General features: G+C 38.0%; 9 protein-coding genes and 1 long non-coding RNA gene across 23 annotated transcripts in view; 4 read left to right on the forward strand and 6 right to left on the reverse strand.

Moving 5' to 3' along the window:
- The window catches only part of CCDC110 (coiled-coil domain containing 110), a gene marked incomplete at its 3' end in the record, with an annotated part of 13718 nt that extends 2572 nt beyond the window's left edge, over positions 1-11146 (forward strand). The window contains exons 3-7 of the mRNA XM_081269725.1: positions 6062-6117; positions 6405-6470; positions 7746-7856; positions 8649-10776; positions 11097-11146. Of these exons, the coding sequence (XP_081125851.1) occupies positions 6062-6117; positions 6405-6470; positions 7746-7856; positions 8649-10776; positions 11097-11146 (2411 nt within the window). The remainder of the gene's footprint in view (positions 1-6061; positions 6118-6404; positions 6471-7745; positions 7857-8648; positions 10777-11096) is intronic.
- A 6461-nt stretch (positions 11147-17607) lies between these two features.
- On the reverse strand, positions 17608-30613 carry CFAP96 (cilia and flagella associated protein 96; the record flags this gene model as incomplete). Of its 2 annotated transcripts, XM_081269828.1 has the most annotated exons (7): positions 17608-17656; positions 18523-18692; positions 21150-21329; positions 24926-25001; positions 25093-25230; positions 28272-28491; positions 30514-30613. In XM_081269828.1, the coding sequence occupies 7 exons, from the start codon at positions 30611-30613 to the stop codon at positions 17608-17610; spliced, it is 933 nt and encodes a 310-aa protein (XP_081125954.1). The 2 variants fall into 2 exon arrangements, with proteins under 2 accessions (XP_081125954.1, XP_081125955.1); XM_081269829.1 differs by lacking the exons at positions 24926-25001; positions 28272-28491 and having other exon boundaries at positions 30514-30531.
- A 3241-nt stretch (positions 30614-33854) lies between these two features.
- Positions 33855-55023, forward strand: UFSP2 (UFM1 specific peptidase 2). 3 transcript variants are annotated; one of them, XM_081268958.1, is made up of 12 exons: positions 33855-33984; positions 37752-37830; positions 38893-39076; positions 39160-39226; positions 41523-41680; positions 42090-42282; positions 43318-43464; positions 47879-48043; positions 48269-48393; positions 49585-49613; positions 51607-51731; positions 54810-55023. In XM_081268958.1, exons 1-12 carry the CDS (start codon positions 33982-33984, stop codon positions 54894-54896), a joined length of 1362 nt encoding a protein of 453 aa, XP_081125084.1. In that variant the 5' UTR covers positions 33855-33981; the 3' UTR covers positions 54897-55023. The 3 variants fall into 3 exon arrangements, with proteins under 3 accessions (XP_081125084.1, XP_081125083.1, XP_081125085.1); XM_081268957.1 differs by lacking the exon at positions 49585-49613 and adding an exon at positions 50545-50621; XM_081268959.1 differs by lacking the exon at positions 54810-55023 and adding an exon at positions 50545-50621 and having other exon boundaries at positions 51607-51732.
- An 8-nt stretch (positions 55024-55031) lies between these two features.
- ANKRD37 (ankyrin repeat domain 37) lies at positions 55032-57805 on the reverse strand (the record flags this gene model as incomplete). 2 transcript variants are annotated; one of them, XM_081268962.1, is made up of 5 exons in its annotated part: positions 57526-57804; positions 57153-57305; positions 56310-56401; positions 55504-55707; positions 55032-55251 (listed from the first exon to the last, which is right to left on the reverse strand). In XM_081268962.1, coding segments are annotated over exons 1-5 (477 nt in total). In that variant the 5' UTR covers positions 57553-57804. The 2 variants fall into 2 exon arrangements, with proteins under 2 accessions (XP_081125088.1, XP_081125087.1); XM_081268961.1 differs by lacking the exon at positions 55032-55251 and having other exon boundaries at positions 55500-55707; positions 57526-57805.
- Positions 57806-70522: 12717 nt separating this feature from the next.
- Positions 70523-105177, forward strand: LRP2BP (LRP2 binding protein). Its single transcript, XM_081268960.1, has 9 exons — positions 70523-70558; positions 71825-71951; positions 72721-72833; positions 73687-73800; positions 99687-99829; positions 99908-100013; positions 101081-101304; positions 103096-103270; positions 104854-105177. The coding sequence occupies exons 1-9, from the start codon at positions 70544-70546 to the stop codon at positions 104917-104919; spliced, it is 1083 nt and encodes a 360-aa protein (XP_081125086.1). The 5' UTR covers positions 70523-70543; the 3' UTR covers positions 104920-105177.
- Positions 105178-107383: 2206 nt separating this feature from the next.
- SNX25 (sorting nexin 25) lies at positions 107384-228715 on the reverse strand. 4 transcript variants are annotated; one of them, XM_081268903.1, is made up of 20 exons: positions 228530-228715; positions 192314-192398; positions 182777-182993; positions 177484-177656; positions 176219-176405; positions 158331-158401; positions 146360-146395; positions 144182-144363; positions 140750-140881; positions 138671-138943; positions 135592-135756; positions 126219-126350; positions 123703-123843; positions 120952-121065; positions 119110-119274; positions 117167-117284; positions 113900-113966; positions 110663-110844; positions 109544-109644; positions 107384-108627 (listed from the first exon to the last, which is right to left on the reverse strand). In XM_081268903.1, exons 1-20 carry the CDS (start codon positions 228566-228568, stop codon positions 108547-108549), a joined length of 2661 nt encoding a protein of 886 aa, XP_081125029.1. In that variant the 5' UTR covers positions 228569-228715; the 3' UTR covers positions 107384-108546. The 4 variants fall into 4 exon arrangements, with proteins under 4 accessions (XP_081125029.1, XP_081125028.1, XP_081125026.1 ...); XM_081268900.1 differs by lacking the exon at positions 228530-228715 and adding an exon at positions 219398-219962 and having other exon boundaries at positions 107571-108627; XM_081268902.1 differs by lacking the exons at positions 135592-135756; positions 228530-228715 and adding an exon at positions 219398-219962 and having other exon boundaries at positions 107570-108627.
- A 41-nt stretch (positions 228716-228756) lies between these two features.
- On the forward strand, positions 228757-278838 carry CFAP97 (cilia and flagella associated protein 97). 6 transcript variants are annotated; one of them, XR_014019088.1, is made up of 8 exons: positions 228758-228905; positions 237682-238730; positions 246472-246740; positions 252861-253011; positions 255104-257069; positions 275446-275490; positions 276605-276792; positions 278120-278838. XR_014019088.1 is itself a non-coding variant. In XM_081268905.1 (6 exons), exons 3-6 carry the CDS (start codon positions 237698-237700, stop codon positions 255229-255231), a joined length of 1581 nt encoding a protein of 526 aa, XP_081125031.1. In that variant the 5' UTR covers positions 228800-228905; positions 229911-230026; positions 237682-237697; the 3' UTR covers positions 255232-263345. The 6 variants fall into 6 exon arrangements, 4 of the variants coding, with proteins under 4 accessions (XP_081125032.1, XP_081125033.1, XP_081125030.1 ...); XR_014019089.1 differs by lacking the exons at positions 275446-275490; positions 276605-276792; positions 278120-278838 and having other exon boundaries at positions 255104-256084; positions 256983-263345; XM_081268905.1 differs by lacking the exons at positions 275446-275490; positions 276605-276792; positions 278120-278838 and adding an exon at positions 229911-230026 and having other exon boundaries at positions 228800-228905; positions 255104-263345.
- SLC25A4 (solute carrier family 25 member 4) lies at positions 267364-271936 on the reverse strand. The gene is made up of 4 exons (XM_081268878.1): positions 271709-271936; positions 269905-270391; positions 269248-269388; positions 267364-267823 (listed from the first exon to the last, which is right to left on the reverse strand). Exons 1-4 carry the CDS (start codon positions 271817-271819, stop codon positions 267666-267668), a joined length of 897 nt encoding a protein of 298 aa, XP_081125004.1. The 5' UTR covers positions 271820-271936; the 3' UTR covers positions 267364-267665.
- Positions 278839-285052: 6214 nt separating the features above from the next.
- On the reverse strand, positions 285053-286216 carry LOC308635211. The gene is made up of 2 exons (XR_014019161.1): positions 286083-286216; positions 285053-285763 (listed from the first exon to the last, which is right to left on the reverse strand). It is a non-coding gene; the product is annotated as an uncharacterized lncRNA (long non-coding RNA).
- Positions 286217-378555: 92339 nt separating this feature from the next.
- HELT (helt bHLH transcription factor) lies at positions 378556-380379 on the reverse strand (the record flags this gene model as incomplete). 2 transcript variants are annotated; one of them, XM_081269837.1, is made up of 4 exons in its annotated part: positions 378556-379052; positions 379510-379606; positions 379860-379964; positions 380353-380379. In XM_081269837.1, the coding sequence occupies 4 exons, from the start codon at positions 380377-380379 to the stop codon at positions 378556-378558; spliced, it is 726 nt and encodes a 241-aa protein (XP_081125963.1). The 2 variants fall into 2 exon arrangements, with proteins under 2 accessions (XP_081125963.1, XP_081125962.1); XM_081269836.1 differs by having other exon boundaries at positions 378556-379055.
- Between the last annotated feature and the right edge of the window lie 164790 nt (positions 380380-545169).

The following is a 545169-nucleotide window of genomic DNA, read 5'->3' on the forward strand; positions in this document are numbered from 1 at the left end:
GGCTCTACCAACAAACTTGCCTAGATTATCCCCTCACCTTGTTTGTGGCAAAGCCAGGACTCAAATCCAGGCAACCCAACTCCATAGTTCATCTCTCTCATAGTTGTGCAGAATGTGCCACAACTCATGGGCCTCTTACAACAAGTACTTGAATCATCGTAGCAAACCTAGTATTTGAACCTGAGAGTTACAAATCTTTAAAGCTGAGAGTCATTGCCATGTTTCATTTTTAAAACTCATTTGCTTCCCTTAATTGGTTGGCCAGAGGTATGGCCCTAATACCTCCCACAAACACTCAATATGATATAACTTTCTGCAGCCTTATAATAAATCCCTTAATATTCACATTATATCTCAAGTCACTCCACTGATCTTTTTTTTTTTTTTACTTTTGACACTTAAATATGAGATAGCTAGAGAATTTAAGTTGAATATAATATGAATATTTCTTACATAGTCCATAGACAACAAGCTTCTTGAGGGATGGGACCTATCTTCCTCCTCATCTAAATGCCTCCCAATAGCATATGTTCAGCAGGAACTTAATAGTGACATGTGATTATGTGCTATGATAATGTCTATCTGATTCTTTGATAGTGTCTGTGTTGCTCTTTATTTCTGAATTTTAAATTACCTTTCCTTTGAGAATAAGTAGCAGCCAAAGACTCATAAGAAAAACAAAGGGTATTTTAATAGCTTTAAAAATAGGTGAATCCAACTTTCAGCCTACTCTCTGCCTGTAGTGAATCATCTGGACATTGCTAGAGAAAAACACTCATTTTTGAGTCATAACATAAATCTAAAAGGAGCATTCAGTGCTATTTGGCAAACTTACTTTATTGCCCCCAACAAATTCTTTTTCAAACCTCTCTCTGTCCAAGATAGTCATTGCACTCCTCTTGTTCTCAAATCCCCAATTCCTTTCCACCACCTTGCAACTCATAACACAGTCCTATGCTATGTGAGGAGAGTAGAAGCAATAAGACCAAAACTCCCTCACCCTCCACCTTCACCTTGCTTACCTACCTCCATGGGTACCCGTATGCTCCGCCTTCCCCCTGCTTCAATGAAAGAACTGTAACTACTTAAAGACTGATTCATCAGGATCCCATCTCTTCTGGAATTCTAAAGTACTTAGCTGAATTAAGTTGCTGAATAATGAACCACTAAAACAAGAAACAACACCGCCCCCCCCCAAAAAAAGCTGAATCATGAAATTATAAAAATCCTTCTAGACTTTCAGTGAGAGATTTTAGAGTGAAGAAAGATGACAGATCTTCCTTCCTTGGTGCCAAAAGAAATGAACTAAAAAGTGCTAGAAAACGAGCAAAAATTTCACTAGCAGCACCTGAAGAAGGAAGGGGGCACACTCCCTTAGGTCACAAGATCAGAAAGTGGAGGCCAAAATTAAAAACAGAAGGTCCAGGCAAGCCAAACCATTTCCTGGCTCCTGATTCTGCCTGATTTGTAGAAGCAATAAAGCAAGTCAAAATCCTGAGAATACTCTTGAACATCCCCAACCCATATGTGAATGAAAAAAGAGAAAACACCTGTACCTTTCTATAGGTTAGGACTCATATGTGTAGAGTATAGCAACTTCTAGAAACAGATGAGTATACCTGAGTACAGGAATTTACTGTAAGAAATGCAGAGGTTCTGGGTGGTTCTGCCACTAGCCCATGGAATGGTTCTAGGGGATTTTAAAGAGGCCCATCCTCTTCTGAGTGGATGCACACCCACCCACCCGGGTGCTGGTTAGTTGAGTAGAAAGAGCATGGGATGGATTTGAGCCCCACACAGCCTTTTGGCCAGGAGCCCTTGTCCAATAAACAACCTTCACAATCCTACATGGCAACCCCAGTTCCAGGGCTCTGAATTGAGAGAATGAGCCAAGTCAGCAGAGTATTTCCTCAAGGAAGGTGCATCCTACCACTAAATTTCTAACCAAAGTCTCAGGGAATACCACCAAAAGTATTACCAAAGAGACCACATCCTCCAACAAAGCCTGTCAATACTGTTGATTTTTCCTTCTGCAGACAGCTACACTCAATTTTTACCCTGGCCCTGAATCTATAGCTCAGAGGGATAGACTAATGGGGGCTCATGGAAGGATGTAAAAAAATAAAAATAAAATAAAAATCTAAAATACTATTCAAAAAAAAACCAAATTCTGAACAGAATTTTCAAGGTCAAGTTAAACATGAGCCATATGACAAGAAGCAGCATGGTAACTATGTAATTGTACCGTGGCCAAAAAATGAAGAGATGGAGGATAGAAAATATAGAGAGAAGCAATGTATAAACCCCATTGTGTTTTCTTAAGAATCTTTTCTTTACTATATCACTTCACTGAGTCTATAGGTTTCTTTTGAACCCTTATTTCCTTGGTTTTAGCAAAAGGAATCCTATATTTAGCTTTGAACTTGTAAGTTCTTCTAATAGAAGAGGGCGGGTATTGTTGCAGGAAGGAGATGTAATTTTGAACAGCAACACCATTAAGAATAAAGAGGAAGGCTAAAATTATTTTCAAGAATAATATCCTATCTTTGGTATTTAAATAGTTTTATGAGTATTATGGTTACAGAACAGAATGTAAGCATCATGAAACTTCACTATGAAAATAACAAACAGCAAATATTATGAAAAGTGGGGGTAGATGTGGAAGGAATTATAATGCTAGCTTTCTCATTTTTCTTGGGAGGAAGTAAATCAACACTGATTCACAACAGAAATATATGTTTTAAAAACATGATGATTCTGATCTCTTATTCTTCTTCATGATATATTTTCTCTTTCTTTCTTTCTTTGAAACATTTTTCTTAACTGACACATAGTAACTATTTGTTTATGAGGGTACAGTGTGGCATTTCAATGTATATATATATATATATATATGTGTGTGTGTGTGTGTGTGTGTGTGTGTGTGTGTGTATAAAATTTGTAATGATCACCTCAGGGTGATTGGCATATCCATCTCTTCAGTAGCGTGTGTAATATGACCCCAGAGCCCAATGAAGGATAAGTACCCCAAATTGACAATATTAGTTCTGGGTGGTGGAATTCCAGATAATATCTTCTTTTTGATTTGCATGACCTATTTGAATTCATTAGAAGAAGATATCTGAGTGAATAAAAAACTTCGAGATGCTTTCCTGCCTCCATCCCAGCCTTACATCAGTTTTTTTTTTCTTCTTCTTCTTCTTTTTTTTTTTTTTGCCATTTTATTCCCAGTTAGATGCAAAGCTAAGCAACATCCTGGTAAACACACTGGCCCTCTCTGCCTTTGACTGAGGTGGCATTCTGCAATTGGTCATACACATCTCCAGGCTCCCAACCAGTTTTGCCCTATCAGTGATGAAGGCCAAGTGACAAAGGAGTTTACAACCAGTTTCTACAACACCTAGCAGACTACCAATCCAAAAGAGGCCTCTTAATTAGGCACAGTGGTACATGCCCATAATCCCAGAGGCTCAGGAGGCTTAGGCAGGAGGATCACAGGTTTGAAGCCAGCCTCAGCAACTTAGCAAGATTGTAAGCAACCTAGTGGGACCCTGTCTCAAAATAAAAAGGGCCAGGGATATAAATCAGTGGTTAATGACTCTGGGTACAAATCCATGATACAAAAAAAAGAAGAAGAAGGAGGAGGAGGAGGAGGAGGAGGAGGAGGAGGAGGAGGAGGAGGAGGAGAAAAAGAAGAGGAGGAGGAGGAGGAGGTGGAGGAGGGGGAAGAAGAAGAAGAAGAAGAAGAAGAAGAAGAAGAAGAAGAAGAGGAGGAGGAGGAGGAGGAGGAGGAGGAGGAGGAGGAGGAGGAGGAGGAGGAGGAGGAGGAGGAGGAGGAGGAAGGAGGAGGAGGAGGAGGAGGAGGAGGAGAAGAGGAGGAGGAAGAAGAAGAAGAGGAAGAGGAAGAAGAAGAAGAGAAGAAGAGGAAGAGGAAGAGGAAGAAGAAGAGAGGAAGAGGAAGAGGAAGAGGAAGAGGAAGAGGAAGAGGAAGAGGAAGAGGAAGAAGAAGAAGAAGAAGAAGAAGAAGAAGAAGAAGAAGAAGAAGAAGAAGAACAACTCTTTCAAAGCCCTTATGTAAGGGCAGAACTTGTTGGGCTAGAATTAGCCTAGAAGACCGTTCAATCTTAACTCTAATTTCATTCAGTTCTTTTCACTTCTTTAATTTAAAAAAAGAATTAACGCAAGTTGCCTAACATATGAACAAAGAGGGATATATGTAAGGAAATTTGCACATATCACATAGTCTCTCCCCTGTTGCATATCTATAATCTATCTTCCAGGAAATGTTGGGTATGTGATAACTATTCTCTATCGTCAAGAGAAGCTTGAGCACTTTTGTCTACTCTGTGTTGGTATTGGAAGCACCAAGGAAAAGAGAACTCAAACACTGGATACAACTACATTTGAGTCACAAAGCAAAGACAGGTGCAAGATAATTTTCTGCAAAAGCTACTGAACTCCAATGGCCAGTAGGTCATCGTTGGTACCCAATGTAGGACAACTGGTCTGCACACACCCCTCCTGTGCTGTAGCAGAATGCCCCACTTCAGGGAGATGGTAGTGTATTGGTCAGTTTTCATAAAATGCACACGCTTGAGTCTCACCCATGGCCCATGTGGATAGTGGAATTTGGGTTTCCTCTATGTGTTGTGGGCTGGCTGCAAAATAAAGTTAAGAAAAGAAGGTGGCGAAAAAACCCACATGACACTGAAAGTAATTTTGAAAAGCGAGGGCAGGATGGTTCTTTGACCTTAAGGGTTGGGCTACCACACTGGAAAGAGAGAGTGAGAGCCCACATTTGCTTTATCATATGGGGCAAACTTCAAAGGTTTTTCTATAGAATGTTCTGCCAAATAAGCTAGGCAGTGGGCTGTCCAGCTCCAAATGGGTTACGCCCAACTCCAGAGCTACAAGATGGGTCTCCCTAGCCAAGGGAAGGCAGAGGTCAGTGCATTGAGCAATCCATTAAATGGGAGGAGCCACAAAATAGCTTGAAATACCAAACCTGTGAAGATGTTCAAATAGCTCAGGGGAAACTCCCCACACTTGAGCAGAATGCCTGGGTTCGATTCTCAGCACCACATACCAACAAAGATGTTGTGTCCGCCGAGAACTAAAAAATAAATATTAAAAATTCTCTCTCTCTCTCTACTCTCTCACTCTCTCTAAAAAAAAAAAAAAAAAAAAAAAAAAAAAAAAAAAAAAGAAATACACACTGAGTCTAAAATGGGAAAATGTGTCAGGAGCTGTGGTGTATGCCTGTAATCCCATTGATTCCAAAGGTTAAGGCAGAAGGATCACAAGTTCAAGGTCAGGCTTAAGCACTTTAGGGAGACTCTCAGCAAGGGATCAAAGCTGTCTCAAAATAAAAAAAAAAAAATTAAAAAGAACTGGGTATGTAACTCAGTGGTAAAGCATCCCTGGTTTCAGTTCCCAAGTAAATAAGTAAAATGGGGGGGAAATATTTCCACACAAGGTGATACGTTTAACATAAACTGTGAGCACTCTGTTCGTAAGGAAGTTCTTACGTGGCTGAGAGGGGACCAAAGGACTGTGCACATTGAACTGCCTTTCCCAACAGAAGGAACATGTGGATCTTTCTAGTACTTTGCTTAATAACAAGGCTCATAGTATGTTGTTAATTCAACCTGTTCTGCATTAAAAGGGGGAAAAAGTCACATTACAATTTTATTAAACTGAGAACTAATACAGTATCCTGCCAAGTCTCCCATGACATGAGGATTATTAGTTTGTTTTTTTTTTTCACAAAAGAAATGTAGTTTGTATCTCAGAATCAAGGATATTTGAGCTTTTAAGATTTGTCAAGTTAGGTGCCGCAAAGCAGTGGTTTATTATAAAAGTAAAACCATAATACTCAAGTGGGTATTTTAAGTCAAATGAAAATTACTTCTTAAATTTGTGATTACCATAATGTCAATGTTAAATATTCTTATTATCTCATTGTCTTCCTATCCAAGAAAGTTAGGAATTTGCTATTTTTATTTATTGAGAAATAAAATTTAAAAATTAAACCACATTTTTTTTCAAATTTACTTCTCAGAATATGGCTGCATATCAGAATCTGAAAACCAAATCCAACCACAGTCAGCATTGAAAGTGAGTCTATTTCATTTTATTAGCTCCAAAATCCTATGCAAAGGCTGATCTTGTCTGGAATAAATATTTCCCAAATGCTTGTTGGTTCTTCCACTTTGTCCTCACAAAAATCTTTATGAAAGAGCTCTGGAGAGTCAGCAAAATGACTAAGAATGTGAATCACCTGACTCTTATATGATGCTTTCTGATAATGGTAACATTAGGGGATATAAAAATCAGAACAATCTAAGATTATGTTTAGCAGCCTAAAAATATTCAATTTAATACTTTGTTTAATTTCATTATAGGTCCTTCAGCATCAGTTAGAATCATTTCAGGCTCTGCGAATACAGACTTTGCAGAATGTTAGCATGGTATGGTTCTTTTCATCTCTTTATAGGATATATTGTGACTTAACATTTATCTTCCCATCTCCTAACTACAACTACTAGCCAGTGGATAAAATGATGTAGAATTTAACATATCAGAAGCCATGACATAGTTCAAGCTCAAAATTGTTTTGAGGAAACTACATTCTCTCTTTTATACTTATTATCTGGATATAAGGCAAAAAGAAAAAGCATTAGCTGAGTTCTAAAGTGCTATTTATACACAGTCAACAAATAGGGACCCTCATTGAAAGGTTTAAAAATATAAGTCAAACTGGCTTAGCGGGGGAAACATACTCTATTACCTAAAATAACCAAAAATCCTAGAAATAGCTCACTTCAAGATGGCTTCATGTATATGATCAAGATTCATGAGGTTGGGGTTGTGGCTCAGTGGTAGAGCACTTGCCTACCATGCATGAGGCACTGGGTTTGATTCTCAGAACCACATAAAAAGAATATATTGAATCCATCTACAGCTAAAAATATTTTTTAAAAAATTCATGTTATCAGGAACAAGTCTCACTCCATATCTTGCTTTCCAGGAGTGAATTCTCAGACTTGATATGGTGGCAAAGGGATGCTAGGAGCTCTGAGACTTTATTCTTCCAGATCAGAGTGGAAAAGAGAAGAAAGCCATGCTTGTTCTCTCCCTTAACGGCTTATACACCCAGTGTTCTTGTGCTAAGAGGAATTGCAGGGAAATGGAAGAGAAGACAAAACTCTTCTGCAGAGTGATAGAATAGTTCTGTTCTGTTCTGATGACAGAGATCAAAGATCTCATATTTACTAAATTATGTAAAAAAATCAAACACCTAAAATTATTTTAATATAGTTCATAAAATGTTACTGATTCACTAAGTTATCTTTCTGATTTTGTTATTAGGAAAGATAAAAATCAGAACAATCCAATTTAATTTAATTTTCTTAAAGCCTCCTTTAATGATACATATTTACAATAAAGTAAGCACACTTAATTTTATATTCTCTGTGATGGAAAGAATTTTTATGTATAGAAAATGAAAAAATATGGGCTGGGGCTGGGGCTCAGTGGTAGAGCGCTCACCTAGTATGCACGAGGCACTGGGTTCCATCCTCAGCACCACATAAATATAAAATAAAGACATTGTATCCACCTAAAACTTAAAAATAAATATTTTTTAAATGTAAAAATATCTTTCAATTGTAATATCTATTATTCCTATACATTTATAAGTTTATGAATCTGAAATTCTAACATTCTCAATTTATCTTTTACAGGTACAGTCTGAAATCAGTGAGATACTGAACAAAAGTATTATTGAAGTAGAAACCCCACAATTTGGCTCAGAAAAAAATCTAGCATTCAGTACACACACTGAAAAGAATTCGGTAAGTTATTTATACAGATCATTCCTACATTCAGGTGCTTCAAAATGTTACTACTACTAGTTTACCTTCAGCTTTACATTCTCCCCCTCTTCACAGGAAGAACTGACTGTCAGAGATGAAAATAAGGAAGTTTCTATCCTGAAGACCTTAAAAGACGTACGTTTACTTCTCTACTTCTGCAGTTTTCCTATTCCTTTTGGAGTCTGTGAGGGATGTTTGAGTTAGTCCAGATACTGAAAGATTTCCAAGTAAATTAAAATACAAGGCAGTTTGTATAGCCTCTCCATGCACTTAGGATTGACCCAGTCTGAACTCCCTAGAGCAACAGCTAATCAGGGTGACCCTCACTGTGTCCATACTGATTTGAAATCACATTTTTTCAGGATAGTCATAACTCTAAAATGACCTAAAACTAGGAATGCAAGCAGAAGTGGAAATATTTGCTTTCCTGAAACTCTCACTTGACCTATCTATGACCTCCTCCACCTATTTTTGATGTTCTGTTGATGGATGTTAAATTTCTATTTCTGAAATTGAGGGGTTAGTCCATGTATCTCATCCCCTCAGGAAATACGTGCAAATTCTAAACAAATTGAGGAGATCAGAATCACAGGTTAAATGTTGTTAAATTTTGTGGAAAATAAACCATACCTGTTAGGCTTTTTTGCTGTATAAAAGTAGATACCATATTTATTTTGGTTATATGAATAAATCATCCACAAATTATTATCTTAATTTCTTGATCATATGGCAAATGACAGTACATTCATAGTGTGCTTTTAATGTCAACAGCCTATAGAGAAGCCAGAAGAAATCTTTTCTATGGAAAAAATTCATCATTTTGAGGATTCCATGATTCATCCTTCAATGGATGAAAAATTCAGTAGCAATAATGTTAACAGTCTCTCTCAAAGTATAAATATTCCATCCCAGATGCAGTTCAAGGACATATTAACTCTTGAGAACTTGAGAACTCCAACAGATAATTCAGCTTCAAACATAATAATTATGAACCCTTCAGAAAATTCTGACATATTGAAGAATTATAATAATCAGTACAGTTTTCTACCTAAAATATCTCAAAATGTGATATCTCAAGCAGATACAGGTATTCTGGATAAATCCAAAATGGACATGCCTTTTCTGAAGCATGGGTTTTGTGAAAATTTGGATGATATTTGCTACTCGATTAAGCAAATGAAGGAAGAGCTTCAAAAGTCACATGATAGGGAACTGGCACTTACAAGTGAACTTCAAACCTTAAAAACCAACCCAAATATTCAAAGAAATGGGAACTATGACCTGTTCCCCATTCACAAGGAAAAAATTGACTTCACTAAGGAGGAAAGCATAGAAAGTAACTTAAATGAAGATATAAAATCAAAGAGAATTTCAGAATTAGAGGCATTAGTAAGCAAGTTACTCCCACTCAGGGAAACAATGTCAAAATTCCATGTGAATTTTTGTAGGAAATGTAAAAAATTATCGAAGAGTGAAATACACAGGGGAAAAAATAATGAGAAAAACAATAAAGACATTCCTATCAACGGCAAGCATATTACAGATTTAAAATTCCATTCCCGAGTTCCAAGACATACACTGTCATTCCTTGACCAAACAAAACATGAAATAAAAGACAAAGAAGGGAAACCATTTATAGTAAAACACGGATCAGTAATAGCTGAAAATGAGAAAACATCTAAAGTCAATTCTGTCACTGAGCAGTGTGTTGCAAAAATTCAGTACTTACAGAATTACCTAAAAGAATCTATGCAGATACAGAAAAAAGTATCAGAACTGGAAAACGAAAATCTAACCCTGAAGACCAAAATAAAGCCTCTAGTCTTTACCACACAATCTCTGATACAGAAAATTGAAAGCCACGAAAAGCAACTAAAGAATTTGGTTGAAGAAAAAAACAATATTCAGTCCAAGTTAATTAAAGCAGAAGACGACAGCAAAGAATGTCTTAAAGAATTGAAGAAAATAATTAGCAAATATAATGTTCTCCAAGGCCAAAACAAAATGCTTGAGGAAAAAAATAGTCAGCTTGCTTTGGAGAAGCAACAAATGTTGGATGCATTCGATCAGCTAAAAAGTAAGGAACACAAAATTCAGAACGATATGGCCCTTGTCAGTAGTGAAAATAACAGAATGAATATAGAAATGGAAGCAATGAAAACAAATATTCTCTTGATACATGATGAAAAAGACATTCTGGAGAAAAAAACATACCAGCTCCTCCAAGACAAAAGTTCACTTGAAAATGAGCTAAAAGAAAACCAGCTGGAGATCCTACAGCTAAAAGAGAAGGAAAGACTGGCAAAAAATGAGCAAGAGTCACTTCTTCAAATCTTAGAAACGATTAAAAATGAAAAACTGAACCTTGAAACAATATTACAAGACGCTACTACTGCTAGACAAATGATGGAAAGAAAAATTGAGACTCTTCAAACTTACCAAAATGCTTCAGAAGAGAGTTTTCTGAAAGAAATTAAAAATGCAAAATCAGAAGCAAATATTTATAAAAACAGCTTGTCAGAAATCAGCAAGGAATGCGAAATGTTATCAAAAATGGTAGTGGAAATTAAGACAGATAATCAAATTCTGAAAGAAGAACTAAAGAAACATAGTCAAGAAAATATGAATTTTGAAAACAGCCTCAGTCGACTTACAGAAGACAAAATGCTCTTAGAAAACTATGTAAGAAGTATAGAAAATGAAAGGAACACCTTGGAATTTGAGATGCGGAATCTTCAGCGAGAATATTTGAGTTTAAGTGATAAAATTTCTAGTCAGCATCATGACCTAACAAAAATGACTCACATTTCAAGAAGAGAGAAATTCCATTTTGACGACTATAATACTTATGAAGACACTTCTAATCCTAGGAGTAGGCCTTTAGCTCATGATTTGAAAGGTATGTATGTTGTGGTAGATTAGTAGAGACGTGTCAAGAGTCTTATAGCCTATTGGGCACTAACCAGAATACAGAAATAAGAAGGAAACTTTAAGATGAATACCATTTAGTTTTGTAGCATTCATAACCAATTTACTATATAATGGAATTATTGGGGGATTCTGTGTTTTAAATGAAATTCATATTTTATTTATATTACTCATATACATTGAATATGCAAAAAGAATCTTTGGGCAGGGAGCAAGAGTTTTAAAATTATTATTCTGAAGTATATTAAGCATTCCCATTTTAAAAAAATAAATACTCTTTTTTTTTTCCAGGAATTCCAAGTAAACTGTATCAAATGTTTCCATCCAAAATATGTAAATAAATTTCCAAAACTCAATGTTTCAAATACTTTTGTCCAAGTACTTTTTCCCACAGCATAATCTTAAATTCATTTTAACATAGGATTATAATTACCTTTTAATTGATTAAACTAGTTTTTAAAATCAGAATTTGTCAAGAACTGTGAATAAACTGAGATTTTACCCAATTAGTAAGCAAATGTTAGCCTGCCACAATTTTATGGAATCTAGTAAAAGACATGAAACTCCTGGATCAGAGATAAAGAAAGGTTTGTTACAATGATAGCAGTAGATAGAGTATTGACATTTTTGCATCATTTCTCCAAGGCTTAATTCCTGAAGAGAACTACAAAGTGGGCTGCATTATAGAAGAGAAACCCTGAGTTTATGGAAGTCAAACATTTAATAGTGTGCAGTAAGCTCTTTGCTCTAAATGGAAACACTATTTTATTGAGAATAAGATTCCTAACTTGTCTCCAAAGGAAACACAAGCTGTATCTTCCAAAGCTATGAGCAAAATTGTCCTTTGCTCCAGAGGACAGCACTCATTATTCTTGTCTATAAGCTACACAATTCCTTGTTGAATTTTGTCAAATGTTTTTTATGCATGGTTTTCCCCCTTTAATTTATTAAAGGGTAAATTAAATTAATTTTGAAGTATTACATCAACCTTGCATTCCTGGATAAAGCGCCACTGGGTCACTTTATATTATTCTTTTAATGTATACTCCTGGATTTGTTTTGATAATGTTAATCATTTTGTTAAGAATTTCTACTTCTGTATAGGATATTGGTTTGTTACATTATTTTTTGCAAGAATTAGTGTGGAATTGATATTATTGATATGCAATATTATTTCTTCCTTATTACATAATAGAATTCACCAGAGGGTCTGAATTTTTCTAAATGCAAAGGTTCCAAATTGCAAAATGAATTTTACTAATTGACATACAACTATTCAGGTTTTCTATTTCTCTTTATATTTTGAAAAATTGGACATTCTGAAGAATTTGTACATTTAAGTTCTTAAGTGTAGTGGCATGAAGTTGTTAGTAATAGTCCATATGTTTTTAATGTCCAGAGGACCTGTGACAATATACTCTTAATTTCTGACACAGATAATTTGGGGTTCTCCTTTTTTCAAATTTCTTTTTCCTTTATCAGTCTTGCTAGAGCTATATCAATGTCATTGCTCTTTTGTGGATACCAGCTTCTTGTTTCATTAACTTTTTTCTCTGTTGATTTTTTTATCCCATTGATTTCTGTTCCTCGTTTATCCATTTCCTTCTGATTATTTTGGTATTAATTTGTTCTTTCTTTAGTTTCTTAAGGTGGAAGATTAGGTATGTGGTTTGAAACCCTCGTCTTTATCTACTCTGTACGTTTAAAGCTATAACTTTCAAGCACCACTTTAGCTGCACCACACTAATGTTTTTTCATTTAGTTCAAAATATTTCCTCTTTTATTAGTTATTGTTTTTGATCTAGCTGAATATTTAGAAGCAACTTGCTTAATTCCAAATATTTGGAGATTTTCAGATATTTTACTGTTACTGATGCAGAAATTATGTATGATCACAGAGCATACTACACATAATTTGGTTGTTTTGATTCGGGAAGACTTATTTTATTGCCCAGAATATGGTCTATCCTGGTTAATGATTAATGTAAACTTGAAAAGAATGTATATTCTGCTTTTATTGAATGGAGTGTTCAGTAAATGTAACTCAGTAGAGGTGGTTCCAGTGTTGAAAAAATCTGCATCTTTACTGATCTTCTGTCTACTTGTTCAATTACTGATAGAGAAATAGGAAAATGGTTTTTCTCATTCTATCAATTTTTGTTTCATGTGTTTTAAAGTCCTTGATGTGTGCATGCACATTTAGCACTATTCTATCTTATTGGTGAACTGTTCCCTTTATTATGAAATAACCCTCTTTATCCCTGGTGATACTCCTTGTTCCAAAATCTTTGACTGATACTACTCTAGTCCCTCTAGTTGTTGTTAGTGTTTATATAGCATTATATGTTTTTCTATCCTTTTTATTTTGTAATGCTGAATTGGAAGGAAAAACTTTTAATAATTAAACAGTATATACCATCAAAAATTGACTACTAAACACTGAAAGTTAAATGTAAACTCAAATAACTGAGAAAAGAACTAATGATGAGCAGTATACCCTTTTAAACACAGATCTAAGATTAAAGAATAATAAGAATTATAATTACAAAGTAGTGTATCATTTAAAAAACATTGGCAAAATAGAACAAAGCAAATATAAGTGAACAGTTAGGTACACCCTTTTACTTTTATTTAACCTGTCTTTTTGTCTGTTGTGTTTACTGCTACATCTCAGTGCCCAGAAACATGCCTGGAACTTTTGTTAATAATAAATGAAAAAGTTGCCACTGTGCTAGAGAGTATCCGATAAAGCTTGGATATTCACTTGGTAGGAATGTTATGAAGACTTTTAAGCATCAAGAAGTTTAAATGAGACAACATTTTAGGTCTTTTCCTAACTGATGTGTAATGACCCCACATTTCTTTGTGAAGTTTTTTATGGTTTTCTGGCTATTTCCCATAGGTTTCTAACCAGTGTCCTTAATAAGATATGGGACAGCACAAACTGGCAAAAGACCTTTTCAGTCAACTTGTGCTCTATACTTGATCTCCTAGAAGTAAATAATCTCCACCTTACTCTATTCTCTAATTCTGATAAAGCCTGCCCAGTGAATATCATACATTTAAGAATTATTCTTTCTATGGAAAACTGGTAAACTAGGGTACAAAATGGAATCATAAATTGATGGAAAGCAGGCAGAATGCCTGGTTTTGTTTTTGTTGGTTGTGCTATGTTGGACAATATACTTGACATCTGTTTGCCTCCATTTTTAATTTGTTAAATGAAGATTAAATAATAAATATAAACAATATGTAATCATATGGGGTGGTGTCGTGACACAAGGCTAAACCAGTCAGGATCATTCCAGGTGAACTGAGCTGGCACACAGAGACAGAGAAATACCTTTTCCTTTGGGTTCTGGGATGGCTCCTCTGACCCAGTTCCCACAAAGGAAGCAAGGTAGGCAAGAAAAAGAAAGAGCACAAAGGGAACCCGGTTTTATTGGGGAGACACCATTCAAATGAGGCAAGGGGTAGGATTACAAAGGAACAGGTGAGTGCAACTCAACCCACCAGATGACACCTACTCCTGAAGCCATGCCTCATTGTCTCAGTGGAGATAAAGCCCAAGTTATTGCAGGACTTAAAGGACTTAAGGGCATGTATTTCCAGAGCAGCTCCCAACAGGATAGTACTTGACACATAATAAACATTTTATAAGCATTTTTGTATTTTAAATGAATTAATATTTTTTAAATCAGTTATAACTAATAAAAATTCAAATTAGCAAATACAACTTATTTACAACAAACTACTTGATGGATGGATTCTCCCTGTGACCTACCTGCAAGGCCAGTGAACAGTGCTCTGAAACATGAGCCATGAGCAGATTGAAAATATAGAGAGAATAAAAAATAGAAATAAAGAAAAAAAAGGCAAAGACACGAAAAATAGATGTAGTGGGCCAGTTGGTGAGAGTGTCCTAAAGGGATCTAAGCAACAAGAGCAGGGGCTCCGTGTGTTAATTTTATAGGTCTTAAACATCAAAGGGATTCACTGTGAAAAGGCTTCTTGAGGTGAACAGGAAGATGTTGTGAGCAGAACAGTTTAATTGGGAGTTTATCAGTTTGCACTCATCTACTTCTGGGCTGCCAGGATTAGAATTCAAGGCTTTTGAACTAGTAAATTCCATGACAAACACAGAATTCTATCAACAGGAGTTATTTACAAATGGGTGTTTGCCTCCTTGCCAAAGGATTCCCAAGAGAGGAATCTCACTGTCCAGGGTTACATAGTTAAAAGCAATGATTCAGTCCCAGCTCCCGAAAATGGATAATAATGATTAGTCTTTTAAAAAATGTGTGTGTGTGTTGTATAGCCAGGGAAATATTTTTAATTTGGTCTTTGTGATAATCTTCTAGGTAGATTATGAGCAAAGAGTCTCCGGAGGTTAAATAATTTGCTTCAATATACATAGCTAGTAATAGGTTGGACCTGGTTTATTATTCTTAATGTATGCTGCATACATTTTAATATAAAAAGAACAAAAAAGTCTCTAAAGACTCATAAATAAGTCTCTAGAATCTCCAAAGAAACAGGATAAGATTTCCAGAAATGGGTTATGTCACTGCTTAACTTTTTCTCTAGTTCCCTTAGAAGTGTCTTGACACTCTCATTTCTTTTGAATTAAGTTTTTCTTCCATGATCAAATTAACATCCACAATCTTTGTTTAGATTCTGAGCCTTGAACAAATACAATTAGATGATCTGTAGCAGAAATTAATGGCTGTCTAAGCAAGATTTTTCTTCCCTTTTTCACTGTTGGTGGACACAGAATATTCAAGTCACATAGGCTTCTTTTGGGAAAGCAGATACCTTGATGTCGAAGTCTTCAAGAGATAGGATGCCAGTGACTCTTACCTGCTCATGCCTGAGTTCTTGAACAATAAAGCTGCTTCACGGGAAACTATTTCATGCTGTATCTTTTTATTTCCAAAGCTTAAAAAAAAAAAAAAAAACAACAAACGATTTTGTAAGAAAACAATCAGCCAGGTGCACTCCTGGCACATGCCTATAATCCCAGTGATTCTGAAGGCTGAGGAAGGATTGCAAGTTCAGGACCAGCCTGAGCAACTTTGTAAGGCCCTAAGAAATTTAGTGAGACCCTGTCTCAAAAATGAAATATTTACAAAAACGGGTGGGGGATGTGGCTCAGGGATTAAGCCCTAAAACAAAACAATGGGCAGCCTTGTTTGCACCCCTTTAATCGAATGCATGCTCCTCTCCTGACTCCCAAAAATCTTAAATTTGTTTACATGTTTTATGATTCCTGTTACTGGTTTCTGCATCCACTTTTCTGAAAATCAATACAGTGATGTAAACCCTAGATGAAGTCTGCCACTGTCATACTATTAATCATACTTTTCAGTAAGGTTATGAGTGTTCCCATCTATGAATATATTATGTAAACCATGCATTGCTTTAAAAAGACACACTTTTAATAAAAATTAATTGCAGTTAACAAAGGATAGAGTTAAAATGGGCAATTACATAGATATTCATAAAGTCTACATATATATGCTACAATCTCAAAAGAATATATAAAACTCAGTAGTATTTATCAATATAGAACTATAAATTTGATTCAGTTATGTGCTGAAAAATTAATAAAGCCATTTTCTATTTGGAAGACATAGGTCACCTTTGAATCAAATTATACCCATGATTATATTTTTAAGACATCCATTACCCACTAATTAATTATAAAGCATGAATTTTTAAAAAAAAATTAAAAATGGCAAAAATTCTTTATACTATCTTTACCCTTTCAAAAACCTTAACATAGTTCTCTCCGATGGAAAACAACGGGACACAAAGAAAAAGAGTCCTAAAACTTCTCCAGTCTGATTTTCAGCTCTGAAGAGCCTAGACTGGTAGGGGAACAAATACTCAAAAAGCATCATTGGTCAAAAATAACTTCCCTAATACATTTTAAGTTTCCTTTTCAAAATACAAACTTCACTACCTCTTGCCCCATTGAATTGAAGACTATTAGAGACCACACTATAAATAACAGTAATATATTTAATCATATTTAAAGCACATTTTTAAAAGAGAGAGGGCAGATTAAGGAGAAGAAAGAACTTGGGAACTAAAGCATCGGAGTGATCTGGATGCTCTAAGAGAGGCAGCTTTAGAGGAATACCAAAAACAAATCCATCTTACAAATTATAAGAATGAATCCATGCATTCCCCCTCTCCCCCTCAACTTATCTTGGAGCTGCCATTGGCTAAGTAATCTGATGTTCTACCTAAGTTACAAATAAAAGATATGACACCATGAGTTGAAACATATGTCTCACTATAATGTATACATATATAAATTGTGCAATATAAATGGATCTAAATGTTTCTTTGTTTAGAGTGTTAATGGTAGGCTATGACAGTTGGATAACTATCAGTACAGTTTTTCAACACTCTGAGAAGAAGAAGCAAGTTAAGAATTTGTGTTGTACAGTCTACTCCTCCAGCCTTCTCTGTTCCTGACCTCAACTGTGAAATTTTAAGATTCCAAGTAATAGACTACATTTAAAGATTTCATAACATTTTTCAGCATTATACTCTGCTTAGGAACACAAATCTAAAACATAAGTCAGAAATCACATGTTAAATTATTAGCAAAAACTATTTATTAAGTAGTAGTACAAAATCAGGAAGAATATTGGAGTTGGAGGTTAAATTTCTTTTCAAGGCTCGAGCTATCTGTTCAACACACTTTTCATTTTGCATTTTTTCAAATAATTAGCTCTTAATGACAAGTTACTGGTAGTAAGGATTTAGAAAGTTACGTGTCTTGCAGTTGCTAATAGGATTGTAATGAAGCAGTCTTGTAGTTCTTCATATTGAGTGCCCTAAAATTGAAAAATAAAGGCACATTTAATTTTATAGATGCAGAAAATATATCCACATTTTCCATAAAATTTTTACATTAAAAATTTACACTAATATGTTTGATGACATATTAATGATCCAGAAACAAAATTTGTCTCACAAACTTAGAAAACTTATCTTTTATTAAAGTCAGATAAATTTAGACAACATAATTTAACAGGAGAAACAATTATGTAACAAATTTTAACTCTTATTGTCCAAAGGTTTATTCATTTTAAAATTAGGAGAAAAGAAGCTAAAACTAGATGTGGGATATTTGTAATAATGTAAAATCAGATTTCAATAAAGTCAAAGCTACTAAACAGACAAATATAAGTATTATAAGTACATAAGTATTATATATGCATTTTTAATCAACCAGAATATTTCCTGTTTGCAGAGAAGGTTATTTCAAAGCTAGGGGCAGAACTCTTATTCCTCACAATTAGCAGGGCATGGTGGCACATGCCAGTAATCCCAGCCACTCAGAAAGCTGAGGCAGGAGGATCACATATTCAAGGGTAGCCTCAGCAGTTTAGTAAGGCTCTAAGAAACTTAAGGAGACCCTGTCTCAAAAAAGAAAAAGAAAAACAATTCCTCACAAATACTGAGAAATTCCCTTTAAGAAATAGCCAATGATAGTGTATTCTGTTAAAGTATAAATACCAAGTAGTTTTAAATAACTAGAGACAAAGTGCTTTTTACAAGGGAAGACAGGTATATTGAAGGTGCTTAGATTTCTAAAGTCACTCAAATTTTAATTTTTAAAAGTGTACACATAAATATTTTGAAGTCTAAAATTTGAAAATATTTTTTGACTCTTAGGCTAAATATAAGATATTCCTACCTTTTGACATTCAAACTCATTATACTTTCAATTGGTCTGCTTTTTGGTCCACTTGGGGGATGAAAAACCTTATCATCTTTTTTGGAAACCTCCTTTCCTGGTTTAAGCATATAAGGGTCAGTAGAATGTGATGGGTAAGGTTCAAATGTTCCTGCTTTCATTCCACCAGGCTACAAATAAAAATGAGCCCATTTAATGTGATTTTATAAAATACTTTTTAAAAATTAGGAAGTGAATAAGTTAATAGATACTTTGTAATCTATGAAGTTAGTTTTACATTTAAAGAAGTTATCTTTTTGTTTAATTCAAATACCAGTAAAAGGTCTCGCTACCACCAATTCTATAAGGCTAAAACATTATATTCCAAAATTTCTCCATAAAAACAAAAAAATTATAGTAAGGTACTATTCTCAGATGTTACTAAGCATTAATGCTAGTGAGAGTTTCATCAAGCTATTGCCTCGTTAGGGTGAGTCTATTACTGAGGAAATGAGACCCAGCATATATTTTGATAGAGAAGGGAATAGGAAGTCTGGAATTAACATGTGTGTGCTAATCAGCAGGCAGACAGTAGACAGCTCCCTCAAAAAATGAACAACACATAGAAATAGAAGGTGAGAGGAAAATGTGATCCACTTTATACTTTTCTTGTATTCTAGAGTAAGACAAAGTGTTATTCTACCTATACAACAGACAAATATTTGCTTTCACTTTTTAAATGGATTTGACAGGATTACATAGTCATTAAGAAAATTCTAGTTATAATAATCCATTTAATTAAGCCAAAATACACATGAAAATTTAATTGATTTGAAAGACATGCTTATAGTTTTGCAAGTTTTCCAGACTGAGATTACATAGATTATTTTGAATAATAATAAGAAAACTTAAGGAAAATAAAATAAATTAACTTGAAAATAAATTTTAAAAAATTTAAATGAATAAATTATAAATAGGAAAATATATATGGTAATTAAACCTACCAAATGGTTCTTTAAAGAATGAACTAAACATATGAAGCAATATTAGAAATAAGAATTTAAAAATAGGGTAAATCCATGCCTATGAGGAATATAAAAATATATAAAATAATATTTTGTAAACTTCTGTATTAATTTGAAACTTGATTTGAAATTTGAAATTTTGACTTAAATAGTTTTTTAAAGATCTTTTCATATAGTAATGTAAATTTTTCATATAGTAATATAGTAAATTTTTAAATTTGAAAACTTGATTTAAATAATTTTTTAAGAAAGTATAAATGATCAGAATTGACCAAGAAGAGATAGAAACCCTATAGAAAACAGATACAATGTAAGAACTGAGAAAGGTGACAAAGAGCAACCTCTGTACTTCCCCTGTGAATTCTTTCAAGTCTCTGAGGAATGGAAATTGATGGTAATATTTAAACTGTTACAGAACATGACGTAAAGGAAGGAAATCTCCCCAAGTATTTTAAGATGCTAGCATCTACTTATACCAAAATAAACAAGGCACTCGGCACACACACAGTGCAGACTGAGCACTTGCCTAGCATGGACCAGGCTCTGGGTTCGATACAGAGCACCACATATATACACACACACACATACACACACACACAAATGTTGGCATTTCATAAAATAAAGGCAAATTAAATATAGTACTATGTTTAAAGGTTAATATGTCACCAAATCAGATTCATTACAGAAATATATTTATAATATATATATTATTCACCTTATAACTAGTAAAAAAGAGAAAAAAATGACGTAATATTACACCATTTGATAAAATTCAACATACATCTGATAAAATTGAATCTGATAAGGCTAGCAGAAAAAAAAATAAGGCACATTATTCTAATACCAATGGTAAAAAAACAAATCCATTCTGAAAATGACATAAAACTTCACCAGAAAGGATTGATAAATTTATTCAATTTCTAAATGGCACAAAATAACATAACCAAAGTCAAAAGATCTAATAGAGTAGAAAAATTACTTTCACCACAAATGAAAAAAGGATATATCCTTACTGTATGAAAAGATCTTGAGTCAATATGGAAAGCACAAACACCCTTACAGAAAGTTCACAGGCAAATGAACAGGCAACATCATGTACAACCCCAAAAATGGGAAGGATTTATGTCAAAACACATTCTATTGTCATGTATAACTAAAAAACAATTTAAAAAAAAAAAGAAAATGAACAGGCAATTCACAGAAGGAAAAAGGACAAAAGAAAACTAAGGTTTATAATTTGTCAGAGCATTTTAAAATTTTTACTCTCACTGATTATAAATATCTATAGTAGGGAGGTAGTTCATTTTAATCACCATTTTAAAAACTAAAAAGATGACTTGGAAATTTTATGGTTTTGAAAAAACCCAGGTCTAAGGTGTTGAGAGCTACTTGGAAAACTCACTGTAAGTCCAAATATATTTGAAATGATTAGTAACTACTTTATTACAAGATCTTCATTACATACCTTAGCCATGTTTTTATATAATTTTGGAAAATTAGGCTTTCATGATTCTTGGCATCCATAGAAAGAAAAGCTTATTGTATTGATGAGTAATAAAACAATTTACAGCAACAGGCTATTTATAATGCTTTTTTTTTTTCATTCTGAAACTTTTAACTTACCTTTTTACCAGGAGAAGAGGGCTTAAAAGGACTTAAAAGTGATTCTTTCTTCTCTTCTTTTTTAATTGGAGGTAAAGGTTTTTCAGTAAAATAAGGATTAGTGTCAAAATAGTCCCTTGGGTAAAGATTTAACTTGAAAGGTGCCCCCTTCAGTAACCGATGGTGCTCTTCATTTTCTTTCTGTAAATTAAAGAATTTGAAATTACATAGCATATACCATGCAAGTTGGAAATAATGTGAAGACAAATCTCCTCTTAAATTTTAACATAAATATGTAGATTCTTTAATGTATACTGCTGGGTGTACGCTGAGGTAGGAGGATCACAAGTTCAAGGTCAGCCTCATCAACTTAACCAGGCCTTAAGCAACTTAATGAGACCCTGTTCTCAAAATACAGAAGTTAAAGGATCAGGGCTATAGCTCAGTGGTTAGGCACCCCTGTGTTCATTCCCAATACCAAATAAAAATTTTAATAAAATAAATAAATAAAGCAGCTGGCACATTGTAGGCCCTCAATAAATGTCAGCTTTTATTTCTAAGACTAAAGAATATAATATTTTTATGTTACAATATCTTTAGCTACCTAGTATTCAAACAAATCAGAGGATTTATTTTTCCCCTTATGCTGCAATCTTTTCTATGGGACAATACCAAGTTATAAATATGGCTAGCTTTTAATAAAGTGTCAAACAAATCGTGCTGTGATATAAAAATTTTAAAAGACAACTATGAAGTGAATATTTTTTTTCACTTTTTACAAATATGAAATCTGATATTTCATCAGTCAACTATCTAAACTGAAAACATTTGAATAAGATCTAAAATTGTCATATGAGAGAAGACTAATTGTCACTACCAGGAACCTCATTATATTTCTTTAAGAATTTTTTCACTCCTCCTCTTGTGTGTCCTCTTCCTTTCTCCAGTCTACCAGTTTTCGATAATCTGCCCTGCCCTCTTCCATATCTCAACAGTAGTACTGACAATTTAACTATTCCATATATTCTTTGGAGTAGTGTTTCTGAAAGTTTAGCTTTCATGGGAATCACTTGGTAATATATTTAAGTTAGAAATTACCAAGCTCTTCCTTCAAAGATTTCTGTTACATAAGTCTGTTGTATGACCCCACTAATCTGCAATTTTAACAGGTAACCTAAGTGATTCTGAGCATGATGTTATAAGGCAATGTTTTAATGAACACCTTTTTACTTATTAGAGTATGACCACTTTTTATGAGACTATTGTATTTGTTTTACCATCTTCTGACCTAGAATAGTCAGTTGAGTACTGTGCTAAGCATATACGAGAAAAAGATCACCTGGAAGAATTAGAGATAAGAGTGTGTGGTTCTCACAAAGTACTGTTTCCCACTAGTTATTAAAAAAAAAAAAAACTTTACAATTCACAGAGCACTGGGATAGAGTACATCAAAAGACCTTGCCTCAACAGTGGATAATAATTACCCCTAGATTGAGCACTGCTCCAGTCCCCATCTAACAAATCTTAAAAGCAAGACTTGAAAATATCAAACTGTTTTTAAGTAATATATCTGCATCCCAGAGCAAAACTCGAGAAAATTTATAATACAAAAATATACAATATTCAACAAGGTAAAATTCCCCATGCTTGACATCCACTCAAAAAGTGCTAGTAATGCAAAGTGGAAAAAAATGACCCATCCTGAGAAGAAAAACCAATTGCTCAAAATAAATTCAGAACTGACAGAGATATTAGAATTATCAGGGAAGGGCATTAAAATAGTAATTAATTATAACTATATTCCATATGCCTCCCAAATTAAATTGAGAGAGGTAAGATATTAAAAACATTCAAATCAAACTTCTAAAATAAAAAAAAAATTAAAGAATTAAAAAACCCTTCTACAACACAAAACCACAATTCTGATATTTAAAAATACACTGGATAGCATTAACAGCAGACTGGAAATTTAGAATATATTAATTATCTTGAAGATATAAGCAATAGAAACTAACAAAGTGAACTATAGAGAAGAAATCAAAGAACATTTTTAAAAAGTGAATAGGGCATTGGTAATCTGTGGACAGTTTCAAGAGACCTAAAACACATGTAATTGGAATCTCTGAGAGGAAAAAGAAAAGGGATTAGAAAAAAAAAAGCTGAAGAAAGATTGGCTGAAAATATTTTAAATCTGATTTTTAAAGTAACTATCCAAAAATTTAATAAGCCCCAAGCAAAAGAAGTGTGAAAGAAAACCCCAAAGCACATGATAATCAAATTGCTTATGTGAGTGATTTTTTTTAAGTAGCCACAGAAAAGACATAGTATATACAAATGAACATACATGAGCATAACAGCAGATTTCTCATCATAAATAATTCAAGCAAAAACGCAATGGAGTAATCTCTTAAAATACTAAAAGAAAAAACAAATACATTCTTCCAATTACCTTCAGAAATTACTTTAGGAAATCCAGGTACACAAAATATCTGACATATGTAATAAATTCTGAAAATGAAAAGCTTAGGATGAAAGACAACTTACTGAGCCTCTGATAAAAGTACATTGTAAGTATTAGGTAGTATGTATGCATTATTATTTCTACAGATGAAAAGTAGTTTACATACAATTTTATATAAACTGCATAATCCATCACACAAACAGAGCTGCTTATTTTCAAATGACAAAATGTTCTATCCAACTTAATTAAAAACTTTCCCTGGATTTGGACATGCCCCTTTGCAAAACTGGCCACTATTCTAATTCTTAGTCACCAATTAAAATCAGCACAGCAAAATTATTGAAGACTGCATGCTGGAAAAAAAAAACTAACAAAGAGATGGCCATATCTGTTTTAAGTACAAACTAACTTGACTTTTCACTACCAGCTTTCTTTAAATTACCCTGATACTTTTAAATTATGCCAGGCAAGGTGGTGCATGTCTATGATTCTTAGTGGTTTGAGTAGTGGAGACAAGCAAGTTTAAGGTCAGTCTCAGCAACTTGGCAAGGCCCTAAACAACTTAGTGAGACCCTGTCTAAAGATTCTTAAAACTTTTTAAAGAGTTGGGAATGTAACTCAATGGCAAATTGCCCATGGGTTAATCCCTAGTACCAAAAAAAAAAAAAAAAATGATGATCTTGTTCTAAAATTTATAAGAGTTAAGATTTAAGCATATGTAAATGCTCCCCACATAACTAAATATTTTGTTATATGTAAAATATTGTGTAAAGTAAATGTAAAAGATATTATGCCAGGATGTTTTAGTTTTTACTTCTGCCATTTAATTCAGTATGCAGTTTTCTCAGATCCTTTCACTCTCTCCTATAGCTATTCATCCATTCTCTACTCTCCCCTTTCTCCCATCACCCCATCACTCCTCCTTCCTATACACTCACCCCAAAAGAATTACCATTACTTTCTCACACACAAGACATTAGTGTGGGATGGGAATATGGCTAAGAGATAGGATATGACTCTTCCCTTAAAGCAGAACATAATCGTCGATCAGGCCAAGTCAACATGTCTCCCAGCTAGCTGAGACAGAAATGTAAGACAGGCATGATCCACTACAGCAGGAAATAAAATTCATCCTGGCAAGAGCTGGGAGGATCTATCTACAGGAAGATGTGGAAATCTCATATCAAAAAGGTAAGATTATTATAATCGATAAACATGTCTGCTATTGTCCCAATTATACAAATAGAACAGAACAAAACTTAATTAGATAACAAGTAAATTCCCAAAGTCAACCAAATAAAAGAAGGGTTGAAAAATTAAAAATAGGTTATTTTACCTTAAAATTTTGTCTTGCTGCATCATATAAATCAGAAGAGTGTGAAAACTGTTTACCTATTGTAATATTTGCATAGCTAAGGAAGGGAAATAAGTAATGGTGACTTCAGGGTTCAGAAAGTTTATTAAATTTTAAAACATGATATGAAAACATTAAAAATATCTTACCCATATCCGGTTCCTTTCTTTCCTGGGTTTGTGTATAAATTCTTTCCTGGTGGCATATATTGTTCCCTGGGTTTGGCCTGTGCACTGAAGGATGGGACTGGACCACCTATTGTTCCATAGTAGCTTCCCAGTCCACATCTTAAATACAGTTATTTTTTAAAAGGAAGAGGTTAAAATGGCTAACTTAATGTTACATGTATTTTTGTATAATTTTTTAAAATATTGAAAAAGGAGGAAAATACGTGCTTGAGTAACTCCAGTAAGAAAAAAAATCAAGTTTTTTAGTATTTAACTTGATTTTCCTCATTTTCAAGGTTATAAATTCCAAGATATGATTTAACATTTTTATATTTATTTCAAATGTTCCATAAATACAATTTCACAATCTTTAGTTAGAATAATCCCCATCCATTCAGAAATTACACAAATCTCTAGGCACCTTAACGCAAGTTAGCTAACAAATGGTGAATGTCTTTTGATCATCCACTCCTTTAAAAATACACTTTCAAAACTACATATTTGAAACTATGTTTCACTGCTGATGATAAAGTGAATCTTATGGAATTTTGGTGTTAATTTCTTTTTTCTTTTTGGTTTACACTTATTACTGTAGGAAAAAAATTAACCAATCTTTTCTTCAATTTTAATGTTAGATTTTTTCTAGGCACACAATAGCTAATCCAACTATTTATTGCTCAGCCCTTTATTATTTTCACAAATGTTTTCTTTAAATTTTGCACAATCAAAAGGATAACTACTGCTAATGAGTTATCATTGAAGTAAACAAATTGTAATCATCAGAAAATGGAACATTGTTATAAGAAGATGACACTATGCATTCATGTTTAAATTTCAAAAATCAGAAAAACATAAACATTGATTATTCATGATCTCCAGCCTACAAATAAAGGTTCCAATTAAGAGAGATTACTTATTTTCATTAATCCTTCCTTATGAACATATGTCATACATTCTAAAATACAATAAGGAAGTAGAGCAGTGATATTGCAGAGAAAAGGACAATTAATGAAAAGCATAATTTAACTAGAATGTGATGTAATGCCAACAATGTAAGTCACTACATTCAGAATTTATTAAATGCCTATAATCTGGAGGAGAGTGGATAGAGGAAGGCTGGATTTGATTCATACATGATGTAGACATGTGTTGCAATATCATGCTGAACCAAATTAATATGTATAATTAACACATGCTAATTCAAAAATAAAATATTTTTAAAGTCCAGCAGAGAGATTGATAAAATAATCATGAAGATAAAAATATGCCTATGGTTCCATAATTTGGTTTTGAATAAATGCCTATATGAGGGCTTCTTATGCTACCAATTTCTCTTTCTAGAAATACTTTTTGTCAGACTGGGGTTGTGGCTTAGTGGCAGAGCATTTGCCTTGAACATGTGAGGCACTGGGTTCAATCCTCAGCACCACATAAAAATAAAGATATAAAAAAAAGAAATACTTTTTGTATGTCACTAAATTAGAGATTTTTTCACATATTTATAAGCTTTAAAATAAAGAGAAGCTAGTCTATTATCATATAATTGTTATTTCTTGGCTGGCAAATCAATATAAGCATGTTATGAACTAATGTATCAAGGTAGCAAAATTCTCAATTATTACCACCTGGGTTCATGTCGATCACAAGTGGGAAAAAAAAGACTGAAAATCAGGAAAAACTTATTTAAAAAATAATATATATATTACACGAAAAAAGGAATGAAATAGCTACAAAGAAAAATAACACTTTTTAAAATTTATATCTAAGGAGAAATGAATAAGTCTACGAAACAGTGGTAATTTTAAATAGTAATAATATTCAAGTCTAAGTGTGAAAAGGAGAAAAGGTTAAAAAAGAAGAAACTTAATGACTACAGCAAAGAAGAAATCCCCCACTCTTAATAAAGACAATAATTTTGGCTGAGAAGACAAGATTATCTGTTAGAATTAGAAGGATGACTAAGTTATAGAAGTAGAGCTTCACTGTTCTCAAGAAAAATCAGCAAATTAAAAAACCAATAAAAGGGAGAACAGTAGAATAGAAGAAGAAGATGGGGAGGGAGGAGAGGGAAAGGGGAGGTACTGGGGAATGAAACGGATCAAATTATACTGTGCACGTATGAATATAACAAATTCCACTCTTATGTATAATTATAATGCATCAGTAAAAGGAAAAAAGAAAATACAGCAATGAAGCACAAAGTTAAGTTTTATCAATTCATACCTACCATCTATTTTGAATTGAGACATAGTATAACATACATGGTCTTACTTAGTAAGGTAATGTGATCTCATAGTAAGAAAAAAATATGCTTTCACATTGATAAGTGTTCAAAATTAAAATTTTATTAATCTCCATGAGTGTATCTTCATAGCAATTTAAAAATAATATATCTTTTTTTTAAAGAGAGAAAGAGAGAGAAAGAGAATCTTTTTTTTTTTTTTTTTTTTTGTAGATGGACACAACACAATGCCTTTATTTTTATGTGGTGCTGAGAATCGAACCCGGGTCCCGCCCGTGCTAGGTGAACGCTCTACCACTGAGCCACAATCCTGGCCCCATAAATAATATATCTTTGATAAATTATTTTTTTTCAAAAGAGCATTTCTCCCATGCACATTTTTTATTTATACTTTTTAAAAGTTTTTTAACAACAGAAAAAAATAGTCAAAAAAAAAAATAGAACAACTCAGGGCAATTCTTACCCCACCTGACTTTTGCAAGGTTTTTGAACAAATTATTTTCATTATTTAATGGCTTTTATTGTCTAAATACATAGAGAACAGTGACATAATAAAAAATTACTATGATAATGAGATTATATTTTAAATTATCTAAATCATCCAATATAGTTGTTTCCACCTAAAATAAACCATCCAAAAAATCCTACTTAAAAAATTAATCTTCCTGGACTGGGGTTATGGCTCAGGGGTAGAGTGCTCGCCTAGCATGCAAGAGGCACTGGATTAGATCCTCAGCACCACCTAAATTTAAAATAAAGATATTGTGTCCAACTAAAGCTTAAGAATAAATATTTCTTAAAAATTAATTTTCCATAAGTAAGTCCTATAGAAAAATAAACATTTTCTTTAGATGAAAGAGATAAAGATGCAAGAGATATATTTAAAATTCCCCCCTCCCCCACCTCCCAAAACACTTACGGTTTTTTATCTCCACTACTTGGGAGAAAGGCTTTGGCAAGATTTTTTTTGGCTTCTTCCATCATATGCCGTCTTCTCACTTGATTTAGATTTACATAGCCTTCACCTTCAAAAATCCTTGCAAATTGGGGATCAAAATAACCTGCCTGGAGATTTGACATTTCTTTGGTTCCCCCAGGTAGAATCTGTCTATTTTTGCTTGCAGCCTCATTAAAGGGTCCTTTAAAAATAAATTAGCCATACTATAAATTTGAGCTGACTAGTAATTAAGAACATGGAGAAAACAGAAAAGCTTCCAAATGTGATTTGTGCCAATTCTGGGTTTGAGCTCTAAAATAAATGTTGTTTAAAATTTTAACTGAAAGCTCTGTGTTAATGACTATATTGACATTAAGACCTGAGAGGATTCCATTAAAATGTTGAACATGATCCTTGTGATACACTGTGAATTCTGGAACTGGAAGAGACTTAATAGTTATTTTACCCAATGTTCCTCTGGCTACATACTAGGAAACTGTTTGTGTGCTTGTATGTAATGTCAATAAGAGCATGTGTGGAGGTTGAAGAGAAGGCTGGTATATGCTCAAGACAATGAGAGCTAATGTCCTCTAAAAAATATGAACAAAAATGTTCACAGTAGTTTCATTCTTAATAATTAAAAACAAGAAACAACTCAAATGTCTACCTATTGAACAGATTTTTGTGGCATTTCACATCAATGTTTATAGCAGCACAATTCATAATAGCTAGACTATGGAACCAACCTAGGAGCCCTTCAACAGATGAACAAAGTATTACTCAGTCATGAAAAAAATGAATTTACATCATTTGCTGGTAAATGAATGGAACTGGAGACTATAATGCAAGTGAAATAAGCCAGACACAGAAAGTCAAAGGTCAAATGTTGTCTCTGATATGAAGAAGCTATTCTAAAATAAGGGTAAAAGGAGGAAGGGGGGAGGGGAAGAGAGAGAAAGAGAAAAAAGAAATGGTAGGAATTTCATCAAAATAAAAGATCAGGGGAGATGAAGAAGGGGAATGAGGAGTAGGGAGAGAATAAGGGAAAAACAGTGGAATGAATATGACCTAACTTTTTAATGTAAATATATGAAAACTACAGTGAATATGTATATATTCACTATGTATATCCACAAAACATTAATATTTTTAAAAACATAAATAGATGAGTAGAGTAGAAGAAAGGGAACAGGGGGAGAGGGATGGAGGAGGGGAGGGTAAGGATAAGTACTGGGGACTGAATTGAAGCAATTTATAGTCCACCCATTTACAATTATGTCAAAATGAATCTTGACATTATGTATAACTATTATGAGTCAATTAAAAAATTGTAGCATTTCTACAATTGAAATACTAGCACAAATTTTTTGAAGGCTGCATTTGCAAATATTTAGATCTTTAATAATTTGGTCATAAGAGGGCTTAATTTAGGAAGTCTTTCCAAAATATAAAGAACTTGTTGAAGTGCATACAACCCTTATTTCAAGTTGAAATATAAATATAAATAAAATTCATATTTTATTGAAATATAAATTTTCATCACTGATTTTTTAATTTAAATTTTGAAAAGGTAACATTTTCAAATAGTTTCAAATTTGATAGTATAAACAGCCCCACAATAAATTTTCTTCCTGTACTTGTCCATGAAGTTCCTCTCCAGTGGAACAGGCAGTGATATTAATTTTGTCTTCCAGAGAATGTCCAGACATGTTTGAGTGAATAGTTTCATTTTAATATTTAACATAATAAATACACTGTTCCCAATCTTGTTTTTTTATTTAACAATCATTGTTGAAATGGTACATATCTGTGTATTCTTTTTTGTCACACAGAAGTCACTGGACATCCAAATGTTTAAATGAGATATTAAAAGTGTATATTTATTTTAAGTCTTTCTATTATGATTTTCCTAAAAATCCCCTCAGCTATTCATACAGCATTTCACTTTCCAGGAAAGTGATAATGGATAGCACACTTAGAAAGAAGTAAAATCACCTATGACGACAATAAATGAGGACAAGGTAGCCCAATAAAATGAGCTTCCCATTCTTATAAATTAAGTTCTCTCATAACTATTGCAATGTCACAAGTTAGTCAACTTTAGAGCTCAACACTTTAAAATACAGATCATTAAAATATCATTTTTAAGTTAAATTAAATGTTTAATTTAAAAATTTAGGTAATGATCACTAATTTGCCCATAAAGAGTACCCAATACACTTACGATTAAATGGTGACACATATTTATCACCAACAGTAATATATTCCATTTCACTGAAGAGGCCAATCCTCTCCATATCCGTTTTTCCTCCTTCTATAGGCATGGTTGCTTCTTATGGTGGTAACGTCAAAAGTTTCTTTCTTGTTGCTTCGTTTATAACAAAAAAACTTACTTTTACATTGAGAAAAGGGGGAGAGTAGCCAAAAAGCAATTATTAAATTTCAATCCACATTTTTTTCAGTGTAAGAGTTTTAATATTCACTATAAAACAACAGTCTCAAACTAAGTAGAGAGAAATCAACTCTGTAGAATACTAGAACACTGAGATTTAAAATTGTCTCTTGACTCTTCATGTAAAGTGCCCATAATTCCAAAGGAATGTGTGTGATATCATCTGCCATTTCTCTGTTGGAAGTGATAAAATTATTACCATAAAGTGTACTATCAATATGTATAAACAATCTCCTTCATTTGAGAAGTTCAATGTAGATTCAAAATCATAATTATATAAGGTAAACATTTTGTAGTTTAAATGAGATCAGGCACATTCAGAGTGGTATGATCCCAGACTACACATTTGATAGTTTACATAAAATGTTCCCCATATTGAAAATTATAATAGTTTTTCAGAATGCACACTGCATGTAGGTCTTGCCCTGCTGACCTTGGGTTTTTTTCAAGTTCAAATTAGTATAAGAAATGTGCTACTCATAAAATTAGTTCCTAAAGAGAATGAGGGAGAGGACAATTGTTGAAGGCAAGATGAAAATACAAACAAAACAAAAAAAAAAAAATCCACAGTGAATTCTGAAGATTTGTTAAAAGACAGACTGCAACTTTTTAAAATAATCACTTCAAACAAAGGAGAAATATCACATTAAACATGGAAGTATTAACTCAAAAGAAAAACTAAAGAGCTAAAGAATACTTGCTTCCATTCATCTGTTATGGCTTGGATATGAAGTGTCCCCCCAAAGCTCCTGTGTTAATGAAGGAATGTTCAGAGGTTAAATGATTGGATTGTGGTGGCTGTAACCTAATCAGTTCATCCTAGTTGGAATGTACTGGGTGGTAAATGTAGAGTGGGGCCATGGCTGGAGGAGATGGGTCACTGGGTGTGTACCATAAAAGGGTTCACTTTCCTTGTGGCTTCTTTCCCCCTTTATGCTTCCTGACCCCACTATATAATTGAGCAGCTTCCCCACAAGTCCCAAATAATATTGTTCTCTAATAAACATTTCCTCCTCTAAGTTGTTTTTGTCAGGTATTGTCACAGCGAAGCAAAGCTGATTAAAACATTACTCTAATGTTTTTGAGCTATTTATTTATTCATTTTTCTTGGTGCTAGGGATCAAACCCAGGGCCTTTCACATGTTAAGCAAGCACTCTACCACTGAGCTACATTCCCAATTTTTCTATGGGAAGTCTTTTTCCAGGGGTGGTATTGGGGAGAGAACTTAGGGCTTTTGTGAATGCCAGGCAAGTGTCTCCCATGAGCTACATTCCCAGTCCCTACATCTTTATGTATTTAAGCAACTATTAGGAAGTAGACACTGGGCATACATTAGTAGGGGGGGGGGACAAACAAACTTTGGTTTATGCTTCTTGGTTTATAATCCAAGGTAAGAATCTTTTATCTTTAATTTAGAGCAAGCTGTTTCAATGACTCAGCAAGCTTCCCTATTTGGAACTGTGCTTATCTGTGTATGAATCATTGCTTAATGTGTAACATCAAAGGGCTAAGTGAAGATTCAGCCTAAAAATACAGCTTGAGAAAATACAACACACTTTCCCCATCCCACCTCTTCTTCTGATCAGGTATGCCTGGAGACTACACATCAGTCATTAGGGGTGTACTGTATGGTTTACAGTTTATTTCAAGCTCCACCCCAACTGCCCAACTAACTAGTATACTGTGCTGCTACAAGGGTTCAAATCCTTAATGCGGCCCACCAGGTCCATTATCAGCCAGCCTAAATTAGTCACCACCGGAACCTACTCCCTGGATACTTGGCTGCACTTGTCCAATTTTCAGGTTGGGCTTTCTCGCCCACAGTCGCCAGTGCATGTTTCATTTTGGTATGTCAACCCCTTTCTTTCTGTCACCCCAATAAAACACTGATCTTCCTATTGCTTAGTTTGTTCATCATTTCTCTAATACCCCTCATCATAGCTGCATGTACGTCTCCTTCCACGCCTTCATCATGTTATCTAATAGGTCAATATTTTATATTTTTGGTGTAGGAATTCTTTGTTTTCCCCATTTTGTTTCAACTAAAATGCTGACTCCACAAAGGCAGGAACTGTGATATGAGTTTGGTTCATCTTCACCATTTTTTTTGAGAGGGGAGTCCTCCTTTGTTGCCAGGGCTGGATTCAAAACTCTTAGGCTCAAGGAATCCTCCTGCGTCAGCCTTCCAGTAGCTGGGATTGCAGGTGCACGCTACCTCCAATGGCTAACTTGGTTCATTATTGTGCTATTATTCCCAGGACACAGGATCTGGCACCCAGTCAAGTGAGCCACAGAGCAAGGGAAGGAGAAAAGTTCTTGCCCTTAACTTTCTCACTAAACTCTTCTTGAGCTACAGTTACAAAATCATTCATTCATTCATTTAACAAATACTTGGCAAATCCCTCCTCCGGGTAAGGCTCCCTGGTAATAGCGAGGAAAACTGAAACCTACCTACCTACCTACCGCCCCCCCACCCCCGCCCCCGGGAGCTGACAATCTGCTAAGGAAGAAAATAAGTATAAGGTAAGTGGAATGTGGCGGGTTCTCTTCAAAAGGCATGGACAAAGTGCATAGGGGGATGAAGAATGAGCAGAAAACTTCTGGCTGAGGCGATGATGAAATTATTTCCCATTAGGAATAAGAAGGCTTGGAGTAGACAGGTATCTAGGGGACAACACCTGGTGTCTGCGAGGAACAAGTCGCCTCTCCCAAGGGCACCTAATCCGACAACCAAGATCAGATCGTCCCAGCTCGGTTCCGGACTTACTGCGCTGCAGGAGCAACTAGGCTCCGCGTCGCCCTCCCGCGCGCTAGAGATTCCCGCCCGGCACGCAGGCTGCGAAAAGACTCCGCACGTTCGGTGCACTGCTGGGGCTTATTGTGCTGCGTTGCCCGGGGTACGGGAGAAACTATTCCAAGTAGGCTAAGGGAGGACACGAGGAGAGTTCCAATCCGCATTGAAAAACACACGGGACGACTTGTGAGGGTCTATAGGATACAAAGGACTCAATCAATCCAATATATCGAAAAAAGTCTTTCGTTTCCCATCCTTCTATCCATCGGCGAGGAGTTGTAAAGTGGTACGTTCTGTGACGTATTGCTGCCGGGCATGCTGGGAATTGTAGTCCCCCGCCCAAGCCCTACCCTTTGGCCGGCGGTGACGCCACTTCCCGGCCGGCCCCAGATCCTGTAGGCAGAAGTAGACGTCCGTGTCACCCCCACGTCGTGACGTCGTGGAAATGGTAAGCGCTTCTGTCCGTCACGGACCCCTGCGTTTCCCCTCGGACCTGGGCAGCCGGCGCAAGTACGGGTCCGAGCCCCTGAAGGGAGGCGGGCTCCCCGGCCCACGAAGGTCGCTGCAAACTACGTAGTCTGGAGTCTGCAGCCTTGGCCTCTCCCAGCTGCAGCCACTAACTTGCACCCTCGGCTCAGCTGCGTTGGAATACTCGCTCCCTGCCTCTCCTCCTTGTGATTGATTTTTTTTTTTTTTTTTTTTTTAGAATGAGCATTATTCGTCGTATTTGAAGGCTATTAAGAAAGAAGGATTTTGAGCTAGGAAAGAGGAATAGCTGTTCAAATAAATACTCTGTTCCCTTAGCTTCGGTGTTGCACTCTCCTGGTTTCCCTCCTGTCTCATAGCTCAGCCAGGTCCTCCAATCCCTATCCTAGATTAACAGGAACACTTAACATCCTATGCTTTCTCCCAATTTTGTATCTCCCGCTTAGTCCTTTCTTCTGAGCTCCAGATTCATAAATCTGCTAACTGTGCCTCCACTTGGATTGCTCATATGTATTTCAAACCCTGCAGGTTCAAAATTGACTCATCATTTTCACCTCCCTCACTCCACATCTCCTCCTACTCCAGGAATTCCCATCTCTGCACATGACACCACAATCCACCTGCCAGCCAAAAACTTGGAAATCACCCTTAACACCTTCCTTTTCTCAAATGAATGTCCAATCCGTAATCAAGTCCTATAGATTCTACTTCTAATTGCCTGTCCATTGTCACTCTCTCCACTCTTGCCATCCTTGTCCTTGCCACTGTTAGTTCTAACCATCTAGGGTAGTCTCCTAAGTGGTCTTTTAAGCAGGCCTTCATGAGTCCGTGCCCTTGTTGCAATGGGCTCCTCTACCTCCAACCCCACTCTGTTCCTCTGGAAGTGTTAATACTCCTGCTACTCCTACCTACTCAACTGTCACATCTTAGCTTAAATATTATTTCTTCAGAGAGGATCTTGATTCAGAAGTCCAGGGAGACTCCCGTGTTTTCACATATGGAATGTTCGTGACAACCTTTCTTTTCCCAGTTTTACAGAAGAGAAATAGACTTGAGCAATTAAACTGGGCAAAATCATGCAGTAAGTAGCAGAATTAAAATCTGCTCTTGCCTATCTTTTTAGCTTTTACCTTCTTTTAAAAAATATTTTTTATTCAAATGTCCATATACTGTTTGTATGGTAATATTGATCTTTATATAACCAACTTCTTACTGAGAGCTACTTCAGTGGTTTCTTTCCCCCTCCCTTTCTTTTTCTTCTTATTTTTTTTTTAACTATGCTAAACAGCAGTAAGATAAATGGTCACCAGTGAGGCTGAATATGTCCTGAACTTTCTTGATTATTTCCTTAGAATAAATTCCCAGAAGCAGAATTGGGACAAAGGGTGGGATCTTTCAACAGTTTAAAATTTTTAGAATAAATAAAAGCAGTTACTCTTAAAGAAAAACAACAAGATATTTGTGAAGTGAGAAAAAGTTGTAATGGTACCTACTTTATGTTCTGAGGATCAATGTCCATAGTCGAGGTCAATATCTATTTAATTCCAAATACGGTTCTCACTGTTCAGTATGATTTTTCAGCCTGATTAAGACATATTTTGAGAATATGACAAAATCTTTGAAACCTCTCCTCAAATACAAGCTCTCCCTCTTCCCATTCCCTACCTTTGCTGGTGTCTTTTGGTCACTCTCTCACACACAGTGATAAAGTTTGTTTGTCATATATCATCATTGACTACCTGGAACTTGGCATATGGACCCAAGTTAAGAACCGTTGATCATTTCCATTTTGCAAGTTCTTCTCCCTCTGCATGTTCCACATTGCAAGTGTTATCCTATGCCATTTAAATTCTATTTTAAGTGGTTTTTATAGTTGTACGATATTCATAATTATTTAACCAATCTTTTGTTGATGGTAAGTAGGTTAAAATACCCTAATTTTTCTGAGTTTTGCAGATTTTCTTAGAGTAAATTTCTATCTGCACAACCACTAGCCCAAAGATGGGACTATAAAAGGCTTAGATTCTTTTTTTAAGTGTATTTTTTTTAGTTGTAGATAGACACAATATCTTTATTTTGTTTATTAATTTTTATGTGATGCTGAGGATTGAACTCAGTGCCTCACACATGGTAGGTGAATGCTCTACCACTGAGCCACAACCCCAGCTCAAAAAGCTTTGGTTCTTATTGCCACTTTCTAAGAAGAGTTTCCAGTTTATACTGACACCATCCCAATGATTTGTTAGTTTCCTCTCATTGTCTTGTCCACCAGGTGTCATCAGATTACCTTCAGTTTTCTTTTTCTATTCTTAAACTGGTTCTTTACCATTTATGTTTTCATGTCATTGTTAAATCCCTCAAGACTATAACTTAGAAATATCATCTTAAAACTGTAGTTCTCAACCTTTTTTGCACATTAGAATCACGGGCATGGGGGCAGAGGAAGCTTTTAAATATCCTTTTGCCTAGGTCTAACTTAGACCAATTGATCATAATTTCTGGGGGTGCAACCCAAGTATCAAAATTTTAAGTTCCCCAGGTGATTTAAGTATGGAAGGTTGAAAACCCTTGATTTAAAATTTAGGGATGTTAAGGTTTGGATATTAGGTATTGAATGTGTTCCTAGTCCCTTCATGATCAATGGTCACTCGGCTACCTTGTCTGGGGAGGGTGGGGATAGAGACGTGAAATCAACACACAGACTCCGGGAGCTGGTGAACGAACTGGCTGGAGACCAGTCTCAGGTCGTTGTCCAGTAGCTCAGTTTATTTTTGGAATGCACATAACGGTTATAGGGTTTGAGTGGGGCGTGCCTGTCAATCATACATAAGCAAGACAATATCCATAAGCCAATCATCTTCTGCCTAATGTAACCGCACTGTGAGGAAACTCTAAATATTGCTGTCGTGGCAGAAAGCAATCTGGAAGGGTCTTTAACCCTTACTGAGTCAGGGATTCCATGCCCTGAAGCCCCTGACTCTCAGTTTCTTAGCGGGGCAGTTTGGCAATGCTAACCACAAGTGCTGAGGATGTGGTTTCACTCCATCCTGCAGGCGCTCCTGTCAGGCCTGAAGGAAGGTGGTATTTCAGGCACTTCCGAGCTGCTAGTAGCTGCTAGCTGAGACTGAAACTTATTCCAACAAGGTATCCCCCAAAAAGCTCATGTTAGGCAAGATAGGAATGTTCAAAGGTGAAATGAGTAGATTAATGAGAGTTGTAACTTAATGGGTGGATTAACCCATTTGGTAGTTTAATAATTTGGATATATTCCTGGGTGGTATCTATAGACAGGTGGGACATGGCTGGAGGAAGTAGATTATGTTTTGTCATTAACATCTTAAGTGCCTATGTGCTGTCTCTCCTTTCTGGCTGCCATGAGCTGAGCAGCTTTCCTCTGCAAAACCCTTTTCCCATGATATTTTGCCTCATCTCGGGCCAAGAGCAATGGAGTCTACTGACCAACCAGAAACTGAACATCTGAAACCCTGACCCCAAAATAAACTTTTCCTCCTCTAAGTTGTTTTTGTCAGGTATTTCGGTCACAGCTATGAAAAGCTGATTAAACACAAGGCATCGCATTTTATTTTTCTCCATAAAACAAGGAACTAATTCAAGAAATAATCCAAAGATTCAAGCTTAATTAATGCCTTACTCTAAAGTCTAATAGATTCTAATTTATTTGAGGATGGGTATGTTTTGCTTCATAAGGGAATTTTTGTTTTATTCTAGGTAATTTCAGAAACTATGGATATACTCTTCAGAATAAGAGGAGGCCTTGATCTGGCTTTCCAGCTACCAACTGCTAATGGTAGGTGTTGAGAAAACTTCTACCTTTTTATCATAAAATTAATGATAAAATATACTGAGATTCCATTTGGCAAATGAAAACAAGTGAAAGACAGGTTAAATGAACTAAGGTTATATATTTAGTAAGTGAATTAAATAGTATTTAAACTTAAACATGGTTATAGCACCTTTACCAGTCCATGGGTAACTCTGTGGCAATTAAAAAAAAAAAAAGTCCCCTCCTTCCCTTGCAGAAAATTATTACAATAAACATAAATATTGCCAATGAGCATAGTGTACGTAATACATCCAGAGCCTAATGTAAATAATAAATCTAATACATTTGTACATTTTAGACTTGCAACTGTACATAACCCCACATCTCCAGACCCTACTTTTTAAAATACTATTATAATAGTATAAGAAAGTCCACAGGAGAAAAATCAATGGGGTTTGTATAAAACAAGTTCTAGGATGTTGTCCTGCTTCTGACTTGGACTACTGCCATAAACAAAGATAAAGAATACCAGAGGAGGAATGTGATGAATTGTGTTTGAGAATTTCAAGATGCCTATGGGACATTAAGTGCAGATTCCCAACAGACATTTGTCTGAAACTTAGGGGAAAGTGGTCAGAATTGGAGCTAAGGAATGTGATGTCCATAAAAGATGATAGCTAATACCTTGATAATAAATGAAATCACTCATTAAAAGTATGATCAATTATATTACAGCCACACAGAGGTTCAGAAAGATAAGAAATGAAAAGTGTAGGAGGAATGAAGACTTAACTGCTAATAGGGATGGGATTTCTTTGTAGGGTCATGAAAATTTTCTAGAATTGGTGATGATTGTAAAACCTTGGGAATATATTAAAAGCCACCTATTTTAAAAGAATAAATTTTATGGTTTGTAAGTTTTATCTTAATTTTAAACAAATAGAAAGGCAAAAATATTTGTTATAATTAATGGAAATGGGTATCTGAGAGTCAGTTTCACTATGTTTTACTTTCCTGTGTATTTGAAAGAATTCAGATTGAAAAATCTAATATTTTTCTTACCTTTTACATATTCTTTTAATTTAGAAATTTTTATCAAAAAGGCGTTAAAACGTGTATTGAGTGACCTGTCGAAAAAGCTTTCTTCAAATGCACTTGTATTCAGAATTTGCCATAGTTCAGTGTATGTATGGCCTAATAGTGACATAAACACCATTCCAGGAGAACTGACTGATAGCTCTGCTTGTAAGAACATAATGCGCTTTATTAAGTAAGTACATTTAAAGATTTCTAGAAATGTTTTCAAAACATCACTTCATATTTTTAAATGTATCTGTGTATCAAAAATTTTAGATCTGAGCAGGAAGAAGATACAAAACGAAAATTCATGAGAAAGAAAGACAAAAAATTATCAGACATGGTAAGCAAATCACTTGTCTTCTTTATTAATAAAAATATTAAATCTTCAAATTTGGAGCTAAGATCTTATAGATAGTTTAATCTAACCTTATTTTTATAGGTCAGAACATTGAGTTTCAAAAAGATTCTGTGTCTGTTTCATATATCTAAACTTTATCTCACTATAATACATATCTTGGAAATTTTTTTTAATGCTTTCTTTGTTTTCACAAAAATAAGATAGACTTGAATACTTTTACAAGTCATTTAAAAGTAAATAGAAGTACATAAAAATACTCAATCTTACAAATGACAAAGGGACATATGACATGTAAAATAATGAATGCTAAAGGATTTCTTGTTCTTCACACTGTTTTTTGTTCTACTGATTTTCGCACCAGTATTACTGATTACCTGCCATATTCCACAAATTTTTCCAGAGATGAAAAATGGAAACACTTCTTCCAGGGTACAAAGTTAGAGTGACTATAGTGTTTTTTTAATCTGATTGGTGGACAATGGGTGCCTATGAGATTAGTGAGACCTTATTAAACCACCAGTTATGAGAATAGAGAAGAAAAAGTGGATACAAAAGATATTTAGAGTATGCAATGAATTGTATTTGGAAATTGATTGGATATGGCACAGCCAGTTTCTTACTTGAGAAAAAATGGAAAGTGATGAAGATATGAGGTCATTGTGAGTATGTTTGACAGAAGTAAGACACAGACGAGCTATTAAATTTACAAATGTGATATGCACAAAAAATTGTGAGGTGGAGATTGATTTGAAAATTATCAATAGTTAGAACGTGACATTTTGAGTAGTACATGTCAGTTATTTCAAAGTATATTCCCTGATTTGAGTTTGTATTTATGCTTTCTGGTCATTAGATTCCTGTATTATGGTCAGGAATATCACTGAAGAGATATTATGTCCTTTCCAGTATAGTGTACTAAAGAGGCAGATGCTATCAATTTGTTCTAATTCTTAGTGATGTTAACTTTCATCACTTACTTAAGATGGTATCTACTAGTTTTCTCTGCGGTAAAGGTACTATATATTCCATTATGATTAATATCCCACGAGAGAGTACTTCTAATCCAGCTCTTAATTGCCATTGTTAAATTTCACCAGAATCCAATATGATGCTTACAACCTGGTGATTTTTCTATGGTTTCCTTCTACATATATTAGATAGCATTGTACTATAAGGAAGAGTCCGCCTGCCCCCAATCCCTCTTTATTTTTTTCTCATTTGCATGGAAGCTTAGATTCTTATTTTATGAAATGGACTATAATCTGGTACTATCACTAGTTATTTTAACACTTATATTTTCTAAGATTTGACCAATAGAAGCACCTTCAAACCTCCTCTGTTGTCTTTTTGCAATTATATTTTTGAGCACTCCCTTCTGTCTTCCGTAAGATAGTCCAGGTGCAACATATTCTTTCCCTGTTCCAGCTCAGGAATCAGTCATTCTTCATGGAGTATGCATATATATATAGATACACACGGGCATATCTATCAGTGTAAGTAATATTGATTCCTTCAATACCACTTCAATTCCACCAAGTTATCAACAACTCCCAATGAGAAGCTTGACTGCCAGTATCCTCAGTATTTTGCAAAATTTGTTCAGACACAGAAAATAGTTTTAGACTGCAAAAATCAAACCTAGTAAATACAGCTGAACATTTGATTATAGGTCTGTATGTATTTAAACCAGGGGTATATAGTCAAAGTTCCTTTTGTGTGAAGTTATCTTATGGTGTTTGTTTGAATTTTTTTAATATATATATATATATATTTTTTTATTTATTTATTTATTTTTAAAGAGAGAGTGTGAGAGAGAGAGGGAGAGAGAGAGATAGAATATTTTTTAATATTTTATTTTTTAGCTTTTGGTGGACACAACATCTTTGTTTGTATGTGGTGCTGAGGATCGAACCCGGGCGGCACGCATGCCAGGCGAGCGTGCTACCGCTTGAGCCACATCTCCAGCCCTTGTTTGAATTTTTTAACAATTAAAATCCATACGAAAGTTGAGAGACTAGTATAATGAACCACGGTGAACCTATACCTAGCATTAACATTGTGTCAACACATGACCAGTCCGATTTCATCTTTACTTCCTATCCACTCTCCCTCTTTGCCCAGATTATTTTAAAGCAAAAAGAAATTTCTTAAGATTTGTACTTTTAAACAATTCACTGCAACTTTATGTATTGTCCTTAAAAAAAAAAGGTCCTTTTACTTATCCTTCATATTTTGGGCGTAATGTTCAACAAGTTGACATTGCTGTTTATCTATATAGCATCAAATAGTAAACATAGATCTTATGCTGGAAATGTCAACCTCTCTGGCCGCTGTAACCCCCATCATTGAAAGGGAAAGCGGAGGACATCACTATGTGAATATGACCTTGCCAGTCGATGCAGTTCTGTCTGTTTCTCCAGAAGAAACATGGGGAAAGTAAGTATTTTTATACTATTACTGCCACATTTAAATGAAGACCCTTCCTGCAAAGTAATCAGAGCCCATTTTTAGATATTAGAATGGCATGTTTGAGAGGTTGTTGTTTTTACTATGATTTACTCCTTGTTTATTATCAACCAAAGAGTCACCTAGTAATTATTTATTTGGAGAAAGTAGGGTAGCATGCCAAAAACTAGAGGGTTTCCCTTTATCCACACAGAGTGAAAATACAATTTCTTTTACTTGACATGATTTAGACTTCTTTTAACAAACCTGATCCAGACTTGTTTTAACTAACCTGATCCAATCAAGTTTTTACTATGTTAGAGATATATTAGCTCTACACTTTGATTCAGTAGCCATTAAGACTTTTGTTAATACACTTGTGTATTTCCTCCCCCCGCAGAGTTCGTAAACTTCTAGTGGATACAATTCATAATCAACTAACTGATATGGAAAAATGCATTTTGAGATATATGAAAGAAACATCTATCGTGGTACCTGAACCATTGCACTTTTTATTACCAGGAGAAAAAGGTCTCGTAACAGTTTCATATCCATCAGGAATTCCAGATGGCCAGCTGCAGGCCTATAGAAAGGTAAAATCAATTCATTTATTCTTGAAAAAGACAATGACCAGTGTTCATGTTATATTTATTTATGTATTTCCAGTAAAAGGAAATTATTTTGTAATTTACCTTAAAAGTATGGAAATAAATTATTATTTTTATATTATTTAATTTCTGTTTTCATGGAACTTTTTTGGTATTACTAATGAAAAAATATTGTGCTGGTTATATTTTAATTTCAAATGCTCCATTTGGTTCATACATTCTATGGAATTTTTTTAATTTTTCTATAATGAAATGCGGAAATGAAAAGATGTAGCATGTTTAGATTAGCTGATGATTGTTAACAAATTGCTTTTCCCTTCTGTTACTTCCAGATTTGTGGGGAAAAAATAAATAAAACAAGATTACAGTTAAGGAAGGAACGTTAGAATTTATGCAAATGCTGATTATCATCTATGATAATACTTTACCTTAGGTAGGGTTATTAGGTTTTATTAGATGAATTTGGATAAAAACATAACTAGCATTTAAAGAAATTAGATTTATTGGTAAAAATGACTATTTTTTTAAGTGTATCTTTTTGATATGTGGCCTTGCCTATAACCCATCAAATTGTATTATGGGGCCATTTTCCTAAAATCTATCCCTAAGAAGTAGTGTAATATTCTAACCCTGTATACCTCTCTGTAAATGCAAGGTGAATTGATTTGCAGAGGTAACATCTATCCAAGGTGGTCTTTTCAAATACTAGAGTACATAGGAGTGATGTCAGAGTTTTAAAAGTAACTATTACATGTTTTTTAATACAGTTGAGAAAATATCACATTTTAAACATGTACATATATTTTTATTTTCATGCCATTTTGGTTGGTTTAATACCACCAACTTCTACTCTATAATTTAATCAGTACCCTTTATGTTTGTAAAGTGCTCTTAACATGATTTTTCAAAATACTTTGATCTAGTTTTATCTTTGTCAAATATAATGTTTTTATATCTTTATTTATTGACAAAGAATTTTGATCATTAACTTTTTTCTTTGTTGATTCTGATTTCATTTAGGAGTTACATGATCTCTTCAGTTTGCCATGTGACAGACCTTATTTCAAAAGGTCTAATGCTTATCACTTTCCAGATGAGCCATACAAAGATGGTTACATTAGAAATCCACATACTTATCTTAATCCACCTAACATAGAAGCCCATATGGTGAGTTTTAACTAATTGCATATAAGAGTCATTTGATCATTTGTTTCATTTATTTTTTGTTGGTACCCAAGAGAAGTTTTAAGGATTGATTCATAATATATGTCATCCCTAAAAAATTAATTTATCACCTATTTCTTTGAACAGTCTTTAAGATAGCAGTAATTAACATAATAGTGACCTGAGAGTGGAGAGTATATACCACATTTCTCTTATTCAAATTTCATTCCTTGATTTCTTTGAAGGTTTGTTCCATTTTTTTCATTCTGAAACTGCAAAATCATTCTAATTAAGGGCATATCTGCACAAACCACACTGAAGGATACATTTGGCAACTTTTTGGTCTTAATTTCTACACGTCATCTACCTGGTTATAAGGGATAGATTCTCACATAAAGGATAGATTCTCCCTTAAATAAAAGGGATGGAGAAAGGAGTTAAAAATACATGTAGGCTAATAAGAAATAGGAATAGGAGCACAGCTGGCCCTCTTAAAACAAAGGAACCCTGAGACTGGTAGCTGTCCGGGTGTCTGTCAAGTCCTACATGGACTCCTTGATGGCTATTCTGTTGCTTTCTATGTGTCTGTTTTTGATCCTGAGTGGCCTGTTCTATCTTTTCTCAGTTTCATACCTTCTGTATCCTCATTGTTTCAGTTTGTGTAGGACTTTTTCCTATCCTTCTTCTTAACTGCTCAGTGTGTGCTTCATTTCAACTTCATTACCTGCTCCTTACTGGTTCACTCTGTACTTCTCAATTCAGATTCCCAAAAGAAGGAAAATTTAATTGGCTGTCTTTTCATAACAATTATTCAGCACCTTCTGAGTGTCCAAGGGCTTTTGTAAGAAAATCTGAAGAACTAAAATTGAATATATGATACAATAGGGGCCTACTTTTAGTCTTATCCATCTGAATGCACTTAGCTCCATCAGAACTGTGGACACACCAGCTTCTCCTAGAAAGAACTCTGAGCACTCACTGTTACATGTACATACAAGAGTCTTTAGAGAGCATTTCAGGGTTATTAAATGACTCACTTATTTTGAAAAGATGGGAAGAAATCTTGAGACCTATTCCTTGTTAAGAATCTTGCTATGATAGTAATAAAAACAGCATGGTACTGGTACCAGAACAGGCGGGTGGACCAATGGTACAGAATAGAGGACACAGAGACTAATCCACAAAGCTACAACTATCTTATATTTGATAAAGGAGCTAAAAACATGCAATGGAGAAAGGATAGCATCTTCAACAAATGGTGTTGGGAAAACTGGAAATCCATATGCAACAAAATGAAACTGAATCCCCTACTCTCGCCATGCACAAAAGTCAACTCAAAGTGGATAAAGGAGCTAGATATCAAATCAGAGACTCTCCGTCTGATAGAAGAAAAAGTTGGCTCCGATCTACAGATTTTGGGGACGGGCTCAAAATTCCTTAACAGGACACCCATAGCACAAGAGTTAATAACAAGAATCAACAAATGGGACTTTCTTAAACTGAAAAGTTTTTTCTCAGCAAGAGAAACAATAAGAGAGGTAAATAGGGAGCCTACATCATGGGAACAAATTTTTACTCCTCACACTTCAGATAGAGCCCTAATATCCAGAGTATACAAAGAACTCAAAAAATTAGACAGTAAGAAAACAAACAACCCAATCAACAAATGGGCCAAGGACATGAACAAACACTTCACAGAGGAGGACATACAATCAGTCAACAAGTACATGAAAAAATGCTCACCATCTCTAGCAGTCAAGGAAATGCAAATCAAAACCATCCTAAGATACCACCTCACCCCAGTAAGATTGGCAGCCATGACGAAGTCAAACAACAACGAGTGCTGGCGAGGATGTGGGGAAAAGGGTACTCTTGTACACTGGTGGGACTGCAAACGGGTGCGGCCAATTTGGAAAGCAGTATGGAGATTCCTGGGAAAGCTGGGAATGGAACCACCATTTGACCCAGCTATTGCCCTTCTCGGACTATTTCCTGAAAACCTTAAAAGAGCACACTACAGGGATACTGCCACATCGATGTTCATAGCAGCACAATTCACAATTGCTAGACTGTGGAATCAACCCAGATGCCCTTCAATAGATGAATGGATTAAAAAAAATGTGGCATTTATACACCATGGAGTATTACGCAGCACTAAAAAATGACAAAATCACGGAATTTGCAGGGAAATGGATGGCACTAGAGCAGATTATGCTTAGTGAAGCTAGCCAATCCCTAAAAAACAAATACCAAATGTCTTCTTTGATATAATGAGAGCAACTAAGAACAGAACAGGGAGGAAGAGCAGGAAGAAAAGTTTAACATTAAACAGAGACATGAGATGGGAGGGAAAGGGAGAGAAAAGGGAAATTGCATGGAAATGGAGGGAGACCCTCATTGTTATACAAAATTATATATAAGAGGTTATGAGGGGAATGGGATAACAAACATGGAGGGAAATGAATTACAGTAGATGGGGTAGAGAGAGAAGAGGGGAGGGGAGGGGGGATAGTAGAGGATAGGAAAGGTAGCAGAATACAACAGTCACTAATATGGCAGTATGTAAAAATGTGATGTGTAACCGATGTGATTCTGCAATCTGTATTTGGAGTAAAAATGGGAGTTCATAACCCACTTGATTCTAATGTATGAAATATGATATGTCAAGAGCTTTGTAATGTTGTGAACAACCAATAAAAAAAAAAAGAATCTTGCTCTGTCACAGACATAGAATCATAGAATAGGAAGTATAAAACAGAGTTTTATACTTTTTGTTGAGACAAAAAGTATAAAACTCTTGATGGTTTTTCTAGTAGATGGTTACATAAATGTTTTCTCTCTCAGACAATATTCAGAACTCCTCCAGGGTAGATATTATATCATATATTCTCTTTTAATTCTTTAAATTAGAGAACTTTGACACTAAAAATACTAAGTGAATACTGATATATTTGTGACAATGAAATTCCTTATCTGTATTACAAAGGAGCCAGAAGCATTGATAATAATTTTTAAATATTTATTTTGTAATATTTTATATGTACATATAATACATATGTAAAATGTATAGCATAGCAAGGAAATGAGTGCCGAGGAGCCCCTACTTATTTAAGCACTAGAACATTATCAGTCTGACAGAGCACTCCTTCCTTTTTCACTCCCTGCCTCCACAACCGTTCCAAGAAGGATTCTTACACAGTTGACCCTCCATATCCATGGTTGTGCATCTGTGGACTCAGTCAACACCCTGATCAAAATTATTTTGGGGAAAAAATTATGTCAGTACTGAACAGACTTTTATTTCACAAGCAATTCAATTGTTTTAGAAAATAATATTGGTTTATAAAAAAGGATGTGCATTCTTAGCATTATATTACAACTAAGAATTTTATAATATCAACCTTTATTTTAGAGTTATTAAATAACACCCTGGGCTGTTTATAAAATGCAGAAGCATTTTATGAATCCTTCACTTATTTGTTTATACATTCCTTTAGTCCTTCATTTATTCATTTAGGCAGATCATCATTTATTCAACAACATTTGTATCAATTGAGTGCCCAGTCTGTTATAGAAGCAATGTTAAGTTAAACATCAAATAGTGATATGCTTCGGAATAAAGTAGGCTAAAGATGATGTCCAGGGCAGAAGACAGGTGGTGAGAGTGAGCATGCCATCTTTAGGTTGGATGGTCAGGGAAGGTCTCTGACAACTTAATGGAAACCTGAGTGGAAAAAGGGTGAAGCTATAAAATTATTTGGGTAAATAGTTTTTCTATCCAAAAGAACCTTAAGGCTCTGAGGTCAGATTATCCCTGGTGTATTTGAACCCAAACCAGATGAAGAAATAGGGAAAAGCAAAGGAGATGAAGTTGGAAAGGAGACCACTGTTGGGTCCACTGTTGAGGAACTTTGGTTTTTAATAAAATCAAGAAAGAGGGTATAATGTTAAGCCATAGTTCTGTGAAGGCATATTTATTTATTTATTTTTCTAATTTGTTATATATACCAGCAGAGTGCATTACAATTCACATATTACACATATACAGCACAATTTTTCATGTCTCTGGTTATATACAAAGTATATTCACACCATTCATGTCTTTATACATGTACTTAGGGTAATGATGTCCATCTCATTCCACCGTCTTTTCTACCCCCATACCCCTTCCTTTCCCCTCCCACCTCTTTGTCCTATCTAGAGTTCATCTAATCCTCCCATGCTCCCCCTCCCAACCCCACTATGAATCAGTCTCCTTATATCAGAGAAAACATTTGGCATTTGGTTTTTGGGGATTGACTATTTTTACAAGGTTCTAAAGCAATAGTCAGAACAGTAAACATGCCTCAGGCATATGTATAAAATATGTACTTCTATCTTAAGTTAATATTGTGTTATATTTCTTCTTTTTATATAGATTTATGTGGTCCAGGGCATATATGGTTATCACCATTATATGCAGGATCGGATAGATGACAATGGCTGGGGCTGTGCCTACCGATCGCTGCAGACTATCTGCTCTTGGTTCAGACATCAGGGATACACAGAGAGAGCCATTCCAACACACAGGGAAATTCAGCAGGTACTAAACACCCCATTTTAAATTATAAGCAAGTATATGTTTTATTAGCCATTAATAATTTAATATAATACCATTAATAATTTTTATTGCCCTGTGGTGTAGACATATTGTTATTTTGAAGGAAAAAAAATATTCTCATACTGGTAATCAGAGAAAATACCCTAAATGTAATTTTTAATAGTTGTCATGTATATGGATTTTTTTTATATTTTTAAACACATAAAGGCTCTAGTTGATGCCGGTGACAAACCAGCAACATTTGTCGGATCACGGCAATGGATTGGATCTATTGAGGTACAGCTGGTACTAAACCAATTGATTGGTATAACTTCAAAAATATTGTTTGTCAGGTAAGAACACTTTAAGAAATTAGGTAAATCATTTCGAAGTGACAGTTTGTCATTTTTTTAAAAATAATTTTAAAAATTATATATTTTCCCCTATTTATTTTCACTCCTTTCTCTTTCTCCTTACTTTATAAGTTTCATTTTTTAACCCTAAATTTTTTTATTTGCTCTTAGAAGACTTTTGAGTTTACAAATAAACTGTGGTATATAGCTTCATTGTCTAGGCCTAATTTTAGCCTATACAAAGAAAACTTACAAGTATTTTAACCTTTGTATTTACAAAGTCTAGTTTGGGGTATTTTTGGGTTTTTTTTTTTGGTAACAGGGATTAAACTCAGGGGCGCTTAAACACTGGGCCATTTCCCCAGCCCTTTTCTATTTTTTATTTTGAAACAACATTCTGATAAGTTACCTAGGGCCTAAGTTGCTTAGGCTGGCTTTGAACTTGTAATCTTCCTGCCTTAGCCTCCCAAGCTGTTGGGATTATAGGCATGAACCACCACATCCAGCAAAAGTCTGGTTTTTGAGTGCGTAATTCTTCAAAAAGTCTTGAAAGGACAAAATCAAATCTTGATCTGTGACTGACATTTTTGTTTGCCTCTTGCTCTTTTTCTAAGATATTAATAAACCAATAATGTGTCCAAATAATATACTTATCTTACAATTCTAGAGAATTCTATTATTAAAATGAGAAAATATAAATTAAGTTATATCACTTTCTCTAACCATAACTAGTTAACTCTATATTGTATGACCTCAGGTGTTTAAATGTATTTTTTAATTGATAACTATAGTTATAGTATCCTCATTATCAAGTGCTTTAATATGTCTGATTTCACAATTGGAATTTGGAATAGTTATGGAAATCACTGCTAAATAATGACAGATTAAGAAGCAAATAATTTTTTCAAGTGAGTTTTGGTACATTAAAACATTATTTATACATTCCCTATTAAGCCAAAAATTAAGGTTTAAATCATCTGGCACCTCCAAAAAAAGTAAAAACAAAAACAAAAAAAACATACTAATAGTGCGTGATTTATAATGGGCCAACTTATGATTTATTACTTTACAATGGCACAAATGCAATAACTCATTCAGTAGAAACCTTACTTTGAAATTTTTTAAAAAAATATTTTTTAGTTGTAGATGGACACAAATACCTTTATTTATTTATCTTTATGTGGTGCTGAGGATTGAACCCAGTGACTCACCCATGCTAGGTGAGTGCTCTACCACAAACCCAACTCCCTTACTTTGAAAATTTGATCTTTTCCTGCGTAGTGATAGGCAGTTTAATACTCTGGTGGTGGTGGGCTAATTCCCCGTTAGCCATTTGTTTACAAGGAGAAACGTTATGTACTATGTTGCTAAACTGTGATGTTTGGTATATGAGGTATCTTAAATGCATTTCCAACTTATAGTGTTTTCAATTTAAATAATGGGTTTTGGGGATGGAATCCTATTGTGAGTCAAGGAACATATATGTACCTCCCTTTACCTCTCCATCTTTCTTTCCTTTTCTCAAAAGTAGATATTGCATAATAATTATGTTGTACTTAACAACATTTTGCAATTTTCATACCAACTTCACAGACATACATTTCAGTCCTAGAATCTCCTCTGTCACGTCTATAGGTAGGTATTAAGGAAGAGAAAATACAGACTCAGAAATGCCATAGCTGGGGATGTAGCTCAGAGGTAGAATACTTGGCTAGCATGCTTGGCCCTGGGTTTGATTCCCTGCACCACCAAAAATACATAAATAAAAAACTCTCCTTTTTTCTAATAATTAAATTTCTGCATAAGAGTGCCCTGGACATCAAGATGAACAGTTTGAATCTCATATTAAAAATCTAGAACCTTCTTTATGCAGTTCCAGAAGAAGAAAATCAGGCCTTTCTTCTTTCCTAGCATAGTTAGTAGCCTTAAATATTTAGAGTTTCTGTTGCTTTAAATTGCTTTCTAGTCACCTTTGGCGGTAGGTGGGGAGGGATGCTTTCTAAGTCTGTTCTCTACCACTTGATTTTTACTTTTTTGTTTCAATAACAAACCAAAAGGAAAACAAAAGGTAGAAAACATTGGCTCACCAAACTCATTATTTGGCCTTAGTGTTCAAAGTAGTTCATCTAATGGAAAATGGTTTCTTTCTAGCCAAGGCTCAGAAATGGCTTCACGAGGACGGGAACTGGCTAATCATTTCCAGAGTGAAGGCACTCCAGTAATGATTGGTGAGGTATCTTGAACATCTCGGGCTATTTTGATAGAGTGGAAAATGTGTGAAATGACTTAGTAATACTTAAATGTTGCATAAAATAAGTCATTTTAAACATTTTAAAATTAAATTCTATACCATAATATTGGCTCTCTGGATATTTTAAAAATTTACAAGGTTCTTGACAGGTTGTAAAAAAGATTATAATAACAAAAAGAAAAGCTAAGAAAAGAAACCAATAACTATATTTAAACATTTGGAAAACTAAGAGAAGTATTAAAAAGGATAAAGCTGCAGTGGCACACACCTATAATCCGAGCAGCTTGGGAGACTAAAGCAGGAGGATCAAAAGTTCAAGGCCAGCCTTAGCAACTCAGTGAGGCCTTGAGCAACTTAGCAAGATCCTGTCTCTAAATAAATAAATAAAAAGGACTGGGAATGTAGTAAGGTACCCCTGCATTCAAGCCCCAATAGCCAAAAAAAAGAGATGGTCACTTGACTAGACATCAAAAGTCATGGCTCAGTCACTTGGCTATCTGTGTGACACTGTGCAAATGACTTAACCTCTCTGGGCTTTATTTGTAGAATAAGAATATTGGGTTGGTTGATCAAAAGATTCATGAGTCTCTGAAGAGGCAGAAAGAGTAGGTAAGCAATATCATTGGAAATATCAGAGCAAATACAGCAGAGGCTCTACGGCAGTGATTATTCTGTTGGGAGGAGTTTGGAGCCTCTGGCTCTTATCCAATTTAGATAATTTAAAGGATATGGCAGCAGAATACAAGCTTTATGTGATTATGAATACAGGTTGCATCTTTCATGTGTCAAGGATAAAATTTTACCTTTTCAGAGTATATTTGATATCATGATCTTTTACAATTAGGGTAATGAATTTTAATGCTATTTAGGTCAATAAGTAGGCAAAATAATCTGTCTCTTTATTTTAAAATATAATGGCAGTTGAGATGGTTTATGCCTCTGGTATGTCATGTCTTCTCTAGGAGGAGGAGTCTTAGCCCACACAATACTAGGAGTTGCATGGAATGAGACGACAGGGCAGATAAAATTTCTGATTCTAGATCCACATTATACAGGCGCTGAAGATCTGCAAGTTATTCTGGAAAAGGTAAGTATCCATTTAACATAAATTTAGCAACAAAGCCAAGAACTCAGAAATGAAGGATAGCAAACTAGATATCAACAGAAAGATGACAAGCTGAGGGCAGTGAGGAGGCATTCTAAGGCTATCATGAGTAACTGTCTCTCTATACAGGGAGACTAGAAGGACAAAGTCAGTTGGAAAAGATAAAATTTAGGTTAAATTTGTAAAACCTTTCTCAGTTTTTATATTTAATAATGGAACACAAAGTTCATAAATATATCACTTTAGAGATTTTATAGCTTTATACAAATAAATACATCCAGGTTTACTGATGACTTAAAATATAAGGGTAGAACATATAAACTTTTATAATTTTAAAATTAACTAGAAATAGCCAAGCAAAATGCTGGAGATTATGGAGGACTGACTGCTTTTGATTTATTTACATATAACCTGATCTTATTCTATAGAGATTTTGAAGTTGAGACCAACTCAAGAATATTTGTTGATGTTTTACAATATCAGTTAAAAGAAGAATTAATTTAAATTGATTTATAGGGAATTCTCACATATGAAAATTGAGTACTAAATCTTCAGGAGACAAGTATTTTAAGCCATAATTAAGCCAAATTTTAAATAACAATTATGTTCTATACCAAATATGTTAAAATTACAAAGAACGCATACAACCTTTTAAATCATCAACTAATGAATGTATCCTACTATTTTATTACTCATTCATTACTCTTCATTTTTGTCATGTTTTCCTTAGGTCAGTATCATTAGTATCAAAGAAAGGTTTCTCTGAACTTTGTAGTTGGAGTTTAATTAGGTCACTTTTTGCAAAGAATGGGATGGTTTTAACATTGAAATTCATTGGTGAGGTATTTTCAGAAATTAAAAAAAAAAAAATGTAATTACACCTTTCTAAAGCCCTAAGGATAAAAAGTCAGCAATCCTGAAAGAAAGGCACGGGCTGCTCGAAGAACTTACAGGAGTTAAATGTGCTCAGAGCAAGCTGCAGAAGTGTGGCTGGAGAGACAGGCAGGAGCTAAAGCCAGGCAAGAACCCCAGGAAAAGCCTTATTTTCATCAGGGGAGTGACATAGATATTACTTCTTTACCACAGGCTTGAGGTGCTTTGCACTAGATAGAATTATCTATGCAAGATTTTCTGAAGTAATTAGAGGAAGTCAGGTTGTCCCCGATTGCTTTTTCTATAAATTGCAGTCTCCTCCTTTTGGGCTATTTTGATAAAGTGGAAAATGTGTGAAATTAATTAGTAATATTTAAATGTTGCATAAAATAAGACATTTTAAAATATGTTTTCAAAAAATATGTTAACATTATTTTAGGAGTTATATTTCTGTAGAACGCTGCAATAGCAGGAACCCCCTTGACACACAGTGCTTACAAGAAACTATGAAGCCAAAGCCAAGTGCAGCCATCAGTAGAATTTTGACTGTCACTTGATGCAACAGTCTAAGAGGCAATTCTGCCTCTTCTGTTCCTCTTTACCCTCTTGTGGAGCTTTCCTGTTTACATTCCTGGGCCAGTCATCTCCAAGAAGCATCGTCCTCCATATACTTACCTTTTGGCACATTCTCCACCCATTTCTCATTTAAAAAAAAAAAAAAAAATGGATCTGGTTGCCAGGAGAAAACCTACATGTCTGAAAGTATCAGAAAAGGTTAAAACAAAAATGGTATAAGCCTTTTTATATATGTCTGTTAAGAAAACAGATTTTAGGGCATTGAATTAAAGTTTGGTGAAAAACACACGCCAATAAAATAGATTATTAATGTTTAGAAACATCTAATACATGGTAATCCAAACTTAATGGTGGTTGCCTAGGGAGAGGATTTTTTTTCACTTTGATCATGTTTGAATTTTTACAATGTATGTTTTTGCAATCAAAACAAAAAACACAGCCTAGCATGGTGGTGCACACCTGTAATCCCAGCGGCTCAGGAGGCTGAGGCAGGAGGATCATGAGTTCAGAGCCAACCTCAGCAACTTAGCGAGGCCTAAGAACCTCAGCAAGACCCTGTCTCTAAATAAAATATAAAAAAGGGCTGGGGATATGCTCAGTGGTTATGTGCCCGTGGTTCAATCCCTGACCCCCTTCCTAAAAAAAATAAAATAAAATAAAAAGATCTTTTCCAGTAAGACCTCCCCTCTCTACACACACACACACACACACACACACACACACACACACACACACAAAAAGGAGCTAAGACACTATCTTTTATAGCCACTCTAAATTTTAGCCAGAATATCCTGACTTAGTTAAAAGAATAAGATGACTGTTTTTCTTTCCATGGTATCTGAAGAGTCCTCATCTAGCCTCTTCCCAATTATTTCTCAAAGCATTTCATTCTGAAACAACATAAACCAGTCATCAGCTTTTTCTTCTTTATTAATCAGTGGTCCTAGAAGAAATTTTATAAACTTTCATATAATCATATGATTTTGTTTGAAAGTAATTTTGTCTGCATGAGAAAAGGATTAATACTGACATGAAGAATGGCAAGTAGAAATGATTATAGCCTGAGGAAAAAGAAAGAACACAGAGTACAGCTCATGGGGCAAGATCAGTTTCTCACTACCATGTTTCATCCTATCTAGGATACAACCAAATAAGCTATACTTGTTATTGACTGCCAGAGATATAAAACTGTGCATCTTAGGACCCATGAAGTGTGTGGTATCTGGACTAACAATTACTATTAGGAAGTTTTTCTTTTTTGATAATTTCTGTGACTAAATAATCTAGAATTAAAAGTTTAAAATCTGGGTTGGGGTTGTGGCTCAGCAGTAGAGTGCTCACCTAGCATGTGCGAGGCCCTGGGTTCCATCCTCAACACCACATAAAAATAAATAAACAAAATAAAGGTATTGTCTCTAACCAAAAAATAAATATTAAAAAAAAAGTTTAAAATCTGTGTTGAAAGGACCCAAATAAGTTACTTTTCTACAGTTAGAAAACTCTTGAATTATATAGGTATTAGAGTCCTATTCCAGAGCTTTGTGCTGCAATTTCTAGTGAGTGGTCTTAAAACTTAGTAAAATGTTTTCCTTTCCCTTTTCCCAAATCCAGGGCTGGTGTGGATGGAAAGGTCCAGACTTTTGGAACAAGGAAGCTTACTATAACTTATGTCTTCCTCAGCGACCAAATACTATTTAAATTATCTTGGACTCAAAGACTATAGTAAAATGGTATTATAAACTTGTTAATAAAAAATTTTAATTTCAAAGTAAATCCTGAGTGTAGTTTGATATTGAACTGTAACCTTTTGCAAACATAATAACTATTGCACAGTTTATTCTTTAGACATTCCTTTAATAACATAAAAAGACAACATGCACAACCAAAATATTACAGGCATGTAAATACATGTATTCTTAAATATTCTCTTCACTTGGAAGAAAGTTTTCCTCCTTCTCAGGAGTTTAGACACATACAGTATGCCAAAAGCCATCACTTGTGTATCTGCATGGATGAATCCCTTCTTCATGCGGCTTCATAACCAACATGACATCTGTTTTCAAAAAATATGTTAACATTAAAAACATTTTTTAAAAAATGTTTTCTCCCCAAATTTCCACTATGCAGAATAAATGTTAGTCTCTAGAATCTAGTAGTAGTAGTAGTAAACTATAATCAGTATTAAAATATTAATGAAGAGATAATCCTAGAAATAAGAATATCAATATTTAAGTGAAACAATAAATTCTATGCTAGAAAAGAGAATCTTGAGTGAGAAAGAAAGAATCAGCTATAAGTGACTTACCAGCACCTCCTTTTCCCATTTGTATTTTCTGTACTTCCAAAACTTCGTTTCTGTCTGAACACTGGAACACAGTGATCCCCGTCAGATTGTTCATTTGATTTTATTGTCTGCATACATTTAATTGTTGTAAGAAACTTAGCACATTCCGGAAATCCACATGACCAAGCAAGATCTTCAGCTGTTTGCCCATTCTTATTACATAAACTGAAATTACACAAAAATTGAATTAAATAAAAATTGATAATTGTTTGGTCTTTTTATTTATATCTCTTTAACAAAGGAATTTGGGATTTATACCAATGTCGGTGGCAATAATCAAAGCAGTATTAAACTGGGGGTGTGTAGCTCAGTGGAGGTCCTGTGTTCGATCCCTAGCAGGCACCCGCACACACATGCACTTGTAAAGGACGCTGAGGGAAATTTTGCTTTTGCTCACTGTTGTATCCTTAGTGGATCCAAAATTCAGCCCAGAGTGGGCACTCCATTGTATTTATATTTCATTGTTGAATGAACGCAAGAGTAGTTGGTGTTTAATACAGTGTATGAGTACCCAACTGTAGTCAATGAGAAAAAGTGGAATACTGCTATAAAGAACAGAATTGCACCTGTCATTGCTTAGATTCTATTTTTTTTTCACTTACTCCAATTGATAGTATTAGATATCACTAATAGCTTAGATAAAGATTTAAATAACACTAAATTACCAATTAGGCAAGCATTATTTTCAAAATCATGTTCTTAAGCTTGAGGAGTCTGATATTTTAATCGAAGAAAACAAAATTTGAAGCCACTGATTTTATACTTACTCAATTTGGGCATCACTGGCTACAAGTAGGCTAAGGCATTCCAGGCTTCCAACTTTTGCTGCCTTGTGGAGTGGAGCTTCTCCCAAAACATCCTTTAGGATAAGAGGGCACATTTTAGTCCCCAAAACACTTACTATAAAAGCTGGTAAGTGAAGTCTAATATTAGCTATTTGAAGAAGCCAGTTAGAACTTCATTACCTGGACTAAATTTTTAAATTTAAAAACTTTTCCCTTAGCATGCTATTTAATACAAAGTTTTCATTAATCAAAAATGTATATAACCACATCCACACACTAAAATTTAAGTGAATACAAACAAAATAAGTTCTACAGAAGTCAAAAAATTTTAAGGTCTGTAGAAAACTGTAATGGTTGTGAGCTTGCCTCCTGAGTATTATTTCAGTTGCTATATTGAGGCTTTTGAAATGTAACAATTCTGTTGAAATAAACCACAAACCTATGTTGTCCAATGTTATAGCTAATAGATACTAATGGCTATGAAATGTAGCTATATTGAATTGAGATTTGCTGTAAGAGTAAAATACATACCAGATAGGGAAATATATGAAAAAGAAAATGTAAGTTAATAATTGTTTCATATTGATTATACAGTGAAATTATACCTCAGATAAATCATGTTAAATGACTAAAATTAACCTCGTTTCATTCTACTTTAACATAGATACTAGAAAGTTTTATATATGTATCTCGCATATTTCTGCTACAGTCATGCTACAGACCTGTCTGTAACAACTGAAACAACTGAATGTTCTGGCAGCTAGGAAATGTTTGTGGATTTGCGGTGGAGGAGAGGGCTGTACACAGCAACAGTTACCTAGTTACCTGTTGGTTGAGATCAGCACCTGTTTGCAGCTGCCAGAGAAGAAAGTAAACAAGGCCGCCACCTGCGGCCAAGTGGACAGGCGACTGCTCCCAAGGATCCGGGGGTGCATTGACAGAAGCCCCCGACTCCAGCAAATACTTCAGGCTATCCACCTGTGGGAAGAGAACAGATTCAATACCCGTCTCTCTCCTTGTTCAGTCCTGAGACCTCTCAGGGGTTGGAAATCTTTCCCACTGCAAAAACCCTTCCAACTCTAGCAAGGCTTGATTTGGCAGCGCTCAGCAGTCCGCTCCTGTCAAACTCGCTAGCGCTCCAGAGAAGGGAGACATCTAGTAACTTTAGTGTGCAGGGACAAAAGAGTCCAAGTCTCACCTGCAGATCGCAATCAAGCAACAACATCTCCCGTCTAAAGCAGTGGACAAGAGTCTCGGAAGCGTAGAGAGGTGAGACACTCTCTGCAGACTAGCAGGTGAGTGCACAGGGCAGCCCAAGTGCGCGAGAATTTAAAGACTGCCGGGGCTAGCGGGCGGGTCCTTTGCTCCCGCGCCCCAGCAGCCTAACCCTCAGCTGCGGGAACTTTACCAGGCCTGCTGCTGCCGCTGCACGTACACAAACATTAACACGTGCGACCCGGAACCCTACAAAACCAGCTGATGGGGGAGAAGGGGCAGGAAATGCGAGTCTGTTCGCCGATTGGCCGGCCCCGGCGGTTCTGGACCCGCCCACTTAGGGGCGGAGCCTTTGTCCTCCCCCAAAGAGTCCCAATACGCATGCGCTGTGAAGGAAGTGGGTGGGAAAGATTTCAACCCGGGATGGGGTTCAGCGGCCGCCATGAGACTCGCATGGGCTGACACGTAGTCCGCCACCGTGCCAAACTCTTTAATCCCTCTGGAAGAGCGGCAGTCGTGGGTGAAGGTTTTGGTGGCTGCGTGCACGCACGTAACCAGGAAAGAGGGAACTATAAGTAGCATCCGCCTACACCGCCTCTGGAAGCCGTTCTGCGTGGTGCTGGCGCCGCGCCCGCCCCCGCCCCAGCTCGGCAGGAAAGAGTTCCTTCTGCCCCGGGTTGGCTCAGCCTCGTCCCGGCGCTCCCGGGACATTCAGGAAGGAAAGCCAAGAGTAGGGCCGTTGGAGGGCAGCCTAAAGTGAACCCGAGGGATAGCTTTTACCACAGGAACTGCCCCTTTCCAAAATTAAATTATCAGGCGAGGCCCGTTGGGCTTAACGTGAGACCATGCCCACAGTGGGACTTCTGTGAAGCAAGCCACCCGCCACCCGTTGTAACGTGTCCTCTGGTGGACAGCTGAAACCGCTACCAACTGCTTGCCTGTTAAACCAGCGACCAAGCCAATAAATATAAGGAGTTTCCTGAGACAGGGTAGCACAGAGGAGGAAACCTGATGGCCCTCACCCTGATGATCTAGACAGGTCTAAGGGGACCTGGGCCATTGGACGGCCAAGACATAGAGGGTCTCTTCTTGGTGGGCAAGGCTAAACCTATAAACCTGGGGGTTGAAATAGCTGCCCTGGAGCTCTTTATACTATTTAACTGGAGTCATTCCTCTTTGTAAAACTTCAGAAACGGAGGGACTTCAAATTGTAGCCACTGACATCCGTGTCTCTCTCTCTTGACTCTCTTGCCATTAAGTCAGAAAGATTTCAGACACGTGGCTCAGGGTAACGGACTTAAATTTATTGAAGGGATAGGAAAAGGAACACCCTAAAGAGAGAGAGAGTGGGTCCTCTCAGAGAAGAGAGGGACAATGTTCTTCTCCTGTACTCCAGTTTATGGGGGAACCCAGAGGAGTTTTCAGAGTCCCACCCAGGTCCATCTATTGACTTTTGACTGACAGACAGATGAAATCAGCCTTTTAAGTCTCCAGTGCCCTGCTGACTAGGTTACTTTGGCACAAGCTAATCAGTTCTAATTGATTATAATTCTGACAGATTTTACAGTTAGGAGGAATTATCTTTATCTCTCTGAGTTTCAGGATCTGGTCTGTGAAAGGGGACCAGACAAGGGTCTGTGAAAAGGGATCACGAAAGTCTCCCCCCTTCAGGGTAACTGGGATTCTCTTACCATTACTTGGGGCCTGCATTTCTCTTGCAGGTAGCAGGTAGTTTGCCAAGAAATGTGACATACCTTTTCCACTTAATCCAGGCAGCGCTGAAGGAAAATTGCTTCTTGGAAAATAAAGCATTTGGGGATTAGCACAGTGGCCCATTTTATAGAAATATTCCCTAACCTCATGTTCCTGCCGTTTGCATCTGTCTACCCCCATCAGCCATATATTTCCTCCCTCTAAAATCTTCAGGGATTCGCTTCTCTGTAGGAAGACTGAAAAATAGGTGTGTTTATTAGGCTTTTAGAGGATAAGCTCACTGTCTTGTAAAGATGAGTAGTTTTTCAGTTCTAATTTTCATTAAAATATTTTTGTAATGAGAGCCATAAAATAATTTGGAATAAATTTGTTATTAAATATGTGCAGTAACCCACAGAGTAGTTTTAAACAAAATTTTAATTCATATAGATCTTTGAACATAAATTGGTATATTGATTTTCAAACACATACTTAGAATGGTACTAAATATATTTTTGATACTTAATTATTCACCATACCTTTTAAGTAGCACTGCACTGATATTGTCAGAGATAAGGCAAACAGGTAACCATATTGCCAATTTCCTTTTTATTCTGTTTGTCAATTAGATAAGCTCCATTTCTAAAAGAACATGTAATTAATCTTCAGGTTTGCAAATATGTTCACGTTTAGAAAGCTATCATAAGAGAAATCCTAAAGAGTTCTAAACATGTATCATGCAATTAATGCATATAATGGGATATTATTTATGATGAAAGTACCTCCATATCCTTTTTTAAAAAAAATAAGATTATGATTAGAGTGCATTAAATAATTATTTTAAAATTCCTTTTATATGTGTCAGTTTTTCAAGGAAAGGGAATTTTGTACTTGTTGCATCTCTTTTCCTTTTATCACTGAATACTTGTCTATTCCACAGGGTGGGGGAAACATTGGAAAGGTTTTAAGAGGTTCAGTAAACTTGTCTAAAGTCTTGTTGATAAATTATTAAGGGATGGAGCTGTAATTTGTGCTCAGGCAGTTTGACTCTAGAGCCCTCATTCTTATCATTCCTATACAACTTAGAGAATTGATCATCTTTGGTAAATTGTTACTAAGTTTGGCTTTAAAGCAGAAGAAATGTCAAGAAAATTATTATTATAATTGATAGAAAAACATTTTCATTTCATAATGGCTGGGCTGTTAATGTAACTTTGACCCTGGAATTTAATCTCCTACCTAATGCCTACTATTCAAAAAATTCCTTTGAAATAAACGAATGAGTATGTGTCCATAGGTGAAAATTATAAAATATAAGTGGAATAATAGATAATCTGATTTCATCTATTTTCTGTTTGCTTTTATTTACCAAAGAACACTGAAAAACATTTCATAAATGCACAGCATTGAAAAGAGGAATAATTGGAAATACCTACTAATTCCCCATTTATCACTATTATGTAACATTTAATTAAATTGTATACATTTAGTAATAAAGCCATTGAAAATTTTAACTCTAATTCAAGTGAAGAGATATATAGTAAAACTAAAGATCTCAATAAGTGGCCTAATTTCACATATAAAAAAATATCCAATCTTTTGAGAAGTACAAACTTCTTGGGAAAGGTGACAGATTGTATAGTTACTCCAAGTAACTATTGCACCTGGATATTGTAGAAAGAAACATACTCATTCAATGACAATTTCTTCAGAGTCTATAATCACAAAAATTCTGCTAGTTTCAATGGTCACTTCTTCAGTGCTTGATAAGAATTTGAAAGACTTGAGGGAGTTTTATTATCTTTTCATTTCTCCTGATCATATAGTCCTTTTGATGAGAGGTACAATTTACAGATAATAAATTTATAACATAGAATGGAAAAGGGTAGAAAGTGTCCTTAAAATTAGACCTGTAGATGGGAGAGCCAGGTTTCTCATTCTTGAAGACAGAAGTTTCAGATAATTAAGTGTAAAAGGTTAAAATGAACCATATGGTACTGAATTTGTTGGAGACATCAGTAAGAACTCATATATAACTGAGGATAGTGTAGAAATAATTTTATGTACATGGATTGGTGCCGCAGTCTTGGCTGGGCACAGAATCACGAGCCACCACACAGCTTTGTAGATTCAAACAGCAATTCTTTATTCCCGAACTCACACCGGCCTCCACACACGTTCTGGGGCAATCCAGTTCTGCTGCCGCCCAATTCACCTACTACACGAGGCTTTCCTCCCAAAATACTCTCTGAATCTCATGAGAACTCAAAAGGAGCTCAGGTAGCAGGAACGCCCTATTTCCAGCAGCAATAATCCTCAACATCGAACTTCCCTAAAACCCAAGGTCTTAAACTGGGAACGCCCTAAACCCAAGGACCGGGATACTTCCTCAAACTGCAGGATACAGCCGAATCCTGGATCCACCATGGTCATTGAGCAGGGTCACCTACTCAAACACACATGCAAGGTCACAGCAAATTTAACATGGGGTACGCTGGCAAGGAAATTTCGATGCGTCATTCCTACTTGTTAATGGCCCTCAGCAGATTGGGAGACATAACATTTTCTCGCTCTGCCTGCCTTATAGAGCCTAGAAGCAGTGACCACAATAGCAGTGAACATATCAAGCACTCAAGCTATTCTCCAATAAAGGAAACCAGGGCTCCTTGGAGAAACTGCTGATCCTAAAGTTGGACAGGGAAAATACAAGATGAGTCTAGAGCTTCTTGTAGTGCCAGAAAGTAAAGAAATGCTCAGTAAACAAAAGAATAAGAGGCATATGTCAAGGGGATATTGGAGCCAACCTGAAAGAGCTCAAAAAAAGGCCAAAACTGGGAAAACTTGAGCAGCAAACTAGTTTTGGAAAACTCCATAATATAGATATCCATGAGTTCACAGTGACATAAATAATTGAATAAATGGAGAGAAAAGACAGCACTTCTTGGAAGAATTCAAAATAGTTCACATAGATCCATCCTCCACACCTTCCTCCTTGAATGTGGATATACATAACTTGTTTCTGAAGAGTAGAGAATGGGAAGGGGAAAAAATAAGTGGAGAAACCTGTCAAGTACTACATTGGCATGTAATTGTTAACATTATTATCAGTAAATTGTGTTGATACTGTGAACCCCTGATATGATGTGATGAGAAGACCCCTCTGTGATAGTCTTTCCCCATGCCCGTAACCTAAGTCTAACCAGTAAATCACCACATAAACCTACACTGGGAGAGATTCTACAGAATACTCCTCAAAATTGTCAAGATCATGACAAACAGGAAGGTTTGAGAAACTATCACAAAACAGGATGGAAGTGAGACATGATGACAGTTTGCAATGTGGTAACCTAGATGGGATCCTGAAACCGAAGATCATGGTAAATTTACCAATGACGAGCTGGGCACAGTGGCGCATGCCTGTAATCCCAGCAGCTGGGGAGGTTGAGGCAGGAGGATTGCAAATTCAAAGCCAGCCTCAGCAACAAGATGCTAAGCAACTCAGACAGACCCTGTCTCTAAATAAAATACAAAATAGGGCTGGGGATGTGGCTCAGTGATCAAGTGCCCCTGAGTTCAATCCTCAGTACCAAAAAAAAAAAAAAAAAAGGACCAGTGATGTTTTCTGAGTTGTGATAAGTGCCATAAAAATATGACATTAGCACTGGTGATGGTAGTAATCCTAGTAGTTGGGGAGGCTTAGACAGGAGGATTATAAGTTCAAAGCCAGCCTCAGCAATTTAACGAGGCTCTACAATCAAATTGTGCCCGTGCTTTATGCAAGAAAGGTGACTCTAAACTTCACAGTTGACCACTACTTTAAAAACTGCTTTGGGCCCTACATGAAAAGATTAGAATATAACTATATTTTGTGAGTTTTAAGTTATTGTGTGTATGTACACTCATATATAAATCTCCACTTTGACTTGTGTTTAATACCAACTACCAGTCCCAATAATAGTACATAAGAGGATTCCAACAGCATGTATGTGCAAACTATTTCTTTCATTTAAAGAACAAAGACTTTAGATCAACACATATAATATCTTTGAAAAAGTATGCACATATAGTTTATAATATGTAATTTATCTTTGAAACATTTTGTTACAATAACTCAAAATTTGTCAAATTTTTTAACATCCTCTTCAAGATGAACAGAGGGGTAGGGCAGAGGGGTGAGAGGGGAAGGGAGGGGACAGGGGGTTAGCAATGATGGCGGAATGTGATGGACATCATTATCCAAAGTACATGTATGAAGACTTGAATTGGGTGTGAACATACTATTATATACAAACAGAGATATGAAAAATTGTGCTGTATATGTGTAATAAGAATTATAATGCATTCCACTGTCATGTATTTAAAAAATAAAATCAATTAATAAAATAAATAAAAGCTGGAAAAAAATTAGATAAAATGTTAATTTTACTAACCAAATAAGAAGTAAAACAAGTGAATAAGAATGCAATGCATGATGTTAAAGTTCTATTCAAAATATATATCTAAGATTATACATTTCCAGACACTTTCAATAATTTGCATTTTTAAAATAAAACAACTGAATTTCAAAGTTTTAAGTTTTCCAGTCATTTAATAAGTCATTTAAAATTATCAAATTATTTTATGCAAGTTCAATTGATAATATAAATTCTAATAAATTTAATCTTTTTAAAAACAAAGTTGCTAAAACACTTGAAAACTCCTTGTATAAATGCTGTTAAGCACAGAAATTACCTAAATTAATAATCATATTTAGGCTCTCATGAAATCTGATCTTTCACCCAATGGAATTGGGACATAGAACGTATTTTTAAAAAGTTATCTTCAAATCCCAGTGACTCAGATGACTGAGGCAGGAGGATTATGAGTTCAAAGGCAACCTCAGCAAAAACAAGGTTCTAAGCAACTCAGTGAGACCCTGTCTCTAAATAAAATAGAACTGGAGATGTGGTTCAGTGGCCGAGTGCCCCTGAGTTTAATCTCCAATACCCCCCAAAAAAATTATCTTCAAATTATTTAAATTTTAAAGACTATTTTTAAGTTATTATCAAAGTAATTACATCATAGTCTGAGAGGCAGCATTACATATTGGCAGTGACTATGTATTTTAAAGATGCAGAATTAGATTCAAATCTTAGTTCCATCATTGCCTAGCAATGAAGCTTAGATAAGAAACTTTCCTTTTAAAGAAAGGATTTTAAAAGCTTCAAAGTCAGAATTAAATAAGGATACAGTGCCTGAAAGATAGAAGGCAGTTAACAAATTAATGTTTTTGTGATGAATTTTTTTTCTCACTGATACTGAGGATTGAACCCGGGGTGCTTACCACCAACCTACACATACCCAAATGTTTTTTAATTACATCATAGTCTGAGTTAATTAAAAAAAATGAACCGTTTTTAAATTTTATTTTGAGAGAGGATCTCAGTAAGTTGCTCAGTCTGGCCTCCCAAGTCACTGAAACTACAAGCTTGCATCACCCTATAATGAGAAATATTTTTTAATATTTATGTGGTTTATTTCTTTTACATTTGTCCATAATCCCTGACCAGTCCTATACATTTATTTCCCTCATTTTTCTTGAGTGTAGTTGGAGGATTAGCATTTTTATAGCAAAAAATGTAAAAAGAAGAAGTTTTTATTTAAATTCTGGTATTGAAATAGAATATTATGGCAAGAAAAAAAAGATTTGACAGCCAAGTTTACTGAGAGACATATTCTAAATTCTTTTATCTCATCAGGAAGCCACTCTGATCACAGAGTTTCTTTCCTTCCATTTGTGATACGTTCCAGCTACACAGTGAGCTCTCATCATCCTGCGCACCACACATGGTTGAGAATTTTGAAATTATTTCAATGAAGAGAAAAAGAGATATTCTTAATTAACAAATGTATGTTGTTTCAATTTCAGTGTGCATGTGTTGGGGTGGGGAATGATGGGGAAGACTAGAGCCATTGTAGATGAAGCTGGATTACCTTTTCTTTGTCCAACTGTGGGTGCTATGAGTAAATTTGTGACCTCATCACATTATTGTTAGAGAAAATTTGAGAAACAGATAAGAGAAATTAGTGGGTTCACAATCTCAAATCTGTGATTCTAAAATACATAAAAGACTGAAACTGAAAGTACTTTTTAAAAAATATTTTATTTTTTTAGTTGTAGTTGAACACAATACCTTTATTTTATTTCTATGTGGCGCTGAGGATTGAACCCAGGGCCTCGCACGTGTTAGGTGAGCGCTCTGCCGCTGAGCCCCAGCCCCAGCCCCAGCCCCTGAAAGTACTTTTTATAACTCTTATGGCAGCACTTATGTGAGACTGTTTATTTTTTCTACTCTGTACGAATAACATTACATTTTTACTGCAAAAATAGTAATGATTATGGTGAAAGGGTGCTATGCTAGATCATACCAATGGTGTGCTACAAATACTGTATACATATATAATATACTGAACATTTATTGTATGATGTCTCCAAAATCCAACATATCTTTTTTAAGCTTTTTTATTGTTATATTTTAATCATACATAATAGTGGAATTTGTTCTTACATATTTGTACATGCACACAATACAATATAATTTGGTCAACTTCATTCCCCAACACTTCCCCTTTCCTTCTTATCCTCCCTCCCCCTGGTCCTCTTCCTCTATTTTACAGGTCTCCCATCTATTTTCATGAGATTCCCTCCACCACCTTTTTTATTTTCTTTTTAGCTTTTTTTCTCTCTAGCTTCCACATATGAGAGAAAACATATGACTCTTGACTTTCCAAGTTTGACTTATTTTGCTTAACAATCTTCTTAATTCTTAATCCACCCATTTTCCTGCTAATGGTATAATTTCTTTTCTTTTCTTTTTTTTTTTTTTTTTTTTTGGTACTGGGGATTGAAGCTGGGTTGGGGAGAGGGTTGCTACTGAACTACGTACTACATATGTCCCCAATCCCACTTTTCATTCTTTATGGTTGAATAAACTCCATTGTGTACATATACCACATTTTCTTTATCCATTTATCTGTTGAATGGCACCTAGGCTGGTTCCATAATTTGGATGTTGTGAGTTGTAATATGATAAACATGAACCACAAACATTTCTGGATTGTAAAATATCTTTCCCCAAGGCTTCAGATATAGTTTTAGATTCCTGTACATAATTCCATAACTCAATATAATTGTTTAGATGTAATTATATTTATGATCTCTAAATTTCTTCTTTAATTTTATATAGTAATAAGCATAATTTAGGCTCATGGTTCTAGAGCATCCACTGTCTCCTCAGCTCATTCTCCCTCATAATACTAATATGATTGCTGAGTTCTTGATCACTAGCAATCATATTAGTAAATTCACAACAACTGCATTGGTACTGACCCCTATTTTTCTAGGAGCCCCTTGTACTGCCAGGGAATGCAGTCTCTAAGGCCCAGGGTTCATGGGGGGATACATCTGTCTCCTATATCCAAGGGATTTGCTGGAACCGGTGTAGAGCCAGCTTATGCAAAAACAGCTTTCCAAAGCACAGACATGGTTGGGACACATCTACCAAGTGGCAGCCCTCCTAGAATGTGGTCCCCAAAGCACGGGATAGGATAAGACCCAGGCTATTCTCTGTCCTCTCATTGCACAACTTTCTGAGCCTCTTGCCGAGTTTCTGTTCTCCACTAAAAGGCTCAGAGGGTTACTCCAGTTGAACTGGGCTAACTGGGCTGCACAAAATAGCCACACAAGAGACACAAATATCTTTTTCATTGGGGTCGCTGTGACGGCTCCTCTGACCTTAAGGGTCCGCAGGAAGAGATAGAGGGAGAGAACATGCCCACCTCTTTTATTGAGGAGAAGCTATTCAAATGAGGCAAGGGGTCAGGTTTCAGGGGGCTGAGTCTATCTTCATGATGTCCACTGTCAGCAGGTTGACTGACACCTGGGTAGGCCACACCCAAGGGCACAGTAAGAGAAGGGGACACACCAGGCACTTCCATGGAAGATTCTATCCTAAACAGGGCAAGGGTTGTATTGCAAAGGAACAGGTGAGCATAGCTTCACCCATGGGGCTGTAGCAAGACACACCCATGCATGAGACACCGACTCTTGAACCCAAGAAGGGTGGGGAAATCTCTGCCACATTTCTGTGACTGAGAGCCTCAGCACCCAACTGGAGACTCAGTCATGTGCAAGGTTAGTATCCCACAGCCTCTGACTGACATCTGGATTATTTATTCATTCTTTTAAAGATGTTTTTAGTTTTCTTCATATATGTAACAGACAATTCTGAGATTATTTCTGCATATTTTATGTTTAGGTTTTCATTATAAATGAATATTCCTTGCCTATTGAAGATACACCTTTTTTATCTTTGAGCATTTTTTTAAAATTTTGCCACTTTTCTGAACTAATAAGTGCTTTAAAGCCTATTCTTTTGGATCCTCAAAGTTATAATCATCTATAAGAAAGATTTTGTTTTTCTCTTTTTGTGTACATATCCTTTTTTTTCTCAGTTAATGCTCTGACTTGAACTTTTAAAATATTACAGCATAATAATGGTGAAACCAGGAATCTCTGTTTCTACCCTGATTTCAAGCAGAATATAACTTTTTCCTCTTAGAACATACCTTTCACTCTTTCTTGCTCTAAAATTAAAACCTGTGTCTTTTGTTAGACAAACTTCCCTGGAAGATAAGACTAAAGACAACAGGGCTTCCCAGTATATGATGCTATTGTCTGTTACTTGTAAGCTGCACGAGGACCTGAGGAACACGAGCAACCTTGTGCGTCTGCTCATGATGGTTTTATAAAAGATTAATCCAGTTTTCTAGTTTGGGGTGGTTCTCATGGTCATTAGGACTATGGGTCCATTTAAATTTCCATTAGCAGATTTTTGTCCCTTTTTCCCTGAACTTTTGCTACACTTTGAGAGAGATGAGCAATTATTACATATAAAAGAATTTGGGAGGAAAATCCTCCAAGCTTGTATTTATAACTACCATGCAACAACTCTTCTGCACAAACAGTCTTCTATAAATCCAGAATCATATTCATTTACCTTGTGTTGAGTGTTATTCTCTCAGGAAAGGACCTAGCTGAGAAAGGTTACCACACATTGGGAACAGGATGGGTGAGGTATATGTCTCCTATGCAATTAGCATTCAGATTTTTAATATATCAGTATTTCGTAGCCTGTCTTATTTGCTTACAAGAATGCAAGGCACATCAGAGAAAAGCAACAAAAATCTACTAGGCTCTCTCCTCAGGTGCTTACCACAACTTCTGTGGTTGTGAAAGATATCTCATCAAGCCAGGCACAGTGGCACATGCCTGTCATCCCAGTGACTTGGAAGGTTGAGGGAAAATGATCACAAGTTTCAGTGGTAGAGTGTCCCAGGTTTAATCTCTAGTACTACAGTGGGGCGGGCGGTGGGGGGAAGCGTCCTGCCTTTCTGCATACTTTTTTTTTTCTCTCTCTCATTTCAGGGAATGATGTAAATTTGCTGCACACAAGAGGAAAATCATGAGACCAAGTATTTTTATATTAAATAAACAAATAGGCCTAGCCAGAAAGGAAACAAAAAAAAAAAGCCTGTTCCAAAATTGTCTTTTGAATTTGGGTAGCAAGTATTTTTATTTTTTTCTAATTTTCCATCATGTATGTATAGATTTTGCTTTCAAAATTACATGAAAACTACCAGACTGTTTTATGGATACTGACAAAGGCACAAGATTCCAGGGTCAGAGATAAGTGATTTCTCACTCCTGGCCAAAGCCATAGTCAGAGTGTCAGCATATTTGAGCCAGTTCCCATGCCCTTCATTCCCACAGAGGTAATTCACAGGTCCCATGATGGATGCCTACACACCAAGTAGACTGCTTCATAAGAGGGGAGCACTGAGCTTGAGGGATTCCCTGCTTTTTAGAAAAGCAAGCCTGCTCTTTCAGGGGATATAACCTTATTCTGCAACATCCCTTTCTGCAAACATAATCCTGAGAATGGTTCATATAAAGAACACACAGTGCCTTGCTTTCATGACACACCCAGTTGCTTAAGTCAGATTTCTGTTTCTGTGATAAAATTCCTGAGAGAAATCAACTTAAAGGAGAAAAGGTTTATTTGGCTCATATGTTTTAGTCCTTGGTCACTTGGCCCCATCCTTGTGGGCCTGTGACAAGGCAATAGATACATCATAGCAGGAAGCATGTGGCAGAACAGCTGTTTATCTCATGGTAGCCAGAAAGCAAAGAGAGAGACTGTGCTTTTATAACAAAGCCCTTCCTTCCCAAAACTATTAAGCTATGAATCCATAAATGGATTAATCCACTCAGTAGGTCAGAGAGAGCCCTCATGATAATCACCTCCCAAAAGACCTTCCTCTGAACACTGGGGAAGAAGCTTTGGGAGTACATTGCAGATCCAAACCATAACACCAAGAAAGAATGTGCAAGGATGCTTGAAACAGATTGCCTCTTTTAATGGGGGGATGAACTTTTAAGTGCTCAGTCTGCAAGATAGAAGGAGCAAAGTGTTCCAACTGAGGGGACTCATGTTTCACTAGGAACAGAGTTTATCAGGGAGAAAGCTACAGAAAGGAAACAGCTCTAAGTTGTTTTCAGTTAACCTTCACAGCAGATGGGGATAGGGTCACTAACTCACAAAGAGGATCTGAGAAGGCCACCATCAGTATTTCCTACACCAGCTCTTCCTGTTACAATCATAGATTTCTTTCAGATTCTATGCTATCACTTAATGTATACAGACAGTTTGTAATATAGAATTTTCTAAATTTACAACATATTTGAAGAGTTGTCAAGCTTCAAATGATGATTTTTTTTAACTGATCCAAAGATTTGGCAGAAATAAACATGTGCTCTCACTTTTTTTCCAGTCTTCTCTTCGTTCTCATTTTCTGATAATAGAAAGTACTAAATTTCAAGTTATTCTTTTACAAGAGTCCTTCCATGTTAAAAAAAAAAAAAAAGTCCCATGTTAAGAGATAAAATAATAAAGAAAAAACACTGGTGCAAGTGCATCCCACCTGTCTCACTTACTAGCCCCTGTGACACTGGGTAATTTAACATCCTCACCATGCCTAATTTTCTTCATGTGTCCAATAGATCTCATAATAGTCCCTGTTTCATAAAATTTTGTAGGAGTGAGTGCCTTCAAAACACTTAGAACAAATAACAATACCTGATATTTAGTAAAAAACCCAATAAATCATTTTTTAATATTCCAGACCCTCTCCAACACTTCTTTTAAGCTACAGCAAAAATAAGACCAAGCAAAAGAAACATGTGCAGCCTTACAACCCCAGAGGACAATATGAGTTCAAAAAATGTAAGGTATTGTTTTCTGATTTGCTACATTTCTTTGCCCTTACTGAATGTGACAAGTTTTTTCTTAACTTTTTTTTTGGGGGGGGGCTATAATAGCATTCTGGGTTAATATCTTCAGTGAAAATAAAAACTTCTACCTCCAGTTTCTGAGTGATACTATATACTATCTGAAACATCCTACTTGAATTGTTGTTCTTCTAAATACCTTATCTAATATTGCTTCACCATTATATTCTTTAATGCAACCACAGATTTTGTGAATCATATAATCAAATAATTTTATATATTTAGAAAGGAATATATAAAATCCCATAGTTCAAACAACTTATATAATAGTCCAAACTACATCAATTCTTAAAAAGATTTGCTCTTCCAAACTTACAAAGGTAGTTCAGTGAAATTTTTTTGCTAATAACATATCCTGCATTTCATTCTTATTTAATGAAGTAAATTATTTTCTAAAAATAGAATCCTGTAATTATATAAATGCATCCTTCCAATCACACTAAGGATCTCTTGAGTAGTTAGTTCTCTTATGCACCAACCAGGAACCTTGAATGAAAGCCTGTTCCTGATTGGTGAAACTAAGCTGTAGCAGTAGAATGTCAAGGAGTAAACAAAAAAGCACAGGAACAATTGAGTTTGCTGTCTCACTACCTTCAGCATAGGCCAACCTGGACTCCTTCATCCCAAATGAGGTGGCCTCTACATTTTATATGAAGGCTCTGATTGACCATTCAACTGTGATATGTCTTATAACATGGCAATCCAATACAGATGGGAAGATAAAACTGAACAACACAGCTAAAATAAAGGGTATTCCCAGGTAAAGTGGAAAAATGATTTCACTTGACATGGATTACTTTGATGAGCTTCAGTTACAAGACTGCAGGAAGTTACCAGCACACAGGAGCTATTTCTATGGACAGTGTCACCAATTTCTATTAAGTGGCAGCAGTTGTGGTGGGTGCCATGACTCATTGCAATGTGTGAACTCATAGCCAGACAGGACTCGAAAACAGATTTCATCATTAATCCCATACTGTGCAAAAGTAGCTAAGGAGAGTAGCTAAGGCTTGTAGCTGTGGAGTGTCCTGTTTCCCAGGAAAGAATGTTCACATCTTGGAGCTGGTGGCTTACTGTCCTGTCGCTAGGCAATGAGGGGAGGATACCTTTTATAATGGGTGCTTACTGGGAATGGAATCTCTGTTTGCACTTTTCCAGAGACAGAATTTTCTGCCATCTTGTTTTTTAATCTTGTTTACAGGATACACATTGTGGAAACGGGATGAAGTTGACCAGTGAAAATTTGCCCAAGAACCCCTTTTATACATCTATATCTCAGTGTGCTGCTAATCACCCACAATTCTTCCAATGGAGAAAGGAAAAGACTGGTACAAATCTGGATATTTAATCTTCCTTTAGAAAATTTTTTTATTGGAATTTCACTACGTACAATAGCATAAACAAGACAAGGAATGTATCTTAGTGATTTCAAGGAAGTGGTTAATTTTACAGCCCTTTCTAGGTTTCCTGCAAGAATCTGTGGAATTAACTACTTAATTTGGTAGCAGATTATCAGTGGAAGAATCACACAATTTGGTCCTAATTCTTATTTTACCCTGAGAACTTAATAATAGGCTTTGAGGAAACAGAAGCCAAATGTCACTTCTATCAAAGAGAACAACAATATGCTTTACTTGAAAGGGGCATTTAAAACTACCCATTTGGTTTCCTTTAGATTTTCAAAAATTTAATTTGGGGTGAACATCTTATTTGATGAGAATAGTTCTAATTACAGCTCAGAGTTAAGAATTTAACTCACCTGCAAGACAGCTTTGCCCAAAGAAAACTCAAGGTGTACATACAAACTACATTTTAGAACTTGGATCCAGTAGTGACCAGGGTTAGTCTGAAAAATCAATGAGTATTTCTTGATTAGACCAGGTAAAGTGTTAGGTACTGTGGTAATGGTGGGTTTTTTTGGTTGTTGTTTTGTTTTTCAAGTGTTACTTTTTCCTTGAGCTAAGAAGGCCAGATTGAGGAATGAGAACTAGGAAAGAAACTAATATTAGTATTAACAGTGCCAGATGAATTGATATAATTTTTGAGAGAGAAAATTCACATTGTTTGATTAATAGAATTTTTACTTTCTAAAATCAGATCATTACAACCATTCAAATTTGGTGGATAAAGCATTGCAGCTCTTGAAGGAAAGAATAAGAAGAGGAGATGCTCTGGCATATTTCCTACGGGGTCAGCTATATTTTGAAGAGGTATCATTTTTAAAAAAATTGTTTTCATTCCCTATAATTCTGTTGTTAGATTCTCCGAGCAAAATTTCATGTAGAGTTCCTTATGTTGTTATGCCAAGAAATTCTGCAAATTATCTGGATTATGGTTGTGGCTTTAAGTATGATACACTACTACCAACTGAAGGAGATCTTTGATCTTTTTTCAGAGAAACCATTTTAATAATGTCATTTATCAGAGTCATTTTGATATAAAAACCCATTTCCGAATTAAAAATTAAAAATTCAGTTTACACATTTTTGCTCGAAATATTTAATATCATTTTTAAGATACATTCATACTAATAACAATTGAAGGCCCTGATTCTTCTCTAGTTCTTAAAAATGGCTTTATAGCATAAAGAGGCATTTTCCTTTTTTTATACTCATCTTATGCTAGAATAGCCTGGGAGGTGAACCTAAGAAAACTATGCAAACTAACCATCCCAACTACAGTAAAATAGACTCAATTCTTTATCAAACCCCAAGTTAGACTTGAAAAGGGAACATCTCCAATCCTTCATGATCCATTTAATATTTGGGCAGTTATTCACCCACATCCCACTTTCTCTCTAATCTTTTAATGGCATCTTCATTTATTCTAGAAACAAATATTTATTGAAGACTCATGCACTTGTCAGTCTGAACTGACAGCTCAGTGGCTAACAGTGTGACCTCTCAGCTTTGGCCCTGGGTTCCAATATGGCTGTATTACTTATTACTGTGTATCCACTTAATACTGTGTATCCTCTGGCACAAATAAACTCACGGTGTGCCTCTGTTTGGGATTACTTTAAGATCATCATAAAAATAATTAAATATTTTCTGGGGGGTTTAGGGTTGGTATGAAGAAGCATTAGACCAGTTTGAAGAAATCAAGGAGAAAGATCACCAAGCAACTTACCAGCTAGGAGTAATGTATTACGATGGGCTGGGGATCGCTGCAAATGCTGTAAGTTATTGTTTTGTTTACAGAGTTTCAGATTTCATTGTCAATGGATCATTTTGAACAATTAAATTATGTTTTAGTTAATAAATCTCCATTTTTCATTTTAATATCTAATTCCATTTAATATCTAATTCCATTAATTTTCGTTTCTTTTACAGTATAAGAGCAACAAAAAAATAAGACATAACTTTGTGCAAAAATATTTTAAAGGTTAATGATATTATTTTTACATTTATGTCAAAAAATTACTTTTGTCTTTCTCCTCCTCAACTGTAACCTCGGGTTATCAGTTCTTCAAAATCCTTCCAGATGCTTATGTAACCAGGTTCAACTATCAAAAAGAATGGACTTCTTTATACTGAAACTTTAACAGTGGACTCTTGAACATGTTAAAATATTTCCTAAAAATATTATAAATATTTTCTTCGAATCTAGTGACCTTAGATAAAAATAGAATTTTATGTACTGTATTGATAGTAAAGACAGCTGTCTATTGCTCTAAATTTTGAGATATCAGGTCAGAAACAGATACTGGGGAAATTTAGATACTTTTGGCTGAGCAATTATATTATTAGTTTGCCGGGGACTTTTTTAGTTATACAAGTTGAGTCACTAAGGGTCAATTAGAATTTCTGACTCAATATATTCCTTTCTATCATTTGCTTTCAATAACATTTCTTTTTAAAATGATTTCCTTTATTTAAAAAAAATTCCAAAACTACATGACCATTTATAAAAATTTTTAAAATAAGCAAAAATAAAATCACTACAGATTCTACTATTAACATGAACACTTATTATTTTATGAAAACAAACTTACCAGAACTTCATTGTGAGATCATATAGCCAGTTTGCCTCTTTGTATATGTTTAATACGCATCTCCCTGTCTCTGATTCCACATCTAATTCATCTAAAAACATATCACTTGAAATGTACACAAATCCTAGTATTTAAGCAAATTTGTGAACTAGAACCATTCATAGTGACTATTATCATCCTTGAAATTGCTCTTGAAGGACACAAATGTGGCTAGAAAATCCATTTCTTTCTTTCTTTTTTCTTTTTTTACTGGGAGCACCTACTGTGCAATCCATGAAGTAGGTACTCACCCTCACTTTTGTGGCCTTTTTTCACTAGATTAGTTGGATTGATATATTATTTAATTACTTGCAATTCCACAAACATTTGGAATGATGTCAGAAACAATACTAGGTGCTGGAGAATCAAAGATGAGTGTAAAAGGCTTTGATAACCTGGTGCAGTTGGGTGTCCTGAACTGAGATAGCTGCTCACTAGGCTCAAAGGTGGTGGTGTCAGGAAGTTTTCATACAACAGTTGACACAAACTGAAACTTCCTGGTAAGAAGAGCATAAAAGGCAGGGTACAATTGCAAAACATATAATGTAGCAACCTGGGAGACTGAAGCAGGAAGATTGCAAGGTTGAAGTCAGCCTGGACACTTAGTGAGAACAGCACAAAATAAAAAATAAAAGGGACTGGGAATGTAGTTAAGTGGTAGAGTAACCCTGGGTTCCATCTCCAGTATTGAAAAAACAAACCAATGTGCTTTTTAAAAAATATCACACAAAGTCTCAAGACATTTCAGAGATGTACTCTATGGCTATGTCACTTTCTTCTTTAGTATTTATCAGTTTTGCTATAATGAAAGATTAGTCAATTAACTTCCAGAATTAATTTGGAAATAGAAAAGTAAAGGAGGACCAAGAAAAAAGTTTGAGGGATGTGGTTATTTCTTCATGAGGTTATCTGGTGCTGTACTGTGTTCATTACCTAAACACAGTTGTCGCGAAACTACCCGTGTCTTTCTAGAATTGAAAATTGTTTTGAGGCATTTGTTTTATAGTTATTTGTGCTTTCTAACTCAGTGATCTTCTATTTACATTTGAATACTATCAAGGCTAACCCATCACATGAGCTATGGGATTATTTAGCATAAAACTTAGAAATAAGTGCTTAGGAAATGATGATAATGGTAGAATTATATTTAAAACCATCTTCTTTGGAAACCTTCAAAATATACATATTCTCTAACCAGAGAGAATTTACAAAAACAAAAATCAATAATTTAAATTTTCCAAAGAAATAATAAATGCTCAAAAGATTTGGGATCAATAAAAAATATTTTGGCACAAAAAAATAGAATAGCAGAAAGAAAGAAAGAAATTTGTCAGTGGTATTTGAATTCTAGTCTCATCAATCCAACTTGAAAGAGTGAGAGAAAAATTACAATATAGCATAAGTTAAATTTGTGAAAACCAATCTTTAAAGTTTTTTTCTTCAAAAAATTAGAGCATTCGCAATTTCATAACTTGACATTTTTAGAAATAACACTGGTATTGTGCTGATGCAGAAGTAGTTCTTCTTTTGCAGATCATACTGAAAGATTTAGGGGAGAATTATCCTGGTATTTACATATCTGGGGATAACGTGAATCAAATCAGCAAATATATAGAGAAAGAGGAAGTAAATATAGCAAAATATTGTTGCTGAATCTATACAGTGGCTATAATGTTTTTGCATTATGCTTTTTACTTTCCTGCATGCTTGAAAATTTTATATATAAAGTAAAAGAGCACTCAAACTCAATTCAACCATGAAAGAAGAATAATTTGCATAAATTTCCCTAATAAAAAAGTACACATTTGCTTTACTTAAAGCAAATAACACAGAAAACATTTTCAAACGGCTAACTGAAGATATTCCAAAGAAGTATGCATGGAAACACTCATTGAAACTTAATGGAAAAAATAGTTAAATATAATGATAACTTTAGCCATAGTCAATATGAAAAACATAAAAATACAAAGCCTATGTGTGCCAAACATCATAGCATCAAACTACACAAAATGTGCTAAAAGTCAACAAAATATTTTAAATTAAAATAATAAATAAATTGATTAAAATTAAATTATTTTGATTTCTTAATGTGATAGGTTATTTTCAGTAAATTATGGATAAATTATGTAAAACTATGTAGGATCCAGACAATAAACTTTCTTTTTTTTTTTTTTTTAGACTTTTATTTTTTTTTTATTGGTTGTTCACAACATTACAAAGCTCTTGACATATCATATTTCATACATTAGAATCAAGTGGGTTATGAACTCCCATTTTTACCCCAAATACAGATTGCAGAATCACATCGGTTACACATCACATTTTTGCATACTGCCATATTAGTGACTGTTGTATTCTGCTACCTTTCCTATCCTCTACTATCCCCCCTCCCCTCCCCTCCCATCTTCTCTCTCTACCCCATCTACTGTAATTCATTTCCCTCCATGTTTGTTATCCCATTCCCCTCATAACCTCTTATATGTAATTTTGTATAACAATGAGGGTCTCCCTCCATTTCCATGCAATTTCCCTTTTCTCTCTCTTTCCCTCCCATCTCATGTCTCTGTTTAAAGTTAATCTTTTCTTCCTGCTCTTCCTCCCTGTTCTGTTTTTAGTTGCTCTCATTATATCAAAGAAGACATTTGGTATTTGTTTTTTAGGGATTGGCTAGCTTCACTAAGCATAATCTGCTCTAGTGCCATCCATTTCCCTGTAAATTCCGCGATTTTGTCATTTTTTAGTGCTGCGTAATACTCCATGGTGTATAAATGCCACATTTTTTTATCCATTCATCTATTGAAGGGCATCTGGGTTGATTCCACAGTCTAGCAATTGTGAATTGTGCTGCTATGAACATCGATGTGGCAGTATCCCTGTAGTGTGCTCTTTTAAGGTCTTCAGGAAATAGTCCGAGAAGGGCAATAGCTGGGTCAAATGGTGGTTCCATTCCCAGCTTTCCCAGGAATCTCCATACTGCTTTCCAAATTGGCCACACCCGTTTGCAGTCCCACCAGCAGTGTACAAGAGTACCCTTTTCCCCACATCCTCGCCAGCACTCGTTGTTGTTTGACTTCATCATGGCTGCCAATCTTACTGGGGTGAGGTGGTATCTTAGGGTGGTTTTTTTTTTTTTCTTTTTTTTTTTATTGGTTGTTCACAACTTTACAAAGCTCTTGACATATCATACTTCATACATTAGATTGAAGTGGGTTATGAACCCCCAATTTTACCCCAAATTCAGATTGCAGAATCATGTCGGTTACACATCCACAATTTTACATAATGCCCTATTAGTAATTGTTGTATTCTGCTACCTTTCCTACCCCCTACTATCCCCCCTCCCCTCCCCTCCCTTCTTCTCTCTCTACCCCATCTACTGTAATTCATTTCTCACTTTGTTTATTTTCCCATTCCCCTCCCAACCTCTTATATGTAATTTTGTATAGCAATGAGGGTCTCCCTTCATTTCCATGCAATTTTCCTCATCTCTCCCTTTCCCTCCCATCTCATGTCACTGATTAATGTTACTCTTTTCTTCCTAAACTTCCTCCCTGCTCTGTTCATATTTGCTCTCATTATATCAAAGAAGACATTTGACATTTGTTTTTTAGGGATTGGCTAGCTTCACTAAGCATAATCTGCTCTAGTGCCGTCCATTTCCCTGCAAATTCTATGATTTTGTCATTCTTTATTGCTGCATAGTACTCCATTGTGTATAGATGCCACATTTTTTTTATCCATTCATCTACTGAGGGGCATCTGGGTTGGTTCCACAGTCTAGCAATTGTGAATTGTGCTGCTATGAACATCGATGTGGCAGTATCCCTGTAGCATGCTCTTTTAAGGTCTTCAGGGAATAGTCCAAGAAGGGCAATAGCAGGGTCAAATGGTGGTTCCATTCCCATCTTTCCCAGGAATCTCCAAACTGCTTTCCAAATTGGCCGCACCAATTTGCAGTCCCACCAGCAATGTACAAGTGTACCCTTTTCTCCACAACCTCTCCAGCACTTGTTGTTGTTTGACTTCATAGTGGCTGCCAATCTTACTGGAGTGAGATGGTATCTTAGGGTGGTTTTGATTTGCATTTCTCTGACTGCTAGAGATGGTGAGCATTTTTTCATGTACTTGTTGATTGATTGTATATCCTCCTCTGAGAAGTGTCTGTTCAGGTCCTTGGCCCATTTGTTGATTGGGTTATTTGTTATCTTATTGTCTAATTTTTTGAGTTCTTTGTATACTCTGGATATTAGGGCTCTATCTGAAGTGTGAGGAGTAAAGATTTGTTCCCAGGATGTAGGCTCCCTATTTACCTCTCTTATTGTTTCTCTTGCTGAGAAAAAACTTTTAAGTTTAATTAAGTCCCATTTGTTGATTCTTGTTGTTAACTCTTGTGCTATGGGTGTCCTATTAAGGAATTTGGAGCCCGACCCCACAATCTGTAGATCGGAGCCAACTTTTTCTTCTATCAGACGCAGAGTCTCTGGTTTGATATCAAGTTCCTTGATCCATTTTGAGTTAACTTTTGTGCATGGCGAGAGAAAGGGATTCAGTTTCATTTTGTTGCATATGGATTTCCAGTTTTCCCAACACCATTTGTTGAAGATGCTATCCTTCCTCCATTGCATGCTTTTAGCCCCTTTATCAAATATAAGATAGTTGTAGTTTTGTGGGTTGGTTTCTGTGTCCTCTATTCTGTACCATTGGTCCACCCGCCTGTTTTGGTACCAGTACCATGCTGTTTTTGTCACTATTGCTTTGTAATATAGTTTGAAATCTGGTATCGCTATACCACCTGATTCACACTTCCTGTTTAGAATTGCTTTTGCTATTCTGGGTCTTTTATTTTTCCATATGAATTTCATGATTGCTTTGTCAATTTCTACAAGATATGCCGTTGGGATTTTGATTGGTATTGCATTAAACCTATAGAGAACTTTTGGTAATATCGCCATTTTGATGATGTTAGTTCTGCCTATCCATGAACAGGGTATGTTTTTCCATCTTCTAAGATCTTCATCAACTTCTCTCTTTAGGGTTCTGTAGTTTTCATTATATAAATCTTTCACCTCTTTTGTTAGGTTAATTCCCAAGTATTTTATTTTTTTTGAGGATATCGTGAATGGAGTGTTTTTCCTCATTTCCGTTTCAGAAGTTTTGTCGCTGATATACAGAAATGCCTTTGATTTATGCGTGTTGATTTTATATCCTGCCACTTTGCTGAATTCATTTATTAGCTCTAGTAGTTTCTTTGTAGACCCTTTTGGGTCTTCTAGGTATAGGATCATGTCATCTGCAAATAGTGATAATTTAAGTTCTTCTTTTCCAATTTTTATGCCTTTAATTTCTTTCGTCTGTCTAATTGCTCTGGCCAGTGTTTCGAGAACTATATTGAATAGAAGTGGAGATAGAGGGCATCCCTGTCTTGTTCCGGATTTTAGAGGGAATGCCTTCAACTTTTGTCCATTCAGAATGATGCTAGCCTGAGGCTTAGCATAGATAGCTTTTACAATGTCAAGGTAAGTTCCTGTTATCCCTAATTTTTCTAATGTTTTGAACATAAAGGGATGCTGTACTTTGTCGAATGCTTTCTCTGCATCTATCGAGATGATCATATGGTTCTTATCTTTAAGTCTATTGATGTGGTGAATAACATTTATTGATTTCCGTATATTGAACCATCCTTGCATCCCAGGGATGAATCCTACTTGATCATGGTGCACAATTTTTTTGATGTGTTTTTGTATTCGATTCGCCAGAATTTTATTGAGGATTTTTGCATCTAGGTTCATTAGAGATATTGGTCTGTAGTTTTCTTTCTTTGAGGTGTCTTTGTCTGGTTTCGGAATCAGGGTGATGTTGGCCTCGTAGAATGAATTTGGAAGAGCTCCCTCTTTTTCTATTTCCTGAAATAACTTGAAAAGTATTGGTTTTAATTCTTCTTTAAAGGTTTTGTAAAACTCCGCTGTATACCCATCCGGTCCTGGGCTTTTCTTGGTTGGTAGTCTTTTGATGGCTTCTTCAATTTCATCCATTGATATTGGTCTGTTCAAATTGTGTGTATCCTCCTGACTCAGTCTGGGTAAATCATATGACTTAAGAAATTTATCGATGTCTTCACTATCTTCTATTTTGTTGGAATATAGGTTTTCAAAATAATTTCTAATTGTCTTCTGTATTTCTGTAGCATCTGTTGTGATATTGCCTTTTTCATCCCGTATGTTAGTAATTTGAGTTCTCTCTCTTCTTCTCTTCGTTAGCATGGCTAAAGGTCTGTCGATCTTATTTATTTTTTCGAAGAACCAACTTTTAGTTTTGTTAATTTTTTCAATAGTTTCTTTTGTTTCAATTTCATTGATTTCCGCTCTGATTTTAATTATTTCTAGCCTTCTGCTACATTTGCTGTTGTTTCGCTCTTCCTTTTCTAGGGCTTTGAGATGAAGTGTGAGCTCATGTATTTATTGGTTTTTTCTTTTTTTGAGGAATGACCACCAGGCGATGAATTTTCCTCTTAAAACTGCTTTCATTGTGTCCCATAGATTCCGATATGTTGTGTCTGTATTTTCATTTATCTCTAAGAATTTTTTGATTTCCTCCTTTATGTCTTCTGTAACCCATTGATCATTCAGTAACATATTGTTCATTTTCCATGTGATGTAGGATTTTTCCTTTCTTCTTTTATCATTGATTTCCAGTTTCATTCCATTATGATCAGATAAAATGCATGGTATTATCTCCACCCCTTTATATTTACTGAGGGTTGCCCTATGGCATAATATATGGTCTATTTTTGAGAAGGATCCATGTGCTGCTGAGAAAAAAGTATATCCATTTGATGATGGTTGATATACTCTATATATGTCAGTTAAGTCTAGGTTATTGATTGTGATATTGAGTTCTATAGTTTCTTTATTCAATTTTTGTTTGGAGGATCTGTCCAATGGTGAAAGAGGTGTGTTGAAGTCACCCATAATTATTGTGTTGTGGTCTATTTGATTCTTGAACTTGAGGAGAATTTGTTTTATGAATGTCGCAGCACCATTGTTTGGTGCATAAATATTGATAATTGTTATGTCTTGTTGGTGAATGGTTCCTTTTAACAGTATATAATGACCTTCTTTATCCCTTTTGATTAACTTAGTCTTGAAGTCGATTTTATTCGATATGAGGATGGCCACTCCTGCTTGTTTACGAGAACTGTGTGAGTGGTATATTTTTTCCCATCCTTTCACCTTCAGCCTGTGTATGTCTTTTCCGATCAGATGTGTCTCCTGGAGGCAGCATATTGTTGGGTTTGTTTTTTTAATCCATGATACCAGCCTATGTCCCTTTATTGGAGAGTTTAGGCCATTAACATTTAGAGTTACTATTGATATATGGTTTGAACTTCCATCCATGTTTGATTGTTTATCCTTTTTTTTTTTTTAAATTTAGTTTGTTTCTCCGTGATTATCTTTCCCCTCGCCCTCTGTCTTTACTGAGGCACTTCCCACTGATGGTTTTGGTTATTGTTTTTCATTTCTTCCTCGTGTAGTGTTTTGCTCAAAATGCTTTGCAATGCAGGTTTTCTGGCTGCAAATTCTTTTAACTTTTGTTTATCATGAAAGATCTTTATTTCGTTGTCATACCTGAAGCTTAATTTTGCTGGATACAGAATTCTTGGTTGGCATCCATTGTCTTTCAGTGTTTGAAATACATTGTTCCATGACCACCTTGCTTTCAGTGTCTGTGATGAAAAGTCCGTTGTTAACCGTATTGGTTTACCCCTAAATGTAATCTGTCTCCTTTCTCTTGTAGCTTTTAATATTTTCTCTTTGTTCTGTATATTGGATATCTTCATAACAATGTGTCTTGGCGTTGGTCTACTGTGATTTTGTGTGCTCGGTGTCCTGTATGCATCTTCAATTTGTATATCTGTTTCCTTTTTTATTTCTGGAAAGTTTTCTGTAATTATTTCATTCAGCAGGTTTCTCATTCCCTTGGTGTGAATCTCTGTACCTTCTTGTATCCCGATGACTCGTAAGTTTGGTTTCTTCATGTTATCCCAAATCTCTTGGATGTTTTTCTCGTGATTTTTTACCAGCCTTTCTGAGTTGGCTAGACTCTTTTCAAGATGGTATATTTTGTCTTCATTATCTGACGTTTTGGTTTCTACTTGTTCCACTCTGTTAGTGATACTCTCAATTGAGTTTTTAATCTGGTTTATCGTTTCCTTCATTTCTAGAATTATTGTTTGATTATTCTTTATAATCTCTATCTCCTGATAAAGATGCTTAACTTCTTCTTTTAGGTGTTTATGTAACTCATTCTCAGTGTGTTCTTTCGCTGCTTGAATTTGCTGTCTTGTATCCTCTTTGATGTTCCATTCCATCTGTCTAAGGTGTTCCTTGAGGTCTTTATATGACCATTTTTCTGATGACTCTAGGTCCTCCTGAATATTTAGGCTATCCTGCATTGTTTGTACTCCTTTTCTTCCTTGTTTCTTGAAGCTGCTCATGTTGCTTCCTGTTCTGATTGACTGCTGAGTTACTGTTTATTCCTATAAATTTATTTGATGCTAGGGAGGAAAGGTATTAGAAGGGAAGGGAAGAAGTCACTAAGGAGAATGAGAGTAGGCAGGTAGAATTCAAGGAAGGGGGATAAGAAAAATGAACAGACAAAAGAAGAAAGAAATAGGAACTAAAAAAGAACAAAAATTTTAAAAAAATATTAATAATAATTAAAAAAAATTAAAATTAAGATTAGAAGAGAAAGAAGAAAAAAAGAGAAAAGAGGAAAAAAAACAAGATAGAAAAATGAAGATGAAAGAAAAACCCCAATCAAGGAAAAAAAAAACCTAATAAATGCCGTCTTAGAGTTTGATTAACTTCTCTTCCACTAGGTGGCGCTGTGCCCACCAGGTCAAGTCTTTCCCGTCAGTACGTGGGAACCAATCAGTGTGCAGCAGCTCCTCCCAGACTGGGCGAGTCTCCAAACCTGAGTGCCTAGGGCCTCCTCTTGTGTCCAATCCCTTCCACTTTTCCTCTAGCCAGGCCCCTTTCACCACAGTACTGGCTACAGGCCAGGTCTGCTGCTCCCGGGAGCCCTGTTTTCATGAACGACTGGGCTCACTCCTCCAGATTGCCATTCCCTCAGACCCTAATTTTGTAGAGCTTGGTGCTGAGAATCCTCAGCGAATTTTACTTGCCCTCCGGTAGCCACACCCCCGTAGCTGGTGCAAGAGACCTCAGCAGTCAGCCCTGGCGGGAGCGGCAGTCCCGCAGCACCTCTGACTCCCTCGTGCTGGCTGTAGCACTCACGGGAGAGCTGGGAGGGGCTCTTAAGTTTTCCCCGATGCGTGGAGAGGGAAAGCCAGGTGTCCACACACCTGTAGCAGCAGGCTTCAATGAAGTTATCTCCTGCGCTGCAGCCCTGCGACTCCAGCCGTCTGCCACAGTGGTGTCCTCCGCAAACGGCGACAGTTCGCCTCCCCCTGCCGGGCGACCAACGCCACGGGCGGGTCCCCACTGTCTCCCAAGCCCTGCCTGGACCCTGCGGCCACTACCCACGAAGGCCCGGCAGGCATCCACCTCCGCAGGATGAGAAGGGCTGACCAGCCGCCTCGGCTGGATGGCTTAATGCTGAGTCGCAGCTGTCAGTCTCAGCTTTTCAGACGTGGCGGTGCGGGGCGGAACACGGAGAGGCTTACTCACTTCTCGCCGCCATCTTCTTCTTCTCGCTATTTCGGGATGATGGCGGGGTGCTGGCTCGCTCTCTCTGGTGTGTCTCTGCCTCGAGCTCCCACACCTCTCTCCTCCACGGCCTCCACAGCCAGCGCTGCCCTGGTCGCTCTCTCCGCCCCCGGCGTTCCTGGCTTCTAGCCATCCGCGCAGCGTCCGGGTCCATGTTTTTCTGGCTCGCACTCCAGCGGTGCCCGGGGCCGGGGAGGTGACGGCCGGCAAGTACCACAGTCCCCGGGCCCCGAGTCCCAGCAGCCACAAACCGACACTTCTAATAGACCTACCAGATCCCGGCAGGACCCCTCTTCATGGAATTTTGCTAGGAGTTCCTCAGTGTGAAGACTGCCGCTGTTCCAAAGGGTCTTTTTGATCTCGTTAATGTGGAGACATTAGAGTCACTGCTTCCTCGTCGGCGGCCATGTTCCCTCCAATAAACTTTCTTACATGACTTTTTAACACTGTGGTTGAGGCACCAAAATTGAACATTTTGTGTTTGAATGCAAAGAAAATCATAGAATCACCCTCCCCCCAACACACACACACACACACACACACACACACAAATTATGTGTGAAAACTCTATTCCTTTAGATTTAAATAAAATGTATCCAATTTTCTCCCATCGATACAGTTTCATAGATTATCAAAATCAAAGAACTTCAATCATAAGTAATTTAGTGTCAGTAATCACCTCTGCTTTTTTCTTCATTGTCTTTTGAATATCTGTCAAATTTGTCCCCAGCCTTTTATTCTCACTTTTTTCAGTTCAGACCCACAATACCCCTTACCTGATTTATAACAAAAGCCCATCCCCTACTTCTGTCCATGTACCAAATTCATCATTCATACTGCCACCAAGGCCATCTTTCTAAAATATCAATCATGTCCCGTCTTCCATGTCAAAAGGTCAAAATAAAGGAGCATAAATTGGGATGTTCCCGTGGGAAGCCAGATATTTGACTGCCAAGAAGAGAGGCCATACAAAGTAACATTTATTTGGTAAGTTCTCCTTGGCTTAGAATCTGGCTTTTAACCTTTCAATTCCAGAAAACTTATCATGTCTTTTCCACAGGTTGATTAACCTTTTGAAATGTGAGTGATGCTAGCTAAACCAAGTTATTGAATTTCTGGCTATTTATCAGCACACCACAATCCCAAAGCAGCCTTGAGTCACCAAAGCAGAGGCAAATTTATCTCATGTTTCTCACACAAAGCAGTTTAGTCATCTCTCTCGTGGCCTTTGCCTCTCTCCTTCAGGTATCTTTGAAAGCTTTTGAGAGGCTTTCTATGATCATATTATCAAAACAGCACTCTTCTTTAGTTTCTATCCCAATAACTGCTGTTCCAGTCCCCCCCAGAAGCCCCAGATTTCCCATGTCTGCTTGACTGCTCCCAGCAGGAGCTTCACCACATAACCTCAGGCCCAGCCATCTATGACTGTATCTGAACTTGGCACCCAGATTCCACATGGAACTTTGAGTTCAGTTGGTCCTACCAAGTGTGACAGCTGGATCACTTGGCTACCACAAAATATACACTGTACTTCTCAGGTCATCTGTTTTCTCACAGCTTCTTGACCATGATGCTTTTTGTTATAACTCCCTCTCCTGCCGCTTTCTCTTCTAAAACCTTACAATTGGCCAATAATGTCTCCCTTTTCTCAGATTGCTTCCTGACCTTTTCAGACAATTGGTTGTCCCACCAGCAGCTCTCTTTCACAGAAGTTTCCCCTTTTAGTCTCCAACATACCATCTTGAAGGGTGGTGCTGCCATTTTACTAATATCCTCCAATTAGCCTTTCAACCATTGTCTCATCTCTCCACCTACACAAAGTACCTACTTTTAAGTTTATACCCATCCATTGCTTTCCTAGTTCTATCAATTTCCTGGTTGTTGCTCACTTCCTTATATTAATCTGAAGGCTTTGACTCTGTTTAGTTTTCTTCCTCATGTCATTCCATCATTTGATCTGACTTCAGTGTCCATGAGAATGGACAATCTAACACCTCAGCCATAGAGTTCCTTGACAGGCCCAATGCATTTCCAGTGTCCCTTGCCTCTTCTCCATTTCAGCCATCCACCTACTGTCCATATCCTCAACCATGTCATCCCCTAAAAAATCTTGTTTTACACCACATAAAAAAAATTTAAACCCCAGTATTCTACCACATGACCATAGTCCTTGGCTCTCCAGGTCTCTTATTTCCTCACTGTTAATGAACAGACTCTGGGTCTTAGTCCAATCCTTCAGTCTCCATTTTCTCCTAGTCTTGTAGTCTTGTAGATTTACCTTCCTATTCAACTCCAACCTCACATGTGATCATGGGAACCAATATTTCATCTTTTCTTATTGCAACTCCCTATATCACATCTTTGAACTGCACATTCATAGTTCCAGAATGCTTTTCCATTCATTCATTCTCACAAATATTTATTAAGTACCCATCATTTACCTAGTACTTTTCTCAGCAAAGATATACATAGAGGAAAGATAATTAGATGAACTATGAAGAATATAAAACAGGTTTATATATGAAAGTAGCTGGAAATGCCATTTTAGATTGGGAAGATCTTTATAGTCTCAGATTGAGAAAGCCACTTTGAAGACATGAAAAATCTGAGCAATAAGGAGTAACCATGTACAGCTAGGTCTAGGAGAACATTCCAGGCAGAAGAAATGACTAATTCTAAGGCCCAAGAAACAGAAAGAACAGAATCACTGAAATGTAGTCAAATTAGAGAGACAGGGTCCAGACCTCATGAGATTTAACAGAATGTGGCCAAAGGCATGATTCATATTCTCAATGCAATGTGAAGTCACTCAAGAGGAGTGGAATAAATGATTTACATTTTAAAAAAATCATTTGTCTTTTATGTAAAGAGTGAGTTGATGCAAGAATGGAAGCAAGAATTTCAGTTAGGAAGCCATGTAGTTCAGATAAGATGATGACTTTTAAAAAAATTATGATAGTGATAGTGGAAATAAAGAAAAGTGGGAAGGTTTAGGATACATGTTTTAGAGGAGTGCCAGTGTCTTGGCTGGGCACAGAATCACGAGCCACCACACAGCTTTGTAGATTCAAACAGCAATTCTTTATTCCCGAACTCACACCGGCCTCCACACACGCTCTGGGGCAATCCCAGTTCTCCTGCCCAATTCACCTACCCCACGAGGCTTTTTTCCAATCTCCTTTGAATCTCACGAGAACTCAACGGGAACAAGCAGCAGGAACACCCTAATCCCGGCAGCAATAATCTTCAACCTTCAACTTCCCTAAAACCCCTATTGTCTTAAACCAGGAACGCCCTAAACCCAAGGACCGGGATACTTCCTCAAACCTGATCAGCTCTAAACCCGGATCCGCCTTGGTCCTTGAGCAAGGTCACCTTACATGCAATGTCAACAGCGAAATCCATTTAACATGGGGTACGCTAGCAAGGAAATTTCGATGCGTCATTTCTACTTGGCAATGGCCCTCAGCAGAGGAGACAGGACTTTTACTAAAAGTGGGATGGCTTTTAATAAAAATGGGATGACTGAGTGAGGAACAGATATGATGTATGATAGAAATACCCAAAAGTTTATATTTGAAAATTGGAGATGTCAAGTAGAGTGTCAGGAGTTCAGTGGTGCAGTCAGAAGTGGAGAAATAAATGGTGGATTAACTGTGGAGCAGTGGTAGTTTTGGTATTAGATTGCATAAGATTGATGAATGTGAACACAGATAGGGAAGGCAGCCAAAGACAGAGATTTGAACCATCCATCATCTAATGGTGAGAGGAAAAGAGCCTACAAAGGAGATGGAGAAGCATTATCCAGGGAAAATGTAGGAAGGTCAGAAGAGCATGGCGATCTGGAAAAGTCAAATGGCGAAAATATTTCTTTTTTTTTTTATTGGTTGTTCAAAACATTACATAGTTCTTGATATATCATATTTCACACTTTGATTCAAGTGGGTTATGAACTCCCATTTTTACCCCGTATACAGATTGCAGAGTCACATCAGTTACACTTCCACTGATTTACTTATTGACATACTCATGTCTGTTGTATTCTGCTGCCTTTCCTATCCTCTACTATCCCCCCTCCCCTCCCCTCCCCTCCCCTCCCCTCCCCTCCCCTCTTCTCTCTCTACCACCTCTACTGTAATTCATTTCTCCCCCTTGTATTATTTTTCCCTTTCCCCTCACTTCCTCTTGTATGTAATTTTGTATAACCCTAAGGGTCTCCTTCCATTTCCAAGCAATTTCCCTTCTCTCTCCCTGTCCCTCCCACCTCTCATCCCTGTTTAATGTTAGTCATCTTCTCATGCTCTTCTTCCCTACTCTGTTCTTAGTTATTCTCCTTATATCAAAGAAGACATTTGGCATTTGTTTTTTAGGGTTTGGCTAGCTTCACTTAGCATAATCTGCTCTAATGCCATCCATTTCCCTCCAAATTCTATAATTTTGTCATTTTTTAATGCAGAGTAATACTCCATTGTGTATAAATGCCACATTTTTTTTTATCCATTCGTCTATTGAAGGGCATCTAGGTTGCTTCCACAGTCTTGCTATTGTGAATTGTGCTGCTATGAACATCGATGTGGCAGTGTCCCTGTAGGATGCTGTTTTTAGGTCTTTAGGGAATAGACCCAGAAGGGGAAGAGCTGGATCAAATGGTGGTTCCATTACCAGCTTTCCAAGAAATCTCCATACTGCTTTCCAAATTGGTTGCACCAATTTGCAGTCCCACCAACAATGTACAAGTGTACCCTTTTCCCCACATCCTCGCCAGCACTTGTTGTTGTTTGACTTCATAATGGCTGCCAATCTTACTGGAGTGAGATGATATCTTAGGGTGGTTTTGATTTGCATTTCTCTGACTGCTAGCGATGGTGAGCATTTTTTCATGTACTTGTTGATTGATTGTATGTCCTCCTCTGAGAAGTGTCTGTTTAGGTCCTTGGCCCATTTGTTGATTGGGTTATTTGTTATCTTATTGTCTAATTTTTTGAGTTCTTTATATACTCTGGATATTAGGGCTCTATCTGAAGTGTGAGGAGTAAAGATTTGTTCCCATGATGTAGGCTCCTATTTACCTCTCTTATTGTTTCTTTTGCTGAGAAAAAACTTTTTAGTTTGAGCAAGTCCCATTTGTTGATTCTAGATATTAATTCTTGTGCTATGGGTGTCCTATTGAGGAATTTGGAGCCCAACCCCACAGTATGTAGGTCGTAGCCAACTTTTTCTTCTATCAGATGCCTTGTCTCTGGTTTGATATCAAGCTCCTTGATCCATTTTGAGTTAACTTTTGTGCATGGCGAGAGAAAGGGATTCAGTTTCATTTTGTTGCATATGGATTTCCAGTTTTCCCAGCACCATTTGTTGAAGATGCTATCCTTCCTCCATTGCATGCTTTTAGCCCCTTTATCAAATATAAGAAAGTTGTAGTTTTGTGGGTTGGTTTCTGTGTCCTCTATTCTGTACCATTGGTCCACCCGCCTGTTTTGGTACCAATACCATGCTGTTTTTGTTACTATTGCTCTGTAGTATAGTTTGAAGTCTGGTATCGCTATACCACCTGATTCACACTTCCTGCTTAGCATTGTTTTTGCTATTCTGGGTCTTTTATTTTTCCATATGAATTTCATGATTGCTTTCTCTATTTCTACAAGAAATGCCATTGGGATTTTGATTGGCATTGCATTAAACCTATAGAGAACTTTTGGTAATATCGCCATTTTGATGATGTTAGTTCTGCCTATCCATGAACAGGGTATATTTTTTCCATCTTCTAAGATCTTCTTCAATTTCTCTCTTTAGGGTTCTGTAGTTTTCATTGTATAAGTCTTTTACCTCTTTTGTTAGGTTGATTCCCAAGTATTTTATTATTTTTTAGGATATTGTGAATGGAGTGGTTGTCCTCATTTCCATTTCAGAGGGTTTGTCGCTGATATACAGGAATGCCTTTGATTTATGCGTGTTGATTTTATATCCTGCCACTTTGCTGAATTCATTTATTAGCTCTAATAGTTTCTTTGTAGACCCTTTTGGGTCTGCTAGGTATAGAATTATGTCATCTGCAAATAGTGATAATTTAAGTTCTTCTTTTCCTATTTTTATGCCTTTAATTTCTTTCGTCTGTCTAATTGCTGTGGCCAGTGTTTCGAGAACTATGTTAAACAGAAGTGGTGAGAGAGGGCATCCCTGTCTTGTTCCAGATTTTAGAGGGAATGCCTTCAATTTTTCTCCATTCAGAATGATGCTAGCCTGGGGCTTAGCATAGATTGCTTTTACAATGTTGAGGTATGTTCCTGTTATCCCTATTTTTTCGAGAGTTTTGAACAAAAAGGGATGCTGTACTTTGTCGAATGCTTTTTCCGCATCTATCGAGATGATCATATGGTTCTTATTTTTAAGTCTATTGATGTGGTGGATAACATTTATTGATTTCCGTATATTGAACCAGCCTTGCATCCCAGGGATGAATCCTACTTGATCATGGTGTACAATTTTTTTGATATGATTTTGTATCCGATTCGCCAGAATTTTATTGAGGATTTTTGCGTCTAGGTTCATTAGAGATATAGGTCTGTAGTTTTCTTTCTTTGAAGTGTCTTTGTCTGGTTTAGGAATCAGGGTGATGTTGGCCTCGTAGAATGAATTTGGAAGTTCTCCCTCTTTTTCTATTTCCTGAAATAGCTTGAAAAGTATTGGTATTAGTTCCTCTTTAAAGGTTTTGTAAAACTCTGCTGTATACCCATCTGGTCCTGGGCTTTTCTTAGTTGGTAATCTTTTGATGGTTTCTTCTATTTCCTCAATTGATATTGGTCTGTTTAGGTTGTCTATATCCTCCTGTCTCAATCTGGGCAGATCATATGACTTAAGAAATTTATCGATGCCTTCACTATCTTCTATTTTATTGGAGTATAAGGATTCAAAATAATTTCTGATTATCTTCTGTATTTCTGAAGTGTCTGTTGTGATATTGCCTTTTTCATCCTGTATGCTAGTAATTTGAGTTCTCTCTCTTCTTCTCTTCGTTAGCATGGCTAAGGGTCTGTCGATCTTATTTATTTTTTCAAAGAACCAACTTTTAGTTTTATCAATTTTTCAATTGTTTCTTTTGTTTCAATTTCATTAATTTCAGCTCTGATTTTAATTATTTCTTGCCTTCTACTTCTTTTGCTGTTATTTTGCTCTTCTTTTTCTAGGATTTTGAGATGAAGTATGAGATTATTTATTTGTTGGTTTTTTCTTTTTTTAAGGAATGAACTCCATGCAATGAATTTTCCTCTTAGAACTGCTTTCAATGTGTCCCATAGATTCCGATATATTGTGTCTGTGTTTTCATTTATCTCTAAGAATTTTTTAATTTCCTCCTTAATGTCTTCTATAACCCATTGATCATTCAGTAACCTATTGTTCATTCTCCAAGTGATGCATGATTTTTCCTTCCTTCTTTTATCGTTGATTTTCAGTTTCATTCCATTATGGTCAGATAAGATGCATGGTATTATCTCTACTCCTTTATATTGTCTAAGAGTTGCCCTGTGACATAATATATGGTCTATTTTTGAGAAGGATCCATGTGCTGCTGAGAAGAAAGTGTAACTGCTTGATGTTGGGTGGTATATTCTATATATGTCAATTAAGTCTAGGTTGTTAATTGTGTTATTGAGTTCTATAGTTTCCTTATTCAACTTTTGTTTGGAAGATCTGTCCAGCGGTGAGAGAGGTGTGTTGAAGTCTCCCATGATTATTGTATGGTGGTCTATTAGACTCTTGAACTTGAGAAGAGTTTGTTTGATGAACATAGCTGCACCATTGTTTGGGGCATATATATTTATGATTGTTATGTCTTGTTGGTGTATGGTTCCCTTGAGCAGTATATAGTGTCCCTCTTTATCCCTTTTGATTAACTTTGGCTTGAAATCTATTTTATTTGATATGAGTATGGGTACTCCTGCTTGTTTCCGAAGTCCATATGAGTGATATGATTTTTCCCAACCTTTCACCTTCAGTCTATGTATGTCTTTTCCTATCAAATGCATCTCCTGTAGGCAGCATATTGTTGGGTCATGTTTTGTGATCCATTCTACTAGCCTGTGTCTCTTTATTGGTGAGTTTAAGCCATTAACATTTAGGGTTATTATTGAGATACGGGTTATCCTTCCAGCCATATTTGTTTATTTATGTTACTGAATATGGTTTGTTTTCCTCTTTGATTATTTTCCCCCCTTTACTGTCCTTCCTCCCACTGTTGGTTTTCATTGTTATTTTCCATTTCCTCTTCCCGTAATGTTTTGCTGAGGATTTTTTGGAGAGATGGTTTTCTAGCTGCAAATTCTTTTAACTTTTGTTTATTGTGGAAGGTTTTAATTTCATCTTCCATCTTGAAGCTTAATTTTGCTGGATACACAATTCTTGGTTGGAACCCATTTTCTTTCAGTGTTTGAAATATGTTATTCCAGGATCTTCTAGCTTTCAAAGTCTGTGTTGAGAGATCAGCTGTTATCCTGATTGGTTTACCCCTAAATGTAATCTGCTTCCTTTCTCTTGTAGCTTTTAAAATTCTCTCCTTATTCTGTATGTTGGGCATCTTCATTATAGTGTGTCTAGGTGTGGATCTCTTACGATTATGCACATTCGGCGTCCTGTAGGCTTCTAGGATTTGGGATTCTGTCTCGTTCTTCAAGTCTGGGAAGTTTTCTCGAATTATTTCATTGAATAGATTTCTCATTCCTTTGGTTTGGAGCTCTGTGCCTTCCTGTATCCCAATGACTCTTTAAGTTTGGTCTTTTAATGTTATCCCATATTTCTTGGATGTTCTGCTCATGGTTTCTTAACAGTCTTGCTGAGCTGTCTATGTTCTTTTCAAGTTGAAATACTTTGTCTTCATTGTCTGATGTTCTATCTTCTAAGTGTTCTACTCTGCTGGTAGTATTCTCAATTGAGTTTTTAAGTTGGTTTATTGCTTCCTGCCTTTCTAGGATTTCTGTTTGTTTGTTTTTTATAACCTCTATCTCCCTGTATAGTTGATCTTTTGCTTCCTGGATTTGTTTATGTATTTCATTGTTGAAGAGATCTTTCATTGTCTGATTTTGCTGTCTAATGTCTTCCTTGAGACTCCAGATCATCTGAAGCATGTATCTCCTGAATTCTTTGTCTGACATTCCATCTGCTGCAGATATTACCTCTTCTAACGTTGAGTTGACCTGCATTGCTTGTGGTCCTTTCTTTCCTTGTCTCTTCATACTGTTCGCGTTTCTTTCTGCTTACGGAGACTGTTGTGTTGTTGAATTTTCCCCCTATATATTTGTATTACTCTTGTATAGTTGCAAAGTCTCCCGCGCAGGCATGGGCAGGGGCTCTGCTCCTCCTCCAATTGGGGCACTGTGCCTACCACATCGGCAGGCCGCTGGGCCTGTTCTGCTGGTTGTTAGCAGGTGCGCCTACCTTGAAGGCGTGTGGGGCGGCTCTGCCACTCCCAGGTTGCTGGGCCTGACCTGCTGGTGGGTTGCAGGTCCGGCTACCTTGCAGGCGCGGGGGGGAGGGCGCACACCTATTTGTATTTAGACAGTTACGTGAAATGGAGGACGTAATGCTTGGGATGAAAGTTGGGGGGAAGGGGAAGGTAGGTGCTCTTGAGAAGAAAGAAGGAGAGGGAGATAGATAGCATAGAGGAGAATGGAAAGAGCAGTAAAACTTGGAAGGGGAGAGAGAGAGGGAAAAGGGAGAGAAAAAATTAAAATGAAATAGGAAATAAAATTAGGTCTTAGAGATCCATTTTCTTCTCTTCCCGTAGGAAAAGCTGTGCCCTCCGGGCTGAGTTTTGCCCTCAATGTGTCAACAGCAATCCCTGTAAGGCGGTTCCTGGGAGTCTCTCAATCCTGTTGGTCCAGAGCTGTTGCACTTCTACGGCCCCTCCTCCCCTTCCTCCTGCCAGCCAGCCAGGTCCTGCTCACCGGAGGCAGTTCCCCAAGGATTTGGTTACACTTTCAGCCCCACCGAGTGCTCTATTTCCCTACCTACTGAGCACTCTTGCTGTCATTCATCTAAGCCCCAGTGCTGTGGAGCTGTGGTCTGGGAGTCAATTGTTTAATTTTTCCGGACCCCTTTGGTGGGCACACCTTCGGAATCTGGCAGCTAAGACCATTGGTTTCGCTGCTGGTGGTAATAGGAGTTGGGGGTCGAGGATCCCCTCTACTTCCCTCAGCCCCTACAGTCACAACCACTCTGCTGGCGGTAGGAGGAGTTGGGGGTCTGGAGTGTCCTCTGTTTCCCTCCGCCCCTACCGTCACACCCTCTCAGTTCGCGGTTGGGGGATTTGGGGGTGGGGAGTCTTCTCTGCTTCCCTCTGCATCTACAGTCATGCCCTCGTCACTGGCAGTAGGGGGAGTTGGGGGTCGAGAGTCCTTTGGCCCTTACGGTCATGCCCACGGAGAGATTTTGAAGTTTCCCGGTTGTTTGTATCTGGTGTGGGTGGGAGTCACACACCTGCTAAAGTAGATTCCGCTGGGAAGGAATCTCTTTGGCCGAACTTTGGTGACTTCCCCTCTCTGCTGTGGCGGGCCCCTGGCTCCTTGCCGGAGTGTCCGAAGGGAGGGGTGGAACTGGCTTGTCTCTGGTCTGACACAATCTCTGGTTTTAGTTCTCAGTTCGATATTTCGTAAAGGGTTGGTTAGATTCCCTTCACGCTGTCTGGGGAGGGGGGGAGCCGTTCGCCAGGTGGGCGAGGCTGTTGGTAGAGCCGGGAGGGCACGGGCTGTCTGCTGGGCCAGGTGGGGACACTTCTCGCTGCGCCGGGCCGCCGGGGGCTGCCTATAGAGCTGGGCAGCTGCGGCCGCGTGGCTAGGATCCGGGACGGCGAGATGGCGGGTGCCGTCTGCGGGTTCGGGCGGGTCGCGCCGCTCGGGGCCGCCGGCCGCTTTCTGAAGCGGCTGGTGGCTGCGGGATTGTACCTCTGCACCCGCCGGGGGGCCGCCTGTAGAGCCAGGCAGCTGCGGCCGCGTGGCTATGAGCCTGGCAGGCGTGGTGGCCGTTCACAGAGCGAGAGCAGGGCCTCCCCGGGACGGTGGGATGGCGGGTGCCGTCTGCGGGTTCGGGCGGGCCGCGCAGCTCTGGGCCGCCGGCCGCTTGCAGAAGCGGCAGGTGGCTGCGGGACTGGACCTCCGTGCCTGCCTGGCCGGCCAATATCCACTTGTCTGGGACAAACTGACACTTCTAATAAACCTACCAATTCCTGGCAGGTCCCCTCTTAACGGAATTTTGCTAGAAGTTCCTCAGTAGGTAGACTGCCGCTGTTCCAATGGGTCTTTCTGATCCCGTTAATGTGGAGACATTGGAATCGCTGCTTCCTCGCCGGCGGCCATGTTGGATCCCCCCGCGAAAATATTTCAAGATGGAGGGAGTGATCATCTGTTTCAGATTCTGCTAAGAGGTGGAGTAGAATGAGCGCTGTCTACTGGGTATGTTTAGATGGATTTCATTGGAAACCTTGACAAAAGCATTTTCAGTGGAGTCATAATGGAACTTAATTGGTTGAGGAGTTATATGGAGATAAGAAAGTAGACATAAGCACAGAATTTTGTTATAAAGTAGAACAAGTAATATGTACAGTAACTAAAGGAGATCATGGACTCAAGAGAAATTCTCCCTACCCGCCCCCATCATAGATAGCACAGTATGTTTGTAAGTTCATACAAAATCTGGAGGAAAAATTGATAAATAAGGTAAGATGATAGGTCTGGTGTTTCATTTGATATCCTCTGTTTTCTTGGTGAAATAAAAGTAAAGCTATATGCTCACCTCAGCTATATGTGTCCTAAAATTGGAACAACACAGAAAAAAATTAACAGAGCCCATGAATAGGGATGACATGTAAATTTGTAAAGCATTTCATGTTCTTTATGAAACTAAAAAGTAGAAAAAAAAATAAAGTGAAATTGTGAGCTGAAAAGGAGGCAGGAGATGGGTGAGGAAGCTTAAATAAAGATAAGGTCACAAATAATGTCTTATCCATTAGGTTAGGTAAGTGGAAGACAGAATTGAAAAGACAAATTGATAGCATTGCTTACCAGTGTTGAGGGCCTCCTCTCAAATTTGTGGTTATAAATTTAAAGAAACTTGTGTCATTATGGTTGTGGGTTTTTCCAACCATATTTAGCTGCTTAAGGACAGCAGAAAAATGGGGCTAGGTGGTCCCATGTCATGAATAAAAAGAGGGGAAAAGTATTGAATTTAGTGATGGATATAAAAATAAATTGGGTAACGTTGGAAGTCAGAACCCAAAGGAGTAGAGAGAGAGACGATGAAAATTGGTAGGTTCAGAGCTGGGGTTGTGGCTCAGTGATAGAGTGCTTGCCTAGCATGTATGAGGCACTGGGTTCAGTTCTCAGCACTACCTATATAAATAAATGAATAAAATAAAGGTCCATCAACATTTTTTAAAAAAAAGTAAAAAAAGAAAATTGGAAGGTTCAATGGGTTGCCTATGGCAACTCCAAATTAGAATGACTTGAATGTAATTATATAAGGAGATCAGAGGAGCAAAAAGATTCTGTGGGTTCCTGTTTACCTAGGATTACATTTTTAGCTTGAGCACACAATTTCCCAAGGTAAAGGGGCAAAGATAAAATTAATTTTTCACCTTCTTTCATTAATTTATCAACTTATTCTTGATATAATTTGATTCACAGCCTGGTTAAACCATGTATGTTTTATGTGAAAGACTTAAAATGTCTGTTTTCTTTTTCGTGGAGCATTATAAGGTCACTCTTATCCTAAAGAGATAATAATGACAGGTAGGCCCCAACATTTGGAGAAGCTACAAGTGAAATTTGAAACTAGGATTGGGGAGAAAATTCTGCCAATTTTTTCACTGAGATAAATTGTATTGAGGACAGTTGTACCCGGGTTTCAGAATCTGAAAAAGTTTTAGGCAGTTTCTCTAGCATAAGGCAGAAATCCTTTGAATAAATTTAGCGCAAGAATCAGGCACATTGATTTATGTAGTTCATGTTATACAGGTTGATTGGGCCATAGTGCTGTTCATCATTTGTCAGTTTTTCTATTTTTCAGAGACACTATTTTCACATCTTGTCTCTAATTGCTACCCAGATTCAACTTTATGTATTAAATGAAATCATAATCAAATTTATTACAAGAATTTTTATGAATCTCAAGTTGATTCTAAATTTCATATGAAAAGGGATATATGCAATATAGTCAGTCTAATTTTAAATAATGAACAAAGGGAGGGGGAGGGGACTTACACTAATAAATAGCCAAATATATCTGTTATACTTAAAATAATGTGAAATTTGTTTAGAAATAGATAAATAGATCAAAAGGTAACAAAATACTGAGTTTAGAAAGGGCCATGTAGATATATGGGTATTTAGTGTATCATAAAGTAATTAATTCAAATCTATAGAAAATAGTGATGGGACAATCTGAATACCATTTGGTATTCTATTTTGATTTATTAATTTTTGAGCTGTATATTTTTGACTTTGTTTTGTTTTTAGTAGTTTCCCTAGACAGTATAATATACATCTCTAACTGATAACCATTTACATAGAATCAATGCCAGATTATTTCAGGTAAAAATGGAGGAACCCTGAAGAGAAATGTTTTTATTTAACACCCTCCAACCTTGGTGTTATTTGCTGTGGTATGTGTGTTACATTAATAATGCTATCAACTAAAAAATATTTCAGTTACAATTCTATTACCTCAAAAATAATTTTTGGGTCAGTCACAAATCTTTTGAAAAACAATCTCACTATCTACATATGTGTGTTTAGTGTGTCTCTGTGTGTGCTCTTTGATATTTGCTACATATTTACCATATTGGATGCTCATTTCTTCTATCAAGATTTGCCATCTGGCATCATTCCCCACTTCTTTGGGGGAAGTGGAAACTTGGACTTCTCTAAAGGGCATTTTTTGTAATACAGGTCTCCAGGTTCAGAATTATCTCCAATATTGATTTTTGAAAAAATTATTGCCTTCAGTTGTGACTAATTATTTTTCTAGTTAACAATATTTTTTCTGCATTTTAAATATGTTACTCTAAAGTCTTGACCTTCTTTATTGCTCCTTGAAGTCAGTCATTGCAAAGTCAGGGACTGCAAATTGGTGCAACCACTTTGCAAAGCATTATGGAGAGTTCTCAAAAAATTAGGAATGGAACTACCATTTGACCCAGTCATCCCACTTCTCAGTATATATCCAAAGGATTTTAAATCATCATTCCACAGTGACGCAGACACATCAATGATATTTATAGCAGCATAAATCACAATACCTAAGCTGTGGAGCCAAACTATGTGCCCTTTAACAGATGAATGGATAAGGAAATTGTGGTATATATATACACACAATAGAATATTACACAGCCGTAAAGACGAACAACTTTATGACATTTGCCAGTAAATTGATGGATCTGGAGACTGTTGTGCTAAGTGAAATAAGCCAATCCCAAAAAACCCAAAATTGGAATATTTTCACTGATATGTGAAAGCTAAACCACAATAAAGGTGGGGAAGGGAAGAAGAGAAGTTCAGTAGATTAGATATAGAGGAATGAAGGGAAGGGAGGGGGCATAAGAATAGGAAAGACAGTGGAATGAATCTGACATAATTTTCCTATTTATCTATATGAAAATACCTAAGTGAATCCCACTATCATGTATACCCACAAGAATAGGGCCCTGATATGAATAAGACTTATGCCACGCTTGTATAATTTTACCAAAATGGATTCTACTTTTATGTATAACTAAAAAAGATCATTAAATAATGCGAAAGAAGTTACTGGCTATTCTGGTACTTTGGTAAATGTGAGTTACTTTTGGTAAGTGCTGTTTCAGGACCAGGGGTACAAAGTGGGAGGGAGGAGAGGAAAATGCAACGCATATTAAGACTAATGCAATTCTGGAAGCTGTAAAAATGAAGATATCAGGGCTGGGGTTGTGGATTAGTGGAAGAGCACTTGCATAGCATGTGTGAAAGGCACTGGGTTTCATTCTCAGCACTGCATATAAACACAATAAAGTCCATTGACAACCAAAAAATATATATTTATATATTTTTAATAGATTTCTTATATCCCAGAGCTCCTGGGAATGCCTGAGATGTATTTTTAAACATTCTTTCCTACCTTATCTCTACCCTTTAAGAATCCAAAGCAATCATACCCCTTAGGCTGAGATCTCTGACGTCAAACATCATGTCCAAGAGCGAACACTGTATGCTATTGGGAGAAAAACTCAGTTTGGGTAAAACTAAAAACTAGGTTTTGTTTGTTCTTTTCCTTTGTGGAAGGAAAAAGGAGTGGAATATATGAAGAAAATTGTTGATTCTCCATGTCCCAAAGCAAGACACTTAAAATTTGCTGCTGCTTACAACCTCGGAAGAGCTTATTATGAAGGAAAAGGTGTTAAACGATCAGATGAGGAAGCTGAAAGGTAATTGTACCTGGAAACAAGATTTTGTTTTACTGAAATGCTGAAACAGGGAGTAACTCACCTTGCTTTCTCTTTTAGACTGTGGCTTTTTGCTGCAGACAATGGAAATCCAAAAGCTAGTGTGAAGGCTCAGTGTATCCTAGGATTGTATTATTCAACAAAAGAACCCAAAGAGTTAGAAAAGGTAACATTCCCTTTCTTCTTCTTTTTTAATGCTAGCATTACATTTAGATTCATATTTGCTTCATTCTTTTTTGAGTGGGGAATAAGTGTGTAGTGTCAAACGTGTCTTGCATTTCCTTTAAAATGTAAAGAAAGTTCATATTTTAGGATCTCAACGCTCATCTCATACCTTTTACTCATCTGTAAATGCTGTCTTCCCTATTTCTACCATAGGAGAGAGTATTTAGAGGTGAGAGTATTTTGTATAAAGTTACATATATAAAGCATAACATTATAAAAGCTATAATGGTCCTGAAACTAATGCCCAGATTCTCTTAAGTGTGAATAAATAATATCACCTTTGATTTGAGGAAATAATTAATGAAACTACGTAAAATATATCAAGAATTAAAAGGTAAATCCATTTAAGTTTTTCACAGAAACATAATCTCTTCATCATCAATGATGGGAACATTTTCCAAGAAATTCTACACGGAGAACTGACTTCTGCTTCTATGAGAGAAATGAATGGCAAATTAGTAAGAGGCAGATAACAACCAAGACTATCCTCAGATAACTGAGCAGCCACTTGTAGGTAGATTTTTAAAGTAATTCAAATTCACCATAATAGAGCATCAAGCAAATGCGCTTGAGACCACATACAGCTTCCATCCTCAGTAGTCTTTGATCTTGGCAGCTGCCTTCTCTACCACCCGCTGTGGCTGTAACTTTTCCTTAGTGTCACAGCTCTTCTCTCCCTTAGGAGACTCATTGCAGGTGTCCTCAAGCCTTTCACTTCTGATTTTACACCATCTTGATCCTTACTCTGGAAAGTTTGAAGCCTGAAACAATGACAGCTGATCCTCCCCTGTTAGCCATTCTTGCCTGTGTCGTCACCAGCACGAGGTGGACAGAACTCTTGCTGGCCTGTGCATTCAGTGCTTGTGTGCCATACATTCAAGGGGCTAGAACTACTTCCTAAAGATGAATGTTCTATCGTATTATTTTGCAATTAGCCTTTTCTTTCTAGAATCCCCTTACAATTTCAAATTGTTAATAATAAAATGATCAACTTGTGCTCCTTCTTAGGCATTTTATTGGCATTCAGAAGCATGTGGCAATGGAAACCTGGAGTCCCAGGGTGCTCTTGGTCTCATGTACCTTTATGGACATGGCATCCACCAGGATACTGAAGCTGCGCTGCACTGCTTAAAAGAAGCAGCAGAACGTGGGAATGTCTATGCTCAAGGGAATCTCGTGCAGTATTACTACAAGATGAAATTTTTTACAAAGTGTATCACATTTTCCAAAAGGTGACTGTCTCAATCCATTTTGTGTTGCTACAATAGAACACCACAGACTAGATACTTTATAATGAATACAAATCTGTTTCTCACAGTTCTGGAGGCTAGGAAACCCAACAGAGATGCCGCAGGTTCAGTTGGTTAAGGAGGGCCTCATCCTGGGGAAGGGATGGGACATATGCTGTTTTCATGTAGTGGAATATGAAAGCTGTGTGAAGCATCCTAAGAGCTTTAATCTCATTCACCAGGGAAGAGCCCCTGTGATCCAGTCACTTCTTAAAGAATGTCACCTTTGCAACACCTGAATTTTGCAGGGGACACATTCAAACAGCAGCAGTAAGATTCTGGATGAAAGTATTTCAGTAAACTGTGTGGTAGAGCCCACCCATCTATAACTCCAGCTACTTGGGAGGCTGAGGCAGGATAGCAAGTTTGAGGCCAGTCTGGCCAATGCAGAAAGACAAAAACCCCACCTCCCAAATCACCAAACAAACAAACAAAAAACCACTACTAGATGTTCTATGCTAGGCTAGATCTGTTCATTAGAACTTCCTACAATGCTAGGAATAGCTACTGAGCACTTAAAATGAATCTAATGTAATCTAGGACTGAACATTTAAATTTGATTTAGTTTTAATTTAAAAAAAAAAAGCTACACAGGGCTAGTGGCTACCATACTGAATAACACAATCCTATGCCCTTATCTTCAGGATTTCAGTGCTGTAGCTTTTTAAAACATTAATTGGTTTATTTGTAATAAGAAAATACTTTTACAGCAGAATTATAAAAATCATGCATTTAAAATAACAGATTGACGCATCAAAAAATGTCTGCTAATTAAGTTTAAATTACTCCTTGTGTTCCTCAGTCATGAAGTTCTGTTACTGCACAATCAAAATACAACTTCATGATTATAAAATGAAACAATAGTTATAAGACTGATGCCCTTATAAAATATATGGGAATTTTTCTCTGAGTCCATAGGCTCCACACACTTTTCTACATACTATACAAAAGCAATGTACAAGGAAAAACAGACCTGCATGTTCTCAAGTGGTCATCAGACTATGCATCTGCTGATGCATTTCAGGATCATGCAGTTCCACAGAGCCCAAGGTCTCCCTTCACCCACAGCCCAAGTGAGAGACAGTGATGAAGAGATGAAAGCAGGAAGGACCTGCTTCTCCCCTCTCCCATCTTAGCTTTCAGGAAGCAGCTACTTAAAGCTTTGAGTGACCTCCAGTGTCCCTGAGCACATGCCCATCCCAATTAAGACTAAATTATTCCTTAAAAATCTGTGGGACTTCCATTATCTTCCCCATTTCTAGTCTCTCTAACGTTGTGAATAGCATGGAGTTGACTAGATATCATGGTCACATGATTTTCCATATTTGCCTCTGGTTTACAAAAGATCACCTTTTTATTTCCCACTTTTAAAAGAAAATAGATATGCTAGCTTTTAAAAGTAGTTTCTGGTCCTATTTTAAGCTTAAAATATTATTATGAGAAAATTACTATCCAGAAATTTTATTTTAATATCATGAGAAAAGTACAAAGTACAATCTTTTTCTAATGGCTATTAAACCTGAAGAGTAAGGTCATAGGGAAACTGTAACCTCTTTAATTAGCTTACATTCCCCCGGTATCAGGTGATAATATCACATGACTATTCGGCAGACTACCTAGTTTGCAAAGAACAGAGAAACATTGACTACAAGGACAATTTCTAGACATGTCATTTTGTAAAAATGTAAACCATAGCTGATGTTTTTTTAACTTCACAATTTAATATCCTATCAGGATTGCTGACTATGATGAGACTCATGACATCTCCATAATAGCCCAGGTCACAGACTGTCTCCCAGAATTCATCAACAGAGGCATGGCCATGGCGTCCTTCTACCACGCACGGTGCCTTCAGCTTGGCCTGGGCATCACAAAAGATGAAGAAACAGCTAGACTATATTATTCTAAAGTAAGCTTGAAGAAAATATAAAGTTGTCTTTGTTAACTTAGAAAATATAAATGCTTTCTGCATTATTCTGATTTCCAAACCAAGTCCATTTTAGGTTTTAGACTATCCTCACTTGGTATTTTCTAAATTAATATAAGCAGAGAAAATTCTGGGTAAAAATATCTTGAAATGTGGTATATACATCCTGAAAAGTCAGCAAACCAAACATTGCAATGTTAGAACTCTTTTCCACATGATGGAGAGGTGATCATCCCATTATTTTTCACTAAGACCACCCTTAAGCTGAGTGTGGTGGTGCACACCTGTAATCCCAACAACTTGGGAGGCTGAGAAAAGAGGAAGAAAAAAAAGAGGAACATGGGTTTGTAGCTCAGTGGTAAAATGCCCTTGTTTCAATCCCTAGTACAAAACAAAACAAAAGACCATATTCAGAATGAAGTGTCCATTTTTGCTATTGTATTTTTGCTATTACCATGGGAGATACTGATGGAATGGAGAAAATTTAGAGACAGTAAACCAGTACAGGGTCTGGTTTAACCATGTCATATGAGGCACTGGAATAGAAATGAAGAATGTTTTATTCAGAGCAAAAGGACATGGTGGGGGGGGGAGTGTGCTGAAGTGATCTCACTGAACTAATAAAGTGTCCTAAAGAAAAGGAACTGTGGGAAGAAGCAACTAGAGACAAGGTTCTTGTATTATGGAAAAAGGTAAGGCAGTACTGTGAGGGCAGGGCAGGAGGACACAGGGAAAGCAAGACCTAAGGTCATGAGACCCTTGCCTGACACAACTGAAACAGGAAACAAAAACAAAAGTTTTCTTTATAAGTCACCTCCTGCCACCAGAAGCTAGTGACCAATTTCCCTGGGTACTGAAAGGAAAATTTCTGAACAGAGTGGGGGTGGGGGAGGGTGGGGGAGAGGGAGGGTGGGGGTGGGGGAGGTGGGGAGTGTTGGACAGGATAACCTTTGATCTCTCTCCCAAATTCCTGACATTCTGCAATAAACACTGATGTGGCTATGTCCCTGTAGTATGCTGTTTTTAAATCCTTTGAGTATAGACTAAGGAGTGGGATAGCTGGGTCAAAAGGTGGTTCCACTCCAAGTTTTCCAAGGAATCTCCATACTGCCTTCCATATTGGCTGCACCATTTTGCAGTCCCACCAGCAAAGTACATATATCAAAAACTTTCCTTGGCCCTGATAAAATTTTCTCTCTTTCAAATGATAAGTGGATATTTTTTTAAAGATATTTATATTTTAGTTGTAGTTGGATACAATATCATTAATTAATTAATTAATTGTTATATGGTGCTGAGGGGATTGAACCCAGGGCCTCTCCTGTGCTAGGTGAGCCACAACCCTGTGCTTGCTGAGCCACAACCCCAGAGTGGATATTTTGAGCATGATCTATTTTGCATGGGTTAGATTTTTAAATTCCTTTATTTCTAGTAAGAAATACAGAATAGAAAATGTTAAGAAATTTCCCTGATACTCATTGTACTTTCTTTACGATTCATTAAAAAAAGAAGACAGACTCAAACAATTAGAATACATTTAATGACTGGCTCCTTTTGATTTTAAGGCTTGTCGTCTGAATCCGGCAATGGCAGATGAACTTCACTCTTTAGTTATTCATCAAAGAATTTAGACCACAGTGCATTTCATCAAAGATCATCAATCCTAACTCCATATAATGTGTATATTTTTGTGGCAGCTATGTATGTTATTTTCTGCATCCCCAGTTATATTATCCTGGGCATTTTACAGATGATATGTTACCTTTGTTCTTGAATTTGTATTCTATAATTTTTGCAACCAGAAACCTAGCCACAGGATCAAATTGCTGGAAGAGTCCTCAGAGTCCACCTCTTAACCTATAGCATAGCCTAGACCATATTAAATTTGAAGCTATTCCTTAAAGCAAATGTCTTTTTCCTTTCTTACATACACAGTGTCTTAAAAATTTAGCAGTTCTAGTTAATAAGTTCCAAAGCATAAATGCTACAAGCTTATTTTAAAACACCATTTGAAAGTTTCTTTAAATTTCTTTGGTGCTTAGTTTTGTGAATTTTGAACAACACATTGTTAATTTGAATTTTTTGTTTCAGTCATGAAAAAATTTTAAATTCATAAAATAAGGGCCAAAGAAATGTAAAGAATTAGATTTTCAAATAACATTTTTGATATATAGCATTTCTACTTCTGAAGTTATTAAAGCTAAAAATATTTTTTAAAATAACTGACTTATTATAAACTTTTAAAAGAGAGGGTCTAAGAAAATTGCTTGGAATTTTGTTCCTCCAAATATTACCTCAAAGATCTTTTTAATGTGCAACACCATTACTACATCCCTGATTAATATTCATAAGATAATTCATTAAGACAAGATGCTTCTTTGTCTTTCAACTCATTTTACATTTTGAAAACAGATACATTCAATGCACAATAAAATGTGAGAAAGATCTCATTAAATCACCTAATTATACAAGAATTATATCTAAATTTTGTTTTAAAACTCCATGAGCAAGTCTTTCTGTCAGTGATATCTATGAAAGCAAATGGTGACAGTAAGAATAGCAAGATTCATATCCATAAGATTGTATAGCGCTGGGGCTGGTGACACACACCTGTAGTCCCAGTGATGCGGGAGGCTGAGGCAAGAGAATCAAAAGTTCGAGGCCAGCCTCAGCAACTTAACAAGGCCCTCAACTTAGCGAGACCCTGTCTGAAAATAAAAAATAAAAAGGGCTGGGGATGTAGCTGGATTTGATCCCATGGGCCAAAATAAAAAAAGTTATATAGCAACTTTTTTGTATAGCAACCTCAAATATATTGTGAAACAAATATGTCAAAATATGTCTTAAAGATACCTTAATTATCCCTTTTTTTGTTAACATAATAAATTAATATGCCTTTATTTTTATAAATCACAACATTCTTTCCATTAGTGGATTTAAACAAGATCTCCTCTTAGTAATGGAAAAATGGAATTAATTACATATGTGACAATCAATCACTAGAACTGTTACACAGCAGAAAATAACCTGCTCTTGTTTTATGCTCTGACTTGCTTGTATTTCTTGAATTCTATTTTGTCTTTAGATAAAGGAAAGAAATTTCAGGAGGAAATTTAGGTCTGTGAGATATCTCGGTCATGTTTTGTATATCAAAAATTATACACTTAAACCATCCTTGAAACTTATTTTCATATCACTACTGAATACTTTGAGATCCCAGTAACACTGTTCAATGTCTCAAGTTCATTACAAGATTTCAAAACATCTCACTTAAATCTTTTCTACAATATAAACTTGGTTTGCAACCTTTAATACCATCCATACAATATTCCTTCAACCATGTGAAGATCCAAATTCCCAACCTATTCTCTTCTCCACACTTAATCTGGTTCCTAAAACTTTTCCTCAAGAATCTTGAAACACGGACTGGTTCTCACTGTGTTGCTCAGGCTGGTCTTAAACTAGGGACATAATAAAGAAGTAAATGCTGAATTCATGGCACATTTAATGAATCTACTATCTTTCTTCATCCCAAAGTAATGACCACTTTTTAAACTGCCATTAAAACATCGACCTCAGAGCTGGAAAAGCACTTGCTTTCCACCCACGGGGCCCTGGATTTGATCTCCAGTACTCAAACAGCCAGCAAAAACGAAGAAACAGGCTTCAGAAAGCCCAAATGTAAGGATATAATGTGTCACATGTGGTACAATGTTATGCCTAAATGTGAACCCAACACAGAATTTAAAAATTCAGTTCACTGTAGTTACCAGAAGGCGGATGACCTGGCACTTACTTACGAACTACTAGTGCCGTAAACAGTGATATGTATATACCTTAACCTGTGAGTAGAGTTAGTCTAACTCAAGTGAGCTGAGGCTTCTAGAATATTACTCTAAAACACAACAAAAGAAACTTCTGTAAGACCCATTATAGCTGATATCATGTGAAAAAATAAGAATTATTAATAAATGTTGAGATATCAAAACTTTTTTGTCATTTGCAGTATAAACTTAACTACAGTTTAAATGATCACAGGACAGACATTTTCAGTTACTGTGTTATATGAGTTCTTTGGGTTTAGCAATCTCATGTTACTTCTCACCCCTGGATGTATTTTAAATGTTCTTTTCAACATCCCTTTGAAGGATAATTCTTATGTTGTAAGTAGCCAACTTTGGGTTTTCCTGAAATGTCAAATATTTTCATTTGAAAAAAAGGATCAAAGAGATTAATTAGAAGAGTCTCAGAGATAAAATCTAGTGTACTAGGTTTCAATCATTTATCTTTCAGAACTTGTTTCTTATTTTATGGATTTAAACTGAACTTGTACCTTTTTGTTTGTTTTCAATAGTTCTAAAGATTAGGGAGAAGACATTTTATTATCACTCCCTAATAGATGATGAAGCCCAAGAAAATTGATTGATTAAATCAAACAAAATATGTACTCTGAATCTCCCCTAAAGCCCTGCTGTAGTTCATAAGATTTGATGATTATCAGGCTCCTAAACTCCTTGAAGGAACTTCACTCCTGTCTCTATCTTAATTGCCTCCAAGGTTCAGCTCACATCTTACCTCCCTAATGCCTCATTTAAAACACTAATTTGGCTCTTTTTATGAATTGTAAGTCATAGGTTTCACATTAATTCTGTGTCTAGAAAAAAAGGCACTCAATAAATATGTAGACTGCCCCACATGTTTCAATCTCTCTGAGATATGCATCTTAAATATAAAGCACTGTGATTCATTTTTTATATTTTATTGCTTCAAATGCTTCAAACTATGGGAAATCTTTGGTAAAAATAAAGACAATAAAATTTTCACAATAACTTTACACAAAGCATTGCACAACAATGTTCTTCAGTACACATGAAATAACATAGGAATGTTCAGAATCCTCAGTGAGGAAATTAACTGTACAATATTCATAGTTCATTTTAAAACAAAATTGTTTTCATAAATATTTAAAATATTTCCTAGCTTCTTATCACATATTAACATTTGTATTTCAATCAGTATTGTTGAACTTTTGAAAGTATTTTTATTACTTAAAAATTAATAAACAGATTTTCTTTTTTCCCTGTTGCCTACCATAGCATCAAGACCCCTCCCCCCAATTCTGCTTGCTTCACATAAAACTAAAGGGAGGTAACGAAAATAAAAATCAATATGTTCTCAGTCAGACCCTCTGTGGAAAAGAGGAAAATGTTTCATGTCTATTATTACAGACATTTCTCTGGTGGTTTATTTGTGCAGTCTCAAACTCGACCAGCTTTAAGTTGATCTAAATGAGTTTTCAGCTCAGGACACAGTTCAATAAGCAGCAACTCCATCAACACCTGTACCGAGAAAGAAGGGGAAAAAGTAGAAAGGTATGTTTTTACTCCAAGGGTTTCCTCAAAATAAACATCTATGTCTTAAGAGAAAAGTCTAAGTTTAATTCTGAGATTATTCTCAGTAAACAAGTGACTCTCAAACAAAAGGAATTAATATTATATAAACTTGATTATTTTATGACTTATTAACCATGTCAAATAAATCAACAATATTTAATGTTGGTAATAGTGACTGGTCAAAATTCGATTTACTGAAGTTAAGAAAACAGAGGAGTTGGGAGGGAGAGCAAGGGAGGAAGATTACCTCAGATAGGGAATAGGGGTGGGAGGGAAAGGGAGGGAGAAGGGGAATAGCATGGATGGTGGAAGGAGATCCTCATCATTATACAAAATACATGTATGAAGATGTGAATTGGGTGTCAACATACTTTATATACAATCGGAGATATGATAAATTGTGGTATAAAGGTGTATTAAGAATTGTAATGCAAAAAAATAATAAGAGATCTCATGTATAATGGCATAAAAATTCTGCGTGAACATACTTTATATACAGAGTTATGAAAAATGGTGTTGTGAATGGATAATTGTTTGTAATGCATTCCACTATTGTCATGTATGTAAGAAATTTTAAAAGTTAAAAAAAAGAAAAAGAAAACAGAGGAGGCAGAAATATTGCATCAAAAGTCAGGAGAGACAGCTAGAATATAAGGCTGAGAATGCTGTATGCACTGGGGGGCACTTTTATTCTTTTTCACCAAATGAAGAGATAGAAACAAAAATGAAGCAGAAAACATGGGTTGAGAGTTAGAAGGAAGAAGAAATAGAATGTAATGGATTAAAATCTACTCCAATATGTGAACAGAAATATAAAATCCAAGAAGTGCTTAGTTTCTCTGGCAGGCTTTAATTTACTCACATATAACAGATGCTTATTGGCTCTTGTTTCTTGCAGTGCCTTGAATATTTTTATTATACCATGGCGGGCATTTTGTTGTCCAACAAGGCTCTGGAGTGTATCTGAAAAATTAAGTATTTTTTTAAAAAAATTTTTGCAGTGCTGGGGATTGAACCCAGGGTTTTGTGTATGCTAGGTAACTACTCTACCATTAAGCTACATGGCCAGCCCTGAAAAACTAAGTTTTGATTCTGTGTTGCTATTGATAATGTGCACAATGAATATATCACATGATACATACATAGTAAACAAAGGCACTGAAGCATTAGGAATGGTCAGTTCTCTCAAATATTTAAAAAAAGTTTATTTAGAATTTTCAATATAAGGCATTTATAAAAAAAACTACAGTTTAAATAATTAAAATCAATATATTTTTAATACTACTAAAATTTTACAGTACACTTTATCCTGACCTCTACTAAAGCACAAAATTTACTATTTGCTTTAAAACATTTCTCTAGTTAAAACTTAAGATTCTCAGTATGAATTAACAAATGACAAAAAATGGCTTTTAAAAGTACAATAATGTTTTAAAAATTGTAAATAATGTTTCCTGAGAGATATAAATAAAAAACATCTTTTGTTGTTTTTAAAATTTTTTTTAGTCATCAATGGATCTTTATGTTTTTACTTATTTATATGTAGTGCTGAGGATCGAACCCAGTCCCTCACACATATGAGGCAAGCACTCCGCCACTGAACTACAGCCATAGCCTCATGAAGAAGATCTTAACAGCAATGAGGGTCTCCCTTCATTTCCATGCAATTTCCCTTTTCTCTCCCTTTCCCTCCCATCTCATGTCTCTGTTTAATGTTAATCTTTTCTTCCTACTCTTCCTCCCTGCTCTGTTCATAGTTGCTCTCATTATATCAAAGAAGACATTTGGTATTTGTTTTTTAGGGATTGGCTAGCTTCACTAAGCATAATCTGCTCTAGTGCCAGTATGAAATATGATATGTCAAGAGCTTTGTAATGTTGTGAACAACCAATAAAAAAAAATAATAAAAAAAAGAAGATCTTAACAGGGCTCACATTCCCTTTTTATCTCTAAACTCTCAGGTTGAGATCCCAGGCCTCACCTGGAATGTTTTCAAGTAGCTTTTGCTGTGCTCTCTGTTTTGTTTCCTGACTTTGTGCTTTGCTTCTGATTGTGGTTGGTGGTGCCAATTTCCCATTTGGCCAAAAAGCATCCCGGAAAACACTGATGTAGTAAACCAACATCTGCTCACTGAAAATCCAGTTCACTGTGTCCCGGATTTGTCTTTTAAGAGAAAGAAGAATGTTTGCATGAAGTTTTTAAAAATTTTACACTCAGTTCTCAAAAGGCATTCATTAATGGATAGGTTAAGATACAGTTTGATCTAAATGTTTGATGAATGAACTGGGAATTCCATCTTTAAATCCTGGCCATGAATGTTATTTTTAATTTGCATGACCACTCATTGTTGATTTCTTATCTTCTTATCTGTATAGATAATAATTGAAAAATTTGTTTTTTGAAGCTTATGACTAACTGTGCATAACACTATGCACTAATTTCTCCATGAAGCATTATAAACTGAAAACATAAGTTCCCTTTTAAGATGGTTAAAAGTGGACTGCAAAACCTCCTTGTGTCCCTGAAGTCCTGGAGGAGAACAAGCTTGTTCACTAGTTCTCTCTAAGGGTTACTAGGGCAGATAACACCAGGCAGGATGCTTCAACCCAGAGGAAGCATCTCACATGCTCAGAGCAAGGGAAAAGATTATCTCTTTCAAAAATATAATACCATCCAGCAAACTGCAAATTTCCATAGGAATAAAAATTGGGCAGATGTTTGACTTGCAGTTATACATAAATGGTTTTTATCTGGTTACACTGGTCTTCCACCCAGCCTTATTTCAGTAGTCAAATTTTAACCGGCTACAGAGGCAAGTAAACAAAGTTCAGAGCGCCCAGAAATAGTAGTGATGTTGGGAGGAGAAAGCTTCTATTGAGATGGGAAAAAGTATCATCTTAGACTATTAGTGCCAGAAAAACCTAACTTCAAATTTGATTCATGAACAATAATAAATCATAAAGCTCTTAAGGAATCTGACTTTCTAACCAGATTTTTAAGTGAATAACATGAGGGTTTCAGAAATGCTATTGAAATACATGTTTCAAGCCTAGTAGTTCTTTCCACATGGTAGTCAATCACTATTGAATGAAGGTCTAGACTCTACTGTGAGTCAAACTGCAATGAATTCTATTTGAAACTGTACATCTATATTGCTTTTTAAACTGTGCAATTTAAATCTAGACCAAGTAAAACAATTTTGTTAATTAATTTAGTGGCACTCCTGCCTTCAGAAAGAATCTGCTGACTTACCTCCTTACCTTCCTAAAACAATCTCTATCATGCCAGCATTGCGTTTTCTGTAGTTTTCTTTTGGGTTAATCACTAGCACTCCATGAAGAAATGAAGTAAAAACTTCAATTTACAACTTAAAATTCAGTGACCCTTACTAAAGGACATCACCTATGCATTTTTGTCAATTTAGGTCTGATTTTTCTATGAGCCAAGACCTGGAAGAAACTTCGTAAGCTTCTAGTATATGAGACCACGATTGGTACATGACAAGAGGCCTAGCCTGCATTGCTGCATAATTTTATTATGTATTATCATCTGCTAAAGGCAAAAATAGCAAAGTGCCAGGTGCTCCATAAGTCTCTCTCTGATAAAAGATCACTGAAATTTTTCTACAAGTCTCTCCTATCTTCTTGAAAATAATTGCCAAATGTATTCACCACTCACAAACTACAGCAGATCATTTTATAATTAAGAGCCAATATCATAAAAAGGAGCAAGGAAAAGTATAGATGATTTGTTGAAACTGACTAGAAAAATAAATTAGAAAAATCTCAAGTACTGAGAAAAATCAGGTCATTCTGGAAATTTCTTTATTTGACGCTTGTCAACACCAGAATTAAGAGGTTTGCTTTAGACTGAAACGGTAAGTAAAAGGGGTCATTTTTCTGATTAAAACAAAAGCCTATGATTCTAGGTCACCTAAACAAGGCCTGAATGCAACTTAAACTACTTTTTAAAAAATCTTAGAAATAAAAGAAGTAAACTTTTGTTTATGACCACAAGGAAAACATATTCTATTTGAAAATTAGTACAAAAGAGCAACAAATTTTCTTTGTTTCCTATAAAAATTTATAACTCTGTATGGTAAAGCTATTATGTTAACCTCACGTAAATATTTAACAATAAATTAACCTTTCATATGGGAAAACCTGACAATTTCATATTAAAATGTATTTTATCATACAAAAAAAGTGACTTTTTATTTCACATGCCTATTCCGCAGGAAGTCATAATGCTTATCTTCTGAAGAGTTTTGAATATGGAATTACTATTTAAAAGATTTTTATAATAGCAGTTCCAAATTTCAGGCCTAGAGGCTCTTGAGACATAGCTGAGTGAGCAGGCACAGGCCAGGAGGCCAAGCTGTGTTTGCTGACCAGTCTGGTAATCTCATATAACTTACATGATTTCTTAGATTCTGTTTCCTCACTGATAAAATGAGGAGTTAGACTAATCTTTGAGACCCCCTTCAGAACTGAACCTACCTAATAATTTCAATTTGACTTCTAGTGACTGCATGATTTTGCAGTTATTAAAAATTCCAATAATTTCCTAGAAACTAATATTATTGATAATGAGTTTTTGGTAACAGACCCAGGGTTTTCATAAATAAGTGGCCAAAATGTGGATCACTTTTTATGAAACTTAGAAAGATGTAAACATATATATAAGTATGTATACATACATATGTATGTGGATAATGTAACTTAGTTTAGAATTTACATATGGCCTAGATAGACCCATATACCCCCACCATGGATAATAGATGTTAACAAGAAGGACTGACATGTTAATGCTATCTTAACTCTAAAAAAGTTAATACACAGTTTTATTTCCCTCTAAGAAAATACTTGCCATATAATGCCCATCCTACTTTCATTATGGCTTAGTGTCTAAACCTTGGTCTAATTCAATTACTATTGTATGACAGTAACTAGTCATCCTGATCAAAAAGGAGCTCTGTAGAACCCAATCCTCTGACCACTTCAGTCAGAATACTGATACTAACTCAAGCTTTTATCATCAAATTCACCATGCTTTCTGCAAGAGAAATTCAGATATTTTCTTCCCTATTCAATTTTAGAATCATATCAGAAACATAAAATAAGAGAAAAATACTTATAGTTAAATCATCAGGTGGGTACTATACTGTACGGTACTTGGACTATTCAGTAGGGCATAGTGTTAATTTTGTAACACTCACTTGTTGATGGTTCTTCCAAAAGTGACCTGAACGAGAGCAATTAATGTTCTTCTCACCCATTTAAACACTAAAATATAAATCAAAGGAAAACTCATCATAAGATATCACAATGAAGACATTTTCATAGCTGTACAAAGCATAAAAATCTTACCACTTAATTCAACTGTAGACCTGATACCTATGCTTTCTGCAGAATTTGGATCTAGCTTACCAAACTTCTGCTCAAGAAAACTCTAAGCTTTCATTTTTCACTAAGCACCTAATGAGAAGAAACCTAAGAGTTTTTGTAGCTCTCGATGGCTTCAGAAGAGCTAGGTTAGCAGGGACAAACAGTACTTTACTTCCTGTGTTTATGAATACTGGCAAAAATGCCTGTTCCTTAGCAGACAGTGTGATTTCTACTGCAGATTTCTGACTGGATAGCTGAACAAAATTTGCTAATACATGGCTCTGAATGAGAAACATCTGTAGTAAAAAGTGACAAATATTGTGAAATATTAATGAAGTGACAGTTTTAACTGCTCGCATTTGAGTAGTAGTTTGTATATTGTGTATTTTATATATTTTACATGTTTGGGGGAAGAATCATGAACTGTAAAGAGTGAGGGTCCTGAATGGGATGGGGATTCTGTAATCTCCTGTGCTGCCTCTGAGAGCAGCTGAGTATATATCTCCTTTTCTGAACCTTCTGAACCTCATTTTTTCCATCTAAAGAAGGAAAGAATTAGTGTTAACTTTTTTACTTGCTCTGAGGTGGTTTTTTTTTTGTATGTGAAGGGCCTAAACTTTTCTTATTAACATAGAGATATATTTTATAGGTGAAGAAAAATGTTATGAGAATATATTACATCCACCAATTGGAATATAAACTACATTTTTCATTTGTAATGTTTACCTCCAGCTACTGTGATGTTTGGCTACTGACACATGAGGAAATGAGAAATTCAGACTTGGCTATAATGGAGCCACAAGTACAGGCCTCCTGTACCCAGCAAGAAAACCTAAAGGACTAAATCACACATGCCTTTGCCCAAGGGCAGCCACACGAGTAAATACAGACCTGCCTCTAGACTAAAACATTCTGAAGTCCTTTCAAATTTTTCTTGAATGGCTCTAAATGTCCAGTTAAAGTAGTATTAATCCTCTAGGAAAAAGTCAAGTATGAGAGTCAGAACCAGGTCTCAGAAATGCCTTAAGCTTCTTCATGGAATTTGCTGGAAGGTTACCAAGCATGTAGACTTGTTCAAGTTAGGGTGGCATTCAGGCTGGGATGAGCATTTCTGTCAGAGATGATAACTTCAGGCTGCCTTTCTAGGGCAGAAAAGAGGTAGCTCTACTCAGAGGGTGTGAGCACAGTGCAGCTCTAGAAGGAATGCCTGCAGAGTGGCTATAGAGAAGGCTGTATTACTGGCTCCTTTTTGTATACTGAACAAGAGCAGGAACCAAAACTGCTTTTGTTAAATATTCTCTCTCATCACTGATATTTTCTTTGTCTACTACTATTTCTTATCCTTCTCCAGTCCCCAACCACCCCCATAACAAAACAGTCCATGTCTCCTTTCAAGGTTTCATTTGTTCAAAGCTACAGAAGCAGCTGCAGCAGCACAAGGATTTTGCTGATGGCAAATATATCACATCTCATTATAAAGGATGTTCTATTTATTCCCCTCTGAAATGTCACTAGCAAAACCAAATGTACTTCTGAGCAGGCATTTGATGGAGAGTGTGCAGGATACAAAGAGCATTTTGAGCCCTACTAATCTCTCTGCACCTATCAAAAAGAACACACCAACAATGGCTTGTATAGTGTGTCCTCATTCTTATACCTCCAATGGGAAACTGGGAGGATTCATGGCTTCATATGCAGATTTCAATGAGGGAGAGTTAGACTTTGGATTGAGCACTATTTTTTTTCTATACTGAATCAAGTTAAACATCAGTGTACATCTCTTTTTCTATAGATACATTATGATAAACATCAATGTAACCTTTAAAGTATCTAAAATATGGAAGGACTATAGACAGTTTATTTGAAGGAATATCATTTGGGCATTAAAAATTCCTATCTCATGGATATTTCTCTTTTTTAAAAATATATTTTTAATTGAAGATGGACACAATACCTTTATTTATTTATTTTTATGTGATGCTGAGGATTGAACCCAGTGCCTCTCATGTGCTGAACAAGCACTCTACCACTGAGCCACAACCCCTGCCCTGGATATTTCTTAAGTAACTACCTTGTCCATCCCCCACCTCTAAAGTTATCTTAGTTCTAATTTTTGTTAATTAAATTATGCTAAAATGAACCTCTTTACATATAAATCTCTGCCTTTAATGTAGAAATAAATTTCATCTATTGCTTAATGTAAATTACATTTTTGGATTCCTGTTAGTATAAATTCACTGAAGGCAGAATCTCTACATTTTTGTTTCTCTATATGCACTCAAAGGGAGAGTGATTAAAATTATATATCTTCTTAGCTTAGACTTAGGAGAAGAAAAAGTCTAATGATCAAAGATAATTCTGGCGCTTAAAATTTTCTTGCCTATTTACTCAATAGTGCATGCATCTGGGCATTTTTACTGATTATCTATTATGGATAAGACATTGTGGATGCTGAGGATTAAAAGACACATGATGTACTCAAATTTATAACAGAGCTTTTTCATTTGCTAAGAATTTTTAAGTGACATGTTTAGGAACAAATGTAGGACCAACTTTGCCTCCAGGGAAAAAATGCTAATCTGAGTATATAGAGCTGTTGTGTCTTCTAAGTATATCTCCTTCAGAATCACTAGGGTGGGATTTCTCAGCCTCAGCATTAGTCATTATGGACAGGCTAACTCTGTTGGGGGTGCTGTCCTGTGCACTGTAGGATATTCAGGAACATCCCTGGCCTCTACACACCAGACACCAGCAGTACTCCCCACCCTAAGTTGTGACAACCAAAAATGTCTCCAGACATCACCAAATGTCTCCACTCCCTACATTGAGAATTACTGCTCTAAAGGAAGAAAGGAGGCCAAAAAATAGGTCCAAAAAATATGTCCCTGGCCACATGCTATACTAGCATCAAAACTGCACCTTTAGCCAAGATTATTTATTATTCTTCTATGCAAAATAGTTTTGTATAATAATTTTTAGTAATATGGCAATAAATACATGAATATAAATACATATCTAACGTACTTCAGAAATAAGGAGACATTAAATTAGTCCCACTTAATCAGTAAATAATACTAAATAATAACAAAGAGGCTTACTTCCTCGAAGTTCAAAAATCTCCCCAATTAACATGAAACATGGTTCAGCCAAGGCATCTTTCTTCCCATCCACATCATCACCATAATCTGACAGGTCACTGTCCTCCTCCGTCTCCTCCTAGGGGTACAGCAAAGCCACGGGAAGCAGGTCACTTATCCAAGAAAATTACAGAGTTGTTGTTGTTCTTCAAATATAAATTCCAAACTATTTGCTCATGTTTTAGCTTCATAAAATCCCTCAACTTTTACACAAAAATCTATCTATTTTTCAATGTGGAGGACAAAAATCTGTCTGACCTCAGGGAAAAGTAAGATTCCAAAGCCTAATTCAAAGTTTAAAATAAGCTAATTAAAAAAACATTCAATGGTATTAATAATCAGTGAATTCACAGGCAATTTAGAGTTTTCTAAAAATAAAACCATTTTGAGTTTTAAAAGTAAAGTTTGACAAATAATTTTACATTCACTGCTTTTTTTAAAATACGTGAATTTTAAAGTAATGCAGTTATTTTTTAAAACTCTGCTTCAAGCTTTTATTCTGTACTTCAGCTATTCTCATTTTCTGATCTGCATGTCAGCAAGTTTCAGTTCAAAATTTCTTATGTCAGGCACCAGGCTAGTGAAAATGAATGCAATGTGGATCCAGACTTTTCTTGGCCAACAGCCCACTGGAGAGACTGACACATACACAGGCAGCTATTTTCACCAGATTGGATGAAGTATTATTACAGACATTCAAACACCAGCCAGTGTGAGGACAGCCGAGGAAGTCATTCTCATGTCTGCATGGAGGAAAAAGCCCAAGTCGTGGAACCAAGTAGGCGACAGGACTTTGGACCACATCAGGAGAGCAGAGGAAAAGACTGAGGAGAATTTCTGGAAGAAGGAGGAGTTCTCTAAAAACAGCTTGGCAGAATTCCAGCAACAACGAATGCTTCAAAGATGTGGGAGGAAGGTGAACAGTAGAGGAAGCTACTGACCCCTTCAGATAGTGCCTTCAGAGTGCTTAAGCCATTCTAAGAGGTTCTGGCATAAAAGGGAGGTAACGGAGGTAAACTAGCCAAGTCTAGACAGATGAAGGAAAGAGGTGGGACAGTAGCTGGGGAGGGAGGCAGGTCCATAGACCTGAACAGAGGTGTGGGTATGTTCTATGGGACACATAGGGATCTCCTGGCTCACAGGTGGTAAAGCCATGTGCACATTTTCATGGCCAGTTCCTCTATGCAAACCCATTAAGCCAATCCTGGTGAAGAGGCATGGCATTTGCCAATGGACTAAGAAGCAGCAAAATTTCAGAGATGGTTTTATGCAATTTGCTACAGAGTCAAACAAGGGGCCTCAGTGACCTACACATGAGTCGAGAGCCTGACATCTAGAATATGAGACTGATCATGTCTAAAGTTTCTTTCTATTCATTCCATTACTCATACATATTGCTGACATATTCATCTTGCTTCAAAATATTCCACAGCTCTCTATTTCCTGGAGATAGTTTAAACTCCTTAGCCTGACATGAACCCTGCCTTCTCTTCCATTAGAGCACCACAGAAACCCTCCAGTCTAGTCCAATGACCTACTGACCATCCCACAAACACATCCTTCCTCTGAACCTTCAGTACTGGTCCAACTACTCCATAATGATGGTCTTCAATCTGCTTCCCCATCCCCAGGGATTGTCTTCTATGGAACTTCTCATCCACAGTTCACTTATTCACCTTGTTTAGTAATCATTTTATTTATGCATCTTAACTTATCCAGGTGATTAATAGGGGAAGACAAGCAGATGACCCAAAATATAACAGAGATAATAACTGAAGATGGACGCATTTATTCTTTCCCTTCCTTAGTAATATGCATTTGCTAAGATTCTGTTATTTCAAACAGCCTTCAAAAAAATATCTACTTAAACATGCTACAAAAGTGGTAACCTTTGGAGCACTCACCTCCTGATGGGAGAAGAAGTCACGGGGAAGTTTTTCCAAAAATGAGGATAATGAAAAAGAGTTTTTTTTCCCCTGCACATCAATGACCTTGAGGTAGTCAGGAGAAGGGCTCAAAAAGGCATAAAGTGCTTCGCTCTGACACAGTCTTTCATCTGAAAGTAGCTTCTGCAGAAGAAAGAGGATTAATTACTCTAGATAAGAAATGATCTGTGCTGCTGGGAGCTACTACAAGTAAGGCAAACACATATTCTGCAGAAGACTTGCATGGATATGTGCAGTAGCAACTCAGACATAGGAAAGGAAATTAAAAGTGAGGGACACTTAGGTTAAAATTGATTGTGTCATGAATTTACTTTCATCATAATTCTGAACTTAACCCTTTCTCTCCACAATGAACTATATATAAGATCAATTCTCAGTGTTCTTAATAGCAAATAATCCTCTCCAGGGTGAATTCCCTAATCACTGCCTGTAGGAAATACTGTGAAGATGATGGAACTCACTCAACTCTGTACCACTTTGAGCAACAAAAAATTTCTACTTTACAAACAACTCATAGATCTCAGGGGCCACTGCCTTTGAAAGATAACATTCACTCATCTGTGTTTGGGTAACTTAAATGTCTGCAAATTATTCATGAATACCATTACACAACCTTTCATGGCTATGTTCAGACTTTGTACGTCTGCTGAAAAAGGAACTTCTGAATTCCATGGTGGCCCTGCCTGCCAGCAACAGTTTCATTTCACTGTGATCCACCACCTTTGAAACAATGCTTGTTTACATAATTACATAACTGTTTTTATTGGACCTTAAGCTGGAAATTATCTAGAGTTCTGAATGTACTTATCTGACCTAGGGGAGATGAGGGCAGAACATAAATTGAGTATGTTTATGTACAAATATGATAAGACAGTAAGATCATCAATGTCATGACAAAAATGTGTCTATCATTCAAAGTATGGAATTTAAGAGTGAATAAGCCAATGAAACTATTACCATTTATGATGGTCACTACCAGAGGAGATGGAACACTGTGGAGCAAAATATGCTTCTGATAACAGTAACTGGGACAGTGATGAGGTTTTTTTAGTCTCAGAGGGATTAGTCCATGAGGCTTACAATCTGTTCAGATGGCAAATGACCTGACACATCCTATAAATCCACCTAGAATAACCACTTCTGAGAGGACTCAATATTATGAAACTGGGGCCAAGGGAAAAACACCCCATCACCAACAAAAAATAAATGAATAATTAAAATTGCAATGAACCACCAGCTAAGAAGTAAAAGACAAAAAAATAAGTGTTAATGAGGATGTGAAGCAATGAGAACCCTTACATGTTACTGGTGAGTCTACACTCACATTGAAAAATTACAATCCTTAGGTATTAACATATATTCTCCAAACAACAGGCAGTAGAAAAAGCCACCCTGTAAAAGCCTCAAATTCTAAACACCCATCAACAACAGAACAGATAGAGTGTAGTGTGTTCACACAAAGAAAAATCTATGCAGTAATGAAAATGATCTACAACTAAAACAACACTTGCATGAATCTCATGAATATAATGTTAAATGAAAAAGACACAAAGGAATGTGCACTGTATATTTTCACTTATATCAAGTTCAAAAGTAATGATAACTATTGCTTAAAGTCAGGACAGTAGTAAGTTTCCCTTGGTGGGGATAAGTAATGCAAAAAAAGCTGGCAGCTCCTGACAGTAAGTTTGGCACAGCTGGTGAGAACAAAAATCAAACTAGTAAGCTTTCAGGACAATGATTACTTAACTCCAAATAACTCATTTTCCTTTTCATATCTAAAACTTTTCACTTGCTTACCTGTAAAAACTTATTTAATTGATTCTTTGACTTTTCCATAAACTTGTGATCTATAGATTTGAAAGGCAGCTTGCTAAGAGAAGGCAACTGGACTTTTTTAATAGAAGGGACACACTGTAGGAGAAAAATTAAATGTTAGTGTTTTAAAATTATATCTTAACCTTTAAAAAGATTTAGACTTATAATTAGAACAAAACAAATATCTTCCTCCTGTACTTGTGCCTCTGAGATTTAAGACCTTGAAAATCTATCCACTGTAACTGGACTTAAAAGTATCTGGACGAATAGTGCATTTGATGGAAAAAGTTAAAGCTCATCCCCAGAGCTAGAAATACCTAGAAGAATCATGAAGCTAGGCTGATGATATGGAGTTGTAATAACATGCACAGTAGCACATTATGCTTGGTATGAAAACCTGGTTCACAAAAATTTTCCTACTAGAGCAGTATTTCTAACATGTTTGTAAACAAAGTGACCCAAGTTTAAAAAAAGGGGGGTGGGGGAAAAAGCAAACTTGGGTTGTAGTTTTATTATGCCCTGCAATGTCAAACTGTAGAAAGTAAATACATTAATCATAATAAGATATATTAATAATTAATAACAATAGATTGCCTGTTATGGATTAAGTCATACATTCTATCAGACACTGTGCTAGATGTGGAATGTTATTTCATCCTTAAAACAGTTTTATGAAATTTTAGGGAAATGAAACAGGCAGTGAGAGCTGGAAGGGAAGATTACAATCACCAGGACCCAAAAAGGTACTTCCTGTCACAGCTGCCAACAGGAAAAATTCTCACAACAGGAAATCTTGCAAGGTAAGAAATGGCAAGATTAAGAGAAGAGCCCAGCCATCAGTCCACAAATGAGGAAAGATGATTAGACAAAAGGATACACACAGCATTTTCAAAATTTGTTTCTTATAATGCTTTAGTGTAATTATTTTTTGTTTCCTAAATATATTTAATTTTATGAGTACATTTTATTTCACAATTGCCCCTAAATGCCTTTCCTCCTTCCATTTTTATCAGCAACTAGCTTGATACTAAACTTTGGTTTCACAAAGGTTTGCCACAGGGCAAACAATGCAATTTTCTGTAGTATCAATTTTACTCAACAATTTTGGGAAGAATTTATTCTTACATTCAGATAAATATTTGCTTTCTATATTGCTGGAGTGGCCATAGTCAATTTGAGAAATTCTGTATTACGTATGGAATTTAGTTTGGGATATCATCCTTTAAAAAGCAGTTGAAGAAGTTCAACATTCAGAAGCTAGTGATTAAGAGAGTTTTAAAAAAAATCACCTTAGGAGACAAGATTAAAGGAAACAGACATATTTCATTTGCAAAAGAGGAGTCTAAGAGGTGACCACAAGAGTTTTTCCAGTTGTAGTTAATTTTGTGCAAGACAAAAATAGACTTGAATTAAAGTAGAAATGACTGAAGAGCTTTTCATTGCTGGGGAAACAGCAATTTCCTCCAGTAGGAAGAGAGTTAGAGAAGATTCAAGGTCTGAGGAAAAGTAGGAGAATAATAAACTAAAAGCAAGATGATCTCAATTCTAATCCGATTTGCTCACTATGAACATGTCTAATGACAGACAAGTCAGTTAATTCTGGAATCAGATATAAAATTATCAAATATAAAAATTGACCTAGATTAGTGGCATGCAAACATTTTTGACTAAAACCCACAGTAGGAAATGCATGCTACATTGCAACCATAATGTAAATACACATATCCAGGGGCTGGGGTTGTGGCTCAGTGGTAGAGAGCTTGCCTAGCATATGTAAGGCACTGGATCCAATTCTCAGCATCACATATAAATAAATAAAATAAAGGCCATTGGCAACTAAAAGATATTTTTTAAAAAATAAACAAACTAGGCATTGCTTTAAAAAAATACATCCGTCCTTGGGCTGGGGTTGTAGCTCATTGGTAGAGCACTTGCCTTGCATGCATGAGGCCCTGGGTTCAATTCTCAGCACCACATAAAAATAAATAAATAAAAATAAAGATATTATATCCATCTACAACTAAAAAATAAAAAATATACACATCCATATGTGTATCTTATGTACACATATAAAACAAAAGTGAAACAGTGGTCATTACTGCAACTATTATTATTAGTAAAACACAATAATGCCTAATATATGCCGCATGTTCTTCTAAATGCTCTGTATACATTTATTCCCTTAGTTCTCACAGTAACCCTGTGAGGTAGGTGAACAGGAACTATTAATATTTCTATTTCACTGATGAGGAGAGTATAAAAAATTGAGTGATGAACCCCGGGCCACATTTTTTAAGTCTCTTGGTGTAAAGCTAGGATTCAGAGTGGAGCAGTCTGGAGGCTCTGGAGGCTGTGCCTCTGTTACTAAATGTGAGGGCAGCCAATATACTTTATTCTTCTGCTATTGCTGTAACTCATAATTGGTTTCACTTCTCATTAAGGGTCACAACTGGCAGCTTCAACACCACTGGCCCTATGTGATCCCTGGTCACTTGTAGCTCTGAGGCTCTATGGCAATTTACAATGAAAATCAGACAACTGTCTGTCTTGAAGGATCAGACTAGATTTGGACCTATGACTAATTTCCAAATGTCAGGCTGAAAATGTCACTGTGCCAGTATCAACAGCAAAGAGAAAGACTAATCAGTTTTCTTATGTGTGAAAACTAGAATGAGCTCTTGAATCTCTTTGTGCTCAGTAATGCTAGAATCTTGCATTCATGAGTTTTCATACCTCACTAAGTTTCCGGTGTAAATTCTGAAACTCACTGAGCCTTCTTGGGACAGTCCAGTTTTTAGTTTCAACTCCTCCAACTTCTTGTAGGCTTACTGTGACAAAGTAACAAGGCATTTGCTCACCATTCTCTTCTGTAACCTTGAAAAAAAAAATCAACAACCTAAAGCAAGGTGAGAGGATGTAGTAGGAAGGTTTTAAAATGTCCTCTGAGCCCTCCCTCCCCCTTGTGTGCCCTGCATAATGCCTGGGTCTGTGAACATGGATTGTATTCTGACAATTAGTTTATGCAATATGGCACAAATCTTCAGACAGAAGCTATCTGGGTGGTTCTAACCTAATCATATATGAGCCCTTTTAAAAGCAGAGAGTTTTTTTCTGGCAAGTAACAGAAAAGGAAGTCAGAAAGTCTGGAAGTCCAAGAAGGAGGCCAGAAAGGAAATAGAGACCTCCGATCTTCAACCACAAGGAACTGAATTCTGCAAATAAACCTGAAAATCTTGGATACTTTTTTTTTTTTTTTTTTTTTTTACCCCCAGAGGCCCCAGATAAGGACGCAGTCTGGCCAATGCCTTGACTTCAGCCCTGTAATACAATGGACAAAGAACTATCCATACTCTACCTACTCCTGACATACAGAAGTGTGAGGTGATAAAGGGTGCTGTTTCAAGCTAAGAAATCTATTATACAGCAAAATAAAACATATACAGTAGGCTTAACCTCTTAAGTGTACTTTACTGACAAAACACATTCATAGCAAGCAAAGAGTTATCAGATAGTGAGAGCCTCTTTCAGGGAAGGCTTGAGGGCCTCCTTGGTTCATATCAGGACTCAATAACCCATGATTGCTGTTTTTGTGAAATTTTACATTGTGAAATCTTACAACTTAATTCTCACACACATGTATACATGCCTGCCATCATAATTCAGAATAGGCCACTATTATTTTTAACCTAAATAGATAAGAAAATACATTGGACATTTGTCTAAATTAGTATCAAAAACTGAATTAGAGAAAAGGAGTCAATAAGAAAGGCAAAAGAAAGAGATGCAAAGTTTACTGAAAAAACCCACTCTGCTCTGTGAGGTAGGGAAACTGTCCCCCCCCCCCATGGATGGGAAAGTAGAGGCAGAGACAGGGTAATGGACTTTCCTAGGACCACACATCTGATGAATGGGTCCCCCAGGATCAGAAGTCAAGAGTCTGGCTCCATGTAAATGCATCTTCCACACATTTGTATGTGGGATTACTTTGTGACTGCTGGCTGTCAGGTGACTCCTCTGTATCCATTTCCCTTATCTTGTCAGTGACAAGGACCACAGCAAACCCCAGTGTATTGGCTGATGACCAGGGCAAAGTACCTTTGGGGATTTCCACTTCATCCCTCCCTCCTTCCCTCCCTGAATATCTGACATACTGGAAATACCACAGATAGCTCTAAGCAATGCTGAGGTGACAAAATTTGTGTTCTTTCCCTTCAACAGGTTTTCTCTACTACCCTTTGACATTATGTACCCTTGAGCCCATCACGTTTCTATATTTCCCCCCAAATAATAACTTCATCTGCAATTATCAACTACTATATTTTTCATATGGTATTCCAAGGCCTTCCCTGACCTCTAAAAAGGAATACTGTCCTATAGCTGCGCTAATGGGAGTGCCAACAAGTGCCAAAGGGCATTTGGTTAAACTCTTTCAGGGAAGCTCTTGGAAAACTGCTTTGTTTTATCATCTATCTAGAAGTGAACTTAAGATTGTGAATTTTAAGCCCTCCCCCAGCAGGAGTGTCAAGTCACTCATATGATAGCAGAGAAGAACAAAGACAGCCATTTGAAACAATGACAAAGCAAAACAATAACAATACCTTCTCAGGATATTGCTATCTGTACATAGTAGACATGATTTTTGTCTCCAGGTTCCCACCTGAGTGACAGGAGGGAGTTGGCATGCCTATAAGAAGCATCTTTCCCCCGAAGTGAAATTAGAGTCTAGTTTATGTAACTACACACTGTTATCCCATATCTCTCAAAGAACAGTCAGGTAATTAAAAGGGAAAACATTCATTATTAAAGAACTTAGAATGTCTGAGGTTTAAGCAATTCAAGTCAGCAAGATGGAACAATCAGATGTTCTTAAATTTTTAAAACTCTAAGTTTCAAAAAGTCCTTTCCATTTTATTTCAATCATCATCGGAAAAATAAATTAACCCTAACCCTGGCCCTAACCTTCAGGGGCATTAAATGCTCTGATAGCAAAGTTGCTTGCAATTCTAGTGAACAAGAGCAACTTTTCATACAAAGCAGGGTAAGATCAGATCTGTATCAAGCAGCCTGTGATAGTTACTAACTCCAGGCAAAACTGAGTGAAAATATTGAGGGAAGGAAGACAGCAGACAAATATGGTTTAAATGAACGAGTAGAGATTTTCTAGCATCAGTTTTAATTCTCAAGAACAAAATTTTGCCTTGTAAAGTCAAACTTTAAAATAAATATCGGGCAAAAGTAGTGAAGCCTACCTCTCCACTGGTGATGGACGCTTTCCACAGGCCAAGGTTCTCACACCACCAGTCTGTTCTCGCCATGTGCAGTTGAAGGTCTGTGCGTTCTTTCTCTATTAGAATTATTTCATCCTTCAACTTGGAAACAATCTGCCATAGGAAAACATCCTGAGAGTTATGAAAGCACTTAAAAAGCTATGCAATTCAGCAAAGTGTCAGGATACAAAATTGACACACAAAAACCAGGTGTGTGTTTTTATATACTAACAATAAACAATTGAAAAAGGAAATTAAGAAAACAATTCCATTTACAATAGCAGCAAAAAGAATAAAATACTGATGAATTAACCAAGGAAGTGAAAGATGAAAACTATAAAACACTGATAAGAAAATTAAAGACAACAAATATTTACAAAGACATCTCAAGTGCATGAATTATAAAACTTAATATTGTTAAGATGTCAATACTATCAAGAGCAATCTACACATTCAATGCAATCCCTATCATTATTTCTATGAATTTTTTTTTGTAGAAATAGAAGCATCCCATACTAAAATTCAGGGAGCCCCAAATAGCCAAAATAATTTTGGAAAAGAACAAAGTTGGAAGATTCACACTTTCTGATTTTAAGACTTACTACAGAACTACAGTAATCAAAACAAAGCAGGACTGACATAAAGACAGACCTATGGACCAATAGAATATAAAAGGGAACCTCAAAGGAAACATTCCCCTATACAGTCAAATGATTTTCAACAAGAGTGCTGAGACTATTCAATTGGGGAAAGATGCAGTTTTTTCAACAAATGGTGCTAGAAAAATGGATATCCATGTGTAAAAGATGAAGTTGGATCCTTATCACATAAAACAAATACCTGAAGATGGATCAAAGACAGTAGCTTAAGTAGTACAGAATTATAAAAACAAAATAAAGTATAGGGGGAAAGTATCATAATACTAGATTTGGCTATAATTTTTTGGCTATGATACTAAAAGCATACTCAACAACAACAATAACAAAAATAGACAACTTGGACTTCCTCAAAATTAAAAACATCTGTGAATCAAAGAACACTATCAACACAGTTAAAAGGCAAACCATAGAATGGGAGAAAATATTTATAAATCATACATCTGATTAAGCTTTAACATCTAGAATAAAAAAGGAAATACCTAAAACTCAAAGACAGCTAAAAACAAACCAAAAAAAAAAAAAAAAACCCAAGTAAATAAATAAATAAAAACAATTACAAAATGGGCAAAGGATTTGTATAGACATTGCTCCAAAGACGATTACGCAAATGGTTAACAGACACATGAAAACATGCTCAACATTACTAATTAGTAGGAAAATGCAAATCAAAAGCACAATGAGGGCTGGGGTCGTGGCTCAGTGGTAGAGCGCTTGTCTAGCATGTGTAAGGCACTGGATTTGATCCTTAGCATTGCATAAAAATAAATAAATAAAATAAAAGGTATTGTTTCCATCCACCAAAAAAAAAAAAAAAATCCATTTCTCACTCATGAGGAGGAACAGAAAGAATAAGATAACAAGTATTTGGAGGACATGGAAAGACTAGAATCCTTGCATACTGTAAAATGGTGCAGATGCTATGGAAAATAGTATGAAGGTTCCTCAAAGAATTAAAAACGGAATTATTAGACCCAGAAATTCCTCTTCTAGGTATACCCCCAAAGAAATGGAAACAGAATCTCTTAAGAGATATTTATATATTCCTGTCCATAACATCATTATTCACAATAGCAAAAAGGTGAAAGTAAGCCACTGTTTATTGGTGGATGAATGGAATAACAAAACAAAATGTTGCATTCACCTGCAATGAACTTAGAAATGAATAAAATTCTGACACATGCTACAGGATAGAAGAACCTTAAAGACATCATGCCATGCCAAGTAAAATAAGCCAGTCATAAAGGATAAATACAGTATGATTCCAGTCTTCTGAGGTACATAGAATAGTTCAATTCATGGAGACAGAAAGTAGAATGGTGGTCCCCAGGGGCTGGGAGAGGAAGAAATGGGAGTTACTCTTTAAGGGATACAGAGTTTAAGTTTCTCACAATGAAAAAAATTCTGCAGATGGATGGCGGTGATGGCTGTAAAACAACATCAATGTCCTTAATGCCACTGAAATGCACACTTAAAAATGGCTTAAGTACAGGAGGTATCTCAGTAAAGGGGGAGGAAAATAACCAAAAAGCAAAACTAGCCAAACTAAAATAAATAAATAAAGAAGCATGACTGGAAGTACAAATCATATCTCAATTGTAACCTTAAATGTTAATGGCCTAAACTCACCAATCAAGAGACATAGGCTAGTAACCTGGATCAAAAAAACAAATCCAACAATATGCTGCCTTCAGGAGACTCATATGATAGGAAAAGACATACACAGGCTGAAGGTAAAAGGTTGGGAAAAATCATACCACTCACATGGCCCTCGGAAGCAAGCAGGAGTGGCCATACTCATATCGAATAAAATCAACTTCAAACCTAAGTTAATCAAGAAGGATAAAGAAAGGTCACTATATACTGTTAAAAGGAACCATCCACCAACAAGACATAACAATCATCAATTTGTATGCACCAAACAATGGAGCTGCAACGTTCATAAAACAAACTCTCCTCAAGTTCAAGAGTCAAATAGACCACAACACAATAATTATGGGTGACTTCAACACACCGCTCTCGCCATTAGACAGATCCTCTAGACAAAAGCTGAATAAAGAAACTATAGAACTCAACAGCACAATCAATACCCTAGACTTAACCGACATATATAGAATATATCAACCATCATCAAGTGGATACACGTTCTTCTCAGCAGCACATGGATCCTACTCAAAGATAGACCATATATTATGCCATAAGGCAACTCTTAGTAAATATAAAGGCGTGGAGATAATACCATGCACCATATCTGATCATAATGGAATGAAATCGGAAATCAATGATAAAAGAAGGAAGGAAAAATCCTACATCACATGGAAAATGAATAATATGTTATTGAATGATCAATGGGTTATAGAAGACATAAAGGAGGAGATGAAAAAATTCTTAGAATCAAATGATAACACAGACACAACATACCGGAATCTATGGGACACAATGAAAGCAGTTTTAAGAGGGAAATTCATTTCTTGGAGTTCTTACCTCAAAAAAAGAAAAAAACGAACAAATAAATGAACTCACGCAACACCTCAAAAACCTAGAAAAGGAAGACCAAAACAACAGCAAATGTAGTAGAAGACAAGAAATAATTAAAATTAGAGCAGAAATCAACGAAATTGAAACAAAAGAAACCATTGAAAAAATTGATAAAACTAAAAGTTGTTTATTTGAAAAAATAAATAAGATGGACAAGCCCTTAGCCATGCTAACGAAAAGAAGGAGAGAGAGAACTCAAATTACTAACATACGGGATGAAAAAGGCAATATCACAACAGACACTACAGAAATACAGAAGATAATTAGAAAGTATTTTGAAACCCTATATTCCAATAAAATAGAAGATAATGAAGATATCGATAAATTTCTTAAGGCATATGATTTGCCCAGATTGAGACAGGAAGACACACACAATTTAAACAGACCAATAACAAAAGAAGAAATAGAAGAAGCCATCAAAAGACTACCAACCAAGAAAAGCCCTGGACCGGATGGGTATACAGCGGAGTTCTACAAAACCTTCAAAGAAGAATTAATACCAATACTTTTCAAGCTATTTCAAGAAACAGAAAAAGAAGGAGCTCTTCCAAATTCATTCTATGAGGCCAATATCACTTTGATCCCAAAACCAGACAAAGATACTTCAAAGAAAGAAAACTACAGACCAATATCTCTAATGAACTTGGATGCAAAAATTCTCAATAAAATTCTGGCGAATCGAATACAAAAACATATCAGAAAACTTGTGCACCATGACCAAGTAGGATTCATTCCTGGGATGCAAGGATGGTTCAATATTTGGAAATCAATAAATGCTATTCACCACATCAATAGACTTAAAGACAAGAACCACATGATCATCTCGATGGATGCAGAAAAAGCATTTGACAAAGTACAGCATCCCTTTATGTTCAAAACACTAGAAAAACTAGGGATAACAGGAACTTACCTCAACATTGTAAAAGCTATATATGCTAAACCTCAGGCTAGCATCATCCTAAACGGAGAAAAACTGAAGGCATTTCCTCTAAAATCTGGAACAAGACAGGGATGCCCTCTATCACCACTTCTATTCAATTTAGTTCTCGAAGTACTAGCCAGAGCAATTAGACAGACAAAAGAAATTAAAGGCATAAAAATAGGAAAAGAAGAAATTAAACTATCGCTATTTACGGATGACATGATAATATACTTAACAGACCCAAAAGAGTCTACAAAGAAGCTGCTAGAGTTAATAAGTGAATTCAGCAAAGTGGCAGGTTATAAAATCAACACGCATAAATCAAAGGCATTCCTGTATATCAGCAACAAACCCTCTGAAATGGAAATAAGGAAAACCACTCCATTCACAATATCCTCAAAGAAAATAAGATACTTGGGAATCAACCTAACAAAAGAGGTGAAAGATTTATACAATGAAAACTACAGAACCCTAAAGAGAGAGATAGAAGAAGATCTCAGAAGATGGAAAAATGTACCCTGTTCATGGATAGGCAGAACTAACATCATCAAAATGGCAATATTACCCGAAGTTCTCTCCAGGTTTAATGCGATGCCAATCAAAATCCCAACGGCATTTCTTGTAGAAATAGACAAAGCAATCATGAAATTCATATGGAAAAACAAAAGACCCAGAATAGCAAAAGCAATTCTAAGCAGGAAGTGTGAATCTGGAGGTATAGTGATACCAGAGGTCAAACTGTACTACAAAGCAATAGTAACAAAAACAGCATGGTACTGGTACCAAAACAGGCAGGTGGACCAATGGTACAGAATAGAAGACACAGAGACTAATCCACAAAGTTACAACTATCTTATATTTGATAAAGGGGCTAAAAGTATGCAATGGAGGAAGGATAGCATCTTCAACAAATAGTGCTGGGAAAATTGGAAATCCATATGCAACAAAATGAAATTGAATCCCTTTCTCTCGCCATCCACAAAAATTAACTCAAAATGGATCAGGGAGCTAGATATCAAATCAGAGACATTGCGTCTGATAGAAGAAAAAGTTGGCTATGATCTACATATTGTGGGGTCGGGCTCCAAATTCCTTAATAGGACACCCATAGCCCAAGAGTTAACAATAAGAATAAACAAATGGGACTTACTTAAACTAAAAAGTTTTTTCTCAGCAAGAGAAACAATAAAAGAGGTAAATAGAGAGCCTACATCCTGGGAACAAATTTTTACCCCCCACACCTCCGATAGAGCCCTAATATCCAGAATGTACAAAGAACTCAAAAAATTAAACAATAAGATAACAAATAACCCAATTAACAAATGGGCCAAGGACCTGAACAGACACTTCTCAGAGGAGGACATACAATCAATCAACAAGTACATGAAAAAATGCTCACCATCTCTAGCAATCAGAGAAATGCAAATCAAAACCACCCTAAGATACCATCTCACTCCAGTAAGATTGGCAGCCATTATGAAGTCAAACAACAATAAGTGTTGGCGGGGATGTGGGGAAAAGGGTACACTTGTACACTGCTGGTGGGGCTGCAAAATGGTGAGGCCAATTTGGAAAGCAGTATGGAGATTCCTGGGAAAGCTGGGAATGGATCCACCATTTGACCCAGCTATCGCACTTCTCGGACTATTCCCTGAGGACCTTAAAAAAGCGCTCTATAGGGATACGGCTGCATCAATGATTATAGCGGCACAATTCACAATAGCTAGACTGTGGAACCAATCTAGATGCCCCTCAATAGATGAATGGATAAAAAAAATGTGGCATCTATACACAATGGAGTATTTGCAGCACTAAGAAATGACAAAATCATAGAATTTGCAGGGAAATGGATGGCATTAGAGCAGATTATGCTAAGTGAAGCTAGCCAAGCCCTAAAAAACAAATGCCAAATGTCTGCTTTGATATAAAGAGAACAACTAAGAACAGAACAGGAAGGAAGAGCATGAGGAAAAGACTACAGTAAACAAAGACGAATGGGGGGAGAGAAACGGAGAGAGAAGGGAAAGCACATGGAAATAGTAGGAGACCTTCAATGATACATAAAATTATAAGAGGTTATGAGGGGCAAGGGGGAGGGAAAAAAGGGAGAGAATTGAACAACAGCAGGGGAGGTAGAGAGGGAAGATGGGAGGGGAGGGGAGGGGAGGGGAGGGGAGGGGAGGGGAGGGGGGATAGTAGGGGATAGGAAAGGTAGCAGAATACAACAGTCACTAATATGGCATTATGTAAAATTGTGAATATGTAACAGATGTGATTCTGCAATCTGTATTTGGGGTGAAAATGGGAGTTCAAAACACAATTTGAGTCAAATGTATGAAAGATGATATATCATGAGCTATGTAATGCTTTAAATAATCAATAAAAAAATGGCTTAAGTAGTAAAGTTTGTCATATATTTTTTACCACAACTTTAAAATATAAATATATTTAAAAAATTTTTATGCTTGCCATCATCTTGGATCTCTTTTATAAGAAAACCTACAGGGTTATGTAACTCTGTAGCTTAAGGACTGCAGCTTTGCCTCCATAGGAACTCTCATGAATATGCAGTGTCTCCCAGGTTTCTTTCCTTCCTTAGAAGGCCTAAAGGAAAGCCCTCCCGACTGTGCCCTTTTATCACCAAAAAGGGCTGTGACTACTTCTTAGACTGCACTTCTGCTGGATGAGGGCAGGTGTCAGGCTTTGCTCCACAGTGACTAGCACAGCATTATGCATTTACTCATCATTTCCATTACTGAGATTCTTCCTCGTTAGTGATACACTCCCAATATTGACCTAGAATTGGAAAGTTTGCTCCAGTCTCACAAAATTTCTCTAGAGAAATAAAACAAAATAAAATCTGGGCATTGGATTTCAGAAAATCAAGCTAAAAGGCCAACTGGACATCCAGTAGCCAGTGACACTGTTAGTGCAGAGATGCGAGAGGAGTGGTCAGCAAACTCCTGACTTTCTTTCTTGAGGGGAAGAAGACTATACCACTATTATATGCATAGGGAAATGGTCTGATTCATAATTAGACAGTTAATCCACAAAAGTCTTTCTAGCACAAGATTTTTGTGGGGTGTGTGTGTTCATTGCTAGGTTACTAAAACCTTTTCAATATCCACCTTAAGCTTTAAAAAGTCAATTATCAGATATTTTATTTTTTACCAATGTGAATGAAGGACATAGAAGGAACACAATGTGTCCTTCTGGGGAAAAGCACCAATTGCCTTACATCATGCAGCCCTCTATGCCCAGCACAAAACTGCTGGAAAGCAAAGTGCTCCCTGAAGCAGCCTGTGGACAATTGGATTTAACAGGAAATGTGGACTATCTTTGCTATGATCATAAGATTAGTGTTCAAATTAACCCATAATAACAGTGAATCACTCCAATCTCTTGAGAATTCCTTCATGTAATTACAGCTCAGAATGTTTACTCCATGGTTATTAGAGATTCATGTAAGAATAGCTAAAGAATAACTTTGAATGAAATGATGAACCAAACAGAAAATAATGAAGATTTTCTAGTTCATCTTTCATACTGCTCCCTTAAAATACATTTTAATTTATAATGAGATGAATCCAGAATAAGAAAGACAACTGTTCTTAAAGAACACACCATATTGCAGATACTGATCATCTACCGTGTCAGCTAATTCTACTTATTATCTCAAAGATGTTTCTATCAGTGGGAAAACTGCAGGGCTTTACAAGTTCCATATGTACCAATTGGGGGGAATGATTCTATTTAAGGGGGGAAATAAACCTCTCTGAAAACAACCCGGGAAAGCTGAATATTTTTTTTCTCAGAAAATCATTAATGATTACTAAAGTGTCTTTCATATTAAACTTTCTTTTGCCTGATAAAATTTATTTTCACTACTTGGGATTAAACCTAGGGAAACTCTATCACTGAGCTATATCCCCAGCCCATTTTATGTTTTATTTTGAAACAAGGTCTTGCTAAATTGCCTAGGCTAGCTTAAAACCTGTGATACTCCTGCCTCAGCCTCCTGAGGAATTATAGGTGTGAGCCACTACACTTGACTCCCATATAATTTTTAAAAAAATCATTACTAACAGAGTTTATACACCTTTGCAGAACTTTCTTCTTGTTTTTTTTTCTTCTTTTTTAAAGGAAAACTCACTGGTTTAACTGGATAATAGACAAATAGATATTTTGATTATATAGATTGTGAATAGGTACAGAACACATTGTTTCCTTACATTTTATTTCAGGAATATTCTCTTATTACAAAAGCATTTGAATCTCCACAAAAGAAGTACTAAGTACTAAGGAAGCGCTAAAGAAGAAAACCCAAAGTGATCCACTTAAATTGTTTTATTCAAAGTTGCTCTGTTGGCCAGTTTGAAACCCTCTCACACACACATTCAGGAACTGCCAGAGGAGACCCATTTGGCTGACCAAAGAACATAAGCCATACCCTGTGAGAAAAAAAACTCCAAAGAGGCATAAAGACAAAGCAAAAGGCTGCAACACAGCTTAGTCTGAGAAATGCCAACTAGCAAAATACTGTTTACATTTTTAAACTTTCAAATTTTCTTGCTTTTAGAAAAGCAACTTATTTGTCTTCACAATTCTGTGAGATTTTCTATTCTTGTGTCAGTAGGAAAAAAATTTTTTCTCCCCAAATTTGTCCTTGAGTATTTAACTTACTTCCAGAAATGACTTCAGCACAAGAGAAAGCTTAAGCCTTTTCCCCCAAAAGGTACTGTTGGCAAAGCAGAATCAACTGTGAGCAACTGGTCACAGCAGATGACTCAGAAAAAACTCCAAATCAGAAAAGACTAAAAACAAATGCTTTTCTAATTCTATCCTAGAAGCAAAACCAAAATAATACAAACAAAAATGGAATTTGCTCATAGTTAAAATTCTTTTTTAAAGAAACTGACACTTCTCAACATAGATTGAAAACTAATACTTATCAAATTAAACAAATAGAAACTCAGAGACAATCTTTTTTTTTAAATATTTTTTTTAGAAAGAAAGAGAGAGAAAGAGCTAGCGAGAGAGAGAGAGAGAGAGAGAGAGAGAGAGAGAGAGAGAGAGAGAGAATCTTAATATTTATTTTTCAGTTTTCGGCAAACACAACATCTTTGTTTGTATGTGGTGCTGAGGATCGAACCTGGGCCTCACTCATACCAGGCAAGCGCGATACCACCTGAGCCACATCCCCAGCCCAGAGACAATCTTGAAAGCAAAAAAGAGTTACCTTCTTGTCAGGTTTTGGTGCACTTTGAATAGAATTTAGAGCTTGCCTTTTATATTCAAGTTTCTCATTTAGTTCTCGGAGTTTGTTGACAGCAAAATTGGTATGTTCATTAATCCCACTGGCACCTTCATCTAAAGGTTCCTCACTAGCCTCATTTTCCAGGCCCTGGAGGAAAAGCCACACACCACCATGTCTTATGATGATAAAAATAAATAAATAAACCTTAGCAATTATTATCTTTTATGCAGATGTTATATCATCACAGGACACCATTCCAAAGTACTAGATTCCAATAAAGGAAAAAATACTTAAACAGAATGCTTAGAAGCAGAGTGTTTTCTTTTTTCAACAACGAGAAAAATTGAAGTAATTGGTATTCAGAATTGTGTTGAAAAGGGAAATATTTAATAACCTGAAGAAGGTGGGAGAGCAGGGTTGCATGGTGTTATTCTCTAAATGGTACATCCAAGGAAATCTGCATAGAACAAGGGAAGGCAACTGAGTTATCATCCCAACTTGATCTGAAAAATCTATACCTAATCTTTGACAGAGATCTTGCTTCTTTCCTAACAATATTATGAGAAACTAACGTAAGTCACTTTAAAATAAAAATTCCAAATTCCACATTTTCGTAAGTACTTTGTTCGGTCCTTCTCTTGAAGACATGTTTTGTAAATTAATAGGCAGATAATTTTACCAGCAAAGTAGCATTTAAAAATGACCTAAGTGTCATAAAGAACTACACAACTTGGAAAAATCTGAATAGATTACCAAACAGCACAGGAATTAGATTTCAGAATAACCAACAGCACACAGAGCACTGAATGGAGCTGCTGAGAATTATCTTCTGGTTTGTTCACTCTTTAACTTTCTTCCAGACTTTCTTCTTCTAATTTTTACATACGTACATTCATTCATTCACTATTTATTTTATTTATTTATTGGTACTAGGGACTGAGCCATGGGTGTTTACCACTTAGCTATATCCACAGCTCTTTTTATTTTATTGTTTTTAATTTTAGAGACAGGGTCTTGCTATGTTGCTAAGGGTCTCACTAAGTTGCTGAGGTTGGCTTTGAACTTGTGATCCTTCTGCCTCAGGATTACAGATAAGCACCATCGCACCAGGCCTAATTTTTATTAACTGTAACAAACATAAAGTTAGATTTTTTTCCAAAGAAAAAATAATAGTACTGGTAGTTCTAGAAAAACAAGATGTTTTCATTTTTATTCTTTCTACTCACTGTTTTAAATATATGCATTATTATGTAATCCTATACCTTGTACTCATTAAAGTGGGTATTCTACCCTTTTCAAAAAATATAAAGTAGTATATTTTAAGGCTATAATAGTCTTCAAAATTATAATTTTTTTAGCTTCATTGTATTCTACTGTACTGACAATTTATGGAGGTGTATTTCTATTGTTGTTCCTGCTATGAGTCAACTCTTCTTTTTTTTTTTCTTTCGTTATCTCACTGCCTCAGATGTACTAAAACAAACTCCGTCGTGCTTAAAAAATTTCCTTCGGTAGGGGATAGGAAAGGTAGCAGAATACAACAATTACGAATAGGGCATTATGTAAAATTGTGGATGTGTAACTGACGTGATTCTGCAATCTGCATTTGGGGTAAAATTGGGGGTTCATTACCCACTTCAATCTAATGTATGAAATATGATATGTCAAGAGCTTTGTAATGTTGTGAACAACCAATAAAAAAAATTTCCTTCATTTTAATCATTTTCAAACATTTCTAGAAGTTACCACTTCCAGGATTATTGAAACAAAGAATACCAATAGTTTTCAAAAGGTCAATAGTACACATTGGCCTTCTTTTAATCCTAGGTGGTAGACCTTTTATGAGTTTGTTTATGGTTACCTCTCACTTCAACTGTCAGTTCAAGTCCTTATTTGACTTATCTTTTTATTAATTTGAATAATATGTTTTACAGCATTTGCTAAAATATTAACCATTTAAATATCTGAAGTAGGAAGATGACAGTTAAAACAACCTGTGATCTATCTTTAAAAAAAAATTGCAATGAGTAGTGAGATGACCAATCAGTTCAGTGATTTTATATGTAAAGAACTAAGTAACAGCCAGGCACGGTGGTGCATGCCTATAATCCCAGCAGCTCAGGAGACTGAGGCAGGATGATTGCGAATTCAAAGGTGGCTTCAGCAACAACAAAGCACTAGGCAACTCAGTGAAATCCTGTCTCTCTAAATGAAATACAAAATAGGGTTGATCTGAGGATGTGGCTCAGTGGCTGAGTGCCCCTGAGTTCAATCCCTGCTACCCCCCTAAAACAAATAAACAAAAAACTAAGTAGCAAAACCTTAAAACAATTCTGAGAAAAGATCATAAAATGTAACAATAGTTCAGAGACCTCAAACTGACTTCAAATACTAGTAAGAGCAAACATTCCTCAGAATTGGAGATACAGAGAACTGGGCAGAGAAAAAAAATCCAGGATAAATTCTAATCTTTTTATGTACTAATCTTAAAGATGTAGTCACCATTAGTAAATGAGAGACATTACTTGAAGCTATCCAAAATGACTGAGTAGACACTATAAGAAAGTTAGACCTAAGGTATGACCTACCAAGATTTCTTTAGAACATTTTAATTTCATCTGATTTTTTAAAACTCCAAAATAGTTACTTTAACTCCTTCCATATCCAGTTTCTTTTCATCCACCCCGCCCCCCAGCCCCTGCCAACCCTTTTCTCACTAATTGGAGGCTAGACGATAGCTCTACTGATTCCTTTAGCTGGCCTAAGCCACAAATGATCTATTCTTATTTTTCAGGAGTCAAACTAGGGTTGTATCTAAGGCAGGCAAAGGTTTCGACTTAGTACTGATAGTGGCAGCAAATTGGCTGGAAGGGCAGGAAAGGGAAGAAAGAATTGTACAAGATCAGAAGCAACGAGTTAATTGAAATTCTTATTCTACTTAAAATCCTATATATTAAAACATGGCGGTGTACATCAAATTTAGCTCCTCTAATATGTGCCCAACGAATAATATTTAAAGCTTATTCCCTGAAAACGAAGTCAAAAATTAAATTTGACTCACCATATCATCTTTGTTGGAAATCAATTTTGAGACATGTTTTTCTTCCTCTTTTATCATCAATTTCTCATACAAATCACTGACGATAAATGAAGGGTAATATCTATCCTTTAAGGTCTCATATACATCTCCCTGGATTTTGTAGAACACCTCAATACCTTTATTTCCTACAAGACATTGCTGGATTTCTTTGTAAAGTGATTTTTCTACAGATATGTCTTTGCTTTCCACAAAGAAATTCTGATAAATTTCACCAACTAATTGTGGAATTTCATTCTGAAAAGACAAGAGTTGAAGAACAAGAAGGGTAAGTAATATTATCTCTGAGAGAAATTACTTTCCACTGAATTGTTTGCATTTTAAGGTTGGAAGGAAGATATTTGGGATGTATCCTTATACTGTTACCACTGCAGAGCTTAGACTTCTGTGTCCATGTTCAGAGTTAAGGGATAAGTGTTAGGCCCTGAAAAAATTACTGGTTTCTTAAAATAAGCACCTTATGTCAAACAGTTAACATCTGTAATTTCTTTTAAAAGCCAGAAATGGAGGAAACACAAGAATTAGAAATTCTCTTTCTGCAGTGGATAGCTTTCCATAAATCTCAATTCCACAGGGATACAAATTATTGACGAAAATTCATCTGACTTTTTATCAAAATGAATACTTGTAAGTCCTCACCCACTAATATAAGTAATTTTTATCCCAGAAATATATCAATATAGTAGTCATACATTTTGAAAAAAAGAAGACAGATATTCTTCAAAATGTTAATGCAGCATAATTACATTGTCATCAACCTTATATTGATCAGCTTAGTCTTACACAGTACACTTGGGTCACCACTGGCCTACTTCAGAAATGCCAACATCTCTTTTGATTGACATAATATTTACACTTCTTCTAGAGATACTTTATTAACTCTAGGAATGGTATGTAAAGTTCTCAACAGTAGTGAAAATAAAATACATATAGTAATGAGCTGCTAGGTGAAAATGTGGCTATTTTGAGGAAACTGTATGCTCTTATTTCTTGAGAATTTTGAAAACATAGTCAGTTGTTTAAGAAAACTTTTTAGATTGTTCTTTACTGTATTATTTTGAGAGGAGCTAAAGGTGTTGATTTAAAAAAGCAATGAAGTTGCCAAATACAATAATGGGTAAAATGAGGTAATTTGTGGTTTGTAACTTAACAATGAGAAATATTCCTAAGACGAAAATTTAAAAACACTGTAAGTCTGTATTTAGTTCCTTAACCAAGGCAGTTTGTGATTTATAATGTATTTTAAATTAGCATTCTGTTCTAGCAAAATTCATAAGCAAATGAGCAATTCAATACACAAGAATGCTCTCTGTGCTTCTATTAATAAACCTCTGGAAATGTTATACACTGATATATTTCATGTATATACATTAAACATATTGCTATGTATGTATGTAGACATATGCATACATATACACTAAAAATATATAGACATTTATTCTTTCTCTTTTTTTTGAGATAGGGTCTTGCTACGTTGCCCAGGCTGGCCTCAATTACTAAAGCTATTCTCCTACCTCAGCCTCCTGAGTAGCCAGGACTATATCCCCTTGCCCAGCTAATTTGTATTATCTATTCAGAACCTGCAAGTACAAAGAACACTGTTTAACCATTGGCTTCTTCATTGACAGAGGCATACATAACCACAAATGTACTTTATGTTTGTTTATTCAATCAAATTTTAAATGAAATTAAAGAAGAGTTGTGAAAAAATACATATTATAAAGTGAAGAATAAAAATGAACAAAAAGGAAAAATGAGTATTATGCTATAATAAATGGCAAGGTTATGAGACTGAGGTGAACAAGACCAAATTTATTAAATAGCAATTTAATCTCTTAGGACACTTATGAATCTCTTTTCCCCATGACTACACATTCCAAAATATAATTTTATTTGTCAAAACAGGCTGAGATATAATGACAATATTATATTTAGTTTAAAATATTCTTTTAATGTATACTTACAGCTGTGTTGAGACAACATGCCTAACATGCAATTTTCATCAGCTAGGAATTAAAAATCCCTTGAGCCTATATATACTACCTTGTTTGCACTCTTTAAATGTTCCACAGACTCCCAAAAACTAATCAGAGCTCTTTTGTCTATCCTTTCCATGTATAATCGAAAGTGCTCTCGGTACAAAGGATTGGTCAAGATCTCTTCAAACTGAAGAATCTATAATAGAAATTTAAGAAAAATATTTTTAAAATCAAATTTTAAATGCCAGTTTGCTTTAACTTCGAACAGATTAACTTCTACATTTAGGGAAGAATGCACTTTTAAGGTCAAAGCCAATGTAAACTGAAATATCTCATCTACCATCTTCCTAAATTTTAAAAGGAATAAAACTTGCTGAATATTCAAAATGCATATATTCAAGAGATACCAATTTTCTATTAATCATTCACTCACTCAACAAAGATTTACTTGACATCTACTTGGTATCAGGTACAGTTCTAGAAACAGATAAAAATCCCTACAGGAAGTATATTCTATGCCAAAAACTCAATAGTTGCCAGTGATAGAAAAAATTGAAGAGAATGTATAAAAAGACCAAAAAGCTAGAGTCTAAAGGTTTAGAATTTTGTTTTCCATCATATTTTTATACAGCTAAGGAATACACAAGTGATTTTATTTTATTTTATTTTATTTTTAAAGAGAGAGTGAGAGAGAGAGAGAGAGAGAGAGAGAGAGAAAGAGAGAATTTTTAATATTTATTTTTTAGTTCTCGGCGGACACAACATCTTTGTTGGTATGTGGTGCTGAGGATCGAACCTGGGCCGCACGCATGCGAGGCGAGCGCGCTACCGCTTGAGCCACATCCCCAGCCCCCACAAGTGATTTTATATACTGACTTTTTGTTTACAATACCACACTCATTAAAAAATCTTTTGTAAGCATCATTTTAATTGGTCCCTAATATTCCATTGTTGGATATACCAAACTCAATTCTACTACTCCTTTGTTTACTATTCTGTATATTCGCAGAAACAGAAAAAGGAATCTACCTGAAGACACAGAAAGAACAACCTTGAATATGGATGGCTCTAATGTGAGAAAACAGATGACCTCCATAACAATGTATAAAACTCAATTAGGTGAAATGATTAATTTAGCCATAACCTTTGCCTGAATTAGTGGTAAAAATTTATATCTAATAAGTGGAACTCAAAAATTTTAAGTAAAAACTCATATATTGAGATTCTTAAAATTAACATCATGGAAGTTGGCAAATTTCTCAACTATTACCAGTAAGATATTTCTAAAGTCAAGCACATATAATCAATGTACATTCAACTCTTCTATCCAACAATGAGCCCTTGCTTAATATGCTTTGTGGGTAGAAAGAGAAAGGCATTTTCTAACAACTTCTGGTACCTAACTAAAGGAGATGGCCATTCATTTTGTACAGACCATTAGTAATCAGTTTCCATATATATTTCAAGGCATTAGTATTTAGTCAGTTTACTAATTTTGTGACATCACAACAGATATCTTTACTTTGTGTAAATCCTACCAGTAGAGCATTCTGAAGCACAAATCCTAACTCTACTATAAAGAGGCTTAAAGTAACTCACATCAACTTTGGCTACAGAAGAGAGAAGATGGGGTTAACAACTCCAGCAACAGATGAAGCCAGGGGACCCTTTTAGACTCAAATACAGAGTCCTAGACTACATTCAGTACTATTCGTTTTGGACTGGACTTGGATGAAATGAATAAACTGATGTGAAAGTTGGCTTTTCTTTAGAAAAGGTTATATATGTATTGTCACTAATTTATAAACCCCAAATATTTTCTACTCTGTCTACTAGATTACTTTCATTTTGTTTTATAATTACTTTGGACTTTTTTATTAATTTACTTATTTTTTGGTACCAGGGATTGAATCCTGGGGCACTCAACCACTGAGCCATATCCCCAGCCCTGTTTTGTGTTTTATTTAGAGACAGGGTCTCATTGAGTTGCTTAGAGCCCTGCTATTGCTGTGGCTGGCTTTGAACTTGCGATCCTCCTGTCTTAGCCTCCCCAGCTGCTGGGATTACAGGCATGTGCCCCCACACCTGGCCTACTTTAGCCTCTTTGAGAACAGGGATTCTATCTTACTCGTTTTGTATCCTAATATTTATCACTATGCCTGAGAGATTGTGGGCCTTCATTAATGTTAATTAAATGAATGGATTAATGAAGAATGAATAGGACATAAATTAAGACTTCATCTATGACAAATGGGGCTAGACATTTATTTAGGAGACCAAAAGCTGAGGGAAAGAAAGAAGAAGGAGAATATTCAGCCTACCAAATTACTCTTACATTCACCAAAATGTGAAGTTTTCACTTTGGATCAAAATCCAAAATCTCAGAAAGTTTCCATTGCCAATAGCAAAATTAACAGATCTCTCATAGGCAGGGTACTCCTCTATAAAACAAGGGTCCCCTGGAGCTGCACTTGTGCCATGTGTGTAAGATACTGCAGAATTCTGGGACAGAAACCTGCCTGAACAGGCTCCAATGGAGACTAGTCCAGGAACAAGTGAAAAAGTACAAAGCACATCACTAGAATAGGGATGCAGGGGAATGTGACAGACAAGCATCTGATAAAAGTCGAAGAAGAGCAAGAAAGATCAAGAAATCAGAACAGATGAAGGTTAGAAGCTTATAGATGCTGGCTTCTTTGTGACTAAACAATAGCTTACAAAAAAGGATCTTGGCATTTGCCTTTCAGTCCTGGTCCCAGATGGTACAGCCAAACTCCTCAGGGTATACTGACGGTTTCCTTCCATCCCAGCATGCTCCAGGTATTGTAAGACAAACTTGGTCCTTTAGAGTTAGGATAAGACACTAAAGTAGGGCTACATCATGTTCCTAGGCTCTGTGATTTAAAGACTTGGTAGCAACACAATCCAGAGTTTTGTAATACAAAAAGTCATTGGCATTATGGTTTAGAGAGAAAGCACTTAAGACTTGTGAATCAATCACATCTGTGTTTTTAATCTAGTTCTGCCTCATTCTATCTATGTGTCCTTAGGCAGGTTACTTAAATATAGCATTTTATTTTTTGAAAATGAAGATATCAAGTACAAATTTCATAGCATGTGGCAAGGAGTAAGCAAAATAATGCTTAAGATGCTTTCTACTTCACAGGTGGTTATTTCAACCAACTGAGTGAACGACTTGATTGGAAACCTACAAATAAAAACATGCTTCTCTGAAACTGGGGGAAAACAAGGGGAAAAGATGCAATGGCACATATGCACACATGCACACCCTTGCCATGCCTACATTCTACTGTTGATAGAAGTCAAGGATACCAAGTAACAGGGTTCTTTTACTCATAAAAACAAATATGTGAGTCTGCAATTACAGAACATATGTCTTAAGTGAAATACTAAAAAGCTAAAAGACTATATATGTGGTTACATCATTGTTTATAATAAAATTATAAGGTCAAAATAAGAAACTAAAAAGTTCTACCTTCTGGCTTTGAGGCCCTTCCCCCTCATCCAAGGCCCCATCCTCTTGCTGGTCATAGGCAGGACCTCCCAGAATTCTGATCCTCTTTTCACACTGCTTCTTTGCCACAGTCAGTTGGTTAATGTATCTTTTCATATTCCTGGCCCTCAGGAGATCAGCTTTCATTGCAGCAGATTCCTTACCTTGAATACAAGTGATGAATAGAACCCAGTCAGAGGACAAGGTATAAAAGAGGGAACACAACAACTCTATATTTTGAAAAATAGCAAAATTAAGCAATAGAATAGAAGTCATGATAAATACATCTATATTCCCAAATAACAGTAGTTTCTGAATATATCACTGACAAATTTACCCAAATGTAAAAATTTTTTATTAAACCTCTGTATGTAAAAGTTCACAAATTAAATGTATATTTAATATCTTGTATGGATGTGTATATATGCATATTCATTTGTAGGTCTGTATTGAATGCTGTATCTGTTAGGCACTGTTTTGGCTTTTGAGATTCAGGACCAATTGTTGGACCACATAGAGTTTATGAAGGAAGAAAACCAAAGATGATACAAGCAATTAAAAGTATAATGTGGGTTATAAAAAGATGAGCAGATACCACTGAACTGTTTAAAAGAGAATTCTAACCCAGGTTTCCTTAAAGAAATCACATTCAAACATGAATATGAATACAGTGTGGCAGTCAAGAAGAACAGCAAGGGTTAAATGAGAACCCTAAAGAGAAAAAAACTTCAAGACCCTGTATAGCAGATGCAAAAGGGAAGGGAGATCCAAAATGAACTGGAAATAGGTACAAGCCAGAAGATGCAAATATTTTGGGGCCAGAGAAAGAACTTTGTTCGTTAGCCCCAAAGTGAAGCTTTTAGTGGATTTTCAGCAGGGATATGCCATGAATGGATTTATATTTTAAAAGATAACAAAGGAAGCAGGAGGAAAAAAAGAGAAAGTTCTAGTTGGGAAACCATTGTAGCAAAACTGCAGAGGGACAAAGTGATGGCCTAAATTAGGTTCATGCCAGTGGCAGCAGAAAGGACTGGAAATTTTGAGAATGACAGATCCAGTGATCCACTGGACAGGTAGAAGATAGGTTCCGGAGGAATGAAAAGAAAAGAGGTAAAGAGGTGTTAGTCACGGCTTCTAGGTTTCTAACATAAGCAGTCACGCTGGTGGTGAAGCCAACTATGGATCTGGGAACAATGGAGAAAAAGCAGGCATGTAGAAAATTATTAATTCAACTTTGGACAATGTGATAGAGACTTCCCAAAGATAGCTACAGTATCTTCGGTCTCACTTTCTTTTTACAATGTCATTTCTGATAATCTCCCTCTAAGAAGGAGAATATGTTTCCTTTCTTGAATTTGAATGGGCTTACGATTATGGCAGAAGCGATACTGTAAATTCCAAGACTAGTTTGTCTAAAGCTACTGATTTGGAGCTGTGAGCCACCATGAACATCATCCACCTGCCCCAAGGCTTCCAAACAGAAGAAAACTGAGCAATCAGATAATGGAGAGATCTACATGGAGAGGAACCAAGGCTTCCTACATCATAGCTCTGGTCAAGACCTTGGCCAAAATCCTGCACTCACTTGGTATCATGTGGAGTACACTACCTGGAAAGCAAATTGTCTTAATCCAGTTGATGCCATGTGAAGCACAGAAGTCATTCTTCCCAGCCTCTGCCCAAGTACAGATGCATGAGCAAGATAAATGACTGCTGTTTAAGAAACTGTATTTTAGGGTGGTGTATTATACAACAAATGATAACTAGAACAGGAAAAAATTGGGTTGAGGGCTTTTGATCTATCTAATAGGTCTAGGGTTCACAATTGTTCAGCTCTTCAATGGTTACTGACATCTTGGGAGTAGGTTAAACAACCCAGGAAGAAACAAAATGATCCCAGGATATAATCTAAATAAACCGTACATTCAGTGGTAAAAGGGAAGACAAGCTGAAAAGCCAGGTTACATGTACATCTGTGTAAAAGAAGGCACTTTATCTGTTTATACACTGCTGTATCTCCAGCACTTATAACAGTGCCAAAAGTGCCAGTAGTTCCCAATAGGAACTCAAATGAAACAGTTGCTGAGTGGATAAATGAAATATGTCAAATTTTACTGAGAGGCCAATAACAATACAGCTAACATTTTGCTGAGTACTTACTATGTATCAGGCATTGTGCTCTTTCTAGAACTGTGGCTGTGAAGAAGAGAAACAGGGTAAAGTATTTATTTAATTTTTTTGTACTAGGGAATGGACCCAGGGGTGATTTACCACTGAGTTACATCCCCGGCTCTTTTTTTTTTATTTTGAGACAGGGTCTCACTAAGTTGCTTAGGGCCTTGAACTTGCAATCCGCCTGCCTCAGCCTCCCAAGTTGCTGGGATTACAGGCATGTGCCACCATCCTGGGCTCAGGGTGAAGAATTCTTAACTCCTATTTTTTAAACTAATCTCATATGGCTCCTCTATCCCCCACCCACTGACAATATATTGTTGCTAAGATCACCAGTGACCTCACGCCAAATCCAGTGGAAAAATTTCAGTATGATTGGAAATCAGAGTTAAGAGTCAAATTCTGACTCTGTTATTTACAAGTTATGTGGCCTTGTGCAAGAATTTTTAAAAACTTAACTTAAAAACAACTATGTCGTTTGCTTCCTTAGGTTAATATTATATAATTTAAATAAAACAGAACAACCCTACAAAATTAAATAACTAATTATACTGAGTGTGAACACAGGGGCACTTTACAACTAATTTACACCCCTGCCCTTTTTATGTTTTATTTTGAGACAGGGTCTTGCTAAACTGCCAAATCTGGTCTCACACTTGCTAGAAGCTAGGATTACAAGTGTGTACCACCATACTCAGCCTCTACAAAATTAATTTTAAATGACTGAACATTGAGTCTTACCTTATGGGGAATGGACCGCCTTTGCAAGTACGACCTGAAGGCTGGGTTGGGGTAAAGGAAAGTATTTTTTGTTTGTTTAAAGTGGGAGACAAGTGAGCTGGTTTTAATGCTAATGAGAAGGAACCAGTTGAAAGTAAAAAGGGGCCATAGATAGGGATGGAATCTAAAAACTAGATTAGCTTTTGAAAAGTGCCACCTTATCCATGATAGTAATGTGGAGGCAGACCAAATCTATGCAAGATACAAGAAATTTGGAGACAGGTGGCTGTAAGCTGAAACAGTTCCTTTTGCAAGGATTTTGTTTTCTCCAAGTGAGTGAGGTTATCTGCATAGAGTGAGGTGGGTGAAAGGGTGAGGGATCCGAGATGAGAAGAAAGCAGGGAAAGTGTGAGACCCACAGTGAAGAGCAGAAGAGCATGCCTACCTCAGAAACTCAGTGAGATTGTTAGTAATGTTTAGGGCCTAAAAAAAAAAAACACTAGATAAATATAAATATCCTCCTTAGATATGGTAACTACCTATGTAGGCAGTCCAGATCAGGCTCTCTGGAGGTCAGTCATAATATATGTACTTGGAGATTTGGAGCTACTAATAATAAAAGACAAAGTTCTGCATTGAATTTCTTGGTTTCCCTCAGAGTACAATCCAAAATGTTTTTACACTGGAGACCTCAAATTCCTGAGGATGATCATGACCTCTCTCATATCCCACTTAGTAGTCACTATTTTCCAATGCACAAAATAGGACCTCCTCAAGTTTAGCAGTCATTAGAAAAACTTAAACTTAAACATCATAAAACATGTTTATCTGTCAGAAGCAGCTTTTCCAGTACTTATCACAAAGGATCATAGACAGACTTCAGGTCAATAGATTATGGCATTCAAGATGATCTTTCAGATATTATGGAATTTTTCCATATGTGTGCAAGGGACGTATTTTCATTGGACTACAGTAATGGTTTCTGAACTTGTCCTATGTTTGGCTATTTCCTATGTTGAGATAAACTCAGCATTTATCTCAACATAGGAAAATTACTATTTCAGAGTCCCCTTTATGTGAGGATAAAGGTAAATATAGTTGGCTCCAAACTAGTCTATTGCAAGCTAAGATGCTTTGTGGATATACCTAAAGAAATGTATGTTTAGAGGATGCATTTTCAGAAAAATATTTACTTTTTAAACCTATAGTTAAACTTTAAATTTTATGCCACATTTAGAGTACCCTGAAATTCAGGGGCAAATGTTGCCTTTCAGAAAACAAACCTAAAACTTAATCTTAATTTGGGGTTAAAACATGCTAATACAAAGAGAGCCGTGTCTAGGAGGAAAATGGCACACATTTATCAACTACCACATTCTTTTTCTCCCTCGAAAGCTTGAAAGCCATTCTAAAGAACAAAAACTAGAAGCAAATTCCAAAGAGAAGGAAGAATGAAAGAGAATAAACCTTCCCTTAAAACCCAGCTGCAAGGCTGAGAAGAATATTCTCGTGTTCGGCTTCAACGTAGCCTGCTCACGTGAATGCTCTCTGTTTGTTAAAGGGTGATACAAAGCCATTGTCTGATCACAAAGCTTGTTGCTAACAAATGCAGTAGCAGCTTGTTGCTTAGACACTTCTGTTTATTTTTGCCTCAGAAAACTAATGCTACGATCAGAGCTAAAGTGACTAACATGGAGCTCATGCAGCCCATGCTTCTGGCGTGCAAAAATCCTTGTAAATCCAGCAACACGGATGAATACGCTCCTTTGTGGCCCTGAAACCATTCATCCAAGAAATATTTATGTCAAGAAAAGTATAGGCAAGCGGGTGTGCGACAACATGCTGTGACCCAGCTCAAGCCAGATTCATGTGGCTGTTTCTGTGCAGTCTAAAGTAGTAACGCTGTGCATTGTTAAAAGTGGGCTAATCACACAACATTTAATCTAGCTTAGAAAAAGAAGGCAAAAATGACAAATAGTGGCCAGTGAAGTACCGGGTGGCAGCTCTTTAAATTGGTGCCAAGATGAAATCAAGTGATATAATATTCTAAAGCAATTAATTAAATAGTTTTACTTTCCCCCCTCCTAGATAGTCTGGATTCTATTGAGAACACAGCAAAAACAAATGGGTTAATGTGCTGAAAAAGACAATTATATTAGACATTAGGTGAACTGTTCTGGCCATGACATTACATCAGACTTATGAACAACATCTTAGAAAAGCTTTTTGCTATAAATCTTCTGCCTATGAAGATTTATGGTTCTTTGTTAAGCAAGTGAAGTGCCTTGAATAAAATACCAAAGGACAACTGTTGAGTACTATTTCTCATGAGGCCACAGAGAGTAAAGTAACTTACAGTACAAACTGATGACTCTAGAAACAACATGATTATAACTGGATGAAAAGGGCACCTCTACATTTTTCAGGTATAAAAAAAGTCAAGAGAAAATTATTCTTCTGTCATAGTATTCCCAAACATATTAATAATAGCATTCTCAGCAGATTGAAGAGTTTAAAAGAGAACTCACGGCAGGGTTTCTCAATCTTGTGGGTATTTGAGGCCCTGTAATTGTTGTGAAGGGCTGTACTGTATAATGAAGAATATTAAGGAGCATCCCTGGCCTCCACCACTAGATGCCAGTAGCATCCCTTCTCCCAGAGATGACCACCAAAAATGACTCCAGACACTGTTAAATGGGAGCCAAACTCGCCCCAACCCCTACCAGGTCCCAGCAAGAAATACTAATAGAGAGCACAACTTCTGTGACCATACAGAGGACAAGGCTACATACGCCTCCCCTACCCCTGACTACTCAACACAGGTCCTCTTTCCTTCTCTGCAGAATCCACACATTTTCTCACAGTCCCCAGGCAATCAAGGAAAGGAACAGGGGCTTCCTCAATAAGAAATGCTGGGCTACATTCCTTAACCCATATGCATTCTAACAGACCAAACAGCCTTTGAATCTTCTTGTACATTTAAATAGAAGTTTTACCAAATCCTCTTGATGGAAGATTTATTAGTCAGTTTTTTTTCACTATGACCAAAATAACCAACAAGAACAACTTAGAGAAGTTCATTTTGGGTTCAGTTTCAGAGATTTAGTTCATGATGGGATGACTCCATTGCTGTAGGGCCAAGGTGAGGCAAAAGAACATCATGGTGGAAGGGTGGGGTGAAGGAATGTAACTCCATTCATGGCAGTCAGGAAGCAGGGAGAGAAAGAAAAGGGAAGGGGCCACAGGGACTATGCACCCTTCTAGGGCATACCTCCAGTGACCCATCTCAAGCCATGCCCCAGCTGTCTATAGTTACCACCCAGTCAGTCTATTCAAACTAGGATGGACAAACTAATTTCATAATCTAATCATTTTATCTTTAATACAGGAGTTCTGGAGAGACACCCCATAACAGGTACTTCTCAAAGGGATTAGTTAAGTTTCAAAATGAGTTAATGGTACTTGATTTCCTAACACAAAGCTGGAAACAATTCTCAATAGTTACTGTAACAAACTTCTTCAAAATTATCTGAAAATCATCTCAAAACTCCCCAGAAACTCAAAAAATATTTACCTTGCTTTTCAATTTGAGGCTAGTATGTGCTTTAAAAAAAAAAGTGTGGGGGGGTACCTTATTACATCAAATACCTGGAATTCCAGTCTAAAGTGTCACTCTACTCTATGGAGAGCATACTTGAGAAATAAGCAGAAATCATCAGGAGTTGATGGTGGAACCACTCACTTGTCAGGGGAAAAGACTACAGAGACCTCACAGACCTGAGTGGCCTAGTCAGAGTACGCCTGCAGCCTGCCTTCTACTTCCTTCCTCTGATGTCTCAAGTGCTGGGACTTCTCACATTTCCTTTGGTTTAAGGCCCTGAAATACTTTTACATTTAACAGGTAATTATATCATATCGATTAAATTCACACATTACATTCAGAACCCCTTTTTCAAATTAGTACTGTGAGGTGAATGGATTTGATAGACACCCTTGAAACACAGATCAGATCTATATCATTTTTAAGTGTTGGGCGTGACTCTCATAACATCTATCCATGGAAATGAGTAGTGCAGTGGAAAGAGTCCAGGACTTTAACTCAGGAGACTTGAGTTAAAGTTCTGAATCAGGTGTGTGACTAACTAGTTCTATGTTCAAAGGAGGTAAATTGTTTAACATATCTGGACTTGATCTTTGTTTTATAAAATGTAGGTGCTAGAAAATGTGAGGATTATAGTTTTCTAGGGGGAGAAAGTAGGAGTGGAGTTGACTATAAAAAAATCATGGACTATAATGAATGTAATGGAAGTACCTGAGCCCTTAGTGTTTTAAGGAAGAGAAGAGAGGGGAGCTAGGTAGTGACTTACAGCAGGCTGAGAAGCTGTTGTACTTGCAGTGTGAGGACTGGGCAGGGAGAAACCACAGCAAGAGTCCCTATCACAATAGCAGGGAAATAGCCCATGGTCTCATCTTAATCCATTCAGGCCTCCATAAAAAAAATACCATAAACAGATATATTGAAAAACAACATAAATTTGTCATTCTTGAAGCTGTAAAATCCAAAATTAATTGTCATTAGAGGTGGTGTCTTCTTGACATGTTTTCACGTGGTGCAAGGGACATGGCAATGCTCTCAGGCTTGTAAGGGTACTAATTCCCCTTCAAAGACTCCATCTTCAAATACCATCTTCAAATACCATCACCTTGGTGATCAGGTTTCAACATTTGAGTATTTAGGAGACATAAATACTCAAATCACAGCAGATCTTGTAAGTTTAGGTCATTTATAAATTAGCAACTGCTTGAATTACTACATTGAAATGCTAAAAAATTCAATAAAATCAAAGCATTAGGGAAGACCCTGAAAATCCCCTAGAACCCACAGGTTAGCTCCCCTCTCTCAGGCAGAGACCCCTTTAAACTCTAGACTGGATAATTAAACCATATAATATGACTTAAAAATAATTCCTAATGGAATTATTACAGAAAATAACAGTGTATGTGTGTTTACACATGTGTATATATGTATTCCATATAGTCTATGGTTTTTTAAGTTCTACTTGATCAATTCTATAACCATTTAGTTATACTTGGGTAAGACAGTATTTTATCAATTTTACCAAATGAATAAAAAGACAAAAACCTTCAAGTCTATATTGAATCTATCACTCTTAAGTATGTACTACAGAGATTTCCGGCATACTCAAATCAACTTCACGTCCTTTGCTTTAGTCAGCTGAATGAGTGTTACTCTTGAATTGCCTTAACTATTCTTGATAACATTGCAGGGTTCAGAACAGCACAGGAGAAAGCTTTAAACAAGGCAGCTGATATGGTGGGCTTATTTGCATTAAACTATAGGTGATACTTTATATGTCTCACTAGTACTAGAATTCCTACACTTGGGTAGCTTATTAGGTAGCTTATTTTAACAGACTATTTTGGAACCGCTCTGACCTTCTGTCTAGTTGTAAATATAAAGCTATAAAGTTGTGCACTAAATGCAAATATAAATACAACAATGGTTCTGTGTCATTTGTACTAATAATTTTCAAAGTGTCGTTCCTGGATAAGCAGCATCAGCCTCACCAGGGAGCCTGGGAGCAGTGCAAACCCCTCAGGCCCACATAGATCAGCACAATCAGAAACTATGGAAAACGGCTGAGGAATTTGCTTTTAAGCAAACCCTCCAAGTGAGTCTGACACATATGGAACCACTGCTCTACAGATAAAAGACTAAACTTCTAAGTTTAGTTTCAGGGCCCTTTACAATAGGCCCCTGTTTACTTATCCTGCCTCTTACCTTATATGAAGTTATTTCCTAACTCACTTTTTCATGGGGTACTATCTACCCGTTTCTATGAGACAAACCCAAATTGGAATGAAAGCCATTCAAACTTTAGGACTCAACCCAGTGTTACTCTTGACCTGTGTTCCAGATAAGGTTGACCACTCTACATTTCTGTGCCATTATGTATCCTGAACAAGCAATTTTCCCTGCATTTATCAAACAACATCATCCTGTTGTATGTGTCTACCAGTCTCCTCATAAGACTATGAGCTCCTTTAAGTCAGAGAGAGGTTTATTCATTGCACTGCTGTACCTAATCCACAAAGGCACTCGGAAAATGTTTTCCAAATAACTGAAAACCCACTTGTAGTGATTAAGTTATCCTTCAGAGTAATTCTCTACTGACATGCGATATCCTAAGAGAACTCAAGAGTGCTCTCTTCTACCTGCAATCAGGGGAGGTAGGGTCGTAATCAGAGGAGAAAGAGATTTTAGACGTTAAATACAAAGGATAAGTAGGAGTTACCCAGGCAGAAAGAGACTGAGAGAAAGGTAGCATTTCAAGAAGAAAGAGAGCATGCAAAAACTATTGAGACAGGAGGAACCAATATGAGCTTAGGAACAAGAATAATTCATGTAGCTGAAGTGTGGGAGTGGGGTGGGGGGGATGGCAGGAAGTGGAAATTAGTATAAGGACACAGGCCAGAGTAAGCAGGACCTTGATTTTTTAAAAAATCACTATGACTTCAGCATGAAAATATATATTAAATGGGGTAAGGGAATAGAACTAGTTAACAATGTCAAATGCTGCCAAAAGTCACGAAGATGAGGATTGAAAAAAAAATTCATTAAAATTAGCTTGACTTCCCAAATTCCATGACCAATAAGCAACTAACCCTAACTCCAGGGGATAAAATTCAGGTGTCAGTCAATAATACACTGGGCCCCAGATTTGAATACGGTCAGAAGCAAGAAAATTTTGTGTGCAAAATATAATTTCTAAGACTCATTATTTAAAATTGCTTAGTATTCATAAGTTTTCTTTTTTAAAGTTTCAGTACTGGGAATTGAACTCTGGGCCTCATGCATGTAAGATCCTTGCTTAGCATCTGGGTGGCCATCTTAAGTGATAGCCGCCATTTCCCCATCCAAGGGCCTTTTCAGAAAAGGCTCACCACTCCCTCATACCAACCTCACCCTTCAGCCTCCTGCATTAGGACCCGCAGGCTCTGATCCCTGAGCTTGGCCCATAAAAGCCACAAAATTCAAGCCTGTCCTGCCTCTCTCTTCTAGGGAAGGATGTGCCTTTATTTGTCAGCTCTGACAAACTTTCAGTGTGTATCTCTGCCTGGTCTCTGTCTTTCATTTATTGCTCGCTCGTCTCCCAAGTTCTTGCTTTTCTTTCAATGCACTCTAGGTTAAGTACTCTACCACTGAGCTACATCTCCAATTCTATATTTATAAGTCTTCTGTAGGAATCTTTCCCCCTTACACATCGTGTAATTTTCTTGCTCACAGAAAAGATGAGAGAGAGTAAAGGTGACTCACTGATCCCTAAATGAGGTACTATTAGGGGACCAAGTAAGTTTGCAGCACCACCCACCCCACCTCAACCCACCCCACCCCACCCCACCCCAGCTTTGCTCTACCTAGGAATATAAATGCTAGTTCATACAGTCATTCTATGCCTAAGATTTTGAGAAACTGCCAACTGTTTTCCATTTCCAATTTCTAATGAGAATGAATAAGGGTTCTAATTTCTCCATACTTCATCAGTATATTATTAACTATTTTAGTCGCCCCTATTAGATATGAAGTGATATCTCATGTTAGTTTTGATTTACATTTCCCTAATGTATAATGATGTTGAGCAAGCTTTCATTTGCTTACTGAACGTTTGAATATCTTTGTAGAAATGTCTATAAATTCTTTCTCCATTTTCAACTTGGGTTATTTGTCTTTTGATTATTGAGTAACAAGAGTTCTTTCCATATTCTTGACATAAGCCTCCAATCAGATACACGATTTGCAAATATTTTTCTCATTCTCTGAATTTCTTTTTACTTTCTTGATACTGTCCCTTGACATACATAAATTTTTAAGTTTTAAAGTCCAATTTACTTTATTTGTTGTTTATGAATTAAGATAAGATCATGTGTTGTTACAGTGGGATCTAATCCAATAGGACAGGTGTCCTTGTAATCATAGGAAACTTAGAAACAAAGGACAGACAATGTGAAGATACTTGAAAAAGATGGCCATCTACAGCAGTCTCCATTTTTGCAAGACAGATGCATTCCAAGAACCCCAGTGGATGCCTGGGACCTCAGATAGCACACAACCTTTAATTTTATATATATAATTATATAATGATATATTATTACATAATAAAATATTCAATAATTGTAATAATTATAATGTTATATATTATATAATTATATAATATATAATTATGATATATGGTTTATAAATATATTTAATGTAATATATGATTTATATATACATACATACGTACTCTGCTTTTCCTATGCATATATAACTTGATAAAGTTTAATTTGTAAACTAGGCAGATATTAACAATGACAATAATAAAATAGACCAACTGTAATGATATACTATAATAAAACTGCCAGTATCAGCATCACTACTCTTGAATTTGGGGACATTATTAAGTTAAATATGGGTTACTGGAACACATACATAGTCAATCTGATAAGATGTCTACTTAGTGACTAATGGGTGGGTAGCATATACAGTGTGGATACAAAGTACATCCTAGGTAGGATGAAACAATGGTTTGAGGTTTCATCGAGCTACTCAGAACAGTGTACAATTTAAAACTTATAAATTGTTTATTTCTGGAAGTTCCCATTTAATATTTTTTGGACCACAGTTAAATGTAACTAACACCATGAAAAAGGGAAAGTACTGTAGAAGTCATGGAGAAAGGTCTGGAACCTATCCTTCACTCCTGGTCCTCAGAAGGAACTAATACCTTAATCTCAGACTTCTAGTCTCCAGAACCATGAGAACATGAATTTCTGTCATTAAAGCCACTCACTATGTAGGGCTTTGTCAGCAGACTGACCAAACTAAAATAACAAAATAAGAAAGGTATTATTCTGACTCAACTCACTAACAAAAGATAATGGAGGCAAGGATAAATCCCTTTCTGTATTCTCTTTAAAATACTGTCAACATGTCTGAAAGTGAAACGTTTCCTCTGCAAGAACAATGAGAATAAGGAGAGTATCAGAACCATCCTCACAGACGTTCCTTTGCTCAAAAGCCTACAAATACTTCCTCATCCAGAGTCAAGGCCAAAGTCCCCACAGTAGCAGTAAGGCCCTTCTTGATTGGGCCTTGGAGCTGGCTTTTCTCCTTCAACTCAGCTCTTTTTTTTTTTTTAATTGGTTGTTCAAAACATTATAAAGTTCTTGACATATCATATTTCATACATTTGATTCAAGTGGGTTACGAACTCCCATTTTTACCCTGTATACAGATTGCAGAATCACATCGGTTACACATCGCATTTTTACATATTGCCATACTAGTGACTGTTGTATTCTGCTAACTCAGCTCTTCAGGCTCCCTCCTTCCCTAGAAGCTTTCAAGCTCCTGGGGCAATGCTCAAGGGTCATCATCTGGGTGAGGACTTCCCTATCACATTATTTGAATGCAAAATCAGATTCCCCTGCAGCAGTTCTAGCATTCCCTACCACCCCACTTCCCCCACCCCACCCCAATCACCTACCTTTTTTCTCCAAGGCACACATCATCACCTGAAATGTGCATTTTATTTATCACCTAATTGCCTCCCAGCCTAGTTTAGAGACTCAATAAGTGCAGAAATTTCCTTTTGTTTACATAACATCACCATCTACTAGGTGCTCATAAATGTTCAGAGTGAACATATTTGCACAGTCCTCCTGACTGAGCTAAGATAAAAAACTAATGCCTCTTCACAGGTAACAGGTAACTTTTTAACAATGGTCCACTTTCTACTTTGAATATAGCCCTTGATCCTCTGCCACTGAGACTTATTTTAAAAAGGGACATGTCTCTTCCTCTCACCGTCCTGTTCCCTAACCTTGGGGAAAACAGGATTACCTTTCTTCCCCAGTTCTCTGTCCGTGAGCACACACATAAACCATAGGAATTAAGTAATTCAGACTTGTGAATGGTACCAGATAGAAGCTCTAAGAAATGACTATCTCCCAAATTAACATGTGAATTATAGCTCCAGACAGAGAATGTAGCCTTTGATTCACCCTTGATGGGCAGAATCACAGCCTGTAGGACAGAAGTCCCTTGTGTTTCTCTTTTGCTGGCAAAGCAATAAAACTTCTTTTTCCTTTTTCTCAAAACTGTCCTGGTTACTGAGGACAAAGACAGCTTTGATAACACCTTCCTATCCTTTTTTACATAACTACTACCTTCAGTCAGTGACTCAAGGAGAAAGAAAATGTCCCCAAACCAATATTCCTTTTGCTTCTCTGTGCTAACTAGAAACCTGGGGAGAAAGCATGTTTTAAAGTCTCTAGTCCAACTCTTTCCTGTTTTTTGTTTGTTTGTTTGTTTTCTCACCCTGACAGGAAGATTTTAGTGAACCAGGAGATCTTTGTGAAAAGTCTACTACAGGGAGAAAGCAGTGTTTGCTTCTCCACAGCAGATCAAGGTTTGCCTTACACCCCAGATTTTAATATGTCCTCCAACTTCCTATAAGTGAAGGGAATATGCTAGCACCAGCAAACTACAAGGGAGCTGGAAGCCATCCGCACATCTTAATATTCCTCATAATCATGCCTGAGTCTAAACCTTACTTCATTTGAAGAGAAACAAACAGGAAAAATAATAGAGTATATATAAAATTGACAAAACAAAAGTGAAAGAAACAGGAAAAAAGTGAAAAGAGGAAAAAAAATAGAGCATACACACACACACACACACACACACACACACACACACATAAAATCAACAACACAAAAGTGAAGAGAAAAAAGCTATTAACAATCCAAATCTAAAGGAAAAGATTAAGTGAATTATGAAACACCACTCACTAGAGTTATTTAAATGACTATCAAGATTATGTTTCAAGACATAAATATTAATGAATAATAAGTTTAAACCACAATATGAGAAAAAATTATATAAATCATGTTTAGTTTAAAAACAGAACAGAAATACCAAATGCTCAATTATTTTAACCTTCTAGAATCTACAACTACAGAGAATAAAGTTCCTACTAGGATACAGAAATACAAACTAAGGTTTTAGTTAGGGTGAAATTATATTTACTTTCTCTAATGATATTATATTATTATTTTTAACAATTTGAAAAATTGATGAAAGAAAAATATTCATATTTGCCACATATCTGACAACAGAAGATGGGACAAATCTAGGACCTTTAAAATGTATAATGGAAAACAAATATATTCTTACCCTTGTGCCTCTTCAGTTGGGGAAAACTGCTAATTGTAGTTGCCTGGATTATTTCCACTACAATTTGATACCTGATTTTAAAAGAGAGAGAAAGTGAATAGATTGATTAGGAAGAAAATACTATCTTCAGAGATACTTTTATTTATACTAAACAAGTAAACACAGAAGCTGTGAGTCCTACCTCTGGGCACTGCGCCGCTTGCTAATCGTGACACAAAAGTCATGTACTGGCACCCCACTCTTCCTCTCCCTAAGTGTTACTACCTGTCCCACAGTGAAGGCAGAAACCTTGAGGCTAGGCTCAACTCCTGCCTCTCCTCAGTACTCCTTGGAAATCAAAGTCTGTCAATTCCAATTTCCTAAATTTGCATTGTCCAACAAGATGCCCATGAGCTACATGTGACTATTTAAACCAAGTAAATAAAATGTTTAATTCCTCAGTCACACTAGCCACATTTCAACTGCTCTATAGTCAAATATAGCTTGTAAGATCCTATTAGATGGTACAAATAGAAAGAACATTTTGATTGGTACAAAGACAGTTCTACTGGATGGTCCTTCCTAAATGCTTCTCCAGGTTGTCCTCCCGTCTCCAGTATATAGGTACTGCCTCAGTTTGCTATCTTGTTATTTCTCATTTAGAAGACCATTCCAGACCAAGAGAGTCAAGAACATCTGCAAGGGGACTCAGATACCTGTATTTTCATGTTAACTGTCTCAGTAATTCTAACGCAGAGTGAGAGTTGAGAACCACTGGACTAGAGCACCAGCTAGATGCACATATGACTTAGAAGGCCTGAGTCAATCTGAGTCATGGCTGTTTTGAGCATATTGATTTGGGCTTTATAAACCTAGTTCTTAAGGGCTGGTCAATGGTTACTAGGGTTTCCCTAACCAAACTTTTCTGCCCTGTTTCTCAGATCTTAATTATGTTGACTGTAATCTGCTTGCAATAAAGCTGTTTAACATTAATTAAGCTGTTTAACATTAATTCTTACTTTGGACACAAACTGTGCAGCATTCTAAGATTTAATGCTACATTTGGCTGGCTTTTAGCCCACACAATAGAGCATATATTCTTTGGCTTTTCAACTAAAACCTAAAGAAGAAATACAAATTCATCAAAAGCATAGCTATTCATAAACTCCTGACAAATTCACATCTTTTTTATTTCTTCACTTGTATAATAAATATTGATGTCTGATTCTCACAACCTCAAAAAGCAAGTTGTTAGGAATAGTGTTGGTCTGTCCCCTGAAGACTGGCAGACACTGCTGGCTGCCTACCCAACATTCATTTTCCCTTTCTTCCTTACTAACTGAATCACAGTTTTAGTCAGGGAAAGCAATGGTTGCAGCTAAACAAGCCAACTTTCTCCCTAAATGAGGGATGACCAAATGACATAGTTCTAGCTGAGGAGACAAAGGCAGAAGTTGCAGGGTGCAGACTCCAGGAAAGCATTCTTAAGGTATAGACTTCCTAGAGAAGCCCTTGCAACATTTTTTCCTTGCCCTTTCCTCATTGTCCTGTGTGAAACAAGGATGCAGTGGAACAAGGCACAGAGCCACCTTCATCCTTTAGCAACGATAAGGAGTGAAGCCACAGGCTGAAAATGAAGTCAGAGGACAGAAGTTTACGTCTCTGATGACTTCACTGAGCTATCAAAGCAACCCCAAACTGCCCATCTCAGGACATGTTGCTGCATAAAGAAAATAAACCCCTGAATTGCTTAGGTCACTGTATATCACCTTATCTTATGATCAATGCCATCCCAGCTGACAGAGAGCTCTTTAAGGACTACATACCCACAAAATATCTTTGGGCTGAGTATATGCCCAGGTGCTATTTTCCAAACTGAAGCCTTGCTAGGACATTACTGAGCACTGAAGTTTTCTAATGTGTCACTATCTGCAAGATGTTTACTCAATTTCCTGAACCAGGCAGTGAGGGAATTGAAAAAAACAGGCCAACAGACACAAAAATAGAAAAAATGGAACTCGGTGGTTCAGCCTGCCTCTGTTGGAGGAAGACTGTCCAAGAGCAAGCTCAGCACGTTGGTTATATAGGCTTAAACATCAAAATGATTTATTGTGAGAAAGCTTCTTCAAGATGAAAAAAACCTAATTTGTGGGTAAAACAGCCCCTTTAGGGCATATCAGCTTCTGCCCATAACTCTTTACCTCCAGGGAGCTGGCATTTCAACTCAAGGCCATGAACTAATAAATTCTGTGGCTTGCACAGAATCTCCCTTGAGCAGGGCATCACCACCAACTGGGAAGTTTTCAATTGGTGGCTTCCAATTGAGAAATTCCCAAGGGAAGTGTCGCCTCTGTCTTTGAGCAATTCAAAGAAATGATTTACTCATGCTCAGGACACTAATGGAACTGAAATTCTTCCCAATTATGGACAAGCACAAAAATGGCTCATGATGTGAATTTTCATGTTAGTTACTACATACATAAGGAAGCACATATAAGAAGCATATACAAATTTGGAACTATCAGAGCCCAACATTCTTGAATAAAGTCCTTAATTTAACCTTAGGACTAAAGTTCTACTACTGGAATACACTGACTTTTCATTCAACTCTAGAACATGTCTTTGAACACCTCCTTGTACACTGCCATCTGGATGTCCTGCAAATAGACTTAATGTCCAATGTCCATTCGCACAACAGTTCCCATCAAAAACAAACAAATAAACCAAAAAACAAAAACAAAAACAAATCCACATCATAAACATTTGTTATGGCAATTTCTATAAAGAAAAACATGGAAATAATCTAGGGGGTCAACATTTGTTAATCTTTTCCTATGTTCTGAACACAGGAATGAACAACAGCAATATGGTCCCTGCTTTCAGGAAGCTCTGGGGATATATCAGATTGAAGATAAATCCCCCAGCCAATAATATTTATAATTATTAAGTTTACATGGAAATAAATGTTGTGACACACTGATTTTAAAAATACAAAGTGGAATGTACATTTATAATAGCAGATATGTTATGTGGGTACATGAACCAGGGCTACAAGGTAAGATGGAGATGAAATTAAAGGCAGTTATGTTAAACTGACAGAATTATAAGTCATTCTTTAACTTTTTCCAAACAATTTCTCTCTCTCCCTTATTCTCTACCTCCCTCTCTAAACCTATTCAAACTACCTTCTTTCTTGCATAGGTTTCCTTACATTTTCATTTCTAACCACCAACCTTCTCAAAATCTTATTATCTTAATTAGATATTTATCCTAATAGGAACCATCAGTCTCAAAGCCCAATTGACCTGTCCTTTGAACATTTTTAAGTAAGTTCTTTTCTTTTTCTTCCCTTGGCCACTACCCTATTTGGGGGTTCCTCCTCATGTGTGGGTCCCTGCAATGGCTAAACAGTTTTAGTTGCTTGCCTGAAGCTATCTTGCTCTCTTTCACGTGAAAACAGCTTGAGCAGCCCCATCAAAACACCTTCCCACTTTCCCACAACCATTTAACCTCCCTTGCTCAATATCTCCAGCAAATTCCTCAAAGGAATAACCTATATTCCAGCTTGTCATTTCATTCACTAATTAGCACTGGCTCTTTTATCCAACCCAATTTCCTTTTCTCCTCAATCTAGGTGTGGACTTCAGGTAGGTCAATTTCTAAACTGTCCTCACAAAGCTACAGTCTCCCTAGGCTCTTGCTCATGCTCTGCCTCAGAAGACAATCTCCCTACTTGTTCATCTAACTACATCTTACATGTATTACTTCTTCAAGTTTTCCCAGCACCAGTAAAGCATACTTAATATATGTCTTCTCTCAAATCCTAAATTACTTCTGCTCTATAACAATACCTATTTGTTTGCTACTTTATAATGCTGTTTTAAAGACAGACTTCCACCATGAATGCTGCGAAAAGAAAATGGTGTTCAGTGATTTTAGGGCCTAATATATCTTCAAAAAATATGACACATTTTTGAGCCTATGAAAACATTGTGGTTTTATCTAAAATAAAGATATGCTACTTTCTCCCCATCTAGATCATGAGCCTCTTGAAGAAAGGTATTGTGTCTTATACTTTATAGCACTTTCTTAGCACCATATGGTAGATGCTCAATAAATACATTTTTTGATGGAAGTGGAAATTAGTATAACCTGAAGGGTGATTTGGCAATAATTATTGAAATTGCAAATGTAAAAATTCATCAATCTAGCAATTTCTCTTCTAAGACTTTAAGCCAGGGATACATCTCAAGATATATGTGAAATGATTTAGTACACAATTATTCACTGCAGCATGGTGATATAACAGGAAAAATATCAGAACTATTAGAAATAACTTAGATACTCAATAAATATTAATAAATTAGAAATAAGAGTTAACATCTCTACCACTTAACAGGTATGCATAATATTCTGGAAAACTTATTCTTTTGATAGTCTTAGTGATTTCATGCATTGGAACAAATGAGTCACTGATGGTACTGAAGCAAACACATACTGTCTAAGTTAATAGTTAGCATTTTTTAATGAATTCATAGAATCATACTGTAATATCAGCTAACATTTATAGAATCTTTCATAGGTACCAGGTACCTATTTAGATCTTTTAATTCACATGAACTCACTTAGTCCTCATAAGAGGACTATAATTGTCTCCACATTGAAGAGGAGGAAATTGGTGTTCAAATGAATTAAGAAATCTATGTGAGGTCGCCTAGAGCCAGAAATACAACTGAGGGCTACCTGACTTAAAGCTCATACTGTTTACCATTTTCCTACAATTCCACAAAATTAAATATATGGTAGTGTCATCTCATCTAAGGATTCTCAAAGTATACAAGCATGGCCAACACCAGATAATGAGCCTTACTGACTTCTCTATCCCTCTTGGATAGAGGTTCTACTCTGATTCTACCAGTGAGACCATAAGCATAGCCCACACACTCTAGCTCTTCTCCAACTCCTGTCATTTGCTCTCCTGTTTATTCTCCCTAGATTTCATATATCACTTTCCCTGCTCATCTGTTGAAATCCTGCTATTCATGGCCAGTCCTCTCTACAGCTTTCCTAGGTTCTTCTGTTTTATAGGATAAATTTGCTCCTACCCAGCTCTTAGCTCTTACCATTCCACTTCCAGAGTCACTGCAGGCATACACTTGGCTATTTACATCCACCTGGCTCTCCTATGCTAGATTATAAATAGCACAATCCCAATAGCAGAGAGTGGAATCCAAAGATACACAACCAACCCAACTTTACATACACCAGACCTGCCTCACAGTGTTTTGCATGTAGTCAGCGTTTGAAGATGAAAGTCTACTAGTTCACTTTTACTTGATGCCAAAAGGCAAAGTAGAAAATGACTTTTTTCATTCTCACTTTTCTGAACAAAAGCATACAACACCCACATCCAAGTGCCGGCTGTCCTTCAGGGCCCAGGCTTTTCAGAATTCTAGGAAGCTGTTGAGAGATACCCAGCACTCATCCGGCTTTCTTCCTCCAGAAGGGGATATGGACTTGCTGGGGCAGAGTTTGGTTAGAAAATGATTGGAAATGTATAGATTGTTATATATGTTTTTCCAAATTATAATGTAAACTCAAATATTAGGGAGAAGTGGCATAGCAAGAGTTGAGCTGTTTCACAACTCTGGCAATATCCCTTTGTCCTAGGGACAAGGGAAAAGCTATACAAAGGTAACTGTTATCTGGTCCTCTGCATAACCACCTCACCTGTCTTTTGTTTTATATACTTGGTTAAATAAATAAAGCCTGAGAACAGGTTTGCATTTATGAATTTTTCCTGCCAAACTGAAACACCTAAAATGGTACAGAGCATTTCAAAGTAATCACCTTAGAAATCTATATATTCATTGCCTTTCTACTGTCTATGTTCAGAACAGTTTTGAAATGCTTAAAAATGCATTTCAAAGTTATTTACACATCAAACCAAACACATATATGTATGCTGTGTGTGTATTCATATGTATACATATATACTCCTCTTTGTTTCATTAGGCACACATAACAGATTTTTTTTTAATTACTACTTTAGAACTATCTGGGCATATACATTTTGGATTTCTTGGAATCAAAGATTGGAAAAAAACTTAGTTTCAGTTATACAATATACTGAATGATTTAAAATACTGTTTTATGTTAAAATTAGGAAGGAAACTTTATAGACGACCATATAAGTGCAAATGTTAAAGAAAAACTAAAAAAATTAAAGATAATGTTTTCAGAGTTGCCACAGACTAGGGATAGTGTTTTTATTAAAGGGACTTCACTTAAAGCATTTGAGCAAAAGCTGTGATAATATCAGCCAGCTAAGCTGACACTGTGTCTCATATCCATGGCATTACTGAAAGGGTCTGCTGGAAAATTCAGAACATGAATCAAGAGTAGTTGAGAATGTGAGCTCTGGCATCAGACAGGCCTGTATTCACATCCTGTTTCTAACACATACTGTGTTCTCCCCAGGCACTTTATGTAAGCTTTCTAAATCTTAAGAGTCCTCATCTGTGAAACAGAGTGATAGAGTTGCCTCATAGAGTTGTCATGCAGATTAAATTAGATAATACCTCTAAAAACCTGGAACAACGCCTGCCCCACAATAAATGTTAACTAATATTATTATTGTTTCTTGCCATTGTTGCTGACTCTTTAAATGGACATTATCTAGGGAAATGGTATGCAAGTGTTTGTAAAATACATATGAATATTTTTCAAGTAGTGGTACTTCTTCCTGATTATAAACATATTTTAGTCCTATCAACCTATGGCTACCAGTATCACTATATTCCAACAAAATCAGGTTTTTGGACCCAGAAATGAGCTAAAGACCATATACCAGAGAAAATGTGGAAAATCCCCCAAAGGAAAAGATGAAGTTCCTTTGGGAACCAGAGAGGAAATAAAATTTAAATGAAGCAGTATTTTGATGGGTTCAAGGCAAGGGTGTGTCAAGAAGTCAATTTTGGGTAGTCCAGGGTCCTATTTCTTTTGGATGTATAAAGTTAAAAAGTCAAGATAGATATGGTATTGTTATGGTTTGGATGTGTGGTGTCCCCCAAAAAGGTCACATGTGAGACAATGCAAGAAGGTTCAGGGAAGAAATGATTGGCTTGTACGAGTCTTAACTCATCAGTGACTTAATCCTCTGACAGGGATTAACTGAGTGGTAACTGAAGGCTGGTGGGGTGTATCTTGGAGAGTGGAGTCTCTCCCTCTCTGCTTTCTGATCATCATGTGAGCAGGTTCACTCTGCACCACTCTTCCACCCTGATGTTCAGCCTCACCTCCATTCCTGAGAAATGGAGCTGGCTTTCTAGGGACTAAGTCCTCTGTAACCATGAGCCCTCAAATAGACTTCCTCCTCTAAAATTGTTCTGGTCAAATCCTTTTAGTCACAGCAGCAAAAAAGCTGATTAAAACAGGTATGTTGCCTCCAGAAACCCCTAATTTGCAGCTCTGCATCTGGGTTATAAATCAAAGTTGTTTCTGTAGGTCAATCTGACTTAGATTCTCTAGGCAAGAGAAGAATATATTATTCTTACTGATCTAATTCCAAAGAGAAAAGTTTCTGATAGTCTAAAGTTTCAGAGAATAAGAAAGCTCAAAGAATGGGCGCATAATGACATTTTACAGTGGTAGCGTGTACTTGGGAGAAACACGTCTCTGTTAACTATGTAGCTAACTTTAGTGCCTGTTAGTCCAGTCTGATAAATGGTTGGGAAAACTCTCTTAGTCTGAGCCAATCTTTACTTCTTCTAAAATAGCATATGTTCACTAAAGAAAATTAGAAAATACACAAAGTACAACATTTAAAGTTAACCACTACTAACATATGGCATATTTTATCTTTTGTATTTTTTAATGCTGTAGATTGAATTCAGGGGTACACTACCACTAGCTATATCCTTAGCCATTTTTATTTATTTGTTTTTTAATTTTAAGAGGGTCTCACTAAATTGACTAGGCTGGTCACAAATTTGTGTAATCCTCCTGCCTCAGTCTCCCAAGTAGCTAGGATTACAGGTGTGGGTCAACATGCCTAGCTTTTAATCCTTTTTTTCTATGCAAACAATATTTCTTGCTTTATGAGACGGGGTTTATGATATATATAGACTCCCAGAGCCTTTTTTATTTATCAATTTATAGGTAATATCTTCCATTATCTTTAAATATTCTAATGCTATTCCAATAACAATACATGATGATACATTGTGTAGAGTCACTGAAATTTTTTTAAAAAATTTAAATCCTTATGATTAGGCATTTTGGTTATTTCAGGCCTTTCTCTATTTTAATAAAAGACTAAGAGGCATTTTTGAAAAAAATATTTCCATACACTCCTTATTACTTCTTTAAGAAAATGATTAATAATAAAAATTGGACCAAGAATATACATTTTTACATTATGAAATTGTGTTACATAATAATTTATACACTTTCCAGTAGGACATGAGGTTGTCTATTTTCCTACACCCTTATCAACATTAGATATCATCAAATTTTTAATATTCACTAATATTATAAACAAAAAATGTATCTTCATTTTACTTCCTATGTCTTTGAGTATTATTAAGGATAATAAAAAGGTTAGGAGCTATCTTTTCATGAGGAATGTTATAGAGAATGTCAGGAGCACAAACAAGAGAAATGCTTTTATTTAGGACTTGGAGGCGCTTTCTGCCAAAGGGGATTTTGAACCTGTTTTCTTTTTAGTGTGCAAAAGGTGGCTGATTCTACAGAAAGAAGAAGAAACATTTCCTGACCTTTTTCCATTCGTGCTACACATAAAAAAGGATGTGTAAACAGAACATGGATATAACCAGCCATCCCAGGCTCTGCCCAGACTCCCAAGGACTGAAGAAACTCATTTCCACATACCTGTGAACTATCTGAGTCACATCAGGCAGGATGTGACTGAAGTGAAGTGTCCTGAATTTATATAAACATGCACACACTATTATAAAATAATCTAAGATATACTAGGTATGAATAGTTTGTATCTGTTTATAATAGTTGTTTTATTTCCTATTTTGAGACAGCATCTCACTAAATTGCCCAGGCTGGTCTTGAATTTGCAATCTTCCTGCCTCCACCTATCAAGTGGCTGACTACAGGCATGTGCCAATGTGCCTGGCAAAAGGGATTTTTAGTTTGACCACAAATAAAGAGAAATTACATGTGTGACGTACAGCCTTTCTTTTCTCCTTCCCCTTAAGAACATGTGTTCCTCCAAGGGCAGCTAGCAGCTAGACTCTGGAACTACCAGGAAGGTAGGAAGGAGGAAGAGGAAGGTTTGCTGAGGTTCAGCAATCTTAGGTGAAAAGGATTAGCTAATCCTGAGACTAGTTTAGAAAGTGGACTGCTTACATATACAAACCGCATTCTCAATTACCTATCAGTAATGAGTGTCATTTTGGTCTATTTGCCTTATTCCTTGGCTCTAACATGGTTCAGACCTCAGAAGGAGAGAAGGGCATTGTTATTTAATAGACTTCCACAAACCCCCAAACTTAATATTGCACTCCAATCAGCTACTGGCAATTGATCAGTGTTCATAATGAAATTAAATCTATTTGTGTTGGATATTTGCAGCAGATGTACTGGCACACACCTGTAATCCCAGTGGCTTAGAAGGCTGAAACAGGAGGATCACAAGTTCAAGGCCAGCCTCAGCAACTTAGCAAGGTTCTAAGCAACTTAGTGAGATCCTGCCTCAAAATAAAAAAATAAAAATGGCTGAATATGTAGCTCAGTGGTAAATAACCCCTGGGTTAAATCCCTAGTACCCATTCCCTAATAAAGAAATCTGTTTGCAATCCTTGATCTAAAGACTGTATAACAAGAACAGTAGTGGGGTAATAATTGGGAATGTGCCAGATCTTGCACTAAATGCTTTATATAAACTGACTCCATGGTCTGAAAGCAGATAGAACTAGTCAAATCATAACTCAAATCATAAACTTCTTTAATATCAAAATTACCCTCTTTTATCAAATTTTATTTTATTGTCAATATTCAATTTCTCTGATAAGTGAAAATACTGAGTGTCCTCCAATATTTTTAACTCCCACCTCTGTACCCTTTACTATTTCTCAGACACCAAGAGAAGCAAATTTTTCTGAAAAAAATCAAAGTACTTCTTTTTTTGGGGTAGGGAGTGGCAATGGGGACTGACCCTACTACGGTGCTCTACCACTGAGCAACATCCCGAGCCCTTTCTATTTTTTCACAGTCTTGCTAAGTTGCTTACGGCCTTGTTAAATTGCTGAGGCTGGCCTTGAACTTGGCAATCCTCCTACTAGCTTCCCAAGTCACTGGGATTACAGGCATCACGATCACACCTAGTTTAAAGTACTTTTATTTCTCAGAAAATTGAAAGATCTTTTAGAACATTTTCCACAAGTGGTCTTGTGTTTTATTGCAATTTTAAAACTAAATTAATATTCACTCTTTTGATAAAAGTTTGCCAGGATTATGTTTTACACTTTAAGATTTTTCATCTCCTTGTCCACCCACACTAATCTCTTTCTTAGCAGTTGTTGTGTGCTTACTGATTTCTGACATGGTGCATTAGTTTGTCTTGAGATGTACTTGATTTCTTCCTTCATGTTCCTTTACAATGTAATCCTACTTTACTATTCATGATTCACAATACATTTTCAGAATCATTGTTCAAAACATCAAATGTTCAAACAATTTAAGTTCTTCATAAAAGCATGCAAATTTAAGAATGTTAATATATTATCTTCAAGTGCCTATGTACCTATGCCAATGTAGAGATTAAAAACCCATTTCCTTAATGTATGCTATGGTTTGGATATAAGGTAACTCCTCAAAAGCTCATGTGTTAGGCAATGAAGGAATTTTCACAGGTGAAATAAATGATTAGATTATGAGAGTTGCCACATCTGTGGATTAACCATTTGATGGATTCATAATTGGAACGCACTAGTGGGTGGTAATGGTAGGAAGTGGGGCATGGTTGAAGGAAGGAGGTCACTGGGGAGACATATCTTTGTGGACTTTATCTTTTCCCTGGCTCTTCATACTCTTTTGTTTCTGTTTCCTTGACTGCCATGAGGTGAGCAGCTTTCTTCCACCACACTCTTCTTCCATGTTGTTCTGCCTTACCTCCAGACCCAGAATAATGAATTCAGCCAGCATGGACTGAGATCCCTGAAATCATGATCCCCAAATAAACTTTTCCTCCTCTTGGTTGTTTTGTTTTGGGTGGGTAGCAGGAGAGACTTAGAATTTAACCCAGAGGAAATCTACCACTGAGCTAAATCCCCATCCTTTTTTATTTTTTTTATTTTGAGACAGGGTCTCACTAAATTGCTTAGGGCCCCTGCTAAGTTGCAAAAGTTGGTCTCAAACTTGAAATCCTCTTATTTCAGCCTCTTGAGTCACTGGGATTGCCTCTTAGTTGTTCTTGTCAGGTATTATGGTCCCAGCAACAAAGAGCTGACTAATACAATGCTTAAAGAAAAAATATTTAGTAAAGTCCCTAAGTAACCCTTTCTATTGCTAATTATAATCTCTTAAATTAATTCATTCATTATGATCTCTTAATTTTCCTCTTGCCTTATTTTAGTGAAATAGAGCATTTACTTGCAATCTGTTTAACCTAAGCAAATGCCCAATCTATGAAGTTATATTTTTCCATGCTTATGTGGAAAACAGAGCTATTTTGTCTCACTAAACTATAAAGCATGTGGTATGGTAGCACAACCAGGTATTGCCTATCCCATTATCCTTTCTTCTCTCTTCCTACTAATTAGAATCGTCCCCTTTTATCTGGGCCTAAGACTGTCTTGAATAAGTTTATCTAGTATATCTCATTCATTATAGCCAATAAAATATAAGCAGAAATGTCATGTGGCGGCTTTGAGAAATTTCCTTGACAGCCAGTGCATGTTTCTTTACCACCTTCTTTCCTTGCCTTTGTCCTGTTCCTTGGCATCAGGATTTGATGAATGCTACTTTGGAGTTACCCCAGACCCTGAGGACTCTGAAAAATACCCTTCAGATGGCAGAGTACGGGCTGGAGGGAGTCTGGGTCCTTAAGTGGGATGGCATCCTGGACTGCCTACTCCACTATTCAGCCTTAAAAAGGAAGGAAATTATGCCACTGATGACAGCAGGGATGAATCTGGAGGACAGTGTGCTACAATAAAATGAGGCAGACAGAAGGACAAATACTACATGATCTCCCTGGTGGGTGGAATTTAGTATGTTTGAAAGAAGCATTTTGAGCTTTATAATTCTACTGTGAAAACACCTTATGCTGGCACAGAAAATCATAACAGCAGAGAGAAAAAATCAGACTTTTGGTGTGGGGGAAATGGGGAGATTCTAGTCAATTGTGTGAGGTAAATAAGTTCTGGAGATCTAATGCACAGCATGGTGACTGTAATTAAAAATACTGTTTGTACATTTAAAATGTGATGAGAGATACAATGGTGATTTTGTGAGTGATAGATGTTAATTAACTTGATTATGGTAATCATTTTATAATGGACATATATACCAAACATCATATTGTATATCTTTAATATATACAAATTTTATTTGTCAAGTGTACCTCAATAAAGCTGGCAAGAGAAATCACTTACTTTGGATAAATCATCCTTATTTGAGGGGCAGTTCTATATCTTTCAGCTGAATCTCATTCCAACTATGAAAAATATTCTAATTTATCCTGGAGTTAAACCAGTAACATTTAATCAAGGGCAACTTTTTGCCATGGAGGACATTTAGCAATGCCTAGAAACATTTCTGGTTGTTATAACTATAGGGATACTATAGGCATCCAGTGAGTAGAGGCCAGGGATGCTGCTAAACATTCTAAAATAAACAGAACAGAATTATCTAGCCCAAAGTGTCAATTTTACAAAGATTGAGAAACCTTAGGTGAAACATAACTCTCGGGAAGGTGAGTGATAAAAAAAAGAAAAACCAAAAAAAGCCTTTGGTTCAGACTGAAGTGTAGAGACTGAAGGGTCCTGTCTAATCAATATTATCCTCAACTCTTACCATATATCTCAAACTACTTTTCAAAGAATTACAATATATATGATATCTAGGCAAGACTTCAGTGGTAATGTGTGGAAGAATATTCCAGTTAATACTTGTTGGGATTACTTTGGGGGCTTTGGTTCTTCTCTAGATCAGTCACATAAAATTCCTAGGGTGACACTTGGGTATCTATTTTGTGTGTGTGTGTGTGTATGGGAACAATTTTCAGTGGAGTATGTCTTACAGATATGCTGAAAAATTACCAATGAGGGCACTGGATGCTTTCCTGGACCACAATCTGCCCACTACTTTACATAAAGTTCTATAAGGGCAGAACCTTTCATTTTCCCTTCTTGTATACTGACTCCACTTTATCTTCAATATAAGGGAATACTTAGCACTTTCTCTAGTATGATTCTAACTGTTGAGCTTCACTAATGGCTGCACCTTCATTCTAAGCTCGGGTTTGCCTTTCCGGACTGTGATATTACCCCATCACCCACACCAGCAGAAGGAAATCTATCCAGCTGCCCATTAATATCCTGTGCCAAGACAGCATTCACATTTTTGGTTCCTGTGTTTTGGCAGTGTTCAACACTGCTCCTACTATAAAACCATGGAAAATTCAAAATATTGAACCAGTCTAGCTACCACATCTTCACTTCAACTTCCTGGATACTAAAAAAGAAAAGGAAGTAGCTAAAAAGGACAGTGGAATATTTAACTGTAATTTTATTAAAGTCTAGGTGATTCTATGATCAGGATAAAAAACAACTCATTTAGTGTATTTGAAGGAAGCATTTCTAGCTGTATAATCCTACTATGAAAGCATCTCATGCTGACACAGAAAATTACTAAACTATCCCAAAACTATAATTATCACCTTCATGGTTCTTTATTTTATTTTGTCTTCAATGCATTCCATCCTAGCAGAGTGGAATGACTATTTCCTTTAGAAAACATGCATCTGTCTCCCAAATATGTGGGAAATAAAAGTGGATGATTTCATTAACTGCTTAATCTAAATAAAACATACTCCCTGCCTGAGGCAGCTTATTCCAAAATTTTATTGACAGCAATTTGAAAATAGTGACCTAAAATGCTAATAAAGTCAGACAGCAGAGTACTCTAAGCCAGAAAAACAATAGGGTATTCAGACTATGACTGAAGAAAGCAATGCTATTAATGCTGGGAGGCTGATAAGTCTCAGTAAGGTAGACTTAAGACAAGAATATAATAAAAAGCAATACTGACTATAAATTTATGTAACATCATCTACATTTTGGAGCAAAAAGATCAATCTCTATAATTACAGTCATTCCTGGTAGCCTTTCTACTTAGCTGTGCCTGAAATAGAGAACAGAGGTTAGCCCTCAGGTCTATTCCTAAGATGCAAGGAATAAGGACAAATGCCCCATGAATAAAAGATATCCCAGTGCCCTATCAAATAGAACTGCCTGGAATTCTACTATATTGCAAAGCCCAAGAAGCTGTATCACAAACATAGGTCCAGAGGAAGACTCTAAGGAGTATTTACAAAACTATCAGAAAGTAACTCTGGAGGTATATATCTATTATTGAGAAAAATGCATTCCATGGTATTTTCTCCCAAGGTTCTTTGCCAAGCTTGTTTCAGGGACTATAAATTCTTCAGAGTACCATAATCCCATATCTGAGATGCATATCACACTTTCAAGGAAAGTTCTCTTTCAACCCCTTATTACTAGAGAAGTTTCTAGAGGAAGTCATGAACACATACCCCAAGACTTACATGAGGAACTGAAAACTTATAAAAGTTTAGAAGTCAGCAATATTGTCATTTAAACTGGACTAAGTCATCATACCTACTTAATTAGACCTGCAAATGTATTTTTCTTCTAATAGAATGACGTTCTTGATTATCTAATCATCAAAATACTTCTAGCTGCTCTCTCCACTGACTTAGTAAACTCTGCTAGAAATGCAAACTCAAAGAGTATGATGGAAGACACAAAAGAGAATAACATACATAGATCAGTAACAATGCATAAGAGGAATATCCCTTCCTGGTATCTGTATTCCATCTCTTCTTGGTGACAGGCACACTGGGGTAGATAGTAGTAGGAACAGGTTAGAATCCACAACATTTTATTTTACTTCCATTTACCAAGAGTCATTGGGAATGCTACTGAAATGCTCCTGAAGATGCTCAGTGGTCACTCAAAAGGCATTCTTTAAAGTGTAAGCAAGACAAATTGTCTGTTAACTGATAAATGGATAAAGAAAATGTGATATATTCATCCAATGACATAGATTATTCAGCCAAAAAAAGGAATGAGTACTGATACATTCTGTAGTATGGATGAACCTTAAAAACATACTGAGTGAAAGAAGCCAGACACCAAAGGCCACACATTGCATGATTCCATTTATATAAAATATCCAGAATAGACAAATTCAAAAAGCAGATTAGAAATTGCCAAGGGCTTTGGGGGGTGGGATAGAAAGTGACTGCTAATGGGCATAGGAATTTCTTTTGAGAGTGATGAAAATATTTTGGAATTATACAGTGATATTAGTTGTGCAATTTTTGAACCCACTACAAACTACTGAAGTATTCACTTTTAAATGGTGAACTTAATTATCTGTGAATTATATCTCAATTTTTGAAACAAGCATTTCTACTGTCCCTTAGTTGTCTCAAGACTGAACAAAGGGCCTGGTTCCTAGAACTCCCTTGATGCTGTTCCACAATGTTGACTTATTTATGAAGTGAAAAGAAAGATTGAAATGCTAACACCATTTTCATTTCATCACATATCAGATGGGAAAGAGAAAATCTAAGATCTGTTGTAATTTTTGGTCACCCAGTTAAGGCATGATTTTCCTATTGTAGCCAAATCAAGTTATTCAATGATCCTGGGGCAGCAGATACCAATTTATCATTTAAAGGGCCAACTCTTACTGAGATACCTCTTTATTGCCAAATGTTGAACTGCAGTGTTCAAATAGTTCTAAGCATATGATTAGTATATTTTGAAGAAGAGGGACTATTAATTCTTATCAAGATTCATTCATCTTCTCACATAGAAATTGTGCTCAAATACAAAATGACAGATGGTGCTGGAGAACCAACAGTTGAACATACAAAAATATCTTCTATACATTTTTGTTAGTATCAATATTTCACCATGTGTACAGGGCATATAAAATATATGTTTGACATATAAAATATAATATTCATTCATAAATTTGGAAGAACAATGAATACTTACTCACTTAATCTGCCACCATTGACTTTAAATTATCTTAAACTTACTTGGTGTTACCAAATGGTCCATGTTTGACTTTACTGTGGATCATTTACCAGGGAAAAAATGCTTAGGAATTCAGTGCACCCACAATTTATGAACATGAGGTATCTGCTTCTAAACAGTGTCTTAGAGTGGTCAGCATATGCTACTTTGGTCAAACCATACACATATTGAATGATTCCAATTTATATGAAATGTCCAAAATAGGCAAATTCATCAAAACAGAAAGTAGATTGCCATGGGCTGTTGGTTGGGGGTGCGGTGCAGAAGAAAGTGACTGCTAGGATGTGGGCATAAATGCAACAGGTGGGTAAATATTGGAGCACAGGTCTGAATGGCATCCTCAGAACCAGAGCTTGGAGTGCATGACCAAGAGCATGTTATTGTGGGCTCTTTTTTAAAAAAAAGGAATCAAAGGAAACCAGGATAAGGAAGACCTTTGGGTAGGTATAATCTACAAGCCCCAGATGACAAATATGTGTCTCACTTTTCAAAATGAAATTTCTGGATTCATATACAAATAATCACAAATCTATAATAAATAATTACCATTTAGCACATTTCATTTAAGACTATTTGTAGAAGGAGAAGGATAAATAAAATATCCAGATATTATAGTCCAAAAGAATTAATCACTTTTAAAGAAAATCATATCACTAAACTCATCGTAACACATTTGTATGATCAAGATTAACATGATACACTCCATAAGAATACAATGCCATCTACAATGAGTCTTTTATGAAATTACTATTTCAACCAGTAAGTTAAATAGCATAAGTCACCTTATGTGAACCCCAGTTCAAAGGCAAATGTGGCCAATCTAAAAATCCTTGAATAATTCAAAGATTCAATTTTAGTCAATATTTTACTTTTACATCAGTGATTTACTGAAAGTACTAATGAAAATTAAAACTGACACTACAGAGTTTTCTTTCCTTTTCCTATGTAACAACATTTGTGAACAAACAGAAAGGTAAGCATAGAAAACAAGCCTAGCAAATCCACAGACTAGAAAATGCTATATAATTATACTGTGTGTGTGTGTGTGTGTGTGTGTGTGTGTGTGTGTGTGTATAATAGAAGAAAAAAAACATGGTCACCCTGAAAATATCTTAGGGATACATGTTCCCCTATAAGAGACTTCTGATATTTTCTAATGTGATTTCTTAAAATAATTAGTCAAGAACCCCTTATCCCCAGAACTGAGTCTCTGCATTTCCCAGAAAAATGAAAACCAACAGTATTCTTTCAACATTGTAATTTAAAAACACATCATTTCCTTCAAATGCTTTTTGGGGGATAGCATCTGAGTGGCTAATAAGGGATTCCTAACAAGTGAAGAACTTTCAATCTATTACAACTTAATTATCGGAAAAACCTAATTCTAATTCCACTGTTAAGAAGAAGCTGGATAAATGTAATTGTCACTAAATGGTAAAATTTATGGACTTTAGTTATTTATTTCTGCTTATCTGACAAATATATACATATATATTATGTATATATAATACATATATACATGTATACCTACTTAGGAAATAACTAGTAGCTATTGTTGTGCTATAATTAAAGACCAAATACCTTAGCTGCTTCAAGAATTCTACATCAGAGTTGCCATTGATGAGCTTGATGAACTCTTCATAAGAGGGAGCATAGGTGTAGGCTCTCTTGTGATGTTCATTCATCTGTTCTCTGTACTCCAACTGGGCAAGCAGCATTTGGTTAATGTAATCTGGATTACTCAATAACTCCACTATTGGCTTCAAGACTATGGAAATGAGAAGAAAACATCATGGTAAAATATATTCTTCTGAAGGAATTGTTTTCATATTACATAGTTGAAACTACATTCGGGAAAACATTTTTCAACAAGTCAAATGGAGGAAATTATAAACAGCTCAAATATATAAAAAGGCACATGCATGCAGGTATGTGTGCATATATATAAGCATGCATGTACATAAATACACACACACACACACACACACACTCAAAGTTGCTTATCCCTCTGGATAAGTTACCATATATATAGATACAATCAAGTGGTCATTTTAATAAGTGAGTGAAATGTAAATGAAAAGAAGTCATCGGAAACACAAATCACTAACAATGATATTAAAATTAAGTACTGTTTCTTTTTCTTATATTTCTTTTATAAGGCTCATTAATTTTTGTTTTGACCAGTTTAGTCTGCCAAAAGATGAAAATCTTCTACTAACTGGTCAAAGCAGACTTCATGGAGGAAGTTGTTAGAAAAAAATCAATAACACTATTACAAATCCATCCCGCTTACTGTAGATTAAAAAGTTCCCCTTTTCTCTGTGGTTGGCTATACCAGTTGATGGGCATACCTGGCTAATCCTGACATAAATGAGATATACAATCAGTGCTTCTCTCCTTATTTGTTTGAGATTCTGAGACAGGGAAAGGTTCTTTTAGGTCATATTGTGGCACAGTACCATTTTTAGTTATCCCAAATTCACACACTATGTGTAGGCAATATCAATTAATCTTATAACGTATACATTATTGGCCCGGAAAACTCAAAGGCTATCCCAAGTGAATGCTTTGCAGTGGAGAGCATAAGGACTGGTTTTCTTGTCAAAATAAACAGCAGAATGGACTGTGCATTTTGCAATATATATAATATAAAAAATTTATGTTTATCACGTAAGGCCAAATGTTTTCTCTGAATGACAATTAAGCTTGAAATTTCTAAAATACTACTTTATTATCCATATGTCCCACAGTAAATGAGGTTTTCACAAGTGTTAAAATGCAATCACAGTATATGGCACATTAATTTACAAACTTATAATAATTGTAAATTAATTTTATAAGTCTACCTTTCGTCGTGAGAATTTCTGCGAGCATTATACGTAAGCTGAGAGACTGGACATCCTTTGATGGGAGTAGACAGAACACCAGAACCCGAGAACATGTTTGTAAAAATCTTACTTCTTCATCTGAGTTCCTTAAGCATGCATGCAACACAAAAGGCCTTGGCTGTTCTTCATGTCTAAAAGAACAATTAAATGAAGAAAGTGAAAAGGAAGCAAAGAAATTCCAGAAACAATTCAGTTATAAACCATTAGATTAAGAAGCTTTTCAAATGAACAACACATTGATTATAACTCTGCCACCTCCTTGACAATACCAATAATCAATAATTTCATTAATCTGAGACTAATCTAGAAAATCTGGGCTGTGATAAATGCAAATGTATAGCCTTCTGGGATTTCAAAATAAATGATAACTACCTGAAATACCATCAAAGTTTATAGGTAACTCCCAAATCATAGCAACAATCCAAACAGGTGTGAGTATTTCTTTAATTACATTATTTTAAAATCTTCTAGATTTCTTCTTAAATGTGATCTTCAGCTTCATTTTTTCAAAATTAAAAAAACAAATGATGACACATAAATAGGGTTACTAGGCAGTCTTCTTGACTGGAAGATCATAAGATAAAAAATCTGCAGGTGTTTCTAAGTGAAGAAAAGATCCATAATTTGATGCTATTAAATATGATGGAAAATTGCTTTCTGTGAGGTTTCCAAATACTTTCTAACCTTGGCTGTGGATTTCCTGGCAGCACTGACCCCATCTCTGGACCATTAATCTGGAGAATTTTCGTAGAAAGAACTTTCTATGCTTTTTTTCATAGTAACTTGACAGCAACTGGAATGCTACTTTTTAAAAATATTTTTAGTTGTTGATCTACCTTTATTTGTTTTATTTAATTTATTTATACGTGGTGCTGAGGATCAAACCCAGAGCCTCATGCATGCTAGGCAACAGCTCTACCACTGAGCCACAACCCCAGCCCTGAAATGCTAATTTTTCTAGTATCTTCTAAATAAGGGACAAAGTGTAAAAGATTCTTATAGTGACTTATAGTGGCCAATACTGAGAGATAAAAAACCCTATACAGTGGGAGAGACTCAAACAAATATGAAAGTGCATGTTGGTGGCTTTATGACCAACGTCTCTTGGGACAGTAACTGTGATTTCATTTTGCACTAGAGACTGGAGACATATTTCTAGAGTTTGTATGCTAAAAAAAGAAAAAAAGAATGATTTTCTCTCTGTCTTTTACAATAATCAAGAGGAATTCTACCCTAATGTGCAAAACCAACAATACAAAAAGAGATTCTAGGAGTGAGCCTTTATGTGTACACTAATGTATGCTGACTTTTTTTTAAAAATGGCAGTTTCAATTATTTTAAACTCTAGTTATGCTGCCAGCTAGACCTAATATTTCAATATAGTAAGACTAAGATGCTACTCCTTTGTCATATCAAACACTTTTTAAAGGTAATTCTTTGCTTTGAAACCTATATTTGAATATTAATTCAAATAGGTTGGCCAAAAGAAAATACACTTTTATAAGAAAAGCTTATTTAAATATAATATCAAAATCCCTCTCAAAGTGTATACCATTCCTTGTCCATATCAACGGAAGGCAGATAATAAAAGGGGATTGGTCCTCAGAAGGCCACAAATTCTACTCCTTCCTAAGGAGTTAGGAAAAATTTTTCTTGAGTCAGCCAAAGACCAGAAGACTGGTCAAGTAAGATTGATCTATGGAAAAATGTTCCTCAAAGATTTCCCTAGACTCTGTCTGCAAGCAGGATGTTCCTGTGATGCTCTCTAGTAAGTGGACATCTAGCATATCATTAGAAGCCAAGAATGGACATGGCTATGTGAGGGTAATGTCTAGAGTAGGAAATGTCTAGCCAGCCTTCAGGTAGGTTGTAACATTGGTTTTTGCAGCTTCCTACCCCTACCAGTGTGAATCAATCATGTGTTTACTGCAGGTCCTGCTACTTATTTCTGCTGGTTCTCATTCTTGAGTAGGCAAAAGCACATTAACCTTTTGTAAGTTTCATATGTACAATATTGCTTAATCCTCCCTTATACATTAAGAAATATTTCATCACCACCATTTTATGGGTGAGAAAACTAAGATCCAAAGGTTAAGAGATTAAAGTCACAGAGGTGACGAATGGTAGAAATTAGTTCTGTTCTTTCAAATTAACTCTTTATACCACAAAGATGGCTAAGGGTAAAGGGGGAAAAAGCATCAATGATAAAGAAGAAAAATATATGAAAAACATTTATATATAAAAACACTTTTCCTCAAACAACATGCCAGTACTTGACCTGCAAAGAGAACACATATTGTAAGGAGAACATGAAATTAAAGATGCTACTGAATTAATGGTATAAAAGCAATCATTTTTAGATTTTCCTGAAATTTGCTGAAACATGACAGATGGGATCAAGGAAAAGGAAGCAGAGGCAAGACTTAAATGTGATCTGGATTGGCCTAAAGCAGCCAATAGAATAACAGCCTGAAATAAACACAGACTGACCAGAAAGCAGCCTTCATACAATTGCCTCACAGTCAAACTGAGGATGTGTTGCTTTATTAATGTAATTTATTATTCTTTTGTCTGATAGTGGACAACTTGATTAGGTGTTCCAGAGGCTACCAAAGTTACGTTGTAGCCAATAGAGATATGCAGACCAGTGAAGATTTCTATTGGAGCTGTTTACCTGGGACAGCTAGATACAGCTATAATCATCAATCCTAGAGTCACTGTCTGCCAATCTCACCGTGTGGTTTGTATAAGATGATAAACAGATAATATTAGTTCTCTAGAACGCAATTATTTATATACAAAACATCAGTGACCTACTGGCACTTTTGCTACTACCCGTAACTCTAAGAATAGTGATAGAGTTTTTTGTTTTGTTCTTTACTCTTTATTTCTTATCATCAATTAGAGCTTCTAGGAATATCCTAGAAAATCTCCCCTTCACGTAAGAGAACTTTTATGAGGCCCAAAGACACAGAGCTTTTAACCTGGAGTTAGTTCTTTGATGCTGTTCCCATAACTATCTTTTTATTATCTTCAAAAACAGTAATTTCAGAAGTTGGTAAATATCTCAATGAAAAATATATTCTCATGTTGAAACTAGATAATCATAAAAACAATAAATGTCTTGAAACACTTGCCCTAAACTCTATTGTTCTTCTAAGTGGCATAAACATTGATTTAAAATACTGTCCTCTATTAGACTACAATTAATTACTTTCAAATGTGCTTCCACTGAATTCAAAGAAGTCTTTTATAACATCTGTCTGGCATAATTATGTAGTGGATACTATATAGAAGGTGCTCCAAAGATTGATGAACACTTCAAAAGGAGAGGTGGAAGCCACTGATATTCTAGGGGAATGATCCAAGAGTCCAATTTCTCTCATTTTCCTTATCAGTGAACACAACCCCCCTATTGAAAGTTATCTTCACTTACAAACACTGGTTTACAAGGGTGGTCCAGAGACTTCTACATGTCTCAAGAATCCTCAGTTCTAGGATATTAAAATTATATTCATAGGAATATAAAAATGCCTTTTTATTTTTCACTCATATTCTCACAAGTGTACTGGAATTTTTCAGAGACTGCATGATGTGCAATGACATCATCATTCTGATAACAAATGGAAAGTGTACGGTATCCTCTTGTACTTTAAAAAGTTCTTGGTTTTAATATCTAATGTGGTAAATATTAATAGATATGTTGAGTGGTGCTGGTAAATGTTTAACAACTGTTTCTCCATGGGAAAAAATTCTGATTTAAAACATCCCACTGTGTAAACAGTTGATTCCAAGGCAACAAAAGGACTTCACTGAACTCAGAGTCAGGAAGAGATGTGCACAATCAGCTCTTGCACGCCAGTAGTGGGCTCCAGCACGCCATTAGATATGACCCACATAAATGAAAGCACTTTGAGGTTCTCAATAGCTTTTAAGATTGTTGAAAAATCCTGAGGCCAAAAAATCTGAGAGCCATTGCTCTACAGTAATGTTTTTCAAACCACAGGTCGTGATCAAGAAGTAACACAATAAAACTGAATTGATCTCAAACAGCATTTTTAAAAAGTGTCAAGAACAAATGACACCAAAGTTATCACTGGTAATAACAGCACCATTTCATAAAAGTATGCCACAATTTAAAATGTATTTCTCACTATGCATTATGATTAAAGTTTGTAAAACATGGGGGCAGCAAGCTGAAAAAGAGTAGGCATGTAATTCCTCTGGAATTTGAACATAAAGACCTGCTGCACAACCCACATTTAGCAACCAGGTCCCACTACAAGGACAACATCACAGGACAGAACAGGAACTGGTTCTGATAAAGTCAAACAACAGAGCTTCTGAGAAGAAAATGTGAATTACCACCTGCCCAATAAGGATGCTGATGCTGACTCATCTCCTTGTATACTTTCAATATTTTATCTCTTCCCTGAAAGTAAGACTAGGCCATATTAACTATAGGTAATTCCATTCCTACTGCAAACAAGTCCACACCCAAGCAAGCACAAGGCTATTTGCTTCACATTTATAAGCAAGTTAGAAGTGCTATAATGCATTATCCTTGCACTTATTCAAGCATAAGATATAAATTGAAGTAAGATATAAATTTAAGATCCTATCAGCAAACCTGAATTTGTTATTTGCACAGAAATGGTCTTGTTGAAGTCTTCTTTCATGGGCAGGTTCTCACCTTCTCATCTAATAGGTACAGATAGATCTTTTCAACGTAATAGCACAAGAGGCTAACAAACCTATATATTAGCTATTTTCATAATGAAACAAATTATCTAATTAGAGACTGCAGCTCCAAATTTAAGTTCCTTTAAAAGTCAGTTTTCAGGATATTATGCTGCAATTCAGCTGTTAACATAGGAGTCACAAAAATAAAATGAACAATATTCACATTTTTCCAAAATTTATAAACTCATTGACACTGATCACATTTTAAAATATTTAAAATTTTCTATGCTTAGATATTTATAATACCATAAGTAAGTTCATCATGATACTGGTTCAATGGAATTTATTTCACTATTTAAGTATTTACAAAATTAAATACATCTATTAGAAAATTATCCCCCAAATCTACTCTATCAGAACACTATAATTATTCCCCCTCAAAACATCTGCTTTTTCAACTCAAGTGCCAGCAAGAGGCAGAATATTCTATAGTATGGCTTGACTTTATTATTCAAGAAAAATCTTTTTGATGTGGAAAATGGGAGTGGGTTCTCATGTTATCAGTTACCTGGTATTAGCAGCTTTCAGGTCACAGAAATGAGTGAGTAAAGTTCTTACAACATCATTGCAGACAACTTTAACCACATCCACGTGACTCAATCTGTGTCGCAGCTGTCTGGCAATTTCCCAAAAGTCTTCCGAAAGCAGATTGTAAAGCTGCCCCTCATCTCTGCTGAGATTTCCATACCAGGAGAGAATGTAATCTCTGTAACTGTAGTCAAACACTACCCAGGAATAAACAAAGCAGTAAGGAAAACTTAGATGAAAGAAGCAAAAGCAATAAAGCATTTCTACTGCAAATTGGCTACCCATTTTTAATACTGTTTAAAAAGTAAAGAGAAAACAGAAGTCAAGAGAAGACAGATATTTTAAAATGAAAGACTCTAACTGGTATGTTGTGTATACTTATCACATATCTAGACTTTCTAACATAATCTAATCTTAAAATATTTGATCTTGGTTCCACACTACTTAAAATTTATATAACAATCAAAGAAAGAAAGAACAAAAAGCATCTTAACACAGTGACAACACATTTTTCCCCCCAGCTTTTGGTATTGCCCCAAACTTCTCTCTCTTCATATAGCTAAAATTGTGGTCTTTCTAATAAAGCCTGGGCCTTCACCACAGGATGAAAAGCACTTCTTCCAAATTTATTCCATTCTACAATGCTTTTCCTCAGTACCTAGTGATAGTGGCTGCTCGCATTATTTGGTCTTCCTATATCCTTAGAATTCTTTTTACTTTTAATAGTTAATATTAAACTATTTTAATGTTAATAATTAATATTATTAATAGTTAATTCCATGTTATAAAGTAATGATTCTTTATATTTAACCTTCCCTGCTCAGTTACAGTATGGTTTGTCTCCTAATACCTCAACAAACGTAGAATGAATCCCATATATGAGTGCCAGATTTCATATTAGGTTCAGCAAGTGTGGCATGTCACCTTCATTGGAAGATATTTAATTTTCTTAAATCTGAATCAATCCTATGCCTCAAAATTAGAGAGCCCTGGTTCTAGAATAGTGTCAGCTAATACAAACATGAGACCCATGTATGTAATTTTAACTTTTCTAGTAACCACATTAGAAAATTTAAAAGGTGGCATTCATTTTAATAAAATTTCATTTCACACAATATATTCAAAATATTATTCCAATAGGTATATTTAAAAATAAATATCAAAAAATGAAATATTTTTCATGCTTAGATTTGTAATCTGGTGTATACTTTACACTTTCAGTAATTTCAAATTGGACTGGCCACACTTTTGGTGTTCAACAGCCACATATAGGTCTGTGTAGTTACTATGCTGGATAGTATATCTATAGTCCATAGGGGAGAAAAAAGTCAATGTGACCTTTGCAAGAAACTATTTTTTTTTCAATATTTTTAGCTGCAGATGGACACAATACCTTTATTTGACAGATTTATTTTTATGTGGTGCTAAGGATCAAACCTAGGGCTTCCAAATGCTAGGCAGGCACTCTACCACTGAGCCCCAGCCCCAACCCCAAGAAACTATGTCTTTTGAAAAATAAAATGCTACCAGTCTCAAGTTATGACACCTCCAAGTGCCCAAAGGGAGAAACTAACATTTGGTTACACAATCTTAAGCCAGGTTCAAGAAAACGAGGATAAATTTTTTTTAAATCACTTATTTCTCAATTTATTTTTCATTTTCAAATACTTCTTGATTTGGCTTAATTTCAGATGAAACTATGTATTATTTAAAGTGATGAATTTATCCTCCTGCTTTTCTTTGCTTGTCTTGTACAGAATTTCATCCCCAGAAATCCTTAGGAACAAAACATAACTTGTGATTTATTTTACACCTGGTATACAAAGGACTAATCTGAAATTCTCAAATAAGTTTTGAGTCTGGTATTTGATAGTCATGTTATTTCTCTTGGCCACTATATTTTTACCAATTGAGAGACTTAAAAATAATAAATTTAGGTCGGTTTTTTAGAGGGACAGAGTGAAAGGGAACATCGTGAGTCATATTTCTTAGAAAACTAAAAGGTAACTAGAACCTTGAGTTCAGGATCAGTATTTACCCAATATGATGCCCATAGGCCCAAGGAAACACTATTCTTGTTTTAATATTCTGGGATTTTTTTTCTTGAAACATCAACCATGAAAGTCAATCCAATGCTTTTCACATTTCCAAATTTCTTAATTCAGTTTTATAATACTTTACAAAAAGTATCTTACATCTCATTTAAAATCATTATAGAGAATCAAAAATTTTGTTCACATGCATGGAGAAAGGTTTAAATTTACAGTGAATCCACAGCTTCAGTTATAGTAGGATAATTGTGCCTTCTGGCTGAGAACAATGACCTGCCAGAGTCAGAAAAAAAGATCTTGCCTTAATCTTTAACTGTTCTTTAAACAAATATTTATAGAAACCTTCCAGTTTGTAAGGTGGTATCAATACCCACATCATGAACCACTGAATATGAAAGAAAAGGCAAAATAAAAGCAAAACAAACAAATGATCTCCTAGCACTCTCAGTCCTTTTATGTTGACTTCCAGATATTACTTTGAATAAATGGCAGTTATGTTTATAAAAAGTTGTCCTATCTCATTACTAATTGGACTATTCCATTAAGAAGAAAGCAGATACAGTTCCTGACCCAAATGTAAGAAATTATGGCAAAAAAACCAGGAATGGGTCATTCCTATAATCTTATTTTTTGGCAACAAATAGACTATGGTTCCTACACAGTAATTGTGTTTCATCCCTTTAGGAAACTTAGGCTCAAAGATGTGAAATAACTTGATGAAGGCAGTGACAAGTTTCCTGTCAGTAAAACATCTTTCTCCTCAGCACTCTGTAGTCCTACACCTAAGTAGAACAAAGTAAATTACATGAGTAAAAGATAAGAAAAATCTTAAATAGCATCCTTGTCCAATGAATATCCATCTTGTTTAAACCATATGTATATGAAAAAATATATGTGTATGTGTGTGTGCGCACGCGCAAAAGGCTCTACTTTATAAAGTTGTTCTAGAAACCTCAAATAGGACAAATGGGTACAAGTCATGAGTAAGCTGCTTTCACAGCTCAAAATAAGGAAGAACTGAATAAAAACACTGAAACTGTTCCAGAAGTGGCCATATTGGACGGTGACCATTCCATCATAAATTCTTAAGCTAGATACCTAGTAGACAAGGATGACATAGAAAAACATGACATCCTAAAATGGTGGGCTGTATTCAATAACCTCCAAAGGCTCTTTCTGTAAGGCCTCTATAGCTTTCTTCAGTCTCAGTGCCAACTAATAAGAGTATAAGCGCTACCTTTCCAACAAACCCTGCTCATTTGTTAATTTGCAACTTTCTCCCTTGCTTTTTTTTTTAACTGTAGGTTTTCATGCCACAGAATTTTTGACTAGTAGTCAATGAATCTGCAGCCCAAAACATCTGGAAAATAGAAACATTTTTCCTTTTCATTATAATTTATTTTCAAATTATGACAGGAAATCAAGAATAATGATGAGACAATATCTTTAAAATAAGATCATATTGAGGGTGCTTAAGGCCTATTGTGAAAGGCATATCACCTCTATAATGTCTCATTACATTTGTTAAGCACATTGCTTATGCTAATTAAGATAATTCTAAAATACTACTCTGGTAACATTTTGGTTAAGAATGGATAAAAATTAATACTGGCCTAAATTTGTTCTTAGTAATAGAGATACATTTTAACCACAGGTGCATCTTCTATTTCTAGCTGATTATCACTCTTCAGTCAAGTATCATGAATAAATATGTAACTCAAAAATAACAGTACAGGGCTGGGGATGTGGCTCAAGCGGTAGCGCGCTCGCCTGGCATGCGTGTGGCCCGGGTTCGATCCTCAGCACCACATACAAACAAAGATGTTGTGTCGGCCGATACCTGAAAAATAAATATTAAAATTCTCTCTCTCTCCTCTCTCTCCCTCTCTCACTCTCTCTTTAAAAAAAAAAGAACAGTACAAAACAAAGCCATGAGTTCAAATACACATATCATATAATGATACAGACTCATTTACACAAGTACACATATGAACAGTGTATTCTACAACATACCCTATAAGTCAATTCAAGGAGACAGAAGTTAATGATAAAATCATTTTATGGACTTTACTAAGAAATAAACATAAATACATGTATAATCACAATGAGAAGTAAAAGAGCACTTCTCACTGCTGGGCAAAGTCTTTATTTTAAAGACTAAGTAATAGCCAACAAAAATTCAGATGCTATTATCACTCTAATACATCTATTTTCTAAGATTACTGGTCAAAGAAATAAGTAGTTAAAAGGGATATCCCTGGAGATTACAGAAAATAAAGTAACATGATTGGAACTTTAGTTAAGTTAGTCTGAAAATATTTAAGGTAACAAAGTAAAACTAGCAATGATGAGACCAAGTTAAAAAGCTACTTAGTCTAGATAATGTGATATCAGGTAATCTCTAACTATAAATTTTCCAAACAAGGAATGACTCAAGTGAAGTAAATAGTATAAAAGAGAAAGCTCTAAGAGAGTCCTTTCTCTCTCTCTCTCTCTCTCTCCCACTATTTCTTTCTTTTTACCCTTATCTTTCCCCAGAGCAATTCAGAGATATGGTCTGCTCTGTCCATGAGGTTTCACCCCATAGAGCAGAAACATTCACAGTCTGGTCTCCTGGAAAAAAGTAATAATCCTCCTTCAACCAGAAATTGGTTTAATGATAATGATAAAGACAACAATAATTCTTCTGCTCAAGTAGATAGTCCTTTAGGGTAGGTTGGTTGTTTTTGTGGTACTGGGGACCGAATCCAGTGATGCTCTACCACCTTTTTAAAATTATTATTATATTTTGAGAAAGGGTCTCACTCAACTGCCCAGGATGGCCTCAAAGTTGTGATCCTTCTGCCTCAGCCTCCCAAGTTGCTGGATTACAGGCCTGGGCCACCATACCTGGCTTCCTTTATGATTTACACAAAGTATTAAAGTATTTTTGCTTTTGTTTTATTTTTAATGCTGGGGATCCAACCCAGAGTCTTGGGCATATCAGGTTTTGCTCTACCACTAAGCTCTACCTCCAGCCCCTAAAAAGTTTTAAAATACAATGTAAAGTCATATTTGGGAAGATCTGGGGCTACTAGTTTATACTAATACTATTGACTGATCTATTTATTCAATAAAAACTGTATATACATTGCATACCACTGGGTTAAAAAAAAAAGTTCATGAACTGCATGAATCAAGCCTTAAAGGGGTGTAAGAAGTCATTATCTTTCAGGTGCAAGCCCTACTTTTCTCTGTGTCACCATTTAATTCTCAGACAGCCTAATATCCTCTAGAATAGCCACAAGGGGAGTCTAGTAAAAAAGATTACTATATCAGGTTTGCCTTATCTAAGACTTATTTCAAAGAAACTAAAAGTTCTGTTATACATGGACAATTACATTCCTATATCTTCTGCTATCATGATCATTTTCAAGTTGTGGCCCTTTGCATAACCTAGATAATTTACTAACAGGCATATTTACCACTAAAATTAAAAAAAAAGAAAACAATTAATGGGCCAGGGATTTAGCACAGTGGCAGAGAGCTTGCCTAGCACATGTAAGGCCATAGGTTTGAACGCTAGTACCACAAAAATGAACAGCAAAGCATTAAGAGTCAATCAAAAAAAAAATAATAAAAACTTAAATTTTAAAAAGTCAATCAAAACTAACAGAAATATATTCACTCTTGAAGTATACATGTAACACTAATTTCAAAGTGAAGACAACCACAAGAAATAATAAAGTAATGATATGCTAAGACTTTTAGGCAGTGTCTTACAAGACAAAAGTCTAGGTCAGCATCCCCAATACTTTGAAAAGGATAAAATCTTAGAAAGAACTATATGTCCAATTCAATAATTTTCAATTTAGCCTGGTGTGTTGGTACACACCTATAATCCCAGTGACTTGGGAGGCTAAGGCAGGAGGATTACAAGTTTAAGACCTATGTCAGAAATGTGATGAGATCCTCAGAAACTGAGACCCTTCTCAAAATTTAAAAAAATAGGGGTGGAGTTGTGGCTCAGTGGTAGAGTGCTTGCCTAGCATGTGTGAAGCACTGGGTTTGATTCTCACATATTCATAAGTAAATTAGGGGGGAAAAAAGGGTCCATCAACAACTAATAAAAATATTTTTAACAATTTTTAAAAACTAAAATAAAAAGGGCTGGGGACGTAGCTCAGTGGTAAAACACCCTGGGATTCAATCACCAGAATGAATATATGTGTATATATATGTGTGTATATATATATTTTTTTTTCAATTTAACATTTGGAAACTATACCAAGAAAATGGCAAGTACTAAATAATTATGGAATTAAATAACCTGGTCCACGTTTTTGAGATGATTCAGAGTAACCTAGAAAATTAGGCAACAGATCTAATAAAATTTAATAGTAAATCAAAAATAATTTTAGAAGTCCTTCTCCCAACCCCATCCTCTGTCTGCTTTCCAGGAAATGTAATATATTCTTTAAAATATTTATTTTTTAGCTGTAGTTGGACACAATACCTTTATTTTATTTATTCATTTTTATGTGGTACTGAGGATTGAACCCATGGCTTCATACATGCTAGGCCAGCGCTCTACCGATGAGCCACAACCCCAGCCCAGGTAATGTAATTCTAAGGAGAAACTTTTAAGGGTATTTGGTATAGAACAGTAACTGTTCTGACTTCTCAAATAGACATTCACACTATATCAGAACCTCTAAATATATAGTTTTTAGATTTTAAACTGGATAACAAAACAATAATAATATGCTCTGATCGTCTTTCCCAAGTATCCCATTTAACTTCCAGCATTTGTAGCATAATTCTTATTGTTCTCATAAAGCCTAACTATATTATTTACTCTGTATTTTTGACTGTTACTTCTTTCTTCTTGTAACTCAATCTTTAGACTCAAGATAAACCCAAACTGAAACTGAGCTACATCAGAAACACTTGAGTAACAAAAAAATCCACGTACACAATGTAAAACATGTCTGTGCAGAAACACATGCACATATGCTTTATATTTTACTCAAGACTCTTTGAACAAATCTGTTTTTAAATTATATATTCTAAAAGCAATAAAGTAAATATAAAAAGATAAAATGGTATAATATTATCATCTAGTTGAAATTAACTTTAGGATGAAATTTTTAAATAAATACTTCATGAGCAATTCAAATCAACTGCATTGAAATAGCCAAAGCCTGAACAAGTGTACAGTTACTTAAGTTTTGAAAACACACAGAGACTCTCAATTTTATCAACACTAAGTCTATTATAGCTAGCTAATAATATCCTGAATTCCAGTTAAACATACTGGTGCCGAGATTTAGAAATGTAAATTAAATACTCCAGATATGCAAATTACAATCACTAATGGAGGAATGGATAAACAAACATGGTACATATATACAATGGAATATTATTCAGCCTTAAAAAGGAAAGAAACATTAAAACACATCATTCCATTAACTTTTTTTAAAAAATTAAGGATAAAGTTCCAGTTTCAGAGTTATTGGAATAGCTTATATCAGACTAACCTTCTTACAGTAAAATACAATTAGGAACTCTGGAAAAAACATCAAAGAATTATTTAAAGGCACTGGAGAGGAATCTACCCTTGAAAGAAGGGAATGGTACTGAATAAGATATGTTTCTGTACAAGTTTTGATAAACCCAGCCTGATTCCCTCTTAAGATCAGGAGCCACAAGTTATAAAACATTCATTTCTGTTTTCTGTAAATTAGTAGGATTTCTATTTGGCCTGGCTGTATTTTGATGTTTTAAACTTACTTGGAATGCCTGCCCTTGCCTTGAACTCACCCATGCCTGGCTTTCCCTGACCAGATAGCAACCCTCTCTGAAACCTTAGTGGCGCCTCATAAATTCTGGCTTTCCCTGGCCAGATAACAACCCTCTCTGAAACCCTAATGGCGCCTCATAAATTCTGATGTTGGGATCTAAATTAACTCCCCAAATACTGAACCATTTAGACCATTAACCTACTACCTCCTGTTATCTGTAAGTTCTCAAGATACCCCTCCACCACCTTTTTTGCAACTTTCTGAGCTATAAAGCTGCGCTACTAGAGAGCTAGAGGACTGTCTTCTATTCCCATGGGTTTTGGGAGGGACAGTCCCAGCCAGTCAGAATTATAAGCTTGCTTTTATTTGATTTAAAATTGGAGTCGGTGGTCTTTTCTTTGAGTCGTGGTTTAACGCTTTCCCCTAAAGGCAACCACATTGTTAGAGGCATAAGGTAGTCTGAACTCAGAATGATTGCATTTTATAATTGTTGTGGTTATAATTATTATTATTATTATTATTATTAAAGATACCAGAATCAGAATTATTATATCTTATCATTTAAGATACAGATAACAGAAAATAGGAGTTTCCAGTGAAGATGAAAATATAGGCAGGAAAAAAATAAAAAAGGATGGAGATACAATAACTAGGTACAAATCCTCAAACCCATTGCTAAGTCTGGCTACCCACGCAGGGCAGTGGAAAGCAAGGGCAGGAGGACTGAAGAGCCTAGCAGATAACTTCAACCACTGTCTCCCACTGAGACTCACAACTGACTGCTAGGACAAAAGTATTGACTTTGGACTAAAGACAAAATCCAAATGGACCCAGCCCCCCCCCCCAAAATGTATGAAATCAACTGTCTCCAAGATGACCAGTCAATAGCTAAACTGAATATTAAAAAAAAACAAAAACCAACACTTTTCAGAGAAAGATAAAAGAATCTAGAGTGTTTAAAAAATAGCATCCACGTTGTTCAGCACAGGATCAAAAATAACAACACAGGAAACCCCCCAAAAGTGACATCCTCTCAATATAAGCTTCACTTATATGTTCTCTTCATTCTTATGTAAGACTAACTACTATCAATTAATTTGGTTAATGGTTTGCCCATGAGTGAGACTGAGTCTATTTATCCCTAACATACCTTCTGTAAGTTATATCTAGAAGAAAAAATGATTTCCTGATCCCTATTTTAGGGAGCAAAGATCTGTGCTTTCTATGGCAGAAGAAGCTCCACTTGACTCTAACCTCCTGTGATCTGGAAATTCATACCCGATAAATACTTAATCCCTTTCATTCAACCAAAATATGAATGTATTTATTTAATAATCAAATATAAACTATGAAGAAAAATTCCTAATGCTATAGGAATGAAGGATAGATTAATTTGCTAGATTATTATTTTCCTTTTAAAACATAATGAGTTGCTTTATGTAGTAATTATCCTTACATATTGAACATACTGAAAAAAATACTATTTTAAACATGTATCTTCAAGCAAGAAAAAAATAACTAAAATAAAAACCAAGCAAAGACTGAAAGGGTAATCATAAAAGAAACAGATGGCCCATACACATATGTAAAAATACACGACATATTTATTAGAGAAATGCAAATTGGAACGAAGACATACCATCAGATTGCCATCAGATTGCCTTACCTTACCTTAATTCTTACCTTCTTTCAGAGCTTTATCCATATTATGAGAAATTACTACTCTTCTAGGCTGAACTGTCTCATTTGAGTTTCCACACACAGAACTCTGAAATATGAGGGGAAAAAAGATGAAGATTATTGAATGAATAAATTACATATAAAAATAAAATCAAAGGTGTGAAATTTCATATAACAATCATTAAGATAAGTTTTGTTAGATTATAATGTTCTTCTGGAAAAGTAAATGCTGTAATTAGTTAAAATATTTTTGGGAAAAAAAAAAGAGTTAAGGGGGCTAGGGATGTGGCTCAAGCGGTAGCGCGCTCGCCTTGCATGCGTGCGGCCCGGGTTCGATCCTCAGCACCACATACCAACAAAGATGTTGTGTCCGCCGAGAACTAAAAAATAAATATTAAAAATTCTCTCTCTCTCTCTCTCTCTCTCTCTCCCCCCTCTCTCTCCTCTCTCACTCTCTCTTTAAAAAAAAAAAAAGAGTTAAGGAAGGATTTTCCTTATCAAATATCATAATAGTATGGTGATAATGTAGAAATAAACAAATCAACAGAATGATAAGAAACTACAAAAAACATATGCATCTATATATGGGAATTAATAACATAAGAAAATTTTGAAATTAATATAGAAAGGGATAAACACTATTCAATAAACAGTATTGGAATCATTTTATATTCATGGGGGGTAAAGGGTTATAGTCTCACCCTTTATATACAAATAACTCAAAACTAAATAAAGAGCTAGATACTTTCTTAAACTAAAAATTAAAATATGGCAAAAGCTGTTTATAATCTTAGAATAAAGAAGAATTTTCTAAAATAAGGCATAAAATCCAAAAATTATGAAGGAAAATGAAGACAAATATGACTATTTAAAACAGAAAATTTCTATTTGACCAAAGATGCTAAAAACAATATATAAATGATGGACTAGGATACAATATCTTCAACATATTGAACAAAGGATATTGTATACATATATCTTCAAGCAAGAAAAAAATAACTAAAATGAAAACCAAGCAAAGACTGAAAGGGTAATCATAAAAGAAGCAAATGGCCTATACACATATGAAAAAATACACCACATTTTTATTAGAGAAATGAAAATTGGAGTAATGACATACCATCAGATTGCCAAAAGTAGGGGAAAGATTCATGTTGATCAGGGTTTTGGGAAATGGTTGCTGCTTTCATATAAAGTTGGGAGGATGTATATTTCTAAAAGCTTTTAAGAGACAACTGAATCACAAATATTAGAATTTTAAGTGAAGTATCTTTTGTTTCAGCAATTCCACTCTTAGGAATCTAGCCAAAAAAATTACTTGCATACATGCAAAAAAGTCCATGTACAAAGAATTCCACTGCTATTGATTATAAGGGAAAAGAACTGGAAATAATCCAAGTATAAATCAATAGTCAAAGAGTAATAGTACTTGGGGTATAGCTTAGTGGGGGAGCACTTGCCCAGCATGTATAGACCTTCGGTTTGATCCCTAACAGAACTGGGGGTAGGGGGAAGTTAAAGTATAGTACATGATTAAAAAGCATGCTTTAGGGAGGTAAAAAATTATATATTTTGTCTATCTTGAGAATATATTTGGAAGCACAAACACCAAACTATTAATAATGTTTTCTTGCTGGGCATGATGTCACACTCCTATAATCCCAGCTACCCAGAAGACTGGGGTAGAAGGATCACAAGTATGATGTCGGCCTGAGCAACTCAGTAAGACCCTATCACCAAAATAAAATAGGGCTGGGAATATAATTCCGTCATAGAGTATCCTAGGTTCAATCATGAACACACATACAAAAAAGTTGTTTTCTCTCAGTGAGGCATAGAATTTAAATTCTCACTCTCTATATGTCAGTAATGCTTAAAAAGAATGAACTATATAACTGCTTAGAATTTAAGTTTTTTTGTTTTAAAAAAACAGGTGAGACTGTACAGAATTAAAATACTACTATCTGGCCAATATAATTAAAGAAAAACTTCTTAATTGATCATATACAAAGTGATTGAAATGTGTAATAAAACTGGGTTTGGGAGGAAAATAATGAAACTAAAATATTATACAGCACTTTTGTGAATGAAAAGTACTACAATGCTTGATCAGCATTGTCATGTTTCTTAAGGGATCTAAATGGCTAATACTATTATCACTCTCATCCCATCAACAAGCATGAGGAATCACTTTGTTCTCAAGTATGTCACACCAGCACAGTTGCAATCAATTCAATGGCCATAGGTCACCCAATAGGGAGTGGATAATTTCTAATCCTTGGCTTAGATTCATGCTGTCCATGGGTCAAGTGCCAAGTGTCATCCCTGTTTATGCTTGTTATTATTAAAAAACAACCAAAAAGCTGTAGTTTTAAGATTTCTAAGTAGAATTTTTTTATCAAAGCTTTACAACATGAAAGAACAGACATTCCTTTATGCTACAAATTAACATACAGCATTGAATGCATTCCCAAGAAATTAATGAAAACTTCATAATCATATATAGACAAAGCCACTCAATGCATAAAAAAATACGTTCAAGCATTTAAAACTATTTTTTAGTCTCTTGGCAGCTTGTTAACGAATTGCATCGTCAGTAGATTTTATTCTAATGTATTTTTTTTAAAATAGAGCCTTTAGGAATAGGATTAGTGCTCTTTTTTTAATACTTTTTGTTTTATTTATTTATTTATTTGTTTTTATGTGGTGCTGAGGATTGAACCCAGGGTCTCCCACGTGCTAGGCAAGTGCTCTACCGCTGAGCCATAAACCCAGCCCTCTAATTTAAGTTTTTATGGAGTTCATGAAGCGGGGGGACACTAAAGAAACGATCAGGCAGATATTTAAGAAATTCATTTATTTATTTATTTATTTATTTATTGGCTGAACTTTGAGGTAATCATAAACTTTCAAGGTTTTGGCAAGTACTCTGGTTAGTTTGCCAAATATACTTATAGTAGTTTTAATGACCAATTGTGATCACATGATAAAACTGAAGTCAAACACTTATTGGAGAAGTACCTGAACTTGGATTCTTAAAATGGAAACCATCTTTAAGGGCTGGAAGAAAAACAGGTGTGAATTAAATGATAGGCAGCAAACATGCTTTAGTTTGGATCTTGAATGTTCTTCAAGGGCCATGTGCTGATCCCCAGCATGTGTTGCTCTTTGGATGGATGGAACCTTTAGGAGTTAGGACCTAGTGGAAGGAAGTTAAGTCTGTGGAGGAATGCCCTTGGTGGGAAAATTGGAACTCAGCCCCTTCCTGTCTCTCTTTGCTTCTCAGACACAAGAAGTGAGCAGTTTCCTCCATCATGCACTTCCCACCACAATGTACTGCATTTCCATAGCCCCAAGACAACAGGGACAAGTGACCATGGACTGAAACCTCTAACAATATGAGCCAAAATAAACCCTTCCTCCTTTTAAGTTGATTTTGCTCAATATTTATTACAGCAACAGAAAGCTAAGACAACATACATATTTGAAGCACATTCTTTGCACGTCTCTCTTTTACAACTCTCTTCAAAACTTTCAATTTGTAAATTCTTTTTCCTCTTTTTTTTTCTCTCTCTCTAGTTTTGGAGCTAATATTTCTTGTGATGTGTCTGTTAACTACATGTAATATAACAAAATACTTTTATCACTACTGACTATATCTGAACAGGGTCTCTTTAAGAAGCTTAGGAAGGAAAGTAGAATGGTGGGTACCAGAGGTTGGAGAAGAGGACTAATTGTTTAATGGGCACAGAGTCTCAATTTTACAAGGCAGAGAGTTATAGAGATAGATAGTGGTGATGATTACATAACATTATGAAGGTATTTAATACCACGGAACTGTATACTTAAAAATAAGATGGTAAATTATGAGTATTTTACCACACTAAATAAATTGGGGAGAGTGGCTTATGAGAATAACATTTTCTATTTTAACACTTTAAACAAAAGCTCTATTATTTTTCAATCTGATTTTCCAATTTGGTTCTGGATTTCCCTTATCCTACCCTCAGGTGTCACTGACCCTTATCAGAAAGAAAAAGTTATCCTTATCCCACCCCACAGTCTGATGGAGAATCTATAAGTAAGGGAAAATAAAAGAATAAATATCATGGGCCAGCCAATTGTGGTAGCACAAACCTATAGTCCCAGCTACTTGGGAGACTGAGGCAGGAGGCTCCCTTGAGCTCATGAGTTAGAGACCAGCCTTGGCAACATAGAAATAACCTCTTCCCCAACTCAAACAAAACAAAAATAAAAAATCAGGGCCAAAACTAAGTGGGCTACTTATTATGCACATAAATTCCTTTTTTAAGGATATAATATTTATGGAGTCAGAATCTCATATTGAAATGAATTTAAGATAAACACTCCACACTCTATTTTCTTTCATGTCACAGGATAGATTTTTATAATCATTGTCCCAAAGCAGAGTTTTTTCCCAAAGGAAGGAAGAAAGGAATGAAGGAAGGAAGGAAGGCAGGAAGGAAACTAAAATGCAAACATTTATTGTTTTAAAAAAAGAAGCTCCACAGGCCAACTTCCCCAAAGACTTGCTCTTAAAGGCAAATATTAATTTCTTCTATCTGCATTAACACAGGCCTCATTCCTGAGATAAAGCCTACCTCTTCCTGACAATCAGCTTCCTAAAGCTCTGGTTTTAAGAAAGATGAAAGAAAAACATGTATTTCTCTTACTGACATGAAGGATAAGTATTAGAAATCTTGAGAATTCTAGTCCAGAAATTACATCTTCATATGTAGTCTGAACACTTTGTTCTTGCCTTAAGATTTTAGTATCCATATCACAAAATTAAGTCATAAACACTTTTGGTGAACCAGATCTCTATTATATAAACAAAGGAACAAACAAACCACATTTTTATTTTATTAAAATAAATGAACCTGTCTTCATTTTAAGATTTAAATCTAGCTTAAACAACTTTCCAAGATCATTTGTAATCACTCAGTGAGTTCTTAGGAAGGAGAAAATTAAACTCTCAACATATAATTGCTAATTATAAAAACGTTTTCTAAAGACAAGGAAAAACCTAAAAGCTTTCCTCTAATACATGAACTTGATTGTTAACATCAAGACCAGACATCATATCAATAAACCCTCTCTTGAATACATATCAGCTTTTCAGTCAACACACTCATATTCTCTTTGTGTCAAGGCTAGAGACACCCTGTCCTGAGGAAACAACACCCAGAGAAACCTGGGTATTCTGACACTATTAGCAAGTAAATAACCAGGACCTATCTGAAATCCAACCATACATAAGCCACATTGTCCTCTGTTTTTAAAATGGCACTCTTTTCTGGGTTGCTTCCAAGCCAATCCAAAATTGTAATTCCTTTCATGCCTTACCTGCACTACTCAAATAAACAAGTGCCTCTCCCCCCTTCATTATGTAGGTTAACTTTTCCAATGCATTTCATTTTTAAAAGAAAATCAGTTGCACAGAGTTCAACAATTATACAGAGTTTAATCAGTGATGGGTATAAATCCGTAAAGTTATTAGAACAGTGGTTTAATTTACAAAAACAGAAACCCAATAATTATCATTAACCACATGGAGCTGTCACATGGCTGAGTCTTTCCAAGCATTCTTGGCATGTGACAATCTACTGTGATCCCATGACTAGCATTCTCACTCCTGATTGTTATTCTCAGAACTGTGGTCCTTTCAAATCAATCATATTCTGCCTTGGCCTCAACACACAATTTATTCAAAACCAAAGAAATGAAGAAGTCATATCTATACTCAGAAGGATAAGAAGAGACTAAGAAACTTGAAAGGCTATCCAAGTAGACTAAGACTGAGAGAAGATGGGGACATGGGCAAGGGAAGTCATTCCCAACATGAGCCATGTTCAACACATGGGCATCTAGTCTATAATTGCTCCCTTATATAAAGCATTTGGCAGAATGCCTAGTATACAGTGGCAAAGAACAGCTAGTATTACTAATAAAACTCAAAATGTTACCAAATTTCAGAAAGGTGAAAGTTGGTTAATTGGCTGGATGGCCAACTGATTGACTCTAATAGGAAAGCAAACAAAGGGCCGAGAAGTTAAGCAACCAAAGTAAGACAACAGAACATTCCACTCCTGGAATATTCTGGTCTTAGAGGATATGCTTTACAGAGAGGAAAGTACACATTTCCTGGAGATGTCCTACTGAGTTTGTGCCTTTCCATTTTCTATTACTGGTCAAGGATTTAAGTATCTAAACAAAGCCTCATTTGACAAAAGTCAGTTTCCTGGAAAGTGTTTTATTGTGTTTAGTCACGAACTGAAAAATACCTTGTTTTCTTATAAATAAAAGAAAATGGTCAAGCACATATACTGAGAGGTTATCATTTAGGTAATTTTACTTTGATACAAAGTGGTGCATTTATGTCTTTTTCTTTCCTCTCCCTCTTTTTTGTTTGAAAATGATACCTTTTATTTTTATTATTTGTAGTCAGATTAATTTTAACTGATGTATAAAAACACAAAACATAAAAATTTTACACATTAATGGGTACCACGTGATGTTTCCATATATGTGTACATTGTGCAATGTTTAGATCAAGTTAAACATATCTAACTCCTCAAACATTTATCATCTCTTTATGGTGAAAACTTTAAAAATCTTTTCTTCAAGTCAGGCACTGTGGAACATGCCTGTGGTCCCAGATGCTCAGAAGAATGAGGTAAGTGGATTGCTTGAGTCCAGGAATTTGAGACCAACCTGGGCAACATGGTGAGACTGTTTCAAAAGAAAAAAAATCCTTTCTTCTAGCTTTTTGAAATGTATAGTATGTAATTGTTGTCTATAGTTATCCTACTGTGTGTTCAACAGCACACCAGATTTCCCCTTCTTAACCAACTCTAATTTCTATTTTAAATATAATAGAAGCTATTTTTTAATTAAAATCTACAAATTTCTCATATTGCTGTTTTTCTACACTTCAAGCATGCTACAATTTCTCTTTAAAATGTAATTTCCAACTATATAAACAGCAGAGATACATTTTATAATATATTATAGGTGTAAAGAATTAAACTGACCCATAATATCATCATCCAGAGAACATAATTGACATTTTGAAGTGTTTCCTTCTAGTCAATGTGTCTAATATTTACTAAGTAACCTTGAAAAAGTTATTCTTCACATCCTCAGTTTTCTTCTTTGTAACAGAGATAACAATAATACCCACCTGGTTAGGGTTAATGTGAGATTAACTTGAGTTAATACAAATAAAGTACATCATCATCTGATGACACAGTAATAATCATAAATTATTATTGGGCCTTTTCCCATTGCATACTTTTTTAAAGAAATTAGTATATGTAGTACAGACACAATTCTTTATCTAGCTTTGTATACTCAATATTATATTATGAACACCTTTTCTGTAATAAAAGACTTGGAACACTTATATACTATTGGTGGAATTACAAATTAGTATAGCCACTGTAGAAATCAATATAAAGGTTCCTCAACAGACTAAAACTGGAACTACCTACCATATGATCCAGCTATGCCACTCCTTGGTATTTGTCCAAAACAAAACTAAAAACAGAATACTTTAGAGACACCTGCATTTCAGTGTATATATACAGCAGTACCATTAACAATAGCCAAATTATGGAACCAGTCTAGGAGTCCATCAGCCACTAAACAGATAAAAGAAAATATGGAATGTATACACAATCATTTTACTCAGCCATAAATAAGAATGCAATTATGTCACTTTCAGGAAAATGGATGGTACTGGAACCATTATGTTAAGCAAAATAAACCAGACTCAGAAATTCTGACAAGTGTCACATGTTTTCTCTCATATGTGAAAGCTAGAAGGGAAAGGAAAGGTTTTCATGAAAACACAAGGGAAGGAAACCATTAGGGTAGAAGAAGCAGATCCAGGGAAAGAAAAGGGGAGGAAGTAAAGATATGGGGCAGTGAAACTGATCAAATTAAGTTATGTGCATTTATGAACATGTTGCAATGAAACTCACTATTCTACATAATTAATATGCACCAATAAAACAAGTATAAGTAGAATCAGGATGCAGTTAGTGAAGAATAACAATAAAAAAAGAGAAATGACCTGGTATATAACAGAACAGAATATTTTGAATGCCATAATTTAACTATTCTCTTATTTACACTTACTTTGTCTCCATGTTTTTTCTATTTTAAATGAAAAGTATTTTCATTTCTATACTATTGGTCTAAGTATAGCCAAATATGTTCTAAAAGATATAAAAGTGTCTATGAAATATATTGTTGGATTCTAATTTCACAGTATTTAACATCAAGAATTTTCTTGTGCTTCAAAAAGAGTCTTTTACCAGCTGAGAAGAAACCAAAGGATCAAATGCGGGAGGGAGCATGAGGACGAGGACTGAGCTTTTCTAGCTTTGAAGTACAAATTATGGATAGGTGAATTTTTTAAAATCCCTTTTCATCCTCTTCATCCAACTGTAAATCATGTACCTTGAAAGTCCAGGTACTCTGTGCAGAATACCTCCAGACAGAGAAACAAGTATTAGGCACAGAGAAGGTGTGAAGAAGCAAGCCAGGGTGTTCTCTACCCTGAGAAATACTGTCACTACTGTGTAAAGCCCACTTGGTCTTCTGAAGTATAAATCACTACAATGATTTTACCTAACATGGACTTAGCAAGAAATGAATGGTGAAATAGATCATCGGTAGCTTCAGTAGCTACTGAATACACCATTTATCAAAGCGTATGTTGTGTTCAGGTTAAAGATCAACCCTACCTGCACATATCAAATATAACAATCAAGGTTATGTTAATATTTTCATAAAGATAGCATCTGTCAAGATAAACCCTGAGACTTGATCCTATGAAGGGATATGAAATAATCTTTTCTTTGAACAAATATGAAATTCAAATATGTTTCCTGCTGTGATATAGTCCCCTTATTACAATGACAAAAGCATATAACATCATATTGTGGCAGGGGTACTCAATTCAAACCAAGAAAGATATACAATGTAGTTGATTCTGTGCCATTAACTTGCTGAATTATAAAGAACGTATCTACTTCTCCAAGATTCACTATAATTGGAAATACTGTCTGTACTATTTAAAGAATTGTTATGTATTCAAGAAGGATATGCATGTAAAATGCTTTAAAAATTATAAAGCAGTATGCATATATATTTTGCTATTATGATCCCAAAGTCATAATCTAAATTTTTTACAATGTTAGTTTCCTTTCCAAAGAATGATTATAGTTTTATTATATGGGTGTAATGACCTGTCATGAATTCAGATTTTATCGTCATAAGCAGATCCCTTTAGTAATATTGCTTGGTAATTAATCTGTTTTCTAAGAGGAAAATGAATATTAAAACAAAGGCAAAATCTCTATTAACTGATCAACAGAGATAGTAATACTTAAGACTCTTGTTCCAGTTATTTGGAAGAGTTATATTTATGGGGGGAAAACATGTTTTATTTCTAAGATCCAAATCGGAAAATCCTTAAAACATACTCCATTTCATTAAGAAAAATTTAAGTATATTTCAAATCAGACATAGATTTGAAAACTGATATCATAATATGCCCTTGAAAATATACAGAGAATAGCATAAAACTGATATAAATTGGCAAGTGTAGAATAGATATCAGGGATGGAGAAAAAGAATTAAAAAAAGGAAACTGGCTTAGGGAAAGGTAATTGAAAACAATGACATTAGCTATTTGGATTCTTGAAAAGGCTGGTGTAATAAAACATCTGCAATCATTTTATCACTGGCTTCTATTGCAATTTTGAGTTCATGTGGGAAATCATAGGTTTCCATGATATGAATCACATTTCCATTAATTCATTCAATGATCTAATATTTACTGAGGACACACTCTGTGTGCCTGGCACTTAGTTGGGTACTGGATGTAATATAGAAATTACATTCTCCATACTCTAGGGGCTTAATCTATTCTTGATGGAAGCTCATAACAGAGTAACTAATGAGCCATACTATTATGATAGGTTATGCTTAGGAATTCTAATACTCTTTCTATCCTGGAATCCTCTCTACATTTCACTCTCCTGCCCATGTCATGGAAGAAAGTCACACAATCGATCTATCCATGAGATAATTTCATACAAATTTTGAGACTGATACATATTTAAATATATTACAAAAATAATTCCCATCTTATAAGCATTCTCACTGATATACCGAACGTAAATATGACAAAACCAGAGTAGTTATCCCTGCTTCAGGGCTTTTACGTAATTCAACAACTACATGAATCACACAGAAGTGCTTTTTTCACTGTTTCATACTCCATTATTGCCCAGAATATGAAAATACCATTTTCTTATTAATTTGTTGACTGGCTTTTAAATAAAAACTGTTGATAAAATATTTAGTACATAGTTAGAAAAATATTACATTGGTAAATTGAATCAGTGGGATCTCTATTTCATAGTTCCCTTGAAGCAAAAAACTGCATTACAGAGTGACCCAGATAACATATATGTTTAAGATATTGAGATGTGTGTGCTGAATTATTGACATAAAATTCAGGTGCATAAAATTAAAGATATAATTCAACTGAATCTACTCAAAGAGTCTGACTTTAAATTGCTTCTAACTGGTGAATAAAGTGTCTCCACCCTAAATCTAAATCCTAAAAATTATTTCATCCATTCCTATCCAAAATAAATGTGTTGAATTCAAAAACTAAAACATCCTCTTCAAAGAAACATGGTATTAAGACTTGCCTTTGTACAGAAGTCATTCTAACTCTGAGCAAAGATAACTGAGAAATGCATACTTACACATGTGGGTATACAAACATGTGCATATTAAATATGACTGAGTTTTCTTCGTCCTTGTTGACATCAGAAGACCCTATCCTTAGTTTGAAAATATTCTCAATCAATTTTCAAGAATAAGTTGGGGAAGTTATTCAAATGCAGATTTCTAGAGCTTTCTCTCTAAGATTCTTAATTTGGAAAGTTTAAGATGTATCTTTGGAATATACACAGTATTTTTAACAAGAATTCCTAAATCATTTCTGCAATCCTTGGACTTCACTTTGAGATACACTACTAAGAGGTACTGATAACAAAAATTACAATCTCTAAAAAAAAGAAGTGTTTTATTACTAGAAAAATCAGAAAGATTAATTTTAATAGAAGAATATAGCAGTAATTCTATATGTACTGGGGATCAGGGTCACAAAAGATATATACATAATTTAGAACTTTGCTTAGTTAATTGAAATGGTCATTATAAATACTTTATTTGTATCCTCATAAAGAAAGGAGGTACTATGAACACTTTCTATACACATTTCTATTCCAAAATGATATAAACAAATCAAATCATAAAAGTAAAATCAGTTAAATAGAAGTAGTTTTAAATACAGTATTTGAATAAAAATTATTTACATTCCTTTACTCAGCAATAAAAGAGAATAAAATCATGGCATTTGCAGGTAAATGGATAGAGTTAGAGAAGATAATGCTAAGTGAAGTTAGCCAATCCCAAAAAACCAAATGCCAAATGTTGTCTCTGATATAAGGAGGCTGATTCACAGTGGGATAGGGAGAGGGAGCATGGGAGGAATAGAGGAACTCCAGATAGGGCAGAGGGGTGGGAGGGGAAGGGATGGGGGCATGGGATGATTAATGATGGTTGAATGTGATGATCATTATTATCCAAAGTACATGTATGAGGATACAAATTGGTGTGAATATACTATATATACAACCAGAGGTATGAAAAATTGTGCTCTATATATGTAATAAGAATTGTAATGCATTCTGCTGTTATATATAAATAAAAAATAAATAAAAGATTTTTTAAAAAGAAAAAATTATTTATATTCCTATAATGGTCTATACTATGTACAAGTAGAAAATAAACCATTTTTGGAAATTTAATGTAGCTAAAACATACTCTTCTAAAGAAGAAAAATATTAACTATTTTTCCCAAGATCTGACTTCTGTTGCATTTAATCAGAGAAACTGTTCCCAAACATAGGTACAAGTAAATGCTCTGAATGACCATGGTATAGCCAGAGGTGGCCTTGGGCAAAATAGTGAAGAAACAACAACCTCTACTCTACCCATCCCTGGCTTCTCTCATTCCCTCTGATTTCACGATGTACAATGCAATTTTCCCTCCCTCATAGCATTTTACCAGGGACTTCTGGATTGCAATTCCTCCAGACAAAAGATAAATAAGCAATATAGATCAGTGGAGCAGATCACAGCCACAGAGTGCCCTAACCCTATCTACTCCAGCAAGCCTTAGCTCCTTTCCACTTCATTTCAGGAACCTATCCTCAGAGATATACAAAAGGGTTTGGCATGGCAGGGGCTTTTAATCCCTTTGGCACTTTTTCTCCAGGTTCTTAGTATCCCCCTGGCCTCAGTTCCTCCTTTAGCTAGATAATATATGAGCAACTCTCATCAAATACTCTTGTTCTTTGACCTGTCATGCCATGAAAAGTGTAGAACCATCCACCATTCACTAGCTCTGTCACCCTTTGTAAGTCACTTAACCTCTTTAAATCCGTTTCCTAATCCATAGAATAGGAATAATAGTAAATATCTCATGAGATAAATGTGAGAAGTAAATGAGAGTGTATTTTACCTGTTATAAAGTAAGGGCTAAAATAATATGTTTGATGTTATCCCATCCAATGATTATCTTTTCCAAACCTTTTACCACTTTTCCTAAAATCACCCTCTATAGAATGCCCTCCACTATTTTTTTCATACATCAGTTGTTAATTTTGCCTCCCATTTACTCAGATATTTGAAGCTACCCAGCTTGAAGTATCTTAATTCCCTGCCAACCTCTCACAAAGTTCTATGTACTCTCATTTACCTCTTTCTCACTAGTCTCAAGTCTAAATCCCCTCCTTTTTTGCCTGGACACTATCAATCAGCATCTCTGGGGTTTTTAGGTCCCGCCTTCTCTACTTTCCAGTCTGTCTCTTAGCCCAGACATCTCTCTCTCAACAATAATAAAATCTCTCTCAACAAACAACAAAATCTATCCCATAACACACACACCACTCCATCCTCTAAATGCTGCCTTCTCTTTCCTCCTCAGCCAAGCTTCTAGAGCACCTGGTCCATACTCTCTGCTTCCTTACCTCCCACTCACTCTTCAATCTAGAGGATGTCATTTCTGTCCCAAGTCTACCCTCACCTCTCCACCCCAATCCCCAAACAAGTTGCCAAATCCAGGGGACACCTCCATCTTTGTTCTGAATCTCTGTGCTCTGACACTGTAGGCCATTTACTCCTAGCCTCTCTTGTGGCTTCTCTGGGCATTTCTCTCCTACTTAAGTCTCCGAAGTTTACTCTGTCACTTCTCAGTGGACTACTCCTCCTTTGCCTGCCCTCTGGCCTACTACTTTTCAACCACTACATGCTCATTGACCCTACAGTTTTAACTAACATGTAAACAGATCTACGTGTTTAACCTTGGTGCCTCTCTAAAATTGCAGATCTGCATATCTAACTGTATGCTGGACTACTACAGGCACCTCAAGACCTACATGGTCAAAATATCCACATCCCTAATTACTACCACACCAAACCTATACAAATGGCACCTGTATCCATTCAGTCAGCTAAGCCAAACCCTATAAACTGGAATTTCCCCTTTTCTTTCCTCAGTAAATGTTTATTGGGCAAAAGCTGGCTGGATGGAAGAGCAATTGAGTTGTAGCACTAACAACAAATAGAATTGAATGTGTAAAAATGAGGCAAAGGCCTCCCTGGGGATATATGCATGCCTACCTGCTTATGCTATACAAAGATAAATCAGGAATAGCAAGTAGTTAGCATAAATGAGTGAGTAGAGGTGTACAAGGCTAACAGAGGAAGTTAGCCCTTCATGAAGACCTCCTGTGTGAGGTCAAGTGTTCACTGTGTTGACTCTGGAGTCTCCTTTCTTCTAAATGGCTGACCTAGGCCAGTTAAAAATTCTGCTTCTCTTGCCAACAATTTGTTAAGAATAGGCACTTGCCCAAACATGGCAAATAAGATGTGAGAGGAACACTGCGGGGGCATTTCTAAGACTGTTTTTACTTGTTCAAAACATTTTTCTTGTTCTTCCAATTGCTATCATCCCTTATAGCTGTGGTGCCTGACTGAAACTGATGCACTCATCTAACCAAGAGCACAAGAGTTAACACAGAGGTGATGGGGGAGCCAAGAAACGTACAGGGAAATAGTACTGCTGGCTCCATGCTCCCCACCTAGAGCCTGCCCAATCCTGAGCCTGTCCTGCTTCTGGACTGGGTGTTACTTCTTAAGATAATAAATTTCCTTATTGTCAAAAAAAATTTTAAAAAGAAAGGAGATACCAAGATCAAAAATGCTTGGAAAACACTAGATTAAGAACATTGAAACAAGTGTCTTTACCATAGAATTTCTCAGAACATTAATAGAATATAATAATGTACATTATAAAACTTCAAGAATTTAGTTTTTTTCAAATTCATGTGACCACCAAATCTTCCTCTAGTCCTCTATCTTTCTTTTTGAGGTGTACCTAAAAGAATCTACACAAATTATTAATGGATCATTGTTTGGGAAGCTGACTTTTTTTTGGAGGGGGGCGATTTTTTACCAGAAGAGATCAAAAGAGCAAAGGACTATTATGATATAGTATTGTGATGATAGAGTACTGTAGGCAGAAAAAAAGTGATTTGGGAATCCAAAGAATCACTGTCATTCGATGAGGTTCTACTCAGAAAGGCAGATATGTTTCACATTATATGTTAATACTAGTGAATTTTAAGAGGGATTCTGTGGTCTTGCATGAATGGCAGTAGGGAAAAAAACTAGCGGACCTTACTTGATTAGTAATGATTACTTACTTGATTAGTAATGATCGTCAGGAGCATAGAAGAGGCAGCTATATCATCATTCAAGTTCATTCTGAGATTGCAGAGTGACACTAATTCCTAAGTAGATCCTAAAACCAGCCCCCAAAGATTCCTGAGTTTTTTTTTTTTTAACCCAAATCAAGCCCAACTAACTTTTTTCCCCCTTGACACTAGGGATTGAACCTAGGGACTATTTACCACTCAGCTATATCCTAGCCCTTTTTTATTTTGAGACAGGGTCTTGCTAAATTGCCCTGTCAGGACTCAAACTCAAGATCCTCCTGCTTTAGCGTCCTGAGTCTCTGGGATCACCAGCATTGTGCCACCACACCTGGCCACACTAACTTTTGACATTTAAAAAGGTAAAGTGGTTAAGTGTGTAGGTTCCAGAGTAGGACAGCCATGGATCTAATAATAAGCTCTGTCACTTGTTAAATAATGTAAAATAATGTTAAGTAATGTAGCATGAACACATTATTTAACCTGAGTTCTTCCACATGTGAAATGAGAAAAACAGTCCCTACCTCACATGGTAAGAGTAAAAATTATATTAATTAATGAATACATGTACCCACAAACTCCAAGTGCTAAATATTTTAAAGTTTAGTTATACTATCTAAGGCATTCACTTCATGACATTCACAATTATGACTCCTGTAATACTTAATATTTGTCAATTATATTCACAACCATGGATCAGGATAAAATAAACTGAGGACAGAAACCAATTACCTGAACTCATCAACAATGCCAACATAGGGGCTGGGATTGTGGCTCAATGGTAGAGCACTTGCCTAGAATGTGTGAGGTACTAGGTTTGATTCTCAGCACCACATATAAATAAATGAATAAAATAAAGGCCCATCAACATCTAAAAAATAAAAACAATGCCAATATATGCTATAAGCAAATGGCAAAGATAATTACAAAGCATTAAGAGGACATGAGAGTCAGGCGTGGCAGTGCATGCCTATAAGCCCAATGGCTTGGGAGCTGAAGCAGGATTGCAAGCTCTAGGCCAGCCAGTCTCAGCAATTTGGTGAGGCCCTCAGAAACTCAGTGAGACCCTGTCTCAAAATAAAAATAAATAAATGAATAAAAGGACTGGGGATGCGGCTTAGTGGTTAAGTGCCCCTGGGTTCAATCCCTGATACAAAAAAAAAAAAAAAAAAAAAAAAAACCCACTACGGTCATGTCAAAAGAACTCAGGAGTCAACTTGTAAGGGTTTCCATTGACCAAAGACAGCATAATAAGCTTCAAAATATATATATATATATAATAATTAGAACTTACTGAAACTTATCATATATATTCAAATCCATGAGTTTGGAATAATATTTTCTTTAACTCACACTAGTTGTCACCTTCAGAAGATGGTAGGAAACCAATTCATTGTCTTGGTAACTGGCAAAGTGAAAAAATCAAACATTTATCCAGTTTTTCTGTATGAACCATGTAACTAAATAGTAAATGACAGAAAATGTGTCTCTATTTTTTTTTTAGTATTCATACTAAAACACTAAAAAATGGACATCAGAATTAAAATATTACCATTTTGTTATACTTTGTAAGTTACTGAATCTAGGTATTAAGTAGTAACAGCTACTAATACTATAAAAACAAAGACATGAAGGAACATTACCACCCAAAGTCCTACCAAAGGAATCAAACATGAGTTTGATCAAGCCTCTTGACCCAGCTGTCAATATGCAGGAAGTGGACAGGAGAAAGGAACATGCTGAACTGTGTCCTTTATAACCTATCAGCAAAATCCATACTATGTAGGACATTTTTTTGTCTTTTTTATTATTATTAGTTGTTCAAAACATTACATAGCTCTTGACATATCATTTTTCATACATTTGATTCAAGTGGGTTATGAACTCCCATTTTTACCCCGTATACAGATTGCAGAATCACATCGGTTACACATCCACGTTTTTACATACTGCCATACTAGTGTCTGTTGTATTTTATAGCACAAATATTCCAAGTTCTTCAGTAGATAAACCATTTATAAAAAGGACAGAGGGGAAACTTTTTCAGTAGGCAAGACAAAACTATAAAGTCTGTGGATGCACATTTGGGTGATAGAACGACAGCATGCAAGGAAGATAGTACTATAGAGCCAAGTCATTCATTCACTAAACATTTAGTTTATGTGATTTTTGGAATCTGCATTTCAAAATTTCTTAATTAAAAGGTTTTTAAAAATTAAAGTATAAAAGCTATCACTTAACACTTACCATATCTAAAGCACTGTATTCCATGTTTTACAAAGATTATCACATTATTCTGAATAACCCACAGAAGTATTTACTACCTATGTTTTTCAGATGAGGGGAATGGGCTTAGAAATCTTAGGCAAATTATCCTCATCCTCTTGAGTACCTTACAGCCATCTGCTTCTTTCCAACTCTCCTATTTGGTCCCAACAAGCATCATGGCCCACCTAGATGATTATAACCTCACTTTTTAATTTATTCTTTTAAAAATGCAATACCAATCACAGAGTATTAGGATGGAGCCAAGGTTCAAATACAGAAAAAAAACCATTCTCTTAATGCCTATAATCTACTGATCCAATCACTTATTCATTCAAGAAACATGAATTGCTCATCTAGTAAATCACCTAAGTATTAAAGATACAGAAGGGTGTTTCTGCCTGCATGGAGTTTAAGGGTTAATGAAAAAGGACAAGAAACCATTCAAATGAGTCTAAAATGTCAATTGTGATAAGTACAATGAAGGAGAGGTACTTGGAGCCACAGAACATATAAAGTTGGAAGACAAAGAAAGCTTCTTAGCCAACATGACAATTGAGACCTGAAAGAAGAGGAAGAGAGTTCAACAGGTAAAGGGGACAGAGAAAGGGGCACTAGATATAGAGACAACCACAGGTGAAGTCCATATAAATGGAGGGAGCTTGACACTGCAAGATTTAAGGACATAGCATGAGGAGTGAAGGTAATTATGACAGATTAAGCTACACGGTTTGGAAGAACATCAGGACACTACTGAGGGGTTTGAATTGAAACCTGAAGAGGGATATGATTAGGCTTGCATTTTTAAGAGAATAAATTAAAAGGTGAAGTTGTAATCATCTAAGTGGGCCATTATGCTAGCTGGGACCAAGTAGGAGAGTTGGAAAGAAGCAGATGACTGCAAGGTAAGAAGACAGGACTTGACAATGCAGTGCATGTGGTTAAGAGGACGAGAGGTTGGGAAGGATACCTAGGCTTCAGGATGTGGGACGTAACTTTCAGAGGTGCCATTCACTGCCACAGAGAAAAGACAAATGGAGACACTGATCTCAAGATGTCTTAGACTTGAATTTCAGATACCTCTGGGACTGCCATATGGAAATGCCAAGTTAAGAGGTTGAGTCTGAGGAATAACCCTCAAAGTCTTCAATGTAGAGATGGCTATTGGAGGGAGCTCAACATGAGACTACTTAACAGAGAGAATCAAAAAATGAGCCTTCGGGCTGGGGATGTGGCTCAAGCGGTAGCGCGCTCGCCTGGCATGCGTGCGGCCCGGGTTCGATCCTCAGCACCACATACCAACAAAGATGTTGTGTCCGCCGAGAACTAAAAAATAAATATTAAAAATTCTCTCTCTCTCTCTCCTCTCTCACTCTCTCTTTAAAAAAAAAATGAGCCTTCAAGAATGACCAAGATTAAAATTTGGAAAACAAACCATGCTTCTCAGCTATCTACAGATCAAAATCTCAGGAAGGTATACTAAAATGGAATTTAAAAAAATTAAAAAGTCTGCATCAGGAAAAACATATAGAAACTTCTGGAATACTGAAGACATTAATTTCATGTCTAACAAGTTGGCAAACCCTGAATTCAGCCCTCATGCTTATATTTCTATGAGTTGATTTGTATAGGAAGAAGAGATGGCTTGTATGCAAAGGCTTAAGGTTGGAGAGTAGAAACCAGAGGGTCCTAGCTTGATCCCAGGGGCTATTCTAGGCCAGATGGAGAAAAGACAAGGCCAGGAAAAAAAAGAATAATATGTTTTCACAAGAGGTGCACACAGGGGCAGAAATTCCTCAGCATCCACAAGGTTAAAAAAACTTAAACATGTCTGAGTGAGAAAAATGACAATACTCCAAGCTTATAGAAAACATATAATATGGTTTTGGCTCAAGATAAACAAAAGGAGAAAGCATTTATGAATGTACAACACTGGGGATAGAGTCAGTGATACTCCAACAGGAAACACACTATTTTAGACACTGCCAGTGGTGGCACAGTACAGAAGCCTCCCTCAAAAACCCTGCAGGCACCAAGAATGGAGGAACCTACGTGAGCTTAAGAATACTGCAAAATATGAGAATCTTATGAGCAAATTTAGTTACTACTCAGCAATTTTAGTTACTACTATTACATAAACTCACTCCTATATTACGTTGAGTGAGAACTACAGACATCCAGATTACTTTAGCAATGGATATTTGTAAACTAATTTCCCAAACAGTGTATTTGTTATGGCTTGCTATTGGGTGTCCTCCCAAAAATCATGTGTGAGACAATGCAAGAAGTGCATTGTTTAGAAGTGAAATGATTGGGTTCTGGGAGCCTTAACACAATTAGGGAATTAATCTCCAAACATGGATTAACTAAGTGGTCACTGGAATCAGGTAGGGTGTGGCTGGAGGAAGTAGGTCATTTGGGGGCATTTAGGGTTTATATTTTGTATCTGGCAAGTGGAGTGTCTCTCTCTCTCTCTCCCCCCCCTTCCTGGTGCCATGTCCCAGTTTCATTCCTTCACCACCCTCTTCAGTCATGATGCCCTGCCTCATCTGGATCCCTGAGGAATGGAGAGCATTGTCTATGGACTTAGACATCTGAAACTGTGAGCCCAAAGTAAACTTTTCTTCCTATAAACAGTTCACTACAAGCTCACTAAAACAGCATTCAGTGCTAAAATAGAATGCTTATTAAATGGATCCTAGTAGCCTAAACAAGTTCATGTGTCTTATCCAAAAAAATAAAATAAAATAAAATAAAAAGCACATTTCACTCCTTTTTTCCTTCTTGACCTCAGAGGCATTTTACTTTGAGTTACTGTATTCATATCTCTTTATACCAACTTGCGGCTATTCATACATGGAATCCCAGGCTAACAGAGGTACCAGGACTAGCCAGTGTCTAGAGTAGCTGGTAAGTTCTGGCTAGCCCCAGGATCACAGCAGACATACCTCAAAACTCTTAACTACTTTTTCCCCAAAGCAGCATGTGAGCTGAGAAGCCCACCCAAACACACCCAAATCCATTGGGTTTCCTGGAAAGCATCACTGTGTTTGAAGAAACTATAGAGGCACACAGCCCAAGACTAAAACAGGGTATGGCTTAAACCTAAACCTTGCCCTCAGATATCCAGAAGAACTCCAGAGAAGGGCTGTAAGCTTCCATGTCTTTCCATTCAACCAATCAATCCTAGCTTGAAGGTAACCTAACAGAAAAGGGTAAAAACTCAAATTCTCTGTTTACTTTTTTTTTTCAAAAGTAAAGCTGTATTTCACAACAAAACACAAACAAAAACAAAAAAAAAATCCAAATTTGGATGTAATCATTTGAATACTAACAGCCTCCCATAGACACTATTCTCTGTAGCCTGAACCCTCAGCAGCAAATCTGCTGAGTCACCTTTTTATTACAACTGTGCACCATTTCTGAGTACAAGGAAGCATACATTTTAGGAAATCTAGGGCACTTCCTACCCCAAAAATGATATATTTGGAAAACGAAACCTAAAATATTTTTAAGTAGGCAACATCAATTACCAGGATGACGTCATAGTATGCTCCCCACAAAAAGCAGTTTAAGAATCAAGACAGTTAAAAATAACACCCCAGGTATGACCAGAATTAAGAAGGCTCAGAGGAGAACATTCAAATCAAGGCTTTAGTCTTCACATTTGTACACCAAGAGTATGACTCTTTGGTTTGGGTCTGAATGTATTGTTTAAAAGGAATATAAGGCCACTTTTTATGTCACCGAAGAGACATCTCTGAAGAAGGATCTGAGGAGTTCCCAGAGAGGGAACTTGACTCAGAACCAGTGGGGTTCTTGGCATAGAGTTACCTGACAGAAAAGAATTTCAGCAAGCACCCAGTCAAAGGCATAGAGGGAGGTTTATCTAGGAAAACAGATCCATATTCAGGGAGCATGGCGGCAATCTCAAGAGAGAAGCACTTTGGGATAAAGCAAGGAATTCACATTCTTTAGGCTATCTCCAGAGGGAGAAACAGCAACTAGTTGGTGTGGGTGTTAATATTTATAGAACTCCTTCTCAGAAGTTCTCCTGGATACCCTTGAATACAGGTGGAGCCAGGATGGAGCTACATTAATTTCTTACCAGTTTTTCCTGAGTTTCCCTGTTCCAAGGGCCTATCAGTCTGGAGTAGTAGGTGCTGTCTGCAATTCAATGGTTCATGGGCACTTCCTTTGAGACTCAGTATCTCTCCCTTTATTCCCAAATTCCTATCTCATTGAGAACACAATCAAGAGACTTTCTGTAATGGTAACCAATGATATTTACCATCAAAAAAATCTCACTCTTAAAATTTATTCCTCTAGTCTCCATTCACACAAGTTAATTAACTCTCATTTTTTACAATAAATAAATACACACACACACACACACACACACACACAACATAGTAGATGGCCACAGTACTTTTATTTTATTTGTTTATTTTTATGTGGTGCCAGTGCCTCACGCATGCTTGGCAAGTGCTCTATCACTGAGCCACAATCCTGACCCCTCATTTAACTCTCACTTTTGATCACTGCAGCCACACAGTATTTCTCCTCTGAAGTCCAGTAGAATCACATTTCCATTTAATATTTCTAAAGCTGAGCTCAGTTGTTCTGTACTCAAAATCTCTCTCTCATTTGAAGACTTCTACAACCTGGCCAAAACTTCCTTTCCAAACCCAGTTTTTGTGACTCATCTCATCTTCTCACTAGCAACTCAAATCTCAAATGGTACATGTACTCTGTCTCTAAAACAGTTTTCCGGATCCTTTTAACAAATTACAAAAATATATATTGCTTCCTTTAGACAGTTTTGCCAAATTCAAATACATATTTGCCTCATTTCCTAGGATATATTTGGTTCATTTGATTGATTATTTTTATGTTCCATGTAGTCTATCTTCCTACTTTGAAGTTATCACTATTCATATATAGCTTTGTCTTAATGTAAGTTGTCTTTAATTCCCCAACTTTAATGAAGAGTTTCTTCCTAACAGAAAACAGTAAACATTAATAACTTCCCTTTGTGTGTAATCACTGTTTATAAATCAAGAGATGATAGGTGCCCCATGACTCAGGAGTCTGAGGCAGGAAAATCACAAGTTCAAGGCCAACCTCAGCAATTTAGGGAGACTGTGTTTCAAAACAACAACAAAAAAACTGGCTGGGAGATGTAGCTTAATGGTATGGCACCTCTTTGTTCAATCAAGTACTGAAAAAAAATTATAGGTATTAAAAACTTCTTTTTGAATATATATTTATATTTGCTTGTATGTGCTGGAAGAATAAACAGCAACTATTAATAGTGGATGCCTATAGAGAAGAGAAATTTTTTCATTATTTTACCTCTCTAAATGCTTTGATTTTATCAATCATGTTATATTATTACCTATAAAAATTAAAAATTATGCATAGTATGAGTCTTAAGTACGATATCCCTTATACCACAAGGAATTAGGAAGAATCCTATGATTTAAGGGATTTTCTAAATACCATATTCCTAAAAAACACATTTTTCTCATTGGTTACCACACTTAAATCCTCTAATTAAAATGCTAACAAACATTCTGAAGACAGTAAATATATTGTGCCATTACCCATTATCAAATTATTGAGGATTAGCTTGCATGTTAGCATAAAAAAAGGAAAGCCACAAAGAGGCTATGTATAGACTCCTAATTCCTGTTTCTCTTCCTTTTCCCCTCAAGTAACTAAATTAAGTTTGTTTTACTCAAAGAACGTTTGTATTAGTAAAAGAACCCATTTAGGAATTCTAGAAGTCTACCCCAGACCAACTAGAGCTGTGTGAATGTTTTTACTGTCTTTGTAAACATCTGCCTTCCTATCTAGGGTTCTCTATCATTCTATCTACTCAGACTAAGAGGGCAGGGACAGGAGTATTCTTGTTCATCTCTGAATCCTCCTCAACCCCACAAACCATACCATGCACTTATAAAAAAAAAAATATTCAAGCTCTTACTGTTCCCTTTAGAAAGACTCTATCCCTCCCTAAGTAGATGGTTGAAATTTCAAATCTAAAAATGTCAGCTGGATACTTAAATTTGTTCACATCAAAATCTACCTACTGAGAGTTTACTATGTGCCTGGCACTGGCACTCAGAAACTACAGGAAAAAAAAATAGTTAACAAGTTCAGAACGTGAGATGTGTAGCAGACATTCAGTAAATGTTTATTAATTACATTTGATGAACTTCTTGAACTTTTCTAACTGGCTGAACTTTGAAGTCTTTCATTAATGTTTTCTTCATATATCCAAGATCTTTAATTTCCTGTATACTACTAATCACTCAACTTTAGTGGACATTCTTGTGTCAGCCCTCCAATCCTCATTAATTAACTGCTTATTTGTTTTGAACTTAAGTATAAGTTAGAAAGTACCTAGATTAAAACTGTTAAGTGTTTGAGGAATTAATATGCTAGATAGCTTGATTTAATTATTTCACAGTATATTCAGAAATAAGATCACCTTTTACCTTAAAAATAAACACAACTATAAACTGTCAATTTGTAATAATTGTTAAAGTATCTACTAAACTGTGTAAAAGAATAAAGACTAAGTGGCAGAAAAGTTGTCTAAGAAGTTATTCTCTCTTACCTTCTTATCATGGAAATGTAAGAAATAGTTCCCTCTTTTCCATTATAAGATGTACTTTGAACTGCCGGTCTCATAATAACAATCAAGTTCCTAAACCATTAATTCATACTTGTCCTATTTCTCTTGTTCTTGCTTTGGTGAGATCAGAAGCCAGAGTCAAGAAACTGTGGCTAGTGAATCTGACCCAAGCAAGTTAACTGACTTGTAGAATACCAAACACAGCCTTGGACGAGGAACATTGTATTATGACAGCCCACTCAGCAAAGTTGAGCTAACACCTGTCACACTAGGAGACGGCTAGCAACACAGAATCACAGCTCCAGTCTGCAGTCCTGTATCAAAGTCTAGTTTTTCTAAAGTTGGGTCCAGATATCAATAGTCAAGACTTCAGTGTCAACATTCCAACTTTACACAAAAGCATTGCGAGTGTCTGAAAATTCCATTGGACATTTGGATGCAATTTGTATCTGGGATAAAAGCTATTTTTATTACTTTAACCAATAGTAGTTCCCATCTAAGTAAATTTAAATTCATGGGAAATGTCTGAAACTAGTTTAACTGGAGGGGAAAAGCATTAGATTAGTGAACACAAACAGGCCATTTTTTTTTCCATTATCATCAGCAATCATTTGAGGAGCCCTGAGCTCCTACTAGGTGCAAAGGATAACAAAAGGTGCCAATTATAGGTCCTGACTTCTTGGAGTTTACAACTGATAACAATATGGTAAAGCTTTCAAACACCTCTAGTCATGAAAATATTTTTGCCCTTTCAGGTTAGATTTCTGGAGTTATCTGCTTTTAACCGTATAAGTGTTTTTCTTCTACTGAAAGAAGCCAAGAAGGAAAAAAAAGGTGGAGAGTATGGGTAGATAAAAGGATGGATCCCAGTGTCTGTATGTCTAGCTCAGACTGGAAAAACTCACCATGTATAAGAATAAAAAAGGATTCTTTTTTTGTGTATGCAGAATCAGATTTCTGTAGTAGTCACTGTTATTCTAAGAAGCTCCATTTGGTTCACTGCTAAACAGTCTCCCCCTCCACATATGTTAAATGACCTGTGTGGTCCAGCTCCTACCCCCACATAACTGACGGATATCTTATACTACACCACATGCTTATGCTTCCCATCCTTCCATTCATAAAGAAGAGAACATTTTTTAAAAACACAAGTTACTGCAAATACAGCAAACTAGAGGCTCAAGTAACTAGTCCCAGAGCCATAAAGAAAACACAATTTCATGGGAATAACATACATTTCAATTCTCAGTAATATATAACTTTGAAAGTAATTCCCTAATTGCTTATTTTCTTAATTAAATCTATTATAGGAATTAAAAGTTCAAAAAGAATGAACAATAATCACTTTCCTTAGATTATAATTCCCTCTGCTATTATCTGAAATCTTGGCATCATATACTGGAGATACTATGCCTGTTGCTCCATTTTCTGTCACCTGCAAAGTACTTTCTTTAAAAATTCTTCTATGAAACCATCTTTCTAGATGATAATCAAAGTTTACCAACATAGAGGTATAAGTGAGCTGTGAAATGTGGGAGAATGCATTTTGTAGGAAATAGTAGTAATCCACAACATGAAGCTTCCAGACCCTCAGCTTTTGACCCTGATCTGACCATTTAAACTTCTTTTCCCCCCAGTACTCCTCGATCTTGATCACTTATCTCTTAATAGTATGTGTGTGTATGTGTGTATACACACCAGGGGTTGAACCCAGAGGCACTCAACCACTGAGCTGGATCCCCAGTCCTTTATTTATTTTGAGACAGGGTCTCACCAAGTTGCTGAGGCTGGCTTTGAACTTGCCATCTTCCTGACTCAGTGAGCTGCTGATTTACAGGTGAGTGCCTGGCTTCTTAATCACACTTTGTTTAATAAGCATTTATCATTACATGAAAATATGTATTTATTGTCTGGTCCTTCACAGGAATATAACTTCCAGAAAGAATAACTTTTCTGTATCAGTTCAACCCCAGCTTCCAGAATACAGTAGAATTTGGTTCATACAAGATGCTCATTAAATATGTACTGAAAGAATTATAACTTCTCACACTACTCAAGAACTGAGTATAGATCTATAAACAAACAGGTAACATCACTATAGAAAAAAAAAGGAAAACATGTGTTCACCAACTCTTGCTACATGAGAAAGGAAAAATGGACAGCTAGGTGAAGATTTTTAAGTAGTACCGAATTTGAGGGACTACTTACTTACATAACCAAGAGTCTCCTACCCTTTACTACACCAAATCATCAGAGAAAGGATGCCTGATACCTTCCTTGTCTTCAAACCTTCAGTCATTACTCCAGCACATCATTCTAACTGACAGACTCTAGGAAGAGTCATTTTGGAGGAGAGTGTCATGCTTTTTTACATATGAGTAAGCAGGTCATGTTATAAGTAAATACAAACCCTGGGGATGATGGTCACTCTAATAAACATTCTTATGAAATTTAGCCACTGCCATTTCACTGACCCCCCAGAGTGCTTGAGCAATTTCAGTTTAATGATAGTATCATTCAGTCAAGCAGTGAACATCAAGCTACAACAGAATAAGGTTACTTTTAAGGGATTATTAAAAAAAAAAAAGATAAGAGGTAGAGAAAATAGTGGGTTTGGAACTCAAGAAAAGCTCACTTAAAATACAGTTCTTTGCTATTTTTCCTAATCACAGCCCCAATGTCCCAGACCTCGCTTCGGATAACTTGTCTTTCTTTGCAAACTACAGTGATTTCTGCCGTCCTGTTCCTAGTTATCAACATGGTGGAAGAGAGGACGGGGTGGTAGGAAGTGTATACAGGTTTTGGTGTGAGGTAGTAGGTGGGTGATCTAACAAAGTTTCCTTACCTGGAAATGACTGTAAAGCTACCTCCCAACAAAACCGGTTCCCAGAACCAAACAGGATAGCCAATGTAGAGTGCAGTGCCTGGGTACAGCGAAAGCTGTACAGGTTCCTAGGGAACACACCAACTCCCCCGCTGCACAGCAACATCGAGGATTCGGCATGACTGTTCAGCGACCGAGGTTGTGACTGAGGATGGTGGATGAGTAACTACAGAGCCTACCTAATGCCCTGCATCCCCTCCAAACCCACGGAGCCTGGAGCCGCCTCGCGTGGGCCCACACACCTCGCCCGTTCCTCTCGGGTTTCCAGCTACAAGGAGGGGCCCAGGGCGGGCCAGGAGGGCACGCCGCGGCCCGCGGGGTCTCGCAGAACCAGAGGCTCGCACCGGAAGCAGGCGAACGGGCCGAGGCCGCGGGCGCGTGAGGCAGCCGAGAGGGGTACTCACCCGCAGCGGGCAGCCGGGGGCAGCGGCCAGCCGGCTCCAGGCGCCGACGAAGTCGGGCGGCGAGGCGCGAGGGCTCCAGCCAACGAGGGAGAAGAGGGTCCCCAGCAGGAAGGCGGCCGCCGCGCAGCTCAGGTACAGGCTGAGTCGGAGCAGGACGGTGCACGGCCCCGCGCCTCCCGCCGCCTCCCAGCAGCCGGGCCCCAAGAAGGAGAGAGCCACGGCGGCGAATGCGGCCACGGCCACCGGCACCCGCCAGCAACCGCCGCCGGGACCCCTGGGCGCCGCCGCCGCCGCCGCCTGGGCGTTCTCCAGCAACTCCGGCTGCTGCCCGCCCGCGCAGCCCGGGGCAGGATGGCCGCCGGTGCCTGCGGCCGGCGCGGGGCTGAAGAGGGTGCTGCTGCTGTCGGTGGCATCGGGGTGCATGCTGCTTCTTGTGCCGCTAAGGACAGGCACATCTCCTGCCCCGCTGTCCCCTGGCGCTGCCCCGGACGGTGGCCTCTGCGCGGCGCCTCCCCGCCTCGCCGCTCCCGCCACCGCTCCGGAGGCTAGGGGAGCCGGTTCTCATGCCCCAGCCGGCGGCCCTCCGAGGGAACGGCTCCAACAGACTCTGCCGAGCCCCTCCCAGCGGCCCCTCAGCGCCGCCAGCCGGCGCCGGGCCCTCAGCTGCCGGGCCGGGCGCGCCCAGGTAGCGGGACCGTGTTGTGACTGAAGCCGGCGATGCCTGACGCTGGGCGGGGGTGGGGGCGGCCACCGAGTGACTGCCAAGAGAGGGCGGAGGGCCACTGCTACAGCAGAGTGACAGCTGGGAGGTGCCGGCCACCCACCCGCGGTGCGGGGGCGGGGTCCGGCAGGCCGCTGCCCCTAGGGGGAGGGTGGCAACCAATCACAGCGAACACAGCTCTTTCCCGCGCTCCCCCTCCCCCTTTTCTTCACTCCCCCAGGATACCGTCTGTTGATGGAAAATTTTGCTGCAGGTGTCGGGAGCATTTTTAACTCAGGTGGGTGATCCCTTAATTCCGCCCTCTGATCATCACCTAAAAGTAACCTCCTAACCTTCCTTACAGCCTTGTTTTCGCCTGCTCTGTAAACGGAAATCATTTCTGTTCCTCACTTTTAACAATTTTCCACTAACAAACTCCTCTTTCCCACCCTGCTGCTACCTTAGGTAAGGAATCAGGCAAATGTGGAGTAAAGGAAATCTAGATTCCTACTTATGGAAAGGCCGAAAGAATCTGCCTGGTGCCAAAGGGTATACACAGCTGCCATAATTAGTTTATCTCCAATAATGTATTTTTTGTTGCCAACTGTTCAGTGCAAATGCTGTTACCCACGCAAACGAGAGTGGTCCAGATTTTTATATTATATATTTGCCTCTTCTATTATGGTCCCATCCCATAGTATACACATGCTTTCTGAGAAGATAGATGCCAATAGGCTACACAAACCCAGGTAATTACTGTAGTGCTAAGACCAATAAAGTAACAGATGTATCTTTACTGGACAATGGAATTAAAGGAATTCTGAAAAGATTATTTAAAAAGTAGGAAAGAGTAGGATGGCAAATAAAGAATGAAAACAGGATGGGAAGGAGAGGCATTTTAGCAAGAGAAGCATGAGACAAAGATAAGGATATGGGAAACATTAAAAGGGCAAGAGCCTAGGAACTCTCTCCATTGCCACTTTAATGAATAATTTAAATATTTTTAAACTTCTGTTGTTTTCCAATAAGTGGATTTACATTCAGCTTTCCTTGGGTAATATAAGAAAAATAAGGATTAAAATGTATTTTCAGATACTGTGACTATGTGTTTTTCTATAAGGAATCATTCCATCTGTGAATAAGTATTATTACTATGTTACTTCAATAAAGGTAAAATTCAACATTAAACATTAGTTAGAAGTAAGCTAAAATATGTAGTGTATATTCTTCTAAAATTAAGTATTATTTAAGAGGTTATTCAAAAGAAAATGCACTGGTGTCCATAGACATGTACAGTTCACCTAGGCATTCATTTCATGTCTTAATAATGATTTCTTTGGAATGGCACATGGATTTCAAATAGGAAATGAAGTAAGTTCTAAAAGTAATCTTCAATGGTTAATTTAAACAAATGGTATGCAAGTGAATTATATATATATATATATATATATATATATATACAAATTCACATTTTTCATTTTTAGAAATCTTTGTTTTTAATACTAATTGGTATTCATGGAGAACTTCATTCTCTCTTATACCCCCTAATACAAAAATAAGAACTAGCCAAATGTGAGTTTGCCATGCCAAAGTGATGACATCAAAAGTAAGTAACTAGACAGGCACAGTGGCCCATGCCTATAATCCCAGTAATTCAGGAGGCTGAGGCAGGAAGATCACTAATTTAAGGTCAGCCTCAGCAATTTAGTGAGGCCCTAAGCACCTTAGTGAGATGCTGTTTTAAAACAAAAAATAAAAAAGGTCTGTGGATGTGGCTCATTGGTTTGAGTATCCCTGGGTTCAATTCCTGGTGCAAAAAAAAAAAAAAAAAACCCAAAAAACAAAACAAAAACCTACCTTTCATAATCTCCTGTCCTTTTTTTAAAAAAAAAAATAAAAGCAATATATCTATTTTGAGTAAGCTCTTTTGCCTCTAAAATAGTTAATATTTATACATCGGGGAGCCTCAAAATGTACCATACAAATCCAAGTTATTTCATTTAAAGACTGATAGCATTCAGTAATTATATCAATATTTTTGCCACAAGCAGGGACCATATGAAGATATTTTGTTTTCCAATTTAAACTCATAGTTCACAATGATAGTTACTAACTGAACACTTACTGTGTACCAGATACCATTCCAAGCATTAGACATACTTCATTTCATGTATAATCTTGATAGAGATTATCTCCCATCTACACATGGGGAAATTAAGGCACAGGAAGTAAATTAATCTTGTTCAACATCACAAAACCAAATAAATAACAAAGCTAGGATTTTGTTATCACTCTGATTTGCTTCAGAATTTGTACATTTAACCACTATTTATAGTACTTCTTAAAAACTAAATTACCATCCTATATTACAGGAAAACAGAAAAAAAACAGGGTTTAAATGCATGAGCCTAAGACCTGTATTACATGTTTAAAAGTGTTTAGTTGAGTTATTTTGTGAAAATAAGCACCACCTTAGCTACCCTTGACAAGAGCCAAGGGATTATAATTCGAATCAGTAAAGGGGAAACTGGCTGACATTTACTGATATCCCAGGTAGTAATTCATAATGAGCTTTCTAATACATCAGTACATTTTTTTCCCAAGAGTAAGGCAGAACTGGAGCAATGTAAACCCACAATCAGGAAATGGCCTCAAGACACATTCTATATTGCTGCTAAGTCAGCACTTATACTTAGCAGATAGTAGATAGACCTCTACCCTGGTACAAGGTTTGAAGAACACTGAGAGGTGAGGCAAGATAAGGGGTGTGTTAGTCAGCTTTTCATTACTGTGACCAAAATACCTGATAAGAACAATTTATTTTGGTTCATTTGTTCAGTCCGTGGTTAGTCAACTCCATTACTCTAGGCCTGAGATGAGTCAAAACATTGTAGTAGAAGAGTGTGGTAGAAGAACACTGCTCACCTCATTGCAGCCAATAAAGCAGAGAGAGGAGCCAGGGACAAGATATATAATCCCCAAGGGGACTCCTCCAGTGACCCAATTCCTCTAGCTGTCCCACCTACCTACAGTTACCCCCTCTTAATCCATTTGAAGAATTAATCCATTTGATGGAATAATCATTTGAATGGACAAATCCACTGATTAGGTCATACTTCTCAATCTAATCATTTCACCTCTAAACATTGCTACATCACTTTCTGTGGGGACACTTCATAATCAGTCCATAATAAGAGAGCATAAGAAAATACCTAGGATCAGAAGGTACTGAGGGAAATGAGGTCCTAAAACCAGGGTTTTTTTGTTGGTTTGGTTTAGTACTAGAGATTGAACCCATGGGTGCTTAATCACTGAGCCACATCCCCAGCCCTTTATATTTTTTATTTTTGAGACAGAGTCTTACTACGTTGCTTAGGGCCTTTTCTAAGTTGCTGAGGCTGGCTTTTGAACTTGAGATCCTCTTCTCAGTTGCTGAGATTAAAGGTGTGCACCACTGTGCTCCACTAAATTAGGTTTTAAATTAGCATCTAGGTGTTCCTTCCCAGGAGTCAGTGTTGAGTTCTAAGGGTTATAATGGATAAGTAGGGTTTCCTTGTTTGTATTCTTTATTGCTGGTGAATTCTGACAAGCCTGTTGAATGCTCCATAAGGCTGCCTTAACTGTCTCTTATCTAAGATGGGAATGGCATGTGCCTTAACGCCTAAGGATAAAATTAATAAGTGAAAATTTGACAATTTTTAAATGCTAGACTGTGTAAGCAGGTAGATAACACCCGATTTTTATCTAAATGTGTGATGCATCTTTACCTTCCCTATTGGTTTGTTTCTCCTTAAGTCCCTTGGCTCACCTTAGAGGTAGTCACAGGATTGGGGAGAAAACCACAATGTTTGTCCTTGGCCACTTTTAGGGAAATAGTGAATAAAGACATTGACGCAAGTTCAGAGACCTATATAGATTCTAGTTTCTTCCACCAATTCACTATAAGACCATAACAAGTCAATGTTTTTCTTATAACCTCAAAAAATTGTGATTTGTGGAAAATATATGAGAGAAGAAATTTATTGTCAGACTTCAAAAAGGGAAAGTGAAAAATCACAAAATGCAATAAAAGTAAATAGTAGACTGCTAAACCTGGAAGGAAACATACTGCAGTATTGCTTATAGGAAACTGAATCTCTAAAAGTAACTCTAAAATATATATTTGTGTGTGTGTGTGTATGCACACACATATAATTTTAGTGAGTTTCCATATTAGTATATGTGAGTTTCCATATTAGTAAAAGTATCCATACTGGTAAACTTTTAGGCAGAAATGTCTTTATATTAATCTCTAAAGAGAAACAAAATCACAAAGAGTACCGAAAATAAAATCAGCTGGTATTCAGATAGAGAATAGGGTAGATCACAAAGAAGGATATTTTTGACTTATGTAGATGTTGATCTAAAATTTGAGGAAATAGAGTGTTAAGTCAACTTTCTGTTTATTTTAGTCTGGTTACTTGGCCCCTTGCTCTTAGGCCTGTGGCAAGGCAGAACATCGTAGTAGGAAGTATGTGGCAGAGAAAAGCTTCCTGACTCATGATGCTCAGTAACCGAAAGAAAGGAAGATATTGGCATTCCAATATCACCTTTAAGGTACCCCCCACACACACAAATGGCCTAACTTCTTTCCACTAGGCTCACCGCCTCTAAGGTTCTACCACCTCCCAATAGTGCCACACTGGTGACAAGCCTTTAACACATGGGCCTTTGGGGATATTCCAGATCCAAACTGTAGTAAATACTGCGTGTCAGTTATCTACAATTGCATAATACATACCCTGTATAAAAGTCATTGTATGATTTTATGGACCCGCAATGTGAGTTAGCGTCAGCTGGGCAATTCTCCTCTTCTTGTCCAGGGTCACTGATAAAGCTGTAACTAGCCAGGTATGGTGACACATACCCATAATCCCAGCAATTCAGGAGGCTGAGGCAGGAGGGTTTCAAGTTCAAGGCCAGCATATGCAACTTGGTGAGACCCTCAGCAATTTAATGAGAACCTTTCAAACTAAGAAAAAAAAGGACTGGTGGTGAGGCATGTAACTCAGTGGCCAAGCACTTACCTAGCATGTGCAAGGTCCTGAGTTCAATCCCCAGTATCATCCAAAAAAAAAAAAAAAAAGGAGTGGGGATGTAGCTCAGTGGTGAAAATATTCCTGGGTTCAATTGCCAGTATCCAAATAAAAAAATAAAGCTGCACCCTGTTGGTACATAGCCTAGAGGCTGCTTGGTCTGTAGAACCTCTGCTGAGGTGACTTGTCTTTGCAGCCTGTGTTCTTATCCCCCAAGATGTTAGTATGGGCTTCTTCACATGACATTCTCAGGGATGAAATATGCAAGTACTTTTAAGCTGTTGTGTTGTTTGCCAATGTCCCCTTGGCCAAAGCAAATCACATGGCCCTTTAAGGAGTAAATAAGGGAACAGGCTACATGTGGGTTTAAATGTAAGGGAGCGTAATTCAGTTTTCTATTACTTTAATGACAACCATCATCAATTGACAAAATACACTTTATTAGTTTCTGGTGGATGACTTGTTTGCTCACCCAAGTCAGTAACATCCAGTGATTTACCACTGTAAATACATAAAAGTTCACATTTCTTGTCCCTGAAGTTGATAATCTTCATAATCTGCTCCCATCTACTTAGGAAACAAGGAAAGGATGAGGATAAGGTCACAGGAGACAGTAAACAACTATTTATGTTTGCCTGTTAGGAGTCTGGTAATAAAGATGCTAACCATATAATTTAGTTTTATTTTACTCCAATGTTTTCAAGTTACAAAACAAAAAAAATGTAAACTCACCTAGATTTTGACATCAATATTAGTGATCAGCAAATTATAAAGAAAATAAATTGTGACTACTTGATATGTCTCCAGAAAGCACTGGGCTAATGTGATGATCTGGATTGTCAACTGGAACAGACCGAAAGATGCCTAAGATTAAGAGAATTCTGGGAGTGTGTATGAGGGTGTTTCCAGAGATGTTTGGCATGAGGGACAGCAAATTGAGGGAAGATCCTCCCTGAATGTAGGCAGCATTGTCCAACAAGCTGCCAGTTCACATGTAGCAATTGTAAGCTTGATTCTTCTTTAGAGGGTGCATTCTTTGCTACTGCCATTGCCCGAGGAAACTAGACTCCAGTTCATCATTCTTTCAAGATGAATTCTGGCCAGCAATTATACAGGTAAGTTCCCAGGCCTTTGGTTTCAGAATGAGGGTGTAGCTTCTTGGACTGAGCTATTACTGCTTTCTCCAGCTCTCTGGTGCGCATAAGGACACTGTTGGACTAGATTCTGATTTGTAAGCCAATCTAATAAATCCCTTTTTATAATCTCTCTCTCTCTCTCTCTCTCTCTCTCTCTCACACACACACACACACACACACACACACACACACACATCCTGCTGATTCTGTTCCTCTAGAGAATGCTAACAGCTAATAAATTTTGAACTGATCTATATTTCACTACACTTGTCATGAGCAGAGAAAAATATAAAGTAGGCAGTGCACAATTAATATTATGGTTTGAATGTTTGTTTCCTCAAAATTCGTATGTTGAGCCCTAGTCACCAATGTGTTGATATTAGGAAGTAGGGTTCTGGGAAGTGATTAGGTCTTGAGGGCACAGCTTGCATAAATGGGATTAGTATCCTTATAAAAGGGGCCTGAAAGGGGCTAGAGTTGTGGTTCAGTGGTAGAGCGCTTGCCTAGTATGTCTGTAGGCCCTAGGTTCCATCCTCAGCACCACATAAAAATAAAGCTATTATGTCCAACTATACTAAAAAATAAATATTAAAAAAAAAGAGGCCTGAAAGAGCTGCCCAGTCCCTTATAACATGTGAAGACCTACAAAGGAGCCATTTCTGAACCAGGAAATAAGCTCTCACCAGACACCTGGTCTGCTCTGGTCTTGAACTTTCTAGTCTCCTGAACTGTAAAAAATGTTAGTTTGTTCACAAGTCACCATGTCTATGGAATTTTGTTATAGTAGCCTGAATGCCTAAGACAACAGAAACAAGACAAAATTTACAAACTCAAAGCCCCAAAAGAGAGTCAAAAATACTTTAAGGTATAAAACTTTAAAATGTGTTTATTTTTTTATTGTGGTAAAATATACAAAACATAAAATTTACCATTTTAACAATTTTAATGTATAATTCAACACTTTTCATGTTGTTGTGCAACTATACCATTATCCATTCTCCAGAATTTTTTAAAAAAATATTTACTTTTTAGGTGTAGATGGACACAATACCTTTATTTTTATGTGGTGCAGAGAATGGAACCTGGGCACTCTACTGCTGAGCCACAGTCCCAGCCCAGAATTTTCTTTTTTTAGTACCAGGGATTAAACTCAGGGGCTTTCAACCACTGAGCCACATACCCAGCCCTGTTTTGTATTTTAGAGACAGGGTCTCACTGAGTTGTTCAGCGCCTGGCTGTTGCTGAAGCTGCCTTTGAACTTGGGATCCTACTGCCTTAGCCTCCCCAGCTGCTGTGATTACAGGTGTGCACCACCAGCCGGGCCCAGAACTTTTTTAACAACCCCAATACATCAAACAACTTCCTATTCCCTTCTCCCCAGAAACCCTAGGGTCCTATTATTCTGCTTTCTGTTTATGAATGTGACTTCCTCATATAAACAGAATTATATTTGTTCTTCTGTGTTTAGCTTTAACATCAAATGTTTAATTCTTGGATTCACGAGGATATGGTTAAATATGTATTTCCTTCCGTTGAACTTTCATGTAAATATTTTTAAAATATCTACTGTTTAGAGTCTTCTTGTTGTTGTTTACTCAAACTTAGAGTAAAACAACACAAATTTATTGGCTTATGGTTCTGGAGGTCAGAAGTTTAAAATCAAGGTATCAGCAGGTATGCATTCCTTCTTCAGGTGGGCATCCATTTTTTCCTTTTTTTCAGTTGGTCTGCATTCTTCAGCTCAAGGTCTCTTCCACAGCTCCTCCTACTGAACTTCCTGCCTCCACTCTTATGAGGGTCCTTGGATTTACTCTGGGCCCATTAGATAGATAATCCAGGTTTGTAGTCCCATTTTGATCCTTAATCACATCAGCAAAATCCCTATTTACTTATGTGTTCTAGGCATGTTCTAGGAGGTGGGCATATTATGGGTGCCATTATTCCACCATACCTATCATGCGCTTTAGAGTTCAACAAGAAATTAAGGCATTTCATATATTTTGCAGAGACGACTTTTCAGATTGTTTTAACTGCACTTCCTTTACCAGGAGGAAGTGGACTTTGAATGTGTTACCAGCCATTGGTGCACAGAACCATTTACTGTTATAAAATACGTCAGAAAAACCGTGGTCCTCCGTTTTTATTCTGGATTTTTTGGTACAGAATTACAAGATAACAAAACAGCTTTTGCTGTTAAATTATCCCCCATAACGTGACCTACCCGCTCTGCGTTAAAAGGTGGGTGGAGGTAGTAACACATCCAGGATCCCCGGGGCAGCAGAGGCCTGGAAGGATTTCTTTTCCCCTCGCGAGACCCGGGCGCACCGCGGACCCTCCGCCGCGTTCTGTGACGCCTCCGCGAGGTGCCACGCGGCACCGCGCGTCGGGCTCCGCTACCTTCCGCAGAGCCGCGGCTCCCTCCGGGTCCCCCTTTCTCCTTCCGCTCCCTCCTGTTCCGGAAGCGCGCGCCGCCGGGGCCGCGAGCAGGGGCCGCGGGAGCGCGCTAGCGCGTGCGTGCATGCGTAAATTCCAGTGAGCGAGTGGGGTCGCGAGCGCCCCGGCGCCGCGTGAGACACTATAATAGCGGCGGCTCCCAGGTGAGCATAGCGCGAGCTCCCCTTTTGTCGCTCCCCCGGGCGCGCCGGCCACCTTCCCTGCGGTTCGGGATCCGTTTCCCGTCTCCAGCGCCCAGGCGGCGGCGAGCACTCGGGTGGGTGCCTGCAAGCCTAGGCGGGAGGTTGGAAGGCGGGCCCGCCGGAGCCCCTAGGCCCTCTGCTCCGCTACCTCGGCTTGGCCAGCCCCCGGAGCGGCGGGTGTAACCACAACAAAGGCTCCCAAGCCTGTGTCGGTGGGACCGCCCGCACTCCTACCCGCCCCGGTGGGAACGGCGGTCCTACCCTCAAGATGCGTTCGAGGTGGCTCGGGTCAGGGTCCTCTCTGAATTGGAATGTGGTTGCGACCGGTACTTGGGCTCTGACCGCTGCTGCCAATCTTCACGTACTTGAATCTGAACCCTAAGGCCTGAGACTGCCTTCGGCCACCCCTTTGACAAGGGGTCGTGACGGGGTGGTGAATGGAGCTTCAAGTACCTGGGAAACGTTTACTTTGGGCTCAGATTTTTGTGTATTGGGTATGTTCTTGGGGCCCTGTTACATAGCTACAAGAATGTAATGTCACATGAACAAAATGACATTTAAATAATACTATATTTGTGTGTGTATGTGTGTGTATGTATTTCCTGATGTGTTGTCAAAGCACCAGTATTTCTGTTGGTAGCTCCGCATGAGCTTTGCAAATTGTGAAGGTCCCAGTGACTCCCAGGCAGCTTTGGCAAAATCCTGTCTTGAGTAACAAAGGGTTATTATTATTTTGTGATAAACGATTACATAATTTTACCCTTTTCCGGATATCTTATAAAGAGAATCTAAACTACTTTATGAAGGCACCATTTGGTGCTGTACTGCAGAACTACATCCCAGCCCTTTTATTTTATTTTATTTTATTTATTTTGAGACAAGGCTGAGTTGCTTAGAGCTTCGCTAGGTTGCTGAGGCATTCGCTGAGTTGCTGAGGCCCCCAACTTGGCGGTCCTTCTGCCTCAGCCTCCTTATTATAGGCATGCACCACCTGCCTGACTGTGGATCCTGTTAACTGTGAAGTAAACATTAGCAAAAGAATCACTTCGTGGATCAGATTGTTGGATAAATTTTCCTATAAAGTAAGTTAAATGATGAGTGTTTAAATTCTTCCTATAACCCTGTTAGATATTATGGATCTGAATGTAAACCAAAAAAAAAATTCCCTCATAAATTGTGACCATTTAGGAAAGCAGATGACTTATAAAACTGTTGGGGACTGTGTTACTGGAAATGCAGATGGGATAGTTCTGATTTATGTATCTGGAGGGAGTGAAGGAAAGTGCAGGAAGCTAGGTTGAAAACTTTTTTCTGCCTGCTATCGTTAGCAAAGAGCAGAAGAATCACAGCTCAATCTTAAGTATCTTAACTCCAAACTCCTTCATGGACAAACATTCTTTAAATGACTCATATTTGTTAGGTCCTCCTTAGACATTGGGAATGTAAAGATGAGCAAGACATCAGAAGCTTCCTATCTGGTAAGGGAATGGATTTTTTTTTTTTTTTTTTTTTTTAATGGAGATGGTCTGTGTTTCAAGGCTGGTGTATAACTCCAGGACTCAAGTCCAATCCTAGCCTCCTATAGTAGCTGGGACTATAAGCATGCCAGCTCTAACCAGTCTGGTAAGGGGACAAAGTAGGAGATTGGGGGTGTCGGGGGGGATCTCTTCCTCTAGTCTCTTAGATTCTGCAGCTGTAGCTCTGGAAGTTAAGTTGACAAGACAGATCAACAGGAGAAAAGCTACCAAATTGTATTTGACATTAATTTTTGTCATGACACAGGACTTTTCTAGAAAAGAAGTGAAGACCTGAAGAAGTGGATAGGTTTAAGAGTATATGTACCATTCTTAACAAAGAACAATACATTGTGGAAACACAATGACACAGAAAAAGGTTTTATAGGTCTCTAGGGACTATAAGGGAGAATGAATGGAAGATAAGGACTCTATCTAGCAGGATCTATTTGTGCAGGTCCCTCTCAGTGCCATCTTTCTTTTTCATGGTCAAATACCTTTCTTGGGAGAGGGGAATTTTATGGCTGTCCTCATTATCTGAAAGTTTCTGATTTTAGTCAGATAAGGGAAGTTCTGGGAGTTGTTTCTACATCTGTTAATTCTCAGTTGTCTTTACCTCAAAATGATCCTTATGCTAAAGGTATGTTTTGGGGTGGTATATTCTGAGACCCTTCACAAGCAAGATAGGAAACTGTTGGCTATGTGACAGAGATATCAAAGGTGTATCTGTAGTCCATTGGCTGTGGAGAGACTTTGGGATTTAGAACTAGTTTGAAGATGGGAAAGATACTGTTCTCCCTACATGTTCATTGTCTTTGCAGCATCCCAGCAAGTGGTCATCCAGTCTTTTTAATGACTCAGGATTCATAATTGAAGAAAGTACTCATTCTGTTTTTGAGCAGTTCTTATACTAAGCTCAGAACAGCTTCGTTGTGTATGTCATCTGTTGATTTAAGTTCTACCTCTGGAACTACAAATCTTTTTTAATATCACAGTCCTGAAATGAAAGTATCAGCTTTCCCTTAATCATTCTTTTTTGGGGGGGCGGGGATACTGAGGTTTGAAACTAGGGGTTCTTTACCACTGAGCTACATTTCCAGCCCTTTTTATTTTGAGGTGTGATCTTGCTAGTTACTGAAGCTAGCCTCAAACTTGCTATCCTCCTACCTCAGCCTCCTGAGTCGCTGGGATTACAGGTATATGCTGCAGTACCATCTCCCTTCGTCATTGTTCTAATCACGATTTAGATTTTAGACTCTTTACCATTTATCATAGAATTAAATGCTTCATTCAAGAAGTTATTTGACCAAGGAAGATATAATGCACCTGATATTAGCTATGGGGTACAGGGGCAGGTAAAAATCTTGTCAGGGTAGGGGTTTAGGAAGAATGTGAACCCCAACATTTACTACATGCCATACACCATTATAAAAACCTTTTAGGCTGTATGCTGCTTTACCTGTATGATTTAAGAACATACTTTTTTTTTGTTGTTTTTTTTTTGGTTGTCAAGTCATAGTTTGCTGCTGGGTGATTTCCAGCTCTTTTTTCAATTGACCCTGAAACTTTTTAAACTGAGGTCCTCTGCACATCTTTCTTCTTCACCTTCCTGCATCATTGTATTTAAGCTATTACAGGTTAGGCATTCCTTTTCCAAAAACCTGAAATTCAAAATGTTTTATTCTTAAGTTAAATTTAAATTACTCTAGTCACTTGTATTTGCCAAGCCTTAATTTCTTCATTCTTAATGTAAGGGTGGTGATTACTAGGGAGCTTTACTAGTAGTTCTCTATTCATTCCTTAATCCAGTCAAACTAATACCTAAAATTAGCCCATGGGCCCTTTGCAGGAAATGGATGAAACTAGAGACCATTATGTTAAGTGCATTATTTCATTTATGTCAAACTCAGAATGGATATTTTGTCTCATGTGAAAACTAGAGAGTAAAAAGGAAAACAAAGATGGTGGGTGGATATCCTTAAAATCAAAAGGAGATCAGTAGAGGAAAAGGAACCAAGGGAAGGAGGGGGGAAATGGTGGGGAATGATATTGACCAAATTATATTGTTATATTTTGTGCATGTAGAAATATGTAACAGTAAATTCCATCAATATATACAACTCTAATATACCAGTTTTTAAAAAGAATGAAAAGTAGCCATGGAGTACAGGGGAAGGTAAAAAATAGTTTCAGGACTGTTGGGGAGCTGTCAGGTAGGGGTTAGGAAGAGTATCAGTCCCAACATTTACTATGAGCCATAAACCATCATAAAAAAACTTTATATAGGTATCCTTTAAAGTTATCAGGGATTGGTAACAAATTCTTCTATTATTTTGTACACCCAAAAGAGGCATTCTAAGAATGTTTTAAGATTAGTGACTTCCAGAATTAGCACTCTTTGCTGGAAATATTTTTGGAATGCATTTTCTTCTCTTTGGAAAGGGGGTTTTGGTCACAGCTCAAATTGGGATGGGGAGAATGACTTTAAATTAAGTTGGAAAGTCTGGGGCTTGTAATGTTGCCCACTCTCACATAATAGAAGCAAACAATGGTCCTAAGAAACAGAACAAAACAGTAGATAATAACATGATGTTGGGGGCTGAGGTTGTGGCTCAGTAGTAGAGCCTCTTGCCTCACATGTGTGAGGCCCTGGGTTCGATCCTCAGCACGTAAAAAGAAATAAAAGATATTTAAAAAATAACATGATCTTTAAAAAATTCCTGCTTTACAATCTTGGCTACGCTCCTTACTAGCTGTGTGACTTTGGACAAATTCTTGCTCTGCTTCAGTTTCTCATTGGTAAATGGGAATAATAAAACCTCTTAAGGAGGTTGCATTGCTTGTATATAGTAAATACTACATATAGCTATTAGTAATAGAATGTCATATAGCACTAATACAAGTGATACATGTTTATGCTTTGTAATTTTATTTCTTTAAAATTTAGAAAGTTTTTCTGAGGAATATGGGTTGGAATGATCTGAACAATATGTTTTTAAAAACAACTAGGAATGGGGGAGTCAATGACTAGGAAAAATTAAGCTTTTGTATCAAGCTTTTTATATTTCCCAGTAGAGTCAAGCAGAAACATTCATTGAGATAGTCACTTGTCTGTTTTGGAAGGTTGGATACCAAGGATTAAACTCAGGCATTCAAGCCCTCAGCCACATCCCCAGCCCTATTTTGTATTTTATTTAGAAACAAGGTCTCACTGAGTTACTTAATGCCCTGCTTTTGTTGAGGCTGGCTTTGAACTTACCATCCTCCTGCTTCAGCCTCCTGAGCCAATGGGATTATAGGCCATTGTGCCCAGTGAGATAGTCACATATCTATTAATAAGTTTATCTAAACATGTACTTACCTAAGTGTAGGCAAACCATTTAGAGAAAGCTTCCCTCTTTTGTTTTGGCTTGTAGTTTATTTATTGTATTATGTACTTACAATTGTATTATGACTTAGTAGGATTGCTCTCTCCTTATGCTTAAGATATCTCTATTCTTTTTGACCTTGGGTAGAGAGAATTAGATTGTTAATAGTCAATCATAATTGTCAGTCGTATTCTTTAGGATTTGTGATAGCCAATAGTGACACAGCCCTACAAGCCTCAATCCTCCCTTCCCCTCATAAGTTTATATTCTTGGATTTTTATTGTATGTCTTTCCAGTTCGTGCTATGTAACATTTTTTATGTCTGTGTCAATGAGAATATAGCATTGTTTGGTAAGCTTTACATACTTTTATTGTTGATCACTTAATTCTGCTTTTTTAATCAACAATATTTTTGTAGGATCTCAATTTACAAATGCTTGTACAACATTTTATGTATCCATTTCCTCTTAGCAGAGACATTGACATTGATTCTAACTCATTGCTATTACAATTGTTATGACAAATATCTTTATACATTTGCTCAAAATTATACAAAAGTGTCAGAACCAAGTTTTAAGCCTCAGTATGTCTCAGTTCATTTCTTTTCAAACACTGAGCAAACTCCCACTCATCATTTATTGCACAAACACTATTTAGTGTAGTGACAGAAATATAAAAATATGCAGTAGGATTGTGATTTTTATTTTAACAGATCAACTCTTGATTTGTTTTTATCTCCTAGTTTTTATTTAAATGTATAAATTGTATTATTAATCCAGTATAAATGACAAGTATTCTGTATGTATTCTGTATTTTTCCATGCTGATAGTTCATAAACTTTTTCAGTAAAGGGCCAGGTAGTAAATGTTTTGATTTTTTGGATTATAGGGCCTGTGTCTCAACTACTCAGCTCTGCAATTATAGTATGAAACCTGTCAGAGACAATACCAAAACACATGAATGGGGCTGTATTCCAGTAAAACTTTATTTACAAAAACAGATGTAACTAATTAAAACAAATAAAAAATTTTAAAAAAATAAAATAAAAAAAGGAAAATCAAAAAAAAAAAAAAAAAAACAGATGGTAAGCCACATTTGGTCCTGGACAATAATTTGCTTACTTCTGATCTTAATTATTATTTTGATGGAATCATAGTTTTTCTCTATACAAGTTTTTCAAGTATCACAAGTGATAGTTATTTTTAATATTACATTCTTTTTTTTTTTTTTTTTTAAAGAGAGAGTGGGGGGGGGGACAGAGAGAGAGAGAGAGAATTTTAATATTTATTTATTTTTTCTTAATTCTCGGCGGACACAACATCTTTGTTGGTATGTGGTGCTGAGGATCGAACCCGGGCCGCACGCATGCCAGATGAGCACGCTACCGCTTGAGCCACATCCCCAGCCCTCTTTTTTTTTTTATCGGTTGTTCAAAACATTACAAAGCTCATGACATATCATCTTCCATACATTTGATTCAAGTGGGTTATGAACTCCCATTTTTACCCCAAATACAAGTTGCAGAATCACATCGGTTACACATCCACATTTTTACATAATACCATATTAATGACTGTTGTATTCTGTTACCTTTTAATATTACATTCTTAAGATAAATTTCCAGAAATGAAGTAACTGATTTCAAAGAGTATATGGATTTTTCATAGATCTGAAAAATAATTGTGACATACCCTAAAAGACAAATTTGAGTTTTTATGGAATAGACTTTGATATCTATGTGGATAAATATAATGTCTAAAACCTCACTAGATATCTTTCTTTTGGGGGCTTGGGAGAAAGCTTCCCTCTGTTGTTTCGGCTTGTAGTTTGTTTATCTATTTTTTTCAGTGGTGGAAATTGAATTCCCAAGCCTGGTGAAGATTAGGCAAGTGCTCTACCATTGAGCTGTACCTTCAGAATCGGCTCTGTCAATTTGAACTTCAAAATGTAATGAAGACATTAATCTGTGGTAGAAAACAGTACATCTTTTATTTTAATGCTCATTAGAAATAAATTTTATTATCTTATGTTTCTTAAATGTTAATATGTACTTAAACATGTTTCTGTTTAAATCTAGTTTGGGGTTAAAATTTTAAAACTCACTTATATTTTGATTATAAATAGCTTTTGTATATTTTCCCTGAACATTATACACCATTTGCAAAATTGCTTACCACCATAATTTTTTATTATGTTTAATTTTCTTTAGTATCCCAAGCACACAACAAGATATACTTACAAATCTAAGTAAATCTTCCTAAGCACTGAGACTTTGTTTATAAAACTTCAAAATCCAGACTTACTAAATTGATTCTGTTAAGCATTTAAAAGTGGATTATAGTTAAATTTTTAAAGTCTAAAGGCTAGGACCCTCAACACTACACCTATACACAAAATAATGATAATTGACAAAGTTTTATAAGTAATGAGAATATCTTGAAGTCTTCAAACACTTAAAGACAAACAAAGTTATTCAGTGGTTAAATACTACCACACACACTTAACCTATTATTATTATTATTAGTGGTGATGGTGTTGGTGGTCCTTACAGTTTAACCCAGCCCTTTTTTATATTTTGAGACAAAATTTCATTAAATTGTTGAGACTGGTCTCAAACTTGTGATCTTCCTGCTTCAATTTCTGGAGTTACTGGGTTTATAGGTGTGCATCACCATACTTTGTCTACATTATTGTTAATAGAAATTTGATTTATTTCTAAATTATGTCTATACTTGTTTTTATAGCCTCTCTTATAAGGTCACTTAATGAAAGACTACAGTTATAGTGATAAGTAAGTAATTGCATTATTGGCTACATGTTGTTACTGAGAATCCTTTTGTGCCTTTTCTTTAACATAATGAATGTTATTCCTTTTGATCATTATGAACTCATGACTTTCCACAAATTTTAAAAATTTTTACATAATATTTTTTGTTTTATAGTTCTAAATTGTCTAGTTTATACAATTTAGAACTTTAATCTGGATCCTTTGTTTCATTGCTACTACTCAAAGGCATATTTGAATATTATGCTTTCTGGCCATGTTAAGATACTGTATAAGATGCTGTGTTTTTGGTTTTTTTGTTTTTTGTTTTTTTTTTTAATCTCCAACAACAAAATCAGCTGCCTTCCAGAGAATCCTGTTTATTTTTTAGTGGAGAGTAATACTAAATATCAAAATGAACTATCAGTAAAAGATAATATGACACTGCTGCTTAGACCACTGTTAATTACAGAGATAAATACTTTTTAAAGGCCATGACTTTATAATGACATTTCCAGTTTCATTTTAATTGTATAAAATAATAAGATATTTTGAATCATTGTAGTACATATATATATAATATAATATATAATATGTATAATATAGTTATATTATACAGTAATTTAAGATTTCTAACAAAAAACAGTGGTCCCTGACCTATGGTGGAGGCAATTATGTTGAACATTTTAATCCATTTCTTCAAATATTTAACTTCATGTGTCTAAATAATGTGCCTTGAATTTTCTCTTAGACAGTCATTGACTGTCTACTATGAAATATCTCTTATATCAAACCTTCTTTAACAGAGACAGATATGTTCTCCCCTTTTCATTTTCTATGTGTGATTATGTCATAGCTTCCAAGTTGCTTGGTCAGCTTTGTATGAGTGCCTTTAATGTTTTTATTCCTCAGTAAGAAGGGACTGAGACCTCAGAAACTGAGACCTTGAATAAACATTTCCTCTTTAAAATTGTTCTTGTTAGGTCCTTTAGTCACTGCAATGAAAAAGCTGACTAAAACAACTGTATAAAATTAAATATATATATATTTGGAAGTTTAGTCTGATGTTTTACACTTTACTTTTTTTTCAGATATATTTTTGCCATCATGGATCGGTTTGAAGATATATCAGAAGGTGAAGTAGACCATTCTTTCTTTGACAGTGACTTTGAAGAAGCAGCAAAGAAATGTGAAAGTAACTTAGTTGTGGACAAGCAAAATTATGATCCTAAAGAGAGAATAGATAAGAGCACAGGAAATATAAACTTAAAATTTGGAATACAAAACAAATGTTATCTTACTGAGAAGGGAAATGAAAGAAAAGCAAAACTTCTTTCAGACGAACATCTTGTAAAGAATGATATTTTGCAAACCAGTTCTTCATTGACCACTTCTTCAGGATCAAAAAAATTGTATGATGCTGCAAAAGGTCATAAAATACACTTGCCCATTCCAAGTAGAATTCCTAAAATTGTAAAAGAAGGTGAAGATGATTACTATACTGATGGAGAAGAAAGCAGTGATGATGGGAAAAAACATCATGTAAAGTCCAGGTCAGCTAAAGCATCTAATAACTTCAAAAAAAGCATGAGCAAAAAGTATTCCAAAGTTAGTTCCTCTTCCTCTTCTTTGTCTTGCTCATCTTCAAGTTCAGGTACAGACTGTTCAGATGCAGAATCAGACATCTGTAAATCTCATTCGCGTCCATCATCAAGGAAACCTATATATGGTGTAACCCTCTTATCACCAAAACAGAAATATAAGTCAAGAATAAAATCAGCAGGAGCACAACCCTATTCAAGTACTAAGCCAAAAATTGATGACTCTCCAGAGGAATCTGAAGATACTGTGACAGATGTAACTCCTTTATCAACTCCAGACATTAGCCCTATTCAGTCTTTTGAATTGGGTGCATCAAATGACCAAAAAATAAAAGTTAAAAGGCAAGAAAATGTGAGTCAAGAGGTATATGAAGATGTTGAGGTTTTAAAAAATGATTCAAAACATTTGAAAACAGCCAGGAAAGGTAAAGAAAAATGTGGACCTAATCTCACCCCAAATTCACCGGATTCTGATTTAGATCATAGATATAAACAGAAAGTCTTACATGACACAATGGATCTGAATCATCTCTTAAAAGGTAATTTTCTTTGCTCTTTAAAATTTGTACATTAATTATTATTAATATTGAATGCTGTGAATTTACACTGATTTTTTGACTAGATATCTTCTGTTGTTTGAAATGATTGATACATGAGTAACTCTACCAAATATACCATCATGAAAATATCTAAAATATTATTTGTGTTATCAGAAAAGAAACATTGCAAAGGTAATGAGCTAAGACTAGAAGCTTCACACTAACTTTATTTTAGTGCCTTACAAACTCAAAATGCCTACCACTTTCTTCCTCCAGCCCTGGTAGTATCTTCATTCTTGGGCTTCTAGGAGATAATCTGAAGCAGTTTTCAGTATTCATCTGCACACATTGACATTGTCCAGAAAAAGAGAAATTATCTCTTCCTTTCACTTTCTTGGAATGGAGGAAACTTTAAAAAAATAATCTCCAGCCCACTTCCATTTAAGTCTCATCAGCTAGAATTAGCTTAATTAGCTTACACTCCTGTTCCTGAACCAGTAATTGGCAAAGGAAGTGCGATTATCCCTGGCCAATCAGACTCGCCCTGGAGTTAGAGGTGGAAGTTGTGGGGAAGCCAGCATCTATTAAGGGAAAAGTAGGAATTTATGTTAATTGGGCAATCAACTTTGTCTACACAAGCTTCCAAACTTTATTTTATTTTATTTTTTTAAGGAAATGCCTAGGTTTACTTTGTTTGCATATTAAGCCTTTACAAGACAGAAGGGATTCCCATAGCTGTTTCTGTGCTCCTGTGTGCTCCGCAAGCTTCTTTGAATGCAAAAAGGGAGATTTAAGCCCTCAGCCTTCTGAACATTCCTTTGGCCCACAAAGAGCATAAACTCTTTTTCTCTTTTTCCAGCTTTTTCCCCCTAGTGTTTTGCTGCTGCCAAACATGGTCTTCATACAAACTCTCTGATAGAGAATCATGGCCATCAGAGGAAATATGAATTTTAATATGCTCAGCCTGTTCTGTAAAAAGGAAGGAAATAATCTGAGGCTTCTATAAGTAGGCCTAAGGACTTCCTTGTTTAAAAAACTCAAATTGTGCCAAACATGTAAATTAAATTCAACTATGAGCCTTGATTCTAAGTGAGGCCAAATTCTATACCCCCAAAAAAAGTTCATTAACACAGACAGATCAAGATTCATTACAAAAAGGGGTCCCATGTTCTCCCAGGGATTACAAATCACACGGTAAGGATGGATAATCTGAGGTTTGCATCATTTTCATGGCCACCCATGAAAAAGCCCACGGGTTATGACCACACACTGGTGATGTAGCAGTTAAATCCAGAGTTCATCCATGGAAGGAGGGATGGAAACTGGTGGCCACTAGAGGGTCCAGCACTGGGGAGACATCCTCCAGCCAAAGAGACAGTTCCTTGGTGCAGGCACTTATGGGTTCTGTTCTTTTTTGTGCAGTTCATGTTGTTGTTCAGAGGGGAGCCTTGTCCTCAAAAGTATTGATGGGAGATTATGTCTCATAATTTTCTCCATCCAAACCTGGTCTAATTACCGACTGGGGAAATGGAAAAATAATGGTTAAAATGCCCTACACATTCCAAACTTTAATAGTATATAGGCCACCCTGGGATGTTATTAAAATGCAGATTTTTGTTCAGTAAAACTAAGGTAAAGCCAAAGCTACATTTCTAACCAGTGCCTAATGGTAATACTAATTCTGCTGATCCAAGGACCATCCTGTGGATATCATGACACTACTGTTTGGTTCTGTTTAGAAATAAATACAGTGGGGCTGGAGGGATGGCTCAGTGGTAGAGTGCTTGCCTGGCATGTGTGAGGCCCTGGGTTTGATCCTCAGCACCACACATAAATAAATAAATAAATAAATAATCCATTGACAACTAAAATATATTAAAAGATAAAATGAAATAAGATAAATACAGCCATCTCTTTTTTTTAAAGATTTTATTTATTTATTTATGTTTTAGTTCTCAGCAGACACAACATCTTTGTTTATATGTGGTGCTGAGGATCGAACCCGGGCCGCACGCATGCCAGGCGAGCGCGCTACCGCTAGAGCCACATCCCCAGCCCCCAGCCATCTCTTAACTATTCTTTTCTAACCCATTTCTGGATATAGTGAACCTATATAATAGTTCTAAATGGAAAAAATAATGATCCCATCCTAAATTTCTGAAGTTTTCCCAATTATAATTAAATCAAAATACCATAGAATCTTTTCAACATAGAGGCTGAGCTGAAATGTAGCAGCAAGTTTCATTCATACTGCTTGCTGCACAGTAAAAATCTCCCTCTTAACAGACTTGTCAGTTAGTGGTGCTCAGGGCTTTTTAAGGCACTGGAACAAAGGTGGCATTTTACCAATTGGTACATTTGTTGTTGGAATTCATAATATGACAATCCACCAAGTATTCTTTATAATACAGCATTTTAAACACTAATTTTGAATATCAGTCCATTGCAAGGTAAGTCTTAAGATTTTCAAAATCATTATTCATGCTCCAATTCACAGTGACACTTTGTAGATCCAAGAATATTTTCATAAATTTTTTTTCTTTTCCCCATATAATTAAACCACAGTCATGGTAGATGGAGGCACGTCCAGGCTCATGACTTTTCTGCACTTATCTCACGCAATACACTTTTTATTACTTTTAAACTTCTACTAATAGGATTTTCTAGGCCTCTTTGGCTCATAATTTTTTTACAGTGTTTTTCACTTTCTTGGAAGATAAATCCACTTAATATGGGGAAGATGAAGTGATAATGTATAACACATTTTTAAAAATTTTTAGCACAACAAACAATCCTATCAAAATAGTTGAGCAGCATAAGCTCTACACTTTCAATTTAAACATTTTTACTGGCTTAAATACAAAGATGCATTAAAACAGTTTATTGATTCCAGTAGTGAATTTTGAGTAAAAAGTTTTACAAGTTTTTATAACAGAAATTGAGCAAGAGTTAAAAAAGTGAGTAATGCCTAGCTAATATTGTTCACATGTATTAGTTTAAAATAAATTTTATTTATTAAATATAAATTCAGATTCCATAATAGTAAGTAAAACAAACATTAATAAAAGGATATAAAAACCAAATATCCCATAAAGACCATGGAATAATGAAACAGTGTTAATTGGGTACTTTTATAGCAAGGTGGAGAAAATTCTGTACATAGAATCAGAAAATCAGGCTTCTTTGGGTTATCAACATGTCTATAAACAAACCAATTACTGTTCTGAACCCCAGATTCTTCATTTGTAGGATAGGGTAGTCTATGTAGGTTTGGTAGGTTTCATTCAAAATTTAGAGTTCTGGGGTTCTGTGAGAAATATTAGGAGGGAAGATCAGTGTAGACTGGCATTGTTAGATATATGACTTCAAAGTAGACCTTGAAATATCAGTAGAAATTCTGAATATTCAGCTTCCTTTTTTTGAAAGGCTGACTTGGGTGATTTTTCCATCCCCATCCTAAACCTGCCTTTGCTATGTAAGTCTCAAAAAATTTGTGTTTGGAATGAGATTTTTTTTTTTTTCAGTACTGGGGATCAACACAGAACTTTATACATGCTAGGCAAGTGCTCAACCACTGAGGTACAGTCCCAGAGCTTTTTTCCTTTTTTAAATTTTGAGACAGGGTCTCCATAAGTTGCCTTGAACTTGGGGTCCTCCTGCCTGACTGCCCAAGTAGCTGGGATTACAGTTGTGCACCACCACCATTGTGCCAGGCTAGAATTAGATCTTTGACCTTGAGCTGCTTAAATCTTTTAATAGGCAGAAAGGGTCTTAAAATTTTAGTAGTAAACAAGCCCTTTTGATACCATTTCTGTTATGCTAACTCTAGTTGTTTAATAAATACCTATTGATTTGGGAGGGGAAAAATCCAACCTAAAAAGATATTTAAAATAGTTTAGGGAGAATGAAAGTAAAGGTTTGAAAAAGAGGTGCTACGTTTATCTCCTTTTAAAATGAGAAAATAGAAGTATCAATCCTATTAGTATACAAAATGGAATTCAAGATATGCAAAATACTAAAAGGGATAAAGGAGGGTGTTTTATGTTAGTAAATACACCAAAAAGTTTGAAAACAATAAAATCAGTGAAGTCTCAACCCCCAAGGAACACTGTTTAATCAATTAGAACATACAAAATAATTAACTGCTTGTGGACTACACTTGTCCCACAGGCATTTTGTCACACAATTTTTTTTTAAGTGATATAAATCATCAGTTACTATTGCTACATCATAAATTCCCTGTCTCTTAAAGGATAGAGACACTTAAAAGTAGAGGCAACCCAATGACTGTGGACTATAATCTGAGTACTTATTTACTCACATATCAGGTGCCTAGGCTTGGGACCACCAGAAAACTGGGACTGCTGGTAACTGAACAAGGTTCCAAGCACAAATGTACCCAGGAAACAAGACAGAAATCTCATTACTTTTTATGACCTAATCTCTGAAGTCACATAGCATCATTTCTTTGATACTCTGTTGGTTGAAATGGCCAGAAACTCTTCTAGATTTAAAGTGGACAGACATAGACCCTTCCTCTTAATGGGAGGAATGTCAAATAACTGAGAAAATCTCTGAGATACTATTTCTAGCCACACATTTATTTATGTTCCTTCCATATGTGAAAATATATTCCTGTCCAAATATACCCCAGAGTTTCTAAATCTTTTACCTACAAGTCCAAGTACTACTGAGATTCCTCAGCTACAGGTCTTCGAATACTTTGAGAATCTTTCTGGGAGAGATGACAGATGAGAAGTGGTTTTATTCTGAATCCTGTAAGTCTTGGCTCTTTTATAATTTGCATGAAAACTGACCAGTTTTTTTTTTAAAGCTTATCTTTGTATATCCTATGGATTCTTATTGTGGATAAATAAACCAGAATGGGGGCTGGGGTTGTGGCTCAGTGGTAGAGCACTTGCATAGCACACGTGAGGCCCTGGGTTCAATCTTCAGCACCACATTGAAATAAAGGTATTGTGTCTAACTACAACTAAAAAATAAAATAAACCAGAATGTACTTTCAGCATTCTGCTTGGAGATCTGCTTAGCAAAATCCATGAGTGCAGAAGAAATTTTTTCCATTTTCCATAACACCATAGCCAACAGTATTGCTAAACAATCTGCCATTGCGTCTCTCAGACTTCAACAATTCATTCCAGGTCTTTACAGCTCTACTTGACACAAAGCTAGTGCCGTGTATTTTAGGTTTTGTCGTAATAGCCCTCAGCTTCCTGGTACCAGATTTTGTATTACTGTTGCTTGTTAACAAGAGCACCACAAAACTTGGTTGTGTAAAGCAGCAGCCTTAGATAACTCAGACTAGGATTACAAAGTGCCTACACATGGCCTCTTTATGTGATTTGGCTTCCTTATACAATGGCAGCATCAAGGCAATCAGACATGTTGGATGGCCCAGGGAGCCAAGCACACATTTTAGCAAACATGTGAGGGAATGGACTGCATCTCCTTTTATCACCCAGACTTGAAAGTTGAAAATCATTTTGGCTGTACCCCTATTGATTAGAGCAGTTACAAGCCTGCCCATATTTAGAAGAAATGATGTGAAGAATGTCAAGAATTTTTCACCTATCTAGTAATTAATAAAGAAGGCAAGTTTAGTAAATTATTATTCCTTAAATCATGGCCTTTGTTAAACATGTGTTAGATTTTTTTAAAATAATCTTTTAAACATCAATTTTAAAAGGAAATTCTCTTTTTTTAATAGAGATCATGAATATTACTACAGGATGAATATTTAAAAAGAACTAATATATGAATAAAAACTTATTTTTAGAATAACATGTCCAATTATAGCATCACATATAAAATTTTAAAAAGCTGTCTGACTCAAATAGCTTAGATGAAAGTAAATCTGATACTCTAGTAAATGATGTCAGGTAACTCCAGAAGTGACTCTGGTGATGATGGTTGAAATGCATGTGAAGAGTTTAGAATTATTTTACTAAGGAAAATTAGAGAAAAATAGTATTTTTAAATATATAAGTTTAAATATACATACTTATGTAAATATATCTGTATCCCTGAAAGTTTAATCATATTAAAACATTTTTTAGATCTTAATTGGAAAAAGAGTGGATCTGTATTTGAGGTTTCAAAGCATGAAAAGCATCCAACATTATACTAAAATATACAGTAAAGCATATAGCTACTTTAGAAAAATATTGTAGTAATACCTGCTGTCAGTATATAAGCACTTCATATAGTTTTCCATCTGGAAGAACTAGAATGCTGTTTTTTAAAAAACTGAATTAGATTAAATAGCTTTAAATTGTTTTCCACTTATTGCCTTCTTTATTTTTAAAAACTTTTTTGGCAATTAGGAAATATAGCTTTAATTTCTTTTAGAATTTAATCTTAATGAGTTCTATATGTAGCTAAATTAATCTAGAAACCTTTTGAATTCTATAAGATAGGTATTTCTTAGAAGCAAGATAATTTAAAATGTAAAGCACATTTATATCTTTCTAAATGTGTTCTCATTCAGGTTTTGCCAATTGCTGTGGTTTTCAACAAATTACCAACCGTTAATTTCCTTATTTTTCTTCTCAGGAAGCCACTGGGATTTTTTTGTTTGTTTTTGGAGGTATTGGGGATCCAACCCAGGGCCTCATTGCATGTACTACCACTGAGCTACATTACCAGCCCTAATCATTGTTTTGAAATTTTCTATACTATTTCATGGTCTTCTCTTTTAAGATTTAAACCTAGGAATGGAGATAGAATTACTGTTTTTGTGACTTTGCCTAAGTGATTTAACTTTTCTGCACCATGCTCATTTTTTAATAGGGAGTTAAAAATACCTTTTACCTTTTAGCACTGAACTTTAATAGTACAATGCCAGTCATGAAAAATAAATAACAAAAATAGTCAAGTAAAAACAAATAATGGTTATTTTTAAAAAATATTATAATAAAAAACAAAGACAAATATTCCTGTCTATTAATCCAATATAGAATATTACCATTTAAATACATAGTAAACTGGAAACATTCAGCAAGCTCCATATTTTTAGCTTTTTACAAGCAGTTAATAATTGTGTCTAGTGACATTTTATGTTATGGAAATTTTAAAAACTTAAGAATGTTGATAAAAGTTTATTTGATAATCATAGAATATATTTTCTTAGTTAAAAGCACTTTTTATATAATTAATCATTTTGGCTTATGTTTGATAATGGATGAGATGTATGTTCTTTACATAAGTATTTATTTTAATGACAATACTAAGATCCATAAATATTTTGTAGTACAGTATTTTCAGGTTACAGTGATAGTTTCAGAATATTCTGAGTTTTTGACATTGTTTCCCTCAGTCTTTGCTCAGGACATTTTTTCAAGTATGTGCTCCAACTAACAAAAGCCACAGCTAAGAAATGGTTATATTTGTGCACCCAACCCAAAGGTTTATGAACTCAGCAACTATTAAACTGCCATAGGGAAACATAAATACATATGAAGAAAGCACTTTCCATAAATGATACATCCTATAAACCATTACCATGTATATGTATTTATGTTGTTTTGTGTGTAACTTTTATGGCCAAAGAACTCAGTGTAAAATTATAAGTTACCTCTAAATTTTTTTTCTATACAGCTGCAGTCTGAGAAGTCATCTACGTGTTTTCATGAATTAATGATTTATATTTTTAAAGGTCGAAGCCTATTACCATCATAGCTACTTTGTTAACTATTTTGCCTTTTTTTGTTCATTTCTGTAGCTTTTCTGCAGTTAGATAAAAAGGTACCTCAAAAACATCACTTTGATCAGCCTTCAGTAGTACCTAGAAAAAACTACTCTTTCACAAGAGAAGAGGTGCGAAAAATTGATCGGGAAAATCAGAGGCTTTTGAAAGAACTGTCAAGGCAGGCTGAGAAGCCCGGAAGCAAAAGTGCAATTCCCAGAAGATCAATTGGTCATCCCCCTAAGTTATATCATAGTGCTCTCAATAGACAGAAGGAACAACAAAGGATTGAAAGAGAAAATTTGGTAAGTAACTGAAATATTTTAAGCAAAGAAAATGCATTTAGACAGATTTATGAGTACAACTAACCAAATTTTCAAATTTAATTACATAAAAGCAGGTGTGGATATATGTGGTATGAAATAAATTATGAGCTATGAATTTGGAAGCTATGGTATATATTTTTTATCCTGAAAGTTTCATTATTTGCCTAGATCACTACAGAAAAACAGGAAATAGTATTCAAAGATCACATATAGTATATTTTCTGTTAAGTATTCAGTCATTAACTATATTGGTCTCACTTTATTATATCCTGGAAAGCTGAAATAAATTTATATATCATTTATTATACAGGATAAATATGCCTGGTATAGGTTAAATTTAATTATATAAACATTGATTATTACAAATTATATAGTTACACTTTGGTATTCTAAAAGAACATAGGTGTGCATGTATATGGATTACTGAAAATACTCATATTTATAACACTATAAGCCTGTCATTTTCTTCATATAATTCAGATCATAGTAATTGCTGATGTTTGCTGAACTCTTACTGAACACTTAAGTATTGTTTTTACTCTTCCACTTAGCTACTTAGCTCTGAAGCCTGTTTTATTTAATATGCAGTTACATGATGCCTATTTATAAATATTAGGTCATTTAATCCTCAACCTTATGATATAGTTAACATTTTTTTTTAAAGTTAACTCTTGTTGTGTGGGGGAAAAAATAAGACAGTGAGTGAGACACAGGGAATTGTTCAACATCAAACAGATAATAATACATGGTACAACCTAGATTCAAATCTTGCTTACCTAAATGGCAAACAAAATTTGCCATTTTAATTATTTTTAAGTGTACAGTTCAGTAGCATTAAGTACAACAATAATGTTTTTCAGCCATCACCATTATTTCTAAACCTTCACTGTTAATCCATATAGAAACACCATATCTATTAAACAGCCCATCCTCTGAAAACCTCTAATCTACTTTCTGTCTCTATAAATTTAGCAATTTTTAATATTTTTTAGCTGTAGTTGGACACAATACCTCTATTTCGTTTATTTATTTTTATGTGGTGCTGGGGATCAAACCCAGGACACCGAATGTGCCTGGCGAGCGCACTACCACTGAGCCACAACTCCAGTCCAATAAATTTAGCAATTTTAAATATTTCATGTAAATAAGTAGAATCATACAATATTTATTCCTTTGTGTTGAGTTTATTTTACTTAGTATAATGTTTTCAATGTCCATCCATGTTGTAGCACGTATCATAACTTTATTCCTTTTTATGGCTGAATAATATTCTGTCATAGGTATATACCATATTTTGATTACCCATTCATCTATCTGTTGATGGACACTTAGATGGTTTCACGGCTATTGTGAATAATGTTATAATTAACATATAAGTATCTATTCTAAGTTCCTTTGGGTATATATCTAAGAGTAGAATTGATGGGTCATATGCAATAATTCTGCTGTCCCCGTCTAGTGTGGGCAACTTGAACCAAAGTCACTCTTATAAATTTGGCGTAACACAATATACCACACAGACATGGAATACCTTTTTATAAACTTCAGAATGGCTTCCCCAGCTCTGGCTTCAGGCTCCCACAAGGGGGAGGGGGGAGCAAGAGAAAGTCAGGAGAGGCTGACAAGAGAGAGGGAGTGCACGTTCCAGAGTTGGCTTTTATTGGGGGATGCCATTTCTTAGAACATTCTATCTGAAAAAAGGCAAGGGGTAGGATTACAAAGAAACAGGTGAGTGTAACTCAACCCCACCAGATAACACCTACTCTTGGAGCCACTCCTCATTTTCCAAGTGGTGGTAAAGCCCAACTTATTGCAGGGTGCAATAATTGTTCTCTTGCTCAGGACTTAGGGGTGTGTATTTCTAGAGCAGCTCCTGACATAATTCTATATTCAGCTTTTTAAGGAACCTGGACTTAACTTGTGAAAAGTTGAAACCATTAATGTCTTGTCTGTTCTGAATATGTACACTATGGAAACTATCAGGAGCTTCTGCTTATAGCTTTTATTATCCTCCAAGTCCATTGTGCATTTCAACTATTTTAATATCAGTGGAAAATTACCAGTATTTTATTCTTACTTATTTTATATACTTACTACTTTATATACGTGAATAATACTTACCTCCATTTTATAGTAAGATCTTGTTATATTCTAGAGCAGTAAAAACATAATGCAAGTCACATGTATAATTTAAAATGTTCTAGTAGTCACATGAAAAAAATTAAAACAGGTTAATTTTTAAAAAATAATGTGCTTTCCCAGGTGCAGTGTGCACACCATAATTCCAATGGCTTAGGAGGCTGAAACAGGAGGATCACAAGTTCAAAGGCAGCCTTAGCAATTTAGTGAGGCCCTAATCAAATTAGTGCAAAACCCTAATTAAAAAAATTTTTTAAAGGGCTGGGGATATGGCTCAGTTGTTAGGCACTCCTGGGTTTAATCCATAAAATAAAATAATGATAATATTTTATTTAACTGAGTACATCCAGTATTATCATTTCAACATGGAATCAATACAGAATATTAATGATGAGGAGGTTTTTGATACAAAGTTTTTAAATTGTGTATTTTTTTAAAGCATATCTCAACTGTATAGTTACATGTAGCTTTGGACACAACAGATCTAGAATCAGAAACTAATAAAGATATGAAAAAAGTAACTTAAAGCTAAATAGGAAAACATACATAATTTATTATTTTATAAATAATAAATTTAAAATAATTTATTATTTTACAAACATTTATTTGGGGGCTGGAGTTGTGGCTCAGTGGTAGATTCCTTGCCTAACATGTGTGAGGCACTGGTTCGATTCTCTGCATCATATAAAAATAAATGAAGGTCTACCAACAACTAATGAAAAATATTTTTAAAAACAAGCATTTATTTTATTGTTATGAGGAAAACTAATCTTGTGATTTGTTTTAACTTTTCATTCTTTAAACCAAAATGGAGCCAATTTGATTTTTGTGCAAAAATTTTCTTGACTATTCTTTTGCATTATTCTTCCTGGTGATTATTTTTTATTTAAAAATTTTATTGTAAATTTTCATTGAAATTGTTAGATTGTTATTTTAATTGGAGACTTTTGATACCTTTCTGTCTGAAATATAGTCTTTCCATTGATCTAAGCCTTCTTGTAACCTTATTTTAGTAAAGTTTTGCAGTTTTCTTTATTACTATATATTTTTATGCCATTGCACATGAATTTTTTTCATTATATTTTATAATTAGTTACTTCTGTTAAGCTACGTGTTTGTGTATTTATTTTATAACTAGTCATCTTCAAAATTCTTATTTTAATAGAGCCATGTTGGCTTTAATAGTTCTTAAGTGTGAGCTGATATACTTTTTGATCTGTTGAAGAAATGATTTGTGTTCAGAACACACATACATATATGTGTGCACACACACACCAGATACTCCTGTCAGATGTTACACATAAGCACATATTCATTAATTTACAGTTTTTATGATTTCTGTTTCTTCATTTGTTACATTTCCACTGGTAGAGACAAATCCAAGTGGCTAACAGGCATGATTATTAAAACATTCATGTTTTAGCACAAAATGAATATAATTGGTGACAATGAAGTAGTCCTGTGTAGAGAAAGTAGAGAAGAGCAAAGATATTGCATAAAATGGATGTTATGATATGGATAGGAGGTCCCCCAAAAGCTCATGTGTGAGACAAGAATGTTCCAAATGAAATAATAGGGTTGAGAGCCTTAACCTAATTAGTGCATGAATCCCCTGATAGGGATTAACTGGGTGCTAACCATAGGCAGGTACCATGTGGCTGAAGGAGGTGCCTTTAGGGTTTATATTTTATATTTTTTCCTGTGGTTAGAGGAGCTGTCTCTGTCTCTGCTTCCTGGTGCCGTATCCTGATTTGCTTTCCTCCACCGTGCTCTTCCGCCATGATGTTCTGCCTCATCTAGGCCCCAGAACAAAGGAGCCAGCAGTCTGTGAACTGAGACCTCTGAAACCATGAGCACCAAATAAACTTTTTCTCCTTTAGAATTGTTTGGGTCATTTGGTCACAGAGGTAAACAAGCTGACTACAACAATGGAGTCATGTGCTTTAGAGTTAAAAATGCATCCTGTTGTTAATCTGCATTTCTGGTGAAGTTCCAGATCCTCAGTATTTATTTCATTAGACAGATATTATATTCCTCTCGTTAGTCATTGCATCCCAACAAAATGAAGACAATATAGAACATGTGCATAAGGTACAGGAGTGTACATGCACACACATACACTTACCCAATTAAGGTAAAAGAAATTTTTATCTAGTTGAGGACATGCTTACTCTATATAAACTTGGTTATAGTAGAACATTATCTGGGTGCAGTGGCACGCACTTGTAATTCCAGTGCCTGGGGAGGCTGAGGCAGGAGGATCGTGAGTTGAGAACCAGACTAAACAACTCAGCAAGACTCTGTCTCTAAATAAAATATTTTTAAAAGGTTGGGGATATGACTGAGTAGTTAAGTGCCCCTCAGTTCAATCCCTGGTAACCTCCCCTGCAAAAAAAGAGCTTTATTTCCAAAATGTCACTAATTTTTTATTTCATAAATTTTGAAATATTCTTGTTAAATCATGTCACTTTATCTTTTGAACATATGAATCCTGTTTTTCTGAAAGAGCACACAAATAATCTTAACAGAAGGAGAGGTGGTTAATAAGGACACTTAGTTTATTATTTCATTTACTTTCTAATAAAAAGTGAGATTATTTCACTCAAATGAAATAATCAGTTTCCTCTTACATGAAAGAAGGGAGAGGTTAGAGAGTAATTGAAGCAGGGTTAGTAACAAAGTAAGATTCTTATAATGAATCAGCATTAGAACCTAGAAGTCAAATGGAGTTGAGTTTTTTGTTTGTTTGCTTAGATGCATAAAATTCATATATATTTATACATACATGTTTATATAATGTTTTCTATATCTTTTATGTAAAATAGTCATTGTCAACTTTAAATTCAGAGAAATACAAATAGACAACTATAATTTTTCTACTTATGAGTTCCTATGTTAAAATATTATTTTTAAAATAAAAGTAATGTTTCTATAAATTTATAAAATTCAAATATCAAAAACATTAAATGAAAAATAAAATCCACCCTCCTCCTTTGTCTCGATTTTTCAAGTATAGGGCACTTGTTCCTTTTTAATGTTCTTATAAGATCTTTGCCATTTTAGAAATAATAAAGCAAGTCTAACACCTGCAGAAATCATTATGGTAGAAGGGAGTTGCAGAGAAAAGCTGATTATTCTATGGTAGTCCAGAAGCAAAGAAAAAGGAAGGGGTCCCAGGGACAAGACATAGTCACCAAAGGCATACCCCCATTGATTTTCCTCCAACTAGGCCCCACCTCTTACATTTCCACCACCTCCCAATAATGCCATCAAAATGCTACTATCAAAATGCTTCCATCAGGGCTGGGGCTGTGGCTCAGTGGTAACGCACTTGCCTGGCATGTGTGAGGCACTGGGTTCGATTCTCACCACCACATATAAATACATAAATAAAATAAATGTCTACCATCAACTTAAAAAAAAATTTTAAAAAAATGAGTCCATCAAGGGATCAATCCACTAATGAGATTAGAATCTTCATGATCAATCATTTCCTCAATGCCCCACTAAATTATTGCTTTGGAGAGGACCAAGGCTTCAAACACATGAGCCTTTGCAGGCTTATATCTACTCTGTGTCCAAATTGTAACAGGCAGTTCTGAGACTTTGTAAACCATAAATTAGAAAATTGAATGCATTTTTCAATCCATTAAATGAATATTTGTTTATTGTCTGCCATGAGCTATGTAAGAAATTACAGAGAATATAAGAAAAATATTTCCCTGTTACATAATTTAACATGTATGCATGACAAAAAACTAGAAAATAATACAAAACAATATAAATGATAACATGACTATTTAATGGGTCCTTACTAGATATCAGGCACTGTTATTTCAAATGTGTTATCTCACTGATGATGAAAACTGACTCTTTGATGTTATTTTGTTGTTAATATCCCTATCGAGTAATTTGACCAAGGATACACATTGAATTTTTAATCAATTGTTTTTAATGGAGGCTTTATTGAAAAGGCTTGAAGCTGTGAAGCCAACAGTTGGTATGAAACGCTCAGAACAGCTGATGGACTATCATCGTAATATGGGTTATCTCAACGCTACACCACCTTCCAGACAAGTGAGATCTGCACTTGGCCAATACAGCCCATTAAGTAAGCATACTTAAAACTTTTTTGTATACTTTCTTCAAAAAAAAATATATAACATAGTCTTTCTTTTTTCTTTTCTTTTCTTTTTTTTTTTTCCTGTGGTGCTGGGGATTGAAACCAGGGCCTTGTACATGCAAGACAAGCATTCTACCAACTGAGCTATATCCCCAGCCCCCCGCAAAATGTTACATATTCTTATGATAGAATTTTAAAATGCTAACTTCTGAAATGTATTCTATTATTTTCACTGGCATCTTTAGGTTTTTTGTTTTTTGTTTTGTTTTGTTTTTTGGTCATGCATATTTCAAATAAGTGTTTTTCCTCAAAAAAAAAAAAAAAATGGAAGCCAGTACTGAAGAAAGTTGGAACCACTTAGTGCCACAATTTCTCCAGTGCTCATGTGATTCTTAAAAACAAATGACTAGTCTTAAGGTGAGGCTGAAGCAGGAGGATTATTTGTGTTCATTTGATTTCAGGTTTTATTTACAGAACATAATGGCAGCACAGGAAAGAAACCAAGAGATTAAAGAAAGAGCTGAAGATATCAGTTTCTTAGAGAATGAAGGAGGGATTTGTAATTTCAATGTTTATTTATTGGGAATTGGGGATTGAACCCAGGGCTGTGTCACCACTGAGCAATATCCCCTGCCCTTTTTTTTACTTTATATTTTGAGACAGGATCTCACTAAGGTCCTGAGACTGGCTTTGAACTTGGGATCCTCCTGTCTCGGTGTGTGGAGCTACTAGAATTCCACGTGGCTCTGCCTGTGAGCCACCAAGCCCAGCAAAATTTCAACTTTTATTAAAAGGAAGAAAGGAGTAGATTACTGTTGGAAAGTTGCTGAAACATTCCCTCTAGCCATTTATAAAGTATTACCAGTATCTTCTAGCCCTTATATATGCCTTTTCCTCCTCACTGAATAAGTAACACAAAAATTAACAATAGAGTCATCAGATATAACACCTCTTAATGTTTGGTATGTGATCTGTTACATATCTAGCTAGTTGTATATCCCAGAGATTATAGGAATGGAGTCACTATTTACTGCCCTGGAGTACAACATCTAAAAATGGCAGGTACTTTCCTTTATCAAAGTTTGTGCTCTTGCTTCCTGTATGATTGTAAACTATATAAACTATATTAATTTTTAATATTTTTATCCAGCATTTATTTCTTCTCTTGAGGATTGTCTGTTCATGTCTTTGTCCCATTTCCCCATTAAGTTTATGTTGTTTTTCCCTTATTTATTTAAAGTAACTATTTTTATGTTGAGGTCATTAAACCTTTGTGACATGCATATTTCCTTTTTTTTTTAAATTTTTTAATATTTGTTTTTTAGTTTTCGGTAGACACAACATCTTTATTTTATTTTTATGTGGTGCTGAGGATCAAACCCAGCGACCCGTGCATGCCAGGCGAGCACGCCACCATTTGAGCCACATCCCCAGCCCCATGCAAATTTCAAATAAGTGTTTTTCCTAAAAAAAAAAAAAAAAAAAAAAAAAAATGGAAGCCAGTACTGAAGAAAGTTGGAACCACTTAGTGCTACAATTCCCAGTGCTCATGTGATTCTTAAAAACAAATGGCTAGTCTTAACAACTGCTGAGGCCGAGGCAGGAAGATTACAAGTTCAAAGCTAGCCTCAGCAACTTAGTGAGTCTCTGAACAACTTCGCAAGACCCTGTTTCTAAATAAAATATTAAAAAGGTCTGGGGATGTGTCTTAGTAGTTAAGCGCCCCTGTGTTCAATCCCCGGTACAAAAAAAAAAAAAAGATTTGTAATTCTATTTACTCACTCCAGTGACTAAGATAATGTCGTGTTCCAGTAACCTGTATTTAGGTTAGTATCATATTTGTCAAATAAATGTATAAATGGTTATGAGAGTTTTTGTTTTTACTTGAATTCCTTGAGCAGTTTTCAAGTTCCACAGAGAATCCTGAAGTGTGCTCTTGGTTGAAAATCACTGCATGAGAGTGTTACACACATGTCAGATAAGGAAGAAAACTAGTCTGAACCTAGGGGAAGAAGCTTATCAAATGATGATTTATGTAGTTTAAATAAATTGAAATTATTTTTTCTTTGTGTATTTTCAGGAGGAGCTTCTAGGACATCCAGTGCTACCAGTGGTCTCAGTTATAAGACTGAGCGATCAGCTTTTGACATTTCCAGCAACCCGTTGCTAAGACCTAAGCCCCCTAATGTCCGCACTGCTTGGTTATAAAAACTTTTTTACTTTAAACATTGTTCGCCCAATTTTTGACATGATTTTGTGTATTACTATAGTTCCTTGTATGAATATCTGTTATACTTTTTCAGCAATTTATGTTATTTTGTATTTTCCAGTGCAAAATTGTTGTCAAAAAGAAAATGTAATGTAAAACCAGTGTTTGCCCTAAGTATGTATTATATGAAATGTATACGAATTTAATAGAGAAATGCTAGGGTTACATGTTCAGTATAAAAAGTGATTCAGTTGTCATGCTGATAAAACAGCAGTGATAGTATTGTTGCATGTTGGACCCAAGATGTTCGATATATAGTTCTCATTTTATTTTCATTTCTTGTACACTTTAAGCCATGAGCTTGCCTCTTATTAACTTATTTTTCAATTTGCTTTAGAACTTATATGGCATAAGACTGTATAAGAGTTACATTTTGTTATGAAATATCCTAAAATTTGTTTTCATAGATGGAACTGATTTAGATTTGACAAGCAGATTGAGACGCTTGTACTGAGGCAGTCCTTACAATTCACCAGAGGTGCCTAGTACTTATGTATTAAGTGCACTGAGTTTTGTCTTCAAAGTTTGATTAGCCATTCCATAAATCCTCTTACACTTAATATTAGAAAGTTCAACTTAGAAGCTCCTCTTTTATGTTTTTATACATTCAGATAAAGTACTACTAATGATTCTGACAAGGGCAGTGGACATTAGAATTACAGTCTGCTGCCTTGTGACTGACTAGTTTTTTTTTTTACAGACCAGGTCATTTGTGTCATGAGCTAAAACAAGTATTTGTTAGATCAGTAAAATAGCACCGCCAGTTTGAAGAGCCAAAAGGCAATTCCCAAGGTATGTCAGAAGAGTGTTTTAAGTGATACTGTTAGCATATTGTGCAATGATTTAGTATTATTAAGGGAGAAGATTTAGAATAAGAATGCTTTAGAAATATCAGCTAATATTTATAGAATATGAAAAAGAAAACTAAAATGTAAATAAGAAGGATAATAAATTGTACATTTGTTGAGGTTACTGATTTAAGTATTACCTAATTTTCTTGTTTGGGTTTGATTTGGCTTATTTGGTTGAATCCCAGAATTATTTTTACCAGTCTTAAATTAAAAAGCCTAGTTACTTTGATAGAATTGTTAGTTGCAGAGAGGGTATAATATAGTTGACATTTGAAATTAGAGTATTTTTCTGTCAATCTATAAGCTCTTATTTCATACAACAAAGTATGATATTTTATAATTAACCACTATTTTTCATTACTGGCCTTTTCAGTATAGCCTTAGAATGTTTAGGGAAGTTTTCATATTAAATAACAAATCTTTTTTTTAATATGAATTTTCTTGAGCCACAGTAAGTTTTGTTTTTTTTTGCTTTTCAGTGCTCAAGCTCTGTAGCATGTATGCTACAATTTTCTTAGTACTTTTAGCAGTAAGGCAAATAATATTTTACTGACCATCAATTCATAATTTCTTGGCCTTAGTTTCTATTCACAGATTTTGTTTAGAATAGGGTATACCTAGTATGGGAACAGTGGGGTTAAAAAATTCATGAGACTACAACCTGGATATGAGGGTTTTTGCTGCTTTCTTTTGTGTGCAATGTTCTTCAACATTATTCCATGCTTCGTTCAGATGAACAATTTTTTACACCTGCTATCTATATAAGCTTTAGCTGTACTAAACCAAGGCATTTTTTTGTTTGTTTGATTTTTAACTTATTGTACTTTTACTATTTGTAGAAAAACTTACCTTTAAGGAGACAGAATACTGAATTTAGAACTCAGAATTTGAACATTTGTCCAAAGATGGTATGTGCATGCGTGTGTGTGTGTGTGTGTGTGTATACAGTCCTTAAAATTCACAGGATTTCATTGATATTTCATATATACACACATACATATATATATATATATATGTATATATATACACATATATATTTACATACACACACACACAAACACACAAACATCCTTTCCTGTTCATAATTGCATTAGGCTGAGTTTACTGATATGGACTCTGCTCCCAATTGTCAGGATACAACACATAGTTTCATAGATAAAGCTGTTCTTTGATTTTAGATATTAAATTAATCACTTTAGTTTTTATTCCTTTGAAACAGGAAGTTTAAGTATTACTAATAACAGGGATTTGACTTAAAAGTTGGGAAGAGCAGCAATCTTAAACACAATTTATAATTTTGTTGTCATGGTTGCATATATATGATGAATTGGAATAGATGGATAGGAATTGGAAATGTGATATTCTCTGATTTACATCCCAGACTTTCAAGTTTTTAGGGCTGAAGGGGTATTTTTAATGAAGGAATCAGAATCATAAGTACATTAGTCTCTTCATTTTTAAGAACATAAAAGATGATCAAGCACTGTTTTTTGTATTTGGTTGACTTGTTCTTGATATACATACTTTGAAGATTTAGACTTAACATCTATAACTAGAAAGTATACTAATCCAAAGTCTAGTTATTAGACCAGATTCTTATTGCAAATTATTTTCAATCTCTGTTAAATATTAAACTAATGTTACCTCCTTTTAAATGAGATTCTATGAAAGATTTTGAACTATTAAAATTATTTGTTAAGGGTAGCTATTATCTCATACTTTTCTACTTCCATTTTACAATCTCCATTAAAACCTTATTTTTTGGCTTCTACTCTAAATAAAGTTTTCTGGTTTGCTTATAAATGTTGTGTTATACAATTATTTCAGTGCATTAACTCATTAACCCAAGTGTCCAAAACATATAATCTGCACAGATAATCTGTGATATTGATTGCATCTCATCCTCAGATTCAAATATTGCAACTATGAAAAGTATTAACACCAATATAAAATTGAAGATGCAAGTTTATTATATTTTAATAATTAAATACTTTGAAAGTTTAATATCTTACATGCCAAGGGCTTAAATGATTGCATATCATTTTAGAAAATATGCTTAAATATTTTAAATACCTAAATATTTACCTAAATATTTCCATAAATACAGATTAGTAAGTAACTTAAAGCCAATATCTTTTTTAAATTTTCTAGTTCATTGTAATGTATTTTAGGCATAAAGAACTATCTTGACAAGTGAAAAAGGCAATAAAAGAATTAAAGTAAACTGAGTTTTAATTCTATCTCTACCTCTGAAGTGTATTTCCTAATTCCTATCTTTAGAATTAGTGTAATAACCTCTATGTGCCTGTCAATACTTGGTGAGAATGAATTTGGGAGGAGGGTATCAGTTATTTATACTTTTGAAAGTATGACATGGAAATTTTTGCTTAAAATGACATTACGGATTAGCATTTCTTTAAGCAACATTATCTAATTCATTCCCCATTTAGAAGATTTTTATGGGTGCTTAATAAGAATAATGCAATTGTAATAAATAATTGAGTAACTTTCTCCAGTACATTAGTCTCAAAGTTAAAGTATACTCAGAGCAAAGTTAAAGGATGTTTTATAGCAGAAAATTTTATTTTTAAATTCTGTGAGTTTTTTAATCCACTTAAGAAAGATTTCTGGAGCTAACATGATAGACTTTTAGAACATTAAAATTATACATAATTGGGTTAATTTTAACCAAATTATATGTACAGTGAACTTGATTTCAATCCCCATTCCCCTCCTTCTTCTACTCCCTTCCTCCCTCCCCCTATTCTCATTCCTCTACTGATCTCCTTTCACTCCTTTATTTATCCTTCATTAGTACTTTCTACATATATAGAGAGGTGAAATTCCCTCTGGTACATTTATATATACATACAATATGATTTTGTTCATTTCATACTTCCTTCCTCCCTCTTGTTCTCTTCTACTCCACTAATCTTTCCTATATATTTTATGATATCTAATTCCCCTCCCACACTCTTTTCCTTATTTTGCTCTAGCTTTCATATAAGAGAGAAAACATAACACCCTTGATTTTTATGAGTCTGGTTTATCTCACTTAGCATGAGGTTTTCCATTTCTATCCATTTACCAACAAATGGTAATATTTCATTCTTCTTTGTGACTGAATCAAACTATTGTGTATGCCACATTTTCTTGACCATTCATCTATTGACAGTCATCTGGGCTGAATCCATAATTTGGCTATTGTGAACTGTGCTGCTATAAATATTAAAGTGACTATGGCTACTAGTATGCTAGTTTTAGTTCTTTTAGATAAACAGGATAGCTGGGTCATATGGTGCTTCCATCCCTAGTTTTATGAGTAATCTCCACACTGCTTTCCAGAATGTGTGTATTAATTTGCAGTCTCACTAACAATGTATCAGTGTGCCTTTTCCCCCACATCCTTGCCAGAACTTATTATTTGTGTTCTTGATGATTGCCATTCTGACTGGAGTGAGATGAAATTTACTGTAGTTTTGATTTGCATTTCCCTGATTACTAGAGATATTGAACATTTTTCCATGTATTTGTTGGCCATTTGTATTTCATCTTTTGAGAAATTTGTTTAGTTCTTTTGCCCATTTGTTGATTGGGCTATTTGGGGGATTTTGTTATTATTACTGCTGTTATTGTGTTTGTTTTGGCATTCAGTTTTTTTTTTTAGTTTTTTATATATTCTGTTTATTAATCCTCTGTCAGAGGAGCAGTTGGCAGAGATTTTTTTTTTCTCATTCTGTAGGCTCTCTCTTCTTGCCCTTATTCCCTTTGCTATGCAGAAACTTTTTAATTTGATGGCATCTATATATTGATACTTAATTTCTTGAGCTTTAGGAATCTTGCTGAGGAAGTTAGTGCCTGCACTTATAATGGAGTATTGACCCTGTTTTCTTCTAGCAGGTTTCTGGCCTAATTCCTATGTCTTTGATCCATTTTGATTTGACTTTTCTGCAGGGTGAGAGATAGGAATCTAATTTCATTATTCTACATGGGGATATACTGTTTTCCCAGTACCATTTGTTTAAAAAGGTTGTCTTTTAGCAACTTTATTAAATATCAGATGACTGTATGTATGTGAGTTTGTCTCTGTCTTCTATTCATGTCTATTTTGATGCCAGTTTTTTGTTGTTTTTGTTGTTACTATAGCTCTGTAATATACTTTGAGATCAGGTATTGTGATGCCTTCTTGCTCAGAATTTCTTTGGCTTTTCTGGTCTCATTCTTTCAAATGATTTGAGGACTGTTCATTTATAGTTCTGTGAAAATGTAATTGATATTTTGATGGGGATTAAAGTGAATCAGTATATTGTTTTGGGTAGTATAGCCATTTTGATAATATCAATCCTGCTCATCCAAGAAGATAAGATCTTCAATTTCTTTCTTCAGTGTTATATAATTTTTATTGTAGAGATCTACCTCCTTAGTTAGATTAATTCCCAGGGATTTGTTTGTTTGTTTGTTTTGATGGTGCTGCTGGGGATTAAACCCAGAGCCTTGTGCATGTGAGGCAAGCACTCCACCAACTGAGCTATATCCCCAGCTCTGTTTGTTTTTGAGGTTATTGTGGAAGGGATGGTTTTCTGATTTTCTCAACTGAATTGCTATTGGAGTAGGAAAATTATTGATTTATGAGTGTTGATCTTGTACCCTGATACTTTGCTGAATTAATTCACCAGCTCTAGAAGTCTTCTGGTGGAATTTTTGGGGTCTTTTAAATATAGGCTCATGTCATCCGCAAACAGGATAATTTGACTTCTTTTCCTATTTGTATCCTTTTAATTTTCTTCTCTTGCTTGATTACTCTGGCTAGAGTTTCAAGAACTATATTGAAAAGAAGTGGTGAGAGTGGACATCCTAGTCTTTTAGAGGAAAAGCTTTCAGTTTTTTCCATGCAGTATGATGTTGGTTTGGGGTTTGTTGTATATAGCCTTTATAATGTTGAGGTAAGTTCCTTCTATCCCTAGTTTCTCCAGCACTTTAACATGAATGTTCTTTATCAAATGCATTTTATCAAAGGCCTTTTTTGCATTTGCTGAGATGATCATATGATTCTTGTTCTTAATTCTATTTAAGTGGTGAATTATATTTATTGATTGTATGTTGAACCAGCCTTCCATTTCTGGAATGAAGCCCACTAGATCATGGTGTATTATCTTTTTCATGTGTTTTTACATGTGGTTTGCTTTTACTTTTTAAAGGATTTTTGCATCTATGTTCATCAGGGCTATTGGTCTGTAGTTTTCTTTCTTAGATGTGTCTTTGTCTGCCTTTGGTATCAGGGTTATACTGGCTTCATAGAATGTATTTGGGAGTGTTTCCTCCCTTTTGATAATTTGAGAAAGAGTGATTTTAATTCTTTTTAAAGATCTGGTAGAATTCAGCTGAGAATCCATCTGGTCCTGGGTTTTTTTTGTTTGTTTGTTTTTTTGTTTGTTTTCTCTGTAGGCTTTTAATTGCTGTTTCAATTTCATTTCTTGATGTTGGTCTGTTTACGTTTTCTGTATTTTCCTTGTTCAATTTGGGTAGGTCATATGTATCTAGAAATTTGTTATTCATTGTCTTCTAGATTTTCTAGCTTATTGGAGTATAAATTTTCAAAGTAGTTTCCAAATAGATCCTCTGAATTTCAGAAGTGTCTGTGGTGATATCCTCTTATTTATCTATAATTTTGTTGATTTAGACCTTCTTTTCCTTTTGATTAGTTTGATTAAGGGTTTATCAATCTTATTTATATTTTCGAAGAACCAACTCTTTTTTGTGTTAATCCTATGTATTTTTCTCAATTTTATTAATTTTGGCTCTGATCTTTATTATTTCCTATCTTCTACTGATTTGGGAGTTAATGTGTTTTTCCTAAGTCCTTAAGGTAGAGCATAAGCTTATTTGTTTGGGATCTATTTTTTTTAATGTAGGCACTCAATGCTATAAATTTTCCACTTAATACTTTCATACTGCCCAAAGATTATGGTATGTTATTTCTTTGCTCTCATTTGTCTCAAAGAATTTCTTGATTTTTTCTCTCATTTATTTTTGATCCCTTTTTTATTTAAAAGAATATTGTTCAATCTCCATGTGTTTTATGTGGTTTCTATTATATTGACTTTTTTTTCTCTATTTGCTAAGACTTACATTGTGACCTAGAATTTGGTCTGTTTGGGAAAGTTTCCATGAGCTGCTGAGAAGGTAAATTCAGCTATTTTTGGGTAAAAGATTCTGTAGGTATCAATTAGATCTATTTGATATGATGTTATTTAGGCTGGATATATCTTCATTGATTTTATGCTTTGTTGACCTATTGGTGGTAAAATTTTGTTAAAATCACCCAGTATTATTGTATTGGGGTCTAACATTACAGATTCTTAATGTTCTGTGACTCTATTTCAAAATCTGGTGTGTTCAGGTTATTGCACTGTTTATTTGAGATGATGCTTTTGAGTTTTACTGGTTTACAAAATAAAATTTAGGAGATAATGTGTCATTAATGTACTATAATTTAACAAGACAGGTGCTTTTTTGAATATATGAATATTTATTCCTATCCACTCTAATAAAATAATAAAATACTTAAATAGTTACCAAAAAATTAAAAATCATGATCCTACATTTTTGAAGAATTAATATGAGGATAATCACAAAAATATGTTTATTTAATAAATTTTGGGATTATAACTGATGAACTTTGGGATTTTTTTTTCTTTATTTCATTATGGGAATCTATTTCATATAGAAAATATCTAGAATTAAGAAAATATATATTGTTAATTATATATACTATAAAATTATAATAGTATAATTATATATTAATATATAATTATATTTTTAAAATTTAAGAATTGTACATATTAATGGAGTACCATGTGATGTCATGTACATGTTGAGTAATAGATTAAACATGTCTATGTACTCAAACATCATTTATGTTGAGAACACTGAATCTTTTTTTTTTATATTTTTGAAATGTATAGTACATTATTGCTACCTATAGTTACTGTTACAATTTTGACCTAGAATGTCACTCAACGTCTCATGTGTACAGAGGTGAGGCTTGTAGGCAATGATTGAATTATAAAGGCTCTGACCATAGCTGAGTCTATAGCCGAGACTCCTGGGAGGTGACACCTTGTTGGCCCATGTTTTTATTTTGTTCTTGCCACTGTACTAGGGATGTAACCCAAGGGGTGCTCTATCACTGAACTTACATTCCAGCCATTTTTATTTTGAGATAAGAGTCTAAGCTGCCCAGGCTGGCCTTGAATTCGCTATTCTGCCTGAGCCTTCAAGCAGCTGGGAGTACAGGTGTGTGCACAGTGCACAGCTTGGTCTCATAATTTTCTGTCTAGTTACTCCTCAGTGTCATGAGCCTCTGAACACAAAACCTTGTTTTATGTGTTAATATACACTCTATTTGTGAGTTTATATTATTGATTTATTAACACTTAACTCACAGCCAGTAGTAGTATATAATTCATACCTGAAGGAAGCTTATTTAGCACATAAATTTTCTCTATAAGGAAATCTCTATAAGCCTTCTTGTGCATAGGAACCCTAGACAGCCCTTTAGCAGTATTGGAGCCATTTTAAGCATCAAAATGACCAGCAAGAGCATAACAATGCAAAAGCTGAAGCACTTAATAAAGGGACTGTGGAAAGGGCTCTTGTTTATGAGAATTGAAACAAAAAGGCAGAGCATTGCCTTGTTCCCCTTTAAGCTGGGAATGTGTGTATCCAGCAACTCAAGATTTTGTAGCTCTGTGTATGTCTGAGAATGTCAAAAAGGTTACAAATTTTAGCAGTAAGGCCAATTTGCAAATGTGGAATCTGTGAACAGTGAGAATCAGCTGGGTGCAGTGGTGCATGCACAGGCTTGTCTGTAAGCACAGTGGCTCAGGAGGCTGAGGCAGGAGCATTTTAAGTTCAAAGCCAGCCTCAGCAATGTAGTGAGGCTTAGTGAGATCCCGTCTCAAAAAAAAAATATTTTAAAAGGGCTGGGGATATGGTTCAGAGGTTAGCCACCCATGGGTTCAATCCCAGTAACAACAACAACAACAAAAAAAATCAACTATAGAATCAAATATACATTATCATGGATTTATAAAATCTGATATTCAAGGAGGAGCAGAAAATAAAGAGAAATTAATGGCATGCAATTTATACAATTTTATGTAAGGACTTGAAATTTGAACTTAAGGTAGCCACAAATTTTTATCCATTACTTGACCCCAACAAGCTTGTCTAGCACCCCTGGTACTCTGAAAGTTCAAGATTGCACTGGGGGGCTAGCCTATTCTCTGTGCTTTGTAGATGGCACTTTTCCTTCTCATCCATTCTTGCATTCAGCCTATACTTATTAAATATCTGTACCTCACGTGCTGTTCTAGGCATGTGGCTATGAAGGAGAGAAGCTGCCCTCATGGAGCTTCCCCTCCTAGTCTTGCACATTGTGGGTGCTTAGTAAATATTGCCTCAACACAAGTTACACTATGTAGTTTACAAAGTAAAACAGAATGGAAGCAGTCTGACACAGTCGAAATTTCAGCACAAATTATTGAGGCAAGTTTTTTATTTTTTTCCAAAATGTCCATTTAGATTCACTCTAATATAATGCTCCATAATTTTTCTTATGCATTTAAAATATAAGGTGGCTAAAAACATACACCTATAGGTGAGGTGTTAGGAGAGAAAATGCACAAATGATGATGAGGAATGAGGAGGGCTGCATGTAGGGAGAGCCATGTGGGGAAAGGGGCTCATGAGAACACCCAGGGGATGGCGTGGGGTACCTAAGAGTCTATCACTGGATTCCAACTTGTCACTTTAACAAAACTCCTTTCATCTTTCTAGACCTCCAAGCATGACAGTTTGTACGGGGATGGTATGGTGATAGGACGGGACAGTAAAGTGAAGTGCTTGCTGCCTGTCCATCAGAGGCCCAGAGTTCTAGGAACTCCTGGTAAATGAAGTTGCTGTAGGGAATGAACTTAGCAAGAGGCCTGAGACAAAGTGCAGCAGAGGTAACCTTAGCAGAAAGGAGGAAGGCCAACATCTGGGTCACATGTAGTGTAGATGATGGGCACTACTTAATACCTGTCAATTCCTCTTCTCCCTGTTACATGCCAAAGGAGGAGTCAAAGATCAGAAAACAATTTGGTCCTCAGTTTGACTGAGAGAAACCACTGGTTTATTCATTGCTGTCAGTTCCCAATCATTTCATAGCTTCCCTTCACCTTAAACCTTAGGTTTAAAAATACTGAAAGGGCCCAGTATGATGGCGCATGCCTGTAATCCCAGTGCCTTGGGAGGCTGAGACAAGGATTGTGAATTAAAGCCAACCTCAGCAAAAAAAAAAAAAAAAAAAAAAAAGCAAGATGCTAAGCAACTCAGTGAGACCTTGTCTCTAAATATAATACAAATTAGGGCTGGGGATGTGTCTCAGTGGCTAAGTGCCCCTGACTTCAATCCCCAGTACCCACCCTCCAAAAAAATATTGAAAGAGCTGGCCCTACTTTTGGATACGCTTCACCAAAGCACTGGCCCCACTAGCTTGCCCTACTATCTCTATCAACAGAATATGAATCATTCATAACATCCTAAGGGGAAAAGTACTGCAACCAAACTGCCTCTAACTGCACAAACTTGTTGCCTGGACTTGAGGACACTGGAGAGAGAGATACCTTCTTTTATTCCTACATTTTAGCTTTTTCCATCCATCTAGTTATCTACTAGATGAGATTAGGCTTATCTTTGGATACGGTAAAACCCAAACCTGAATTACTCTGATTTTAAAAGCAAGGCAAGCCAGGAGCAGTGTGGCACATGCCTGTAACTCCAGAGGTTCAGGAGACTGAAGCAGGAGGATTACAAATTCAAAGACAGCCTCAGCAACTTAGTGAGGCCCTGTCTCTAAATAAAATACAAAAAAAGGGCTGGGAATGTGACTCAGTGGTCAAGTGTCCCTGAGTTCAATCCTTGGTACCAAAAAAACAAACAAACAAAAAATAACCAGGGGAAAAAAAAGAAAAAGCAAGACAGCCTATTTTCTACTGGGAGACAGGGATGAGTAGGTAAAGAGGCTTAAATCCTACCCACCCACCCCCCAAAATCTGCCTAGGACACAGAGACTCATTTCCTTCAGATCAGTCACAAACTAGTATTGTATTAACTGGTCTTTTCTTGGTTCAAAAGTACTTCATTCCCCACTTGAAATTTTATTTTTCTCTTGTTCACAAATGCTAGAATCAAATCCAAACAGACTTTTCCTCTAGGTCTTGATAAACTGTTATAAAAAAAGAACACTATCAGATACTTTCTATTCCCATGTACCTAAATCTAGTTATTGAAGGCCCCTCTCCTCTCCTTCTCCGGGTCCCATTCTATTTCTTCTCAACCAAGATTTATTGTATCAACCATTACATTATTTAACAAGATCATGCTACTCTTTCCCCACTTGAGCTTCTTTCAGGGCAGGTTCCTGACTTTTGTCTCTTCCCCAGAGCCTAACAGGTATTGATAACTGATTTTATGGACTGAATAGTTGTGCAATGCCCAACCCCCACTACATTCATGTGTTGAAAATCCTAAACCCCTAGGTGATGGTTATTAGGAGCTGATGCCTTTGGGAGGTGATTAGATCAAGAGGGTAGAGTCCTCATCAATGGAATTGGGGCCCTTAAACAAGGGAACCCATCAACTCTCTTGCTTTCTTTCCTCCATGAAGATAGCAGAAGTCAAAAATAAGGCCCTCACCAGAACCCAAGCAGACTGATCTTAAGCTTCCGACCTTCAAAATTGTGAGAAATAAGTTTCTATTTATAAGCCATCCAGTGTGTGGTACTTGGTTATATCAGCTCAAATTGTTTTCAATGAGTACTGTCTACTTGTCATTAAATTTGAGTTACCATAATTCTCTAAAGGGATTAAAATGCACTTCCAAACAAAATTCTTAAAACTTCGATACAAAGCTATTTAGCAAAATCTCAGAATTCCTAAAGCCTGCATGAAAGTGCATAAAATAAGGTGGTCCTATGGAAGCCAATTTAAACCTACAGTAACTCTTAAAGCAAAGATAAAGATAATGCATAACATTATCTGTGCTTGTGTAACTCACATAATCAGCATAATATCTGACACAGAGAGCCTTGGCCACTGATAAGTGAGTCATACCAGAACATACACATGTATGGTCTTATTTTTGTTAATAAGAGTTCAATAAATTAGAGAACATGCATTAAGTGGTCTTTATTGATGTTTCACATTCAGTTATTCATTATCAGTTCAGTTAATCATACAAGTATGATAAGTTATTTTCTATTTGCTGTGGAAATTTAAATGTAAAATACATACAAAATACATTTGTGGTTTAATGAACACTCAGTGAAGCATTTTTTTCCTGAGGTATTCCTTTCAGTCTGGTGTTATCCCAGATCTTTTTATTTCCCCAGAAATAGTCTATTAAACCACATAATGGATCTGTGAATTTGTGAATCAAGTTCACTGGCTCACAGTGAACTTGAGTTCTAATTGCATTAGACATATTTTTTGATCTCATCATACAATACCAATACAAAAGCACCACCCATGCCTCTCAATACATTGGACCAGGCACCTTTGAAGAAAGCCTTGCCTCCTTCATCTTTGGCAATCTTCTTCCAGCAGTCAATTGTCCCTGTGTACATAATATCAGCTGTGGAGACAAACAAGGGTAAGGGCTCCATAAGGAAGAGACTTCCTCTGCCAGGATTTCGACATGCAGTATTCCCAGTTTTACAAAACTGAGGTCACCTGAACATGAAGCCCAGCCCTATGGGACATTCTCCTTCCTTATATAACTGCTAGACTGGGTTTCCTATCATTCCTACTCCTCTAACTCTAGGCCACTGAAGATCAGGAAAATTCACACACTATCGAACAAGAAGGTAGCAGGGTGGAGTGGGAGTATTATGCTGTGTAGTTACCTTTTTATGGAGAGAAAACTGGACCTAATAGATTATACTGCCTAAAATTATACAATTAAAATAAAAAGATATAAATATTAGGTTGGACCATATGAAACTACTATTTTTTTTTAAGAAATGACAATTTCATACACTTTAACCTATAGAAGTGAAAACTTTTTCTATCAAAACAGATTGCTGGGCTGGGGATAATATAGCTCAGTTGGTAGAGTGCCTGCCTCACATGCACAAGTTCCTGGGTTCAATCCCCAGCATCACAAAAACAAACAACAAAAAAGATTGCTTTGCCAGGTGTGGTAGCATGCACACTTGTAATCGCAGCAGCTTGGGAGGATGAGGCAGGAGGACCACAAGTTCAAAAGAAAAAGGCTAACCTCAGCATCTTAGCAAGGCCTAAGAAATTCAATGAGACCCTGTCTCTAAATAAAATATAAAAGAAAAAAAGGGGTAGGAATTGGTGTTATGGCTCAGTGGTTAAGTGCTCCTGAATTCAATCCCCCACACCAAAAAAAAAAAAAAAAAAGCAAGATTGTTTCAGACCACCTCTCCTTCAGTTAAAATGTTCTCTCTCCCACTAATACTTGAAAAAATAACTTCCAGGTATGGTGGACCATGCCTGTGATCCCAGCAACAAGAAAGACTAAGGCATTAAGATCACAAGTTTAAGGTCCATCTGGGCAACTTACCAAGACCCTGTTCTCAAAATATACAAAGGGTTGGGGATGTACATCAGTGGTAGAGTACCTCTGGGTTCCACCCCCAGTATCCATTCCTCAACTGCCCACACAAAACTAAATAAGGAAACCATCTCCTTTTCAATCAACTAACCAATTACTTCTTTTTCCTTGTTTCTGCAACAAGCTCTAAGGAAGGAGGGCATAAGGTCTCTTTAATAATGCTAGAGACCTGGTTAAGTTCTCTGAGTATCTCATTTTTATGTTCTTATCATCTCTTTAATAAAAAGAAAAAATTCTTTTCCCTAAAGGAGTAGTTGAGAATGTTAGGGGGAATTAATTATAGTTTTTCTTCCCTAAGTCCTTATCAAATAATTTTACCATTTAATTTATAATAATGAGAATTAAAGGAAGCATCAAAGAGTGTCCTCCACAGGTAAAGAGCAAGGAAGATTCAGGTCAGTAGCGCTCATACTTACCCCCTTTCCGGCCAGACTGCATCATCATCCTACGACGAACAGTGTCAAAGGGGTAGGACACCAGCCCAGCGACTGCTGTCACAGTCTGGGCAATCATCCAGCTCACAATAATGTGCACGTTCTTAGGATCAGGCAACATCCCTATGGGCAGAGTCAAGAAGCCAAATCACCATGAATGGATTCCTCTCTGCAATTCAGCAAAACACCAGTTGTAGGGGAAGACAGGCTATTGCACCCCCAACTCCAGGAGTTCTGGAAGAACCTGCCCTTTGTGAAGATATCTCACATACAAGGGGGAAGCCAACAGAAGTTGGTTGTTGCCCTTTATAGATCCTGGGAAGCTAGAGTTCTTCGTGATGAAGTTAAAAGTTCTGCATGTTGAGGTTAAACTGGGTAACTGATACAACTGTGTCAGAAGGGAGTTAGGCGACTTGGCTAAGTCTCTGAATAACTCAAGCCAGAGTTTACTCCAGTAGAGGATATAGAGAATCCTTTAGCTATTAATTCATCCAAACCATATAATCTCCCCATGCAGAAGCACCAGTTTAACTCAGACACTAGAAAAGAACAGGGTCCATACATATAAAGCCCTCTGTGAGTTATAGGTCCCCAAGTTTCCTTTCCGCACACCCTCCTTCCCTGATACCCTTCTCTCACCCTTGGCGGTATCATAGACTCCGAAGTAGGCAGCTCTGTAGATAATGATGCCCTGGACAGAGACATTGAAGCCTTGATAGAGACCCTTCAGGCCATCAGACTTGAAGATCTTGGTAAGGCAGTTGCCCAGGCCACTGAACTCACGCTGGTCGGCACCCTTGCCAACATCAGCAGCCAACCTGGTTCTAGCAAAGTCCAGCGGGTAGACAAAGCAGAGGGAGGTGGCCCCAGCTGCCCCACCAGAAGCCAGGTTACCAGCAAAATAGCGCCAGAACTGCTTATGCCGATCCACACCCCCCAGGAAGATCTGCTTGTACTTGTCCTTGAACGCGAAGTTGAGGGCTTGGGTGGGGAAGTAACGGATGACGTTGGCCAGGTTACCCCTCCAGAATGAGAGAAAGCCCTGCTCCTTGGGGATTCTCACCACGCAATCAATGATCCCTTTGTACTGTTTCTCAGCACTGATCTGTTGGCTGGCATGCTGGACCTGGGGGGAGGATGGGGGTGGGTGACAGAGGACAGGCAAGATAGAGGGAAGGGAAGGACAGAAGAAAAAGACAATTTTGGACTTTCTTGACAACCCCCTCCTTTTTTTCCCATTCCTTCCCCCCTCAAGAGGCATGCATGAGAGAATTCCAATTTCCTTTTCAAAAAATATCAGGAAATCAAATATGAGGGAAACATTGATGAATATGTTAGTTACTTGGAAAAGAAGCCAAGGGGAAAAAAAATCAATTTTGCTTCACTTATTCAGAACATTTGAGGGAAAAGTTCACTCGCAAACTAAAAAGGTGATTTAATTGTGCAAAGATATTTATTTATTACATTTTCCCTCAGGGTTTATTGGGAAATAGAAATGAATAAAGATCCCTGCCCACAAAGGGCTCCAGACTTAATAGACACAGTGAGCAGAAGGTGACAATTTTTCAATGCCACACTGGTCTCCCTGGAGACAAGGATCTGAGTAGTACTCTCACAGGAAGGAGAATAAACCCACTAGGAAATAGAGGCTGAAAATTTTCAAGCAGATTATACAAGTAATCAATTATTAGGGGGTTTGTTGCTGTGGTAGGTCGGGGTTTTTGTTGTTGCTTATTTTGATTCCCAGATTGGACTATTCCCAACTGAGAAGGCCTTGTCTTTTGGGCAGATGGAGAAAAACAGGTTAGATGGTCCGAAGATTATAAGCCATTCAATAACCAGGTAGGGGAGATAAAAATTCGGGGATAAAGTGCTCTGAATTTATTCTGAAAATCATTCCTTAATCTCTAAAAACCTGTTTTTCTTTGTCTATAAAATGGGGGGGGGATAATTTTTATCTTACAAAGATTGAAGATGAATGAAATAATATGTCGATAGCACAGTGCGTGAGACATTAAGTTCTTGAGTAATCATGATTAATTCGATGTTCTTGTTGTAAAAGGTGGATGCAGATAAAAAGGTTCAAGGGATGTTGAAAATCAAAAGGTAAGGCTGGTCTGAGAGACCTTGAGCGGAGTGTCTCTGCTGCCCCAGGCGCAGAATCTGGCTCACTGCAAACCGACTCCGGGTGGGTTTCCATATATAGACACCCGAACCTTGGGCGCCACCCGACACCAGGAATCTGCTACTGACGCCGGACCTGTCTCTACGCAGAGGGCACCTTCCTCTTCGCGTAGGCCGGGCCCGTGGCCTAGCACTGATTTTCTGCGGTGCTCGCGTCCCCGCGTCCCCACGTCGCAACGGCTCGCGCCGCATCCCGTCACCCTGCCGGGACCGCCCCTGGTTCGCTGCGCCCGCGCCCGCGCCAGCTCGCCGTCCTTACCTGCAGCAGCAGTTTGACCCTCTCGATGGGGGCCACCGCAGTCTTGGAGACGGCAGCGGCGACGCCACCTGCCAAGAAGTCTTTTAGAAAGCTGAGTGCCTGATCACTCATGATGACAGTCGGGCGCACCCAATCTGCAAGGAGTCGCGCTCGCGCTCGCGCTCTCGCCTACGCCCGCGCCAGGCACCGCCACCCCGTCTCCGTCCCTGCGCGATGCGAAGGGGCCGGTCGCTTTGCCCGCAGCCCTCCTTATATCCCCCGCCCGGTCTCTCGCGAGAAGAGGAGGGCCCTGGACCAGCGCGCCCATTGCGCATTGGCTGAGCAGGTGCTTGGACACCCCGCTACTTGTCCCCCTCCTATGCAGAGGGCATTGGGGGCGAAGGCGCTTCCGGGAGGCAGGATTGGGCCGGGGGCTGTACCTTCAGGTTGGGACATTTAAAGGGCAAATTCATGTTATCTGTCCCAGCTAGCAACGGGAACACCGTGTCACTGCAGCATGTGGGCAGCTATATTTATAGCACAAGAGGGCTTAGCCTGGGGCCGACCTGGGTACAGACACGGGACCCGCAGCCTCCAGCAGGGCTTTCTTTCACCTCGGGGCTCCATGGGACGCGCTGCGGGCCAAGAGATTTCAGCTTATTTTCTGCTTTGCAAAGGCTGCCCTCACCAGAGTCAATACCTGGATTTGGGCCTCATCAGAGCTGTGCGCTCTGGCAAATAAATGACAGTCTTCCCAAATAAATACTAAGTCACTTGATGCCGTGATTGCTTCATATAATCTGGCAATCTACTGTGTCTGAGATCTTTTCATTCAGTCGTTCAATCATTCATTCTGTGACCAAATATTTAAGTGCCCTGCATTCAGCCCGGTAGGAAAGACCGGATGCCAGGGCGACTCTGTGAATGCTTGTTTTAGCAAAGTGTGTGTGTGCGCGCGGGGGGGGGGGGGGGGGGGAGGCTGACTGTGTTTGTAAGTCCATAAAGGGTTTATTGTGTACATCAGTTCTCAATGGAATCTCAGCCCATATTCTGAGCAGGATATTCTCAATTAGCTGGCGCCTTCTTGAGGGTTAGAACTGTCAATCTTTTAAGAGAAGGTCGAATCCTTGGCTGTATTGACCTCCTTGTATAAAGTAGCCATAGTTGAAGAGACCTATCTAGTCTCAGAAAATGGTTTACAATTAATTTTTTAAAAGTATGTTGATGAAGGCTTTGGTTTTCCTTACCTTTTTTGTTTGCTTGCTTTTGTTTTTCTTCCTTAATACAGCTCAAATAACCCCTCAGATGTTCAAATACTGCGATTCCTCCTCCTGAAATGATTATAATTAATTTTTATCTCTAAACTCATTACTCAGTTCTTTTCCACATGTTTACTAATGTTATCTTGTACATTTGACAGTTTATTCTTTTTTTTCACAAATATTTGTTACTCTTGCTGATACATGCAGACATGATGTTAGGTGTTTATTGAGCTGCAGCTGTGTGTCACTCTGGGCCTAAAGACTTCAGTAGAGCAGAGGTCAACAGTTGGGTGCCAGGACCATGGAGGGTATGCTTTCATGCAAGGTCAGGGCAAGCGAGGGTTTGGAAATCAAGGTGAGCTTCATGAAGGCGAGGTACTATTGCAAAATTGCCAGAGTTCAGAGCAGACAGAAAGATAGACAAGCAGAAAAGGCCCTTATAAATCCACTTAACAAATACTTATTGAGCATTGATTGTGTACCAGCGATTAAGTTTGGCCCTGTGGATTCAACAAAGTAAAACATGGCCCATCTCCTAGGTCCTAACAGTTCAGCTTTCTTTATCACAGCTTTGTAAGCAGATTTTCATGAATCAACATAATCCACATGTTAGTCATTTTTGGTTATAATAGTGCTCTACATTCCATCCTGTTAATATTGAACATTTGGGGCTGGGGATGTGGCTCAAGCGGTAGCGCACTCACCTGGCATGTGTGCGGCCCAGGTTCGATCCTCAGCATCACATACAAAGATATTGTGTCCACCAAAAACTAAAAAAAAAAAAAAAAAAAAAAAAAAAAAAAAAAAAATTCTCTCTCTCTCTCTCTCTCTCTCTCTCTTTAAAAAAAAATTGAACATTTTACTTTTGGTTGTGCTTTCCAGATGTTTCTTATGTTTTATTGTGAAAAATAATGCTAAAATCACTTTTGCACAAATTTCAACTTCTCCTTCAAGGTTTTTTCTTCTTATATGTTTGAAAAATGGAATGGATAAGCTAAAGATTTTTTAAAGTGTTGTAGGTCCTTCTACATATTAGCAAATTGCCCTTCAAAAATATGGACCCACCATGCCTGTTACAATGGCAAAATCCTTTAATCTCAGCAACTTGGGAGGCTGAGACAGGAGGATCTCAAGTTTGAGACCATCCTTGGCAATTCAGCAGGACCTTCAGCAACTTAGGGAGAACCTGTCTCAAAGCAAAAAATAAAAAGGACTGGGGATGTAGCTCAGTGGCAAAGCTCCCCTCAGGTTCAATCTCCAGTATTAAAAGAAAAGAAAAGAAAAGAAATATGAAGATGGGCTCTGGTTTCTCCAACACTGGCTTACTTTTTTTTAAAAGCATCTTTTTGTTACTTATTCCATTTTATGAATTCTATTCTGCATCTCTTTAATCACTATAAAATTGTACCTATTCTATATGATCCAATTTAATTTGAGAGGAGTTAAATTTTGTGTAAACTTTTAATCTTTATTGACCACTGCTAGAGAGTGAAAGTAGTGCTTATCTATATTAACAATAGTTCTTTATATATTTGAGGCAGTAAATATGTGTTCAGTATTTTTCATTTTGTTGTTCTCCTTTTGACATTTGTTTTATCATATTGGTTTATCAGTGTTATTTATTTATTTATTAGAATTTTTTAATATTTATTTTTTCGTTTTCGGTGGACACAACATCTTTATTTTATTTTTATGTGGTGCTGAGGTTCGAACCTAGTGCCTTGCATATGCCAGCAAGTGCGCTACCGCTTGAGCCACATCTCCAGCCCAATCAGTGTTATTTATTTAAATATGAACAGATCTTTAAGTTTTGATGTAAATATATCTTTCTTAGAGATATATTGGTTTATTTGCCTTCCTAGGTATATTAGTCTATTTTCTTCTGCTTTGGGAAGAAAAATACTTTTCGGTTATTTTTTAAAAGTAAAACTACATTATAGATAGTAAGGAGATATTGATGCAATTTTTTCTCCGTACCAGTCTGAACTAAATCCTAAGTAGACATTCCTTCTATTATTTGTCTTATTTTACTAATTCTAATTTGCCACAAATTAAGTTCTAATAATAGCTTTAATTTATAAAATCTCCATACTATGACACACGTTCTTGATCACAGTTCTTTAAAAAAAAAAAAAGATATGTGAGTCTACAAATACTTTAAAAAATAGAAAGTTTTGTCTGCTAATGTATCTGGATTTATTTTTACTGTGAAGTTGTTCAAGTATTAAACAACCATGACAAGATTTTTAATGATGTTTAAATTAAATATTAACTTAATATATTCATTCATTCAGAAAATATTATCATCTTTATTATGTCTAATTTTATCCATCATGATATCTGATATTTTCTGAGTAGGAGATATTTTATTTATCCTTGGCTGTTCTGCAATTCTCCTATTACATAGGGGAAGCTATAGCTGGAATTATTGACAGAAGGTTTTCCAAAGAATCCCATGCACTGTCCTCTCCCTCTGTAGACTTTCTCAGAAAAAAGACCTCAGATGCCCTCGGGAGCATGAGCTGCCTGTGATCACAAGATGTAAGTATCATTTACACAGGCCGAGGAGAGAATGGTGCTCTGCAGAACACGTGTTCCCGCCAGCCCAGTGCTCAGTGACTTTCTGCCAGCATGAGAATGAACAAGGAGGCTAAAAGATAAGGGGAAAAACTCTGCTTTCCAATGTGACATGGCATCCTGGAGGCCAGAGGACTGGGGCTCCCTCGAAATAAGAACAGTATAGTGAGCTCATTTCTTGGATTTTCAGGGAAAACTTTTACACAATCAGTCTCTTTACCAAATTGGGAATATAGAATGGGAGCTGTTAATGAGTAAAACTCATAAGAAAATAGAAGGATTTGCTGATGATGGTAAGGATGTAATAATACCCATGTGCAGATATGCATCTAAAACTAATAAGAATTAGAACACACTACATGGCAAATTTCAGTATTAAGCAAAGAGTATCAAAATTTTATGCTTTGATTGTATAAGACTACATGGCGGGGCTGGGGTTGTGGCTTAGTGGTAGAGTGCTCGCCTAGCATGCATGAGGCATGGGGTTTGATCCTCAGCACCTCAGCACCACATAAATGTAAGATAAAGATACTAACAACAACAACAACAAAAAGACTACATGGGAATTGCTGAATGTTAATCAAAGGTACTTAGTAGACACCTTCACCTTGACCTACTGCTCTGAAAGGACAGAACAAAACAAGTGAGTATTTCCCCACAATTCTTGCCCAGGTGAGATTAATGAATTAGAACAATACCTCAATGAATACACTCTTTATAATCTCTCTCTCTCTCTCTCTCTCTCTCTCTCTCTCTCTCTCTCTCTCTGTCTCTCTGTCACACACACACACACACACACACACACACACACACACACTCTTCTGAAATCATGAATATTCATGCAAAATGCTCCAACCACTAGCAGTTAGCTAATGCAAAGCAAAAGTAAGAAATCACAACACTTGTCTTTTCTTTTATAACCTAGTTATTTATTCTAGAACTTTTTTACTCTTTCATGGTCAATTAATTCCCTCGAGTATCCATTTCCCTCCTACTCTTTCCCATAAGAATTAAGATGATCTAAACCATTTATTCTCAAGTCATTCATTCATTTTTTTCCTCTTTCCATCTCTCTAAGAGCATCAAGGAGTGCCTGCTTAGACCCCAAACATTCTAGTGGCCTGGAGATACAGAGCTCAAAGAGTGAGGTGCCACCGTGAAGAAGCATACCTGCAAGGAGTAGAGGCACTGCCATTCCAATGGGAAGGGTCTCCCTAGAGGCCCTGCTTGTATTTCCGGATGAATGACCCTTAATGTGCTACCTTGGTTAGAACTTGTATTTTAACATTTTATAAATTTTATGAAATAAAAAGTTTTGTTAGGAGAATTCTGGGTCTTATTAAAGGATATCAAGTGTGGGGGAGGGCTGGGAATTCACTGATTCATAGAAAAGACAGTTAAAGGGACTCTCCCAGAAGGCCCTATGCTTCTTGGAGAAGTCTGGCCCTGTGGTTGCTGGAGGCCCTGGGGCTACTGGAGCATGCTCAGATGTGTAGCTAACTCTCACCAACACAGGCAGATCCTGTACTTCCTCAAGACAGATTCAGAACTTCCCTTCTCCCACCCCCAGTCTTAGCATCCCCTTACTTTATCTGAGACTCCAACATGCATATTTAGTATTTTATGGTATAATTAAATGTATAATGGCTTCCCACTGTAATGATCTACTTTCCTTGTTGACATCTTCTGGTTTCATTGACAATCAACCTCTATGAATGAAGTCATCACTCACTGGGGTCAAATTAATTGATTTTCTAAGTACATTTTGAAAATGTACATTCCCTAGTGTTTAATGTTTCATACCCCCTACCAATGATATTTTTTAAAAATTTTAAGTTGTTGATGGACCTTTATTTTATTTATTTATTTATTTATTTATATATGGTACTGAGAATCAAACCCAGTGCTTTATGCATGCTAGGCAATCGCTCTACCAATGAGCTACAACCCCAACTCCCTATCACTCATTTTTTAAAAACACTTCAAGCCTGTTATTAAAACCAGCATTAAATAATTTTTACTGTCTGTACTATCAAAGAACAATATGTGTAAGGTTTTTTCATATTTTTATATGCTTTCTTTTGCCCCAGGACACTTTCCTCAAACAATCAACTAGACATTCTGTGTCATTGCCACAAATAAAAGAGAACACTCAAAAAGCTAAGAAAAGAGAGACTGTTCTTGGCATTGTAATTTCCAAAGGAAGAGAAAAATTCAAGCATCCATAGTCGATTGAGCAGAATACCAAAGGGAAGCAAAAACTTTCTGCCCTCCCATCCTTTCAAAGATTACATGAAGTTTTCCCAAACCAGGGGAGAAAGGAAGAAGGTGAGAGGGAAAACAAAGAACTAGATGCTAGTCTGGATCCTGAGAAACAAGGGCTCTATATTGTGCCCCAGTCCATGGAAGCCGCAAGATGCTAGGAAAGAAATTGCTGGGTGGTGTTTTAGTACTCAGGGCAGAAGCAGCCCCACAGCTAGTCCAGTGATGATAAAAGAGCAGAAGAACAAAGCCCAGCACATGGAGCTTAGCCTGCTGGTGGAAGGGACCTGACATAACCCATTAAGTTCTTCCTGACCCTGTGTGTTTTCAGGAGCTGCAGAGTGACACCAAAGTCAGCAAGTCAGACCTGGCTGGAAGTGAGGAACGTGTCAGAAGTGACATTTATGGAGCTATGACTGAGGACCAGAGGGAAAAGGACTTGGCAGTTGATGTCAGCATGGGCAGATGGAGAGCCAGACCAAATGCCCCTCCCTTTCCCATCCTTTAGCCCTGCAGAAACCGCTGAATTTAGATGTCATTCGCAGAAAAGAACAAGAGAGAAAAGGAGATGCAAATTGTTCCTATCACTTGGTAGAATGAGCCCTTTAGTAAAAATTAAGTTGTCTTGCGCTGTTGAGTTTGCCAACCCATATTTGTTCTTGCTATCATGTTTGCCTATTTGAAAAAGGCAACTCATACTAAAGACATCAGAATTTTAGAAACTCTACACTGATCCTCATTCCATCAAGCACGTATCTTTAAGGAGGAGATTCAGATTTAAATAAAAGAGCAGAGAGAGAAAAGAGAGAGAGACAATGAGAGAGGGAACTGCCATAAAGGGCAGTTTTCCCTACAAAGCTCTATGAAACTCTAACCTACACATTTTTATTAAATGGCTACATTAAATGAATAGGAGCCATGAGTGGCTATTTTAATGTGTAAACTCATGAAACATTAAACAATAGTTATTCAATAAATGTTCACTGAATGAATAGAGAAATACTATACTTCAACACACACACACACACACACACACACACACACACACACCACCCATGGGAATTGAACCCATGGCCTCTTTACCAATAAGCTATATCTCCAGTCTTATTTTGAGACAGGGTCTCACTAAGTTGCATCCCTAGTAGCTGGGATTACAGACATGTGCCACCGTGCCCAACTCTATTTCAACTTCTAAAGCAATGATCCTCAAATTCTTCTAATGCTGGAACACCCAGGAGTCAGTGAAATTTTTTGTGTGTAGGTGGCTATATGAAATATACAGAATTTTATCATATAAACTAAGAGTAATTATATTAGCAGAAACGTGATTTTCTATTATCTGTATCTGCCATATAAAATCATAGACATTTTAATAGTGGGTTAATTAATTTCTCCTCAGAGGTCTGTCAAATTCTCCTTTATATGTCTCAAGGTTTTGAAAAACATGAAAGATATTAGCTGTTTTTTTGTGTGTAAATTAAATTTTTTCTCATTAAGTTTTCGCCCTTTTTATTTGTAGCAGTGCTTTCCCCTAAATTAATAGAGCAACATCTGCTTCCCTTTAGTATAGGTCTGGTTTCTTTTTTTCTATTCCATTCTATATGCTTTGGGCATGACTTCTGAAGACCATTATATTGTATTTTCCCTTTTAAAAAAAATCCAAGTTGAAGCTTGGCATGGTGGTGCATACCTGTAATCCCAGGGACTTGAGAGACAAAGGCAGGAGGATCGCAAGTTCAAGGTCAGTCTCCACAACGCTGTGAGACTCTCAGCAACTTAGCCAAACCCTATCTCAAAATAAAAAGGGCTGAGGGTATTATCTTGGTGGTAAAGTGCCCCTGTCTTCAACCTCCCAAATCTAAGTTGATACTTCTATTTTTAAAATTTTTAAAATATTTATTTTTTTTAGTTGTAGTTGGACACAATATCTTTGTTTCTTTCATGTGGTGCTGAGGATCAAATTCAGGGCCTCACACATGCTAGGCGAGTGCTCTACTGCTGAGCCACAACCCCAGCCCTCTACTCTTTTAAATATAGAGAATACAGAGTCTGGATCCATTTCCATTTGTCATGACCACTAATATTTTTTAAGCTTTATTTTGAAATAGTTACGGATTCAAGGGATAATGTGAGGAAATGACTGCACATATTTTAAGTTTTTTCCCCCCTACTATCTTATGCTTTCAACTTGTCCTTCTTTTGGATATAATGAAAATTTCCACTACTTACTTACCATGACTAGCCTATGCAAATCACTATATGTGTTTCTGAATTACACATCAAGGAGCTAATAACTCCAAAACTGTTAGTATTTTAGGCAGCTACTAATTTGCTGAGTTCTGAGAGTACCAGGTTCCTCCTCTTGGCCTACGTACGCACTCACTGTCTCTCAGGACTATGACACCATTTTATTCATCGCTATGGAAAACACTTAAGTTAATAATAAACTGTCAAATATTTGTAGCTTGAAAAAGTTCTGCTCAGGAATTGTTAGATTTCATCACATTGTTCATTGTGACCACTAGAGGGAGACCACATACAACTATTCACAAAATAATACTCAAAATTTCTAATCTTAAAACCCTGTCAATAGGCCACAAAACTGTGGAAGCAACCTAGATGCCTTTCAATACATGAATGGATAAAGAAACTGTGGCATCTATACAGAATGTATTATTACTCAGCATTAAAAGAGAATAAAATTATGGCATTTTCAGGTAAATGGATGGAATTGGGGAATATCATGCTAAGTGAAGTACGCCAATCCCCAAAAACCCAAGGCCAAATGTTCTCTCTGATAAGTGGATGCTGATCCATAATGGGGGCATGGGAAAAATGAGGAGGGGAGGGGAGGATGCATGGGGGCAGGAAAGATGGTGGAATGAGATGGACATTATTACCCTAGGTACAAGTATAACTGCACATATGGTGTGATGCTATTTCGTGTACGACCAGAGAAAAGTTGTGCTGCAATTGTGTATAATGACTCAAAATGAATCCTGCTGTCATATATACCTAATTAAAATAAATAAATAAAATTTTTAAAAGGACACAAAACTAAAGGGAAAAATCCCTCCATATACTTAAGACATAAAGGAGTGACCTCAAAATAGTGGACAAAAAAATTTAAGTAAAAGCAAAAAATCGTCAAGTAGGATAAGAATGCAAGACTCAAGCATATGCTACCATAAGCAATGCACTTCCAATGGGGAGATGTAAATAAGTTAAAGGTGAAAAGATAGACAAACACATAATAGGAAGAAAGAATACAAAGGGATAAAGAGAGCTATTTTATTTATTTATTTTTATATGATAGTAGAATGCATTTTCACATTATAAATAGATGGAGTATAATTTCCCATTCTTCTGGTTGTACATGATGTAATTCTACATTATATATGTAATCATAATCACACATAGGACAGCAATGTCCAATTCATTCTATCTTTCCTATCCCCAAATTCCCTCTCTCCCCTTCATTCCCCTTTGTCTAATCCAAAGTACTCTCTACCCCAATCCCTCATAAACCAAATGCCCCATCCATGACTTTGACAAGACCAAACACAGTTCTGAGCTACTCTCTCTGTGCCCACCCTCCTTAAGGGGCCATCTTGGTTCTTCTGGTGGCACTGGTGGGTGGAGGCCATGCAGGACCACTATAGCTAATCCAGCGTCTTGGAAATCCTTTTAACTGGGATATCTCAGCTGGGACAGCCATATCTACACTCGAGTAAGTCCTCTCTGCCCTTTCCCTTCATATCAAACCTCCCACCCAGAAAGACTCAGTTGGACAAACTGCTTCTTCCCTACCCACCCCCTTTTTGTGAGTTACCATCTGCCTATCAGAGAAGTCACTCAGCCTTTGGTTTTTTACGATTGGTTTATTTCACATAGCATGATAGTCTCCAGTTTCATCCACTTATTGGCAAATGCCATAATTTTATTTTTCTATATGGCTGAGTAATATTCCATTGTGTATAAATACCATATTTTCTTTATCAATTCATTTGTTAAAGGGCACCTAGGTTGGTTCCATAGTTTAGCTATTGTGAATTGAGCTGCTATAAACATTGATGTGGCTGCATCATTGTAGTATGCTGATTTAATTCCTTTGGGTATATACCTAGGAGTGGGATAGCTGGGTCAAATGGTGATTCCATTCCAAGTTTTCTGAGGAATCTCCATACTGCTTTCCAGGGTGGTTGCATCAATTTGCAATCTCACCAGCAATGTATGAGTGTACCTTTCCCCCACATCCTCACCAGTATTTATTGTTAATTGTATTCTTGCCTTTCTGACTGAATGGAGATAAAATCTCAGTGTATTTTTAATTTGCATTTCTCTAACTACTAGAGATGTTGAACATTTTTTTTCATATATTTGTTGATCAATTGTATTTCTTCTTATGTTAAGTGCCTGTTTAGTTCCTTTGCCCATTTATTAATTGAGCTTTTTTTTTTTTGGTGTTAAGTTCTTTGAGTTCTTTATATACCCTGGAGGTTAATGCAGGTGGCAAAGATTCAGAAAGAGATTTTATAGAAGGCATCACAATCATAAATAGCTGTGCATAAAATACAAAGCTTCAAGATGAGGGGCTGGGATTGTGGCTCAGTGGTAGATTGCTCACCTAGAATTTGTGAGGCACTGGGTTCGATCCTCAGCACCACATAAAAAAATAAATAAATAAAATAAAGGTATTTAAAAAAAGCTTCAAGATGAATGAAATAAAAAACTTATATAATAGCAAGGAGAAATAGACAAATCCCAGAGATTTAATAGTTTAGCTCTGTATTCCCTTCCTAGAGCTGAGATTATGGGTCTGTGCCACCCCACCCAACTAAACAATTGACTGAACTAAACTATTGAATATCTATATTTAAATCAACAAATAATACAGAACTGAGCTCCTTACTCCATATCATATACAAAAATTAACACAAATGAAGCATAGATCTAAATGTAAAGCCAAATTATAAAATGTTGGGAAGAAAACATGGAAGAAAATCTTTGTGACTTTGTGTTAGGCAAAGACTTCAGAGATATATAACATCAAAAGCATCCTCCATAAGCAGGCACAGTAGCACACACAGTAATCCCAGAGACTCAGGAGGGTAAGGCAGGAGGATTACAAGTTAGAGGCCAGACTTAGCAACTTAGGGAGACCCTGAAAAATAAAAAGGATTTGAGGATGTAGCTCAGTGGTAAAGCACCCCTGGGTTCAATCCCCAGGACCAAAACAAACAAAAAACATCCTTCATAATAGCTTGATAATAGGCCTTTATCAAAATTTAAAACTACTTGTTTAAAAGACACTGTCAAGGAAATAAAAAGTTGAACCACAGATGAGAGAAAATATTGTCAAATTATACATCTGAGAAAGGACTTGTATCCAGAACATGAATTTGTGTGTGTGTGTGTGTGTGTGTGTGTGTAATTCTATAAGAAAACTTTCCAGCTAAAAAAGGGAGGTCCCTTTTTTAACAAAAGATTTGAACATATTGCTAAAATAGGCATACAGATGACAATTAACATATAAAAAGGTCATCTTCATTTGTCATTAGAGAAATGCAAATTAAAATCACAATGAGATGAACTGCACATCTATTAGAATGGTTGAAATATTAAAAACTGACTATCCAAACCAGCACTACAATAATAAATCAAAACCTGTCCATAACAAGGGATAAGAAGAATGTACACCAACTGGATCTCTCATACATTGTGGTAGGAAACATGTTAGAAAACTGGCAGGTTTTTTTTTTTTTTTTAAGTTAAGCATAACTACCATATGATCTAGCCTTCTATTTCTAGGAATTAAGAGAATTGAAAACATGTTCCCACAAAGATTAGTACATACATATGAATTGCAACATTGTTTACAATAGAACAAACTGGAAAAGACCTAATGTCTACTAACAGATGAAAAAAATTGTGATATGTCAATAAAATGAAATACTATTCATTGATAACAAGGAATGATAATGCAATAATCATGTACTAGTATCACATAGTTTTAATTACACTCGTTTCCTGATATTTTATTAGTTTTTAAAATAACCACTCCATATGACTCTCTTTCAGATTTGGCTGGGTATTTCTGTATTTTTGCACTATCTAGTATCTATGTCTATACCTACATATATATTGGCATTATTTTGTCTAAAGTAAAAATAGTTTTAATGGAAATTGTATTTAATTACAGGACTTTTAAGAACACTTTATGCTTTTCAATGTTTCTTTCCAAGAATATTGACTGTATTTGTTACTTTTTTCATAGATATTTGGGAGGATTCAATTTTCTATTATAATCCTCAACGAATTTTTGCACATAGAAAGATTATTCATATTTGTTTAGAATTATTTTAAAAGAAGTCTCATGTTTTTGTTTCTAACAGTTTTTAAAATTGCCTTCAGTTTTCTGGGTCACAATAAATCATTTTACTTCTTTCCAATTATCATGCCTCTTGTTAAATTCCTCTTGTTAAATTGCATTGTCTATCGTCACCAGAAAAATTTTAATAGTGGAGATAACAGATAAGCTGTGTTTTTTTTTCAGTTTTCATTGTAATTTTACATTTCTTCAAGCATGATACTGTTTTTTTAGCCACATAGTGTTTCACCATATTTTTAGAAAACTACCCATTTTAGTCTTAGTACTTTTTTTTTTTTAAATCAGGAGTGTATCTTACACAAAAATGTAAGGAAATAATAAAATTAACAATGAAACATTGATAAATTAAACTTCATTGAACTTTCATAATCAGTTACATCATTTTTCAGTTTACTAGGACATAATAAAATGCCACATACTGGATGGCTTAAACAACTAATTGATTTTCTCATAATTCTGGAGGCTTCAAGACCAGGATCAAGACATTGGCAGTTAGTATTTTCTAAGGCCTCTCTCCTTGGTTTGTGGATGGCCGCCTCCTTCCTGTGTCCTCACATGGTCATCCCTCTGTGTTTCTGTCCTAATCTCTTCTTACAAAAATACCAATTATATTGAATTAGGACCCATCCTAAATACTCTATTTTAATTTAACCCCTTTAATATCTTAATTTCAAAAAGAGTCATCCTGAGATACTGGAGGATAAGACTTCACCTTATGGCTTTCGAGGAGGTCAGGGATCGGAGCAAAAAGGCAAGCCGCAGATCAGAGAAGAAAATCACATATAACCTAATGTAAAAATGGGCAAAGTCTTTTACATAGAAATTTAGACTTTACAAAAGAGTTTATAACTCGTAGATAATAAAGATATCAAACGGTGTTCAACATTTATTATTCACAAGCAAATACAACTTAAGTTGAATCATAAAAATTCTCATTTCTATAAGCCTCAAAATGATTGCTTAAAATTCAAAACTGCACATTTAACTTTGTAGCATACAAAAACACCACAGGGACACGCTGACTGATGACTTAGTAAATAAATACTCAGTCTGTATTTTGAGGAAGTGGAGGTGGGTAGGGTAGCAATGGAAAGCAACCTTTGCATCACTTGACCAGCCTTTGTTATGTACCCAGATGGGAACGAGGAGAAAAACTGGGCTATCTTCAGATTAACTCTTTTCTTGCCTTTTTCTTCCTCTGCCAGGCCCATTTCTGGAATTCAGAAAATCCTGATATCTGCGTTGGAGGTGAGGGGCATAACAGTGTCACTCTCCTACCCAGGCCACCAAGTACTGCAGCCCAAGCGCGCCGAGAAGCCGGCGCCAGGAGGCCAACGTTGGCTCCCCCACTCCACTTGCTCCTTGGCGACTTGCGTGGGAAACTCGGGCCTTGTCTGGTGGCGGACTCCACGGAGAAAGGTGGAAATCGATCTCCTCAACTCATCTCTCCTCTTCACCTTTGTAAGGCTCTTTCTAGGGTTTCCGGGCGAAGTGCTGCGGGGAGAAGTGCTGGGCGCGTGTTCCGTTGCCAATGGCAACCTCCACCTGGGCCGAGCTCAAATCCAGAGCACCCAGCCCCTCGTCCTAGAGAAAAGAAAAGGGAATTCCGGGGATAGCAACCGAAGTTGCGCTCTGTCGGTCAGGCGACGAGGGGTCTAAACCAAGGGTGAGGTGGGGACGAAGGGGAGGCTGGAAGGAAACTGGTTCTGTTTATAGCACTGGGGCATGTCACTCTAAATCTTAGTGCGCCCTTCTCAACCTGAAACCCCAGCCCAGCCCCCGGTGGGTAGGACATCGGGACCTGCCTGGGGTCCTCAGCCCTTGGGTGAGACGCTATTAGCCAGGAAAGCGGAATCCTGGAGTGAGCGCATCCCAACTCGGTTCAGTCCGTGCCATGCCTCACCCGCGATCTCCAGCACCCGCAGTCCAGCTTCGGGAGCGGCTCTGGGTGCGCAGTGCTTCCTCGGGTGGCTGAACCCTCGACCCAGACTCGCCGCCGCCGCGATTCTGGAAGAAACCCCAGCAGGGCCACCGTTGCGCCCTAGGCGGCGCCCAACGGAGCGCACAGGCAGGCAAATGAGTGCTCAGCGTTGGGCTGGGGCCAGGAGCGCTGTCGGGACAGTGGGGCACAGCTTCTGCGCTTAGTAAAAGGGGCCTCTGGAACTTCCTATAAGGTTTGTGAGCCTGTCATCCTGCTGTGCACCGGATCTCACCAAGACTAAATTGAACTACTACTTCTACTTCGTGCTGAGCACCGGTCTAAGTCCTTTCTATTACCCCCTCTTTCTGCAAAACTGTGAAAGGCGAAACTCCCTGTCCCTCTTTGGAAGTAAGTAACTAGCACAGGCTCTTAAGAGGCCCTTATGGAAAAGAAACTTCTAGTTTTTGTTGGTATGTAAGAAAGTTGTTGGTCATTAGGTTTTAGTTTGCCTTGTTTTTCAGTTAATTCTTTTAAAAATTTTTATGTATTTATTTGGTACCAGGGTTTGAACCAAGGGATGCTTAACCACTGAGCCTCATATCAAGTACTTTTTATTTTTTATTTTGAGACAAGTCTTGCTATGTTGCTTAGGGCCTCACTAAATTGCTGAGGCAGGCCTTGATCCTCTGGCCTCAGCCTCTTGAGCTACTGAGATTAAAGGCAATGTCACCTTATCTGGATTCTTTTTACCCATATTTATTGGTGCATTATATTTATGCATAATAGTATAATTTATTGTGACATGCATATATACATTAATTCATACTATATAATTTGATCCATTTCATTTTTAGATATTTATTTTTTAGTTGTAGTTGGACACAATACCTTTATTTCACTTATTTATTTTTATGTGGTGCTGAGGATCGAACCCAGGGTTGCGCACATGCAAGGCGATTGCTCTACCGCTGAGCTACAACCCCAGTCCCCCATTTCATTTTTTTATATCCCTGCTTTCCATTCTCTCTTCCCTCCTACGATTCCCTTCCTCTACTCCACTGGTTTCCCTTCTATTTCCATGAGATCTCCCTGCTCATTTTTCTTTGTTCCCTCTATTTTTCACATATGAGAGAATACAGGATCCTTGACTTCTGAGTCTGGCTTATTTCACTTAACATGCTGCTCTAAAGTTGCACCCATTTTCCTGCAAATGACATAATTTCATTCTTTGTGGCTGAATAAAACTTCATTGTGTATAAATGCCAAAAAAAAAAAAAAAAAAGCCCTGTTGTATTTTCTCCATACCTGGGCAGAACCTTGGGTCACCTCCAGTAGTGGTCTGGTCTCAGTCTCCACAAAAGTACTATCTTTAAAAGCCCCACCATACATACCTCAGTGTGAGTGGGTTAAATTTATCAAATCTTTATTTTCTTAAAAAAAATCACCAGGTATTATTGGACTTGGCACCAAGGAAGAAAAAAAAAAAAAGACTTTCGATTCTAATGCTACCTCGAAGGAATTTACAGCTTAGGTTAATGTGTTTCCTGGACACGCACATTCCAAACCTTTGGTATTCCTGGAAAAGGAGAGGCTCCTTAATACCCACACCTACCCTCAAGGTGGTCCTATTTTATTCTAATGATGAGGAATTGACCTTCTTCTTGCTTGGTGTTACTTTGAAGTATACTTCCCTGCTTGAAGGCCTACAGGATGTCTCCCTACTTCCTACAAAATAAAGTCCTAAACCCTCAATGCTCCTGCCCCACCTTCAAAGCTAGAATTAATCTTTTCCTCTGATATTTTTCTAAGGCGTTTTTAACTTTTGCTCTGCCATCTACCACAATTGAGGTAAGTCACCTACTTGGCTTCCAGACCCAGGTGCGAGACTCTGGAGGACAGTAACCACATCCTAGTCACAGTACTGTCCCCAGTAGATCACCTAAGAATGTTTGCTAACTTACTGAAGTGATGTCATCAATATCAATGGAAACAGTTGATTTTACCTATGTCTCTGCATGACTGGAATAAGGAACTGGGCATTTAGTAATTCCCAGATCTCATCCATGTATAAAGATCATTTGAATGGTTTAAGCCCATGAGAGGGGTCTGTCTATACTGACCACATTACCTGGTTAACAGTTCAGCACACATTGCCCTTGATGTGTTATGATCAAGCAAAATCCAGTCATTGCAGATGGCTTTCTTCTTACCTGCAAGAAGGAGCTAAAAACAATCTATTTCAGTTCCTTCCAAACCAAAGATATCATTCTCAGTGATCCATAGCATCACTGCTTATTAAAATATAGTCAATATTTCATAGCACTTTAATTGTAAAGCTCTCTACTTCACTTTATTTTCCTTCCAGGTTATTCAGATTATTCCTTGGGGCGAGCTATTTGTTTTATACAGATACAAACTGAAGTGCAGATAAAGTGAATTGTTTTGACCAAAGCCACACAGCTAGTAAGCCACAGGGCTTCACCTTTTTCCTTTAATGCCATAAATAAAGGGCTTCTGATTCTTTATTACCCCTCTCCTATATGGAGTAATATATATTTTTCTTTGAAGTATTATCCATTTAACATACACACAAATATTATTGTACATGTTATGCATATGATTTTTCAAGTACAGAAATTGAAGTGTATGACTCAAAAATTAAGAGGTTCTGGTATAATTAAGTTATTTTTTCTGTTGTGTAGTTTAAGAGCTCCCAAAATATTTCATAGTTCCATTTTATCTTATTTTATTTTTTAGATAGGATTTGGCTATATTGCTCAGGCTGGCCTCAAACTTGCCTCAAATGATTCTCTTTCCTTAGCCTCCCAAGCTGCTGGGACAACAGGGGAGCATCCAGCTCATAGTTCCATTTTAAAAGTGATAATATAATTCAGAAGTGATACCTCATCAGAACACTAATTATCATGTGTCACTTTTGGAATTAGCTCCCAGAAAACAACTTTTGATTTGTGTAGCAATTTCATATGTATAGACTGAACCTGTACATGAAACTTCATATGATAATATATTTGACTGACTTTGGCCTACAACAATGCAATTTCTTCTAGTTTAATGTAACAGAAATGTTAGTTATTTTGGTTTATAGTCTTTGACCAGTTTTTGCTTCATCTTTGTTCCATTTTAAGGGTGGAATAGGGATATCACTCTGGTCTTAAAATGACCTTTGTGGAAGGAGCAAGCCCTGTGTAAGGTAAGAAGCCTTTTCCTTCTTGGCCTCTCTCCTTTCCAAGAAATGTGCATGACTGTTAGCTGAATGCTCCTGGCAGCCACACCTGGTTATAGACACAGGGTGTCTGCACAGATGATGTTCAGTATTGATCATATTAATGGAGCTATCTTTCAGATGGAGTTTGTTAATATATTTTATAATCTGAAACCAAAGACAACTTCAGAATTATGAAAATTCTCCCTTTCTCTCTACCCTTGGCCCCCCACACACCATAGTCTCCTGTTGAGAGCCACAGCCAAAGGGGCCCCAGCAAACTTCCAGCTGCCAGCAAACTTCCAGCTGCCGGCTGATGATTGGCTCACAGCAGCCCCAGCAACATCTAGTTGATTGGCTCCTCTGCGGTGATGTTCATTGGGCTGTTTCCCTGCCCTTCAGACTGCCAGCTGATGATTGGCTCACAGCGGCCCCAGCAACATCTAGCTGATTGGCTCCTCCACGGAGCTGCTCATTGGGGGACTTCTTTGGCTCCGCCCACACGACCCAGCCAATCAGCCTCAAGAGCAGGAGGATTGTGGGAGGTGGTGAGGTTTGTGTGGGGGTGACAGGCTTGTGGGAAGCCGGTGGTGGCAGTTGGGCTCTGAGGGTTTTTTCCTGAGGAGCTGTTTTGTTTGGCATTTGTAGTTCTAAAAATAAAGTTAGGAGTGGCTCCTGAATTGTGCCCAGCCAGACTGCGGCAGTCTCCCCTCTTTGCTAATGACTTATCAGTTACCAATGCAGTTTTCTTTCAAGTGATTCTTTGACCAGAACTAATAAAATGCATTTCTCAGATGAATTTTCCTTGTTGTGTTTTTCTCTCTAAGCAACAAAGTAAAAGTTAATAAAACCATTTAATTATTCAGTCCCACAATGGTGTTAATAATGAAGTCAATAGAGTATAACCCCCACCCCCTTTTTTTTTTACCAGGGTTTGAACCCAGGGGAGCTAAACCTCTGAGTCATATCCCCATGCCTTTTAAATTATTTATTTATTTAGACAAGGGCTTGCTAAGTTGCTGAAGCTGGCTTTGAAATTGCTATTCTTCTGCCTCAGCCTCCCTGACTGCTGGGATTACAAGCATGTGCCACCATGGGCCTAAAAATCCTTTCTGTTTCTTCAGATACAGTTTAGTATTTGAATTGTGATCCTGCTTCAAGGCCATTTAGGACCTTGAGCAAGTTATTGTTCTTGGCTGAATTTCTGTTTGCTTATCTATGAAGTCTGAATAACTGTGAAGTGCCTCTGAGGATCTTATTTGTGTTTAATTAATATATGTAAAACACAGGCTCTAGATGAAGGTTGATTCCTTCACTCCTTTTCTCTTCCATGGTCCTACCTATAACGTGCGCAGTGTGTGTGCAGTTAGCCTGCGGGTAAAGCCTCCATAGTCAGCCAAGTGTTTCCATTATGCAAATAATAAAGCAAAGTTATTATCCTTATTTTTCTGACAAAGAAACAGAATTATAAACAGGACAATACTGGAACTGCCCAGTAAATATTCCCACTGACTCCCTGGTTGTCTAATAACTTGGGACTCTGTGTAGTTTGTCACGTAGTTATTTAGGACCTAAACCAATCAGTTTAAATGTGTACCCCACTTAGGAGTGACCAATCACCCCCGCCCAATCTGTTCCCACCAATGTACTAATCATGTCTCAGAGTTGTTGTTCAATTTTCCCGTGCCTCATGATGATTTGTTCTGATGTATGTGAAGCCCCCCGCCCTCCCCAAAAAGTGTACTTAAGCTCTGCTTGACCTCTGCTCTGGGCTCTGGGCCGCTCTCCCTTCCTGAGTGAGCCTTGAGCCTCAGCGCGCTGAATTAGGATCCTCGTCAATAAAAATCCCCTTATGCATGTTGCATGAAGCTGGTCTCTTGTGGTCTCTTCCTCCGACATTTCGCCGGTCCCTTACAGTTCCACTAATGTAAGGTTATGTTAATAGTTCAAAATGCACAGGAAAAGAGTTATTGCATAAAATCCTCTTTTAAAAAGTTAATCATAATAGAGACATTGGAAATAACCTAATAGCTAACACTACAGCAATGTAAACAGTAAACTGGAATTTTCACCAGTGGGAACTGACTAGATGATTTTTAAATACTTTATCAGAAGAATAGGAGGAAACAACATGAATACAAGAAGCCCAAAGAAACTCCTGCTTCCTGAATTCCACCTCTCATTGTAAGCTCTTCAAATGCAGGGACGCTATCTTACCCTCTTCTCACCTCCACCTGTTAGCACAGTGCCCAAGATCAGACTGTTTTCATGTGCAGTTTGCTGAGCTACGTCTTTCCTTCCTGGCTCCCAGTCTGTCTCTACAGGTTGGGAGCCACTCACAAGTTAACAGCCAGGAATTCCCTTATATATATCATAGACACAGGACCAAGAGAGCTGGAATCTTACTCTTCAGGGTCCCTGTCCTCCAGGTATGTGGCATCAGAAATTGTTTCAATTTTAAATGAGACTCTCTCCTCCCTTAACCCTTGTACACAGCTCCAAATAGATAACCAGACTATGACCCACACAGATATCTATTACACTCTTCTTGTCTTTAAAGGGGTTAGTTATACGATGCTGGACAGTGTTGGTGGATGGGTACTATTAGAATATAGATAGTAACTCAGGCAGTATTACAGAAAAAAATTAAATGACACTTGTTAAAATGTTAAGTGAGGCAGACTTTATTCAGGGACACCACAACAGGCACAGGGACCCCTGTGATGGGATTTTGCATAGGGGAGAGAGATTGAGTTGAATTCTAAATGCAGCACAGGCAAGTGGGAATTTATAGCCAAGGAGCACCATGCAGAGATAGATAGAGATTTCCTTAACGGAGACATCATAGGGAAGAAGGAATTCTGGCTAAACTGCCCCAACAGGATTCTTGCTGAAGACAGGAATCCAAGATCAGATATCACATCATTAGGGGGTTGGTGGAGATTGACAGACCCAATTAGATGTGGAAGGTGATCAGATAGCAAGGTGTGCCTGTGTGTGTGGTAGGTGCATGTGGGGGGGTGGGATGGGGGGGTGGGGGTAGTCATGCTAGAACTGCATTTTATAAGGCAGCTCAGATGGGCCCGGGAGAAGGTCTGAAAGCCTGACTAAATCTTGGTCAAGCAAAGTACCTTTGTTAGCAGAAACTCTTGCCCTTGGAGCCCTTGGGGGTGGCCAGCAGCAAGAGCTGTAAGCCTTCCAGATTATGGAGTTTGAGTGGTACAGAATATCCATGGTTAACTGATTCACACATGAAACCCATTAGAAAACACTGTTTTGTGGTTGAATAGAACAAAATTAGCAATTGGTATTCAACCACCAAGCATTTTTCAAAAAGGGTTGGGGGGGCCTCATTGAAACAAACAAAACAATGATCTCTAATTTCTTATTTTGTTTCTGTGAAAAATAATATTATTCTCCTTTTTAAAAGGAGGGATTGAGAAAGGAGAAAGGAACTAATATTTAGGTTGAATACTTACTATACCAGAACTGATGCCAAGTTCTTTAAAATTAAACTAAATGGCTAATCCAACATTTTCTGTAGCTACAGAATATTATTCCATGATAAGAGAAGATCTGGGGCTTATTTTTCCATGAGGCAGCTTTTTGCAAACAATGATCTTGAAGGTGAAGGAAACATTAACAAGTAGGTGATTAAACTAGGAGTTTGATTTCCATATTATCCAACAAAATTCTTACCACAATTTAAATCCCACTTTCTCATATTAGGATTGTGTCTATTGTGCTGGAGAAATTTTCAAGATTCCTTATATTCAAATTCACACTGGAAATATCCAGTCTTGATTCAGAAACAGGGAGCTTTAGTGGAAAATGGAAGTAGTAAAGAACATTAGTAATCAACCAGAAGGGCAACTAGGACCCATGGTGACTGTACCTGGCTCGGAGGAACAGCCTCTGAAATCACACAGCACAGAGGTCCAGGACCTGGCTCTGTAATTTCTAACTGACACCCTCTGAACTAAAATGTCAGACTAAGTCCTGGCTCTTATGCCAGGAAAGAGAGCCAACTTCTCTGGGTGGGAGTTCAGGAGTTGGGGGCTTAGAAATGAGATGAAGATTTGCTATCAAATGATCATTTTTAAAAATTAATTAATAAAAACAAAAACTCCCAAGGCCAAAGTCATTCTCAAGGAGAATTGACTGCAGATTGTGTTTTTCAGACCCCCAAAAGAGCCCAGGCCACAGTTCCCCATCTGTGGCTATTCGAAATAAAGAAATTCCTATAAAAATTTATTTTAACTTAACCCCTCTTGTGTATGTTCCCTTCATTCCAGTTAATGCTATACTGGTCAGCTCTTACCCATCATATTAATAATCCTCAGCTCTTCTCTCTGCCTCTGGCCTGGTCCTTAGGTAGGCTTTGTCACCCAGATGGGATTTCTGAGGAGGTCCCCCAAAAAGGAGGTAGAACTCAACTCAGGCTGTGAGTTGGGTTGCTGCAGAAAGGACTTTAAAGAAAGGCCAAAGAGGGGGAGAGAGAGAGAGAGAGAGAGAGAGAGAGAGAGAGAGAGAGAGAGAGAGAGAGAGGGAGAGAGAGAGAGACTGCTTTCACTGAGAGAAAGAAAGAAGTACACACCCTAGAGACCAGGTAGAGTTGGTGCTGGAGAGTAGGGCACTAGCTGCCTCTTAGCTAGGCATATTTATAAATGTAAAATGGGTGGTGCAGAGACATGATCTGAGAGGGCTTTTATGGCTCTCTTTTGTGTTGGTAACTGGACCTGTTGATCTTTACCAGGAGGGAGATCACTTACTAAAATATTGACCATTACTGGGGTGAGACAGTGAGGGTGGCATTTTCATTTTTCCTTCATTTTTGAGGCATTCTGCCTTGTGAATGTACTTTATTAGTATACTTGTGGATAGGATCAAATAATTGATTTAATAGTGCTGTTTGTAACCTTTAAATCTGGATTTTTTAGTCCAAGTGGACTTTAAATCACGGCTGCTTTTGCTGGGTCCCGCATGCCTAGCGACCCATCCTCCTTTCCTGCCTCAACTTCACTGCAGCCAGAACAATCTTCTAATAATGTTAATCTGATTTCCATTGTTCTCTGCTTTCATTTCTTCTGGGGTGCTCCCTCCCTAAGCTTTGAGCGTAAAAGCAGTTCCTTGTCTGTTTGCTGTTCACTGCTGCTATTCAAGGTCCATTTCTTTTTTGGGGGGGAGGTACCAGGGTTTGAACTCAGGGACACTCAAGCACTGGGCTACATCCCCAGTCCTATTTTGTATTTTATTTAGAGACAGGGTCTCACTGAGTTGCTTATCCCTTGCTTTTGCTGAAGCTGGCTTTGAACCTGGGATCCTTCTGCCTCAGCCTTCTGAGCTGCTGGGATATAGGCATTCACTACTGCACACAGCTTCAAGGTCTAGTTCAACTTGACCCTGCTCCTTCTCTGGAATCATCTCTCATCAAGGCCCAGTATACCTCCTACCCTAGCCCTCTGGATTCACTTTCAATGCCCTGAACACAGCCTGCCATTTCTCCTCTTCATCTGTAGTTGCTTCCTCTGCCTCATATGGCTTCTATCCAACTCCCTACCTCTAGTTCCCTCCCTGCTCCTCATTCTTTGCCCAGTTACTTTGTGTTCACTTTTCAAAATACACTCTAAGCATCGCCTTCTGGAAACTTCCCCTGATGAGCCCACCTCCGCCTACAACCTTCATTCTGCTTTGTCTCATCAGGGTCCTTCTAGCACTTCCTACTCTCTACTCGAATAGCACTAGCCATGTTGCACTTAGCTGTCCCCAGCTAGGCCACACTCCTTGTTAATGGAGACCATGTCTTAATTAACCTGGGATCACCATGGCTTGGCAAGCATTCAGTTCGTCTCAATAAATGTTTATTGAATTTATTAAGTAAACAGAATGCCAGAGAAGGAGGAAAGATTAAAAATAAATAAAGGAAGGGATGAAGATGTAGCAGTCATCCTCCCTGTGTAACAGCTACTGCTTTAAAATTGTCCTGCTAATTCGGTTGTTATATCTCTTAGCTTCCTACAAGCAATCATCTCATGCTGAGAAAGGAGGTTGAACAGAAACTGCCCCCCAAATTCCTGGCCCCTGGAGCCAGAAGATGCTAACAGAAACCAAAAAATCAGATTTGCAATCCCACATAACCTTGTACATATGCTTATCTCTGCTCCCCACAATACTGTCTTTTGCTAGTCCCCTGTTTAATTCTAAAGATTCTATGAGATCCAGGAGGGCAGATTATCTGTTTTCTGAGTTTGGCCAAACTGTAAAAAAATTCATTTTTCTTTTTATATCATGCCAGCAGGTTATCAAATTCAGCCTGTCGGGGCCCCCAGAGCCAAGCGTCTGAACAGTGACCTTGGTAACAAAGGTAATTTTTTTCTAACTCCCTTTGGTAGTTTATATGATGGAAATAAATCTCAATGTCATCAGTAGTTGGCATTGCCAACCTTTCTTCTTTTCTTTTTGTTACATCTCATATTTTTTGGGGGGAAGGGGTAACAGGAATTGAACTCAGGGGCACTTAACCACTGAGCCACATCCCCAGCCCTATTTTGTGTTGCTTAGCTGAGGCTGGCTTTGAACTTGCGATCCTCCTGCCTCAGCCTCCTGAGCCGCAGGGATTACAGGAGCGCACCACCGTGTCCAGCTCATATCTTATCTTTGGTTCTGTAGATTCTATCTCTTATAGAAACATGGTCCTCCTCGTAGTGTTACCTGAATTTCTGAGAAGACATTTCAGTTCCAGGCAGCATCAACAGTTCCTTTTCAGGTATGTCACCTGGCACAGTTTTAGGACTGGTATACATCATCTAGTTCATGCACCTAGAGAGAGAAGGTGGCTATGTTGTTGGGAGGACTATACAGAATGTTTCAGATGGTAGCAAGCATCAGAGGGATTAGGAATGCTTTCCTGCTATTTTTCTTTATTAACCAGTGCTGGAGGTTGAGCCCTGGGCCTCACTCATGCGAAGCAAATACTCCCTCACTGAGCTACACTGACCACAAAATCCAATTCTGATATCCAGGTTTCATACCTGTTTTCATTTTTATTTTTAAACTTAGATCATTAATTTTCTTCTGTAATAACTTGAATAAAATTAGAAAATTTCAAACCTCATTTTTCAAAGCCTAAAGCATCATCTGAGCAAAAAAAAGCGTAAAAGTTTGGGAAGGGATCTGGTTGTTTTTAGTCGGATTATAACTGTGCTCTATTTGTAAATTAAAATTGTCTCTCCATTTTCCTTCCCTATATTCTTTTATTTATTTAATTGATTTTAATTTTTTAAATACATGACAGCAGAATGCATTACAATTCTTATTACACATATAGAGCACAATTTTTCATATCTTTGTATATAAAGTATGTTCACACCAATTCATGTCTTTATACATGTACTTTGTGGTTTTTTTTTCATTACTATTCTTATTACACATATATACCACAATTTTTTATTTATTATTCATTTTTATTTTTTTTTAGTCATACATGACAGCAGAATGTATTTTGACATATAATACATACATGGAATGTACATACATCAATCATAATGTCTATTCTATTCTGCTGCCCTTCCTATCTATACCACAATTTTTCATATCTCTGTTTGTATATAAAGTTAAGTTGACACCCAATTCATGTCTTCATATATTCTTAATTTCTCACAAGCTGAAGTTCCAAGACAAGATCATTATAACCTTGAAGTATCCTATGCAACTGTTTGGGGACCTCTTCCTTCAGGAATTCCTATCTGATTTGAGCATCTCCCACCACCACCCCCGACCTGCCCCATTTTTTTTTATTGGATGTTCACAACATTACAAAGCTCTTGACAAATCATATTTCATACATTAGAATCAAGTGGGTTATGAACTCCCATTTTTACCCCAAATACAGATTGCAGAATCACATCGGTTACACATCACATTTTTACATACTGTCATATTAGTGACTGTTGTATTCTGCTACCTTTCCTATCCTCTACTATCCCCCTCCCCTCCCCTCCCATCTTCTCTCTCTACCCCATCTACTGTAATTCATTTCCCTCCATGTTTGTTATCCCATTCCCCTCATAACCTCTTATATGTAATTTTGTATAACAATGAGGGTCTCCCTCCATTTCCATGTGATTTCCCTTTTTTTCTCCCTTTCCCTCCCGCCTCATGTCTCTGTTTAATGTTAATCTTTTCTTCCTGGTCTTCCTCCCTGTTCTGTTCTTAGTTGCTCTCATTATATCAAAGAAGACATTTGGTATTTGTTTTTTAGGCTAGCTTCACTAAGCATAATCTGCTCTAGTGCCATCCATTTCCCTGCAAATTCCGTGATTTTGTCATTTTTTAGTGCTGCGTAATACTCCATGGTGTATAAATGCCACATTTTTTTTTATCCATTCATCTATTGAAGGGCATCTGGGTTGATTCCACAGTCTAGCAATTGTGAATTGTGCTGCTATGAACATCGATGTGGCAGTATCCCTGTAGTGTGCTCTTTTAAGGTTTTCAGGAAATAGTCCGAGAAGGGCAATAGCTGGGTCAAATGGTGGTTCCATTCCCAGCTTTCCCAGGAATCTCCATACTGCTTTCCAAATTGGCCACACCCGTTTGCAGTCCCACCAGCAGTGTACAAGAGTACCCTTTTCCCCACATCCTCGCCAGCACTCTTTGTTGTTTGACTTCGACTTCGTCATGGCTGCCAATCTTACTGGGGTGAGGTGGTATCTTAGGGTGGTTTTGATTTGCATTCCCTTGACTGCTAGAGATGGTGAGCATTCTTTCATGTACTTGTTGACTGCCCCATTTTTTGTTACTAGGGTTTGAACCTAGAGACACTTAACCACCGAGCCACATCCTCAGCCCTTTTTTGTATTTTATTTATAGTCAAGGTCTCTCTGAGTTGCTTAGGGTCCTGCTAAGTTGCTGAGGCTGGCTTTGAACTCATGAATCTCCAGCCTCAGTCTCCCAAACCACTGGGATTACAGGCGTGTGCCACCATGCCCAGCTTGGTTTGACCCCTTTAGCAGAGGTGGAATGCACTGATGACCATTTCACAGATTCAGACAGATTTCAAAAAGAAAGCCAATAAAATAAAATAAAATAAGTAGATACATTACCTATGCTTTGAACTTAATAAATAAGTTAATACATGCCTTTTAAAGAAGGATTTGCAAACTGACTCAGAATGTCCAAGAGCTTGTATTGGAATTCATAGGGATAAATGTCTCTTATCAATGGCTCTTATCATGGACATGCATGCAGATGTGATTTATTGGTTATTTCCTCTCTGCCTTCACATTGATAACACAAATAATATAATTCTAAGGGCACAAATATGTATATTTTATTAGTTAAAGAAAAAGCCAGTGGAAATCTAGATGTAGATATCTGTAGAAGAGTATATTTTACATTTTAGCCAATCCTTAATTCCTTTTATTGAAAACAGTTTTCTGGATCTTGCACCATGGATAAATTCAGAAGACAAAAAAAAAAAAAAAAAAAAAAAAATACTTAGGCCAGAACTGAAAGAAATTCTTAACAAACTAGGTTTTCATATGAAAGATGTGGAGTTTGGAGAACTTTGGCAATGGTAATTTTCACCTTAATTTCTTAAATATTGATATTATTAGATATGAAAAGCACACATTATACCTTAAATTTGCCAAGCTTTGAGTGTGCAGGGCCGGGAACCATCCATGTAAGGCAATAGCAGGAAGAGTCTGGGGACAGGGAGTCTGCCTTCTTCCCTCACCCCTTGCTTCCTTCTCATTTCTGACCCAGTGCCTCCCATAGGCCTGGCTGGCACCATTGGCCACACAGTAAATGTCTGTTGACTAGAACGAAGTCCCAGTCCTTCCGTGTCATCTTGCCTCAGCTGTGAGCTCTGGCCCTGCTTTGAGTTTTGGTTAACTCTGGTCTAGTTTCAACACAGCCTTCAAGAAGGCCATTTTTCCTAATCGCCACACAGTGTACTAGGCTATTTATAAAATATATCACTTACACCTTGACAACTGCTGAGGTAGATGTTATCTCCTCCATCTTCTAGAAGAAGCAGCAGAGACTTAGAGAGCTATAAGTAGAACAAGAACTTACAGATTGTGGAGTTAGGACATAGGTGAAGCTCACTCGTTGTCAAACTCCAGAGCCTGTGTTGTTAAACCATGGTGTTGAACCATGGTGTTTATGCTATGTCCTAGTTTGCTTCATTTCTGTTCTTTACCTGAAGCTAAAATTGAACCATATATGTTGGATATCAGGAAGGGCAGAAAGAACCAACTAACAAGTCAGAGTTTTATTGGTTATCCTCTCAAGGCAAAGTATGGATGGTTGATGTATTTCTTCATAACTATGTATGTTTAAGGGCATATGTGGTGTGCATACAATGGCAATATTTTTATTTTTCAAGACCAAAATCAGTACACATGACCTGAAGAGTACTTTTAAAGAATTGTTCATTTTTAACATGAAAAGAATAAGCAAATCTATGATATAGGTGTATAGTGTGCACATCTGTGTACATATGCATAATTAAATATATCTCATGCTCTACAACATTGTTAAGTATTTGGTAGAAATTGAGAAAATTGCTGAGGCTGTATCTAGGCTCTACAGAATGCTTGCTTGGTGTGGGAGGGGAAATTAGTGGCCCATATGTCTCACATTTGCTATCACTTATAGTTTAATAAAACTTACAGATTAAATCCCATGTCTCAGTTCTACTAATGCAGATATGAGGAGAACAGAATAGTTGATCTTAAGAGAGATCACAATGGATTGTCAAAAAATGCAACCTTTTCAAGTAAAAGCTGAATAGATGGGGAAAGCTATCCTTGTTTATTCCTTGACATTACAGACATACATATAATAAAAACCCACCCTTTTCTTTTCTTTTCTTTCTTTTTTGGTACTGGGGATGGAACCTGGGGATGCTTTACCATTGAGCCATATCACCAGTCCTTTTTATTTTTTATTTTGAGACAGGGTCTCACTAAATTGTAGGGCCTCACTAAGTGGCTAAGGCTGGCTTTGAACTTTCAATCCTTCTGCCTCAGCCTCCCCAGTCACTGGAATTACAGGCATGCCCACTGCACCCAGCAAGCCATCTTTCTTGATGATTGAGACCCAGAATTCCCAGAGGGAATATCAAAAAGAAAATCTCCTGGGTGAGTCCGGGACAGCCTGATTGAGGTCTCCCTTTGTTCCCCTAGGTCCACTTTTGCTTTGATATCCCATCAGTTCTCACAGCCACCATCACACTGACCACATGGTATTAATACCAAGAGATGTGGGGTCATTGGGGCCATTCAGAGGCTGCCTATTACAGTATTTTCATTTTAATATAAAGTTTTACCAAAAGGAACAACTCAAGTTTTATTTTATTTTGCTCACATTTGATTATCTGTATAATTGACTATATGGTGCATTTACTAATAAGCTAGTTTATCTAGTAAGATGACTTAGTCCATTTTGTACTGCTATAACAGAAGACCTAAGTCTAGAAATGTATAATGAGCAGAAATTTATTGACTCACAATTATGGAGACCAAGAAGTTCATATAAAGATATCAGCATTCTGTTTGGGCTTTCTTGCTGTATCATAACTTGGTAAAAGGGGAGGAGGTCAAGAGCAAGCCAGAGAATGAAGGTAGGGGGTGGCGAACCCATTCTTTCAGTAACAGCATTAGATAATTAATGAGGACTCTGCTAATTAAATTTCAACCTGAGTTTTTTTTTGAGGGGGTGGGGAGGGCATTCAAAAACATAACATAAACTAGTATTTATTAAGAATTTACTATAAGCTAAGTACTAGGATACACATTTCCTAATGTAATCTTCCCAACAATCTAATCAGGTAGGCACTGTCATTAACCTCATTTTACAGATAAGGAAACTGAGGCACAGAGAGGGGATGGAAATGGGAAAGACAGTAGAATAAATTGGATATAACTTTCCTATGTTCATATATGAATACACCACTAGTGTAATTCTACATCATATACAACCACAAGAAGGGGAAATTGTACTCATGTGTGTATAATATGTCAAAATACATTCTGTTGTCATATATAACTAAAAATAATAAATAAAAATAAAATAAAATAAAAATAATTTCTCTGTTTGTTGGGCACAGTGATGCATGCCTGCAATCCCAGTGACTTGGGAGGCTGAGTTCAGGAGGATCACAAGTTTATTGCCTCCCTGCAAAGACCTTGTCTCAAAACCAAAAGAACTGGGGAATGTGGCCCCAAATTAGAGTGTAAATTGGTTCAATTCTCAGTACCACACACACACAAAAAAATCTCTGCTACCTTCCTCTTTCTGAATGTCTTAGCAAGAACAAGCTCTCCCTTTTCTGAACTGTTGTAGCAGTTTGTGTGTAGTTGCTCTTTTGTACACATAGGTACAATAACTATTAATATGGAATTTTAATATTCCAAATATAATGTAAGATCCAGGGAATCAGTCATTATACTTGATAGCACTGTTGTGTCTTCTATATACTTAGTAGTTACTCTAAAACAAAAAGATACTGAATAAATTCTCCATTTAATTTCCCCCCTTTTTCCTGAGATTTTTTTTTCTTTTTTGTACCAGGAATTGAACCCAGGGATGCTTAACCACTGTGCCACATACCAGCTCTTTCTTATGCTTTGAGACAGGACTTGCTGAGGCTCTCTTTGAACTTACCATCCTCCTGCCCCTCCCACCCCCCCACCCCCCACCCCCACCCCCCACCCCACCCCCCCGCCAAACCGCTGGGATTACAGGTGTGCACTACCAAGCCCAGCCTCCTGAGATTCTTGATAAGAAGAAAAAATTAAAAACCCAAACATGATTTATGTGAAAAACTTTGTAAATAGTAATAGACACTACTGGTGTTTTTCTCTTAGAGGTTGAAAAGGAAGATTTTCATTCAGTCCTGAAAAAGTTTGACTTGTATTTGAGAACATCATTTTGATGGAGGAGATACAAACTTATGAAGAGTTTGACTGGCAGTGATGAAGGGATCATGCACAAAATCCTCTCCACTCCCAGGTTATACTGCCCCTCTGGGGGTTGGTATTGCCATTCTTATAATTCATGCAGTCCAGCAAATGCATGTGTTAACTTTCCGGGAGACTCAGCAACTTAGTGCTGTGTCTTCCTGGAAACTCTGCGTTAATGGACAAGTGATCCACAGTTGAGTTATGAAAAGTTGGCCTTTGGGAACAAAAGTGCTTCAGGAAGGGCTAGTATGTTGCTACTAAGGTTATTAGTATTATTATTAAAATCCCTTTCAATAAAATCTGCCTTCACTGGTTGAGGAGGTTAATCACAGTGTGTAGTTGGAGAAGATATAGAAGTACTAATTTGGGATGACCCCGCCTCCCCTGAAATAACGCCTTGATTTTCTCAGGGTCACACTTTATTTTTAGCTTTGGTCTTTTGCAGCACTTGCCCTTTTGCCTAGATAGAGCAATATACTGTGGAGGTCAAACTCATAGCCTTCCTGTCCCGTGCAACATAGGCGGGGTAGGTATTAGGTTGTGCTTTCTTTGGAAGATCTGCCACACAGAGTGGTCATTTATGACAAAATAAAATTCCTTATGCACATGCACACACATGAATGTGTGCACATACACATGTATATACAACCCTTTGGTAATGTTGTTTTGCATGTCTACCTTAAGATCTTTTATTTTCATCTTGTCTGCCATCTGCTGCAAGAAGTTAGTATAATATTAACATTTACAAAAATAATTTTTAATGTGGATAAGCATTCTTATACCAAAATATTCATCCTTCTCATTTTAAAGTAACAAAAACTTGGAAATAACCTTCAAAAATAAAAGATGTAGTTAAATAAATCATAGAATATTCATACAATAAAATATCCTGTAGCAATTAAAAACAATTACCAAGAATTTTTTTTTTAATGAAATGGTCTTACTCTGTTTTCTGCTGCTATAACTGAATACCTGAGACTGGGTAATTTATATAGAGAAGATTTTTTTCTTATAGTTCTGGTGACTTAGAGCCAGGTCTCCAAGGTGAAGGGCTTCTTGTTGATGGGAACTTTCTGTAGATTCAAGATAGCACAGGGCCTCACACAATAAGGGAGTACATGAAAGACAGCCCAGCTGGCTTTTATTAACAAACCCACTCTTGTGATAACTAATTCACTCTTTCCATAACCAGTTGATCCATTCATTAGGGAAGAGTCCCCATGATCCAACCACTTCCCAAAGGTCCCATTTTCCCAATACCATTAAAAATAACATTGAGGGAGAAAAGAGCCTCTTCAACAAATGGTGCTGGGAAAACTGGCAATCCATATGCAACAAAATGAGATTAAACCTCTGTCTCTCACCATGCACAACACTCAACTCAAAGTGTATCAAGGACTTAGGAATAAAACCAGAGACACTGCATCTAATAGAAGAAAAAGTAGGCCCTAGGGCTGGGGTCATGGCTCTTCGGTAGAGCGCTCACCTCTCATGTGTGAGGCCCTGGGTTCGATCCTCAGCACCACTAAAAACAAATAAATAAAAATAAAGGTATTGTGTCCAACTACAACTTAAAAAAATAGACCCTAATCTCCATCATGTGGGATCAGGCCCCAACTTCCTTAATAAGACTCTTGTGGCACAAGAATTAAAATCAAGAATCAATAAATGGGATGGATTCAAACTAAAAAGTTTCTTCTCAGCAAAAGAAACAATCTGCAAAGTGAATAGAGAGCCTACATCTTGGGAGCAAATTTTTAGCCCTCATACATCAGATAGAGCACTAATCTCTAGGGTATATAAAGAACTCAAAAAGCTAAGCACCAAAAAACCAAATAACCCAATCAACAAATGGGCCAAGGACCTGAACAGACACTTCTCAGAAAATGAAATACAATCAATCAACAAATATATGAAAAAATGTTCATCATCTCTGGAGACTAGAGAAATGCAAATCAAAACTACTCTAAGATTCCATCTCACTCCAGTCACAATGGCAGCTATTATGAAGACAAACAACAATAAGTGTTGGCAAGGATGTGGGGGGAAAGATACACTCACACACTGCTGGTGTGACTGCAAATTGGTACAGTCAATATGGAAATAATTATGGAGATTTCTTGGAAAATTGGGAATGCAACCACTATTTGACCCAGCTATCCCTCTCCTCGGTTTATACCCAAAGGACTTAAAACCAGCATACTACAGGGACACAGCCACATCGATGTTCATAGCAGCAGAATTCACAATAGCTAAACTGTGGAACCAACCTAGATTCCCTTCAGTAGATGAATGGATAAAAAAATGTGGCATTTGTGGCATTTATACACAATGGAATATTACTCAGCAAAAAAAAAAAAGACAATTAAATCATGGCATTTGCAGGTAAATGGATGGAGTTGGAGGAGATAATGCTAACTGAAGTTAGCCAATCCCCAAAAAACTAAATGCCTAATGTTTTCTCTGATATAAGGAGGTTGATTCATAGAGAGAGAACATGGGAGGAATAGACAAACTCTAGATAGGGCAGAGCGGTGGGAGGGGAAAGGTAGGGGCATGGTGTTAGATTAGAAATGATGGTGGAATATGATGGTCATCATTATCTAAAGTACATGTATGACGACATGAATTGGTGTGAATATACTTTGTATATAATCAGAGATATGAAAAATTGTGTTCTATATGTGTTATATGAATTGTAATGCATTCCACTGTCATATATTAATTTTAAAAATTAATAAAAAAAGAAATAGATACATAGGAAAAAAGAATTATTCCAGTATCATAAAACTTATTAAAATTATTTTGATAAAGCAAGCCTTAAATGCATATAATAAATTACTGTGAATTTCTTATTTCTATTAATCTGAAGAAGCATTGGTATAGTAATAACTAGTTATTTTATATGAATAATATGATAATGTACTATTAAATTTTAATTGCTACATATTAATTTGCAAAAATCATTTCAGTTGCTAGCCTAATGCCTAATTATTTGTTTTAAAGAATGGCTTTAGGGCTGGGGATGTGGCTCGGGCGGTAGCGCGCTCGCCTGGCATGCGTGCGGCCCGGGTTCGATCCTCAGCACCACATACCAACAAAGATGTTGTGTCCGCCGAGAACTAAAAAATAGTAAATATTAAAAAATTCTCTCTTTCTCTCTCTCTCTCTCTCTCTCTCTCTCTCTCTCTCTTAAAAAAAAAGAATGGCTTTAAAAATAATAAAGATACTTTGCTTCTTTTTTAAGAAAAATAAATAAATTGAGGATTAAGTTTCCAACACATGAATTCTGCAGGACAAGTGTTCCAACCAAAGTAAAAGGGAAAACATTATAAAGAAAAATTGAGTAAGAAGACTTAAGTCCAAAATTCTAAATTCAACATGTCCTTGGCTATGCTTGTGTTCATCTCACTAGACACTCTGCAGTGGCTACCTAAGTGGGCTTTCTTAACCAAGAGCCGCCTCCTTCAATTCATTCTCTAAATTGAAGCCAGAGAGGTCTTCTTAAATTTGAACATAATCTTATCCACTCTGCATTTATTGCTCTCCAGTGACTCCTTATTGCCCTCAGGAAAATGTTCAAGAGCAAGGGCTCCCAGTAGTCACGTTGTAAAATCCCTTCATTCCTTTCTTTTCCATCTGGGGAACTGCACATGCTAGGCAAGCACTCTACCACTGAGCAACATCCTCAGCCTTTTAATTTCTTATTTTGAGACAGGATTCACTAAATTGCCAAGCTGGCCTTGAACTTATGATCTGTTGCCTCAGCCTCCTGAGTAATTGGAATTACAAGTGGGTGTGTGTCCCCTGACACCTTATTTCTTGTGTGGAGAATTAAGGATAGAGAAGAACTGAAGGGTCCAACATCTAGTCAGTAGGAGCTGGGATTTGAAATTCTTGCTTATTGTTGCTTTTTGGTCAAGGAGGGGTTAATAACCTTACTGATTAGATGGGGGCCTGATTTGGAAAGGGAGATTAAAGCATTTCACTTAGCGTGCTTTTGCTACTGTTTCATTCATTCTTTCTTTTTTTTTTTTTCTGATTTTCAGTTTTGGTTTTGACTGGTGAGAAAATTCTGTAGATTTCCAGTCCACAGTGATTTAGAATAGCTTGACAGTACACTCCAGCATGGAAGGATTTTTTTTTTCCTTCCAATAGAAAGAACCAGAAAAGGAATTATGAACCTCAACTGAGATTGGGCCTAGGATATGAAATGTATATACCTTGGTTTAAGATTTTTTAAAAATGACCAAACTCTGCTTTGTGAGGGATATTTGTTTGGTGCTTTGGGTTTTAGTTATGATGGGAATATAGGAGTCCTTTCCATCTAAATCTGAGGCTGTGGTACCTTTGACATCCTTTGTTTCATTTTTACGGTGCTGAGGATCAAACCCAGGGCCTCATGAATGCTAGGCAAGCACTCCACTACTGAGCCACATGCCCAGGCCCCTTTGGCAACCTTTGTAACATAAACACAACATTGTACTTGTTGAAGGTAATAGACTTCTAAATATTTCACTGTGATTCGCTCATAGATTATTCAAATATATTATGAAAGTAATTTCAGAAATTTTGATTGAATGGCAGACTGCTTCACATTCTGTACTAATGACTTTGTAGGTTTATGTTACTCCAACTCTAACTTGATGGATATTATACAAATAGATGATTGGTGGCAATTCTCTGAAATATTAGTGTTATGGTATACATATGAGGTATTCCCCCAAAGGTCATCTGTAAGACAATGTAAGCATTTTCAGAAGTGAAATAATTGCATTATGAGAGTCTTAATCATTACGAGAGTCTTTAATCCACTGATACGGATTAAATAGGCAAGTAGGGTATGGCTGGAAGAGGAAGGTCACTAGGGATGTGACTTTGGGGTTTATATTTTGTCCCTGGGAAGCAGAGTGCTCTCTCTCTCTCTGCTTTCTGATTGTCAGGTCCTGAGCTGTTTTCCTCCTCCATGCCCTTCTGCCATGATGTTCGGCTTCATCTTGGGCTCAGAGCTATGGAGTTAGCTTACTATGGCCCAAATAAACTTTTCCTCCTTTTAATTGTCTTTTAAAGGTTTTTTTGGTCATAGATTAAAAAAATCTGACTAAAATAATTGGGGGGAAAATCATTATATCATTATGACATGTTGTTCTGTAGGGCTGAAATAGGCCAAATAACAGTCTTTAGACAGTAATTTAGTATCCCAAATTATAGAGCAGAATATCCATAATAATGAGGAAAATGTTTGAATTTATATAAACTAATTTTAGGAAATATACTATGTAACCTGTGTTAAATAATGTAACCAGTACTATAGATTTAGTACTTAATAGTGATTAGTCTGGTGGGACTTGATGTTGCTGAATCCCTGCCACCCTCAATAGCCCCTTGATAGTTGCTGTAGTTTCAGAATTACCCGAGTGTTCTTCTTTATTGGCCAGAAATGATTTTGTATGTGTTACTTCTGCTAATGAATAGTCAGGGTTTCTGTGTCTATCAGTGTTGTGGCCTCCAGATCAATGTCACATTGCATCAGGAACATACCAGCTCCTTGTTTTCTGAATTGCTCTCTCCAGAGACAGGAGCTGACATGAATCTTCTTGCCTACAACGTGTAGAAGGAGAAGCCCACTAAGGCCTACTCAGTGAAATTCACCCTAACAGTTAAAGTGGATGAGCAGGAAGCCAGAAATAAATGACTGATGATCTTTTCATAAGTGTCCCCTAAAGAAAAATTAATGATCAAATATTAATGATTGATTTCCACAAAGGAGCAAAGACCCTTGAACAGCATTAACTTTCTATCTCCCAATTTTACTTTTGTAATTATATCATGCTGTGCTGATTTATGTGCCAGAATGCTGGGCAGATGAAAGAATGGTTTGATTTCAGTAACAGCTTTTTAGCCACAAAAAGTTTTAAATAAAACACTGGTATATACACCTCAGTTTTTTTCTTTGGAGCAGATCCAGAATCAGAAAATATTTCAGCCAAATGAGATTTGATTTAGGTCCACTATCATTTGACAAAGGAGGATACTGAGACACAGAGAGGTGAAGTGATTTTCCCCAAATCTCACAATTTGTTAATGGCAGGACCTGGGCCAGAGTTCAAGTTTCTTGAGTCTCAGTTTGTGGCTCTTCATTTCTCAAGATCTCTTTTCCTCAAACATAGATGCTTCTTTCTTGGTATAAACATTTTCTAGGTCCTACATCTCAAAGAACTCTCCTGCTAAGTCTCCTCCTTGTCTGGCCTCTCTACCTTCTACCTTCTGGAAAGCTCTTTGTGAAGAGTTGCCACTCTTCCTCTCAATCACCACTCAGTCCTCTGGCTTGGTGCTTACACTCTTTGAAGTTGCTCTCACTGAGGTCTCCACTGACCTCCGTATTGCCAAATAAAATGTACACTCTTTACTCCTTAATTTATTTGATTTCTCTGGAACATTTAATCCTACTGTCTACCCACTCCTTCCTAAAAATATATTCATTTTGGGCTCCTATGTATCATATTCTTGTGGGTTTTCTATCCTGACTGCTCCTTTATGGATTCCTCGGCAGGTTCTGTTTTCGCTCCACAAATGCCAATATTGTCCAGTGGTTCTTCTCATTTGTGTGTTCTTAGAAATGCTCCCATTTATACACATAGCTTCAGCATCCCCTCTGGGCTAACCATCCTCATATCTATATGCCCTGCTCTGATTCTTTTTCTTCAGCTTCAGATCCACATATCTATGATAATAGGTTAGTTGCTACTATTTATTTGTAGCTTTCATGCCATTTACTTTGTTTTTACTAACCACTTCTCCCATTCCCCTCCCCCAGTGTTAACTACTGTCATTTTCCTAGTTTTTGTTTTTGTGTGTGAAAAACTATGTCAGACAAGTTCATAAATTTAGTTCACAACCTAAATGTGCTGATAAATGTGTTATTTTGTCTGTAGCTTTCTTCCTGTCATCTGCCCCACCCCACCTCTCTGCTATGGCAAAAAGGAAAAAAAGAAAAAAATATGAACTCAGTGTCCAATCTTGCTCAAACCTTACTCAACCAGGCAGTTCAAGCTCTCTCTCCAGGGGTTATTTACCTTTTCTTGGATGGAGAGGTCCAGTCTCTCAGAAAGCCTGTCCATCACCCTGCTCATTTCAACAAGAGAGGAGGAGGAGTGGGAGAGGTGAAGCTGTTTGACTTTTAGCAGGGATCCTCTGGCCCTGCAGTGTCCATCTGCCATCCTGTGGCTGTCCTGGCCTGTGGGTGATGCACTTTAATCCAAATGTTCAGGAATACCCTTCAGACCTCTCTGGTGCTGAAGTTGTGTGTGGAGGGTCAGGGGCCTTTTGGTGTGGGCCAATGTTTCTGTTGGTTCTCCCTGATGCTCCAAACTCATCCCAGTGGCCCTGTCACTCTTGGCTGAAATGCCCATTGAAACCTATGCAAATGTTCTTTCAGATAAGTGAAGGTACCAGTGAGGGCAGAGGGCAGGCCTCTGGGTATAGTTAGCACATGAGACCCAGGAGCAGCTGAGGAAAGCTAAACCTGGGTCCCTCCTCTGCCTGTTGCACAACCAAGTTTATTTTAATGTCTGTGCCCAGGTTGGAATTGGACATCCCCCAAGGTGGCCTTTGCTAGAGTCCTAGACTGAGTGGTGGTAGAGAGGGTCAAGGACTCCCTCTTCCCTCAATGGAACCTGCACTTACCTCCCCCACTACTCCCTCACATGATATGTTTAAAAATAAGTCCAAACAAAACATGGTCTGTCACAGATGGGTATGTTAATTCCTTTACTGTATGACAGGATCTGATGAGCATGGATCCCTCTGGGTATGGATGGCTATATCCTCAAGGAGCAGATAAGGGGTGTGGATGACTTTTCTTAGTAAAACTCTATCTTCATGTGTCAGTATTGACTCCTACCTCAGTCCTTATTTGGCATTTCTTGTACAATGTATACGTTTGAAGGATTCTTAGGGCAAGTGACCACATTCAACTGAAAATGGTTTAAACAATGAAATCATTTAATAAACTCTGAGGGTAAGAGCTTCAGTGTTGGTTTGAGAACTCCACAGTGCCACCAAGGGCCCAGACCTGTCCACCCTTGTGCTCTGTCATCTCAGTACATAGCCTTCTCATCTCCAGGTTCCTCACCTCAAGGAAAGCTACAGCTGCTCTGGACCTCACTTCAGCAGACAGCTTCATTTAACACCAGGAAAAAGGAGCGCATTCCAAGCAGAAAGAATCTCCCATGTGCCTCTTTTTATTAGGGTGAACATCTTTTCAGAAGTCATTCCCACAGATTTCTCTTCATTTCATTTTATCAGTAGCCATGTCACATAACCATAGCTGAAAGAAACACTGGAAGTAAGAGTGCCAAGCATTTCCAAAGCCTCTATTGTAAGTAGTAGGACCTGCCACCATGGAAGGAGGAGGAGGTGAAAAAACAGTTAAGTAAACAATGGCACCTTCCACAAAAAAAAACACCACACTCTTTCCTCCAAGGTAATATTAGCCTTGCTTTGGACTTAAATTGTTACCTATATATGTGCCCATAAGGCAGGTAGATGCCTTAAATGCTCTCGGCTTCTACTCAACAAGGCAGAAGAGCCACGCTTCACTGCATAATGGTCGCCACCACATTAACGTATATTCACAAGTACTCTGTAAATCCTAATTTTGTATAAAAGATGGATTATAATAAATGAATTTACAGAAATACAAGCACAGTTTTTTAAAGGAAAACCTCACATAATGGTTGCATCCCACTTTTTTGCAAAAAACAAAAACTTGGTTAAAAAATCTGACAATTCTGCAGTGAAATACAGAATCTACTACTAATTTAAAAACATTACCCCCTTATATTTATTTATTTATTTATTGGTGGTACTAGGAATTGAAACAAGGGGCACTTTACTACTGAACTACATCCCCAAGTCTTTTTATTTTATTTTGAGATGGGGTCTAGCTAAGTTGCTGAGGCTTAAATTTGCAATCTTCCTGCCTCAGCCTCCTGAGTTGGGTACAGCTATGACTTTTTTGCATTTTGATTTTTCTATTCAACAATGCTAATGTGATTGCATTCTAAATTCTATACATACTATAGTCTATTCTGGACTTTCTGAGGTATCTGGTCTTGTGTGAGTGACACACAAAACTTAAAAAACACACAAAAATAAAACTTCATATTTTACTATCCAATAGAGTTAGGCATCTTTAGTCTTCAAAATCTTTTTTGGGGCAGTAGAGATTTAACTCAGGGGCACTCAACCACTGAATCACATCCTCAGCCCTATTTTGTATTTTATTTAGAGTCAGGGCCTCACTGAATCGGTTTGCACCTTGCTTTTCCTGAGGCTGGCTTTGAACTTGAAATCTTCCTGGGTCCACCTCCCAAGCTGCTGGGATTACAGGAATGCGCCACCACACCTGGCCTTCAAAATCTTTAAAAATATTTTTTCAGGGTTTACTTTGGTAATGTTAGTCTCTATTTAGAGCTGATATAGTCTTTAAAAGCTTGATTATATTCATATTTACATATACACACATATTGACATGTTGACAAAGCTCATCAGCTATCCTGATGGGGTGGGGGGGTATGAGGCGGTGGGGCATCACAGCTTCAACTACTCACAAATAATGTGAGTAGTTGCAGCAGGTTCTAGTTCAAAGATTAAACATGTAGTAATACATGTTACTTCCTGGAAGAATCAGTCTTTCTCCCATTTTCTTTAACTATGTAGCCATTTTAATCTCTTTCAATGGAAACATGGTACGCAGGGAATATTTCTCCATACCAAGTAGATAGTAAGTTGCATCCAACATTTGGCCTCAGTTTTAGAGAACAGTAGTGGTGATGGAGATCAACATGCTGCTTCTTGAGAGAGCAGTGGCCATGCAGCCCTGGCAATTGTTGCTGTTGTGGATTATAGATAATTACGATTTTTTTACAGAGGAACCAGAAATCCAGGTTTTATATAAATTTCCTTTTTCAAAAATATTAATATTAAATACATCTGCCAGCCAGATGCCACCCACTAGCTACTAAGCTCTGAATTAGCCCTATGTATTGCCATTAAAAAATTAATTTTATTTCTGTTAAATTTTAAACTGTCATTTTTCAATTGATCAAATCAAATACTAAGCAAAATAAATAGCTAAAACCTAAAATAACTCAGAAGAAGCTATATATAAAGTTTTACTGGGCAATGTTAATATCGACCTTAGGGGACCAAATTATATTTCTCTAATGACTTCCTCAGCCTGTTTGGGCATAATCTTGTTCATTCATTTTAGTCTGTTAATTTATTTACTGAGTATTTACTACACCCAAAGTGGTGGCAGCTCAGTAAGGAGAAAAGAATAAAAGACATGAGACCTTCCCTGGATAGGCTTACTTTCTTAAAGCTGACCTATAATATCAAGCAGTTAATACCAACATTAGGCTTGCTTTGGACTTAAAGTTACATGCTTATATGCATGTACAAACACACATACAATCATTTTATTAATGTATTTAAATATTTTTTTTAAAAAAAAGTGTTTGCTGTAATGCAAGAAAAATAAAACCCCCAAATTCTTGCAAGAGAGTTCTTGCTTTCATTAAGAGTCCAAATGATGGGAAAATTAATCGAGGTATTTACCTTTAAAATAAGTTTTAAATCAATGGGAAAGAAAAAAAGAGCTGAATTTGGTTTCTCTTTTCATCCTGAGACATTAAATTATGGTTTTAGTGTTGTTGTTTTTTAGAATTTTGTAATAAAAGAAGAATCAGTCCTACCTTTACTTTAACTGGAATTGAAGAAAAATCAGCAAATTTATTTCGATCTGATTTCCTCTTACTCTTAACTATTTTCAAGTAAGCATTTCAAATATTCCATTTTTGTTTTTATGTTTATATTTTGTTTCTATATTGATTACTCTTAAAGGAACTAAAAACCTGCCATCATTTATAGTATTTATTAAATTGGTAATGTTTTTTGGACTGAGACATAATACAGAGAAATATACTTTAATTGGCACTTCTATTAAAGTGATGGAGAGTTCTGGGACAATTTGTAGTTTGGTTCGTATGTTATTAGTAACTCTGAATATTGTGAACCTGCATTTTGAAAAGATATTTTTTCTTCTGCTTATGCCAAGTTGTCTAGAGAACACAAAAGAACACACATAAAATTTGAAATCACTTACTCTAGAAATGGAACCATTTAAAAAGTTCTGTTATTTTATAATTTGAGGAACGGTTGGTTGATTTTCAGGAGGTTAGAACTTCACTTATTGGATTTACTATGACAAGGTTCATTCCCATCTTTTGCTTATTTCTGACAGAAAGAATAACAAATTAAAAGAAGATATAAGTCAACAAGAATTTCAAACAGCCATTGGAAACAGGTGGTAAGAATTTACATATATGCTAATTTTTAATAAAGTTCTACAAATAAGGTAATCTTTGGTGATTTTACATTTCTATAGTGTACACAAATGGGGCACCAAAATTATCTTCTGTCTCTTCACAACAAAATGACAGAGAAAGTTTTTTGTTTCATTTATGATATAAAGCCACATGAACTACCATTTAAAAATACTGGAATTAGTTGATTCTAGGTGAGAGATTTCAGGTTTTATCCTACACAGTAAAAAACAAAAACAAACAAAACAACAACAACAAAAACCACCAATGAGAATTTTCTGAATTTGCAATAATAGTATTAACAATCAACCATTGTTACTTTTCTGTTTCTATATGTCTTGTTTCATCTCTGATTCTAGATACTGTTTTATGAGTCAGTTCATGCATGGTTGGAACAAAGCTTTATTCCTGCCTTGTGCCATGAAAGTCTCTTAGCCACCAGATGGCAGAGTGTCCTAGCTTTAGCCTGAGCATTGCGTTTTTCCCTGATTGCCAAACACAATTTACAGTTACTGTGAGTGGCCTTCAAGCCTTTCACTCATGTAACCCTAAAATCATTTTGAAAATGTATAGTACCCAAATCTTTGAAGTTTATGTATAAAATTATTCAATAAAAATTTATATAACTGAGAGATGTAGTAACTTCTGGTATACTGAAAATATTGAAATGTTAAAATCAAATTGTATATAACTTTTTAAATGAATCTGAAAGGGGTTTGATAACTATCATCATCTATTTTTTAAAATTTCAAACAAGCTCATCCTTTACAGTTGGAAATTTTACTGCTTTTTCTCCTTCAAATCTTATTACCCATTTTATTTCCTTTACAGAACTGTTTATTAACATATTTTATGCTTAAAAAGCTGTGATCATAAAATTATTTTTATCTTCATAATTAACCATCTTGTGTTAAGGTGGTATGAAAAACAAGTCAAGTAAAAAACATTAACAGATTAAACATTAAACCTTAAAAAAAAAAAAAAAGCTTTGGTCACTTTATTATATGTCTCAAACAAGAGTATATGAATAAATGGAATTAAATGGTTTTTATTCTTGTGACCATAAGATGCTAAGTGTCAAATTTTCACTAACATGCAGTTGATCCAACATTGTATACATTATTACTTTTAATAAATGGCTATATCAAAAAGCAAAATTAATTGTAAATGCATCTCTGAATGAGACAAATTGGGAGGCTAGAAGTTTTAATTATTCCTTTTTGGGGGGCCAAGGATTTATCCTCTCCCAGGCAATGAGTCACAGTTAAAATTCTGAATGAGGAAGAAGTTCTTTCTTTTGTAAAGTAGAAGTCCTGTGACAGAAGGGGAAAGAGATCCAACATAAAGAAAGTCTGTTAATTTTAACATAATATGGGCAGATTAATTTTATAAGAAAAATATGCATATGATTTGAAAATCTAGAAATCAGTTTCCTTAGAACTGTGGCATTCAACTGGGGAAGATTTCACTCCACAGGGGATATTTGGCAATGTCTCCAGACATCTTTGGTGTGACAGCTGGGAGCAGGGTGCTGGCATCTGGTAAGCAGAGGACTGGGATACTGCTAAACCACTCTGTTCCTAAACCAACACAGCTGAGAGCCCCAAACCTACCAAGTGTTCAATAAATGTTTGTGGAAATAAAAGGAAAATGAAAAGGAGGGAAGGAATAACACAATCGGCTGTAGACAGAATCATAAAAAGAGTCTTGGACTCGGAATTAAATCTGCTGAGGGCTGAGGATGTAGCTATAGCTGTCATAGAGCACTTACCTAGCATGCACAAGGCCAGAAAGCTGAAGTCTTCAGAGTACTTCTCTCTTTAGCACTCATTCAGTTTTCTTAACCAACAGAAATCCAAAGAATGAAATTCGTAAGTTTTCCTAGTATTATTTAATTTAAAAACTCCTAAAAATATAAAAAGGACAAAATGACCCTTACATATATTACTTAAATAATAGCTATAGTGAATAATAAATTGCAGTTTGTTTTGTCTCATCCCACTTTTCCTAGATAATGTCTGCTAATTAGTTGATGTCTGTTATTCTCTAAGTTTGAACAGTCCTATTTATACCTTTAAAATCTGGAGTATAAAACATTAATATGGCTTCTGACATTTCATATTTAAGAGATTCTTTCTTTCCCAACACTAAAAGTACAGTGTTCTACTGGGGGCAGGTATGTACACACACACACACACACACACACACACACACACATATGTACATACATATGTGCAATAATAGGAATGGAAAGTCATCTTTATGGAGATATCCTGATGTTGAAGTTTAGAGCCAATTCCTTGGAAGTTTAGGCAATTGCAAAGTTAAAATGAACACAGTCCTCCATAAGACCACCTGCACTTCTGATACCAATTACAAATTTGGAGGAGGACAGGCTGGTCTCCAACCATTCCGAGTTCAGTAATTTACTAGGACTTACAGAACTCACTGAGAGCTATTATACTCACAGAGTTCATCACAGGCAAAAGTCTCAGATTAAAATCAGCAGAAGGTAGAAATACACAGGACAGCATCTAAGAAAAATGCTACACAGGGAAAAATATTATATTTGGAACTTCATTTGTCTTCTCCCCATTGAGTCCAGTCATGGTATTTTCTCACTATCTGTGTCTAAGAATATACACAGGTTATTGCCCACCAGGGAAGCTCACCTGAGTCTTGATGCTCTGAGTTTTTATCGGGGATCCATTAGGTAAGTATAACCTATTGTCAGCTTCTCTGGTCAAGATGATACTCTGTGACCCACAGTCCTTACCCTATATAACATTATTGATCTTTCTGATGTGGGTCATCCCTACCCTAAATACTGTCTGGTGTGACCAGCTCTGGGTCTACATTACATTGACAGATGCCAGGATAACCCAAAAACCCAGATAAACAAAGACACTCCTACCTCCTATGACAACCAAGGGCTTAGATGTTAACTCCCAGAAGCTGAGGTCAAAGGCCAGACAGACTTCTTTTGAGTTAAGTTTAAATAAATATTCAATATATTTTAGATGTGAAGTTCCATGAGTTTTGAAAAATGTGTATATCCATGTGAATACCACCACAATCAAGATATAAGTTATTTCCTTTCCATCACCCCAGAAAGTTCTCTCATGCTCTCTTGCAGTAAGCTTTCCTCTGTGCTTGGCTGACTTCCTTTTATATGATTTTATATATACATCTGGATTCATACAATATGTATTATTTGGTGTTTTCTTTCATTCAGCATGTTTCTGAGATTTAGTCATGGTATTAGTAGTTTGTTAGTGCTAGGTAGTGTACCTATATACCATAATTTGTCTAATTCACCTATTAAACACTTAGGATATTCCTATGTGGGGGCTACTTTGGACAAAACTGTTAAAAACATTCATGTATAGGTCTGTATGTAGACATATGTTTTCGTTTGTTGTAGGTAAATATCTAGAAGTAAAATTGTTGGGCTGGGTGGTGAGCATGTATTTAATTTGTAAGAAACTGTCAAACTGTTTCCAAACATTATACATACCAGCAATGTATGCGAATCCAACTTCTCTAAAGCCTCTCTAACACTTGGTATTTTCAACTTTTCTAATTTTAGCCATTTTATTATGATTGTAATTTGCATGTCCTGATGATTTAGGGTGTCAAACATCTTATCATGAGTTTACTGACAGCTGTCCATCTTTTGTGAATCTGATGAATTTTTTTGTCTATTTTTAATTTGGTTGTCTATCTTCTTATTAGTGTATAATAGTTCTTTTATGTATTTTGGATATATCCTTTTTTAGACATATGTTTGTGGTTTGCTTCTTCATTTCTTAATGGTATCTAAAGAGCAGAAGCAGAAGCTTAAATTTTAAAAAGGCTACATTTAAAGATTATTCTGTGAATTTCAATTACTATTATAGCTATTTTGATGCCATCAAAAAATTACAAATATTAACCAATAGGCAACTGATGAATTTCAGAGAAGTTTCTGATTATTAAGGCTTTATTCTAAAATGAAGTAAAGTGGGTTGTTTTTGGGGGGTACCAAGGATTGAACTCAGGAGATCTCAACCACTGAGCCACATCCCCAGCCCTATTTTGTATTTTATTTAGAGACAAAGTCTTACTGACTTGCTTAGCACCTTGCTGTTGCTGAGGCTGGCTTAGAACTCAGGATCCTCCTGCTTCAGCTTCCCAAGCCACTAGGATTACAGGTGTGTGCCATCGTGCCTGGTAAGTATTTCTTATTTTTAAACACGAAAAGCATTAAAACATAATATCCTAGGGCTGGGGTTGTAGCTCAGTGGTAGAGTGCTTGCCTTGCCCGGGTGAGGCGGTAGGTTCGATCCTTAGCACCACATAAAAATAAATAAAGAAATAAAAATAAAGATACTGTGTCCATCTACAATTAAAAAAATATTTTAAAAAGAACATAATATCCTAAAGGGTTTAACATGTTTTCATTTGTTCTGGTACCCCCACAATCCACTATTTGATTCCTAAAGAAAATTGGCATTTGGGAGCAAAGCTGTAATACACTGATTAAATACTGAAGCTGGAAGATTCAAATATAGACAAATGAAGACTTTGCTCAGTCAATCAGACACTGAATTGCTTTAGGGATTTGGTTTTCCTGAACAACTTATCTGTGATTTGGAAAAATCACTCTGATTTTCTAAGTTTGTAACCTACTATCAGACAGGAATTTAGCCTCCCTATAGTTTTCATGCTTACTTAATTGTTGCTACTTAAAATTAAGGTCTCAATAATCACAAAGGTATTCCAGAGAATGTGTCTCATATAAGTTTAAGCAATAGTTTTTAAAATCTGGACTCAAAAAAATGACAAGTCATGTCTTTCTCCCTTCTCTGAATCTTACCCTCTTCACCTCCCCAAGAACTCTGTGAAAAGAAGTTCTTATTAGAGATAAATATAAACATATTTGTGCTTCATAAATAATAACTAATTTATAGGGAGGAATAGGTAAGTATGGCAGGGAAAATGAGTTTCAGATATAAAAAAGGAAGTCAGATATAACATGTTTGAAAAAAAAGATGAGATATAAAATAACTTTTAAAAAATATTATTTTCGAAGTGTTTTATAAATTTCCATTAGCGTATTCCATGAACTAAGCAAACTTTTAGCTGACATTCTTGGTATTTGATAGCTAAGATCATAAAGAGATAAATACAGTAACTTTCTCCATCTCTTCTGAGTCTAAAGCTGAAGCAGTAAGAGAATCTATGTCCCATGACTCGGCTTTACACTTTGTCCATATCCTACTACTCTGTCCCTGGTGCTCTGTCTAGGGGCTGTAGATAGCCATCCCACCCTCTAAGGGGTTAGCTGGGCCAACTGAGAAGGGGCCATGACAAAGAATAGCTTAGGCATCCCTCACGTCAGGCATAGAAAGAGAACAACTAATGGGTAAGAAGAGTCAAGTGATATTGATCGGTGGCTCCCCAGGGTTGAATTCAGAACATGGTCTGCTGTCTCCTGGGTGCCAAGATTTGATGGAAAGGGCAAAGGACAACTTGAACAATGTGGGGTGGGCGGGTGAAATCTCCATTCATTGTTGTTCATGTGGGAATGGAGTGCTCAGAACGAGGGGGATCTTGACAAGGCTCCCTGCCAGCAACAGACTCTTGTTTCTTATCAGAAACCTAATATTTCGTGACTCTTCTCACTGCTGGGATTGGAAAGAGTGAGGAGGGGATATTGGTACCACTCAGGAGAGATCTTGTGTGAAGAGAACCTTTATCCTTAATGGGGAAAAAAAATGGGGGAATGAAAAGAAAAGATTCGAAAGAAAAAGACAAGAATTAAAAGTCAGAAAGGCATTTCAGAAAACAGACAAAATGAAAAAAGGAATAAGCAAGAAAGGGGCACTAGGTCACTAGAAACCCATCTCTTTTTAAAAATTTAGCCAGCAATGTGGGGTGCAAAAAAAGACACAATTCAAGAAGGTAAGCTGTGAGGAGAAACTGAACACAACCCATACACATACATCAGTAATGGGGTGGTGACATGAATTATGGCATAGCCACACATATATTTAGAAGAATAACTATACAATTATTTGCAGAATCCTAAGATTAATTGAAGGCAAAAATGATGGAATAAATTAAAAATATGATTTGATTTTAAAAATAATACTTTACTTTGCATATTGAAAAAAAATCATCTGGAGTTGAAGCATCTGAAGGTAGTTATTCTTGAAGAAGGAAGGGAGAGAGGAAAAGAAACAATTATTATAGAAGGGGACTATGTTTCATATTATGCATTTTTGTGTTAATTCATATTCCACTGTATATTAAGAAAACATCAACAATATAGAAATATTGTGTTGCAAAGAAGAAACATTATAACATTATGAAGTGGAAAAACAAAAATTTTATAATTTGAGGTAAAACTAATTTATATACAAGTTTGTCCAATCTATATTTATGAAATGTTGATGCCAAAGTAAAAGTTTTAATTTCAGTTAAAGAATGTTAGTCTTAAAATGACACAAGTGATAAGCCTTTAAAAGGCAATGATTATGGTTACAAATGTGTGCTATATTATACTTTATTAGCAACAAAACAACAATGACATAACCCATAGCAACATAATTTACCTGCTGATTAATAGATATTTTTCAATGATTATTTTCTTCTGATTAATTTTAATTACATTCATCTCTTCCACTATATTTTTTAAATATCATAAACCCACTCTGATGGCTTTTAATTTAAAGGCAGTGCCTCTTACAAGAGATTCACAGAGCAAAGAGGAAAGGGAGAGCAAGAAAATTTTCCAAATATTACCAGAATATTTAAAATCAGATCTTTAGAAAATAGCAAGATGTAGAAGCTGACTACAATAGTCAGTCTGCACAGATAAGTTCATTGGCCATAACTTTCAAAATAACTAGGTTATATATGAAAAATAAGAGCGATAATAATTTCAACTGGGACTTTGGATATTCTTCCACTTATCATTTAGGAAAACCCCGCCTACATAAAATCAGACCAAGAGTTTCTATCTAGGGCATTGTAAAATCTAGCTACAGGCATAACAAAAGAGTGTAAATCTTTTATTTGTTCAAAATTACCCAGGAGCTATGTTCCAATTAGTTTGCATGTTGCAGTCAGGTCGGATAGGGTTACATTTAATAGGATTTCATCAATAACTCACACAGAGCTGGTGCTCTCTCTTAAATTAATGTGCCCATAAAATGAATTGTCTAGGATAGAAACACTTACACTGGGATTTAAAATATGATTTTGGAAACCTGAAGGCCTGTATTATCCATTTCAGGTGGAAGAAAAGTAAAAGTTCAGAGACATTTCTCCCCATTGTACCGTAAAAAATTACACGCCAGTCAGCGAAGAATTAAAAAGCCAGGATGAGGAAATCAGTCCAGGTGGGAATCATTAACACTCGGGTCAGTATGAAGAGGCCACAGGAAACAGTCCCCTTCTGCACCATCTGGACCAAACTGAGGTACTTGGGAAACAATAGAGGTGACACATCACTGACTGGAGAAGAGGTACTGGCTGCAAACAATATAATGCATCTTATTCTCACAAAAAAGTAGTCACCGCAAGGGAAATTTAAAACAACTAACCCTGCTTCCTGGTCACTTGCTCTTCAAAAGGCCCAAAATTTCCTCTCGGGTTTTCTTAAGGGTTTCCTTCCTCCCTCAGCACATGGGCCAGCAAGCCTCGTCCCTCGGCCTTCCCACAGCCTTCCCGGCATGCCCCTCGGCCTTCCCACAGCCTTCCCGGCATGCCCCTCGGCCTTCCCACAGCCTTCCCGGCATGCCCCTCGGCCTGCCCACAGCCTTCCCGGCATGCCCCTCGGCCTGCCCACAGCCTTCCCGGCATGCCCCTCGGCCTGCCCACAGCCTTCCCGGCATGCCCCTCGGCCTGCCCACAGCCTTCCCGGCATGCCCCTCGGCCTGCCCACAGCCTTCCCGGCATGCCCCTCGGCCTGCCCACAGCCTTCCCGGCATGCCCCTCGGCCTGCCCACAGCCTTCCCGGCATGCCCCTCGGCCTGCCCACAGCCTTCCCGGCATGCCCCTCGGCCTGCCCACAGCCTTCCCGGCATGCCCCTCGGCCTGCCCACAGCCTTCCCGGCATGCCCCTCGGCCTGCCCACAGCCTTCCCGGCATGCCCCTCGGCCTGCCCACAGCCTTCCCGGCATGCCCAGTTGCCACTTCCACTATGGACTTTCCCAGAGGCCTGTGAGTGCTGCAGACTGTGGACAACTCACACTCAGATTCCTGCCCCTGGATCAGGTAAAGGCCTTGCTGTGTGGCTGAAAAAAAATTCTTCAAGGTCAGATTTCCCCGAACTCCCTTAATGCTTAGAAAATCTCCCTAACCTCCTCCCACAGCATCCCATGTGACCTTCACAATCCTGAACAAACAGTGCCCCTCCCCCCCAGGCAAACCCACCTAGATGCAAACTGCCTTTTCAGAAGTCAGCTCGATGTTAGACAATCTAGGGAGAACACCTGCTCAGGATCAAAACATTTCCTCTTCATTCTTTTGCACAAATCTCCAGCTTTGTCCAGTCTGGGCTGTTGCCTATTGTCTAATTGTTTTGTTCTCCAGTAACTCAAATGGATTAAAATTCTGCAGAAATCGAGTTTTACTCCTTGGAGGAACAAGGAATGCAAAGGGAGTGTGAGGAAACTAACCATCCACTATTTCCCTACATAGTGTTCAGGTGTATGCTAACTTTGCCCAATTGTATTGTTAATATTACGAATGTCTGACATGAAGAATTTAGAATTTATAAAGTAGTTTTATGTGTTTATGATATGTTTATTAGCCAACTTGACCCTAGTGAGGTCAATTGAGGGCAACTATCTGGCCTGTTTTATAAATAAAGAAACAATCTGTGAGAGATTTAAGAGATTGTCAAGGTCTCCCACAAAGTAAGTGGCAGAACTGAGAACCGAAGTCCAAGACTTCTCACTTTATAACTCATTCTAAAAAATTCCATTTTAAAAATGTCATTACAAATCATTTTTTCAAAGTCCTTTTCTCGTGTTCATTCTGGTTATACAACTAAAGGACTACTCTATGATGTTACCTATCCCTTTTCGAGCTTAATATGATAAAAACTAAATGAACAAACAATAAGGGAAGACGCCTCATTGGGAGGTTTGGAATGATGCTGACTACTTGTTGTTCATACTGCCACTGTCACATGCAAAATTTTCATATCATAATAATAATATTTCATATCATAATAAAATTTTCATATCATAATAATATATGTTATTATTGTTACAGCTGAGAACTTAAGCTGCTTACCCATGACCTGCTTACCCAGGTTAGTAATTAGCCAAAAATAGAAGCTAGATGGTTATGTTTGTAGTTTCTTTTAGTATCTACATCTGTCTGGCCTCACACCATTTTTATTGCCACCCTACCCAGTGGAACCCTTACCCCCCAGATGTCCAATATATATATATATATATATATATACCCTATGAGAATTCTTTTATCCTAATGTAAGAGCTCCTGGGCTTCTTGTTCCCTCTTTAAAACATCTCACTTTTTCCCTTCTAAAATCTTCCCGTTGTGCCCACTCAGTCCATGAGGAACAGACTCTGCTCCATTCTCAATTTCTCTAAATGTTACTGATGTGGTAAAATTCCAGCTCTTAGCTGAGGACTCTGCTTCCCCTGACACTTTCAAGAGGAAGAACATGGATGGAACTGGAGACTGTCATGCTAAATGAAATAAGCCAGTCCCTAAAAGTCAAAGGTCAAATGTTTTCTCTGATAATGCAGAAGGTAATCCAAAATATGGGGGGAGGTAGATAAAAAAGAGAAGAAAGATCAGTGGAGTAGATGAAGGGGAATGATGGGAGGAGAGGAAGGATGGGATAGGGAAAAACAGTGGAATGAATCTGACCTAACTTTCCTATGTACATACAAGAATTTGACCACAGTGAATATCACCATTGTGTACATCCACAAGACACTAATTTAAAAAAATACAGTAAATAAGTAGCAGAAAAACCAGTTGAGAGAGGGAAGGGAAGAAGAGAGGGAAAGGGGAAGTACTGGGGATTGAATTGGAACAAATTATATTCCATGCTTTTATAATTATATCAGAATGAATTCTAATGTTATGTGTAACTAAAAAGAGCCAATAAAAATTTATTTCACAATAAAAGCAAGAAAGAGTGGCTGGGGGTGCTGGGGATGTGGCTCAAGAGGTAGCACGCTCGCCTGGCATGCGTGCAGCCCGGGTTCGATCCTCAGCACCACATACCAACAAAGATGTTGTGTCTGCCGAGAACTAAAAATAAATATTAAAAATTAAAAAAAAAAAAAAGAAAGAGCGGCTGGGGTTGTGGCTCAGTGGTAGAGCACTTGCCTCGAATGTGTGAGACACTGGGTTCGATTCTCAGCACCACATATAAATAAAACATAAAGGTGCATCAACAACTGAGATAAATAATTTTTTTTTAAAAAAAGCAAGAAGGAGAGAGAAAGCATATCCTCCTCAATCTTTGGCCTCATTTTCATACTATTTTTCTTTAACCTTCTTTAGGACCTTCAGAGATCTCAGTGATCCTATGATGGGCTGGAGTTGTGGCTCAGTAGTACAGTGCATGCCTAGCATGTATGAGGCACTTGGTTAGATTCTCAGCACCACATAAAAATAAATAAAGGTCCAACAACAACTAATAAAATATTTTTTTAAAAAAAGGATTTTATTAGGACAGTTTTAGTTTAATTTATAGTTGTTGGGATTAAAGGGGAATATAATATGTGTAAAATCCTTAGCATGCTGCTAATGACATATTAATTTATCAGTTAATGTTAGTTTTTATTTGTATTTCTACCCTCTAAGTGATGGAGGTCTTTAGGGTACTTAAGGATATAAACTCTTTTGGGTATGATCCAAAACCAAATATAATATCATCCAAAATAACTACATCTCTGAAATCACACCTTCCGACTATTCCTGACTAATGTCTCCTACCTGCTCTATCTAGTCAATTAACATCTTTGCTCTCTCTCAATTTCTCTTAACTACATACTTCTTTTCTCTTTCCTTTCTAAGCTGGACACAGCTTAGATTCTGTTTTCCTCATGATAGCTATTTTCTTGTAAATTTCTAAACTCCTTTGATTTGTTGTCTTCCATTCACACTTACTAGCATATTCCCAACCCTTACTGAACCTGACTGCTTGTCTTCCCCTGCACCAGGCTGTATAGTGCTGCTAGGGAAAATCATATAAATCAGTAGATTTATATCACTATCAATTTTTTTTTATCACCAACTTCTCTGGGGCTCTCAAAATATTCTGTCAATTCCTGCTACTTTTTTTAGGCAACTCCACATTCCCATTTTCCACTGGTTTATTTCAGAACTTTTTCAATTTCTTCAAACCACATGCTTCACATTTACTTTCCTCTCCCACCCCATTCTCAGTTGTAAACATTGCAGCCTACTTTACACAAAAATTTAAAAATAAAAATTAAAAACTCCTAATATCTAAAAGCCTATAAACCCATGCTTTCTTACTTATCTGCTTCAGTGAAACAGGTATTTTTTTATGGTATCATTACAGATGATTTTAATTACCTTCTGTATTTTTCTATATCGCCAAAATTTTTATAATGAAATATTGTTTAAAAATAAAAAGAATGAACAGTAAATAAAAACAGAATCCCAAAATAGATCTGTGGTAACTGTTTCTGCCTTTAGCCATCATGAGAAGAAACACAAAGGGAAACATACAAACAAAAATAATCCATTTTTTCAGTTACTTAGTACCACTATGGTTGAAAGAGATATTCTTTCACCTTTCTGTTATCTTTTTTTTACACACTCTATTGATAATTCCCTCTCATTTTTTTCTTGTCTTAAACTTCTGCCTTAGTACTGCCTCTGTCAGCATTTAATAGTACTGGTTTTTCTCATCTTAAAAATAACAACAGTCTCAACTCTATTTCTCCTTCCTGTTTCCTTCTCTTTCCTTTTCCCTCCTTTTCTAAATTTCTTGGAAGAGAAGTATATTCTCAGTTTCTGTCCCTTCAACTTCCACTGACTCCTCCACCCAGTAAGTTTAATTTTGGACCCTTCACTCTCCTACAATTACTCCTACCAGGGTCATCAATTCCTTATGTCCAACTTCAATACAAATTTGCAACAGCTGAGCTTCTGTCCATGGGCAGAATTTCTTCTTCAGGGAAGCCTTGGCTCTGTTTTTAAAGCCTTTCAACCGAATGAATCAGGCCCACCCCTTACTTAAAATCAATTTATTATGAAATTTAATCACCTTTGTAGGATACTTTCTCGGCCTAGCCAAGTTGATGCACAAAGAAGACCATCACAAATAGTTCCTAAGCTTTTTTTTTTCTTGGTACCAGGGACTTAACTCAGGGGTGCCACATTCTCAGCCCTTTTTTGTGTTTTGAGACAGGGTCTTACTAAGTTGCTTAGGCCCTGGCTAAGTTGCTGAGGCCGGCTTTGGACTTATGATCCTCCTGCCTCAGCCTCCTGAGCCACTAGGATTACAGGCATGTGCCACCCCACCCAGCAGTTCCTACACTTTTGAATAAAGTCCATACTTCATAAAAATAGCTGCTTTTAATGCCTCTATGGGCCGGTGCCTCCATTATTCCACATGAGCTTTGGACCTTAGTGAGATTAAATTCCTTTCATTTCCAGAATGTGCCTATTCTCACCTAGAATGCTCTATCTTTTTTTCTACTTTACCTAGTTGACTCTTAACTCATCTTTTCTTTCCTCACCTTTCATCTGAGTTAGAGCATGTTGTCAAAAGCACCTTTAATATTTTGTATTTCTTCATCATATCTTACTGTAATTTTTTCTTTACTTTCTGCATTCCCTTCTGGACAGCAAGCTATATCTTATCACTGTACCCCAAAGCACAAATATCATGTGTAATGCATGATTGGGGTCCCCATATATTTGTTGAATCAGGATTTTATCATTTTATTAGAAGTCTGGTTTATTTTGTGAATATAAGATGTCTGTACTTAGAAATGTTAAATGCATTCCAGACCTAAGTTTAATTAATTTTACAGTATGGGTCATCCAAACACTTTTTATTAAAGTGGTAATAGAATGGAAGATTTTTTAAATTTCTGTTGTGAATGTCATTTCTTTGTTCTTTAATTGACAAGTAAGAATTATAAATGTTTACATTGTACAACATGTTTTGAAATATGTGTACATTGTAGAACAACTATATCAAGCTAATTAACATATATTATCTCACATATTAACAATTCCTGTGTTTATAAGTACCAGTATCCTTATAGTAAACACAAGTTATTTTTTATTGACTACTTAACTACTTGTCTTTGCTGCACATGTTGGCTACATGAAAATAGGTACATTGTCTGGGATTACAGGCATGTGCCACCACTCCCCACTTCAATCACTTCTATTTTCATTATCTCACTATCTCATGACCACTCAGTATTTGAGAGTTTAGACAACTGAAAAATGAAAGCTTAAGTTATTTTTCCATGATGACATAGCTGTACAATGGAGGATAAACTAGAATCAAGTCTCTAGATTTTTAATCTGGTATTCTTTCCAGGATGCCTATTAAAAATATTTTCTTATTAAATACTAAATTTAAGAGTTTATGTCCAAGTAAAACTCAAGAATTAATGTTCATTTCTCAGGAAAATACCAAATATTTACCCCTTAGTACTATTAATTTCGAATTAATTTTTTTTACCATTAACTTTTTTGTTAGAAAACAATGAAGAGAATAAAAGGAAATAAGATTAAAAGTATTTATGTGGGTACCATATTAAATAATTGATTCTACTCTTTTTTCCCAATTTTATTCAAGTGAAAAAAAAAGGACATCTTACTGCAGAGTCCCTGAGATGCTATTAAAATTTGAGTAGTTGTGAAATACTCATATGGGATAACTTAATTCTTTGCAGCCTGTAAAAAGAGTCATTTTTGTTTTTTGCATTGTTGTTGATAGTGTATATGGTTTATTTTTATAATTACCAAGGAAATAATAATGAAAATGGAAAAAAAGGATCCTTTATGATGTTTTTCTTTCATTGCACAGCCAAAAGAAAATATATTCCCTTCTTTCCCAAAAGTCAGCTGGGTTTTATCAGCTTTGCAAAATGATGAATGAATGCCTTGTTCATTATTATTGCTTAAGTCATTCTTATTTATGCCAGTGATTCAAGCAAGGATTATGTTTTGATTGTTCTTGAGAAATGAAAACACTTTCTTGCTGATGAATAAACACTGGCACTTTTTAAATATTTGTATGCAAAATGTCCTTAAAGCCATTATGAAATGCTTTGCAAGAGCATTAGGAAGCTGTTTTTCGAAAGGCACTTTTCTTCTCTACCTTTTCTTTCATGCTAAGCAGTCCAATTGAAAGCCCTTTCAGAGTTAACTTGTTTAAGCAATACCAGTGTTTTAGTGTAATGAATAACTTTTTTTTTTTTTTAGAAGACAATCACACACAATTCAACATGCCGGTATTTCTATTTCTGCGCTCCACCAATGCAGGGATTCTGTGGTAGAATCTCTTTCTTTGAGAAAGCTGAAGCGATCAAAACCCTGATTAACCTCTGATATTCACGTGGTGCTCTTGATCTTGAGGACTGCAGCAGTAACAAAGCGTTAATGGCAGCCATATGCTTAGGGTATTGTGGGTATGGGTGACCCAAATGTGAACTTGGGGGGTGACTGATGCTAACTGCTATTTGTTTCAGGTTTGGTGTAGAGATTACTGATGAAGAGTTTGAGTTGCTACTTGACAGAATCCTCCTTGATGAAGATGGAAATGTCAGATACCCCCAATTCATGACCATGTTAGATTCCTGGTACTCCTTTCTCACATTTTCTCATTCTTCAGTAATTTTTGTTCTTTTTGTTTTATAGAGAATGTACTCCTAAAAGAATTAGGATTTTTAAAAATTTTCTTCCTTATTTTGTATCTCATATACTAATATTTTGTTATAAGTTACAAAGGAATTCAAAATAACCACGTTAACAAAAAAGTAAAATCTTTTAATGTTGAACTAGAGCAATGCATTTAAAAATTTTTAATGTCTCAACACCTAAAAGTGGACATGGATGGGACAGTGAGACTTAGATGACAAAAGGAGGAGTGTAAACTGTTTGCCAAGTTTGGAAGAAAATTCCTAAAAGTGGTAAAAATCAGGTCCTGGAGATGAACTTTCCCGAATTACTCTAAACTACCTCCTCATCCCCACACTGACCTTTGACTCTTTCATTTACCTCTCCATTTATAAGGCTTCTTTTTATATATCCTTCCACTTGGGTTCTTCTGGGACTGTAGAGCACCTGACTATTGCCAATGGTTGTGTTAAAGGTAGAACAGGAGCGCATTCTACAGTGTTCCCAACTATATGTCTCTATTATGTAAGCCAGGGTTTTACTCTTCAATAATATTTTTTGTGTATTTTACAGAGTAGTTCAAGTCTTAAGTTTTTAAAATTCTGCTTATTATTTTTTTCTCCCTCAAACCCCTTAAGACATTGTGGTCCCAGATGGTTTTGTCTGAGACTTTTTACTAAAATATGGGTTCCTTCTTCATAAAGTTTCTTCTTTTATTAGAGTAATTTTTAAAAAAAGGACCATCTTTACCCTGTATACCTCCTGGATTGTCCCCAAATTTCATGAATATACTCTTTAGTCTTCTGTTAGTTCTTGATAACAGAGTAGACAGAAACTAACCTGGCTTGATTTGAAGGACATAATAACACATACCTCTCCAATTATTTTATATTCCACCTACCATGGATCCTGAATTTTTACCTCAGGAGACCCAATTCTGCATAAGAAGCTGTTAAGATGCTAATATCCCTGAGAAGGCAATATATTAATCTGTCAAATGTAATGGACTTACTTCCTAAAGACTTCATGTAACCTTTAATATTGCTGGTTTGTGAATCTTTAATGAAAGGAGAAATGGATCTTGAGACAAGTAGTTTATTTAAAAGAGGATCTCAGAATATACTGGTAGGGTAGTGGGGAAGTGAGACCAAGAAGGGAAGAAAGCCTGTGTAGGATTAATTAATGAGCAAGTTATTGGAGTGGGCATCTGGGGCTTTCACTTGCCTGGAGCCTCTGGGAAACTGTATAGAACCTACCTTAGGGTTGACTAGCTGAGGACAAGGAAGCTGGAGTAGCTACATCCACTTCCCGCTACCTGGCATTGGTTGAGGGCTACTCTTGGCAGCATAGATACCCTGGCCCTGCACAGAGGCTGTTGAGGCATGCTGCATATCTTGAGGATACCCTCAGGCAGAGTCATGGGTGTCTGCAGGGGCAGCCCTTTATAGGAAAGGGATGTAGAGTTGTGGAAATGCCGGTAGTCCTTTTCTGAAGGTGGATGTTTGCTACTATGGAATATAGTCTAAAGCCATTTCCCCAAATCACTTGGCCTTCTTTCATAAAGCATCTTAGAGACTAGCATTCCACAGAACATATTTTGAGAATGTTACCTTAGGTAGGTAGGTTTATCAGCTAAGTAGTCCTTATCTTAGAAAGACAAGGACAGGTGCCTGAGATAATAAAGTGAAGGAAGGGAGAGAGATGTGCTTTTTATAGAAAATATGGGGCTTAGGGAAAGAGATACAAGCAAGGTGATGTCAGTGGAGTTTTTTGAACACTCAGAAGACAGCAGGGCCTTAGGTTCAAGAGTCAATGCCAAAGACAAGGGGTGTGGTAGAAAAAGAGGGAGACGGGGTTGGGGGGTGTGGTGGGGCCTTTAGTGACCAAAGATAGAGTTGATGTGAGCCTGGCCTGTGCCTTTCTCAATAAGAATTGATGACAGGAGATAGCTCTTTTAGCTGTTTGTAGTCTTGATTCAAGATATGAAATATGAAACAACTGACTCTAAATTCATTCTCAATATGAGCAAATGACTCTATTTATCCAATATTTTTCTTACCTTGTCTCATTATTATTACCATTTTGCCAGTAAGAAAATTGATAAGATGAAGTGGTTTGCCCAGATTTCACAAGCCAGTTGACCCAGGCACATCTGATTTCAAAATCCACTAGGCTTTCCCTTATTCCACACTGAGTCTCTGAATTACATAACAAGAATAATCATAGTCCCATTGAACAAATGTTGATTATGTGCCCCATATCATGCTAAGAGCTTCCTATGCATTATGCAATTTTACAGTTAAGGCCAGTTTTCTTAATTCTGCTTAAGTTCACTAATGCATTACTAACTATCCCCCTCATCTGCCACAAAGGATGATTATATATATCTCTTGGTGATGTGATGTAAAGGCTACTGAGCTGGGTTTTAGGTGACTTGGGTAACAGGAGTTATAGCTTGGATTTTCATTTAATAATTATATGACCTTGGTTAAGTCTTTAATATTCCCTTACGCTAATTTTTTTTGTATATAAAATAAAAAGTTTAAGACAAAAAAATCTCCAAGGTCTTTTCTAAGTCTAAAGTTCTACTTGAAGCAATTTACATTCTTATAAATATTAAAGAAGATTTGAAGAGGTCATTTTATATGCTTAGATTGATGGTGTCATAGAAGCAAATATTTTCCTGGTAAATAAAAAGAACTAGTAAGGCATAAGATTGAAATAACAAATCCATTTCCAGAATCTATTTTATAATCATCAGACTAAAATCAATATAATAAACTTTTATTGAATATTTACTTTGTTTACAGTCATCCAAGCATTCCTGAATAATTGAAACAAATGTTTCTTTTAAAGAAATTTCTTTGCAAATTTGTCACAAATCATACATATATGTATACATATGGGGAGAAAATGTACATGGATATATATATATATATGGGGAGAAAGGACTATAGCTGTAAATAATAGTGAAAAACTATAGAAAACATGTATAGAATGTTTAAAAGTCCTAGGAGTATTAACAATATAAAAACCCATATCATTTTAGATTATTTTGATTTTACTTCTTTGTATGTCCCATCTTTACTGTCCTATTTTTTATGGATACACACAAATAAAAAATAAGTTAAAATTAATGTTTTGATCATAATACAATGTAAAAAAAATTACCAAGTCCATTAAAAACACATGATAGACTTTGTGACATTCTCACACCAGTTTAGTCCCTGAGGAGGTAATGGAAATTGTTTCTCCCTGTTTATGACTTGTCTCATTCATTTATGACTTGTTTTATTCATAACTTGCCTGATGACATTTCCATGCAGGTGTATGCATGGAATTGAGGAACAGCTTAAAGGCCCTTTGGAAGATGGAGCTGCCCAGACTTTATCAAAGTCTCCTGGGATTCCTTGGGAGGTTTTACAATTGCCAGGTTGTCGGTTATCCAGGACCTTGGCTGCTTGTTAAATAGAGTGCTTCCTTTTAGGAAAAGAACCTGTAATAGTTTCTTACAACTGAGGAAATTAAGAACCACAAACTGGGTTGCTTGGAACAATAGAAATGTATTCTCTCACAGCTCTGGAAGCGAGAAGTCCAAAATCAAGGTGCAAGAAGGAAAGTACTTCTTCTAAGTCTCTAGAATTCTTCCTCACTCCTTCCTAGCTTCTGTGGTGACTGGCAATCTTTGTGTGCCTTGTCTTACAGTCACATAGCCCCAGTCTATATGTCTGCTTGATGTATTGCATTTTCCCTTTATGTCTCCGTCTCTGTCCCTTGTATATGGATTAAGAACTCCAAAGCAACCTCATCTTATAACTAATGATGTCTCCAGCTACCCTGTTTCCTAATAAGGTCATATTCTGAGGTACTTGGAAGTAAGGGCTTAAACATATATTTTAGGGGACACAATTCAACACCACAAACCCTGTTATAGACCTAACATACTTACTTTCTTACAAATTTTGCTGGGGGAAGGAGAAAAAGAAGAATTATCTTCTGTATGTTCTCTGATAATAACAATAAAAATAGCTAATATTTAATGCCTACTGTTGTCAGGCATTAGATATTAATGCATTAAATTCTCATAATAACCTATTAAATATTTTAGGTAGGAGAAACCTGGGACATAGAAAGTTACTTGCCTTTTCTTATCCAGTTAGTCGTGATGTATCAGAATGTGAACCCAGATTGACTGGTTCCAGAACTCACATACCTAATACTTCCCTGGCTCTCTGAACAGTAAATATGAACAATCATATCTTTGCTAACCAGAAAGGTTTCCTATGGACACTGAGCACTTGAAAGGTAGCTTGAAATAAAGGGCTCTGACATTTCAAGCAACTCATGTTTTCTGGTCACTTATTGCCATTTTTCAAAGTCCAAATTGAAATGCTATGTAACCAAATAAATACTGGATCTCAAAGTCATAGTATAAAAATACTTAAACATCTCATGGATGATTTTAAACTGATTACATATTAAAACAATTATATCTTAGTTATATTGGGTTACCTAAAATATATTATTAAGACTTATTTTACATTTTTAAAACCTTTTTTTATATATGTGTGTGTGCTTTTAGAAAAATTTAAATTACTTACATAGCTTGCAGTATATTCTTGTTGGACAGCACCAAATTAGACAGCAAGTCTTTTTAATTAGAGCAGGAAGCATAATGGAAGGAATTACATTAGTCTTCATCAACACCAAGAAAATTAGTTCCTAATTAATGTCTTTGTTTAGTTTCTGTATATGTAAATATGGTAGAAAACTATAATTTTCCTCACAAGTTTAATTTAACTAACAAACTGAACAAAGGTAATTATGAGTCACTTGACCCAAGATGTGAAAAAGGCTAGATAACTACCCATTAAAGCAAGAATATTATAAATAATGAGATAATCCATATTAAATATGAATTGTAAGATTTATTTATTCCTTTTAGCAAATAAATATCTATTTTTGAACTATACACACTGAATCCGGAACAAAATATTTCTGTGGTGAGAAAGTTCACTGTCATTTCTGGCTTTATAATTTTGTCTTAACAATGATAATTTAGCATAGGTCTATGAGGTGGCCAGTGAAGGTGTTGCTATCTCCATTTTATAGACATAAGAACATACCAGAGAGGTTCCTAATGCCCAGTTGGTCAGGAGGCATGACTGGCACTCTTGGTCCCAAGGCCAATGCTTTTCTCATTATAATTTCCAGCTAATGGAAATTGTGGGTAATAATTTTTAGGTGTGGTGGTGATCAGGTGTTCTCCTCAGGAATGGAAAATATATATAGGTAGATGAGAGAAGGTTACAGCCTCTATGCTATTATTTGACATGATACATTAACTTGTGTAACCAATTTTAACGTAAGCCAAAATCCTGCACCTTTACTCTGTACTCTGCCAGGACTATGAAATTTCCACAGTGGCACTTTTATATGAAAAAGTTCATGAAATATATCTACTTAACAAGTATAAGAATTTCAGACATTCTAAGCAATTCATATTTTATGGACACTTATTGCTATTATAAGTTCACTTATTGTTATTATCTTTTAAGTTAAAGCAATTCATGGTTATTTTAAATGTCCAAAAAACAAAAGAGTAAGTTTCTGCCCTTATCAACTCCCTCCAAATCCAGCTTTCCAAAACAACCAGTTGATCATTAATATTAACATATAAGTCTGCATTTAGTTTCATGCCTCTCAAATTTATCATAAATTGCCACAGTGCTCAGTATGAACCTTTATACCATTTATAGCTGTGTGTATATATATATATATAATATATAAACTATAATAATGTTATGTGTATATAATTTGATGTTTGTCCTTTGTTGTCATAATTTGAATAAAATGTATAAACCTGATATTCATTAAAGGTAAAAACTCTACTAAAAATGTATGTAATTTCCAAAATAAGTTGTTTTTGTCTTTCCAAAGACTAAAGAAAAGCTGATTTGGAACAATGACCTTCTCTAGAGATGTCTGTTAGAAAAATCAGATTATTTTCCCCACATCACAGTTTTATTATGTGCTGATCATGGCTTATCGGAGTTTTGAAAGATTATCTATGTGGTCTCATGAATATGGGAGATATTCATAAAATAATGTTAGCTGTTGGTTTTGTTTAGGTTTGTTTTAGATGACAGAGAAATGGTACTATTTAAAAATATGAATAAGCAAGGGAAAAGAATTATTAGGTCAGGCTGATTCTTTAGCTTCATTAGTATATTCCCTACAAATAATTTGGAATGTTAATGTAAGCATGTTTGCCCAACACATATATATTACATAAATTATAACTATATTTCTTCTTCATGAAGGTTGTTCTCCTTATGTTAAGGAGAAAATCATCTGTGGGTTAATCAGGGTTGGCCCTTAGGTTTGGCCCCACAGAATAGTGAGCCATAAGATTGTCCTCCCACTGAATAGTGTCTGAGTCACATCAAATGGAAAACCACTTGTCTCTCAGTATCATAACTAAGGAGATGTTGGAAATTTCTTGACAAATTGTCTAATTCTGAACATGTTATCTGAGAGCAAGAGGGCAGTATTTGCAAGTCAAATGATAGAAGAATCTATTGTGAGACAATTAAAACATCTTCACCGAGACCCACTGAACTAACCTTTGTGTGGTCTTGTTCTCAGATGGAAATGGTTCCTACGGACAGTTGACAGCATGAATTTTGAGACAACCCTAAATGTGTGTGGGAACTTACAAAAACAAATCTAAAAAAAGGTTTAGGAGCAGGGTTTTCTTTGCCACTTTTTTACGATGATGGAGTGGGAGTGGGAGCTGGGGCCAGGGGTTGGGGGATAGGCTCCAGAGGGAAAGGTGACGTTAGAGATGCTGGTAAAAGTTAGTCCTGGTCAAGCCTGGGCTGAACAATGACACAGTGTTGTTGTGGGCTGCCTCCACGACTTAGATATTCTTCCCATGTCAGTATAATCACTACTGGGAGGTAGCTCGATTAAGGATTACCATATCATTAATAGTATCCATGACTTTTGTTCAAAGGCTACTTGTGCAATGTTGCCTTGTGGACGAAGCGCCGTAATCCTCTGAGCCGCAGCTGTAGAGAGGGAGGCTCCTCAGAGCCGCCCACACTGACTTCCCTGTCCTCTCGGATCAGTTCTAAAAAACAGACAGAAACAACAGTCAACTCAAAGCCAAAAAAAAGAAACATCCATTCTACATTTCCACATTCATCCCGGAGCTTCAATCCCTGCCAATGTCTCCCATTCATCTCTTCTCTAACATCCAGATCACCACTCGGATGGTGGCCAGATTAAAGGGGAACAATGCAGTTTTAAATGTAAAGTTTGCATCTAATTTTTTTCTTTGCATGAGAAAAAGCACATTAATTCTATCTATGTGTCTGTCTAATGCTTAGCCTGTAGTTTGTCAGGTCTTTCTTATTTTCTTTGGCAACATGAGGCTTGCTTGTGTCTTCCAACTGTCTAGGCTTTCTCAGTTTATTTGGTGAGGACACTTAACTTTGAAATTTATACTTGGGTAGAAAATGGTATACATAGTTAATACACAGTAGGGTTTTGGTTTGTTAATATTGTTGCTGCTAATAAACTTTTACTTCCAATGGGTCTGAACACTGAGAGAAATAGAAAAATTTAGCCGTAACTTGAAAGCTAAGCAAACTCACCTAGATATGGTGGATTTAGAAGAAAATACCCAATGAATCACATTTGGCAAAACTCTAAGTGATAAAAGTCAGGAAAGAATAAGTGTAACTCTTAGGGCATATTTTATTTAATAAAGATCACTCCTTCATAAAAGGCAAAGGAAAGGGAAGAGTATATTTGGCAGAGGAAATTAAAAGTAAAATAAAACCTATAATTCAAGTTCCTGTTCTATGCTATAATAATCAGACTTTTTTCCAATTGTAATGAAGTTCTGTCTTGATTTACTCATAAACTACTATTTAAAAGTTTGTCTTATAAAATAATCTTATCTCATGATTTCTTTTAAAAATTATTGTTTATACAAAGATACAACTCTTATCTAACCAAAGTTGCTTTTCAGAGGAGTCTATTAAAAGATTTAGACAATTACCTTTGGATCAAAATGATTTAAATTCTTTCTGATTGACAAACAAGTATGTTTCCCTAAACAATGTGGAAAATTTTACTTTTTTGTTCCTTGCTTAATGGCAACACCCTCTTTTCCCATCTCTCCCTTTTTCTATGGCATTGACATTCATACTATTCTGTAATTCTAATGTCATTGACATCTCTCCTATTAAAGATATTTATTGAGACAGAAATTATTTAAGCTTTGCTACCTGAAATATTGAAAGTGTGGAAATGTTTACCTCTTGGACAGATGGGAAAATCCAGAAATAATTTAGCACTACTCCAGGCCAAGTATGTGAATTCAACAATATTATTTATATTTGTCAAGAAAGATGTCACATTACAAATCACATACTTTAATTTAGATTTTTATCTCTCTGTCCTGAACTTATGAATTCAAGGGGTATTATTTATGCTAATGCTGTTTAGTCTTGCATGTAATATTTGAAAAATAGGAGCATGATGAGCTTCTGACTATGAAAAACAGTCTAGTTCAGATCTTTGCCATACTCATCTTTGTCAAAGTCTACCCTATTCTAGTTGATATAAGCTAGCAGTTTTCTAAGGCAGAACCACCATTTTCATTATTACTCCAGAGTTTTCCTTTGTTGAATGGCATGAGTATAAATAGAAGTTATCTTAACATAGGTAACAAAGATCTGTTGAAGGTATAGTCACTTCATTGGGTGACCCCAATAAAGGGTCTTTTCTCTTGTGAGTATTACTTCCTAATAGAGAATCATTTCACCTTCTGCTGTGGGAACATAACCCTGACTACCAGTATTCTAGGGGCCAAATAGGATAGAATATTTAGGGTTTAAACCATTGAGGGATAGATTTCCACTTAATATTTGATTTTATTATGATACCTGATACAAGGTCCACTTTTCTTGATGTCCCCAAATCCAGATCCTCATTTTTAAATTTCTCCAATGAGGGCTGGGGCTGGGGTTCAGAGGTAGAGCGCTCACCTAGCATGCATGAAGTACTGGTTTCGAACCTAAGCACCACATAAAATAAAATTAAGATGTTTTGTCCACCTCTAACTAAAGAATTAAAAAAAATTTTCTCCAATGGAAAAAAAAATCTCCTTTTTTGGTGGTGGTGATGATGAGGTTATCACACAGCTATGTCTAACAGGTCTTTGGTCAAGCTTTTTTTTTGTTTTGTTTTAATTAGTTACACAGGACAGTACAATGATCTTGACATATCATATATTTGAATCAGAAGAGGTACAATTTCTCATTTTTCTGTACAGGTTGCAGTATCACATTGGTCATACAGTCACGTATATACATACAGCAATAATAAAGTCTATTTTATTCTGCTGTCCTTCCCTTCCCCCCTTTCCCTCCCTTCCCCTTCCCTCCCCTCCCATCACTTCTCTCTACCCAATCTAATCTGACACACTTCTTTTTTTCCCCCCTCACATCGTCATATATGTATTCTGTATAACGATGAGGGTCTCCTCCCATTTTCCATGCTTTCTTACTCCTTTTTCTTTAGCTTCTCTCTTGCTTAATGCATCCAGATTCTGAGCCTGTCGGGGATTGGTGTTGTGAATTCATTCCTTTCTTGTCTGCACACACCTCTTCTTGTACTGAGATTTCAGCTCTGCTTTTCAGTGACCATTCATTTCTCCAGTTTCTAGTGTCAAGATTATGTTGCTATATCATATGTACAGTGTTGTCTTCACTACTGTTCTCTTTGTTCTTGTGGCTATATCACTTTTATTCCTTAACTGTCATTTTAGGAGAGAATAGAGATAAACTCATGTATTTAATCTTTCATGTTGAAACAAAACTTGTAGAATAGTTTAATAGAGAAGAGTTTTACTGATAATTAGGTTAATTTTTAGTCCTACTTTCTTAGATCAATCATATTTGTTCAATTAAGTTAGACATGAAAGTAATTTTAGAGTATTAGTCACATTCTGTGATTTTTAGCAATCATATTTTTATTTTCAATGTAAGAAATGAAATTCCAGAATTTTTGGTGATAATTCTTTTAGAATAAATTATATCACATAAAAATTGACACCAATTAATGCATTTAACTGGTCAGTAAGTTCAGATTTGTATATTTAGTAGTAATGAAATGGGAAAATCTATTGAGGCCAATTGAAAAGTTTTAAAATATTATTATACATAGAATTTTTATTAAAATTGATTACAATAAAGTTAGGAAAATTCTTTTCAGTTATTTATCAAAGTTTCTGAAGAAATAAATGGGCATATTACCAGTACATCCAGACACATCTGATAGAGTTTTATTAAAGAATAAGTTGTCTAATTTTACAATGGAGTCCTTGATAATTGGGATCTAGTATTCTGGCCTAATTCATTATATTACCTACTATTAAATATATTCCATATAGTTGATAATAAAATGTTATTTTGTTTCTCTGATACTTCATGGCAGTACTTTTTCCAAATATTATTCAGTGTCACCTAATGTCCTTCTGGTCTAAATGTCTGCTTAGCAGTCAAGACATTAATTCTAGCCAGGATTTATGTGTGTTTGTGGTATTTAAAATATACAGAGAGGGGCTAGGGTTATGGCTCAGTGTAGAGTATTTAAAATATACAGAGAGGGGCTAGGGTTATGGCTCAGTGTAGAGTGTTCATCTAGCATGTGTGAGGCACTGGGTTCCCTCCTCAGCACACATACAAAAAATAAATAAACAAAATAAAGGTATTGTGTCCATCTATAACCAAAAAAGAAATTCTTTAAAAAAACCTGAAATATACAGAGAATTGTATTAAATATGATTATCTGATTTGTGTCTTTTTTAATATTTATTTTTTAGTTATAGATGGACACAATGTCTTTATTTTACTTTATGTGGTGCTGAGGATCGAACCCAGTGCCTCACGTATGCTAGACAAGCGCTCTCCCTCTGAGCCACAACCCCAGCCCTGATTTGTGTCTTTTGATGTATGGTTGATTTAATAACCATAACTTAGGTATACCAAAGTGTGTGTGTGTGTGTGTGTGTGTGTGTATGTGTGTGTATGTATATGTATATATATATATATATATATATATATATATATATATATATATAAAATAAAATTCTCCCCTTTTGGTTTATGGTTTGTTGGATTCTGATAAATGTATAATACCACTTTTCCCTTTATCTCTACAGTCAATCCCTCACCCCAGCCCCAGGAAAACATTGATGTAGTCTCTGATTCACAGTTTTTCCCTTTTCAGAATTTGCCTGTATTTAAGTAGTAAATATAGATTGATATGCAAAGTAACAAGAGATAATTAAATTCACAAGGAGCAGCGAGCGTTACTTAATGTGAAATCAGTCTATTTGGGGAGTTGTTGCACCTTTTCCTCCTCTTACCACATAACCTTTCTTGTGCCTTCCAATTAGTTCATGTAGAATTGAATAGATTTCAGAGAGATTTAAGATTCCGGGAACTTAAAATGTATCTTGTAAGAGGACTTTGGGTTCTCAGAATGTCAAAGTAAACAGCCTGTTGGCCCAGGGACTTCTCAGTTGCTGGTTCTAATTTTTAAATCCCTCTATTTGTTTCAATTTTGGCAGGTTGGGCCTAGTGACCAAAATGATCCCATATTAAGAATTAAACTATAGGGATGGAGTTTAAAGAGGCCAAAAGCAGAAGGACTTTGTGAAGACTTATGTCCCACAGGGTTACATTTAGCCAACCACTAGGATAAGCTTGGAATGTGTTTCTCTCAGCCAGGGCAGGTGTCCAAGAGTATCTGTATCAAGCAGGTCTATTAAAAGTATTAGGAATGGGCAACTGTGTTACATGCCAACTCCCTTTTGATTTCAACAGTACTATGTATTTTTTAGTTTTAACACAGCATTTTGAAAACTAAAATGACTAGTAATTTGACATCTTAAAGGAAAGGTCATTTGTTTCAGTATCCAAATCATTTCCACTTACTATACCCAGAAGTATGTTGGTTTATTACTAGGAAATTTCTCTTTCAACAAACCTAAAGACAATGTGTTTGTTCAGTATGTACACATTGTCTTTAACTTTTTATTATTCCCAGTAGCAATTCATACTTTAGTTATGCAATTTTAGTTTTAGTAGCAAGCTAAAATTAAAAAACAGGTCATAATGTCCCTGTTCTTTCTGATGTAGATAAAAGAATCTGTCCAAGGAATGTGAGGTTTCTGAAAACTATTAACTTCAGGAATAAATTTTTATGCAAAACCAAGCAGTTTTCTTAGTCATTAAATATTTAACCCTAAATTGGTAATAAGTCTGTACTAGAGCCCAAACTACCAACCAACACTTTATTCCACCAGTGAATTAAGCCTACTGAGGACATTGGCATGTGTATTATCTATTCCATGTTACCACTACCAAACCACTATAAAAACCAGTATAAAAAATTGTCTCACCAAAAACATTTAGCAAATATTTATCTCCACAAAGCACTAACATAACCACTGTATTATAATGTCCATTAAACAACAGGTAGGTTCTCAACATTTGGTGAATCTACTTCTAAATATATGCAGAGGAAAAAGAACACATGCTAGGTAATATATTCATCTTTTATATGATCAACAAATTCTCTATTTTCCCCACACTTTTAATTGGTACTTTATAGTTATACATAATATTAGGATTTGTTGTTACATATTCATACATGCACCAAGTTCTATATTTTTAAGAAACTGAGAAGAGTTTGAGAATTTTGAGAACATTCTGAATAGATTAGCATTTGAGAAATGCCAACATGAAGACTGGAGAATTATTATAAGGTGTAAGCTAAGTCTGTGAATTTGAAGACCCTCAAATTTGAAGATGGATGTTACCATGATAACTAAGCCTCTGCCAGATAATTTAGGTGGAATATTTTATCTATATGCATGGAGCCTCAAGTCATACCACTCTTTTACAGAAATATATCTGTGAACTCATGATTAATACAATTAGCTCAGTAGATAGTCATGTGCACATCCTCAAAGAAGCTCAGAGATTGTTCTTGTGTCACATGAGCACATTTTATAGAAATAGTTCTCTTTCTACTAGAATGCTTTCCATTATAAGAATTTGAATAAAAAATTTTTAAGCTAAATCACACACACACAAAATCCATGGGCTGAGGATGGAGTTCAGTGATAGAGGCTGAGTATGCATAAGGCCTTGGGTTTTATCTCTAGCACTGTGGGGGAAAGCCTGCTTTAACCATCTGCTACTTCTCTCATCATTCTACCATAATAAAAAATTAAAATACATCTATCCCATGTATTTAACAATATCTTAGGGAATATGACAGACTATAAGATAATGAATATCTTATGAAAAAATTTAAGTATAATTGCTTAGTATAACCTCCCCAATCAACTTCTTATTTTTTGTAGTGCTGGGGATTGAATACAGGGAGTGCTCTATCACTGATCTATATCTCCAGCTATTTTAATTTTTTGAGACAGGGTCTCCTTAAATTGCTGTGGCTGCCCTGGAACTTGCTATCCTCCTAGTTTCAGCCTCCCTAGTCGCTGGGATTGTGGGCATTCACCACTGTGCCCAGCTGCTTCTAGTTAATTTTTAGGGAGATTGAGGAACTCTAGTACCAGTTTTTATTATTTTTTCTACTTTGCAAAAATTTATTAATTGTATATCTTATAACTTTTTTATATTTTGTATTACTAAAAGTTGTGTGATTTAAAATTAGGTTTATTGAGATATAACATCTATACCATATAAATCATCATTTTAAGTATACTATTCAATGATTTTTGTAAGTTTATTGAGTTGTGGAACTATTATCATGACCCAGTTTTAGAATATTTCTTTTTGCTTTCTATAAATTTGTTTTTTCTAGACATTTCCCATGAATGGAATTGTACACACTCTTTCTTGCACTCTGTGTGTATGTATGTGCATGCATTCACCTTCTTTAACTTAGCGTAATATTTTCAAAGCTCGTCCATGGTGTGGCATGTATAGAAATTCATTCCTTTTAACTTCTGAATAGTATTCCATTGTATGGATAAGCCACATTTTGTTTGTCTCTTCACCAGTGGATGAACATTTAGACTTTCTAGGTTTTGCCTATTATGAATAATGGTGCTATGAAAATTTGTTAACAGGTCTTTGTGTGGATACATGGTTTAACTTCTCTATTGGAGCCTTAGGAGTTGAATTTCTGGGTTGAATTATAACTTTATGTTTAATTTTTTAAGAAATCACCAGCAAAGTGACTACTATTTTACATTCTACCTTTCAATGTATGAGGGTTTCATTTTCTCCATTTCTTCACCAGCACTTGTTATTGTCTAGCTTTTTGATTATAATCACCTTACCAAGTGTTTAGTGGTATCTCATTGTGGTTTTAATTTGAATTTCCCCAATGACTGATTATTTTGAGAATCTTTTCATGGGCTTACTAGACATTTATATTCCTTTGTGTAGAAATGTCTCTTCAAATATTTGGCCCAGTAAAAAATTTTGGTTAGTCTCCAAGCATTTTCTGTATATTGGTTATTGTAAGTGCTCTCTATATATTCTGAACTCAAGTCCTTTGTCAAATACATGATTTGCACATATTTATTTTTACCAGTCTGTGATTTGTCCTTTTATTTTTCACTGGTATCTTTTAAAGTGCAAAAATTAAATTTCAATATAGTCCATTTTATCAATTTTCCCCCCAAGGTTATGTTTTCCCTATTTGTAGGGTTTCCAGCAAGGTATCTAACAATGTCAAGCTTCAATTCCTTTGTCTACAAAATTGTTAGAGGTACACTCATACACTGCTGGTAGGACTGCAAACTAGTACAAACATTTTGGAAATCAGTATGGAGACTCCTCAAAAGACTAGGAATGGAACCACTGTATGACCTAGCTACTCCACTCCTTGCTATTTATCCAAAAGAAAATAAAATCAAGATACTATACTGATACAGGCACGCCAATGTTTATAGTGGTGCAATTCACAATAACCAAGTTATGGAACCAGCCCAGATATCCATCAATAGGTGAATTGATTAAGAAAATGTGATATATATATATATATATATACATATATATATACATATATATATATATTTCATATATATATACACACACATATACATACATACATACACACACATGCAATGGAGTTTTACTCAGCCGTAAAGAAGGGTGAAATTAGGGCGTTTGCTGGTAAATGAATAGAACTGGAAAACATCATGCTAAGTAAAATAAGCCAGATTCAGAAAGTCAAAGGTTGAATGTTTTCTCTCCTATGTGGAAGCTAGAGTGAAATTAGGAAAGAAGTAAAAAGAGGGGAGGAGGAATTGCATGAAAATAGAAGGGAGTTCAGTGGAGTATAGGAAAGGGATTGGGGGGGATGGGAAAAGGAAGGAACTGCAGAATGAAATTGACCAAATTATGGTATACACATATATGCATAGACCACAGTGAATTTGACCTTTGTGTACATCTTTAAAGCACCAATTAAAAAAACAATAAGTAAACAGAAGGAAGACCAATGAAGAAGTTGGGGGGAGAGTGGCAATACTGGGAATTGAAATGGAGCAAATTATATTCTGTAATTTTATGAATATGTCAAAATGAACCTCATTATATATTATGTTTAATTATAATGCACTAATAAAAATGTTTTAAAACAACAACCATTCTTGCCTCAAATCTGATTTCTATTTTGAAAAGAGGGAGATAATAAGCAGTGATAACAATGATAAATGAATAGAACTTGCTGTTAAGTTTCCTAAGTTCTTTGTATTTATGACTGGCTTGTGAGTGTGTGGGGCTAAAAACTAAATAATGGTGGTAGTTGTACAATATCATGAATATACTTATGCCACTGAACTGTATACTTAAAAATGATTAAAATGAGAAAAGTTACAACGGTAAATGTTATGTTATACATATTTACTACAATAAGAATACAATAACTTATGGTAAGTACAATTAAAGCACAAAAAGACAAGTACCACATGATCTCACTCATGTGGAATATTAAAAAATAGTTGATGTCACAGAAGTTGAAAATATAATCCTGGTAACCAGAGGATGGGGAGAGTAGTGGGGAGGGAGGGAGGAAGAGAGAGGCTGATCAATGGGTACTAAGTCACAGTTAGATGGGAGTTAGAAGTTTTAGTGTGCTGTTGCACAGTGGGGTGACTGTAGATAATGTATTGTATATTTAAAAAAACTAGAAGATTGAAAATGTTTTCCTCATACATAAGTGATATCTGTTTGAGGATATAGATATGGTTACCCTGATTTAAACATTGGACAATGTATACATGTATCAAAATATTCCATAAATCTGTACAATCTTTATGTTTAATATATCAATTTAAAACATAAATTTAGGGCCAGGCCTGGTAGTACCCACCTGTAATCCCAGCAACTTGGGAGGCTGAGGCAGGAGGATGACAAGTTCAAAGCCAGCTTGAGCAACTTAGCAAAGCCCTAAACAACTTAGTGAGACTGTCTCAAAAGAAAAAATAAAAAGGAGTGAGGACTCAGTGGTTAAGTGATACTGGGTTCAATCCTTCGTATGAGTGGGGAGTTAGAGGGGAGCAAAGAGAGAAGGAAAGAGACTGGATGAAGTGATATACTAGTTCAAGTGGTAATAATAATGAAACATTTGTAATGGGAAGTTGAATAATCAGTCCCAAGAATAAAGTAAAAAATAGGCAGATTCTGCTTCCTTTCTGTTTTCTTATTTTTATCCTACCACTTATTCCTATCAATTATTATAATTTTTTTTTCACTTCTTTACTCCCTTATTTTCAGTGCTGATATGGGAGCATGGAGAGATGTAAAGTGGAAAATAAATGGGATGTCTTTCGCCTGAGAGGGAGAAGGCTTGGGGGACTGTGACTGCTGGGAATATTTACAGGGCTGTCAGGTAGAGGAAAGAGCAAGCTTATTTAGTGTGTTCCAGATGACTGAAGTAGGATTTCATGGGAAGCAGATCTTTTTTGCCTTTGAAAGCGGAATATTATTTTAACAAATAGAACAGTTTATAATGGAGTGGACTCCTTGGAATGGTGGAATGGACAAATAGAGGCTGAGCAGGTTGCCGAAGATATTGCACCATTGGATGGGAATTTGGACCAGATGGTCTGTGCCTTAGCATCCCATCAGGAAGAAAATGAAATTTCAGCTGGGATTTTGAAGAGTTTAATGAAGGAGCTCTTTGCAGAGGTGTGAGATTAGAAGAGTCTACAACGGATGTTGGCACCCAAAGACGACAGTGGGAAAACTACTATCAGGTTTGGAGGAGCAGAGGAGGGTTGCTGTTCAAAGAGCCCAGTGGAGTTGTAGACGAAGGGTCACCAACAGTTGGAAGGGGACCAACTGGCCAGAACTGGTAGTCCTAGAGGGAGCGGCTGTTGCCAGAATCATGGTGCCAAGACAAGGAAGCAGTAGCTGGTAGAACTTCCTTCCAGCCCTCCATCTCCTTCTGTCATCTCTCACTGGCAAAGCCAGATGGAAGTAGAGGGCACTGGAGCTCAAGTGATAGATCTATAGGAAGGGATGACTTCCTAAGGCACTGAGCACTAAGGTTTCTTCCATCTCATTTTTCATCTGTACACTTTGAGGCTGTGGTGCACTTGAATATCACCGCAGCCCCAATTCTACTCCCTCAAACTTGAAAGAAGCAGAAAATGTAAAGATCACATCTAATACTCTGAATCATCCTGTGAAAGTAAGAGCTGCTTAAGTTATCTGACAATGTCCATGAGAGTCAGAGAAATGTCCCTGAAACCTCAGAAGTAGAAAACTTGAAAGTCAGCCAACCTATACTTATTGTGATGTGTTGGACACTGTTGTATGCTACAGACTTATTGGTGAGCAAGGCAAATATTCCTCTCCTCTTACATACAAGAAACAAGAGGCAGACAGTAAATGCATGAGTAAATCATTTAAGGTGCTATTATGTAATACAGTAAATTGGTTAAAATCATGAACAATACCATTTCCTAGTTGTGTGACCTTTATTAAATTATTTGACTTGTGTCTCAGTTCCATATCTATAAATGGGGATGAATTATTGTAGCTTCCCAAGAGGGTTTGTTTGAATTATCAAGCACTACACAGTACTAGGTGATAGAAGAGTTCTATCCCCTACTGTTTCCTTGTCTTGGCCTCATGATTCTGGTGGGAAAACACAGACAAAAGAGAACCATGGGGCTGAGTATGATGGCAGTTATGGGTTTGGGAGCCAGAGGGCTCTAGTGAGCAGACTTGCCAACACCGAAGGTTCTAGAAGAAGGAATTCAACTACCTGAACCCTCATGAGTGCTGTCAAAATCTCCAGGGACAAAGCAGGTGACACTATAGAAAGTACACTCTTATAGCCTGTTGCAATAGGGATTCTTATCATTTTGGATTATTTATAGGCAAAAAGCAGAAGCAAAAATGCTTAAAAGAAGCAAAATCACAGTATCTAAGAATTCAGGCTCTGAACAAAGTAAAAAAAATCAATGAAAAAAAATAACTCAAGCTCTAATCAAACTGGTGTGAGTTCAACTCCTGCCTCTGCTATTTATTATTGCCTCTTCTGGTTTTTACTTAGCTTTGTTGATGACCAGTTTCCTCTTTTGGAAAATGAAAACACTCATACCTACCTCACAGGTCTGAGGTACTCCAAGAGATATTCTGAAATGAGATATTTTATGGTAATTACTTACTTAACACAATGCCTAGAACATTCTAAGGCTCTAGGAGATATTGTTGCTGTTGCTTACTGCTGTTGTTATAAAAAGAGAGAATGAATATGAGCACAGCAAAATACTGATGTATTTTTGCTTTAATTGCTCTGTATGATATCAGGGCTCATAAAAGACAACTTGAATTTTTTGGCAATCTCTGAAGCATCTGATGTAGTGTCATAGAACCAGAGCATCTGCTGGTGTTATGCATGAGCAGTTAACAAAAAGATCTCCTGGTGCACCATAAGAAAGCAAAATATCTTAATGATAAAATTTAGTACTTGAGCTTTGTTTAGTTCTGAATGATTATTTTGACATTTCAAGCTCACAGCATTGGTGAAAAATAATTAGAAATTTGGCACCTAAAAATGTTGTCATTTTCTTTCAGTTAACTCCTTTCTGAGCACAATCTGTTCTCTGAAAGGTCTTACTGTGCTGATTTAAAAAATCAGTCCATTTTGAGGTTATCTGGTAATTTCTGCCCTAATAGTTTTCAATAAATCGAACTTCAGTAATGAAAAAAGATTAAGAAAATGGTGGAGACTCTCCTTCTCCAGAAACTAATTGCTTATTTAGCACAAATTAATGCATGGTTTTCAAAGCTTTGTTTTTGTTTTTAAATGATAAATTCTCTTTTGTACCAGAAATAATAAACTACTATCTTCCTGGATAGTTTATTTTTTAATGAAATATTTTGGATTGGTCTTTACTTTTACTCCTTCCATTCGCTCTGCTATGAAAATAAAATGTATATTAATTTCTAATAATGGGAAGAGGCCCATCTATTCATTATGTTAAAAATGAATAGATTTAATAAGATTTAATCTTATTTTTATTTAAATAGCACAGCACTATCCATAATAAGAATTAAAACCTAACTAGAAATAAAATGCTTTTAAAATTCTTATTCAAAGTAGTTATATGTTATACTGCACAAACAAAATAGAACTTTAACCTATAAAAATTAATTATGAAATTCAGAAGTTGAAAACACACCTAAGGAAGTCACAATTTTATAAAGCTTTGGCTTAACACTGTTAATGATTTCAGACTTAGTCGACTTTATTCTTAGGTAAACCCAAGAAAATATATGAGGAGAGAAATTATTTGAAGTTTTCCTTCTTTAGGCAGTTTGGCATTTAGGGTCAAAATATTTGCAACTCTCAAAATGGTGAGAATGAGCTAATGATGTTCAGCAATATAGAAAAGTCCTATATAAATTTCTCATATTTTAGGGACCATGAACAACTGAATATGTGAAAGAAAATCTTGCAATTATATTTAAAGACATTTATTTTTCTCTTTTCTTTCTCCCTCCTTTTGAAGAGAGTTTACCTCCTTGTAATTGAAGGGAAGTTTCTAGTTCACCTGAAAGGCAGCTATATATTTCGAAATGAAGGATTTCCCACACCAAACCATTTGCTTAGCATCCTAAACAATTTAGCAGAAAGATTCTTCTCCAGGGACCTTTAGCTGTCATATATCTCTTTCTCAAAGAAAGTGAGTCTTGTTCCTTCTTCAAGAACTCACTGACTTGATGTTACTGGTTTCAATACGTGTGACTTCTTGTCTGAATCCCTCATGCTGAGTTCTTGTGTTGTCTTTCCCCAAAGGTCATGTCCTACACAGGGTCCCCACTGTGCTGGGTCAGCAGGAACACAAGATGATCATTTTTGTTTGTCATTATTTGCTTAAACCTAGAGAAAATAATATCATTATTGATTTCGCCCTCAGGTTTTCCCCCTACAGACTATGTTGTCATACATACAGAGTAATTATTTGTTTTTACTCCTCAGGCGTGCATAGGAGGTGAAGATGTATTCTCTGCTTTTCAATTTGGGCAGGACATTATTGAATAGTGAACATGATAAAGAGAATGACTGATTTAATCTTATTTTTTCTGTTAGTCACATTGAGACGATTTCAAGCAAGTACAAGATCAAGGATCCATTAGACCTCTTTTTGGGAGGGAGAGGGGTAACTTTTGTGGGTTTCAATAGAGCTCCAAAAGTGCTGTGGCTGCTTTTAAAAATTAAATTAAATTAACTAAAAAGGCAAAGAAAAAAGAGACTGCATTTTCTGAGGTTTCCCCAGAGGCTTTTATCTGTTTAAACTAACCAGGGATTTTTCACATATTGACATAAGCATTCATTTGCTAATTTGTTGGACATTAAACTGCATGGAGCTTTCCCCATCTTGAATGAAGCTGAACTGCTTGGGTCCTTAGGGCTGCTCAAGCCCTGCATCATTCCCTGCACACATATGGTTTTTCCTTCTCTCTCTCTCCTTAGATAAAAGTCAGTGCTGATCGCCTTAAGGAAAGAATGAGTTAAATGGACCAATATTCTAGGCCTGTATCTAAAACTCCCAGCCTTTTCAGAGGCCCCTTAGCACCTGCAGCAGCAAGGTCATTTGCACATACATAAATAAATAAATTAACAATGAATAAATAATTTAATCCCGGCCACATAATGCCACCTTGCAGATTTGATCCTTTTGCAGCACCCAGTGAATTTGTCCATTTCTAATTCTTTTTGATACAGTCTTCAGATACTTGCTGACTGTCAGGCTCATTTTCGTATTGTTTTCGCTTGATTAGTTCTGTATGACCTAAGGTCGCCCTTAAAATCCACATTTCTAATGAAGACTCCCAAAGGCCTGCTTTTTAGCACTGCCTGCCCTCCACACCCGCCTCACCCCAGGAAAGTATGGAAAGTGCTTGTCATTACTCCCTTCAAAAGTGTGGAAGATTTTTAGTCACCAGCCACCTGAAGCAGCCCGTCATTCACTCAAATGCAAAAATAGCTCATTAAGGGATGCTGAGTTTTCATAACCTCTTTATCCAAAGCTCTTGGGTGTGCCTGTGGCAGGTCACCTGGGTCTTGGAGGACCTGGGCCAACACCCCTTTAAGCCTGCTGGACAGTCCTGTTAATGACTGGCAACAGGCAAGGGCACCTGCCCACTCACAATGAGTGCCTGAGACTGTCCTTCATGGGGAGGAGGGTTGCTTTTTGCTTTTTTAAAAAAGCTGACTGGGCACTTGCTGCCAGCCCCTCATTTTCTGTACATCATGTGTAGGCTGTGGGCAGGGGGCAGGGATTTTGTCTCAATCTCAAGTTGATGATCCTGGGGTCTGTAGTGGAGACTCGTTCTCACTATCACACTACTTGCTCCCTGGGCGATCTCTTCCGTGCCAAAAGGTCAGCTCCTTGAATGGAAAAAAAAGCAGGATCTTGAGTTTGCTGAGTAGGATAGCCTTACTTAATGGAACCAAATTCTTCACTTCTGATTTTATTATAAAATTCACAAAGATTGTTTAAATCAATTGTTCATTATCCTTTAATAGTTTTGTTTAAGTCTTCCTTGATTTTGGAACGTCAGATTTTTTAAAATTTCAAGGTTTTTTTGGTAATTTTTTTTTCTCCTTTTGTCTATTGGACCATCAAGTAAAAACTCACTATATTATGTGACATCTTACAATTGTTACTTTTTCCCAACAGTGAAAATTTGAAAAAGTAGCCTGTACTACCTCATGGAAATCTATTACATGATCCAATTTAAATCCCATTTTGTATGCTGAAATGTGAAGAATAGATTTAATATACTTTGATGTATATCAGCAGTTTTCTAGAAAAATGAATGGACCTAGACTGATAGATATAGCCTTCCAAGAATTTGGTTCCATTATCTGAATTTGTAATAAGTGAATAGTCTTGGCCCCAGATAAAGTCAAAGTACTGTTGTCAACAGAACACCTTAGCTCAGGAAGCTCTTACTGATGTGTGTAATTCAAAATAAGATGAACTCTCTGACCATAGCAATATTTTGTGTGTCAAGGACACTCATGTAGCAAGCACTGAAAGTCATCAGTCTATGCCATCTCTGAGCCATTAAACTTTTTTCAATTTCCATAAGACGGATAATTTGGGGTTAGAAACAGGAAAGAGATGCGTGTAACTTCAAGCACTTGGATTACCAATTTGATCTCTATGTTATTATTTTCTGGCAGTTATGCTGAGCACTCCTTGTATTCCCCATTGGAAACACTGGGGAAATTCAAAATTTATGTTATTATGGGAGGAGAAAGGAGTTTTGAAGTGATTGCACCTTTCTTTTCAGGAGAAGTTGGATCCCTTAGATCTCCCTGAGTTTTGTCAAAAGCAATTTATGCAAAAGCAGAAGCATCTATACTTAGAAAGAGGACAGCAGCAGAGACTCCTGGAAATGGCAAAACTGTTACAAATACAGCATACACTGAGTCTAAACAGCAATTTTAACTTTTCTTTCTTTTGAAACTTTATTTCAAATCTACCGAAAAATATAGAGAAGCATAGCAAACAAGCATTTACCTATGAGCCAGATTTAATGACAACATTTTGCTATGTTTGCTTTCAGCTCTTTTCTTTTTAAGGAATTAAACTTTACAGATACACAGAGCCATTGTTCCCTCCCCTGAGCACATACTCTCTGTCTCTCATAATAACTCCCAACATAATTGTAGTTCTTAAGGAAACTCCATTCTCATTGTCTTCTAATCTACCTACTAGAATGGCAATCCCAATTTATTGTACATTCATACATGTATACACACACACACACACACACACACACACACAGAATAGAGCTAAGAGTGAAAAGTGTGTAAGAAAAGTTTAACAGCTGATTTTTATAAAATTTGGAATTTTCTTCTTGGAGCTTGTGTGTATTTTCTGCATATTTTAATTGATTATATATTTAAGTCATGATGAACAATGATAAGGAAGTAATGATTAAATTGACAAAAAATGTTATTAAATACTAACATCAGGCAGGTGGGATAGCTCATGTCTATAATCTGAGTTACTCAGGAAGCTGAGGCAGGAGGATTGCAAGTTCAAGGTCAACCTGGACAATTTAGGGAGAGCTTATCTCAAAAAATAAAAATAAATGGGTGTACAGCTCAGTTGTAGAACTTTTGCTTAGTTCAGTCTGAAAAAAAATCACTAATATTATTTACAATTTGCAAAAATTAAAGCATTACATTGCATGAAAAAGTATGCTCAGGCTCTTTCTAACTCCCATGACTATGGAAGACCTACCGTGCAAATCAGTTGGGTCCTACTATTAACTTTGTGATAGCTTCCTTAATCTGAAGGCAAAAACCAGTTAGAAAGCAATCTCCTAATTCCTAGTTGATTATTAGCTTTGATATTCCTTAAACATCTTCTATCAGCAAAGGTCTGGAGTGGCTAAACCTGCATCTGATGATAAGGAATAACGCCTAGCACTGATATATCCCCCTTATTCCTGGTGCCTTTATGCAGGGCCTTTGTGTGTGACTGCACAGCAGTCCTGATGATTCCCTTTCATACCTTCAATTTCATTCCATCTTTTCTCTGGTTCTTTGGAAGTGGCCCCATGTGCTCTGGTTTCCTACATTGGAATCTAGATCTGAGACTGGGGCTGTGGGGGAAGCAGGTTGAACTGTTCTCATGATCTGCTTTGGTTTATATCTTCAAACATGGTAAATGGTAAAAGGAGATCCTTTGAGTACAGTGTGGCTCACACTGAGCGGTGCTTTAATGGTTAGGTGGAATCTCCCGCTTGTTAGGAGTGTTTTCTTGCTGTGTAATCATCTTTGTCTATGCCCCTCAGGATCTATTGAAAATGGGTGGTGTAAAGGATCAAGATATGCTTACTTCTTTTACTGTTTCTTTGCCATACCCCAACATCTCAACATTGGTCATAGTCAGTTACACTTAATTTACTTCAAGGATTTTTAACTCAGCAGAAGGAATATTTCACCCACTTCTACTATGGTTTGGATATAAAGTGTCCCCCCAAAAGCTCACATGTTGAAAGCATAATCCCCCATGCTGCAAAGTTCAGAGGTGGACTTTTAGGCAATTATTAGGACTCTATCCTCATTAGTGCATTGATTCATTTGCTGTATTAATCCATTAATAGCTGAATGGACTCCTGGGTGTCAACCATAGGAAGGTGGGAGGTATTCTTGGACTATGGACTATGTCTGTCCTTGGACCCTTTGCTTCTCTCTCACTTTCTTTCTGTTTTCTGGCTGTCATGATCAGAGAAGCTTTCCTCCACTATTCCCTTCCACCATGATATTCTTACTCACCTTGGACCCAGAGCAATGGAATGGGCCAACCATGAACTAAATCTATGAAACATGAGTCCCAAATAAACTTTTCTTTAAGTTGTTCTTTTCATGTATTTAGGATACAGTGATGAAATGCTCACTAACAGAGTACTTGAAGGGCATAATGGGCATAATGAAAGGCAGTGACCTGAACCACACCTCCCCAAAGGGGAAAGTAACTGGGGAAAGACCATGAGTTCCTCCAGAGGCCAACAACTTCATCCAAATTCACAAGTCCATTTCTGAATGTCATTTCTTTAGCAACAAGGGAATAGTAAATATGTCCTTGGATCATGCTAGATTGTGAGTGTTCCCCAAAGTCACACTTATGCAAAGCTTGGTTGCCAACCTGTGACACTACTGAGAAGTGGTGGGGCCAGGTGGGGAGAGGTTAGGTCATTGGGAGTGTGCATAGGAAAGGGATAGTAAGACCTCAGCCCTTTCTACTCTCTTTTGCTTCCTGACCACCAAGAGGTGCATACCTTTCTCTGCCATGTCCTCCCTTTCCAATGTACTGCCTCACAAAACACTCCAAACCAATGGGAACATCCAGCAGAAACCTCCAAAATAGTGAGCCAAAACAAACCTTTTCTCTTTCTCTGATGATTATCTTAGGTATTTATTACAGTAGTGAAAATCTGACTAATGCATACCAGAATCCTGCCTGACTAGTGGGAAGATCACTTCTTCCCTATGCTTGTGGGTTATCCATCAATGAGAGAATGAATAGCTGGGGTAACCATTATTCGTTATTCAGCTGGTGGTGTTGGTGTAGCCTATCATAAAGATTTTCAGCATGTGAGGAGAGCCTGCCATAGGCCATCTTTACTAAATATTCTATCAGTTACTGAGCCATATGGTAGAGAGCTAGTTATTGATCCAGTGAATATGGGACTCCTCAAACTTACAAATTTAAGGGTGTCTGTTCCTTCCAGTGAGTTTACTAGGTAGTTCTTTTTATATTCAACCTTATTTATGATGCTCTTGAGTGAGTTTCTGTCACCTAGAGACATTTCATATTCCATCAGTTCTTTACTGCCACAGCATTTTTTTAAGGACTTAATTCTACCAGTGGGAATCCTTCTAGTTCTAAAATTAGGTAGGAATCTAGATCCCTTAAGCAAGTACATCCTTTATGTTTTGTGTAGTTTGAAAGACATTTAGAGGGTAGGTATTTGTGTTGTCTGAATCCTGGAGTGTTAGATCTTAGAAGAGACATAAAAATCCTGTAATTTCAGCCTTTATTTTACTGAAGAGGAAATCAAGTCCCAGAGAGTTAGCATGATGCTTTTCTTTTCTTTACTCATTTAACACTTATTTGAATAAATACTGCAGAAAGAGAAACACATATTATTTCCTGCTTGATGTATTGATATAGAATTCATCCTACATCTATGCCAACTTATTTTGTTGTTGTTCCCTAATTCCTCAAGATTATATGATTTAGTGTTTCTGGCCAATTTTAATATTTTATGTAACCTAAAAAACTGATATCTAGTTCCAAGATTCCTCTCATTATAATTGAGTTAAATCAATATTTAGAAAATAAACAAAACTTTCCCTATTCTTTTTCCCCCAAGATTTAAGATAATTAAAAATTTTGGTTTGCAACACTATTGGACAATAGAAAAAGAATTTGAAGATTCAAATGAAATAAACTTGATATCTTACCCAGGAAAAGATACATCGCCATTTAAACTGAAGTAAGAAACCTTATTTGTTTAAAGAGTTTTTGTTTTTAATGTCATATTATTGCACTGTCCTTCTTTCCTACAGTTTCATTTTCTTTCTAAATGTACTCTTTACCAAAGAATAAATTATAATCTAGTTTGAGAGAACAAATAGATAACCTTTCAAAGAAAATAAAATGTCATAATTAATAATTATGCACAATTATTGCATCATGGAAGTTACTGAAAACACTTATTATGTAGTAACTTTCTCTTATGAAAAGTTTTTGAAATAGTCAACTCCTAGAAAACCCAATGGCATAAAACTTAACTAATTGTGTACTTCTACAAAGTCATGTATTCATCCTGGTTCCTTTCTAAAATTGGATTTCTCAATGTTCCATTAAAATTGTGACTCACAATATTTTATTCAAAGTTTCAGTATTCATTCAGAAATAACATGAGGAGAGATCTGTACTTCTTGGGAAACTGTGATCCACAAACCAAAAAAAGAACTTCATGAACTTCCTGAACTTCAGGGAGTTTCTAAGACATTTTGGCCACTCACCAAAATCAGCTTACGTAGGAGAGGTGATAGCTATTTCAAGATGTGTTCTAAGATGTTCAGCTGTGATTCTCACATACTTGTGAGGAAAGCCCTAGCAAAGTTCAGATCCTGAGGCCAGCCCAGCCCAGGTGAGCCCTAGAAATGGCCTAGGTCCCCCAATCCCTGTCATGGAGGGCTTCACAACTTAGTGTACTGTTAGAGGGAGATAGTATGACTTGTTAATGCTGAGCATTGATTCTTATTCCCTAGGCTAAAATTCAAAAGATGATCTGGCAAGTAGTACTAATGTCACTTGTTATTTCTCTCAGGTAGGATGTACTCTCCATCTCTCTCACAACACCAGGGAGTGACTTCATATTCTACCCTTAAAACTTGGTTGTAGCTTTTGGATTCCCTCTTCTTTTGTGTTTTGGCACTATAGATTGAACCCAGGGGTGCTTAACCACTGAGCCACATTCCCACCCCTTTTTATATTTTATTTAGACAGGGTCTCACGAGTTGCTTAGGACCTCACCAGGTTGCAGAGGCTGGCTTGAACCCTCAATTCTCCTGCCTCAGCCTCCTAAGCAGCTGGGGTTACAGGTATACGCCACTAGGCCCAGCTCCCCTCACTGTTTTCAAAGAGTAAGGCTGTATTTTTATATCTTTAACTATTCTGTGATTTACAGTCTAAAATTTTTTTACACTAAGTTGTGTCCCAAAGAGAACTTCACTATTTAAAAAACACATTTAGAAAGCCTAAATAACTATAGTTTTTAAGCTAGCTGTCTAGTAACTTAGTTTTGACACTGGAAATATACTCAAGAACTGAGAGTAGTCATGGGTTCTTGAGCATACATGGGTGTTGGGTTGTTGGGGCTTGTAGGTCTGAATTGTTACTCTGTATCAGTCCTTTATTATGAAATTGATTTGGGCTATTTTCACCTCTCATTAGGAGACCCCCCCTCCAAGCCAGGCTCCCTTTTTATTTTGTTTGGGTTTCTCTTTCGTGCTGTTAAGTCTATCCTTAGTGGTTTTCTGGAGGGGGGACGCTGTCAAGCAATAGCTGCCCAAAAAACCTCATGAGCGCCCCCTGCTGTTTTTTAGTTGACAAGTCCCTGCAGTTTTAATTCCAGGAAATATGGGTTTGCTTGATCTAAGAGGCAAACTCATACTTGTTAACTTTCTCCTGAAGATTTACAAAATCATAACGGAAAGAAAGTCTCTTTCTGTATTTTATTTGGGCTATTATTTAACCTAGAGCAAGGGAACTGTCCCCCTCCTTGATCTAAGAAGCAGGTATATAACATTTTTGAAAGACTGCCAGTGAAAAATGAAAAAAAAAAATATATCATGAAGTCACATAAGATTTGAAATGAAATGGCTAAAACATGGAATATGTGTTTTAGTCATTTCAGCCTTGGGCTGTAAATGTTTGGGAAAAGTGTAGGTGTAAAATTATGTCGTTGAGATTGTTTCTGATGTGTGGATGTATAACCAATGTGATTCTGCAGTCTGTATACGGGGTAAAAATGGGAGTTCATAACCCACTTGAATCAAATGTATGAAATATGATATGTCAAGAGCTATGTAATGTTTTGAACAACTAATAAAAAAAAATCTATCTGACCAAGGACTAATATCCAGAATATATGAAGACACCTACAATGCAACCACAAAATAAACAAACAACTCAATTAAAAAATGGGCAATGGACTTGAATAGACATTTCTCTGAAGATCTTCAACTGGCCAACAAGCACACGGACAGATGTTCAACACCAACAGAACATTTGTATTAGTGCAAATAAAAATGCAATAATCAGAACTACAATAAGGTACCACTTCACACATATTAAGATAGTTATTATTTTAGAAAGTACAGAAAATAAATTTTGGTGAAGGTACAGAAAAATTGGAACCCTTGATCATTTGCTGGTGGGACTATAAGCAGTCACTGTGGAAAACTGTATGGGGTTTCTTGCCGAGGTCCAGCCCCGGGGGGTGGGGGGAGTGAGGGTCCAGGGGATCCTGAAGGAGGAGTGGCATTGGTGAAAGAAGAAGAATTGGGACGACAGGTTGCAAGTTTCGAGCAGCCTCCAGAAGAAATCTCTGCTGCCCCTGGAGGAACCTTTATTTTTATACTTTTTTACAGGTGTTTTTTCAGGTAGTTAATGGATAGCTTCAAAGCCAAAACTTTTTTGATTTACATAATTTTCAAGAATTACAATCTTTTCTGACATACATTGATTACCTAAGATATTGAGTACATTGTTCAAAATATTTTTCTGTAACTTTAGCCAATCAAGATTAAGCTTTTAGGTTTTTACCTCAATCACTAGGAAGTACTAGGTGACGTAACTAGACTACATCTCCTGATCTATTATTCACTTCTAACTTTAAAGCATACCTATAATTATTTCATTAACCTTTAACTTTAAAGCATACTTATGATTATTGGTAAGCTTTCTTACTTCTAAACTAAAGTCCTAGTAAAACACACTTAAAGTAGTGAAAGTCTATTATTTAAAAGCCTACTACTCTGAAGTGCCTCTAAAATATATCCATGTTAATTTTACATTATTCTATTTTTAATTACCAAGGTTATTTCCTTTTTTTTCATATGACCTAATCAACTGCTTTCTTAAAGAACTTCCTTGATCCTTGGTCAAAGCACACCAATTCTTTTGTCTTTGAATCTTTAAAGGGCAGGCTTTACACCTCAACCCATTTGTAATTTATATTAACTGTTGTTTTCCATTTTCATTATAAGTTTCTGTGTAAAGCAAAGGAAGGTCTATTGGTTGGGGGAATGTATTTTTATTAGCCTCTTGTCCTCAGAGGGGATACCATAAGCTACATACGGTGGTCCTTGTACTGTTGGCACAGCAATTGTTTTTCTGTAGCTAGGCTGTTGTACAGGTTGTGGCTTTAGGATGGGGTTGGGGGCGGGGCTAGTGTAAATTGTTAACCATGGGATAAATATTTCTTGTTGTTCAGGCTTGAGGAATAACACTATTGTTTGTATCCTGAGAGATATTGAAACATACCTCATAGCATGTCTCAATTGTATCCTTAGTCTCATTCTGGGAATTTTCCTGCAATCTGAGGCAATACATACTTTTATTATTGATTGACGTAGGCCCTGCTATCCATATTATGAGTATCATAAACAAAACACTTAACATTCCTAATGGTTCCAGTTTCCAGATGGTGCTGCCCTGCCGCAGCATCCCCGACACTGTGACCCTGTCAGATAGCGGGTGCAGGAATGCTTCACCAGTTTCTCCAAATTTAAACATAAAAATGCCATGTGACTCAGCAATTTCACTTCCTGGTGTATGTACCCCAGAGAATTGAAAACAGAGACTCAAATAGTTATTTGTGCATCCATGTTCATAACAGCATAAATCACAATAGCCAAAATGTAAAAACAGCTCATGTATCCACCAACAGATGAATGAATAAACAAAATCTGCTATGTTCATTCAATGGAATATTCCTCAGCCTTAAAGGGAGAAATTCTGCCACATAGATTAGCCCTGAAGCTATTATGTTAAGTAAAATAAGCCAGTCACGAAAGGATAAATATAGACTGGTCCCATTTATATGAAGTACCAAATGTGGTCAAATCCATGGAGGTAGAAAGTATAATGGTGGTTACCAGGGACCACAGGGAGGAGGGACTAGGAAGTAAACATTTATAGGTAGAGAGTTCTTCACCTACAAGAAAAAGTTCTGGAGAATAGTGGTTGTCATAGCTGTGAAACACTGTAACATTGCAGAACTGTACACCTAAAAATGGTTAAAATGGTAAATTTTATATTATGTATATTTTACCACAAATTGAAATAATGATGATAAATAATTTGAAATGAAAAAAAAGCAACAGTTTCTGTCATGGGGTATTTAGTAGTTAAGTGAGAGGGAATCTAATTTATGTAATATGGTCCAGGAAGACATGCTGAGCCCTGGCCATGAAAGAATAAAGAGCAGAATGGGGACGAACATTTGAAGTTCCCATGCTGATAAGGACTTGAGAACTTTTGAGGAACTGAGGAAAGACCAAGGTGGTCAACACATAGAGAATAATGCAGACAGCAGTTGATAGGACTAGAGACAAAGGTAAGAGCTGGAACACACAAAGTCCTGCCAACTGCAGCAAGAAACTTGAATTATATACTAATGTAGCAATGAGATGTTAAAACATAATCTCAATTCCACTGCAACACACCATTCAGACTACTGTATGGAAAATAGATTTTTTCCCCCAAGATATAAGAAGGAAAATAGATTCCAAAAGGTCAAGAGTGGTAGCCTGGGAGACTAATTAGGCAAATAGTGACTTGGACTATGGGAGTATCAGAGGACATGCAGAAAGGTGGAAAGAATGATGCTGGACTGTATGTACAGGTGACAGAGACACTCCTGAATGAATGACTCTCCAGTCACATGGTTTATCATTGGCTTGTTAGGTGCAAATGGTCACATGACTCAGTCTGCTCTAAAAAATAAGATCTCTGTCATTTTGCCTTAAGAAATTCAAATTGACCCTGTATTTTTTTAATTATTCAAATTAAAAGAATAATGTTCTATAAATTTAGATCATTTTCTAACCTATCCATTACATGAACAAAAGTTAATTTCTGATATTGCATTGTTTTAAATGCTTCTGGGCCAATAGAAGAAATATCCAGGAGATAAAAGCTGATATGCTATAAAGCTACATATCACAATTGTAAATAAGGTCCTTGGAAGAGTTAAAACCTTAAAGTCAACTTTTTCCCCTTCAATGTGATTCAAAGTATTACTTGGGAAATAAATGGGAAAGAAGTTAGCATATTTGAGGAAGGAGAAGAGAACATCCCTCCATCCATGAAGCTCTGTAGGTGAAGTGTCAGTAAATGGACTGGACTAGAAACTCCCAGCAGGCCAGGGGAGATGACAGACTCTTCTCTCCACCAGAGGAACTGTGAATGGAGTGTACTTCCAGAGCAAAATCAGAGGAACATAGTGGACCTGTCTGTGATTGTCAGCTGAGGATGAGATACAACAGCAGACAGATTAATCCACCAAAGGTGAAGAGAAGATTTATTAATAGTTCATTCCAGTTTTCTTTTTAAAGTGTTCAGTTTTGCCAAAGGGATCAAACCTGAATCTATTCTAATCTCTGGATCCAGATGCAGAAAACCGTGAAGACAGAAGATGTTGAGCTGACTGCAAGTCTACCACCAGCAGAAACCAACCTCAGTGGAATTCTATGGGCCAGAGAGCCCACTTTTTCCCAACAAATGAATGGAAAGGAAATGAAGTGAGAGGGGGCGAATGTACAGATTTTAAAAAGATCTAAAATATATGAAGTGTTTTAAAATAAGAAAGACAAAAGATAAAGTATATTACCTAAGGATACAATTGGTTATTAAGACTATTCTTTAAAGTATTAAGGGAATGACTACCATAAAAATGAAGATGATGGCTACTTAATTGGGTAGAAAAGGGTTGTGATTGGAATGAGGCTGCATGGAAGCAGCAAAGTTCTCTCTCTAAACTTTGTGTTGGTTATTCGAGTGTTAATCTTAAAATAAATCATTGAGCCAATATTTGTCTAATATGGTTTTCTGTACTTTTGTTTTGTTTTACAATAAAAAGATTTTTTAAAAAATGTTTAATTCCTAGGCATTTTAATGTCTTTGTTCTCTTCTCTACCATTCAGTCTTGTCCCTGTAACTCAGCAGTGCAGTTTGGCCATGTTTATGCATGTCTTTATCCTTATACATATATACTTTGCATTACTGAGGTCATTGCTCTTCATTTCAACATCAAGCATAGACTTCATAAAGATCCATTTCAGTGGCTGCTAAAAACCCTCATCTGTGGTTAGATCTATGAGTTGCTCCTACTACTATGGATAATACCTGTCGTTTGTTTTCAAGAGTGGAAATTGGTGTTTAATAAATATGCTGCTGTTTAAATTAAATGATATATTTTAATAAGAAGAATAAGAGGCCATATTTCATGTTATATTTTTGCTCTACTCAGTTTAACAACAAAAAGAGCCTAATCTTAGAGATGAAACTGCTCAAGGAAGTGCTTAATACATGAGTCTTTTATGAACAACTTCTGAGCCCCTATACCATAGCAAACTCTGCTGAGTTGTGGGGCTAACAAGATGAATATATTATATGAATTTAATAGTATTCTTTTAAAAACTCAGAAATTAGTTACTCAGCAGAAGTAGTACAGAATTATGAAGCTTGAACTGATAGTGGGCTTCAACTTTTTCCTAGAACAGATCCATGTAAATTCCCCAAATACTGGTCCCACTCTCTCCAATCCTGCTCTTCTCTAGTTGTTCCTGCACACTGGATATTAGGTGTCCTCCGAAGCTCCAGTGTTAATGCAGAATATTCAGAGGTAAAATGATTGGATTTGAGAAGTGTAACCTAATCAGTCCATCCTAGTTTGAATGGACTAACTGGGTGGTAACTATGTGATGGTGGGGTAGCTTGGGGAGGTGGGTCATTGTGGACATGTATTGGGAGGTTTTGTTTTCCCTGAGGCCCGGCTCCCCTCTCCTCCTCTCCTTCTCCTTCTCCTTCTCCTTCTCCTTCTCCTTCTCCTTCTCCTCCTCCTCCTCCTCCTCCTCCTCCTCCTCCTCCTCCTCTTCCTCCTCCTTCTTCCTCTCTCTCTCTCTCTCTCTCTCTCTCTCTCTCTCTCTCTCTCTCTCTCCCTCTCTCCCCCTCTCTCCCCTCTCCTTTCTGGCTGCCACAAGTGGAACAGTTTATCTCCACCATGCCTTTCTGCCATGATGTTCCACCATAATGTTCTGCCTCATCTTGGGCCCAGAGCAACAGAAACATGAGCCAAATAAACTTTTTCTGCTGTAAGTTGTTCTTGTCAAGTATTTTGGTCACCATAATGAAAAGTGGACTTGTAACTCATTGGTCTTTCTAAAAGGCATATCTGATCAAGTCTTAAAACAACTGGCTGGTCATGTTGGACAATCAGAAATTCTTTAAAGTTCCTCTTCTATTCTTCTTAGTCTTCACAAAGATGTTCTCCCTTCCACTTCTTCCTCCTGGATTCACTTGGTTAATTCCTTTCTTCTGATGTCAGCTGAAATGTCACTTTCTTTACCTCACTTAGACCAGTGGGAGCCTCTGATCTGCCCACTCTCTTTGTAGCACTTATCACACTTTAATATCTAACTACCTAACTTATTCCTCTGTAGACTGCAACTGCTATTAGAGTCTCATGTGCCTTACTTCCTATTTTCTCAGTCCTTGGTATGTATAGGCTCTTAACAGGTATTTGTTGAATGAATGGTAGAAATTATACACCGGTTGTAATTAGGAGCACATAGAAGTGCCTAATGAGATTGATAGATAAGGAAAGGGGCACCAGAAAAAGCTTTCCAAAAAGAGCTGATGGCTATATCTTTAAGCTGGAATTTGCCAGAGAAAGAAAGGTGGTGAGGAAGCTGGGGTGGTAGTAGAATGACTTTCTAGTCAGAGAAAAGAATTTATGCAAAGACAGGGGAGAGTATGGCAAGTTCAGGAAACTACAGGTATTTTGGAAGACAGAATTGTAAGGAAGGGGGATGTGCAAGTTATTTAAACCCTTACTTCTTAGGAAGAGTTAGTTTACTGAAAGGATGTCTGGTATAGTTTGGAATATCCCCCAAAGGTTGGTGTGTAAAGGATGTGGTCCCAGTTTGGTGATATTGAGAGGCAGTGGATCAGGTAGGTGGTGGAGCCTAGTGGATGGTCTTAAGGTCAGCAGGGTGTGCTCTGATATGGTTCTTCATGTGGGACCCCATTTTCTTCCTCTCTTTTCTGCTTCTTGACTATGGGATGCATGTTTGGTTTAATACCTGTCATTTATTTTCAAGTTAGGAAAGTGTAGTAGTTTTGTTTTGCCATATACTTCCACCATGATGTGCCACTGCAGGCCTAAAGCAACAGGATCAATGTTGCAGGAGTGTGTTTTAGTCAGCCTTTTCACTGCTGTGACCAAAAGACCTGATAAGTACAATTTTAAAGAGGAAAAAAGTTTATCTTGAGGCTCACAGTTGCAGAGGTCTCAATCCACAGATGGCTAAATCCATTCTTTAGGGCCCCAGATGAGGCAGAACATCATGGTGGAAGAGTATGTTAGGGGAAAGCAGCTGGGAATACAGCACAGGAAGCACAGAGAGAGGGCTCTGCTCAATAAAGGACAACATAGAGCCTAAAGGCAGGCCTCTGGGGATCCACCTCCTCCAGCCACACCCTACCTGCCTACAATCACCATCCAGTTAATCCCTGACAGGGGATTAATGCCCTGATTAGGTTAAAACACTAATACCCCAGTCATTTCAACTCTAAACTTTCTTTCATTATCTTATACATGAGCTTTTGAGGAATACCTCATACCTAAACCATAACAGACTGAGACCTTCAAAACTGTGATCCAAATAAACCTTTATACATTAATTATCTCAGGTATTTACAATAGTAATGAAAAGCTAACACAATGTGCACAGAGCTGTGATGTAATGTTACACACATACCCATGTGTGAGCAGCCCCGTTGAAGACAGATTCAACATCATATTGCTTCTGATTCTTTGATCTGTTAGGTGGGATGATCTCAGACAAAAATTTTAACAACTTGATCCCTGTCATACTGGATTTATCAGAGAGGCAGATTTCAAGGCAATTTTTTTCCGGCTTGTGCTACACCTGAAATGAATTAAGCGTGAGAAATGCTGGGAAAAGAGGTGATGCTAAAGGAGACAAAAGGTAAGTCCAATCTAGGAAACCTAGATATTTTTGCATTTACTCATAAAATAATGTCTCATTTTTAAGAAAACAAGAATTTTTAAATTACTCAGATTATGTGAAAAGGATATACCAAAAACTGGCGATTTTTTTTCTGGGAGGGGCACTGGATAGTTGGGTATAGATGTGGGAGGAAGACTTTCTTTCACTATATAACTATATATAATGTGTTTGTAACATATTTTTAAAGACTTTGTTTTTCTAAAAGCTTTTATTTAAATTTTCGTGGTTGGATCTTTTAAAATGATTATTAACACGTTAACTGTACAAATTGATGGGATTCAATGTGATATTTCTATACATGCATGTATTGTGTATTGTGTCGACCCTTCCTTCTTCTCTTCTCAATCCCCTCCCCTCAGCATCCTTGCCATTCCCTAAGAGTTTCTCTTAATTTCTCTTTGTTCCCGCTCTCCCATCTCTAACTACCACTATTCCATTCTGTACTTCTACAAGTTTGATTGTTTCCTTAAATGAGTGAAAACAAGAGTTATATTTTTTCCTATATTTTATTTTTTCCTTTATTTTCAAACATGTGGTATTTTGTTTTCAGTGTCTGGCTTGTTTCATTCAACATAATGCTTTCCAATTGTGTCCATGTTGCTGCATCTTTTTATGGCTGAGTAGTATTCCATTGTATAAATATGCCACATTTTCTTTATCTGCTGAAGAATATCTGAGTTGATTCCACATTCTGGCTATTATAAATATTGCTGAAATAATCATGGCGGTGCAAGGATCTTTTTTGCAGAAAGATTCTAACTCCTTTGGGTATATACACAGTGGTGGAATTGCTGGGTCATTTATTAGTTCTATTTTTAGTTTTCTGAGAAATCTCCATACTATTTTCCATAATGGCTGTACTAATTTACATTCCAGCTAGATATAAGAGTTCCATTTTCTCCACATCCTCATCAGCATTTGTTAACTTCTCTTTTTGATAATGACCATTCTAACTGGAGTAAGATGTTATCTCATTGTGGTTTTGATTTGCATTTCTCTGATGAGTAAGGAAATTGAGCATTTTTTCATGTATTTGTTACTCATTCGTACGTCTTCTTTTGAGGGGTATTTGGTTCTTTTTAACTGAATTTTTATTTTTATTTTTTATTTTTTTAGTGTTTATCTTTTCAAGTTCCTTATATATTCTGGATCTCAAACTCTTGTTAAATGTACTATTTGCAAATATTTTTTCACATTCTGTAGGTTTTCTCTGAATTCTGTTGTTTCCTTTGCTGTTTAGAAACTTCTTAGTTTGATGTAATCCAATTTGTCTCTTTTTATATTTGTTGCTTGTGCTTTTGGGGGTCATATCTTTAAAAAAAAAAAGGAAAAAGGAAAAAAAGTCATTGCCTATATCTATATCTTAAAGTGTTTTCCTTTGTTTCCCTGAAGTAATTTGTAGTTTCAGGCTTAAGTTTTAGAGCTTCAACCCATTTCAAGTTGATTTTTTTGAATGGCCAGAGAAAGGAACCCAATTTCATTCTTCTACATATTCCTACTCAATTTTGTCAGCGCCATTTATTGAAAAGACTATCTTTTTTCCACCATATTTCCTTGTAACATTTGTGCCATATAAATGTATTAACTATTTAAAATGTACTTGTTCATAAAGTAGGCCCTAATCTTCATTATGTGGGATTGGGCCCCAACTTCCTTAATAAGACTCCTATAGCACAAGAATTAAAACCAAGAATCAGTAAATGGGATGAACTCAAACTAAAGGCTTCTTCTCAGCAAAAGAAACAATCTGTGATTTATGATTTATGATTTTCCATAATGGCTGTACTAATTTACATTCCAGCTAGGTATAAGAAAACACTTATCACTTATGAATTGTGTAAACAAGCAGGGGTTTCCTTGTGAATGGAGAGCCTACATCTTAAGGAACGAATTTTTACCCTTCACACATCAGATAGAGCATTGATCTCTAGAGTATATAAAGAACTCAAAAAGCTAAGCACCCAAAAAACAAATAACCAAATCAATAAATAGGCCAAACACATGAACAGACACTTCTCAGTTCATATGAAAAAATGTTCATCATCTCTTTGCAATTAGAGATATGCAAATTAAAACTATTCTAAGATATCATCTCATTCCAGTAAGAATGGCAGCTATTATAAAGACAAACAACAATAAATGTTGGCAAGGATGTGGGGGGAAAAGCACACTCATACATTGCTGGTGGGACTGCAAATTGGTGCAGCCAATATGGAAAGCAGTACAGAGATTCCTTGGAAAACTGGGACTGGAACCACCATTTGAACCAGCTACCCCTCTCCTCAGTCTATACCCAAAGGACTTAAAAACAGCATACTACAGGGACACAGCTACATCAATGTTTATAGCAGCACAATTCACAATAGCTAAACTGTGGAACCAACCTAGATGCCCTTCAGTAGATGAATGGATTTTTTAAAATGTGGCATATATACACAATAGAATATTACTCAACAAAAAAAAGAGAATAAAATCATGGCATTTGCAGGCAAATGGATGGCACTGGAGAAAATAATGCTAAGTGAAATTAGCCTATCCCCCCCAAAAAAAACAAATGTCGAATGTTTTCTCTGATACAAGGTGACTAACCCATAATGGGGTAGGGAGGGGGAGCATGGAAAGAATAGACAAACTCTAGATAGGGCCAAAGGGTGGGAGGGGAAGGGAGGGGGCAGGGGGTTAGCAATGATGGTGGAATGTGATAGACATCACTATCTAAAGTACATGTATGAAGACATGAATAGGTGTGAACATACTTTATATACAAACAGAGATATAAAAATTGTGCTCTATATGTGTAATAAGAATTGTAATGTGTTCCGCTGTCATGTATTTAAAAAATAAAGTCAATAAAAATAAAATAAAAGAAAACATACTTGTTCATGAATGAAATATTCTATATATATATATATATATGTCTGTTAAGTCTAAATTATTGATTGATATTATTTAGTTCTATAGTTTCCTTTTTTAGTTTTTGTTTAGAAGATCAGTCTTGTAGTGACAGATGTGTGTTAAAGTCACCCAGAATTATTGTATTGTGGTCTATTTGACTCTTGAAATTGAGAAGGATTTGTTTGATGTACATAGATGCTCCATTGTTTGGGGCATAAATATTTATTATTGTTATGTCCTGCTTATATATACTTCCCTTAAGAAATATGAAATGTCCTCTTTTGTCTCTTCTGATTAACTTTGGTTTGAAGTCTACTTTATCTGAAATGAGAATGGAAACCCCTGTTTGTTTACACAATTCATAAGTGATAAGTTTTTTTCCCATCCTTTCACCAATATTACTTTAAATAAATACAGCTTTAAAGAAGAGTAAAATTATGGCATTTGTCAGTAAATTGTTGGAGTTCAAGAATATCATGCTGAGCGAAATAAGCCAGTTCCACAAAACCAAAGGCCAAATGTTTTCTCTAAATACAGATGCTAATTCACAATAAGGCAGGGGGACTAGGGAAGAATAATGTTACCTTAGATTAAGTAGAGAGAAGTGATGGGAGGGGAGGAGAGGGAGTGTTGGGATAGGAAAGTGCCGCAGTCCGGCTGCAGCAAAATAACCAGGGGGGTGACGAACAACTTGTGTTGATTGATACAGCAGGAGTGGGAGCCATTTATTGTAGGACAGGAGCGGTATTTATACATTCCACACAGCTTATCTTTATTAGCATAAACTAGATACATCAGTCAACCAATAAGAAATCTCCACACTTAATGCCTCGCTGGCCTTACTTCACAAACCACTCCTTCTGGCATTTTGCCAGGCGCCATCCTGACTTGTTTACAGACTCTAACAGGAAAGATAGTAGAATAAAACAGACATTATTACTGTATGTATATATGTGACTACACGACCAATATGATTCTGCAACCTGTATACTCAGAAAATGAGAAATATATCCCATCTATGTATGAGATATTAAAGTGTATAAATGAATTCTACTATCATGTATAACTAATGAAATTAAAAAATTAAAAATTAGTGTACGATTTTTAAGGAAGTATATAAAGATGTTGTTAATAGTATTTATATCTGGCAGAGTATGGTAGTGCACACCTGTAATCCCATTGTCTCAGAAGGCTGAAGCAGGAGGATTCCAAATTCAAGACCAGCCTCAGCAATTTAGTGAACCCTCAGCAACTTAGTGAGACCAGGTCTCAAAATAAAATAAATAAATAAATAAAAAGGACGAGGGATTTAACTCAGTGGTCAAGTAAACTTGGGTTTAATACCCAGTACCCCTGCCAAAGTGCTGATGTTTAGACAGTGGGATTCTATACTTCACTCTTTTTTTTCCTTCTTTGTATTTTCCTATGTTTTCAACTTCCTACTGTAAGCACATATTGCTTAACTAGTCTTTGAAATTATGTTATTAATTAAGACTGAGTTTTAGAGATTGTATGATCATTCCTTGATATCTGTAGAATTTTTTGGTCCCCAGATTCCCCCACCAATGAATACTAAAATCCATGGATGTTCAAGTCCCTTATATAAAATGGTATAGTATTTACATATAATCTAGACACCTTCTCTGTATACTTTAAATTGTCTCTAGATAACTTATAATACCTAATACCTTATAAATTCTATGTGAATATTTATTACATAATAACAAAAAGAAAAAGTCTGTTACATGTTCAGCACAGGTGCAATTTTTTCCTAGTATTTTCAATCCATGTTTGATTGAATCCACAGATTTGGAACCTATGGATACGGAGGAATGACTATACATTGGGACAATCAACTGTTCAATTATGAAGTTTATGGAGGACCATAACTTTGTACAAGGGAATAAGAGGATTCCTTAACTTAGGGCCTGATCATACAGTTCTGAGAAAGTGAAGTGTGAGAATGTTCCTGATTGTGGCAGCTGTTGCATTGAAGAAAGGGCTCTAGACTAGGAAGCAAACATACCCTAATTTGAATCCTAGATCTGCCATAACATTCTTATATAGCTTTGGACAAATTCTTTGAATCACCCACATTAGCAAATTATGGGTAATAAAATCTATTGCAGAGATTATAGTGGAGATAATAACAAGAAGATGAGTGACAAGGGGTAAACAAGCACTGAACACTGTGTCAGGTCAGGGAGGCATCAAGGGACACCTCAAGGGGAGTTAACCCACTCCTAATATCCACTCCTCTGATAAGGCAACCCCCAAAAGGGTGTTTGTTGTATAAATGCAGATTTAAGACAAATCTGCCCTCCTCCAACCAGGTGATTGGTCTCAGCTCTTACTACTTGGAATATCCAGAGCTACCCCTGTACCTGACAATTATCAGGTTCTAAAAATCAAAATCAACAAAAAGAATCTTTCTTCTATTCTTGATGTCATCCCTGTTGCAAAGAAGAAAACACTAAAATTAAAACTGGGTCAAGGGGAAAAAGTGCTGTGAAAAGATAAAATATTTTTTTCAAAATTCACTATTTTAAATGTTACCAAGTTCAAAGGAAACAGTTTTATTCCATTTAAGCAACTTCATGCAGATTTCAGTTTAAAAGCTAACAGTTACAGGGCACAGACCATTGGCCAGCCACAGCTCTATTAACTCATTTAATCCTCCTATCAACCAATGGGATAAGTACAATGGTTCCACTTAACTGATGGAAACTGAAGCATGGAACTATTAAACAATCCGTTCAAGGACATACAAGTAGAAAATGGGGGAGCCTGGACTCCAAACCAAGCAACTGAGTTCCAGAGCCTGTGTTGTTAACTACTATGCCTCTAAGTGACAATAATAGTGTCTTAATGATGTTATTTGATTGGAAGCATTGTTGACTATCCAGAAAAATCATGGAGCATGTATCTCATATAATTTTTCCAGTGTTTTGAACCTAGAATTTCTGGAGCCATTTAAAATATAGCTTTGTATGAATTGAAACAATGTTGCATTTCCCTTCACCTGAGAAACAACAAGATCAAAACAAAACAAAACAAAGAAACATTGAGAAGAGGCAGCAGGTCTGGGTTTGCTGACCCTTTGGCTAAGGCCAAAGGGACTTTCAGCTTTTCTTTGCCTCTCAGATATAGCATTTACAATAGTCAGGCATGAAAAAGAGCTGTGTACACCCAAGGAATGAAGGGTTTGGATGTTGAGTTTGGGGTAGCATCTAGCAACAAGGCCTGAGAGGTATATAGGGACCACAGGGGAAGACCTCACAAAGCATGGACTTTATCCTAATATAAATGCAAGAATTTTTAATTTATGTTTTAGGAAAAAAATCTCCCTGTATGCTCTGTTGAAATGAATTAGAGAAGGCAAAAAATGGAGGTTGGGAGAATTTGGTGGAAAGTTGGGACAGGAATGAAAAGGGGATATATTGATAGCCTGGTCTGTGTCTATAGTAGAGGAGATAGAAATGAATGGGTTCAAGATAGAGGAGGTAAAATCGGCATTAATTGATAACAGTTTGGATATGGAATTTTGGAGAAGAAAGGGAGGCTGGTCAAGGGTTGGGGTAGGTCCAAAGAAGATAGATTAAATGAACCTCTGTTGGGTAGGGTGAAGATAGATCTGGAAATAAGACCTTTCTATTGCATAGGGTACTTTCAAAAGAAACTTTGAGAATAACTGACTCCTACCCTATAATAGTGGGTGAGGCAAGCTGGGAAGAGAGATACAGAGAGAAAAGCAGAAGAGAAGGGTGGGAACATTTATATTTTGATATATGTATTTTTATTAGGGGAGTAAGAGCTTATTCATGCAATAATTTTTTTCTATATCTCTGGGCTGAATAGAAGATTCTATGAAAGGCTTTTGAGAAGCTGGATACATATTGTATCCCAGAATTCGTGTCAGCTCTGCAACTTCCTCCATCATGAAGTTGAAGTGAAGTATTATTACCAAAAGTTAGATGGTAAAGTAGACTATAAATCTTTTGTGGAAGAAATTTGCAAATCACAACAAATGTCTGATGCCAAAGATTCACCATTGGGTACATTATAATTCCATCAGATATTCTCTTTGTCTACATCCTATAGATTATTACTTGTAGGACTGTCTTCCTCACAGAAAGTCATTCACTGCATTTTGTTTCCAAAATGCCAGTCATCCAATGAGCATGACCTTTTGCATGCTCCAATAACCTTTCCTGGAGTCTCTTCCTCTAATATCCTTGGAAATGTTTGCAACTGTTTTCTCACTAATAAATGTTCTTTTCATATCAAAGAGATAGCACAATCCTAGATTCAATAGTTTAAAAATTGTCTTTTATTTTTAATAGTATTCTAAAAAATTATTGTCTGAACTTCTTGCCTCTGAAATTAATGATACAGCAATCAAATGCCTTCCCTCACTAAATATGTTTGGGCCATCATCAGGCTAGGGTTCAAGGCCAGAACAGCTATTTTTTCAGTTCAATTTGAAAATATCCATGTTGCTCTTGCCCTTTCTTTCTTTCTTTCTTTTATTCTCTTTTTTGATAGAGCTGTAATATAATACCCACAAGATTCAATTGTGTTAATGTCTGTCTTTTTACTGTAAATTGGAATGCCAAAGGTTTGGGAAATCAGAACTCTGAGATTTCCACAAATGTATAGATTGTGGCTTATCCTCAGAATCTAAATTTGCAAATGACTTTCCCTCCAGTTTGACTTTTCTCCAGAACAGCTTCTCCAAGTACCTAGAATTGGCTCCCTCGAGCTTACCCAGTTTGCTGGGAATACAGAGATTTCATTATGGCTGTATATTTCAAAAGTATGAAGAAAAGTTGTAATCTCCAGTCCTAAAACTTGCATCATCTCCACTTGCTGTATTATATGTTATATTTAGAAAGAGCAGCAGGGCCAGACCACAAATCTATATTCTGACAAATATCCATTTTATAATGGAAATTATGATTGTGTAAAATAAAATAAAGTCCTGGTACTAGTGAATGGAAATGAAAATGTATTTTTGTGAAAGACCAATATCAATATCAGAGGAAGCTTACTCTAGTGTCATTGCAAACATTGCTAAAGGTCTTCTAGAAATATTGTAGTAAGAAGGTCTCATTATATTTATAAAGTTTTAACTAATATATTTTCACTGACTTCTGATTTTTAATTAAAAGTAATGAATAAGGACAGTTGGGAATAGAGAAAGCAAGAAGTACTCACATTCCCTGGAACCTAGGGTTTCCTTATCCTTTCTCTTTTTAGCTTAGCCCACACTTCCTGTTCTGTTAAGTTTCTTTTACCCACTTTCTGTGGTCTCAATAACGTTCCCACTTTCTCCCATGTCTCCATTCAGCGTAACACCACCTATAGCCCTCCTTGTGCTTTGCTTCTGGTCTGCCCAGATTATACAGGGCAGGTCAAAGAATATAATGAACAGATTTACAGACCTTCCCAAATGATTCAAAACAGTTGGGTCCCTGGTGCTCTCACCCAGCAATTCTCTTCAGTGGGTGACTCTTTCCTCTGGCCCATTTTTTTTTTCATCCATGTGCAGCAATATTCTTCTTCACTAATTGTACTTTATGGAGTAAAGTGCCATGCCTGCTAGAGAGTCAGATGTCAGGAGCCAAGCAATCCAAAAACTAGCAGGACTGGGAACTGAAACCCAAATGAGAAAGGGGGTGAGTCAGGGCTCAGATGCAAAGAGCTGGGGGTCTGCAGCAAGGTTTTTATCTATGGCAAAGTATATCTCATCAGACCTGGCTCTGAAACCTCTAGTGAAGTTGCAGGTGATGAATGGGATAGACAAAAGGAAAAAAAATGGAATGAAAACTTAAGTGCAACCAGTGATAGAAATGCTGATAAGAGTTTAAAGCTGCCATGGAAAGTACTTTTAAGGAGGGCTGGGGATGCAGCTCAGTGGTAGAGCATGTGCCTAGCATGTTCAAGGCCCCAGGTTAAATCCCAAAACTGCAAGGGGGTTAAAAAGAAAGAAAGAAAGTGTATATAAGAAATACTGAATTAGGCAGACAAGATGGCACATGCCTGTAATCCCAGTGTCTAAGGCAGGAGGATCGCAGGTTCAAAGCCAGCCTCAGCAATTTAGTGAGGCCTAAGCAACTTAGGGAGACTGTGTCTCAAAATAAAAATGGCTGGGGATATGGCTCAGTGGTTAAGCACCCCTGGTACAAAAAAGAAAAGAAATGTTGAATTACTTTATCTCCCCTTCGTTAAACAAAATTGCTATTGCCAAGATTGGTATTCTAATAGGCATTAGAATGAGGAGAGAGAATATGGAAACACAGGTATAAGGGCTGTTGTTCAATAACATAAAGCCAAATTTCTATATATAAAAAGTATAAGACATAGGTGGAAGCTAAAAAAAGAGGTTGATCTCATAGAAATAGTAGAATAATGGTTACTAGAGGCTGCGAAAGAGGAAGGGAAGCAGGGACAGAGAGAGATTGTTAACAGGTACAGGGGTACATTTAGATAGGATAAAATAACTTATAATGTTTCTGTAGCAGAGTGGGGTAACTCTGGTTGGTAATTAATTGTATATTTAAAATACAGTGAGGAGAAAGGATTTTGAATGTTTCTAACACAAAGAAATAAGTATCTGAAGTGTTGGATGTGTCAATTACCCTAATCTGATCATTAAACATTGTATACAAGTATTGAAATGTCATATTCTATCCCAGAAGTATATACAATTACCATGTATGAATTTAAAATAAATATTTTAAAAGTATAAATATTTAAGATGGTAGATATATCAATTACCCAGATATGATCATTATGTATTATATGCATGTATCGAAATATCACTCTATACCCTTCAATTATGTATTATTATGTGCTGATTAAAAATATTTTTAAGAATAATGTGTGAGAAATAGCACTCAAATTTATTAGAGGGGTTCTAATTATCCCTCATATCTTGGGCTAGGACTCATAGCCCCAAGACTGCTCACAAGATGAAATTAGAGATCCCTACCCCCATTTACCCTAAAAAAAGAAAATTCCCCTAGGGCTCAAAAAAAAATTCCTAGGGTTGAAGATTTGTTTAATGGTTTGCCAGGCTTCTTTGTTTGTTTGAAGTGGCCCAATGACACTGACTTTTTAGAAGAGATGAGAAACAGACTGATATTATAGATAGCACTTATTGTACGTCTGTTATGTCCCAGAACTGTCCAGAGCAGGTTTAAAGCCAGCCTCAGCAACTTAGTGAGTACCTGAGTAACTTAGTGAGACCTTGTCTCAAAAATAAAAAGGGCTGAGGATAAACTAATTCAACAATCCTTCCTCCCTCCCTCCCTTCCTTCCTTCCTTCCTTCCTTCCTTCCTTCCTTCCTTCCTTCCTTCCTTCCTTCCTTCCTTCCTTTCGTTGTTTTTTGTACCAGGGATTGAACTCAGGTGTGCTTAATGCTGGGCCACATCCCCAGCCCAGAGCTAATGTACTAATTCTCTTAATCCTCACAGCAACTCAATGAGATATACTCTTTTAGTATACCTATGTTCTATCTAGATGCTGAAACAGACATAAAGAGCCTGAGCAACTTATTTAAGGTCACATACCTACTCAAATCTAGGAGGCTTGGTTTCAGAAGCCATTTGGAATATCTAAGGAAGCAGAAGAGAATGTAAAATCTAACCCAGCTCAGTCTTAGATCTTTTTTCACATGAAAAGAACAACTCCATCAAGCTGAGTCCTCAAATCCAGGATTATTTGAGGTTTGCATTTAGCTAGGCCTACAGGAAGTTAACCCTCTTCACCAAACAAGCCAGATAGTGTATTCTGCTGCAGACCGCAAGGTAGGATTCCTAGGCAAAAGTACAGCAATTGCTCCTGATAATTCTCAGAATATGTGTAGTTTAAGGCACAGATTTCTGGGGCAGCACACAATTATTTTCTTATCTTTGATGACACAAGAGGGATTTGGGACAGAAAGAAGAGATTTGGGAGGATCTGACACAGAATTCCAAGAGCCTCAGCACTGTTAGATAGTTCATTCAATCATTCTGCAAATATCTGTTGAGCTCCTGCTACATGCCAGGCATCACCTCCTTTTCTTGGTGTGTGACTCTGTGAAAACATCCATTATCAGGTTCCTAGGAATTCAGTACCTCTGTGGGCTCAGGAACTTTCATAGCAGTTCATCCACCTTTCTTTCCTGGCAACTGGCAGCCTAGACTGGAGGGGCCCCCAATGTACACGGGGCTGTCTTTGTTCAATAACGCTTGGAAGCACAAGTGAGCTCTGTATTACCGCCCTTTTCCACAGGGGTGGCTGGAGGGCCTGGAAGCTACTAGCTCCAGCCCTGCAGAGCCACGGGGACAGACCCAAAGCACCAGCCATGAGCTTTGTTCCTCAAGCCCCTGGAGAAAACCTTTGATTTCATGGGGATGATTATTTTTATTCTTGCCCACTCAAGGATGAAGCCCAAGGAACAAGAGCTTGCCCCTTTCATGGGCATCACAATGGCTTACCTCCAGCCAAACCCACTGGTTTTTGTTTTTTGTTATTTCTGGGTTTGGTTGGGCCTCTCTTGGAAACCATTACTATACAACTTACTTAAAGAAAGAGTGGAGGGATTGGGCATAAGAGACTCAGACAGAGGGGGAAGGCTGGTGGGGGTCTGAAACAGAGAGGCTGAAAGTAGCGTTTTGAGAAAATGCAGAAAGAACACATTAAAGTCACAATGTGATTTGAATCAATTCCATTTTGTAGTGACATTTTTAATCTTTTGCAAAGTCAAACTATTCCAAGTTTGACTTTTGGCCAAGACTAGAGAATTGTGTCTTGGGACTCCGAAGGAAGGTTTCTGAAAAACACAAAACACACACACACACACACACACACACACACACACACACGAAAGAGAGAAAGGGGAGGGAGACTTTTATCCTAAAGTCATTGTAAATCCAAAGCAGGGTTTTATCCTCCACAGTTAAATGAGAAAGAAAAAAAAAATCAAGAATACCAACATTTGAGGTACAAAGACTGTCATGGACCAGTGGAAGTTTGCAAAATTATATGTAAATGACCAAAGTTTTTACTGTGGTGGCCCTGTGCATTCCCAAAGCTAATCCCAAAGAGAAAATCTACTTAGCAAAAGAAAGTTTTGTCTAATTTGGTTAACAGTTGAGAAGTGACAAAAATGCTGAATATATTAATAATTTATATTTCCAGGGTAACACTATATCTTTAATGCTTCACTGCCGAAGGGAATTCAGATTGGCTTAATGCTTAGAGGGGAAAAGAAAACCTGAAAGACCTTCTTCATATTCTGTATCCAGCCCTGATGAAAATGGGTGTAAGACATGTGTCCGAATAATGGGCACCATCCATTCTCCCATTTGTGCATAATTTGTTTTTATCCCATGTTGCCCCATGTATATCCGTTATCCAGGAAGCCCGCTGATCTCACTCTTCTAGGCTCCAGCTCTATCAGTTCATAAGGAAAGTGGTAACTCACATTTCATAGATATTTCAAGAATCCTTTACAAGCAAGATGCTTTTTTGATATTCTTAGATTTTCCCCCCTTAAAACATATATACAATAAGTTTCATTTTATGGACAATGAAATGAAGGTGTTTTTTTTTTTTCCCTTCCTATCTATATAATGAAGTTTGATGGTTTACAAATTGCAGGTCATCCCACTACATGACCTCTGTAAACAGGCCAGGTCAGAGCTCTCTTAAACCCTGCCCAGAGAAAAGAAATAAGTTAATTTACAGTCCTGGATAATCTGGGAGAAGGAAAATCACTTCACTAGCTTTCTGTTAAATGCCTCTGGACACAGAGGAAAAAGATACTACACAGTTTCAAATTATTAATTAAAGGACATCAAAGGTTTGGGGCGGACCCTTAGATTTGAGAAACAAAAGAAGTTCAGAGGAAAAAAAAACAATGATGGAAAACATTTAAATCTCCACAAACAACTTGAGTTGGTTGGAAACTTTATTTTCCTATTTACACAAAACAAGTTGGAGGCCTACTTTGCTGCTTGGGCCTTAGAAAAATATGATTTTAGCCTGCTATTTTAAATATATCACTATTTTGTGAGAGGGGCACAAATCCACTGGAATTGAACACCACAATACCCTGAAGGATCACCAGCTAAGTCTTACCTATACCTCAGACTTTCTTCATTACATCTGGTTGAAATGAGATTTTTAAAAAAGAAAAAAAAAGTCTCTCCTGGAAAATGCTGAAGAGTCTTTCTCTGCAGGCTATAAGACTTGAACAGAAGACCCAGCGTCTGGACCCCGGGCCATTGGCCTGATGGTGAGTATTTTCTAGCTCAACAATTCCCTGAGAAAGAGTATCTTCCAGCCAGGCCTGTGCAGGCCTCTCAGTTGCCTACTGCCTCTGCTCACAGTAGCTGTCAAGCAAACTTCAACACATAACTCAGAACGTTACTTGCTACGCACACAACCCACTTTAAAAATTTTTATAGTTATTATTATTGTTATTTTATTTATAGAGACGTGCTAAGGCTGTGAACTCTGCTATGGGCCCAGAAGTTCCGGGTTTCCTCGCTTTGCAGATCCCGGAACTTTGCACGCGTCGGGAGATGCTCCAAGAGGTAGGAAGTGGGGCCCAGATCCCAGCTGGTGAGAAAGTTTGTCAACGCGAGTTTGGGGCGGACCCCTAGATTTGAGTATTCTGCGACCCAGAGACCCAGTACTTCGCCTCTGTCCTTCTTCCCTTATCTGAGACGAATGCCTAAGATGCGTGCAAGGTGGATGAGGTTTGGAGCACCTGGAGAGCTGAGAATCCCACGCCCAAGAGATGCTTCTAAGAAACGCACAGGGCTTCATTTAGACTCCTTTTCTTTTAGACTCCGCAGCGGGATTCTTTCCCATATAAATTACTGAAGGCCATTACCTTGGCTCCTATTGGCATGCTCCCTCAGCATGTGAGGGAATGGTTGTGGATGAGCAACAGCATGTAACAAAGAAATCCATCTTTGGATCTTTATCAGAAAACATTTATTGTCAAGGGGCGATTCTTAAGAAAAATAATTCAATAATTTTTCTCACCCAGAATTTTGATAACACAGTATTTACACCTGTACAATATATACAGCATTTCTCCTAAGCAGCGCTCAAAGCGAAGAATAAACTAGCGGGGGGAGGGGTGTCAGAGCACCGGGGGGTGCTGGGGCGTGTGCAGGTTAAGGGCGTTAGGGTGGGCATGGCCTATCAGGTTGAGGTAATGCCGGTCGAGGCCCTGCACGGGTGTTAGGAAAGGGCTGTGCTGCTGCGCTGGGCTTGGGAGCGGCACCGGTGCGCTGGGCAGGTAAGGCAGCGCCGGGCTGCGAGCAGCGCCATGTGGCCAGGGGAAAGGCCCCGGGGCAGCGCCCTGTGGGAACACAGTGGCCTCTCCCGGGCTGTGGCCTGCGAACTCAGGCCCCGCAGGGTGCAGTTGGTAAGAGAAATCTGGCTCCGGGAGCGAACTCAGCGGCTGGAAGGCCGGCTCCGCGCCCAGGCGGGCCTTGGACTGCAAAAAGGCCAGGATGCGCGCGTACTTGGTGTCTTTGGTCTCCATCCGCTCCACGGTGGTGAGGTAATGCACCAGGTTCTTCATGCACTCATGGTAGCCATAGTGGAAGTAGTTTGCAAACTCCGTTAGAAGTTCTGCTGAAGGGGCAAGAAAAATGGTAGCAAAGCGGGGGGGGGGGGGGGGAGAATCCTAACCAGCTCCTTCCCTATCGCGAATTTAAGGAGGGTGCTGGCCATCTCCCACCACATATTCCGATCAAAGTTCTCATTTGAAGCGCGCGCTCTTCTCTTCACAGTTGAGAGACTGGAAACCTCGAGGTAAAGACCCCTTTCCCCGCAGAGCCTGACCACACCCACCCACCTGTAAAAAGGCGATGGAACCAGCCTCTCTAGAAACCAGTTCTCCTTCACCGCCTCGCCGTCGTCCAAGCGGGACAGTTGCTTTAGCAAGACCCCCTTTTGTCCCTCTGCTCTGGCTACTTCCCTCTAGTAGATTTGTCTGGGAGGCTCCTTCACTCCCACTCCCAGCCCCCAGGTCTCAGTGTGGCGCAACCTCCCTGCCCAGATTTCCGGTTCCCTAACCCACGCCCACCTTTTTCCCTTCCCCGGGGAAAATCAGCAGAGTGTAGAGCTCTCAGGTATTGAACAGTCATCTCCAGGATCTCCGCCTTCTCCAGCTTCCCGGAACTCTGCAAAAGGAGAGGTTCCTTGAAGCGGCCCAGCGGTCGCAGGCCAACCCTAACCGACTGGGAAGGCACGGTTTTATCTGGAGGGGACTTGAGAGTAGAACGCTAAGGCGGATCTGCGTGAGAGCCGCATAAGGTTCAATCAGTGCTCAGGTCCCAGGTGAGCCAGGCCGGTAAGCGTCCACACACATCTCCGAGGGGAGTGACAGTGGAGGGTTCTCAACGCCTGGCACCCGGCTCACGCTACAAACATTACCTGCTTTGCCAGGGCCATGGGCACGGTCTTGCCCAGCTCATTCAAGCAACGGTTGATTCGGTCCCTCCTCCGCTTTTCTATCACTTTATGAGAAACAGGGGTTCTCTGTGAACAGAGGTTTTTACATTTAGGATGTTATCCAAGACACCGCTATAGTAGCTGTGTGCTCAGAGGTTCTCCCCAAGAAGGAAATCCTCCTCCGCCAACTCGGACCAAGGGAGCTCTGTCCCCTCCCGCCGGTGCTGGCGCATTCCACTTCCAATCACCCTACCCGCCATGCCGTCAGGGCTTTGGAGAGGTGGCCACCAGCCTCTGGGCTTGATCTTCTCCCCTCTTAAGGTTGAGGACTCTCCTTTCTTTATCTCCATCCCCTTCCCAAACCACTTAGGATTCCTCCACACGCAAAATCCCGTGTGGAAAAGTCTCCCATCGGTCTAGCCAGGTGGCTGGTGGGTGAGTCATACGCCTACACCACCAGGGCGCAACGACTCACTCTGCGTTCCTTGAGCTTGTCTGACATCCTGGTCAGTATGCGCCCTCGGGAGAGGCGGTGGCGCTAGGCACCCGTCCTTTTTCCACCTCGTGTGCCTCTTCCAGTGTCCCAGGTAGACTGCAGCCTTCCAACTCTGAGGGGCTGCCTTATAAAGCGGTCATCTAAAACTCCAAGTGCATTCACGAGTTGAATTATTCCATAGGATTAGGGGATCTGCGTTTGGAGGATGTATGCATTCAAGATCAGTTTTAAAGAAGTTAAGAAAAAAAAATTAGCAACCGAGGGGGGTGAGCTGGGGGCAGATCAGCTTTGTTAATCCACGTGGCCCTTCAAAGGACACGTGATCGGCTGAGGAATAACATTTGCATGGCAACAGCCCGGGCGGGAAAAGGAGGCGGTAAACTGGAGCGGGCGGGCGAGCGAGCGCCTGCAGCAGCCTTGGGCGCGGAGCGCAGGGGCGCAGTGGCTGCGGGCACCGGGGGGCGAGGACCCTCACAAAACAGTGTCGCCTCCTTTAGTCCCACCGCTGAGTCTCACACGATCGCCTGTTTACAAATCCCAGCAAGCCCGCCGTCCCAGCGCCGAGTGCGTTTTAAAGCCTGTCCAGAGTCATTAAAGTAATTAAGTAAGCCTTTAATAGGCTGTTCCGCCGGGTTCAAGGGAGAGCTCTTGGAGACGGAGGCGCCCCGTTTGTTCCCAGGCTTTTCTCACACGACTTGGTGACACGTCCATCTCCCCCCTTTTTGTTTACACCGCTTTATTTGTCCGGACATCCCGGCAGGTGTGGGGCTGCGGCTGGCACACGAGGCTCCCGCCTCGCCTCGCCCCTCCCGCGGGTCTTTGGCACGCGACGCTCCCCCCCTACTCCCTGACCACATCGCTCGCTTTCTTTTCTCCCCCCTCCAGCTCTCTCTTGGTGGGGGGAAGAGGCTCAATTTGTAGCCTATTATCCTATACGAAAATGTCCATTGAAAAGTATGAATAGTTTCATTGGGCTAAATTTTAATAATACCAGGGGGTGAGGGAGGATAGGCAGGCGTGTGTGTGTGTGTGTGTGTGTGTGTGTGTGTGTGTGTATGTGAGGGGGAGGTGGGAGGATTGGGGGCAACACGGAGAAGAGTGGGCCGAGAAGAAAAGGGGGAATGCAGCTGGCCCAGGCGAGCATTATGCGACGTCACCTGCGTGAGGGGGCGCCTACAGACCCCTATTCATTTGCCTAATTTTGGTCAATTTAACAAACTTCAGGAGAAATTATTGTGGCTTTGTCAGGGAGGGTGAAGCCTTCTGATCGAATTAACAGCATGTTTTGATCCGGTAAATGTCATTAGAAAGGGAGAAACAATCGCGCTTAGAGGGCTCTGAGTAATGCGCCCAAGTGGAGACGCCAAAGCGCACGGCTCACAAAGGGAGCAAGTAGCTGCCACAGGGAACTTTTGTACCCGCCCATCGCCCAAGTTTTGACACAAAAAGGCATTATTTCATACTTGAATACGTTTAATCCAACGATTGTCTATTTTCTGCAAACATATTTTCACAGCATTGTTAACTTTTTATGTCCCCCTTTCGCGGGCGCCTTTTCTTAACGTTTGGGGGCGGGTGAGCGCAGACACTTTGGGCATCAATATTTGTCACTGAAAAGGGCCCCGTGAAGTTAGGGAAGTTGATCTCTTTTTTATGGTTTTAGAAAGCGAAAATATCGGGGGAGGAGGAGGGAGGGAAGACAGGAACAGAGACGAGGGAGGAAATTTGCTGGACTGGCCCAAAGGGAAGGAGGGGGGCGGCGGCGCCTGGGAACTCTCTTGGCCGTCTGCGCCTCTGCGGGCAGCCTGGTTGGGCTGCCCAAGACCTCCTCCCCCACCGACCCTCCTAGCTCACGTTAGCTGTCTTGGAACCCTCTGAAGCCTCCGGATTTGTCGGGTGTGGGTGGTGGGAGAGCTTTCTTGCAGATGGAAACAATAAAAACGATTTTTGTTTTACGACCGGCTCCAATTTCTCACTTTTCATAATCTTTTCCATCTGGAAACTGCGAAGACTTCTCTTTAGACACCTTGTCCCTTCTTTTTGTCACCACCCTCGCCTAAATTCTCTCTACTTTGCTAGACAACAGCAGGGGCGGGCTCTTCTTTTGGGTGGTTTTAGTCCCTGATAGAGGTGGGCAGGGCGGAGTCCTGCTGCCTGGTGGCACATAGAAAGCTCTAGGGCGCAGAGACAGGCCTGAGGTTCAGGGCCTCAGGAATCGAGCCTCTCACCTGCAGAAGCCTGGGAAGTGTGAGGGTCGGTCTGCATCACGCACCCTAGAGTGTCCCACTCTGCCTGGCTTCCAGCTTCTTTTCTATTTCACGCCAGAATGGACACGACCCGCACCCTCCTGCAGGTTGCTTTGCCAGCCGCGGGTGTCCTCTCAGAGGTTATCCATTTCAGCATATTCACTCGCACACAAAGGGATTAAACACGAACCCTTATACAAATTAACTAACGTGAAAGGGTAAAAGAAGCGCGCACACTTCTCACACCCCGCCCCCCTTAGGCCCGCGGACTAGGAGTTGATCCTCTTACTGCTGGTGTTAACCACCAGCTGCAGGCACTTTCCACCAGCTAAATTTCTTTCCATGCGAACTGTGTAATTTTCTGGGTTTGATCGCGATGCTGGGCTCAAAGTTTGCCTCGGGTTAGAAGATTCCTGGAGCTGTTGAGTTTGTGGGTAGAATTGAGTGGATACAGATGGGGAGCCCTGGCGCGCATGCTCATCTTGCCCTTCTAGGTTGCAGAACCACCTGAAAGATGCTTCTTCCCATTCAGATTAGCCCCACGGATGTATTTCATTTCTCCATTCCTTGCCTGAAGGCCTGAATCACACTGTGTGTGTGTGTGTGTGTGTGTGTTGGGGGAGGTGGGTTCACGTGGTCTTCCCTTCTGGGGATGATGATCAAGTCTACTTGGATTTTGACTTAATTTTCACCCCAAATGAGACCAGAGTGGTGAAGAACAGGGGTTGCTGGAGCAGAACAGCCAGTTCCATTCCAGCTCCATCACCTACCAACCAAACCAGACTTAAGTCTCGGTTGTGCCTCAATTTCCTACTCTGTAAAATGGGGTTAATAATTATGCTACTTTGATACAAGGTGGTCACTAGAATAAAGTAAGGAAGTACAGGCCACGCATCTAAAAGAAGGCTCATCTCTTTGCCAGCTAATCTCTTCTGCAGTCATCTCCCTATGTTTAGTAGTGTATTGTGGTTTTTGTGTTGTTTTATGATATTTTTAGTTAGTTCATGTTTCTCTTCCCTAAGAAAGCTTTACCACCCTAAAGAAGCCATGGTGATTCCTCCTGAAATTTAAGTTGGCCCAAATTAGGCAAATGAGTGGGGGTATTTGAATGCCACTCTCACAGCTGGGGTTACCTAGTGGTCACTTGCTAGCTGTGTCCTACGAAAGTATATATGAAGCCAGAAAAAGCTCTAAGTGCAGAAGACCCTCAATGTCATAGCCATTCTAAAATGCCTCAAACATTTGCATGGATGTCCAGTGGAAGCTAGGAAGGAGAGATGTCGGCCAAAGAACACATATTTACAGCTAAGGAGGAATAAACTCAAAGGATCTATTATTGTACAGCATGAAGACTATAGTTAAAGTTGATATATTCTTGAAAAATGATAGTGGAGTGGATGGTAAGTATTTTCACATCACAAAAATGATGGCCATGTGAAGTAATACATATGTTATTAACTAAATATACCATCTCACAATCTCACAACCTATATACAGTTGCCCTCCATATCTGTTGTTTCTGCATCTGCAAATTCAACCAATTGGATTGAAATTATTAGGGAAAAATTGTGTCTGTACTGAACATGTCCAGACTTTTTTTTTTTGCTTGTTATTTTACCCTAAACAACATAGTAAAACAATCGTTAAATAGCATGTTTATGGCATTATGTATTATAATCTAGTGATGATTTAAATTATACAGGAGGATGTATATAGTTAATATGCTACATAAGGGGACTTAAACATCCATGGATTTTGGTATCTGAGGGGTCCTTGAACCAAACCCCTATAGACAGAGGGACAACTATATGTTTCAACACTGCTTGCTATGATTTGGATTAGTGCCCCAAGTGTCCATGTGATTGGAGTTTTGGTCCCCACAGTGGTACTATTGGGAGGTGGTGGAACTCTTGAGAGATGGGGCCAGATGTGAGATCTTTGGGAGTGTGTCCTCATAAAGGATTAAGGTAGCTCTGGTGGAACCCCTTGATAGTTCTAAAACCTTGAGCCTGGCCCCACCCAGCCCTTTTTATTCCTGTATGGAGGTGTAATCTCTTCTCCTATATATGTTCCCATTTTGTCATTTACTATCATGTAATGCAACAGAGAGGTTCTTCATGAGAAATGAGTAGAGATGCAGGTACCATGCTTTGGAACCTCCAAAACTACATAAACCCTTTTTCTTTATAAAATTAACTGCCTCGGGTATTTTGTTATAGCAATGGAAAGCTGACTAATCTATTGTAATGGCAAAGTAAATCTGCTCTACCATGATAAATACATACAATTTTATTTCAATTTAAAAATCAACTTCAAAAAAGAACAGGAAGCGAGCCAACTTAGAAATTAAAAATTAAATATTCTTTGCTTAATCTCCTGACATCTAGAGACCTCTTTTGAAGAATACAGCAAGAATAAGTATAATGTTTTTATTTTTGTGATTTTATGTTTAAAATCTGGAATGTCCCCCAGAGCTCATGTGTCCCCAGTGCAGCAATATTCAGAGGTGACTGGGAGGTGATGGACCATGAAGTCTCTGATCTCATGGTCAGATTAATTAACTTTTTAATTCAAAGGTCGGTGGATTTAGGGGAAGAAGCTTTGTTATAAAACTCTCTTTTTGCTTCCTGGCCACCATGAGGTGAACAGATTTACTCTATTATGTGCTCCCACCATGATGTTCTGCCATATCACAGGCCTAAAAGCAATGGAACCAGCCAACCATGGACTGAAACCAAGACCTAAAATAAGCTTCTTCCACCTTTGTTTTTTTCAGGTATTTTGTCACAGGTATGGAAAACTGATGGGCACACTTTACTACTATTTCTTTAATTTCATACATTTGACATGTAGCTTCCAAACTGAAAGATGGGTTCTTTTGTGTTTCTTTCCAGTCTTATAAACTGAGGATTTATTGGTTTGGGAAAGGGGAAATGAATGGAAAGAAAAGTATGTTGTGGATATATGGAATTTTCAGACAAATTGCTCTAAGACATAGTGTTCTGGGTAATTTCAAATCCTTCCCTCCACCTCCCTTCTCCAATACACAGAGAAGACTTTCTAGATTCATCAGTGACACTGGGGATTTAATCAAGTGAGGAAGTGTAGAGAGTCTTGTCAGAGGGTGGGGAAAATGCAAATGTGGCTGATCCTAGCATACTTCCAAAGTACCAGTTAGACTCCTAAGCGGAACCCAACTCCTGGGTTCTGACAAGCAAGCAGGATCGTTCACTCAGAAAAGGTGCTATGAAAGTATTGAATCCTTCAGCCCATTTTAGAGTTGAGGAGTCTGAATAGCAATAGGAGAAATGGGATGTCTGATAGCATGCAACAAGCCACTGTCACAAAGCATTTCACCAAGGGTTGATTTGCAATGTGACCCCCAGGGTTGATGCCTCAGTTTACCCCTCTTGTTACTATGAAGGAGAGTCCAGTTAGACAGACCCCTGGAGTTTAGGGCTGATTCTGTAGGACACCCTGAGGCCTTCAGTATGTGTGAGCATTGATGGGAGGCATCACCATGTGCTGGAGCCTCCTTTACTTTGCTTCTATTTTCAGAAGCCCAGCAATGACAGCATGGCCTGAGCACCATGGCCTGAGCCGGGGTGGGGGAGGTGGGGGGTGTACCAAGTGCAGTACTTGCCCTCGGCAGGCTCTGCCCTAGTGCAGTTGCTCTAAGCACCCATTCTAGCAGCTTGCCAACAGGTGTCTCAATGGGTCACTCAGAGAAGAGTCTTCTCTGGACTTTTCTTACTCAGCATCCCTGATTCCTCTGCTCCCTCAGGTAACCAAGAGTATTCCCAACCCAACAGTGACATTAATGAGAAGTATCTGGTAGGATTAGTGTTGTCATTGCAGTCAGGTAAAGGCAAGAGGGACCCGGGAGAAACAGATCTGTCTCCTACTCTAAGGACACACAGTGGAGGAGTCTATTAAATCTCAAACCTGAAAGGGACCAGGGACTTGGGAAGTCTGTTATCTGTAATAGAATGATTTCCCAGAGATTTTATCTTTGTTCCCTTTGTTCTTGTCTCTGAAGCAGTTCAGTTTTTCAATTTTGAGCTCTTTCTGAAGGTTTAGTACTTGGGGGGAGGTGGGTTGCTCTGCAAGGTCACAGCACCAAAACCATCAGTACCACCAGCTGTCGCAGGGTTCAGATGGGTGTAGCTTCTCTTGCTGAAGACATACCTTCGGAATTGCATGGCCTCAGATTTTTTTTTTCTTTTTCAAAATTTTCAATAATTTTTCATTACTGGGGATTAAACCAGGCCACACATGCTAGGCAAGTGCTCTATCACTGAGCTATATCCCCAGCCCACTTTCGTTTTGCTTTAAATAAAAACTAAGTGTTCTGATTCCTTACTATTAAACATGTGGTCCTTCAACCTGCAGTTGTCATTGTCACCACCTGGCACCTCATTAGAAATGCAGATTCTCAGGTTCTGCCCCTCATCTGAATCATAATCTGTATTTGAAGGGCATTTCCAATTGATTTGTGTGTACTTAAAAGTCTGAGAGGCAGTGCTTTATCTGAAGTTGGAGGCCACCATTTAACGGATGGCTACCTGATGAGCAGATCCCAGGTAGGACTAGCCACTTCAGGAAGGACAACTGGAGAGCAAAAGTGGTGGCAACTTCCAGGCTGGAAGTAACTATGTAGATTAAAAGACTTCCTATGATGGACATGATTTTTGCAGTTTGAATATTCCACAGGGTATTTGTAGAACTTCCAAGAAGTACTGTCTTCTACATGCAATGATATATTTCATGCATGTATCTCCAGGGGTTGGTTGAAAGTAGTAGATGCTCAATATACTTTTGCTGAATGGGATAAAAATGGGGAGAAGAAATTTGAGGATTATTTTAGCATCAGTGCTGGAGCTAATTCTATAGGCAATATCTCACTTGGTCCTATTTTACAATTTATCTTTGAACTCTTAAAGCACTAAGTGACTACAGTATAAATATAATTATTAAGAAAGAATACTTTGCTTGGCACAGTGGCACATGCCTGTAATCCCAGTGGCTGACGTAGGAGGATTGCATGTTTGAAGCCAGGCTCAGCAAAAGCCAGGCACTAAGCAATTCAGTGAGACCCTGACTCTAAATAAAATATAAAATAGGACTGGGGATGTGGCTCAGTGGTTGAGTGCCCTTGAGTTCAATCCCTGTTATCTCCCACCCCCACTACCCCCCCACCAAAAAAAAAAAAAAAAAAAGAATACTTTGCCAGTAGTGGCTCACACTTGTAATCCCAGCAGCTTGGAAAGCTGAGGCAGAAGGATCACATCCAAAGCCAGCCTCAGCAATTTAGCACAGCCCTAAGCAACTTAGTAAGATCCTGTCACAAATAAAAATAAATAAATAAAATGGGCTGGGGATGTGGCTCAGTGGTTAAGCACTGATTCAAACCCAGATACCAAAAACAAACAATACTTATAGGGAGATCACAAGACAGATGAAAGTGTTGCTTTCCATATTTGATGTTACTATCACTTAAAAAGTATTTTGCATATATTGTGCATTCTGTCCATTATGGACTTTAATTATTGTAAGTAATGGGGTTTCCTTTAGTGTGTGTGGTAATTATGGCTTCTTGCTTTGTGTTAACTTGAGCAACCATCTAGAAGGTATCACTGGAGAACTTTGGCTTAGAGTATTGGTGGAGTTCTTTATATAGCTCTCAGGGAAGTTAACACTTCATATAAAGATTTTGTCTGCTTTATAGGGCTCATTTTCTCAGAAAAGATAGGCACAAGTTGCTGTGAGTATGAAGTTATTGTAAATTGCTGTAAATGGCATAGAATGAAGAGGAAACGTAAATTATAATAATGTTCTGCTGTACAGGCAAGAATGAAGTTGCAGCCAGGGTTATGGCTCACACCTGTAATCCCATTGGCTTGGAAGGCTGAGGCAGGAGGATCTTGAGTTCAAAGCCAACTTCAGCAAAATAAAGGCTCTAAATAACTTGGTGAGACCCTGTCCCTAAATAAAATATAGAATAGGGTTGGGGATGTGGCTTAGTTACTGAGTGCCTCTGAGTTCAATCCCAGTACCAAAAAATGAAGTTGCAGACATTTGATAAGCATCAAACCTATATGATCAGGTGATTGCCCCAGCACCCCCATCCCAGTCTGGTCACCTGAGACTGATGCCATTTCTGTTCATTCATCACCGGAATTGAGCATTTACTGTATGCCAGGTGCTGTTTTGGGCAACATTGGAGTGACAGAACAAATTGAACTTCTGGAGAATCTGTTAGGTTCCCACACATGAAAGAAGAACCAGATTAAGGAGCAAGGCCTGGAGGGCAGAGCCTTACCGCTAAGTGGGATAAATTTGCCTCTTCATTGGTCCACCTGCCTCAAATTTCACCCTCCTGCTTGCTGATTCAGTTTGCTTCATTTTTTTTACATCAAATTTAACCAATTAGAGATCAATTTGAGAAATTCCTAATCCCTTCCTTTAAAAACTGAGTTGTTTTCCAATGCTCTCATTAGGATGAACTGATATAACCAGATTTGGTTCCTTCCTAACACCAAACTGAAGGAAGCTGTCAGGATAACCAGTTTTGATTAGGATGCAGGTAATTTTAGAAGACCTAGTATACTGGTTTCCTGTGGCTGCTATAACAGATACCACAAACTTGGTGCCTTAAAATAACAGAAATTTATTCTGTTCTAATCTGGAGGCCAGAGTCTGGAATCAGTAGCACTGGGTTGAAATCATGGTGTCAGCCAGGCCACACTTTTCAGGGATAGGGTGGGAATTCATTTTTTGCCTCTTTGGCTTCATTCCTTGACTTGTGGTCATGACACTCATATCTGTTCTCTGCCTCCATGATCACATTGCCTTCTCCTCCTCTGTGTGTGCCACACCTCCCTGTCTCCTTCTTGTAGTAGTACTTATGGCTGCACCGTGGCTGTCCTAGGTAGCTGTCCATCTCAAGGTCTGCAGCTGAATCACATGGGCAAAGTTCTTTTTTATCACATCAGGTGACCTCCCCAGGTTGTTGGAGTTAAGCCCTGGATGTTTTGGGAGGGTCATAATTAAGCCTTCTGCACTGATGAAGTGCCATCGTGGACACTAAGCATTTGTGCCCTGAGACCCTGAGGGCTGAGCCTCCTCCTCTCCCTCCCTTCCTTCCCTTCCCCATTGCCTTCTTCAGCCTTTCTCACCTTCTTGAATTGAGGATCTCTTGCTCCCAGGACTCAGAATTGATGCTACTATAATGTATTTATTGCTGCTTTATAAGTTAGATGGTCTTCTTTACTAAGCTACTACCCTCATTACTATTTACACACACACACACACACACACACACACACACACACCCCAGTTCTGTCTCTATCCTAGCTCATACAAATCTCATCTTTCCCTCACTCTCCTCCCATACCTCCTCTTTTCATTGGCATCTGGGCTTTTGAACAGGTTATGCTCATGATCACTAGGCCTGTGCTTCAGAGACCTCTGGACATCCAGTCTGACTCTGCCCACTGAATGGCCTTGAGAAAGTTGCTGAGCCTCCTTTCTGCATCTATAAAGCAGTGACAATAGCACCTACATCTAGTCTTGCTGTGAGACTCAGAGCTGTCACATGGGTGAAATCCCAGGCAGACTGTCTGGACCATAGAAGCTGCAGCCCTGAGGTTCATGCTTGATGTAGATGAGCACCTGTTACATTTCTGGAATGGTGCTGGACCCTCACATCACAATGGGGACAGAACTTGGTTGCTACCTTTTAGAGTGACACAAATTCAGGGAGGGAATAGATAAAAAACTGTTGGGAAGTGGGTGGTGATAGGAGGGATGAGAGAAGACTTCCTGGAGGAAGTGCTGTGTGAACTGGGTTCTGAAGCGTGAGTATCTGTTAGGTTCCCACGCGTGAAAGAAGAACCAGATTAAAGAGGGAGGCCTGGAGGGCAGAGCCTTACGCTAAGTGGGATAAATTTGCCTCTTCATTGGTCCAACTGCTCAATCCAAAAAAAAAAAAAAAAAAAAAAAGAAGCAAACTGAATCAACAAGCAGGAGGGTACAATTTGAGGCAGGTGGACCAATGAAGAGACAACTTTATCCCACTTAGCGGTAAGGCTCTGCCCTCCAGGCCTCGCTCCTTAATCTGGTTCTTCTTTCACGCGTGGGAACCTAACAGATACGCTTCAGTATTTGTTTTCTAGGGCTACATAACAAACCACCACAAACTAGGAAACTTAAAATGATGGAAATTTATTCTCACAATTTTGGAGGCCACCAAGTCCAGATTCAAAGTGTCAGCAGGACCATTTTCCCTTTTAAGGCTCTAGGGGAGACTCATTCCTTGTCCCTCTCAGCTTCTGGCAGAGCTTCCTTCCTCCTCTGTCTTCACATGGCCATCTCTCTGTGTGTCTCTCCTCCTCTATGTCTTCTCTCCTTAAAAGGACACTTGTCATTGGATTTAGAGTCTATCTGCCTGGATAATCCAGGATGATCTCATCTCAAGATCTTCAACTTAATTATATCTACAAACAACTTTTCCCCAAAGAAGTTCACATTTTTATTACATTCCAGGAAGACATGTTTTGGGGGAAGAGAGGATACCTACTGCAGTAAGAAAGAGGTAGACAAGCAAAGCCGAGCAGAAAGGGTGCATTCAGAAAGGGATTGGCACACAGAGGGGCACAAAGGCATGAGGTAGCTGTCTGAGTTTGGAAAACCACATTGTGGATCATGAATTATGCAGAAGGGTGTGGCAGACAATGAATGGAGGGCCAGGTTATGGGGGAAGGATGAGGGTGGTACACTTGACACTAAGGAGTTTAACTTCTTTATGTCACAGTGGTTCAGGTAGAGATAATTAGGATTTGAATAGGGTTAGGGGTGAGCTGAACATGTTTGACAGATAAAATTAACAAGGCTCAAAAAATTATTTAAAATGGTAAGAGAACAGAGAAGATGATAGCTGGATTTCTGGTCTTGGAATTGATCAGATGGTGATTCCACTGATATTGGCAATAGGAGAAAGAGAAGGCATTTGGTGGGGAGAGGGTCTGGGCATGGGAACAGGGAATATAGGAGAAGAGGTCTCCTTTACTTTTGGACTGATTTTAAAGTTCATGCGGATATCCATAAGAGCGTGACTGGAAGACAGTAAGGGTATGAAACTGAAGGTCAGGGATAAAAAGGGATAAAAAGGAAGCATCTTCAGATGTTGATAGACAGTGAGGGTGGATGGAATCCCTTGGAAGGGCTTAAAGGAGACAGGCAGGGGCCAAGATAGAATCATGGGGATGCTCATGGGCAAGACTGGGTGGAGTACATTGATCAAGAATGTAGATGGGAAGAGAAGGGAAGGAAAAGGGAAGCAGGAGAGCTTAGAGGGCCCTAGCATTCCTAGCAGCAAAGGTACAGATGGCTTCAGGAAGGAGATGATTGGTAGATTTTATATGGAAGAGAGCCAGAAAACATTTCTAAGACCCTAAAGATCCATTGGATTGAGCATGGAGATCATCATCAAACTGCAAGTTTCAGAAGAGGAGTAGAAACAGAAAGGGAGGCTCAGACTCTCTTTCTTCAACCTGGACTTTGAGGGTATGGGTGTCTCTCAGGTGATGAATTCAGACTGCCTGCTGGAAAGGACAATCCTCCTGGTCACCTGCTAGTTGGAGTTGAGTTGGGTATATCTTGTACCACAGTCCTCTTTATCTGTGGCGATACATTCCAAGACCCTCAGTGGATGCCTGAAACCATGGATAGTACAAAACCTTGTAGATACTATGCCATCTTCATATCTATACATATATTATATATGATAAACTTTAAATTATAAATTAGATACGGTGAGAGACTAACACTAATAAATGATAAACAGGCTAATTATAACAATATGCTGTAATAAAATGACCAGCATCACCACCCTTGAACTCTGGGGCCATTAGTAAGTAAAATAAGGATTACTTGAATGCAAACACTGTGACACTGTGACAGTCTGACAGTGAGACACCTACTAAGTGACTTACAGGAACCCAGTATGAATGCATTGGGCCAAGGGATGATTCACATTCCATCTCATGAAGGATGGAGCAGACAGGACTGGACAGCACAAGATTTCACCATGCTACCCAGAATGACATGCAATGTAAAACTTATGAATTATTTATTTCTGGAATTTTCCATTTAATACTTTTGGACTGTAGTTGACCTAGGACAACTGAAGTTGCAAAAGTGAGACTGCAGGAAGTGAAACCACAGGTAAGGGAGGACTACTGTGATACTGAAAAAACTCTCAGGTGGCTCTGATGCACAGGTCCATGGTCCTGCATTTAATTGATACCACTACTGTGCAGTGGCTTGTCAATAATTGGAGGTTATATAATCTGATGTAAGATAGCTATGGCCATTGGTGCCTCTCAGGGGACAGTCAATGGTGGTGTTGTCCTGCTTTTTTTTTCTCATGACTAAAAAATGACTGTGGTCAATATATACATAGCATCTCTTTCTTCCCAGGCTCTGCACTTCTCTGGGCTCTAGAGTGTTGCAAATCTTTGCTTATTTATTCCCACAACAATGGGATGAGGATTGTGTTTATTTTATAGATAGGAAAACAGGCTTGGGAAATCCAAGGACACTTGACTCAAGGTGGTAGAGCTGAATACAATGGAGGCTAATCTAACTCCCAGCAGGATTCATATCTTTGATGGCATTGAGATTACAAATCACAGGAGACTTCTCAGCAAGATGCTTACTCCCACCTTCCAACAGCAAAATGTAGCTACAGCTTTGTGAAGCAGAGGTCACATTCTCAACACACCCTCTGACCTGGTAGGTTTGTTTTTCCTCTTAAGGAGAAGGGCTGCTCCCAAAGATGCAGGTAACCCAAAAGTCAACAGGTATTTGAATTCAATTCTCTCTCATTCTTGCTCTCCAATTATATAGAAATGGCTTCTGAACTCTTACACATCAGAAGTCTTGGAGGACATAGGTTCCTAGTTCCTCCTCAGACCCAGGATTATTAAAAAGAATCTTTGAGGGTATGGCCCTGGAATCTATATCTTAAAAAAAGAAAGAAAAAAAGAAATGAAAACACCTCCGGGTGATTCTGATGCTCAGGCCCCTGTTCCTGCTATGCAGTAATTTGTCAATAATTCAGGATTTTGTATGGTTATGTATTTGATATTAGATTTTGGCAGATGAATGGGATAATGAGCAATTTTTAAAAAAAAATCTTTTATGTCTTTGGTTCTGATAAGCTTATTAATATGGCAATCATTGGCTTTGTTTCCTTGTGTTAGGATTGTTAAGGAGTCCCTCATTCCTTAACTTACTGGCACTAGAGTAAAATCTGTGCAGGTAATTTAAAGCTAGCCGGAATTGCAGGGCTCATTTTGAGACAAGATGAAATCAATGTTATAGTAGATCTGGAAGCAGAGCGACCTAATGCTGCGACAATTCAAGATGTGGACGGATTTGGACGGATAGAGGGTTGGTGGTGCCCTCTAGCGGTGAAACTCGCCAGCAACTTCTAAGAAAGGGACTGACAGCTGGAGAGGTTTTAAAAGAAGCTGGATTCAACTTGGGGCTTCCTGTTTGGAGACCTGGCTGTGTCTTGGGAGGACACCTTGCCTCTCTGGCTGCAGGATTGTTATGTGCAAATGGAAAGGCTGGACGAAGGTGCCCGTGAATATGAGGTCAGCGCGTGCAAGGGGCTGCCCAAGAGAACGGTCGTAGGCAAGGTCTAGCGTGTGTTCTGCGCAGAGCCGGTCACAGCCCTGCTATCCATGTCACACAGGCTGTGTCCTCCACTGGTATGTGGGCCCTCCAAGCCTGGCACCTTGGTTTATCCATTTCATCTGGCACTGAATAAGCGAGCTCTTTTCTGCCTGCGGGCGTCGTGCAGGCATGCGCAAGCCATGGCTTCTCTGAAGGGCAGATTGTTAGGAGGAAGTTCTCCTGCAAGGGGATTCTGTGTTTTTTCAGCCTGACTCTCCTTGAGAGCTTTTGCACATTGAGTGAAAAGGTCACTGCTTGCCAGAAGGCTTGGGTACTGGTACTGGCTTTCCACTGATGTGGTTTGACCTCCACAAATCCCTTCCCTGGTGGTTTCCTTCCCTGCCAGGGCTCTGGGGGGGGTCGATGCAGTTACAGCTAGGGGGCGCATTTGCTCCTTGTATATTTAAATAGCTCCGTTGAGACGCCCCTCCCCCCATGCCTGGCAGAAGCCGTGGGAAGAAAGTCACACAGGAAGAAAAGTAGAAAAAAAGTGAAAAAGAATAGAAAAGATATCAAAGAAGAAGACAGGGAGGAGAGAAAAAAAAAAGAAAAAAGATAAACACGAGATTAGCAGATTCCACTAGTTTGTTCCACAAACATTTACCAAGCACCTGTGTATGACGGTTAATTTTATGTGCTAACTTGACTGGGCCATAACATTTGACATTTGGTTAAAGACCAATCTAGATGTGACTGTGAAGGTATTTTTTAAAAAGAGATTAACATTTAGAGGGATAGACTTTGAGTAGAGCAGATGATCCTCCAAAATGAGAGTGGGCTTCATCCAATCAGTTGAAAACCTTCAGGGAAAAAGACTGAGGTCCCCAGAGGAGAAGGAATTCTGCTTCCAGAGTGCCTCGGGACAGGAGCTGCAGCATTCACCCTTGCCTGGGTCTCTGGCCTGCCCTGCCCACCCATCCTGCAAACTTTGGGATTCTGAGCTTCCACAATTATGTGGACCCCTTCCTTAAAACAAATCTTTCTCCTTCTTTTATCCTTTCTCTATCTATCTATCTATCATCTATCTCCATTTGTTCATTTATCCATCTATATATGCGTATACATAGGTGTGCACACATGCACATGTGGGTGTGTATCTTTTGTTGGTTTTAGTTCTCTGAAGAACCCTGACTCACACACCTGGTGTTGATTTAGCTGCTGGATATGGTGGTAAACAAACATGCCCACGAGTAGTAATTCACCATCCAGTAGAGAAAAGCTTGGCCACCTGTCCCTTGCATCAGGGATTGAGGTTTGGTGAGTGGCTGGTGCATGGTGAATGCTAGATACACAAAGAGGGGACCACTGGGGAGCATGGTGTAGTCAGAAAATACTTCCAGGAGGAGATGGATTTGAGTCAGGACTCAGATGATGGACAGGCTATCTGAAGGACTAAGCATTCGGGAAGTTTCTGGCTGAGGGAGTTGTGTGAAGAAGGGCACCCAGACGTGGAGAGGCTGGCCAGTAAGGCCTGTGGAGTGTGAGCAAGCTCCTCGCATGTCCTCTCATGATGCTCACTTTTATCAGCACCTTTTTCCTCAGTTTGGAGTCATGTCCTCAGAGAAGTATTTCTGGCCTCTCTACTTGATTGAAGCACCTGCCACCTGGATCATAATGTACCCTGTTGTAGCACAAAATCACATAGTTATTTAACATTTGTTTGATTAATTATTGGATAAATAATCTAATCAGTTTATAGAATGGACAGCAGGTGCTTACTATGGGTGACTGGCAAAAGAGTCAGGAATCTGTTGCCAAACCCATGGGGTGGCCATGATGGTGCCCATCTTGATACTGAGGAGGGAATGAAGAGAGGAGTGTCAAGGAGATGGTTCAGTTTCATCAGAGGTACAGACCATCTCTTTCCTGTCTATTATTGTTCCCCTAGAACCTAGTATGACATCCTGCACAGAGTAGGCACTGGATCATGTTTGTTGAAAGAATGAAGGAATGCCTGAATGCTGCTGAGATTACAGGCATGCACCACTACGCCTGGGTGTTGATTTCCTTCGTGACACCTCTCTCGTCTGACCCCATACACAACATCTCCACAGCCTCCATCACCCTTCCTGGCACACACAGTGGTGCAGTGAGGACACAAGTCTACCACGCGGCCTGCGCAATGGTTTCATTAATGAGGTTCTAGGCATAAAGTTAGTTAGAAGAGATCGAAATAAAACACACAGACTCAGTTACCTTATTTCTATTGCTAGGTCCGAGACGACTCATCTCTCTGGTTCCCACCTCTAACCGCCCAGCAGGGCAGCAAGGATTACTCAGGGCTAGCAGGAGAGAGAGAGAGTGAACATGCCGGGGGAGTAGCCTTTTATTGGGGAACAAGAGATTCAGGGGAGAATTCCATCCAATGAAGGTTGAGGGGGGCTGCACTCCAAGGTCAGGGTCAGTGATTGGGTCCCCGGGGTCAGTGGTCAGGCACACCCCCACATGGATGGGCTCTCTCATCAGGAAAGGGCCGACACAGCCAGAGCGCCTCAGACCCTTAACGGGAGTCACCCAATCACGTGTTAGAATGGCTTCCCACACACAAGTACATGGGCTTGTCACATGTCCAGTGGTGCATCTCAACCGAGAGCCACAGCAGCGGAGATTTCCTGCAGAAGACATTGTGACGCCTTCCACCTCTTGCACTGAATCCTAAAAATTGCCACGGACTTCCTCAGACCTAGTCCTGAAGTGAATCCTAATGCTTTTTTAATCCCTGATATGTTCCAGGAATGGCGCTGGGCATTACACACCTTATCTTATTTAACGTTCACAATTTTTTGAAGTGAACCAATCTTCATTTTCTAGAGGAGGAAACTTAAAACCAAAGAGGCTGCTGACTTCCCAACAATTATCTAGCTGGTAAGTCAAAACAGCACTCTGTCCTTTCTCTCCAACTCTGCACTTCCTTCTTAGCCTCGATTTAGGTTCTCTTACCCAGACACTTAGGATATAAACTCTTACATTCCTTGACTTCTGCTTTGCTCTGACTATACCCCACAGTCATCAAGTTCTATTGATTTCTTTCTTTTGTTTTTTGTTATTTATTTATTTATTTGTGCCAGGGTGATTTACCACTGTGCCACATCCCTAGCCCCTGCCTTTTAAAATTTTTTATTTTGAGACAGGGTCTCACTAGGTTGCTTATAGCCTTGCTATGTTGCTGAGGCTGGCTTTGAACTTGCGATCCTCCTATTTCAGCCACTCAAACTGCTGGGATTACAGGCATGCACCACTATGCCTGGGTGTTGATTTCCTTCGTGACACCTCTCCGGTCTGACCCCATACACAACATCCCCACAGCCTCCATCACTGACACCCCATTATTTCTCTCCTGCGTTTTAGGAGCTTTTTACCTGTCACCAGCAAGCTTTTCCAGTCTGTTCCACACACTGATGCCAGGGTCATCTTTCTAAAGTGCTGTCGAAAGCCTTCAGTTGCTTCCCATTGGCTTTAAGGAAAGTATCAGAACCAGACCCAAGTGACAATTAGAGCCTCCTCTACAGACAAGGCCCAAATCAATTTCAGCACTGAATTACTTTTTTGGGGATAAATTTCTAGTCAAAAATGTGAGACTAGTTCATTTTAGCCCCTCATCTCCCTCCCCAACCACAACCACCTGGGCCATTTTGTTCTCCATTTGCCTTTCTGCTCTGCACTTTCTGTCCTCAGGTCAGCATGGCTCTGTGGACTTTCCCATCAACAGTTTCTACTCTTCCCTATTCCATCAGAAGCAAAGTCCTACACCCTGAGCTGTCACCTCGCCCTTACCTGAGGGACCACTTCCTGTCAAGCTGTAGTTGTTTATCCTCTCTTGTTCCATGATTTGCACACCACATGGCCATGAGCCAGTGTCCCCCTTTCCTTGCTCCATAATTCTGCCTCCAGCTCAACATTGTGAACCCCTCTTGTGGACCCAGGGGGCTCTCGAACATGACCTCCTCACCTCCATCACTCTCTATCACCATGGTACTTCAGCTTCCAACTGCGGCTGCCTCACCTCAGAGCTCAACATTCCTTGGAAATGTTCCACCTGTAAGAGGTGCCTGACTGGATGTAATCTAGTCTCTCTTAGACCTTCCAGCCTTCTCACTAAATATTCAACAACAATCAAAAGCTAATTAGCACCTACTATGTGCAAGGGTCTGGGATGTAGTGGGGAACCAAATAAACACGTAAAGCACACCTTATACAGGGGAACAGCCAAATAATGACCAAACTAAAGCTTTAATTGCAGCAAAGGTGAATGTGAAGAAAAGCACCATTAAGAAGAAGAAGAAAAGCATCTCACTGTGGCCATTAATTCTCATCTCCTCCATATTCTCCAGGTATGACAAGCCCCTTCCGGTTTTTACTTCTTTTCCTTTCCATTCCAGACCCATGGAACATCATCTCTTACCAGGTCTCTTAACACTCTCACCCTTGTTCTTTGGCAGAAGAGGAAGAACACAGTGAATTCAACTTCACATCTTTTAAACCAGGGACCCAAGTAATGCCAGTGAATCACAATCAGCATGAATGGGTGGTTGTGATTTCTTTATCCATTCATCTGATGAAGGGCACGTAGGTTGGTTTCATAGTTTAGCTATTGTGATTTGAGCTGCTATAAACATTGATGTGGCTTCATCACTATAATATGCTGTTTTTAAGTCCTTTGGGTATAGATAGCAGAGTAGGTCAAATGGTGGATTCAATCCAAGTTTTCTGAGGAATCTCCAGACAGCTTTCCAGAGTAGTTGCACCAATTTGCAGTCCTACCAGCAATGTATGAGTGTACCCTTTTCTCACATCCTCACTAACATTTATTGTTACCTGTATTCTTGATCATTGCCATTTTGACTCTACCAATGATCATATGCCCTTTTTGCAGGAGAGGTTTGGTGTCTTAATTCACAAAGAAAATAGCTACTACTAACATGAAAGCTCTCACTATCCTGTCTTACTGACACACAGGCCAATATCACATTCATCCTTACCTCCTTCCTTCTCCCCATGTCTCTGGAAAGGAGTCCCCCACCTCCTCAGGCCATCTCTGCCTGGCCTCTGTGTTCTGTTCCCATAATCTCTCTGCTTCAAAGAATTCATTCCATAAATTGCCCCTTCTTTTTCCATATATGCTGTCTTTCTCCATGCACTGGCTCCTTCTGCTTAGCTTAGAAATGTACTAAAATTTTCACTTCCTGGAACAAACAACAATGGAAATCCCTCTCTCACCTCTGCTTTTCTTTCAAGATCTAGTTCTCTCTCCAGTTCTTAGCTGAGCATCTAGCAAGAAGGGGCTCCACTGTCTGCCTCCATTCACTTGCCTCATTCCCTTTATCACTTATACCTCCCACTGAATTCAGCTTCCCCACCCCAGTTACACTGTCCAACACAACTTTGTGGTTCTATGCAGTGCACACTTGACATCTTTTGGCCTTTGGTACAGCTGACCCCCCTCGAAACTCCTTACTCACTTGGTTTCCATGATACCTCTTTCCTGATCTTTCTGACCTCTTTCCTTGTCTTCTGTGGATTTTTCCTTTTGTCTCTGCTTGTCTGTTAAATTAAGTATTTCTAGGGTTTTGTCCCCTGATATCTTTTTTTTTTTAACTTTTCCACTAAGCTTGATTATTCACAACAAAATCTGGTGTTTAGTTCTCACCTATTGTGATAGGTAACATGATGCAATAATCTCTTTCTACCCCCCTGCCTGTACTCCCCCTGTTCAATTCAATGAGCCTCCATTCTCCCCCTTCCCATCGTGAGTTAGCATCCACATATCAGAGAGAACGTTCAGCCTTTGGTTTATTGACATTGGTTTATTTTACTTAGCATGACAGTCTCCAGTTCCATCCATTTACTGGCAAATGCTATAACTTCATTCTTCTTTACGGCTGAGTAATACTCCATTGTGTATAAATACACCACATCTTGGTGGACTGCAAAACTGCATGCAACTGCCCAAACAGAGATGCAGGCATTATTGAGGGGCTTCCTTTCCCACTTTCCAAGTACTGTTGACTCTTTTTCTTAAAACATTCACCTGGTCCCACTGCCAAACCTTGGTTCATGTAGTGGGCTCATTTCAAGCTTCTGGGCTCCATCCTCTCCTACCCTGTGCCATCCTCCCCAAAGGGTCCAAGGGATCTTTCTGTCCCACAAATCAAAGCACGTTGCTTTCCTCCCCAGAATTTGTCAATGCCTCCCCCTTAGTTCTAGGACAAAAGTTAAATAAAGTTCTTTCCTTGTGCCCAAGGCAGTTGGTTCATGGAGATTTCAGTCGAGTAGCCTTTAATCCCATCATCTATGCCCCAGAGGTGCTGGGTCTGTACTGAAAACACTCCTCTGTTTGTCTTTGTAGTGATGCTTTCTCTTCCATAAAGATTCAGCTCACATGCACTTTCCAAGATGCTTGGCATATGCCACCCTCTGTCCTTCGGTCATTACTCCAATGTGGTGTTTATCTTGCAGTATCATAGCTTATTTGCAAGTCTGACAGAAAGAATCTTTTCACAGTTATATCTCAAGCTTCTAAAGCAGTGCTGGATACCTAGCTCATATTTTGCTGGGAATATCTTCATGCACCAAACTTCTCAGCAGTTAGTTGTTCTCTCGTTTTCTGTTGCAAATACGGCTTCCCTGCCAGGGTCCCTGAGGAGCTGTCCCACATCACAGATCTTTAGAAAAAGATCCTTTCCATCTCCTTTCTTCATCGTGGATGTGTCTCCTCCAGTCTCCCCATTGAGAGAAAATTCTCCCCGCTCATGTCATCTCTTGATTTTTTTTCCCCTTAATGTCTATGTCCCCTTGATACTGGGCTCCATCTGCAAAGAGGGACTCTGTGATCCTGAGCCCAGTTCCTTGCTCTGGTGGTGGGGCAGGAGAAGAACCTGCTACCAGAGTTGTGCAAATTTTCTGCCCTGATTCTATCTACGTTGCTGGCTTTAGCCTAGTGAATGGCCTTTCCTTGCCCAGCTCTTGGGCTATTTCCTTTTCTAGTCTTGGCTTCATATTCCTTCTTCTGATACTGAATTACCAGGAAGAAAATAGGGAGAGACAGATTTTCTTGGAGAACCAAATGTTAGGAAGTCATTGTGTCGTTCCCGTCAATAGTGTGGCAGCTCCAGGAAGATGGGTTGGATATCCCTCTAGCCCATTCCTGCTTTCACCCTCACGCCCTGGATTTCTCTCCAGAGACCAGAGTCCCACACATGCTCTCTTGTTCACAGATACACCTGACTCTCACTCTTTATTTGTCACAGTTAATGAAAAAATGTTATAATCCCCCAATTGGGACACTAAATTTGTAATTTTTTTGCTTCACAAACTATTAAAATTCTAATTAAATTGCATTTAAAGGGATCTCTATAAAAATTTATTGAAAAAGATAAAACATGAGGAACATTTTGGTCCCTGTACACCATGGTCCTCTCCTTGTTAATGTTTCAGTCATTCAACTCCCCTCATAGAAATAAAGCATTATTGATAACTGACACAGGAGAGCTCAGGGATGAGATGGGGGTACATAGCTGTACTGTGTAATTGGATAGCTCTCATTTGCGTAAGTACATACCAGACATTGGTTGAGTTTATGTCAATTGAATGAAAACTGATTTACCAAAATTTGATTTGTAGAAATACAGTTTGTCTAATGATAAATTCATCAAATTTACCTTATTTTATGGTGTACCAAATTTATTATTCATATAAAAAGGATAACTTCAATGGCAAACAGAGTTTTCTGGAAAGAGTTAGTTCAGTGGTAGTTAGTTTTATCCAGTGGTATTTAAGTAAGTTCCAATTTCTTAAAAGGTAACTATTTTAGGGTAATATAGTTCTCATGAGTGTGTATATTTAGGATCCAATATAAGTATATTTATCATCAGGAACTCCAATTTCAGGATGGTATATGGAAATTTTTATGTTATACTATCAATTTTGTTTGATTAACTTGTTTGGATAGCACTTTCAGGGTGCTTTTTCTAATTTTTCAAGTACACTATGAGGCTTCATTGATAATTTCTAGCCATTTGTAGCCCAATTTTTTGTCTGTCACTTCTATCCTAGAATTATATTTTGACTTTTTAAAATTATTTTTCTCTTTGCTTTTTTTTTAAAGAGAGAGAGAGAGAGAGAATTTTAATATTTATTTTTTAGTTTTTGGCGGACACGACATCTTTGTTTGTATGTGGTGCTGAGGATTGAACACGGGCCGCCCGCATGCCAGGCGAGCGCGCTACCGCTTGAGCCACATCCCCAGCCCTTTCTCTTTGCTTTTTAGCGTACTTTTTATTCTGCATTCACTTTTTGTCATTATGGTATAGGTCCATTAAATTGGAAGCACTCATCATAACCATCTTTCTTAGTTGTATATATGGCATCACCACCTTGAAAGGGTTTATCTCTTCACACTGAATCATTCTACAATAAATACAAATAAATATATTATAATAAAAATGCTAGGACTTCTTAAGATTTAAACATTTATGAAAACAATAATATAGCAATTTATAAAGTTAACAATAAATTATGCTGCTTTTGACAGTTTCAAGCAGCCTTGGAGTCTATTTTATAGTCTTAGTTGTAATTTAGTAATTAAGTCATAAATTTAAAAAGTGGTTGTTTCACACTAACCACTTTGTAGCCTGCTCATTGAGGATCAATTTCTTGTGTGTTTCACATTTCAGATTCTGGGAGTCCTTCTCTTTCGCATAAGGCATAAGCAAAATATTCATTTGATGGAATATTGGAAATCTGTGTCTGGATTAATCAAAAGGCAATGGATTCAGGGGCTGTGGTTGTGGCTCAGCAGTAGAGCACTCACCTAGCAAGTGCAAGGCCCTGGGTTCGATCCTCAGCACTACATATAAATAAATAAATAAAATAAAATAATGGCATTGTGTCCACGTATAACTAAAAAATAAATTTAAAAAAAGGCAATGAATTAAGTTCAAAAATCTGTCATGGGAAAAAAGAAAGTCAATATATGCCATATATTATTGTTATCATTCCCACAAGGCCTGCTCTGCTGCTTTATAATCTAATCCATAATACCTGACTATCAAATCTGAAGACCAGGTAGTTACTGCACCTGAAATTATCAAAAACATGTCTTGAGTCTGAACTTCTTTTTTTCTTTTCTATTAAAAAAATGTTTTTTGTGGTACTGGGGGTTGAACTCAGGGTCATCCTACCACTGAGCTATACCCTCAGCCCTTATTTTTGGAGTAGGGACTCAACAGTTTGCTCAGACTAGCCTCTAACTTGTGATCCTCCTATCTCAGCCTCCCCATTCATGGGATTACAGGTGTGCCTGTCCATGCCTGGCTAAAAGCATTTCTTATAGTTCAGGACAGCTGAAGATAGTGTCTGTGGCTTAAATGTTCTTTTGTTTGTTGAAGATAGAATATTGGGTGATATTTATTTAGGATATGAGCAAAACTCTAGCTCTGCAATAACCACTGTTGTAGGCTGCTCTGTTATCATGATTTCCCAAAGTGGGTGCTAGAGAGAAGGGCATGGCATCTGAGGCAAACATTGAGGGTTTCCCTCAGCAAGAAAAGGTACTGAGACAGACACAGGTTGAGTTGCCCAAGCACTAGGCAAGTTGCTGCTAATTACATTGTTTCGAAGTGTTCCAGACTATGTGAGAGAAAGGGTACCCTTGGAAATGTCGAAATGTTTTATAAGCAAGTGTGTCCAGTTCCCAGGCAGCCCCAACTCGCTGGACCTGAATTTTACCCATTGGCTAATTGTAATGTTGCCAGAGAAAACAATCATTGAAAGCCACATGGGTGAGGTGTGGTGTCACAAATCAGTCACTGCCTGTTTCTCATAAAAGAAGCAAATTAACAACTCTACAGAAGAGGCTGATGTCCTTATTTCTGAACAGGGAACCTGCCGTGGCCCAACCCTTCCATAGGAAATGGTGCCAGAGGACAATACTTGGAGGAGGCTTGCTGTGCTTCCTGGCTGTGTGGGGTGACCTAGCTGCACACGTGGGCCTGTCACACCATCCAGAGCACTCACCTTATCAGGTTCACTCCAACTCTTTCTGAGTAAACAAGGGGGACATGGCCAACTACATGTGTCAATTTCTATTGCTTCTGTAACAAATAAACATAAACTTAGTGACTTCAAATGGAACAAATTGATTCAAAAATCCAAAATGCATTTTATATTTCACTACGTTACATTGAAGTATCTGCAGGTTCTTGCTGAAGGCTCCAAGGGACAATCTGTTTCTTTGTCTTTTTCAGCTTCTAGCAGTCACACCCTTGACCTGTGGTCCCTCCCTCTTCCTCCAAAGTACAATCCTCCAGTGTCTGCCACTGGACCTTCTCCTCCCTCCAATGACTTTCCTTCCGGGATGAACTGTAATGATACTGGACCCAGGTGGGTCACCTCGAATAATCTCCCCATGGCAAAACCTCCGACTGCAAAGTTGTTTCACCATAAAACAACGTTCACAGGTTCTGGGGAGTTAGGCATGAAGTCTTAGGGGCCCTTATTCAACCTTCTACACGGGGCCAAGCCGTGTTGCTCACCATGGAGGAAAGCTCAGTATACTATTTACTACTCCTTGGGACACAGAAGGCCAGAGGAGGGGTGCTTTGCCTGGGGCTTGCATACAACTGCCTTGGGCTGGGAGTAGAAGTCGCCATGCTAATACTGCTCCTCCTGGGACACACAACACAGACTCGCACACGTACACTCCCTTGCACACTTTCATTCTTGATCTCCAGAAAGTGCCTCATTGATTATACTTCATGCCAATTTATTTTCAGTTGATAGAGAGATTTTTCCATAGGCCTTCATTGAGTTCTGTGCTCTGTAGAAGAAACACAGCAGGATGTTGGATCCTAGCCCTGGTTCCGCTGACTAGTTGACTGACCATGGCTTGGCTTTGCAGTTCTGATGAATGAAGGCTCCAAGGGTAATGTAGTTCTTGTATGATCCAATATAAGTATATTTATCATCAGGAACTCCAATTTCAGGATCGAATATGGAAAGACAGATTTTCTTGGAGAACCAAATGTTAGAAAGTCATTGTGTCCTTCCTGTCAATAATGTGGCAGCTCCGGGAAGATGGGTTGGATATCCCTCTATCCCATTCCTGCTTTAGCCATCACAACCCGGACTTCTCTCCAGAGAACTGTCTTCCCTAAAAATGGAACATATGGAATACTAATTGCAAGAGCTGCTCCTTGAAGAGAAAGGGTAATAAATTAGAATTTTTTTTGTGTGTGTGCATTCACCTGCATTCTTCTTGGAGAGCCACAAGGCAGGTGCTGATGATAAAAGCCCTGAAAAGTCCTGCCTAGATATAGTCGGGTGGCCCTTTAAACTAATATTTTTTTTTAAACTAGTTTTAGAATCATGAATCAACCCCATGTAAAGATTTTTTTAAATACACATGAACAAACTGGGTACTCTCATCTTGGTGATTTGTCAGGAAATCATGACTCCTGCTTTATTCCCTGGAATACTTTTAACTTTAGGAGTAACTTTTGAAACCCGTAGTTTTTGTTTGTTTGTTTGTTTGTTTGTTTTTCACCAAGTTGGCTTTGAGAATAGAAAATGCTCTGTTACTTTACCCAGCCCCCTGGAAGATTTACTTTTTTTTTTTTTTTTTTTTTTGGTACCAGGGGCACTTAACCACTGAATCACATTCTCAGCCCTTTTTAAAAATATTTTATGTTGAGACATGGTCTTGCTGAGTTGCTCAGTGCCTCACTAAATTGCTGAAGCTGGTTTTGAACTTGCAATTCTCCTGCCTCAGGCTCCTGAGCTGCTGGGATTACAGGTATACGCCACCAGGCCTGGCATAGCTTTGTTCATCTTAATCATCAATTTTAAGGCCCCAAAACCAGAACCCATGGGCTAGCCCTAACAGTGAGATGTCCCACATTACAGAGGACTTTCATCTGCCATCTGCCTCTTACAATTTATATTAATTTCTTAAGTTTCTCTTCTGTGTCTTCTAGGAGTGTAGGCCTAGGACTGGAATGAGAGAGGAGATCTTGAGAAACAGTGTTTTTTTGAGCCAGTGCCCATCTCCTCATAAGCCAGAGAAAGGGAAAGGAGCTCCCAGGCACTGAGCTCACCCCAGGAGAGGGCTGTTCTTCCTTCATCCTCCCTGATCTTTTTTTTTTTTATTGTTGGTCGTTCAAAACATTACATAGTTCTTGATATATCATATTTCACACTTTGATTCAAGTGGGTTATGAACTCCCATTTTTACCCCGTATACAGATTGCAGAGTCACATCAGTTACACTTCCACTGATTTACATATTGCCATTCTAGTGTCTGTTGTATTCTGCTGCCTTTCCTATCCTCTACTACCCCCCCTCCCCTCCCCTCCCCTCCCCTCTTCTCTCTCTACCCCCTCTACTGTAATTCATTTCTCCCCCTTGTATTATTTTTCCCTTTCCCCTCACTTCCTCCTTGATCTTTGAGAACTTCCTCCAAGGTAAATATTGTTCTCCACGAGTAGAGAGAAGCCTGCGACGCAAAGGTAAGTTAAGGAATTTATCCAAGGCCCTGTGCCTAACTCGTGGCAGAGTTAGTTCAGCCTGCCCAGAGAAGCTGCTGGAAGACATGGTACACTCAAGAAGAGAGGGCCAGGGCCAGGTGAAGAAGGGAGGCAGGCAGTGGGCTGGAGAAACTGGGGGAGGGTGTGAGGAGTCGTGTCTGAGATGTCACATAAGGTCCAAGTTCAAGTTCCTGTTCTGTGACATTGATAGAGTCCCTTAGTTTTTCTGGATCCATAAACAGAGTAGGTTAGAGACTATCCTCTTTTATCTGTGAAGATAATCCACTTCCCCTTGAGAGGAGGGAACATGGGCAGGTATCGGAAGAGGTTATACCGTGAGGGCAGGAACAGAAACCAGGAAGCAAGGAAAAGCTTGCATGTTCTCAAAAAACTACTATGCCTGTCACTGTCCTAGGGCCTTAAAACAACTCAAGGAACAAGAGAGACCAAAGCCCTTGGCCTCATACAGATGGGAGGAGATAACACAGAATGTTAGGAGGTGACAGGAATGCAGAGAAAAAACAGGGCCAAGTAAACAGACCCAGAATGGGGTTGTGTCCTAGAAAGGATGGTCATGGAGGGCCACCAGGAAAGATGACATTTCAGCAGAGACTTGAAAATGATGGGCAGCAAGTCAGGTAGATTCTGGTGGTAGAGATTTCTGAGCAGAGCAGTGGCTTGGAGCAGCCTGGTCATAGGGGCCATACAGGAGGTTGATGGCCATGTTCAACATGGAGGAAAGAAGTTGTGGAGGAGGAAACAGTAAAATTGATAAGGCTGGTGAAGCCCTCCTTCCATTATGCAAAAACTTTGGGAGAAAAGTTCTGTAAGGTACTCATTTTTGATAAAAATATTAGAAAATTTTAAATGAAATGGTTTGTGTTTTGGTCCAAAATTCTGGATGACAGGGACCTCCATTCTTGATTGCACTCTGTATCCAAGAAATAAATAGCACCCTGAGAACAAACAGTCACTCCCTCCCTGGGAACCCAGATACCAACTCTCCTGTCCTCTTAAGGGAATCTGGAGGTTAGTTGTCCATGCATATACAGAGCAGTGTTTTTTGTCATTTGTGATGTTTTTATGTTTCCTTATAGGACTTTTGTAAACATTAATGTGAAAACCAGACACTCTACCATTGGATGATGTGGGCAATAAATATCTTGAGTTTCTTGCTCATTAGAATGACTTCTTTCAATGGATTGTTCTGACTTTCAAGGAACTAAATGTGGCTCTTGAGCCAACCACTTAAATCAATCCAAGTATTATTTTTTTGTTCTAGAAGGTTGGAGAATGTAGATTAGATGATCTATAAAGTCCCTTTTCCATCCGAAAAGTTTATGTTTGACCCTTTCTAACAAATAGCATTCCTTTTCCCCAGTGTTTCTCCTCTCAGAGGTCATGCCAGTGATTATCCCTCCTTTTTGCCTATGAGCAAGACATGAATAATTCATATGTGGGCTTACAAAATGGGAACAGTGTATCCTTTGGCTCAGTCTCCTATGCCCCACATGACTAGGGCTCATATACCAGAAAGATTTCCAAGGACAGATTCTGGTTTCCTTTGGCCCCTCTTGCTTCTACCAGCCCCTACAAAGTCTATGTAATAATCAATTGCATGATTATATATCATACATTTATGGAGTTTTTAATTCTGTAGTTTGATATCCTCATTTGACAGCTAAGTAAACTGAGGCTCAGAAAGGGCAGTGACTTTCCCAGAACCACAGAGCATGCTCAATGGGGCAGACAGAGATGGGTATTCAGTTTCCTGAATGCTGGCTGAGGATCTTTCTCCCACTTCTTGTTGCCTCTATTTTGCCAAATGCTAACTGTAACCTGTAAATTATGATATGACTGAAAATACTTTAGGGTGAATTTTGAAAGTAAGAGCAGCTTTGTTTTGACTTTTTAATAAATGCTCCTAGACCCAGTGTAGTGGAAAAGACAACCAAAGCCAATTTCCCTTAGCCTCTCTCTATTGTTGTTCACCACTTTCCCCACTAGGTGTCTCCTTGGTTAGCAAATCATTTCTAGAAGGCTGCTCCCCTGCACCTCCTTTTTGGAGAGAAAGTGTAGGCGGAAAGAAGCAACAAGCAAGAGTGCCTCCCTTCCTGGCCAGAAGGGCCAGAGGAGGTGGGGTGGGGCTTTCTGGAGGAGCCTCATATTCTGGCAGAACCATCAGTTTAGCACAGAAGAAGAGTCCTCATTAAGCTGAGGGGACTGGCTGTAATTAGAATGAAGATATTAAATGTGCAAAGAACACTGTCAAAACCCAATTTCCACCGCGGGAAATGAGTGTGGCTCAGAATAGACACAGAATATGATTAAACTGCAGGATGGGCCTCTGGAGGGACGGTGAGTTGGTGCACATCCAGCTGGGAGCTGTCACAGACTTGCGTGTAGGATAACTGCTGGGCCCCATCTGTGGAAAGAGGTCCTTTGCAGGTTATGCAGAAAAACAGGATGCTTATGTGTTACTTTAGGTGAATTCCTCCCTTAACCATCCAAAGCCATTTTTTATTACTTAATGCCAAGATTCATGGGAGCCACAATCAAGGGGACCCCCACTACTAGCCCTCATAATCATCAATTAGCTGAATCCCTGGGGCCCAGATGTCTCTGTTTTATATGTGCTTTGGGTGTACATAATATATACTCGGTAATCAGAAGATCAAGTTCGAGATGGAAAAAGCCTCTAATTCAACCAATCACAATGCCAGGTCAGATGAAAGCAACTTCCTGAGTTCTCTTTAACTATCCAACATCCTTCCTCTTCCCACAGCCACCCCTAAAGAGTAGCAAGTTCCCCAGCAGAGTCCACAGCCACCAGTGCTGGATATAAAAAGACACATTCTGGAACCATTGCTCTGGGGGTGCAGTAGCTAAGAGACAGGCTTTGGATAGTGACTCAGTCTTTCTATGGCTTGTGTGCTACAGAATCTGGTTTCCCATAAGATGTGTGTGATACTACCATCTTTCTAGGGCTGTAGTGAGCATTCAAAGAGAATGTATGAGTGTTTGCCACAGAATTTGTCTCCTACTAAATGCTCAGTAAGTAGTATCTATTATTGAGGAGCTATTTGGGCAAGTGAAGGGGTCATTCCCTTGTACCTGCTCAATGGAATTGGCCAAATATGCCTTGATGAGAACTGATATTATTGAATCCAGTATTGAATGGAAAGCTTCTATTCCATACTAGGTGGCATGCCCTTGGCACAGGGGCACAGATTTTCTTTTTTCTTTTTTGGTACAAGGGATTGAACCCAAGGAAGCCTAACTACTGAGCCACATCCCCAGCCAAATATATATAGTTATTTAGAGACAGGGTCTTGATGAGTTGCTTAGGGCCTCACTAAGTTGTTGAGGCTGGCTTTGAACTCTCAATCCTCCTGTGTCAACTTCCCAAGCTACTGGGATTACAGGTGTGTACCACTGTGCCTCACCTTGGCATGGATTTTCTATCCTAAAGGAGCTCAGGGTCTAATGCTGGGGGGACACAAATGTGTATTTGTGCAGAAATAAAAAATAATACAAAGGCTTTAGAGGTGTGGCTGTTGGAGGAATTTGGGGAAACTTCACAGGCAGGCCCTGACAGATGAGGAACAGGCACGCTAGGCAGAAGGAACAGTGTATACAAAGGCAAGAGTGTGAAGCCTGCACATGGCATGTGGCTGGAGAATTGGAAGTATGCAGGTGATGGGGGAAGGGACTGCAAAATTGGCCTAAGGTCCATCACTGAAGGGTTTTGTTTGCCCAGCTGGACAGTTTGAATTGGATCATTTGGAAACCTCTAAATTGACTGGTTTGAAGAAGGTGACCCCCAGGCAGACTGAAGGGTGGAAGAGGTGGAGACCGAGGGCAGGGAGACTGATGGGTGGATTGTTGCAGTAAGGCGGAGGTGGGGGTGGGGTGAAAGCCTCCAGTAGAGCAGGTGGAGCACCTGAATGCCATTCCTGACCCAGTGTCTACAGGCTTTGGAGATCCGTTGGCTGGGGATCAAGGGGAGTGAGGAGGAGGGATGAGTCCAAGTTCTCCAACTTGGAGAGTGCCACAGGTGCTCTTAAGGGAACTCTGGAGGCCCATGAGGGAGATGTGAGCAGGAGGTGCTTGTGGAAAATACAGATGGGGTGTCCAGATTGCTGTGCAAATGCAGAGGCGGTGCTCAGTCAGACTTTGAAAGAGATTTGAGAGTGACTGGAGGCTGGGAAATAGTCAAAGCTCTTGTGATGGGTTAGAGCAGTTAATTCCCTCAGGCCTTTGAAAGGCTGTGTGAGTTATTTAAAAGCTGGAGCTGCCCACCAGATCTTTACACCTCTTTGCAAGGTGCAACAGATTGCAATGAGTGTTCCTAACCATCTGCTTCCTATGGCTGGTGAAATGTCCTTTTCCTAACTTCTTCAATTTCTATTCAACTAAAATCCAGAGTTTTCAACTTTGGGAATGAAATATTGTGCATGATGTATGCTCCACCTCCATGGAACAGGGATAAATGGGAAAAAAGCGCCATCAGAGCATAATCAGCATGGTTGTGGGCTTCTTAGAAATCCTAGGGACTGCTGCTGAAGTGATGTCACTCAAGCACTGCAAGAATGTCACAAATTCTCTGAGTCACTGGAAGAAGACCAAACAGCATCCAAGGCATTTCCAGCTTGTAGTTTCCCTAACTGTGGCCCGTGGCACATGAACATGATGGGTCTCCTGTAACTGGAAGATAAACTCAGTCGTCACTGATCAATTTTTATTATGTATTGTGTAGCTAAATTGAAGATGTTATATTTCATTGGTTTAAAAAATAAAATTTGAATATGAAACATCTTCAGATAGCAATGAGAATCATCACATTTGGCTAATAGCTTTTATCTTCAAAGATCTGATAGTAAGTTCTGGGCCACTGAGAGATAAGGTTTTAAAAGATGACAGACTCACAACATGCTTTTGTGATCGTAATTTAGAAACCTCCTTTAATGGATCACTAGGTTGTTCAAACAACCCCTTTCTCCCTTGTTACAGAATCTCTGTGCAACATGAGAGACACAGCTGGACTCCAGTGTTGATGTCCCGAGGGCAGGGACTGCATGCTGGTCAGTGGGGGAATTAATGTGTTACCCCAAATATCCTTGAGATCTACCTTCACCATGTGTCTTTTCCTGACCTTCCATGCTCCAAACGCATCCTTCAGTCACCTCTTTTGGCCACATTAGCAATGAAGTGTGTTATCTCTAGGATTGCTGACAGTGTCTTGTCAACTCTGCAGAATGCTCAGGTAGAGCACGTGCCTTATCCCTTTTCCTGCCCCAGTGATTATTGCCCATTGGAAAACTTAAATTTACTTGATGCAGAAGAATAAGAGGACTCCTGTCCAAATTCTCACCATCAGTCACGGCAGTTGAGGATGGAAGAACCAGAGATGCTGAGATGCTGAGGTCCGAGGGACAGGGCAGGAGACTGAGGCTGTGTGAGAGGACAGTCCCTGTTCATACCCACCCACCCAAGAGTGACCCAATCTTTCTAGGGTTGTGGGTGATGCCTTGTCCTGCACTGGCTGTGAGGTGAGGTCACAGCAGTGTGACTGAAGGCTGGACTCCCTTGAAGAGGATAAATTTTTCCAGTTTTGATATTTAGGGAAAACCCAAACCCTCTCCCATAAAACTCAGTCCTGGAAGGTGGAACCTCAGATAGACAGGAAGGGGAGCCTCCATCTACCACTTTCTCATTTCTCTCTTCAGAATTCTGTGTCCCCAGGCACTGGGCAATGACCCCAGTTAAAATGAAGGCAAGCTGGGAGCATGGGGCTGATGTTGAATGATGGATACCTGTTGAGCACTACCCCCGCCTACTGCATCTGCCTGTACTTCCCTTCGCTTATCCCTAGCGCTGTATAAAGGCTGGCTGCTGGGGCTTTGTCTCCCCACTCTCCACTCCGCCCTCCAACATCCCTGGTTATAGGTGGCATCTGAAATTTGGAGGAGATCTCAAGGGATAGGTCAGTTTTCAAAGATAAGGTTTAATTCTTCCTGCAGCCAGATGTGGTGTAATTGCATGCCTGTAATTCCAGCTACCCAGGAGGCTAAGCAGCAAGATCCAGAGTTCAAGGCCAGTCTGGACAACTTAGTAAGACCCTGTCTCAAAATAAAGTAAAAATGATGAAGGAGCTGGGCACAGTGGCACACACCTATAATCTCAGATACTTGGAAGTATGAGGCATGAGGATTGCTTGAGACCACAAGTTCAAGACCAACCTGGACGACATAATAAGATCACATCTTAAAAAAAAATCTCCTTATAACACTGATTGTGAACCATCCAGGTTTCCATAGAGGCAAGTTCTAGCAACAAACATGGAAGCCCAGATAGGAAGGAAGCCAGAGGTGAATACCAGGTGAGTAGAGCACAGTAGGTACTGGCATCAAACCTACAAAAGAACCTTTCAGAATTCCAGTTCCCAGAGGATTTAAACTGGGGTACAGTCAGAGTGGGTCCTGAAGTTGGGCTGGTTGCCAAGCTATTTATGGATCCTTCCATTCTTCCTGCAGTGGGAGGCCAGATTTCTTCTAGAGTTTCACTGTCCAACAAGTAATCATTAGACTTTTATTTTTGTACTGGGGATTGAACCCAAATGTTCTTAGCTACTGAGGCACATCACCAACCCTTTTTATTTTGTATTTAGAGACAAGGTCTCACTAAGTTGCTTAGGGCCTTACTAAAGTGCTGAGGCTGGCCTTGAACTTGTGATCCTTCTGCCTCAGCCTCTCATGGTGCCTGGCTGGTAGCTACTAGTCCATGTGACTATTTAAATTTAATATTTAATGAACAAAACTTAAAGAAAAATCTAAAATTTAGTTTCTCATTTTCACCAGTCATATTTTGTACTCAACAGTTATCTGTGGCTAATGCATGAGTCACAGAAATAGAACAGTTTCTATGACTGTGAGAAGTTCACCCGGACAGTTCTGGGCAGAGCTGGGTTCTGACTTTAGGGAGAAAGCATTGGGAGTCAGTGGAGCATGATGATTCCTTAGATGAGTGAGAGCAGAGGGTTTTGGTCCTGGTGGGACAATTATGGCCACGGTGGGATGGTCGTGGTGGGATGAAGAGGTAGCAACAATACCGTCCTCACCCTTACTTCTGTGTTTTACTCATCTGTGCTATCTCCCATGAGCCAGGATTCCTGAAAATCTTGTAGTCACCCCTTTTAGGTACTGTACCCCTCAAGACAGGCCTTGTAATGAAATACATGTTCGAGAGGCTGAGGTAATAGGAATGCAAGTTAGAGAACAGATTTTGTGACTTAGCAAGACTCTGTATTAAAATAAAAATAAGAAAGAGCTGGGGGTGTAACCCTGTGGTTGAGTGGCCCTAGGTTCAATCCCTAGTAATATGGGGGGAAAAAAAGAAAAGGAAAAAGAAAATAGAAATACATGTGTGTTTTAAAATGTCCATACACTTCGATCCAGTGATTCCTTTATCGCCCAGGCTGATCTTGAACTCCTGAGTAGCAGCAACTCCAGGCCTACATCACCATGCCCAGCTGACCCAGCAGTTCTACTTCTGGAAATTGATCCAACGGCTATACTCATAGATTCTCAAAAAGAAATCTATAAAAGTGACCCTCTGCATGCCTTTGTTACTTTCTGGGGTCAGATTTCTTAAAGATAAAATTTACATACAACATGATCAATCCTTTTGAGGTATAGAACTGGGTGAGTTTTACCAAATGTACACCATCATGGACCGACCACCATGATAAACAACTTTTCCATCAGTTCAGAATTTCACCTGGTCCTACCTTTGTTGTCAATCCCTCCACCATCCTCTTGGCAACCACTGATTCGCCTTCTAGACTGGGGTAAGCTCCTTTGATGAATGACATGTGAGTGGAATTCCAGTGTGCAGGCTTTTGTGTCTAGCTGCTCCCATTTAGCACGTGTTGGAGATGTACCCATGGGGCTGCACGTGTCTGTGATTCACTTCTTTTTAGTGCTGAGTAGCGTTCCATTGTATGAGACATTGGAATGTTTATCCATTTTCCCACTGATGGACATTTGGGATGATTCTAGGGTGTAGCAATTAAAAATAAACTGCTGTAAATGTTGACACACAGATCTTCTTTGTGGGCTGCAGAGCATTGTTTAAGGAGTAGGCTTTCAGAAATAACCTAAGTGTTTCCCATATTACTTGACTTTGCTATCCCGTATAATGGAGTGGCTAAATGTGGCCACTGAACTCATGTTTTAAAAGTTACTTATGCCATGGAAATATTTCACTCATTTAGTGTTAAAAAAAAAAGAATGAAAAAGAAATGTGGAGCATAGAATGTTGTGTTCAAGATGAACATGATCCATGATCATGTCTGACAAATGGAGGATTTTAATTTTGTTCTTTCTTATTCGTTTCTCAGCTGCACTCTCTGAGTTATGAGGCAATAAGGAAGGCAGGAATCTAGTCTGCATAGGAGACTGGAATGGAGGGCCTCGTGGACAAATAGACATGGAGGCCCCTCAGAGGCCTCCACCCACCGCTCCCTGCTCAGGGCTCTCTCATCCTGTCAGTCCACAAATTCCTATTGGGTGATTTCCACCTGCCAGATGCTGTCCATCTCCAGGCATATGGTCACAAATAATACAAACTTGGTCCCTTCTTTCATGAAGCCATGCATCTGATGTTGCCCAAGTCCTGTCTCTGTTTCTCTCCATCTCTCTTTCCTGCTGGTACAAATGGCTGAAGTCTTTCTACTCCACTAATTCCCCTCTGTGGCTTCTGCCTCTGTGTGGGTTCTGCTTCCTCCTCCTCCCTGCATGTCCTCAGGTCATTGTATCCCCTGCCCACTTAGCATTCTCAAAGGTCTCCCATTGAAGCTCCCCAAGAGACAGGATCTGATTGGCTCAGTAAATCACAGAGCAGCCAGATAAGGCTCCATGGGAGCCAAGCCCATGGTTTGGCTGCCATTGAGACAGGTATCCCCCTGGTCCAGCCAGCCAACTGGGGACAGAGCCACAGGTGCACAGCATGGTAGACTGTGGGTAAGGGGGTAACTGTGAATGTGGTGGGCTTGGACCATAGCAAACTGTTCCATGACAATTTGTAAAATTTAGAACTAATATTCTTTATAACAGATAACTGCTACTTTTCAAATTAGAAGTGGGAGAGAGTAAAATATAATATTTTATAAGAAAGATATATATTTTCTAAGAAGGATATCAAATACTCTGGCATGTCCTGACTGATTATATAATCAGGGGGCAACTGATCAAGCTAACTCTCTGCCAGAGAGCCGAGGGCAAGGCTTGAAAGAGCTGAGAGTTCACTGCGGCCAATGAACTTGACCTGTGGGAAGAAAGGATTCGGAGAAAGGTATGGAACGCTGGAAGCTTTGAGCAGGGTGGAGTGAGGCGGGAGGGCTGAGAACACAGGCTCACTTAGGTTCTCTCTCTCCCTCTTTTGCTATAAAAATATCCTGATTTCGTTTTGTATTCTACAAATATAACACTTTAGCATTGGCATGTACTGAATATTTGTAATGATTTTTGAGAAAATTATTATTTTAAAAAGTCTTTCCTGTTCTATTGAGATATGATTGACAAATTTAAATGGCATATTTAGGGTGTATAATGTGATATTTTATCATATGTTTACATTGTGAAATAATGAGCATAATCAAGCTGATTAACGTATTCACCACTTCACAAAGTTACCTTTTTTTTTTTTCGTAATGAGAACACTTCAATATGTGACTGCAGTTAGTGATAATGTGCTGAATATTTGAAATCTGCAGAGAGAACAGATCTCAAGAGATCCTGTGATCTTCTTTGGCCCAGGACAGCCCTGAAAGTGGTTGGAACCCCAGGAAAATATGGCCACACTGTCCGAAACAAAGGCCACGTTGACCAGATTTGTTATTTTTGTTTTGTACCAGGGATTGAATGCAGGGACACTCAACCACTGAGCCACATCCCCAGCCCTTTTTTATATTTTATTTAGAGACAGGGTCTCACTGAGTTGCTTAGGACCTCATTAAGTTGCTGAGGCTGGCTTTAAAGTCGCCATCCTCCTGCCTTAGCCTCCCAAGCAGTTGGGATTACAGGAATGCGCCACTGTGCCCAGCTAGGTTTGCTGGGTTTTTGAAAAAAATTTCTATGGTAATTTACATCTCACATATCTCCTGGACACAAAGAATCCTTCTACTTGCTAATTCCAACTATTTACCTAATTCTGTTATTTTCCATTCTCATCATTGTCTAAACATAATTGTCCACAGTCATAACCAAAAAATTTTGTGTTTTTATTTTTTTATTTGCACATCTTTCCTATGTGTTGACATGGCCCATGAATTTATTATTTTAATAAATTTAATGTCTTTCAAATAAATGTAAGATAATTCCCCAAAGGTTAGGCATTGGGATTGCTTATAATTTTTTGCTATTAGAAAAAACATAACTTGGAAATCATTACAAAATTGGGGCTGTTCCATTTTTCAATCAGTAGTAACCACATTCTTTTAAGTACAATTTTGTTTTTTGTTTCCAATTACAAAACCAGAGCATGTTCATTGTAGAAGTGTAAGAAAACATAAGCTACTTAAAGGGTTTATGGGGCATAGTTATAAACTCATCTTTTATTTTCCTAGGCAGTGGAGACTTAGTTTATAGCAATCGGGGTCTCTCTCTTTCATTTTTGTATAATTCCAGGGGTCCAGAAGAGGAGAGTTCTTACTCCAAATACGGATGGAGACAATGCTGAAGAGTCTAAGTGGTCTGCCAGGGGCCTAATCTGCTGTCCTAACTCTCTGGCTAGCTTCAGAGGTCTTTTATTATTTTATCTTATTTTTTGGGGGTAGTAGGGATTGAACTCAGGGGCACTCGACTACTGAGCCCTTTTTTTTTGTATTTTATTTAGATACAGGGTCTCACTGACTTCCTTAGTACCTCACTATTGCTGAGGCTGGCTTTGAACTGGTGATCCTCCTGCCTCAGCCTCCCAAACTGCTGGGATTACAGGTGTGTGCCACTGCACCTGGCACCTTTTATTTTTATTTTTTATTTTTCCCCCCAACCTTCATAAACTTACCTTTCCAAAGAAGGTGCTAAGTCTGGAAGGGAAGCAGCCTGAACGCTACCTTGAGTGAGTGTCACACCCTGTAGAACTGCTGGATTAACTGCTGAGCCCACATCAACAGTCCTGACTTCTTCCTGAATTGGAACAAAACCAATTCAACTGGAATGTTCTAGGGGCACTAACACCTAAAAGGGAGTGTTAGTAACCCCTATGTATATTTTTCCTTTTTCCAAAGGTTATGGTTTAGATAATAATGTGTCCCTCCCTCAAAAAACCCTCATAGTTTATTCAAAGCAGGAGTGTTCAGAGGTGAAGTAATTAGATTATGGGAGCTGTGACCTCATTGGTGGCTTAATCCATTTGATGAACTAATAATTTGAAAGGACCAGTGTACTGGGTGGTAGCTATAGGCCATTGGAGATGACTGGAGGAAGTAGGAGACTAAGAAGGCCTTAGGGAATTCTATTTTGCCAGGTGCCTCCTTCTCCCTTTCTCTGCTTCCTTGCTGACAGGAGCTCTCCTCTGCCGTGCCCTTACACCATGGTGTTCTGCCTCATCTTGATCCCAGAGTAATGGAGTCAGCCTACCATGGACTGAGAAACTCTGAAACCATGGGCCCCAAATAAACTTTTCTTCTTCTGAGTTGTTCTTGACAGGTATATCAGTCACAATGAAGAAAATCTGACTAACCACCAGCCCACAATTCAGAGCTCTATACCTCATAAAATACTAAAGCTTACTACTTCCCAGTTCAGATAAAACTGGATAAGGGACTCAATTCTAACCCACAAAATGTTAAAGGAAATTTCCTATGCCAGATCTTTGGGGAAGGTTTCCCTTTTTGATCAAGAGACAGAAGATAAAATCTCTTTTTTTCCCCTTCCTCTCACTGCAAACATGGATATGACATCTAGAGCTACAGTAGCCATTATGTGACCATGAGGTGATAGGCATGAGTCAACAGTAAGAAATTTTCAAAAAGCCATTGAACCAGTTTAAATAACGGTCTATGAGTAATTATATTTAAGCTCCTCTAAGTTGAATTCTTTTGTTAATTGCAGCTAAACCAATTCCTAACAGATACTTTTGTTATTAAAAGCAGTATTGGAATAAACAATTTATAGGAAAATCTTTGCACACATTCTTAATTATTTTTCATAGGATAGATTCCCATAAGAAAAATTAGGGATTAGTAGCACCCCCATTAAATTTAGATGAAGTATTTCAGAATGTAACAATATTTGGAGATAAATTCTTCAAAGAGGTAGATAAGTTAAAATGAAGTCTTCAGATGGCTCAAATCTGGTACAGTTGGCATGCTTTTAAGAAGAGGAAATGTAGACAGAAATAAGTACACACAATTAGAAAAGATCATGTAAAAACATGGCAAGAAGGTGGCCATCTATAATTCAAGAAGAGAAGCCTTAGAAGAATCCAACCCAGCAGATACCTTGATTTAAACATCTAGTCTCTATAACTGTGAAGAAAATATGTCTTTGTTATTTAAAATACCCAGTCTGCAGTTGCCCATTTTAATACCGGCCTTTACAAACTCATGAAAGTTACCAAAAATATTTTTCCACATACAAACTAAGAATGGTCGTGTCATAAAATAGGTGGATTAAAACATTCCAATTTAATGTGTAGTAAGTGTTCAGTAAATGATGTCTTTATTATCAGGAAGCCTGAAAATAGAATTTTCTGGATGGATTGTTGCCTATATTCAGCAGGGGAATTAACTAAGCCCTCACTATTCTCAACGAGAATGACTGAGCTCAAGGTAGCTGCAATATTATTTCAGGAGAGACAATGCTATGTGTTCATCAGACCATCTTCTTTTCTTGTGGACACAGGCTACATTTACCAGCCCCTCCCGATGGCCTCCCAGGGGTGTCATGACTAGTTCTCACCAATGGAACAGGAGCAGGAGTGAAACGTCATTTCCAGTCTCTTAGGCCATTTAGATCAGGTGTTTCTCTGCTTTCTTTCTCCCACTCACTTGATAAGAAAGAATGAACGCCCAGGTGGCAGAACCAGAGGAAGTAATGTGACCCTGAGTTACCTTTTGAAAGAATGTCATGTAAGAGAGTCACCTCACCTACTTGGGCAGGAAAAAAAAAATCCTTTGTTGAATTAAGTCATTGAGATTTCAAGATTCCTCCTTAGGGCAATTATGTCCACTGACTCTGACTAATGTAATCTAATGTTCTCCTCCATGAATGCAAAGCAAGAGTAATGCCATCACTAATAACAGGGATTGAGTAGGGGAAAGTGCAAATTAATGGTGAAATTTCAGTTGGTTAGCTGGAAATCGATATGGTTGGGGTCAAATGGGAAGAAGAGGCCATTCTGTTGTGTTGTTGATATTTTCATGGGTGGATTGTTTGGTTTCCTCAATCTTCTCTGGATTATAAACCTAAGGCAGGTTTATAATCACCTGCTGAAAATATACAGACAGTGGGTTCAGAAGTCTCCTCTGTTACATTTATCCCTTCTAAGTCTTAGCTCAGAGATGTGATTATTGATGTTGGAGTCACTTATGTTTATAAAAATGTCTAGGAATACACATTCAAAAGAGCACCCATGTAGTCAGTACTGAGGCAAGATGGAGGGCACAGGTGGACATTGGCATGGGGCAGGAAGGGAGTGGTGAACCTAAGAACTACATCTGATATCTTTGTACCCGTGACCTCCTTGGATTCTCTCTGATAACTGTAAACTTTCTGGGAAAAATGAAAACAATCCTTTGGTGATACAGTCATACAATAATAATACAATATTATTCAGTCTTCAAAAGGAAAGATATCTGACACATGCTACAACATAAGTTTTTTGTTTTTGTTTTTGTTTTTTGCACTGGGGATTGAACTCAAGGGTGTTTTGCCATTGTACTACATTCCTAGCCCTTTTTATTGTTTTGAGATGGGGTTTCACTATTTGCTAAAGGTCTTCTGCCTCCATCTCCCAAGTTGCTGAGATATAGACATGCACCACCATGCCAGCATGAATGAATCTGACTGACCTTATGCTAAACAAAAGAAGCCAGTCACCAAAGAACAAATATCATATGGTTCAACTTGTTCAAGGTTCCTAGCAGAGTCAAACTCATGAAGGCAAATGGTAGAAGGGTGGCTGCAGGAAGGGAAGCCTGGGAAATTCATGTTTGATGAGTTCAGAGTTTCAGTCAGGCAAGATGAAAGAGTTCTGGAGCTGGATGGTGGTAATGTCTGTATAACAGTGTAATGGTAGTCAATGCCACAGAACTGCACACTTAAAAATGGTTAAAATGATGGATTTTATGTTATATATCTTTTATTACATATAAAACATTTTAAAACCCCTAAATATTTGCACAGCCTTCTCATATAAGTGATCTGGAGGGATAGAGGAACATGGCAAATGTTATCAGGATACAGAGAAATATAATAATCCTTCCCTTGAGTGGTTTGCAATCTGATTGATGCTGTCATTTAGATTTTTTGAATATACCCAAAGGTCTTATGTTTGGGGCTTGCTCCCAGCCCCCAGTACTATTGGAAGAAAGTGGAAGCTTTAGGACTGGGGTCTAGTGGAAGGAAGTAAGGGAATTGGGGGCATGTCCTTGAAGGATATATGGGACACTGGTGCCTTTCTTTTGCCCTCTTTGCTTTCCTGCTGCCATGAGGTAAACAGGTTGCTCCACCACCCTCTCCCCTCCATGATATTCTGCTTCTTGCAAAGGCCTACAGCAACAGGGCCAATTTTTCATAAACTGTAACATCTGAAACTACGAGCCAAAATAACCTTTTCTCTTTTTAAGTTGATTATTTCAGGTATTTCATTATGGTAACAGAAAACTGATTAACATAGCTGGGGAGATATGAATTCAGCAACAACTGGTAAAGTGCAAATGCAAAGGAGAGAAAAGGGAAGCAGTATAAGAACTCAGAGGAGGGAGATGTTAGGGTATCTGAGGGCTTAGATCCGTAACCATGAAAGAAGAGCTACTCCACCTGGGCCTTAATATTCTGGTGGAATCTTAAATTTGAAAAGAAGTGGGGAGTGAGGCAGAGCTCGGTGTGGTAGGGGCTGAAAGCAGAAGACTTTCTGGGGCTTGGTTGGTGAGGCCTTAGAAGACTAATCGAGTCAGAGTGCAGGGTTCCTACTGAGAGTAGAGGGAAATGGAGTTGGATGCCAGACTAATGAGTCGATGCTGTAGATGGTGAAACTCATTAGAATTAAATTTTTAATTTAAATGATCATGAATTTAAGAATAGTTTTAGACTTACTAAAAAGTTGCAAAGATAGTACTTAGATTTCTCATAGCCTCCTTACCCAGTTTCTTTTAATGTTAAAACCTTACATTCCTATGGGACATTTGTCATGACCAATGAGCCAGTACTGAGACACTATTATTAACTGATGTCCATAGTCATTCAGATTTCATTAGTTTCCCCCTAGTGTCCTTTTCCTCTTCTAGAACTCAATCCATATACCCACCCAAATTTGTATCCATCCAAAGTAGCAAAATAATACAGAGTTCCCATATACTATCCCCTCTCTTCCTTGATCAGTATAAATATCTCATCTTAGGTTTGATACATTTGTTACAATAAATGAGCCAATATTGATATAGTACTATCAACTAAAGTCCATGCTGTATTTAGATTTTCTTATTTCTATTCTAGGATCCCATCTTCCATTTAGTTTTTGTGTCATCTTAGGCTCCTTTTGGTATAACAGTTTTTCAAACTATCCTCAACTTTAATGACCCAGACCATATTGAGGAGCATTTGACTTGGTATTTTGGAGAATATCCCTCACTTTGGGTATGTCTAATGTTTTTATCCTGGTTAGGCTGGGGTTATGGTGTTCAGAGGAAGACCACAGAGGCAAAGAGCCCTGCTCTCTCACTGTCTCAGGGAGTGTGTACTTTCAATTTGCCTTTTCTCTGTAGATGTCATCTCTGATATCTGGTAGAGGGACTGTGTGTCGGGTTTTCCAATACAAAGTTATTTTCCCCCTGCTTCTACCCTCTACTCTTCCAGTGTGAGTTGTGAATGTGGTATTTTGGACACCCATATTTGATGTGCTTGACTTTAGGTGGGGATTTCTCAGGTATAGATGCTTCCCATGAATCACTGCATGAATTGACAACTTGTCAACTTCCAATGGGGCTATGTCCCGGTAAACCCACTGTAAGTTGAAAATATTTTTAAGTCAAATGCATTTATTCAGCAGGGTGCGATGACACATGCCTGTAATCCTAGTGGCTTGGGAGGCTGAAGCAGGAGAATCGTGAGTTCAAAGCCAGCCTCAGCAAAAGCAAGGCACTAAGCAACTCAGTGAGATCCTCTCTCTAAAGAAAATACAAAATAGGGCTGAGGATATGGCTCAGTGGTCGAGTGCCCCTGAGTTCAATCCCCAGTACCAAAAAAAAAAAAAAAAAGTATCTATTCTATTAACCTACTGAACACGAGAGCTTAGCAACTGTCCACTGTGGTATTGGTTACTCCCCTTGGTAGTCACATGACTGACTGGGAATTGTGACTGACTGGGAGCTGCTGCCCTCCATCACAATAGTAGGTTGAGCCAAATACCACTAGCTTTGGAAAAAGACAAAATTCGAAGGACAGTGTCTACTGAATGTGTGCATTGCTTTTGCAAAACTGAAGTTGAAACCCATTAAGTTGAAAGTCATTCTTCGCGGGGCACTGTGTGTATTTATTCCCCACATAGATTCCTGTTTGACTGATGAGGTCACTGAGGCATAGAGAGATTACATAATTTGCTAAGGTCATGTAACCAGGATCAACCTCACATCTGAACCCAAGGAGTGTTGCTCCAAAATCTACACTACCCCCAAGTCATCCTGGTGGTGAATTTGTGCAAGGAACTCAGCACATGCTTGGGCATCTGAGGACAGATTCCCCAGTGTCACCTCTGTAGGTTCTGCTTTGGTAGGCCAGAGGCAAGGCCCTAGAGCCTGTATTTTATCAAGTTCCCAGTCTGTGTGCCACCAGATTAAAGAACAGAGAGGCTGGAGAGCCATGTGGGAAGAGCTGGTCACCATGAGGTCATTAGGTCATGGAGGTTGACACTGGCCTGGAATATCAACCATGAAAAAGAGCGGGTGATGGGCAGGTTCTGCTGAAGAAGATGGAGTGGGCATGGTCCTGACTGCAAGAGGCAGGTGGCACTTGGTCTTGGCAACTAAGGGGGATATCCTTATCCATGACAAAAATACCGAGTCTCAAGGGGAGAGCTGTTGAGAAGAGATGATGAATGAAGCTTTAAATCTGATGCTGAGGTAACTGTTGGGAGACTTGTGAGCCACATGGAACTCCCTAGAAGGGATCTCATAGATTTGAAAGACACCAAAGGTGTCCCAAGTATATGAATTTTCTGTGGGACAACAGCAGGATAAGGGACAGAACATTGGAAAATGCCCTATGTAGACCAAGGTGTAGGAAAGAGAAATAGTGAAGGAAGCCCAGTCTTCCCCAAAACAAAAAATGAACCATCAAACTCTCCACTGTTTATGGGCAGACCCCCAATGGTTAGCGGGAGAGCATCGGACCTGGAAAGTGTTCACACAGACAAGAGGAACGCCCTCGTCCCAATCCCGTTGTTGGAATGACCCCTTGTGTCCTCAGAGGCTTGATCTCCCAACACAGGGGAGCAACACTGACAGCTAATCAGAAGGTGTCCTTGACAAGGTGCCACCATGCCATTCCTCTACCTTGGATTCTTAAAGGGGACCTTGCAGCAGCACTTGAAGGGAAAGCCAGGGTGCCAGCCCTGAGTCACAGTCATGGGGTCCTCTTCCTTGCTCTAGGGCTGATCTCCTTCAGTCTGCACCTCTGGCACCTGCTGGGGCTGAACTAGTGCCAGAACCTGTTTCTGCACCTGCTTCTTCACTGACCTGAAAAAACCTTTTCTCTTGTTCCCAGAACCTACCTGCCCGAGGGATATGGCCGTTCCTTGCTCCACGGGCTGGTGACTCCTCCGGTTGGTTCTAAAATCAGCTAACTTGGGTGGGTCCATGGCAGCCTTTGCTTTTGGCAAATTCTGTCATTAAAGAGGCAAAAGAAAAACCAACCCATACATTTATTTATTTATTTATTTTTATTATTAGTTATTCAAAACATTACATAGCTCTTGACATATCATATTTCATACATTTGATTCAAGTGGGTTATGAACTCCCATTTTCACCCCGTATACAGATTGCAGAATCACATCGGTTACACTTCCATTGATTTACATATTGCCATACTAGTGTCTGTTGTATTCTGCTGCCTTTCCTATCCTCTACTATCCCCCCTCCCCTCCCCTCCCATCTTCTCTCTCTATCCCATCTACTGTAATTCATTTCTCCTCCTTATTTTTTCCCTTTCCCCTCACTTCCTCTTATGTGTAATTTTGTATAACAATGAGGGTCTCTTTCCATTTCCATGCAATTTCCCTTCTCTCTCCCTTTCCCTCCCACCTCTGCTTGCTTAGCATGTACAAGACCCTGGGTTCAATCCCCAGCACCACAAAAAAAAAAAAAAAAAAATTCAACCCATACATTTATGACCTTTTGCTGCAACCTCTTTAGGTTACTTGTAGAACTATTAAGAGTTGGAGAGTCTGGTAAAGGGATTCCAGAAAAAGCTACAATAGATTGTCAGTTGATTTCCCCTAGTATTTAGGTTTCAAACTGTTGATATCAGCAACTTTTTGTTAATGTTGTTGTCATGCTTTTTTATTATCAAACATTACAAAAGTGTAGAAAATTATGAATAATGTAAAGACCACCACTCTTCATAATTAGCAGCTTATTTAAATCTTCACATCTTGGCATATTTGATTCTGATGATTAAGAAGGGAAATATTCTTATATTATATATTTTACATGCCCTCCCCCTTTATTCTTTTTTTTTTTTGTAGTTGTAGATGGAAAGAATACCTTTATTTTATTTGTTTATTTTTATGTGGTGGTAAGGATCAAACCCAGTGCCTCATGCATGCTAGGCAAGCCCTCTGCCACTGAGCTACAACCCCAGCCCCCTCCCCTTTATTCTTATTCAAAGCCCCATGCTGACATTCTGAATTTTGTCACATTTTTTCCCTGGGAAAATTCGCAAACTTAAAAAAAACTCACTATTATTCTGTATTAATGTTCTGCCACAATATTAATGGACAGTAGAGCAAACTGATTCACTTTCGTGTGTGTTTAAGATCTACTCTCTTAGCAAATTTCAAGCACAAGTTACAGCATTACTGACAGAGGACAGAGAAACATGAACCATGGGAACATGAGGTTAAGGGAATATTTCTAACCATAAACAGTGAGAATATGTTCTGATTAGAAACCGGTCAGCATGGGCCAAAGTGACCCAGAGGTGTCATGTACAGTGGGGACTTGAAAGTCTACTGTCATGCCGCTGCCAATCAGAAATCAAGAGGTGGACCTGGGAAGGACTTTCTGGAAATTTCCCTGGAACCTCCAATAAATCTGGAAGGCCGGAGTGGCACACTGTCCCTCTCCTTTCTGAGAGGACCCACTCTTTCCCTTGAAAGTGTCCCCTTTCCCCTTTTCCTATCACTTCAGTAAACTCAGGCCTGCTACTCCGAGTAGACATGTCTGAAATCTTTATGGCATGATCACCAAGAAGTGGGGTGAAAAGGGAGTCTCTGTGGCTGCCTCATCTTTATGGCAGGACTCTGCCTTGAAACATTATCAGTATAGTCTTTGTGCTATACATTAGATCTCCAGAGTGTATGCATCTCATACCTGTGTCAACATCTTGATTTGATTTCAGTATAGACTTGAAGCCATTAGCGTCTAAGGCGTAGAGTAGTAGAAAGTTAATTCTCGAGAACAACTAATTTTTGACAAGTTTCTCTTAAATAGAACAAGTATACTCGTACTTCGTCTTCTTGCTCACTCAACAAGGAAGCATTTATTGTGTGTCTGCTGTATGCTAGACAAACAGTGGTAACAAAATTAGACCTGATCCTCAATCACCTAGTGTTTTGAATCCAGAGGGAATGATGGCAGTTATTCAAATAGTTACACACAATAAGTGTATATAATTGTATCCAGCTACAGACTGAGATAAGTTCTTCAAGTCAAAGTGACACAGTTTTATGCAAACAAAGACCCTATCTCAGACTAGAAGAGTTTGATGCTCTTAGACTTTGAGTGGAACCCAGATACCTGGGGGGAAAAACAAGAAACTAAACAAGAGGAGTGTGTGTGTGTGTGTGTGTGTGTGTGTGTGTGTGTGTGTGTATGTGGCACTGGGGACTGACTCCAGGGATGCTTTGCCACTGAGCTACATACCCAGTCCTTTTTTTTTATTTTGAGGCAGGGATTGCTAAATTGCCTAAAGTGGCCTTGAATTTGTGATCCTCTGCCTCAGTCTCCCAAGTAGCTTGAATTACAGTAGCTTGAATTACAGGCAAGTGCCACCACATCTCGAAACAGGATATATTTTTTTAAATTAGCGAAGCTGTGTATTGTTAAATGTATTTTCCTTTCAAATACCAGCATAAATGAAGACTCCTGTCATTTATCCCTGGAAGTTAGCCCTGGTCTTCACACAGTGGGTGGAAATACACACTCAATAAGATTGTGAAATAATCTGAAGAAATCTAAGCACTCATTCACTTAGGACTCTTTCAGTGGAAGTCACCCCTCAACTATTACTAAAATGGAGGCATACTGAATACAGATCCTGGCTCAGAGACAGTAAATCCAGTGTGGGAAACAGAAGGAAAAGTTGGTACTAATGTGAATGCTGACCATCATCTAGGCAAAGGGTCAGAAAACTACTGAGATATGAATTATAATCTGCTGAGGGGTTTTTAAAATAAGGTATGTAACTAGCTCAAATAAAAAGCTAACTATTCACCAGTGTCTAAACGAAGGCATATAATTTTGCTACCAAAGTAGAGAGAAAGACAGGAATATAGACAGTAGAATGAGTGGGACATGACTTTCCTGTGTTCTTATCTGAAGACATGACCAGTATAACTCCACATCAGGTACAACCATAAGAATAGGAAGTTATACTCTATGTATATATGAAATGTCAAAATACATTCTACTGTCATGTATAACTAAAGAGAACAAATTAAAAAAAAGAGAAGAATATCAATTAAATTCAGCCAATGCTACAACAATACATTACTGTCTGTGTAGTGTTAATAATGTCCAATTACAGTCTGACTCTCAATTATTTAGGTATCTTCCAGGTACTTCTGAGTTAAATCCATAGATAAAAAGAACTTTAGAGTAACTTATGAGAACTTAAAGTTTAGTTAATCTACCAGTTACCCGAGTTTTGGATTTCACAGATTGATAGAACTTTAAAAAACAATTTGGAAGACCTAACTTTTTATGTACTTGCTGTGGTTTGAGTGTGCCTTCCAAAGGCTCATGTGCTGAAAGCTTGGTCCCCAGCGAAGGAGGGTGGAGAGGCAGGGGGACCTTTAAGAGGTGGGGCCTAGTGGGAGGTAGTTTGGTCATTGGAGATATCACTCTCAGAGGGACTAATGTAGTTCTCAGAGATCCCAGTTTGTTCCCATGATAGTGAGTTATTACAAGGGCAAGCCTGGCCCCTGATCCTTCTGGCTTCCTGTTTCACCATATGACCTCTTCCATATGTGCTCCAGCCATTGTGATGCCAACCACCACAGGGCCTTCTCCAGAGGCCAAACAGATGGGGCTGTCAGATCTTGGACTTTCAGCCTCATAAACTGTGAGCTAAATACACACTCTTTACTTAATTAAGTATCCTGCGTTTGGCTTTTTGTGAGAGCAACTGTTTCAGTCAGCTTTTTTCACTGCTGTGACTAAAAGACCCAACCAGAACAATCGTAAAGGAGAAAAAATTTATTTGAGGGCTCATGGTTTTGGAGGTCTTAGTCCATAGAAGTCTGGCTCCATTCCTCCGGGCTCAAGGTGAGGCAGAACATCAGAGAAGAGTGTGGCAGGGGAAAGCAGCTAACATAATGATCAGGAAGCAGAGAGAGGTCTCCACTTGATAGATACAAATCCCAAAGCCAAGCCCCAATTCCCACCTCCTCCAGCCACACTCTACCACTTTAGTTACCACTCAGTCAATCCCTATCAGGGGATTATTCACGGATTGCATTAAGACTCTCATAACCCAATTATTTCTCCTCTGAACCTTCTTGCATTGTCTCACACGTGAGTTTCTGGGGGACACCTCACATCCTAACCAGAATACCAACAAAATATGGATTTCTATATTACTAAAATAAAGAAATTGAAAACACTGATAATCCATATCTATAATTTATATCTCAAGAGAATTATAACAGAGGTTACCAGTATTTTAATAGAAATAAATCAGCTTTATCAAGAAATCACTACTTCACTTTTGTTTTCTTTTATCTAGATCAACCTATGAAAAAATAAAATTCCTTCTCTGTTTAGCACCAGATGGCTTTGAAGACCACTCATTTAAATCACACTCACTGTCCCACTTCATAAGTGAGGTCACTGAGGCCCAGTGACCACATGCATTGTCCATTATCTAGAGAAAGGCTTCTGAATCCAAGTTCAATGCACCTGCTGTCTGCCCTGTTTTCCTGGATGCCTGAAAGAGCTAGTGAGGGCCCCCAACTCTTTGCTGATATGATGGGCAGCATACTCTCCTGCAAACCATAAGGGAGGGTGGATGAGCAAACAAGAGACTGTTCTCTCTGATGCCCTCTGGGAACTGTATTCCTTGTCTGGTGTATTAGTCAGCTGTTTGTGACTGTAACCAAAATACGTGACATAACAACTTGGAGGAAGAAAGGTTTATTTTGGCTTATGGTTTCAGAAGATTCAGTCCATAATCAGCTGATTCCATTGCTTTGGGCCAGAGGTGAGGTAAAAAGGTCGTGGTGGAAAGGTAGGGTGGAGGAAATTTGCATAGCTCATGACAGTCAAGAAGCAAAAAGGGAGAAGGAAGGGGCCAGCGATAAGATATAGTCCCCAGTGACCTGCATCCTCTTACCATGACCCACATGCCTACAATTTCCACCATCTCCCAGGAATCCATTCAAATTATTAATTCATCAGATGAATTAATCCACTGATGAGGTTAGAGCCCTCATGATCTAGCCACTTCCCCACCTCTGGACATGCCGCCTTCAACATATGAGATTCTGGGGACACTTCGTATCCAAAGCTTAACATCCGGATTCTCAGACAGCCCTCCCTCAAATCTAGCACTCCCGATTCTCAGGTACACTTTGGTTAGGCACATTGATTCTTTCAGACCATTGGAAAATACTTTGTGCAGCACTAATTCTTATAACAACCATCCCTCTGCCTCCCCTCTCCATAAGGACTGTTTCAGAACTTGTGGATTTGATCGCTTATGTTTTTAGAGAACTGAATATTATTTCAAAAGTATTTCAGGATGTTCAAAGTTTTGTTGCAAAGTCAGAGTTTAAATTAAAATAAAATAAAGATTCTCTGGTGCTGGTAGAATACCATTTGGGAATTTTAGTTTTAAGCTACAGAAACTGACTCTGGTTTATTTCTTTGGAAAAGAACTAAATGAAAAAGGATGTTGGGTGGTTAGCAGAATTGGAAACTTAGACTTGGAGACTGCATTGCTGAGAATAACTACCAAAATCATACCTAAAGACCTTTGGTGCCACTGGTGGTATGAGAGGCTACCAACAGTGCTGGCTGACAGGTGCTTCTAGAACTTCTGCAGCTGCCTCCACCCGTCATCAAAATGGATGTTGCCCTGTCCCTCTTTCCTCAGATCAGAACCTTCTAGCTTAAAGCCTGGGCGATGATCATCTGATCAGCAGAGCCCAGACCATTGCCTGAGCCACAAGGGAGTCAGGGAAGTTGAGTCTCTAATTTTTGTCCTTTATTATACAAAGCAAGCTTTTCATCAAGAAGGTAGGGGATTCCCAAAGTGTAAAATGCTGGGCAGCCAAAAATAACAAAAGAAATGACAAGAATTTTATTTCAAATTAACACCTCAGGAAGTTGGAGAAGCAGAAAATCTCTGTAATAGAAATAAATAAAATCTATTGCCTTCTGCCCAGATTTAACAATTATTCATATATATTTTTTTCTTGTTTTAGAGAATTCTATCCTAACAGATGCTCAGTACCAGTTGATGATTACCTTTGGGTACTTCACAGCAACTTGTTGGAATTCTCTTTTTCTTAGGTGAGTGTGTTGAACCCAGCATCCTTTTGGGGCCTGCTGAGCTGTGATAGGATGGGGTGTATCTGGCATTTACAAGCTAGATAGGGATGCACTGAGTAGATTCTTCCAGGACAGGGCTTGTTCAGGGCTTGTAAACTACGTTGGAGAATTCTCCAGGTGGAATTTCATTTCTGTCATTAAAGTCATTATTTTTCCTTTCTGTCATTTACTTTGGGTTCACTCTACCCGAAGTCCTCACAAGTGGAGAGTAGTATGAAGTCATTCAATAATGTATGTTTCTCAGATCCCTAGGTGGAGTCTCCAGGCAAGAAGAATTCAAAGTAGGCCTTTCCCAAGACACAGAATGCCCACAAAAGCTGACACTGGATCAGGTTTACCAAACCTTCCCACTAAAATGCTCCTGAAGGCTGACAGTGAGAGCAAATAAACCCAGGAAAGGGTGTGGATAGAAGAAAGACTAAAATCTCTTCTAACTCAAGTTTCCTCTTTCAAATCCATGGATTTTTGGTAACACACCAGTATCTCTCCGTGGGGAATATGCTGTGTGCAGCCTGGATTTTGGACCCTGGAGCAGGAGTACCGCCATTTAAAGTCGCCAGCAGTTTCTGGAGCTGAGATAGAGGCTCTAAAGGCATTGGAAGACTCCATGTGTTTTGAGAGACCCAACCAGGAGGGGTGTTTGGGCCACACATGTGAGCCAGGACATGACCATCATTCTGAGGGAGGTTCTGAATCCTCTGTGTGCCCTGGTTAGTACCAGAGTAACTACACCCCTACAAAGTAAGAACTCCTATTTTGTTTTTCTCCCTGAATGTGGCTTTAGCCTTGGCAGGAAAACTTTGCTGTGCTTGGGCAATATTTGTGTGTCTTGCTTACAGGAAGTCAGCATCCAATGCTGGACTCTTCCCAAGGACCTGGTCTCTTCCTCACCTCCCACTGCAGGGAGATGGTGACACGAACCAGCCCAGATGTGGCATGGTGCAACCTGGACTGATTTTTTTTTTTTTAAATTGTGATGTAGTAAGTATAACATAAATATGATCATTTAATTCATTTGTAAATCTGCAGTTCTGTAGCATTAAGTATATTTATATTATTGTGCAACCATCCACCAGGATCTGTTTCTGGAATTTTTAAAAAGTCTTTCTACCTGAAATTTTCTCTGAACTCATTAAACATTACCTCCCAATCACACCTCTCACCAATCCCTGGGAACCACTATTCTACTCTGCCTCAATTAATCCTCTAGGTACTCCATATAAATGGAATCCTATAGCATTTGTTCTCTTGGACTGATTCTTTATGGCACCTGAGACTTACCAAGCTGAATTTTGTGAAATGCTTCATAATTTTCTCCAACTGGCAAGTACATGACCAGACCCTAGGTCAGAGTGGATGTTTCCCTATGAACAAATGGATATTTCTGTTATTAGTCATCCTAAAGAAGAATTCAATCCCAGAGTAAGAGAAAAATGGGGGGAACTGAAAATAGGGAACAATAACTTTTCTCTCTGGGGCTTATTTGGCCTTCATTCCAAGCTGTAGTCATATCTAGGTATTCTCATAGGGGGCAGAGAGGCTTAAGGTGGTACAGTGATACCTTGCATCCATGGAAGGAAGACTCTTGGGGGAAGTACCGTGATCTCGAAGGCAGGTAAACCCTTCTAGTGCAGGTATCTGTTAGCCTCTATGTTAGTCAGTTTTTCATTCATCACTGTGATCAAAATACCTGAGAAGAACAACTTAGAGGAAGAAAAGTTTATTTGGGGCTCATGGTTTCAGAGGTTTAGTTCATGGTTGGCCAACTCCAGTGCTCTGGGCCTGTAATAAGGAAAAAGAGTATAGCAGAAAAAAGCTTCTTAGCTCATGGCAGCCAGGAATTAGAGAGAGGGAGAGAGGAGCCAGGGACAAGATAGAGTCTAAGGCCACACACCTCATGACCTACTTCTTCCAGCCACTCCCACCTGCTTACAGTTACCACCCAGAACATTATTCCGTTCAAATTATTAATCCACCAAATAAATTAATCTATTCTAATAACCCGATCATTCTACCTCTGAACATTCCTGCATTGTCTGACACAAGAACTTTTAGGGAGACACCTCATATATGAACCATAATACTCTCTGTGTGGTTTTTCACTTATCTTCAAGTCTCAGGTATATTTCTCCGTACAGCCAAGCATACCTCTCAGTTGAGCTGTGTAGAATGAGCGAGGAATACATCTTTTTCATATGGTTGAGTATGGGAGGCACTGGGCATCATTAGCCAAAGACACTAGACTTGATAGGACAGATTTGTCATGAACTTACAGAGATCAGAAGCTTCATAATTGCAGGAACTCAAAGAACAAAAACAAGGCAAGATGTCTTTGTGTGCAATATTGTATGCACTGCTTTCAAGAATCCTTAGCAATTCCATCAGGAAGCCTGGTGTGAAGTTACGACATCATAATTTTGATCTTAGAATTATATTCTGCTTTTTGGACACAGGATTATGAGACCAGGGACACTAAATTAAACGTGTTTGACTTGATATGATGGCCATGAAAATTATTTTTCATGAACTAAAGCTGTCCCTCAAGGAGCACATGCAGTGTGTGTACCTCTACTCCTCCCCCAGCTAGGTGTGCTCTAGTTGAAAACGCAGAACTCTTGATTAATTATGAAATGCAAATAAAATTTTATCTTGTATTCAAAATATTAGCAATTTATATTTTAAAGTATATGATGTTTTCCTTTTTTTTGAAACTGAAATCAGAACTGATATCTTGGAGACTATATCAACTCTGTGCCTCAGCTCATAGCAGGTGGGAACTAGAAAAAGGGAGAGAGGAGCTAGGGACAAAATATGGTCAAAAGCCACACTCCCAATGACCTGCTTTATCCAGCCACATCCCATACCCAGCCACAGTGCAAGCATTAAGTCAGCAGTCATTTGGAAGGAGAAACAGGGATTGCAGCAAGTAGTAAATATTAAACCAGTAGTAAAAAATAAGATTATGAAAACTGGGTTTTAGTATTTATGAAAAGTGATGGGCTGGAGGTAGTCATGACTTCAGGACTTCTGGTGCAGCAATAGATTTGCAATCATGACTTGCAAAATCCTAAAGATAATAAAAATCTTCTTTCTATTGCCCTTTATTATCTCTACAGTGTTCACAACTATCATCTCCTGTCTGTCTTTACACTGACTCTGTGGGAGATGTCTTCATAAATTATTCTCCCTCCTTTATAGGCAAAGGAATTAAAGCTTAGAGAGATTAAATAATAAGCCCAAGGCTCTAAAATTACTGTGGCCAAGGCAAGGTGAGAGCCCCTGTCCTGCTTTCCTCCAAGTTCATGCTTCTGTTGATGGCCTAGGTACCAGACTTCTCTAGGACATCTTTGCCAACCTTATAGCCATCCATGGAGTCTTTGAAGAGCCAGTTGGTCTATTAATGGCCTGTTTGCATCTCAGATTCTCTCATCTTTAGAGTGCTGTATTTTACCACTTCAGCCCAGGTTGATCCCCACCTTCAGTAAAATTCCACCACACTTAGAATCAGCACCACACCATGGAGCACATGATCAGACGCTTTTTGGAAATATTTGCTTCTTCATACTTGCCAATTACAGGGTGAGCTTTCTGAGGAGTAGCGGTCTAGCTGCATTTCTTTATTTTTCTATGGTGTTGTCCACAGCAAGTGGGGCCAGGACAGGTATCTACTACTATTTAGTGAATGATGCATTGGACCCTGGTATGTTAGTACTGGGCAAGATTAATCATCTTGAGGGCTCCACTGCTTGTTCTGGTCCCTCCCTGTCCTTGCTGTCCAATTCATTTAAACACACACACACACACACACACACACACACAAGTTTATTAGCAATACACATGACTCATACATGTTTGTTTTTCATTAACATTTTCCTAAAGTGTAAAGAATTGAAAATTGCCATCTAATTATAATGCAGATTAACAACTAATCTGGGATGGTATCAAACTAAAAAGTTTCTTCACGGTAAAGGAAACAATCAAGAATGTGAAGAGAAAACCTATAGAATGGGAGAAAATCTTTGCCACCTGCACTCAGATAGAAGAATGACAGAATTCATTGGATTAGACAAAGGGGAATGAAGGGGAGGGAGGGAGGATGGGAATGGGAAAGACAGTAGAGGGAATTGGAAATAAATTTCCTATGTTCATATATGAATACATGGCCAGTGTAACTCCACATCAAGAATGGAAAGTTATACTCCATGTATGTATAGTATGTCAAAATATACTGTCATGTATATCTAAAAAAATAAAATGACAAAAGAAATAGATTTTAATCCATGAGCCACAATATTTTATACCACTGAATTTCTATAATTTACTGAATTTCTATAAACCTAAATGAAGGAACTATATTACTTGAAGAAAGGGATAGGTTAAGACAAGAAGAAATAAGAACACTTTCTTGTCTATATCAACAAGCTCCCATTTTTAAAAATACATTTATTTTGTTTATTTGTTTTATGTGATGCTGGGGAATGAACCCAGTGCCTTGTGCATGCTAGGCAAGCACTCTACTACTGAGCCACCACTCCAGCCCCCCATTTGTTTTTAAAGGAGAAATGTGAAACTCATTTGTGCAAAGCTCAAGTTCCTAAGAGATATTCTGCAATGGAAGGAAATTAAATATTAGTTATTAAGTAGAAATTCTGGAGGGATGTTATCCTCACCCAGGGAGACCAGTTTTTTATAGTTCTCTAACATGACTTTCCTATAGAAATTCTGCTGGGCAGGTCCAGGCATTCCCACTTCTCTGGAGAGAGATCAATGGCCAAATCACTGAATGTCAACAGTTTCATTTCCTGGTTTCTGGTGTGTCCCAGCATCCTCAGCACCAATGTCCGACACCGTTTCCTGTCAGGGTGCCCAGTCTTCTTCCCATAGATCTTTCAGTACCCGTGTGGCCAAGCAACTTGGCCCTCCCGAGAATAAGAGAGAGAGCCCAGAGATGGATCCAAAGAATCTGTCCATTTCATCTTCTACACACCAATTATCACTGCTACTGTGCTATTTAATTATTTACATGTTTATGGCCTCTCTCCTCCTCAAGTGAAAACTCTGAGAGAACAAGGCCATTCTTGCTTCTTTATATCTAGAACAAATAGTAGGTGTTCAATAAACATTGGCTGAATGAAGGAATGGAGATCTAACCAGGGCTCCATTTGGTTGCCTACCCATTTGCATCAGAATCACCGAAGATGCTTGTCAAAAATGCACGTTCTTGGTTCTCATCTTAGAGAGGAAATTTGGTTAGGCAGAGACACCAGAGACATGTATATGTGGACAAAAGACCATGTAAGGGCCTAGCAAGAAGGTGACCATTTGCAAGTCAATGACAATGGTCCCAGAAGAAACCAAATCTGCTAACACTGTGGTATTGGATGTCAAGTTTCCAGAAATGTGAGACCATTAATTTCTGTTGTTTCAGTCTCACTATCCACCCCCACCCTCTCCCCTGGTTTGCAGTAGTTTATCATGGCAGACTTCATATGAAGATCTACCATGGAGCCCAGAGGCTGGGAAATACGTTTTACCATTTCACATATGTGGGATGTCTCGGGTCTTCATGTGGACTGAGCTGTCCTTTAGGTTATGTTCACACTGTAGACACTAAGGATCTTTGCTGGATCTTCTCTCTTGGGAGAATCCCAACTTCATTAATAAATCCCTCCGTGTTGACAATGCCCAAATCCCCAGGTCTGTCTTCTCCAGGCCTGTATTTCAACTTTGTCTCCAACTAGCTTATTGTCACCAGTGAATCCAAACAGGAATCCATTGTCTGGATTTCCAAACCCACTCCTCCTTCCTATGAGCAGCATTCTCATTCTCTCCTGCAGGCTTGAAAAGGAAGATGTCTGTGGATGGTTCCTTCTCCTCCCCTTCCCACACCTCCTCATTTCTCACTAAACACCAACACAGTAGTACAGCTTCAGTTCCCCAGAAGTGATTCTTGGGCTTTTAGAAGCTGAAGGAAAAGTACTCAGATTCAGGCCCGAAGCTAAAGAAGTACATGAATTATTTACCAAGTCTTTCTGTTCCGACATCTCTGGTGGGGAACAGCAAAGGCCAAAAGATCACATTCTTTTTTTTTTTTTTTACTTTAAGACTTTTTCATTTTCTTTTTTTATTGGTTGTTCAAAACATTATAAAGCTCATGATATATCATCTTTCATACATTTGACTCAATTGGGTTATGAACTCCCATTTTTACCCCAAATACAAATTGCAGAATCACATCGGTTACACACTCTCATTTTTACATAATGGCATATTAGTGACTGTTGTATTCTGCTACCTTTCCTATCTCCTACTATCCCCCCTCCCCTCCCCTCCCATCTTCCCTCTCTACCACCTCTGCTGTTGTTTAATTCTCTCCCTTGTTTCCCTCCCCCTTTCCCCTCACAACTTCTTATATGTAATTTTGTGCAACACTGAGGGTCTCCTACTATTTCCATATGCTTTCCCTTCTCTCTCCCTTTCTCTCCCCCCACTCGTCTTTGTTTAATGTTAATCTTTTCCTCATGCTCTTCCTCCCTGTTCTGTTCTTAGTTGCTCTCTTTATATCAAAGAAGACATTTGGCATTTGTTTTTTAAGGATTGGCTAGCTTCACTTAGCATAATCTGCTCTAATGCCATCCATTTCCCTGCAAATTCTATGATTTTGTCATTTTTTAGTGCTGCGTAATACTTCATTGTGTATAGATGCCACATTTTTTTTTATCCATTCATCTATTGAAGGGCATCTAGGTTGGTTCCACAGTCTAGCTATTGTGAATTGTGCCGCTATGATCATTGATGTGGCAGTGTCCCTATAGTACGCTCTTTTAAGATCCTCAGGGAATAGTCCGAGAAGGGCGATAGCTGGGTCAAATGGTGGATCCATTCCCAGCTTTCCCAGGAATCTCCATACTGCTTTCCAAATTGGCTGCACCAATTTGCAGTCCCACCAACAATGAGCAAGTGTACCCTTTTCCCCACATCCTCTCCAGCACTTGTTGTTGTTTGACTTCCTAATGGCTGCCAATCTTACTGGAGTGAGATGGTATCTTAGGGTGGTTTTGATTTGCATTTCTCTGGCTGCTAGAGATGGTGAGCATTTTTTCATGTACTTGTTGATTGATTGTATGTCCTCCTCTGTGAAGTGTCTGTTCAGGTCCTTGGCCCATTTGTAGATTGTGTTATTTGTTATCTTATTGTTTAATTTTTTGAGTTCTTTGTATATTCTGGATATTAGGGCTCTATCTGAAGTGTGAGGGGTAAAAATTTGTTCCCAGGATGTAGGCTCCCTATTTACCTCTCTTATTGTTTCTCTTGCTGAGAAAAAACTTTTTAGTTTAAGTAAGTCCCATTTGTTTATTCTTGTTGTTAACTCTTGGGCTATGGGTGTCCTATTAAGGAATTTGGAGCCCGACCCCACAGTATGTAGATCATAGCCCACTTTTTCTTCTATCAGACGCCATGTCTCTGATTTAATATCCAGCTCCTTGATCCATTTTGAGTTACCTTTTGTGCATGGCGAGAGAAAGGGATTCAGTTTCATTTTGTTGCATATAGATTTCTAATTTTCCCAGCACCAATTGCTGAAGATGCTATCCTTCCTCCATTGCATGTTTTTAGCCCCTTTATCAAATATAAGAAAGTTGTAATTTTGTGGATTGGTTTCTGTGTCCTCTATTCTGTACCATTGGTCCACCTGCCTGTTTTGGTACCAGTACCACGCTGTTTTTGTTACTATTGCTTTGTAGTACAGTTTGAACTCTGGTATTGCTATACCTCCAGATTCACACTTCCTGCTTAGAATTGCTTTTGCTATTCTGGGTCTTTTGTTTTTCCATATGAATTTCATGATTGCTTTATCTATTTCTACAAGAAATGCCGTTGGGATTTTGATTGGCATCGCATTAAACCTGTAGAGAACTTTGGGTAATATCGCCATTTTGATGATGTTAGTTCTGCCTATTCATGAACAGGGTACCTTTTTCCATCTTCTGAGATCTTCTTCTATCTCTCTCTTTAGGGTTCTGTAGTTTTCATTGTATAAATCTTTCACCTCTTTTGTTAGGTTGGTTCCCAAGTATCTTATTTTCTTTGAGGATATTATGAATGGAGTGGTTTTCCTCATTTCCATTTCAGAAGATTTGTTGCTGATATACAGGAATGCCTTTGATTTATGTGTGTTGATTTTATATCCTGCCACTTTGCTGAATTCATTTATTAACTCTAACAGTTTCTTTGTAGACCCTTTTGGGTCTGTTAAATATATTATCATGTCATCCGCAAATAGTGATAATTTAAGTTCTTCTTTTCCTATTTTATGCCTTTAATTTCTTTTGTCTGTCTAATTGCTCTGGCTAGTATTTCAAGAACTAAATTGAATAGAAGTGGTGATAGAGGGCATCCCTGTCTTGTTCCAGAATTTAGAGGGAATGCCTTCAGTTTTTCTCCAATTAGGATGATGCTAGCCTGAGGTTTAGCATATATACCTTTTACAATGTTGAGGTAAGTTCCTGTTATCCCTAGTTTTTCTAGTGTTTTGAACATAAAGGGATGCTGTACTTTGTCAAATGCTTTTTCTGCATCCATCGAGATGATCATATGATTCTTGTCTTTAAGTCTATTGATGTGGTGAATAGCATTTATTGATTTCTGTATATTGAACCAGCCTTGCATCCCAGGGATGAATCCTACTTGATCATGGTGCACAATTTTTTTGATATGCTTTTGTATTCGATTCGCCAGGATTTTATTGAGAATTTTTGCATCCAAGTTCATTAGAGATATTGGTCTGTAGTTTTCTTTCTTTGAAGTGTCTTTGTCTGGTTTCGGGATCAGGGTGATGTTGGCCTCATAGAATGAATTTGGAAGAGCTCCTTCTTTTTCTATTCCTTGAAATAGCTTGAAAAGTATTGGTATTAATTCTTCTTTGAAGGTTTTGTAGAAATCCGCTGTATACCCATCTGGTCCAGGGCTTTTTTTGGTTGGTAGTCTTTTGATGGCTTCTTCTATTTCTTCCTTTGTTATTGTTCTGTTTAAATTGTGTGTGTCTTCCTGACTCAATCTGGGCAGATCGTATGACTTAAGAAATTTATCGATATCTTCACTATCTTCTATTTTATTGGAATATAGGGTTTCAAAATACTTTCTAATTATCTTCTGTATTTCTGTAGTGTCTGTTGTGATATTGCCTTTTTCATCCCGTATGTTAGTAATTTGAGTTCTCTCTCTTCTTCTCTTCGTTAGCATGGCTAAAGGTCTGTCGATCTTATTTATTTTTTCAAAGAACCAACTTTTAGTTTTATCAATTTTTTCAATGGTTTCTTTTGTTTCAATTTCATTGATTTCTGCTCTAATTTAAATTATTTCTTGTCTTCTACTACATTTGCTGTTGTTTTGCTCTTCCTTTTCTAGGTTTTTGAGGTGTAGTGTGAGTTCATTTATTTGTTGGTTTTTTCTTTTTTTGAGGAAAGAACTCCAAGAAATGAATTTCTCTCTTAAAACTGCTTTCATTGTGTCCCATAGATTCCGGTACGTTGTGTCTGTATTGTCATTTGTCTCTAAGAATTTTTTTATCTCCTCCTTTATGTCTTCTGTAACCCATTGATCATTCAGTAACATATTGTTCATTTTCCATGTGATGTAGGGTTTTTCCTTCCTTCTTTTATCATTGATTTCCAGTTTCATTCCATTATGATCAGATATGGTGCATGGTATTATCTCCACGCCTTTATATTTACTGAGAGTTGCCCTATGGCATAATATATGGTCTATCTTTGAGTAGGATCCATGTGCTGCTGAGAAGAACGTGTATCCACTTGATGATGGTTGATATATTCTATATATGTCGGTTAAGTCTATGTTATTGATTGTGCTGTTGAGTTCTATAGTTTCTTTATTCAGTTTTTGTCTAGAGGATCTGTCTAATCGCGAGAGAGGTGTGTTGAAGTCACCCATAATTATTGTGTTGTAGTCTATTTGACTCTTGAACTTGAGGAGAGTTTGTTTTATGAACATTGCAGCTCCATTGTTTGGTGCATACAAATTGATAATTGTTATGTCTTGTTGGTGGATGGTTCCTTTTAACAGTATATAGTGTCCTTCTTTATCCCTTTTGATTAACTTAGGTTTGAAGTTGATTTTATTCGATATGAGTATGGCCACTCCTGCTTGCTTCTGAGTGCCATGTGAGTGGTATGATTTTTCCCAACCTTTTACCCTCAGCCTGTGTATGTCTTTTCCTATCATATGAGTCTCCTGAAGGCAGCATATTGTTGGATTTGTTTTTTTGATCCAGGTTACTAGCCTATGTCTCTTGATTGGTGAGTTTAGGCCATTAACATTTAAGGTTACAATTGAAATATGATTTGTACTTCTAGTCATGTTTATTTATTTATTTATTTCAGTTTGGCTAGTTTTTATTTTTTGGTTATTTTCCTCCCCCTTTACTGAGATGCCTCCCGCTGTTAGGTTTGGGCACTATTTTTCAATTCCTCTTCTTGTTGTATTTTGCTCAAAATGCTTTGCAGTGCTAGTTTTCTGGCTGCGAATTCTTTTAGCTTTTGTTTATCGTGAAAGATTTTAATTTCATTGTCAAATCTGAAGCTTAATTTTGCTGGATACAGTATTCTTGGTTGGAATCCATTATTTTTCAGTGTTTGAAATACATTATTCCAGGATCTTCTCGCTTTCAAAGTCTGTGATGAGAAATCAGTCGTTAACCTAATTGGTTTACCCCTGAATGTAATCTGCCTCCTTTCTCTCATAGCTTTTAATATTCTCTCCTTGTTCTGTATGTTGGCTATCTTCATAATTATATGTCTTGGAGTTGGTCTATTACGGTTTTGAATGTTTGGGGTCCTGTAGGCTTCCAGGATTTGGCAATCCATTCCATCTTTCATCTCTGGTAATTTTTCTAGAATTATTTCATTTAATATGTTGTCCATTCCTTTGGTTTGAATCTCTATGCCTTCTTCTATCCCTATGACTCTCAAATTTGGTTTTTTTTATGACATCCCATATCTCTTGAATAGATTGCTCGTGGGATTTAAGCATCTTTTCTGTGTTGACTATATTCTTTTCAAGTTGATAAACTTTGTCTTCATTATCTGATGTTCTGACTTCTACTTGATCTAGTCTATTTGTAATATTCTCATTTGAGTTTTTAATTTGGTTTATAGTTTCCTGCATTTCTGGGATTACTGTTTGATCTTTTTTAAGATCTCTATCTCCTGGTAAAGCTCGTTCTTTGCCATTTGAATTTGTTTGTTTAATTCATTTTCAAAATATACTTTTATTCCTTGGACTTGCTGTCTCATGTCTTCTCTAATATTCCTTTCCATCTGAGTTAGGTATGCCTTGAGTTTTTTACCTATCCATGTTTCTGATGCTTCTAGGTCCTCCTGTAGATTTAAGTTGTCCTGCATTGTTTGTACTCCTTTTTTCCCTTGTTTTTTAATGATGTTCACGTTACTTTCCAGCTCTATTTGATCGCTGTGTTTCTGCTCTCTTCTATAGATTTGTTTTGGTTTTGTATATCTCTGTTGTCTCTCCTTTGTGTTGGTAGACTATGCCTGCTAAAGTGAATTCCGCTGAGAAGGAATTCCGACGGCCGAGCTCCAGCGACGTCACCTCTCTGCTATGGCGGGCCCCAGGCTCCTTGCCGGGGTGTCCGAATGGGGGGGTGGGACTGGACTGTCTCTGGCTGGTTTCAGCTCCTTGTCACCGGCAGGCAGGTGGTCTCCAGCTGCCCAGTCACGCTGGCAGCCGGTGGGTGATCTGTCGCCAGCAGGCGGGCGATCTCTAGCCACCCAGTCGCGTGGTCGGTCGCCGGCGGGCGTGCGGTCTTCAGCCGCCCAGTCACACAGGCAGCGGGCCGGCTGTCGCCGGAGGGGGGGGCGGTCAATCTCTAGCCGCCCAGTTGCGCGGTCAGTCGCCGGTGGGCATGCGGTCTCCAGCCGCCCAGTCGCGCGCACAGCAGGTGGGCTGTCTCCGGTGGGTGGGCGATCTCTAGCCGCCCAGTCGCGCGGTCGGTCACCGGCGGGCGGGCAGTCTCCAGCTACCCAGTCACACAGGCAGCCGGCGGGCGATTGGTTGCTGGCGGGTGTGCAGTCTCCAGCCGCCCAGTCTCGAGGGCCTGGCCTCTAGTCCCCTGGTTTCTCCTGCTAGTCCTGGTTTCTCCTGCTAGACCAGATTTCCTCTGAGTGATGCCTCTCGGCAGTTCAAACTGTACTCTGGGCCTGCTGTTTGTTGGGTGTGGAGGGTGGCTATTGGGAACCCTGGCACTCTATTGTTTTGATTTTTTCCGCTTGCCCCTCCCCCAGCGCTGGCTAGAGAGGTTTCGTTTTTGCCGCTGATGGGAGGGGGAGTTGAAGGTCAGGTGTCTCCAGTTTTCCCCTCGTCTTTATGCAGGCTCGCTCTGATAATCCCTCCCCCAGAAAGCCTAGGAGAGATTTTATGTGAATTCCCCGCTGTATGGGAGATGAGCTGGGTAACACACACCTGTTTTATTGTTGCATATGTCGGAGAGTGGCGGTGGTTACTTCAGCTCTCCAAGATGGTGGCCGCTGGTTTCCTTGGTGGAGTTTCCATTGTGGGGGATAGAACTGTACCGCTTCCTTCCCTGTCTGAAATCCCGAACTCAGCCCGGGGGTCAGTGAGAGCTCAGCCTGCAGGATTCCACAGAATCTGCAGCACCGTTTCTCCCTGCTTGCTGGTCGCTTCTCGGCGGAGCCCCGCCGTCTGTAGCTGCGGGGCGGGCCACGCAAATCAGTCAGCCCGGATCTCTGGTCACACAGTTGGCTGTTTTTCACATTCTTTTATGTCATAAATTAACCCTGCAGCATGTCTAGCAGCTACAGAGTTCTCTTTTTGCCAAGATCTCCTGTGGCCACAGTTGCCCCAAATTTCTGGGATTTGGGATCTTGATTTAGTTCTAGAGAATCTGCAAGCTCAGGAACAACTGAGATTAGAGGTATGGTATCAGAAAGTGCCTCATAGGGCAGCTCAACATTCTTACCCAAGAGACATGAAGGTGGTTTGTCACAAAATCACTTGCCCAAGAGCCACTGCTTTTCTGGAAATTGCTGGTAATGTTGGTAATATATAATTTGTGAGTTCAAGATGTTGTTTGTAGCACAGCAATTTGTATTCTAGGAGACTGACACTTGATCTCTGTTCCCAGATTAGAACAAAATATCATGATCCAGTCCTGCAAATCTCAATGGCATCATGCCTCAAATCACAGTCCGTGCCCTGTTCCTGATGTCTCTCCTTCATTTTAGTCCTTCATTCCCATGTCACCAGGTTATGGGAAAGCCTCCACAAAGGATGGGTGCTCCTAGGCACACCTCTCAATTCTTCACCCCTTTGCCTAAAGAATCTTCTGGATTCACTTTCAAGACTTATGTACAGAAAGTCTTGAAAGATTATATGCAGAATAAAACCAAAATTCCTTAGAAGAGCATTCCAGGCCCCCAAGTTCTGATCCTAAGGGAGGATCAGAATAAAAGTTAGTTCCTTAAAAAGTTTCCACTTTTCCTTTTCTCCCACTGTATCCTCTAGCTAACCACAGGCAGCTGGGCTTCAAGCGTCAGGCTTTGCTACTTGCTTGTTCTGTGACCGTGGGAAGTTCCTGGATGACAGGACCAGTAGCTAACTCTCCCAGTGCTTAGTCTGAATCAGGACCCACAAAAGAGCTTTGATGGGTTATTTTACTTAATTCTCCTAACAACCCAATTCTCTAAAGATCCCCAGGTTTTAATATTTTCTCCTTTTCATGTTGGAGGAGAGTGAGACAGGTAACATTTAGGTGACCACCCAAGGCCTTGAAACTCAGTTTCTGCATCTGCAAAATGAAGGTAATTTCCTTTCCCTTTGGGTTGGCCAGAACTTCCTTCAGTTGCAAGTGATGGAATCCCAAAGCTAATGAGCCAAAGCTAGACAAAGGTAATGCCCGACATAGAGCAGGGATATCCTCAGGCCTCAGGTCTCTTAGCTCTGCCTTCCTCTGCTTCTGTCTCCAGAGGACTTTGGATATTATGAGTAATACTACTATATATACTATGTGTATGAGCTTTTGCATGGACATGTTTTCTGTTTTCTTAGGTGTGTACCTTGGAGTGGAATTGCTGGGTCATAAGGTGACTCTGTTTTAACTTCTTGAGGAACCACATTTTATATTCCCACCAACAGAGGTATGAGGGTTCCCATTTCTCCACATTCTCACCCATACTTTTTCTCCCCTGACCCTAGGGATTGAACCCAGGGGTGATAACCACGGAACAACATCCCCAGCCCTTTTGGCTTTTGAGACAACATTTCACTAAGTTGCTAAGGCTGGCTTTGAACTTGCAATCCTCCTGCCTTTAGCCTCCCAAGTCGCTGGTATTACAGGCAGGAGCCACCACACCCACCCACACTTGTTTTTGTCCATGGTTTGCTTACAGCCATCCAGGCAGGTGTGACGGTGCTGCCTGCTCCTTCGCCTGTGTGGTGAACACATCCCTTTGCACCATTTTAGCCTTGCCTTCCTCACGTCCTCCAAGGACACCATTACTCAGTGTTTGGAGGAGGCCTGCTCAAACAAGCTTTGTCTCTTCCAGAAAGTTCTCCCTAGCCTTTACAGCCAGCCCTCTTGGATCTTCTTCTTCTTCACTGTTTCTTAAAGGATTTGAAAGGACATACCATATGCTTATGTTAAGGCTTTGATTATATGTTGTCTGGAATTCTTGTTGTTGCTTTTGGGAAGGATCTTCTCTCCTTGCAACCTTGACAGAGCAAATTCTGCCTCTCCTTCAAGACCCTTCTGCTATGACCCCCAGATACTTGACCTTTCACCTTCTCTCTTCTGAACGGCCACTCGGCCCCACAGTGGCACTGAGCATTTCACGTTGCAGTTGTCTTGTTTTCCTGTCTGTTCCCTCTCCTGGAATGTACAGTCTTCAAGGGTAGGGATTATGGCTTTGTGAAGTTCGGTGCATGCACCATGCTCAGAAACTCTGTAAGTCATGGGCCTGTGTCACCTACATCAAAGTCCTGGAGATCCTAGCAATGATCCTCCATCTCCTGAAGAGGACCATGAGCCACTAACTTGCCCAGTACCAGAAGCGTGGGTGAACTTGGCAGTTTCCCACCTGATCTTATCTCTGGAAAACATTTCTACACCAGCCTGCCAGAATGGCCACTTTGCTGTAAAATTGTTTCCTTAAATTAAGGACATAAGAGGAAGAATTTCAACACTTTGAGGTCACTTCTTTCAGGATTTTGGCCTCATAGTCACTTCCCTCTTGTATAACTCATCTTTAAGGCAGTAAATTCTCTTCATATTCTCTCCCTTTCTCATGGATGACCTCAATCCTGGAACTTTGAGTAGGGAAAATAGACAGTTTGCAGCTATGTAGTATGATTGGATTTGGAAATCACAATTGAATCCAGAACCCCATCAAATATGTAGAAACAGCCTCTAATAGAAGAGATCCTTCAACTTCTATTCTAATATCATGAGAGATAAAAGGACACCCTTTTCAGTGATCTCTTCTAATTGCCAATATCCCTAGAAAGGGCAGTTCATCAAAATCCTAACATGTGGGCTGGGGATGGAGCTTAGAGGTAGAGTGTTTGCCTACTGTGCACAAGGCCCTGGGTTTCATCCCCAGTGCTCCAAGTGATAAATAAAACAAAATACTGCCATTCAAGTTTAAGTGGGTTCTTTCTAGAAGACCCTTAGCCAAGAGCATGCGTTCAGAATGCATTACAGGGAAGAGATACTGTAGGAAAGGTAATGTTTGGGGAAAAACTAAATTCAAGTACACTATAGCATGATTTTGAATTCAATCTGAGTCTGACCTTCTGAAGACTGAGGAAATCCATGATGGAAGAACAGGACATTTGGCACAGAGTAGAGGGGAGAAATCTCAAGGATAGGAATGTTGAAAGGGGAGGTGGGGGCAACTTAGTGCCCTGACCAGAGCCAGGTGCCAAATGGGTCCTTCTATAGAGTTTGGTTAAAGGCCCATGGCCTGCCCTGTGTCCACCCACCTCCCATCTTCATTTCTGTGAGAGCAAGGATAGATGGGTAGGAAGAGAGGAAGGAAATAACCAAGACAGTAATATCCACAGTAGCAGAAAGCTTATAAATTGCCTACAAATGGTCTGAAGAGCGTTTCCAAGCAGATTCAGAGCCATTGACAGAACACATGCAAATACTGTCCAAATACATGTGGGGTGCATTCCTCTTAGGTATACCCTGAGCGCTTCTTGGGGAAATCCTCGTGGAGCCTGAGCCTAGAGTTAAACCTTGAGGCCCGAAAAGTTCTACAAAGAATTCCCATATTCTGTAGATTCACCAAAGGTTACTGTTTCATCCTTGCTGGGGTTAAATTGGATTGATACAAGAACTCTGCCAAATCGACCAGTGAAGCAGCCTCTCTCCTTCTCTTCTCTCTTCCCACACTTCCTTTCATTTCTTCTTCCTTCCTGTCTGTAGTCTCTCTCCTCCTTTCTTTTTTCTCTTTTACTTTGAATCAATTTTAAACTCTCAGAAAAGTTGTACAAAGAACTCCTATCCTTTATTCACCCATGTTTAATATTTTGTTAATTTGACTTATCCTCTTCCCTCCACATAGCTCTTTATTCTGAGATATTTAAAAGCAGTGAGCAATACATCATAACTGTCTTAGTTAGCTTTTTGCTGCTTTGACACAAGATCTAACAAAAACAATTTTAGAGAAGGCTCACAGTTTCAGAGGTCTCAGTCCCTAGACAGCAGCTGCATTCCCTGGGACTTGAGCTAAGGCAGAACATCATGGCAGAAGAGTGTGGTGGAGGGAAACAGCTCCCAGGATGATCAGAAAACAATGAGAGAGACTCCACTCAACAGATACAAAATATATACCCACATCTTCCAGCCGCACCTTTCCTGCCTTCAATTACCCATAACCCCTGAAGGGGACTATTTCATTGATTGGACTAACCCAATCATTTTATCTCTGAATGTTCTTGCATGAGACAATGGGGGACACATCACACCCAAACCATAATAATAACCCCTTAATTCTTTTTGTATTTCTTTTAAAAAAAGGACATGTTATTAATCATGGTGCAGTCATTACATTTGGGAAATTTAATATGGACATTGATGCAATATTTTCATTTAACCTAAAATTCATATTCTAGCTTCAATAATTTTCCCAATAGTAACCTTTATGGAAATTGATTTTTACTCAAATGGGATCCAATTCAGGATGCATATTATACTTAATTTTCCTTTTGGAATGTCCTTTGAGATACTTCCTCCACCTTATTGTATCCTAGTAATATAAAGAATGTTCTTCAATCTAGATTTGTCTGAATTTCTCCTTGACTAAATTTAGATTTTTAAAATTTTTGGCCTTAATACTATAGAGAATCACATTTAGAAGCTCCTGATATTCATTTGTCCCTGATGGGTGTCTCCTTCTCTTTTATCCCTAATTAGTTGTCTAGGAATATAGTGTATACTTTTAAAAAAAGAAAGTTTTACTCATTTTAAAAATGTAACCCTTTCCTTTTTCTAAAGAATTGTTTCTTTCCAGCTCTCTGCCTATGTGAGAATATTTGATTTTTTATTATCTCTCAAAAACTTTGGCTTATTGCTACTATAACTTATAATTATAGATGGATATTTTAATATCCCTCTTAAGATAATTTATGAATCAAGTAGATAATCAGGGCTGGGGATGTGGCTCAAGCGGTAGCGCGCTCGCCTGGCATGCGTGCGGCCCGGGTTCGATCCTCAGCACCACATACCAACTAAGATGTTGTGTCCGCCGAGAACTAAAAAATAAATATTAAAAATTCTCTCTCTCTCTCTCTCTCTCTCTCTCTCTCTCTCTCTCTCTCTCTCTCTCCCCTCTCTCACTCTCTCTTTAAAAAAAAAAAATCAAGTAGATAATCAGGAAAATTTTGGCAGCTCTATAAACCAATTTAAGTGACATTTGTAGAACCAGAATTGGTTCTTCAAGATAATTAATGAAATCTATGAATATTTAGATAACTTATCCAGGACAAACAAAACAAAACAAAAAGAAACAAAAAAAAAATAACAGAAACTACAAATGACCAAGAAAAGTATTGAGAGTCATCACTTCAAATTTTTCAGATACTGAAACAGTGGTTCCAACTAGGGTTGTTTCCCCTACAAGATATTTCACATGTCTTAAAACTGGGAACCTGGAGTCGTTGCTATGACATTCATGTAGTGGACAGAGATCAGGGTTGTTGCTGAAAATCCCATAATGCATAGGACATGCCCCCTCAATGAAGAATCATCAAGGCCCAAATGAAAAACCTGCATTGAAAGAATAATAAAGGGGTGCTGGGGCTGTAGCTTAGTGGCAAAGCACTTGCCTAGCATTCATGAGGCACTGGGTTTGATCCTCAGCCCCACATAAAAATAAACAAATAAAATAAAGGCATTCTTTCCATCTACAACTACAAAAATATTTTTTTTAAAAAAGAATAATAATGGAATATCAAATAACTTGAAGCCAAGAAATTAACAACTTATTTGAAAAAGACAAATTCCTTGAAAGACACAAACTGTGAAAGCTCAACACCAAATACATAACCTGTATAACCTGATATTCATTAAGGAAATTAAACTGATAGTTTAAAAGCTTCCCCAAAACACGACTCCAAGCCAGGTATTCTCAGCAATGAATTCTATGAAACATTTAAAGGAGAAATAATATCAATTCTACATAATCTCTTTCAGAAAGTTGAAAAGGTAGAAATACTTTCTGACTCATTCTTTTGGGTTGGCATTGCTTTGATACTAAAATCAGACAAATACAAGAAAATGAAAACTTCAGAATAATGAAATCTGTCTCCCTCCCCTCTCTCCCTCCCTCTCTCCCTCCCTCTCTCTCCATTCATCCTCCAAAAAAGATGAAGAATAATACATTATTATCAAGTAAAATCTTTTCCAAGAATGCAAATTTAGTTTAACATTTCAAAATTAAGAAATGTGTCAATAAACTGAAAAAGAAAATCCTTGTGATTGTCTTAACAAATATGGCAAAAGGATTTGACAAAATCTATCATCCTTTCCTGATGAAAACTCTCACAAGTCTAAAAATAGAAGGACATTTTCTCAACTTTATAAAGCTCATCTTTTGGAAAATCTACAACTAAGCTTATATTTACCAGTAAAAAAATGAAATCTTTCTTCAAAAGATCATGAACAAGTGAAGGGTATCTGTTCTCCCCATGTCTATTCATGATTTCACTGGAGTCTCCCAATTAGAACAATAAAAATAGAAAGAGAAATAAAAGGCATCCAGATTAGAAAGAACAGACAACATAATCATTCATGCAAAAACTCTGATGGAATCTATAAAAATACTAGAACTAATAAATATGTTTTGCAAGATATGAGATTAAAATATGAAAGTTAGTTGTAGTTTTATATTGTCATAATGAATAGTTGAACGTTTTAAAAAACACATTTGCAATAGCATAAAATGTGACATACTTAGGAATAAATCTGACAAAGGATATGAAAGACCTATACACTGAGAACTACAAACTCTTGCTGAGAAAAATTAAAAAGAGCTAAATAACAAAATTATATACCATGTTTATGGATTCAGAAAATAATTTTCAGATTATTAATTCCCCATATTCATCTATATCTTTAACACAATTCTAGTAAGAAATTATAGTAGACTCTTTTGTAGAAATTTTAAAAATACAGGTTCTAAAAATCATAAAAATTCAAAGGGCTTAATATAGCCAGAATAGTTTTGTTAAAGAACAAAGTTGGAGGGTTAACATTCCTGATTTCAAGATAATTATAAAGTTCTGTTAATCAAGACAGTATGGAATTAGCATAAAGGTAAACAAATAGCATTTAGGTAAACAACAAATAGGTAAACAAATGAAACAAATAGGAAAACAAATGAAACACAATAGAGAGAACAGAAATAAACTCACACATACACGAGCAACTGATATTTTGACAAAAGCATAAAAGTGATTCAAGGAAGAGAAGATAATCTTGCCAACAAATTGTGCCAGGATAACTGGATATCAACATGCAAAGGAATGAATTTGGACCCCTGCTCAAGACCATATACAAAAATTAATTCAAAGTGAATGATAACTGTAAATGTAAAATCCAAACTATAAAACTTCTAGAATAAAATATAGAATAAAACTTTTGTGACCTACAAGTAAGGTAACAGTTTCTGAGATATACCAAAGGCAAAATCCAAAATGAATAAATTGATAAATTGGACTTCATTAAAATAAAAATTTCTGCTCTGTTAACATACTGTTAAGAGAATGAAAAGATCAACTGTCAACTGGTAGAGAATACTTGCAGGTCATTAATTGCTTTCAGAAAATATTTTTTTAAAACTCTCCACATTGAACAATAAGGAAACAATCCATTTAAAAAGTCTGCAAAAGATCCAAGAAGACACTTAAAGAAACATGCTTGATGGCAAGCAAACACATGATTAAAGATGCTCATTATGAATAGTCATTAATAGAAATGCAAATTAAAATCAGGAGATAGCACTAGCTATCTAGTGTCTTTGAATAGTTAAAATTTAAATGACTGATTATACCAGATGTTGATGAGGATATGGAGCAACTAACCTTGCAACTACACACTGCTGGTAGGACTGTATAATGTTACAATCTCTTTGGAAAATAGTTTGGCAGTTGCTTAAAAAAAGTTAAATGTGCACCTACCATATGATCCAGCCATTTTGCACCGAGGTATTTACTCAAGAGAAATTAAAGCATATGTTCATATAAAACCTTCTATAGATTTGCACACTAGTGTTCATAGCAACTTTATTTGTACAAGTGAGAAACCAGAAACCTAAACATCCATCAATGAGTGAATGGAAAAACAAACTGATATATATATACACAGTGGAATACTTCTCAGCAATAAAAAGAAATGAACTATTGATAGTTGAACATGGGTAGAGCTCAAAATAATTATGTTGAGTGAAAGAAGCCAGACAATAAGTACACATGCTGTATGATTTATTTATATAAAATTCTAGGAAATGAAAACTAATATAGAGTTATAGAAAGCAGATCAGAGGTTGTCTGGGGATGGAGAAATTGGTGGGGAAAGGGATCATAAAAGTGTAGAAGAAAACTTTTGGGGGTGATGGATATATTATCTTGATTTTGGTTTTGGCTGTACTGGGGTGTGTGTGTGTGTCTCCAAAATTTATAAATCATATACTTTCAATGTATACTGTTTTTGGTATGGCAGTCATATCTCAGCATTTAAAAAAAAATGCTTTGACATGACAATAGTATATATAATCACAATAGTATGTATATTTTGTCTTATTTTGTGTTACACTGTGCTATAAAGATACAACTAATAGGAGAGATAGGCTTGTTTACTTGATGTGTCCGTTGTTCTCTGCCTCTGTTAAAGCATCTCTCACTTCTGCTAACTCTATCCAACAAGCATCTTTTATTTTCTTCTTTACCTCTAAAGTCTTCAAAGAATATTCTCTATAGTTAATCTACTCTGATCTTTAACTCTTTACTAAATCAGTTTACAGATTACCAGTGAGTTTCTTCCTGTCAACCCCAAAGCCTTTCCTTCAACCCTGATGCTCCTCAGCTTTCCTGACATACATGAAATTACTGAATTACTGGAGTGATCCCTGTGTTTGGGTTTTTCCTAAGCACTTGTCTTGGATCTGCATGATGCCCTCTGCCCCACACCATTCTATGATGGGATTCTTGAGTCAGCATGCAAGAATATTAATAGATCACCCTCCTCTGTGATTGAGTCAGAAATTAATTATTATTGTAAGTACAAATGTTTATTACTGGAGACACTTCACATTTGAATGTGTAACATTTGCATAACTCACTGTTTTAGAAACAACACCAAGTTTTATGAATGTAGTAACCTAGCTGATAAGTTGAGTTGGTAGCATTGAGTCCAATATACGAGAATGAGTCAAATAAACCAATGTAAGAAGTTCCACAGCTGGTCTGCTCCTATATGGTAACAGGATTTTATGTTTCAGAGGGAAAATAGTGTTTTCAGTTTGTGGAATACTGCAAGTTCTTAGGATGCCTTTCATGAAAATTTCATCATGTGTTATTCTATGGAAGTTTACCCTTTTCAATACGTATGCAATATTTCCAAGGGATGTCTTAGCTTTCTGGTGTAAAAGCTCTTTACAGCATCTATGGTTTCTCTTCATATTGATTTGCTCTGGAGAGTGTGTAGATTCACACTCCTTTCACCTGGAAGAGCAAGAGCTCCCTGTGTTATCCCTTTGAGCATCTCCCAGACTTGATTAACCGTCTGGTGACTGAAAATCCTGGCCTCACCCATTGGCCGCAGAAGGTTTTGCTAGAACCCTTAACAGCTTGGCATTTCAATGATAATGAAATGAAACAACGCACGGAAAAGGACTCTGGGCATGACAGGATGTTGTACAATAGCAAGGACTTTGTTCTTGATGCCTCCAAGCTTAGCCCCCAAAACTCGGAAAGCAGGGGTTCTCTTACGAATTCAAAATCAAATCTTGTGACTTGCAAACACTGCCACCTCAGCTTTGGCCAGATCTTAGTGAGAATTCCCCTCTGTACAGGCTTTGATGGCTTTTGAAAGCACAGAATGCTCTGGTACCAAGATTGGGAAACTAAAGCAGAAACTCCAACTACAGTCTACCTTCTGTCCACCAGCCACGGCTGAGGCTGGTTTCCTTCTGAATCCATGTAAGGGAAACACACTTTGCCAAAAGATGCAAGAATTTTCTTCCAAATATCAGCATTCTCATTTTAAGCAAATAATTCATATTTTTTTCTATTAATATGACTTTGACAATACTCCTTGAGAAATAAAACTCCAGGAATTATGGTGCCAAAGAAGCCCTTGTCTCCTTGGGAGTAATTTCACAGCAAATGGTAACTGAATTGTTTGGAGTGCTTCTGCCTGAGCCACCCAATTTGAGCAGGTGCTGAGAGAGTCCACAGCTCACTCACACATACCTGTAAGGCTGCTGTTTCTTATGTTTGGGAAATGGTTGGTTCTGGGATTCAGCAGGCACCAGAACAAAGGGACCAAGAAGGCAGCCATTAAGGGCTCTGATTTCAGTTTAAGATAAATTGTCCTTGAGCATAAGCACACTACCCAGGCCAGATTACTGACACAGTAAAAGTGATTTGGAGGGAGCAGCCAATGTGTGGAGTAGAGGGATGCCTTAATATGAGGAAAAATTATCAGGAAGAAACTCAACATCTGGTAACACAACAAATATGATAGTGGTAATAAACTATGAACTAAGATGCTTTACACACGTATTTTAATTCCCGTCTTACATTTGCTCCTCATTTGGTTCAAGGTCGGGGACCATTTTTTTGTGTTTGTTTACAGCTTTTTAGTTTTTTAATAGGATTCAGTTCACATTTTAGCATAAACATTTTTCCTGCATTATATCTTTGTATTATTTTGTATTATGTCTGTGTTACTTCTTTTCTTAAGCAACTAACATTATTCACATAACTACAGACAAAGCCTGGAGCCTCTCTGGATCTTGGATGTCTCATCGTCTGCTCTACGGAGTCAGTGAAAGAAATCTAAACCAGAAGATCAAAGATGTGAGGTTCTTTTCTCAACTCTGCTGCTAGTTAACTGTGTGATTTGGGGGGTATTCATATGTTTAAGGCAACGAAACTTGTTGTTCGGTTCTCCTTGGAAATAGAGCTCCAGCACGCCATGACCCAACTTTGGGCCTTCATTTCTCCTTTGTAATAGGAGGGGACTGAAAAATAGAGGGTTTTAAAAGTTTCCTCAACTGTTTCATCCCCTCATTTGGGCCTTAGGCAATCGTGGCTCCTATGAACACACAACTCAGGCAAGTACGGGGCACACATGATCATGCAAAAGAAAGCAGACAGGTCCCCAGAGGAACAGGGCCATGGCCCACAGGGTAAGCCTTCAGGCTGTACTTGGTGGCATGCTGATAGTGTTAGAGGTGCATTAGAAAAGCTCCTTTAACCTACTGGTATACTGGTATCTTCTTCTATGAGGAACCAGGTATGGGGGTGCTTCCTATGGTTGCTAGGTCATACAGTGTCTTTGAAAGTGCCTGGTAACTCCAAACAAGGACAGATGGTTGAATTTGCCTCAAATAACCTTGAACTCTTTGTAAAACTACAGGGAAGGAGGTGTGTGTGTGTGTTTTTTTTTTTTTTTTTTTTTTTTTTTTTTTTTTTTAATGGCATGGGGAGAATGAGGGAGGAAAACTGCAACAAACTTCTGGAATCTAGAAAGTTAGTCAACGTTAACTGATTTGCAGATGCAAGGAAGCTGAACCATAAATCAGCAGCCAGGAGAGCTGATTTATAGCACAGATGCCCTGAAAGGCTTAAAAAGAACCAGTGAGTACCTCTGAAAGTACAGGCCAAGGAGGAGTCTTAACAAGAGGATTTGTTGAAAGCTTTTTTTTTTTTTTCTTACAGTGCCGGGGATTGAATCCAGGGCACATGCTAGGCAAGCCCACTACCACTGAGCCACATTCCTAGCCTTTCTGAAAGCTTTTTTGCAGCAATCTGATTACCTTGCTGAGTTTGTGTAATCAGACATCTGCTCCTCCCCTACACTTAGGGAATATTAGATTATTCTCTGTGGAGGCAAAGCAGGAGGTCTAGAAGGGGGCACAGTAGGCGTAGATGGAGGTGGGTGCTATAAAATAGGAGATTAAATAAATACATTCTTATTGCATTCTAAGAACCTTCCCCCGCCCGCCCCAGTTGTCTCTACCTTGCTTAGTTCTCAGAACAATGGCAGCTTGGTCAGGCCATTCTCCTGTAGGTAAGAGATTGAAAAGTCCTTAAGGAATATGATCAGCCCGAGAACAAAATCTTAAAGATCTTAATTATGAATTTTCTAATCAAACCCAATTCAGTCAGATCACCCTAGGGTTCAGTTCAGTGTTGACAAATCCTGGCCATATATATATCCAGTTTCCATTCACCGTAATGAACAAATGAAAAAGGATTACCAGGCAGGTGAGAGAAACCTTCATGTGATGGATCTAGATCAAGAAAAACCAACACACACACAAAAAAAAAGACATGGAGAAAAACAGATTTTTCCCCCCCAAAGGAAAAGAGCTCTTTAAAAACCTATCAGTAGTATCCAGAGATATAATAAAAATGATTTCAATCTTGGAACAGCAACAGATTGATAGAAACATGGAACTTTCGAAGAAAAAGAAGTTTTAAGTATTTAAAAATGTGAGAGAAAAAAATTTAAAAATTAACCAATTCTCTGGCCAATGGTGGTGCATGCCTGTAATCCCCGCAACTAGGGAGGCTAAGGCAGGAGAGTTGTGAGTCCAAAGCAAGTCTAAGCAACTTAGAGAGGACCTAAGCAACCTAGCAAGACCCTGTCTCTAAATATAGTACAAAAAGGGTTGGGGATGTGGTTCAATGGGTAAGTTCCCCTGAGTTCCATCTCCGTACCAAAAAAAAAAAAAAAAAGACAAATTCTCTCATTATAGTTTGAATCTTAAATGCCCCCCAAAGGCCAGGTGCTAAGGTGTTTGCAGCCCGTGGTGCTATTGGGAGGAGATAGAACCTTTAGGAGGTGAAACCCAGGGGAAGGAAGTTAGGTGGTTGGGGGCATGCTTTGAAGAATGTCTTGGGAACTGGCCTCCTCTTTTTACCCTACCTTTGCTTTCCAGATGCCTTAAGTTAAACAGACCTCCTCTGTCTCCTTGGTTATGGGCTCTCCACCTTGATGTTCTGCCTCACTACAGGCCCAAGCTCTGAAATCTTGAGCCAAAATAAACCTTTCTACCTGTTAAATGGATTTATCTCCGGCATTGGCCACAGCAATGGAAAGCTAACATGTCTCCCAAAATGTAGAGCAAAAAAACAAAAATAAGATCAAAGAGAACAAATATAAAAAAATTAGAAGCCTAGTCTAGGAGGTCCAATATCAAAAGAGATTCAAAAAGTGAGAGCAGAGGGAACGGGGAGGGAAAAAAATCATTAATCAAATAACTTGAGCAATTTCCCAGACCAGAGTGGTGTAAGTTTCCAGACTGACATATGATGGATAAAAACAGATGCAAATCAAAGCTTGTTATTGTGAAACCAGAACTCAGGGATAAAGAAAGGATCTCAGAAGATTAAAGGATACAAAGGATCGAATAAAAATGTCAGGAGGCTTCTCAATGGGAATACCAGAGACTAGAAGACAAAAAAAGCAAAAACTCTCCTGTATTAGAATTCTATACATATTCAAAATATCAATGAAGAACAACAATTGAATAAAGACATTTTTTTAGAAAGGCAATATCTCAAAAATTATGTTTCCCATATACCTCATCAGGATGCTATGAAAGGATATGCTTTACAATATGAGGAAATAAACCAAAAAGACATGAGATACAGGAAGCAGGAGATCCAACATAAGAAGTGAAGGATAAGTCCAGGAAGGCAGAGAAGAGAAACCCTGGGATGTCAGTTCTGCCCCAATTGTTGAGAACAAACTGTCCACACTGAAGCATGTTAGAGAATCTGGGAAAGATGTTTTCAAAAGGATCAAATTGATAAAAATACGTGACGCTGTGAATAGTTTAAGAAGATGTTTTTATAATAAAATGAGGTATGATCATGTCAAAATGAATTCAACTAACATGTATAACTAAATGCACTAATAAAAGCATTTTAAAAATACTTGTTAAGTACCCACCACTACAAGTATAGTTCTGTGTGTGCTATGTGATCCAAATACTTCATAATGGGGATTTTTAGTTTGCAGTGCATGACACTGTCACTTGATACAAGAATCTCATGGCACAAAGCTAAAAATTTATTTACTCTACAACACATAATAAAAATAACTCACGACTATAATAAAATGAGTTTGTGTTTGAATTAGTGATGAGCACCAATAATAATAACAAAATTATTATTCAGGGAAACAAAAAAAATATTCAGGATAGGCAAAATCTCCATAGTTTACTACATGGCTTAGCTCAGAGTTGCACTTACATGGTTCTAATAATATAAATGTCAAAGATTTAACAAAAATTATGATACAACCATATTAGAAAGATCCTCTGGGAAGTGTGTATCTTGTGAGTGTATCCTTCACTTACAAAGTGGCACATCAATTGATTATGCCTAAAGATGAAAAATCAAGGACTACAATGCAAGTATTTTATTTAGAGATTAGAAATCAATAATAAAAACATCAGCTCAGAGTCTTTAGAGCAGTTCTTTTGGAGAAGAGGTAGTGGGGGAACTACTCTTGTCCTAACAGCACTGGAGAACTCAGACTACTTTAAATTCTTGCTTGCTTCCTTTAATAAAAGTTCAAGGAAAAAAACATTTAAAAATTATAAAAATCCAACTGAAGCTGGGTGCAGTGGCATACACTTATAATCCCAGCGACTCAGGAGGCTGAAGCAGGAGGATCTTGAGTCCAAAGCCAGCCTTAGGAACTTAGTGAGGCCCTAAGCAACTCAGAAAGACCCAGTCTCTAATAATATATATAAAAAAAAGGTTGAGGATGTGGCTCAGTGGTTAAGTGCCCATGGGTTAAATCCCTGGAGAAAAAAAAAAAACTCAAAAAACAACAACAACAAAAAAGAGAACATGCCTCTCTGAATTGTATACCAAGGACATGCTTCACAATATGAGGAAGTAAACCAGAAACAAAGACATGAGATACAGGAAGCAGGAGATCCAACACCAGCAGAAGTAAAGGGAAAACCCAGGAAGGCAGTAAAGAAAAATCCTGGGATGTCAAAAACAAAAACAAAAACACCTCAGAAATAAATATTTTATAACAAGTGATTCTGGTCAGTATCATTTGAGTGCTTTGAGCTCAGAGTTGGAAAGTTTGGAGGAAGTGGAAACTGGCCCATTTCTGAGATGGGAGAAGCTACAAGAAGCCACATAGGAGATTCTGTCTTCATTCATAATAAAACAAAACAAAACAAGGATGTAACCTGGAATTTTGCTTTTAAATGTTTCCAGGTAATGATGCTGAGTAAAAAGGTTTTACCTTCTAAAATTTCTTATCTTGGATACAAAAGGTGCCTTGAAAAGATGATTAAACCATTAAATGGATGTCCAATCATGAGCTGATTTCTTTAAAAACATATTTACGACTTCAGAGTTTAAACTTTCTAATATGGAAACAAGCCAAAAAGAATATAAAGAAAATGCCTGTAATTCTAGCAAATAGGGAGGGTGAGACAGGAGGATTGTGAGTTCAAAGGCAGTCTCAGCAAAAGCAAGGCACTAAGCAACACAGTGAGACCCTATCTCTAAATAAAATACAAAATAGGGTTGAGGGGAAAAAAAAAAAGAAAATGTCATTCATGAGAACAGCGACTTGGCAAATTCCAAGTTCATCACCTGTCCCCACTGGCATCAGCTTCTGATTGCGTAGATTCCGGTCTTGGTGTGCTCAGGTGAGAAAGCATTTGAGAGAAGTAAAGGAGTGAATGCATAAGCCTACCAGAGAGACTGTGAGGAATGCGGTAGGGAAAAGAATAAACATTACATTTCAAAACTCCACTTGAGTTTCAAGAATAACCTACTAAATAAGGCACGTCCACCTGAGTTACTGTGAAAGCTACCGAAAGCATTCCCATGGAAACCACACAGAATGAAATACAAGTAATACAACTAATCCCCAAGCCTCTTTTCTTCTTCCTTAAATAACTTCATTTTCATTTCAAGCCAACTTCCCCATACTCTTTGGACTTTAATTCCGCAGCATAAACACTCCAGCATTGGTAACCACCCCAGTGTAATCTGAGCTGGTTGGTCAATAAACCTAAAACTGTCATAGCTTTTCATTTGCCTTGCTGAAATCGATTCATGAGAAGATGCCAATGTAAAGATCATCATTCTTGATCACACAATCTTGGTGTCCTTATAGGCATTAAAATTGTGGAAACCAAATGTATAATTTATACAAAAGTAATTACAATAAAGTTTCTTACAATGAAAGTGAGACATTCTGTGTATTACTGACACTCTGCCTTTTGAAGTTTATTTTAAAATTTATGCTGAGTAAGATTTGCTCTTCTTGGTATACAATTCCATTAGTTTGAATGCATGCTTAGATTCATGTAATTCTTACTACAATTAGGATACAGAAGAATTTCATCACCCCAATCCCCCCCGCCCACGCTGTGCTACTTGTAATCCCTAGATATGGCCAATCTGTCCCCAGCCCCTTAATTTTGCCTTTTCCAGAATGTCATATAAATGAAACCATTCAGGATGTAGGCTTTTGTGCCTAACTTCTTTAACTTCACATAATATTTGAGACTCATCCATGTAATTTTGTGTATCATGAGTGCATGTGGGTATTTGCATGCATGTATGTGTGTAATATATATTACATGGGAATGTAATATATATTACATGGGATATTATGTATCATATATATAAACTTTTAATTTTGATGTAATTATAGTCATAGTAAGTTGCAAAGATATTACCAAATGGTCCCTTGTATCTGTCAGCCAGCGTTCAATGGTTACATCTTATATAATGATAATATGATATCAGAAGCAAGAAATTGACATTGATATCAAATTTATCATTTACCACATATAGCCATCACCTAAATGGTTTAGAATAGGACCATTCCATCACCGTAAGGATCTACCTAGTGCAACTCCCTTATCATTGCCCCTACTCTTCCTTCCTATCTTTCCTAACTCTTGGTTACCACTAACGTGTTATCCATCTCTATGCTCTTGTCATTTCAAGACTGATATATAAACGGAATCGTAGAGTTATGTGACCTTTGAGATTAGTTTTTTTTTTTTCACTTAGTATAATGCCCTTGAGAAGCCTTTAGGTGTGTATCCATAGCTCATTCCCCTTTATTACTGAGGTGTTTCCATTGCATGTGTTTTCCAGTTTATTTATTCATTAACATGTGGCTGACCATTTGGAGTATTTCTAATGTTTGGCTATTATGAACAAAGCTCCCATAACACTTACACACAGGTGTTGATGGGAACACAGCTTTCATTTCTTTTGAGTAATACCTAGGAGAGGAATGGCTGAGTCACATGATAAGTGAATGTTTATTCTTAAAAGAAATGGCTGGACTGTCTTCCAAAGTAGCTGCACCACTTGCATCCCCATCAGCAATGCATGAGGGTTTGAACCAGCACTTGGTAATGCCAGGGATTTTGTTGTTGTTGTTGTTATTTAGCCATTATTAGAATATGTGTGAAGTGGCATCTCACTGTTTTGATGTGCATTTGTTGGGATAGATTTGAAAAAACAAAACAAGAAAACTCGGTTTGAAGGAATATTACTTTGGTTTTCCTGCTTCATATTTGTATTATCACTTACTGAGGAATCTAAGAAAGATCACAAAGAGTTACCAGGTCCAAGGAAAATGGAAAACTTCAACTTCAACGACTGATATCACTGATGCCGATAGTCCCCAGGTTGAGTGAAGAAAAGGTAATCTAGTTTTTAATAATTACTTTAAGTAAAAAAGGAAGTTTTCTCATACAAAATGTACATTCTGGAAGCATTATGTGAATACAATTTGTGTTCCTTGAGTTTAAGTTCAAGAGCACTAGGAATGCTTGATGTTCTAAAGAATCCATTTGTTGAAAGGAATCAATGGAATTTGAGTGGAAAGAGTGTTGGGATGGAAATTCAGAATGCTATTCTGGACACAGTGCCATCTGGTACTAGCTGGGTAACCTTGAACAAGCCTCTTAAACCTCATTAAACCAGTGTCTCCCACTCTGCAAAATTACAGGTTTGCATTTTCTTCAGCTACCTTTCCTGCAATGCATTCACAAAACTCTAGATCTATAGGATTCATGCATATTGAGGAAATATTTTAAATATTTAGCTTGGTAAAAAAATGTTGAGTCAAAGCTCAAGAAGTTTTTTGAGAGTCAACTTTCCAGAAACTATAATATGAAAAACATATAATGCTAGTCCCTAAGACAGGCCTGGCATATGCACTGTTTTCCAACTTTATCTGGCCACAGAACTCTTTTTCACTAAATAATGCATGGAACTTGTGTTCCCCTCTTGTTTTCCTTAGAACTCACTTTGGGAGATGCTAGATTAAAGGAATTTAATGTGCCTTCCAAATCTAACTTTTTAATGCATCCAGGCTTTCTTGTTAAAAACAAAACAAAACAAACAAATGACATTAAAAAAAATACCAGGAACATTTCCTAGTTCATTTATTTGGAAAATTTGCATTTCACATGTCAAAAGTAGTGTGCATCTGGGTTGGTTCCACAATCTAGCTATTGTGAATTGTGCTGCTATGAACATCGATGTGGCAGTGTCCCTGTAGCATGCTCTTTTAAGGTCTTCAGGGAATAGTCCGAGAAGGGCAATAGCAGGGTCAAATGGTGGTTCTGTTCCCAGCTTTCCCAGGAATCTCCAAACTGCTTTCCAAATTGGCCGCACCAATTTGCAGTCCCACCAGCAATGTACAAGTGTACCCTTTTCTCCACATCCTCGCCAGCACTTGTTGTTGTTTGACTTCATAGTGGCTGCCAATCTTACTGGATTGAGATGGTATCTTAGGGTGGTTTTGATTTGCATTTCTCTGATTGCTAGAGATGGTGAGCATTTTTTCATGTACTTGTTGATTGATTGTATATCCTCCTCTGAGAAGTGTCTGTTCAGGTCCTTGGCCCATTTGTTGATTGGGTTATTTGTTATCTTATTGTCTAATTTTTTTAGTTCTTTGTATACTCTGGATATTAGGGCTCTATCTGAAGTGTGAGGAGTAAAAATTTGTTCCCAGGATGTAGGCTCCCTATTTACCTCTCTTATTGTTTCTCTTGCTGAGAAAAAACTTTTTAGTTTAAGTAAGTCCCATTTGTTTATTCTTGTTATTAACTCTTGTGCTATGGGTGTCCTATTAAGGAATTTGGAGCCCGACCCCACAATATGTAGATCTGAGCCAACTTTTTCTTCTATCAGACAACCCAGATGCCCTTCAATAGATGAATGGATAAAAAAAATGTGGCATTTATACACCATGGAATATTACGCAGCACTAAAAAATGACAAAATCATGGAATTTGCAGGGAAATGGATGGCACTAGAACAGATTATGCTTAGTGAAGCTAGCCAATCCCTAAAAAATAAATACCAAATGTCTTCTTTGATATAATGAGAGCAACTATGAACAGAGTGGGGAGGAAGAGCAGGAAGAAAAGATTAACTTTAAACAGAGACATGAGATGGGAGGGAAAGGGAGAGAAAAGGGAAATTGCATGGAAATGAAGGGAGACCCTCATTGCTATACAAAATTACATATAAGAGGTTGTGAGGGGAATGGGAAAATAAACAAGGAGAGAAATGAATTACAGTAGATGGGGTAGAGAGAGAAGATGGGAGGGGAGGGGAGGGGGGATAGTAGGGGATAGGAAAGGTAGCAGAATACAACAATTACTAATAGGGCATTATGTAAAATTGTGGATGTGTAACCGACGTGATTCTCCAATCTGCATTTGGGGTAAAATTGGGGGTTCATATCCCACTTCAATCTAATGTATGAAATATGATATGTCAAGAGCTTTGTAATGTTGTGAACAACCAATAATAAAAAAAAAAGTAGTGTGCAATCTGGCTCCATAGGATGAAAAGGTCATGCCCATAGACAAAATAACAAGCTTGTTTCTTAGGCCTATGTTATTTGAGGTCAGGCTGGTTTAAACCTGTTTAGGGATTAATTAACCAGGTCTTGGGAACTTGGCAGGGCAGGAGGAGCTGTGATGGATAAGGACACAGAGGAGGAATAGACCTGGGGAAGAACCTAGAGGCATATTGAGGCAATAAGAGCCTGAGTTAGTTTAGTGTGAAGGCAGAGACACCCGGAGGGTCAGAGGGGTCCAGAGGATCAAAGGCATCATTCTATTGTGCAATCAGGATACCAGAAAATACATAACCAGATTAACACAGGGTCATGGACCACATGAAGGCCATTCCCCAGGAAACAGACATGGGACACCACTAAAAAGAAGCCCTCAGTACTGAAGTACCTCCACTTCCTTCTGGGACAGCAGCCAATGTATGGGTGAGGCTTGTAGGCCAGCAGGTTGAAGCCTGTTGGTGTGAGGGGCTGTGGAAACCACCAAGGTCAGAGATGATTGCAGAAGAGTCATTCATGGGTCAGCTCCAGGTGGGAAGTTCTCCTCCTCCACCTCTTCCCTACTCTCTGCCTTTCCAGAACACCAGTTGGAAGGGTTTTCTCCCTCCTATAGTTTTGGGGTACTCTTTAAGCATAAACTATTTAAATGAAGAAATTAGTTGATTAGAAAGGAAAAGCTGAAGGTAGGTTGATGTATGAAAGTGGGTGGGGGGGCTTAAGTCAAGTTCAGCTCATCTTTTGCCCTCAGTTGTAGGCTTGGTTTCTTCATTCTTTTTTATTTTGTTTTCAATTTTTCATTTCTTTTGTAAACCATTTTTTTACAATTTTTAAATGACATGTAATAATTTGTGCATATTCACGGACCTACAGTGATATTTCGACACACAGGTATACAATGTGCATGATCAAATCAGGGCAATTAGCATATCAGTGTCTTCATTCTTAAATACCAGGTTTCTTCCAACTCAAAGACACTGAGATTCTAGTCACTTCTCTTGAATCTGGGGTAGGACAGCCACATTCCATCCTAGATGAGGAGATAAGAAGAGGCCTCACATTCCCCTGGTTCAAGGTGGCTGCTGGCCCTCTCCAGCCCTCACCCATATCTGGGAACTATACCCACATTGCCCCGTATGCATGAGGAGACCCCCGAGCTGGCAACTTCATCTGGTAGAGACCTTCCTGTGGTATAGCTGAGCAGCTAAAACTGCAAGAGCCACTGAAGTCATGCAGCTCCAAGCCCTGTAGGCAGGACAAACCTGGGCACCCAGAAAGCTCTGTGTGGTGGGAGAAACACAATTTGCCCTCACCCTGCTAAACGAAAAACGACCCACAAATTACATTTACTAAAGTTTCTTTGAGAAAGAACAATTTGTGAATCACAAGGCACTCAGAACTAGAGGAGGTGCAGAGAGTTCTGCTAAGCATTCATGGGCCGACAGCATTTAGGGACAGAAGAGGGAAGTCAGTGCAGAAAGAGCTTGACTGGGATGGTTGGGTGTTTCCCTTATGGAAACATGGTCTGTGGGATCGACCAAGGCTGCACTAGTGATTACAAAATACACTCCTGAGTGTGTTTAGGTACTGCTGCAGTTCCTAAGGAGAGATTTGACATAAGGAGGCATAGTCAGGCAAAATTTGATTAATTGAGCACCCTTGCATCCTTACCAGGGAACAAATGATTAGAGGAGGAAGCCAGAGGCTCAGATAGAGGCAGTCTCCAATAATTGGGAGCAGGGGAGGGCATTTTGCAATTAAAAGGTTCAGCCTTGGTACAAGTCATAAGGAATGCACCTTCTTCAGGACAGCCTAAATGGTGCCAGTTTTCAGAAGGTAATACTTAGGGTAATGAGGTGAATTTATATCTGGGTAAATTTCAGAGGCAGCCAGCAGTGCTGGTTAAGGTAGGGAGACTGGTTTGAGAGGAGCACTCCCTAGGCCTCACCCTCTCCCTCCCTCTCACATATCTGAGCTGTTCCCAGCTCCCTCAAAGCCATCAGAAGCCAGACAGGAGCACATTGATAGTGGCCAAAGCCTCAAGATACAGTCTACCAGACTCAGAAGGCACCTGAGACAGCGACTGCCTTGGCTTCTAGGAAGAGGCTGGATTTCCCCCAAGAAGGTCCTGCCAGCTGGGTTGGGTGACGAGTACCTGTGGGGACCCAGAGCAGAGTGGTACTTCAGGAAAAGATTTATTTAAGAGATGCCAGCATTGCTTTACAATGTTGGTATTGGACACTCTGGTGGCTCTAGTGCATTATCATTTGGGGAGAAGGACCCTAGTTTTCTTGCCCCAATTTTTTTATTTCATGCATCAGTATTTTGCCTGAGGTCAAAATCATACAGAATTTCAACACTTTAAACAGTTATCTGTGTATCCCTGAGTGTTCCCTTGGGTATCTCTTCCATCTTGCTTCACAAGCTTGATGTCTTAATTTGCCAAGTTTAACTCTATTATTTAACAACTTACAACTATGTCTGCAGAAAAACACACACAAAGAATTGTGAATTCTTGCTTCCTCAACAGAGGAATCTGAAAATGGGCTAGATTAGAGCCTGCAGGTTTATTTTCTTCTTGACCTTCAAATTATTTTTCAAGGAAACAGTTATTCTCTGGTCACCAGAGAAGATCCAAGGAGTTGTGGCGGGTGGGGGGCAGGCAGATTTGAACTCAGGATGAGTGGAGTTCTTGACAAATGTCAAAGAAAAAAATATAAGAATCTGTCAGTTGGATGTGCAGAGATTTATTTAGGAAAGCAAGGAATATGCATTTAAGGGAGAATGCAGACCATCTTGAGAGTAAAGGATGCATTGGGGGTCCTCAGGCAAGGGAATTTGGTGAGAGGTGGGCATGGGAAGGCACATGGGGATGATATCAAGCTGGTGAGCATAAGATGGTTTGTGGTGGTCTGGTTATTCTCTTTAGGTTGACATCTTCATCATTTTCTGATCAATAGATAATGTTGGGGAAGCACCCAGTATTATAGGTTTTTGGAAAAGTACCATAAATTATAGGTTTTGTATCTTTCTTTGCTTCATCTATTCTAAAAATACATGTATTAGTTTTGGGGGGGGGCACTCCTGAGCTATTTGAATAGCCTCTACTCGGCCTTGGAGCATTCTCAAGGATCACTCACTAAACTTGCTATTGAACTCAGGCTGTCCTGGCCCAATCATACAGTAGTGTCATCTTCTGCCTTCAGGCAGATGGGACAGGGGTCAGATGTGGTTTTCTGTTGCACCAGATGGGTAGGGGTTGAGTGTTCAGACTTGATGCAAACAGGTGATAAAGGACCAGCGTGGGTTATCCTGCAGCTAACGTTTGTTCAGCCTGCCCTGCAGACAACTTAATTCAGCCTGCCCTGCACCTAACATTCCTCTCTTTTTGTTTTTCTAAGTGACATGGGGGCAGCATCCAGTGAGGTTCCAAAAATTTAGGATGCAGTTCCTGAAGTAAGACTCAGTCATCCAGTTGAAGAGGGTCCAATTTGGTTTGTGGTTGTGCTGGGATTGAGGCAATGAATGGCGCAGGAAGGTACCGGTCTGCATGTTCCCTTAGGAGTTTGCGTAGAAGTGTGAGATAGGGCAGGTGGGACACAAGGGCAGGAGGAGTGACTGGAAAGCTTTGGGTGTTAAGAAAGGGCACCCAGAGAGTTGCTCAAAGGGGCTAAGGCCTGAGGGAGCTCTAGGGGCTGCCTGAATTCAGGTGAGGGCCAATGGCAGGAGATTGGGTCAGGAGAGCTTGAGTTCAATGGCAAGTTTAGTGAGATGATCCTGGAGAATGCCGTTAGGCCTCTCAACCTTACCCCAGGGTGGGGTTGGTAGGGGATATGAAGCCTCCAAGTGATGCTGAGGCCTTTGGAGACTAGTTGAACAACCTGAGAAGTGAAGGCTAAACCGTTGTCTGACTGGATGGTGGCAGGAAGTCCAAACCTGGGAATGATCTCCCCAATGAGGATGGAGGCAATGGTGTCAGCAATTTCCCTGGATGTAGGGAAAACTTCTATCCAACCTGAAAAAGTATCAGCCCAAGTAAGTAGGTAGCGAAGCTTTTTGTACCTAGGCATGTGGGTGAAGTTGATCTACCAGTCTTCGCCTGGCTGGTGGCTCCTCATTTGAGGTGTGGGGAGTTTAAGTTTGATGCTTCCTTGTGGTGATGCTGTAGAGCAGACAGAACAAACAGAGTGGAGAGTAGTTCTCATTCCTAGGAAGTGAAAGAGGGGTTGTAAAATCTGGAAAAGGGGTTAGGGTGGGTTTTAGGTGGGAGCAGAGTCTCTGGAGCTAGAGGAGTTGGTCATGAGTCATAGGTCTCTGTCTTGGGCATCAGGGGCTAGTAGTCTTAAAGAAGTAGTTGATTGACTGACTGGTTGGTGAATTTGTGTATCTGATCTTGCAGGAACTTCTGTAGGCCATTTAATAGATATGACCCTATTAGGAGAAACATAAAGAGGACTAATAGGGGCTCTGCTAGGGGGAGAAACCAAGGCCATACTTGACTGAACATTCCCCATGGAGCCTGTTGGCCTAGTTGCTGTCTCCTCTTTTCTAGCTGTTCTTGTCCTTCATTACTCCCAGGAATGACTGTGTTTTGGCTTAGCTGTTTTGGGTAGGTGTTTAAGATCAAGCTGGTCAAAACTGACTTTGTCTCTATCTATTGCTAAGAGTCAGCCGAGTTCCCAGAGGTGTCACTCGTGGGGGAACTTGAGGGCAGTTTCTCAGTTCTGCTAGTGCCATTTGCACTAGGATGGGTCCAGGTCTTGCTTGACCATGTGGCTTCCCTTGGAAGCATCAGGGAATGTCTCCTTTCTCCAATGACCCTCTTATTCACAGCAAGTGCACTGATTGACTTTTCATTCTCCGTGGTCTCAATAATCTCCCTGATTGGGAGGTTATGTGGCCTAGAGTTGCAAAGCCCTTTAGAGAAGTTCCCTGTTCCCTAGATTCAGACAGGCTCAGAGGGTAAGAGCCAAATATTGGTTTTCTTGGCCATTTTAATTTAAATTGAATCTAGCAAAGTCATTCTCACCAGTCTTAAATTAAGAGTACTGTGCTTTAGCTGCAGTCTAGCCTACTTTGGAGTCATTCTGACATGTAGTAAGATGAGCCTTATCTCAGGTAAGGCAGGGCTCTCTATAAATCTTAGGTAAAGTGTTCTAGTATTGAAACTGATTTTTGTTTTTAAATATCATTTTATAAAGTTTATATATTGTTGTTTGAGACCACATTAATACTAGCTAACACAATATGATATCACCTTTAAATTGTACCCACAATGTTAGGTGCAGGACAGGCTGAACTAAATTGTCTTCAGGGCAGCTGAATCAATGTTAGCTGCAGGATAACCCATGCACTCAAACCACCCTCTGTCTGGTCCTTTATCACCTGTTTGCATCAAGTCTGAACACTTAACCCCCACCTTTCTGGTGCAACAGAAATCCACATCTAGCCCCTGCTCCGTCTGCCTGAAGGCAGAAGATGACGCTACTATATGATCCAATCACTCTAGACCAACAAGGCAGCTTGCAGACCCAGAGACCCCATTAGATTTGGGCTATCAAAAACTCCCTCCTACTGGGCCTCTCTCTCTTGCTCTTGCTGTTGCTCTTGTTCTCTCTGTCTCCCTCTCTTGTTTTCACACTCCCTCTCACTCTCTCCTCTCCTCTTTTCTCTCTCTCTCTTTCTCTTTGCTCTCCGCCCCCCATCTTCTCTCTTTCTCCGCTCTTTCTTTCTCTCTCTTTTTCTCCTTTTTTGCACTACTGCAATAAAGATCTCTTGGTTGCTCCAAGTGTTGTGGTCACTTTCCTTTCACATCTAAGTTAAGACCCTTGCCTTGCACTTAAGCCTACTCAGTCTTGCTCTTGTTTATAAAGTCATAGTTGGGGTCATCTTTTGGGGACCACTTGATTGATCCTCCTCAGCCTTCTCCTCTCATTACAAAATTTTATTTCTTTCTCATTAAGGGAGGATCTCAAGTCCATAGAGACAAAACCCAAGGCAAAGTTTTGCCTAAGAAGTGGAGAAGGAGGACTATTTTTCCCTAGTGGCTAAAGTAAAGTTGGCAAAACATATTTCATGGTTTTAGGGTTACCAGGATCTCACAAGGTTAGACTAATTCTAGCCATCATCAAGAGTATAAGTCTGGACTATGTGTGGCTCGCAAGTGACACCTTTATACAGTCTTTCAGATCCAAAGAGCTCTGCGGGAGGCTGGTATAAACATGTCCACTCCTTTGAGAGCTGTCCTTTGATCTCCCCACCCTTTGCCTGGCATTCTGAGTCTAAAGAAAAGCCTCCACCCAAATGATGAAGATATTCACTGCTAAGTAATCTTTTTTTTTGATCTACAAAATCTTGCCCATCTGGTAACCCTCAGATAGCATCAGAATGTATAATGTTCCCCTTAATCTAGTCCTGTGCATCAAGTAACACAAATGTTAATTGCTATGAGGCTTAACTTTCAGAAAAGTAATATTTTGTCTAAAGAATTACAGGAAACTAGCCCCAGGAGGTCAAGGTTGATTGTGATTTTCCAACCAGAAAAGTAGAAATAAATAAATAAAAGGATACATACACCTCGGATGACAAACACCCTGCTCAGCACAGTCTTCCTGCCCATTGTCCCCGGAACCTCTTTTCCTCCCTGTAACAGCCCTAAGATCGTATTTTTGTTTTTTGTTGTAGTGTAGATTGAACCCAGAGTCTTGCACAGTTGGGGCAAGTGCTCCTTCATTCAGTTACATCTTTGGCCCTTTTTATTTTTTTTTTTGTTTTGAGAGAGGGTCTGACAGCATTATGCACATTGGTCTTGAGCTTGCCATCCTCCTGTCTCAGCCTTCTGAATAGCTGGGATAATGGGTATTAACTACTACACTTGGCCCCAAGATGGTCATTTTTTGGGGGGGGTGGGGGTGGGAATGATAACTTCTCTCCATCTTCTTAGAGTACCAGCCCTCAAATGAGCCTTCTTTCCTTCCCACTAACTCTTAGTTCTCAATTATTGGCTTTTGAGTGTTGAGTAGATGATCGGGGTTCAGTGACATTGGAATAGGACAAGAACAGCCCCCACCTCGGAGTCATTTAGACAGCCACATCAATTTCCCAGGGAAATCCTGTAGACAGGGCCTGCTTAACCACCATGGGTTGATTCAAGAAGAGGCTCTCCAGCCAACTTTTGCCCCTTTCAATCACAGGTTCTAGAATCCTGGAAAAGTGGCTTCTGTCCCCCAGTTCACTCTTGCAAGTCAGAGTTCTGAAAAGCCATGTCTTTAAGATGAATGAGAGCAGGCTCTATTTTGAGGCACTGAAATGTGTCATTTGGTCAAAGAATATGATATAAGTAGCCCTTCTTTGACAGCATGATTAAGAATAAGCAATTAGGTTGGTGAAATTGCAAATTAGTACAACCGCTATGGAAATCAGTATGAAGGTTCCTCAAAAGAATGGGAATAGAACCACCATATGACCCAGCTATACCCCTCCTTGGTATTTATCCTAAAGAGTTAAAGACAGCCATTACAGTGATACACACATAGCCGTACATACAGTGGCACAACTCACAATAGGCCAACAATGGAATCAGCTTAGATTGTCCATTAATGGATAAATGGATGAAGAAAATGTAATATGTATACACGATAGGGTTTTAGTCAACCACAAAAAAAGAATAAAATCATTTCATTTATAGAGAAAAAATGAACGTAAATTAAGCACATTAATTTAAGCAAAATAAGCCAACTTTGGAAAGTCAAGGTTCATTTGTTTTCTTATATGGAAGCTAAAGGAAAAAGTGGAAATGGCAGGAGTCTCATAAAAACAGGGAGGAAACCAGTCGAGTAGAAGAAAGGGACCAGGAGAGAAAAGAGGGAAGGGAAAGGGGAGATGCTGGGGAATGGTATTGACCAAATTATATTGTTATATTGTGTGCATATATGAGTGATAACAATGAATCCTACTATTATGTATTATTATAATGCACCAATAAAAATGGGAAAAATAATAAGCAGTTAGTAAGAAATGTTTAGTCTTGAAAGATTAATGAATGAAGAAGTAAAATGATAGTCCCACCTTCTCCCCATTGGTGACTAATGTGGGTAGACGTGGCTACTTATGGTCATCTCCAGACCGGAGCCCCATCTGTGCATGAATGGGAGCATTTCTAGATTCATGCTTCCCCCAGAGTGAGGTTATTGCACCTGTGGAAATTAAGCATTTCTGAAGAAACTCTATTATAGAAGAACTCTTAAGCAAGTACCTGGGTGTGCACGACTTCTTCCTAGAAGGAGATGAAACACAGTCCTGCCTGCCTGAATGACAAGGCACTGGGATACGTGAGATGAAAGGCCACTCCTGGACCTTTAGAAAACAAGCCAGAATTTGTTCTTTTGTGTCTGACAAATATTCTCCATAATTATGCAACGGGAGAGACCCTTGCATTAACCCATCTTCTGGATAATAATGTAGTAAGAAACCATCTCAATCCAAGGTCAGATTTTCTCCACTTTTCCTTAAACTGCCTATGCAAAGCCCCCACCAATGTGTAAAAAAAAAGGACTTTCTTTGTTCTGTGGTTATAAAAGTTCATGTAATCCTTTCGGTGGTGGAACATGTCATTCAGGGTAACTTGAATTTATATTCCCAGTCATGGTTATTCATGTTTGCTTCAGAAGAAACTATTTTCTTATTTTCCTTTAAAGCAGAGTCGTGTTGTTGTATTGACACACCTCTGTATATGGTACAGAGTGACTGGCTCATCTACCCAGATCTGGACTGTTTCAATTTTTGGTGGTGGCTGGACTTTTGTGAATATCAAAGAGTAGCTGATTCTCCCTCCTCATCATTCCTCTCAAGATCAGGAGTCAGCATCCTTGTCTGCAGAGAACAAAACATGCTCTCTATAGTCACCCCTCAACTTTGCTGTCATTGTGCACATGAAAGCAGCCACACACCATATGCAAACAAAAAGGCTGGCTGCGGGTACAATAAAACTTTATTTACAAAAAGGGTAGCAGTCCAGATTTTGGTTTGCAGGTTATAAGTTGCCCACCTCTGCTCTGGAGTCAAAGAGATGACAGTGTTTACACTTTTTCACTATTTGGGTGATGTCTGCTAACTATGTGTTCATTTGTCCACGTATTCATTAATAAATGCTTATTGATAATTCTACTATCCTGCCAGGCTCTGTTTGGTTTGCAAGAGAGAACAAAATACACAAAGATTCTTCATGGAACTTATGTCATAGCGAAGAAGGACATGTTCCAAGGATAGCAAAGAGACCTGCATAATTGGAATGAAGGGCAAGAGGAGGAACAGGCAACCATTACCAAAAGATGTTCTTTAGACGCAAAAAAAAAAAAAAAACCTAACACCAATAATAATAATAATAATAATCATCTAATCAACAAATGGGCAAAGGAACTGAACAGACACTTCACAGAAGAAATATGATCCATCAACAAGTATATGAAAAAATGTTCAACATCTCTAGCAATTAGAGAAATGCAAATGAAAACTACACTGAGAGTCCATCTCACTCCAGTCAGAATGGCAATTATCAAGAATACAAGTAACAATAAATGTTGGTGAGGATGTGGGGAATAAGGTACACTCATACATTGCTGGTGGGACTGCAGATTTGTGCAACCACTCTGAAAAGCAGTATGGAGATTCTTCAAAAAACTTGGGATGGAACCACCATTTGACCCAGCTATCCCACTCCTCAGTGTATACCCAAAGGACTTAAATAAGAATATTACAGTTACCAAATACCTGGGTTTAATTAGAAATTAGTAATTAAAAGATATATGAAAAATTTCTACATAATTAGAAATCAAAAAACTCATTCCTAAAGGGCCAAAGGAGAAATCACAAGGAAAATTTAAGAATAATCTGAGCTTAATAATAATAAAATCATTATATATTAAAATTTGTGAGCTGCAAATAATGTAGTATACAGAAGGAAATTTATAACATTGAAAACTATAATGGAGAAGAAGAAAAGTCTAAAAATTATTTAAGTTTCTATTTTAAGGAGCTAGACAGAGCCAAGAACAATGGTGCATGCCTGTCATCCCAGCAACTCGGGAGGCTGAGGCAGGAGGATCACAAGTTTAAGGCCAATGTGGGCAATTTAGTGTGACACTGTCTCAAAATAAAGTTAAAAAAAAAAAAAGAAAAGCTAGACAAAGAAGAATAAATAAACCCAAATTACAAATTAAAGCAGAAACAAAATTATAAAAGATAAATCAATGAAACAAGGAACTGGTTCTTCATAAGAGCAGAGTCTGTGGATTGACGTTAGAGGTGGGAGGTGATAGTGGTGTGACTGTAAAAGTTCTTTACTGATGACCTTAAGGTTCTGAGTGAGATAGGGAACAAGGTAAGCAGCTCAAAGTGAGGAGAGGAGAGGAGGCATTGGCTTGAGAGGAAAGAGCAAGTTGTGAAATTGGCCTTGGGATTGTGGAAGAGACAATGGCTCCTGTTCTGTGATAATCCAGTGGCATTAAGGCTTCCTGGACACCTAGAACTCCTACTATTTAATTATATTTAATAACCTTGTAAAATATGGGTAGAGTAGTTGTTATGATCCCATTTTACAGATTAAGAAAGGCTAAGTGGCTGGTCTAAAGTCATGAAATTTATTAGCTTTAATTAAGGTCTAGAATCTGGGTTCAGTCCAGGTGGGCTCCTTTTCATTTGCAGGATGCAAAGTCAAAGGATTGAGGAAAATCATCACTTGCAATTAGGCAGCTGGCAACTCCTCCCACATTCAATGATTACTTTTAAAGAAATGTTTAGAGTAAGATTCCAATCCCGTCCTCACATTTTTCAGACTCCCTGCTGGAGTAAATGTTGTTGGTTCTATTGATTTGAAACAGTGAGGTCTGTTGACTAGACACTTCATTTGCAGCAACAGTTAATTCTTGGCTGTATTATTGTGTAACTCACCCTGTGATTTTGATAACCTGTGGATAAATCTCAAGCATCACACCTTATCTGTCTCTTGGGGAGTCCTTTTTTTTTTCTTTTTTTCTTTTTTTTTAACTTGAGGTCGTTGAATAAAGAGGCTATTAAAACACCCTCTCTAATAATTTCTGGATTGCCTTGAGACATAATTACTTTCAACAGTTTTAGTAAGAGGTTTCATATTTCATTTTCTTTCCTTAGAGTTTAATTAGCAGAAAAGGCAGAACAGAACCTTGGATTTGGTGTTAAAGATTTGGGGTTTTCTGATGTCAGACTTTTCCATTGCTGACTGCAGGACCTTGATAAGGCTCCTATCACCTGTGTTTGGATTTCTTGTCTAAGGAAATGTAAAAAAAAAAAAGAGGGGGGAGAAAAGGCTGGATTCCATGAGCTCTGAGGCCTCTCACCTCCTCACATCCCATCACACCTAATAGCGGCCAAAGCTACAAAACAAAAATCACTCCCATGTCACTTTTAGAAGCAATAGTTTTTCATTTGCTGAAATCTAACTCATCCTTCTTAAGGATGGAAAGAATGTCAAAAAGCAAGAAAAGGAAATGGTTTACAAATACGACAAAGTAGGAAATGAATGTTACTATTGAATAACTTAGCAGATATTGATTGAGAGCCTCCTAAGTGCTAGGTACTCTTCTGGGCACTGAAGATACATTAACAGACTGTCCATGCAGGCGTTTCAGTGGGAATAGGTAGATGAACAAGTAAAACATGGCCATAAGTGCCCCAAAGAAAAGTAAAACGCAGAAAAAAGATGGAAAATGATTTTGGTATAAGGCCTAATATGAAGGCCCAACATTATGGGGATGCTTGGAGATCTGGTGAAATAGAGGGACCTTGAATGACCTAACTTGAAGATGCCCCCCCAACCTGGTTCCCATGGAGAAGGTTTCCTTGCTGAACACCCTCCTTATCCAAGGGCTGAGACCTGAGCACAGGTAGGCCAGCATCACACTCGAGCGTCAAAGCCTCACTTGCAATGCTGGGTTGGGTACAGACTGCGGGGAGCAAGGGAGACCAATTCAATGCCTTTGTAAAATCCAAGGAGAATGGACGCTGGCTGGGATCAGGATGGGGGCACAGCTGACGGTGACAAATGGCTCTGGACACACTTGAAGGTGAAATTGACAAGATTTTCTGACAGATTGGGTATCTGGCATGAGAAACAGAGGAAAGGGTGAGTTGCCATTAATAGAAACAGGAACAGCAATTACTAGAGGGGGGCATCACGGACCTCGGCTGCACTCTGTTAGAACTGAGTCTCTAAGTGCAGCCTGCCCTCCAGGAGAAGGGAGTATCTCTACCTCTTAAAAGAGAAGTCATCAAAAAAGTCATTGAGGGGCTGAGGTTGTGGCTCAGCAGTAGAGCACTTGCCCAGCACGTTCAAGGCCCTGAGTTCAATCCTTAGCACCACATAAATAAATAAATAAATAAATAAATAAATAAATAAATAAATAAATAAATGTATTTAAAAAATGTGAATTAAAAAAAAGTCATTGACATAGCTTTATAAAACTATTATACCAAAGGAGATAACACAAAACACATCAGCATTATTCATAATAAACTTCAAGAGGGATATCTAGAACTAATTTGCTGAGACTACCCAACTGACCACAGGTACAGCGGACCATGGTCTGTCTGCACAAGGCAAGTCTGGGCTCATGGTGGGTACACTCTTGTTTCTCTAACAGGGATGTGGAAAGACATGCCTGCAGGGAAAGCTCCAAAAATGAACTGAAAATCCATCTGAGTTCCTGTAGAAAACACTGTGGTGAGACCATTATAAAATCATAGCTGTCTAGAGCTCTCCAGAACATCTTGTGGCTGTGCAAGAGAGAAAATGATGTACCACAAGAGGAAGCTTCCTAATTGTCTACCAAGTTCAACAGAGATTGAAAGTTGGATTTCAAGTTCTTTTTTTTTTTTTTTTTAAATCTCCATTATTATTTCTGTTTAGCTTCTGATTGATGTCCTCGGGTAGATATTTCTCAGGATGAAAATAATAATAATAATAATTGTATCTGAAATCCTAGTAACTCAGAAGGCTAAGGGAGGAGGATCACAAGTTTGAGGCCAGCCTCAGCAATTCAGTGAGGCCTTAAGCAACTTAGGGAGGTTTTGTCTCAAAATAATAAAATAAAAAGGGCTGGGGATATGGCTCAGTTGTTAAACACCTCTGGTACCAAAAATAAAGCAAAGCAAAACCAAAACCAAAACCAACCAAACAAACAAAAAACACAGATATGGTTGTGCTATGGTTTGGATCTAAAATGTTCCCTCCAAACTCATGTGTTCAAAGTTTGATTCCCAAGGCAGCAGTCTTCAGAGGTGGACTCTTTGGAAACTGATGGATCATGGGGGCTCTAACCTCTTCAATGGATTAGTCCATTGATAGATTCCTAGTGTAAAGGATCTGGGGGAAGAGCTTTGTTACAAAAGTTAGCCCTCTCTGCTTCCTGGCCACCAAGAGGTAGACAACCTCCTCTGACACATACTTCCACTACCATGATGTTCTGCCTCATTATAGGCCCATAAGCAACTGGGCCAACCATGAACTGAAGCTTCTAATACTATGAGCCAAAATAAACCTTTCCTCCCTTTAAGTTATTTATCTCAAGTATCTTGTTACAATAATGAAGAACTGACAATTCACTATTTGAAATATAAAGGAACATAAAGAGAAAAAATCACCATTTTTTTTTAACTCAAGTAGGATGGGACCAGAATTGTACCGATCTCCAAGGCTACAAAGTGAGATAATATCTCTAATCATCATATATTTACCACCAACATTTATTGAATGATTACCCATGTTTCAGACAATACTGTGTAACGTGTCTCAGTCTGTTTGGGCTCCTATAACATAACAGCATAAACTAAGTGGCTTATAAACTAAAGATTTTTTTTAATAGTTCTGGAGGCTGGGAAGTTCAATATCAAGAAGCCAGCAAATTCAGTATCTGGCAAGAGTCTCCTTCCTGGTTCATTGGTGGTGTTGTCTAGTTGAGTTCTCACCTGGTAGAAAGGGCAAGGGTTTCTCTAGAGCTTTTTTCATTAGGGTACTTGTCTCGTCAGGATTCTGCACCTGTGTCCTAATCACCTCCAGAAGACCCCACTCCCATAGGCCATTGCATGGGGTGTTAAGATTTTAACATATGAATTTTGGAGGTACCCAAACATTCATACCGTCACCCTATTCTATTCCTCCATTCTGTTTGTTCTTTCCTGTGCTAGTCTGTGTTTTACATACAAAACTCTTGTTCTTCAACACAATACTGCAGGGTGGATAATTATACCCATTTTACAGATGGAGAATCTGAAACTTAGAGAAACAAACTGACTTACCCAAGGTCAGCCAATAGTATCATGATATTTTGAGTAAAGGGTGGGACAGGAATCCAGCAATGCTGATTCACGGCTGGCTTTTCTAATAATGAGCAGTGTCATTTGGAGTTAATCTAATCACACTGTAAGATCCATTCCAGCTCTAAAATCCAAAGCATTTTGCTGTTCATTTGCTCTGGTACCAACCATCGGTCAGGGATAAACAAAGACATGTGGCTGCCCGAGGCAGACTGATAATCTGATATCCCTTCAAATTCATGCTCTCTAAGTCCTTGTTCCACTGCCAGCGAACCCTGGACCAGGGTGGAGGAAGGCTGATGTCCGCCTGCAGTCTGGGCTTTCTCTCCTCACTCTGAGCAGCTCCGCCCTCATCCAGACTTTCATAAGAGAAACCTTAGCTCCCAAGCCCACCCTTACTTACTCTCCAGATGGACCCTCAGGCATCTCTTCTCCACCCAAGCAAATCATCAAAGAAATGAGACAATCACAGGCCATCTGAGGAGTTGGAGAAATACACTTTTCCCTTGTCTTGTTACATTTCTGTGTCTTAGTGCTCATCCTGTTTTAGGGGGAAAAAAAGAAACTTATAAATTGGTTTCTTTTCCCTTCATATAATCCTCCCATCACGTTTTAGGGAGACTCCACACACGACTTCACCATGGTAGGCTGGTGTTCTCTATCCACTTACAGATTCATTCAGCAAACGTGTGTGGCCCCAGTGGACTCAGTTCTGTGGCTGACCTTAAGGCCACTAGAGTGTGGGTGGTGCATGAGGGTAATACCAGAGCCACCTGGGGTTTGTGACAAATTTGAATTCCCTGGCCTCATCCCCAGATCTGTTGGGCGCTAAGAAGTGAGACCCAGCGGTGTGCATTTTACCAACATTCCTGGGCCCTATTTGACTTTCCTGATTGGCAGACCCCCTAACGCAGCAGAGCGAGCATGACCAAGACACAAGATCCTTGTCCCTGAGGAGCTTCAATCACATCCTTCCTGCACCTTTGTGATGAAAAGCCAAGTCCTAAACTAAGTAATGCTGCTGATGACATGGCTTGTTTTGCTTTTCAAATTTACTTATTAATTGACATTAAAAAATCAATGTATTTATCATGTACAATGTACAGTTTCGTAGTATATATTTTGGGAAGTTCTTTTTTTTAATACCTTTATTTTATTTGTTTATTTTCATGTGGTGCTAGAGATCGAATCCAGTGCCTCATGCATGCTAGACAAGTGCTCTACCACTGAGCCACAACCCTGGCCCCATTGGGAAGTTCTTGGCAGGGGACAGTCGACTACTGAGCTGCACCTCCAGCTCCTTTTATATATTTTTTTAAAGACAGGATCTCATGAAGTTGCTAAGTCTGGCCTCAGACTTGCGATCCTCCTGCCTCAGCCTCCCAAGTCGCTGGCATGACTTACATGTGTGTGCCACTACAAGCAATTTTTATTTATTTATTTATTTATTTATTTATTTATTTTTAGTTGTTGTAGACATTTATTTTATATATTTATTTTTATGCGGTGCTGAGGATCGAACCCAGTACCTCGTACATGCTAGGCAAGTGTTCTACTGCTGAACCACCACCCCAGCCCTACAAGTACTTTTTGATGCTTTCCCTTCTTGAACTTATGTCTTGTCTTTGAAATTGTTTAACTTTAGGAAAAATACACACATATACCAAAATCCTTACTGGTGATAAGTTACCGACAATAAGATCACTGATAATAAATTAAAAGAACAGATAACATTATCAGTGCTATGTAATGAATTGAGTATCCTCATTTGCCTCATCCAGAAACCAGAGGGTGAAGAGGAAAGATACAAATTAATGTTTCTCACTGTAAACCACGGAGGGCTTCATGACAATAAATATCTGGAAAATAAAAACACAGCTGTCTCTTACTGCCAATTTTCTCGGGTGCTTCCTTACTGTGCAAAGGACAGAGAGATGATTCTTCTGACTGAAGGAGGATTTTATATTTCTAATGGATTCAAAGAGGCTGGGTTTTGTCAGATTATTATGCAGTTGTTTGAAAATAGTTTCCCTGAGATCTCCCAGACCATATCAAAGATTCGAAGAATCAGGATAAACTGGCAGATTAGATTGCATGAGCCTATGTTTGGCACGGTTGGCTTGCTTCTGTGCTTGGTGTCAGTGTCAAAAAGTATATGCAACCTGGTCTGTTTTGTTTTTGTTTTTGTTTAGCAGGATGAAGTAAGAGCCACTTGCTGGTTTGCCACATATAAGTAAAGCTCAAATACTGTTACTTCTTATGATCTGTCTCTGAAATTAGGTTTTTTTTAAAAGAGAAACATAATAATTCTGATATTCAGAGGTTGGTAGGTGGTTGAAGACTTATGAAAATCATAACCCTATTATTCTTTTGAGGGCTGAATTTTCAGAAACAACAATGCCAAGAAAGGTATCAGTGCTGAGATAGTTACGTGATATTCCAATGGAACCACTTGGAAGGGTTCCAAGTGGTTCCATTGGAATATGGAAATATTTAATTGGATATTGTTTTATTTTTACTTAGAAGATTTGATCAATGCTTTCCTTGAAGCATACTATCTTAGTCCATTCTTGTTGCTATAACAAAATACCTGACACTGAAATAATTTACAAGAAAATAAATTTATTTGGGCTCATGGTTCTGGAGGCTGGGAAGTCCAAGAACATGGGCCCAGTGTCTACTTAGCATCTGGGGAGGGCTTTGTGTTGCTACAACTCATAGTAGCAAGCAGCCACATGGAAAAGAGACAAACATACAGGACAGAATCACATTATAAAGACACACTCTTGAGGAAAGTAATCCAGTAACAAACACGAAAGGCATTAATCCCTTCCTGGGGGCAATTTCCTGTGACTCAAAAACCTCTTAGGATCCCACCACCTTTCCACACTGTAGTATTGGGGACAAAGTCTCAACATGACTTTTGTTAGACATAAATCATATCTGGCCAAAATGGAGCATTCAAAACAATTTCAAGGTACCTATAGAATGAGTCAAAGATTATAGAGAAAATTAAAAGCAATCTTGTGATATTAGTGTAATGATTTCTATTTTATTGATATGTCCAAGGCTCAGATGAGAATGTTGTGCAGTGAGGGAAGACTGGGATTCTAATCCTCTCGTCACAATGATGCAAGAGCCCAGGCGTACCTGCTGACTGTATTGCCATCTCAGATAAGTGCACACTGAGATGCTTCCAGTCGTTTGTTTTCTCCGACCTATTTCATTTAAGTTGAATACCCAGAATATTAGTTGGGTCAGTCCATGAGCTTAAGACAGGAAAAGAGATAAAGAGGCTACCAGGTATATTAAAGAGATAACTCTTTTCACAGCAAGGGCAAGTTGCATACTAGGTGTGATAATTTGGGCTCTCTTGAAGATCACAGGATGGCAAGCACTTTTAGGGTGGGCGGGTTCTGCCCACTGGCCTCTGGGGTACCCCTCAAGCCAAGAGGTGAAAATTAACCTCTTCAACCTGAGTGCTGCTAAAATGCTGGTGTGGATTATGTAACAAGTCATATCTCATAGCACAGGCACACGCTGTGTTCTTGGGAAAGGCCAGCAACATTTCACAGAAGACAGCTGGTTGCCTTGGTAACCTGACAGCCCTGTAGGACAAGGCTCCAAATAGATGAGAGGCGAGGACCCGAGGGCCAAGGGCCGTGGAGACACTGCTTTCTGCACCGAGCCTTCTCTCACAGCATCTCAATCTAAAACACACACCCTGAGGCCTGGTGCAGGAAGCCGGATGACCCTTAGCACGAGGCCACAGCATGAATCGGAAGTCATTTGTCTGCATGGAGGAACACATAGTCCTATTTCTCATTACACAGCTCTGCCGTTTGGATGAGTGCGGAAGAAACCTTGCAGAATCACATCGTTCCTGCCCAGTTAATTTGCTGCACCCCTAATTTTGTCTGATTTTTTTAAAAAAATCATGGGAAACAATATTTTAAACAAACACACCAGAATTCACCTATCCACATGATGGCTGTCCTTTCCAGAGGGGGTGGGGGTGGCATGAAGGCATTGCCATTGATCAGAATGCAAATGGTACCCCAAGGGGCTTCTATTTGAAAAGTCCCCTGTTTGATCACTGATCATACAAGACAATCAATCTGGTTTAGTTGTTTCTTTTTAAAAATTTTCTTTTTTGGTCACTATTCAGGTTTATTTGTTAATTTTTGACTAAAAAATTGATCTCCATGTCCATGAATCTTTCCCTAGTGGCCAGCACAGCCTAGTAGTCCACCAAGTGTGTAGTGAATGCCCAGAGATCCATCTGTCCTCACCACAGGTGAAGACTCACCACCACCAGCAAGTCAAAAAGATATTTAGTAGAGTCTGGATGGGTTTCCAAGAAGGCATCCTAGAGAGCACCAGGAAGAATGGCAGCACTGAGATAGTCACAAGATATTCCAATGGGACCACTTGGAAGGGTCCCCAAGTGGTTCCATTGAAATATTTAATTGGAAATATTCAATTTTCTCTGAATCAGCATTTTAAATTAGAGCTATAGATTTTTAAATTGTTTTCTCATGAGAAGAGGGGTTTATGCCCCTTCTCCTTGAAAGTGGGCAGACTTGTGTCTCTTTGACCCAGACAGAGCACAGCCATAGTGATATCCTGGGACTACCAACGCTGGGTCATAAAACATCATGCCGTTTCTTGCGCGATGACTAGAAGACTCATTTTTAGAATGTTAGCTGCCCTGTAAAAATAATACAACTACCCTGATTCCACCGTGCTGTGAGGAAAACCAGGACCCACATACAGGTTAGGCATTCAACAGTCCAAAGTGGGCCAGTGTGTCATCTCCCTCTGTCCATCATTATTTCTTTGGCTTCTCTGGCAGGAGTTGATCCTGAGAGAAACTGTCACAGTGGTCCACTTTATGCTTTGAATATAACCCTTGCTGCTCTGCCACTGCAACTTATTTTTAAAATGAACCTGTTTTCTTTTTTTTCTCTTCCTCTCTTCCTACTCCTCTCTAATCTCTCCCCCTCCCTAATCTCGGGGGAAACAGGATCAACTTTCTTCACCATTTTAGGTAGATATATCTGTCCTTGAGTACACACTTACCATAGGAATAAAGTAATCCAGGCTTTGGAGATGGTACCAGAAGATCTCAGAAATGACTATCTCCCAAATTAATAAGTGAGCGACAGCTCCAACAGAGAACACGTGGAATGAAGCCTTGGGATCACCTCTTTAAGAGCCCCCTGTTCCTGTGATGGGCAGAATCACAGTCCCTGGAACTGGAATCCCTTGGGTTTCTCCTTTACTAGCAAAGCCATAACGCTTTTTCCTGTTTCTCAAAACCATGTTGTCATTATTGGATTGGTATCCAGGACAAAAACCAAGCTTTTGGCCACAAAAACTCCAAGAAAAATTCTTCTCCATTTTGTTTGTATTCCCAGGTCACCCAGCTTTCTTCACTCATCTGACCGTCCTCATGACATTGCAAGGTAGGCAGACATATTGAAAATTTGTAGGAGGAAAGTATTCATGGTCAACCAACCAGAAGACAATAGAGACAGGATTTAAATCCAGAAATCCTGGCTCTGCTTTCCCTAACCCAAATGACTTCAATATTCTGCCTCCTTGATTTTTCATTCATTCTCAAACTCTATATGAGTTTACCCAAATGTACACTTAAGAAGCATTGCTGAAGTGTATGCATATTTTCCAAACACTATATATGTCTTCATGTTAGTCTGTAAAGGTGGATACAAGCATTGGGAATAGACCCAATAAAATGACTTTCAAAATAAGTCAGTGTTATGGTTTAGATATGAGGTATCCCTCAAAATCTTATCTGTGAGACGAATCTTAGATGAGAAATGATTAGATTATGAAAGCCTTAACCCAATCAGTGAATCAATCCCCTGATGGGATTAACAGGTGGCTGAAGGCAGGAAGGGTTTGGCTAGAGGAGGTGGCTCCCTGGGGGCATGGCTTCTGGGTAAATTTTGTATCTGGAGAGTGGATTCTCTGTCTGATTCCTTATCATCATGTGAGCTGCTTCCCTCTGCCACACTTTCTGTCATGATGTTAGCCTCACCTCAAGCCCCAAGGAATGGAGCTGGCTGTCTTTGAACTGAGACCTCTGAAACCATGAGCCCCCAAATAAATTTTTTCTTCCCTAAAATTGTTTTTGTCAGGTCTTTTATTCACAGGAGCAAAAGAGATAACACAGTCATTTATTGAAACAATTTAGCAGTCCAATATCCAGCCTCTTCCAAATGCATATAAAAACAGTGAATTAAAAAACAGGAATGATATTTAACATCCCTCAGGGGGGGAAGAACAGACAGCAAAACCCCCTTATGATTATGCAGACAAAAGGGAATGTTCTTCTCACACCTACATTATTCTTTGTAGCTCCTTCCTCAGTTGGGGCATTGCTAAGTGTGGAACCATAAGCATCTCCAGGAGTGCCCCTGAGGATCCCCATACTCCCTTTCCCACCAAGCCCACTGTACCAACCCAGTTTCAGAGACTACCAGCTTCAGAGAGAAATCTCCTGTCCTAAGGAGGTGTACACCTGGTTCCAGGAGAGCCTATCGGAGGTGGCTGTGTAGGTTGATGCCTTGTGCTGTGACAGTAGACAAGGTCCTAGACTCAGCTCCGCTTCTACCACTTAGAGTATTTCCTCATTCCTGTTGCCACAGACCTCACCCTGCCTCTGTTTGCTCATCAGCCAAACAAGGGATAGCATTTGTGATTTGTTCTTCCTTCATTAAAAAAAGAAAAAAAGCATTGAGGAAAACAAGGTACTAATAGTGGCACTGCTTGGAGGTTACAAATATATTTACTACGATACATTACTGCATCTTCTGTAAACAGAAGTAGAGAATCAGGATTGTCAATTTGATAATTTGGAATTAAATATTTCATGCTGAAAAAAAACCCCTGATTTCAACTCACATGATGTTATTGTTGTATTTTAAACTTGAGTTAGCTGACAGTAACAATTCAGATTTCCAGGTTTGTTCAAAATTTCCAAAGCCCTAACCTCAACACATTGCAACAGTTGGATGGTGCAAGATAGCAGTTTCCCCCATAGATAGGGCACGTAAGCCCTATAGTCTCCACTGTTCCCTATAGGTGCCCTCCATGAGGCCAAGTGTCATTTGAGGTTTATCATCTCCACTTGCAAATCCCTTCTGCACCCTTAAGTTGCCTGCTACCCTCATATTCTTTTGATGGTAAATTTCTTTACCATCTCTCATTTTTTAAAGTACCACATGAATGTCCTATCCAATGGACCCAAACACATGTTATTAGGTGTCATCGACATGTGGTCACACCAGTCCCACACTATTAATTATTCAAATGGGTTCAAGAGCTAGGATTTGTAGACCTAAAGGACTAATAGGGTATTTGAAGTCTTTGCAGAAAACTTAGATTGGAACCATCATTTGACCCAGTTATCCCAGTCCTCAGTATATAGCCAGAGGACTTAAAATCAACATAGTACAGTGATGCAGCCACATCAGTGTTTATAGCAGCTTGATTCACAATAGCTAAGCTATGGAACCAACCTAGGTGCCCTTCAATAGATGAATGGATAAAGAAACTGTGGTATATATACACAATGGAGTATTACTTGGCCATAAAGAAGAATGAGATATGGCATTTGTCAGTAAATGGATGGAACTAGAGACTATCATGCTAAGTGAAATAAGACAATCCCCTAAACCAAAGGCTGAATGTTCTCTCTGACATGCAGATGTTAACACAATAAGCTAGAGGGTGGGGATAGAGAAGAATAGAAGTTCATTAGGTTAGACAAAGGGGAATGAATGAAGGGAAGGGTAGAGGGGATGGGAACAGGAAAGACAGTACAATGAATTGGACATCCTTTCCTATGTTCATATAGGAATGCACCACCAGTGAAACTCCACATCATGCACAACCATAAGAATGGGATTCTAATTAGAATAAGTTATACTCCATGAATGTGTAACATGTCAAAATGCACTCTACTGTCATTTATATGGAAAAAGAACAAATTAAAAAAAAAGTTTTTAAAAAGACTGGCCTCGAGGCACCCGCAGGCACACATGGTGATGCTGCTTGTGACTGGTAGCGAATGCAACGCTGAAGGCCAGTGCTGCCTGGGACAGCCTGTGGCTCTGTGTCCTCATTCCTGTTGCCACTGTCTTGATCCCGTCCTCTTATCGCTGGAGTGTTGCACCACTAGTGTTCCTTCCTGTTTTATCTATTTCCCCTCTAGTCCACTGGCTTTTCTGGGACACAAGTTAATCTTCCAACAAAATAAATATGATCTGCTCTCTCCTCTACTTATAGATCCCTAATAGCTCCTGTTTCCTAAAGGATGAAGTCTGAGCTGCTTATGAAAGACCTTCATCCATGTAACCCTAAATCACTGTGCTGTCCCACGTCCCACCACATCCTGGATTCCTCCCAGTTCTCCCTGCACAGTGGCCTGTCCCAGCAGAATTGACCAAGCATCTTTCTTTGGCACAGAGTGCATTACCCATGGCTCTAGATCTTTAGATGTCAAAGACCAACAAAACAGCTTTCTCTTCCACTTAGAGATTCTAATAGCTTCTGCTTCCTCTGGAATGAAGACCTCCCCATGTTTTTTTTAAATGTAGAAAATGAAAAAAAAAAAAAAGGGAAACTTAAGTTAGCTGACAATAAAAATTCAGATTTCCAGGTTGGTTTAAAATTTCCAAAGCCCTAATCTCACTCCCACAATGCAAAAGTTGGATGGTGCAGAATAGCAGCTGCCCCCTTAGAAGGGCATGTGAGCTTGAGTTTGCCATAGTCTCCACTGTCTCCTGCCAGCTATATCCATTGAAGGGCACCGAGATTGGTTCCATAGCTTAGCTATTGTGAATTGAGCTTATAAACATTGAATATGGAAAATGTGTATTTTTATTAGGCCAAGTAAGAGAAATACAAATTATAACATGGCCATGTATTTCCACGTTTATTTCATTAGAGAAAGATAAAACAGCAACACTCCAAAAATAGATAGTACATCACCCCAAACCAAAGTTCCTTTAAATTGGATAAATTAAGCTTTTGAATGACTTACTGCCTTGCCCTTATTTTTTTTTTTTAATTTCCTTTCAAACCAATGAAAGCTTAAATCACCAGTATCTGTTCTGGGCTTGCCTTTGATACCTACTAACATATCCATCTTTTTTCTTTCTAGAAAATTCCCACTTGTCCTTTGAGACCAAGTTTGAATGCTGCTGCTAGAGTGGAGTCTTTCCAAAGTCCCCAGGGCAGAGATATTTCCTGTCTCCTTGTACATCCTTGTTACAGTGAAAGGGTAAAGTTTCTAAGCTGCAAAGCCTGAGTTAAAATGTAAAGGACTAGATATTGTAAAGTTTCTGAACTGCACACAGAACCTGAAATTCCTGAGGCAGTTAAGACAATGCCCGGTACTGACCATTTAGTTATTAAATAACGTGGACCCTGTGCAGTTTGGCACGTAGGCATTCAGGGCCCAAACCAATCAGTTTGAATGTATCCCCTCCTTAGGAGTGACCTATTACTCCCGCCCGACCTGTTCCGGCCAATGAATGTGCTAATCATGTTTAAGAATTGTTGTTTGATTTTCCCCCGGTGTATGATGATTTGTTAAAGGAGACTGTGATGTGTGTAAAGTCCCTGCCCTCCCCAAAAAGTGTACTTAAGCACTGCTCAACCCCTGCTCGGGGCTCTTGAGTGAGCCTGGAGCTCCAGCGCGCTGGATTGGATCCTCAATAAACCCCCTTTTGCTGTTGCATGAGTCAGTCTCTTGGTGGTCTCTTCCTCCGAAGTACGCCGGACCCTTACAACAGTATAATATGTAGTTTCTTGGGCATACGGAAGAGGGAGTTACACCACAAATTATTATAGCCCCTTAAAAATTCTCTCTCACACACCCTCTTCTTCCAAATTTCCATTCCCTGTGATAGCTGATGTCTCCCCAGCCTCTCTCCAGAAACCTTCTTTAGCTTTTGGGGCATATACCATCATCCCCCTTACCTAAAAACATGCTGGAAGACAGTTTAAGCAAAACCTGTCTGTCAGATCCAACAACAAACTGCCATACCTCAAGGATGCTCCGAATCCAGCATGACATTTACCTGCCTACTTACAGTCTTGGGCCCCAAGTAAACTATGAGGTATTTAGGGTGGGAATACCTAATGCCATGACCATGCACACGCTCACTCACTCACCCACTCGCTCACACATTGTTACATTTTAATGAAATAATGAATGAATAAATAGGAGTTCCACAGCCAGAATGAGGTATGGACAGGTGGTTGCAGGCCCCATCTTGGCACTGGCCTAGGGATCTGAAAAACCAGCACAATAAGCATATTCTGTGGTTCCTTGAAACTGCTGGTGGCTTGTGGACCCAGTGTCTGGCCAGCTACACGCACTGAGGAAGCTCCAGCTCCACCAGTGAGCAATGCAATTTTTTTTTTAAGATACCTAAGTTGAGAGAGAGAGAGAGAGAGAGAGAGAGAGAGAGAATTTTAATATTTATTTTTTTAGTTCTCGGCGGACACAACATCTTCGTTGGTATGTGGTGCTGAGGATCGAACCCGGGCCGCACGCATGCCAGGCGAGCGCGCTACTGCTTGAGCCACATCCCCAGCCTGAGCAATGCAATTCTGAGAAAAAAATAAAACAACAAGCCCTCTATGTTCTCTCCTCTTGCAAATCATGGGCTCTCTGGAGCACCTTGGGGCATCTGTTGTATCTGTTGGGGAGAGGACTGCCCAAGCCATGCCTGGGTCATCTAAAAGGGACGGAAGATACATAGCATGTTTTCAGGCTTTTGATTCCTGGACTCTTCCTTGGGTGTCTCACAACTTACTGGGAACTTTATAGGATGTCCCAAGAAACCAGTCTATCCTTTAGGTGCTTAAAATGAGAGCCAGATTTTTTTCCTCTTTAAGAAGTCGTTCTTTACCCCCTGGGCTAAATAAATACCACAGAGAAGGAAGTATTCTTCATAAGCAAAGCAATGACGTGATAAGCTGAAGAGTGGCCTGGGGAGCTGGCAATGGTGGCATTCAGGCAACAGTGATCTGGGGTGACAGAAATGGTTGGGAGAGGTGGAGGTCTTCCTTCTGGGAGGACAGGGTTAGAGCTTTCCCGTGCCTTAATGCTGTTATTGTTTTGTTTTGCTTCTGTTTTTGTTGTTTGGATGTGTGAAGAGGCAGGTGGGCTCGCCTTGCTTTTGCTGAGGCTGGCTTTGAACTCACGATCTGTCAGGGTTTTTAGCCCCCACTTCCTTCCTGACCTGTGGGAGAGATTGGGGGAGCACGCCCTGACCAGGACAGGCCAAGAAAGGTAGAGGTCGACTGGCCGCACACCCAGCCCTCCCTCCCTACCCCCCCTCCCCCCCAGAGGACAATCAGGCGCCAGGGAGACCAGTCAAAGCAGGATCTCCTTTAATGAAGAAAACACACACAGCTAATATAATGTACAGGAGCCAATCAGGATAAAGGTCAGAGGGTGGGGAGAATTTACATCTACACCCATCCTACAGGCAGTAATGTCCGTGAGGGCGGAGGGGTTCTGAGCCTATCCTAGAGGTGGTCCGATTCTTCATCACAACCCACGGCAATGCCTTCTGGCTAATCGCCAGGTGCTGTCTTAGCCAAATGTGGCCCCAGGTCTGGGAAGCGGGTGCAGCCAGCAAGTTTTCTCTTTTCTGATGCAACATGCCCCACATTACATCATGCCCTACAACGATCCCCCTGAACATCACCAGAGGGATGTTCAGTTTCTCTGTGGCACCACTGGGCTCGAAATGTAGGTACTGAAAGAAGCCACCTCCTTGGCTGGCTTCTCTGAGGACATGGTGTGGTGGGGCGGGGTGATGGGAGCAACCCAGCTGCTCCAACGGGCTTCTCTGCTGTTCTACATCCCTCAGCCCTCAGCTGCCCACCCCCCTGAGGCCATCTGTCCCACAGCCCATGTGATGCAGCCACTCACAGCCTCCAGGGGTCTTTCAGTGTCTGTCCCACCCTTTCCAACTCCATCACTACTGGCTTCCAGATCTCTGCAGCTTCTGTAGAAACTCTTCACTACCCTGAACCAGCTGGTTAGCAGGTTCATATTTTGGTGCCTTAAACTCCAGGGAAATCATTCTTATTTAATTATTCACGAGTATTTTCTTTCCAGAAGTGCTAGGCACCACCATGGCGGGGGCAGGGGGGGCACGACTCAGCCTCCACAGGCTCAGCGCCCAGGGCCCAGTCCACTCTAAGTGTGACTCATTCCTTCTTCCTCACCTGTGGCCCTTTAGGGGACCTGGTGCTCAATCCCTCCATCTGACAGGGCCCTCTAAACCCCTAAGACACATCTGCACATGTCAGAATTCAAGGTGTGGACAGGATTCACGTTCCTCCAGTGGACCTATTGGCACAACCCAGACAGGGTTGTGGCTAGACAGCTGCCCAAGTGTCCCTTAACCTCCCACACACTGGGACTCTCTGTATCTCCACATTTCATCATATCCAAGTCTTCACTTTGATCCAGTCAAAACTCAGTTTTGAAAGCTTCTACGGTTATGTGACAGAAAAAGAAAGAAAAACCTGCACTCTTTCCCTTCTTCTTATAAGAAGAAAGCAGAGCTGGTAGTGCACCTCAGTACTCAAGCATGAGTGAGGCCCTGGGTTCAGTCCCCAGACCCAGAAACAAACAAACTGTTGTCTCCAGGAGAAATAATCAACATTTGTCTTTCGGAGATGTTTTTGTTCTAATAAGTGTACTGATCCAAAAATCCTCCCGGTGGAAGGGAAACCTCCTTTGGATCATGCATCCAACCTGGCTCCCAGGATGGGTTTTCCTTCCCCAGCACTGGGCACCTGGAGGAAGCCAGGAACTTTAGAACAAGGAATTGGGGTCCTGTCAGGGAGAGAGGAAGCCAGGAGGGAGAGCACATCCTCTGGGATGGGGTGGGGATAGAGATGAACTTATGAACTGTCACTAGAACAAGAGGGGACTGTGCTGGCATGGCAGGAGCATGGAGTCAAATAGAGGACGATAACTAGGGTGGAGTGGAGGGACATCTGTCTGAGCATCCTCATAAGGAGGGTGAAGACCGGTGAACCATGAGGAGGTAACTCTGCAGGTGGAAACTTAGTGTTCACCTTCTTACATTATAATCCTGTTTTGTTTTGTTTTGTTGGTACTGGGCATTGAACTCAGGGGCACTCCACCACTGAGCCACATCCCTAGCCCTATCTTGTACTTTATTTAGAAACAGGTTCTCATTGAGTTGCTTAGCACCTTGCTTTTGCTGAGGCTGGCTTTGAACTCACAATCCTCTTGCCTTAGCCTCCTGAGCTGCTGGGATTACAGGCGTGTGCCACCATGCCCAGCTCTGATTAAAAAAAAAAAAAACTTAAAAAATTATGGTAAAATATTATTACATAAGATTTGCCATTTTAGCCAGGCATGGTGGGGCACACCTGTAATCCCAGTGGCTCCAGAGGCTGAGACAGGAGGATCATGAGTTCAAAGCCAGCCTCAGCAACTTAGAGAGGGCCTCAGCCAGACCCTGTCTCAATAGAAAAAATGAAAAGGGCTACGGATGTGGCTCAGGGGTTAAGCACCCTGGATTAAATTCCCAGTGCCAAAAAGAAATTTGCCATTTTAATCATTTTAAGTGTACAATTCAGTGGCAGTAATCACATCCACAGTGTTGTGCAACCATCATCACTATCCACTTCCAGAACTTTTTCATCATCCCAAACTGAAATTCTATCCCATTAAGCAAGAACTACCCATTCCCTTCTCCCTCAAGCCCCAGTAAATTCTGCCCTACTTTCTGTCTCTAATAATTTGACTCCTCTAGATATTTCATATAAATGGGGTCATACAATATTTGCTTTTTTGTGCTTGGCTTATTTCACTGAGCATGTTTTGGAAGTCCATCCATGTTGTAGGCATGTACCATAATTCCATTCCTTTTAAAGACTGGATAGTATTCCATTGCCTGAAGATGCCACATTTAGTTTCTTCATTCATCTGTTGAGAGACATTGGGTTGTTTCCACCTTTTGGTTGCTGTGAGCAACACTGATGTGGGCACTGATGGACAAGTCCTTGTCTTTTTTTTTTTTTTTTTTTTTTACAGTTTCCTTCAGTTTGCAGTCTGGTGTGCTGCTCTTGTCGATATGGAAAGATTCAAGTCTTAAAGGGGAAGGGAGACCTACCTCAGCCCTCTGTCCCCACCCAACACTCCTCCAGGGCTCCAGATAGAGGAAACTTCACCTCAGAATGCCACAGAGCAACACACACAAAGTTGGAAACCACAGTCAGAGGAACATCCAAGAAGGACATTTGCAAGAGAAAAAGGTGTGGCCAACCCACTCTTCCATTTCTCTCTCTGAAAGAGATGCTCCGTCAGCAGAGGAGATGGGGTGAGCCAGCTCTATATCTATTTGATGACTGCATCTATAATACTTAGAAATAAGTCTGGGAAGAATATGTTTACAGTGTTCATTTTGGAGGATGGAATCATTGGTGCTATTTCCTTTCATATTAAATTTAAAAAATAGAACTGTTTCTACTAATGAATACTAGATTGATTACTCAGATAAAAATATAACAAAATATTCATTTCAGTGCTCGCATTCAAAATACAACCATCCAACTGCCCCTTCTTTTAAGCAGGAAGTTTTATGCATTAGAATTATCACAGATTTTATTAAGATTTTTGACATGTCTTCAAGACAGTGAGCCTGTGTCATTCACTGAATTATCCATTGTGTGGCTAATGCTATTAGGAAACTACAAATAAAACAGACATATAATTATACTCAAATTACTGAAATAAAAAATACAGACCAGATCTGTGCCATGCACAGAATATATAAAACAAATTCCCACCAATCTCAGTAAGAATGATGCTGTCACATGTATGTATTTGGAAAGTAGGAGGTCTTACACACTTTATGTGCATAGTGCCCTGGGAGTGCATCTAAGAGCTCAGCTGTTCTTCCTAATGTCTTCAGGCTCTGTAGCTCATCGCCCTGCAGTGGGCAGGAGTAGGCCATGTCACCTTGAATACCTCCATGGCAGGTAACCCACAGGAACAAAGCAGGCAGGGTATCGGATGGTGACTGTGTCATTTATCTTCCAAGTGCAAACACTTTTAAGACTGAAAACAGGAGTGATTTCATTCATTTTTCTCTTGCTATAAAATAATATCTGAGACTGAATAATTTATAAAGGGCGGAGACGTATGTGGTTCCTGGTTCTCGCAACTGGGAAATCCAAGAGCACCCACTGGCATCTGCTAGGCTTCTGGTGAGAACCTCATGCGGCTTCAAATCCTGATGGATAGTGGAAGGGCAAACAGATGATTGTGAAAGAGGCAAGACAACAACCCATTGTCTCATAGTAATTAGACCAGTTCCTCAAGAGCAGGGACTCATTCACACAGAGGCACTAGTCCATTCATGAGGGCTCTGCCTCCAAGACCTGAACGCTTCTTGCTAACCCCCACTTCCCAACACTGCTACAATGAGAAACTAATGTTTCAACACATGAATTATTTTTCAGGGACACACTGGAACCGTTGCATGGAGCTATTGCTAATTGCATGGGGAAAACTAGTATAAACTGGGACCAGGAAGGTAAATCAGGAAGTGATGTATGTTGCCTTTAAAATAAAGCATATAGAATGAGGGGGCTTCTGGCTACAACTAGAGAGTACACTCCCTTCCAGCCACTGACGGACAATATTTGAAAGCAAATCTAACCTGGGCAGTTCCGCCAAGGGAATCATTGCAGGCGTCCAGGACAAGCTTCACAAGCTGTCTCCCCTGTTACACTACGTTTTGGTCATCTATTTTGCCACTGTGACAAAATGACCCAACCAGAACAACTGCAGAGAAGGAAAAGTTGATTTGAAGGCTCACGTTCAGCGGTCTTAGTCCATAGAACGCCGTCAGCTCCATTCCTCAGGGCTCAAGGTGAGGCTGAACATCATGGTGAGAGGGTGTGGCGGAGGGAAGCAGCTCACATGATGATCAGGAAGCAGAGACTCCACTCACCAGCTACAAATATATACCCCAAAGCCAAGCCCCAGTTCCCACCTCCTCCAGCCACACCCCACCACTTCAGTTACCACTCAGTTAATCCCCATCAGGGGAATAATTCACTGATTGGGTTAAGACTCTCACAACCCAATCCTTTCTCCTCTGAGCCTTTTTGCATTGTCTCACACATGAGCTTTTGGGGGACACCTCATATGCAACCATAGCACACTTCAAATTGGAAACAACTAAGATGGTCTGTAGGGCATGACATAATGTGGGGCATGCTGCATCAGAAAAGAGGAAACCTAACTTGCTGACTGCTACCTGCTTCCCAGTCCTGGGGCCACATGTGGCTAAGACAGCACCTGGCGATTAGCCAGAAGGCATTGCTGTAGGTTGTGATGAAGAATCGGACCACCTCTAGGATAGGCTCAGAACCCTTCTGCCCTCATGGACAGCTCCTGTCTCCCATTATGGGTGTACAGGTGAACTCTCCCCACCCTGCTGACCTTTATCCTGATTGGCTCTTGTACATTATATTAGCTGTGTGTGTTTTCTCATTAAACGAGATCCTGCTTTGACTGGTCTCCCTGGCTCATCTGATTATCCTCTGGCGAGGGAGGGCTGGGTGTGAGCGGCCAGTCGGCCTTTTCCCTTTCTTGGCTCATCCTGGTCAGGGCGTGCTTTACCCATCTCTCCCACAGGTCAGGAGGGAACGGGGGCTAAAAACCCAGACAATGGTCGATAACATGAGATGGTTGGGGAAATAATGGTGTGTTCATATTGGCTTTTGCTAGTCATGTCCTTAAAGAATTTTCAGTGAAATGGCCAAAAATCTCATGACACAGTGTTGACTTAAAAAAGCAGATGACAGCCAGGCACCATGTCGCATGCCTGTAATCCCAGCTGTTTGGGATGCTGAGACAGGAGGATCAGCAACTCCGCAAGGTCCAAAACATCTTAGTGAGATCCTGTCTCAAAATAAAAAATTAAAAAGACTGGGTATGTGGCTCAGTGGGAAACCAGCATTCAATCTCTGGTGGAAGGAAGGAAGGAAGGAAGGAAGGAAGGAAGGAAGGAAGGAAGGAAGGAAAGAAGGGGAGAAGAAAGGAAGGAGAGAAGGAAGGAAGGAAGGAAGGAGACTACAAAATAACCCACCACTCTGTAGCAGACATCTATATCATCCCTCTCTCTGACTATATATATATATATATATATATATATATATATATATATATATATAGAATGTATAATATATATAAGGAATATATAAAGAATGATTTCTGTCCTTAATATTTATTCAAGGTTTTTCTTTATAGTAAGCATCATTATTTGAATAATCAGAAAAATGCATTATACTGCATCCTAAATTTTCTGGACAACATAGTAATGCCAGGAAGGGGAGACAACAGAATTTTGCTACCGTATTAGAGGTTATGGGTGTGCACAAACTTTCAGTAAAAACAACAACAACAACAAAAATAACTCTTATTGTTGCACTCTTTTACAAAAATGGGCTTTCCTGTGCTTAATCTATTTTCTAAATGATCCTTTCTAGGCCACCTGCATCCTGCACACGCATCCACAAAAGGTTTTGTTGTGTTCCTGTTAATGTCAAGTCTGTCGATAAAGCTGAATCTCATTGCCTGGCTGCAAAGGGGAAGCCTGTCTCCTGTGATTCCATGGGAGACATGCACAGGAGGGTAGTCACCACACAGTCCAGGGAGATTTTTCTTTCCCCTGGATTTTGGGAAGAGAACCTAACAGTATCTATGTAGCCACTGGTTCACTTGGATTAATAAATATCACAGGAGGCTGGGGATGTGGCTCAGTGATAGAACGCTTGCCTAGCATGGATGAAGCCCTGGGGTTCAATCCCTACCAAAAAAAAAAAAAAAAAAAAAATCACAGAGCAAACAGACTGGTAAAGTTGCTATGTTCTCTTTGGATCGAATGACATTTTTATGTATTTACTTGTACATATTGCATTTCATTAGAAAAGGCTTTGACATGGTATAATAGCTTATTTATTCTTTATTTGCTTTCATTTGTTGAATTTATGTATTGATTTTCCAAAACATGATAAGATTTAAAAAAAGAAAAAAGAAAAGTAGAAGAGGAGGCAGGGGGAGTATTAGTGCACAGAATGCCTGAGTGTTACAAAGATAGCCCTTGGGAACTTCCTGGAAGTAGGGTTGTAAAGGTAAAACTTCTAAGCTGATTCTAAGCTGCAAAAGTCTGAGTTAAAGTGTAAAAGACCGGGCATTGTAAAGTCTCTAAATGGCGAGGCCTGGGCTAAAAAGTAAAAGACAAGGCATTGTTACAACTCCTCTGCTACCCCCGGAACCTGTAATCTCTGTAGCTGTTAGGACAATACCTGAACTGCCCAGTAAATATTTCTTCTGGTCCCCTGGTTGTTCAATAGCTAAGGGCTCCAAGTAGCATGGCACGTAAGCATCTAGGCTCCAAAACCAATCAGTTTAAATGTGTACCCCGCTTAGGAATGACCAATCACCCCTGCCCAGACTGTTCCTGCCAATGAATGGACTAATCATGTCTCAGAGTTGTTGTTCAATTTTCCCACGCCTCATGATGATTTGTTCTGATGCATGAAAAGCCCCCCGCCCTCTCCAAAAAGTGTACTTAAGCTCTGCTTGACCTCTGCTCTGGGCTCTGGGCTGCTCTATCTTCCTGAGTGAGCCTGGAACCTCAGCATGCTGAATCAATAAATCCCCTTTTGCCAATTGCATGGAGCCAGTCTCTTGTGTGGTCTCTTTTTCTGACGCTCCGCCGGACCCTTACAGAGTCACCTTATGCCTGAGTCAGTGGGAGAGGCTCATGAAGCAAGCTGCTTTTATTTGGGGGCTCTAAACATTTTAAAACACTATAAATAGTTCATTGAAAGTTCATCCAGAGTCCAAAAATTGTTAGATGCAATCATAAACTCCTGTGATGACCACAGAAGACAGAAATACCTTAGTGCTGTAATTTAATGCTATCTTCTGGGAAAGCTTGGAGTAACTGCTAGGTACAGAACAATGCCCAGTGAATAAATTAGGGCTTGGCAGTATGAAGATTCCTCAGAAAACTTGGAATGGAACTACCATTTGACCCAGTTATCCCACTCCTCAGCATATACCCAAAGGACTTCAAATCAACCTACTATAGTGAAATAGCCATATCAACATTCATTTCTGCTCAATTCACAATAGCTAAGCTATGGATCCAACCTAGGTGCCCTTCAACAGATGAATGGATAAAGAAAATGTGATATATATACAAATGGGTTATTACTCAGCCATAAAGAAGAATGAAATTATGGCATTTGCTGGTAAATGTATGGAAATGGAGAATATCGTGCTAAGTGAAATAAGCCAATCCCCTGAAACCAAAGGTCAAATGTGCTCTCTGATATGTGGATGCTGACACACAATCAAGGGAGTGGGAGGGAAAAATAGAAATTCGTTGGACTAGACAGAGGGGAATGAAGGAAAGGGAGGGAGGATGGGTTAGGAAAGATGGTAGAATGAATCAGACATAACTTTCCTACATTCACACATGAATACAAGGACCAGTGTAACCTCACATTATGTACAACCTCAAGAATGGGAAGTTATACTCCATGTTTGTATGATATGTCAAAATACACTCTACTGTCATGTATATCTATAAAGAACAAATTTTTTAAAATTTAGGACTTGGTCTTAAGAAGTCTTTATCCATCTTTAAATCTAGATAAAGTGTCTTTGGTCTTGACCTAACATGTTGCTAAGATTCCTTAGCCTGCCATTCAAGGCCACCACAAGCCACAGTGGACAAATATAAGCCTTAGCCCCACTTCTTCTCCATATGACCCTCTCATTCCAATGGAAACAGAGTATTCGGGTTCCCCATGCATGCTGGTGACGAAAGGACCCGACCAGCACAATTGTAGAGGAGGAAATGTTTACTTGAGGGCTCATGGTTTCAGAGGTCTTAGTCCTTAGAAGGTGGGATCCATTTCTCAGGGCTCAAGGTGAGGTAGAACATCATGGTGGGAAAGCGTGGCAAAGGGAAGCAGTTCACATGGTGATCAGCAAATAGAAAAAGAGACTCCACTCTCCAGATACCAGTATATACCCCAAAGCCACGCCCTCAATACCCCACCTCTTTTAGCCACACCCCACCTGCTTTCAGTGATTAATTCACCTGCCATCAGGTGAGTAATTCACTGATTGGGTTAAGGCTCTCACAACCCGAACATTTCTCCTCTGGACCTTCTTGCATTGTCTCACACATGAGTTTTGAGGGACACCTCACATCCAAACCAGAACAATTTGCAATGCTTTTTTTTTTGAACTAGGAGGTGCTTAACCACTGAACCACATCCTCAGCTCTTTTGTTTAGAAACAAAGTCTAACTGCCTCACAAAGTTGCTGAGCTGGCTTTGAACCTTTGATCCTCCTGCCTCAGCCTCCCAAGCCACTGGATTACAAGCGTGTGCCACTGCCCTGGCCACTGCTGAGGGCCATTGCCAAGTAGGAACGCGGCATCGGAATTTCCTTGCCAGCGTACCCCATGTTAAATGGACTTGCCTTGGAAATTCGCTGTGACCTTGCATGTGTGTTTGAGAAAGGTGACCCTGCTCAAGGACCAGGGTGGATCCAGGATTAGGATGTATCCTGCAGGTTTGAGGAAGTATCCCGCTCCTTGGGTTTAGGGCGTTCCCGGTTTAAGACGACAATCTGGGTTTTAGGGAAGTTCGATGTTGAAGATTATTGCTGCTGGGAATAGGGCGTTCCTGCTGCTTGAGTTCCCGTTGAGTTCTCGAGAGATTCAGAAAGTATTGGAAAAGAAAGCCTCGTGGAGTAGGTGAATTGGGTGGCGGCAAAACTGGGATTTCCCCAGAACGTGTGTAGAGGCCGGTGTGAGTTCGGGAATAAAGAATTGCTGTTTGAATCTACAAGGTGTGTGGTGGCTCGTGATTCTGTGCCCAGCCAAGACATTGGCAGGCCACAATGCTCTTTTTTACTGATAAGAAATCCCCAATCCTTTGTGAGGCATCTGATCACTTTCTTTTCTATCTACTCCCTCTTCCAGCCTGGAGTATCCCCATCTCCTGTGAAGTTAAGTGAGACATGAGACTGAATTCTAGCCAATGGAAAGTGAAATGAAACAAAAATGACTCGAGTATCCTACTAGTAGTTTAATGGGGTGGTTGCAGGGGTGAGGGGTGGGTGGAGGGGTCAAACGGCCTTGGAAACTACATGATGAAAATGGAAGAGCTAAAGGATGGAAAGAGACTAAGACCCTGAATTACTACCTGGAGAATTACCCACCCATCAGGAATTTATTACACATCCAGAAGTCTGTGTGTTATAGCAGCTAACCTATTTTGACTAATATACCCCAGTGGAGAGATTCATATTGCACAAATGTATTATGTTCTTATATGATGGGGTCCTCTCTCTTCAATTAGACTGTAAATTCCTTTGCAACGCTTCCATTTAAAAGTCTTATGTTCATAGAAAGCCTATCACAGAGGTTCATACAAAATGAGCCTTCAGGAAATACCAAGTGATTTAATAGGCTTCAAATGGGATGCAACTGGGTCTTTGTGGTTTGTGTGTGAGTTCCTCCCTGGGTAGTCACAAAGGACTGGACCCCCAGGGATCCAAAATCCAAGGTTGCTCAAGTCCCTTATATAAAATGATGAAGTATTTGCAGATAATCAATGCACATCCTCCCACATATCTTAAATACTCTCTAGATTACAATACTACCTAATACAATTTAAATGTTATGTCAATATTTACAGAATATTAATAATATATTCTATAATTTAGAGAATGACTAGAAAAAAAACAAGTTCAGTATAGATGAACCCCCCTCCAATCTCTGATTGGTTGAATCAGAGGATGTGGAACCCCCATGATATAGAGAGGTGAGTGTGTGTGTGGTCGTGTGCTAGTACTCACTGTTAATAAAGGTTCTTGCTGCTAAGAAATTTGAGAACCAATGTGTGCTTAGAGTTGAGATCTAGTGGAAAAAAATAAAATGTGTATGTCCAAAAATCTATTTAGAACTTCATTCAGAAATATTTAGCCCTTTGAACCTGGAGACTATTGAAGTTAATGCAAGGTTCAGTCAAGATAAAACAGGACCGCGAATTGGGAGGTTTGGGGTCTCTTGTCCCAATTGTTGCATACATTGTATGACTTTCAATTTCCTTGACTATAAAATGAATTTGGTAGTTCCTCAGTGAAATTCTATGGACTAATGATAAATTAACTGGCATTCAATTTTATATATATACACACACACACACATTCCATGTGCTTCTGATGCACAAACAAGATTTGGGGAATGGTGGGCTAGGTAATCTTATCCTCTGAATCTATACTGTTTAACTTGGAAACACAAATTTATTTTGCTGATCTTAGAACATAGGATTGAATAAACCATCCCTATGGGAGAAAAAAAGTGAAACACCTTTATCTAGTTCAAATAAAAAGGAAAAATAAATATGCTTTAACATGATTTGTTAGAGGGAATGTTTTCTTTGACAGGATATTAGAGAATCTGTCATGAGTTATTAAATAGGGAAGTCAAAGTTCCCATTGCAGGAACTTAATAAATATTTGTTGATTAACTGGTTGATGTGCTAATTGAAGCAGAGAAGGAATTTTGTCTCTGTTTTGAAGTCCAGATTTCTAATTGCTCCTTCAGGATAAAAATGTGCTTTGTTGTTCAGCTAAGCAACCTAAACCGTCTATTCCATTATTCAAACACACACCAAAAAGGACTTAATGTAGCCTTTGGCAACTGAAGATACAGCTGCTGCATCAGACTTCTTTTGGGCAAATAGTACTGGTTACTTTTAGTTATTGAAAAATATTATATAATGTACGTGCTGAACTTGACATAGGTTTAAATCCTAGCACCTCAGGAATTTCAGACAAAAATCCTCACACTTTGAGGGTGGCCTTGTTCCCCTTCTGTGGATGTTTATTTTTGATTTAGAGTGAAAACCAAAGGGTGACTATGGCAGAACTTTCTACAATGGAAAGGATCCAAGGTCCTTTAAAAGTGCAGCAATCAGAGCTATTGATTCGAAAAGTAAGCGATTTCTAGTGGTACCAAAGAATTGTCCTAGTATAATAATTAGAATGTGTCTTCTATTCAACACATTCCAAATTACTTTCTATTCAAACATTCCCCAAAATGTGTTTTTATTCAACATGTTCAAAAATGTCCATCTTTCAAAATATATTCCTCGATAAACCAATCCCATCCCAAATCAGTGGTTCCCACCTTTATTCCGCAGACTTGGAGGTCATTTGAAGAATACATTCAGTTTTCATGTAAATTTGAATTGTGCACATTTTTAATAGTATCACTGAATGGGCAACATATGAAGTAGTGGAAATTCCTCCAAATGTATTTGATTTGTCCAGAGTGATATAACAAAGCCAGAGCACTGATCTGGTGACACTTATATCTTTTGTCTGGTGATAGCCCTCACTATGGTAACAAATTTCTGTAAGCTTTGGGTGAATGGTGGTAAACCATGGCATGAATGAGGACTGAAGACTTTCATAAGTCATCTTGGTGACAGTGGATATTTGAAACATTCATTGTTTTAATAATTTAACATCTTTTCTATCCTATGCTGATATCATTACCTGGTAGTACCTGTACGTGACATGAGATTATGTGAGATATGATAGACAGAGAAGGCTTGGCCTGGCCTTATCCACAGTGCAGTTAATTTAGGAGAAAGACTCTGCAAAATTAAAGGAATAATGCCAGTACATTTTTAAAAATCATCATTAAAACAAAAATATGCTGCAGCGAGTATAGAATTACATACTCTGAGAATCTATCTCCTCTTTATTTTGTGAGTGTGTCTACGGAAAAATTAGACTTGAATTAGGTGGATTCTGAGTGATGTAGTTCTTTAAGAATGCAATCACCTTCAAAACATTTTCATGTGTATATCCCTCCTAGATTGTAATCTCTTCTAAGAGGAAGCAGAAACCATCTGTTATTTTTATATTCCACACTCTAATGACCTAAAAACAATCATGGTGGCATTGTGCTAGAAGTTTACTATTTACAAAGTGCTTTTGTCTCAATTCACCCTCGTGATGACCTTGTGTATGAGTTTCTTGTTTCCCCATTTGACAGATGAGGACCCAGAGGTGTAGAGAGATTTGTTGAATTGCTCATGTCACTCAACCATGAGTGATGGGTAAGAAAACCGGTTTTCTGGAATGGGAACCTGCTGGCATCAGGATGGACTTCTAACATATACCTTTTTGAAGGACTATCTGATTCCTTCCTCTGCATGTAGACATGTTTTGGCAACACGGAAGATAAAGACCTCCCTCTTTCCATCTTTTCTGCATGATCTATGATTGTGGTCCTCTCCGTATTTCCCTGGGGAATCATGTAGCCGAGGCAACACTTGGTTTGGGACTGTCTGGTGATCAAGAAAGGTCCCTGGTGGACACCAATATTCAATGCGTGGAAATGTATCCCCTAGGGATGGAGAGAAGAGGAAGGCACAAGTCTTATCAGAGCCATGGGTCCTCATGAGAGTAGCAGAGGACATCGGGGACCAGATTCTGTTTCTGTCATAACAAATCATGAGATCTTGGACAAGCCCTTCAATCTCTTCAGGCCTTAATTTCCTCCTTTGATCAATAGGACCAATAGTAGCTCAAACTACCTAGCAAGACTCTTGTGAATGATGGGAATGTGTTCTTTCTAATGCATGTCACATTAGTGCAGGACACCCCAGGACCTATAAGAGGGGTGAGCCAGTGGGGTGACCATCCAGCACCCCATTTCCTGGTGGGCATATAAAGGCTTTGTAGTTGTTGATTTTTAAAAATAAACTCAGTTTTCCAGATTTGGAAAACAAATAGCAGATACGATATGCTGCTGGTCAAAGAAATGGAAATATATATTTATAAGCAAATCTATTTTGCTAGTTTTTACAAATAGAAAATTATGTCCCCTATTGGCCTATCAGCAAAAATCTATAAAATTATCCAGATATAAGGAGTGAAATAAGTAGTAAGAATTTATTTTCAAAATGCCCAGAATAGAAAATTGAGATGTTCCATAAAGAATCTCCTCTCCTTGTCCCCAAATGTGCTTAGGATACAGCTTTGCCAAACCAAAGCAGATTTGGCAGGGAACTTGTCCTTGTCATCCAGAACACAGGGCGTGTACGTGCAAGTAACAGGGAGAAGGAGGCACTGGTACATGCACACCACCCTGGGGACAAAGGCAGACCCCCAGCAAGAAGCATGTTGTCCTTGGTGCCAGCCCTGTTCCACCCTGCTGCCACCGGTGGGCATCTGATTTCTCCTGAGTTCGTATATTTGTGGGAAGTGATTACACTCAGGGGGGAAGAATAGCAGTGTTATCTTGTGATCTTTTGATTCTGGCTGCCTGGAATGCATGTTTGAATATAAATCTCTGACAAGACCTGGCTCAGGAGCCAAAAGTAGTTGAGTACTCATTTCACATTCCCTTCTCTTGAATTTAAAGTTCCCTGGGATGGTCTTGGCTGGCAGCCTATGGCCACTGAATTCTTTGTTTTGTTTTAAATACGCTGAATTGTGCATAAGTCAAGGGTGTATACATTTGCACACTGAAAAAAAAAGTCTTCCATCTTACTCATGAAAATTTGTGAAAATGTGGCATTGGCAGAATTCTCAAATTGCAGACGATATAGTATAATTTCTAATCCATATACCCACCTCCCATTTAGCACCTTTAGAATAAGAAATGTCCCTTTCTGAGGTTGAGGAGGGAGAAGAGGCTCAAGAAGATCATGTGATTTGTGTGAGGCCACTCAGTCAACTGACAGAAGAGCCAGGACTAGAAAGAACAATTTCTCTGCATCCTCCTGTCTTGGAACATCACTAGCATGATCTGGATTTCTGTCAGATGGGTCATACCACAGGAATCAGAACTCTTGAATGGAATAGGCACACTAAAAGTCTTTGCAGGTAGAGACTAGGAAACAGAGTCAAGTCTTTGAAAGCTGTGGCTACAGAAAGAGGGGGTATTCTCAAAGCTGTTGGAACTTAAGAGAAGAACTGGGAGCAGGTGAGGTTGGGAGATTGTTCTTGCAGATAATCTGTTTGTATGAGACCCCCCAACCACTGAGCCCCATTTTCAGGACAGTATTCCTGTCCCTGGGAGAATGTCTGATCTTAGAAAATCAGAAACTCAATGCCACGGGGACCGAAGTGGTTATCAAAAGACAAAAGTGCACACTCGAGTTTTAAGAAATAGGACTGGAACCCAATGATCTGGCCAAAGATGGAGTTCATTTTCAGGTGTAAAATAACAAATCAGGGGCCAGAAGACAGTGTCAGAGAATTGGAATAAATCTGCTAACGCTCTAGGTAGTTTTGATCCCAGAGGCCAGACTGGGGTTGAGTCTGCAGATTTGAGATGTTTAAGGGGTGTGGAATAGGACAAAGGTGAAGGCTGCTGACCAGGCAGAACTTGGCCTAGACTTTTAACCCAGTGCTCTTTCCTATTAAATATTTATCTGTTAGCTTCTGCAAAGCTGGAGACTTCTCACCTCTGTGCCTTATATGAAAGGGAGAGTAAAGGGATATGAGGTTCTGATTTGCTCTTGCTATGTTAACGAGAACAAGCCTGCATATGCCAAACTTGACAATTGCATATCAGATAATTCAAGTCCAGGGAAGTCATAGCCTTCAGATGGACTCTTCCATGGCAGAGTTTAAAGTTCTTCATAAGTACTCAGAAAATGGACCTTTAAAAAGTATAGCATTAAATGGGCATTTTTTAAAAATATAGCATTTAAGAGGTGTGTGGTCTAGTGGGAGGTCTTAAGGTCACTGGGAGAATGTCCTTGAAGGAGATAGTGGGATCCAGCCCTTTCCTGTCTTTGGTTTTCTGGCAATGAGGTGAGTGATTTTGCTCCACCGTTTGCTCCTACCTTGATAAATGGTGTCTCAACACAGCCCCCAAAGTAATGGGGCCAACCAATCATGGACTTGAACCTGAACTTTTAAAACTATGAAACAAAATAAACATTTTCTCTGTTTCTAAGTGAATTAGCTCAGGTATTTTGTTATAGTGATAGAAAATGGACTAACACACTCTCCTTTTGTCTAATCCCACCTTCACTGACATAGAGCAAAAGGAACTGTTCTCACTATATGGTCACATAAAATTATTCAGATCAAGTCATATCGAGTTAACTCCTTTTCTTCATAGAAAACAACACATTATAGAGTTTCACATGATCTCCTTGTAGAAGAAAGAATAATAATATTGTTGAGCTAATTTATAACTAGCTGAATGATCAAGTCTTTGGACTTGAATGTCATTGTGTAAGCTTGAGGAAGATCATTAGATCTTTGCTCTTGGCCATGGACAAAGTGACAATTGTATGAATAACATGGATGAAGTTGAGAAAGCATGCTTATCAGATCCATAAGTGTAGGTAGGTTAATTAAAACCAAATAATAAATGTCAAGTAAATAATGGATACACAAAATCCAATAAATGCCCCTAAGTTTGCATTAATGATTTTAGCTGTGTTTTAAGTTCAACAGGGAAACATTTAAAAAAATAATCATGGCTACAAATTGTTTTAGTTTCCCTGGGAACACAAAAGAACAAGAAAGAGAAGGAGAGAAATGATAAGAAAAGAAAAAGGAAGAAGAGAGACATTGTCACATGGCTTAGATCCTTCCATGGATGTTTTGATTTAGTATGTGGTTGATTTATGTGAAAAATAGTAAGGAAACATACCAAACTATTAGCTATAATTAATTCAGAATCAGGGGACAGACTTTTAAAAATTTGCCTTTATTTTTACTATATTTTTTGCTTATGTTTTCCATAATCATATGTATTGCTTTTTTTGCAGGGGGGTAGGTAACTGGGGGTTGAATTCAGGGGCACTCGACCACTAAGCCACATCCCCAGCCCTATTTTGTATTTATTTGGAGACAGGGTCTCACTGAGTTTCTTAGCACCTGGCTTTGAACTCGAAGTCCTCCTGCCTCAGCCTCCCGAGCTGCTGGGGTTACAAGTGTGCGCTACTGTGCCCAACATATATTGCTTTTTTAATCAAGGAAGAAAAGTTGATTTTTTTATTAAAGGGATTAGTTGACTGACTACTTTACCTGAGCTAAGTGTATAATGTTGTTACTAAAACAGCACTTGGAATCACAGGCTACATGTACGTGAGCATGATGGCCACATAAGGTCAGTAATGGCACCACTGTGCCTGCACAGAGATCATCACCAGAACTGTGTTTTATTCTGTGGTCCATGTATTGACAGAAAAATCATCCAGCAGTAAATGAAGAATCTGCAATCTTGTCCTGTGAGCTAAGGACAAGAACCTGGTTTGGAAAAGAAGACTCATGACAAGTATCTCTTTATATGTGAAGTTCTATAAGGTGTAAGAGGAGGCATCCTCAGAAGTCAGACAATCACAAGAAGAATCTATTCTCAACATAAGAAAGAACCTGAAAAAGTAAAGTAGGCTAGAAATGGGTAGTGTGGACCCTTGTGAATTTTGTAGGAGAGATTTCTGTGTCCTTGGGCTAATTTATAAATTCATGGAGATACTCATTTTTTTCAGCAAATATTTATTGAGAAGATCTGGTAGTCCAAGAAAGCTGGATTGAGTGACTTTTGGAGAGTTCTTTTCAATCAAATTATGCTTCTTCTCAGTTCTGGGTCCCTTATACTATGACTTCATTCAAGATAATTTTGATTGTGTGCTAACTATCCAAGGGATATTTTTCAGAATCTACCATGAACAAGTACAAACTTAAAAGATTAAGTCTAAGATGCATGAATTCCAAACCTGCAAAGTTAAGGCCCTTGGTAGCAGTCACAGGAAATCCTGAGCAATCCTGAGAATCCAGGTCCACTTCCAGACAAAGGCATTTTGCTTGACTAATCAGGTCAGGGAGCAAGAGGAACCCAAACAAGGGGTCAGCAACCTTGAGAGAATATGAAAAGGAGTTAACCATCAAGGCATCAAAAAAAAAAAAAAAAAGGAAAATTAAGAAGGCCTAATAAGCACAAATGGAAACAGAAATGATGAGAAGAACTGCCATAGAACATCTTTCCACCTCTCTACTTTTCTGTCCTCCTGATATCTGGACAATTCTGCAACACTATCCCGTGATCCCAGTACTACCTCCGTTTGGTTCTAAAGTCGATTTAGTCTTGAATTCTGATCCAATACATAAGAAGTGATGACATTCTTGGCATGTCTTGCATTGTTAGAGGGTCCCTATTAAAAAAGCTTCTTTCTGGGCTGGGGATGTGGCTCAAGCGGTAGCGCGCTCGCCTGGCATGCGTGCGGCCCGGGTTCGATCCTCAGCACCACATACCAACAAAGATGTTGTGTCCGCCGAGAACTAAAAAATAAATATTAAAATTTTAAAAAAAAAGCTTCTTTCTCTTTTTTTACTAGCATTTTTCAAACTCTCTATCTCCTTGATTGCAACACACACACATGCAGGAATACACACGCACACACATACGGTTTCTTTGAAGCACAGGAACACACTCTATTTCAGGCAAGAGGAGTGCAGGTCAAGAGCCAAGAGAGCTTCTCATGGGTAATCAGTCCACAGGTCAAGGCCAAGAGCCTTGAAGGAGGTTCACATGGAATCCCCATAGCTCCTTTGCAACTCTCTCATATGAATTCTCATCCCTAGTTGTCCCTGGGAAATATCAGTCCTCCACCTCTCTGGGACACATCTCTGAAGCTAGACTCACTTAGAGTCCTCAGGACACTGGCTTCTGGAATTGACCAAGGCCAGTAAGCAAGGAATTGATCATACTAAAATTAGTATAGCCTGGAGCCCAGCACAGGAATCCCAGAATGTCCTAGGGAAGAGGATATTTATTCCTTGGGCAAGTTTTCTGTATCTGGCGCTGTGTAATTTGATATATGTACATTTTGCAAAATCCTGAGTATATCATTCTAGGGTTGTATAAAATGAAAATGATTGAATTTAAGTGACTTATTGAATGTTGTCAAGTAGCAGGTAGTGATGTCAAAATTCAAGCCTCAATCAACTTAAGACCAGAATTCATACAATGCCGCAGTCTGGCTGGGCACAATTCAGGAGCCACTTGTCAAAAGAAACGAACTTTATTTTTAGACCCACACACGCCAAACAAAACAGCTCCTCAGGAAAAACCCTCAGAGCCCAACTGCCACCACCGGCTTCCCACAAGCCTCTCTCACAAACACAAGCCTCCTGAAATGTCCATCCGTCCTTTCTCCCTATCTGTTCCTCAGATGTGAGCAGTTTTTCTTCCACCTTACACATCTCCAGGGACAGGCAACTTAAAACAAAAGTGAAGCAAAACAAAAGAAGAATCTTAAAATGGCTACCCATCCTCTCGCCCTGCCCTCAGGGGCGAGCAGTTTACCTTATCACTTACCCTCAGTCTCTCCCCATGCGAGCCACCAAATGCCGCAGTCTGGCTGGGCACGATTCAGGAGCCACTTATCAAAAGAAATGAACTTTATTTTTAGAACCACACACGCCAAGCAAAACCGAGACAGAATGAAATAAAAAGGGAACAACAAAAAGTCATTATAGCCTTTCTATCCTCCTGACATGTGCATCCGTCCATTCATTCCGTTGTTGAACTGGAATGAATTGGTCTAAACCGGCCTCCATACTTCAACAATGAATCAACCCAAAGGGATTTTTGTAAGTACAAGCTTACAACCTAGATTGTGGTGCAAGCACATTGTAACCTAACCAGAATATACTCTTGTAGCTAAGCAACTGAGTCTCCGCCAATCACAGCAGCAGATCCCTCAGTCAATTTCCAGCTAAAGACTGCCTGTTATGGTTTAGCTGTGGTATCCCCCAAAAGCTCATGTGTGAGACACTGCAAGAAGGTTCAGAGGAGAAATGATTGGATTGTGAGAGTCTTAACCCAATTAGTTGATTTAATCCCTGGTAGGGGTTACTGAGTGGTAACTGAAGTGGTACAGTGTGGCTGGAAGAAGTAGGAATTGGGGTGTGGGTTTGGGTATATATTTGTGTCTGGGAGTAGAGTCTCTCTCTCTCTGCTTTTTGATCACAGTGATGTGAGCTGCTTCCCTCTGCCACTCTCTCCCGCCATGATGTTCAGCCTCATCTCTAGTCCTGAGGAATGAAGCAGGCCTTCTATGGATTCAGCTCTCTGAAACCATGAGCCCTCAAATAAACTCTTCTTTCTCTATAATTGTGCTGGTCAGGTCCTTCAGTCACAGCATCGAAAAAGCTGAACTAAAACACTGCCCAATTATATCAAATAAGGGGGCGGGGGACACTGCACCAATCAGACAATCCCTGGACACCTTTTCCTGTTTTCCTGGTTATAAAAGTACTTCATCCTATTGTAAGTGTTGGGGGACACTCTGAACCATCTTCTGACTCGAATGCTGCCTGACTCTAGAATATTTTTTCTTGCTCAAGTAAACGTTGTTAAATTGAAGTCTCCGTTTTCATTTTTAATACTGTTTATTGACACCCTGCAACCTTTCTGAGAAATGCTAATAATTAACTGGGTGTGGGAGGGTAGGGCTGTGAGCCAGAAAAGAATCAAAGGCTAATAGTCCACTAATAGTCCAAAGTCAAGAATCCAATATTGACAAGATAGATCCTCCCTTCCCTCCTTTGTTTTCCCTTGTCCCTCTGATACCGCTGTTGACCGGTGACGAGTCCTTGCTTCCCCTATGCTGAAGAATAACACCAAAGAAGCACGCCGAGGCAAGGTCAGAGTAGAAATTAGAAGTTTATTAAAGGACAGCAGAAAAGACTTCTCCCGGAGGAAGAAGGGGACCCAAGAGGTGGAATCCGTAGAAGTGCAGTTGTCTCCCCTTCTTATAGTTTTGGGGATGGAATGTAGGTTGGAAGGCCCGAGGGGTGGGACACTTCTTTGTGATGGGCTATCTTTAAGTTTGCTGGGGGCTGTTCATTAACACTTCTTTGAGGTGGACTTTGGCCTAGGGCCTTTTTGGGACTTCATTAACATTCCATGAATTGTCCTGTGTTTTCCCTGAGTCATTCCCAGCATGGCCTCCATTTTAGATTTTACTCGGTATTAGACCCGATTTACCTAACTACACTGACTACCTAACTTTAAATCTGGCTTAATTCCCCCCTCTAATTTGGGAACTCCTTACTGCTGTAAGGAAAGGGGGCGAAGAAGATCTTTCTGGCTTCTTCAGGCTGACAAAAGGGACGGTGTGTGGGGCAAGCAGTTTGAGTCCCCCTTTAAAAATCGGGTCTATCGAGTGGTCCATGATAGAAGTCTGATTGAGAAGTAATAGACTGGAAGGCCATCTGAGTGATGGGTGATCTATAAGAGAAACAAGAATTCATTAGTACTGGAACCATATGGATGTAGCAATAAATCCCATAGCACAGGAATATGCCAATGAGTATGATGGCAAAGACAAAGACTAACAATGTTTTCCACCAGGAAGTACCAAGAACCAGGAGCTAAGATATTGTCTCCATGACAAAGTTGCTGAGGACATGGCTTCTATCTGAGCATGTAAATCTTTAAGGATATTTGTCACATTGCCAGAAATGTCAGGGATGTAAACACAACATTTAACTTTTAGGGTTACAGTTGTCCTTCCCTTAAGATATAGTTTAATAATTTAATGTCATCTGATCTTGCAAAATCCTTTTACTAGTATGACCTCTGTGTCTAATAGAAATCTTTAATTCTGTTACCTAGGGCTGGATACTCATACTAGCAAACACCAAGTCTACCTGTGTAGGTTAGGAATATCTGTGGGCCTTAAACTAAAAACTACTCTGGCAGTTTCTTTTGATAGTTATCAGGCATTCCTGTCTGAGAATCTCTTTTGTAGCCTCTAGTTTACTTATTTATGGAAGTTACATTTAACTATTATTGTTATTAAAATGTCCAGGAATAGCTGTGTTTTGGCTTTGACTGTCTTTGCTAAGTGTTTAAGATGAAGCAAGTCAATCTATTGTTTCAATCTATTGTTAACAGTCAGCTGAGTTACTCAGGGAGTCCTCGGGAACTTCACAGCAGCTTCTCAGTTCTGCTAGTGCCATTTGTGCTAGGATGGGTCCAGGCCTTGCTTGACCATGTGGCTTCCCTCGGAAGCATCAGGGATGTCTCCGTTTTCTGATGACCCTCCTCTTCACAGCAAATGCACTGACTGGCTTCCTGTCCTCCACTGGTCTCATTAATCTCCCTGATCGGGAGGTTATGTGGCCTAGAGTTGCAGAGCCCTTTGAAGAAGTCCCCTATTCCCTGATTCAGACTGACTCAGAGGGCAAGAGCCAAATTTTTAATTTTAAAACTTAATCTTAAACATCCAGCAAAATAAGTTAACAGCCTTATATTAAGGGTACTGGGCTTTAATGTCTATCTCTCTATCCTGTAGGTGATAACTTCTTGTCTTAAATTAACCCAGGTTGTGTGTTCTTAAATCAGTACCTCTGCAAAACATTAACAGGCAATCTTAAATCATTTATAAGAAAACTACAAGATAAAATTATCAAGAGTAAAAACATTTAGTTCATATAATAGCTACCTTGAATTTTGTTGGAGTATATCCCCTGTTTGAGATCCTGGCAATCGTGACAAAAACCAACTTTTGGACACAACTTTAAAGGTACTGAAATCTAGCCTACTTCTTTCATAGTCACTTTCACATGCAGTGAGATGGGACATAGAGCCTTATCTCAAGTAAGGTGGGGCTCTTCATAAATCTTAAATACTATAGTTCTGAAGCTGATCTTTGGTTTTTAGACATCATTTTACAAAGCCTACATAAATTGTTGCTCAAGTTCACATGAATATTAGCTAACACAACATAATATCACATCTAAAACATGAATTAAAGAAAGGCTGAAAGATTTTAACTTTTTGTAGAAAAGTAGCAAAGTACTTTTGTGTTTTGCAATAAAACCTTTACATAGATTAGGCTCTCATTAACTTAAAAATACATTTAAATTGTATCTCAGTGTAGAAAGTAACGTGGAACTTTACATAACTTATTGATAATAAGTCCAGTTTTAGAACACAAATGATAAATAAATCTCCAACATGTTTTTCTTTTAAGCCTAAGATTACCATACAATTTTAGAACACCAGCTTGATATAATGCTCTTTCTAAAGCTTCTACCTTACAGACTTATATACCTGGAAGATATGAACACATTAATGGCACCAATTGCATTGATGTTTTTATATTAACCAAGTTTAGCTTTTAAAGAAATAACATAGCACAATTCTCTAAAACAACAGCACTTGTTTAACCAGCTGTTTAATGTCTTTAAGATTACTTGCTCAAAAACTTACACTTATAACCAACTTGCACAGACCTTCTTCATCACTTACTTAAACCCTCTTAATTACTTAAACTCTTACCAGAAACACACTTTCCCTCTATTAAATCCATACCTAGAACCTTCTAGTTTCTCTTTTTCATCTGTTAACCTCTTTCTGTTCACATTTTGAAACAATACTTGTAAACTTTTGAATTTAAGCAGATTATTTCATAGACATCAACATTTTATTAGGGCCTTTTTGAACACCTAGAAAAACTTATAAACTTAATTTTAAAGACATCTTTACTTTCATCTGTTTACCCAATTTAAATTGAGCCATTTGAATCACGTGAATCAAAGATATTTGGATCCATTTTTAATTTTTCATGAGCGCTCCTCATCTGTCAATTGTCATATTACTGCATGATATATGGACATACACACAGACATACCGACATACAACACGTAACACAAGTGTAACACATAACACAAAAAAGCCTTGCAGCTTTCTCAGGTGAAATCTCATTGCAATGTTTAAAAAAACTCCAGTTGATCAAAAATAGAACTTATCAGAAAAACATTAACTTGTCTGTAGGATAAAAATCATGAGCTCAAAAAAAACATAGAATCTAAGAAAAGGCAAAAGTCCTAGAAAAAATTGACCTGCCAATAATTAGTAAATGCCATACAATTTACTCTTTGGTTTAATCTAGTTTGAGTTCCCATAAAAAGACACCTTTACCCTTTTTTTTCCTTGGGCCTCAGATCTGTCTCCTACTGAGTGCTCCAGGCTTCTTCTATTTGCATATCAATTTAAGTCCTGGCTGAGGTCTGGAAGGAACTGGGAAAACTGGAATTTTGAGCAGAAACTTCATGTCTAAGGCATTTTAACCATAAGTCACAATTTTCAGGTTTGGAAGTTGAAAATATGGTAAAAGCTTAAGATACAATTTACAAAATTTCACATCTTTATATCTTCCTACACTAGAAAAACTTACTCACACAAAACTGAAAGTAGGATCTTAATAATATAAAAGCTACCACAGAAGAAATTTTTTCAGGATCATTAAGCCACTTTCTTTGTTCTGAAGTTCCTAAAGTAGTATTAAGTTACATTAAATCGCCTGAAAAATTTTAAAAGAGAACCACACACTACCATGTATATCCAAAATTAAGCTTTTAAAAATTCCCAAGACTGTTGCTAATTAATGTCATTTCAATAAGCCAGACCAACATTTTAATTCAACACTTTTTCCTAAATCTTACACACTTGAGAGAAACATACCAAATCATAATTTACTATCCTTGCCCAAATCCATGCACTAGTATACTTAGTGAAATCTCCTTAGGCTACCCAGTTCAAAAATTGATGAAAAAATAAAACTGAATGATTGGGAGTTACTTGCCAACTTAGAAGTAGAGTTCTTTTAATTTTCTATTCTAAGTATTTAATTTCTCCGGCATGAATTATCTGAAATCAAACTAATCAATTACCTAACCCTAACTTTTAACTGCAAGATTACACAATGCTTCAAACTCATTTAGATACCAGATGTTACAATGAAACATCTTTTGACACACATTTAGCCTAGATTATCCCCAAGAAACAATCTATAATAATCTTTAAAACAGACCAGATAAGAAAAAAATCTCTCCAGGTTTTGAACTTCCATTTAATTATGACTCCTATCAGTGGCACCTTAGATTTCTCATGAGTGGACCAGATGTTCTCACATAAGGGCAACTATAGGTGTAAAATCAAGGGTCTCAGTGTGACTGACTTTACTGCATTTAGGTGGAGTAATCCTTAAGTGCAGGGAAATTATGAGGAAATTTCCCCAAAGCGAAAATGGCTCTGGCAGCTGCTGGGAATTCCTCAGTTTCCCTTTCACTTGCAAGATTAGCTCCTTTGGATAGATCCAATCCTAGGCAATCTGGCATATCTCCTAACTTTCCAGTAGAGTCAGTTTTTATCTGCCTTAGGTCTTGAAGGGGGAAGGGGGTATGTACTTTGATCGGCCCAAATTTTTCTCTTGATTCTTTTTCCTCAGTGAGTCCAAGATTTTTTCTCTTCATGGCAGATATCATAGCTAAGTCTACTTTACACTGTTGGCATAATTTAGGATTTTCCCTTAGAGCAAAGAAAATCTGAACATACAGCACCTCACACCATTTCCTTTTTTGTAAATTTTATCAAACTGTAAAATTGTATTAAAATTGATATTTTCCTCTGGCGGCCAGGTTTGTATTGAGGCCAGGCCAAGAAAATGAGGTGCTTTTTCTTGAGCACCTGAGGTTCAAATCTATCCCAATTTTTCAATACGCAGGCTAGTGGTCCACCTGGCGTATTGGAGAGACAGAAGCTCCCGTCTGAGTGAGAAGAAAACAGGACTCAGGTGCCCACACTGCACCGGAGAAAACTGTTCTCATTAGGGACGTCTCCCTAAGTTTGAGCTTCCTAAACGGTCCAGAAAACCCGTCTCTCACCTTGCTTTGCCAAGGGGTTTCTGGTCCCCTTTAGCAAATTGCTAGGGTCTCAGTTTGCCCTGTGCCAGAGACCCTGGGAGGATTCAGACTTAAGGGCCTTACTGCTTTCCTCCCGACCACTAAAAACCCATTGCAAAAGAGAATCGTGTGCTCTTTTGTTGTTGTCTTTGCTCTGTAGACTAAAGGAGCCCCCTAAGTGTTAAGGGATATCTACTGGTTGTAAGGTAGCAGATTACCTTAGAGTTGATAAGATTAAGGAGTTGATTCTAAAAATGCCTCTCTAGTAGCTTAAGGAACACAGAACATTTTAAACATTGGGGCAGTAAAACAGACTAGTAAAAGTTACCTATGCATCTTAGGGAACCTGGGCAGATTTTACTAATTATCCCATGCCTTTCTCAGTCCTGCAACCTGAATTGCTAACATTTCTGACCTGCGAAGGAAGGGAAGCATCCAGGAGGAATGGATGCAGAGTTGGGAGTGTTGCGCCTAGCCCATACGGAGGCAAATGTGATTGGGGCTTTCCCTCAGTGCCATTCATCTACCGATCACCCTAGATACCCATGAGGGCTTTCGGAAGGGGGCTCAAGAGAAAGAAACCTTAAGAATACTCTGAGAGTAGCCCAGACCGGAATTCCGCAGTTGTTCCAAACTCCTTCCTCCACCTCCACGCATCCGAGGCAGACTGGGATTAGGGACACTGTGTACTCACGCCAATTGCTCTCTGGGCCCAGACAGAAAAGTTGGAAGCGGCTTTGGCAGAACCCAACATGCCTGCTCTGTATTGAACAGGTGATTGAGAGCTGCCTAGGCCGGGAAACCTCTCACCCGAGTCTTGTAGAGTGGCGGCTGCACTAATTGCGTTTAAGTAGCCGTCGGGTGCCCACCTTACCTCCAGAAAGAAAGAGAGGAAAAAGATGCACCTCAAACAGACATGGGGTGCATGCACTTACCTCGGTGTAGAATCTCGGTGGGACCTCCAATATGATACCGCTGTTGAGCGGTGATGAGTCCTTGCTTCCCCGATGTTGAAGAATAACACCAAAGAAGCACGCCGAGGCAAGGTCAGAGTAGAAATTAGAAGTTTATTAAAGGACAGCAGAAAAGACTTCTCCCGGAGGAAGAAGGGGACCCAAGAGGTGGAATCCGTAGAAGTGCAGTTGTCTCCCCTTCTTATAGTTTTGGGGATGGAATGTAGGTTGGAAGGCCCGAGGGGTGGGACACTTCTTTGTGATGGGCTATCTTTAAGTTTGCTGGGGGCTGTTCATTAACACTTCTTTGAGGTGGACTTTGGCCTAGGGCCTTTTTGGGACTTCATTAACATTCCATGAATTGTCCTGTGTTTTCCCTGAGTCATTCCCAGCATGGCCTCCATTTTAGATTTTACTCGGTATTAGACCTGATTTACCTAACTACACTGACTACCTAACTTTAAATCTGGCTTCACCTCTGTTCCCAGCATGGGAGAGGCAGGGCCTATAGAGGTAGGGGAAGCTAGGAATGGGCCTGGAGGTGCCCCAGAGAACCAGGCTCTGTAGATAAAGTAAATGAACCAGAGTTCTGAATTCAACCCCACCTGAAGTCATTGAAACATGTACCGGGTGCTCCGTGCAGATAGCTCGCATCTTTATCAGAGAACATGATATTCAGATTGTTAAATGACAGCAAGACTATATGCCACAGAGGGTTCCGGGCAGCCAGTGCTTGATCAGGAGTTGCCATCAGAGGACAGCCTTGTGGAGGAAGGGAGCCGAGAAAAGTTTCTGAGAAGCCCACAGATTCCCACCAAAACTAAGCCGCTCAGAGTTTGTGGAATGAAAAAATGAACACAAAGGGCGGTGGGAATTTAGAAAGGAAGAAAGGAGTTGAGATGGTGTTCTAAGAAATGAGAAAAATGCCAGAGAAGACTTAGGGGCAGGAATAAGTGGAAGAGGAAGGGGAAACACCGGGGTTCATACCCAGGAGGAGTGGGGGCTGGCATTGTGTAGTCTCGGGGGCCTGTTTTGTCCTATATCAACACACTACTTAGAAGCACTTTGGCAATTCCACTGGGCATCTCATAAGCCAATCAAACTTAACTGGTTCCAAACTGGGTTTGAAATCCTGGTTTTTCATGTCTTAATTGATGGCAAATCTCTCCTTCCACTTGCTCAGGGCAAACATCTGGAAGTTAGTCTTGACCCTTCCCTTTCTCTCACAGATTGTAGCCACTCCATTGGAAAAGATTAGCTGCACCTTCCTGATATGCCCAGATTCTACAATGGAACCTCTTCCACCCCTTCCTCTCATCTCCCTAGTCTAGGTCCTTATCGCCTCCTTTCTCAGTTACCATGGTGGCCCCTTGTTTGACCTCCCTACTTCCACCCTGTGCCCTGAAGTCAGTTCTCAGTGAAGTGGCCAGAGGCATTGTTTTAAAATGCTTATCAGATTGTCAAGCCCTACTCAAAACCACTGGGGCCATCTCTCTCTGGGTGGAAGACAAAGTCCTTATACTGTCCCACAAAACCAGTGGTCTTGAGTGCCTCTTCCACCTTCCACTCTCCCCAGCTTCACCTCCTTCTGATTCTCCCCTACCCACTCCCTCTGCTCTGGCCATGTGTGCTTCCTTGCAGATCCTCAGCTGCTCCAGGCATGCTCTAACTTGGGGACCTTCCCCCTGTCTGGAGTATCCTTCCTCTAGATATTGAACTGGCTTCCTCATACCTTTTGTATATATTTGCTCTAATATATCCCCTCTGTACTCAGCTCTTCCCTCATCACCTAAACTAAAATGATATTCTTTTCCTTGGCACTCTTACCCTTCCTTGCTTTATTTTTCTTCATAGTATTTATTATAATCTGGCATAACTGTGTATTTACTTTATATCTTTCTCTTGCAACTAGAATATAAGCTCTATGAGGGCATGAGCTCATTTTCTGTAACTGTAACAAAGGCCATGAGGCTGACAACTTTTTAAAGAAAAACTTATTTAGCTCAGAGTTCTGGAGGTTTAAAGGCATTATACTGGCATCAGCATATCTCTGGGGTAGGCTTCATGGCCGTTGGCCTCACAGTGTGTGTGAGAGGAAGAGATGATCACATGGTGAGACAAAGAGCCGAGAGATGCGGGCCCCATAAAAACTGTATGAAACCCTTCTGAGGGTATGTCCCAGTGACCTGATAACTTCCCACTGGTCATATTTATTTGTTTATTTATTTTTTTAATTTTGATATAGGGTCTCACTAAGTTGCCCAGGGCCTCACTATGTTACTGAGGCTGGCTTTGAACTTGCAATCATCATAGGCCTCACCTTTATGGGATCCCACCACCTCTTAACATTGCCACACTGGGGACCATGCTTCCAATACACAAACCTTTAAGATGCACTTGAACCATACCCAAACCATAGCAGTGATGATTGGAATTTCTTTTGTTTTATTGACTGCTGTATATTTAGCCCCTGGAACACTGCTTGGCCCATATTCAATGAATGAATGAGTGACAGAAAACTTGGTCAGAGAGAATGTTAAAACTAGATAACAAGAGAAACAACATCAATAATAACACTTTTAAATTTAAGCTATTCTCTGTTCAATTGTTAGAACTCCACCTCAGTTTGGAAAGATTCCTCTTAACCCTATGTCTTCTCTCTGTTCACCACTGTCAGATGGTAGTTTTGGAGGTCAGTTAACAGAGAAGGGGCTTTAGATGGTGTTACAGTTTGTTTTTTTCAGCTTTGCACCACTGTGACCAAAATAACTGCCAGAACATCTTTGAGGAAACGAAGTTTGTTTGGTGCTCACAGGTTCAGAGGTCTCAGTCCATAGATGGCTGACTCCATCGCTCTGGACCCAAGGTGAGGCAGAACATCATGGAGGACGGGTCCAGCTTAGGAAAGTTGCTCAGCTCATAGTGGGGTCAGGAAATAGAGAGAGGGAGGGGAGAAGGGGCCTCAGGCAAAATGAACCCTTTCAGGGCACACCTCAGTGACCCACCTCTTCTAGCCATGCCCCACCTGCCTACAGTCAGTCTGTTAAAATTAGGATTGATTAGGGTCCACTCTCATAATCCAATCACTTCACCTCTGAACATTCCTGCCTTAACACAGGAGCTTTTGGGGAACATAGATTCAAACCATAACATAGATTAAATTGTGTATCTCCCGAAATTCCATGAAGTCCTAATCTTCAGTCCCTTGTTTAGAAATAGGACCTTTACAGAAGTAATCAAATTTTAGTTAGGTCTTTAGATAAGCCCTACTCCAGTGTGACTGATATCCTTATACAAAGGGGGAATTGGACACACACAGAGGGAGAGAAGGCAAAGCCACACACAGGAAGACATGATGGGCATGTGAAGATGGTGGCAGAGACTGGAGTAATGCCACCTCAGCCAAAGAATTCCTGGAGCTACTGGAAGCTGGAAGAAGCAAGGAACAGATTCTCTCCTGTAGTTCTCAGAAGGAACCAACCAGGCGGACACCTGATCTGTCCTGAACATCTCACCCCCAGGACAGTGAGACCAAAAAAAAAAAAAAAAATCGGTGGTTAAGCACCCAGTTCATGGTTCCTTGTTACAACAATCCTAGGAAACTACTATAGATGGGACACTTCCTTTTTACCAGGCAGGCAGCTTGATTTGGGTAGAAAATAGGAAACCCAGACCTCATCTTGCCCTGGTGCTTGCAGGTGGGATGGGGAAGTGAGGGGGTCAGTGAGCCTGTCAGTAGGGGCAGAAGAGCAATTGAGGACAGAGCGGGGCAGAGCACCCCCATCTTGGCCATGGTCATGCCCTGTGCTGTAAAGCAAATCACCCCATCTTTTAGGCCTTCACACTGTCACTTGCCAAATGAATTTCTGGAGTGGATCTTGCCCACTGGCACCCCCACGTTCCTTGGTTCTGTGAGCTCCTTTGAGGTCTGAGCCTCTACAGAAGTCAAGGGAGGAAAACATTTAATAAAACGGTGACCAGAAAAACATTTTCAAAAACTATTAATTTGCACAGCTTAGAGGAACAATTTTAAAACTTTGTATGAGGTTCTCCTTAGCTGGCTTTTCATCAGCACTTATTTCTAGCTCAGACGATGCCGTTGATAAAATGAATGGAGAGGCGAGTCCGTGCTTGAGTAGGTGATGGTCCCAAAGTGGTAACTACTAAATTAAGCCAGCCGAGGCTGCCCAAGTTCAACTCAAAAGTGGAAGTGGAAAAAATATCACAAAAAGGAAGAAGACCAAATGAAGATAATTCTTAGTCTGTCAGAGAAGAAAGCTATGCAGAAGGGCCCAAAATAATACATAATTGGCAAGCTTATTGTCAACTCTGCCACTTTAGTCCCAGTGGAATTATATGTCAGTTGTATAAATTGCTATAAATAATTATCAGTTTTGTAAAAATTATATGCAGACAGAGAAGCTGGTGTCCCCATAGGAGCTAGATCTATGAAACATCCAGACTTGGAAACAATTTACACTCTCCAAAATCAACCTCATAGTCTGTATCATAGTCTGTATCTGTATTTTCTTGAATAGTTTATCTGTTCTTAACAGGAATTTTTCTGTTGGATTGATTCTTTTCCCCCCTGCCTTATAAACTGTAAAGATTTTTTCAAAAGATATAAACTATATTTTTTTTCCATCAGGTACCTTCATTATCTCTCCATTATCCCATATACATCACAAATTTTCTCAAAGAAAATGCCTTATATATTCAAAATAAACCAAACCCTCTCTTTAACCAAGCAAAGTCATTTGCATTTGATCCATTCCCATTCTTCCAAAATAGTAGAAGCAAGTGTGTCATATAACAAGTGAATTGCAGATTTGGAAGGTATGTAAGAGGTTACTTTACCTTATTTCATTCATTCATTCATTCATTCATTCACTCACTTCTTTAACTGGCCAGTGATCTCCTTGAGGAAACCCATGTGCCTGCTACCAGTTTCCTGGCAAATGCACGTGGCCCCACCACTGTTCTTATATCCTGTGTGCTCATTTGTAGACCAAGAGCTCCTCAGGAGGATGTAGATCTGCTCCCAGCACCAGAGTCCTCAGTGCTTCCATAATTGCTCAGCTCATAAGAAGCTCAATTCATATTTGCTGAAAGCTGAATGAGTGGCTGACTAGAAGGATCCATAAATGAAGGTTCAAATCCTAAGCGGTTCTGGAAAACTCACCTAAGAGAAGGTAGTTCTGCACTCATTCATGTTCTTCTCTTGCCTTTAATCACTTACACCAGTGAGTTCAGAAACCATTAAATGTTCACCCATCAATGCAGACTGTTAAAATCCAGCAACATGACCACATGACCAATGTGATTCTGCAACCTGTACACTCAGAAAAATGAGAAATTATATCCCATCTGATTCAAATGTATGATATGTCAAGATCATTGTACTGTCATGTGTAACTAATTAGAACAAATTTTTTAAAAAGAAAAAAAAAATCCAGCAACAAATCTTAAAATGACCAAAGCACTCATGAATATCTTTTTTTCCCCTCATTTTCAACAGGTAATACATGTACATTATTCCAGAGTGGAGAAATCTCATTCCCACATGTCTCCAGGTGCTGTAGGAACCATAGGGACTAGTTCCTCTGGAACAGTCCCAACCTGTGCTTATTGTCTTGGTATAATTATTAACAGTGATCTTTTCACTCTCAAAAATATTCCACTTAGGCAAAAATTACTGTGATTATTTTGTGTATAATTAACTGTTTTACTATTTCCTTCCAGCTTTTTATTTATTTATTTTTATGGGGCTGAAAATTGAACCCAGTGCCTACTGTATGCTGAGCTCAGTGAGCTTTACTGCTGAGCTACACCCCTAGTACCAAGCTTTTCTTTATGTAAAATCAAACAAGTAAGAATTTATATTCACTTCCCTAGCCCCTACTTTTTTTTCTTTTTCTTTTTCTTTTCTTTTCTTTTTTTTTTTTTTTTTTTTTAGTACTGTGTCTTGCTGTGTTGCCTAGGCTGGTCCCAAACTCCTGAGCTCAAGTGATCCTCCTACCTCAGCATTACAAGTAAGTAGCTGGGACTCAGGCATGCACCCCTATTCCAGGCTGTTCCTCTCTTTTAGTGCTTTTTCTTATATATTCTTTTCAGTGCTTTTTCTTCTTGGCAGCATGGATCCCTTTCTGTAGAAATTCTCCTCCATTTCCCTCCCTCCTCTCCTTCCTTCCTTTCTTTTTTCTTTATGCAGCTACATGGCCCACTGTGGGGATGACCATGGCTTATTACCCAGTTTGTTGTTGATGAGCCAAGCAACTGGGCTCTTTCCAATTATCTGTCATTACAGTCACTGTAGCAGTGTTATCTCACTTGGTGTCGGGTCTGTAGGAAAATACTCAGAAGTGGGATTGCTGGGTCAAATGGCAGATGCATCTGTAATGTAGATAGGTATTGCCAAATTTCCCTCCATTAAGGAAAATTCCATAAACTTAAAAGAAATTGTGTTTTCCTATAGCCCTGCTCTGAAATGTCTCACAGACTACATGACTTGATCCAAAATTAGAAACCACGACCCAGCAGGGAACATTCTTGGCATATCCCTTTCCCAGAATCAGACCTGGCTCCCTAGACCTGCCAGAGAAAGGCTAGCACATTAATAACTTGCTCCAGTTGTGATATAATCAGGTAATTTTTGCAAACATTCTTTATATAAATGCTTTCATGGATGCGAAGAGCTTGCAATATCTTCCTGTCCTTTTATTTTTGTCAATTATTCCCAGTTTTTGCATTAAGTCTCTGAACAATCTGGTGCTTCTTTAGCCTGATGTATACAGAGAATTATTATGAATTACAGAAAATTGTAGTGTCAATAGTTATGTTGGGACAGCAGGAATTAGGTATGTTAGCATTTGGGAATTACCTAACCTATCATCATGCTTTTCAAACCCTTTGGGCTAATGAAGGAAGGCTGGTTAATTACTCATGCCTGCAGTTAAAGTGGCCTTGCTAGAATAAAGAAAACGAATCTAATGGGAAGCTAAAAATGAGGCTATTATTTAACCAATTAAGATTTTCTCAAATTATGGTCCTTGGCCACCTACATCTGAATCACGGGAAGTACTTGTTGATTGAGTAGATTCCTAGAACACTTTCTATCTACTCACTTTCTCAGTTTTTCCTGCCAGTTTCTCTTCACATACCATCGTCCTGGTCAATGTCACTGTTATCCAAAATTGTTGATCAGCAACCATGTATGGAACACCAGCCCAATGCTCTGTAGGGTGCTTCTAGCTTCTCTCACCTTGCTTTTTAGAAAGGATGTTTGCCTGCTTGCCTTTCTCTCCTTTTCTTTCCCTCCCTCCCTTCCTCCCTCCCTCCCTTCCTCTCATAAAATGTAAAGAAAAAAAATTTACTGTAAAAATTTTCAAATACAAACAAAACTAGAAAGAATAGTATAATCACCTTTATGTATCTATCACCAATTTTAGTAATTATCTCACAACCAATCTTGTTTCATCTAGAAACCTACCAATATGATTTCCCCCTCTGGAAATCACAGACATTTCATGTGTATTTTCTGTCTGCAATTTTTTGTTTGCTTTTTTTGTTTGTTTGTTTTGTTTTGTTTACATGGTACTAGGGGTTGAACTCAAGGTTATTTACCCCTGAACTACATCCCCAGTCCTTTTTATTTTTTATTTTGAGTCAGTGACTTGCTAAGTTACCCAGACTAGCCTTGAATTTGTGATCCTCCTACCTCAGCCTCCAGAGTAGCTAGGATTATAGGTGTGCACCACCATGCCTGAATGTAAATATATTTTCATATGCATCTAGATTCCCTCCTGCTCCCAAAGAGAAGAAGCTGATGGAAGAGGAGGCATGAGAGGTCTCTGTGTAGGTGCAAGGAGAGCATCTTGGAGGAAGAACAGCCCAACTGGCTGCCTGGAGCATCACCTCTGGGCTGTCATCCCTCGCTAAGGGGTTGTAGCAGCCACATACCAAGGGCATTCACGGAGGAGATGTGCTGGGCCGGGAGGAAAAGACACCTGATGTGGACACTTCTAAAGATATTTTTGCTGCAAACAAAGTGTTTTGTTATGGCTTGAATAGTTTTGTTAGATATCTCCCCACTCTTTAACAGGGTTGCCTTCTGAACTTCACCAGCATTTGCCCTCATTCCTCTGCCCTATATTGCATTTAAATCCCAAAGCATCACTTCTCTACAATCCTCAATATCCTCCCTAAATTGGAAGTAAATCAATATCTATCTCTCTCTCTCTCTCTCTCTCTCTCTCTCTCTCTCTCTCTCTCTCTCTCTCCTGTAAAGTGAACTCAAGGGTGCTTAACCACTGAGTAACATCCCCAGGCATTTTTATACTTTTATTTAGAGACAGGGTCTCACTGAGTTACTTAGAACCTCTCTAAGTTGCTGAGGCTAAATTTGCTAAGTCACTGAACCTGAGATCCTCCTGCCTCAGCCTCCCAAGCCACAGGGATTATAAGCATGCACCCCCATGCTCAGCTCTTTTTTTTTCTCTTTTTAAAATAGTAAATGGTTACCTGCAATATAAAATCCATTTTTAAAGATAGAACTGAAGCACTTTATTAACCATGTTGTGAAATACCATGTTATGATTTTAAAGCCACGACAAACCATTATTTGCAATCCTCTAACACATTGTAAGCTTTCAACACAATTGTGGGATTAGCCTAGCCAAACTTTAGGGCAGAATAGACAATAGTGATACTAAAGTACTTTGAGTAGATGCTCAAGTCACTTTGCATCAGTCCTAGAGACAGCCATGGGGGAGGAAGAAAGAACTGCCAACAAAAATTCAGGCACTACAAAAGAAACCTCATAATTTCCTACTAAATTGTTACACAGGATGTTTAAGCTCTTGGGTGATCTTTGGCCCAGATATCCAAGGCGTCTTGCTGTCAGGGTTGCTTTTCATGAAACTGGCAATTTTACATTCTGATTTCTACAGATCTTCACTTTAGTGAGTTCCCTTGAGCCAAGATCTTTCATCATCAGGTGCCCTCTGTCTAAAGGAGATACAATTTTTCCAGTCTTGAGACAGACTGTCTTTTGAAAGACCATAGTCTCAGCACAAAAAGCAAAGAGTGGGGACACAAAGCTCACATTTTTTCAGCTTAGCCAGCACCTTGCTGTGTGTCTGCCCCTGTGCTTGGCTTCAAGACCCAGGGGGAAGCCTGTGGAGTAAAACCAGCTACTGAATGAGGTGCCCTGTGATGGGGGGGGGGGGGCAGTTCTTTTTTTTGTGTGTTTTTTGTTTTTTGCCTCTTTAACAACTTTATAATTGGGATCTGAATTTAAAAATGTGAACAATACAAGTAAAGAAATATAAACTACAGCAAGTTGCTTTTCTACTCATATATTTGACTAATGATGATACTGTAGATTAACACTGGTGTAGGAAAATGGGTCACTGATAATGGGAATACAGGTTGGCACAGCGATTCTGGACAGCAATTTGGCAGTACCTGTCAAAACACCTTTAAAATGCATAGCGTTTAATCTACTAATCCCTCGTCTAAGAATTCAGCTAAGAAAATAATCAGACTGAAGTCCAAACTGTCTACAAAAGATGTTTGTAACAGGAGAGACTTAAAAGTCCAAAAAATGTAGGTAGGATCAAGTGAGTTGTTATAAATTGTAAAATAGAAATCACTGAAGTCATTAAAAATTATGAGAGAGTGCAACATTTATTGGCATAGAAACATTCCACAATACATTTTCTCTTAAATGTTTTTTTCTTTCCTTTATGATGCTGGGGATCAAATCTAGAGTCTTGTGTGGGCTAGGCAAGCACTCTATCATGAGATGCATCCCCAGTCCTTTTATGTTTTTTTTTTTTTTCTGTGTTCCCCATCTTTGCAATATACTACAACTATCTGTCAACTACAGCTAACAACAGTGAACAGGTTATCTATCCCATTTGATCCAGGTACAGATTAGAATTCTTAAGCCGGGAGTGGCGGTGCACACCTGGAGGCTGGGAAGTCCAAGGTCAAGGGACCTACATCTGGTGCGGGCCTTCTTGCTGAGGCATGCATGTTGGAAGGTAGAAGGTGAAGAAAGAGAGTAGGAGAGCAAGGGTAGGGTTGAGGGGGATGAACTCATCCTTTTATCAGTAGCCCACTTCTTCAATAACTACCCTACTCCTACCACTAATGATGGCATTAATCCATTCATGAGGGCACAGTCCTTGTGACTTAATTATATTTAGTTACTCCTTAAATGTCCCACTCTCAACATTTTTGCATTGTTTCTAACACATATATAAGAAGAGATGTATTAGGAGCTGTTCACGCCTATGATTATGGAGTCTAAGTTCCATGATCTGCAGTCTGCAAGCTGGAGGCCCAGGAGAGTCAGTGGTAGAGTTCCAACCCAATGCCCAAACCTTGAGAACCAGGGGAGCTAATGGCATAAGTCCCAGTCCTGAGAACTAGGAGTCCTTATGGCCAAGGTTGAGACAACAGATGTCCTAGCTTAAGCAGAAAGTGAATTTCCCCATCCCCATTTCCTTCTATTCAAGCCCCCAATGGATTGGATGATACCCACCTTCATTGGTGATGGTGGATCTTATTTACTCAGTCTACCAATTCAAATGTTAATTTCTTTCAGAAATACTTTCACAGGTACACCCAGAAAACACACACAAACTTTACAAACTATCTGGGTATCCTTAGCTCGGTCAAGTTATTCATCATAGGAAGGAAAAAGGAAGGGGAAATGTATGTAGAAAGCAGGATTCCTGGGAAGGAGGAAACAGGTATTGAGGAGTTGCCATCCAAAGGTCCTATATTGGATTCATTCATGGTAGATAGCGGAATTTGCTAGTTGGATTAGGATGTGTTGCACTCTAGGTAGGCAAACCCCATTCTTATTCAATATTTTTTAAATCAATTATTCATTCAATTGCTCATTCAATTCTTCTTAATTAAATTGATTAAACTAATTTAACTGCTTACTTCTGTGCTGCCTATAAATTGGCCTCCCAATGTTGTAGAGGTGGGGTGGGGGCAAAAATCAGGACCAAGTCAGGATGCACAGACCATAGCAGTTTTTTTCTCAGAGAAAATTTGATACAAAGTATCAGTAACTGGCTACTTGTGGTAGTTTCCATTTGCTGCTGCAACAAATTACCATAAATTTAGTGACTTCTGACAACACCAATTTATTACCTTACAGTTCTGGAGGTTAGAAGTCCATTGCACTGCGTGAAATACGGTTTTAGTAGAATTACGTTCCTTTTGAGGCTCTAGGGACAAACTGTTCCCTTGCTTTTTCCAGCTTCAAGAGATGCCTTCCTTTCTTGTTGCATGCCCTCCCCCCATTGCTTCAGGGGGTGCTTATGTCTTGGCATGCCCTTCTCTGACTCTGGCTCACTTCTTCCCTCTCATAAGGATACCTGTAATTACATTGGCGCATGCAGATAATCCAAGATTATCTTCCCATTTCAAAATCCTTCACAATCACATTTTCAAAGTACCTTTTGCCATGTGAGGTGTATAGTCACAGGTTTTAAGGATTAAGATGCAGATGGGTATCTTTGGAGAACTGTTACTCTATTCTTCAACTGACAAGGCAAAAATAGAACACGAAGGTAGTCATATATAGACTCAATCAGCCACTGCAGGGAGTAGCATCCTCAGCTAGGGTTGCAGTAACAAAGAGGGAAGGTGTTGGCATACTTGGAATTCAGAAGCTTTGAAAAGGAGCCCACAGAGCAGACATCCAGATCTCTGAGGATAAGGTGCAGTGGCTGATCCTATGTCTCTGAAGCACATTGAGGCAGGTTCTCTGACAGGTAGAACTGCAGACCATGCATCAGGAGGAAAGCACAGCTTGGGGGAAGAAGCCAGGGTTCTGATGCTGACCAGAGCAGGAAACAAACAGGAAAGCCAGAGGAAGTCACAGCAAGGAGCAGGTGCCTCTCCCCTTTTCCTCACTGACCAGATTCCCTCTAGTGTTCTGCACTGACAGAGTCTAAGAGGGAACCAGCTGGCAAAGGAAAAATATGTGTCGAGTCCCAGTTCCAGAATCACAAAGCGGAGGCACAGAAGGTAAGTTGGAATGAAATGGAATGCATGATTTTAAATTTCTCATAAAGAAAACTCTAGATCCAGACAAATTCACTGGTGAAATTCATCAGGTATTTAAGAAAGCAATAATGTGCCAGGTGTGGTGGTGCACAACCTGTAATCCCAGGTGAGGCAAGAGGATCACAAGATCAAAGCCAGCTTCCACAATTTAGCAACTTAAGAGATTTAGGGAAACCCTGTCTCAAAATAAAACATAAAAAGGGCAGGGGACTTTGCTCAGTGGTTAAGTACTGCTGGGTTCAATTCCTAGTTTAAAAAAAAAAAGAAAAGAAAGAAAGAAAGAGATTATGCTTATGCTAATTTTACATAAGTTTCCCCAGAGAACAAAACAAATAGAAACATTTCTTCTGGTTTTCTGAGGCCACTCTTGCCTTAATACAAAAATGTGACAAGAATATAAGAAAGAAAAGCTACAGACCAGTATAGCATCATGTTTTACATTAGCATGAAAACAAATATTTAAATCAACTCGGTTGTTCTTTTCACAAAATACATCCAGCAATGTCTAAAAAGATCACTACATTGTAATAAATTTGGCCTACTTGGAGAATGCAAGAAGGGTTTAATATTTGAAAAAGAGTGAAATTTGTCTCATTAACCAAATAAAGAGAAAAACATCATAGGACCTTCTAGATAAGTATGTAGTGGGGGGGGGGATTTGACAAAATTCAATGTATATTCATCACTGGAACTTTAAGCTTGACTCTCATAAAATGAACCTATAAAAAAAACTTTATGGTTGCATGTTTAAAATGTTCCTTCTAGAACTGAGACATAAGTATTTCCTAGCCAATTTCATAAGCAAGATGAAGAAAAGAAGTAAAGAACACGAACAGAGTTCTGGGGATGTAGCTCATGATAGAGCTCTTGCCTAGCAGGCTTGAGGCCCTGGGTTCCAACTCAGCACCACACAAAAGAAAGAAAGAAAGAAAGAAAGAAAGAAAGAAAGAAAGAAAGAAAGAAAGAAAGAAAGAAAGAAAGAAAGAAAGAAAGAGAAAAAGAAAAAAGATGCATATAAGCTTGAGGACGAAATCTGCCTCTATTCAGAAGTAATTTGGTGATGTACATAGAAAATCCAATATAATCTACAGATAATTATTTTATTGAATTAGTGAGTTTAGCAAGGTTGTTGGATATATACAAATGTACAAAAATTACAATAACAAAAAATCAAATTTAAAACAGTTTCATTGGGACAAATGTACAAAACTCAATTCATTGGTGATTAATGTCAAAATAGTTAACTATTAGGAAGGATTGAGAGGTAGTAATGGGGGGGCGGGCCTCAGGGCCTCCTGTGCTGCTGACAATGTTTCACTTCTTGTCCTGAGAGATGGTTACATGGGTATGATTATTTGGGGATAATTCACTGAGCTGCACAAATATGATTTGCTTACTTTATGTGTTTTTGTGTGTGTATGTGTGTGTGTTATTAAAGATTGAACCCAGGGATGCTCTACCACTGAGCTACATCCCCAGCCTATTATTATTTTAATTTTCAGATAGGGTTTTGCCAAGTTGCCCAAGCTTGCCTCAAACTTGCCAGCTTCCTGCCTTAGCCTCCATAATCACTGGGATTACAGGCATGTGCCACTATACCCAGTGTCAACTAAAACTTTTTTAAAACTTCCTTTTTCATAGAGACATCAAATAGTAATAAGTGCACTGGTTCTCTTTCTTCTAAATTGTCCCAAATTTTTGTTTCCTTTTGCCAACTGCCATCTCACCATGAACTTTAAAAATTTTTATAGTCCATCTAACCCATTTGAGGTACTTTTCCAGATTCAGTTACCTACATTGCACATTTACTCTTTACAGCTCTGTGAATAAGGAAGTTATTATAACTGAGGCCCAGGGAAGTTTAGTGAACTGCCCAAAGTCTATCAAACAGCAAGCAGCAGAGCCAGGATTAGATCCTGGTGTGTTTTCTGCATTCCATCTTGCTTTCAGAATCCAAAGATTAAAAATAGAAGATTCCAACACTTACCAATTCATTTGGGAACTTTCTTGATCTAGCTTAAAAAAAAAGATACTATAGAAAAGATGTGCCCACATGAAGGGAAAGAAGTGAATACTTTTTCTATATACTGGATATGAATTATCAGTACTTTTCAAGTATTTAAAGCCTTTTTACAAAGTGGATGTTGTGAAAAAAGCATAGATTTATAGTCAGATACCTTCAAATCACAGCTTAGTCACTTGACTCTTGAATTTCCCTGAAAAGTTTCTTAACCTATTCAAGTTTTGATATTTTTCATCTGCAAAAAGTGAAAAATAACAACTATTTGTGTTAAGCCAAAAAAAAAATGTATAGACCTCATTGGTGACTTCCAGATGAGCTGCAGCCAGCCTATAAAACAGAGGAAAAGATTCAACTTGTAAATGAGAAAGACTAAAGCAAAGGACTGAGCTTGGTAAGCCCCTGGTACATTAGAAATTCAGGTATATTTTAATGTTCAGACCCTCACTGTCATCACACATACAATCCACTCATTCCCACTTTCCACTGTCTATCTGCCTATCTCCTTTCACCCTGCCCTCCCTATTGCTGATTCTCTTACTGATGGTGTCAGAGCAGCTATGAAAAAATTTGTAGATATTAGGGAATATGTCTGAAGAGAGTCAAGTTAACCAATCTAATGCAAATTAGATAAATAAGATACCACTTTTAATCAAATTAGCAAAGACATTTTCAATGATAACCTTCAATGTTGGCTAGAGTACAATAAACTAACTTTTTCAAGTACAACTGGAAGAGTGCAAACACATACAGCCTTTCTGGAAAGCAAATTGAAGAGAAAACACCGAGATGTTTAGAATATCATATACTCAGCCACAGTAGTTCACTGTCTAGGAATCTGTCCTTAGAAAATGTCAATCACGAGGGGAAGGGAGGGGGCATGGGGTTAGAAATGTTGGTGGAATATGATGGACATTATTATCCAAAGTACATGTATGAAGACACGAATTGGTGTGAATATACTTTATATACAACCAGAGATATGAAAAATTGTGCTCTATCTGTGTAATATGAATTGTAATGCATTCCGCTGTCATATATAAATAAAATTTTAAAAAAAGAAAATGTCAATCACACACTTGGCAAGTTTGATGAGTGCCATAGCTTTATGCACCATTGCAAAGGTTTGAAATAACCTCAATGTTCAAACATAGAGGAGAGATTCAATTACCAATTGTGTACTTATAATGAGACTGTCATTAAGTGACAGATGAAATGTCTCTTGAAGACAATTTAACAAGATGGAGAATTGTTCATGATATATTATAAATTGAATAAAGGAGATGCAGAAATATATGCACGTGAAACAACCAGATAAACAAAATGTACCACCTACATCTAATGAAAAATTAATACACTTATAAAGGAATGAAATTCTACTATTTGCTACAATGTGAATGAATCTTGAAAACATTATGCAAAGTGAATAAGTCAGACAAAAAAAGGACAAATTCTGTATGATTTCTTTGTTCAAGCACCCAGAAAAGGCAAATTCATGGAGACGGGAAGTAGAATAGAGGTTACTAGGAGGCTGGAGGGAGATGGGAATGGAGAAATTTTTCTTTAGTGCAGAGTTTCAGTTTGGGATGATGAAAAAGTTCTAAGAATGGATTTGATGGTTTCACAATATAGGATACTAAATGCTATTGAATTGCACACTTTAAAATGGTTAAAACTACAAATTTTAAGTTATGTCTATTTTACCACAATAAAAAAAATTCATCATAGGCAAAAAGTACATATACTCAATTTTACAAAAAAAATTCATGCTTTTAAATAAAAGACAATTGGGCTGGGGTTGTGGCTCAAGCGGTAGCGCGCTCGCCTGGCATGCGTGCGGCCCGGGTTCGATCCTCAGCACCACATACCAACAAAGATGTTGTGTCCGCCGAGAACTAAAAAATAAATATTAAAAATTCTCTCTCTCTCTCTCTCTCTCTCTTTCCTCTCTCACTCTCTCTTTAAAAAATAAATAAATAAATAAATAAAAGACAATATATTTAGATATTAAGATATATTCTCTGAGCATTTATTGACTCATTCAAAAAAGAGAAGCACCTTCTGTGTGCTGGTTGCTCTTCTAGTACTAGGGACAGAGCTTGATACATAAAACAAATGTCTCCTTACACTAATGGGGAGGAGAATAGATATTACTAGAAAACACTTTCTTTCTTTTTTGCCTTTTCTGTATTTTCTTAACCCTTTTCAATGTGTATGCTGTTGTATTTGGGAAAAAAAATAAATGGCAGAAGGGAGACATTAATGAATAGTGACATTAGCTTGAGATAGCTGCAAATTTTCTTCTGTGGTGTGGAAAATTACCCCAACAACACACAGAGGACCAGGTGATGGGTGAGAAGGAGAGTTGATCAGAACTTAAGGAACAGGAAAGGACCACATTCCTGCTGTCTCCCATCCTGCCCTTCTGTTGTTTGGGGCTTTCTGGATTCCAGAGGCATCTGATGTGCAGTGAGTCTATCATCCCAGCTTGCTGGGTCCCTTTCCTGTAGACGTTCACATCAATTGTCCCTTTTGTGGCAGGATTTTGTTGCTTTAAAATTTTCCCTGTAATAAGTTTTAAATAATGATTTTGATACTCTTTCTACTTACAATAGGTCATTAAACTTTCTAAAGGCTTACAAAGCCGATCTGAAAATATCAAGCAGAAGTTAATAAAGGCACAGACTCAGCTCTTTCTTCTAAGAAGTTGCTGCTAATTTGGGGCTCCTCTTACAACACAGTACAACTGACAGTAATTTTAGAGCTTTGCAAGAAGTCCCCAGGGGCGAAATTTCTACATCCCTTCTCCACCCCCAAATCATTGAGCCTAGGTTTTTGTTCATTCCTGTGCGGTCTTGGCTGGGATCAGGGTAGGGAGTCTGAATGGAACTCTGCTTCCTGATCATGGTGCACTATGCCCTTTGCACCCGCTCTTTGCACAGAGACAGAGGAATTATTCAGACATCTCTTCAAGAGAGATCACCCACAGCATTATTCCCCATGCAATAAAAGAGAGATCTGCAAGATGAGATCCCAGCATCTTAGGCTGGAAGCATCCTGTAGTTCTGCATCCTTTGTCTTGGGGACCTATCTTAGGCAGCAACTTCTACTCCTCTGTTGGAAACCTCTCTTGTCATTGAAGCAGATTTTGGAGGTGCATGAATATCCATTTTTTAGACTGAGTGCCCTGAATACTGATGCTATGTTTAATTCTAGCGATTCAATGAAATTTTGATTGATGCATACGTGATGAATTATAAAACGGGCTTTGATGGCTTCATTTTAATCATATTCCTAAGATATGTTTTACTCTCTATTTCCCCCCACAAACACAGACATTTCTTCTCCATTTCAATTCTTTATATTCCCCTCTCCCCAAACTATCCTATTGTCAGCTTCCGTTGACAATCCCTCCCCATTCTCTGTTCCTATTTGCTCATGATCAAGTCTCTGCACCCAGAGAAATCTGTGTGTTTTGGTGTCTAGAAAGCACTTGCTGCCTGAGTTCAAATCCTGATTTCAGCACTTAATGGTGGTAACCTCTTCACACCTCTGTATTCTCATCTGTAAGTTGGGACTGATAAAGAAACTATGTAATGGGTTTATTGGGGGAAGGGTAATGAAGGTAGAGGAAGCTGGCCTTTGAAGAAGCATTCAATCAACGTTCGTTGTTAGTAATGTTTCTTAAATAGATAGAGGTGGTAACATTGTCTTGATAGGAAATCAGTTCTCAAGAACCTCTGTCCAACTCTAGTCTTTGTCACATGAGGACAATATGTATAACTGACCTCTGGAGTGAAATCTGCAAGAGGTGACTGGGAAGTGCCAACAGTCCCTCTCTTGCCCAGCACCTTCCAGTTCAGGAAGCTTCTCCATGTGCCTCAGCCCCTTCCACCTTCCAGCTACTTGACTGTCTGCTCAAAAGACTGAACTTAAACCACAGACTCACTGAGATCAGTGTCCTCACTCATCAGCTAGCCTGTCCTTCCTTTTATTTATTCACTCACTGATGTATTATGTAGGTAGATATTTGCAGTGTTAGGGCTTGAACCCAGAGCCAGGCAAGTGTTCTACCTCTGAGCTACACCCCCAGACTCTCTTCAAAAGAAAGAAAGCTACAACCTTCTTTTTCCATCTCATGTTTTAAGAGTACAGACAATTTGCCTAGGGTTGAACAACCATTAAGTGACAAAGTTGTGCTGAAATTCCAAGTTTTGGGGCTAGGGTTGTGGCTCAGCTGTAGAGCGCTCGCCTTGCATACTCGTGGCCCTGGGTTTGATCCTCAGCACCACATAAAAATAAACAAGTGAAATAAAGGTATTGTGTCCAACTGTACCTAAAAAAATAAAAAAGAAAGAAAGAAATTCCAGGTTTTCAGGGGACCTATCCAAGACCTTTGGGAGACACAGATCTGCTAGGCCTTTCACTCCCACTTGATTTATCACTAAGCCTACTTTGCTTCTAGACCTTGACTTCCTCCCAGCCACGTCCTCTGATACCCTCGCATACCTGGTGGAGCTTGAGATTAAGCTCGAAGCCCCAACCCAGGTCCCGTGGCCTGCTCACAACCACTTGGCTCAGGACCTGGTTCAGGCACCCGAATTGGCCCATCCTGGGAATCTGAACTGCTCAGTCATATCAGTTCCTGCATAAACAGACAGGTTTCATGGAACAGTACCTCACTTCTTGGCTCCTGGGCACTGGAAGGCTGGCAACCAACACTGTTTCCCGGCCTTGTCAGCCAGATTCCAGACTCCTTCCATTACCTGCTGCTTCAGAAACTGGGGGCACTCCTTCCTTCTTACTTTCTATCACCCATGTTGTCAAAGGACTTATAATATGTTGTATCTGAGTCGATTTTTTTTTTCTATAAGTCATAGGATGTCTTTATAGAGTGAAATTTGACTATCTACTCCAGCTGTGACTTTGGGCGAATCATTTCACCAGTCTGAGACTTCCAGTTAAAATGACTTAAAAACAGCATACTACAGGGACACAGCCACATCAGTGTTTATAGCAGCACAATTCACAATAGCTAAACTGTGAAACCAACCTAGATGCCCTTCAATAGATGGATGGATTAAAAAAAATGTGGCATATATACACAATGGAATATTACTCAGCAATAAAAGAGAATAAATCATGGTATTTGCAGGTAAATGGATGGAGTTGGAGGAGATAATGCTAAGTGAAGTTAGCCAATCCCAAAAAAACAAATGCCAAATGTTTTCTTTGATATAAGGGGGCTGAATCATAGTGGGATAGGGAGAGGGAGCATGGGAGGAATAGACGAACTCTAAATAGGGCAGAAGGGTTGGAGGGGAAGGGAGGGGGCATGGGGTAATTAATGATGGTGGAATGTGATGATCACTATTATCCAAAGTGCAGGTATGAAGACATGAAGAAAATGATCATTAAAATATATGATGCCTTTATGCTAGAAAACTCTGTGACATAAGGACTGAGGCATATTTTCTATTACATGAGTATTCTAAGCGGGGGAATATGGTTAGTGGGCTAAGTCACTAAGTCACTTTAGTCTTTAGGTAGGTCTGTATGTCTTCCAGGAGGAGACTCTGGAAGTTTGCTCTACCACAGGCAAAGACCTCTAGTCTTTATTTCAAATTCATATCCCTCCTGCTGTTGGCTTTTTTTGTTTGTTCATTTTTGGTACCAGGGATTGAACCCAGGAATACTTAACCACTGAGCCACATCCCTAGCCCTTTTGACTTTTTAGTTTGAGGCAGGGTCTAGCTAAGTTGAATAGGGCCTCGCTAAGTTGCTGAGACTGGCTTTGAACTTGTGATCCTCCTCCCGGGATTTCAGGTGTGCACCACAGCACTCATTTCCTCCTGCCATTGTTTGAGAATCACCTTTTCTCTTTCTGTAGCTTATATCACATTGGTCATTTTTGTTTTTTTTACTTTGAAACCTTTGAGACCTTTGTAAAATACCCTCCACTTTGTACATTATGCTACTGGCACAAAAAGCATGATAATTTCCTTCAATCTGAAAATAGTTAGGAGACATACAATAATGAAAATAACCTTTAAAAGGAAATGTCACCCTGACACTATTAGGGAACTTTGCAGTCACTGGATTTCAACTATTTTAATGCTCTGTACTGTTTGTCTCTCAATTGTTGACTAAATGATTAATTTCACAGTTCCCTTCTCACGTCTGCCTCTTAGACTTTTTAAAAATCTGTTTCTTGCTGGGCAGAATAAGTTCCCACCATATGACTGAGTTATGGTCTCATACTGTTTCTTCAGTGCAGAAGAAAGCTTCATTAATTTAATAATGCACCCATTCAACAACAACAAAAACTCCCACATTTCTCATTTATGCTTTATACCAAAGAGAGAATGAGACAACGGGAGAGGAGTGAACCTTAGGCTTTTTTGAGTTTCCACAATGTAAAACCTCTATTTGAACCTGCAAACTAAATCATTCCATATTTGTGGGCGTGCTAGTTGGTAGCAAAACATAAGCCATTAACTAGATTTTTTTAAAAATCCAATCTATATTTTTCTCTAGAAAAGATTGACTCACCAAGCCTAGTTCTTTTTTACTGGAAATACAATCAGATTAATTTCCCAGTCACCACCGCATCCACCTCGGGCCCATAGGGCTAGTTTGGGGCAATGGAATGGAGTGGATGTGATACTGCCACACAGGCACCCAGGAAACTCTTCCCTCTTCCCTGTGTGCTGACTGGAAGATATCTTCAAACTCATATTGAAGATGGCAGAACTTTAAGAAAGGAACTGTGTCCCTGGATTATTATGTGGAAGACCACCCACCGACACCTGCTGGACTGTGAGGTAAGTCAGGAGCACTCTAGAATTGTTTGATGTAGCAGTTGGCAGACCCTCACTCTTCTCTTCCCATTTAAGTTGAACAAATGTAAGACTACACAATCTTAGAGTAGCCTCGCGTGGCATGTTTAAAGATGGTGCTTCTACTGTGTACTCTTCCTTCATGTTAAGTATTTTGAATGACATCTCCTCTACAGAATAAGAAAGGGGTTCAAAGCCATGAGCATTCACCTTCCTTTCAGTGTTCCTTTGCTGCTTGTCCATGGTAGCCAATCCTACAGGTCAGAGTTCTGAGCTTGGAAGCCTATCAAGATCTCCCTCTACTTTGGCATTTCATGAATTTAAAAAAAAATAAATAAAAATAAAAACGGGCTCTTTGGTGTGATTCGATCTCAGAAACTGAAGCAAAGCATTCTTACCTAGACCTTTAATTGCTTTCTGATGATTCAGTCATCTGGTTTCTTTCAAAATATTGTGGTTATCTAATCTCCTTTGTTAGAAGCTGGTTAAGCAATGCCTCTGGATTTCCATGACCTAACTCAGTAGGTTCCTGAGCTCATTTAAGGTTCTTCTTCTTCCTGTGACAGCCATAATTTCACAAACGTGAATGCCTTGAATTTCCCTCTTCATTATTCTCAGTCATGCTTCCTGCTCATTTGTGTAGTCTTCTTTCTGTTCCTTGAAAATATATCTCAATTCATTTCCTCTTGGATCTCTCTTTTCTTATGCCCTCAAAAAAAAACAAACAAACAAATGTGAGCAAACGTTCAATAATACAGAGAGCTGTTTCTTTTTTCCCATACACAACTAGCACCATCTTCCTGAAATTCCCCTCCTGTTTCAGGCCTCTTACAAGATAAATGCAATACAAACCATTAATTGCCAATTCAAATCAATCCAGATAATGTTCAATGGCTCTTTTTTTTCCCCCTCACGCTTGTCCAAATATTTTATTTCCCCCATTGGTCAAGGAATAAAAATTCCTTTGGTACACGTTAGCAGGAGCTTTCAGATAAGAACAGAAAGAAGATGAGAACTGAAGGAATACAAACAAGCTCACAAGTAATGCATGCGATTCATTTACATAAATCTATTCACAAATAAGATAGTATATAATATAAGTTATCTAGTATACTTCAAAAGTGCATTCAGAGGGCTCGGGTTGTGGCTCAGGGATAGAGCACTCACTTAGCTCATGTGAGGCACTGGGTTCGATCCTTAGCACTACATAAAATAAATAAATAAAGATAATTGTGTCCATCTACAACTAAAGTATAAAAACTTTTAAAAAAGTGCATTCAGAACTACAGAGGGGGCTGGGGATGTGGCTCAAGCGGTAGCGCGCTCGCCTGGCATGCGTGCGGCCCGGGTTCGATCCTCAGCACCACATACCAACAAAGATGTTGTGTCCGCCGAGAACTAAAAAATAAATATTAAAAATTCTCTCTCTCTCTCTCTCTCTCTCTCTCTCTCTCTCTCTCTCTCTCTCTCTCTCCTCTCTCACTCTCTCTTTAAATAAAAATTAAAAAAAAAAAGAACTACAGAGGGGCAAAATCAATATGTGCTACAGTATTGGGACAGTTTGATAAAGTTGGGATTTGGCCCTTGAAAACTGTCACACTATATCAATAGGGAGTACAAGCAATGTGAGTAAAAGCAGAGAAGCAGAAATATTAGTAACAATTACAGTGGGTCCTATGTATTGTACACCTATTAGAGGTCTTGTACTATGCCAAGACCTTCACATTTATTAATATGATCCCTACACAAGCCTGGGACTATGAGGTAGGTATCTTACAAATGAGCGAACTCAGTCTTAGAGAGGTACTCAATGCACTTTCTATGTAGCGCTTCACCCACGACATAAGAAGTTGGGGGCAGTTGAGAAGATACCACTCCAGGAAGTGGAAGGTAGTGGGCCAGGTAGATTGACGAGGCTGAATTAGGGAGACACTGACTACTGAACAGGAGTGCTGGGCAGGACTTGTTACAGATTTTTCTGTGTATTAGTGTAGTGTGACAAACTTTGGAGTTGGACAAGATCTGTGTGTATGGTCACGTTGCATGTCACTGTGGGATTGTAGGAACCATGGTTAAACTTGCTGAGACTCAATTTTCTCCTTTGTAAAAACTGTTCAACAGTAGTATCAATTCATAGAATTGAAAGTTTCAATGAAATGATGTATTTCAAGCTTCTACTAAAGTACTAGAGTAAGCATTTAATATACGATAGATGTTGTTGTTACTACCACAACAGCATTGCAGCAAGACAATTTAGAGAAAAATGGCTAACAGACTATTTCTGGAGAGACTCAAGGAGATTATTTGAGGTTCTTGGGATAAGAAGAGACAGGTAGGCATGAATTTTCAAGCATGGCAAAGAGCAATCCACAGGACTTGGTGACTTATTTAAGGGACAAAGGAAAAACCAAGCCAACAGTTAGGAGAATTTAAGTATAATAACAGGACTAGAAATTAGAGGGTGAGGAAGAAAGCTAGGTTTGGGGGAAGGATAATGAGTTGAGTTTGGATATTTGGAGTTTCAAATGGTGGTCATACATGAAGGAGTATATAAGAAATGTCTTGGCAAAAGTGTTGACCCTGAAAATATAGATTTGGGGATAATTATATGTGTATTTATTGAAAAATAAAGATGAACTAAAGTCTAGTCTCAAGAGAGGAGATGAGAGGATCAGGATTGGTGCTCAGAGGTGCCCAAGTTGGTATGGGGGAGGAATCAATGAAAGACATTAGGAAGGAGAAGGAGGACAGGTAAGATGATACTGTGGATCACAGAAGTCTGAGCAGGAAAGGATTCTCCTAAAGGAGAGGAAGGTCTCCTGTGCCCAGGGCTGCTGAGGGGATACAGGACTGGGGACTAGGAAAGACTTCTGCATTTGGTGATGTGACCACATGGAACCCACACTGGGAGGAACCAGGTGGGAACGAAATACAACAGTCACAGCCTTCTTACTGGGGGTGTCAATATACAGAAAGAACCAGAAATTATACCAAAAAAAAAGGAAGATTTTTTTAATTCTTGGAGGAGCCAATATCACCAATAATTCTCAACCTGCACCTCAATTCATCCCCAGCCCTTACCACAGCACACACCTTCATGATCTCATTGCTGAACCTGCACCCTTGGCCCATTGCTACTGCCACAGTCTTAGCCTCACCTCTATTAACTCTTGTCTTCTCCTCTAGATCTCCTGGTTGTTCCCATATTTATCAACCTGATCAAGGTGACCCCAGCCCCACCATTTCTTTCTTTCTTTTTTTTTATTTATAGATGGACACGATACCTTTATTTTATTTACTTATTTTTATGTGGTGCTAAGGATCCAACCCAATGCCTCACATGTGCTAGGCAAGTGCTCTACCACTGAGTCACAACCCCAGCCCAACCCCACATTTCTAATGATATCATGGATCTTGTGACTTTTATCAAGTCCATCTAAGGTCGTCAGTTTCTCCTTCAAAGATGTCATCAGGAATGAAGATCTTACCTAGTTTATTTTCTTCTGGTTTGACACAGTTATCTAGAAAAATGATAGCAATGATTATTACTGTTGGCTTCAGATCACTCCTCATCAACACTCTCAATTTCTGCTGCCTCTTCACCATGATTTCATCATGAGTTGCACCCAATTGTTGATTAGAGCATTTCCCAGGAAAAAACCTCCCTGCTATGGTCCACTTCATAAGTAATTCTTGGAGGCGTACATCCTTCTTAAAGCTTATCTAGTTGCATTTCTCTAATTCCTGCGTGGGTTAAACACAGGCTTTCCATGATTATTTCCCATCGATGCCCTTCTCAAACATGCTTGCTGCATTTAACCTCAGGCTACAAATAATATGTGTCAATAAACAATATAGATACAATTCCTTCTGATGTATCATTTACCCAATAAGCTAACCACATTAGCTTCTTTTATATCACCTTACATCATACTGATCAGAAACTGTCTAATTCAGGGCATTGAATTCAGGGGTCACTCTCTGGCCTATAGCATCCCTGCAGAATATCATGTTAAAATGGCACATTATAAATGCCTCTTGTTGATGAGTTAATAATGAGCATGATCCCATTCTTGTTCTGTACAGTTCTTCTATTATGGGGATAGATTCACATTCCTTTTCTTTTCTGCAAGCCCACTGCAGACATCATTAACTTTCTTAGTTGTCTATGGCTCTGAGTTCCACTCTTCCTTCAGAGAATTTGAGTAAAGACCCTCTTTCTTAATATCCATATCAAAATGTTTTTTCTGCTTTTGTTGCATTTTATTCTGCCATTGAAGAGGTACAATAATTATTTCTGGCTTCTTGGGGGGTTTCAACACTGACCCCAAAGCATCCTTGTTTATCTCACAGGGGGAATCTCTGCAATCGAGCAGAGATGTGCATACAGACACCCTGCCCCCTTCACCATGGCATGAAACATGGACATGACAGTGACTCTTGGTGACCATTCTCTACCACCAAAAAAAAAAAAAAAAACCCAGTCCACTAAAGGAACTATGATTCAAGTATTATCTTAAATAAAATGGAATATTTCTGAGAAGAAGGAAATGGTTTAAATGAAGGGGGATGGAATATATCTGTTACAATATGGAAGTTCTTCAACTTTGCGAAGGGAGGATGATTTATGAATTCTCCAAAGCCAATTTTTTAAAAGGTGAACATCTTCTTTGTACATATGTACATAGGAGAGTTTCATTTTGAGCTTTAAAAAAAAGAAAATCACTTTGGTTTATAAAGCTAAGATCCAAAGAGCCCTATCCGATATAAGGCACTAATTGCCTAGATTAGAGAATCAGGGAAGAGTTGACATCATTTTGCAAAAGTAGATTTATGTAGTAGATCAGCGTGGTATATAAATGCCTGGAGACCCTCACAGAAGATCTGAGAAGTCAAAATGATATTTTCTAAAAAGATGTGCTTTTTGTCTTTTTCTGTGTTAACACTTTTTGGGTTTTTTTCATTTATTTTTTTATTGGTACACAAAAACCAGATATTGATTGAGGTTAAAATGCTAACTTGAACTGTAAATGTCTTAAAAAGAGAGGAGAAAAGTCAATGGGATAAAATGTAACAGAATGAGTTCTGAAATTTCAATTTAAACAAATTCCATAAGTATATGTCAGAGGCTGGCAACAGTACTTTGCTGTCAAATTTAGTTGACCCTGGTCAGTGGGAGATTGTAGTGGGGTGTGGCTTCATAAAAGCTATCAAAAGCTTATCCTATATTCATAGTAGTAGTAATAATTTAAAGCATGTTTTGGTTAAAGAATGCATTCTGATCAGAAAAATGACTTACTCAAGCCTAAATGTCATAGAGCAAGATGCATGGAAGTAGCTGCCTGTGGCTGAGAGTTTTGCTTCAGTGGTTTGCTACTATCTCTGGTAATTCTCTTAGCCTTTCCCTCATGGTGACCATCTCTCAGTCACAGATGGCTGCTGCAACTTAGGCTAATGTTCAAATTGAAGGCAGGGAGAAGGCAAAAGAATGGCCACAACCATGTTTGTCCTTTTCCAAGCAACCCCGAAGATTTCTCATTGTCTAGAACTAAAAACATGTGCTTTTTGCCTTTATCTGTGTTAACAGTTTTGGGTTTTTTCATTTATTTATTTTTTATTGGTGCACAAAGCCAGATATTGATTGAGGTTAAAATGCTAACTTGAACTGTAAATGCCTTTAAAAGAGAGGAGAAAAGTTAATGGGATAATGGCCATTCTAAGTTGCACGGCTGGCCAGAGAGTCAGTATTTGGGCTTCCCAATACCTGCATTAGACATGGACAGGAAAGGAATTCAATTTGGGAAACCAATAGTGTCAGGCACTTTACTTGTATCATCTCTAATACCCATAACAATTCTGAAGGGTAGGTAAATATTTATTATCCTTATATAACTATCAAACTAAATAACAAAGAAAGATTCTCCAAAACTTAAGTTTATTGGAGAATAGCATTGCAATGGGAGCATATCACCAGAGTGAACTATGTGTGTATTCGCAGAGGCTGAGGCAAGAGGAAGTTTTTAAATGCAAAATGAGGGTTATTACATAAGTTGTTTTGAACTAGTTATCCTCAGATACATAGATCAATAACAAGGGGTGTGTCAGTTCAAGGTTGAACAGGCAGTTGTTGGACAGACACCCTTGTGGAAGTATTTTCTGCATAAGGTTTCACTGGCCATTGTGCCAGGTTGTAGATCTGTCCGAGTTTTTTGTGATAGCTCTTGTTATCAGGCATATGTGCATAGATCCCTTTCTTCGTGACTTCCTTCCTTCCTTTATTTATTTTAAAAAATTTTTTTAGTTGTTGATAGGCATTTATTTTATTTATTAATTTTTATGTGGTGCTGAGGATCGAAACCAGTGCCTGATACATGCTAGGCAAGTGCTCTACTACTGAGCCACAACCCCAGCCCTACATTTATTTTTTTGCTAGGGCATGACACTCCTTTTTTATTCATTTTTTTAAAACTTTTAGTTGTAAATGGACACAATGCCTTTATTTTTAGTGGTGCTGAGGATCCAACCCAGTGCCTCACACATGCTAGGCAAATGTACCGCTACTAAGCCATTTAAAACATTACATAGCTCATGATATATCATCTTTCATACATTTGACTCAAATTGTGTTTTGAACTCCCATTTTCACCCCAAATACAGATTGCAGAATCACATCTGTTACATATTCACATTTTTACATAATGGCATATTAGTGACTGTTGTATTCTGCTACCTTTCCTATCCCCTACTATCCCCCCTCTCCTCCCCTCCCCTCCCATCTTCCCTCTCTACCTCCCCTGCTGTTGTTCAATTCTCTCCCTTTTTTTCCCTCCCCCTTGCCCCTCATAACCTCTTATAATTTTATGTATCATTGAAGGTCTCCTACCATTTCCATATGCTTTCCCTTCTCTCTCCCTTTCTCTCCCCCCATTCGTCTTTGTTTACTGTAGTCTTTTCCTCCTGCTCTTCCTTCCTGTTCTGTTCTTAGTTGCTCTCTTTATATCAAAGCAGACATTTGGCATTTGTTTTTTAGGGCTTGGCTAGCTTCACTTAGCATAATCTGCTCTAATGCCATCCATTTCCCTGCAAATTCTATGATTTTGTCATTTCTTAGTGCTGCATAATACTCCATTGTGTATAGATGCCACATTTTTTATCCATTCATCTATTGAGGGGCATCTAGGTTGGTTCCACAGTCTAGCTATTGTGAATTGTGCCGCTGTAATCATTGATGCAGCCGTATCCCTATAGTGCGCTCTTTTAAGGTCCTCAGGGAATAGTCCGAGAAGGGCGATAGCTGGGTCAAATGGTGGATCCATTCCCAGCTTTCCCAGGAATCTCCATACTGCTTTCCAAATTGGCCTCACCATTTTGCAGTCCCACCAACAGTGTACAAGTGTACCCTTTTCCTCACATCCTCGCCAACACTTATTGTTGTTTGACTTCATAATGGCTGCCAATCTTACTGGAGTAAGATGGTATCTTAGGGTGGTTTTGATTTGCATTTCTCTGATTGCTAGAGATGGTGAGCATTTTTTCATGTACCTGTTGATTGATTGTATGTCCTCCTCTGAGAAGTGTCTGTTCAGGTCCTTGGCCCATTTGTTGATTGGGTTATTTGCAATCTTATTGTTTAATTTTTTGAGTTCTTTGTACATTCTGGATATTAGGGCTCTATCTGAGGTGTGGGGGGTAAAAATTTGTTCCCAGGATGTAGGCTCTCTATTTACCTCTTTTATTGTTTCTCTTGCTGAGAAAAAACTTTTTAGTTTAAGTAAGTCCCATTTGTTTATTCTTGTTATTAACTCTTGGGCTATGGGTGTCCTATTAAGGAATTTGGAGCCCGACCCCACAATATGTAGATCGTAGCCAACTTTTTCTTCTATCAGACGCAGTGTCTCTGATTTGATACCAAGCTCCTTTATCCATTTTGAGTTAATTTTTGTGGATGGCGAGAGAAAGGGATTCAATTTCATTTTGTTGCATATGGATTTCCAATTTTCCCAGCACCATTTGTTGAAGATGCTATCCTTCCTCCATTGCATGTTTTTAGCCCCTTTATCAAATATAAGATAGTTGTAACTTTGTGGATTAGTCTCTGTGTCCTCTATTCTGTACCATTGGTCCACCTGCCTGTTTTGGTACCAGTACCATGCTGTTTTTGTTACTATTGCTTTGTAGTACAGTTTGACCTCTGGTATCGC

Source organism: Spermophilus citellus (genome assembly GCF_964194105.1).
Source record: "Spermophilus citellus genome assembly, chromosome: 16".
NCBI lineage: Eukaryota > Metazoa > Chordata > Mammalia > Rodentia > Sciuridae > Spermophilus > Spermophilus citellus.

What these genes read in the sequence shown, in the direction of transcription:
- UFSP2 (XM_081268957.1), top strand. An exon ending in CTAACATAGAAGCCCATATG is followed by an intron (nt 43,465 to 47,878) that starts GTGAGTTTTAAC and finishes CTTTTTATATAG; the next exon opens with ATTTATGTGGTCCAGGGCAT. An exon ending in CACACAGGGAAATTCAGCAG is followed by an intron (nt 48,044 to 48,268) that starts GTACTAAACACC and finishes AAACACATAAAG; the next exon opens with GCTCTAGTTGATGCCGGTGA.
- LRP2BP (XM_081268960.1), top strand. An exon ending in ATGGAGAAAGGAAAAGACTG is followed by an intron (nt 71,952 to 72,720) that starts GTACAAATCTGG and finishes TTCTAAAATCAG; the next exon opens with ATCATTACAACCATTCAAAT. An exon ending in AACCCAAAGAGTTAGAAAAG is followed by an intron (nt 100,014 to 101,080) that starts GTAACATTCCCT and finishes GCTCCTTCTTAG; the next exon opens with GCATTTTATTGGCATTCAGA.
- SNX25 (XM_081268900.1), bottom strand. Translation starts at nt 219,820, where the DNA reads ATGCACCCCGATGCCACCGACAGCAGCAGCACCCTCTTCAGCCCCGCG. An exon ending in AAGGGCCTCAAAGCCAGAAG is followed by an intron (nt 140,882 to 144,181) that starts GTAGAACTTTTT and finishes TTTCTATTATAG; the next exon opens with ATTCTTCAGTTTGAAGAGAT. An exon ending in ATTTAAAGAGTGCAAACAAG is followed by an intron (nt 138,944 to 140,749) that starts GTAGTATATATA and finishes TTGTCTTTTCAG; the next exon opens with AATGAAATTCCACAATTAGT.
- CFAP97 (XM_081268904.1), top strand. Translation starts at nt 237,698, where the DNA reads ATGGATCGGTTTGAAGATATATCAGAAGGTGAAGTAGACCATTCTTTC. An exon ending in TCTGAATCATCTCTTAAAAG is followed by an intron (nt 238,731 to 246,471) that starts GTAATTTTCTTT and finishes TCATTTCTGTAG; the next exon opens with CTTTTCTGCAGTTAGATAAA. An exon ending in TGGCCAATACAGCCCATTAA is followed by an intron (nt 253,012 to 255,103) that starts GTAAGCATACTT and finishes GTGTATTTTCAG; the next exon opens with GAGGAGCTTCTAGGACATCC.
- SLC25A4 (XM_081268878.1), bottom strand. Translation starts at nt 271,819, where the DNA reads ATGAGTGATCAGGCACTCAGCTTTCTAAAAGACTTCTTGGCAGGTGGC. An exon ending in AGTCTATGATACCGCCAAGG is followed by an intron (nt 269,389 to 269,904) that starts GTGAGAGAAGGG and finishes CTCTGCCCATAG; the next exon opens with GGATGTTGCCTGATCCTAAG. An exon ending in GCAGTCTGGCCGGAAAGGGG is followed by an intron (nt 267,824 to 269,247) that starts GTAAGTATGAGC and finishes TTGTCTCCACAG; the next exon opens with CTGATATTATGTACACAGGG.